Source organism: Pleurodeles waltl, chromosome 11, assembly GCF_031143425.1.
Source record: "Pleurodeles waltl isolate 20211129_DDA chromosome 11, aPleWal1.hap1.20221129, whole genome shotgun sequence".
Taxonomy (NCBI): domain Eukaryota; kingdom Metazoa; phylum Chordata; class Amphibia; order Caudata; family Salamandridae; genus Pleurodeles; species Pleurodeles waltl.
In genome coordinates, this window is record NC_090450.1 from 591,830,095 (window position 1) to 592,406,810 (window position 576,716).

The 576,716-nt window shown below is 43.9% G+C and overlaps 1 protein-coding gene across 2 annotated transcripts; it reads left to right on the forward strand.

The window, feature by feature from the left end:
• The first annotated feature begins 138,237 nt into the window (after positions 1-138,237).
• ADD2 (adducin 2) lies at positions 138,238-447,502 on the forward strand. 2 transcript variants are annotated; one of them, XM_069214100.1, is made up of 15 exons: positions 138,238-138,593; positions 196,888-197,098; positions 239,036-239,174; positions 250,627-250,778; positions 271,360-271,440; positions 291,636-291,785; positions 297,587-297,730; positions 311,460-311,558; positions 313,753-313,929; positions 359,045-359,302; positions 377,724-377,843; positions 385,096-385,185; positions 391,951-392,113; positions 421,908-422,033; positions 444,540-447,502. In XM_069214100.1, the coding sequence occupies exons 2-15, from the start codon at positions 196,916-196,918 to the stop codon at positions 444,857-444,859; spliced, it is 2,202 nt and encodes a 733-aa protein (XP_069070201.1). In that variant the 5' UTR covers positions 138,238-138,593; positions 196,888-196,915; the 3' UTR covers positions 444,860-447,502. The 2 variants fall into 2 exon arrangements, with proteins under 2 accessions (XP_069070201.1, XP_069070202.1); XM_069214101.1 differs by having other exon boundaries at positions 138,427-138,593; positions 444,543-444,988.
• The last annotated feature ends 129,214 nt before the right edge of the window (positions 447,503-576,716 follow it).

Genomic DNA, 576,716 nt, shown 5'->3' on the forward strand with positions numbered 1-576,716 from the left:
TAAAACTAAGGAAAAATTAAAGCTCGCGTATTGGTGGCCGGGAATGGATATCCAAATTTAGCAGAGTGTTAGAGAGTGTTTGGAGTGTTCCAGAGCTGATAAGACCTTGATGTGTAGAGTCCAACCTATGGAAGTGAGGGAATTACCAAGTGAACCTTGGCAGGAAGTTTTGTTAGACATCTTGGGGCCTGTTAGATATTCCAGCACTGACAAGTATGTGATAGCTTTAATAGACATGTATTCAAGGTGGCCTGAAATTGGAATCACATCTTCAGTAGAAACACGCGTTGTCATATATTTTCCTAATCAGATCTTTGACAGGGAGGGGTTCCCATCTTCCATCCTCACTGACAATGGCGCACAGCTTGTTTCTCAAGACATGGAAAGATTTCTTGGTGACAAGGGAATTAGGCATAGGAAGGCCTCTCTCTATCATCCTGAGACAAATATTATGGTGGAGAGGTTAAACAGAGTGCTAAAGGAAACTATTTAATTAGCTTTAGTCAATAACAAATGTTGGAAGGAGGACATTTTAAATAAAATCAAGAATTACCAGTTGACTCCACATACAAGCACAGGCCTTACGCCTTTTGAGTTGTTTAGGCGCAGAAAACCTAACACACTAGTGTGTCCTTCATAGGTAAATGATAAAGTTTGACAGACAACTTAGAAAAGCTTTTGAAAGGAAGGCCAATTTTGATAGACGGAAGGCGGTGAAGAAGCTTGTGATTTGTGTAGGTGATCCTATCAAGGTGAGAAATCCTTGTCTTGGTCTCTCTGGTAGTCATTCAAAATGTTCTTCTCCTCTCAAAGTGATAAGTCATGAAGAACGCTGTGAAGACTGAGGATCATAAAATATGGAACATTGGGAGAGTGGTAAAAATCACTGGGAATGGAGATGATAAATCTGTGAGAGGTAGTGAGAGAGGGTGTGAGCAAGAGGATAACTGTGTAAAATTGAGAAAAAGCTCTAGAATCATTAGACGTCCTAAATCTTTAGATGACTTTGTATAAAGCACGATGAGGGCGCAAGTGTAATGTTGTAAAAAAAACTTTGCTTGTCTTCGTATAAAATATAATGGTGAGTAAGATGATAGTCATAAAATAGGAAATAATAAGGAATTAAGAAAGAGCTAGATTGCTCAAATGTTCTAAAACCTTAGGTAACAATGTGTATTTGTGTTATTTTTTTTTCCTTGTTAAGAGCTAGAATCCTCAAATGTTCAAAAATTTTGGGTAACGTGTATAATTGTGTTATTTCTTCCTTTATTGTAATGTGTAAGATTGCATTTTGTTTTGTTATGTCATTTAATTTCTTCTACCAAGTTTGGTGTTCTTTAGTTTTATTGATGAGGGGAAGATGTGTGGCATTCTAGGTTTAGATTGTATTTCTTAGAATGCTAGGGTCTACTAGGTGATAGTGACAGTTGGAGTGGAGAAGAGGCAGGAGAAGACCGGGAAGAGGATCATCTGGATTGTCTATAGGCTGAGGTGTTCATCTATAGCAGAAACATAAATAAAACCATCAATTTCATCAAAGAAGCTGAGCCTACTTACCATCTTTTCACTGGGTTTGTCTGTAACTTTTAACATTGTACCCATGCAGCCTCATTCAGTGGCTTGTGACGCGAATAGCAACTTCTAAAATAGACTGGAAATGAATTCTCAACTTTTTAATGTCTGAAAAGTATACCCACAAATGAAAGGCAGTTGGCTGTGTTGCTTGGCAAAACAAAGCACTGGTCTTCCCCGTAGACAAGCAAGTCTGAGACATATTTCATTTGACTGGCCTTTGTCTTTGTGATGTTGTCATCTATATAGACTGAAAATGTAAGGTGGCGATAAAAATGGATGCATTTCTCTAGATACAAAAGAACTCTGCCGGGCAGTCAGCCTGCCACCACTCATGCAATCTATTCAAGGGTTGATCCTTACTTCATCAGAACCACTAAAGGCCACATATACAAAGTTTTTTTCTGGTCGCCATCAGCCCGATTCGCAGAATCGGACCGTTTGTGACCTGAAAAAAGCATTTTTGGATTTACCAAACCCTATTTTGCGATTTTGTAATCTATTACCGAATCACAATATGGTTTGGCGATTTGCTGTTAGAAACAGGCATGTCAAGGGCACCCTTTCCTAATAGCGACTATCAGTAGTATGTATGAAATTGTTGCAACCTGAATGCGGTCACAAAACATTTGCAGTTTACCACCAATTTCAAATTGGTGGTAAGCCATTCACAGACAGGAAGGGGTCCACAAGGGAACTCTTCCCCCTTGTGAATGAGGGTGCCAACATTTTTTCAGAGCAGGTAGTGGTTCCACAGACCCCTGCCTACTCTTGGAAATAAAAAAATAACAAAAACTTCATTTTTTTGTTTGGAAAGCATCCCTTTTTCCTTTAAGGAAAATGGGCTGCATTTAAAAAAAAAAAAAAAAAGAAAAAAAAAAGAACGTTATTTAAAAAGCAGTCAGACATGGCGCTCTGCTGCCCCAGCAGGCCACCGTCCCTGTGAGGGCCGGCCATTTCCAATGGGTTGCAAATTGTGACCTGCCTCATGAATAATAAATAATGAGGCAGGACCCTTGTGACCCATTTGGGAATTTCATCAAACAGTGTAGGAGACATTGTTGTACATTCCATTTTGAGACTAACTAATTGTGATTTGCAAAAAGTCGCAATTAGGATGTTGCAAATCCGTGCAATAGTACTTGTAGCCCTGAGCATTGTTGGTCCAAGTCTAAGTATTCGCAAGGATGCATTATTGTAATGCAATCTATTTAGCTAAAAGGAAGCAGGTTGTAGACTATGACTGAGAATATTGCATCAATAATAGCAGGAGGACACTACCTGTCTGAGGGACTGAGTTAGCGAATGAATTTGCATACTGGAGGCAATTAAGTAAACTTTTCCAAAAGAGACTTATGGCCTAACTCACAAATGATTGTAAGTATGCGGATGTTCATACATGGTTGCAACTGTAGAAATGCTTGCGAATTTGCTCCAGTCAAAGCCAGTGTTTCTGAGAAAGGAATGGGGAGGGATCCAGTTTTTATTTAAACTCCTGTAAGAACAAAGTCAGGAAACTCCAGTGGATTTGAAAGTATGTTGCTGCGCTTACTTAAAACTAATGGTAGCACAGAACAGAAAGCAGATTGACTCGATCCCAGTTTTGATCTAGTCTAACAATTTCAGACACTACCAATATCTCTGGTATTCTACTTCTGTAAACCTCAACCTGAGGTACAGTTGGTTACTTACCATCTTTGTCTAAATCTTGTGGCGTGTATGAAAAATAAACGGTCTAGTATTGAAAAGCAGGAGCGTTTTAAGAGTTGGTAAACAACCTGATTTGATTTAGTATAAAGCATAGGCCATTATACAGATGCTCTTTACCCAAGGAAATCCTGCTCATTTTATCCCACTTGGGATGAAAGGTTCCACCAGGGTTCAAACATGTGACCCTCTGGTTAAATATATATCTTTTCAGTGGATCATTTAGTCCACTGAGACATTAAACCTGGCTTATACCTTTTCAACAAAAATAATGTTTATCATCCAGAACTGCTGCCCACTTAGATACCAATACTGATTCTAAAAATATCAAAGATCGCTTTATTCAGGGAATTTCTAACATTGTTAAAAATGGTGCACCAACTACACTTCAGGCAGGAGGAATTTCCAGAAAGTAAGGACACAACTCATTCTATACATATTTGGATTTGTTATTAAGCTACACATGCCGCAATTTAAGCTGCGCCGAAAGTGCATTGAAATTGGCCTGATCCGGTGGCACAGTGGGTCCAGCAATCCGTTTGACCTCATTTACATAGCTTTTAATTTTGCCGTTTCTACTTAGGCGTTCATCATTTCGAGTTTGAAAAAATGAGTACCTTTGAGTTGATTAACAGTAAATATACGGTGTCTGCAGTTGCACCAAAGGACCTATTTGGCTGTAAATGTTCCTTCCTATATACTTTTTGTTAAGTGACCAAGTCAAACGTTGTCAGAGACTGACTTTTTGACTTAGAGCGTTTAACTGTCAGCCTCCACCTAACTGAATTTGACCATTTTAGAAGCAATCTGCATTCCTTTTGCAGCCTTATAACTGAGTATTAGGACCAGCGTGAGCCAGATACCGATCTTAACCCGGGTGCAGTTGCGGAGCATTGTCTAGTTATCGTTGTTATTGCTAATGTTCATTTGCTGTATAAGAACGCATGTTGTCCTGTTAGCTTGTTGGAATAGTTTATTGACTTTGATGTGCCTACAGCAGGTAACTGCGTGGGTAGAATCCTTGACTGGAATCTTAGGGTGGCGTACTCCAGTACCCCTTCGGTCGAGAGTCCACTCACACCTGGGGCCAGATTGTAGATGAGCAAGGACATTCCTTGCTGTCCAAGGAAGTGGAGAAACCTAAAAACTGAGTGAGGATATTTTTTAGTTATTTGCCGATTTTATGCGCCCACTGCTTGCGTTTACTGGACTTGCGGCAGTGCCATCATAAGTGATGGGAAAAAAATTCCCAGCTCTTTTCTAAAGTAAAATTGTTAATTTAGCTAGAATAAAACTCATTCCTTGGATACCGGTATATGTTCCTGTGCTCTTGGTTATCTACTTATCACAACTTTAAAATAAATTAACTATTAATGTTTGTTCACAAAGTTGAGAGGAATGGAGTTTCCCGCTGTTTTGTTCCAATGATGGCTGATGCCAAGATGGGTTGGTGGGGCAGCGGGGAAAGTGGGGGGATCGATTATAAAACTAACACTAAACTTCTTCGCCTCTGCCGGCTTGATGTTTGTGCTTGCCTTGCTCCCCTCCCTATCCATCCAGACGCTTCTCTCATGCTGATACATAGCATGAAAGATGCACCAGGATTAGCATGAGCGGGCTGAAATGCCGCTCAGTGAGGGAGAGGGAGTCTGTGATTGGTCTCCACCTGGCTGTGCAGCACAGCCCAGGTGGAGAGTTCCAAGTGTGCATGTTGGTTAGGCTGGCCTGAGACAGCCGGCCAAACTGACGTGCACTTTGAGTGCATTGACTACTACTACTCCCTGCTGATGCAAGGATACTGGCCTTACCTTAGTGTAAAAAAAAAATGATAATACAATACTTTTATTATTTTATCTTCCTGCTGCCTTTCAGCGATGGTGGGGGTACACTCCTCCGCCATAGCCGAGGGACTGCCCCTGTTTCTTTCACATTACTTATAATAAACCAGGAATAATGTGTTTTTGAAACATAGACTGACTTAAGTAATTTACTTTTGGAGCATGGCCCAATATAAACTTTAATTAAATGCTATGAGTGGCATTATAAATAATTCTATTGTTTGATGACATTTGGTCTAACATCAGTAACCTTACATCTTCAGATATAAGGATGACCATGCCACTTTGTGGTAAAAATAAAGTACTTCTCAGTTTTGCTTAAGTAATTAGCTGCCTCTGAGCGTTTACTTTTCAAATAACTCTTGGTAATAGTGAAACAGTAACTTAGTACAAAGTATGTTGAGACTCTGCAAATGCTTAAAGTTGCAGATTTACTTTGATGCATCAGCCACAAGTTACTTTATATATACTCGGGGTCTCCAACCTTTTCTTTAGTAAGAGCTACTTGTGATCAGTGAAATTCATTGTAAGCAACTAAAGGCCAAGCAACTGGTACATTGTTACCAGACACCCCCACGCCCAACGTCATTGACTTTAAGCCTAATATCCATAGAGCCAGATACTATGGTTTGAACAAAATACTTTGACAAGGGGCACACTATGACGGGGCTGCCATGTGTCAGAGCGTGGCCTTTGTGGCTGTATGAACATGTGTGCATATGAATGTTATATACGTGTATAGGGGACTACGGAGCCGATTAAGAGTTTGGCAGTCCCAACACGAGACCACCAAACTTATGGGGAAGATGCCATCCCCCCACCCCCCAATTACAAGGTTTCTGCCGGTCTGACCTAGCTGACCATCGGAAACCTTGAAATAGAGAGTTCCTGCCAGTCAGACCAGCGGCAACAGTGCTATGAGAGAGCACTCTGCCTTAAAGCAGCTGAGTGCTATTGTGTAGCACCCTCAGAATATGCAGTGTCTACAAAGCAGGCAGTGCGCATTCCGATGGTGCTAGGCAGGGGGGCCACAGAACTGCCCATGCCAAGGGCTGTGCAAGGGGCCCCTCTGTGGCCTCCGACAATTGTTCTTTGCCAGCCTTTTCATGGTGAGGAAAACGCTATGAAAAGTCTGGTGGAGCATGAGGTTGTAATCAGCAGGGCGGCACTGAGTTCAGCGTGGCCCTGGCTGATTACAACTAAGATTGCCATCAGCCCGTTGGGATCTTTGACTACGGTCTGTTCGCAGACTCGTAATTGGGCTCTGAGAGCCGGTGTTGTATGTACTTGACACAGGACATACCCTTCACCATATGTGGCATCATTCTATGTATAGCACAAACATACAGCCATTTTTAAAATCGGAGAAATAGAAAGTGCGGAAATATATTTTTTGTTTTGTATTAAAAATTATTAAATGTAGTGTAAAAAAGTCACTTAATTTTATTATAACTAATATGGAACATTTTTCTTCATGTTAAACTTCTCCCATTTAAAAAATAAATAAAAATAACTGCATTTTTCAGTTATAAATATGTCACTGTGTCTACCAGCCACTGGCAGCGCAATGACTGCTGTGGGTGAATGTGACACTTTAAAAAAATTAAACTGAAGAGTTAACTTTGTTTATATGGATTTCTTAAAATGCATCATTTTAATTTTCTCCCATTTCATAGTGTCAAATGTACACACGGAGCAGGCATCTTGCACCCAGTGTGCCTGGAGACCCATATTTATCACAGAAAAATACAGCCATTTGTTTAAATGGGTGGAATTTAAAGTGAAGGGTAGCCTGGCTGAGATAGTTTAGGGAGGGATAAGGAAGGCCTTATGTAGCATTACTGTTGCCAAAAAGGACCTAAGGCATCGGTAAATGCACTCCAGCTCAGAACTAGGGAAAGTCCAACTCCACACATGGTCAACCACTGGTACTACAACACTCTACAGTAGAAAACATTGGATCTAGGGTTTTAAAATAAACCGCTGTAGGAAATAATGTTTCATTGAATTATGTAAACTAATTAATATAAATACATCAATAAAGAAGGCGACCAGGGCACTCCAAACTCATGGAATCGAGATACGTCGAATAACAGAAAGATTTATTGGTAAAGCTCCATGATGATACTTTCGAAATCTTATGATCAATGCATGAGGAGTTCAGTAAAATCCTGTTCATACAGGAATAATCAAGTCACATAAGTAGTGACCAATACATGCAAAATCGGTAACAGCCAACACGTGTTTCGTCCTCAATGGACTTCTTCAAGGCTCAAGAACTAATCTGTATTTTAGGAATCGCAAAGTTTCCGTTGGAGTTCCAAATGACAGGTCAGGGAGACCAAGGGGTTCTCCGTCATGGTCACAAAGTCCCTTAATATTCCAGAGACGAGTGTTGTAAAACGCGAGTAGTAAGTGATAGAGATCGAGTGTGTCCGTAATAAAAGGAACACTCTGGTTGTAGTCTTGATGAGAGCAGTCAGTGTTTCCCCAGAATCCGGGAAAATAGTACACCAGTGTGTGTACACGAGAATACCAGCGCGTGCTAACGCTGCCGTATCATGTCCGTTTCTTTATTGATGTTTGTCTAGTACAGCGCAGGACATAGGTGGCTCTTTTACAGGACCACTTATGTTTCCGTGCACTTAGAAACCCGTGGTGGTTGGGTTTCCGTACCAGGCTGGCACCCTCCACATGACTATGCTTCTCTATATCTGATTCTTAAACTTACCGATATCGGATGTGCGACGCCTCAACATCAACCACCGAATTTTGAATAATATAAATACATGTATCCTAATGTTAATAAAAATATCTAAAAATGAAAAAACTATTTTTAAATATTTGAATACACGTTTTTATATTTAAAAATCTATGAATAATTTATATTAAAATATAGTTAAATTACACTCCATTTTTTACAGCACATTTAAACTTATGCAGAGCAAAAATATATTTTTACTTTAATTGAAAATTTGTTAATTGAAACATCTGAAAGCAATTTCAATTTAATGTATTCAGAATAATGTAGCATGTTTTTATTTGGTTTGTATTTAAAATAAATGTATACATATATCAAATGTACATTTATATTTAGCTTAAAACATTTTTACAATTATTATTTTTTTTTTTTACGTTTTGATCATTTTTACTTTTTCCTACACTTTAATAGGGAGCTCACTGCTACAGGGGTGGAGCTTGTCGTTTGGTAAAATTTAGGGGAAAGTAAAGTTTATTAAACTTGAAGAAATTAGTAAGAACATGCTCATGTTGAATAGTCATGTAAATTGTTCTCTTTATTTTGAATGTAGAACAAAATAAAAATTGCTGCATCACAATTAAACTAGTTCTGATTTTTTTTTTCAATATATTGCATAAAATAACTTTGAAAAATATTTATTAAACATCTGAAGTGAAATACAAACTGTAAGTCAGTGGTTTAGGTCCTTACGGTTTTTTCTCAATCTGTTATTCTAAGATGGCAAAGAAGGATTACTTTGGGAAGTAGTAAAGTCTTGTTAGTACAGACAACCACAATCATTGTATTACATTTTATACCATAACTTTGTGTTTCTTTCTACCATTCACTCTTACCTCCGTGTCTACTACACTTATGGATGATATGACATTCCTACACCTGGTAACCCTGGTCTGTTATGTAGCATTTTCTGTACACTGATGTACACACTTGTATGATTTATTGTACCTTTGTGTGTGATGTAATGCGCTGTGACACTCTACACTGCGTTAAGTAGAACTATAAAAAATTAAAATAATAGGTATCATTTAAATATGTGTGTAATTACTCATATAGACAGATAAATCTTGCATTCCTACAATACATGCACAATTCTTACACAGGGAACTGAAGAAATGTAAAAAAAAAAAAAAAAAACTGCCTCTGATTGTTTCTCGTGAGTACTTGTGAAGTGGTAACAAGCTGAAGACCTTTGTTCCCCCCTCTATTGCATTGGTGGCTAGGTGCGAGTCTCCAGATAGCTCCCATCCAGTATTATATTCAAACAAAAGGAAGATTGATGGTGCTTTAAATTGGGCCTTTGTTTTGGCCCAAGCTGCAATCTAAAATCAAAGCCCTTTCGCTGCCTTCATGTTGCTGCTCGGAATGGAATATAGATAATGTGTAAGTGCTGTCAAATTATGTCCCATTGTCGGAAAATGACATCAGGGCAAAATCTGCATGCTTCGCAGTGTCAGCTGGATTCCAGATCGAGCTCAGACATAGTTGCCAGAACCAGGAGCCTGAGTGATTTCTTTTTTTTTTTTTTTTTCTTCCCCTACCATCCAGCACTGGACCCCACCCCCTCTTTTAGGGGGGGTTGAAGTCACTGTAGCCTATACTTTTGAGTAACTCTATACTCCTGTACAGAATGGTGAATAGCCAAAAGTAGGAAAGTTACTCAGAGGTAAGAATAAATGTACATATCTTTAACTTGCTCACAATTGTAGGTTTCTTTAGTGATTAGCCCCTCAAGCCTCCCCTTTCTTAAATCACTAATTTGTGCACACATTTTCTATGCTATTCTCCCCAGCCTCTTTAGAACAGTGGACTTAACTTTGTCTGGGAGGAACTCCTTTTTGGACTGCTTTTACTTGTAAACTATTTTCTTATTTATGCCCCTCCTTGTTTGCGGACTGGGTGGAGGTTTTATAAGGAAAATGTTTCAAAACTGAAGAAACTAGCGAGCAAGTAGCACTTTTAATGAAATTGGCAAACAAGGAGGTTTTGTTCCACATTCTGTGGCTGCTTCCTTTTTGACTGTAGGAAGCATATTTAACATGGAAATGTTTGAGTAATAACTTAACTTTATATTGCGCTTCATCTCTTATTCTTGTTTTCGGTTTGCATATGACTGATGTGCTGATTAGTAGTGACAGTAGTCTATTTGTGTAGGGCTATGGTCACCCCATGTATTTGAGAGCCACCTATCCTAGCCATTGTGTTCCCTCTTTGAATAGTGTTACTGGTCCCCCAAAAGTCTAGCTTGACTTCTTTCAAACTCTGTTCACTACCTGATTCTGTTCTTCCCCCATCAATCTGCAGCTGTGAGGCTAGCGATAGGAGCTTCTGCAGAGTGGATCAGAGAAAGTATTGACATGCTTTGCCCTCATTATCACTGCTATAGGCACAGTCTTTCCCCTGACACTTCCAGTTTGACTTTCCTCAGCAGGAGCAACTTGCCTTCTTTATTAGTGTGTGTCCAGCAGGGATAACCAAGAGTGGGGAGTGAAAAGGATCCCCACTTCCACTTATTTGCCCTTCGTCATAGCAAGCTTTTGTGTCGGAATATACCTCTCACAAACTGCAGCTGTCTCTTGCTAGCAGGTGCGTCTCCTAGATAAGACATGCATCTTGAGGATGATGTAGAGTCAACAGATGATTTGAAGGGCTGTTTAATCCTCTTCGAGTAAATGAGAGAACCCGTAGTAATCTAGCCATCGATGTGTGACCTTGTCACCTGTCTTAACCATTTTTCTGACCTACAGAGGCACACCTTTGTGGTGTCACTATTCCTTTACATCAGGTGTCTTATCTCTCAAATCTACACCTTGTACTCCTGTTTCTGTCCTCTTGAGCAACTTTGGGCTATTGTCGGGCAGTAGTTATGTATTTCGGTGGCTTCTTAGAGGGACCTCACTTGGTATCACTGTCCTTTTGATTAAGAAATAAGCCGGGAAGGGATGCTCCAAAGATACAAGGTCTTGTTAGTTTTCAAAGTCTATTATAGGACAGAAGGCTTTTCTCTTTTGCAGAGTTAGTGAACACACACTCAGATATATCAATATATGAGAGCTCTCAAGCTGCAAGACATCCATCCTTCAGGCTGCCTCAATAAGTTTTTCTTTCAGTTGCAAGTGATGGAATCTTGTCCATTGATTTAGCTCTTTGAATTCTGGCCTCAACTGCCCTAGAAATCCGGTCTAGTTTATTTTTTTAAGTCATCAGTGTTTAACAATGCCTTAAAGGGATCTAAAATAAGGGGCAACAATTTTGTATTCTGTGTTAAGTTCACTTTTAAAAAGCACAAGGTAACCCCCTACTATTGCATTTTTAAAAACAGACTTTTCTAATTTGTTCCTTGCTTTACGGCAGGTGCAAAGAACAGCTACAAACTATCTGTCTGCTTAAGCAGTAGTTTCACAAGGTATTAACAAGAAACTGATTTTTTTTGTGCACTGGAATAGCCTGGATTTTAGTACATTTTGCTAAGTAATGTGACACAAGAAAATTAAAGATTTCGCCTGCATGTCTCTGAAAGACAGGTCTTTCATGCATCTGTCACTAAAATGCTTATTTCTTAATGAGAATGGGCAACTAATTCATAAACGTAGCATAACAGCCAACTGGTACATTGTGATTTCTCCAGAATCTGTCACGGAATAATATCTTGATTATGGCTATTTGAAAGAATAGCCTTTTACATTTGACAACAATAATTCTGTTTATATTTTGAAAGGGACAAAAAAAACCTGAACACTTATGCATTAATAATGCCTAGGTTATGTATGCCTGTGTAATTGTTGTTGCAAAGTTGGTGTGACCTAGAAAATACATAAAGGGTTTGCATGACCTATCGTATTGGGCATGTATCTCTGCTGTTTAGGATTGGAACTTCGAAGTCCTAAGTGATGTGAAGGACAATACTTACAGGAGCTTTGTAAACTGTAGGCTAGATCATCTTTCTAAAGCCTGTACAATCAGCGTAACCAAAAAGGTAGGTCTTATGTACAAAGCCTGCTTGTGAAACAGCCTTTACCACCAAGTATTTACCACTCATGCCTTTACCATGCATGTCTTTACCTCAAGCAGTCATAAACAGAAGTAAGTATGATTTTCTTCTTTTAATTAAAGATGTTAAATAATTTGATTTTTTTTTAAAAATGTTTTAAATGATCCTATAGGTGTGGGATGAATGACGTTTAGGGATGTTAAGTGTATTAATACTCGGGTATTTACAAAAAATCATACCAGTGTATTAATTATTTCATCAGAATGAATTTTATTTAAAATATTTTTTTTAATTTTTAAAAAAGTGTGTATGTATATATATGTATGTGTGTGTATGTGTATATATATATATATATATATATATGTGTGTGTGTATATATATATATATATGTAAAAATACATTATATTGTGAGATGTTAGGGGTGTGGGGGTAATGAGTGGGGTACTTTGTACAAAGCTATGATTTTGAGTACTAAAGTATTTGTACATTTTTATTTGATTTAAAAATAAGAATTCTACATTTTAGGGATGCAAGGTATATAGGGGTTACGGGTGGAGAATTATATTAATACTTGGGTATTAATCAAGATACCTGTGGATTAATTATTTAATTAAAATGTTTACATTTTAGAATTTAAAATATGCAGAATCATGCCTTAGAGGCAGGATGCAAGGGATCCAGGGGCAGTGAGTGGGGACATGTATTAAAACTTGGGTATTATTTAAAATGCTTGGGTATTAATTATTGATTGTAATGGAAAATTAAAAAAAATACCAAAGGTATAAAAACTTGGTCCGATGCAGTGCGAAAGTTATAAAAAAAAATAAAAAAAAGTTTATCTATTTTTAAATCAAATAAAGAATTGTGTATTGTTAAAAAATGTAAACAATGTTAAACATAATAAAAACAAAACATTTAACATTACATTTGATTTAATATAGCTTTGCAAAAAATACAGTTTTTATTGATAAAAATATTATTTATTTTAATAAAACTAATCACAATTTTTAAACACACAAAATAACTGCTAAACTACATTTTAAAGCTTTTTTTCCCCATGCCTTCTCATTCAAGTCAGTGGGAGAAATTGTCCTATTTTTGGAAGTTTTTACTTTTCAGGTTGATGTTCTTGGTTGTGCATCTTTTTCTATACGTGGAGCGTTGCAGTCAAAATTGAAAGCTCAAAGAATTTGCAAACAGGTAAGATTAATTTTATTTTCTAAAAACAACATATAGATTAGGTATTTTATTGTGATGTGAGAGGGAGTGAGACCGTTGGATATTAAATGACGTTTAATTGTACATGTTGTTACTTTTAACCAGTTTTACATGCCCAGACAAGTTATATTTGTATCTGCCCATCCAATAGATAGTTGTTTTTTCACTTTTAGGGTTTAAAAGAAGTATAACCAAATTTAAAATACTTCTTTTTAAACCTGGATGAAAAAATAATTTGTTAATTGTTTTCATTGTTTTTTATCAGTGTTTTGCTTTTAGCAAGGAAGACAAATATGAAAAAGAGGGAACTGTTTTTAAGGAATTTTCTCTTTTGTTTATATATGTCACATTTTAGAATTAGTTAAAAAGATAGGATGTTTGGACCTTTCTTGGACACTTTTTTGTTGCCTCAAATGATTTCTATATTTTGTTTTGCATTTTTAGAATTTTGATCTTTTTCAGGTTTTGAATACAAGTTACATTTTATGGACTATTAGATTACCTGGTACTCTCTGTGAGTGTTTTTAAGAAACCATTAACACAACTTCAATAGGAGAGCATGCTTTCGTCCTGTGACCCAATCTGATTCTATGACCAATTTAAAAGATGTCAATTTGACTTAATTTTGTGTAAATAAATAATTTTTTAAAAAAAGGATTGTATGATTGATGTGTAGAAATTATCAGTACATCCGAGGGACACAATATGCAAAGTTGTGAGTTTTCAAATTTTTAATTGTAGTTTTATGTCGACATGTACTCCTCAGTTAAGGACGTCTTTTGAGTTTGATGCCAATACGCCTGGAGAAAATGTAACACCCCCCCTCCCCCCAAACAATAACCCTTGAGCATTAGTGTTTGGATATATTTTAATAGTAGTGTTTAGCATCAGTAATTCAAAGTCTATTTTTTGCCCAGGACTTTTGTTTACAGTTTTAGATTTAACAACTGACAAAAAATTCCCTCAGTTAAAGTTTGTTTGCCAGGGAGTAAACCATAAATAAATGGGATAGTAGTGTCATCTGTTAACATGCATAGTGTATGTCTGCATGAATGGATAGTGTGTGTGTTTAAAGGTGCCTTCCATTATGTAAATGTTACTATTTTCAAGGATTACAGTGTTAGGAAGGGTAGCAAGATTAGTATACGCATTCAAGGGTGTTTGTTGTTCTAGAGAAGGAAAGGTTCATGCTTTAAAGTTTCAGTTCTAGATATGAGGTGTTGTTAATTAGGGATTACTCGCCTGTTTTTGACGTTGCACAATTCTTCTTAAATGTGGGACTGTAGGCATACTACTTGCAACATAGTAAAATCTGACTCCTTCAGTGTCCAGCACCTTCCCGAAGGTGGCCCTCACTGGAATAATAATACAGGTACCTGTGAAAGGGACATCTGGGAGAAGCTGGACAGTGAAGGGGCCAAATTAATGTTAAAATGAAATAACATTTATTGAAAAAAAGTTTTAATCAAACTTTATTCAGGAAGATGATTTTTCTGATATAATCCAATGAATTAATTGTCTCTGTGGAACGGTACAGTTCTTCCTTACAAATTGTTGAAGGTGTAAAAAAATATTTTGGGGAAAATTAAAACAGTATCTTTAAGGTGATTGTCTAAGCTGATTGTTAATGCAACAGAATAAGCACATTTACAGATAGGTGGCTGTGTGTAAATGTTGCTGTGGTTGCCTCTCTTCCTTGCTCTACTGCACGTGGTCACTTTACAGGTCAGTGTACCACTGATCACAAAATGGTGGACACCTTTTGTATCTTTATGGTGAGAGTATTCTTCTAAACCTTTGCATGGTTGAACTTCTCACAAAAATAATCATGACTGAACCAATAATTTAAGTGCAGATAGATTTTAACCTTTTTTTCTTGAGACCTCAGATACAGTGGTCTGCCTTTTTGGTAGGAGCATATTTTAATATTATTTAAAAAAATGTGCTATTGCTTATTTTTTTTTAAAATCGTCATTAGGTGTTACTGGTTAATTTTATTTCAATTTCAAAATCAGAAATTAAGAAAAATAAACTGCGTTGTAAAGACGTCCATGGTAATAGTGTGCGTGGTAAAGGTAGTTTTAATGATATTGAATGATAACGCGTGGTAAAGGCATGCGTGGTAAATGCAGGAGATGTAATGTCATAGAACCCGCCAGATTGTGCACTGTGTAACTGGGGCATAAAGTGATTATATCTGTGTAAGGTCTGAAGCCTCTAGAGGATGTGTGCATCTAAATGGCAAGGGAAGCTCTAGAGGTCTGCTGCTTCTGTATGCATCTGAATTCTGTTTACCACAATGAAAAAGTGCAGACTGTTGATGGTTTCATGGCCTCTTCATTTGCTAAATACTTTGCTTCAGAGTCCGGTTTGTGAGTTTACTAAGAACTTGTAGGTGATCCCTATCTCGTTTACTTCTCCCTCCATCTTACCAATGTTTATTTATCTAGCCATTCACTGCCGGCTCCCTGCTTAATTGATCTTTATGTTCCCACCCTTGAAACATCCACATATCTCAAGGTGCTGCAGCCTGCTCAGACCGTGAGCTCCCACTTCTCTAACTGACGACCACAATTACAGATTGAGGGAGCTTCAATGAAAAGTATGTAATCAGAAATACAGCAGGGACCCTATTACATGTAGGGACAAGCGCAAATAGGGAACATGGCCTGTATTACAGTAAATGGAGGCAGTGTATTCATGTGAAATACAGGGCGGCTGGTTCAGAGCAGCTCCGTGTTTCTCTGTGCAGGCATCAACTTGCCTGCACTTTAAAGAATGATTAGAGATCCTTTTCCAGGCGGGTGCAGTAAGTCACTGCACCTACCTGCAAGGGGATGTCTGGGGATCCACAGGGACCCTCTTCCCCCTCCAGGGGGACCGTGCATCATCTTTCTGTGGTCAGCTGTGATAAAGCTACGCCATACAATATACATAACATGTACAAAATGTTTTAAAATACATTTATTCAGAATATAAAAACATAAGAATACACCCTTTAAATTGACCAAAGAAAAAAAATGTAAGCACCCTACAATATTCCCGAAGAAGAACTAACTGACATTAAAAGTGCATGTGCGTAAGTGCTTGGGGTTAATTTTAATACCTTGGCTATCACAGCAATTTTATTGAAGGCATCCTGAAATGCATCTAGTACTGGGTTGTGGTTACCGTTCACGTCCTACCAGGATTTCCCTTCTGGGCACATTTTACAGTAAACTCAGAATAAGCACTTTATTGCAACTAGCCCAAATCTATTCTAGATAAGACATAAAATAATTATAGAAATTCATACAACTTGAAATTACTTCAGACTGTAGCCCTGCCATTTATAACTGAAAGTGCAAATGCGTAAACCCTAGATAGCCCTGTAAACACATAGGGCCTGATTACAACTTTGGAGGAGGTGTTAATCCGTCCCAAATGTGACGGATATACCACCAGCCATATTACGAGTTTCATAGGATATAATGGACTCTTAATACGGCTGGTGGTATATCCGTCACTGTACCGTCACTTTTGGGACGGATTAACACCTCCTACAAAGTTGAAATCCAGCCCACAGTCTATAAAAAGATATACTATTGCACCGGAGATCCCACTTTTACGTGTTTTAGTTTGGGTCTTGGGTGTATATTGCACAAAGTCCTATGAACATAAAACTGACAAGAAGAGCGTTTGTCAAGCAGTCCCTCTTATCATGCCTACATAGATTGGCTCTAATCATATTTATCTAAAATAGCACAAAATAAATATTAAGGTTCATGCAATTTTAGAGTACTTTGGACATTCGTTCTACTATTCAGAACAGAAAGTGCTAATGCATTGACTTTGAGCAGCCGATGGCTCAATGAATCATCAAAGACATACTCTTAAAATATGTTGCCTCAGGTGTCCCGCTAGAATATAGTTACGTTTGAGCTTTTTAGTGAAAACATGATCAAATATGTACATAAGGCCATTGAGAGTGGCATTAGTTTAGTTACAAGGTTCCCCACTTTCTTTACCAGCTGGTTTCAATCGAATGAAGCAATTTTGGTTAACCTTGCGCTACAGGCTATCTACTAATGACTGGCCCCAAAAATTCCTTCAGATGTCCCCCACCATTTTTGCAGCGGCAGTTAAGCTAACAGTACAGTTACAGTATTTGCATAGAAACTCGCTTATAGCCCTAATAGTGCCATGGCCTAGTTATTCTCTAGGCCCCATACGTATATATGGGGATAGTTAAGTAACAACTTGATCCGGATTAGTATGCATGCACAGAGACAAGTCATCCTTGCCATACATGGGCTATGAAGAGTAGGCAGAGCTGGCCTCTACTGAAAAGTTGCAAAACAACATAGGGTGCACATCCAACCCCTGACCCCCCCCCCCCCCCCCCCTCCCCCTCACCCCCACCCATATCCACATCCACAATTAGATGCTACGAGCCCTGCCTAGCCTGAAATTGACATACAATGGTCTCTTTAAGAAGGGGGGTGGGGGAGATTGTTTCCATATATGGTTCAAATGCAGAAAGGGGCTTGAGTGTTTGAAGCTGCTGCAGCTTCCGTCCGTCTTGACTGGTTGAAGGACACATGGTGCCAAAACCTTTTCCTCCCATATTGGCCAGTTAATTTCTTCATTTTATGTCCGACCCAACAGTCGCAACATACTGTGGTCTGCAGGGAGATATCTACGTGACTGTACCAGGGAAGTTTGACTTGTTCAGCTTGAGACCAAACCTCTCGCACAGTATCCAAGTATATTTCCAGTTCAGGTTTGGTCCATACCTTTACCCAAAATAAGATAGGGTGAAGTGATGCCTGTTGTTCGATAGATTTAGCACCCAGCTGATGTAGTAAACCATCCATTGGGGTTCCAGGATCAGGTGCGAGGTGGCACGGCAAAAAGATTCTCAGATTTAACTAGCCTTTTTACATTTTTATATCCCCACACCTCTGCTCCGTACAGACCTGCAGCAAGGGCTGGTGCCCTGTAGGCTTCAAGGGGAGGGGCAATCAGCCCACTCCCCTGCCTTCTGGCAAAAAACAAGCACCCCGTCTGCATATTGGCTGAATGAGGGCCCCCCCTTGAATTAATTGAGGGCGCCAGGGCAACTTGGAGTCGAATCTCACTCCTAACTAGACAGGAATGTGGAATACCTATCGCCCAATGCATGGTAGATATTGTTTGGGGTCAAAGGCAACAAGCTTTCATGTTTATTTTGTCCTTGGGACAAGAAAATGTGGAATACCTATCGCCCAATGTCCTGTACATATTGTTTGGGGTCAAGGGCAACAAGTTTTCATGTTTATTTCGTCCTCGGGACAAGTAGGCCCCTGCAGCACAACCCCTTGCCTGCCAGTTTACAGGGAAGGGAATTGTCTGCAATTGAGGTAATATGTGTGTCCATATGTTAATGCTTTTCAAACTTGTATTTATGGTTCATTAATTAAAATCCTTTATTATTAGGGGGAGCGCTGTAAATAAATGTTTTAAGGTTACACTGCAATACTGACAGCGGTTCCAGTAAAAAAAAAAAAAAGTCTACACACGTTTGAAAAGTTTAACAACATGAGGCTAAATGTAATGCTCTCTGATTAGATTCAAATTTTGGAGGAGCTTGTAAGTAAGAGTGATGATTCTTGGCTTTCAAAATGAAATGTTCAGAAAAAAATGCAAGTAGGAAAAAAACGTTTTGCTGTTATGAAATTTTAGTTGCTATTTCTTTGAAGCGTCATTTAGTAAAATGTGTTGATGCATGCTAGTATTTCCAAAAAATATTCCTAATTGAAAATGAGTGTAACCATATTTTAACAAGATTAATGGAAGCAAGAAAATGAACACTAGCAAAGCCAACCGATCTGCAATTGTTTGCGAGTCTTTTGGTTTCGCCAGTGCGTATCTTGTTTTGACATGGCTCTTGTACATTTTTATTGTTGTGGGAGGAGCCGGGCCCTCACAATTGTAAGAAACACTGGCAAAAAGAAAAAAAGGTTTTGGTCTCAAAAAGCATACTTTGCCACCAGTGGAATAACTAAGGCCCTGCAGCCTCCCTCAAGGGGGATCCCTCAGCACAGCACCTGCCCCGAGTCTGGAGAGGGGTGGGGGGGGCCCTCCATGTTCTTTGCAGGAGGACCCTTTCCAGTTTTGTTACGCCGCTGATTGCCACAGTATTTCCTGGCAAACAACAAAGCTACTTTGTGTGCCAATATGCTCCTTGTGGAAGAGCAGAGTGCAATAACTCACAGTAAAGCCAGCCGATAGAGAAAAAGAAGTTTAATAAAAACAAAATGTCTTTGTTAGCACCAGACCTAACTAGAGACCCAATTCCGTATTTGTCTTTTCATTAGTGGCTGCCATGAATTCACAAGAATTTACAGAAGTAGACGAGGAAATTGTACTCCTAGAAAATATTTGTGAAATGTATTTTAGCAGGAGCAAATATGCATGTGCAGATTTGCTCATGTGAAAATCTATTGAGATTGAGCGTTCACAAGTTCACTTTCCCCTCCCACCACTTTTTTCCCCAACCTTGGAAGAACTTCTACTTTTTCCAACCTCTCATTAGGTTGGAGAAGAGCTGGTGAAAATCCTTAAAACATGCAAGTTAGTCGGTTTGCAGAATCAAAGGCATTCAGCCCTGGAACTATTGCTTACTGCTTCCTCCAGCCCCAGTATGTAGATCTGCCGAAAGGTGGCAAAATAAGTTAATTCCTATAGTAGAGATTGAAACTGCAAGTATTCAGGTCCTAATGTAGCAGTAGCCATGGCATTATCAGAGGCTATTATCAGAGCTCTTATATAATGAAATTGCTGCCATAATTTGGCACCGCACTACATGGCACCAAATTCCACACCCCGGAATAGTCATAGTGGTCTACACGGTCCAAAGGCATTGTGTGAGGCTTCTCAGCTTAGCACCGACTTTAAAAATCATATACTTTGTTTTTGCTGTATTGATCTTCGGGTCCTTTTTTTGTACAGTAGATCTCCAGTGCATGTAGAAGCTTGTGCATAGCCAGTCCAGTGCATGACAAAAGAACTGCGTTGTGAAGAGTAGGATTTCAAAAACAATTTACCCCCACTAACTGGACGTCAAGATTTAGGGCACCCAGGAAATCAGTGACATTGCTATGTAAGATGTTAAACAAGCTGAGGCCAACATGCACCTTTGTCTGAACCCATCACTTATACCAAAGCTCTGCTTGACTTCCCCTTTTTGACCATACCTGACCAATGAGATGTTGGTATTTTATAGTTCTTTGATTGCTGCCAGTAGATTTGTTGGGCGGTCCTGTGTTTGTAAACCATGAGCTGCTCTGTGTGAGAAAGTAGCCTCTTTCTAGCCTTGTTACCCCCACTTTGGGCCTGTTTGTGAGTGTATGTCAGGGTGTTTTCACTGTCTTACTGGTATCCTGCTTGCCAGGGACCAGTGCTCATAGTGAAAACCCTATGTTTTCAGTATGTTTGTTATGTGTCACTGGGACCCTGCTAGTCAGGACCCCAGTGCTCATAAGTTTGTGACCTATAGGTATGTGTTCCCTGTGTGATGCCTAACTGTCTCACTGAGGCTCTGCTAACCAGAACCTCAGTGGTTATGCTCTCTCTTTACAAATTGTCACTAACAGGCTAGTGACCAATTTTACCAATTTACATTGGATTACTGGAACACCCTTATAATTCCCTAGTATATGGTACTGAGGTACCCAGGGTATTGGGGTTCCAGGAGATCCCTATGGGCTGCAGCATTTCTTTTGCCACCCATAGGGAGCTCTGACAATTCTTACACAGGCCTGCCACTGCAGCCTGAGTGAAATAACGTCCACGTTATTTCACAGCCATTTTACACTGCACTTAAGTAACTTATAAGTCACCTATATGTCTAACCTTTACCTGGTAAAGGTTAGGTGCAAAGTTACTTAGTGTGTGGGCACCCTGGCACTAGCCAAGGTGCCCCCACATTGTTCAGGGCCAATTCCCCGGACTTTGTGAGTGCGGGGACACCATTACACGCGTGCACTACATATAGGTCACTACCTATATGTAGCTTCACAATGGTAACTCCGAATATGGCCATGTAATATGTCTATGATCATGGAATTGCCCCCTCTATACCATCCTGGCATAGTTGGCACAATCCCATGATCCCAGTGGTCTGTAGCACAGACCCTGGTACTGCCAAACTGCCTTTCCCGGGGTTTCACTGCAGCTGCTGCTGCTGCCAACCCCTCAGACAGGCATCTGCCCTCCTGGGGTCCAGCCAGGCCTGGCCCAGGATGGCAGAACAAAGGACTTCCTCTGAGAGAGGGTGTTTCACCCTCTCCCTTTGGAAAATGGTGTGAAGGCAGGGGAGGAGTAGCCTCCCTCAGCCTCTGGAAATGCTTTCTTGGGCACAGATGTGCCCAATTCTGCATAAGCCAGTCTACACCGGTTCAGGGGACCCCTTAGCCCTGCTCTGGCGCGAAACTGGACAAAGGAAAGGGGCGTGACCACTCCCCTGACCTGTACCTCCCCTGGGAGGTGCCCAGAGCTCCTCCAGTGTGCTCCAGACCTCTGCCATCTTGGAAACAGAGGTGCTGCTGGCACACTGGACTGCTCTGAGTGGCCAGTGCCATCAGGTGACGTCAGAGACTCCTCCTGATAGGCTCCTTCATGTGTTGCTAGCCTATCCTCTCTCCTAGGTAGCCAAACCCTCTTTTCTGGCTATTTAGGGTCTCTGTCTCTTGGGATTCCTTAGATAACGAATGCAAGAGCTCATCCGAGTTCCTCTGCATCTCTCTCTTCACCTTCTGCCAAGGAATCGACTGCTGACCGCGCTGGAAGCCTGCAAAACTGCAACCTAGTAGCAAAGACGACTACTGCAACTCTGTAACGCTGATCCTGCCGCCTTCTCAACTGTTTTCCTGGTGGTGCATGCTGTGGGGGTAGTCTGCCTCCTCTCTGCACTAGAAGCTCCGAAGAAATCTCCTGTGGTTCGACGGAATCGTCCCCCTGCAACCGCAGGCACCAAAAAGCTGCATTACCGGTCCCTTGGGTCTCCTCTCAGCACGACGAGCGAGGTCCCTCGAATCCAGCAACTCTGTCCAAGTGACTCCCACAGTCCAGTGACTCTTCAGTCCAAGTTGGGTGGAGGTAAGTCCTTGCCTCACCTCGCTAGACTGCATTGCTGGGAACCGCGACTTTTGCAGCTACTCCGGCCCCTGTACACTTCCGGCAGAAATCCTTTGTGCACAGCCAAGCCTGGGTCCACGGCACTCTAACCTGCATTGCACGACTTTCTAAGTTGGTCTCCGGCGACGTGGGACTCCTTTGTGCGACATCTGGTGAGCACTGTTTCACGCATCCTCGTAGTGCCTGTTTCTGGCACTTCTCCGGGTGCTACCTGCTGCTAATAGGGCTCCTTGTCTTGCTCGACGTCCCCTCTACCTCCTGGTCCAATTTGCGACCTCCTGGTCCCTCCTGGGCCACAGCAGCGTCCAAAAACGCTAACCGCACGATTTGCAGCTATCAAGGCTTGTTGGCGTTCTTTCGGCGGGAAAACACTTCTGCACGACTCTACAAGGCGAGAAGGATCCGTCCTCCAAAGGGGAAGTCTCTAGCCCTTTGCGTTCCTGCAGAAACCGCAGCTTCTTCTGTCCAGTAGAAGCTTCTTTGCACACGCAGCTGGCATTTCCTGGGCATCTGCCCATCTCCGACTTGCTTGTGACTTTTGGACTTGGTCCCCTTGTTCCACAGGTACCCCAGATTGGAAATCCAGCGTTGTTGCATTGTTGGTTTGTGTCTTTCCTGCCTTATTCCCCTATCACGACTTCTTTGTCCTTTGGGGAACTTTAGTGCACTTTGCACTCACTTTTCAGGGTCTTGGGGTGGGCTATTTTTCTAACCCTCACTATTTTCTAATAGTCCCAGCGACCCTCTACAAGGTCACATAGGTTTGGGGTCCATTCGTGGTTCGCATTCCACTTTTGGAGTATATGGTTTGTGTTGCCCCTATCCCTATGTGTCCCCATTGCATCCTATTGTAACTATTCATTGTTTGCACTGTTTTCTAAGACTATACTGCATATTTCTGGTATTGTGTATATATATCTTGTGTATATTTCCTATCCTCTCACTGAGGGTACACTCTGAGATACTTTGGCATATTGTCATAAAAATAAAGTACCTTTATTTTTAGTATAACTGTGTATTGTGTTTTCTTATGATATTGTGCATATGACACTAGGTGGTACTGTAGTAGCTTCACACGTCTCCTAGTTCAGCCTAAGCTGCTCTGCTAAGCTACCATTATCTATCAGCCTAAGCTGCTAGACACCCTATACACTAATAAGGGATAACTGGGCCTGGTGCAAGGTGCAAGTACCCCTAGGTACTCACTACAAGCCAGTCCAGCCTCCTACACTCTGGCAAACATTACTGTGTCAAAGGCTGATTTAAGGTTTACAAACGTCAGGTGGCTTTTTTGACACTAGTATATTTCGGGCAGATAGTGAATAACCGCATGGCCTGGTCTATCGTACCTGCCGTTTCCGGAACCCAGCTTGTGCAATATTGATCACCTTGTGTTTGTCATTTATGGGTTTATTCAAAAGTCTGGCATATAGTTTCCCTGCTACATCCAGCAGGGAAGTTGAATGATAATTGGAAGTGTCATTCCGTAGACATCTCTTGTGCAAAGGCTCAATTGTTGGAGACTTCTATGATGCTGGAGCTTTCTCCTAGCGCCAGATCACGTTATACACTGTAGCCAGTACAGGTACCCAATACATAATTTCAAACTTACACATTATCTGCCGAGATCTCGTCAGGACCTGGTGCTTTGTTTTGTGTATGGCTGAGGATTGCTAATCGTATCTCCCTTTCACCTAGTTCCCTTTTTGCTATTTCATCTCCTGAGATTGTTGAAAATGAGGTGCTTTGAATCTCAGTTAATGGATGGTTATGAGTATGGCGTTTTTTCTTCCCCAGTACTGGATCCTTGGTGCTAGGGCTAGACCGACTTGGGAACCTGTAAACTGTTGAGAAATGGTTAAACCAGGTGAAATATGCAATTACATTTTCCAGCTGTCTAGTGGTCCCTTGTGATCCCCACCGCACTAACTCCCATAAACACCTGATATTTTTTTGTCCTTTGGCTTTCATGGGTGCTTTCCAGGCCTTGACTTGGCTTTTCTTGAATTTGATGAGGCGCTTGCAGTTTTTCCCTTAACTCTTTTAGCTGGCTTTCCCGATCAAAAGTAACATGCCTATTTTTTTGTTATAGCTAGTGAAAGTGCATGTTTTACCTTGCCACACTCCTTGTCATACCACTCCACATTACAATTACTGGCAGCATTGTTGCCGGCCACCCTACCCCATGGCCAGTTAATTAAAGTTTTGAATCCGAAAATGATCTCTCGGTCTCTTAGATTGCCAAACTCCTTATCCTTCCTGGATGCCTTTTTCCACAAGAATGCAGGCTCAATCGAAAAGCAGATCTGAGCTTATTAGCTCACACCTAGCAGTGGATATTCTATTGACTGTCACTTGCAGGGCATTTTTCAGTAGCTCAGATATGCAAGTAGTGACTGATTGTTTCCTTAATGGGATTTTTAGGCAGGCTATCAATGGGTCGTGATAACTCTCGATTTGGTGCTCAATTAAAAGGTCATCAACCAGTTGCCAGGATTCCAGATTTCTCAAGACATAGTATATAACGCTTATATGAGTCCCTGCTTGAAAGCCATAGCTTCATTTAGAGGACAAAGAACTTAGTTGAGTGCAAGAGATGTTAAGAGGCTCCTCTCTTTGCACAGGGAGTTACCAGAGTGCTGCACATAGTGTGATTATAAAACACGTCTAGATTAGCCTTTAGGTCATCAGGTTTGATGTTAAAATCCCTCCTTACCAGGATAACATGTCACTTTGCTTGTGTCAAGTTCAACAGTGAAGATGACAGTGTATTTTATCAAGCACTGTCAATATGCTTTTCTAGTTCGGCCATCTGCCTATGAAAATCTGATTATAAGCCTGGCAGAGAGTGGACATTCATTAAGGTCAGCACCTAGCATTCGCCAGAAATTACCAGTCTTTGAAAATTCTCATTAATTGAGGTGAACACTTGTCTGTCCATGTCTAGTTGGTTTGAGATCCAGATCATGAGGCCACACCTCGGTCTCCCCATTGTTGCCTTTATGGAACTTTTCGTGAACACCATGGAACCTTCCATATTGAGCTCCTTCAAGGTGCAAGTCTCTTGGAAGCAGCAAATACTATTTAATTTGATAGTTAACCCAGTCCGTCATCCATCTTTGCTATTAGACCAGCGATATTCTAGCTATTCACCTTTAGCCTGGCCTTAGGGGTTGGGTCAGCTCCTATGAGAAATGAGTGACTTAAGGTGGACATGGGGTCCATGTGCATTCTCTCTGTCGCTCCTCATGTGTTGTATGAGCCATGTTGGTGTGACTTTGATTGTTCCTCACACAATGCAGGTTAAATCTTTCACTTTGCAGCTGTATATTAACTTTTAAGCTGCATGCTTCCTCCTTGGTAATGTTGCCTGTATCACCTAGAGCTGAGAACAATACACGGGGCTTGCGTGATTCCTTGTCCCTGCTCCTTATATCTGCGTACCCAGATTTGAATGTTTGGGTAAAGTTCTGGGCTGCCTTCCTGGACCAGTATTCCCCAATTGGCCAATTTCTTTTACTTTTCCCAAAAATACTGTCTTCCAGCTGCTTGTTTGCATCCCTCACCAGTAAGGTTAACATGCATCACTTGGTGACACATTTTGTAACCCTTGAATGGAATGCAGGACTCAGTAGGTTGCATCTACTAAGGATATCATGGTGTCGCCGTTATCAATAAATACTAGGATTACCGGGTCCTTTTGAGTCTGTTGCTGGATCCCAAAATGTGGATCCTCTGGGCCCATCCAACTGGCCCTGGAATTTGTGGGGCACATGCCAATATTTTCTATTCATGCTGCTGTAGACAATACACTTGCCTATCAGATGACCTGTTCTTTTCAGTTGCTGCTATGTGAACAGAAATTCGTATGGACTTTATTGTTGATGCTACTTCTTGGTTTGCTAAACCGTGCATGGGGACATTCTGAGTATTTAAATCACAGGTGTTCTTTTTTGCATTTAAGATAGTAACTGTTGGTGCCAGATGCTGGTCCCTAGCCCAGGTACTAGATCCATTTTTCCCAATTTTTATATGGATTCCCGGAGCATAACAACGTTGAGGCACGCTGTTGCATAAGTTGGTGCTTCTTCCTGCCTGGGGACTGCCCCTTTTGAGGATGGATTCTCTTACTATATCCACTGGTTGTCCTTGAAAGGTTTAATTTTACTGTTGTTACTGGCTCTGTTCTGCTGTTAAAGGTTGCACCGGGGCTTCTGCCATCCCCCTAACGGCAACAGCTGGTTAGCCATTCCGGATATTTCCTAAGCTAAGGACCATTGGCACCGAACATGCAACGTAAGGGGCTGCAGATGTCATAAAGAATGTGAGCAGGTGGATCATTTGACTGCAAATGCATGGTCTCATTGCTAGTTGATGTAGCAATTTCATAGTCTGGAGCATTCTCCATACTCGTTAATACATTTTTGTGATCTGCTGCCCATGGGGAATCTTTTGATGCAAGTGTGCTCCCTACAAGATACTTCACATTTCAGAAGTTTTGCTTCAGTTGGTTTACTCCCTGCATATGCATATGGATTTATGTGGATGCCATCTTCTGTTACTGATTCAACTCGACTATTACCATTGATGTTTTCCACTGTTTTCACTGTTGCCTCCCTCCCCCTGCATGATAGATTTTCTGCCCTCAGAGGGCTAATATTTGCTGTAGTTGCCTTTCTGTGATTTTTTCTTTGGTCATTTTTTTGAACATTTTGTACAGTCGCTGTTTTTGTGACTGCTTCAAGGATTGATTCTTCGCGTACAATTCTGTTGAATATCCCAAATTCCAAAAAGAAGCAATATGAGTGAAGCAGTCGGTAGCACCTTGCTTGTCCGAATGCCCTGTGCTTGCTAGGGAATCTCCCGGGCCGCACTGAGGGCCTGTGCCTCGGTAGGCCCCTGCACGGTGTGGTTGCAAGCTTTAGTATCTTGTTGGGCTAGGCTTTCTAGAGATGTGTGTAGGAGGCTAACCTGGCTTGTAGTGGGTACCAGAGGTACTTACACCTTGTGCCAGGTCCAGTTATCCCTTATTAGTGTAGAAGAGATGTTTCTAGCAGCTTAGGCTGATAGAAGGTAGCTATGGCAAAGCAGCTTCGGCTGAACTAGGAGACATGTAAAGCTACTACTATACTACTGGTGTCTTATGCACAATATCATAAGAAAACACAATACACAGATATACTAAAAATAAAGGTACTTTATTTTTATGACAATATGCCAAAAGTATCTCAGTGAGTACCCTCAGTATGAGGATAAGATATATACACAAGATATATGTACACAAACCAAAATTATGCAGGTTATAGCAAGAAAAGTAATGCAAGCAGTGTAAAGTTACAATAGATTGCAATAGGAGCACATAGGTATATGGGCAACACAAACCATATACTCCAAAAGTGGAATGCGAACCACAAATGGACCCCAAACGTATGTGAGCTTGTAGAGGGTCGCTGGGACTGTAAGAAAACAGTGAGGGTTAGAAAAATAGCCCACCCCAAAACCCTGAAAGGTAGGTGTAAAGTGCACCTACTACCCCCAGAGAGCACAGAAGTCGTGATAGGGGGATTCTGCAGGAAGAACAAACACCAGCAATGCAACAACAGTGGATTTCCGGACCTGAGTACCTGTAAGACAAGGGGACCTAGTCCAAGAGTCACGACAGTGTCGAGAGCGGGCAGGAGCCCAGGAAATGCCAGCTGAGGGTGCAAGGAAGCTGCCACCTGTTGGAAGAAGCTTGGTGTTCTGCAAGAATGAAGAGGACTAGGAACTTCCCCTTTGGAGGATGGATGTCCCACGTCGTGAAGAAGCTTGCAGAGGTGTTCCCATGCAGAAAGACCGCAAACAAGCCTTGCTAGCTGCAAGGGTCGCGGTTAGGGTTTTTGGATGCTAATGTGGCCCAGGTGGGACCACAATGTCGCCACTTGGATGAGGAGACAGAGGAGGCGCCCAGCAAGTCAGGGAGCCCCCACAGAAGCAGGCAGCACCCGCAGAAGTATCTAAACAGGCACTTGGAAGAAGAGTGAACCGGAGTCCATGCGAAGTCACAAAAGGGAGTCCCACGACGACGGAGGACAACTCAGAAGGTTGTGCACTGCAGGTTAGAGTGTCGGGGACCCAGGCTTGGCTGTGCACAAAGGAAATCCTGGAAGAGTGCACAGGGGCCGGAGCAGCTGCAAATCACGCGGTACCCAGCAATGCAGTCTAGCGTGGGGAGGCAAGAACTTACCTCCACCAAACTTGGACTGAAGAGTCACTGGACAGTGGGAGTCACTTGGACAAAGTTGCTGAGTTCCAGGGGCCACGCTCGACATGCTGAGAGAGGACCCAGAGGACTGGTGATGCAGTCTTTTGTTGCCTGCGGTTGCAGGGGGAAGATTCCGTCGACCCACAGGAGAGTTCTTCAGAGCTCCTGGTGCAGAAAGGAGGCAGGCTACCCTCAGAGCATGCACCACCTGGAAACAGTTGAGAAAGCCGGCAGGATGAAGCGATACAAGGTTGCTAGTAGTCGTCTTGCTACTTTGTTGCGGTTTTGCAGGCGTCCTGAGCAGTCAGCGGTCAATCCTTTGGCAGAAGGTGAAGAGGGAGATGCAGAGGAACTCTGGTGAGCTCTTGCATTCGTTATCTGGTGAGATCCCCAAAGCAGAGACCCTAAATATCCAGAATAGGAGGTTTGGCTACCTAGGAAGGAGGATTGGCTACCAAGAGAGGAAATAGCCTATCAGAAGGAGCCTCTGATGTCACCTGCTGGCACTGGCCACTCAGAGCAGTCCAGTGTGCCACAAACCCCTCTGTTTCCAAGATGGCAGAGGTCTGGGCCACACTGGAGGAGCTCTGGGCACCTCCCCTTGGAGGTGCAGGTCAGGGGAGTGGTCACTCCCCTTTCCTTTGTCCAGTTTCGCGCCAGAGCAGGGCTGGGGGATCCCTGAACCGGTGTAGACTGGCTTATGCAGAGATGGGCACCATCTGTGCCCATCAAAGCATTTCCAGAGGCTGGGGGAGGCTACTCCTCCCCAGCCTTCACACCTATTTCCAAAGGGAGAGGGTGTTACACCCTCTCTGAGGAAGTCCTTTGTTCTGCCTTTCTGGGCCAGGGCTGCCTGGACCCCTGGAGGGCAGAAACCTGTCTGAGGGGTTGGCAGCAGCAGCTGCAGTGGAGACCCCGGAAAGGCAGTTTGGCAGTACCCGGGTTCTGTGCCAGAGACCCGGGGGATCATGGAATTGTCCCCCCAATGCCAGAATGGCACGGTGACAATTCCATGATCTTAGACATGTTACATGGCCATGTTCGGATTTACCATTGTGACGCTGTACATAGGTAGTGACCTATGTATAGTGCACGCGTGTAATGGTGTCCCCACACTCACAAAGTCCGGGGAATTTGCCCTGAACGATGTGGGGGCACCCTGGCTAGTGCCAGGGGATCTCCTGGAACCCCAATACCCTGGGTACCTCAGTACCATATACTAGGGAATTATATGGGTGTACCAGTATCCCAATGTGAATTGGTAAATTTAGTCACTAGCCTGTTAGTGACAAATTTGGAAAGCAGAGAGAGCATAACCACTGAGGTTCTGGTTAGCAGAGCCTCAGTGAGACAGTTAGGCATCACACAGGGAACACATACAGGGCACATACTTATGAGCACTGGGGCCCTGCCTGGCAGGTCCCCAGTGTAGGAAAGTACCAACTTGCCTGGCATGTTACCCCCATATTTCACTGTATATATGTTTTAGTTGTATGTGTCACTGGGACCCTGCCATCTGGTAATAATACATGGGGAAGCGACTGGGCATCGTGCTCCTCGAGGTCCATGATTGGGCCCATAGCTGGGGGAAGACCTCTGCATGTAAGTTTGTATCTCCCCAGTACATCCTGTGTGACAGTTAAAAGCTTAGTATCTTTTACTACATCTTCTATCATTACTTCCTCAACTTCATTGATGGAGACATTGGCAGAATCAAGCATAACATTTGAGACATCAATGAGCAAATTTGAGGTGGCTGCTACCACGGCCGCTTTGTCCACAATATCTCTCATATTGTCCAGAGGCTCATAAGGTCACCCATTAATTTTAATTAAAATATTTTGTTGCTGCTTTGGGATATGCAGCGGCTTATTTTGCATCTTACTCCTTGTGACCCCTTGACATTACCTTGACCTGGCCACTATGTTTTACTCTGCCACTTTGAAACTATTAGACGTTGAATGAAGTATCGAGAATTGATTGGGATATCAGCCCGGACGCCTTGATGCTTTGATGATGTCCAGCTGTGCTGATTATCAAGTGTATCGAAGCTGCCTTCACTGGCAGCACCCAAGTAGATTGCAAGAGTTGTGCACGCTGTTTTAAGATACGCATGGGGTGAGGCCAGGAGATGATATTCCACTTGGAGCAGGGAGCATATAGGACAGGTGGACAGGGCTGGTTCTGAACAGTATGGTACACTGTTGGGGGGGAGGGTGGTAGGAGTGGGAGGGATGGGGTTGAGCACACCCTGGGCCTCAAGCCGCACCCATGCCTAGTTGGGCCGCTTCCACAAATATGAGGCTCAAACCACTAATGCAGTATCTAAGCCTGTCAGACTCGATTTAGCCCTTGCACTGCCCATGCCTTACAGCAGCAGCTGTGGTGGCCTCTCCCCTTTGCTGCCTCCTTGTTGCCTCCTTGCTACTACTCGGAGATGGCCACTACTCCTCCTGTGCCTCCACAATCTCCTCCTCCTCCACTTCTATCCACTGCTGTCTGCAGAACTTCTTGCCAGTCTGGTGGCTTCTGGCCACCGACTGATTATGCCTTGACTATTCCTGCCAAGACTGCAACAGTACTGGTGCAGGAGGCTGCGGAGGCCCCATGTCCACCATCCGCTGCTCGCCGTGCTCACCCAGCTTTTCTTTGCACAAATACTGGTGCAGGGGCCAGGGCCTATAGGCCAATGCAGGCGTTAATACTAATGCTGCTGCTAATGCTCGGGGAGCGGGCGTTGGATGTCTGGTGGCTGTAGTTGGGAGATGTCGAGAGTTGAGTGTCTGGTGACAGGAGGGGCCCTGTATTACTCCCTGTGACCACTCCCTCAATGCGGAATCCGTGAAAGTGCTGCTGCTGAGTTCTACTGCTCCGCACTTCTGACTTTGTGCATATGTTATGCATTACTCCGTCACACTCTCAATCCCCTTCAATGACATCACCATTAGCCGGGGAACTAGGGTTGGAAACGCCCCGCTGGAGCCAAGCTAAACCATTATGTAGGTGGACTGATGTGGAAAAGGGCTGGGCCTGAAACACTTAAGGAGTCACACGCTGCAGGAACACCAACCTCAACTAGGTGAGGAGGTGGGCAAACAGGCAAAAAGCGGCTGTAGGCAATGGAGAAGTGGAGCAGGAGCTCTCTGATGTCCTGGCACCTGCACAGTACTATTGACGGTCTCTGGGTGCGGTTACAAGCGTCATGTGAGGAAGCATTCACTCCGGACGGACCATATACAGTACACCTAATGCTAGCTTTACTCCATCCCAAGGCAAGGGTAAAGTTCATTGTCATTTAATCACGTGTTCCTTATTAAGATCTCTGATGTGGCTATCAAGATGAAATATCCTAATGAGAGTTCTACGTGGTACCTTTACAAAATCATATGAAAACTACTATTCTAATTCACCAATACAGCTGGCAAATCTTATTTAAATTGTAGGTTTTGACTCTTCACAACACAAACAAATATTAATCATGTACGATGCTCTAAATGCAGTGATGGCTGGTGACAATGGGGCCTTGGGAGGCAACCGAACTCTGTGAGGTCGGCTCCCCCCTCTCTTAATCCCCTTCCCACCCCAGATGTTTTAGGAAAGAGGGTGCAATCAAGTGTGACTGCCCCTTTAAGAAAGCTCCCCGGGATTTTGGGCTACATAGGAGCCCAATGTAGCCCGATTTACCATTATATGGGCTTCCTTAGGCTTCTTCGCCACTATTTTAATTTTGGTGACCTGGTGGGTGGCAAGCAGTACAGTCTGTTAGCTTTTTCCATTAGTTTTATCTGTACAGTCAAGTGACAGTGAAAGTTGGGGGATGCCGTCTAGCGCCAACACAGTAGTGGGGGCCATGCGCATGTTGCGTGGGCTGGCCGCATGGTTTTGCTGAAAGAGGCAGTTGGGAAAATGAGAGAGACAGGGCTCTCGGGAAGCTGAGTTGCCCCGGAATGGTGATTGTGTCCCAGCGCCTGCATCGGAGCCACGTAGAAGGAGGGGCGGCAAAGCAGGGAAGATGACTTAGAAGGCTGTGGTGCTAGTGACAGCTATGTCTCCACGAGGGCTGAGGAAGTTACAGGCAGGGGAGGCTACTGCCTGGTTCGAAGTGGTGTTTCCCTCTCTTGAGGGAATAGAGGCCCGTGCATGCCAGCATTGCATGTACAAGTCAAAGAAGGAGGCAAAGCTAAGCGGGGGAGAGGTTGTTGTGTCACGTCACGCAGGCATTATCAGAGGGGCAGAGGAAGAATGGAGGCAGCATAGGGGTAGAAGGAGAGGCATATCCACCACGGAGCAGGGTTTTGCAGCAGAGGACACACAGGGACTTCATGAGGCAGGAAGGGTGACACAGGGGAATAGGATGGGGGTGCACAGGCATCTGGGGTCCCATTTCACCAGGCCTGGAAAATGGGGGCCAAGGGTAAGCTTCTTTGAAGGGGGATGATCCTTGGTTGGGGCGATGGTACTGGCTAAATAGGGCCTCCTAGGGCTTGCAAGAGTGGTGGAGTGATGGTCGGCCTTGAAAGGTGCGGTCAGGTGCAGGACAGCGGGAGGATGGGGAGGACCATATTGCGAGCAAGCAGAGCCAGATGAGGGTACAGGTTAACACTGCTTCACGGGGAATGTCTCCCTCCACTGTTGCAGCCAAGGTGGAATCGAGTGAGGATGACGACAGGGGTGACTCAAGAGCAAAAGGGATTGCTTCGAGCTCCAGAGGGAAAAGGAGAAAAGTGCTGCAAGGGAGGCCAGCTTACAAGGAGGAGGAATAGGGTTGTTGAGAGGGAGCTTAGGACTAGGTCCACGCGAGCTTTGGGCTAAAGGGCTAACAGGGTCACCAGCACATCAGTCCTCTCCTCTTTTGCAGGCGGAAGAACGTCAGTTTCCAGACTTGGTAGAGCTGGGTGCGGCTCAAAGGCACCAAGGTGAAGCAAAGGATGGCCCAAAGCAATTCGCTGGACGCGTGTGGGGATCCTGTCGCAGCCAGCGGAAGTAGTCCAGGGCGACCTCAGTGGTTCCAACAGCAAGGAGGTCTATAGTGACCTCCAGCAGTCTTTGTACGGATAAAGGACAGGTGGTGCTAGCAGACGGGTATGGTGGGTTTTATGTTCCCCCCCCCCCCCCCCCCCCCCCGGACACTGGGTGTTGGCCCACACCACAGCAAAAATACATGAGGCCTGGGCACATTGACAAGGAGGATAGGGTGTGGGCCAGGCAGGAAGCCATTTTGAGAGTGTCTATGTTGAAGTACGGGAAAGAAACCCTTGAGAAAGCTAAGGTGCGTGAGGACGAAGCAACAGAAGAAATGGAGCAGGGGACTCAGGAGGTCGGTGCTGCTAATGTGGTGTTGTCTGAATTGCTGCAGGCACAGCAGTACACGCAGACTGGGATGCCACTGGTGAGGAAGCAAGCACCTGCATTTTCGCCAGTCTTGGAGCCAGGTAAGGGCAATGTGGAGGGCAAGGGTCCAGTGTTGATATCCACAGGGGTGGACGCAGGTTGTGCGGCTGAAGGGCAGGGGGAACCATCTGTTCGGAGAGAAGTATGTGACATATATGACAGTGTGGGCGGACAAGGTGAGTGAGGTGGTTACTAAGGAAGCTGAGAATGGGGAGAAACCAGGAAAGAGAGTGGCAGGGCTACAACTTCTGAGAGCGGAGGGGGGACAAGGTACAGGACACAGGGAATGTCATGGACAAGGAGGGCCCAGAAAACAAGGAGCTGAAAATAAAACTCCTTCACTACATGGCAATGACGATGCCGTTGAGGGCCCATCCCATGCTAACTACTAAAGGAAGGACATGGAAGGGGGAATATGTGGAAATGTTCAAACTTCTTCATAGGGAAGTGTGTTGGAAAGAAGGGTCAAAGGAAGAAGAATATGAGCTGACAAAGTGGCCAAAAGTCCCTCCAACTATTGAGAATTTGACAGCGGTGTTTTTAATATACACCAGCGTTTATCACGAAAACCTTCCAGAATGCTGAGTAGCCCTGTTCATATACATAGATGTAACCCGCAAGGCACAGCTGGCATTTGGAGGGTCTGCCTGGGCTCAGTATGATAAGGAATTTCGAACGTAGTTAGCTTGGGTTTCTGAAGCTGAGTGGGGGAGTTGGATACTGACTTATGGTAGCACCCCATGGGCTCAGGAAAAGTTTGTAAGACGATTTTCACAGCCAGCAGCTTTCCAGTAGTTTATAAGCATTTTAAAGGGCGCCCCACCTGAGGGGGTGTGGGTCAGTCAACGAAAAGCAGGGATAGGTCAAGAAAGCCTGCTGGGAATACAATAAAGGAATGTGCACTTAAGAATATTGCGAATTTATGCACAAGTGTTCCAGGTGGGCAGGCCGACACACGCTCATACACTGCTTAGAGAACACACGGGGTTCTCAAAGGCAACCCATGGGCCCTGTGGCACAGTTATGCAGATGTCCAGGGTTCCCAGCAGCATACACAACATATTTTGCATAGAGGGGATTAATGACCTGGGGAAAAGGCGCATACTCCGGTTAAATTGCATAGGCTGGAGTACTAGCTGGCACTATATGAGTGGCCACTTGAGGCACAGATATTGAAAGAAGAATTCCGAGGGGATTTTTATCTGGGGTATGAGGGTCCTAGTGTTTGCAGATAGGCAGATAATTTATTCTCTGCTAAAGAGCATAAGCAGGCAGTGCAGGATAAACTGGGCAAGTAGGTTGCGGAGGGTAGAATGGCAGGCTCATTCCATGACTAGCCAATGGAGAATCTGATTTTGTGTCACCAATAGGAGTGGTGCCAATGAAGGAAGCAGGCCCGTTTTGGTTAATTCAGCATTTGTCATGGCCAGAGGGTGGGTCAGTGAAGGATTTAATCCTGGGCGACTTGGTCTCAATAGACTATCCCTCGGTGAACGTTGCCATATCCTTGGCAGTAGAAGCAGGGTGAGTGGCCCGGATGGCCAAAAGCGATATGAAGTCACCTTTCGACTGCTCCCGGTACATCCGGATGACTTCCAGCTATTGGGGATACAATTTCAAGGCAAATGGTATGGGGATAAGGCAATACCAATGGGCTGTTCCATATCTTGTGCTCTACTTGAATGTTTCATCTCCTTCTTACAATAGCTTTTTACCTGCCATTTGGCTCACTGGCTGGTGACGCATTATTTAGATGACTTTTTCTTTGTGGGGGCAACTGGCTCGGAAGACTGCCAGCTAGCACGGTAAGATTGCAGGAGCTCATGGATTATTTGGGGGTCTCTCTTGCATCTGAAAAAACATAGGGCCCAAGTACAATTTTGCCCTTGTTGGGAATTGGACTCGATACGGACCGTATGGAAGCGAGGCTTCCACAGGGTGAGCAGGAGGCTATGCTGTCATTAGTGGCCAGTACGGTGGCTAAAGAGAAGGTGAGTGTGAGAGAGGTACATATACTGCTGGGGCATCTCAATTTTGCTTGCAGGGTAGTCAGGACAGGTAGGACCTTCTGTAGGCGGTAAGGCTTGGCCCTTTCCGGTGGTACCCTGCTGCACCATCTTATGAGTTTGTCAGTTGGAATGAAGGAGGATCTTAAGATGTGATCTTTCTTTTTGTAGTCTTTCAATGGCATACCATTGGCCAGACAAGATGAGATGAAATGGGATGTACAGATTTGGTCGGATGCAGCAGGAGAACTGGGTTTTCGCCTCTTTTGGCAGGGCAGGTGGTATGTGGTAGGAGTGGCCAGACCAGTGGAGGTAGAAGAATTGCATTCTTGGAACTTTTCCTGCTGGTTGTGGCAGTCACACTATGGGGTATAGATTTGGCACACAGTAAGGTGCTTCTCAGGGTGGAAAACATGATAGTGGTCCATGTGGTGAACAGACAGTTGGCCCGGGATGACACGTTCTGGGGATGGAAAATGAAATTGCAGATGTTTCATCTAATTTTGAGTGGAGAGATTCTGTGGGATGGCCAAGAAAACAGATAGATACTGGACACCCATTCCAGCAGAATTGTGGCCAGTAGGCAACAGAGGGTGGTACAGTTAGTGTTAGGGCCATTCCCCAAATCTACTAAGAGAGCATACAGCCAGGCTTGATCAGAGTTGTGGGGACTGGCTGTGGGGGGGGGGGGGGGGCTGGGGGGGGGAGGTGTAAGTTGGGAAAAGGTCTGAGGACAGGATTCAGTTTATGTTGTATTTCATGGATAAGGGACTGTCCTGGGTAACCATTGCAAATAAACGAGCAGGTATCACCTTTATGGGGTAGCTGTTATGGGGTTATACTCCGTCTGTAGAGGAACAAGGGCAAAGCACCCTTGAAGGATAGGCAAGGGAGCTAGGTGAAGTACGGCGGGTTAGAAGACCCCTTTCCATGGACATTTTCAGCCGTATGTTGCGGCTGCTGCTTCAGATTTGCAGAGGAGAGGAAGAAACAGGACTTTTTCTGTGCGAATGTCATGGATGTTCCATGGGGCGTTTCTAGTGTCAAAATTGTTGGTCAATAAACAGAACAGTGTGTTGTGGGAAGATGTGTCCATGAGTGGAGGCAGTTAGGTTGCGTGGCTGCACAAGGTAAGAATGTGGTACTGCATGCTGTTTGAGACTGTGATTTGTAGAGTAGTGAGGGGAGCAAAATGGGTGGTGCTATGTGGAGAGTGCAGAGGGATGGTGTTCCAGTGGCAGTCAGGTCCCAGGGTTTCCTCTCTTCAGTTTCTTTCTATATTACACAAGGTCCTAGCGGTTTTTGGGTCCCCCTGCGTCTTATGGCACTAACTCATTCAGAACTGGTTCAGCAACAAAGGCAGGAAACCGTGGTTGGGAATATCATGCAGTTAGGACTGTTGTCTTCCAAGTGCTTTAGGAGATACATGCGTGCCCCAGGGAATGATGACCACTCTCCTTCCCGTTCTGCATCATATTTCCATCTTTTTCTGTTGCAGGTTCTGTATCGGGTCAGGAGATGAAGCAGGTTTCTGTATAGGTGGTAGAACATTATTTCCTCAAGAGGGTGGAACATCAGGCTATACAGAGAGGGATCATGTCCAACTTGAGTTTTAAGCGTCATGGGATCACAATGACCTGGAAGGGGAAGGATAGGTTGCTTGAACAATATGCTGGTCGGGGGAAAATGCCCAGATGTGTTAATCTTTCATTAGGGAGAAAATTAATTTGTCCAGTTAAAGGGAGTGGTGTTGATGAGGGCCATGAAATGGGATTTGAGACAAGTGAAGCCTCAGTGGTTGGATTGCCATGTGTGAAGGACAAAGTTTATACCACAAATACATCGGAGGGGTGCAGCAAAGCCTGCAGCAGTGGACAGGGCATTTAGGGAGCTGAATAACAGGATAAGTCTTTTTTGCTGGTAATTTGGCTTTAGCAGGGTCTGCCACTCGGACATCAAGTATGACAATGTTGGGTTTTTCTGTAGCGATGTTGTACATCTCTCCAGGTTGGTGATGGAGTTATATTTATTAGAATTGAAGGAAGTAGTGGTGAGATATTTGAATTGGAGGCTATGACACAGGCTCATAAAGGGGGGGGTGCAGAAAAAGTCAGAGTTTGCCTTTTCCTGGAACGTTTTTATAGAAGACTACAGAATGTGGTGTTAAATTTGCATTGGTAAAACACAGAAAATGGGGGTAGGTAGGAGATTAAGGTTAGGAAGTAGTTGATCATAGGATAGTTAAGGGTTGAGCTTTACAGTTCTAGGAAGCAGGGGTAAGATAAACGTTGGAGCTGTTTACGTAAGAAGTAGATGCTTATCAGGGAGGGGCCTTTGGGTGGGTAGTAGGGGTCAAAGGGAGCTTGGTCATGGTCAGCAAGTTAAGCGTTAGCGAGGAGGTAGTTTGTAAGGCCAGTTGGCCTAGTTTTCTGTTTGTTAATATGCACCTGTTCCAATGAAGCATCCTTATTCACACTTATAAAAAGGGTCAGTTTGCTATCAGCACCCTATTTCCCAATTGAAAGCTGTAGGACAAGCAGACTTATTGACAGGAACTGAAGGAAACCAGCAAAGCCTTAAGGCTCAGTGCCAGAGTTCTCAATCTAGCAGTGTTTATAACGAGCTGACAGAGCTCCGGATTTGAAGCTGAAGGCAGAGCCAGTTTCTCACTTAGCCTATCTATGAGTCAAAAAGGCGCTGACTCTAGGAGAATAAATAAAATGCTTGCATTCAATAAAAACGAACTAAATGGCTTACATTCAGTACATGAACGTTCTAAAATTAGATTATTTAACATTAAAATGTTTATGTAATGCATGTCGGCTATTTATTTGCTGTTTCATTGGTTTAATATATATATATATTAAAGAAATATTCACTTACCCACTTCCTGCACGTCTTCCGGTCTTGCTGTTCTTCTCCAGTTTTCCAGTGTGAGAAAGTAGCCTCTTTCTAGCCTTGTTACCCCCACTTTTGGCCTGTTTGTGAGTGTATGTCAGGGTGTTTTCACTGTCTCACTGGGATCCTGCTAGCCAGGGCCCAGTGCTCATAGTGAAAACCCTATGTTTTCTGTATGTTTGTTATGTGTCACTGGGACCCTGCTAGTCAGGACCCAGTGCTCATAAGTTTGTGACCTATAGGTATGTGTTCCCTGTGTGATGCCTAACTGTCTCACTGAGGCTCTGCTAACCAGAACCTCAGTGGTTATGCTCTCTCTTTACAAATTGTCACTAACAGGCTAGTGACCAATTTTACCAATTTACATTGGCTTACTGGAACACCCTTATAATTCCCTAGTATATGGTACTGAGGTACCCAGGGTATTGGGGTTCCAGGAGATCCCTATGGGCTGCAGCATTTCTTTTGCCACCCATAGGGAGCTCTGACAATTCTTACACAGCCCTGCCACTGCAGCCTGAGTGAAATAACGTCCACGTTATTTCACAGCCATTTTACACTGCACTTAAGTAACTTAAAAGTCACCTATATGTCTAACCTTTACCTGGTAAAGGTTGGGTGCTAAGTTACTTAGTGTGTGGGCACCCTGGCACTAGCCAAGGTGCCCCCACATTGTTCAGGGCCAATTCCCCGGACTTTGTGAGTGCGGGGACACCATTACACGCGTGCACTACATATAGGTCACTACCTATATGTAGCTTCACAATGGTAACTCCGAATATGGCCATGTAACATGTCTAAGATCATGGAATTGCCCCCTCTATGCCATCCTGGCATTGTCGGCACCTTCCCATGATCCCACTGGTCTCTAGCACAGACCCGGGTACTGCCAAACTGCCTTTTCAGGGGTTTCACTGCAGCTGCTGCTGCTGCCAACCCCTCAGACAGGTTTCTGCCCTCCTGGGGTCCAGCCAGGCTTGGCCCAGGAAGGCAGAACAAAGGACTTCCTCAGAGAGAGGGTGTTACACCCTCTCCCTTTGGAAAATGGTGTTAAGGCAGGGGAGGAGTAGCCTCCCCCAGCCTCTGGAAATGCTTTCATGGGCACACATGGTGCCCATTTCTGCATAAGCCAGTCTACACCGGTTCAGGGACCCCTCAGCCCTGCTCTGGCGCGAAACTGGACAAAGGAAAGGGGAGTGACCACTCCCCTGACCTGCACCTCCCCTGGGAGGTGCCCAGAGCTCCTCCAGTGTGCTCCAGACCTCTGCCATCTTGGAAACAGAGGTGCTGCTGGCACACTGGACTGCTCTGAGTGGCCAGGGCCAGCAGGTGACGTCAGAGACTCCTTCTGATAGGCTCCTTCGGGTGTTGCTAGCCTATCTTCTCTCCTAAGTAGCCAAACCCTCTTTTGTGGCTATTTAGGGTCTCTGCTTTGGGGATTTCCTTAGATAACGAATGCAAGAGCTCATCCGAGTTCCTCTGCATCTCTCTCTTCACCTTCTGCCAAGGAATCGACTGCTGACCGCGCTGGAAGCCTGCAAAACTGCAACATAGTAGCGAAGACGACTACTGCAACTCTGTAACGCTGATCCTGCCGCCTTCTCGACTGCTTTCCTGGTGGTGCATGTTGTGGTGGTAGTCTGCCTCCTCTCTGCACTAGAAGCTCTGAAGAAATCTCCCGTGGGTCGACTGAATCGTCCCCCTGCAACCGCAGGCACCAAAGAACTGCTTCACCGGTCCCCTGGGTCTCCTCTCAGCACGACGAGCGAGGTCCCTTGAATCCAGCAACTCTGTCCAAGTGACTCCCACAGTCCAGTGACTCTGCAGTCCAAGTTTGGTGGAGGTAAGTCCTTGCCTCCCCACACCAGACTCCATTGCTGTGAACCGCGTCTTTTGCAGCTACTCCGGCCTCCGTGCACTTCCGGCGGAAATCCTTTGTGCACAGCCAAGTCTGGGTCCACGGCACTCTAACCTGCATTGCACAACCTCCTAAGTTGTCCTCCGGCGGCGTGGGACTCCTTTGTGCAACTTCGGGTGAGCACTGTTTCACTCCACTTCGTAGTGCCTGTTCCGGCACTTCTGCGGGTGCTGCCTGCTTCTGAGAGGGCTCCTTGTCTTGCTGGGCGCCCCCTCTGTCCCCTGACGCAATTGGCGACATCCTGGTCCCTCCTGGGCCACAGCAACGTCCAAAAACCCTAACCGCACGACTTGCGGCTAGCAAGGCTTGTTTGCGGTCTTTCTTCAGGAAAACACTTCTGCACGACTCTCCACGGCGTGGGGGATCCATCCTCCAAAGGGGAAGTTTCTAGCCCTTGTCGTTCCTGCAGAATCATCAGCTTCTACTGTCCAGTAGCAGCTTCTTTGCACCCACAGCTGGCATTTCCTGGGCATCTGCCCATCTCCGACTTGCTTGTGACTTTTGGACTTGGTCCCCTTGTTCCACAGGTACCCTCGTTTGGAAATCCATCGTTGTTGCATTGCTGGTTTGTGACTTTCCTGCAGAATTACCCTATCACGACTTCTGTGCTCTTTGGGGAACTTAGGTGCACTTTGCACCCACTTTTCAGGGTCTTGGGGTGGGCTATTTTTCTAACCCTCACTGTTTTCTTACAGTCCCAGCGACCCTCTACAAGGTCACATAGGTTTGGGGTCCATTCGTGGTTCGCATTCCACTTTTGGAGTATATGGTTTGTGTTGCCCCTATCCCTATGTGTCCCCATTGCATCCTATTGTAACTATACATTGTTTGCACTGTTTTCTAATACTATACTGCATATTTTTGGTATTGTGTACATATATCTTGTGTATATTTGCTATCCTCATACTGAGGGTACTCACTGAGATACTTTGGCATATTGTCATAAAAATAAAGTACCTTTATTTTTAGTATATCTGTGTATTGTGTTTTCTTATGATATTGTGCATATGACACTAGTGGTACTGTAGGAGCTTCACTCGTCTCCTAGTTCAGCCTAAGCTTCTCTGCTAAGCTACCTTTTCTATCAGCCTAAGCTGCTAGACACCCCTGTACACTATTAAGGGATACCTGGGCCTGGTGCAAGGTGTAAGTACCCCTTGGTACCCACTACAAGCCAGTCCAGCCTCCTACAAGGAGCCAGCAGTGAAAATACAAAGGGCTTGCCCACCTAAACTCAACTGCCAACAACTTCATATTTTGCAATACGTAAACAATATTGTGCTAATAAATTACTACGCAATTGGCCTTCCCAGTTCTTTCAATAATCTATTGCAATGATAATGTTCCAGAGAGAAACCTAAACTTGAAAAAAACAGTCATCTATCACCTGTTCCCTCATCTGAAAGATGCAATCTTTGTCATGGAAATTAGGCCAACAATCGGTCACCAGTGCAAATTCTTATATCTAGGTGTTGCTTCAAGACCTAAGATCCAACAAACTATATAGAATCACTTCCAAACAAGGCTAAAGAAATTGCATTCACACTGAACAAAGTGGCAAATAATCTCAGGCCCCTTTCTCTTACCATTTCTTAGAGTTAGCAACACCAAATAGCTCATCATAAGTGTATGGCCTTGAAGCATTTTCAGACATGTTCCAAGGTTGGCTAAACCTAGTTCAATTCAGACCCTAAAGATCAGTTTTCAGTTTGAAAAACTCCACATGAGAAGCTCACACCTGCTTGGAATTTGACCTCATGGAGCAAGCTCTGGCTCAAAGTTCTCCTCTTCTGATGCTTTAGTTTAAACCGAAAAAAAAGGATTGATTGGGACCTTCAAATATAACTTTGGCCTAGACTTCACTAATTCACATTTGTTGCCGTGGCACATTGCCATCAAGCTAACTCTTGTGGAGCTTCCACCATTGTCCTTGAATATCACCACTGAATGTTTCAAGCACCTTTTGAGAACTGCTGTAATCCAATCATCAGAAGTTGATCTGCAAGCCAAATATGAAGGTGAAGACTCAAAACCCATTTTCTATGGCTAGATAGCAGAGCTGATAACACAACAATACCCATTGCTGCCCTTGTCTAAGACATTAAAAATAACATTTCTGAGGCTTCATGTGGAATTGTATGATGTAGGAGAAGTTGCCCAGGGGTGAAAATACCCATGTCTTGACAAAACTTGTTGCATCTACTTCTATCATAAATTCTCTCTGGCCAATCTCTTGTGTCTGCCCTGCTTTTGATTAGAAAGATTAATCCTCAAACATCTATTTCATGAACTACATATAAGTCCTGTCAAGAGGCAATTAGATACTTCTTCCAGGGAACATACTGCAGACTTACTGTCGGAGTTTCCAGCTTTATGGACAGGGTCTCTGAATTAACAGCTAAACCGCAAGATGATCGCCAAATTGGATTAAAATAAGCAATCGTTCTTAAGAGTATGAACTGTAACGACTGAGTATTGCAGGAAACACTTTTATTGGTTAATCATGTTTACATATGACATTTCACAACTGTTTTAGAAGCATTTTATTTTTGTTGTCCTAGCCATAATGTCTATTGGATGCTGTTGGTCTTTATGGAAATCTCGCGCAGGCTCAATCATTGTTTACATTTTAAAATGCACATGCTTTTATAGTAGCAAAATGTTGAATTATTTTCTTTCTAACTGCATCAACTCATTTAAATGCTTTCAATTAACTATCAAATGAAAGTTGTATATTTAACATGTGTGAAAACAGTGATGCTGAGGCAAGGAATCAGTTAGATCACATTAGCTATACCTGACTAGTAGTGAAAGACACTCTTCGAGTTGTAGCATCCATTTCTACATACATATGTGCCAGTGGCTGATGGTTCATAATGACCTTCAACTGACGACTGAACAGTGTCGATGTATATGTAAGCAGACGCTCTTTATGGCTCCTTTTCTATATCTTATATTATTTAAGACGCCTGCCATCTAGAATGGGCAGTGGGGATTCACTCAGCCACGTTTGTATAAAAAAAATTGTGGATCATGCTGAGTTTCCATAAATGGTCCTTGTGTTCAGAATATTTTATTTATTACTTTGGAATTTATGAAAATGCAGGAGAGTTAGCATGGAGATTTGAGAGGTTGCTCTTAGCCAAACTCCTACCTGCTGTATTTAGAGATCACTGCTGGCCCTTTCATTATCTGTCTTTTCACAGGGAAACGCCACCATCACAACTCCTTTAAAGGCACAAAAAGTTTGGTGCAAGTCCGCCATGTCTCTGATGGCACTCGCCAAACTTTTTTTGTTTTTAGAAACAAATTCCAAAAGCAGGAGTTTGCTTCTGAAAAGGAATAAACTAATAGTCTGACATAATGGGATACTTCTCTCCGGGTGGGTGGAGGGGGGGCTTTTTTCCTGTTCATGACCGTATAGACAAAAAGGACATTAGACGGTCTGCACCAAATAGGGCGGGAGGTCTGATGTCCTTACTCCCAACGCCCTTACTCCATTGAGCGGTCAGAGTACGTTTTCCAGTGGTGAGGCGAGCTGAGGCACCACAATAGGAAAACTGACGGTCCACCTGAATCAAAATAGAGTAGGTGGGCCAAGGGTTCGACAGACAGGGTACTCAGTCATGTTTAAGTACACTGCCCATCAAACTGAATCACACCCTATGTTTATACAGTATAACCACCAAATATTAAAGTAAGCGTGGAGAGAGGAAAAAGGAAGGGAGGCTATTTAAAATTGAAGGTTGGCAATCTGGAGTGATGAAAGGTGAAAGTTCAAGAAAGAGGGATTATGCAAATATGCAGGTTGGCTAACTGGAGGGAGTAGATGGGAGTGAAGGCAAAAGAAGTCGAAGCTAGTGTAAGATAAGAGAATAAAAGTGATAGGAAACCCATATGGGAGAGACATTCGTGTACAGGAATATAGAAAACGAGGTATGGAAATGGCAAGGGAAGTAGGATGGATAGAAAGGAAGACTAATGGAAGACTAATAGAAGAGGAGAATAGGAAAGGGAAAGAAAAGGAAAGACTAGGACATTGAATAACCATGGTTAGGCTGGGAAGGAATGCATAGGGAAGAGAATAATGGATGGAGAGAATAGGAGAAGCAACCGAAGGGAAAGTAAAATTAAAATTTAAGTGAAGGAGTGCGGAGGAGAAGAAAGGGATGAAGGGGTATAGAGGGTATGGAAATAAGAGAGGGGTATATCATGATAGAAAAGGAACTGAAGTAAGTTTGTGCAAGCAAAGGGAATGGTAGTGGGGAAGGTAAATGATAGGTGAGAGGAGACTTGGAGAGCAGCAAAGAGGAGAAGGAAAAGAAAGAAATGGATGCGGTAGGGTATAGAATGGAAGTAGGGAAAGGAGAAATTAGGATAGGAGGAAAGGGGAGATCATGGAAAAAAGAAAGAAAGGCATGAATAGGGTACAATATTGAAGGGAAAGGAAGGGTGTTGGGAAGGGACATAAGGGAATAGGATAGGAGAGGGTTGAGGAGAGAAGTTCAGAAGAGTGGATGGGTGAGCAGAGGATACATAAATTGAGCATAAAGAAATGGAAAGGCCGGGGAGACATGTAGGGAAAGGGTGTTGGAAAGGGAGCAAGAGGGAAAGTGGGACTGGAGGGTGAGGTTTAGGATAGGATAGTGGCAAGATGAGGAGAAGAAATAGGGAAGGCAAGGGTAAATGAAAATGAAAAAGAAAAAGGAAAATGGAAAGAAAAGTTGTTGGGAAGGGAAGTCAAAGTTTGTGAAGGGAAACAGAGGAGGGAAGATGAATGAATAGGATAAGATACAGAAATGAAAGCATGAGGAAGCTTAAGGAAAGAGAAATGGAGAATGGAAAAGAAGTAAAAGGTTGTAAAGAGTTTTGGAAGAGGTTAAGAAAGGAAGCTAGGCTTTTTGCAAGGGGGAAGGAAGGGATTGGATTGGATGAAGAGATAGCAGGTTTGGACGGGAATGGAAGTTTGGGGAGGAGAAGAACTTAAGGTAGATAAATGGAAGGGAAAGAAAGGAGGAAAAGGGAAGTCAGGGGAATATCTGAGGGGGAAGCGGGAAAGAAAATCAAAAGGGGTGGCAAGGGATAGGGATGGATAAAGAAATGAGTGAAAGGAGCTGAAATGAAAGGAAAAAAGGTATTGTAGATGGTATAGGAAGTTGGCTCCGTATGTACTATACCAAAGTTTATGTATATTATACACAGACTCCAGTGGATCCTCAGCGAAAGTAGATAATACTAATGCTTACTTTTGTGGAAGTGTGGCCGAGCAGTTAGGCTGATCAGAGGGTAGTGCAAAGCATTTGTTGTACACACATGCGGGGGATGGTGGGTGGGGGAATTGTGGTGGGTGCGGTGCGGGGGGAGGGCGCAGGTCCACACCAAACACACCTTCAGCGGCACAGGGCGGCTGAGTGAAGAGTGCAAACATAGTGTCAGGCATCATCTAGGGAGTCTACTGAAGAAAACCAAATGCTGGACAGATAAGTAGCGAGCCCACTGGACATTGCTGGACCATCGGCTGAGTTCCCCAAGGCCAGGAGGCTGCGGGTGCAGGGGTACCTTTAGGCGTCAGGGAAATCTTCAGCTTAGCCAGTTTGGGGTTGGGGAGGTGTCCTCTGAATTTAGGCTACAAGCTTCATTGTGTTGGCCAGGAGGGGGTCAACCAAGGGTGGACTCGAGGTGGGAATTTACTGGGGACCTTCTCTGGCCTGGTGGGCCACCTGGACACCGATCGTCAGGAGCAGAGTGGGCAGGACTCGTGGCTCTGGAGTCCTTCTGGAAGGTTTCTTTGTGTACCTGGCTGCTATCCTCGATAATCTTGGGAATGCAGCAGTCCTCTAGGGGTTTGTAGAGGTTGCTGGTCCTGCAGGACTGGTGTCGTCTTGTAGCATGATTCTTGAAGCTGTAGACAGGCTGGTAGGCCTGGGGCCTAGTCAGTTGTTGTATGGAGTCTTCACTGCTGGTGCGGCTCTTCAGTCCTTCCAGTCAGGACACTAGGAATCTGAAGAGCAAGGTTCAGGGATGCCTCTAAATACTAGATCTAGGGGCGATACAGAGAGCTCACTCCTTTTTGGGGAAGGGGGCACATTCCTAAACCTACTGGCTAACATCCTCCAAAGCAAGATGAAGGATTCTGTCAGGAGGGTTTCTTCTCAGCTCTGGGCACCCCTCCTGGATTTTCCCACCGGACCTGCCACCAAATGTGGGGCCGGGACCTGGGGCCGGCATTTCCACTATCTGGAGTGCCCTGGGGCAGTGTCGTAGGAGGCAGGAGCCTTTGAGGCTCACCACCAAGTGTTGCAGTTCCTGCAGAGCAGGCCTTGTTCCTCACCCCAGAGAGCACAAAGGATCTCACCCCATGTGGTCAGAAACTTCTGTTAGTGGCAGGCTGGCACAGACGGTCAGACGTATGTTAGAGGATTGGGTGAAAGATAGGGGGCAACTCAAAGATGCCCTCTGTGTGCATTTTTCAATAAATTCAACACTGGCACAACAGTGTGGGTTAATTGAGCTGAGACATTTGATACCAGACTTCTCAGTCTTCAGTGAAGCCAACATGGAGCTCTGGAGTTCATAATAACAAGCTCTCAGCCCATGTGCTCAGTATGGCCACACTGCACTTACAATGTCTGAGAATGGACTTGGACACTGTAGGGGAATAATTGCTCATGCAGCTATGCCATCACCCTACAGTGCACCCTGCCTTAGAGCTGTATGATCTGCTAGAGGGGTGACTTACCTATGCCACACACACACACTGGTTTTGTGGGCATGACACCCAGAGAGGGATGCCATGTCGACTTTACCTTTATCCACACCAGCACACACAAACTGCAGTGGGAGTGTGCATGTGTTTGGTGAGGGGCCCTTTAGAGTGGCATAATACATGCTGCAGCCCTTAGGGACCTTCTCTGTCCACAGGGCCTTTGGTACCACTGGTACCTATTACAAGGGACTTATCTGTGTGCTAGAGGTGTGGCAATTGTGGAAACAATGGTACAGTTTTAGGGAAAGAATATGTGTTATGGCCTGGTTAGTAGGATTCCAGCACACACCGTCAAGTTAGCATCAAATATCAGGCAAAAAGTGTGTGGGGGGTGCTGCAACAAGAGGCCATTTTCCTGCAAATGGGGTATGGGAAGTGCAGGCAAAAGGGACATAAAAAGGGATATGATAGGATAGGTAAGTACAAAGAGAAGTTGTAGGAGGAGGGGAGGGAAAGGAATGAATGAATGGAGGACGTTTAGGTATGTTTAAAGCACGAAAGGTAGGTGATAGGTGGGTGAGGGGATGTGAGTTAGTTATGGAAAGAATGGCAAACGTAGGAGAAGGGACATTTTGAGAATGGAAGAAAAGGGAAGAGTTGGGAAAGAATGGATAGTAATTGAGGGAAGTTTATAAATTGGGGAGAGATAAAAAGAAAAGTGGGTGAAAGGAGAGGAACAAAATGGGTATAGGGTTGTTTGAAAGATGGAAGTGGAGAAGGAAGAGGACACAAGGGAAAAGGTTAGAAAAGGTAAAGGGTAATGGAAGTGCCAAATGGATGCAAGGTAAAAGAATGGATGATAGGCTAAGTATGAAGATGGAAAGCATAGGAAGGTAAGCAAAAGGGAGGGGAAGGTATGAATGGGATGGTGAGGTGGATCAGGGAAAGAAAGAGGCAATGGGACATAATGGTGGGGTTGTAGATGATTGGGATGGAATGGAAAAGTAGAGGAAGAATATAAGATTTGGGGAGGAAAGGGATTAGGAGAAAATGAAAACTTAAATAGAGAAACTAATAGGAGGGATGGAATGAAAGCAGTGTGTTCAAAGGAAGGGCGTGGGTGAAAGTAGGTTAGAGAATGGAGAATGTAAAAGTGTGGGGAAGGGAGCAGTGTGTTTGAAAGGGCAGGCACAAGAAGGGCTGGTAAGGGACAGTGAATCGAGGGCAAGAGCAAGGGAAAGGAGTGTGAGCATAGGGGGGAAGGGGTGGGGCAAGATAAGTGAAGGGGAAGTAGAGGGAGACAGATTGTGTGGGAAAAAGGGAATAGAGGGAATGAAAGGAAATGACTAAGGAGAGTAAAAGGGCAGAAAGGGAAGTGGAACCGATACGTAAGGAAAAGCAAAATAGGGAATGAGGTAAGGTAAGTAAGAGGAATGGATCCTGAAAGATGAGGGAGAGAAAGGAAGAAATTGAGATAGAAAGTGGGGTCAATTGACTGGGGATTGGCCTGGGAGAGATGTGGAAGGCAGGGAAGTGGTTAGAAGGGAGAGGGGGAATAGAAAGAAAGTTAAAGGAAGGTAAATGATACCGAAAGAAATTGGAGAGGATGGAAAAGGAAGGGTTGGTGATGGAAGGCGAGTGAAGTGGATAGGACAGAAAAGGGGATATTGGAGAGGTAAAGAGGGTGAAGAAATGGGAAAAAGTGGCAGAGGAGTGGAAGGAAGGCCAAGTGAGGAGATTGTAAATGAGGTGAATGTCAAATGAAGGAAGGAACAGAAAGGGAAATGAAGGAACTGTAATGGAGGGGAGAGAAAAGAGGACAGTGGCGTGGAGGCATGGAAAACTGAGCTCAGAATAAAGGGAAGCTGGAGGGAGTGGTAGTGTGAAGAAGTGGAAGGAATAGAAGGGCAGCAAGTGGAAGGGAAGCGACTAGGGAAAAAAGTGAAGAATAAGACTGGAAAGGGTTGATTTGAAGGGATTGTGGGTTGGAAGAATGTGGGGTGAATGTAGTAAGTGTAAGAAACTGGGTTATTAATTATGTGGCGTAAGTACCCACCTCAATTAATAATCACAATCCTGTTGAGGTTAATTAATCACTATTAAACTTGACCTCAGCCCCCTGGTAGCTACGGCACAGAGCCTACAATTGTAACTCAAAAGTAATGTGTAAATAATTTTGGAGTACTAAAACAGTAATAACATTGACATGCCAAACAATAAAAATCCTAAGATGAATGAGAAAAGAGTAAAATGTAATAAACAAAAGGCACCAAAATAGCAAAAATCCAATTAGGGGAACTGGAGATATAAATTTTGAAAGTAAAATAGCCTCCTCGTGATCCTCAACTAGAGGCGAGAAAAGGGTGAACTAAGGTGTATGGGGTGGCAGGGGAATTTCCTTTACGGACTAGGTGGTCTCACACACTCAATGGTGTCATGCTTCATCATATGACCACCTAGCCCCACCCAGGTAGGACAGTGCCACCTGGGCGGACTCAACCTCACTGTTATAGGAACAGGAGGGAGTGCATAAATCAATTCTGGTTCTGGAACGGGATCCAGCTAGACTAAGAAATAAAAACACCTAAACAGATACCTATGTAAGTTTTTTGATAGGAGGTTCTGTTTGATGTGATTAAAAAGAAGACTGGGACGCCAAAGTGAGAGCAATGACTCACTGGGTCTCCTATCTAAAAGGAAAAAGCCGACATGTTTCTGCCCTCAAAATTGAGCTATGGAAGGTCTCGGGGCATTCATCAGGGCGCAGGATCCCTGCTGTACATGTTTAGTAAGCGTTATATAGATGGTGATAATTAAGTAGAAACTAGTGACACCCAGAAGGGCGGAGGGCCTACCTTGCCGAGGGAATACCTGGGGAGTACCTAAAGGAAGTAAAACAAATTAGTTCGGTACTAGGGGTGACAAAGTGACACAGCAATACACGGCAATCCACAACACACGTGAAAAGAAGCATGCACGGCGCAGCAATACTGGGTGCGTAAGGCATATTTCACTTAAAAAATGATATAACACGTCTTGGCGTGACGGACAACAAGGAAGGGGAGAATATCTTACCCTATCACAAGAGGCTATTAGCCTCCGGTGTCCAGGAGAGGGAGCGTCTCCTTATAGTCAGACTCTAAGGTAAGGGAAGAAGGAAAAGGGAGAGAAGCCACGTGAGAGGAAAAAGGGGCAGACCGGGGAGGAAGACCCCTAGGACAACGAGGGCAATGCCCTGGAAATATTGACACCTAATCGGGTCCAGACCCTAAGTATAGAGGTAGAGACATGGACAGGGAGAATTGGTAAAATGGGGGCTGATAGTAAATAGGGGGAAGGATAGGAATGGGAGGACAAAGGAGGGAGTAGGGTAGCAGAGAAGGTTAATAATGATATAGGCAAGAGAAGATCAGGAACACCGCAACACAGGCTAAAAAGTGAAGCAGTGGAGAAGAAGTGGAGGAAAACAGGGGGGAAGGGGAAAGAAGGGAGAAAATTCTTATCTGTATGTCCAATGGTGGCCAGCTCACTCACTGCATCAAAGGCGGGCGCTCTCTATGCGCCTAGACCGACCTCTCACAGGACCGCTTGAGTAAAGTGGCCTGCGAGAGACGGGTTGATATAGTACCCTTGATTGCTGTAAATGAGATTCAGGTGCTGGTGCTCACCGTCGCAGCCCGTGGTCCAGGCCCTGATTGGATATGCCGGGCGGAAGTGGGTATGTCCAGTGTCAACGCGCTTCAACGTTGTGTGGGCGGATGCCCGGAAGAACATTGCCGGTGTGCTCCGGAGGCTGTTGCGCCCGTGGCGGCCAGAGAGACAGAGAAGCAGCGCCGTCGCGAGGGACAGCGTCATGGAGGGCGTGGTCCCCGTGGAGGACGCCGGGAGATGTAGTTCTCCCGGCGGCCGAACGACACAGAGTCGGCGCCCTCGCGCGGGAGCCGCCAGGACAAGTAGTGCCCGGCTAGCGCAGCAAGGGAAAGTCCCCAGTAGTCTACCGCCTAAGGGGCAGGCGGGGGGTCTTGCAAGAAGGTGGAAGAGACCAAAAGGGGAAGGGATGCTGAAAGAGAGGAAGAGGAGAGGGAAAAGGTATGGAAAGGGGATGAGAGGGAACAGAGATGGAGAGGTGAGAGAGAAAAATGCGAGAGAACAAAGAGGAACAAGAAATCTGGGATAGGAACAAGAAAGAAGGGGGGGAGGGGAAGAATAGGGAGGGGGGAAAGGGGAAAAAGGAAAAAAGCAGACAAGAGGCAAGACAAAAAAGGGGGGAAAAAGGAAGGAGAAAGAGAAGGAGAGAGAAGGGGAGACAAAACGGGGGGGAGGGGGAGGGGAGAGGGACAAAGAGGACCAAAGATGGGGAAGGGGAGGGGGAAGCAACAACTCAAGGTGGGGAAAAGGAATTAACGGTGGTAGGGAGGGGGGAAAAAGGAAAAAGAAGAAGAAAGGGAAAAAAAGGGGGGAAAAGGGAGTGAAGGGGAACAGAATTAGCGGGCTTGTTCCGCAAGATTCGCTTAAAAACCTTCTTCCTTAGAAAGGAATACGAGACCCCTGAGCAAAGCACAGGACTGCGACCGAAGTCGACCTTCTGTCCCGCAGCAGGTCAAATGCCCCCTGAGGTGCTGGCATTCGAGAAGTCAGTGTCTCTTAAGATCAATGGGTTCACTGAGACATCTAACAAAATATTCCATAACATGAGCAAGGAGGAGCAAGAGGCACTCAAGAACCTCACAGCCGACCTGAACATTATTATAAAACCAGCGGACAAGGGTGGGGCAACGGTGATTCTCCCACACAAAATGTACAAAGATGAATGTGAGCAACTTCTGAGTAACACCAAACATTACAAACGGTTGGCTCGTGACCCTACACCAGATATCCAAGAAGAAATTGCCTTCCTAGTGACAAAAGGTACGGAGAATAACTGGCTCACAGAACACGAGGCAGCCTTTTTAGTACAAGCTAATCCAAAAATCTCGTACTTCTATATCTTACCAAAAGTACATAAAGAAAAGATTCCACCCCCCGGGAGACCTACAGTATCTGGGATAGGCTCAGTGTTAGAGCCCCTGTCCAAGTTTGTGGATTTCTTCCTACAACCATTGGTTAAAAGAATCCCGACTTATCTCAAGGACACTACCCATGTCCTACTGTTACTGGAATCCTTATCCTTTGACAAGACAAAAGAACTCCTGATCACCCTAGACGTGGAATCGCTATATACAAACATCCCTCAAGAAGCCACCTTGGAAGTGATCAGCAACCTCCTAGAAGCAGATATGGATGAATCCAAAACCCCCCCGGGTTTCGTACTGGACCTAGCGCACCTTGCTCTCACAAGAAACGTCTTCAAATTTGAAGAAAGTTTCTTCCTACAGACACAAGGGACATCTATGGGCAGCACTTTCGCCCCTAGTTTGGCATGCTTGTATGTCAACAATTTCGAGAAACTGGTGGTTCTCAATGATGACAACCCCTACCGAGACCAGATAAAACTCTGGAAACGATACATTGATGACATACTGCTGATATGGACTGGCAGTAAAGAAGAGGCTCTCGCTTTCACTGTCTGGCTCAACGGGGCCAAGCCCTTCCTTACCTTTACCATGAACATAGGGGACAAAAAACTACCGTTCCTTGACCTACTCATCTACGAACACGATGGTGGTCTGTCCACAGAAGTGTACTACAAACCGACGGACTGCAACAACCTGCTACAATACCAGAGCTTCCAACCACGAGCTCTGAGAGATACCCTCCCAGTCGGTCAGTTCTTACGTCTGAGACGGAACTGTTCGTCTGCGGCTGACTACCAAAAACACGCTGATAAATTAACCACCAAGTTACACACCAAGGACTACCCCCCCACACTTGATCAGGAGAGCCCGTGAGAGAGCGCGCAACAATAACAGGGATCAGTTGCTGCAACCCCGAACATCCAAACCAGACCTTGAGAAAATTGTGTGCGTCACCACGTTCAACCCTTTATCCAACACAATTCAAAAAATCATAAAAGACAATTGGAAGATCCTCACATCAGGTGGTTTACCCTTTGAACTGCCACTAAATGCGTATAAAAGGGCAACCAATATACGTGATATTGTGGTTCATACAAGACCTAAAGATAAGCCTTGTACAACACAGACTACGCTTTGGCAGACCGCACCTCCCAGAGGCCACTACCCATGTGGCAATTGCAGTGTGTGCTGCCTGACACGGAGATCCACTTCCATCAACCTTGACCTAAAAACCCCTTGGGTTCAATAATCGCTTACAAATTGTAACAGTAAGAACGTGGTCTATCTTATCAAATGCCCTTGCCCACTCAAATATGTGGGTATGACCACCAGAAAGGTCAGCACCAGAATCTGTGAGCATAGAAGTACGATTCGGTGCAAACGCGACGCAACTAAACTTACCAGCCATTTCCTGCTAAAAAACCACTCTCCAGACGATATGTCATGGACGATTCTCGAACAATTTCCACTCACAACTCCCAACATGTCAAATAAACTGTTTAGGGCTGAACAACGCTCGATTTGGAGGCTACACACCGATACGGTGGGTCTAAATGATGAGATACCCTGGTTTTCTCTCTCACATTAGACCGTTTTCTTGACTTACATATTCTCTCAGTCCTCTGCCTTCCCTGCCCCCATTCTGCACATACCTTAACTTCCCTTCACTCCCTTTTCCCCCTTTTTTTCCCTTTCTTCTTCTTTTTCCTTTTCCCCCCCTCCCTAGCACCGTTAATTCCTTTTCCCCACCTTGAGTTGTTGCTTCCCCCTCCCCTTCCCCATCTTTGGTCCTCTTTGTCCCTCTCCCTCCCCCCTCCCCTTGTTTTGTCTCCCCTTCTCTCTTTTCCTTCTCTCCCCTTCTTTCTCCTTCCTTTTTTTCCCCCTTTTTTGTCTTGCCTCTTTTCAGCTTTTTTCCTTTTTCCCCTCCCCCTCCCTGTTTTTCCCCTCCCCCCCTTCTTTCTTGTTCCTATCCCAGATTTCTTGTTCCTCTTTGTTCTCTCGCATTTTTCTCTTCTCTTCTTTTCCTTTGATTTCATTTTTTCTCTCACCTCTCCATCTCTGTTCCCTCTCATCCCCTTTCCATACCTTTTCCTTCCCCTTTTCCCTCCCCTCTTCCTCTCTTTCAGCATCCCCTCCCCTTTTCGTCTCTTCCAGCATCCCTCCCTCCTTCTTGCCAGACCCCCCGCCTGCCCCTTAGGCGGTAGACTACTGGGGACTTTCCCTTGCTGCGCTAGCCGGGCACTACTTCTCCTGGCGGCCCCCGCGGGGACCGCACCCTCTGTGACGCGGTCCCGCGCGAGGGCGCTGACTCTGTCTTGTTCGGCCGCCGGGAGAACTACATCTCCCGGCGTCCTCCGCGGGGACCGCGCCCTCCATGACGCTGTCCCTCGCGATGGCGCTGCTTCTCTGTCTCTCCGGCCGCCCTGGGCGCAACAGCCTCCGGAGCACACCGCCCACACAACGTTGAAGCGCGTTGTCACTGGACATACCCACTTCCGCCCGGCATATCCAATCAGGGCCTTTTCTTTTTGTTTATAGCCTAGAATACAACGGCCCAATACATTTTTGACGATACAACAGTCGTGGAATTTAATGCATATTGTTTGATATTGAGCAGTGAAATTCGTCACACTACTTACCTTTTGGAGTGACTTGCATTAAATTGAAATTGGAAGCTTATAAGAGCCCTGAAGAAGTCGCTGGGGACTAGAAGAATTCCCCTTGACGAAACACGTGTTGGCTCGACGTGGAGTGTATCTTCGTGGATGATGCTGTAAAACTGAATATTGTGACCTATTAAATTTCTGGACTTGATTGGACCTTTTATTGATTAAAGTGAAACCTCATGATTGCTTTCCTTTGAACGTTACTCACTTGAACTTTTGACTTGTCTGATTCGAACTGTACTCACTTGATTTTTGACATATTCAATTTCACGCATATAATAATTGCAATAAGGGGGGCCTCACCTTGCTTTAAATTTTTGTTGGGTTCTTCTTGAACCTTTGCGGGATGGGTGTTTTCCCTTGTGTAGGCAACCCCTAACGATTTAATTGGCCGAATAGTACCCTGAGCGCCATCGATCCCCTATTATTACACCCCATTTTGTTCTTTCCAATCAGGGCCTGGACCACGGGCCGCGACGGTGAGCACCAGCACCTGAATATCATTTACAGCAATCAAGGGTACTATATCAACCCGTCCCTCGCAGGCCACTTTACTCAAGCGGTCCTGTGAGAGGTCGGTCTAGGCGTATAGAGAGCGCCCGCCTTTGATGCAGTGAGTGAGCTGGCCACCATTGGACATACAGATAAGAATTTTCTCCCTTCTTCCCCCTTCCCCCCCGTTTTCCTCCACTTCTTCTCCACTGCTTCACTTTTTAACCTGTGTTGCGGTGTTCCTGATCTTCTCTTGCCTATATCATTATTAACCTTCTCTGCTACCCTACTCCCTCCTTTGTCCTCCCCTTCCTATCCTTTCCCCTATTTACTATCAGCCCCCATTTTACTAATTCTCCCTGTCCATGTCTCTACCTCTATACTTAGGGTCTGGACCCGATTAGGTGTCAATATTTCCAGGGCATTGCCCTCGTTGTCCTAGGGGTCTTCCTCCCCGGTCTGCCCCTTTTTCCTCTCACGTGGCTTCTCTCCCTTTTCCTTCTTCCCTTACCTTAGAGTCTGACTATAAGGAGACGCTCCCTCTCCTGGACACCGGAGGCTAATAGCCTCTTGTGATAGGGTAAGATATTCTCCCCTTCCTTGTTGTCCGTCACGCCAAGACTTGTTATATAATTTTTTATGTGAAATATGCCTTACGCACCCAGTATTGCTGCGATGTGCATGCTTCTTTTCACGTGTGTTGTGGATTGCTGTGTATTGCTGTGTCACTTTGTCACCCCTAGTACCGAACTGATTTGTTTTACTTCCTTTAGGTACTCCCCAGGTATTCCCTCGGCAAGGTAGGCCCGCCGCCCTTCCGGGTGTCACTAGTTTCTACTTAATTATCACCATCTATATAACTCTTACTAAACATGTACAGCAGGGATGCTGCGCCCTGATGAATGCCCCGAGACCTTCCATAGCTCAATTTTGAGGGCAGAAACATGTAGGCTTTTTCCTTTTAGATAGGAGATCCAGTGAGTCATTGCTCTCACTTTGGCGTCCCAGTCTTCTTTTTAATCACATCAAACAGAACCTCCTATTAAAAAACTTACATAGGTATCTGTTTAGGTGTTTTTATTTCTTAGTCTAGCTGGATCCCGTTCCAGAACCAGAATTGATTTACGCACTCCCTCCTGTTCCTTTAACAGTGAGGTTGAGTCCGCCCCGGTGGTACTGTCCTACCTGGGTGGGGCTAGGTGGTCATATGATGAAGCATGACACCATTGAGTGTGTGAGACCACCTAGTCCGTAATGGAAATTCAACTCCCACCCCATACACCTTACTCCACCCTTTTCTCGCCTCTAGTTGAGGCTCATGAGGGGCCTAGTGCTACAAATGATACACTACTGACCTGCCCCCGATACAAGAACCCCGTACTCCTAATTGTGCTTCTGTGTTGGTTTTTGGGAGTTGAGTACGGTTGAGTTCTCCATTAACCCCCCACTCCTACAATTTCTCTCCCTGTGTGTTATAGTAAAATAGCCTCAACAAGCACAAAGTGCCAGTGTTAGTCAGTGGTCAGTGTAGAACAGGATCTAGGCTCAATTTGATGCTAACCTCAATGGAAAATGTTTCGGTTACACTAACCACCTTTGTGTTAGTCCAAAGATTTACCTTCTGACTTTAAGACCTCAGGGAGGCAATTAGTGACTCTAAGATTGGCAGGCAGAGGCCAACAGGAGGGTCTAGTCTAGTTATTGTTGCCACTGGTCAGCGGGGAAGTTGCATTAAGTGGCTTGGGTACAAGAGGGAGAGCAGGGCCACTCTTCTAGGCCCTTCTCAAGTTTCAGACAGCAGGTTTAGTCCTCTTCTGATGTTCTACAGGCCCAGGCCTATTCTGAAGTGGCTTCCTGGAGAAGCCGCATTTATGCCTGATATGAAATGGTGGTTTGTGGGAATAGCCTGGGGATGCCCTAAGAAACGGGGTAATGGTTCCTAGGGCTAGCCCTACCACTTTGGACATTTTCAAGATGACTAAATTCTTTGTCCACACTAAGCTTGGGCTCTGAGGGCTAGGGATGGATGTGCTGGACAGTATTATGGTAATCCCAGTGTCTTCCCATATCTAAGAACAAAATCCCATTTGATGCAGTCCCTTTACCCACAATAAACTTGGATAGAAGTCTGATGTAACAAAGCTCAGCTGTCAGCAACCAGACAGTAATGCACGCAAACTGTTTTGGTTTTCTGTTTCCTTCCTCTAACGTGCACCCCAAGTTGTATGGAAGCCTGTCAGACAGGATGTGACACTCCTTTATCAAAAAAGGTCCTCTTTGAGTGAGGCCTGGCTGACAGGGAAGACGACAGAAAGGGCCTTGATCAGGACTCAGCTAACATTAGCCTGAGATAAGGTGGGCTTCTTAGGCGTGTGCCTTTAGTGTCATATGACAAAAACCCAGCAGACCTGTCAAGCAATTTGTGACATGTAATGTCAAAAGCATGACCCTTGCAGCCCTCTTGCATATTCTGTCACGCTCGGAGGGTCCATCGCTGCCCATTGAGGTCAGACTATTGTTTTGTTCCTGGGAGCATGTTCAAACCTTATTCATGCATATTTAAATGCTAATTACTAGGTGGCTCAAGTGGGAGAACAAAATACAGATTTAGCTTTCAGGAGCTTTAGGCAGGGCAGAGCAAAGGTAACTTTCTGTAATATTGAGAAAAAATTATAACTTCACAATTGAATTGGACGTTTAACAACTAATAAAAATGTAAATTTATTGCAATCATGCATGATTAATTAAAATCCTTTCATATGCAAAGTGTTCATAATATGAACAACAAATGAAGGCTGAATAATTGTTACAGCATACGGCTGTAACAGTCAGTTCATTAAATCCTCTAACAAAAACATGAGGTTGTATCAAGGATAATAACATGATCAAAATCCTCAATAGTGGCACAATTATATATCGAGTGAAACAATTTTAAGGCACTGGTAGGTCCACAGTTCATCCTTAAAACTTCATCTGCGTAAGTCAGGAAGGTCATTCCCAGTGCGCTGATGAGGCCTGGATAGATTCCTTTGGTGTCTCCATCTCCCTTCCCAACAGGTCATCCATTCTTTACACTGCTGTTGCAAGGAATTTAAAAAGTCGTATATTCAGCTCTAAATTTATTAGGTTCAGGGCTTCTATAACAGCTTGCCTGCACGTCTCATACTGCACATTGTTGAGAGGCTTGTTCAATTGCCTTATTGTCCTTAAGAAGACAGGGGCATTTGCAGACAAGGTGTATTATTGTTTCCACTTCACTCCTACAGAGCCTACACATTTTGTCTGCACTTTTTCTTGAACATTTTGGGTAGTTGTTGGATCTGACCCTTTTTGCAAGATCTCCCCAGATTTTTTGCCTTCTGTTGCTGAAACTGTTTTTGTTGCCCTCTGTAGTCTGTGCACTTTTCCCTGCTAACCAGTGGTAAAGTGCTTGTGCGCTCTCCTTCAAACATGACAAAATTGGCTTAAACCTTTAATTTACTTGTAGGTCACTAGTACATGGTCCTGTATATACACCAAGAGCCTATAGGTTAAATGTAATTCGTGGGCCTGCCGCAATCATTGTGCCACCCACTAAAGTAACTTTTTAAAACCTCTCAGGCCTGCCACTGTAGCCTATAGTGCAGTTTTAAACTGCCATTCAACCTGGCAAAATAAAGATGTTGCTGGGCTTAAACCTGTACTTGTAATACTTAGAAGTCACTAAAGGCACTTATGGTAGGGTGAACTGTATTTAAAAAGTAGGACATGCATGTTTAAGTTTTACATGACCTGGCAATCTTTTTTTTTCTTTTTTTTTTTTTTTTACTGTTGTAAGGCCTGTCTCTCCCATTGAGTAACACAGGTTACCTTATAGTTAATACATGTAATAAATTATAGCTGTGGATTGGAGGCAGATAGATATATGGTGTTTACACTCAAATGAATTGTAATTTAGAGTCTTCTTTAATGGGAAGTTGGATTTGAAGTCATGTTTTTGAGAATGTCAGTTTTAGAAAGTTAAACAAGAAAAGAGTGCCAACAAGGGACTTATTGAACAAATATGATCCAAAAATACTTTCAAATGTAATTAATGATGTCATACACTTAATATCAAGGCAATGAATGTCAAATCAAAAAAGCAAGTAGCTCAAAACAAACAAATTGAGAACGCTTGTGTACAGACAATTTAGTCCAATAAATTTAATTAACAAATGTAATTTTATCTTCATCAGGGAACAAAAAAACAACTTTGTGCTACATAGACCTGGTTCACAGCCTTATGCAGTGTTCCAAAGGCACTGTCCAAATATCCATGTAATAGTTATCCACTCATATATAGGTTCTATCAAAAATAACCGGTCAAGAATGTTCAGATAGAGGCGGGCCAGCCAACATGGCCGATCGGACGTGAGCTCCGTCGGGTCCGCCCGATTTTCCCCAGGCCCGATGCAGTGAGGCGGTAAGGAGGCGCTGGCGGGCCTCCCCCGATTTGGGGACTGGCCTTGAGACCCCGGGAGGGGCAGAACCGGTGGGATTGCCGGCGGAGAGGGGCGTGCTGCCCGGCGGGCAAACTTTTTTTTCTTTCTTTTTTTTTCTTTCAAACTGGATTTGATGTAAATGTTTATTATGGTTAAGGCAACTTGGTGATAAAGGAACAATCTGAGTTTTACTGCCATGATCCCAAGCCTCTCTTGGAAGGGTCTGCTCAGTTTGTGGACTTAAGCTTGAACTAATGTGTGCAAGTATCCCATACCCCAATATGTGACAGGAATGAAGGATTTTATAGACCCTCTTAGCAAGATAGAGGTTTGTGCCCAAATCTCGTGTAGAGGAGCTGTTTGAAATTGTCACTAGTATCTAGCAACTTCATAGTCGCCAATCTTTTGACAAGGGCCCATGTGTTCCATGATGTTCATTTCAAGTAGACAGGTGGCTTGGATCCTGGTAGCAACTGTGGTTCAGTCCAAGGACGGCTGGGAGCCAGCTCCAGTCTACATTGTACCCCATTGACTGGATAAGTCAAGTCGAGTCAGCTCGGGATGTTGATGCAGCTGATGGACTATCAAAAATAGTTTCATTGTTTCTCTCTAGCTAGTCCCATTCCAGAGATACAGGATTAGTGTTTAAAATTGCACTCCGTTGCTTTCCTGTGCAACAGCCAAACCTGCTACAGGGAAAAAAATTTGAGGGCTGTAAGGAGATTTTGAACATTAAACTTTTACATGTCCTACTTTTGAATTGCATATATACTGCTTTTATAACAAAAGGCCTACAGGGAGTGACTTATTAATATTGAAAAAAAAGCTCTAGTCCTGTTAAAAGGGGTTATATTGACAGATCGAATTTACAGTTAAAACCTGCACAGTCAGACTACTGGTGGCAGGTTTCCAGTCATGTTTACATTGTCACTGTAGTGAATGGCACAAAGAATGCTTCAGTTCACTGGTGACATTTCCAGGATATACCTTAGTACCATATTGTAGGATGCTGGCCTGGCGTGTAGTGGGTACCAGAGGTACTTACACCTTTGCCAGGTCCAGTTATCCCTTATTAGTGTAGAAGAGGTGTTTCTAGCAGCTTAGGCTGATAGAAGGTAGCTATAGCAGAGCACCTTAGGCTGAACTAGGAGACATGCAAAGCTCCTACTATACCACTGGTGTCATATGCACAATACCATAAAAAAACACAATACACAGATATACTAACCTATGTGAGCTTGTAGAGGGTCGCTGGGACTGTAAGAAAACAGTTAGGGTTAGAAAAATAGCCCACCCCAAGACCCTGTAAGGTAGGTGTAAAGTGCACCTACAACCCCCAGAGAACACAGAAGTCGTGATAGGGGAATTCTGCAAGGAAAACCAACACCAGCAATGCAACAACAGTGGATTTCCGGACCTGAGTACCTGTAAGACAAGGGGACCAAGTCCAAGAGTCGTGACAGTGGGCAGGAGCCCAGGAAATGCCAGCTGAGGGTGCAAGAAAGCCGCCACCGGATGGAAGAAGCTTGGTGTTTTGCAAGAACGAAGAGGACTAGGAACTTCACCTTTGGAGGATGGATGTCCCACGTCGTGAAGAAGCTTGCAGAGGTGTTCCCATGCAGAAAGACCGCAAACAAGCCTTGCTAGCTGCAAGGGTCGCGGTTAGGGTTTTTGGATGCTGCTGTGGCCCAGGAGGGACCAGGATGTCGCCACTTGGATGAAGAGACAGAGGGGGCGCCCAGCAAGTCAGGGAGCCCTCACAGAAGCGGGCAGCACCCGCAGAAGTATCTGAACAGGCACTTAGAAGAGGAGTGAACCGGAGTCCACACAAAGTCACAAAAGGGAGTCCCATGACGCCGGAGGACAACTCAGAAGGTTGTGCACTGCAGGTTAGAGTGTCAGGGACCCAGGCTTGGCTGTGCACAAAGGAAATCCTGGAAGAGTGCACAGGAGCTGGAACAGCTGTAAATCATGCGGTACCCAGCAATGCAGTCTAGCGTGGGGATGCAAGGACTTACCTTCACCAAACTTGGACTGAAGAGTCACTGGACTGTGGGAGTCACTGGACTGTGGGAGTCACTTGGACAGAGTTGCTGAGTTCCAGGGACCACGCTCGTCGTGCTGAGAGGGGACCCATAGGACCGGTGATGCAGTCTTTGGTTGCCTGCGGTTGCAGGGGGAAGATTCCGTTGACCCATGGGAGATTTCTTCTGAGCTCCTGGTGCAAGTAGGAGGCAGGCTACCCCCAGAGCATGCACCACCTGGAAACAGTCGAGAAAGCCGGCAGGATGAAGCGATACAAGGTTGCTAGTAGTCGTCTGGCTACTTTGTTGCGGTTTTGCAGGCGTCCTTGGCAGTCAGTGGTCGATCCTTTGGCAGAAGGTGAAGAGGGAGATGCAGAGGAACTGTGGTGAGCTCTTGCATTCGGTATCTCAAGAATTCCCCTAAAGCAGAGACCCTAAATAGCCAGAAAAGGAGGTTTGGCTACCTAGGAAGGAGGATTGGCTACTAAGAGAGGTAAGAGCCTATCAGAAGGAGTTACTGACGTCACCTGCTGGCACTGGCCACTCAGAGCAGTCCAGTGTGCCAGCAACATCTGTTTCCAAGATGGCAGAGGTCTGGGGCACCCTGGAGGAGCTCTGGGCACCTCCCCTGGGAGGTGCAGGTCAGGGGAGTGGTCACTCCCCTTTCCTTTGTCCAGTTTTGCGCCAGAGCAGGGCTGGGGGATCCCTAAACCGGTGTAGACTGGCTTATGCAGAGATGGGCAGCATCTGTGCCCATCAAAGCATTTCCAGAGGCTGGGGGAGGCTACTCCTCCCCAGCCATCACACCTGTTTCCAAAGGGAGAGGGTGTCACACCCTCTCTGAGGAAATCCTTTGTTCTGCCTTCCTGGGCCAGGGCTGCCAGGACCCCAGGAGGGCAGAAACCTGTCTGAGGGGTTGGCAGCAGCAGCAGCTGCAGTGGAGACCCCAGAAAGGCAGTTTGGCAGTACCCGGGTTCTGTGCTAGAGACCCGGGGGATCATGGAATTGTCTCCCCAATGCCAGAATGGCATTGGGGTGACAATTCCATGATCTTAGACATGTTACGTGGCCATGTTCGGAGTTACCATTGTGACGCTATACATAGGTAGTGACCTATGTATAGTGCACGCGTGTAACGGTGTCCCCGCACTCGCAAAGTCCGGGGAATTTGCCCTGAACAATGTGGGGGCACCTTGGCTAGTGCCAGGGTGCCCACACACTATAACTTTGCACCCAACCTTCACCAGGTGAAGGTTAGACATATAGGTGACTTATAAGTTACTTAAGTGCAGTAGTAAATGGCTGTGAAATAACGTGGACGTTATTTTACTCAGGCTGCACTGGCAGGCCTGTGTAAGATTTGTCAGATCTCCCTATGGGCTGCAAAAGAAATGCTGCAGCCCATAGGGATCTCCTGGAACCCCAATACCCTGGGTACCTCAGTACCATATACTAGGGAATTATAAGGGTGTTTCAGTAAGCCAATGTAAATTGGTAAAATTGGTCACTAGCCTGTTAGTGACAATTTGTAAAGAGAGAGCATAACCACTGAGGTTCTGATTAGCAGACCCTCAGTGAGACAGTTAGTAATAACACAGGTAACACATTCAGGCACACTTATGAGCACTGGGGCCCTGGCTGGCAGGGTCCCAGTGACACATACAACTAAAACAACATATATACAGTGAAATATGGGGGTAACATGCCAGGCAAGATGGTACTTTCCTACACATATACTTGGGACTTATAGATAAGGTAACCGTTCCAATCGTGAGTATACCTCTTTTACCATGTTGAGAGGAGTAGCACAATCTCTTTCAGTCAATCAATGAAAGATTTGTAGAGCACGGCTAACCACCCATAGGGTTTTAAGGCACTGTTTGTGGACATGCTGCTCAGTCGAACAGCCAGGTCTTGAGGTCCTTCCTGAACTGCTTCATTGATGCGGTCTACCTGAGTTTGAGAGATAACATGTTCCATGTCCAGGCTGCCAGGTTGGAGAAGGATTTTCCTCCTGATGTGCTTTTCCAGATCTTGTGGACCGCTGCAAGGGTGAGCTGGGAAAAACGAAGATGTCTGTTGGGTACGTAGAAGGCAAGGTGGTGGTTGAGGTTTGCTGGTCCTGTGTTGTGCAGTGCCTTGTAGGTGTGGATCAGGAGTTTGTATGTAATGCATTTGTTGACTGGCTGCCAGTGTAGGTCTCTGATGTGGGAGATGCGGCTGTGTTGGGGAATGCCCAGGATGAGTCTGGCTGCTGCATTCTGGACTCCCTGTAGTCTTGATTGAAGTTTCTTGGTGATGTCGGCATAGAGTGCGTTGCAGTTGTCCAATTTGCTGGTGACAAATGCATGGGTGACTGTCTTCCTCTTGTCGGAGGGAATCCACTTGATTTGACTTGATGGGTTGTGGATAGAGAAGAGTCCAGGATAATGCCCAGGTTGCATGCGTGGTCTGTTAGGGCATTTCCCAGAGAGGTGGGCCACCAGGAATCGTTCCAGGCAGAAGGGCTGGAGCCGATTTTGAGGATCTGTGTCTTGTTCGAGTTGTTTGAGGCAGCTGGCCTCTATCCAGGTGACGACTGCTCTCGTCCTGTTGTGGAAATTTTATTTTGACCCTTGCAGAGTCCTCGAACAGGGCGAGGATCAGCTGGGTCTCTTTATTGCGAATTACTTTATTACTACTTAGCAGGCACAGAGTTCTATAACAAACAAAAGTAGGTTTCAGCAGAAAGAAACAGGGTGTGACCATGCAGAAAGGGCAAATTTTCAACCGTAAGGATTAAAGTAAATTGGTAATTCAAATCTAGTTTCAAGTCTGTTTTAATTTTGGTTTCAGGTTCAGTTTTCAGTTTGAGTTGCATTTCAGTTTTCAGGTTCTTTTTAAGTTCAGTATTTGTTTGCTTTATTAACTCATCTTTGTTCCTTTGCCCTCACACCACCATTCATGCTTCCTACTTGGATCCCACTCTGCCTCTGCAGCCTCTGGCATCTGTGTCTCTGGGTCCTCCCCATCTCGTGTCCTTGTGTGCAGCTGCCTGGTTACCAAGACAATGTCACAGTGGGAGATGTCTACATACATTACCACCTTGTGGGTGATCTCCTCAGTTTGAGATTAGAAGTGGAGCAGAGCAGGACATGGTAACAATCAGATTTTTTTTCTCCCTCTTTATGAGAACCAAATCCAGGATCCACCCTCGAACCTGAGAAGACCTCATATTTCAACAGTGATCTCGTTGTCTCTGCTTCAGTACTGTGCAGAGACTCTGCATGAATTCTGGGCTGCATGGTATTAAGTTTCATTTTCCGAGACACTGATATCATAATATTGCATTCACCTGGACCTTCTTCTGGTGCTGTGTGGAAGGGACGGATGATCTGAAATTAATTGCTAGAATTCATGTTTTTCTCATTCCTTGTTTAAAATAAATGATTTATTCAACGTGATGTCCGTCCTCACAACCTGGTCTACACAGCACACCTTATATTTATATATTAAAGGATCGCTACTGAGCTACATTCACATTTGTGCCTGCCCTGCATCTCGACTCTAGCAATGTCCCCTCCCTCTTTTCAAGAATTGTGGATATCGCTGGAGCCTAGATCTTAGGAAAGATAAATATTAAAGTTCTCAGATTGTGATTATTTAATGCAGTTAACAGAAGAGGTGAGTAATGGGCCCGTTTTGGAACAGATTTTCTAACATTTTTCTCTAGGTTTACACCAAGGGGTGATTACATGGGTGTTCCCATTCAACCACCCATGTGCCTTTTTTTTTTCTTTTTTTTTAAAGCGCCTCTTTGAGAAAGGCATTACAAAGAGTAATGTCTTTATTTTTCCAGTCTTTTCCAACTGTGGATGTGTTCTGCACTGCAAAGCACACATCCAAAGTGGGAAAAGATTTAAAGTTTGTGGAGCCATTTTATTGTGACCTATAAAGGCATCATTCCTGCACAAAACCTATGCTAGACATGAGCAAACACCTTTGCATAATTGTGCAAATGTGTGTACGTAGCATTAGGCAGCCTGAAAAAGCCTGAAAAGTTTGTGTGTGTGCAGCATTAGACAGCCTTGTTGCATGTCTGCTAGGGAGAGTGCAGATAGTTTAGCAGATATAGCACTGTCCTGCTTTCTACCAGTCATGCAATGAAGTGCAGCAACTTTGGTTGCTTTGCTGCTTTACATGAGTGTTTGGTAAATCTTCCTCTTTGAGCATCGTTCCCAGGGAACTCCTGGTCGAGACCTACTAACTTTCCATGCTACGCTGTGGGGCAACTAAAGTTGCTGTCCTGTGTTGTGTGAAATTGAGGGAGGAGAAGAACACTGTATCTAAGATATGGCACTGTTTCCTTCTCTCGCTGCACTGGCACTCCTTAGGCTGCCATTCATCATAGTCCAAGGGTGTGTGCACATTCTGTCAAGCATAGGTTTTATATCTGAAGGGGACCTTTCTTAGTAAAAAACTATGCCTTAATTCTTTTCATACTTTGATGAATGTTGCACAGTGCAACACACAGACAACTTTAAAATGTGAGAAATTCTTCAAATTGTATGCCTGCCTCAACGAGGCATACATTTTTGGTGCAAATTCCTGTCTATCATTGTTTGCAAATAGATTTCTGTCAAAACCCTTGGGTGGATGCATGGGATCACCCATGTACTACCCATGGAATGCCCCTTGATGGAAAGTAGCATAAAATAGATAGAGCGATACTCTTTTATTTTACGCAACTTTCCAGAGCAAACTGGGACTTGCATTAGAAAGTCAATGCCAACACAACATTTTGCACTGGGTTTGCAGCTCTTTTGTGCCACAGACCCGGCACAAAAAGACAATCTGGGGCATAGTTTGAGCCCTGCACCAAGTGGCTAGCTGTTTTAAGTCGTCCCTTATGCATCAGGAGATGTGGTTTCTTTGGTCGGTTGGGGTGTTCCTGATACACTAGTATGTTACTAGTGCAGTTATCAGGCCAACTTTGTGGAGTTGGGTAGAAGTGAGTGAGAGAGAAAGCAAGAGTAAGAAAGAAGGCTGGATGGCCGGTTTGAACACTTTTGTCAGGGCTGTTTTTGGTCCTATTCCAATCCTGGCACTTCTTTAGGTCTCACATGAGACAGCACATGCATTGTCACTTGCAAAATATTTTGTAATCACACAGTGTGCTTATAGTCTACCCATTGCTTACCGTTGGCTGGCTTCATCATTACTGTCAATTGCTTGCATATCTTTGGTCAGCGCATGCTGGATTCTCTTCCTCTTCTTGGAACATGATCCAAGTAGTTGTTTTGTCTCTGGCTTTTGGAGCTACTTTTGACTTTTTCTTCAACACTCCATAAAAGTGCATCTGTTTGCAGGCTATGTCCCTCATGTGCTTCTCTCCCCTTCAGTGTTGTGCTCTCCTACTTCTATGCTGTGGTCTTCCACCCCAACTCTTGCCTGTGAGCTTCTGTGCCCCCCTGCATCACTCTTATTTGTGTGCTTGTGGCTTCTACCTGCTCTCATTTTGACCTCTTTTCCAATGTGCTGCTGTGAATGTTGCATTTGTTCATCCCCAGCTGTCTTCTGTGTTGCAGCCATCCCCATTGTCTGTGTTGGTTGCTTCCAGTCTTGAATGGTTTACCTACTATGTACTGTATAAAAAAGAAAAGCCCGAGGAAGTCTAGTAGACGAAACACATGTTGGATGTGCACTTTAATCTTAAATAACATAAGAAAAGATTAATCTCTTATCTGTTTTTCTTCCCTTTTTTGCCTGATCTGCATATACATTGTAAATTTGTATAAGCTTTGTATATTCCTGCTGCACTGGGTTGTATCTTATAGATCAGCACAATGGTCTATTGCCTTTTCTTTGCAATATGGTTTAAAATTAGTTTTTTAAGTTTAGCTTTGTATGCACAGTCAATAATGAGTTTATGCTGGATATATTGTAATACATTGTAATGCTTTTTGTAACTTTTTGTGTGATCTGTCGAATCTGGAGTGTTCCAGATGAGCAGAAGATCCTCTCATTTGTATAATTTCTAAAGGAAATGCTTCAGGTCTAACAGTTTTGATTACATCAAGATGACATCGGGTGTGCCACACTTTTGAAATATATATATAGAATGTTAGCATAAAAGTTGTTAATTCGAATACTGTGGGGAGGCAGATGTCGGGGGCACGGACTCTAGTAATTGAGGACAGGGAGGATGGTGCAGAGGCAACAAGTTGACCATGCTGGGCAGGCTGAAGGGGCAGTGACAGCACAACAGATCATGAGGGCAGGGGAAATGGGGGACAGAGGCAACAAACCAACAATGCAGGACAGGCAAGAGAGGCTGTGTCAATAGAACAGACCATCGAGGGCAGAAAGAAGAGGCAGTGGCAGTACAACCATACTTACGTTCCAAGAGACCGATTCAGGCAGGAGACTCCCAATGTTTTTATGCCCAGAAGGACCATATTTTACCTGTCCTCTGCCTAAAACCTTTTCTTGTTTCAATGTAGGTCAATGGGGAAAATTAATTCCCCAGGTTTTTTTTCTTAAAATCTCCCTCTAATCAACTTCCAAATGCTGGCAAGTATGGTACATTAGGTCACTGAGGAAAGGAGGAATGGGGTAGGGACAGGGACCCCAAAAACAGAGGTGAGGAGGGAGGTGGGCAGGGGCACCAGACTGACCTTACAGGGCAGGTATCGGGTTACAGCAGCACATTTAGCACATTGCACCACACATGGCAAGCGGGTTGGCAGTGCAGCACAACAGACCATGGAAAGCAATAGGGCCGGGACAAGGACATGCACCTGGACAACAGGGAGCAGAGGGTAATAGGCAAGGGCAGCAAGCTGACCATACCAAAGAGAGAGGAGGGACCATTGCAGCATATTTGACCATAAAGGGCAGGAGGGAGGGGGCACGACAATGGACCAGTGAAAACAGGAGGGACAAGATAGATGCCTGCACATGGAAAACAGAGGGCAGGGCTGGAGCCGCAAGCTGACCATGGAGAGTAGGTGGAATGGGCGCTGGAAGCACTGCACATGGAGGGCTACAGTGAGACTGTCATAGCAAATACACAGACAATAAAAGGAAGGTGGGAGGGGGTCAGGGGCAGCAAGCTGACTGCACAAGGCAGGTGGGAGGGGCTGTGGCGGCACAGAACACCATGCATGACGACAAGTAGGAGGGTTAGTGGCAGCACTATGGCCATGGTGGGCAAGAGGGAGGGGTCAGAGGCATGCACAAAGGACCATGGAGTATAGAAGGGACGGGTAGGGGCTGGACACAAACAAAAGGGGGCGCGGGGAAGGGACTTCATAACAGACCACGCAGGGTAAGTAGGAGGAGCAGTTGTAGTACATCAGAGCATGGAGGGCCGAAGGCAGTGGCAGAAAAATGGACTAGGCAGGTTGAGGTGGCATGGACAGGCAACAGTCATCTGACCATGCTAGGCACATGGGAATGGCAGTGGCAGCTCAACAGAACACTTGGAGTAGATAGGAGGGGCAGTAGCAGGACCATGGAACATGACGGACAAAAAGGAGTGAGCAGGGGCAAGCATACAGACAACTGAGTGCAGGGGCAAGGAGGGTAGGGGCAGAAAGCAAAGCACAGAGGCTAAGCAGGAGGGGAATGATGGGGCATTAAATTGGGCAGTGGAGAGCAAGAGGAGTAGGCAGAGACATCAAGCTAAATGGAGGGCAGTGGCAGGGCAGGAAGTAGAGAGCTGGGCATGGGCTTAGATAAAAGAGGGTAGGGAGAAGGTGGATTGGGCAGCAAGCTTACAGTTCCGGTGCAGGCGGGAAGGATAGTGGCAGAACAACGGACACACACATGTTTGTCATCAGGAGCAAGGGCATGAACTTCCACACTGGATGGCAGTAAGGAGGGGGGCCAGGAGCAGCTAGCTTGGGTGGGAGCAGCACAATGCCAGGCCAGGCCCTGCATCCAACTTCAGCCCCCTGCTCCACTGTGCATTGCGATGAGCCTTTTCCTTAACATTAAAAAACCTAGAAGCTCACTGAAACAAACAAATGTTACAGGGACTTTATAGTTAGGTTTAGATTTTACACCCACAAAACCATGAAAATTCAGCTGTTATAGTTGGTTTTTTCAATTGCTATGCACTGCTAGTCACCCAAATATGACATCATTCATGACTTCTTTGACATCATTGATAATATCAATGTAACACTGGCAGTAAAATTATGGATGAGAAGATTGTGCAGAAGGCGTGAGTTATAGTTACCTGAAATAACTGACTAATACCAGCATTTTTATGGTTTTGTGCATGTAAAATCTGAACCTAACTATAACGTCCCCCGTTCCCCCCCCCCCCCAAAAAAACCTAATTGGTTCATGGAACTGAGCTTCTCATAGCTGCTTTAACAATCCCCTAAATTCATAAAGGATCGTGCCGGCACACAAATTGTTTATGCTGTCACCATATTTATTCCGCAGTCTGACATGTTTCAGTAATCCTGTGGTTTTCTTATCCCGCACACTAAACCACACCCTAATATTGGCTCTTAAATCTTATACTTGCACACTATGATGGTAATGTAACGTATAAGAGTATATAAGGACAAATATATACATATACCAAGAATGGCCCAGTAAAACAATAACTATAAACTAGTGCCAACAGACCTCAGAAGATACAGTGCACTAAACAGTCAACTTGTGAAACAAAACCATGAGTTTTCTTGATTACAAAATGCCCATGGTATCATGCTCGACAGCATGACTTAAATGTTCATAGCCACCTCTTTCCAAAATATCTTATGGTATTAGCACATTCTCCCATGTTGTCAAGTGTGTCTACAATTTGGGGATATATTCCAGAATATAATCCTTTGTATTTACCAACTATTTGTTTTATTTTACATACTCCCAGAAAAGCTTATCTAAAATACCTGGGACAACTCAATTCAACATATGCCCTCATATCCAGGCTCTTGGTGCCCAGGGTGTAGCTATGCATTTGTTGCACAAATAGATGAACTATTGAGTGAAACCACATACTGAAATCCATCAAAGTTCAGAAATAAGCACATCATTTTGCTATGAGCTTTAAAAATGTCCTGCTAGTCCCTGTTTAGTCCCATTGGCTATTTGGTGCCCACTTGAATGATATAAAAAATTATCTAGGCACCTCCATTTTTCTTCTGTGGCCTCTTCATTTAGACAGCTCAACCCTGTTAATGGCAAAACACATTAGATCATCCTGATTGTTGTTATGGCTTTCAACAAAATGTTGTGCCACTGCATATTTCAAATCTTTCTCCTGCAATGTTCTAATTTTAGTCCACAGGGATACTCAAAGACATAGATACAAACATTGGACAAATATGTCAGGTTTTTCTTGATGTTATACATTTTGTCAAAACTTGTATTGAAATTATTGGCACTCTTGCCACATTTGCAGGCTTTAAAATGTCCACATGTAAAGAAATCTTTCCTTTTTCACAATCCCTCCTCATTCGTTTTAGAATTACTGTGGACCATAATCTCCTTGAACGACCTAGCCCTTCTATAGGTGAGGTGGCAACACCCTCCAATTGATTTTGTCAGATTTGACTAAATCCCTATGTTTAGAAATAATTCTCTGAATGAACTGAGAGCTGTAATTGTATTTGGTTATGAACCTAATGGGTTGTGTGTGCATGTGTTTTCTCCTTCCTCCATAGACTTTACTTATTCCTGGTTAGAAACCTTGGCCACCGTATTTGATTGTATGCTTTGAGTATACGCGTTCAATGAATCTGTTTATTGTGATAACCCCTTCTTTCCTACACAATTCTAGTGTAGCACAATTGATGTTTGCCCTTATTAATTCACCATATGGGATGCTATTTTGGGGTTTAGGAATATGAATGCTTGTGGGGTGGTGAAGGCTGTTGTTGTATAGCCATTTTAGTGATGCCTCTGGGCATGTTATTTTAGCAACTAGGCCTGCCGCTTGTGCCCTTTAATCCAGTTACATTTTATTCTGCTTCATTTTTATTATTTCAGAATAGACCACATTCATGATGTTGTTTCATTTTCTTTATCTTGTTCTTTTGCCTAGGAAAGCATTGTGTTAACTTAGCAAGGCATTTGTTTCACTTTGTGTTTTCCTCATGATTGCAGCAAGATGGGGTTGCTGGCACAAGTGGTACACTGCGTCTCCAATGTTCACAGAAACACACCCATCCTTACATGGAGACATTTTCTCCGAAAATATGCTGTTTTATTATCAAAACTCTTCTCTGTCCCATGCACATTAGAGGGAGATTTCGGCCAGATGACCACAACAGCATGCCTACATGGGGATGGTGTCTCTATAGACAACAGGCTTCCTTGCTCGGGTATGGAGGATGATGTCTTCCCAGGGGGAATCCTAAAGGTCGGATTAGGGCTCATATGATGTACCCTAACATAGCTTAGGTAGGAACTGGATGTATTGCGCACAGTGACAGTATGGTGCGACTTTTCTTGTGTTTCACTTTTCTTGTCACCATTTTGCTTCTTTTATGTTTCATCATTCTAATTATTGCAATTTATGCCATTCTGTCTGAGTCTCAGTTGTTTCAGTAAATCTTATTGAACCATTTTGTGCCTCTGTTTTTGCATGTGTGAGAATAATGTGAGAGAAAAGGATGAGAACTGATACACCACGATTTCTCAAAGAAGTCATCTTGTCATGCGCCCGGTTGCCACAAATCATCCCTGCTCTTGAGTAGAGATGAGGCGCTGTTAGCTGGCCGGGAATAGATTAGGCCGACAGTTGTCACATGGAGTGGGATTGGTCTAGGTTCTCCACAATTAAGGTTATACTGTCGCTTGAACCCAACAGCCTCATTAGGATAATGGGAGCCCACACAGCACTGTTATTGCTGTCTCCTTCCAGTGCTGACTGGTTGTTAATGTATGACCCTCCACAGTCACATTTATGTCCAAATAGGTACTCCATCTGTCACTTGCAGCTAATACATTTCATTGGATGGTGGAACACGGTAAACTGAAGAAGTGGAAATTCTGAACACATCCTGGATTGCGGAACAAACACAGTGACAAAATAAACTCTTCAAGTGTCGGCGTGATCATTTATAACCTGAAGTGATTGTTAGTGGAGATTATTGATTCTCTTGCAGGTACAGTCCCCTGTATTTGTGATGTGTAAATTTGATGAATTCATATGAATCCGAGAGAAACCAAGAAGACATTTCTGTTTCTGAGAGACATTTCCTTTTATTCTAACAAGCTTTATTGGCATTTTTAGAACAAACAGAACAGGAAAATAAAAATATCAAAAACAAAAACGTCCAGAGAAGACTATTACACAGGTGTATGGCAATCAAAGCATACACTAATTGCTGTGAAAGTATGAGAATTTGCACGTTAAAATATAGTCAGATATCTACAGTACTTTACTGAAGATGCAGTAACAACATAGGAGAAAAGGGGAGATTGAGAGGTACATAGGTATAGAAATATAGAAGACCTTGCCACAACTTGATTATCAAGGGTTAGCCCCTGGAGTTCATGACATAAGGTCACAGAATGTGAGGAGACTGAGTGTGGTAGAAGGGACAATGGGCCTACAATTACCTTTTCAGGCGTTTCAATTTATGTAGGTATAGATCAAGGGTGGACCAAAGGCATCTGGAAGAATCCTGACTAAAGTCTTTGTTAAATACAGTATTATCTCTACTTCTTAGAAAGCAAAGCCATGCCCACCACATATAATGCAAGATATGTTTTAGATCGTTCCATTCACAGATGGTTTTGATTTCTAATTCAATTGCCATCTCTAGGAGCAGAAGGTTGTTGGTGCTCAATAATAAGGATGGTGGACAACTCCAGGGTCCTAGGACAATGTTTGTGGTTGGGTATGATGTGTTGTTGGAAGATCTCATTTATCATCTTATTCATTGTATCTCAGAAGGAAGTTAATGAGGTGCACTGGAAAATCATGTGTTCAAAAGTGCCCACCTTATCTAAGCAATTCCAGCATTTGTCTGAGTTGGTAGGTCCTAGCCTAAAGAGTTTATACGGAGTCCAGAAGCGTCTGACACATTCAGTAGTTGTATTGTGAGATTATAAGTAAAATTCTTGATTTAGTGACAAATTCCAACACATTTGTCCATGGTTTCTCAGTTGGGATCTTCTCCTCTAAGGAATTACAAGTAGTTTCCCACTTTCTTCAGATGTTAAGATGTGCTTTTTATTTGAACTGAGAAATTTGTTTATTTTTCCAGCCTGGTGATCTTGAGCATGAAGTTCTATAATTTTAGTAATTAGATCAGGAATTTGTGGGATTTGGTATTTTGGTGTTTATTCAGGGTGACTGTAAGGTTAAGGTATTCATAAAATGCATAGTTAGGTAAACTATATTTAGATGGTAAAACTGCAAAGGAGATAGGAACTTCTTTATTGATTACATCTTTGGCATAGTACATACCTTTGGTAATCCAATCCATCCAAAAAGGAGACTTGCTTTTGGTTTTAATAGGATTGTCCCACAGGGAGGTGCTAGAGCAGAATTACACAGTTTAGTTTTAGGCAATTTGTCTAAGCATTTGATCACTTCTATTGAGTATTTAGAATGTTGTATAAATTATGTACTTTAATGTGTTTCATGGTCAGGATACCTAATGGGGTAGTGGGTTTTTAAAGTTATTTTTCTATTTGTACCCAGGTGGGACAATAAGATCATCTTGCATCTAATAAATTGCTGTATAATGAAAGCTAGTTGGTATTTAAAAAAGTTCGGGAAGTTGACCTCACCTTCTTTTTTTATTTTTTTTATTTGTTTTTAATTTTATTCATTACAACCCTTGGTTTCTTATTTTGCCAAATGACCTTTGAGCTATAGGTGTTGGCTGATTTTTAGAAGTTTGAGGAAAATAAGAGTGAGAATGTGCTGCTGATCAAATTGGGGGCAGTCATCATCTTGACACACTCTAATCGGGCCACACCAGTTGATCTATTTAGGAAACCAAGTTTCCATCAGTGCCTGGAAGCTATTTAAGGTATTGTTTTCAGTGTTTTCTTCTGAGATTTATAGAACTGTAGTCTTAATTAATATTGGTTGTTTGCCATTTCAAATGTGTGATGAATGACATCCGGTGTACAGTGAGTATTTAAAGGGAAGACTTCTGTTTTTTCGTATTTAGTGTGTAACCTGATACCCTCCCATATTCCGCAATTACTTCTAGTATAGCCTGTATTGCCCGTTTTGCATCCTTTGAAAATATCAGGACACCGTCTACATAAGCTGCAACATTTTGAGTGCGGGGGTCAAAGGGGACATCCCTGATGCTAGTATTTTGTCAAATGTTTTGTCATTAAGGGTTGAATTGTTAGCAAGAAGAGAAGTGGTGATAAAGGGCGTGCTTGACGTGTAGCCTGTGAAAATTTAAATTTTTCTGAATTCTAACTCAAGCCGTTGTATTAACATATAAGGCAAAAACATAGTTTGGAACATTGGGCCAAGATTAATTTTTTTAATCGTGGCTCTGAGAAATGTCCAGGAAACGTTGTCAAATGCCTTCTCTGCATTCAAGGCCATAGCCATAGTAGGTGAAGGCAGTAACATCACCTTCTCAATTACATGTGAAAGTAATCTGTTATTATCTCTGGCCGGTCTTTTAATGAAGCCTGTTTGTGAAGAATGAATGAAGGATATAATATGTTCTCCTAATCTGAATGGCAGAATTTTTACAAATATTTTACAATCTTTGGTCAGTAGAGATTAGTCTGTACTTTTTGGTATCTGTGGGATCTTTATTTTCTTTGTGAATCACACTATTGATGCTTCTGAAAAATTAAAGCCAGTTGATTCAGTTGACGTGTAGTATGTAAAGTAAGGTTTCTCCAAATGGTTCACAATCTGGGGAGTGAAAGATTTATAAAAACTGACAGAAACCCTGTCCTGTCTGGGTGCTTCACCCTTTTTAATGCATTAATAGCCTCAATAATTTTGGCTTCAGTAATTGGTGTAAGTGTTGATGGTGCCTCCTCAGGTAATTTAGGTACATTTCAGGATTTATATTGGTGGTAGGATTATCAAGTTGCCTGTAATAGTCATGAAAGATTTGTGTAATCTTTGTCTATTGTCTTTTCACCTCGTTCAGATCTTATAGCAGTAATACCGGAGTTGTTGTTTCTGTGTTTAAGGTCACTGGCCAGAGTCTTTCTTGCCTTGTTGCTTGTTGAATTTTAGATTTTAGGTTGTTTAGCCATCTATGGTCCCTGCTACTGATAAATGTGTTGTATTGATATTCTTAGAATATTCAGTGTTTCAGGTGAAGTACCTTTAAGTAGTACATGTTCCTGTTTTTTTAATTTCCCCTCTAAATCGTTTAACGTTTTGTTCATTTCTTTATTCTTGTTTGACATTGTTTATCATGTGGCCCCTTATTGTAAGTATTTTAAGAGTTGTTGTGTAATTTCTTAAGATTGTGGGTTGTTCAGTTTCCTATTTCATTCTCCTGATCTTCTCTTTAGATAGATTCTAAATGGATATATCTAAGGATGCTCATGCATGACCTGAGATCAGTATAGATTCTGTCTGAGGGTTTGAACAGTGTGTGGGATCAGAGGTTCATTCATCAGGATATAGTCCATTGTAGAATTTGAATTATTTGGCTTCATCTGATCTAGGATTTGTAGAGTGTTGACATGTCAGAGGATGGAAAATCATCTGTCTAGTAACCATTGTTCCACCAGGACAACAGAGTTACTCTTGATGAAGGGACCCACCCACCAGATTTACTAATGACTGTCAAGCTGGCAGTCCTTTATAAAGCATTGTCAGGAACCGCCATCCTGTTGCTTCTTGTCAGTGTATGTCACCCTGGTGGAGCCCTGCACCAAACAGCTTCCTTTTTTTTATTTTCAAAAAGAAAATCCCAAAACTAATAATCTCCCACAGTGAGGGGAGCATTATTAAATTTCACTGTCCCTCACCAGCACCAGGGTTGGCTGAGACAGATAGTAAAAACACAGCAATACGTCACCCCTCCTAATTGGGCCGTCAGGCTATGGTGGTGACTTCCCTGACTTTGCCGTACCTAAACACAAGGTCCCCCAGCATCTAATTGTGGCTGGAGGACCACTTTGTCGGTGGGAGGGAGACAGCTCCACACTCCACAGATGGTCGGTAAGATGATTGTTGTCTGTGCAGCTCTGCATAATATTGTGGTAAGAACTTCATTAGACTGTAAAGATGAAGTTTTTGATTGCCCAGTGTATTAGATGATCTTGAATCACAAGATATATGAAATGGAGTCTCAGGAGGGATGTGTGGTGAAATCATTTAGTTGTAAAACAAATTTCTCAACAGCAACTGTCATGTTGCGTGATTTTCATTACGTTCTTGGTTATTCTGTATTTCCAGTGAATCTTCACATTATGCATTGAGAAATAAGTTATCTAAATGAAGTATTTTTTTAAACCATTTTTTATTGGGTTTTACAAAGTAGAAACATAAAGAGAAGGGCATTTGCTACACATCATTAAATTGTATCACAACTACATGTAGTAAGGTTTTGTTTACTTGAAAACATTAACAACATTGGAAGATCCAACAATATTATAATACAATGTGTGGCAATGCAGTCACCCCAAACAGCAGGAGGATATGATATAGTCTCTACATTAGCGACAGCAAAATATACAGTGCGCCGTAAAGCCTTCCTAATGCAAAAAAAAAAAAAAAAAAAAACACAGAAGCAAAACTGGGAGGGAAAGTGTCAAAGTTTGATAAAACTTTGATCTGGTGTACCCGAAAGTATGAGGGAGGCCCTGGCAAAGAGTGATACTATGTAGAAGGCGGTGGCAAATCATGAAGATGAATGCCTACATAGTGACGCACCAGTAGCGCAAGATGGAAATGTGGGGTGGGGGGAGCATAGGGAATTGTGGGGATGGGTGTATGGGAACTGGATATGCAAGAAAGATGTGTGTAGTGGGGTTATAAGAACTGATATGTGCGGTAATCTTCAAAGCAGTGAGGTGTCTTTATGAGTTCTCAGCTGAGTCGGCCAATAGAATGGCCGCTTGTGGGGAGATAGGGTGCTTTCTGAGTCCATGGGCCTCCGCACTACAGAGAGCTTCCTCCTAAGATGCGCCCCATTTGGAGAGGGCACTTTGCCAAGCTGTCACCGTCAGCGAGGTTGGAGAGAGCTGGTGCAGTATAAGTGTGTGCTTAATAAGGAGGCAGTGAAATCTGTGAAGCGGGAATGTACTTTATGCCGTTTTCTGTGCCGATAGACTCCAAAAGCGCTAGCTTTCCACAGTCTTAAATCTGCAAACTATGTGACCTCTTGTGGTGTAGTATTTGAGTGGCAACATCCCTGTATCATAGTGCAGGACCACAAGATATGCTTAAAGTCTGCATCAAGGACAGGCAACATGGGCATCCAGGTAGTATTGGTTCAAACATGCTGGTTTAAGGTACACCCTAAGGAGGATATTGAACTGTATATTCATAAATCACAAGTTCCGAGAGACCTACTCCCATTCAAGACCCGCAAAAAAAATCTTCCTCCAAGGTTCCCACATGTGCAGCAAGTGAGACATCTTGCAAAGAGCAGATAGCTTTATAAAGCCAGGTAATGAGATGCTGACCTGCGTCCACTGCCAGAGTAGTGTATAGGACTGGATGAGATGGGGGTTCCGCATCTGTCTCATCCCATAGGGTGCAATAGGCATTACGGAGTTGCCCATAGGTCAGAAATTGACCATTGGGTAAATTCTAATCAGTAGTAAATTGATCAAAAGAGAGAAACTGGCTTTTCTAGTAAAAAATTGCTATATGTGAGTAGGGAGCAGGTGATCCAAACTGCCATATCTGTCTGTTTAAAAAAAAAAAAAAAGATTGGGAAGTGAGGAAGGCCCACCAGGGGCAGGTTGGGTGCATATGCTGGCCTACTAGGTGAAAGATCCAGACAAATCACATCCGTGCTATTGATACCTGGAGGGACCAGGGGGAAGTACCCCAGGGAGTAGAAGGTTGTGTAGTCTCTACTGGAACAACTCCACCCACCCCCCTCCGCTCACCCCCGAGAAACTTAGATCTTGCCCAGATAGTGTCCCACTGTCCATCGAGAGCCATTGCAACTGGACTACTAGGAAATAAGCCTCAATGAAAGGAGTACAGAGACCGCCACCATCCAGTGGGAGTTGTAATTCTTTAAATGCTGCACGCCGATCTGAATGAAATGTTTCTTATTCAAGGTTTTTACCACCATTCCATATATGTTGTTTGTAATACAATGTGTAATCAATGTTAATAGTGGACCCTCTCTTGATTTGTGGCGACCCACAGTTGTACCCTATAAGTATATTGTGTCTACATTGTGCACCAGTCCTTGGCTGGGGTGAGGCGCTGTTCTTCCTCTGAAACGATTGCCCATATGCTGGGTCCACGTACTGTATTATCCTTGGATACCTAGCCTGTCACAGTCTAATGTTAATTGATATCTGGCAAAGATTCCCCAGTCAGCCAGCCAACAATCTCCGTGGTAGTGGAGCTGCACTCATAACCAGTTTAGAGTGAAAACAGAGGATGGGCCCGATCATTTCCCAGTGAATATTTCTAAGGTGGTTATACAGCCTCAGTACAGGGCTTAGAGGTTTTACATGTTTGGAATAACTCGGAGCATGGACTGAGGTTTTGTTTTCACTTGGGCACATAGGGAATGTTCCAACAGTTTAATTAGTTATCTCTTTGACCATGTACACTATTGTTTATGGAGGGGGCAGAGTCACCCACAGCTGCACGCTACAGACATGCATAAATGTGGCTTCCCCACTGCCTTCATCGGAACAGTTGTGGGACTTGAGGAAGAATGAAAGAATCAAGACCTTCTGTTTGTGACATGACCAGAGACCTGAAGGTCTGTATCTGCTTTCTCTTGTACCCAGGAATAGGAGGAGACCTCAAGGGTTCCAACCGTTCAGTCTGCCATGACACAACAAGCACAAATGGTCATTTGACTTACTGATCCAGCTGATACTGGCTAACAAGACCTGCCATTGACCTTACTAGTTGGCTCAACTGCAATGATTTTTAACCTCCAAGTGTTGTTAACAATGTCTAGGGTCCTTTGCCTGTGTCAGTCGTCTCCTATCACCTCTGCAGATGTTGGTACTTTGAAAATGCTACTCTTCCCACACCTCTAGAGGACCTGCAAAACCATGGCAAGCAAATTCACCCAATGTGTGTTGTTGCTGAGGTTAACGTTATAATTAAGCTCACATAGGACTTTTCTAAATAAAATAAATTCTTCACATGAAACTACAAAGCTTTTACCAAGCATTTTATATTTTATTTATTTATATATATATATATATATATATATATATATATATATATATATATATATATATCCCATCATAGTGGGGGTGGCCACTAGGTAGTTATAGTTAGGACCTAGTTTCCATAGAAAAAGCGCTTTTTGAATTGCCTGTGTTTTGCACTGGTTGATGAATCATACTCACAATTTTCCCAAAAAATATGTCACTCAATTCAGTTCCTGTCTGGAAAGTTTTGAGGTGAAATGTCGGGGGTGGGGGCAGGAGGAGTCCCCAAAACATTTTCTCCATGCATTTGTCTGTAGGGATTTTGAGCACGACTGCATTCGGATCCTCTAGACGGAATTACACCAAAGTTGGCAGAAAGCTAGCTCTTGGTCCAGAAAGAGCCATTTTTGTTATTTGATATAAATCCAGTCAGTAGTTTTTGAAACATTAAAGAAAAAACAAATTTGTATATATAGGATCTCAAAGGCTCTGTGAACCCTTCCGATCTTGTGCTGAGATCTGATTAGCTGACAACATTTCAACGAAAACGTGTTGGCAGCCATTTTGGGACTCTGCTTCAGGCGAGTCCCAGAAAAAAAGATGAAAAGGGGCCAGGGTGGGGACACCCTGACCCCTTATCTCTGGTGTTTGGGTTGCAGGGGAACACCCCTTTTTTTTTTAAAAAAAAAAACAATCCTGTGCTTGTTTTAATAAAGCGTCTGCATGCATATGAAAAATAGAGGACATGCAGGCAGACTAACAGAGTAAACTATTGCTCTCATAGACGGTGAGCTGCATGTCTAGCAGCTCCCTGTCTGTGACAGCAATGCTGGCTCCCAGAGGAATGGGATCCAGCTGGGATCACTGGGCCTAGAGCCCTCTTCCCCCCTCCCCCCCATGGTCTCAATTCACACTGGGTGCACTGTGGGCAGCCAGGACAGATGGCCAGGGGATGAGGTCACTGGGTCTGAGATCGGCCTGGGGAGGGGGGCTGCACACCCCTCCTCCCCTTAAAAAAAAAATTAAGGCTGGACCCCGGGAGGGGGTCTACGCAGCCTGTTCCTCGACACAAAAAATATATAAAGCTGGTACCCGGGGGCAAAATCGGCAAGGGAGGGTGCCGCGCAGCTTCCTCCTCCATTTAATGAAGGCTGGGTCCCGGGGTTGAAATCTGCTGGCGGAGAGGGGACAGCATGGCTCCCCCCCCCCCCACTGCCCATTAACCTAAGGAGGTAGCACTTACTAACTTGTAGAAAATGCTCCAGTTGGATAGACATTATGTGCAAAACTGTGGATTCTTGTTGGATAAACAAGCAGGTGAGCTTCCTTTCTGGCCGTGATGCTCATTTAAAAAAAATTAAACCTCAGCAGAAAGCAATTACAAATGTAAACATAGCAGGTGCCCCAGTTGACGCTCCACTTCTTGAAAGGACGAATGATCCTAACTCCTGGGCTTACCGAAGGCAAAACAGGTGTGTTTACGCCGCAATTCCAAATTCAAAAAAACTTGAAATCCTTCATGGAGGTGAATATCTTTCATCTATTGGTTGTAAATCAGACACTCTCACACCTTGACAGACACACTCACAGCCACTCTGAGAGAGTCTTTCACATATTCTCATATCCCAAGAGACACTCTGTGGCCTACTCCCAGTGCGGAGCATCGGGTTGGGTGGTTAGGTGGGTTGGCCGCAGGGGCTTCCTGCAGACCAGGCCCTGCGACCAAACCCTGCTGTGCACATGCGTAGCGGGTGTTGGACTAACACATAGTAATATTACTTTCCCTTAAAAAAAAAATTAAAAAAAGAAATTCACTCAAAAAAACTAAGGTTACAGGGACGTTATCGCTAGGGTCTGAATTTACCTGCACCAAATCAGCGAAATTCAGCAGGAATAGTTAGTTATTTCAAGTAACTATAACTTGCGGCCTAAGGTAGCCATAACTTGTGCGATAGCCATGCAGTGCTACTTACTCCAGGTATTACAGCACTCATGACAACTTTAAAAATATCAATAAAAATATTTAAAAAAACAAATTATTGGAGAAAAAACTGTGCATGTTGAGCGTGAGCTATTGTTACCTAAGGCTGTGAGTTATACTTACTAGAAAGAACTCTAACTATAACTGCTGAATTTCTCAGGTTCTGAGTTTACTTGCACAAGACCAAACTGTAACCTTTGGTTTTTTTAAGTGTTTGTGTGTGTGAGACAAAAAAAACGAAGGTAAAGTGGCAATATAATTTGGTGAACATGTAACCTAATGTTTTTTTATTCAAAAATCACATCGAACCCCACCACAGGTTGTGGCATTATATGGTTTTCCTTTGGGCTGACAAAACCCCGTTCCTTGGGGCATTTGTTTTTCTTTTAAAGGGTAAGCCCCAGAGACCCCATATCCAAGGGCCAGACTTCATAATGAAGAGGGGAGGCCCGCTTCACAAATCCCTCAGGCCAAATTCGTTAAAAAAAAAAAAGAGAACCACATAGGCTCAAGCCTTATTAGGCCCTGGGAACCCTATCCCCCAGAGCTGAATTTCATAAGAGGGGAGGGGGGGCATACAGTTCCCCTCCTTGAGCCTTATTAGGCTCCAGGGACTCCATCCCCCAGGACCAGAGGTACATAACTAAGGGGAGGGAGCATGTGGCCTACCTCCCTGTGCCTCATTAGGCCCCAGGACCCCATCCCTGGGGCCAAATGCCATTAGGGGAAGGGGCCATGTGGCTCCCCTTACTCAGCCCCATTAGGCCTTGGGGACTCCATTCCCCAGGGCCAGATGTAATTTAGAATGGAAGGGGTCCATCCCCTGGGGCCAGAGTGGGTACCCTGGTTCCCACCAGGAGCACCCACATACAATAGACTGCATGGTGCGTGAGCCAACTTTGCCCTCACCAGGAGGGAGGAGCTATTTTTGCATGCTCCCTCCGAGCAGGAGCAAAATGTATTATGTTTTCTTGCCCATCTCTAAATCTCCTGTTGAATGGAGGCACACTTACATGTTTGCTCCTGCCTGAGTGGAACAAACTTGTTTACCTTCCTGCAGTAGTTAGGGCAGAGAAACTACTGTGTCACGGGGTGAGCTACCTGGGACCCAGTCAGTTAGCCGTCCCTAAGGAATCAGATCCTTGGGACCTTTAAAGTCTCAGAGAAGGGGGCCTTGTGACCCCCTCCCTTTAAACTTATTAGGCTCAGGGAGAGGGACTGTGAGGCCCCATCCCCTTTGTTTTACCCTTAATAAATACCCCCTTCTGTGCCCAGGACGTAATGGTTACGTCCTGAGGCACAGTGCTCGTGTGCCCAGGACGTAACTATTACGTCCTGGACACTGAGCCCAGAGGGAGGCGCTCCCTCTGTGGGGTTCAAAGGCAGGGATAGAAGGGAAAGCCCTTCCCCTTACATCCCCCCCGTGACGTCAGCGCGCGATTGCGCACTATCACAAACGCGATCGGAAGAGAAATGCAAAGCACGTGGAGGAGGCCGGAGAGGCTTCAAAGGGAAGGAAATGAATTTCCTTCCACTTGAAGTCTCTCTGAGTGTTTTAGCAACCGGATTGTAAAGAAATCCGGCTGCTAAAATGCCCACTAGACACCAGGGATTTACTTTTTTATAGGTAATTGGCATGAGGGAGCGACCCCTTGGGCAAGAGTCGCTCCCCTGGAGGGGCAAATTGTATTTAGACCCTTTCTGCCCCCGTTGGGGGCAGATCGGTCGATTTTAGGTCAATCTGCCCTTAAGGGGGGCAGAAACAAGTAGGTACCGGGGGATCTTTTTTTTTTTTTTGCACCAATGTCACGCAAGGGGAGCGACCCCGTAGGCAAGGGTTGCTCCCCGGGGGGCAAATTGTATTTAGACCATGGGCAGATTGGCCGATTTTAGGTCCATCTGCCCCCAAGGGGGGCAGAAACAGCTAGGCACTGAGGATCTTTTTTTTGCGCCAATGTCACACAAGGGGAGTGACCCCGTAGGCAATGGTTGCTCCCCTGGAGGGTGGGGGAGGGGAGGGGGGGGGGGGGGCGGCGTTGGGTCAAATTTATTTTAAGCTATTTCTGCCCCCACTCCTGGGGGCCTATTGTTTTTTTTATTTAAGAGATGGGGAGCAACCCGTTAGGCAAAGGTCGCTCCCCTGGGGGCAAATTGTATTTAGACCATTTCTGCCCCCCATGGGGGCAGATAGGCCGATTTTAGGTCAATCTGCCCTCGGGGGCAGAAATCACTTAGGCACCAGGGATTGGTGTGTGTATGTGTGTGTTTTCTTTAGGGGGCAGCCCCTTGGGTAGGGGTCGCTCCCCATGGGGGCACATTACTGTTGGCCAAATCTGCCCCCCATTGGGGGTAGATGGGCCTATTTTTGGAAGGCCAATCTGCCCCCAAGGGGGGAGGGGCAGAAAGCCCACCAGAGGCCTGGGAAGTTTTTTTTTTCAAAAATAAGAGGGTGGGGGTATGGCCATACCCCACCCCAAATAAATGGGGCCAAAGATTTCTGCCCACCAGTGGGCAGATGGGGCAATTACCCCTGATCCACAGCTCGGGGGCAGAAAGTCTACTAGATGTCAGGGAATTAAAAAAACACAAAAAATATTGGGGTGGTGGCCACCTCAACTGAAAGGGGTAACAGTCTTTTAGCACTCCCCCGCACTCTAAAACCTCTTATCCCACAGCAAGCAAGAAGGCATTTGATTAATTTGGGTTTTAGTTTTACATTTGGGCCATGAGAACTGCGCTTTATGGACTTTGGGACGCTGCCATGTAGAAAAATCCACAAGACCTAGACACATTTGAAAACTAAACATCTGGGTGATTCCAGGGTGGTGTTTCACATACACCCCGCACCATTTTTGTACCCACAATCCCCTGCAAACCTCCAACTTTGCTGGAAATCACACATTTTTCCCTCGTTTTTGTGATGGAACCTTCCGGAATCTGCAGGAATCCACCCAGCATTGTCTCATCTATACCGATAAAAATTCTGCTGCACTTGTCAGCCTAAAAATGTTTTTTTTTTCAAACTGCCCTTTTGGACCTTCTTTGTTCCCCCTCAATATTGACATGTTTTTGGCTCTTCCCTTTCACAAGCACTTGGCCCACCTACACAAATGAGGTATCATTTTTACCAGGAGACTGAGGGGAACAATGGGTGGCATGAAATGTGTCCCAGTGCGGTGATCCCACACAGAAATGTGGGAAAAATTAGATTTATTTTTTTGAAGCTAAATTTGAGGTTTGCTGAGGATTCTGGGTAAGAAAACATTAGGGGATCCACGCAAGTCACACCTCACTGGACTCCCTTCGGGTGTCTAGTTTTCAGAAATGTCTGGGTTTGGTAGGTTTCCCTAGAGGGCGGCTGAGCCCAGGGCCAAAAACGCAGGTGCCCCCCTGCAAAAACAGGTAGTTTTGTATTTGATCATTTTGAGGTGTCCAGATAGTGTTTTAGGCCATTTCCTTTCGTGGGCGCTAGGCCTACCCACACAAGTGAGGCTTCTCTCAGATTCCAGAACTTTCTGTCACTGAAATGAGAGGAAAAAGTGTTTTTTTTTTTCTTCTTTTTTTTTTTTTGTCACATTTTGAGGTTTGCAAAGGATTCTGGGTGACAGAACCTGGTCAGAGCCCCACAAGTCACCCCATCTTGGATTCCCCTAGGTGTCTAGGTTTCAAAAATGCGCTGGTTTGCTAGGTTTCCCCAGGTGCCGACTGAGCTAGAGGCCAAAATCCACAGGTAGGCACTTTGCAAAAAACACCTCTGTTTTCTGTGAAAAAATGTGATGTGTCCACGTTGTGTTTTGAGCCATTTCCTTGCGTGGGTGCTAGGCTTACCCACACAAGTGAGGTACCATTTTTATCGGGAGACTTGGGGGAACACAGAATAGCAAAACAAGTGTTATTGTGCCTTGTCTTTCTCTACATTTTTTCCTTCCAAATGTAAGGCAGTGTGTAAAAAAGACGTCTATTTGAGAAATGCCCTGTAATTCACATGCTAGTATGGGCACCCCGGAATTCAGAGATGTGCAAATAACCACTGCTTCTCAATACCTTATCTTGTGGCCATTTTGGAAATACAAAGGTTTTCTTGATAGCTATTTTTCACTTTTTATATTTCAGCAAATGAATTGCTGTATACCCGGTATAGAATAAAAACCCATTGCAAGGTGCAGCTCATTTATTGGCTCTGGGTACCTAGAGTTCTTGATGAACCTACAAGCCCTATATATCCCCGCAACCAGAAGAGTCCAGCTGACGTAACAGTATATTGCTTTCAAAAATCTGACATCGCAGGAAAAAGTTAGAGTAAAACGTGGAGAAAAATGGCTGTTTTTTCACCTCAATTTCAATATTACTTTATTTCAGCTGTTGTTTTCTGTAGGAAACACTTGTAGGATCTACACAAATGACCCCTTGAGAATTTGGTCTACTTTTCAGGAATGTTTAGCTTTCTGGGATCCAGCATTGGTTTCTCACCCATTTTGGTCACTAACTGGAAGGAGGCTGAAAGCACAAAAAATAGTAAAAATGGGGAATGTCCCAGTAAAATGTCAAAATAGTATTGAAAAATGGGGTTTTCCAATTCAAGTCTGCCTGTTCCTGAAAGCTGGGAAGATGGTGATCTTGCCACAGCAAACCCTTTGTTGATGCCATTTTCAGGGGAAAAAACACGAGCTGCCTTCTGCATCCCTTTTTTCCCATTTTTTAAATAAAAAAACAAAATTTTAACTGTATTTTGGCTAATTTCTTGGTCTCCTTCAGGGGAACCCACAAAGTCTGGGTACCTCTAGAATCCCTAGGATGTTGGGAAAAAAGGACGCAAAGTTGGCGTGGGTAGCTTATGTGAACAAAAAGTTATGAGGGCCTAAGCGCGAACTGCCCCAAATAGCCAAAAAAAAGGCTTGGCACAGGAGGGGGGAAAGGCCTGGCAGCGAAGGGGCTAGATTAGGCCCCAGGGGGTATCGTGCCTGGAGCCATTGGCTCAGGGAAGAGGAGCTGCACCCCCGACCCTTAATTAATATGCCTGACCTCGGGGGGGATGGGGTCCTGGGGCCCAAAATGGCTTGCCCCTCATTAGTTCTTTTTTTTATTTATTTTTAAATGGCAGCTGCTGTTCTTTTATTTTTTTTCTTTGTTTTTCAGTGGGGAAAAATGCCAATTTTGTTTTGTATTTTGGCCCTAGAGAGGTCCCTCTGGGCCCTCCCACTACAGAGCTTGCAGGGTATAGTATTCATACCCTGCCCTCCTTATATTTTAGGACAAGGTACCAAGTCCTCGTCCCCTGCAATGGCTGCTAGCAACATTTTTCTCATGTTGCTGGCAGCCAATCAGAGCACGCACTCCTGCTTGTGTGATTGGCCCACTGAGCAAATATTTATCAAAGTTATAAGCAAAACAAAGGCATTCCCTGATTCTTTATTCAATTCACCAGCTAAAGCAGAGTCTTGACAAATGCATTTCGGCATAACGCCTTCATCAGTGTCTAGCTCACCGGCTAGAATTTGCCATTTTGAATATTGTAATAACATTTCATTGGCAACAGACAAAAATAATCCAACATCGTTGATGCACTCCCTCATCATAATGACTGCGCAATCCTCATGGAAGACATGACAGCCGTCTTAAAAGTACAATGCAATGTTGCAAATAAAGACAAATATTACATCCATGATCAAAATGAGAATACTCAAGTCAAAAATGAAGTTTTTTTTGTTTTTAAATAAACAGTAAAAAAACTAGATTGACAAAAGAAATGTTGATACATTATCTGACACTAGTTCAACAGGCATCAGCTGAGGGTGCTGTCAATATCACAGTGCAATTTGGTATCAAGCAAAGGGGTGGGAAAAGCAAGTTGAGGGCGAAATCTCGATTCATTCCTCGTGACACCATTGACTGCTTCCATGAAGCAGTAATACAAGATCTAGACAAATTTAGAACGCAGAAGAAGCATTACCACCAACATTTTAATCTGTCCAAAGAACAATGGTGAGGATTATTGGATCTCAGAAATACCACCATATTGGTACACAAACTGCCAGACAAAGGGGGGAACATTGTTTTACAAACCAAGGATCAATATATGAAGGAGGTCCTCAGACAGCTTGAAACGCGTTTGTCAAGACTTTCTTGCTGGCGAATTGAATAAACACAAACTTAAATCGCCCTGAGTACACAAATTGACTGTTATTCTGAATTATACGTCATAAGTCTGTCCTCAAGTTTCAGAGCACCCTCTGGAAAAGAGGAGCGGCAGCTTGACAGTTCGGTGTTTAAAAAAATATATATATATATATATCAGGGTTTAGGGCTGGGTAAGGGTATAGGTGTATGTGTATTTTTAGGGTTCAGGGGTTGGTGGGGTATAGGGTGGTAGTTGTTTTTAGTGATTGGGTTTTGGGGGTATTTTTTTGATTTAGTGTTTTGTAAGGGTATAGGGTCGTAAGGGTGATTTTAGGGCTGGGTTATGGGTATATGGTGTTAAAGGTGTTTTTAGGGTTTAGGGGTATAGGGTGTAAGGATGTTTGTAGAGTTTAGGGGTTGGTAGAGGTATAGGGTGGTAAAGGTGTTTTTTTTTTTTTTTTTATAGTTTAGGGGTGGGTAGGGTGGTTAGAGTAAATAGATGGGGGTTCTCTCAAATGTAAAAAAAAAAAAAGAAAAATTAAAGAGGGATTTATAATTTTTATACATGTATGTGGGTATAACTTGCAATAATTGTACTTCGAATTGTGAAGGCATGTGAGGTAAACGTTGTGTTCTAAAGGCATTTAAGGCATTGTGTGGTAAAGGATTTGTGGTAAAGGCATGCATTTTAACATCATACAGCCACATCATGGATGCATGATAGTCCGCTCTATCCTGTTTCCTTGTCCCACTGAAGAATTATTGCTAAAACAAAATGTATAAGTCCCCATTGTCCACCTTCTGGCCTGTTCCCAGGTTGTACTGAAGTAGTAATGTTGAGTTTTTCGGATGGATACATTTACCTGTTGATTCCTCACCTTTTGAATATCCCTGTGCGCGCAGCACTCACTGGAACCTTTTCCTTTCCTCTCCACGTGGAGGTAGCAATGGAACAGCTCCGCACACGAATGTCATCGGAGCCATAAGTCATCCTAGCCAGAGTGCTGACGTCTGTTCCCTTTTTTCCGAGCCTTCGATGCGTAACGGTTTTCTTTGCTCTCTGAGGTGGTACTTTGTATTAACGAAGGGAATGGCCGTTTTTTGTCATGTTGGTGACAATATCTCCTCCTAAGAAATCGGCCTTTAAGCCGTGTAGGGAATGCAGTGGCCATATGTCTGTGATGGGCCCACATGTTGATTGCCATTAATGCTTGTGCTCTGACCATAACATCGGAGTGTCAGTCATGTCACAGCATGAATCCCAAGGCCTTAAATGAGAGAGAAGCAAAGTTTTTCCTGGCAAAGATGAAAAAGGAGAAACAGAGTCTCAAAAGGTCCTGGCCTCGTTCCAAGTCACTGTTTCATCACTCCTCAAAGTTGTCTAGGAATGAACATAAGAAGAGATAACGCCATAGTCCTTTGCGCCGATCCTCCAGAGATGCGACTCCACACCCGCCTACACCTTCTCCGTCAGCCGAAGGTTCCCTGGCGCTGTCACTGGTGGAGATTCCGGTGATGGCGATGCCGGTGCAGCAGTTTTCCCCGGTAACTTCCCTGGAGCCAGAGGTGGTACGAATGACTCCAAGCTTTTCTCAGCCTCAGCAGCAGGAGCAAGACTTTTGGAGCTCTTGGAGTGGATTCATCCCATTTTCTGAATGCCATGTATGGCATCTTTGCCAGGGCTATGACTCCCTCAAGTGCGCTCGCTGGCACCAGGGGTCCAATTTTCTTCTCTTTGGGAGAATTCCCGGTGCTATACCAGCAGGCTCCGTTCTTACCATTCTTACTGTTCTTACCAATAGCCCAGTTATCCTGGCCTTCACCGGCGCCGAGGACGATGGCTCCTTCACTGACTGTCGTCGGAGTGGGTGCCACAGGCACCGATGATTTCTGCCAAGTCTCAGAGAGATCTCAGCCGATGTTGTCATACAACTCCAGCCCGAGTTGGTTCTGCATCGTAGGAACCTGAGTCACTGGCAGTGCTTATACTCTTCTGACACTGTTACTGGAGACAAGGCTTAGGGCCAGGAGAAAACCTGGGTTTGCTTGGAAGGCTAACAATATCTAGCCTCACATGGTGATCCGGACCTTTAAGAAGGCGAGATTATTTCCCCAAATCAAGATTATAAGAAAATAAAGGTTGCTAGTGGTTTGGACACTTCCCCGAAGTAGGAGTTATTATCCCCAAAGGCATTGCCTCCAGCTGAAGTGGCTTGTTACCACACAGTCATTCGTAAAATGACTGATATGTTAGACTTGTATGTCCCAGCAATGAGATGAGATGCAATTTATTGACTGAGGTCCTTCTCTCTACGATTTCATCCTCCGAGTCCTTGGTGCCATTTAACAAGGCTTTGACAGAACCAATATTGGAAGTAAGGAAGAAGCCTAGGAAGGCCCCCCCCCAGTATCTAAAGCAATCACTAGGAGATATAAAAATGTACTGGGTGATTCTGAGTTCTTAAGTCATTATCCGACACAGGAGAGTTTGGTGGTGAAGGCCTCATGCTCTTCAAAGTCTGCGCCAGGGTCCTTCTGTCTGCCCCGGCTCAAAGAGAGTCAAAAAGGATGGAACTGACTGCGGGCCTGGATATGCCTGACTCTGTACCCAGGGCAATCAGTCTCCACAAAGAGAAATGTCTGGTTGAGGGGTTCTGGTTTTTTCACCAATGTACAGAATACCTTGGTGGATTTACCTTTTGATGGTTCCAAGCTTGTGGGGGCAAAAACTGAAAGGTTTAAGGAGAGCAAAGCCACTGCTAAATCATTGGGCCTTCAGTCTCTATCCTCAGTCTACAGACTGCTTCGTAGATTCAGGTGGTTTGGACAAAACTACTTATTTCAAGGGAGGCAGCAGTCAGCAAATTCCCTGTATAGGGCCTATAGAAGGTGTGGCAGAGCAAGACAGAGGTGCAGCCCATCAGCCTTCCTCCTCCTCTTCTGCCTCCCCGGCTAATACAGCAGGAACGCAGCCCTAGTTTCACCATCTTGCAGCATGTTTTGCCTGTGGGATGGCGGCTGGTCCATTTTCAACAACAATGGATGTCCATAACATCAGGCAATTGGGTTTTGGACATTGTTTAAAATGGATATGCCCTACCCTTCCAAGTGTCCCACCGCCTCCCCCCCCCCCCCAACCACCCACGCATCCCCCACAACACACTTTTTGTTAACAAGAACATCTAGTCGTGCTCCAGCAGGAAGTCCAAACCCTAATTTTAGCAGGCACAGTAGCTTTAGTTCCAGAGCATGAAAGGGGTCAGGGATGTTATTCGATATATTTCCTGATTCCCTAAAAGTACAGGTGTTTACGTCCAATCCTGGACCTAGGGATTTTGAATTAATTCCTCAAGCAGGAAAAAGTCGAAATGTTGACCATGGCTTAGGTTCTTATTACGCTGGACAAAGAAGACTGGTTGATTTCCATCAACTTGTGGGATATGTATATTCACTATTATGCGGTGGTATAGGAAGTATCTCTGATTCATGGTGGGGATGCAGCACTACCAGTTTGGGGTTCTTCCGTTTGGGCTTACTTCTGCCCCTTGGATCTTCACAAAGATGATTGCAGAAGGTGGTGGGGGGATACTGATAATCCCTTACCTGGACGATTGGCTGCTCGTAGCCAAGTCCCTAGAGTTGGTTCTGCACCATTTGCAGTTGACAAGCCAGTTGTTCAACCTGGGCTTTTCATTAAACGTGCCCAAGTCTCACCTGGATCCCTCTCAGTGCCTCCTGTTCATAAGGGCAGTACTGGACACAACAGTGAATAGTGCCTACCCTCCTCCTCAGAGGATTCAAGACATTCAGGCTATGATTCCGATGTTTCAGGATGGAGTGATCATTCCAGTCCTAAAGGTCCTACGCCTACTCGGTCTGTTCACTTCCTGTATTCTGTTGGTCACTCACACACAGTGGCACATGAGGGCCCTCCAGTGGTGCTTCCGCAAGCAGTGGTTTCAACACAATGGAGGTCTCAAGGAGACAGCAAGGCTCTCCAGCGACACTGCAGCGGATCTTCAGTGGTGGAGTGTGGACGGCAACATGACACAACAGAAACAGTTTTGTCCTCCACCTCCAGTGACCACAGTGATAGCGGATGCTTCCACTCTATGGTGGGTAGCTCATCTAGGGGATCTGGAGATCAGGGGAGTTTGGTCACCAGAAGAGCAGATGTTTCACATGAATCTGTTGTAATTACGGGTGATACATCTGGCTCTCACGGCCTTTCTCCCTTCCATTCGCGGTCAGTCATTACAAGTTTTAACAGACAATACCACCGCAATGTTGTACATCAACAGGGATGCGTAAGGTTGTATCTTCTTGCGTAGAGGCTCTACAACTCTGGTCCTCGACTCAGGACCATTGGATTTGCATAGTAGCAATCCATTTGGCCGAAGTTCTTAACGTATGTGCGGACAGTCTCACCTGGCACTTTTCAGCCAACCACATGTGGTATCTCCATCAGTAAGTGGTTCTTCATGTCTTCCACTCATGGGGGACGCCTCAGATAGACCTGTTTGCCACTTGCAAGAACACCCACTGCCCATTGTTCTGCAGCCTCCAGTATCCAAGACAGGGAGCGCTGGGGGTCGCGTTTTAGTTGGACTGGAGCAGCCAGTTGCTTTACCTGCTTCCCCCATACCCTTGATTCCTCGGGTTCTGAGGAAGATTCGTCAAGACTGGGCCCAAGTCTTAATAATAGCCCCGGATTGGCCACTGAGGGTGTGGTACACAGACCTTCTTCAACTCTCACTGTGCCTTCAGCTCAGTCTCCCTCACAGGGCAGACCTCCTCTCACAGTTGCAGGGGCAGGTTCTACACCCCACCTCCAGAGCCTGCACTTACATGCCTTGAGATTGGACAGGGCAACCTGAGTTCTTTGTCTGTTCCTGCTGATGAGGATGTTATTTTATCAGCCAGAACTCTTGATGCTGGCAAGTGGGCTACGTTTGCCAGATAGTGTGAAGAACATCATATTGACTCATTGAGAGCCCTGTTGTTGAATGTTTTAAAGTTAGCAGTATCATTAGCGCAACAAGGTTGTGCATTTGGAACAGTGAAAGGCTATTTGTCTGCACTGTCAGCTTTTATTTGTTTACCAGATCACCCTTCCCTGTTTAAGTCCCCTATAGTGTTAGGATTTCTTAAGGGACTTACCAATATGTATTCTCCTACTAAGTTCATTATGCCTCAGTAAGACCTTAATTTAGTTCTGACGTTCCTCATGAGTACACCGTTTGAACCTTTACATAGTTGTGTGTTGAGGCTCCTTACGATAAATACAGTTTTTCTTGTGGCTATCGCATTGGCTAAGTGTGTTAGTGAGTTGCAAACCTTAAGTGTTTAATCCCCTTTTACCTCGATTCGTGAGGACAATGTAGTTGTCAGGACTAGGGTGGCTTTCCTGCCAAAGGTGTTTACTCCTTTTCACCTAGGCCAATTTATTACCCTTCCTACTTTTTATCCTCCTCTCCATCCTTCTAAGGAGGAGGAAAGACTGCATTGCTTGGACCCAGAAAGGACTTTAAGTTTCTGTGTGGACAGATAACAGGAGCTGAGAGTTGACGATCAGCTGTTCATTGAGTATGTTGGCAAAAAGAAGGGCAAAGCTGTTCACAAAAGGACATTGTCCACGTGGGTCATCCTCTACATAAAGATCTGCTATGCCTGTTGCAAAGAAGGAGCCACCTCAGGCTAAGTCTTCTGCTTCGGCTAGAGGTGTACCTGTTAATTACATTTGCAAAGCAGCAACTTGGGCTTCCCTCCACACTTTCACAAAACATTACTGTTTTGACTCAGAAGTGAGGAGGGATGGTCACTTTGCCTGTTCAGTATTACAGGATTTATTTTTATAACAGACAGGCACCCTCCTCTGAGTTCGCAACTGCTTTGGGACTCCATTCAAAAGGTGAGGAATCCACAAGTTGATCTATCCATCAGAATAACAAGTTACTTACCTTCGGTAATGCTTTTTCTTGTAGATACAGTATCTACCTGTGGATTCCTCACTGACCCACATGCTCCCTATTGCCTGTCTGGATATACCAAGTAGGGAATTGTTCGTATGTATTGAATGTATTGGAAATTGTATATACAGAATTAATGTATATATATATAAATGTATATAAATCCTTGAGTTGAGACTGCAAATGTGCTTGCGATGTTGGTACTCAACCGTTAGCCTCGAAGGCACAAAATAGGTGGATGAAACTGACGTCGGCACACCGGCAAGGATTTCTTATGGCTCTGATGAAGTGAGACGGAGTCGCATGCAGAGCCGTTCCATTGTGACTTCGACATGGAGAGTTATGTAAAAAGGTTTAAGTGCTGTTTGCACTGGTATATTCAATAGGTGAGGAATCCATAGGTAGATACTGTACCCACCAGAAAAAGCGTTACTGAAGGTAAGTAACTTGATCATTGTGATAAATGTCCAGAAAACATAATGAAAACCGTAAACACATACACTTTAACCTGGGCTAACTCAAGCCAATCTTAAAACACTGCCTATTTGGAAACTGTAAAACTTACAATATCCACTGTAACGTAAAACTGCACCTCAGACAGAAGTGCTGTTGCACAAAACCTAGAGCGTGTCTGATAGTTGAGAAATAATCGTCATAATAGCTTAATACGAACAGTCTTGTAAAAAAGTACAATCCAACAAGATGTGACATAATCAACATTTTATGTTGAGAACATTCACAAATACAGTTTATATCCCATACCTGGTTATACTAATCTGGACTAGAAAAAAATTGGTTTATACGAATCTCATTTTCAAAATTGCTTTTCGAAGCTTGGGAAATGGCAATTGGAACAGATATGAAAAAATATCTTCTTGACCTATGGTCTGCAGTGTAAACTTTATTGAGCATTTTACCTTGCAAATAGGACACATACAACATATAATCCACTTTCTGGGCTGATTGCCTCAATACTTGCTTACAAGGGAAGGGGGACAATGTTTCTATTGTGACCCATGTAGAGTGCACAGCATTGAGGTCCCTTATCTTAATCAAACATCCTGGTCCCTCTTTCGGTGACTGACTAGGATTTCTTCCCACAATAGCTTGGAGATTTCTATTACTTTTTCATCCTGGCCTAACATGTGAAGGAACCTCAGCATGTGGGAATTACTTATTGCATGCCAAGGTACCAAGTTTAATTCCCTCCTTATACCTGTACCATTGTTACCCAGGGAAGACTTAGTAAATCCTAAAGGACTGCTCTTTCCACTGAATACCAAATTGAGGATGAGTCAAGTGCAAGGACCTCTGTCCCATAAACTTTCATAACTGGGACCATAGACCTGTCCTTAGGTCCCTCATACCTCAAGTTAAACCTATCCAGGCACCGTGTTTGTAGCAAGCCCCTAACCTTTAGTGCTCCCCATGTCAACATCCCACTTTATGGTCCCAGTGAATATCGGCCCCAGATATTTGAGTCCACCGCTTCCACTGTGTTGGAGTCTAAGACCCATGTACAATTGGTTACCGTTTTCCAAAAAGCAGTTATTTTTATTTTCTCCGGATATGTTTTGAGGGAGTTGGTTTTACTAGAAGCATTAAGAGACTCTAGTTTTCTTTGTAAACCTAGAAAAGTCTAAACTAACAAGAACAGTTCTTCCGCATACAATATGCATAGGGTATGCACAGTCCTTACTTTTGGAGCAAATGAATTACACAATTTAAAAAATGCGGGCAGATCCACCAAAAACAAACTCAAAAACCTTTGGGGGCCAACATGCATCCCTGCCAAAGGCCAGTTCTAATTATAACAGTTTTATTTAATTCTACTTGCGGCTGGTTGTCTGTATGTATTTCCAGGATCAAACTGAGTAACTTGTGGTATCTTCCAGGAGCCAAGCTTTTCCCAGAGTATTTCCCTCTCAGTAGCATTGAAGGGCATGCATCAATCCAATCTAAAACAGCAGCACAGCCTTTGCGTTGTCACAGATTTCTTTCAAATATCCCATATGGCAAAACACTGATCCACGCTAGTGTCCTACAATAATCAACTTACCGCTCATAAATGTCTTGAAGACATCCAAGACTATGGGTGCCAGAGCATAGCCAACATTCAGTCTCAAACTCCTCGGCCTCCTCTTTTAGTCAGTCACCACCACTGGATCCAACAATGGTGTCCTATCTAGAGTCCACTGTTTAGGTTGCTGCTCTATAGCGAGCACCAGATCTAGGACAACTTTTCCATGGTCAGACAGTGTGCTGTAACATAGTCCACGTTACACAAATGACCTGATCCACCAGCATCCATCAGAAAGAAATCTATCCTCGAATAATGGCCATTTTTAATTATTCGGAAGTGTATCCCCTTTGCCTCCCGGTCTCACCCCCCATATATCGCCGAGTCCCCATTGCTTCATTGTGTTTTTCAATTATACCTGCACTTTGGGATGTGCCCTAGCTTTACTATTATCAGACCTGTCCAACATATATACCATTACTATATTAATGTCTCTGGCCATGATAATTGGGTCGGAGGAGGATCATAATTTCTGCGACATGGCTTGGAGGGGATCAGTATCCTCCACATTCTGGCCATAATAACCTTACAATGTGAATCTTTGACCATAAGATTGGATGTTTGTAACAGCCCATTTACCATTCATGCCTACTTCACTCCCATTAATAGTTGCTTCCAGATTCTGTTTTATCACTATTCCTACCCCCCCTCACATTACAGGTCCTTTAGTACAAATGATGTCAGACCTATTTTTGTTTATGGAAAAAGGTCCAAACATTCCTTCTTAGTGAGATGAGTCTCCTGCAGTATTATAATTTGAGCAGCTGTGCCCCTCAAATATTTTAGCAACTCAATATGTCATCTAGCTTTCCTAAGCCCATTATCATTCAATGATAGATTCTGAAACTTTACAGCCATCTTCTCGGTCCTGGAATTTGCCTGTCTTTACGGTGGGCTGGATCCCCTCTTCAAAAATATACTCCGAAAGGCTTCTGAGGACTTTTTTCTTTTTCTTCCTTTTATCCCCCCATTATTCCTCCCACCCAGTGCTCCCCTACCCTAACCCTTGCCTCCCCCCCCCTCCCTGGAGAACACTTCCCTGAATATTAATGGCTATGCTAGCCTTTGGGTGCCACAAATGGAAGGCCACTATAAAAAAGTTTTTAAAAAACTGTCCTTAATGCCAAAAAAGAACCAGGAGAGGCGTGCCTAGTGCGCATTGCTTCCAGTTCCCAAACCCTCCTACCCCAGGCTTACTAACCCTTGTTCCCCTTGATAATTTTGAATACCACATCAGCTTCAATGTGATCCCTTATGTTGGTTGTGAGTCTTATTTCTGTACATTACTTTCAACATTGCAGGGAATTTTGGCTGGGCAGTATCTCCAAGGCCCTCAAACTCGTCCAACCATTTCCCTAGTTCCCACTGCTTGTTTAGGGTAACATGGGAGAGATCTGACCTAATCTCAAAAGAGAAATCAGTACCTTTCAGTAATTTCTGTTTTAGTGTGTTTGCCAGAATCTGCTCCTTTATCGTATAATTCAGGAAGTTTACTAATATCCTCCCAGGTTTTTGCCTTACCTAGGTGCCTCCTAAATGGATTCCTGTGTATCCTTTGAATAGCTCTAAGCAAATTGGTCTCTGGAATGGATGACAACCCAGCTGTCCTGATTACAGAAAAACAAAACCCTTAATATCCTCCCCTTTGGCACCCTCTGGTACACTCAGAACCCTTAAATTGTTCCTTCTGGTGCTGTTTTCTGAGGATTTGAGCTTGTTTTGGGTCTTTCTCTCCTTGAGCTTCAATTTTTTGATCTCCATTCTGTCACTAACAGAGGCCTTTGTAAACTCTGCAACCATATTCTCCAAAACAGCATTTTTTCAGACCTCATGTCCAATTTGTGAGCCAGGTTCTCACACACCCTGGATTTTCTGTCTGGATTGCAAGTGAGGTGGGAAAACCATTCCTCACTGACAAGGCTTGCAGCAATTTATTTTCTTTTTTCCTTCCACAGCATTTCCTAATGGAGGTTAATGCTTGCCATCTGCAAGGGTAGTGGGGGGTTTGTTTCTGGTCTCCATTTCTCTCCGTTCACCCCTTACCCCCTTGTGTCAGGGATTGAAATTAGTTTTTATGCAATAGGTCTTCCATTGTACTGTTGCAGTGGCTGGAGATCCACCCACAGGTGCCTTTTGTGAGGGGGGAACGGGCACCAATCTGATTGGAAGGCATTGTTGGCTTGCTTGTGCTTCCCTTCTCTCCTTCAGAACTAAGGGGGTCAAGCCCATTTAGCCCCTTTCTGCCAGTGCCTTTTGGCTGAACTTCAAGAAAAGTCCTCAGAGAGGGAGTTACTTTCAGGGTTTGTTGTTTTTGCACACTACCCTTGACTCTACCTCCCAAGCTTTTGCCCTTGATTGATCACTTGTCCTCTACTTGGGGTTTAATGTTGCACTGGCTCCTCCACTTCTCCTTCCCCTAGTTTCACCTTAATTACTTTCATTTTCTCTCTACCCTGTTTGAAAGGGGACAGGGATAGGTTGGACTTCGAGGCTCATCTCAAGGAGTATCTCCGTCTCAATCTAGTTTCCATGTCAATAGAGGATGCAAGCTACCTTCCTTCACCTTTGCAGCATTCCTTGCTGCTGATGCTTCTATGTGCTGAAGGGGGCCTCACAAAAATGACATCCTGTCTCCCTCATTCCAGACAGCTGATAGGAGACTCTCCAGTGTTGCCTCTGCCTCTCCTTCCCCTGGAGGGGGATCCTTGCTGCAGCATGGCGGCTCTTTCAGACTTCCTGAGCCGCATGCAGCCAATGCACTGCTTTGGCTTCCCCCATCTGCGCAGGACACGCCATCCTTGTTTTGTTGTTACACCTCCATTCGGGAACGGGCTAGGAGGCCCTTGCTCTTCAATACTCTGCCTGACTTGAGGGTAAGTGCGAACTGACTATGCTGATTCCTGGTTCTGTGCTATGCCTCCATTACAGGTAGATCCGCGACCAGCTTGCCAGCTGGCTGCTATGTTCTCCCCCAGATCTGTGTCTCTGCCCAAAAATGTAGGCAGTATAAAAGTGAGGTTGAGGTAGCAGTGGAGGAAGCCTTGGGTGAGCTGGAAAAGAGGCTCTTGGGTAAGCAGTTGTCACCAGATGAGAGAAGGGCAGTCAAGAAAGAAATGCTTCCGAAAAGGAAACCACTCTGATCAGTGGTGGAGGACTGCGTCAAGGCAAGGTGGGAGGAAAGTTGAGCTGAAGGTTGTGAGGTTGGAGGCAAAGAAAAGAAAGGTGAATGAGGACAAGAATTTTTTTAAACAAAATTTAAGTGTCCTTCACAAACCTCCCTATTCAATAGGAATAATCAAATTTTCTTGTGTCTGTTTCTCCAGATGACTCTAAGATTTTTGTGAAAAACTTTTTGGAAGTATTCAGGGGACTAATCAATCTATCTTGTGAAGGAAGTTTACCATTCCTTTTTTTTTCAAAATAGGTTTCAGAACAGAGTCTTTCCATCCTGTGACTATCAAAACAAACAGATGTGCATAAACACTAGCCCACAAATCGCTATTTACCTTAAGACAGCTGAAATATTATCCGGACCGACGGTCCTGTTTAGTTTAAGGCGATGAATTATCACCTTGATCTCTTTGGCCGAAAATCAATCATGCTCCATACTGATGCCGGGGCACATCCCTAAGTTAGGCTGCATTGATGGGGGACCATAGCTATCCTCCAAGTATGATTCCAAAGTATCCTTGTCAGTGTCCCCTAGAGGGCGTTAATAGGTTTTTTCACTTTTTGCCAGAATGCTCTTTGGTCCCCTGCCTCAATTACCTCTAACATTTAACTCCAATGCTCATGAAAAAGGCAGTTTTGTTTGTTCGTTGCATATACTGGCTTTTTAAATGCTTCAGGTCTTCACTAGAGGTTTTGTTAGATCATACCTTATGCTATCTAGTTACATTTCTCAAATGCATTTGATGGCCTGACAAGAGGCATCAAACTACCCTTCAGCTCTACCTTGGTATTTCCCAAGCACCATATGATTATTATGTTTCACACGTATACAGGCCAGCACATTTTCTAAAATCATATTATACCAGACAATTCTGACTTCATTCTGCCATTACATTGATGAAGCCCACTGCTGCTACATGACCAAGTGCTGTAAGAAAGGAAGATGTAAAAGTGTTGTAAGTCTCAGCAGGAAGGTTAAACCCAAGGGTAAAACATTTGCGATCTCCACCAATTCCCCATAACAGAGTTTGCCCGGTGTACACTTCCCTGATAGTCCATTAAAGTGCTGATAAAATCCATACTGCCAGGTGGGACCAAGGGAACTCTCAATAGGGCAGCCAAGGTGGAATGTTAAGGCTGCTGGACTATCCTTCTCAAAGCAATCATTCAGACTTTGAAGCCCATTATTTACCAGCCAACAGACCAACACCCTTCTTCCTTAATTGCACCCTTGAAAAACAAAGCTGTTGGTACATTATAATACTCTAAAATACTCTGCAGCACTTCATCTGAATAATTTGAAACAAATGTGCATCAGTGTTTCCAGACAGAATTAGCATTGCCATCAGGAATTTTCAATGCCTCTCCCCGCTTTGAAAACATATATATTGATAAACATGAACTGCCTATGTTTATTATTTTTCACCCACAACTCTGCTATTGAGATTTGCACCCCCACGGAGGAATTGGTTATTCAAAATGTTATTTATCACCTTAGCGTCGATTGTGGTCCGCACCCTAGCGCCGCCCCCCCCTTTCAAATCAACTCTTCCGATGTTTGCTGCCCATGGAAGTAACAGCTACATAGGCCTCATTGACTTTGTTCTTTCACAGCCAGGATTCCTACATGAACACTATATCACTGTTACAGACTCACTTTCATACATATGGGACCATCCTCATAATCCTCTCAAACCCATGTTGGGAGCTTAGGATTCCCGAGTTCTGAAAAAGCTCCACACTATAATTCTTTTCAGAGATTGTTTAAGTATTAAAACTGGAGTACAGTACAGTATTTATAATTTCTGGAGTAGCTCCTGGTCTACCTAAACCCCTGTGCATTTTCAGTTACAAGTTGTGGCTTGCTTAAGTGGTAATTAAATAAGTATAATTTACTGTTGACAGCATTTTGTTTTTTGGTTGTCAATTTTGACAATTTTTTTAAACATGTTGATTCTTATTTTTTTTATGGTGATGTTTTGAAGCATTTTGACATAAAATCTGTTATCTGAGTGAAGGCTGTATGCGGTGCACCATAGCTACTGGAGGTAGTGCAAAAATAGTTATTGCCCTTAGTGGTTTATCCTGACAAAGATTTTGAATATTGCTTGTAGTATGCAGTTCTCCCCCACCACCACCCACAAGCAATACTGCAATGTATTATTGAAGTATAGAGAACATTTAAAACAACTGGTGTTTTAGTATGTTTAGGGTTGATCTAAGACATAATGCACTATATTAATCTAAAACACATAATGATTGATTTCTATTAACAAAAAAAGGGTAATGTCAAATTGTAATTATATTAATAATTTAGTAATTATACCAATTTCAACAAATAAAGAATATTTTATATAATTATCAAAAACAGATTAATGCAAAAATAAATATACCTAACTGTAAGATCTAACTGCTCTAAGATTCTAATAAATTAACTTACACTATAAAACATCTGTCTGTACTATTAAAACCTCACCTCCCCTTTCTAAAATACATTAAAAGCTAATAACTCAGATGGATGTACCCTACATATTGACTAATACATATATTTACTAACACGCACATAACAGTTCCCCCTCCCTCTACCACACACTTCTAAAATGATCGTAAATAAGTCTATCCTAAGTAAAAACAAGCCTATATCTACATCTATTCAAAGCTATCTAAAAGAAATCTAAAGATAAAAACTCTACAAATATGGTAATAATGAATATAGAAAGATAATAATATAGTGAATATCAGTCCCTGTATTTGCTGGTAGATAATGTAGGGCGTTTTGACATTCTCATGATGATCGTCATTTATCACGTTTGGCGATTTATGTGATTGCAAACATTTTCAACTTTCCTTAGTCTCTTATTGTACTCCTTTAGCATTTTTAGAAGTACCAATGTCTTTCACCTTTAGCACTTTTATGAAATTGGGTAGTAATCCTTATTGTTGAGGTTGCTGATGGAGCTGGTGTTGAGTTTGCATTTGCTGATGGTTCAAGGTTAAACTTGCCGAGGTGTTGCTACTGCTCACTGTGTTTGATGATCTAGCAGATCTTTGTTCAGCTCTTCCAGCCTCATAAATTATTCCCATTTTCCTGAAACCAACAAGCTATAGCCTCTAGCAGCTGATATCTGCCTTTTCAGCTCACAAAATATTTGAACTGCTGGTCACTTAAATTATCTGTAGAAAAATAATTTGCAATGACAGTTAAATGTATAATATTTCAATTTTAAATGAACATTAAAGCCGAGTAAAGCTTAGTCAATAACTAATATGGTCCAGCTGCAAAAATAAAATCTATTGTTAGTTATTTGACGGACGTTACACATTCATTAACAATTTCCTCATTTGTGTACTTTCACCCATGATGCCTTCAGTGAATTTTTGTTTTAACTCCAACGTAATCATGTGCTGAGTCACTATGTTCTGCTAATATAAACTTAGTATACAATTGCTGATAAAGGTATTTTCCTTCACACTCATGTCTATCATACACATATCTTATGGACAGCATTATCATTGTCCCATAGGCATGTTATTGAGATATATATGTGTGTGTGTGTGTATGTGTGTATGTATGTATATATATATATATATATATATATGTATGTATGTACATGTAATTGTGAACTGCTGGAATATTAAGTTTTTGTATGTTCCAACTTGATTTCTTTCCTTTCTGCTTCCCAGACATTGTATTCATCATACTTTACTTGGCAAATTACTCTTTAAAATAATTGTACACATGGTTGAATTGTCAAAATATAATATTTAATGTTTAAAAGGGAAGTCATTGCTTCACTCATGAAATGTCCTGGATTCACTAGCTAAAGGTATGATCTAAATATTGTTCTGTATTACATATTGAGACATTCACTACACTGTCATTTCTAACCTGTTTACATGCTAAACATTGTACACTGGCCTAAAAATGTTTAAAATGTGACATTTTGTTGTGCAAGCTTACCATTTGAGGTGGATCAGAGCATTAATAAAAAATAGTTTGCAAACCTAAGGAAGAGTTTGTTCTGGAAGACCACAGTGCATGCAACATAGTTGTTCAAAGTAATACATGTATAAACAAAGTGTATACTTTGTTTTCAAGTATGATCCCCAATATAATGAAGGATTGTTCCTAGCTTTGGTTCAACATATACAAAAACTGGCATGAAGACGTTTAATAAGTTAGCATCGGCTTGACGTGACTTTGGCAAACAAACTGCTAACCAAACTCCTGATATTTGAGTTACTCTAGTACACACATAAGAATAACGTACCTTTAATATCCCAAATTAAATCTTAGTTGAACCATGCTGAATATGAAGAATTCTATGGTTTGGGTTCAATATACTCACATGTAAACATAATTTGACATTTAAATGTTGGGATTGCTGTTGTGTACTAGAGGCAGCACTAAGAATAAGTCACTTTGTGTTAAACATTTTAAATGTGCGTAACATTGTACAGCACACAAACCAAGTTATAGGAGTCCAACGTATTAATTTTTAAAGTGAAACACTTCCATTCAGGGTGAGAACCAAGGCTTAAAACAACACATACAAAATAGCACTAAAGTGCATGGGGGGGGGAATATGTTGGCACATGCAGACAAATATGTCCATAGTGTTGGTAAAAATGACAACATGTCCTTATCGTAGTACAAATGTTTGTTCTGTTCTTTACCTATGCCTTCACATTTGGCTAACCCATGCACTAACTTGACACTCTTCAACAAGATGGCGAGTCTTTGTGAACTATAGAACATATTCTTTAAATTGTAAAGTGCACCTCTAATCAAATATATTAACACATTTTATGTGAAATGGTATGTACACCTTTGCAACACATGACAAGTAACACAGTCAAAATACCTTTATGGTGGGAAATTATTTTTCATTTTCAAAAACTATCTTTGTACTTCTCTTCAATTTGGGTTTGTTTTTGGTTTTGTTGTTGGTTTTATCAAAAGTAATACATACACAAAACAGTAGTTTTATTAAAGCTACCTCATTTTATAACAAATAACTATGTTCTTGCTGTGATACAACCAGCATGTTTGTAGTGATAATTCTATGTAGCAAAATAAGTGTAAAAACATACACAAGACACCAGTAGCAAACGGAGTGCTGAACAAATAAATCTCTGCAGCATCAAAAGGATGGGAACCACCTAAAATAAAGTTAACATACTGTGTCAGCATAACAAAAATAACATTATCAAAAACAATATTTCTTTATTTATACATAACTAATAATAGTACATCACTACATAGACCTAAATGTACACAAATCTAAAGCACCACTCAGCTGGACTTTTATTTCATGCGCTGCTTTTTAAATAATGAGACCACAAGCAGGTCAATGTTTTATTTATTGAGTCTGGTTTGAGTATATCTCTACGCTTGTGGAAGAGTAAGCTTTGTTTTTGTACAACAAGGAGTACTTTCTAATCCTAGAAGTATGCATGCATTACAAGATTTGTAGGAGTGCTGTACAATGTAGCACACTTGCAAAGAGGGAATAACACTGAGAAATATTCAGATTTCCCTTTGTTACATCTGTCTGTGGGTTTTGGCACTAATCCCTCTATTGATTTATTTTCAGGCAAATATTTTTACCAAAATCTATGGGAGGATGCATGGGAATGTCCATGCACTACCCATGAAATGTGCCATTGATGTACAGTAACGCAAGGCATTGCATTGTGTGGCTTTGTTACTTTGGGTTACAACCCAGTGCAAAATGCCATTGGGTTGAGAAAGCAAAACACCATTTTACATTGGTTTTGCGTTACCAAAGTAGTATGAAATTTGGTCCCACTAAAAATGTGTATGTGTGTTCTACTATGCGGCATATATACAAAGTGTGCCATGCCATAACATTTTAACAAATGTTCCTTGTTAATTCTGCTTCAAGGCGGTGTATGGTTTGTTTGCTATCCTGTCTCTTTTTGTAACCTAATTTATATCTGGTTTAATTTATACACACACGGTTGGTTTTTGCTGAATAGTTTAGCAACAATCATTCATTTTCCCCTTGATTTAAAGTATCACAAAGCGGTCTGTTAACCAAAGTATATAACTTTTTAGGTAAGAACCTGCCTTAAATTTGATATTGTTAGATTATAACATAAATATTGCATGGTTCACAAAAAAAGTAACCAGATGAGGTGTGGACAATTACATTGACTCTATATGATAATGTAAGTTTGAAAATTAAAACATAAGTAAACGTTTATTATTTAAGTGTTAAAAGTAGGTGATCAACTTAACAACTTGTCCAGCAGACTCTAAGCCAGCATGCTACATTAGGACAGCCTCCCGGGAGGGACACCATGTCTGCCCAATGATGTAGGACCTGCTACACACTGCCCTCAATCTTTGTCACAGTGACAAAGTTTCAACAGACTCCCTCCCGCTGCATTTTCCTCTCTAGCAAGAGATAGCCCTGGCCTACTCTGCCACCATTAGGTAACATTTGAGGGAGCTAGTGCATGACAAACTAACTAGGGCACCTACCACCATCTCTTCAAAATTAAGAAAGTAACACTTCCCAGACACAATTCTAATTAAACCTACGCCCCACCTACACCAGCAGACCTTAAACTATCTATCCACTTAATAGACAGACAAAGAAGGACAGGCGTATTACAAAAACACTAATGCAAAGACAAGTCCGAACAAAAATACAGTGAGCTAACAATACCTGACATTAGCACAGCTACAGTCTCAACCAAAATACACAATCCCTCCAAATTCCACAAATCACTACACTGCCACCAAAACCACCAGAACACCTCCACACACTCCTAAAACTGAAGCATTTATAGAAAAATGGCTGTGTGCTGTATGGCATTTCCACCAAGCGTTATATTGTATAGCGATGTATTGCATGAGTTTTCTTATGCAAACCCACAAAATATGTAGAAGGGTGACTGCAGGAAAAAGTGATGCATCCTTAAGCAAATGAGTAGTAAACTCATTCCTAATTTTTATTTTACTAGAGATGTCAAAATCATACTTATGCCAACATATAGACATGTGTACTAGAAATCAATATTTTATTGAATAATATGTAAGTGGAAAAGTTCTGAAATTGATTATTAGTGTTATTTTGGAAGTGTGGCCTTAGGCAGAAGAGACAGTAACATCTGCTTAAGGTCTACAGTCAAATCTTTCAGCTATCGTCCCACTCATCCCCTGCTCAGTTTAGGATGGAAGTCAGCATTGTAAAGCAGTCAGTTGCATGAATGGCATCCTTTGCAAGATGTTGCTGTAAACTAAAGTCTGCAAAGGAAAGCTCACTGGGATCCTTTCTGTGGTCTGAGCTGGAAACAAATGCTCTCCAGCTAGAGCCTACCTGCTGTTTTTACACTTATTTTGCTACATAGAATTATCACTACAAACATGCTGGTTGTATCACAGCAAGAACATAGTTATTTGTTACCTGCTGCAGGCCTGGAGTATCCTTGTGCTTGGAATCGTCCTATTCGCCATCAGGAGTTTAAAAACATAACAAAACCAAGCTCACATTTTCTCTCGCCGCTAATGGACAAGGACTTCCTGTCTCAGCGACGTCATGCCGCTCCGAAGTTACGAGGTTGAAACCACAGAGGTATCTAAGAGAAACTTTCAATGACTGGCCCAGGGTTCAGTTTATGAAACATAGGTTTGGATTATTGCAGATTTTAAACCACCTGCCTGTGTGCAAAAGACTGGGGGTTCAGGGGTCTTGTCAGTTATGTGCCCCATGTCAAGAAGACATTGTTCATATACTTTGCTTGCGTCCTACTCTTATGGGGGACCGGCGTGAGCTCCTTCTGAGACTATGAAATGCATCTAACATTGCGTCTTGCAAGGAGGTGGTGATAGCCTGTTTCGAGCCATCTGACAGGCTAAGCTGAGTGTTGGTGAAATTGTTTCAGAGATTCGAGAAAAAGGTTGTGGTTCAGGCTTCGGAAGTGGCAGGGGAACGGGGTGATTAGACTATATATTGCCTTCTACTTAGATTGAATGCCACCCTGCCGCCATAAAGATTCACTGGCCCCATTAGTTGGGTTGAGGAATTAATTGCCAATGTACCTTATGCACCGGGGTGCATTTTCCTAATTTCTGCTGCCTTACTGTTCATTACTTGTAACTTTACCACTGACATGATAGAGCCCTTTGATTGGTGTATCTAATCTCTTCATTTGGCAATATCCTATGCTGTTTTTAAGTCCACCAGCCAGGCCGGTTGGTACAACATGGCACTAAGAACTGCGAAATGCAACTACAAGCGACTAGAAAGGAAATGGCGCACCAGCAAGGAGCCCACAGACCAAGCCCTTTCAAGTCTCCCCTCAACCAATGCCACTAACTACTGAAAGAGACAAAGGAGAGCCCTGGCAGACCACATCAAAGCCATCTCTAAATTCAGCAAAGAATTCTTCAACATCATCAGAGTTCTCCAACCCCTCAGCCACAGAAAACATCACCCCTTCTCAGAAACTCTACCTCACCCTAGCAGACTTCTTCCACAAGAAGATCTCCACAATCTACAAAGATTTGAACTGCAACCCACCGCCACCCTCTGCCTCCTCGCTCCCACAGATGCAACCCCCGATGCTACACCCGACCACCTGCTTATCACTTGAGACCAGCTCACCACACAAAGCACCACAGCCATCATTAACTCCGTCCACTCAGGAGCACTCCCGGACCCCTGTCACCACCACATTTTCAACATCTGGAGCAAGATGATAAGCTGTGAGCTCATAGCCATTTTCAACTCATCTATAACCACGGTCACCTTCCCCAAAGTATGGAAACACGCAGAAGTCAAACTTCTTCTCAAAAAGCCTTCCACCGACCCCAACAAACTCAATAAATTCTGTCCCATCTCTCAGTTCACATTTTCCATCATAGTCCCTGATATGGCCATCAACCCCCAATTCGCAGAAGACCTGGATATCAACAGTCTTCCAGACCACTTCCAGTCTGGACTCTGCACTGAAACCACCCTGATCACTGCACTGACAACATCAGAACCCTTCTCGTCTGGGGAGAAACAGCAGCCTTATCCCCCCTCGACCTTTTAGCAGCATTTAACACTATCTCACCACACCCTTATCAAGAGGCTTCATCATATCTGAATCCAAGGAGATGCTCTGAAATGGATCACATCCTTCCTCACAGGAAGAACCCACAGAATCTGCCTACTACTTTTCATCTCAGAACATCAGCTACGACATCCCTCAAAGCTCATCCCTCAGCCCTACACTGTTCAACATCTACATGACCCCTTTGACCATCATCAGAACCCACAGAATGAACATCATATTCTATGCAGAAGACACCCAGCTCATTCTCTCTGTCAAGAGACCTCCTCCTCCACAACGGCCAACTTCCACAGGTGCATGACTGGCTTCCCAGATTGGATGAATAAAAACTGCCTGAAACTCAACACAGAAAAAATTTAAGTGCTGATTTTCGGGAACACCTTCCTGTGGAATGGCTCCTGGAGACCTACCAAACTGGGACCTGCACCCGCTCCTATAGACCATGCTTACAGCCTTGGCATCATCCTGGACAGCAAGATCAACAAGAAAAAAACAGATCAACACAGTCTCTTCTGCCTGCTTCCTCACTCTTCGTATGGTCCGTAAGATCTTCAAATGGCTCCCAGTCAAAACCAGACAGTCACTGAAGTCCTGGTCATCAGCTGGCTGGACTGCGGCAACACACTCTACTTAGGAATCACCATGCACCTCCTGAAGAGACTACAGACTATACAGAATTCAGCGCCTAGACTCCTCAACCTCTCCAAATGGACCCACACCACCCTCTACCTCAAGAAAATCCACTGGCTCCCTATTCAGAAGTGATGTCAATTTAAGATGCTGATCCATACCTGCACGGCTCTTCACAATCAAGGACCAGCATACATCAACCACCGAGTCAACTTCCACCAACCCTCCAGACACCTGTGCTCCGCTTCCCACCTCGCACCAGCTGCATCCACTGAAGCACATAGATATGGCCAACATCCTAGGCGACATCTATGCCTCAATCAATTAATCGTCCTTGAGTATCCCCAGGTCTGCATCTCAACTAGCCCAGAGAGCTCCCAGGGGGTCGGGAGTGTTGATGATCAATGCTTTTTACAGTTGGGAGGTTTCTCCTTTGCCCAGGTCTCCAGTGTCAGATGGCATTCAATGGAGTTGTACTCTGGGATTGTAATGAGTGTCTCTCTGTTTGTGTCCAGAGCATGCAGTAATTGTAGGAATTTATAGAATTGTGGGGAGTGGATCTGAAAGTTCGTGGTTAAGTTCTGAAAGGATGGAATGTGACTTCCTGCCCATTCATCGCCCAGGGTGCTGATGCTTATCAGGGCCCAGCTTGCGAAGCTGGGAAGCTTTGCTATCTCAGAAATGCACATGCCCTTGCACAGCTGTGTTGCTGCTGTTAGTTTGGCGTGCCATTTGATGCATCTTAATGCAACGTGCCAGAGGAGAATGGGAAAGTGTGTAATCTGAGGGAAGGAGTGTGATGGAGTCCTACTATTGAGTAGCTGAGGGTACCATGTGGCTGAATGAGATCAAGTTCCAACCCTCAAGAAAGGGTCACCTCTATCAGCATACAAATGATGCCCAGTAGTAGAGGTGGATATTGGCCCATCCCAGTCCTGCGTGGTAGGCTGTTTGATGGCATTTTTCCAAAAAGATGCAGGGAATCTTCCTTACCTTAAGAAATGTGCTGCTATGTGCCTGTAGCTTTGAGAAGAGTGTGCTTGGCAGTACATATGGGTAATGTTGTAACATAAATAAGAAGCGAAGGTGGGTTGCTATTTTGAGCTAGGCCCTGCCCCCATCCCACTGTAGAGAGTGGTAATGATGCCCTGATTTTAAATTCATTCTTGCTTTTGGACAGCACTGGCAGTATGTTGAGATCCCAATATCGTTGGGAGAAATCAGTGGTTAACCCCAAGTAGCGGACGTGATCACTTACCACTCATGGCCCTGCTATCGCCACATCTCCCCTAATGGGGACCAGGGTAGATTTCCCCCAATTGACTCTGCGTCCTGATGCATCTCCGTAGATGCAGACAGTTTCCATTAAATTGTAATGCTATTCATATAGCACCTACTACCCCTGATGAAGTGTTTAAGTGCTTTTCGGCTAGTAGCACACTACTGCAGAACCCAAAAGGATGAGTGGTGGATTAGTATAGAGAAATTTGAGTTAATCTGAGCAGAAGACATGTAAATCTGGTAGTTGGATTTAATAGAATAATGGAGGGATAGAAGAAGGAAGAATCTAGAAAGTGTTAATTGGGAGATCATAGTAGTAAGATGTTTGGGATGAATAAAAGAGATGGAGGAGGGAAGACTGTAGAAAGGGTTTGGGGAGATCATCGTAAAATGACGTTTGGGATGCATCAAAGGAGAGAGATACATGAGGGAAGAACTTACAGTTGTTTGGGAGATAATAGTACTAAACTAAGGTTTTGGGTAGCAAGGAGGGAAGAGTGTAGAAGGGTTATTTTGGAGATCGTAGTAGTATAATGAGGTTTGGAAAGAGTCAGAGTGGAAATAGAGAATAGATTGAGAGAGGTATAGGGTGAGAGAACAGTGCATTGGAGAGAGTGATTTTTTTTCCTCTTGTACAGTAGGAGTAAAGTAATAAATCTATGGATACATGATTAAAAGAAAGGTAATATATGTATCAGGAAGATAATTAAGATTTAAAGTTGTTTAAACAGAGACTTTCAAGTGTTGCAGAATTTGAAATTGAAATATGTATAGAGCGAGTAAAACCAACAAGCATCAAAGCGCTAAGCAAGAGGAGAACTGTGTGGAGGGTGAGGTTTCAAGGCAGGAAAGAGCCCAAAAGCCCAGATAACTTTGGTTATTTTCAAATGATCAGGTCCTGTTTTCACCTGCCTACGAAAACTCCGGTACAAGTTTAAACTCGTGTTCTGGGAGGAAGTGCCACAGCTTGGCAGCCACCACTGTAAAGGTCTGATTTCCCCCCCACCTAGATTCCCTACACATAGATACCACCACCTTTCTGTGTTCTGCTGATCTCAAAGATCTGGTAGGAACACAGCAATAAAAGGCCGTTCTCAGATGAGTCAATCCCGTGTAGATGAAGAGCCCTATGAGTCAAACAAAGAGCTTTAAAAAAACAAAACACCCGTTTCTGCACTGTCAACCAGTGTTGGGATCTCCAGTCCTTCTTGACTGAGCAAAGTTTTGGCAGTCCCAGGACCAAAGGTGCCCCCCCCCCCATTCTGGATAGTTTGGAGCTTATTCACTGAGTACGGTTTGACATTGAGGTAAAGGGCATTGCAATAGTCCAAATGAGATATAATTAATGCGATGACCAATGATGCCCTGAGCTCTTTAGGGAGAAAAGGCAAGACTTTCTTCAGGTTCTTAATGATTCTGAAACAGAACCTCGCTGTCTTATTGACTTGGGGGTCAAAACAGAGGATGTCCTCGAACAACATGCCCAAATTGTTGGCTGCAGCTGCCGGAACAAGTAGCATACCACAAGTATCCGGCACCAACGGTTGATCCAGATTAAGTTATCTGTTTTCTCTCCATTCATTTTAAGCCATTTGTCCTTCATCCACCTGATGATTTCTGTCATGCAAGTCTGTAGGAGGCTGGCCTGGCTTGTAGTGGGTACCAGGGGGTACTTACACTCTGCACCAGGTCCAGTTATCCCTTATTAGTGTAGAAGAGGTGTCTAGCAGCTTAGGCTGATAGAAAAGGTAGCTTAGCAGAACAGCTTAGGCTGAACTAGGAGACGTGTGAAGCTCCTACTATACCACTGGTGTCATATGCACACTATCATAAGAAAACACAATACACAGACATACTAAAAATAAAGGTACTTTATTTTTATGACAATATGCCAAAAGTATCTCAGTGAGTACCCTCAGTATGAGGATAGCAAATATACACAAGATATATGTACACAATACCAAAATTATGCAGTAATAGCAATAGAAAGCAATGCAAGCAATGTACAGTCACAATAGATTGCAATGAGAGCACATAGGTATAGGGGCAACACAAACCATATACTCTAGAAGTGGAATGCGAACCACAAATGGACCCCAAACCTATGTGACCTTGTAGAGGGTCGCTGGGACTGTAAGAAAACAGTGAGGGTTAGAAAAAATAGCCCACCCCAAGACCCTGAAAAGTGGGTGCAAAGTGCACCTAAGATCCCCAGAGAGCACAGAAGTCGTGATAGGGGAATTCTACAAGGAAGACCAACACCAGCAATGCAACAACGATGGATTTCCGGACGAGAGTACCTGTGGAACAAGGGGACCAAGTCCAAAAGTCACGATCAAGTCGGGAGTGGGCAGATGCCCAGGAAATGCCAGCTGTGGATGCAAAGAAGCTGCCACCGGATGGTAGAAGCTGTAGATTCTGCAAGAACGAAGAGGACTAGGAACTTCCCCTTTGGAGGATGGATGTCCCACGTCATGAAGAAGCTTGCAGAGGTGTTTCCGTGCAGAAAGACCACAAACAAGCCTTGCTAGCTGCAAGGGTTGCAGTTAGGGTTTTTGGATGCTGCTGTGGCCCAGGAGGGACCAGCATGTCGCCAATTGCGTGAGGAGACAGAGGGGGCGTCCAGCAAGACAAAGAGCCCACTCAGAAGCAAGCAGCACCCGCAGGAGTGCCGGGACAGGCACTACGAAGAAGAGTGAACCGGAGCTCACCTGAAGTCACAAAAGAAGGTCCCACGACGCCGGAGGACAACTCAGGAGGTCGTGCACTGCAAGTTAGAGTGTCGGGGACCCAGACTTGGCTGTGCACAAAGGAAATCCTTTAAGAGTGCACAGGAGCCGGAGCACCTGCAAATCACGCGGTACCCAGCAATGCAGTCTAGCGTGGGGAGGCAAGGACTTACCTCCACCAAACTTGGACAGAAGAGTCACTGGACTGTGGGAGTCACTTGGACAGAGTTGCTGAGTTCCAGGGACCACGCTCGTCGTGCTGAGAGGGGACCCAGAGGACCGGTGATGCAGTCTTTTGGTGCCTGCGGTTGCAGGGGGGAAGATTCAGTCGACCCACAGGAGATTTCTTCGGAGCTTCTAGTGCAGAGAGGAGAAAGACTACCCCAACAGCATGCACCACCAGGAAAACAGTCGAGAAGGCGGCCGGATCAGCGTTACAAGGTCGCAGTCGTTGTCTTTGCTACTTTGTTGCAGTTTTGCAGGCGTCCAGAGCAGTCAGCGGTCGATTCCTTGGCAGAAGGTGAAGAGAGAGATGCAGAGGAACTCTGATGAGCTCTTGCATTCGTTATCTAAAGAATTCCCCAAAGCAGAGACCCTAAATAGCCAGAAAAGGAGGTTTGGCTACTTAGGAAGGAGGATAGGCTAGCAACACAGGTAAGAGCCTATCAGAGGAGTCTCTGACGTCACCTGCTGGCACTGGCCACTCAGCAGTCCAGTGTGCCAGCAGCACCTCTGTTTCCAAGATGGCAGAGGTCTGGAGCACACTGGAGGAGCTCTGGGCACCTCCCAGGGGAGGTGCAGGTCAGGGGAGTGGTCACTCCCCTTTCCTTTGTCCAGTTTCGCGCCAGAGCAGGGCTGGGGGATCCCTGAACTGGTGTAGACTGGCTTATGCAGAGATGGGCACCATCTGTGCCCATCAAAGCATTTCCAGAGGCTGGGGGAGGCTACTCCTCCCCAGCCCTGACACCTTTTTCCAAAGGGAGAGGGTGTAACACCCTCTCTCTGAGGAAGTCCTTTGTTCTGCCTTCCTGGGCCAAGCCTGGCTGGACCCCAGGAGGGCAGAAACCTGTCTGAGGGGTTGGCAGCAGCAGCAGCAGCTGCAGTGAAACCCCGGGGAAGGTAGTTTGGCAGTACCCGGGTCTGTGCTAGAGACTCAGGGGATCATGGAATTGTCTCCCCAATGCCAGAATGGCATTGGGGTGACCATTCCATGATCTTAGACATGTTACATGGCCATGTTCGGAGTTACCATTGTGACGCTATACACATGTAGTGACATATGTATAGTGCACGCGTGTAATGGTGTCCCCGCACTCGCAAAGTCTGGGGAATTTGCCCTGAACAATGTGGGGGCACCTTTGCTAGTGCCAGGGTGCCCACACACTAAGTAACTTAGCACCCAACCTTTACCAGGTAAAGGTTAGACATATAGGTGACTTATAAGTTACTTAAGTGCAGTGGTAAATGGCTGTGAAATAACGTGGACGTTATTTCACTCAGGCTGCAATGGCAGGCCTGTGTAAGAATTGTCAGAGTTCCCTATGGGTGGCAAAAGAAATGCTGCAGCCCATAGGGATCTCTTGAAACCCCAATACCCTGTGTACCTCAGTACCATATACTAGGGAATTATAAGGGTGTTCCAGTATGCCAATGTAAATTGGTGAAATTGGTCACTAGCCTGTTAGTGACAATTTGGAAAGAAATGAGAGAACATAACCACTGAGGTTCTGGTTAGCAGAGCCTCAGTGAGACAGTTAGTCATCACACAGGTAACACATACAGGGCACACTTATGAGCACTGGGGCCCTGTTCTGGCAGGGTCCCAGTGACACATACAACTAAAACAACATATATACAGTGAAATATGGGGGTAACATGCCAGGCAAGATGGTACTTTCCTACAAAGTCCTAAACCTGTCAGCCACCTCTTCCCAGTCATCAGAGCGGGAAACGATCATCTATGTGTCATTCGCATAGGATGACACCTGGAAACCAAACAAATGCACCAGCTTTGCCAGGGAGGCAACAAACAAATAAAATAGGGTAGAACTGAGGAATGACTTTTGTGAAAACCCGCAGAAGAGCTGGAAAGGTTTGGCTCTGAAATCCCAACAACTGACTATAAGAGTCCTATCTGTCACGAAGGACTCCGAAGTTCAGCACTGTGCCCGTCAGCCCTGCTTGCCTCAGCCTTTGCACCAACAGAGATGGAGATATTGTGTCAAAGGTTACGGATAGGTCTAAAAGTACCAAAATAGCTGCACCTCCTTGGATAACTTGCATAAGAATGGAATCAATGGTGGCTACAATTGCTGATTCGGTGCTACATTTCCTCCTGAAATACTTTTGCAAGGGATCTAGGAGCTCTTGATCCGAGAGATACTGGGCCAATTCCAGGTTGATAGGCTTCTCCAGGATTTTTGTTGTAGCAGGCAAAAGAGAAATCGGGCACAGATGTTTAAGATCGCTAGAGTCCCCATTCTGCTTTTTCTTCAGAGGAATAACCACAGCCTCCTTCTAGTCCTTCAGATACACACCTGACTCCAGGACCTGCGTATACCTTCTCCAAGGCATCTGCAATAAGGTCAGGGACCAATTGCAGAAGGATCGCTCGATGAAGCGGAGATGGATCCTCCTAATAGACTTGTGATTTTGGTCACAAACAAAAGGGAGAACCTGATTAAGCCTCTAAGGTGAGGTCGTTCTGGAGTTCCGTAGAATACCTCTCCTTTCTTCTGCTTTGCCAAAATCACTGGGCCATTGAAAATGTTCAGGAAAAATTGTGAAGATCTTCAGGATCTCTGAAAACTCTGCCACCTTATCACAAAAAGCTTCAGTATTTTCTACCGCTTGATGTTTCTGAGGCTACGCAATGGTGTGCACCGTATAAAACAGTTCATTGAGAATGTTAATAGGAGATCTAATCCGCTGGGAGAGGTATGCTTATTTGGCTTCCTGGATATTACTTTTTGTATTTAAGAATAAGCACCCTATGCATGTTTTTCTCCTCAGTCTTAAGGGTCAGTCTCCATCGTCGTTCCAGTCTCCTGCACTTCCTTTACAGGTCCTTAAGCTCCTCAGAGAACCATAGGGCAGATGGTTTCCTCTTGCCCTTAGTGCTAGCTCTAAGCAGAGGGGCAACCTCCTCAATTGCTGACTTCACCCAATTGTTAAAATTCTCTACCGGTGGACCCGCACCCCTGAGGTCTTTATCATTAAATGTCTCAAGGGCCTTATCAGTCAAGAATTTCCCCCATTTTCTAGTGCTCTTAGCAGAGACTTATGTACTTTCCACCATGTGTGACTTGTGCGCATTCAACATCACCAAACTGTGGTCCGACCAACTTAGCGAAATACACTTGCCAACAGTCAGGGTTGCTGAACTGAAAAGATTACCCATATAGCCGGGCACATGCTGGATGGAAGAGACCTTAACCCGCTGGCTAAGGTTGAAATTGACCATGAGATTGATGAATGCCCTGGTGTCACAGACTATATCTTCCTCCAGATGGAAGGGATAACTCTGTTTTTTTTAAATTGTTTTGTTTTCTTTTCTTAAGTATTTCAGTAGTGAAGTGCTGGTAGATAAAATAAAAAAATGATATTTACCTATTGTGATAGATAACAAAAACAGAGACTCATAAGCATCTAATCAAACAACTTGTATAGATACTGTGTGTTAGAAATTGGTTCTCTAGTTGGCAGAGATATGCACCCTGTCCAAGTAGGGACCACAACCCTAGTCAGAGTCAGGGTAAGTCACAACACAACCTAAATTTTTCTGTGCTCACCCTCTGGTAGCTTGGCACAGAGCAGACTGAGAAGGCAACGTGTAAAGTATTTGTGCAGTAACTGATACAGTATTACAGTGAAAACCCCACAAAAAGTACTCCACACCAGTTTAGGAAAATAGATAATATTTATCTGAATAAAATAAGACCAAAACGCTAAAAATCTAATATGCACAGGTCATGATATAAATTTTTAAAGGTTTAAATGAGTCTCAATCCTTAAGAATCAGTGGTTGTATCTTTTTAACACACAGTACCTGGGATGTGTCAAAAATAATGATGCACTGGGGCCGCAGAGGAGGAGATGAGTTGAAAAATAAGGCGGTTAGTCATATTTTCCGGCGCGATGCAGATGATGCATTGTTCCTTTCCATGCTATAAGGTGATGTGTCAATTCCAAGGAGCGCAGCCTTGGTTCCTCACTGCGATACCGGAATATTTTGATGCCTAGGGAGGATGCGTTGATAAGCTGGTAAAAAGGAGCAAGCGCTGCGTCGATCCGGTAGGCGATGCAGTGATTTTTCAGCCACGAGGCAGGCGCTGCGTAGATTTCTGCAGGCGTTGCATCGATTTTCCAACACACTGGTATTTTCTTCTCTTTGGTGGAGTCTTTGTAGTCCTGAAACATCAAGACAGTAGGCAAGCTCAACCAAAGATCTTGGAGAGTACTTGTGGGGAAGACAGAGTCTTTCCAGGAGAGTCAGGGGGCAGCAGGGCATCTGCCCTTCCAGCAGAGCTGTCCAAATGAGTCCTTTGGGCAGCCAGGCAGTCCCTCTGACAGAGTCCAGTTGTAGATCCAGAAGTGCCTGATTTTGAAGGGTCACAGACCCGGTGTATATATACCCAAAAAGGCCTTTGAAGTAGGGGAAACTTCAAAGAGTGGTTCCCCTTTTTAACCTAGCCCTGTCTGTCAGGATCCCTGTGGGGAGTTTCAGTCCTTTGGGTCGGGCCAGGCCACTGGCCGTTAAAGTGTAAGTGAGAGCCCCTCCACCCTTCCTGCCCAGGGGGACCCATTCAGTATGCAGATGAATACAGATGTGACTGAGTGTCTTGTGTTTGACTGTCTGGGTAGAATGTATAAGGGGAGCTGTCAACCACTTTCTAAAAGTGGCATTTCTAAAATAGTAATATCTAACTTCACCAGTAAGCAGGATTTTCTTTTACCATTCTGGCCATATTAAACATGACAGGACTACTTTCATATCAGAATCTACCACTTAAAAGTATATAAGGGCAGTTGTAATGCTAGCCTATGAGAGGAGCAGGCCTTTTCACTATCAGGACATGTAAAACACAAACGTACATGTCCTGCCTTTGACTTACATTGCACCCTGCCCTATGGGTTACATAGGATCTACCCTAGGGGTGACTTGTATGTAGGAAAAGGGGAGTTCAAGATTTGGCAAGCAGGTGTAAATGCCAAGTCAAAGTGGCAGTGAACTTGCCATGGCAGGCCTGAGCCATAGTAAAAGGGCTACTTATGTGGGTGGCACAATCAGTCCTGCAGGGCCACTAGCAGCATTTAATTTACAGGCCCTGGGCACCTCTAGTGCACTTTACCAGGGACCTAAAGGTAAATTAGGTGTGCCAATTGGGTAGGAGCAAATGTTACCATTTTTAGGGGAGGGAACCCATGCAGAGTCTTAAAACGAGCAAAAATAGGGTCCGAAAAATGGAGGGAGGCAGGCAAAAAGTTGGCACGTCTAACACTATGCAATGACCTATGAACATGTTAAGCATACAGTAACACACGTGTATCAAGGCTGCCTGACAGCCGAAACGCGTTGTGTTAATAAACACTATTAGTTTTTGTGAATTCCTGAGTGTGCGTCTTACTGTGGAAGTTTTTGCATTTTTTTTAATTATTAACCGGAGTGCTCTGCCGGTTGTGACAACCATAAGTAATATAAACATTTGTTAAGCAGGAATAAGGAGTATGTATCTTTGGGGAAAAAAACATAATATACATGTTTGCACAAAGTAATACTCATCTGTCTATATGTATAATCAAATTATAAATGTTTAAATACACAGGGATATTCTGTACATTGCTGTTTGAGTATGGTGGTTATGTAGAAAAGATCCAACTCTTAAGAAGTCTTCTTAAGATAAGATAGTCATCCATGGTTCTTATATTTTGGGGTAATGAATTCTTTAGTTTGGCAGAGCAAAATGTACCACCTATTATCTTTTTCTTTTATGGTTGGGTTTTGAGGCGAGGTGCAAATCAAAGTTTACTTTGTTGAATGAATTGTGATTTTATTCCTGATGAACAGCCATCCTGTGCCATGTATTGGTTTGTGGGTGATACAAAGCAGCTTGAAGGTGGGTCCTCTAGCAACCGGTAACCAATGCAGGGCCATCAAGGCAGGATAGATGTGGGCTTGTGGCTTTACATGTAGGAGTAGTCTGGCAGCAGAGTTCAGTATCCAGTGTAGCCTTTGAATAGTTGATAGAGATGATTTGTGGTAAAGACCATTGGCATAATCCAGATTAGACAGTACAAGGGATATAGTAGCTTGGACCTTGTGCTGAAATCCCAGGTGAGAGAAGATGCATCACAAAATTTTCATGGTGATGAAGCTTTATCTTGCTAATTTTTCTACAGGGCTAGAAAAATCTGCTACTGCCAGTGAAGGGTTATAATTGATCAAGTTAAGCTATTTTTAGGACTTACTAGCTAGGACTTACCCTTCTAGCCAGTTGACAAAGAACAGGTGTTCTGTTCAGTTAGAAAGTGGAGGAGCAATAAAAGATGCCTTTAAATCTTGTTCTTATGTCACATTTACTCTGTGTTTACAGACAGAGGTCAAAAGTCAGTTTGTCTTACAATTAATTTCCATTCTGACTGCAGAGTTCCAGGACTTTGTAAGGTGAAGTGTGTGACTTGGTTTTTAAAGTGTAAAATAAAAGGATTTAGTTTGTCAGGCTTTTCCCAACACACATTTAAATGACTAAGTCAGCTGTACAAACATTTCAGAATATATTTCAGTAGTTGTGAAAGCCCTTTTTTTTGTATTTCTGTGTGATGAAAAAATGTTTTAATAGGATGAAAATAAATCATAATACTTTAGGAGTTTTGATGTGCAAAGCATGTTTTCCGAAACTCACTTTTCACAGATTGCTAATACCCTATATAGTTTTATCAGTAAAGCTGCAAGTTAGTGGAAAGGTTTTTAGACATTTTGTGGAAATCTGCTGTGTGTAGATGACAATAGCCTACCACATCATGGTTTAGTAATATATTTATTAAAAGTGAGTGTTTAAACAGACTGAGAAACACTCCTGCCCTGATGGCAATGCTGATAGTAAACTAAAAGCAAGTCATGGGCATGTGTTCCCTATAAGTGGGCTAGATTCTTGTGATACATGCAGAAAACTTTAGTCTACTTAATCAAACAAAAAATATGTTTTTGTACTGCAGAAATGCTGAGCTCACATATTTGAAGGTGCAATCATATGTGAGAATGAAGAAAAAGGTGAGGCTGTAAACTATTTGCCTAGGATCACACAATTTTAGACCCGTTTATGGGTCAAGTAAATTACAGTTAGGTCGAGAAGATTATTTAAGTTACTCGACCTGCAGGTCTAGTTACAGTTTTATGATTTTTCGAGGCCTTGCCTGCTTGGACTTTCATTGTTAACTTGGAGTCCATGGTAATTCCAAGGTTTTTTACTTTCTTAGATGCTTTAGGTGGTGGTCCTAGATCGTCAGGCCAGGTGCAAAATGGGTCATAATTTTTCCATTCGCCACATATGAGTACTTCAGTTTTGGAAGCATTCAGTTGAGATGGCTCCATGCCATCCACTGATAAATGGATCTAAGGCAACGGAAGATTTGTGAGTTTCCAATATCTTTCGGGTTTTCCAGTTTAAGGAGTATTTGTGTGTCATCTGCATAGTTGTAGCATGTGAGCTGATATTCATTGATCATTGCCAGTAATGACTTTATGTAGATGTTGTAAAGCATGGGTGAGACGATTTTGCCATTAGCGACTCCTGCTTTTGTGAAGTACTGTTTGGATGAAAAAGGGGAGTGTGGATGACATTACATGTTCTATGAGGAAATCGTACAGCCAGAGCTCAGTATGTAAGGACTGCACTACGATATTGTTTGCATTGGTCAATCAGTGAAAGAGTATACCAATTCAAGAAATTGCAGTCCAATGCAGCACAAGGAACACAATTATAAATGACTAACACATAGTTCAAGCACAAACTCATGGTAACTTAAAATATTGTACATGCTTGCATTGATAAACCACTTGTCACAATTACACAGGTTTCAAACTAGAAAACAATTTAATAAACTATTCCTAAAAATATAAGTTTTGAGCTCATTTGTGGAGTAAGCGATTCAGCCTTGCATGCCATGAGCTTGTAAAACTTGATATGAACAGAGTTACAATGAATAATATTGGCCTGTCAGTGGTGGCTTTTTCTGATATGTATAAATTTATGGATGTCTTGTAAAGAACTGGTAAGATTATTAAACAAAAGTGTAGTAGCTTGAGTGACAAGTGTGTACATTCTGTTATTAAAAAATATATGTAACAATACATTTTATTAATAATAACTGACAGCAATGTATTTGAATAAAGTCTTTATTTAATCTACACTAGCAATTTAGGATCCTTTCTGATCCGTGGCTGTGTCCTCAACAATACTTCTATTGAGACATATTCACAACAAAAGCAACAAATGTTAATGCATGTAGCCTTCCAAGTGGGGTAATTGCACACCAAAGGAGCAAGTCCCAAACATACGATGACTAAAACATTCTACAAATGAAAGAGCAAGCTACACTAGTGGAGGTGGTCCTTGAACTTTTACATAAATGCAAACTTGTTAAATATATTATTAATCATTGAGCTTGATTAAGATTTAGATAAATCTGACTAATTTTGGGAGTAACCCAACATATTTGTGTTAAATTAAACACGTTGTAAAACATAGCCTTGCAATAATATGAGCATTACAGACAACTGTGTTTTATTGACTAACGTAGTTAATAAAAAAAATAACAAGTCAGTTTTTTCGTAAAATTAAAACATTTTCAATATAGATAAAAAAATGTTTTCTCTAAACAATCTACAATATGCTGACAGATAATACCTAAAAGTATCTGTATTTAGTTAACTGTGGAAAAAAATCTGTGCTTTCTATTTGCCCTGAGATGTAGGGAAATTCTCCAGATTGGTATTGCCTGTGCCCTCAATTACAGCAACTATCTCTAGTCAAATGGGTCTGCTACCTGCTCCTTCATTTGGGCCAAGTCTTCACGGATGTCTGGTCCTCCTCAATTTGTCATTGCAGCCCTCACATTTCTTGCCAGTTTCTCCTTAGTCCTTTGCTTGTATTCATGCCAACTTATCTTGCATTATTCAACAGTCCTGTGTGTTGGTGGTATTGCACTGATTTTGTCACCGGATTCTCATCTCAAAGCTTCCTTCTTAGAGAACTGTTCTTTTTGAGGTGATAAAGAAATGTGTCTCTTCGTGTCACCTCTAAAAATCTAAATCTCGTTTTCCTCGTCTGTAAAATTGTGCTTCCACTTTATGCTACCCCCAAGACAGCACCTTGTGACCTTGGCAAATAGCCTCCTGGGTCGTAGCATCCTCCTGCCTAGTCATTGCGAAAATGGGAAAGTGTTGCTTTACATTTCCATTGCTTTTTCTAGAGAAAGAGATACCCGTGTTTTTTATGTGATGCAACATTGCCTTGCAACACTGAAGTCTGATTTGCATCGTGTAAGAATGAGTTGCGTTATGGTGCGTTGTGCTGCGATGCTGGCTTTTCATCGTGGTTGGGTCATGGTGTGTCAGGCTGTAAATTCAAAGCATCAATGAGGCAAAAAAGTTGCTTTAGGCAGTGCAATGTTTTATTACAAAATGCATTGTTTTGTGAAGTTTTGTAAATCTAGCCCTTCATATATTATTTTTACTCATGAATATGAGATGTATTTTCGTTTAGTAATATAAAAATTAAAAATAACTTGAGTCTTTTTTTAATCTTCTGCGAATAAGTGGTTGTTGATGAACTAATATTTCAGTCATGAGACTGATTGTGAAATGTTTAGACCTATAGATCAAGATAGACATTTACTTCATACATGTTTACATCATCTGCACTTAAAACTACAGCAAACGTGAAATCGTACATGATTTTGTGAGATTCTATATAGTTTTATTTTCAAAGGTGCTCACAGATGCCTTTTTAACACCCAAAAAAAAGTCAATGGTACATACAAATGATACCTTAACCTTGTCAATGAGGGACTTTGTTGTTAAGTCAGAAGTAAATAAGGATTTTTTGTTAATTTTCTCTTTGGATGTCATAGATGCCCAAGAAGTACTGGTTGTAGTGGTTCAGTGGCAATGTTAGTTGAGATAGTGGTCGTTGAGGTGCTAGGTTTGTGGGTGCTGGAAGTGAATTAATCGAGTTTGTAGGTGAATTGGGCCTCAGGATTTTTGTACCTCTGTTGGATTCTAAGCATGCAAAAGCCCTGTAGATTGATATTGGCACTTGTTTATTTTCTCCGTCTTCATGGTCAGGGCATGTTGACTTGTATTCTCTTCCATCAGACTACAAAGAGGTTTACAGTGCATCTTTGTCATTCTAGGTACCATTCCACGTCATCTGAAGCCTGGGCCTTCTTGCCAACCATTTAAAGGAGTAACTTAAAGTGTTCTGGAAACTCATGAAGAGTTGAATATTCCAGCACAGAGGAGGTTGTTGGGAACATTGACCACAGCAGACACAGGATTTGGCCATGTCAGACACTTATCCCTTCAGTGCATGGACATCTTACGTAACCATCAAGTTGTCCATCATAGAGATGTTTACCATCTGGGAATTTGTGGGGTTGAGGGTTGATGAAGGGGGAGAACTATTTACCCAGGGAGCCTTCTCCCTTAGATGATTGAGTGAAGACCGAAGGTCCACCTGCATGGGAGGAGTATTCAAAGGAGTCAACCGAGATACCTGTAGGGTGAGATCTGTGTGGAGGGTAGCTTGTGTTTTTGTGACAAGCATCCTTGGCTACACATCTGGTGACAGGGCCTTAGCAGCCCTCAGGGAACACCTTTGAGGAAGAATGCTGTCCAGCCTTGAGGAGATCTTGTCTGATGGCTGATATTCAAAGGATAACAGTGACATCTGGCACAAATAGTGAGCTTTATCTGGAGGATAATTAAACCATAAAACTATAACTTTACAAAAGTGACATTTGATATAACATCGAAAAAATGCTGAAAAATGAAAATTATGAAATATGAGTAAGGAGAAGATGTTCATAGACTTACCTGACTGCTGGGGGGGGTAGAGGACCCAGTTGCTGCTGCCAGGACGTTTCCTGGGATCCTGTAATATATTTTGTTATCCTATTGGAGATATGTAAAGAGTATTGACACCTCAGGGTCTCCTGGAATTGATAATAGAAGACATAGACTGGGCATTTCAAAAGAGATGTAGCAGAAAAGCATTTCTTATTTTTTCCCTGAATAAACGATTATGGCAGAGTTAGAGGTCATTAAGTAGATTGTTCTGAAGGGATAAGTGTAGGAAAGTACCATCTTGCCTGGCATGTTACCCCCATTTTTCACTGTATATATGTTGTTTTAGTTGTATGTGTCACTGGGACCCTGGTAACCCAGGGCCCCAGTGCTCATAAGTATGCCTGAATGTGTTACCTGTGTAGTGACTAACTGTCTCACTGAGGCTCTGCTAATCAGAACCTCAGTGGTTATGCTCTCTCATTTCTTTCCAAATTGTCACTAACAGGCTAGTGACCATTTTACCAATTTACATTGGCTTACTGGAACACCCTTATAATTCCCTAGTATATGGTACTGAGGTACCCAGGGTATTGTGGTTCCAGGAGATCCCTATGGGCTGCAGCATTTCTTTTGCCACCCATAGGGAGCTCTGACACAGGCCTGCCACTGCAGCCTGAGTGAAATAACGTCCACGTTATTTCACAGCCATTTTACACTGCACTTAAGTAACTTATAAGTCACCTATATGTCTAACCTTTACCTGGTAAAGGTTAGGTGCAAAGTTACTTAGTGTGAGGGCACCCTGGCACTAGCCAAGGCGCCCCCACATTGTTCATAGCCAATTCCCTGAACTTTGTGAGTGGGGGGACACCATTACACGCGTGCACTACATATAGGTCACTACCTATATGTAGCTTCACAATGGTAACTCCGAATATGGCCATGTAACATGTCTATGATCATGGAATTGCCCCCTCTATGCCATCCTGGCATAGTTGGCACAATCCCATGATCCCAGTGGTCTGTAGCACAGACCCTGGTACTGCCAAACTGCCCTTCCTGGGGTTTCACTGCAGCTGCTGCTGCTGCCAACCCCTCAGACAGGCATCTGCCCTCCTGGGGTCCAGCCAGGCCTGGCCCAGGATGGCAGAACAAAGAACTTCCTCTGAGAGAGGGTGTGACACCCTCTCCCTTTGGAAAATGGTGTGAAGGCAGGGGAGGAGTAGCCTCCCCCAGCCTCTGGAAATGCTTTGTTGGGCACAGATGTGCCCAATTCTGCATAAGCCAGTCTACACCGGTTCAGGGGACCCCTTAGCCCTGCTCTGGCGCGAAACTGGACAAAGGAAAGGGGAGTGACCACTCCCCTGACCTGCACCTCCCCTGAGAGGTGTCCAGAGCTCCTCCAGTGTGCTCCAGACCTCTGCCATCTTGGAAACAGAGGTGCTGCTGGCACACTGGACTGCTCTGAGTGGCCAGTGCCACCAGGTGACGTCAGAGACTCCTTGTGATAGGCTCCTTCAGGTGTTGCTAGCCTATCCTCTCTCCTAGGTAGCCAAACCCTCTTTTCTGGCTATTTAGGGTCTCTGTCTCTGGGGAAACTTTAGATAACGAATGCAAGAGCTCATCCGAGTTCCTCTGCATCTCTCTCTTCACCTTCTGCCAAGGAATCGACTGCTGACTGTGCTGGAAGCCTGCAAAACTGCAACATAGTAGCTAAGACGACTACTGCAACTCTGTAACGCTGATCCTGCCGCCTTCTCGACTGTTTTCCTGGTGGTGCATGCTGTGGGGGTAGTCTGCCTCCTCTCTGCACTAGAAGCTCCGAAGAAATCTCCCGTGGGTCGACGGAATCTTCCCCCTGCAACCGCAGGCACCAAAAAGCTGCATTACCGGTCCCTTGGGTCTCCTCTCAGCACAACGAGCGAGGTCCCTCGAATCCAGCAACTCTGTCCAAGTGGCCCCCACAGTCCAGTGACTCTTCAGTCCAAGTTTGGTGGAGGTAAGTCCTTGCCTCACCTCGCTAGACTGCATTGCTGGGAACAGCGACTTTTGCAGCAACTCCGGCCCCTGTGCACTTCCGGCGGAAATCCTTTGTGCACAGCCAAGCCTGGGTCCACGGCACTCTAACCTGCATTGCACGACTTTCTAAGTTGGTCTCCGGCGACGTGGGACTCCTTTGTGCAACTACGGGTGAGCACCGTTTCACGCATCCTTGTAGTGCCTGTTTCTGGCACTTCTCCGGGTGCTAACTGCTGCTAAGAGGGCTCTTTGTCTTGCTCGACGTCCCCTCTACCTCCTGGTCCAATTTGCGACCTCCTAGTCCCTCCTGGGCCACAGCAGCGTCCAAAAACGCTAACCGCACGATTTGCAGCTAGCAAGGCTTGTTGGCGTTCTTTCGGCGGGAAAACACTTCTGCACGACTCTACAAGGCGAGAGGGATCCGTCCTCCAAAGGGGAAGTCTCTAGCCCTTTGCGTTCCTGCAGAAACCGCAGCTTCTTCTGTCCAGTAGAAGCTTCTTTGCACCCGCAGCTGGTATTTCCTGGGCATCTGCCCATCTCCGACTTGCTTGTGACTTTTGGACTTGGTCCCCTTGTTCCACAGGTACCCTAGATTGGAAATCCACAGTTGTTGCATTGTTGGTTTGTGTCTTTCCTGCATTATTCCTCTAACACGACTTCTTTGTCCTTAGGGGAACTTTAGTGCACTTTGCACTCACTTTTCAGGGTCTTGGGGAGGGTTATTTTTCTAACTCTCACTATTTTCTAATAGTCCCAGCGACCCTCTACAAGGTCACATAGGTTTGGGGTCCATTCGTGGTTCGCATTCCACTTTTGGAGTATATGGTTTGTGTTGCCCATATCCCTATGTTTCCCCATTGCATCCTATTGTAACTATACATTGTTTGCACTGTTTTCTAAGACTATACTGCATATTTTTGCTATTGTGTATATATATCTTGTGTATATTTCCTATCCTCTCACTGAGGGTACACTCTAAGATACTTTGGCATATTGTCATAAAAATAAAGTACCTTTATTTTTAGTATAACTGTGTATTGTGTTTTCTTATGATATTGTGCAAGTGACACTTGTGGTACTGTAGTAGCTTCACACGTCTCCTAGTTCAGCCTAAGCTGCTCTGCTAAGCTACCATTATCTATCAGCCTAAGCTGCTAGACACCCTATACACTAATAAGGGATAACTGGGCCTGGTGCAAGATGCAAGCACCCCTTGGTACTCACTACAAGCCAGTCCAGCCTCCTACAATAAGCACACCAAGAATGAGCACCCCCTTTTTAAGCTTGGCAAAATCTTGGGAAGACTGTTGGCTGAATGAAGGGTTTTCTGAGGTAGGTATCATTCACTCCTGTGTGAGATAGTCTGGGGTGATGCGGTATACAGCACTCTGAAGTATACAGAGAACCTTAAAGACCATGTGCTACTATATAAGTAGCCAATGTGAATTGGCTGTGAATCGCAGAGGCTGAACTAAACATAGGGGTTTCTTCCACAAGTCTGACTGCTTGATTTTGTATAGCCTGTAAACAGCTTAGCAGAGAAGATTTTATATTAAGACACGAGCTATTACTGTAGTCCATGTTTTCCCAGCTATTGCTGTAATGACTATTGCTTTGCTTCCCTTTGTTGGATATAGAATAGGACATAATTGATGAAGATGAAAAATACAGGAGAAACCACACCAGATACCTGGTAATACATTTGTAAAGCAGAGTCAAATTTCATGCCTACGCTCTTAATTGATTTAGAGGTCATTGGATGCACAATGGAAGTCAAAACGAGGGTTGCATATCTCTTTGTCAGTACTTGTAATAAGGATTTCAGTCGTGTCTGTGTTGAGCATGCATCAATATTAGCTCATCCAAACATGGACTGGCACCTTATGTAAAATAAGTAATCCCTAACAGAATAAATGTGAGGATGTAGAGCCCGATGGTGAAGCATATAATTAATTGTAGTTGAGGGCTGCTACATTCAACAGTGGTTGTGATCTAAACATAGTCATAAACAAAACTGATCCCGAGGCTTTAGAAGCTTAGCTGTTCTGTTGTGTGCTAAATGTATTTTAGGGAGGAAGTAATAGCAAACCGGTTCCCCTCTTTCTCCTTTTTTGTATACAGTCGTTTCATATGAACATTAAATAGATAGGGAGATGGTGATAAGTCAGACAGAGCTCCACATGATAGGTGATTGGCTTTTTGACTTCTTGGCTTCTATCATTAGGAAACAAAGAAAGAACCATTTTAGCACTAAGCTGCTGATGCTGTGACTTGGCATGAGAATGAAATGGCCAACGGTATCAAATGGAGCAAAGAGGTTAAGTGATGCTAAAGCTAATGGAGCATTCAAATCCGCAGCTAAGTGACGCTCATCTATTAATGCAAGAAGGGCAAACTCGGGTACGGGTAGGGTGAAAGTCGCTCTGGCTGCCGTCCAGAACCTTACAGATTTCAATAACGTTTTTTAGTTGCTTAGCCACATGAGCCTCCAGAATTTTTGCTATTGCTGACGTTAACGTGAATGAAAAAGTTGATGATTAGAAAAAAGTTAAGATTTTTTTTTTTTTCAGAATCAGAACAACGTTGACTTTTTTGCATGTCTCGAACAATCCCTGTTTTTAAGGAGGGATTGCTGTTATGTAATGCGCAGTAAGTGAACTCCCCCAAATTTGAATTATGGTTAATGGGACTATGAGGGTGTCCAAAGCGACAGTTCTTTAAAAGAGAAATACAATGGAAATTGTTCATTAGATCAGATTCTATAGTTTTTCTGTATGTGAGTAGGAACCTGTTGGCTAAGGTACTTTTGAGGAGACAGCACTAGCTACGGGGTCTCTAATTTTGAAGTTTTAGATATGAAGAACTTGCTTAGTTCCTTGTAGAAGGTGTTAGACTATACTTTTTTGCGAGTGTTTGTTAGAAACCTGTTTGAGAAGTAGTTTTTCTTGGATGTTTTGATGGAATGTTTGCATTTGTTGAGCTCTCCTTTGTATTTCACTTTGTTTACAGAATCATATTTTTTTTGCCAAAGTCTGTCTTTAATGTTTAAAGTTCACTGTTGTTCCAAAGAGCTGTTTTATTGGCACGGCGTCTTGGATTTGTTTTGAAGGAGCTAGCTTACTGACTGCAGCAGCTATTGATGAATAGTAGACATTATATTTGTCAACAGGATTTGAAATATTTTAAACATATCTAGGTATTTCATTAACAGAGTAATTAATTAATTAACATTTATCTGAGACCAGTGACGATTAGTTCTGAATGCTGGTATAAGAGATTCGATTCAGCAGGACTATTACTGGAATGAAACCTGTCAGTAAACAATGATTGGACCAGCTGGAAGAAGTTAATTTCACATTAGAGATGTATATTTTGGACACATGGTTTAATCTAGTATGTCGCCAGCTAAGTGATTGGCGTCTTTCACATATTGATGAAGTGCACATGACTAAAGTGTGGAGGTGAGGAGATTTGGATTGGATACTTTGGTTGCCCATGTGGTTATCAAAATTTCCCAAACAAAGAAGTCCCACAGTGGCTGACGAGGGAGGGGCATATAAAGAGGATTGAGACACCTAGAGACATGCATGATGTTTGTAGAGTCATTTGTTGGACACACAGTATGACAGACAGGGTCCTCTCCTGGATGTTAACACAAGGAAAATATTCTTGAGCTACCATTACAGTGCTCAGTATTCCCATAACACTATGTCACAAAAGGTATCACAGGCAATACCTCTATGAAATGGGGACCTGGATATATACAGGAAAATGGTACAGTAGGCATACACTTCTCTTCTCACATACGAAGAGAGAGATGTATCTGCCCAAACCCAACTGAACAGATAGTATGCTTACCAGTTTGTACCATCCATCTTCTGTGTGTCGTCTTTTCTTATTTTGGTGCAGCACTAAGAGGAGACTTACAGGGGGTGGATGAGATCATAACACAGGCCTTTTAAAGTGGATTGAACTAAAAAGAGTATGTGCATATTAGCATTACAGATGAGACCGTAGACAATGTAAGTTATAGTTGTTTAAAGTAGTTTCTTCAAAAAACAAACAAAAAATGATTTAGTGTAGGAGGCTGGCTCTCTATGTAATGTGCAAAGCTAGACACACTGTGCAGAGACTCCAGGCAACCACACGTTGTTTTACAGGGGTAAAAGCTAGACCACCTAATGCCCTAATTTTTATGGTAGCTTAGTTGAGCAGTTAGGCCAATCTTGGCGAAGTGCAAAGCATTTGTTGTACTCACAGTATCAATCTTGCACCTCACACACTCTCAGGAATAACTTGAAACCAATTTATAAACATTCTTAAGATTTGTATGAAAATTTTAGGACCAAGATCATGAGAATTGGGTAAGTGCTTTTCGAGATATGAATTTTTGAAGTTTAATAAGTCTTTTTTTTTTTTGGGGCATAATTACGCACCATAAGCATCAATAGAGGATAACCTTTAACAATTAATATAAAATCTACAGTAGGTTTCCCAAGTTCTTTTTTGCAGGTTGGTCGAGGCTGTCTGTGGGCATGCTGGGCCAGCTGGAGACGTTTGGGCGGCTCCCTGTCCGGGCGGGAGAAGCAGGAAAAGGTCTCTGGACCTGGTGCAGGGCCACTGCGGGGAACCACTTGCAAAAGCACTACACAGGTAAGTTTAAAGGTGAATCCTGGGGGTCCCCTTGGAGTGTCAAGGTCACAAGGGGTGGGAGACCCTTAGGGCAAAGCTATATCTTCCCAGCATGGCACAGGGCGGCCGGGTGCAGAGCGGGTTGGTGATCCAAGATCCGTCAGCAAGGATGCCCTCCGAAGCAGGAGGTAAGTCGGTTCAAGGGTTGACTGCAGAACAACGGGGGCACTCTGGTCCGGGTTGTTTCTGAAGACCCTCGACCGAGGCTGCCTCCTGGTCCTTTTACTGTCCTGGATGGGCTGTTTTTCGTGTTGTCCGAAGCCAGGTGACCAATACACAGGGTATTAGTGTTTTTCAGCCGCTGGAGGGTGCAGTGCCACCAAACATGGCACACAGGTTTGTCCTTGAGGTCTTTGGTGTGAAGCATGGTCCGGCTGCAGTGTCCGTTTCCGGAGTTACCATCTGGTCAATGAAGTGGACCTCACTGGGTTGTTGGTTCCTTATGGATTTGGAGTGGTACCTTCACCCTGGAGGGAGTTCTCTGGCAATTTGCAAAGCCTGGAAGTCCTCTGGGGTTCTTAAGAGCTTTTCCAGTAGTACAGCATCTCCTCAGTGATGATAGTCAGTTCCTGGGTGCAGCAGACAGGGTTTGGCTCCTTTTTTTTATGCAGCAGGTTCTCATGTCTTTGTATCTTCTTCTTGCTGGTCTTCTGTCCGCTGAATCTGATTTCTTGGTCTAGGAGTGGCCACTCAATACTGTATTTAGTAGGTGATTTAGGGGGAACCTGGTAGTGGCCTATAGGCCATCTACCTTAGAGTGGCTACACCCACTATGTGACCACTTACCTCAGGCCTTCAAATGTGGGACAGGTCCTCTGCCCTTGGTAGAGATCTTCCCCGGAGGGTCCCCTTGGGCCAAGAGCTCTGTGTGGTAAAGCTCAAGCTCTGCAAGCTCTGTTCCCTCCAAGAATGTATGAATCCTCTTCCTGAGAAGAGGGGTCTTGATCTGGGATCTGTTTTGAAGCTGATTCCCAGTATTCCTGCCTTTTCGCTTGGGAGGCTGGTCCACTATTTCAGAATCTAGCTGTCCTTTTTGCTTCTGAGGTTTGCTCTGTGCCCTAGTCTTGGGACATGCCCATTCTGGGATCTCTAGCATTGCTGCATAGGTCTTCATTTCTACTTGAGCCCAGGGTGGATGCTCCACGTCATTTCCAAGCAACAATATACTGCGATGGTTGAGGACACAACTACTTATTTCTGCCTTACTACTCCACCCCAATAAAAGGTTGCCATGGAATGGAACTTTGTCTCACTGTCTGCATTGGTGGCAGGATAGGACCTCTTTACCATGTACTGATTTGAATGGACCAAGTGCTTGGTTACCATGGTAACATTAGCTCCTGTGTCCCTCAGTGCTTTTACTTGATCCCCAGTGATCAAAGGGTGCCACCTGTAGTTTTGTGTATTCCTTGGCCAGGCAGCACAGGATAATTCTACCCCACCTTCAATGACTACTGTTGCCTCGGTTGGGTCACTGACATGGTCAGAGACTAGAGGCATTCTTTTTGTTTTTACAGCTTGAGTCTCCAGTTTGGTGCCCTTTAGTTTTGCAGTCATGGCACCAAGCCTTGTTGTGATCAAAGTGCTTTCCTTTGTACCCACCCCTAGGCTATGAGGGGTCGCTGGGCCCACCCTCCTGTGCAGATTTTCAGGTGCCTTGAGAATACTGTTATTTTTGCTTTGGCTCCCATCTTTCCCTTGGGGGGTCTTTTTGGCCTCTTTCCTTTGGTCTCCCCCACCAGTGGTAGTTTTCATTATCTTTGTTTTGACCCAATTGTCTGCCTTCCTCCCCAATTCTTGAGGGGAAAGTGGACCCAGGTCTACCAGACGTTCATGTAGCATATCAATGAAACAATTACTTAGCATGTGTTCTTTCATGAATAGATTGTACAGCCCTTCATAATCGTGTACCTTGTTCCCAGCTAACCAATCACCCAGCTGTTTTTTGGGTTGTCCGAAATCAGGTGACCAATACCCAGGGTATTAGTGTTTTTTGGGCGCAGTGCCACCAAACGTGGCACACAGGTTTGTCCTTGAGGTCTTTGGTGTGAAGTATGGTCTGGCTGCAGTGTCCGGTTCTAGAGTTAGCATCCTGTCAGTGAAGTGGACCTCACTGGTTTGTTGGTTCCTTGTAGGTTTGGTGTGGTACCTCCACTCTGGGGGGAGTTTTCTGACAATTTGCAAAGCCTGGAGTCTCTCTGGGGATCTTTAGAGTTTTTCCAGTTGTCCAGCAGCTCCTCAGGGGCAATTGTTGGGTCCTGAGTGCGACAGGGTTTGGCATCTTTTGTTGTGCAGCAGGTTCACAGTTCTCGTCCCTTTGGATCTTCTTGTTGCTTGTCTTCTTCTGTCCGTCAAATCTGAGCTCTTAGTCTAGGGATGCCCACTAAATACTGTACTTAGTGGGCCATTTTAGGGGGGAACTTGGTAGTAGCCAATGGGTCATCTACGTTAGGGTGGCTACACCCACTAAGTGACCACTTCCGGTGGGCAGAGGTCACTTCCCTACACCTGACTGGCTATTTTCCATCCAAGATGGAGGAAAAAGAAATGGAGAGGTCACCTTGCATGCAACACTAGGAGTGTTGCATGCTAGGTAGTGCCACTCCTCCTGTCCTCTGTTTGAGTTTCCTGCCCTTGCTCCTGCCAACAGTGGGGGTTTGCAATGGGGGCAAACATCTGCAGCTAACAGCAGGCCTGGAGGCCTAGTTTCAATTGCGGTGAGCCCTTTGAAGTTCGCCAGCAGGGTAGTGCACATTACTGAGGGAGGGGATGTTAGCACCTCCACACAGGAAGGGCTTTGTTCTGCATTCCAGAGGGCAGAGGCCCTCACCCCAGTGGTGCAGATTTGTGTCTGGTGGTGGCAGGCTGGTCAGGACCAGTCGGCAATTATGCCAGGGTGGTTAGCTTTTGCAGGGGGCACCTCTAAGCTGACCCCTGGGTACATTTTTTTAATGAATCCAGCACTGGTACCAGTTTGGATTTATCATTCTGAGTTATTTGATACCAGACAACCCATGTTTCAGAGTGGCCTTCATGTAGCTGTGAAACTTGTATTCACCAATGTTCAGCATGTGTATTAAAATGGCTGCCCTGTTCACTCCCTATGTCCCAGGTTTGGCAAGGACAGTGTGGGGGTATGTTGCTTATGCAGCTATGCCCTCACATACAGTATAGTGCACCCTGCCTTAGGGCTGGAAGGCCTGCCAGAGGGGTGTCTTGCCCATGGGGCAAGCAGTGTATAGTGGACAGGACACACAGGCAGTGTGCCATGTGGAGTTCGTGCTTTAGGTTTGCACCAGAGCACTCAACCTGCAATGGTAGGTCTGGGTACATGGCCCTAGAGGTTGGCACAATTGGTGCTGCTGCCCTCAGGAGCCTACCCTAATACCCCATGCCCTGGGAGCTTAGGTACCATTTACTATGGACTTATAGTGGACTTAAAGGGTTGGCCAATTGTGCCAATGTATCACAACAGTTTAGGGAAAGAGCTTTGGCCCAGAGAACCTGGTAAGCCGGGGACCTGGGCACTAACAACTTCTAGGCTGCATCACATACCAGGCAAAAAGTGTGGGCTATCCATGTAAAAAAGAGGCCTTTTCTCACATTAGGGTGCATCAAACTAAAGCATACAAACCCCCTAGAGTATCTTAATGACATTGGTAGTATAGTGACTTATTTCTGTGTGTTCTAAGGTTGCGCCTGGAGAATGTTTCTGTTTGTTGCCCTGCAGCATTAGGAAGTACTCCCCCAGCTATAGAACCCAATTTACTTATAGAAGGGACTGTATGATGATAGGGCAAAATAAAGGGAAAAGAGTATAAATAGTACCATATTTTAGGGTTATGTGTTGGAGGATGTGTTCACCGGATAGGTGTGATATCTGCAATGCGATATCAACATAGTAATGTAGGTTTATGGAGGACAGGGTTGCATGAGTGGTTGTAGGATACCTTATAGGGATAGAGGGGGGGATTTTGTTTGTACCTAGCATTATATTAGGCCATATAGTATGAATAGTTGAATTGTGGATAAGGTAGACTCCAATGGGGAGGGAGAGACAGGTTCCAGGAATAGTTTATGCCAACTCAGTGGTAAAGAGCATTTCTTTCACCCACCTCCTCTCATCCTTCCACCTCTTCCTAATAGGGTGTGCTTCCTCCGCCAGTGCAATAACAAAATCTGTGACCTTCTACCACATAACTCCCTTTGCTTGTTCACTGTGGGTGAGTGGAGGCAGACTATGCAATTGTTTGTAGTGTTTTGTCACAAATTTACTTAAACTTTCTTCTCTTCATTGAAATTGCTCCTCCTCCTGTGAGTTGTAGTCCGCATCCCTTAAGCGCTATGTTTTTCCTGTTGGCTGCAGGATCATGTAATCCAAGGGGAAAGGACAGAGTATAAGGTGTAGGCTTTATGTGGTTTGAAGTTTATGGGTGTCAGGTATGTGTGATATGGGTCATGTGTTTCGGTTTTTGCCTATTCCCTTCCACCTGGAGTTATCCACGTAGGTGGTGGAGATCTTATTCTCAGTGGTGGAGGGCTCCATCTCCATGGCAGACGTTTAGAAACTAGTTGGGATATAAAATGTGGTGATAAAGTTATTAGCAGTAACTTTACATTTGTAACTACTTTCGTAGGAGGCTCCAATCATGGAGGGGCCGGAGACTTGTAAATGTACACCTGGGAGTAAACCGTTACTCTGAAATGATGAATAGCAAAAGGGTGGAGAGTTACTCCGAGGAGTATGTGTAAATATACACCCGGGCAAATGTGCTTGTGTGTATTTACCTTTGTGAATGGATCCCATTTTGTTCACTTTGTGATGCATAAAAGGTTAAAATTGCCATTTTTATGTCCACTTTGCCTTTAGTATTAACAAAACCGCAATCCCCAAAATAATTTTCACCTGATAGGCAAGCCCAAATCATTATTGACGTACAGAGCCATTTTCCTTTCATCGCACGTTTTGACACGTATTTACACTGCCATCCACTAAGTGCCAAGACACGATATCCACACATTTCACTGTCAGTTTATGCATTATTAGCGTAACGGTAAACACAACCACTTCCAAGATGCTTTGACAGTGACCACCACCTGCAGATGTGTAAACTAAAATGGTTGGAAACGTGCTCGGTAGACAAAGAGCACTTTGACATCCCTGGTAAGGGGGTGTGAAATGGGCTAAGCAAACACTGCTTGATTGATGCAATACAATATCTGCGTAGCAGTCAGCCAATATTCCAAGAATCCCAACCCTGTCATACAGTATTACGGGTTATTATCCTATTACAGAGCTGCATTGTGAATTATATGGCTGTAAAATGTGGGTTAAAATTCACCATACCTCCACACAACCCGCCACTAAATGTTTGTATCCACTGCTATACTTCTTAAGTCGAAATTTGATTTTTCACAACCCCTTCGCCTTTAGTGAGGTGACATTGTCGGCTACCAACCATCCTCTGAAAACTGCTCCAGCATCATTGCTTTGTGGTTTTTAGTTCCATGTGAAAGGATCACACGCTCACTGCAGAGAATCAACCTGATTGCTCCGATTTTTAAGCAGCATCTGAAAATGTTGCTTTAATTTAAGACAGTTGTCATCTTGAAGGCTTGCTTCTTCACTTTTCCCTTTGGATTTCCCTTCAAGTGTTTGGTTTATTTCATGATACATAATTTAAAGTATATTGGCTCTACCATATTTCATTTCACTGACACGATTTCTTTCCTTAACCACCGTCCCTTTCTTCCTTCCCCTTCTACTTTCCTCACTTCTTCAATTTTTGTTTGCTTTGCACCAAAGCAAACTGTGCTTGTTTTACTTTGTTGAAAGAGGGAGGAGGAGAGAGGAGTTTCACTGTTCGATTAACTTAAAAAGTTGCAATAGGTAAATTCTCCGCCGGGATACATAGGCCTGGTATTAAAAAAAAAAAAAAACGTTCATCTCAGCATACACTTCACCATCCACAACTAACAATACGTCCATAAAAGAAAATATCACAATTTTAAATATTTCCAAGAGCTCTATTCAGCGATTTATAGCTATTAAATCAGTTTCTCGAGGATACCTTGTGCCCTGGGTATATCTACGTGGTGAAACGCTGTATCCATGTATTTCACGAATGCCCTCGTTACATAAACATCATCCCCAGCAAAACAAGTCATGGGAGTCCCCAGATAAGTTACATCACCCAAGTGGGGCAAATGCTTGTATGCACACATCCTTCATCCTTTTCATAAGTATAGAACATAGGTTATGGTTTCCCTCCCCATTATCCCTACCGTAGTGGGACCCCATGATCCTCCAATATGCAGGAAGCAACATCACACACTTTTTGGGCATAGCTGCTACATCGTCTCGTGGGAAATAATAATCTTTGGATAGTACAGGCTACATGACCCAGTGCTTGTTAAAACAGGAAAAAATACATGTTAAACGGGTTTATGAGGTGTTTGATACAAGTTACAAACTGCATGTCTTTACCTTCTGGTACAGGCTACCTATGTTCAACATATCTGCAACCAGAAAAGGTTTTTTTTTTACTTGAGAAGCAAAAAACAAGTAAGCAGTATATTGAGTAGGGAGGCAGGTGAGGGCCATGGTCTAACCAGGCATTAGAGAGACTAAAGTCTCTCTTACCATACGTAGAAAACATTAAAAGTCTCCTCGGACTGATGTCACCTCATTGGAGTTCAGCCTCTTTCTTTGGTTATCTAAGTCCCCGATGACCATCAATATATTCGTAACGTGCAGCAAGAGGTACTTTAGCCTATATATAATAAAAACGTTGCATTGTATAAAGTTAATTGAATCCGGATGCCCTCTGCATAATGTGGTGCCACAATCCCCTCTTGTTTTATTTAGTCACATTTTCTCTCAAACACTAAACCTTTAACTTGCTGTCTAAAATAAAAAAAAATTTTAAAACAAGCTTGCTTTCTCTTTTGTGTTTTTTAATTTTTTGAAATCACGCTGTCAACTTAGTTTTGCTGTGGAATATATCGTGTCTGTCATGCGGTGCATGTTCCATAAAAAGGAGCCAACCGATGCATATTTTTTAAATGCGATTTGAAATTGAAGTAGATTTGAAATAGAGGGGTCGGGCAGAAAAATGACAATTCCATCTTCCCTGTCTGATTCGGGTGCCTTTTACCGCTTTGCATCGGAGATGCTGCTTCATATTCCCGTAGCCAGCCTGCTGGGAATAGCTTGACGACTGGATTGGTGGTGTGGGGCGGGGGAGGAGGAGGCGAGCCCTGTACCGTTGCGTTCAGCCTTTTGTTTGCCAACGCCCAGCAGCAGTCGGGCCGTACCGGGAGAGGTGTTTCCTTCTGGAATGTGTGAAGATACAGCGACATCGCAATTATGGAAATACAGTAGACAGTGTATCTGGGGGAGAATATCACAGGCCTCAGCCCTCCGCCAGGTATGCATACTCGGTAATCGCACTGTGTACATTTTGCGCGTGGGCGTGTGAACGGTAATCTTTTTTTGTGGAGAACGCAAATGAGTAACCGTACGAAGTCGGCGGCGAGGTGGGATGGGGGGCATTACATTAAACGTGAAGGGGCCTCTCTGAAATGTGCACGTCTTGTTGTATGTGTGGTATCGGTTAAAGGTCCATCTCAGTTGGTGGTATCTTTTGTCAGCGCCCTTCATTCTCCTAATGGTGGTGGACATCATTTGTACAGTAACCTGCCTCTTTTGTGCGAGTGCTACCGCTGATCCTGCCTGCAGGCCTTCTGGGCGGCCACCAGTGGGCGCGCGTTACCGTGTTTATCTCTGTAAATGCGTCGTCCCTCTTGGCCATCTCGCTTTGACATGGGATTTAATACCTTTGGAAACTGGCAAAATGACAGAAAACCCTCTGGCCATCGCCCTGCTGCTCCCGGAGCCAGGGGTAGTGGGCGAGGCGGCTGGAGAGGCCGGTGGTACCAGGGGTGGCAGATCCCCGCAGGGAAGCAGGCGGCCGTGGGTGGAGGCGGATTTTAAACACCGTCCATCCTCGTGTGCATCAGGGCGACGGCTTTGGCTCGCGGATTCCCTGCGGTTTACAACGCTGTACACAGTTAACGGGTACCCGGAATGGCTCCTCCTGGGAGCAGCATGATGAAACGTGTTTATGTGGAGCAAGGCTGTGCGCGTTGTGAACCTCCTAGGTGTTTACATCAGTGATCAAATGGCAATAACCATAGCCTTCCCCTGTTGCCCACCGTTGCTGCTGTGAAATGATGCTGCACTCACATGTCCGCAGTACAGCAGCTCAAATAGCAATAGCGCCCAAAGACTCACAACAGATGACGGCAGTGCTATAGATTTATTTTACCACCGCATTGATGTGGTTACATTTGCAGAGCGAGTTATTTACATGGCACCAATTATTTTTCATTCTGGGGACATAGACGTTTAAAGTCATAGGCAAAATTAAAAATCGCCCAGTTCCCCCACTTTCTAAGGGAGAGTGATTTTTCTCTCCGCCTCACATCTATTTCTCTCCGCCTCACATTTATTCCTCTAGCCTACCACTACCTCTTAACTCTGTGTCTCTCTAGCCACTGTAATCTTTAGGATTTTGGGCCCCGGGCAAGACTTAAGTTGTTTCTGAGTGATACTGTTTCAGGAAAGTTTCACATAGAATTCAAAATTGTTTCCCACTCGAGGCCTTAAAATAACAAACTGGGAAATAAAATGAAAAGTTGTTTTGAACCGGGGACGCCACAATATATTATGCCTGGGGTCCTTAAATTCTTAAGATGACTGTGCTCAGAGATGTTCTGGCCTATACTGAAATCAGGAAATTTCCATTCCAGCGGGTACTTCTGGAAGGCTAGCAAGGATGGAGGAGAGTCGATTGCTCTCGGCATGATCAGTACGAGCATGTCTATAAGTTGACTTTAGAGGTACTTCTGTACCTGGAGGTCAAAGTGAGTAGGATGTGTGTCGCACGACGTGCACATACTTTTTTGATTTATCAAAAACAGTTCCCCTACCTTTTGCTAAAAGACAAGTGTCCCAGGATGGTTAATTCAAACAGTCGAGATACTTCAGCTCAAGTGGAAGGGAGGGAGTCTCCTGTGCTGTGAAGATGATTGAAGGATAGACAGCTAAACAAACATGTCGTTTTGCCAGGGTGCCTACTGCCTGAACTAAATGTAAAGATGTTCAGTTGGTTAATCTGCAAATGTAAAGGTTGCTTGGAAGCCAGTTTTGACTTTAATTGATGGAGTCAATTGAAGCTTCCTAATGGCAAAGATCTATTCTTTTTTTGAGAGATATTATGTGTTGCCAGCTGAGCTGTGGAGTGCATTTGCCACTGATTAGTTTAACTTGCATTTATATTTCAATTAAGGTGTACATTATTATATGTACAGCTACCTGAAGATGAAAGACCAACAGAATAGTTGAAGAATATTTTGTTCAGTTTTGCCACACCCTTCCTCCCTCCCTCCCATGCTTACTGACCCTGTCTCCTTAGCACGCAGGATCTCATGTTTTTTTTTAATGCAATTTGACCACTGATTCTAGATACAAATGTGACAGGTTTCTAATATACTGTTCGTCCTTTGACATCCTTTTATCCAAATGTTTGTCGTCACCTGTACAAGTAAATGCCTTTTCTCTAAGTGTGTGCCAGGTGTTTCTCTATGCCAAAGGGGCACCAATGCATACTAGTTGTATTAAATCAACAGTAGTATTTCGTTGTGATTTTCATTCCCAAAGCCTATGGTTTCCAAGGAAGCACTTAGGAAAAATAGCATCACCTGTTTCTTCTAAGGTACCAGTAGCTTTAATTCAGCTTCTGAGAGCTGCATGTGAAGTAAACTACCCTGCCATGTTTTCACTGGTTGGCATGAATCATTTCAGCAACAGTGGGCGTCACAAGTGGAAACAGGACAAAACAAGTTGACTTTGAAACATATTTCGAACAGCTTCTTTTTAGGTAACATAAATGTTTTTTGGACAGACCTTATTTAGGTAAGATCTTGGTTAAATTCTTCTCTTGTTCATGCATGTTGGAGTTTTTGTGGACAAAGCAACACAGGCTCAACATACATTGAAGGATTTTACTACTAAGCCTTCCTTTGTCTACTGCCTCAGGACAATGTACCTTGTATGTTAACTTGGACTTCCCGAATCTGCAAAAATCACACTCTTGAACTACTGCTGCTCACTAAAACTTGCATGTCACACGCAGAAGCTTCACATTGCTGTGATTGACGCTGATGCACTTTCTCACTCCTGTATCATAAGGAATGTGAGACCTGAGACCTAGCCTCTTGCTTGATTTGTGCCTATTGTGTAAACTACCAACAACTGTATAAACCCATATAAATCTTAGGAGATGTTGAGGCACAGGAATTTAAGTTGCTACTTTCTCCTGGGTATAAATGCTTGTAAGTATGTTTTTTGTACAATACAGTCTAGATTTTTTGCAGACACAATGGTACGTTTGCAAGGAAAAGGAGATCAAATGCAACAAGATGTACATTGGCAAAGCTAGCAGGACTATATTTAATGTTATGTTTTGTGGATTTGTAGAGCATGGCTAATCACCTGTGAGGGTATTCCGATGCAGAGTAGGGCAGGCCTGATAGGCTTGATCTCCTCCTCACCCCGTTTCATCTGGAAGAGCCATGTCTTGAGGTTCCTTTGCATGTCCATGAGAGAGGGGGAGGTTCTGAGATGTTGCAGGAGGTTGTTATAGGTCTTGGCTGTGAGTTATGAGAAGGTGCATCCTCTGCTTCTGACCTTCTTGAGGTGAAGCAGTGGTGTGGCATAAGTCCCCGCAGTGCTGGGGGTGAATTCCAGGGGGCCCTTTCAGCAAAACTGATAGGTGGGGGGCTGGGGAGGAGGTGGCCCCCTCCTTGTACTTTGCAGCAGTGCCCCCTCAAGTTTCATTACGCCACTGATGCAAGGGAGGTGTGCTCTTGCCTGGAACGCATATTAGCGGCACCTCGTGGGTGGGTGGGTGGGTTGAAGTTGAGGCAGTGGTTTAGGTACGCGGGCTGATGTTGTGGAGAGCTTTGTAGGCGTGGATGAGTAGCTTGAACTTAAATGTTTCCTGGACTGAGAGCCAGTGGAGCTTGTTGAGGTGTGGAAAATGTGGTTATTTCCCAGGATGTTCAGGATGAGTCTGGTGGCAGAGTTCTGGGTAGTTTGAAGTTGGCGTAGGACATAGGCGGGGATGTGCTATAAAAGTACATACAGACAAATAATGTTTGCGCATGTTGCAAGCACAAATTAAATTTCACTTCACCAGTGCTAGGATAAAGTAGCAGTGTTGCTTTCTGCATGTAATGCTTACAAGAGATAAATGATTTAATGTGCTAAACCATATGATTGGCTGAGTGTACTTTTCAGATGTAAAATAATCCTTCATGCCCTTCAAAAGAAGCACTTCTAGAAGATGCATAAATGCACCAAACAGCCAATAGAATGAGATGAGAGAAATACTTCTGGGTGGAGCATAACACAAACAATGTATATAACAGCTTTTAAGAAATGTGGTTTTAAAGCAGCTGCGCATATAAATTTAAATTTTAGCAAAATTTCATTTTAGGCGTGGCTTCACTGGTCAGCTGTCACCATGCCATGCATACGGAGCCATGTCTACAAATTGACTTGTGGTGTAAGCTTTCATACCTCACTACTGCTGGGTTTGTCTAGTTGCAAACAGTTCACAAATGAGTGTTTGCCGTACGCTACAATAAGGAAAATCACAAACATTCCTTTTGTATCCATTGCAACCTACTAGCGTACCAGATGCCCCCCCAACCCAACCCAATAGGGCACAGTGTGTCGCACCTTTTCTCCAGGTCCCAGTACATTAAGTTGCTACTGGACTGTTGTGCATTGGTGTTGTGCTGTCGTCACCAAAGAGACTCACACATTTAGGGGCCAGCACCTTCTGAAGAGCTGGTTAAAATGTCCAGTTTGTGACGCCTGGGTTCTCCTACTCTGTTGGTATCATCTATAAAGGAAAAAGTGGAGCAACCTGATTAGGGTTAAATCTACAGCACACCTCTAAATGATGGTATCTCCTGAACGTACAGTAAACGGCAATAGTTGAAACAGATTTGGACAGAAGAGACCAACTCAAGCCAAATAGGTGACATTATCTGAACCTAGAATGAAGGGTGAAACCCCTTGTGTTGTTCCCAGGCTTTCATAAATTCTGGGCAGGCCAAGGGGCAAGAGTCCTTTGATTAATCTGACAATTCCTCTGTTTTGCTGATGCAGATCTTGTTCTTCATAGATTTCATCACATCCAGCTTGGGCATGCTCCTCAATTTATTCTCCAGGCATGTTCCAGTCGTTGGTTCTTTGGGGTTCTGGATTCTCATAACCTTGGTTCTAGCCGTCTTAGTATGGCACCTCAAGGTCCTGAGCCTCAGAGCTGTCCAAACCAAATACAGCCTTCGGGCCCTAGAGTGCTAATATTTATCTACAGCTGGTGGCACTGATAAGAAGCCAGGGCCAATGTAAAGGTGTGGCATATTTAAGTGCAATTATCAGTCAACCATTGTAGGGTACAACTTTTTGGACATTTCTACAGGTCAGGGGCAGGGGAAGCAACGCTTATCAGAGGGATGTGCACTGGAGAAAGGCAGGAAAGATATCCTGCTGTGGGTATCTTCATCGTTGACCCACTTCCTGTCCACCAAGAGGGTAAGAACAACAAATAGTTCCAGAGACAGGTACCAGTAGAGGAGCAGACCAGCAATTCCAAGAGTGCCAGGTTTTCTCAATTGACGTTAAGCTGTTACTTGGCAGAAAAGGTAACAGTGGTGTCAGGGTAATCAAATACGTTTTGGACGGTTCTTTGTTCCAGAGCTGGAATTCGTCTTAACTAAATGCATAATACGGTCCCCAAAGTAAACAAGGGTGAAACTCCTACTGATTCTCTAAGTTGCAGACTTAGTGCTGTTTCAAAGATCAGGGACTCTGAAATGGTCTTAACCCTGTGAAACCGGTCCACCATCTTGTGTGCCATACTATGTGTCTGTGTTGCGTATATGAGGCCTTTTCTCTAGATTCTGGCTCATTCAGTGGTTATTGTGATTTACATTTGGAGTCCTAGAATCTGGTGTAGGTCCTGAATATAAAGTAGGGAATATTTATATACTTTAGTATCATAAACGTGGAATGTAAGACAGAAGTATTGACAGACATATTTGATATATATAATGATTGATGGTCAGTTTTTATAATTTAAGATTATACGGTTGCTGTTTGATATCAGAATTCACTCTAACCACACAATTTCAAAGTTTAAGCTTTTCCCTATATATGCAGTATTGGAATAAAAAAAGGGGGCGATGGTGTACACTTAGCAAATGGTGGTTAGAAAACTGGGCTACTTTACCTGAATAGGACCAATCATTTATAATATTAAAAGGCGAGCAGAGACGTGTCTCAAAGAGCCTGCAATGATTATGCCACTCAGCGTGATAGTTAAATGTAAAAATAGAAACATTCACACCTGTGACAGTGTTGAAATCTATAGGGCAGCAGTTGCACTGTAAGTGCTGTTTGGTTGATTTCGTATTCACTGATGTCTTTCTTTTTTTGTACTTTCTGCCTCCAAGCGATGGCATTGTTGATTTCTATGAAGCAAGATACACGCAAAATAGCCTGATTTGAGTTTCTGCAAAAAATGATGACGTAGATAAGGAGGGGAGTGTTGAACCCTGGGTGATGTGAACACGACCAGGAAGTGGTTGGAACGTGTTTGCGTGTTGTGTTCTCCGGAATAGAGAAGATTGTATGCACTACCGGTCCAGAGTGGCTCGTCCTTTCATCAATACCGTGGTGAAGGTTTCGAATGTAATAGGAGGCGGTGGCGGCCGTATTCGAGCCCCGACTCGCTGGTCCGGCGTCCCATGTACCGCAATTGTGAGTGGAGATCTGTATATGATCTATAGAATTCAAGATACGTTGATGTTGAGCTTAGAATAGCAAACCTACTTCGCTCCATGAACTTGCTTTTTAATATTTTTGTTCCCAGTGTATACCGATATTAAAGTATGATATTCCCTACTCCATATTTCAGATTACAATCCTAGGACCTTAAATAGTATTGCATTTCAGTTAGATAACCACGTTATTCCCTTTGTACATCTGACTCTTAAGGGTAGCAAATCTAGCCGTCATGGCTTTACTCTAGCACAGGCAGGAATGTTAGTACAAAGATAACCTGTAGCACAACTAATTACTCATTAAACTCTGTGTCTAGTTAGGGCTGTACAATTGAAAAAAATAGGTATTTATTTTCACAAACAAATGTTCTGTGAGGAAATGTGGAACTTCCGAGAACTCTGCAAATGATGGGATTAACTGCAAAGGCAAAACAGCCAAACTTGTCTTGGTGTGACTTAAGGTCCTCCAGGCAACAGCAGGCACTTGAAGAGGATTTTATGATCTACTGCAATTGTGAGTTATAGGCCCATCAATGTGCATCCTTCACCTATGTTCGTTGTGGTGAGACGTTTTTTATGTTCAGGCTATATAGATAATGGAAACCAGATTTGACAGGTAATGCCTGCACATTGATAAATGCCTGCAACTGTTTAGTGGACATAACAATTGCAGCAAGCCCTGTTGCGGGGAGCATAAAACCTTTTCAATGTCACAAAGGGACAATCCTCCCTGCTTTTCTTTTAATAAAAGACAATGTTACAACACCTCACTTTTTTTTTTTAAAATAAAAGGCAGTTTTGTGTGTATATATTTGTATATTAATGTGTGGTGTTTAGTAGAGTATGTGTTATAAGTTCACTTTTCCTGCATTGGCGCTAAGCTGCACCATGTCATCTAGCGTAAGGAGAAAGCAAGAATGCATCCTATTTTAATAGGTATGGCTCATTCCTGTCCTTTCCATTTCACGCAGCAGAGCAAGTTGTGTTGCATCACATTTTGATCAATCTGGGCCCTTGTGATTTCCTCAACTTTAGCAACTTCCTGCTACGTTGATGTATTTGTGTGTGTGTTAGTGAATCTCTAGACCTAGCACCATGGTAACATAGAAATAACTGTTTTTTAAACTTTGTTTCATTAGTTTTCCATGCAAAACAACAAAAACAAGCAGTGCAAAGGATCCATTTACAGGTGCTCCATCGCACAATAAGGTACTGCAACAGTCTCCAGTTTTTAGTCTCTCTGTACATGGTAAGGTAGCTTAGCATGAGGATACATAGGGGGTTATTCTAACTTTGGAGGAGGTGTTAATCCGTCCCAAAAGTGACGGAAAAGTGACGGATTTACCACCAGCCGTATTACGAGTCCATTATATCCTATGGAACTCGTAATACGGCTGGTGGTATATCCGTCACTTTTCCGTCACTTTTGGGACGGATTAACACTCCTCCAAAGTTAGAATAACCCCCATAGTGTGGAATACAGTACAACATATACCAAGTCATAAAGCTAGTCTAGTGCAAGTACATCAAAGCAACACTTGTCAGCCACAGCTCCTGTACATACCAACTTGATGCACACAAGTGCCACTCCTCATCTCCGAAGCAAGCGTCCGGGTCTGAATCCTCACCACTATTAAGCCTAGTATGAGCCCCCAAGCCAGCACATCCTCAGCAGCTTTTTCATCAGTACGAGAAAGGAGTAGGTGATGTTCTTCTGTCCCCCCCCCCCAACTCAAGCATATCCTTAAGCCAGAATGACACTTGTGATGCTTGGGGTCCCAACTATCCAATGGTCACATGCAACATTTGGAAATAACTAATAATGGGACATTGTCGCGTCAAGCAGATTTAAAAGCCGTTCTGGCTCACTACAAAATCCTCTCAGCTTGAAATGGTGTACCCTCATCCTACCCCACACAAATTGTATTTCTATTTGGTTTTTGTAAATGGCACTTTGACCATTTCTAGGGTATCTTGGTGCTAGGTCTAGAGATTCATTTACATTAAGAGTCTATGGATTAAAGGCAGAGGCTTGAGCATGTGTAGGTGTGTCATCTCTGTACCTTGCTGTTGCAGCCCGTGTTGCCTGAACTTCCAATAAATCCTTGTGACCTCTCTTGCCTGATGTAATTTAATTTGTGTGGTGGAATTAGAGACACAATTGACCATGTTTGTCTTTGACAGTGCTAATGTTTCTAGATACACGGTCTGTATTACATGAGGTAGCCTTCTAAAACAGTCGTCTGCTCAGTGCTTATCAGATGCATCTCACCGTATCTTTACAAATCATACTGCGCTGGCGGATCTGTAGTGGCATATTTAGTGAAAAGTCCAGCTGCATCTTCAGCTTTTGTTTTGATTCATAAATAAAACACCTCATTCATACAGAGAGGTTTTGCTACTACCTGCACCTCCCAAAAGTTAATTTCACCCTGTACTACGGGGAATCCCCTTCCTGTTTGACATATTAAAAAGGGTGGAACACGTTTTTCAGATATTTCTACTACTATATACAGCCATTTTTACAAAGGTTCTGAAATTGATACTCCAGTTGCAGGTACTAGACTTTGTAAGTGGTGTGCGCCTCACAAACCCATTTGGACAAGGGGGCATCCTGAATGAATCCGTAGAAGATTTTAAAACACTTCCAGATGATGCTCGATTAATTTGTTTATGACTGAAATTTTGGAGTTACCGAAATCTTATGGGCTTATTGGAGTCATGCCCCATTTTGGGTGCACTGTCGGGTTGCCACTAGATTTTTGGGGTCACACCTAGTCGCTTTCCTGACCCCAAAATAAAATTATGACCTTTTCAGAGGAAAGAAAAGAGATCAGAAGAGACCCCCTTACAAGTGCAGGTGATACAGCAGAACCTCAAAGCAAACCTCAGAATTAGTACACTCACAAGGGTATGTTGTAGTGCATTATAATTTATTTTGTTATATTTCAGTATAAATCATGTTTATAAGAATCATCATAAACATCCCAGCAACTAAAAATGGAGATTATGGTGATAGCTAGATACCCCTCAATCACTGTTCGTCACACATCCCTAACCTACTAGTATAATTCTCTAATGATATTTATCTGGCTTGGAGCTTGCCTTATTTATTTAGCATAATATCTGAAGAGTCATGTAATGCTAACACGTCTGTATGGCAGTTGATCTATAGAGCAAGTGTGCGATCTTTTCCACTCATCTACATTTACCGGACAAAAGACCAGGCTTCTACTGGCCTGTTAAGAAGTATGAAGAAGCCATAGTGTTGTATCCTTGTTAATTCTAATGTTGCAGAATTAACACAAGATCAATCTTTCAGCAGATTTGTAGTTATAATGCAGAAGAAAATGGAAAGATCTCTGTTTCATAACATGAGCAAGACAAAACGTCCGTACAAATTAGCATATTTAAGCTCTGTTAGACAGCTTGAGAAACTAATTTAAGAAGCATAGTTAGTCCTAGAATAACTATTGTTTTCACAATCACTCAGCGCCTTTCAGTGCACAAACACTGTTAACATACCTCTAGGCCTGTGAGATACGTACAGTTATTAAATATATAAGAAAGGTTTGCATGCATGAGACAACCAGCAGCATAACGTGACTAGACCATGTGCCAGGGCCTCAAACACCGCACACAACTTTCAACATATGATATACTACAACCACGTTTCGATACTAAACACACAGGTCCACCTGTGACTGTTGGGGTAGTTTTTAATGCCACAATGTAAAATTAGTGCCACTTGTGTGCTATACAAATGTTAGATAACATAGCATAGATAACAACATAGTTTCCATCTGTTCTGCTTATAATTAAATCAGGAAAGGAATCTGAGGGGACTGAATAGATATCCCTGCACACAGGAGGGCCAATAGGATTCAAGGACACTTTCACAAGATGATTTTTTTCTGATGGGTCACGACTGAAGTGCAGAGGTGAATGAAGGTTTTCTCCCTGAGTAATGATAAAATAGTCCCTGAGAATACCTGTGCCATCTCCTAATCCTGTTTATTTAGCTTTAAATTAATTTACTCATCTTATTTAGAGCACACAGCACATCAAATGCATCACATTGGACCGAATTTAAATAGGTTGCTTATTTTTACTGACTTATTAGCCTTCATAAACAAATACATATCTCCCCTTTCTCAGCTGGTGTGGCAACTGGAGTAAGACAACACATTATTACAATGCACAGCTATGAAACAGTTACAAGATAGTACCAAAGAAAAGCGTCTTTATAAGAAGTAGTGCTTATAGTACTAATAAGCCTATTTCCTGTACACCACACACTCAATCATTATTATTGAGAACTCACTGATATCTGCCTTGTTAGCAGCTGAGATAAATAATGACTACTTCAAGCAATATATTGCCACTCAATACAACAAGTCAGTGTTTTCCAAACTGTGGGTCTCTGCCCATTGGTGGGTTCTGAGACGATTTTTGGGGGCTCATGAAAGTTCAGGCAATAAATAACGTTGCCTTCAAATTCTGTATTTATCTTGTCACACTTGCTGCACTTCAGAGACAGGTCAGACGTTAGGCTGTGTCTTCTAACAAATTGTTGCTTACGTTTTGTAACATGGGGATTGGTGTTTACAACTTTGTAATCAGAAACATAACATTAAAGTGAATTATGTGACAATTTTGTTGTGTTACAGGGAGTGTGAAAGGAAAGACTGTAGGATGCCATTCTTTTGTAACACAACAAAATGCAGATATGTGTAAATTAACAGTACACATTTAGCAGTTAGGAAAGCAAAATTGAAGCACATTTATTTAACAATTCTTGAATGTGATGGAAAAATATTTTTATAGGACCAAAACACTTTGCTTGGTGTTGTGCAGATGATACATATTCCCTGAAACCCGATTTCCACACATTGGCCCTCATTACGACCCTGGTGGTTGGTGTTAAAGTGGCGGTAATACCGCCCACAGGCCGGCAGTAACTACCGCCAAATTATGACCATGGTGGAAAGATCTCCGAAAGACAGCCAATGTATCACACCGACCGCCAGGGCGGAAACAACAGTCACTATGGCGGTAGCCGCCTACAGCCAGGTGGAAGTCAATGTTCTTCCCACCATATTATGACCCAGAAAACCGCCACCTTTTGGTGGTACCAATGTCATCAAAAGCCCGGCGGAAACTGAGCTCAGAAGGGAAAGGACTCACCATTGGAGACACAGGGAACAACCACGCTGCCATGGAGCCTGAACTGCATGTCTTCCCCATGATCTTCTACGTTCTGATCCACCACGAACACCAATGCTGGCGAAGATGACGACGGTGAGTAGAGCAGCCCAGCACAAAAGGGAGGAGGGGAGGAAAAAGAGTGACACAAGCATGCATAACACACACACCATGCACACAGTCAGCTGCATTACAAAAACAGTTTTACCCTGTAACTTGGATGAATAATGCAATGACAAAACGATTTCGCAAAAGTGAATGTAATGAGATCAACACATCATGAAAAATAAGTTAGGCAAGATAATATATACATATGTACAGAAAAAGGGACACAGCTCAGTCCACTATTTGGGTAGTCCACATGGCCACAGGCCAAAGGCCATACATGTCACCTGCTTCAACACGCAGAGAACACTGCAGGGGCATCAGTTGGTAAATGGGCAGGCACCTCGGGGGCACGGGGGCACCTCAGCCGGGAGATGTTACAAGACCACTGGTTCTGGAGGGGGCAACAAACCCTGTGGCGTGCAAGGTCAGAGTCTCATGTGGGTGTCTCACCCACTGGTTCTGGAGGGGGCATCGTGCCCTGTCCTTGATCCGGGGGAGTGTGGGGCATGTGAGTGTCTTATCCACTGGTTATGGAGGGGGCATTGTGCCCTGTTCTTGATCCTGGGGTGTGTGGAGCATGTGGGTGTCTTACCAACTGGTTCTAGAGTGGGCAACCTGCCCTGTGCTATTGATCCTGGGGAATGCAAGGTCAGTCTCTCATATGGGTGTCATACCACCTGGCTTTGCAGGGGGCAGGCCGCACCGCAGCCCATGGAGGCAGGATTACATACCGTCCGCCGGCAGTGGCGGCTGCACAGTGGTGGTGCTGCTGGTGGGGGGAGACTCCTGCCCATCCCCTGTAACCTCTGACAGCTGCACAACCATGGTTGGTGGTGGGGGCTTCATCACAGTTCCTGCCCCAGGCCCCTTGGTCTTCCTGCCTGCTGGTGCAGGCTCCTTTATCTTCCTGGCAGCTGGGACAAGCTCCTTTACCTGCTTGGCTGCTGGTGCAGGCTCCTTTGTCTTCCTGGCAGCTGGGGCAGGCTCCTTTCCGTTCTTGCCTGCTAATGCAGGCTCCTTTCCCTTCTTGCCTGCTGGTGCAGTCTCCTTCACCTTCAGGACATGTGGCCTGGATCCTTTTCCACCACAAGTGGGTGTGGTGATGACTGGGCCTGTGGACTGTGTGGCTGAGGTGCTTGGCTGGGTTCTTCCTACCCTGCCCATATGTGCAGGATGGGTAGGAGTGGTAGGGAAGAGGTCAATGGTGGATAGGAACAGTTTTCTTTAGGGGCATTGGGGCGGGAAGAGGGAGAAGGAATGGGAGTGGAGGAAGAGGGAGTGGCTGGTGGAGGTGTCTGTCTGCTGCATTTGGGTGCAGGTGCATGGCCTGTATGCTGTTGTGAGGTGGATGGCTGTTGGGTGTCTGAGTGCTTGTGTTTGTGTACCTTGGGGGGACAGACACAGTGGGGGAGGACACACGGGATGTGTGCATGGCTGTTGTGGAGGTGTCTGCCAGTGAGGTGTGTGCTCTGCTTGGTGTGGGGATGATGCTGGTAGTGGATGATGATGTAGTGCATGCAGGTGTGAGTGTGGACGGAACTGGGTGGGAGGTGGTGGAGGAGGGGGAGACAGTGGGAATAGTGGATGTTGGGGTGTCTGCATCTGGATGGTGTTTGTGTGAGTGCCTGTGGGATGAAGTGTGGTGCCTGTACCACTCTTGTGTGCATGCTCGTCTGCCTGTGTGCTTGGGATGGGTTGGGGTTGAGGAGAATGAGACTGGGCAGTGGAAGTTGGAGGGGGAGGGTAGAAACAGGGACCATGGCTGACATCAAAGAGGAGGCCAGAGCCTGAATCGATCTCTGTTGGGCCGCCAATCCAGTGTGAATGCCCTCCAGGAATGCATTCGTTTGTTGCATCTGGGCTGCCAGCCCCTGGGCGGCATTCACAATGGTTGACTGCCCTACAGAGATGGATCTGAGGAGGCCAATAGCCTCCTGACTCAGGGCAGCAGGGCTAACTGGGGCAAGGCCTGAGGTACCTGGGGTGAAGGAGATGCCCACCCTCCTGGTGAGCAGGCACGGGCAACTCGCTGAGGTGCTGCTGGGAGGGCCGTGCTGGTACGGGGGTTCCGGCTTAACCTGTAGCTGGGGTGGTCACAGAAGTGTCTGCCACCACCAGGGAGCTTCCATCGGAGGAGGTATCTGTGTCAGAACTGTCCCCTCCAGTCTCCCCTGTGGTGCTCCCCTCACCCTCCATCCCACTGGTGCCCTCAGCATCTGTGGACAATGCCTCCTGGGTCCTGTGGGATGCAGCTCCCCCCGTCGCCTGTGACTCTGCTCCTCTGCCAGACGATGCTAATGCACATAAGGACAGGATGCCAAAAAAGAAATGGGGGGAAGAGACAAAGGATACACTTGGTCAATGGCTGCACCAACACCACCGTTGGCATACACAGCACCCTCACACACAGGAACAGGCCTATGCAATATGCCATAGCAGTAGCAGAGAAATAGTTAGCAGCCAAGGCATGGGGAGGGGAACACACCGCTGAATGCAGCACACCTAGGACCCACACAGCTCTAACCAGTTGTGGATGCCTACGAGCTAGGTAGCAAGATTTTCCCTTCTGAACCCTAGCCACCAGAGGACCTATGCTGCAATGTCAGGCCTGGCCTAGGGGCACCCACTGACACACATCCCCCACCCGGATACCACCCTACCATGATGGGCACTGTACTCACCCCCTTGTGGCTGCTGTGATGTCCTCAAGCGCCCATCCAGCTAAGGATTGGCCACTGCCAGTATGTGGGCCATCAGGGGGGTCAGGGTTCGACGGGCACCCCTTGCTTGTTGGGAGGCCATCCCCAGCTGGGCCTCCCCTGTCTTCTGTGTCCAGCGTCTCAGGTCCTCCCACCGTTTGCGACAGTGGGTGCTCTGCCTGCCATAAACCCCCAGGGTCCACACCTCCTTTGCAATGGCACGCAATATACCCTTCTTTTGATGGGCGCTGACCTGCAAAGGCAATACACACAGGAAAATTGAATTAAAGAGTCCTGCCTGTTACACATATGGCCCACCATACCCGTTTCCATCACCATTGGCACACTCCTGGCCCAGCACACAACCTATACGCCACCCAGAGGACATCCCCCCCCCCTACACGAGGCCTTCACACACACCACTCCATGCATTCATGCCACATGCATCGTGCCCAGTGTACTTACCTGTTGGTCTGGAGGCACATACAGCAGTTTGTACTGGGGTAGGACCCCATCCACCAGTCTCTCCAACTCCTCCGAAGTGAAGGCTGGGGCCCTTTCCCAGTCACACGGGCCATGGTAGGTGCCAGACACAGGTCACAGCAGCACATGCAGTGTAGGTCCTCTCCTGTGGAAGATCAGGTAGCATGTAAGGGATTAGATAGAAAATGGCGGTCACGTCCGCGGCGGTGCATACCGTCACCACCAGTGTAGGTCACCATTGGACACTGTAACCCATAGGGCCCAATGTTAACCAGGATGTTAACCTCCCGCAACGGCGTACGTCAGCGGAATTACCTCACTTCCACCTGTCCCTCCACACAGGACAGGCAGATGCCATTTTGGGGGGGCAGGCCCTGGAAAATTGCTCCGTCACTGGTGAAATTAGGACATACTGGACAAATCACACTGACCCATTACAAGTTAACAGCATGCAAAATTCTGTTGTAGCTCCAGTGTCCAGTTTGTGACCGGCTCCTGTCTCGTTTACCCCATGGATTCCTACCACTGCAGATGAATAGGAGATGGAGACATACCCCTGTGAACAGACCCCTGGTGGACGTGGCAACACTGAAGGACAGGCACATAATACTCACCTATAGATTTGACAGGACCACAATCACTGAGCTGTGTGCCCAGTTTGAGCCGGACCTGATATCTGGTATCCGTCACCCCACTGGGATTCCCCCTCTTGTGCAAGTTCTAGCAGTGTTCCATTTCCTGGCAACTGGTTCTTTCCAAGTGACAGTGGGCTAGGCAGCAGGAATGTCATAGCCAGATTTGGCCACAGTGAAGGCCAAGTTCTATTCAATGGGACATATCACCAACATAAGTGGGGCGATTGATGGAACACACATTGCATTTGTCCCCCCTTTCCAGAACGAACAGGTGTTCAGAAATTGTAAGAGTTTCCACTCTGATTGTACAGATGGTGTGCTTGGCAAACCAGTATATCTCCCACGTCAATGCTAAGTATCCTGGGTTGGTGCATGATGCCTTTGTCCTGAGGAATAGCAGCATCCCAAATGTGATGGGCCTACTACAGAGGCACAAGGTGTGGCTAATAGGTGATCCCTGGTTCCCACCTAGTAGATGTTGGTGTATGAGTATGGTGTGGCCCATATGGGATAGTGTGTGGCTAAATGTTGTCCATCAATATTTCAAGTGACTCTGGTTACCCCAACCTCTCATGGCTGCTAACCCTTGTGAGGAATGCCAGGACATGAGCAAAAGAACGTTATAATGGGGCCCATCGGCGAACCAGAAGGATAATTGAAAGGATCTTTGGCCTCCTGAAGGCCAGGTTCCGGTGCCTCCATCTGACAGGTGGATCCCTGTGCTACTCACCCAAGAAGGTCTGCCAGATAGTGGTGGCATGCTGCATGTTGCATAACCTGACTCTCAGACTCCATGTCCCATTCCTGCAGGAGGAGGAGGCTGGAGATGCCCGTGTGCCAGCAGTGGACCCTGTGGACAGTGAGGATGAGGACAACAGAACATTAGTGATCAGACAATACTTCCAATGACTCACAGGTAGGACAGTGTTACTTCCCATTTCAATGAAATTTGTTTGAATTTCTGTGGCACTGGTATGCTGATATTTCCCACCTCTATGCCCACTTACTGTTCCCTCTGGCAGTTCATTTTGCAGATGCTGGTGACCTCACTTATACTCCTGGTGTGATCACTGCAGCCAGCTACAGGTAATTAATCTATGCTCATTTTCTGTACAGTTGAATTGCAATGTTTGTACCTGTTTCAATGAATACATATTTGATATACATGACATACACCAAACTTTTTTTTTTCCAAGGGTGTTTATTGAAGTGTTAAAATATAGAGGGGCATGTGCAATGGGATGGGGTGGTGATGGAGGAAAGTCCAGTGTATTGTTTCAGTCTGTTTGTAGCACAGGTGCATTCTCCAAGGGGACATAGGAAGGGGAGCAATGGCAGTTCAAGGTGGACAGGGTGACAGGGTGGGACACAAGGGTGACAATCAGGAGAGTCTCATTTCCTGGCAGGGGTCTTGGCAAGTGTCTCTGGCTTCTGTCTGGATCACAGGGAACGTTTGCGGGATGGTTCTCCTGCAGGCAGAGGTGTGCTGGTGGCCTGTTTATCATGTGGCAGGGCCTCCTGTCCATTAGTGGTAGTGGAGTTGGAAGGCTGTTCAGATGTCTGGCTAGTGGCAGGGGCCAGCTGTTGTGTGACTGCCTCCCTCATAATATTGGTCATGTCTGCCCGCACCCCTGCAATGGAGACCAGGGTGTTGTTTATGGCCTGCAAGTCCTCCCTGATCCTCTGGTACTGTCCCTCCTGCAGCCGCCTGTTCTCCTGCACATTGTCCAGGATCTGGCCCATTGTGTCCTGGGAATGTTGATAAGCTCCCAGGATCTCTGCAAGTGCCTCCTGGAGAGTTGGGTCCCTGGGCCTGTCCTCCCCCTGGTGCACAGCAGTCCTCCCAGTTTCCCTGTTGGCCTGTGCCTCTGTCCCCTGAACCGTGTGCGCACTGCCACTGACCCCAGGCCCATGATTGTTTCGGGTATGAGGTGTGGCCTGGGGTCCCTGTAGAGGTAGACACACTACTGATTGACGTGTCATGGGGACAGAGGTGTGGGTATGCTGGGTGGGTGCTGTGGTGGTGTTTCCCGATAGGGGAGACTCTGTGGTGGTGTGTGACTGGGCCCAGCTGTCCAGAGGTCCCTGATGGGCTAGGTAGGTCATCCAGATCCTGAAGACCAGAGTTGCTGTCATCACTTTGGGCCTCTTCTGTTGGGGGACTGGATATTGCTGGCACCTCCTCTCTGCTGACATTGGCTGGGGTACCTGTGGGGATGTAAATGATGCGTTATGGTTTCTGTGTCTGACATATTGTGCATACGTGGCTTACCCTCTTTGGTTGGATTTTCCCTGACAGCTTTAACTTGTGTACGTTGGTGTATGGTGGGATGATTAGTTCTCTATAGTGTTCATGCTTTAGGGATGAGTGTCCATGCAGGGCTGTGAGGGGTGTCTTTGCATTGGTAGAGCATGCAGGGCTTGGCATTGGGATAAGTGAGATGTGATGGAGGGGTGTGTGGGAAGTGGTGGAGTGATAGGAGTGAGGGTGGAGGTTTGTGATGGCATGCATGTAGGGGGGGGTGATATCAGTAGAGAGTTGACTTACCAGAGTCCAGTCCTCCTCCACTTCCAGCCAGGCCCTCAGGATGCTGTGAGTTGTTAGGGAGGAGGTGGAGGGTTCACCACCAGTCCTCTGGATCGCGAGCTGGTGTCTTGCTTCTATGTAACGTACTTTCCCCCGTAGGTCGTTTCACCTCTTCTTGATGTCATCCCTAGTTCTTGGGTGCTGTCCCATGGCCTTGACCCTATCCACGATTCTCCGCCATAGCTCCTTCTTCCTAGCTATCGATACCTGCTGCACCTGTGCTCCAAATAGATGTGGCTCTACCCTGATGATTTCCTCCACCATGACCCTTAGCTCCTCCTCTGTGAAACGTGGGTGTCTTTGTGGTGCCATGAGTGTTGTGTGTAGGCGAGGGTGTGTTTGGTAATGTGTTGGGGTGTGTGATGTGGGGTGCGTGAGTGGTGTATAAGTGAGTATAGTGTGTGGCTCTGGTTGTGTCTGTGGTCTTGATGTCTCTCTGCTGGCAATGGTTTGGAATGGTAAAGGGTTGTGGGTAATGTGGGTGTGTGGGTGTGGTGTGTGTATGGGTGTCAGGTGTGTGTTCAAATTGTCCAAGGTGGTGGTGTTTTGTCTGTGTGTCCATTTTGAGCGCTGCGGTATGTACCGCCAATGGTTTACCGGCATTGAATGTCCGCTGTGGTGGTTCGTGGGTCATAATGTGGTGGGCGTAGTTCTGTTGGCGTAACGGTGTGGGTTTTGATACCACCATTTTATCACTGACCTTTGGTGTGGCGGATTTGTGTCTGTGGCTGAATACTGACGGATTGGTCTGTGTGTCATAATATGGTTAATGGATATCTGCCGCCGCGTTGGTATGTTGGCAGCAGTCAGCGAGGAGGTAAGTGGGAGTTCCCGCCAATGTCATAATGAGGGTCATAATCATTTGTGTGCAGTATATGTTTATCAGTAAAACTGTATTTCTGTGCAAATGTAGTGGTTATTTCAATGCAAAATATGCTGTCTGTAAATGGCTGTGCATTACCACACAACACTTTAATTACATTAACTAAATCGCCCCTTCATGTCCGTTATGGATTAGTCGCAAACAATTTTCTTTTGAAAAATTGGGTCATGGTTTTAAAATGTTTGCGAATCACTGCGGTTAGCGATTACTTAGATAATATTTGTAAACCTCAAAGAATCTCAAAACTGATGCAACTGATAGACACAGTTTTACCTTGCAATAGAGGCACCATGCAATCAAGGAAATATCTGTGAAAGATGTATATTTTGGGAGAATGTTAGTCCAGGTTCTATTATATAAGAAGTGTAGAAATGGATATGATTGATGTTAAAGACCAACCACTTCTGGGAAATAGCAGGTGCAAAGTTTTTCTGTTAGTGATAGTGGAGCTGTTGGCTGCTTACAGGTGTGTGGAAGAACTCTTTGGTCGCTTAATTCACCCCATAAAAATGGCAGCCGAATAAACCTCGATATTGTGGTTCATCTCCATCCAAACAGGTTGGTTGGATGTGTGCACAAAATATTTTCAGCTTGACAAATTAACCTGTGCCTTGTATAACGTGTGGGAAAACACATTCTCTGGCATTCAATTTCTAGGCAGCGCTGTAAAATATTGGTCATTAAAATATTATTTTTAAATTCAAAATAAAATGCATTTTGAGGTGGCCTTGAAAACACGTTCAGTATAACATATGTAACAGTAGGCATTGCAATTTTGCTTATGAGCAACAAGACTAATGTAAGCTGCATAGCCTTTGATCGTGATAGGATCCCCTTTAATTTAGGCTTTGTGAGGAAGCAGATTCTGAACCATGAGAATACCCAGTTTTTATTTGCCTTTGGACCTCAGGCTATTGGACCTCTGCTGTGAATGAGACATTCTAATGAAGTTTCACACACGGTAAGTGTTTGCTAAAAATGAATTTGAACTGTGCCCTTGAGAGTCCACTTTTTATAATGAGGTCCACTGCTAATCAGCTGGGATAAGAGGCTCTGAGCAGATTATGCATGGACATGTGTACAGATGCTTGAGCACATGTTTGGAGAGGCTGAACGAGGAAGACTGTCGTCCATCCCAACCTGGCATCTGTGCACAGATAGTATGGGGCTCAGATTAAATTGGCTATGGCCGCCTAAGGATTTATAAATGGGAAATCAACAAAGAAATGTTGCCTTTCTTTTTGGCTAAAGTATAAAATCTCTAGTGTGCAGACTGTTTTTACACTTTCATTATCATAAATGCTTTATTTGAACACAAAAATCAACTATAAACGTCCTGACAAGAAATACCAATCTTGATTATAAAACAAGAAACAAGATATCATTACATCAATACACCATCTCTGCTACATAAAATAATCAGTTAAAGTGCATAGGGGTACGTGAACAAACAGCAACTTTTATAAAAGCTCCTACATAAGAAGAGAACTCTGATTCGACAGCTGCCGAGGATGATAAAGGACTAGCCTGCATTGTTGTATATACTTCTTATTATATCGAATTAGAAACTCTCTGGTAAATTTGAAGTGAAACTTGCAGAAAAAGAAAAAATGTAGCAGGGACTGAGCGAACTATCCATTGCAGGGACAGGGACATGCCTTCGCTTCGTGGATATGGGCCGCAGAAAACACAACAGGTCCACAACAGTGCTAGCTCTCAGACAAAATAAAAGCAACCTCTCCCATCTTCTAAGAGTAAGAAAATCAAATAACCCTTTAAAATAGTCGAAGGCATCACATACAGTTATGTGGTTTCCGACGGTTTATTGCCTACACGTGAAAGTCTCAGTGAGTTAACATCTGTTCTCATAATATCTTTTTCATCAAATAATTGGGGTATACCCAAACCATAACAGTGGTCCTTAACACAGACAAGCCCTTGACACATAATAGACAATCTTTGATGATAAGTTGTTTCAAAATAGCTTCCTCATTAAGCCAAATATAGATCCACAGAGAGATGGGCCAAATTTAATGTAATCTTCTATATGATTGAGTCCAAGCTCCTCATGACAAATATAGTTGAGGAAGTCGGGGGATAGAGAGAATCTTTCTATAAAAGTGCTTCTCTTCTACCTGGATGAGTGCACTATTTGCTGTACCCCAGATTTCAGTTTGCTATTTAGCGATTGCACCGCATTGGGTTTTATGGGTATTCAGAAACGGCAAAAAAAAACTCCATCCTGATAACAGCCCAAGAAAATTTGAGCCTTTGAGATGCAATATTAGGCACCCAAGAACCAGCGGAATCACAGATAATACCCTGGTAATAAAAACTATTGATGTTATCCACAAGCGTATCATCCACTGCCATTGAGGAGACTTTAATTCGTTTTGAGACACTGTAGGAGGCTGGACTGGCTTGTAGTGAGTACCAAGGGGTACTTACACCTTGCACCAGGCCCAGGTATCCCTTATTAGTGTAGAGGGGTGTCTAGCAGCATAGGCTGATAGAAAAGGTAGCTTAGCAGAGCAGCTTAGGCTGAACTAGGAGACGAGTGAAGCTCCTGCAGTACCACTGGTGTCATATGCACACTATCATAAGAAAACACAATACACAGATATACTAAAAATAAAGGTACTTTATTTTTATGACAATATTCCAAAAGTATTTCAGTGAGTACCCTCAGTATGAGGATAGCAAATATACACAAGATATATATACACAATACCAAAATATGCAGTAATAGCAATAGAAAACAGTGCAAACAATGTATAGTCACAATAGAATGCAATGGGGACACATAGGGATAGGGGCAACACAAACCATATACTCTAGAAGTGGAATGCGAACCACGAATGGACCCCACACCTATGTGACCTTGTAGAGGGTCGCTGGGACTGTAAGAAAACCGTGAGGGTTAGAAAAATAGCCCACCCCAAGACCCTGAAAAGTGGGTGCAAAGTGCACCTAAGTTCCCCAAAGAGCACAGAAGTCGTGATAGGGGAATTCTGCAGGAAAGACCAACACCAGCAATGCAACAACAATGGATTTCCAGACGAGGGTACCTGTGGAACAAGGGGACCAAGTCCAAAAGTCACGATCAAGTCGGGAGTGGGCAGATGCCCAGGAAATGCCAGCTGTGGGTGCAAAGAAGCTGCCACTGGATGGTAGAAGCTGAGGATTCTGCACGAACGACAAGGGCTAGAAACTTCCCCTTTGGAGGATGGATGTCCCATGTCGTGAAGAGTCGTGCAGAAGTGTTTTCCCGCAGAAAGACCGCAAACAAGCCTTGCTAGCTGCAAGGGTCGCGGTTAGGGTTTTTGGATGCTGCTGTGGCCCAGGTGGGACCAGGATGTCACCAATTGCGTGAGGGGACAGAGGGGGCATCCAGCAAGACAAAGAGCCCACTCAGAAGCAAACAGCACCCGCAGAAGTGCCGGAACAGGCACTATGAAGTGGAGTGAATCAGTGCTCACCCGAAGTTGCACAAGAGAGTCCCACGCCGCCGGAGGACAACTCAGGAGGTCGTGCAATGCAGGTTAGAGTGCCAGGGACCCAGGCTTGGCTGTGCACGAAGGAAATCCTCGGTGAGTGCACAGGAGCCGGAGTAGCTGCAAAACACGTGGTTCCCAGCAATGCAGTCTAGCGTGGGGAGGCAAGGACTTACCTCCACCAATCTTGGACTGAAGAGTCACTGGACTGTGGGAGTCACTTGGACAGAGTTGCTGAGTTCAAGGGACCTCGCTCGTCGTGCTGAGAGGAGACCCAGAGGACCGGTGATGCAGTTCTTTGGTGCCTGCGGTTGCAGGGGGAAGATTCCGTCGACCCACAGGAGATTTCTTCGGAGCTTCTAGTGCAGAGAGGAGGCAGACTACCCCCACAGCATGCACCACCAGGAAAACAGTTGAGAAGGCGGCAGGATCAGCGTTACAATGTCGCAGTAGTCGTCTTTGCTACTTTGTTGCAGTTTTGCAGGCTTCCAGCGCAGTCAGCAGTCGATTCCTTGGCAGAAGGTGAAGAGAGAGATGCAGAGGAACTCTGATGAGCTCTTGCATTTGTTATCTAAGGAATTCCCCAAAGCAGAGACCCTAAATAGCCAGAAAAGGAGGTTTGGCTACCTAGGAGAGAGGATAGGCTAGCAACACCTGAAGGAGCCTATCAGAAGGAGTCTCTGACGTCACCTGCTGGCCCTGGCCACTCAGAGCAGTCCAGTGTGCCAGCAGCACCTCTGTTTCCAAGATGGCAGAGGTCTGGAGCACACTGGAGGAGCTCTGGGCACCTCCCAGGGTAGGTGCAGGTCAGGGGAGTGGTCACGCCCCTTTCCTTTGTCCAGTTTCGCGCGACAGCAGGGCTGAGGGAATCCCTGAACCGGTGTAGATTTGCTTATGCAGAGATGGGCACCATCTGTGCCCATCAAAGCATTTCCAGAGGCTGGGGGAGGCTACTCCTCCCCAGCCCTGACACCTTTTTCCAAAGGGAGAGGGTGTAACACCCTCTCTCTGAGGAAGTCCTTTGTTCTGCCTTCCTGGGCCAAGCCTGGCTGGACCCCAGGAGGGCAGAAACCTGTCTGAGGGGTTGGCAGCAGCAGCAGCAGCAGTGAAACCCCGGGAAAGGTAGTTTGGCAGTACCCGGGTCTGTGCTAGAGAGCCGTGGGATCATGGGATTGTCTCACCAATGCCAGGATGGCATTGGGGGGGCAATTCCATGATCTTAGACATGTTACATGGCCATATTCGGAGTTACCATTGTGAAGCTATACGTAGGTAGTGACCTATGTATAGTGCACGCGTGTAATGGTGTCCCCGCACTCACAAAGTCCGGGGAATTTGCCCTGAACAATGTGGGGGCACCTTGGCTAGTGCCAGGGTGCCCACACACTAAGTAACTTAGCACCCAACCTTTACCAGGTAAAGGTTAGACATATAGGTGACTTATAAGTTACTTAAGTGCAGTGGTAAATGGCTGTGAAATAACGTGGACGTTATTTCACTCAGATTGCAGTGGCAGGCATGTGTAAGAATTGTCAGAGCTCCCTATGGGTGGCAAAAGAAATGCTGCAGCCCATAGGGATCTCCTGGAACCCCAATACCCTGGGTACCTCAGTACCATATACTAGGGAATTATAAGGATGTTCCAGTATGCCAATGTAAATTGGTGAAATTGGTCACTAGCCTGTTAGTGACAATTTGGAAAGAAATGAGAGAGCATAACCACTGAGGTTCTGGTTAGCAGAGCCTCAGTGAGACAGTTAGGCATCACACAGGGAACACATACATATAGGTCACAAACTTATGAGCACTGGGGTCCTGACTTGCAGGGTCCCAGTGATACATAACAAACATACTGAAAACATAGGGTTTTCACTATGAGCACTGGGCCCTGGCTAGCAGGATCCCAGTGAGACAGTGAAAACACCCTGACATACACTCACAAACAGGCCAAAAGTGGGGGTAACAAGGCTAGAAAGAGGCTACTTTCTCACAGACACATGCCATGATATGACTTTGCAAAATTAGTTCTAAATCAGTCATAAACTTAGTGACTGCAGTAACTAATGAACGCAAGGCCCTAGGTGTGCAGGCCTGCAAAACCGCATCATCGGCATACAGTAAAGTTGGCACTGGTACTCCATCAATCTTGGGAACGTTTAAACAGGCTTCACTTAAGTAGGGGCTTAACATATTAATATATAAAATAAATACCTAGCAGGGGTGCTAATAAACAGCCCTGCTGGACACCTTAGGAAACTGTAAATTATTTTATTAATTCACCATTAACCCCATGCCTAATTTTGGCTCCCATATCCATGTGAAGAGTCACCAGAAAGTGTGCAAGTGCTTCATCCAAGCCCATCTCTAAAAGAAAAGTCCACAGCATAGACTGATTAATATAGTCAAAGACTATGGACAAGTCCATAAATGCAAGATAAAGTGGACAGTGCTTAGCAATAATGTATTCGCCAATTATCAAATTTAAGCTTAAGCAGCACTCAATTGTCCTACTCGTTCCCTAAAACCAAATTGGCATCTGTGAAAAATAGAATTCTTGGCAGCTGATGTTCGAATCCTATTATAAATGACACTCTCTTAGATTTTAACTGAGGTATCAATTAGTGAACTGGGCAATAACTAAGGTCAAGGCGATTTCCTTTTAAAAAAAAATAAAATCATTTGCATATTATTATTAGAACAAGACAACCAATACTGGAAACAACCCAGTCACACCTCCATTACCTCCAGGATCCCTCCCAAAAATAAAATTCAACCCATTTACAAGCTGTATCTTGAGTAGGACATTTGCACAGTTCTTCCAGTCATCCGGCCCTTGTATTTCATCCCTTGCAAGGAATGTGACCCTCATGGCCCCACTTCTGGAATCGTTCCATGGTCGAGTCTCCCCATTTTTTCAGATATTTTTCATGCATCCTCTATCTTTAAATCTTTAAATACTTCCTTTTCAATGATCCTTCTGTATTCCATCACCATTTCCCAAGTCTGGTGTGTAGAGAGAGATCCTGATCCCTATTTCAGAGCAATATCCCACTTAGCCACCATTCATCCCATGCTGACAGGTATTTTTTGGTAATGTGCAATGCCAGTCCAGGTGACGAATTCAAAGTTGTTTCTGTTGTCATGACTAATGATTTTCCACCCCCTCCCAAAACTTTCAGATAGGAAGGCAAGTAGTACGTAGTATATGGATAAAGTAGCCTTCTAATCTGCATTCTCATAGATAGCCTGCATCTTTCGTCTAGCCTATTTTACATGGCAGGGTGCACACATAGTATACACTATGTTATATTTTTCGTGGATCAGATGAAAGCTCGCTTTTATTGCTACTTTCATCAGGCATTCTAACGCTTCTCTCTAATACTCCTCCTCATGGTCCCCTAGTTTGTATCCATCTGTCCTGTAATCTCACCAATGGGATCTGTGTATTTCTCATTGCCCTCCCATTCATCTGTGATACTACCTTCTTCTCCATCCTCTCACCCAGAAGCCTGGGGAATCTTCTTTTGTTTCTGCTGCTAATGGCAGACTATGTTTATGTGCGTGGGATAACAGTCCAAATTTGAGCCACTGTGTGTCCGACATTTGATATTCCTGCATCAAATAGGAAAAGGGGACCACCCCATTAGCATCCCACACATCTGCCAATGTGGACAGGCCAATGGCATCCTAACTTTTAAACCCCTGCAATGCCACCACTTCTTTCAGTTTGATGCCCTCCCAAATTAGGATTTTTAGGAGTCTATGACTCTATCCCATTGCATTTGTCAGTCTCCTCCACCAGTCCACTACCCTTCATGTTGCCAGGCTCATGTCTGAGGGGTGTCTGCCACATATAGCACATGTAGGTAGCTGTTTGTTCCCATTTCTCTCCTACCTCTCTGAAATGTGGGATAATCAACATTTGTGTACGCCCAATCATTCACCACACTCACCTGAGCTGCTTCATAATATTTCTGCACATTCAGTAGGGTGATGCCCCCTTCATATTTTGATCTCTGTAGTGTTTTCAAGGTTACTCGAGGCTGCCCTCCTGCCCACAGCAATGTCCATATTTAATTATCATTTTAGTGAAAAAAACAAACTTTCCAGCACTTTGTATTGGGTATTCTGAAGTTTATAGAGTAGTCTGGGAAGCCCGACTATCTTGAACATGGCTGCCTTCCCCTAATAAAGAGAGTGTCACTGACTGCCAGTGACACATCCTGTTCCAACCGACGTAGAAGGGGTATCAGGTTAGCCTCATAATATGTCTGGAGTGTGGGTTATCCAGATCCCTAGGTACTTGAATTTATCCTGTTCATTTTGAAGAGGCGGCACAAGTTGTTGACCTAACAAACAGTCTCCCATTGGGAACAACAGTGGCTTATCCCAATTTATGGCAAAACCAGAATGTTTGTCAAATATATTAAAAATTTGTCTGAGCCTATCCAGTGTCTGCGTCACATTGATAAGATATAGCAAACTATTGTCTGCATATAAGGAAATGCAGCCCTCTTCCCCCACACCTCCCAGTCAACACCATGCTTGTGCATCAACTTTTATTAATGGAGCCAGTGCTTCGATTGCTAGGGCAAACAACATTGGCGAGAGTGGACAGCCCTACCTTGTGCCTTTTCTGGATACAAAACTCCAGTTAGGTATGGACGTTCACCCTCAATTTTGCCCTGGAACGGTCATACAATAGTCTGACCCTCCTGATATATTTGTGTCCAAGTCCCATCCCGTCCAGAATTCAAACAGGAAAACCCACTCCACTGACTCAAAGGCTTTATTGACGTCTAGAGAGGCAATTACTTTTTCTAGTGGTGACTCAAGGGCTAAAGTCAGATTATTATGCAGATGCCATAGGTTTAGCCTTGTTGAGCGACTTGGCATGAATTCGTTCTGGTCCTAGTGTACTATATCTTTTATTACAGTCTTCAGTCTGTTTGTCAATAAGTTTGAAAGTACTTTAATGTCCACATTAATCAGCGATATGGGTCTAAAGGGATTCGCAGCTATCCGGAGGTTTACCTGCCTTCGAAATCAACACCACTGTTGCGGTCTGCATGTCATCTGATAGTGCCTCCTCTTAGTATACTTTCATAAACGCTGCACAAAATATTGGGCCACTGTGTACTTTCGCAGCCTTTTAAATAGTTTGATTGGAAAACAGTTCGGTTTTGGGGCTTTCCCGGTCTGCATCTGTCCCAGTACAGTCAAAACCTTGTCTACTGTAATATCTGCATGTAGGGCTGTTCTTTAGTCTCCCCTAAACCTTCGTATAAGATAGCCTTTAATAAAGGCTAGTTTTCTTGTTCAGGGTAGTCATGTGAGAGTCGTAAGAGTGTTCTAGGTGGTTAGCAAATACCTCTGCTATTTCCCCACTAGTCTGGATTGTAGGCCAGGAATCCTTCTGAGCTCCCTAACTGTCATTGTATCTCTCTCCTTGCTTCTCATCCATGCAAGCAGTTTGTCTGTTTTATTTCTCTAAATAAGATGTCCTGGCCTCATATTTCGCTAGTGCCTGATATTCAGCCTTCTTCAAAACTACTGCACGTTTACTGGGCTGAGTCCTGGTTTTGCATAGGCAACTTCCAGGTTAATCAAGTCATTCTCTGATTTGGTCAGTGCAGCACGTCTTTCTCTCCTATCGCTCCTGAAATGATAACACCCCTTATTGTTTATTTGTACTATTGCCATTCATCTGTGATACTACCTTCTTCTCCATCCTCTCACCCAGAAGCCTGGGGAATCTTCTTTTGTTTCTGCTGCTAATGGTAGACTATGTTTATGTGCGTGGGATAACAGTCCAAATTTGAGCCACTGTGTGTCTGACATTTGATATTCCTGCATCAAATAGGAAAAGGGGACCACCCCATTAGCATCCCACACATCTGCCAATGTGGACAGGCCAATGGCATCCTAACTTTTAAACCCCTGCAATGCCACCACTTCTTTCAGTTTGATGCCCTCCTAAATTAGGATTTCTAGGAGTCTATGACTCTATCCCATTGCTTTTGTCAGTCTCCTCCACCAGTCCACTACCCTTCATGTTGCCAGGCTCATGTCTGAGGGGTGTCTGCCACATATAGCACATGTAGGTAGCTGTTTGTTTCCATTTCTCTCCTACCTCTCTGAAATGTGGGATAATCAACATTTGTGTACGCCAATCATTCACCACACTCACCTGAGCTGCTTCATAATATTTCTGCACATTTAGTAGGGTGATGCCCCCTTCATATTTTGATCTCTGTAGTGTTTTAAAGGTTACTCAAGGCTTCCCTCCTGCCCACAGCAATGTCCACATTTAATTATAATTTTAGTAAAAAAAAAAAACTTTCCAGCACTTTGTATTGGGTATTCTGAAGTTTATAGAGTAGTCTGGGAAGCCCGACTATCTTGAACATGGCTGCCTTCCCCTAATAAAGAGAGTGGCACTGACTGCCAGTGACACATCCTGTTCCAACCGATGTAGAAGGGGTATCAGGTTAGCCTCATAATATGTCTGGAGTGTGGGTTATCCAGATCCCTAGGTACTGTACTGTACTGTATCTCTCTCCTTGCTTCTCATCCATGCAAGCAGTTTGTCTGTTTTATTTCTCTAAATAAGATGTCCTGGCCTCCTATTTCGCTAGTGCCTGACATTCAGCCTTCTTCAAAGCTACTGCACTTTTACTGGGCTGAGTCCTGGTTTTGCATAGGCAACTTCCAGGTTAATCAAGTCATCCTCTAATTTGGTCAGTGCAGCACGTCTTTCTCTCCTATCGCTCCTGAAATGATAACACCCCTTATTGTTGCTTTGTATGCCTCCCACAATATTACAGAGTTTTGCACTGTGTTTTTATTTTCTGCAAAGAAGTATTTTGAGGCCTCTTTCAAGCGTTTAACTTCTTGCCTATTGGCAAGATGCCATGTTTCCACTCTTCACGAATGTTTAGGTCTCTGAGTTTTAAGATTTAATAGTATTAATAGTGGAGAGTGGTCACTGAGACCCCTGGCTAAATATTTTGCCTCACTGAATCTCATGAGTGCTATCCATCCTCAGGGTGGAGGTTCCTCTGTACATCACATAAGTCCAGTGCCTGTGTGAAACATTTCCCTAGTTGCCTCTCCCTCTGCGTGGTTACTAACCCTGTCTCTTATACTATTCAATACCAAGTTGAAATCTCCTCCCAGCATGACTATAGCTGGAGGGGCCTCCAATAGAATTGCGCTCAGTTCCTTAGCAAATCCCTCTGAAACTCTTGTGAAGCGTACACATTGACCAACAGTATATCCTCTCCCTCTCATTCTCTCCTAATCGCCTTGTAGCATCCCTGTGCATCCTCCCAGGTGCCCTTATCATGAAAGGGGAGCGATTTCCTAATCAATATGTCCCCTACCCATTGTGAGCCTGAGGTGTATTGCGCCCACCCTCCTAATGTGTACCTTCCCATTCTATGATGCTGCTGATGAATCAAGCAAGTCTCTTGTAAATACATCATATTTTATTTACGCCTATTGTATACTCTGTCAAACAGGCTCCACTTTATCTTGCTGCTTTGGCCGTTGATACTCCATGATAACATAGTTATAGACTGTGAGTGTGTCATGGTGAATGTAAACAATGGTTCTCTACCCCGGTGAAACCCCCCCTGTGTAGCATTCTGGGTATCTGTGTCAATTGCTGTTGTGTCTTAGTGTCCTCGAAACCCCCTAAATTTGCCCCCCTCTCTATCTTACAATATGGTGATTTTCCTAACTGACCACCCCCCAAACGTATGCTGTGTAAACCCCAAACCAGAACGGTAACAAGCATCTTGTGCAATTGTCACCAGGATGTGGCTGCTGGGCTCTCATGCCTGTCATGCTTACATCAACACTCACCGTGGGCAGTTGTGAGTTTGTCTCTAAATATAGACAGCCCCTCTTGAGAGCAATCCCAGAGGCCAATGTCAATCCTGTCCAACCTCTTTAACTCATCTTCCCTCTTTAGCCCAAATGTTAAGATGTCATGGGTGTTACCACCGGCAAGTAATCATTTTCTGTTTCCTGCTCCATATCTGTATGTTCTGTGCCGCTTCCATCGCCATCAAAGATCAGAGACCACTGCCTGTTGTCCATGAAGATATCCATGTGCTGGTTTAGTTCTTTAATGGTCTGTTCCTGCACCGCTTTCATCTGTGCCTTGGTGGTGGAAAAGGCACTTTTCTTCTCTTTTTTTTGTTCAGTCACCTCAAGGATTCAGGCTTCCATCCATCTTCCTGTGTCCCCTTTGGTGGTGGGCCGGGCTACAGTCCTCTGTTTTCCAGCCTTGTCCAGGCTTCCTGCACATTTAGCAAGAAGTGTGCCTTCCCTTCCACCCATGGCTTGGCTGGGTTAATAAATGAGTAGTTGCCTTAGTACTTTTTTACTGGCACAGACGCTCCTCGTTGATGCTGGACTAATGTTGTATAGTCTTGATAGAGATGTACGTCATTACTGTCAATGAACCATGGTCCATGCTTTCTAGCTGTCTGGAGGACGATGTCTCTATCTCTATAGTTCATTAGTCTCACAATTATCAGCCTAGGATGATCTCCTGGTTATTTGGTTTAAGATGGAATTCTGTGTGCGTGCTTCACTGAGAAGAATTTGGACGGCTTGCCTTTCAGAATGATGTTTGCTAGCTAGTCTTCCACAAACATTTCAATAGTGTGTCCTGATTTTTCCGGCACTCCCACTAATCTTACATTATGGTGTCTCAACCGTCCTTCTGCATCTTCCAGTCTCCCTGCCAACTGATGCATGCCTTTCTCTAGATCAGCACATTTCCTTGTGAGTTCTAAGACTTAAGGCTGTGTTACACTCAGTTTATCCTCCGACTTATTTTCTTGGTCTGTTAGTTTCCAGTGAGCGTCCCTCACTTCGCTCATCCCCACCGATATTTGTGTCTCTAAGGACTTCTTTGTGTCCTTAATCGATTGCAGGATACGTGCTGTATGCATCTCTTGAGATTGTGTCTGCTTTTTCCTATTCCCCCCGTCTCTGCGCCCCCTATCTCTCCACCTGTGGAGGGAGGGGGCAGGTACATTTCCTGGTATAGGGCCATACCATCCTGTTAGCTGATATGTTTACCTCCTGCACATCTTCTTCAGCAAGAAGTTGTTCTTGGCGGGAGTGCCAGTCCAGTCCCTAAATAGCCCGACGTTTGTTTTCTTAGGCAGTTTTCAACTAACACACTATATCTCTCACCAAATTCTATTTCTTTGGATCATGCCAGCTCTGGTCCAACAATAAGAAAAATGTGTGGGGGGACAATTATTTTCCCTCTTTTTGCCCTCAGTGCACTTGAGTGAGGATGCAGAGAATTTGTGTTTTTGGGGTCTGAGGGGGAAACAATTGTGCGCTTAACCTCCGTTAGCTACTGGGTATCAAAAGGAGCTAATTGTGTGCCATCATAAGATTCCTGGGCCAGCTTCATCTATTATCTTCGTACTCCGATGCATTTATTGCTACTCTGATCATGCAGCCTGGGTAGTTCTGGCCTGGAATGTCGTCATCTAGCTATACTTAGTCCATTGCCTTCCTGGCCCAGTAGTACTCTCTCTCCCCCCCTCTATGTAATTTGTGTGCTGAGGTCCCCCCGTCCGAAAAGTTGCATATCAGTCTGTCTCTCCCTTCATGCAACCATAAGTACCTTCAGGCATCGCTCCTACAAAGATAGCTGGTACGTCTTATTGGCTCACCTTCAGACATCTGGGCTCCCCCTTGCCGTGGGTTCCGCTGGTTTTTTCCGTCAAGAGGTGGGGGGGAGGGGAGGGAAGGGGTGGGGTGAAGAGTAGAGTGTTTCCACACATTAATATGCCTGCTTCTGATCACAGGGCCGCAGTCATAAACTGAGTGTGTCCTGAACATCTGCTCAGAGACACAACCGCTCTCTTCCCATGTGCGCCAGTAGCTTTTCTCTCTGTCACAGTTCATTCTGTGCTTTCCTGGCCTCTACACTCTTCAATGATGGCCAGTGTTAAGGCAGCCCCCATTGCGGCATATGTCGGCGTCTTACCCCAACTGCCACAGTTTTCCTCAGCTGCTATTGGTGCTCCGCCAAGGGTTCCCATCTCTGCCGATGCTAGTCTCCTGTCCTCCGTCTTCACTCCAGCTGAGTTCTCCCACCATTTCATCCATGCTGGACCGTGAATGCCATCTTGTTTTCATCCGCAGCTGCACTTTTCAGTTTCTCCCTACCAGCATTTCTTGTCGTCTCCTCGCCCTGCTACACCTCGATCATGATAGTGTGCCTCCTGGGAAGCAAGTCCCCTACTTATTTGGGCCGGATTCCTAAATTAAACAGGATTATTGGGCCTCAGGGCTTTGGGTATTTCAGGAGTTCCGAGAGCTGCGTGCTACACCACACCCGCGATTATCTTTCTTAAATATGTGGACAATGATGGTTTTGCCCCATGAGCTAGGTGTATAGAAAACATTTGTCAGTAAGGGTGCCAAGAGATCAGGATTATTTATATTTAACCAATTTTACTGGGACTCCATCTGGGCCCTCCCGCTAGCACTCTGCTGGATTGACTCCTCACCCTCAGTTAGATTAATATTTATAGTATTTGTTATGAAGGTCGAATCATGGGCAGTGGAAGTCGGGGCATAAATTCTGGAAAAGTGGGCCCAGGTGAGGCCAGAGATATGGCTGCTTAGGGGTGGCTTTAGACAATTTAAGGTACGCACAGAGGTTACAGTTGCCCAAAAGGTTCTTGAATCTTTAATATTGGTAGCATAAACTAACCTTTTCCAATGCTGCATAATAAATTCCGTCCTTTTAAAAAAAAAAAAAATTTATATCTACCTTATAGGATCTGCACAGAACGAATATTTCAGCAGTATTTTAGGGTTCGCATTGAGAGCCATACACAATTTCCTAGTAGCAATTGAACTATTATTTTTAAATCATCTAGGTGACATTCGATTTCTCCTAAAAGGTTTAGAGAGAGCACTTTTAATGCTCTCACAGAGGGCGGCAAACTAGAATGTAACCAACCTTATACCTGTGTCAATCTACAAACAACTCAGGAATACTTTACTGTTATGTAGACAGCGACTGAGATTTTAAAGGCGCCAGACTAACCAGAGACCATGGACTGCTAAGTACGGGCATTATATTTTCTTCTCTTACTATTAGCAGTGAGAAAACTACTGCCAAGGGACTGAGGTCTCCATAGATTGATTCTAATATTGCACTTCTTTCAAGAGTGTTAATCAGACTTCTGTAAATAAACACATAGTCAATCGCTGAGGCACAACCCTACCCCTAAAAGTTGGTAGGATCTTTAAACTAGACCCTGCTAAATCCACAAAATTTCTCAAGTCATAGAATGCGATGAAGATAGTCAATTCAGCGCCTCTCTGATCAGTACAGCCCATTACTGGGCTCTGAAACTGACTCAGCTACACTGTGACCAAGTCTAGCATTAAAATCATCTGCTAATACCAAGTGTGCTCCCTGACCATGATTACAATGCTTTGACTTGATAAACTCAATACAATCAAACAAAATGGGATATTTAGTGTTAGTTGTCTCTATGAAATATTTAATATAAAAGTTAATGAAGTACATACAAAAATTAAAATTCCCCCTTACAAACACAACTTGAAAATCCCAGCCAGGTGTTACTACAACCTGGGCTTTTACTTTAAATTTCAAGTTGATCTAAATTAACAAATCCCCTGATGCATGCCCTTACATGGGTGGTAATGCTGGTTTACAAAACCATTCATACCCACTATATCTCACAATATCGGGGTACTAAGTTTCTTGGAAGAAAATATAGTCTCTCATAAAAGATTGCTAATCTGGCAAGAATATTTAGGAGTGAAGACTTGCTACATTGCAGCTTAAAATACTGATAGTAGACAATTAATTTATATTTCTAGGGCTCATGCACAGTCTCTGGGACCAGAGGGGTTGGCCCCGTTAGTTGGGGAAGTCAATCGATAGATGAAAGATCATCAAGGGCAGCAAATCTATTCCTCTCTCTGGAGTCGGTGGAGTGCCATGATGGAGGAAAGGCACTGGTGGCTTATATAAAAAACCAAAGGATAGGATTGTAACCTCGGTGAGGTGTAGCTCTGGGCTTTCTTGGTGCTACGGTATTTTCTTAGGAAACAGTGGGTTTTCAAAGTTCACTATGAAGCAGTTCCTGGTGAAATTTGTTTTGGAGGCACCAAGCCAAACCACCCTTCACACCATTAAAATATTACAATCCGCCAGATCAAATCTCCTATGCTTGTAGAGCCAGCGGACCATTTTATTTCATAACTGGAGCCAGGACTCAATTTAATTCCAACATAAGGGGGGGGGGGCGGCACCCCCTGCTAATACCACCACATATGGGCTGGAGGTGTGTGGAAGCTTTATAGGAGTCTGATTTAGGGAGAATGGGTCTCCTTGTGTACAAACTCTTGCTGATTTCTGACAAGGCTAGCTTTCAACTTGTTTATGACTGTCAGTGAAGACCTGTCAGGTAGTTTTGACTGTGGAAGCACTGGCCATAACCGCTGAGGTTTTGATCGGCTGGAGGGTCATTTTTTTGTGCCCGCAATAGCAATATTACTCTCACTGATTTCAGGTGTGGCCGTCCATGCTACAGGGTTATATGTGTTGGAATTATAGTGTGCTTAAAGCTAGAATTGAGTGATTCCTTCTGAGATGAGCCACATGTTTATCCAGCTTGCATTCAGTTTGTTTTAATCAGTCCAGGAGTGGGTGAAGCTGTGTCTGCAGAATCTTAAAAAATTTGCTACAATGTTACTCAAATAGTAGGGTATGAGAATCAACATTATTAAATCCTCTGTTTGAGGCTTGTAATGTGGGTGGGTGCAATATTCCTTTTTAGGGTTGAGTGCACAAGCGCTCCGTCCCTGTTGTAATCTCTGTTTGGACTTTTAACCACACCCATGTCACGCCTGTCACTTTCATTGGTTCGTGGTCTTGCCTTTTTAAAATCCGCTTGATTTCATTAGTGAAAGGCATGCATACGTCAAGCCTTTTCCAGTGCTTAGCCCTCCTTGAGCGCACCGGCCAACTACTGAAAACATACGAGGCTCCATGTTTTCAGTCTGGTTTCTACACTACTTTATCTTTTTATTTTCCACTCAACGTGATTGCGCTAGGTTTTACATAGCGCAATCACCCTTGTGTTTTTGTTTTTCAATTTAAGCACGATCGCGCTGTGTTTTACATTCCTCTTTCAATTTATGTGGCACGAAAAGTTCAGTTAGGGGTTTACTACAGCAGTAACTCTAACTCTAGCAAATGCGAGACCCGTTGCATTGCAAATGCTTGTTTCTGCTTGGTTCTAGGTTCACCGGGTGACTGAGCTGCTACTAACCTCTGGGAAATACTCAAACTCTTGTTAGCACTAAGTACATCAACAGAGTTATTGTCACCACTTTCTGTGAACATTTTCTCCTTAGCAATGATATTGCTGATGTCAGGACTTCCACTAGCTACAAGTGCATTGTTGACATACACTTGGTCAAATGACAGTTACCATTCAAGGCAATTTCACAGGTTATTACCCCCAGTGCCCTTTCCAGCATGCTGCTATTACCTTTTGGGGGGGCAGTGACCATTTATGTTGCTTTATGCTAACCCATATTGATCTGACAATTTAGTGGGAGCTCAGCGGAAGAAATTGTCTTGATGTAGATGAGAGAGGTGGCTCAGCCCTGCTTTGCCCGGGGAGAGACGTGCCTGCCCTTGGACCAATCTTTGGGTGTGTCCCTTTCTGCGTGAGTCCTTGGCTGCCTTTAAAGTTCTTCCAACCTCAGGGAGTTATGAGGCATGTAGTCCAAGCACCCAGCAAGCAGCAAAACAGGTGTTATTGACTAACCCCTTAAACTTAAATTAAAGTATACCCGAACCATAAGGTTTGATGGTGAATGATATAAGAAAGTCATTGCTAGGGCTTCCCCTTTTAATCTCTGGGTTGCAAGTGCATATCTAAAGTTAGTTTTATTCTACATGCGTCCATTGTATAAATTGGTCATATTTTCCCAAGGCAGCCATAATGGATTTCAGGCATTGAGCTACGCTGCTGGACCAAATGAATGGCCCTGCTGGCCAACTGGCAGTCTAAAGCTCCTGCTGAACAGTAGATATTTCTCTCCGCCTCGTTCCTCTCCCCGGAGAAGGTTCTCCATAGAGAGTTGGCCACCTGTCACAATTGGGTGTCTCAGTTTTCAATACCTGGGGGTTTATGTTGTACTCAACCCAGAACTCACATGGAGCTTAAACTTAGGACCATTAACACTTCAGATCTGAGACGACTTAAATATGTGATTTAAACTCACTATTCTGGCAGGGTGGCCCTATTTAAAATGATGGTAGTCCTACGTATACTGTACACACTCCAAACGTTTCCATTATCTATCCCCTACAGTTGGTTCCAAAGACTGACGTCCATGTGGCACGAGTTCCTATGAGTGAGTTGTTCACCCCGAATTGCCATTGGCAAATTCTTGCAATCAGTGTATGATCGGCTATCACCATGGCAGATGTACGGTCACCGGGGGGGAGGGGGTGGGTGTAGGGGAAAATACCCCATGTTTCAGAAGGAGGTAGCCTTGATTTGCCAGGAAAATATAATAGGACGCCTGTATGGTGTAGGAGGCTGGCCTGGTTTGTAGTGGGTACCAAGGGGTACTTACACTCTGCACCAGGTCCAGGTATCCCTTATTAGTGTAGAAGAGGTGTTTAGCAGCTTTGGCTGATAGAAAAGGGTAGCTTAGCAGAGCAGCTTAGGCTGAACTAGGAGACATGCAAAGCTCCCACTATACCACTAGTGACATATGCACAATATCATAAGAAAACACAATACACAGATATACTAAAAATAAAGGTACTTTATTTTTATGACAATATGCCAAAAGTATCTCAGTGAGTACCCTCAGTATGAGGATAGCAAATATACACAAGATATATGTACACAATACCAAAATTATGCAGTAATAGCAATAGAAAGCAATGCAAGCAATGTACAGTCACAATAGATTGCAATGAGAGCACATAGGTATAGGGGCAACACAAACCATATACTCTAGAAGTGGAATGCGAACCACGAATGGACCCCAAACCTATGTGAGCTTGTAGAGGGTCGCTGGGAATGTAAGAAAACAGTGAGGGTTAGAAAAATAGCCCACCCCAAGACCCTGAAAAGTGGGTGCAAAGTGCACCTAAGTTCCCCAGAGAGCACAGAAGTCGTGATAGGGGAATTCTGCAAGGAAGACCAACACCAGCAATGCAACAACGATGGATTTCCAGACAAGAGTACCTGTGGAGCAAGGGGACCACTGTAGGAGGCTGGACTGGCTTGTAGTGAGTACCAAGGGGTACTTGCACCTTGCACCAGGCCCAGTTATCCCTTATTAGTGTATAGGGTGTCTAGCAGCTTAGGCTGATAGATAATGGTAGCTTAGCAGAGCAGCTTAGGCTGAACTAGGAGACGTGTGAAGCTACTACAGTACCACTTAGTGTCATATGCACAATATCATAAGAAAACACAATACACAGTTATACTAAAAATAAAGGTACTTTATTTTTATGACAATATGCCAAAGTATCTTAGAGTGTACCCTCAGTGAGAGGATAGGAAATATACACAAGATATATATACACAATAGCAAAAGTATGCAGTATAGTCTTAGAAAACAGTGCAAACAATGTATAGTTACAATAGGATGCAATGGGGAAACATAGGGATAGGGGCAACACAAACCATATACTCCAAAAGTGGAATGCGAACCACGAATGGACCCCAAACCTATGTGACCTTGTAGAGGGTCGCTGGGACTATTAGAAAATAGTGAGAGTTAGAAAAATAACCCTCCCCAAGACCCTGAAAAGTGAGTGCAAAGTGCACTAAAGTTCCCCTAAGGACAAAAGAGTCGTGTTAGAGGAATAATGCAGGAAAGACACAAACCAGCAATGCAACAACTGTGGATTTCCAATCTAGGGTACCTGTGGAACAAGGGGACCAAGTCCAAAAGTCACAAGCAAGTCGGAGATGGGCAGATGCCCAGGAAATGCCAGCTGCGGGTGCAAAGAAGCTTCGACTGGACAGAAGAAGCTGAGGTTTCTGCAGGAACGAAAAGGGCTAGAGACTTCCCCTTTGGTGGACGGATCCCTCTCGCCTTGGAGAGTCGTGCAGAAGTGTTTTCCCGCCGGAAGGACGCCAACAAGCCTTGCTACACGCAAATCGTGCGTTTGGCGTTTTTGGACGCTGCTGGGGCCCAGGAGGGACCAGTAGGTCGCAAATTGGACCTGCAGAGAGAGGGGACGTCGAACAAGACAAAGAGCCCTCTCTGAAGCAGGTAGCACCCGGAGAAGTGCCAGAAACAGGCACTACGAGGATGCGTGAAACGGTGCTCGCCGAAGTTGCACAAAGGAGTCCCACGTCGCCGGAGACCAACTTAGAAAGTCGTGCAATGCAGGTTAGAGTGCCGTGGACCCAGGCTTGGCTGTGCACGAAGGATTTCCGCCGGAAGTGCACAGGGGCCGGAGTAGCTGCAAAGTCGCGGTTCCCAGCAATGCAGCCCAGCGAGGTGAGGCAAGGACTTACCTCCACCAAACTTGGGCTGAAGAGTCACTGGACTGTGGGGGTCACTTGGACAGCGTCGCTGGATTCGAGGGACCTCGCTCGTCGTGCTGAGAGGAGACCCAAGGGACCGGTAATGCAGCTTTTTGGTGCCTGCGGTTGCAGGGGGAAGATTCCGTCGACCCACGGGAGATTTCTTCGGAGCTTCTGGTGCAGAGAGGAGGCAGGCTACCCCCACAGCATGCACAAGCAGGAAAACAGTCGAGAAGGCGGCAGGATCAGCGTTACAGAGTTGCAGTAGTCGTCTTTGCTACTATGTTGCAGGTTTGCAGGTTTCCAGCGCGGTCAGCGGTCGATTCCTTATCAGAAGGTGAAGAGAGAGATGCAGAGGAACTCGGCTGAGCTCATGCATTCGTTATCTCCAGTTTCCCCAGAGACAGAGACCCTAAATAGCCAGAAAAGAGGGTTTCGCTACCTAGGAGAGAGGAAAGGCTACTAACACCTGAAGGAGCCTATCAGCAGGAGTCTCTGACGTCACCTGGTGGCACTGGCCACTCAGAGCAGTCCAGTGTGCCAGCAGCACCTCTGTTTCCAAGATGGCAGAGGTCTGGAGCACACTGGAGGAGCTCTGGACACCTCCCAGGGGAGGTGCAGGTCAGGGGAGTGGTCACTCCCCTTTCCTTTGTCCAGTTTCGCGCCAGAGCAGGGGCTAAGGGGTCCCTGAACCGGTGTAGACTGGCTTATGCAGAATTGGGCACATCTGTGCCCAACAAAGCATTTCCAGAGGCTGGGGGAGGCTACTCCTCCCCTGCCTTCACACCATTTTCCAAAGGGAGAGGGTGTCACACCCTCTCTCAGAGGAAGTTCTTTGTTCTGCCATCCTGGGCCAGGCCTGGCTGGACCCCAGGAGGGCAGCTGCCTGTCTGAGGGGTTGGCAGCAGCAGCAGCTGCAGTGAAACCCCAGGAAGGGCAGTCTGGCAGTACCAGGGTCTGTGCTACAGACCACTGGGATCATGGAATTGTACCAACAATGCCAGGATGGCATAGAGGGGGCAATTCCATGATCATAGACATGTTACATGGCCATATTCGGAGTTACCATGGTGAAGCTACATATAGGTAGTGACCTATATGTAGTGCACGCGTGTAATGGTGTCCCCGCACTCACAAAGTTCAGTGAATTGGCTCTGAACAATGTGGGGGCACCTTGGCTAGTGCCAGGGTGCCCTCACACTAAGTAACTTTGCACCTAACCTTTACCAGGTAAAGGTTAGACATATAGGTGACTTATAAGTTACTTAAGTGCAGTGTAAAATGGCTGTGAAATAACGTGGACGTTATTTCACTCAGGCTGCAGTGGCAGGCCTGTGTAAGAATTGTCAGAGCTCCCTATGGGTGGCAAAAGAAATGCTGCAGCCCATAGGGATCTCCTGGAACCCCAATACCCTGGGTACCTCAGTACCATATACTAGGGAATTATAAGGGTGTTCCAGTAAGCCAATGTAAATTGGTAAAAATGGTCACTAGCCTGTCAGTGACAATTTGGAAAGAAATGAGAGAGCATAACCACTGAGGTTCTGATTAGCAGAGCCTCAGTGAGACAGTTAGTCACTACACAGGTAACCCATTCAGGCACACTTATGAGCACTGGGGCCCTGGGTTACCAGGATCCCAGTGACACATACAACTAAAACAACATATATACAGTGAAAAATGGGGGTAACATGCCAGGCAAGATGGTACTTTCCTACACAACCCCCCCCCCAAACGAAGGACAATAAGACTAGCCATTACCTGATGAGTCTTCATTGTCTAAGTGGAAATATCTGGAGAGTCCATCTGCATTGGAGTGGCTACTCCCAGGTCTATGTTCCTCTGTATAGTCCATTCCCTGTAGGGATATGGACCACCTCAACAATTTAGGATTTTCACCTTTCATTTGTTTTAGCCAAAGTAGAGGTTTGTGGTCTGTCTGAACAATGAAGTGAGTGCCAAACAGGTATGGCCTCAACTTCTTCAGAGCCCAGACCACAGCAAAGGCCTCCCTCTCAATGGCAGACCAACGCTTTTCTCTAGGGGTCAACCTTCTACTAATAAAAGCAACAGGTTGATCCTGGCCCTCAGAATTAAGTTGTGATAGGACTGCCCCTACTCCTAATTCAGATGCATCAGTTTGGACATAGAATTTTTTAGAGTAACAAGGGCTTTTCAGGACAGGTGCAGAGCACATGGCCTGCTTCAGCTCCTCAAAAGCTTTCTGACAGCTTGCTGTCCATAATACCTTTTTAGGCATTTTCTTGGATGTGAGGTCATTAAGAGGGGCTGCAATGGAGCCATAGTTCTTAATGAACCTCCTGTAATACCCAGTGAGGCCTAGGAAGGCTCTCACCTGAGTCTGAGTGGTAGGGGGAACCCAATCAATAATAGTTTGGATTTTCCCCTGAAGTGGTGCAATCTGTTCCCCACCAACAAGGTGTCCCAGATAAACCACCTTACCCTGCCCTATCTGGCACTTTGAAGCCTTGATAGTGAGGCCTGCCTTTTGCAGGGCCTCCAAAACTTTCCATAGGTGGACCAGGTGATCATCCCAGCTGGGGCTAAAGACAGCTATATCGTCCAAATATGCTGCACTGAAAGCTTCCAGCCCTTGCAGGACTGTGTTCACCAACCTCTGAAAAGTGGCAGGTGCATTTTTCAAACCAACAGGCATTACAGTAAACTGGTAATGTCCTCCAATGGTAGAGAATGCAGTCTTAGGTTTAGCATCTTCTGACAATTTGATCTGCCAATACCCTGCAGTCAAATCAAAAGTGCTTAGATACTTGGCAGATGCCAGTGTATCTATGAGCTCATCTGCCCTGGGTATAGGGTGAGCATCAGTTTTGGTTACCAAGTTGAGACCTCTATAGTCTACACAAAACCGCATTTCCTTCTTTCCATCTTTAGAATTGGGTTTTGGTACCAGTACCACAGGAGAAGCCCATGGACTGTCAGAGTGCTCAACCACTCCTAGTTCCAACATTTTCTGAACTTCTTGCTTTATGCAGTCCCTGACATGGTCAGGCTGCCTATAGATCATACTTTTGACAGGTAAACTGTCTCCAGTATCTATAGTGTGCTCACACCAAGAAGTGGTGCCTGGCACAGTAGAGAAGAGTTCTGAAAATTGTCCTAGGAGATTTATGCAATTATCTTTCTGCTCAGCAGTAAGACAATCAGCCAAAACTACACCTTCCACAAGAGCATCTTGTTCTGTGGAAGAGAAGAGATCAGGTAGAGGATCACTGTCTTCTTCCTGTCCCTCATCTGTTGCCATGAGCAGGGTGAGATCAGCCCTGTCATAGTAGGGTTTCAGGCGGTTGACATGGAGCACCCTAAGGGGACTCCTGGCAGTGCCTAAGTCAACCAAGTAGGTGACTTCACCCTTCTTTTCAACAATTGTGTGTGGACCACTCCATTTATCTTGGAGTGCTCTTGGGGCCACAGGCTCCAAGACCCACACTTTCTGCCCTGGTTGGTACTGAACCAAAACAGCCTTCTGATCATGCCATTGCTTCTGGAGCTCTTGGCTGGCCTGAAGGTTTTTACTGGCCTTTTTCATGTACTCAGCCATCCTTGATCTGAGGCCAAGTACATAATCCACAATATCCTGCTTAGGAGCTTTTAAAGGTTGTTCCCAACCCTCCTTTACAAGTGTGAGTGGACCCCTAACAGGGTGTCCAAAAAGAAGTTCAAAGGGGCTGAAGCCCACTCCTTTCTGGGGTACCTCCCTGTAGGCAAAAAGGAGGCATGGTAGAAGGATATCCCATCTCCTGCAGAGTTTTTCAGGGAGTCCCATAATCATGCCTTTGAGAGTTTTATTAAATCTCTCCACCAGTCCATTTGTTTGTGGATGATAGGGTGTTGTGAACTTGTAAGTTACACCACACTCCTTCCACATGGCCTTTAAGTATGCAGACATGAAATTGCTTCCTCTGTCTGATACTACTTCCTTTGGGAAGCCCACCCTGGAAAATATTCCCAGGAGGGCCTTTGCCACTGCAGGAGCTGTAGTGGTCCTTAAAGGAATAGCTTCAGGATATCTTGTGGCATGGTCCACTACCACTAAGATAAACCTATTGCCTGAAGCAGTAGGAGGGTCAAGGGGGCCAACTATGTCAACCCCTACCCTTTCAAAGGGAACCCCAACCACAGGCAGTGGGATAAGGGGTGCCTTTGGAGTGCCACCTGTCTTGCCACTGGCTTGACAGGTTTCACAGGACTTACAAAATTCCTTTGTGTCCTCAGACATCCTAGGCCAATGAAACAATGGTACCAATCTGTCCCAAGTTTTCATTTGACCCAGGTGCCCAGCTAAGGGAATGTCATGTGCCAGTGTTAGGAGGAACGTTCTGTACTCCTGAGGAATCACTAATCTCCTGGCAGCTCCAGGTTTAGGATCCCTATGCTCAGTGTACAAGAGGTTGTCCTCCCAGTAAACTCTGTGAGAGTCACTGACATCCCCATTAGCCTGTTTGACAGCTTGCTGTCTGAGACCCTCTAATGTGGGACAGGTTTGCTGTGCCACACTCAGCTCCTCTCTGGCAGGCCCCCCTTCACCCAAAAGCTCAGCAGTGTCTGCTTCCAGCTCCTCTGGTGTAGGTTCTGCACAGGGAGGGAATTCTTCTTCCTCAGAAGTAGAATCCACTGTAGAGGGAGGGATAGTAGGAAGTGGTTTGCTTCTACTAGCCCTAGCTTTAGGGAGCACTTGGTCCATTGTTCCAGGATCCAAGCTTCCCTGTCCTTTTTGCTTTTTGGCCTGAGCCCTTGTCAAAGCAAAAATATGCCCTTGGATGCCCAGCATTGCTGCATGGGCCTCCAACTCCACATCTGACCAAGCTGATGTCTCCAAATCATTCCCTAATAGACAGTCTACAGGTAAATCTGAAGCTACCACAACTTTCTTTGGACCAGTTACCCCCCCCCCAGTTGAGATTTACAACAGCCATGGGGTGGCTTTGTGTTATGTTGTGAGCATCGGTTACTTGGTACTGGTGTCCAAGTATGTGTTGTTCAGGGTGCACCAGTTTCTCAATCACCATTGTGACACTGGCACCTGTGTCCCTGTAGGCCTGGACCTCAACACCATTTATTAGGGTTAGTTGCTTGTACTTCTCCAAGTTATGGGGGCAAGCAACCAAAGTGGCTAAATCAATAGCCCCTTCAGAGACTAAAGTAGCCTCTGTGGTCTCCCTAATCAGACCAACCCCAACTAAATTACCAAAAGTGAGCCCAGCTACTCCCTTGGATTGGCTATTAGTAGGTTTGCTCCCACCACCACTGCTATTAGTAGGGACACTAGGTGTAGCAGTAGGGGTTGTAGTGGTAGGAGCTGTGGTGCCTTTCTTTGGACAACTGGGATCTGTTGTCCAATGGCCTTTTATTTTACATAAATAGCACCATGGTTTCTTTTCCTTGTTCTGATTAAAGGAGGATTTGGACCCACCACCCCCATCAGAGTGTTTTTGTGGGCCTGATGAAGACTCATTTTTAGATTTGTCCCCACCCTTGTCAGAAGACTTACCATCCTTCTTTTTGTTGCCATCTTTGTCACCCCCTGTATGAACTTTTCTGTTCACTCTTGTTCTGACCCATTTGTCTGCCTTCTTTCCCAATTCTTGGGGAGAGGTCAGATCAGAGTCCACCAAGTACTGGTGCAACAAATCAGACACACAATTATTAAGAATATGCTCTCTCAGGATTAAGTTATACAGGCTGTCATAATCAGTAACTTTACTGCCATGTAACCACCCCTCCAAGGCCTTCACTGCCTGGTCAATGAAATCAACCCAGTCTTGTGAAGACTCCTTTTTGGTCTCTCTGAACTTTATCCTGTACTGTTCAGTGGTTAAGCCATAACCATCCAGGAGTGCATTCTTAAGAACTTGGAAATTATTAGCATCATTTTCTTTTACAGTAAGGAGCCTATCCCTACCTTTTCCAGTAAATGATAGCCATAGGATAGCAGCCCACTGCTTTTGAGGGACATCCTGTACAGCACACGCCCTCTCAAGTGCAGCAAACCACTTGTTAATGTCATCCCCCTCCTTATAAGGGGGAACTATCTTGTGCAGATTCCTGGAATCATGCTCTTTTGCAGGATGACTATGGGGAATACTGCTGCTGCCACCATGGGTTTCTAAACTCAACTTCTGTCTTTCCCTCTCTACTTCTAAAGACTGTCTATCCAAATACAGCTGTTGCTTCTTGAGCTTCAGTCTGGTTTGTTCCACTCTCAATCTATTGAGCTCCCTTTCTAACAATCTGTCATCAGGGTGGGTGGGAGGGACATTTCTAGATACAGAGGTATGATGGGAATGAACAGAAGGAGACCTGTCCCTTACAGAGGGCACCCTAACAGCTTGGCTACCAGTATAATGTGAGAGCACACCATTAGTATGGTGTGATTCAACCTCTGTACCAACTATGCTAGACTGTCTAGTAATGGGCAGGCTGAGAAGTTTCTTTCCTGAACCTTTTCCTGGGGGAGTCCCTGGATCAGATTGAGAACCATTAGCTACTTTTTCTACAGATTGGGCACTTATGGCCTTATCCTGTACTCTAAGCATATTAATTAACAGTTCTAAGGAAGGATTCTTCCCTACACTCAAACCTCTCTCTATGCAGAGACTCCTTGCTCCTTTCCAGCTAAGGTGATCATATGCAAGTTTGGACAGTTCAACATTTTTTCCTGTGCCAGACATTTTTTAGAGAGAGTTAAAGTGATAGAAAAAGAGAAAAAAGTTTTCAGAACTTTTTGGAAAGACAGAAAAAACTTTTTAAACTTTTAAGAACTTTTTGAAAGTTTTAGAAGTACTTTTCAGCACTTAGAAAAGAGTGAAAAGAGGAAATGCAAAACTTTTTGGCTATGTGTATATACACTGACCTTGTTTTGTATATTTTTCTCTTATGAAAAGTACAATGACAAGAGTGGTAAGTAGTCTCAAGCACTTATCCCACCACTGCACAACCAATGTAGGAGGCTGGACTGGCTTGTAGTGAGTACCAAGGGGTACTTGCACCTTGCACCAGGCCCAGTTATCCCTTATTAGTGTATAGGGTGTCTAGCAGCTTAGGCTGATAGATAATGGTAGCTTAGCAGAGCAGCTTAGGCTGAACTAGGAGACGCGTGAAGCTACTACAGTACCACTTAGTGTCATATGCACAATATCATAAGAAAACACAATACACAGTTATACTAAAAATAAAGGTACTTTATTTTTATGACAATATGCCAAAGTATCTTAGAGTGTACCCTCAGTGAGAGGATAGGAAATATACACAAGATATATATACACAATAGCAAAAGTATGCAGTATAGTCTTAGAAAACAGTGCAAACAATGTATAGTTACAATAGGATGCAATGGGGAAACATAGGGATAGGGGCAACACAAACCATATACTCCAAAAGTGGAATGCGAACCACGAATGGACCCCAAACCTATGTGACCTTGTAGAGGGTCGCTGGGACTATTAGAAAATAGTGAGAGTTAGAAAAATAACCCTCCCCAAGACCCTGAAAAGTGAGTGCAAAGTGCACTAAAGTTCCCCTAAGGACAAAAGAGTCGTGTTAGAGGAATAATGCAGGAAAGACACAAACCAGCAATGCAACAACTGTGGATTTCCAATCTAGGGTACCTGTGGAACAAGGGGACCAAGTCCAAAAGTCACAAGCAAGTCGGAGATGGGCATATGCCCAGGAAATGCCAGCTGCGGGTGCAAAGAAGCTTCGACTGGACAGAAGAAGCTGAGGTTTCTGCAGGAACGAAAAGGGCTAGAGACTTCCCCTTTGGTGGACGGATCCCTCTCGCCTTGGAGAGTCGTGCAGAAGTGTTTTCCCGCTGGAAGGACGCCAACAAGCCTTGCTACACGCAAATCGTGCGTTTGGCATTTTTGGACACTGCTGGGGCCCAGGAGGGACCAGGAGGTCGCAAATTGGACCTGCAGAGAGAGGGGACGTCGAGCAAGACAAAGAGCCCTCACTGAAGCAGGTAGCACCCGGAGAAGTGCCAGAAACAGGCACTACGAGGATGCGTGAAACGGTGCTCGCCGAAGTTGCACAAAGGAGTCCCACGTCGCCGGAGACCAACTTAGAAAGTCGTGCAATGCAGGTTAGAGTGCCGTGGACCCAGGCTTGGCTGTGCACAAAGGATTTCTGCCGGAAGTGCACAGGGGCCGGAGTAGCTGCAAAGTCGCGGTTCCCAGCAATGCAGCCCATCGAGGTGAGGCAAGGAATTACCTCCACCAAACTTGGGCTGAAGAGTCACTGGACTGTGGGGGTCACTTGGACAGCGTCGCTGGATTCGAGGGACCTCGCTCGTCGTGCTGAGAGGAGACCCAAGGGACCGGTAATGCAGCTTTTTGGTGCCCTACGGTTGCAGGGGGAAGATTCCGTCGACCCACGGGAGATTTCTTCGGAGCTTCTGGTGCAGAGAGGAGGCAGGCTACCCCCACAGCATGCACAAGCAGGAAAACAGTCGAGAAGGCGGCAGGATCAGCGTTACAGAGTTGCAGTAGTCGTCTTTGCTACTATGTTGCAGGTTTGCAGGCTTCCAGCGCGGTCAGCGGTCGATTCCTTATCAGAAGGTGAAGAGAGAGATGCAGAGGAACTCGGCTGAGCTCATGCATTCGTTATCTCCAGTTTCCCCAGAGACAGAGACCCTAAATAGCCAGAAAAGAGGGTTTGGCTACCTAGGAGAGAGGAAAGGCTACTAACACCTGAAGGAGCCTATCAGCAGGAGTCTCTGACGTCACCTGGTGGCACTGGCCACTCAGAGCAGTCCAGTGTGCCAGCAGCACCTCTGTTTCCAAGATGGCAGAGGTCTGGAGCACACTGGAGGAGCTCTGGGCACCTCCCAGGAGAGGTGCAGGTCAGGGGAGTGGTGACTCCCCTTTCCTTTGTCCAGTTTTGCGCCAGAGCAGGGGCTAAGGGGTCCCTGAACCGGTGTAGACTGGCTTATGCAGAATTGGGCACATCTGTGCCCAACGAAGCATTTCCAGAGGCTGGGGGAGGCTACTCCTCCCCTGCCTTCACACCATTTTCCAAAGGGAGAGGGTGTCACACCCTCTCTCAGAGGAAGTTCTTTGTTCTGCCATCCTGGGCCAGGCCTGGCTGGACCCCAGGAGGGCAGCTGCCTGTCTGAGGGGTTGGCAGCAGCTGCAGGGAAACCCCGGGAAAGGTAGTTTGGCAGTACCCGGGTCTGTGCTAGAGACTCCGGGGATCATGGAATTGTCCCCCCAATGCCAGAATGGCATTGGGGTGGCAATTCCATGATCTTAGACATGTTACATGGCCATGTTCGGAGTTACCATTGTGACGCTATACATATGTAGTGACATATGTATAGTGCACGCGTGTAATGGTGTCCCCGCACTCACAAAGTCCGGGGAATTTGCCCTGAACAATGTGGGGGCACCTTGGCTAGTGCCAGGGTGCCCACACACTAAGTAACTTAGCACCCAACCTTTACCAGGTAAAGGTTAGACATATAGGTGACTTATAAGTTACTTAAGTGCAGTGTAAAATGGCTGTGAAATAATGTGGGCATTATTTCACTCAGGCTGCAGTGGCAGGCCTGTGTAAGAATTGTCAGAGCTCCCTATGGGTGGCAAACGAAATGCTGCAGCCCATAGGGATGTCCTGGAACCCCAATACCCTGGGTACCTCAGTACCATATACTAAGGAATTATAAGGGTGTTCCAGTATGCCAATGTAAATTGGTTAAATTGGTCACTAGCCTGTTAGTGACAATTTGGAAAGAAATGAGAGAGCATAACCACTGAGGTTCTGGTTAGCAGAGCCTCAGTGAGACAGTTAGTCATCACACAGGGAACACATACAGGGCACACTTATGAGCACTGGGGCCCTGGCTGGCAGGGTCCCAGTGACACATACAACTAAAACAACATATATACAGTGAAATATGGGGGTAACATGCCAGGCAAGATGGTACTTTCCTACATATGGAGACCCCATTCCCCAGGTGTTCCTGGAAGTCACTATGGTAGTTATTTTTGCCTGCTGGTCAGCGAGATGCTGGATTGTTTGGCATTGTAGGGTGAATCAAGAGAGGCCGCTCTGTCCGGGCCACTGGCTGACACACTCCATGTGCCTTGAGAGACCCAGAAAGTAGGACCTCATTTGCATATCACAGGTGGGAGATGTCAGGGCAGGAAAGCAGATGAAGCCCTTCCAAAACGTACAGCCAAGTTTCAGCAGCAGTAGTCTCAATTTTATCCCTATTTACAATTGCACCACATCCTTGCTTGCTACCAGGATGCCATTACTGACCCATCTGAACGAATACCGCTCGCAGCTAAGCTTCTCCTCGTTCCCCTTAGGAAGGGAGAGATATCCCAGATTTACAGGTTGCTGGTCCTACATTCACTGGGTTTGATGAGGAACTTGAGGTGTCACTAGGAGTGATGGGTGGTGCTGCTTGATGATAACTTGCATGACACCTGCGTTGCCCTACGCACCTCGGTATTATCAGAGAGGTTGCAGTTAATTCATCTTAATTATCTCCACTACTCTAACCTTACTCCCCAGCAACTGTGGAAGGCCAACAGGATCCCTGATCCCAAGTGCTTCTGCTGCAACACATTTATTGGGGGACTTTTACCACATGGCCTGAGGCTATTCTTGCCTATTGGCAAAAGATATGTCTTCTTTTGTCCCAGGTCTTGGATAGACCAATCGACCTCCCACCATGGGTGGCTTTGCTGGGAATTTTGGAGGGCATGGTGGTGGGGCCCGCTGTAAACGCACCTTGGTTGGGATCAAGACGGTGTCCACTAAAAGGGACATTGCAAAACAGTAGAACTCTAGAGCTGTTGAACTGGTATATGCAGCAAGGGTATGCCCGCAGAATTACTAGAAAATATGAGGGAAATGTTGGGGTCACTATGCACTGGGGTCGGATGTTTAGCTCTGTGTGTGCTGTATAGTATGTGCAAACATAATCTGCGCTGTACCAATGGTAATGAAGGCAATATTATCTTATGTTGTGTTCTCCAGAGTCACAAATGCAAACCCTTGTTAGAACTTAGGAAGCCACCTTTTTGACATGGGTGAATTCCAGGGGTTCGATATGTGCCAGGCATCACATGGTCCCATGCATATACCAACTCTGCCAGCCTCTTCCCTTCCCTCTGCCTTGTCCCAGCAGCCACTGATGCATCCAACTTCCACATAATGTAGTTAAAGTCGGTCCCAACCACTGTGACCCCCTTTGGTGTGCCCACTAGTAGTTTCACATGACTTGCAGTGTTGGACTTACAAGAGTAAGTGGAATAAATACACTCATGAAGTTGCAGTGTTTGCCTTTAATAGAACATATAGAGCTTCATATCTCACCAGAGGGCCAAGAGAGAACCGGGATACCACTAATGGGAAGGATCTTTGGAGGAGAATCACCAACCCTCTGGAGCCAGGTGGTACATATTAAGTTAACATGTGTGCTCATTTGTAATAGCATCCTGAAATATCTATTAATTTTGACATTTTCACATTTCACTATTGAATGTATGGTGGTGGTATACCATGACAAAACCACCAGGCCTGATGCTTTATAAAATCGTACTACATTATGCTATGTAGGCATTTATGGCACTATTGCACTTCTAGGTGATCTGTATCTTGCAAACCAGATCTATGTAGCCTAACCCTCATTTTGGGTGTACTGTGACCTTTCTTTAATGTGCATCCCTGGTAGCTTAAAAGGCACCTTGGAGGGTGTTCCTATTGGTTTGTTCACCTACTATTTTGTAAATATTTGTAATTGTGTGTGTGGTATTCAGTTTTGCTTGTATTAAGGTACTTTTCCTTTTGAAGAACAAGCAGTGACTGTGACTACTCTACCTCTTAACACAGAGTCAAGTGCTAAAATAAGTACTTGGTTCCCAGTTTGAAAGTATGCCATACAGGGGCCCATGCCAGCAGAAGTGAAAAAACCCTTGTTGTTAAATTTGATGGCCAGTAACGTCTGTTTGCCTGGAGATGGATATTTTACTGGGGTCAGTTTTCTGTCAAAGCACTCAAATCAGCTTGGCCAATTCCTGGTAGCAGTTCTTTAACCCTTAGGTGTCTGCTGTCATCATATCCAAATCACATAGGGCACAATTCACAAACTGCATTTTGTAGTACGTAAACTAGTACTACTGGGTGTGTGTGTGTGTGTATATATATATATATATATATATATATATATATATACACATATATATATGTGTGTGTGTATATAAATATATTTACACACACACACACACGTGTATATTCATTGAAAAAGGGACGTTATTGTTAGGTTGAAGTTTTACCCATACAAAACCATAAACATTCAGCAGTTATAGTTCTTCTTATGCTAAGAAACTATAACTTGTTGCCCAAAGTTACTTTCCTGCATGAGTTATAGTTTCTTCAAATAAGTATAACTATAACTGCTGAATTTCTATGGTTTTGTACAGGTAAAACATCAGCCTAACTATAACTTCCCTGTAACCTGTGTTTGTGTCATTGATGTGTTCGTTAAAAAAAACACATAGAAATTCTCTATTTGTGTCAGGTTGTGGCAAGCCAATCAAGGCATTGCTTTTCCCAAGGATCCGAGGAGGATCCTCGAATCTGCAGATCGGCCAAAAAAACACAAAAAAACCCAGCAGTTGTTTGGCATGAGGGGTTCCCCCTCCATTTGTCCTATGAGGTCAGGATATTTGTATCTTGACCCCTTACATGTTTGTATACTGATTTTCCCCACCCCCCTCACTGGCAATGCGAGAAACAAAATGGTGACCGCAACTTTTCTGTCAGGTATATATAGGAAAGAAGTGACTCAAACAGATGATCTCACTAAAGAACAAAAATATATTTCTACTACTAAATATATAGTAAATAAAAATATAATATAATATAAATATAATAGTAGTAGAAATATATTTTTGTTCTTTAGTGAGATCATCTGTTTGAGTCACTTCTTTCCTATATATATATATATATTTGGTTTTCATTTCATAATTAGAAAACTACTGAATGGATTTACAACAAATCACAAAAAGGTTGCTTTCTGGACCATGAGCTAGCTTTCTGCCAAATTGTCTGTCCAGTGGTTCGGCTGCTATTCCTATTCAAAATCCCTAGGGAAATTAACATGGAGAAAACACGTTTTGGGACACCCCTTTTTTCCAGCCACCTCTTCACCGATCACCCTGACACTTCCCAGACAGCAGCTGAGATGTGCGTCATATTTTTTGGAAAATTTTGTGAACATTTTTCATCGCCACCAAAGATATAGGCGAGTATAAAAACACTTTTTCTATAGAAACTAGGTCCTAAGTATAACTACTTACGGGTGACTGCTAGTAGGTAATATATATATATATATATATATATATATTGTAATTAAACACAATTGTGTAACTTTTAATTAAATGTAACAAATGTCGATTAAAACGTAAAATTGCTAGGTAGGGTGCTTTTATTTTATTTGGTTTATTAATTATAACAAATGCATATATATATATTTCTTAAACTATTTAGCCAACATTAAATTTATTTTGAAGAGTTAATGTGCCCTCACATTTTATGTTATTAATTTTAGGTTAAAAATAATGATTGTAATGTATTCTTTATTCTTATTTTACAAGAAAATAAAATAAACTTCAATCATATGTCCCACTCTTTCCCACAGGGAGATCTGCACGACGGTGGTGGAGCTCTCCACCTATTTGTGAAAAGTTACCAGTGATAATTTTACACTTGTAAATTTGCCTCCCCATCCTTGTTTCAGGGTGTGTAGACATTGCCCAAAAGTGCAAGAGCCAATTTACTCATGTATATGTACTCGTGTACATTTACCTTTGTGGATAGACTTCCTTTGCAATGTCAAGTTGATCCTATGTGTGTAGGAAACGTATCTGCAAGTGGAAATTCCTTTCTTCTAAATAACAAGGTCAACATTAATTCATATTTCCATCTGCTGCTTAGATTTACTTGTGTGTGGAAAACGCTAATTTTAATGATTGTCCATTCAAGTATATCTCCAACCATGGGGGACAAGAGGCCTTTCTGAGCAGCTTCTGAAGAAAAAGTTGCGGGATACTCCCAAACTTGCAAGTTTAAAGATGTTCACAAAAGTTTTGCAGACCTTTCTTTTCATTCTGGAAAGTTACTGCGGTGAATAACAAGAATAAGTCAGTTCTCAGGCTTTGAAAGTAATGGGCACAATCCCATATTTGATAGTGCTCTAGCAGAAGAAATTGCTCCACGTGGAAAAAGTTTCCCTGTGGAGAAAAATTGCTTTTGCAGGCTTATCTCCAGGTATGAAACAGTGAATTTTCTATAAAACGACTTGTAATCATGGGTACAACATAATGTTATGCAAGAGGTCCTTCTGCCCTTGATTGCTCACTCAAAATGTGTTTTGGTATTCCATTTATACTGTTTGTCAGTAATCAATAGCTACTCTCCTAGCATGCGCTCCAGGGAGATAACTACTAAATTGTTTATCCAAACACACACGTTTGCTACTTTGTGTTTTATTGATAAAACAGTTTGTTTGCAATGAGATATCATTGACTAACTGCACTTCAGAGCCATATATCTCACACAGATCTTATCATATGATCAGAGTGCTGCCCTGAACTACACAGATACATCATAAACACAAATATAGGGACAACACATTGTGCATATATATAAAAACAAAATTATAAAGGTGGCTTATAGCAGACTGATACTGAATGTATTGAAGGTAGCCTTAAAGGTGAAACATTCTGCTGTAACTTTTATTTGTCTTTAAGTCACTTAATCTCAGGTTCTTAGAGCATTGCTAATTATTTGAACCATGAAGGGGGCTAGTGGGAACTGAACTGAAGAGATAATTCGAAGCACACCAACATGAGCTTCTGTTGGATTAGCTTGGTGGTGCATAAATTGGTGGCACCATGGATTTCTTTTCGGCATGGTCTGGCCAGGGGGATTCCCTGCACTCTCCATGCCAAGTGCAACCGCCATGCCAAAGCCGGCGGGGGGTCGTAATCCCCAGGGCAGCGCTGCTTGCAGCACTGCCCTGGTGGATTGAGACCGCTGGCCCCGCCAGGCCGTCGGCCAAAGGAAATGTGCCAGTGGTCCGACCGTAGTGCATTTTTGGCAGCGGTTCAACCACAACTGCCAGGCTGGGGGTCTGAAGACCATCAGCCTCGTAATGAGGGCCTAACCTCTCTATTCAAAACTTAACACAGGCGCATAAAGACCACTAACAAAGACTGAGTTTTCTCAAGAAGTTTGTCATGAGAGATCTGATTTTGAATAAATCTTAAATACTAATTGGCCCAGTTGGTTGAGCATAGTGCTCTTAAACTTTATGCACATAAATATTTAGCTTTTTTATCATGCACACCTTCCTGTCATCTTTTGACCACATTGTATGACTACTGCTACTCTCAATTAGAGTCTTAGGTTGCACACCTTTGTACCCTGCTTAAAGTATTGTAATAATTGTACACATATATGTCCCTAAGACATGTGAAATGTCATAGTGACACATTCTTTAGTGTGGCTAGCAAGGGCTTTGGAAAGCATTTCGTATGGACACACTGTTAAATGTAGATTTAAAAACTAATATACTTGCATCATAATTGTTTTCTTCAAGGGATAACTTAGAGCTATTGACAAACAACATCTGTGTCAAACACAGATCCATTAATTAGTTGACTTTGCTAAGATCTACACCGTATACATATGTGTAATTTGCTATCACTAGATATATGCAAACTATTCATATTGTACACCTTATGGCTTGGAACGTTTCAAGGTTGATGTTTAAAATGCGGGCTGGGATGTCCCAGAGCAATCAGGAGCTACGGGGTTTAACAATATCACATGGACACTTTGGCTACTTTAGTCTAGCATCTCTCATACAGTGAACCCTCCAACTGGGCATCAAGTATCCCTTTTAGCACTTAGTTCTCTGGGTAACTCTGCAAGTCAGATCAAAGTTGACTCAGGTAGGAGGTCTGGGCTAGAAGATAATCAGAACTCAGCAAAGCAGCAAATATCAGACAAATGATGTTCTATCAGTGCTTTTCTTTTATAAAATGAAAGGTATTTAAAACTCATACAGCTAAATACTACATACAAAGTTACAAATATTCACAAAGTGTCTGGTGAAAAAAATAATTGACCAGCCCCTAAAATACTGATAGTATTATCAATGGGATCTAGAGCAGTTGACACTCGAACATGTTAAATCATAAGCCTATGTGAGGCAACTCCAGTCACTGCAGGTACTTCCCAGTCAGGTAAGACATCTTCACTGGTCTCAAGCCTTTATGAAAAAGGAAACAAATATTTGAGTATGGTGCAGCTGTGCTGCTTGTTGCCTTGGGGACCCAAATATACATCGGCTCCCTGGGGGGATAAACATCGATCCCTCCTCAAATCTATCTACATGCAGGTGCATTCAACCACTAGGGCACCCCCTGCAGTCCTCCATAGGTCAGGTATGAGTTGCTACTAGAGAAGACCTTGGGCCTTGGTGGGCTGATTTGGCCAGTGTTTTCTGCTCTGAGTTCTCAGTGGCCTGCTCCATTAAGAGTGACCTAGTTTTGTCTCCTGACCCCCAAATTTTAGCAAAGCATTTCTTTTGCTGAATCTCTGACCTGAGGTGTATTTCTCTCTAGAAGCAGTATGCCTGTAGGGGCCTGGACCATCCCCACTGTCAAAACCAGGTGGTCTGTAGACCCATGATCTTATTGGCAGCAGCACTCAAGGCCCATACGGTAGACCACTCTCCCTGCCTGCACCGCCCAATCCCCCAGGGCTTTAGCCACTAACAAGGTGCCTGTATGTCCAGTAGGAGCATATAGAACCCATTCCAGGGGCACCCAGAAACAGGACAATTCCACTAAAGTCCAAGGGTCTCCCTCCTTTCATGGTCCCAGCAAGACTACCCTTTGCTGGTCCTGAGAGGGAGCCATTGAGCTGGTGCTAGCAGCCCTGGAAACAAGATGATCCAGGAGTACCTGTTCAGAGTGTGGAATTCTTCACCCCATACACTGGTTCATCAGCCATGCTCGCTCGTTATCGTCTCCTACTTGTCTTCGACTTCTTCTAAGCTCTGTAGAGGTTTAAAAATCGATGTGTGGGATGGTCAGGAAAGTAGAAGTGACTACCCAGTCTGCTGGTGCCACATAATTCTTCTATACGACCTGGCACTTTCAGGAATCAGCCCACTGACAGTCCACCCCCTTGACCGAGAGATGCTGCTAATCAACTGATATAGAATTAACCAGGATAGCCCTGTTCCTTCAGAGGGGCTTTTTCACCTGGGCAGCAGTGGTACTAACGCTTATAACAGGACATCGTTCAAAGCATGAATTCCAGTAAATCTGGTGCTGGAAAACTGCCAAATGTATAAGCACATGAACAAACCCATATGGAGTAAAAAGACTCTCAATATGATTTTAATACCCAGGAGTTGATATGAAAGGACATGTCAATGATCCTTCTATCTCGATGGCACCTACGTTTTAGGCATACTTTGCCTAAAGTGCAAATCAGTTTAAAGAGTACAGATTCACACTTTAGCCAAAAGGGAAGAGTACATTTCTTTTTGGATTCTCTGTAGAACTACAAGGCCTTAGCAGATCACAACCAATTGAATCTAGGTGTCGTCTGTGACAGTACTACCTGTGCGCAGATGTCTGCAGAGTCAGACTACAGTCTTCTTTTCTCAGCCTGTATTGTGTGTCTACTTGTTCACACATAATTTATGGAGAGTCTCTTAACCAAGCTGTGCAGCAGCACATCTCAATTAAAAAGATGGGAACTGGACTTTATAACTCAATTCATCTTTCCTTAGGCTTTCAGTGGGTGAGACTCCATTAATGAGTCCCACACCACAGGGAAGTTGCAAAAACCAGAGGTCCTTAAGCAAAATAATTCATAGGTTGCAACCTGTTTCATCATAGCTGAAAAATGAGGACAGTTTTTTCACAAATATTAGGATCATTGAGTATGCTTCCCTAACTTTACATTTGGTATTTCTAGGCATGGGAGATGGTGTGAGCCTCTTTAACAGCTAATAATGCCTTAGCTACTTAGTATAATGAACATTTAGTGAACAGCAAGGGCCCTACTCTCTAAAAAGGGGGAGTGATGGAAACGGTGTAAGAAAACAAATTCTGGCTTCCTACTGTGTAATGTATTGGTGAGTGTTGTATTATTTATAGATTTTTATAGTCTCTCAATTGAATGGTTATTGACGGTGTTGACATGAAGAACAAAAATAAATATAAAAACTCCAATAAAATTTTCTAATTGAATATTAGATTCTAAATATGTGGACTGTACAGAAGTGTCTGTCAGAGACAGTTAATTGAAAACAGGCTTTGAAAGGCAAACACAATTAAGCACTTGTCGTCCCTCATTAAGATGTGCAATTATGACTACAACTTAAGAAATATATGTTCCTTCAGTAGTACTTTGTTCCATGTGTTTAAACTAGCAATTTGATTAAAGTCTTCTCATGAAATACTTCAGAGCAATAAAATAATGGTTCTTAAAATTATTATAGCAACAAACTGAGTTACAAATTTAAGGAATATTATATTAACAAAATATGCATTTTTGACCATATGTTGTAACACGGTGTGAATCACATATGTGTAATTTGTTGCGGATACTCCAGCTGTTTTTTTTGTGCTTTAAGTACTAGGGTAGCCAAGACAGCATTTATTTACCTCACCTTTTAAACTCAGTACACATTTGGTGTTAGGTGAAATAAGCATGGACATTTTCTCTGTGCAAATGTAATCTTTTCCCAACATCCTTAATTTATCACATAATACCAAGGATGATTAATTCTTCAACCACTTGATTAATCCCTACACCGGTTACTGCAGTTAGGTGCTATCAGCTGCAATGTGGACAGACACATTCACATATTTTCTCAAGACGTCACTCTTTCTAAGTAACCTTTTCTGTTGTTGGTTGAAGATTTTATTATGCATTTAAGGGAGCATGTCATAAAGGTCTAACATTCCAGAAATGTGCTTGAAATATATTTACCTTGTATATTGACTCATAGCTTGTATTTTCTTTAGATATAAAGGATTGGGAGCAGTTGTAAAGATGAGCACCGCCACCACTCCAGAAGCAGTGTCTTCCCTGCCCCCGTATGAGCATAGCCTCATTGACCAGCTTTCTGAGGGTGATCCTGAATATCTGAGGCTTCACAATATGGCTGCTGATCTCAGACAAGATTTCAATGTTATGGAGCAGAAGAAACGTGTGACCATGATTCTACAGAGTCCTGTAAGTGAATGTTATATCACAGTACATTATAAACCTACAATATTAGCACATAGCTCAGACTGCGTTGCTGTCAAATACAGCTTACTTTGTTATTGTTCGTAGAGTATCATGTTTTTAGGAGATTAACACCTGATATACCTGGGTCGATAAGAGGTATGGCATCACCTTGCCTTGAAATATTGATATATTATTTTTGGCATGAAGAGGATTTAGGGAGTGAGTAATTAATGGCATGTTAATACCCCCGCATGCCCTAGAGGTCCCTGGGATTCAAATAATGTCTTTCATGAATTAAGAAAAACAACACAAAGACCCTGAAAGAAGGTGAATAGAAACATAGATACACAGTAAAGGCCAGGATATGAGGGGGATTCTTACCTGTGAGTGATTTTCTTGAAGCGCAGTAGTTTTGGAGGCTGTCACAAAGTTAAATATCCAAGGCCCAATAACATTATTTTAAAATTTGGGATCAGTAATGAGGCTATTGTTTATTACTGTCATAATCCTCTGATTTTTCTTTGAATGTTATTATCTATAATGACATGACAAACCCTACATGTATCTGTCAGTTTGTGAATGAGAAGATGGAGAGCGAATGCCCAAGCCACGACAAAAGAAACAAGCAAACATTTATATATGAGTCTAGTTAAGAATGAATTCCAGCTCCATGGTGCCTTCCAAACCTTCAAATAAAAATGAGTCCTGATTTTGCAAATTTGCCATTTGCAAAAGGTGGTTGTAAATTGTGAACTGACTTATTGGAAAAGGAAAGGAATTTTCCAACTGACCTATGTACTTATAGGTCAATTCACAAAAATTCTGAATTGTAGTGGGTCACAATTTGACCTCCCTCTCACTGTAGTGTCGTTTGAGTGTGAAAGACAGAACCCTTTTCGCTCCTGAAAGACTTTGTAGAGTGACGACCTGAGTGTTAGAATGTGGTGAAGTGAATGCAGTTTTAGAATGTTGAGTTTGCAGTTACACGCAGACCAATAAAGACATATAATACATAGCTCTGTGTGTGACGTATTCATTGGCAGTTACCCAGCGTAGGGATGACACTACAACTAGCGATGAGATAGGTGATAAGTAACATGCAGATTGACCGTGCTCTCCCAGAGAGTTTGCCATGGTCCATGCAAACTGCTTGTATCTGCCAGGTGTGCATTTGCTAAAATGCTGAGTCAATTTGTGGCGTGTGTGGAGTGAAACCACAACACCAGCTGGTGTGAAGTGTTTGAAGAGAAATAAATCTTCCCTGAGAAGTTACCACATCGTTAGCCAAGAAACTACTAGCAAGGCCATATTGAAAGTTACTGCGCTACAACGCAATGTAAAGCTATGCAGTATATGGAGCACTTTTGCTGAAGGTGGATACAACAAGGTTTTGAAAGGGCAACAAATGGCGACAAAAAATTCATGGTAACTCTGTGATCAGAAGCGCTGTAATGCAGTGATAATCCAGGTGTCAAAAGCTCAAAAGAACCCCTGAAACGCAGCAATTCAGATACAAGGAAAGGTCATCTGCTTACCAAATCTGATTAAGAGAGTCAATATACTGCAACTGGAAGTTGCACAAGAGAAGTGCCTGAGTTGTGCTTATGGAGCCGTCCATCCTTGAAGTGACAAGAGGCCCAGTAGAAGGCTATTCTTCCAATAGAGACCAAGAAAGAAGCCACATTTCTAGTAAGCATAAAAGATGGCCCTGAGACAGCACTTCACTGAGCCAGGCTGATGGTATGAATGAAACGAATCCTGATAGATGGCAGATGGAGTCATAGAAAGCTCCAGTCACAGTGTCAGGCACTCCCGTGAACAATTATAATGCTGCTGCCTTCCTAAAACCACCACCACCCTTGGATACTGCCAGAAAGCAGAATATTGGTGATAGATGAACTTTTGGGATACAGACATTTGAAGAGTTCATAGATGTGCTATAAGAAACAAATCATAAGAAGATTATCAAATACCTGAATAAGCTTGCTGGTGATGGTGTAAAAAGTCATAAAGAAAATACTGCAAGCTGGTGAAGTTATTAAAGAAGCATTTATTCTCAAATTCAATCCAATACTGAATGTAGATTATGAAAGGTACATTTGTTGAAACCATAGACAAATTTGTTGAGGGACTGGATATGCTCATCAAACACTGTAGATTCAATAACTTTAATGACGAAGAAGCAATATGTCTTAGAGGTATTGACGGATTCCTGTCAGACTCCATTAGACGACAAATGCTGAGAGAAACTCTTAGTCTGGAGAGAGTGGTCATGGCTGCCAGAGCTGAATAGTGTGCAGATCAACAGGCTGCTGACATGGAGGCCGGAGGTGCCCAAAGTGAGTCAGTCATGAACATGAAAAGCAAGCCAAGTCACAAAGTGAAAGGACACAAGGGGATGTCTCCAGGGAAGAAAGTTATATTTCAGAGGTAGACTATCACTTCCACATGAATGTAATTGTCCCGCCTTTTGACAGATATGCAAAGGCTATGGTAGAAAGAACTATTTTGTAAGGGTTTGCATGAGAAGGAAAAAGTAAGTGTCACGGTGAGAAGACAAAATGGCCTACTGAACGTTCCAGATGCGATGCTAGATGCATGCCAACAAGGCCAAGCAACAATATCAATTGAGACAACTTGACACCAAACAAAGTCTGTTGTCATCCAAATAATAAATAATCGTCAACAAGTTTGTCTGTATCAAGTGAAAGTGAAGAAGATGATTGTGCCATTCCGATGTTTAGTCTGAAAAATAAAACATTATGCCTGAGGAGAAATATAGTGAACTATCTCCATTGCCACAACTAACACCAGTGAAAACTAAAGTGTGCATATGGGCTGCATCGACACCCTTGAAAAGTAAAGGTTCAATCGTAGCGACTATGAAACACAAGAAAACAAAAGTGCAAGCACCACATGATTCAAGGTACAGCATCAAGTGCCTGGTCACTCAGTTTCAGCACAGCTGCCGATAAAGGACTGATCTCAGTGAACTACAACATGAATGCTCACGAAATAGTAAGTCAGTTCCCGTCATTGTTTCATGGTGACTATGAAAGTACAATAGCATAGTAGTGAGGATTTCCTTCCTGTCACTCAAAGACACAGAAGAATTGCTTTTCATTTACAATAAGCTGTTTAAAAGGAACTCAAATCCTTACTTAAGCATGACGTCATTGAGCGTTCTACTGGTCCTATGCCGTGGGTTTTTCACATAGTGATAGTGCCCAAAAAGGACAGTGAAGGAGCTGTACATATCTGCATGGATATGCATCAAGCGAACAAGGCAATTGATAGAGATTGACATCCAGGTCCACACATTGCTGACATAACACAATTGTATGGTGCAAAACTCTTCTCTCACCTTGATTTGAATAAAGGATCTCATCAGTTGGAACTCAAGGAGAATTTCAGGTACATTACAACCTTTTCTACACATATTGGTCTGTTTCACTACAGAAGACTAAGTTTCAGTGTGTCATCAGCTGCAGAGATGCCATATTAGTTTTTCAGAGCTACACAGAAGGAGCACAATAAAGTTCTCAGGCAAGTGTGTTGCTTACTCATTAACGCAGGTTTAAAGCTAAATGCTGAGAAATGGAAATTCAATAAGACAAAGCTAAATTCTTTGGCCATATCTTTTCTGATGGGGGGCATGACACCAGATCCAACTAAAGTACATGCGTTGTCAACTGCCAGTCATGCACAAGATGTTTCCATGTTACGCTCATTCCTTGGCATGGACAGTTATTGTTCCAGATTCATACAAGACTTTGCCACTGTGATTGCTTTATTGAAAGAGTTGACGTAAAAGAATGTTTCATTTTTCTGTTTGCATAAATGTGAGCAAAGTTTCAAAGAATCAAACAAGCTATTGAAAATGATACAAAAATGGCATATTTTGATCCAAACTTACACACAGAAATTGTTGTTGACGCTAGGCCGGTCGGGTTAGGCGCAACCCTTGCACAACAGACACCCAAATGCTTGTGGCATCTGTAAGCACACGTTTGCCCCAGACTGAACATGCTTATTCACAAGTTGAAAAAGAGAGTTTAGCAGTGGTGTGGGTTTGTAAACATTTCCACGTGTTCCTATACGGAAAACCTTTCATGCTTGTGACAGATCATCAGGCATTACTGGCCATCTTTGGCAATACAAAGGACAAAATGCATTTGCACATTGAACAGTGGGGTCTACAATTACAAGAGTACAACCACACAATTGTGCATCGTCCAAGGAACGATCAAAACCCTGCCAACTACTTCTCCGGAGTGCCTATACAGTATCTAGGTACCACATATAAGACAGCTGAGGCCTACATAAACATCATTGTGAAATCAAACGCACCAACTGCCATTTCATTAGAACAAATTGTCATGGCTATAAATCAAGACAGTGACATGTTAAAACTGAGAGACCTTATCACACACCGGTCATGAAACCAACATACTCCACTTCATACCAGTGACAGTGAATACTAGTAGTTAAACAATGTCAAAGATGAACTGTCAGTGACACAAGACGGCATAATTCTGAGAGGCTCGAGAATTGTAATTCCAGAGAGTGTGCGTCAACAGATAGCCCATGAAGGAGATTGTGGAGCTGTTGCCACAAAACAAGCTCTCTGAGATCAAGGCTGGTTTCCTAATCCTGATGCAAGAGTTGAAAGGGAGTTGAAGGCCTGTCATTTATGCTGTTGCCTGTCATTGAAAACTACTTAAATATATTAGAATTGCCAAAGCATGCATGGAAAAGAATTGCTGTTGACTTTTTCAGTCCACTTGACAATGGACATCACCTGATGGTGCTTACCATTAATAGATCTCTCAGCAGTCACTCAGGAAAGAGGCATTGAGAGATTTGATTACATTTTTGTGACATGGGGCATTCCAGCAATTTCAAAAAATCTGGCAATGGCCACCTTTCAATAGTCGAAAATTCTGAGACTTTCTCAATCTGCTTAATGTGAAGCATCTGAAGAGCACATCTTTTTGGCCACAGGCCAACGGCCTTGTTGAACGTTTCATGAGTACATTAAAGAAAGTTGTTCAGCCAGCATGCTGCTTTAGAAAAACTTGACCTCAAGACTGGCTTAAATTCTACTCTACGAGTTTACCATTCGACTCACTCCACCACAGATGAAAGCCCTGCAACATTGATGTTCTGTAGAGCAATGACAAACAAGTTACCTTAGTGGACCAACACAAGATCAAGAACTGATGAAGAGACCCATACAAAAGACTTGGATCATAAAAAGAAAATAAAGACGTATGCAGATGAGAGGCAACATGCAAAATACATTGTTTTCACAAGAGGAGTTTGAGTGCCCATCCATCAGCCGAGAAAACATAATTCTGAGGCTCCATTTGACACTGAGTAATTCCATGTTGTAACCAGAAAAGGACACATGGTGACTGCATAATGTCCTGGGAAATAAATCATGCACGATTCCTCCCATTTTAGACATGCAGCTCATTGCTCGTCAGATACTGATGTCAATGCAGAGACGGGTTAAAAAAAACCAATTGGAAATCTACAGGCTGCTGTTGCTCCTGCATCCCCAAAGCAGATCATGGACATTCCTGTTGCCGATTCCCAGTTTCTGAAGACACGATCGGAATGAGTCATCAAAGCGCCAAGAAGGCTTATTGAAGAGTTATGATTGTGCCTATGTTTGTAAAGCAAATGTATTTTTTAATTTAACAGAGGGGAAGATGTAGTGTCATGTGAGTGTGAATGACCAAACCTGTTTGCTCCTAAAAGACTCCATAGTGATGACACGAATGTTAGAACATGGTGGTGTGAATGCAGGTTTATAATGTTGAGTTTGTAGTTATAGACAGACGAAAAAAGACGTATAATACATAGCTCAGTGTGTAGTATATTCATTGGCTGATATCCCAAGCTGGGAGGACCTTACTTTCACTTATAAGCATGATTGGCTACAGCACCTTGGTTCAGTAGACCACCATGTGAGAGAAGTAGGCAGTAGTCCCATGGACCACTGCCTACTCCTAAAAAATATTTTTGTCAACATTCTCAAAGGAAAAGAGGTGTCCTATAGACCCCTTCCGATTTGAGAATGGCTTACCTTCAGTTTTGAATTGGTGGTAAAAAGTTAATATTTTTCGACCGAATTGTAATCACAAGACATTAATACATCTCTAAAGGAATTAATATTTGAAAGGGACACCCATAAACTACCCCTTCCAAATAGTGATTCCTTAATGTTCACTTAACCCATTCAACAATTTGGAAAACCTTTTCTGGTTCACTAATTGGGTTTAGTAAATTACAAAAAGTGTTTTAGCGGTTGCAAACCCTCAGATATACAGAATCTGAGAATTTGTGACCAGTAAAACATTTTGTAAACAGGCCCATAGTTTTTGTGAATGCAGGCATACATCTTTCAAATCAACCTACTCTGCCAGATCGTAAATAAAAAAAAAAAAATTAGGTTGTATTTTTTCAGTGGTTCATTTTGAGTATCCGTTTCAAATACTCGATAATCGACAGGTCCATGTCTTTGACAATCGTAGGTTGGCCTAAAATATGTGATACAACCATTATGGGTTAAATTAGAAATGTATTTTACAAGCAAGTAATCCCTGATGGTTCATTTATATTGGTGAAAGTCTTTTGTTTACCGTCAAGGGCTTCGAATGGCAAAGATAAGCAAAAGAATGGTAATAGTTGTACTTCATGATGAGAGGAGGCATGAAGATCTATTAAGCAGGGAAACTGTTCTTTTGGGATGAAATACTTTTCCTCTTCCCTCAATCCAAACCATGATTGCACACTTAAGCTGTCTATTCTGAAAATGGTAGATATATAGAATTACAGATGTAGAACTGTGAATTACAGGGTATTTATTCCAACTGGTTCTGAGTGACATCAGTTAGCCAATGAGAGCTGAGCCAATGACAAAAGCATAATCCTTAAAGAGCTGTGGGAAAAACAGTTATCTGACAAGTCAGTACCTTATTGAGGTATGTCTGAGAGATGTTAAGTACTGTGTACTTATTGCATACAAGTGAAGACATAGCCAAGGATTGGGAGAGTAAATTCAGTTGAAGCAAGAGTGCCAGCAGGTAGACTTGTTGAAAAAAGGCTGTATGTCTTTGACGTGATATACATTTTACCTATTAAAGTCCAATGTGCACTGATAACTAACCCTTTACCTCCATATGATGTTTGTCGAAGCAGCCTCCCAACTGCAGCAATCTTTCCAGTTCACGTTCAGCACATCTATTTATTTTTGATTTTGTAAAGCGTGCAGTTTCTGATTAAGGCACTCTGGTGCTAAGATAAAGAGTGCATTTTAGATATAAAACCTGTTATAATGTGTCTGCTGCAGGAACGACCACGTTTTTTTGTTTCCTCAATCTAATTAAATGTTTTCAGAATATAAATGGAAAGGGAGATTGTGCCAATATTTCTCTGTCAGATAGGTGAAGGATTGATCGCCATGCCATGCCTTATAATAACCAATAGAATTTGAAATAATGTGCTGAACCTAAGGGCAGGACCCTCGAGGGCAGTAGTGATGAAATAGCTGCTAAATAAAGAGGTCCGTGCTCATATAAAGTTTTAAAACAGATGCATAGGCTCTTTAATAAAATATGTTTTCTTATTAGCAGCCAGTGCAGCCTGTGTAAATGGGGTCCAACAGAGGAGTACCTAGGGATATTGAGACGTAAGGACGCTGAACAATCTTGTATTTGGAGATGTTGGATTGTGTATTACTTCAGGCCTAAATACAAAGTATTACAGTGACGCTTGCGAGCTCCAAATATCGCCTGTGAGGCTAGAAAGAATGGAATTTTTCTTTAAAACTTTAGATGGAAAAACAAGGAGTCATGAGCATTTTCGTCTGTGGTCGAAATGAGAGTGGAGAATCAACAATCACTCGGAAAGAGATTGGTTGTGAGCTTTTAAATAGGAAAAAAACATTGTTGACACTTGATCATTAATCTCGATAGTGAAATGTCTTGGCACACCATATCAAAAGCCCAGGATAAAACAAATAATTTAGCACTATGGTTCAAGATCATTCTTAACTCATTCTGGACTGCAATGAGTGCCCCTTCAGTACTATGATACAGACGAGACCAGCTTTGTGTGTAACTTTTTCTGCAATTTAACACAGAAAAGAAGCCTAGAGATTGGGTGGTAATTGGTCAGTATAAAGTGATCTAAAGAAGCTTACCAGACGAGAAGTCTCTGGGGAGCCCTATTTATCTGCTTTAATTATCTTAAGAATAACCTCAGGTCTACATTGGTGAAAGGAAAGCAATAAGAATTCATACAAAAAGTGTTATTCATTGATGAATTTATCGGGACATTTGACTTAGTGAAAGATGCCCAGATGTTCTGAATTTTATCAGCAAAAAATTTGACCAATTACAATTGTCGGCTAAAGGCATAAATCTGTCTGTGGTGGCGAAAACCTATAAATTCTTGCATGACTTAAAAAATGATCTTGCTACGATAGTGCTTGATATTATTCGGTTAGATTAATATTGTGTGTAAAAATGCCTCAGCTGTGCTTTAAAGTTTGTTAAGACATTGTAGGAAGTTGGCTCTGTATACACTATCTCAAAGTGAAAGATAGTGAGCACAGAGTCCAAGGGTTCCTCTTAGAGGTTGATAGTGGCAAAATTAGATAATACTAATGCTCTGTTTTGTGGTAGTGTGTTCGAGCAGCAGGCCTATCAGAGGATAGTGTTAAGAATTTGTTGTACACACACAGACCATAAATGAGGAACACTCACTCAAAGACTTAACTCCAGGCCAATAGTTTTATATAGAAAAATATATTTTCTTAATTTATTTTAGAACCACAAGATTCAAGATTTGAGGTAAGTACATAAAATGCAAGGTACTTCACACAGGTGAGTATACAACTTTGATTTCAAACAGTAGTACACACAGTTTAGGTTAAAATGGCAATAAGCTATTTTAAAACTGGACACTGTGCAAAAATCAACAGTTCCTGGGGGAGGCAAGTTTGGTTAAGTTTCTCAGATAAGTAAAGCACTTACACAGTCAGTCTCCTGGGCATAGGCAGCCCACCGTTGGGGGTTCAAGGCAACTCCAAAGCCACTGCACCAGCAACACAAGGCCGGTCAGGTGCAGAGGTCAAAGGAGAGCCCAAAACACATAGGCACCCATGAAGAACAGGGGTGCTCCGGCCCTAGTCTGCTTACAGGTAAGTACCTGCATCCTTGGGGAGCAGACCAGGGGGGTTTGTAGAGCACTGGGGGGGGGGGGCACACCTTCAGCAGCACAGGGGCGACTGGGTGCAGTAGGCAAAGTAGGCTTCGGGTTTGCTATTGAAAGCAATAGAGGGACCCAGGGGTCACCTAGGCGATGCAGGCAGGACACACGGGGGCTTCTCAGGCCAGCCACCGACTGGGCTAGGATGAGGGCCACCTGCTGGTCACTCCTGCACTGGTAGGAGATTCAGCTCGGTCCTGGGGGCTGCAGGTGCAGTGCTTGGACCAGGCATCGGGTTCCTTTTTACCAGACAGTCGCGGTAAGGGGGAGTTTCTGGATCTTCTCTGCAGGCGTCACTGTGGGGGTGCAGGGGGGTCGACTCAGGGTGCCCACGTCGTCTTAGTCACCTGGGAGTCCTCTCTGCGGTGTTGGTTCTCCTGAACTTGAGCCCGGGGTGACAGGTGCAGTGTGTGAAGTCTCAAGCTTCCGGCGGGAAGAGAGAGTTCTATGAAAGTTGTTTCTTTTTTGCAAAGTTGTTGCAGGTTTTTAACCGTGCCACTGTTCTCGAAAGTTTCTTGGTAATTCGTGTTCAGGGCAGTCCTCTGAGTCCTCAGAGGTCACTGGTCCCTGTCGGATGCGTCGCTGTTCAGGTTCTTTGAGTCTGGAGACAGGCTGGTATGGCTGGGACCAAGTCAGTTGTTGTCTCCATCGTCTCTGCGGGGCTTTCAGGTCAGCAGTCCTTCTCCTTTCTTAGGGTTGCAGGAATCTGATTTCCTGGGTTCAGGGTCGCCTCTAAATAGTAAATTTAGGGGTGTGTTTAGGTCTGGGGGGCAGTAGCCAATTGCTACTGTCCTGAAGGGTGGCTAAACCCTCTTTGTGCCCCCGCCCTGAGGGGAGGGGGGCACATCCCTATTCCGATTGAGGGAATCCTCCAAACTTAAGATGGAGGATTTCTAAAGGCATGGGTCAACTCAGCTCAGGACACCTTAGGGGCGGGTGACTCCTCCTTGTTTTTCTCATTATCTCCTCCAGCCTTGCCGCCAAAAGTGGGGGCAGTGGACGGGGAGGCGGGCATCTCCACTAGCTGGGATGCCCTGGGGTGCTGTAACAAAAGGCATGAGCCTTTCAGGTTCACTACCAGGTGTTACAGTTCCTGCAGGGGGAGGTGAGAAGCACCTCCACCCAATACAGGCTTTGTTCCTGGCCACAGAGTGACAAAGGCATTCACCCCATGTGCCAGAAACTCATCTGTTGTGGCAGGCTGGCAGAAACTGGTCAGCCTAGCACTAGGAGTTGGACTGGTATTCAGGGGGCATCTGTAAGATGCCGTCTGGGTGTATTTTACAATACATTCCACACTGGCATCAGTGTGCATTTATTGTGCTGAGAATCTTGATACCAAACGTCCCAGATTTCAGTGTAGCCATTATGGAACTGTGGATTTCTTAATTGACAGACTCCCAGACCATATACTCTTTATGGCTACTCTGCACTTACAATGTTTGTTTTGCTTAGACACTGTAGGGGCATAGTGCTCATGCAACTATGCCCTCACCCGTGGTATAGTGCACACTGCCTTAGGGCTGTAAGGCCTGCTAGAGGGGTGACTTACCTATGCCACAGGCAGTGAGAGGTGGGCATGGCACCCTGAAGGGAGTGCCATGTCGACTTAGTCATTTTCTCCCCACCAGCACACACAAGCTGTGAGGCAGTGTGCATGTGCTGAGTGAGGGGTCCCCAGGGTGGCATAATATATGCTGCAGCACTTAGAGACCTTCCCTGGCCACAAGGCCCTTGGTACCTGGGGTACCAATTATAAGGGACTTAACTGTGTGCCAGGGCTGTGCCAATTGTGGGAACAAAGGTACAGTTTAGGGAAGGAACACTGGTGCTGGGGCCTGGTTAGCAGGGTCCCCAGCACTCTTTCAATCATAACTGGCATCAACAAAAGGCAAAACTTCAGGGGGTAACCATGCCAAGGAATGCATTTCCTTACAGACATCTTTATATTTCATTTTATAATTCAACAAATACATTTGTCTCTACGTTCCCACCAGTTCCGTACATGCTTGTTTAGATTCATTAAGCACTCTATTATATACCAAGGAGCAGTGGGCAATCTATGATCCAATGTTTTTTTCAATATGGACCAATTTCTTCTAAAGCTTGGTTAATCCACAGGTCAAAGTTATAATTAATTTCTTGAGCGACATTGCATAAAGTACAATTGTATTTATCCAAGGCACCTCCCAGGTTGGAGGCATTTAAACATTCAAAGTTTCACTTGGCGTCGTAGTACGTTACGTAAACTGCTGTATCAAGCACTTCACTGGAGTAAATAAAAGTAAAAAAAACTTAATGATCACATCATGGAACAGGAAACTTCTTATTTAAGCTACGAATATTAGCAGAACTTAAGCCTAAAACTAAAATATGACCTGCCGTGTGTGTGAGATGAGTTAGACCAGTGGTTCCTAACCTTTTGACTTCTGTGGACCCCCACTGTATCATTACTGGAACCCAGGGACCCCCACTAAATCATTATTGGAATCCGTGGACCCCTGACTGAGTCATTACTGAAGCTGGGGACCTAATCTCTTAATATTATTTAATTTTGTAAGCAGTCGCGGACCGCCTGAGCAGGCTTTACGGACTCCCAGAGGTCCCCAAACCACAGGTTGGGAACCACTGAGTTAGACTAATTGAGGCACGTGAATTAATTATATTCTTTCTTGCCTGAGGGGAGACATCAATTGGCATGGTAAATCACTTAAGGCAACAAACCTTGACATACGATGGCTAGTGGAAAAGCCAAAATCACTGTCATAGGCTATATACCAACATCTGTATAAAATCCGAAGTTGGTGCAGGAGTGGTAGCAAAAGCTAGGTCTCCACCTGCGTAAACGTGTGCATGGCAAGTAGCTTCACAGATAATTACTGCTTAAAAATAAGACAGTTCTCCACCAGACCTCCGTTTTATCTTGAAATTAGGTGGGAAAGCAAGGTGTATGTTAGGTGCAGCTAGCTTGTTAAGCCAAGTTTCTGTCATAAAGAAAATATCAAGGTCATGAGCCTCACTGCTTCATCGTGTTCTGAGTATAAGTACATTAATAAGTGCAGCTTTATTGCAAGAATCAAAGGAGAGGAAAACTCCCTAGTGATTTCTTACCTGGATTAAATTCTGTAAGTAAGATCCTAGAGTATATTCTCATAATGGGAAAACCTGAGTAGCAATTAGTTGCATGGCTGGCTAGTGTGGTGGATGGGATTTGCTCCCACTGAGTGGATGCTTTTTATAGATCTCTTCCACCATGTACATGCTCTAGCAAATTACTAGAAAGTGTAGCTTCCAAACTTGGCTACCACAAATAGGACCAACCAAACAGACAATCCCCTCACTTCCTGTGCAATGTGCCAGTAACCAACAAAATAATTTAAAAATTAAAGATGAACACTTAAAACATATCTTTTAAAAAGTAATAAGTAGCAAGATAATCACAATGTCATAATTTCAGTAATTAACTCAACAAAGTTCTGTTTTTCAGTCTATCAACTAAGCGGATACAGTCACTTTTTATAGATCATTCCTACCCGGCACATGCAAAGGCATACAACTAAAGAGGACACCTTCCAAAAATGGCCACTGCAACTGGATTCAGGCAAAAGGAAAACAAACCTCACTACTTAATGGAGAGCCTTAAGAGAGGCCAGAGTAAAGAGTTGCATGCTGGAGCAGAAGTGGAAGTGAGAAATAGTGAGCCATCCAGAGCTGAGCAAACTCCTGGAGGGGGCACTTAATCTTGAAGGAGGGGAGAGTGATGGTAGCTGGTGAACATGACACTGTCACATCACCAAGGTGTACCGAAAAAGGGCTTTATGTGGGAGAGTTTGTGTACTGAAATGATGCTCATGTTGAATCGACTAACAATAACACTGCAGCAGAAATATTAGATCAGATAGCTTCATTGGCAGTCTGCCAGGTACTGTGCTGCAGCACTTATTTGCAGGGAAATCTAAAAAGATAGATTACCCTGCAGACCTGTGGTCATGAGATCTAAGCTGTTACACGTATGCAGTGTGAGACCCTGGAAGTATTACATACTAGGCTAATTTTCTGAGTTTACTACTACTACACACTTTTTTGAAGGAGAGGTCTATTTAAATTGGCTACTGCTAGCTGGTAAACAGTGGCTTTACTTAGAGAACGTCAGAAAAAGGCAGGTTTGTCTTACTTGGATACATTTTTCATTTTCAGCTCTGAGGTGGTAGATTGTTTAAAAAAACTGAAAGCATTTGTTGTTTAACTTCCTACTTTGCTGCTATTTTGCCAGATAGAACAGTTTATGGGGATCTGCTCATTGAGTTAACAAAGGAAAGAGTTAATCAGAGTTGTCACTCATTGCACTGTTGTGCTGTGGACCTTAATTGGTGTATCCAGATAGAGGGGGTACTCTTAGTATTTTTTTCACACAATGCAATGCAGCAAAGGAACTTGCTGTGTCATGTTGTGTTAAAGGTAGTGAGCAGAAAGGATCCATATTTACAAAGATATGTAGCATTTCTGTTCACACTTTATGCTGGTGCACTGTGTGCTGCCTAGTGCCAATGCAGGCATCCTTGCCCCATAGTGTAAGTGTTTGTATTACGGACAGGATTATTTTTGTGCAGGAAGGGACACTTTTACTGTTTGCAGATGAAGCAATCAGTTCTAATGCATTTATGGCCTAAACTTTTGTTTCTGAATCACTATTCAACTGGATGAAATTAATATATGCCCTTCCGAGAGGAGGCAGGGAAGTGGGCCTGCCTTGAGATCTTTGCATGAAATGTGTTTTCGATGTCTGACATAAAATGAAGAACACTAAGACATAATGATAACGACAGTAGGAATCTTCACCTTATATTTTACAGGGCATTGATGGAGTAGTCCTGATGAAAGCCCTGAACCTATGATAGGCCGTTCTAAAGAACTGAAACATAGCAACAGGAAACTAGGCTGCAGGGGTAGTAACCCTCCTTTATATACACCTGAATAGTAGGGTTTTAATCAAAGCAAAGGCATGCAATAATAAAGGGGAAATAGGGTGTCCTTTTATATATTTTTAATTCTTGAATCCTCTCAGAAGGAATATCTCAAGTGCACCCTAGAACATAGTTGAGCCCATCCAGGTTTATAGGGACCTGTGTGACATCTGATGATGAAGCAAAACACCAATAGGTTTGCATGGGTCCCCAAACAAACCTTTTTGGATTTCTCCCTGTTTATAAGTAAGATGTTTTTAACTGGGCCAAGGCTCAGTCGCAGGGGTGGTAAGATACCTTAGTGTTGACTGAGTTATATAGGGAGACATGAATATTGAAAATCTCTCTCCCCTCCCCACAGTCATGCTGTTGAATAGCAGTGCAAAATGCCTATTACGTTGACTTATTCCATACACGTGTGACCTAAGACCACAACCCAAATTCTTAGGAGTACTCTTTGATTACAAACTCTCATGCATTAAGCACAACAATAGGGAGAGAGTGGGAGGGAAGGAAAACGTCCCTTCTGCCCTCCGTCCAGCCCTGCTGAAAGATGACTGAGGATGTGCCAGTAGGGAGAGGGAGAGACAAGGAAGTGGAAACCAGAGACTACAGCGATGGAGAGAATGGAGGCAAGAAAGCTTACCGGGGATGAAGTGAAAATGTTGGGAAGGAAAGAAACATAAGAGAGGAAAGGACAGGACAAAGGAAGCAAGACAGGACAGAGGAAGATGGACAATGGGTAGGAAGATACAGGGCAGAGAGAGAAAAAGGTGAGAGAGACAGACGAGGAACAGTTTAGAGATCCAGGAGAGTGGAAGTTCACATGTGAGAGGGTGAGACATAATAAAGGAGAGAAAACAGCATGGGAGAGGAAAATAAGAGAGAGGATAGAGGTGTGATAGGAAAGACGTGAGACATGAAATGAGCAGAGTCAAAATAGAGAGGGAAAGAGAAAGAGAGACAATTGACAGAGAAACAATGCAATGGGATATGGTGTTGTGGGGTTATGTTAGCGCTTCGCCTCGTTGGATTTAGTTTTATTCCTTTTATTATTTTAGCAAAAGCTTCATTTTATTGATGCTGTTTTGCTATTTTTGTCAATTGTCCTTCTATTCTGAATTTGTTATTAGTTCTTTTGCACAACATTTCATTTTGTGCTCAATCCAAGGGTCCAAAAAGCTGTACATGATAATTTACAAAGTATTGCAAGCCCAAATAGTACAATGCCTATCCTACACAGAAATTACATTTTATCACATCAGGTTAGTTCTCAGGAGAACAACACATTTTATTATAAAAGAAGACTGCCCCTAACCAGGTTAGAGGGGAGCATTCCAGCCAGCCATCCTATGCCGTACCATGTTATTGCATGGCTGCTAGACTTGTCCATGTTGTTCCAAACACCTGGGAGGATGGCCAGTAGACCAAAAGGCAACCCTCCTGCTCATTTTCTAGATATGGGGGTAGGTCTTCCTTGCAGAGACCAAGTTCGGGCAGATTAGGGCTAACACTGCTATTACTTTCATGTAGATTTTTAGTAGTGCAGGTAGGGATTTTAGATTGACTAGTGTGGCATAATGCTAGGGCTTTTTATCTGTTTCTCATTTTTTGTTACAATCATAATAGCATTGTGGTTAGCGTCCTAATAATCACAATTCATGCCCATTACGTAGAATGCAGTCGACTCAATAAAATATATTGAACCAAATCCTTTCATGTATGAGAGATATGTAATTGAGAGAAAAGGGGTAAGATCTCTTACACCATGCCTTCCCTGAGAAGTCACAGAGTGTCATGCGTCATGCTGTCCCTATTCACCTTTACTTCTGGGTTTTGGTGAGGCACTGCTAGCTAGCCGAAAGGGTTAGGCTGACAGCTGCCAGATGGTATGGAGTAAGATTTAGTTCACCACATGCGTTGGTGCTGCCCCCGAATCCAGCAGTCTTGCCCCTTGACGAGAGTCCTATGACATGGCACCCAATGTTGGTTAGGCACTAACTTTACGGATCTCCCAAGTATCCCTGTTCCATTGTGTGCTAAAGGCACTCTAATTACCTTATACAGAGACATCCCTGGTATTAGGGAATATCATCCTCAACTAGATAGGTAGTACCTATTTTTGGCTTTAGGCTGTTCAAGATTGAATCTTCATAAAGGACTTCCCCAAACTGGTGTTTCTGTCTCTAGACTGACCATTTCTTCATTATGGCAGACCCTCAACAGGTGGCAATTGAAGCAAACATGAGACAACCTCTCACACAACATTTATTAAATCATAGGCTCACCGCTGAGGGAAAGGAGTTTGCATTTGTAGTAGAAGCTCACGAAGCTTACAGAACTGAAATGTATTTATTCTTGGGTCAGCTTACCAGCAGCACACAGGAACACACACACACACGTTTCAAGATTACACTGTAGCAAATGCACCTCCACAACACAGATCATATGCGTATTTAGAAATACCATTTTCTTTTTAAGAACACCATAACTGGCTTGATGGTGCCCTCCCACACGTTACACAAAATGTTAGAGTAGGTCCTTTTAGAAATGATGGTCCAACATGGCAAGGATTGGCTACTTACACACCACATCCTAATGCAGGTACTAAGGCAGTAGCAGAGGTATGCCGCTTGTATAATAATTTAGTAGAAATATATAGATGCTTAATACAAATTGTAATGCAGACTTTAAACACCCGCCCCCAGCGAGGGCTACTCCAACGTAACCTTATTTGGCTACAGCAGGAATAAATCCTGTGACTGTGCATTCAATAATGGGTAAAGTACACACCGAATGTGAAGAAATTCAGTTTGGGCTAGCACAAAAAATAAGCACCTTGAAAGCAGTGTTTTCCCATAGGGGACCCCAAGATAAACATAGAATTCTGACAACATGCTTACCATTTGAGATTGTTCCCTCAGTGGACAACTGAGCCACAAGGGATGCAGTATTTGCTGCACCTCACACCATGGTAAACAACACTTGCAAATCTTTTTGAAGTGTAAAACAGATTCAAGATGAATAGGGGGCAGCCCCATCCCTTGACTCGGGGATGCAACTAATGGGCAATTTTGCCACATTGTCATCAATTATATTAAGTAATTTAAAAGGATAATCAGTAGCCTTGGCAGTATGCCAGCATCTCTGGGATGTTCCTCAACAGGATAAAGAATGTGAGATGCCAAAGAAAATGGCCGAAACCTATACTAGTATAGGTAGGGATCGTCTGGCAGCCAGACCAGGTAAGCCACAACTACAAAGTAAATCCAATAAGGTTCTAACAAACAAGCATAGGAGAGTTCTAAAAAACAATGTGATAAACAAAATGAAGATAATGAAAAAGAAAGAGGAGAATCTCTGTGTTCGGAGACCTCGGAGTTATGATTCAGTCTTAGAAATAGGGAAACTTTAAAAACTCCCAAAGTATACCATTATATACTGACACACACCAATCATGTCCCTTTCAGGACTCACCAAAATAGCATAAAGAGGCGAGTAGTCATAACACCAAAGAGTATGTGAAACCAACAAAAGATTCACAACTCTCATCTGAAGTTTCTTTAAAAAATGAAGACAAACTTCCACAACAGAAACATCAATTCAAAACAAAAGAGGTTGCGGCCATCTCAGCGAAAAATGCTGCACAAATTGAGAACTTTACTGAAAAATAGGACGTGGGACGTAGATAGCGCAGCAGAGGTCACAATAGTTCACCAGAATCTTGAAGAGCTTCTGGATGTGGCAACAACTAACAACTTTCTTGAAGTCGAATCTGCAGACAAGCACATCTCCCCACCTAACAGGGCTATAAATTAGGAAAATAAATTTCCTAACACCACTGATACGTCTAGTCTGGTCGGAAATCTTAGCACAAATCATGGTTTTCTGGAATATCCCATTCCGGCCACACCAGGATTTGCCCTCCTGGGACTACGAGACGCATCCCTCAAACACCAAAACTCGAGTGATCGTGCAATCCTTTGGTTGTGCCTGGGAGCTAAAATGGCAGACTGCTGCCTGGAAGAGACCGACGGCTCCCTAGATCACTTAGTGGCATGCAAGACTCTGGCAGGCCCTCACCATGGAGCGCGTAGACATTTGATTTTGAACTTGGTCCAGACAGAAATTATGCTGTCAAAATGTATGTACTATCTGAGTATTTGACCTAAAAATTTGGAAAGTAGATGAAATACCCAAATATGTGATTAACATTGGTGCTACAGTAGGGCTCCCGTTAGATGACTCCACAGCTCTTTGTCATTAGTTCCTCGGTTTAGAGAAATTAAGGGTAATGAATGTTAGTTGTGCAGAACCTCAACTATTTCTGTGCTCTTTATACTAACTGGAAGGCAGACAGGACTGCCCCTTATGCCTTTGTTTAATTACTGTGACAATGGAATCTCTGTACAGGCTGTGATTTGCATCTTTGTATAAAATGTGTATTGACAGTTCTGGGAACATAATCTTCCTTTAATCATAAAACACAGAGAAGGCTGAATTAAGCCTGACCCTGTCGGAATTTGTCTATGCATTTGGTTACTTTTTGGATATAAATATAGTATCATTGGTATTTTAGAAGCTCTGGGACATCAACCAAGAATGGGCAGATGCCCCATCCACTCTCTTTAAACCAGTGGTACCCAACCTTTTGACTTCTGTGGACCCCCACTTTACCATTACTGGAGCCTGGTGACCCCCACGGAATCTTTATAGGACACTGGGGACCCCCTACTGAGTCATTACTGAAAGGTGAGGGCCTAATCTGTTGATGTTATTTAGTTTTCTAAGCAGTCACGGACCCCCTGAGGAGGCTTCGCGGACCCCCAGGGGTCCCCGGACCACAGGTTGGGAACCACTGCTTTAAACTGTATAAGAGAGAGGGGACATCCACCAGTTTCTGGTGGCTGCTCCACAGCTGCCAAACTCGAAATAATCCTCTGTGTATCTAAATAGTGACTTTTGTGCTAAGGAGAAGTATTTCAGAGAAGAGTAGAAAATATGGACTCTAGAGTGTCTGTCTCCAGTTTTAAGTGGATTTTAGCCACACTAAGTGACCCCAATTGGGAGAAACATAGCCGTCTCCGTAGTATATGACTTAGATTGACTGTTTTGATTTCTCATCAGTAGCATAATTAAGATCTGTGTTCCACCCTGATGGCATAATATGTAGTCTACTGAACTCGAAGTTCAGTGTTTTAGTAAAAAGGAACTTCTGCTCCTTTGCCTAATGCCTGGAAGCTTCTTGCCTTTATCTGTCTGTGCATGGCCTACACACTCTTTGCCAGACTATCTTGCAGCTGGCTTTGAATCCCAAACAATTCAGCCAGTTATTGAGTAACAGTGACATTTGGTTATCACTCCATTAAAGTGACAGAAAAGAAATGGGAATAGATTCCAGAGAGGCTAAAGAAGGGCATGTACGTGTAGAAGAACGTATTATGTTGCTTTGGCTAAAGTCTGCCTTCAACAGATGGTGCACCAATTCCTCTTGTATAGAAGCATAGCTTTTTAAGTACATTCAAGGCTGTGGTTTTCTCTCTTGGTCTGGGTGTCTGTCTGATGGTGTTACGCCATAGACATACCTGCACCTCTTCCTAGAAGATCATGGAAAGTGGTTTTTGTTGTGATATTATTCATGTGAAAAGTCTGAGTCTGTGGAAAACCTCCTAGAAAAAGAAGTCTGCCACTGCTCCGGGAATGGGAAATCATTTTAAAGGAGTATATCTCAAGAAAAAAAAAAACTCTCCACCTAAAATGGCAACTAGACCCCTGGTTCATGGGTAAAAGCACCACAAAGCCGAGGGGCATTATATGGGGAGTTGTATCCATGGAGGCAATTAATGGCTGCTGTAGTCCTGTGGGTTCGAGGTCACAAAGGATGCATGCTCTCTGCAATCATTAGTTGTGGACTCCTGCCAGCAATTCCTTATTAACTATTCAAATGTTTTCTTCCCAACCACAGTTTGGCATAGCATTGATACTGTCCAAAATCATCTGAGCGCTAAGTTATGTTCAGGCGGCTGTCATCCATTGACACCAGATGTGTAGTTGCCCTACCCTTAATGTCTATGAGAGAGACTGCCTCGCAGGGAGAAATTGGAAGCATAAATGTTTGCAAACAATGATGGCATGGTATCTAAATGGTGCAAGATGAAGTCTAAATTCTGCAAGACTGGGGATTTGAGGGTACTGGATGTCTTGTTCAGCTTTGTATGTACACAGGGATACCTTCCCTTTTTTTTGCGAGCAATGCAGTGGGTGAAAAAGCCTTTGTTGAAATGGCTGTAAAATATTTATAAAGCCTAAAAAACACTTTACCTCCTACAACATGGTTAGAACGTCTCATCAGTGCATGGCCGCAGAAAACACAAACTCCTATTATTTTTTTTAGGGTTCGCGTTCAACCATTCTAACTAAGTACTTACAAGATCTTTTTCATTTGGTGGGCATGTTCAGCTTTGTCTGGGAGAATAGCACATGTTGAGGTAGCAAAACAAAAAAAGTACACCACATTGGACACCCTTAAAGCAGTGTGGCACTTTCAGCACGAGATCACTCAACGATGTGACTGCCTCAGAATAAAAGCGCTTGACCCAACGGACCAAACCAATATTATTTGCTAAGTCAAGTATTTGGTTTTGTCTCCTCTGGATCTGATCACCCACTTACGAGTACCCAAAATAGTTTGACCCCTGCTAGCTGAAAACCTGATGTTAATCATCTGGAATGCCTAAATAGTGACTTTTCTAGCCATCACCCAAGGTGGCTGCTGTGTTTTTTTTCCTCTGGTGCGATATTTGGTCCTTTGAAATTCAGCAAGATCTAGTGAGTGTGTTGGGGGGCAGTTCTTCCTGGGTGAATTTGTGTTGGTCTGACACTTAGCATAAGGAAGGTAATGCTGCCTTTTTGCTGTGTACGTTGGAAGTGGCTATCCTATGCTTCTGCTGAAGAAATTCTTTGTTGATCCTTGCCAAGAGCAAGTCACCTCCTTCAACCAGATCCCATAATAAGTATGGCTTCAGACCTGTAGTGCAGTTTATCGTACAAAGATTCCATTTAAGGGGGAGTCCAGTTTTAGCCATTGAATTGAATGGAGTCTATAAACAGAACGTGAGAGCTTGAGATGGCTCTGACTTGGGACCCCTCTGGTAAATCCAGTTTAAGTGCCCCCTGCCTGAGATAGCTATGATCTGGGATGCCAATAGTAAATGCAGATTTCTGAGTTAATTGCATCACCAGGGACAGTCCAACGCAGACTTTGCTCCAGACAGGGTCTATCTAGAGGATATATGTGTGCAAACCCTTGCCTCACTAGTCTTTATCTATAGCAACTCTTGACAGAGCAGGTGTCCAAGCGTCCCTCTAATTTGTTTGTCCCACCTTTATCAAACAAGTTATCTGAGAGAGATCTCTGTCTTATTTTTGATGGGAGCCCCTTTAGCACTCCTGTAGTGGTGCTGTGACTTAGGTCATATTCTTCTGTTTTTTCCTGTTCTGTACATTCTCAGTTCCAGTCTTCCAGGAAACCTTCGTGTGCTGACAGTTTTATAAGTTTCCCTAGAATTAGTGCTTCTGCACTGGTCAATTATTCAAACCACTTTCTCCTCATTTAACATGCTCATTGAATGACTTACCCCAATTTGTTTTGCTTTTGTTTTTGGAATCTGAGCAAGCCCAATGTCAGGCAACGTTGGCACATCTTCTCATGCTATCAAGAGATATCCCATAAGTTAATACTGGCTGACTTGCAAATAGTGATTCGTTTTCTGAACTTTTTCACATGCCCCATCAATCTGGTGATTCCTGAAACATACTACTATCATGGAAAGGGCCAGTCATGGTGTTGGTCTAAGAGACGAAGAAGAACCTTAAGTTTCACATCCCTTGGTCAGTGCAGAATCAGTAATCCAGTCACTGCCCATCCCATCTTACTTTCCTCACTGATATGGGAAAACCCTATCAAGGAGTTTTACTGGACTTTGGGACTTTTTTCGCCAAACAAGTACCTCTAAAGGAGACACTTGTTATCCTTCACATGAGCTATTCTGTGCAGCGTGGCACCTTGGCCACTGGGTGGAATAGTCATGCCTTCTTAGCATCCAATCCTTGACAGCTTATTTATACCTTAGTTGTTGCTAAAAGATTTCGGGGGTTTGGAAATCAGATGTGCGACTGAGAAGAAGTGTTGCTATGTCTTTGTGAATTGGTTGGCTGGAGTGTGAGAAATTTAATTATTTGCTGTGCCATTACTTTCTGAGTCGTATGTTGGGCATTGTGATATGGGGAGTTTTGCAATGTATGAAATACTTTATGGATGAAAGGTTTTAATGTGTAAGAGATCGTTTTGAATGGGTATTTCTTTTCTGTGATGTTGATGTAGTGACCTCATATGCTTGATGAGAATGAATAGGACGGGAATGGGGTGTAAACTAAAGGAGAAGGGGATAGGAGTAGGGAGTAATTGGAGATGCTCCAGGAAGCAGAGGAGGGGAGAAAGAAAGGTGAAGCAGGTTAGCTGAAGGATGGATGAGGGAGAGGTGGGCCCCTAGGGGAAGAGGCTGTGGAGGACTGTTCTCATAAGTTTGGGGTGTAAAGATGAGGGTGGGTGTCTGGTGAGGATGGGGTGATAGGAAGAGGAAGAGCAGGGAGGAAGTGGTAGTGAAATTTAGGGTAAAAAGTAGTGTGAATATATATATATATATATATATATATATATATATATATATATATATATATATAGTGTATGTTAAAGACAGACTGGGAATAGTTGTTGCGGATTGAGACATAGCAAGAGTTAGGTTATGTGTATTATGGGATATTCCCTTAGGGCAGTTGTTTTCAAAAGTTTTAATGCACCCCAGTGGGGAAAAAAATCATTGGGCCCACCATCAGAATTTTTCACCATTAGCCTGCTAAGTTGGCTATATTTAAATATGTCTAGACATATTTAAACATTGCATTTAAGGCCTTTTAAAAAAATTAATAAATTATTTTGTGCTTAAAACAAAGCACTGTTATCTGCATAATGCTTCTTTTGGCCAGAGTCTTATGACAGCCCTCGGCTCAGGTGTAGAACAGATGCATGTAACAGTTCCTTTTTGGTGCATACATTTGTGCACTGGCTGATGGTTTTGAAATCATAATTATTGCTGTTGGGGTGGCTACTCAAAATCAGAAGTCTTAGCCTTGCCACCTGGACCACTTAGAGGGCAGCAGGAAGCCTGGCTTTGGACGATAGTGTTTTTTCGCCTAGACCATTGGTGCCCAGTAACGCTCCTACAGGGCTGGTTCATTGGCATTTTTTCAGGCTCTGAAAAGGATTCAAATGTACGTTTTTTTGGAAATCCAAGGTACGCTGAGAACCATGTCATAAGATAAATTACGTAAAAGTAATTTATTGGGAATTTATTTACACAATGGTTCCCTGCAAGCTTGGCATGGATCTGCCTGTTAGTTGTCTTATACAAAAAAAGACTTCAGTCACAATGACATATTTGGGTTACATACGTACAAGCATTGGCTGGTCCTGGTGGCCACAGTTTGTGAAACAACAGTTCTCCTGTTTAAAACATCACCTGTCCTTGGAGTCTTTAGTGCTACTGCCCAGGATTGACCTTGAGGTGTAGTCCTTGGGGTGTGTACCCATATAAACAAGCACATGTATATTCCTATAGACACAGGGAGGCGTGGTGAAGCACTGAGATGAACACCAGTAGAAACAGGAGTGAGAAAAGGGCCACTTGATAGGGTCTGAAACATATTTTCTTCACATTTTTTTTCTTTTTCTTCCTACTTGGTACACACAGCAATCAAATGATGCATGGGAACTTAGTGGAGTGGTTACATAAAGCCTGGGGTTGGAAGAGAGGAGAGCAGGTTAAACATTACTGGACTGTGATAGACGATATGTGGCTCATTATACAAAGGAGTCCAGAGGGTGATGGGGAAGCGCTCTGTGCCTGTGACAGCGACAGTGGGGGGTATTAGAGGTGGTGCCTCTTCAGACAGGAAGCAGTGCTATTTGAGTGCTGTTTTAGACAGCACTTGTGGAAGTGGCATATGCAAGGTCGCAATAACTGTGAGGGGACTGCCAAAGCCATGACACCAGGGAATCCTGAGAGGAGGAAGTGATAGTTTGCTTCACTTTTGTGCCCCATGATACTCTGCTCCTTTCACTATGGCATCCTTGTGTTTGCTTCTGTGTTCCACAGGGTTAGACAAATGGCTGCCTCTACTAACTGAACTCTATTTGAAGAGGCCCAATTTACATCCATAGGCTATATCTTTTTTATTATCAAGCTTGAGGCCGTGAAGTGCTTTGGTCTGAAGTCACAACTCCTTTTCCACCATTTTGGAGACAACACTTTTCGCCATCTTCTTGCCTAGAGCTAACCTATGTGCTTGGTTGGTGACCCTTCGGAGGTTATCAAGAGCATGTGCTATTGTCTAGTGTTAAGCTCTACTCAAGTCAGTTGGTTAATGCACCTACTGCAGAGTTCTTGACAGAACGAGAATGTCACAGATTACAATCCTGACATAGCTTTTTTTTCACCTCTTCATCTCTGCAAGGTTGATTCAAATAAATTTTAGGGATTTTGCTAAGAATGGCACCTGCCTTACAGCGCTATGAAATGGCAGAACCTGTATTACCAAGTGCTACATAAGAAAAAAAGAGTTATTCCCAGACTTCCTCAACGTGCACCAAAGACCCTAGGGGAGAGGATGTGGCGTAAGGGCCAGAGCTGTCGAATTTGGAGCTGGGAAACAAGGTTACAGTCTCTGCACCGGCTGAACATCCTGTGATTCTGGGCAAATCACTTAATCTCCTCTTGCTACCAAAAATGAATGTGTTCTTGTGTAATGAAACCATTGCTCATGTAAAGCGTTGTAATCACGTTGTATCAAGTTTGCGCTATATAAAACTGCAAAAAACATAAAGTGCTCCAGTACCTTTGTGTCAAGTTCGTGCTGCACAAAACTGCAATAAAAAATAGAAAATAACCCGCAGACATCGCAAAGATACCGCAAGACACCAGAAAACAAGGACGAAACATGAGCGCAAAGCCGAAAGGCAAAAGAAATAAGGGGGAAGGGGCCACAGTGGCACAGGAGTTAAGAAGCGATAGCAGGAGGAGGGTATTTGGGTGGCGAGACAAGTTTGGGGGAGTGCAATTTACGTGCTATTGACGAAGCAGTAGGGTGTGTGTACAGTGCCCCTGAGTTCAGCATTGTGAGCACATTGACTCACAGGAGCAGGAAACCAAGAAAAAAAAAAGTCCTCCAAAGAACAGATAAACACGACAAAGCATAATTGTTAGACCTGACAGCCCTAGGGTGGCCATCCCCCAACTTTATGCCTGCTTGCCTCCCTCTGCTTTTCTGACACTGTTTTGATGATTTTAGGACCCTGCACACTTTACCACTGCTAACCATGTTAAATTGCATATGCTCTCACCCTTAAACATGGTAACATTGGTTCATTCCCAACTGGCATATTTGATTTTCCTGTTAATTCCCTAGTAAAGTGCACTACATGTGCCCAAGGCCTGTAAATTGAATGCTATTAGTGGGCCTGCAGCACTGGTTGGGCCACCCACATAAGTAGCCCCTTAACCATGCCTCAAGCCTGCCATTACAAGGCCTGTGTGTGCAGTTTCACTGCCAGTTCGACTTGGCATGTAAAAGTACTTGCCATGCCCTAAACCCCCCTTTTTTCCCACATATGTCACCCCTAAGGAAAGCCCTAGGTACTCCATAGGGCAGGGTGCTATGTAGGTATAAGGCAGGGCCTGCACATGTGTCTCTTATATGTCCTGCTAGTGGAAGACTCCTAAATTTGTTTTCCACTACTGTGAGTCCTGCTCCTTTCTTAGGATAGCATTAGGACTACTCTCATATACTGTTTGAGTGGTAGATTGGGATCAGAAAAGGGGTAACCAGGTCATATTTAGTATGGCCAGCATTGTAATTGAAAATCCTGCTTTTTAGTGAGGTTGGATTTTATATTACTATTTTAGAAATGGCACTTTTAGAAAGTGAGCATTTCTCTGCACTTAAAATCCATCTGTGCCTTACAGCCTGTCTCCAATCAACGTCTGGGCTGGGCTGGTTGACAGCTCCGTTGTGCATTTCACCCAGACATCCAAAAACATAGGACACTCAGTCACACCTTCAGTCATCTGCCTACTGAGGGGGTGTTCGTAGGCTGGAACTGGGGGAGGGCCTGACACTTACATTTCAAAGGCTAATGGCCTGCCCTTACACAATGGACTTCAAACCCCCTACTGGGACCCTGGCAGACAGACCTGTACTGAAAGGGGAACTTGTGCACTTCAAAAAAATTGTTTGAAGTCTCCCCCACTTCAAATGCAATTTTAGGTATATAAACTGGGTCTCCGACCCCACCAAATCAGACACTTCTGGACCTGAACCTGTAACCTGTCAAGAGAAACTGCCTGGCTGCCCAAAGGACTCATCTGGACTGCTTTGCTGAGGACTGCTGCCCTGCTGTTGCCCTGCTGCCTTCATCCATTCAGCAAACTCCATGTGTGCTGAAAATCGACGCACAGCCTGCTGGACACCATGCATGGCCTGTCTTGAAACGAGAAAACCCACCGTACCGGAATGACCCAGCCTGACTTCCCGAGTGAAGATTTGACGCAGTGCCTGCCATGCGACAGAAAATTCAATACATTGCCACACCGGATCTACGCACATCCTTTGACTTCTTCCAGCACAAACAGTATTTCCCTGCATCGTCCCTGGACATCAAAAAAGATCACGCATCACAGTGAGGAATTTCTGTGTGCAGAAAAATGATGCAAAGCCCCTTGCAGCGTTGGAAGAAACAATGCATCGTCTGTGCCGCATCAGAAAATCTGACGCACACCCTATTTTTCCACGTATCTCCTTCTCTGCGGTCTCCATGCAAGTTATTTTTTACGCAAACCGGGTACTTTGTGTAATCAAGAGACAACTGTTGATTTTTAAGATTTAAGACTCTTTTTAAACTTACAAGAGTGATATCTCAACTTGTACATATTGGATCTTAATCGTTTTTTATCTTACTTTAACCAGATAAATATCACATATTTTTCTAAACCTGTATGGTGTGTTTTTGTGGTGTTTTCACTTTATTATTGTATAATTTACTGCACAAATACTTTACGCATTGCCTTTTAAGTTAAAGCCTGACTGCTCAGTGCCAAGCTACCAGAAGGTGGGCCCGGGATAATTTGGATTGTGTGTGACTTACCTTGACTAGGATTGTGGTTCCTGCTTGGACAAGGGTGTATACCTCTGCCAACTAGAGACCCCATTTCTAACAGTAATTATGTACTAGTTAGTCTTTGCTCCCAAAAAGAACAAGCATTTACAATGCTATAGGTCTTGCATTTTCTGGAGTTAGAGCTTGTAATTTCAGAACTGGATTCTTCTTGCCACATAAATTGAGAAATCCTGTCTCATAATTTTGTCTTTTCCTGCCATGTTTTGGTAGTCACTGGCGGTTATTGACATCAGAAATTACAAGCCCTTGAGGAGGGACTAGAAGATGGCTGCAGTACCTCAAGTTGTGTAAACGTCTGAACAGAAATTGGAAAATAAGACTGGAAAAGTATTTTATTTTTATTTTAACAGAAGGAAAAGTCTTGCAAGTGTTCTTGCCTCTCATTTCAACAAAGCTCTGAGGTTAACAATAACTGAGCAGCCTGAGAAGATTTATATCCCCAATAAAGGCGATAAGCAAAGCCCTGTGTGTGATGTCGTGAGTGCTGGAAGGGAGGAGCCCTGGAGAGAGAGACTCCAGATGCGAGGCTAAGCAATGTTCACATAATTACTTCTAGGTTTAGCTACATTCTACCAGAAAGGGCATATTGTGGCTTTCATGAGCAGTGATCTAAATGACTGGTTGTTTCTTTCGTAAAATAAGCTTATTTTAGGAGCCAGAGGTAAATGAGGACACCACTGAAATAAAGACAAAACAATTGTCAGCCACATGGGAGGAGGTGGGAGGAACCGAATGCTGCAATAAAATGCTGACAGCTACCAGCCTAAAACAACCACAGTGAAAAGGGAGCACCAAAGAAATAAGAAAAATATTCTGCCATAGCAACAGATAAAGAAACCGAAGTGGAATAATACAGTAGTTAGTCACTGCTCTGAAAGAGAAAAAGGCGGGAGAAAAAGGCAGACCTGACCAGTATCGAGCAAGAATTTTTAAAGGACACTGCAACCAACAAATTAAACCACTTTAATCCATAAAAAGTATACACAAGGTCGAACGCTTATGCTTGACCTAAAAAGGAGGGACATAGAGGCATGACTGACCACTAGCAAGCAAGGATTTTTAAATGACACAAACAAACAAATGAAATGGCTTTAAGCCCACAGACGTAAGTATATTAAAAATATACAAGAGGCTGTGCACTTACTACCAACTTAAAAAGGGCTGCATTTCAGGCCCTTGGCCTTACCAAGCTCAAACAGGAAAAATGCACTTTGCCTTGATGCCCCAGCCCGAGAAACCCCGAGAAGAGGAGTAGTATGAACTGGGGAGACCTTCTCCCAGGCTGTATGCAGGCAGAGCCTTGTGGTTGCCCGACAACCACCAAATTAAAACCTCTGGAGACTGGTGTGTCAGACTATGAAATAGACAACTGGTGTCTGGAAAAGCAGATAGGGAGATGGGAAAGGAGGAATAGGTGGTGGGAGGGGGGAGAAAAAGCAAAGACTTTAGAGCAGCAAAGGCATAAAAATTGCAGGCAGGCAGGTTTCCCAAAGGAGTTCACTAACTATATTAACTACAGGTGAAAATAGTCATTCTCCCAATGCAAATATATTTTCTTAGGTGTGCTTTGTTCCTTCTGCAATGACTGGGTGGCTGCTTTGGGGCAGGTTTGAGTTGTCAAACAAGTACATAGCTGTTGGGCTGACAGGAAGAATCCGACATTCAGATGCTGTGAGTGAAGGGTCAAATGCTGTAAGTGAAGGGGAGGGAGAAGTGGGCAGAATGAAGAGGGGAAAATAAAATCATTTAAGATGAAACAGGGGTGAGTGGGTTTGAGGGAAGATAGAAAGATTAGAATAGAGAACAGTAAAAGTGGAAGCTGCATAGAAGAGAGCATAAGAAAGGCAAACGGAGACAGTAAGTATTTGCAAGGTTGACCGTTTGAGATCAAATGGGCAAGTTAAGCGATAAAGAGAAGAACAGATGGACGATGTAAAGAGGAGAAGGAGGGTGCTATTCAAAACTTCAGCGAACAATAACTGCCTTTTTCTGAGCAACAAGAAATGAGAGACAACATTGGCAGTGTCCAAATGAACCAGAGAGTGATGTCGGAAATGCACAAAAGTAACAGGTGATCCCAATCCACTTTCTATTCCTTGGCTTAAGCACATCTCAAATTGGCTTCATATTTTGGGTCATAAAAACTTTTGGAGTCAACCTTACAATCTAAGGAGGGACCACAAGAAACACTTGAAAACAGTTTATTGGACCTATGTCAGGGAAAACTACCTGCTACATATGTCACATGGCAGACCGACATCCCAATTTCTTGATCTCAAGAGGTATCCTCATCTTGAACCATTTATGGATTCAAATTCTGACCCGCTAAGCAAAAGTTTATATATTCAGTTTAGTTATGGATGCTTACCTCTTAAATCTTTTAACAGCACGTGGAGTTCTATTTCAACAACTGATTTTGTCCCAGCTGTAATTGCACTCCAGAATCCGTAGTACATTTTATGTTTATATGCCCTGCATATAGGACTGCACGGCGGAAGTGGCTACGCCCGATCTGTAGGAATATGGGCATGAGACATTGTAAAGATGCTCTAAGGATTATGATGAGGGATACCTCCACTCCCCTGTTCTGTGCGGTCAGAAAGTTCCTTGCGACCGCATGGTACATACGCATACGTTCTCTAAAAACTATAATGACTAGTTCTAAGTTTTATAGTTTTAATTATTTATTTTTGATTAATTGCTTTTACGATTATTGTTCACCAGCTGTTAATGAGACTGTTAAGAGAAATAGGCTTTCAGGTGGTTAAATACAACTTGCGGGGTAGTATGCTTATGATTTTAAGTATTTATTCTTTTATTCTCCTAAGTTATTTCTGATAACATGATAGTTGTGTCCTCTCTTTTTGAAATTGATTTTATTTCTGTATTTTTATGATGTTATTGCTTTGATGGTTGAACATAACCGAATAAAGCTGTCTGATGATGAGGATGAACAGGTGATACAAGGGGGTGAATGCTTGTCCCTGCAGCCCATTTGGCCTAGGACCCTGCCCTCCCAAACCTTTCAGGAGTCCCCAGTTCAGGCTAAGGTCATATCTGTGAGTTATGGGAGATTTGGGCCCCTCATCACATTCTGCAGGGGCCCTATCGCTTTATGTCATGTCACTGGGTACACTATATTTTGCAACCAGTCATACAGGAGTAGTATTGTGCCCCCTGCAAGTGTCTTGAGGGTTGCATGGTGTAATGAGAAGCATGGTCCCTAGAGGGGAGATCAGGTAGAGGGGAGGGGTCATCTGTTAAAGGTCCAAACAGGGAAGACGCTAATAATGTCTCTGCCCTTAACAACAACGGCCATGCTAAAACTCCCTAGGGAAGAAGGGATTATAGTACACAAAGTGCAAGTAAGGTAGAAGGTAACAATTGTTCTTGTTTAATCGATATTTTATGATATGAACGCCTAATATATTTCACTTCTATGCAATATTAAAATGTAATTGGAGATAACTGTGATATCTATCAAGTCAACTTTATTGATTCAGCCCCCTTTCGGAGACAACATTATATGAATATAGCATACATCAAATAAACAAGTTATTGTGCAAATATTATAAAGGGCAACTGTGCAATGAAGTCCTAACTTAAAATAACTTTTTAGAATGTTTAATATAAGTAAGATACTGTTTCATTTGTGGGAGATAAAAGCAAAGATAAAATTGCATAATCTATGAACATATTGCAATGTAGAAAGCAGAACAATGGTCTAAGTATTTTTCACAAAACTGCTGAAGATAAACATGTATAAAAAGAATGTTATTCAAATCCTGTATTCCATAATTGCAAAGTGGACATACACATTGATGATTGGGGGGTGCCACTTCAAGCCTCTACTACTCTCATAATTGGTAGTTTGTCCGCTCTCACTGAAAATATTGTCTTTTAATACAATGTTAGGAGACCATCAGTAAATTTGGTTGCATTTTCTCCAACATGGCCGAAGTTAAAATAGTGTTACAGCTTTTCAAATTGGTACACTGCAATTTGTCCAGTTTAAATATTATTGGGAATTAGTCTTTTTAACACAAGCTTCAAGTTGCTGTATTTACAAATGTTTAGCCACAGAGCTTGAACTGGTACATTAGATGCAACATTAAAAAGTTAGCAAAGCATTTCCCCTCTATTTTCTGTACTATCTTAATGGAAAATGTATTCTATCTCATAGAACAGAGTTGACGGATATTTTGACCATGTATATTTTTTACGGATGTTTAAAATGCCTTTTACAAACCGGTTTATAAAATGTTTTGATAGCACCACTATGAGCACGGGCTTTTGAGCCTTTATGTGCAGTATATAGTTTTGTATCTAAATTTTGTGAGAAAACTGCAAGATAGAGGTATATTTTCTGACGAATCAGTTTTCTCCTTATTTTCAATAAAACACTACTGATTTCTTTGTTTCGGAGAAAACCATGGAGTTTATTTTTGCACATTGATTTTTAAATTACGTTTTTCAGAATATTTGTGCTATGCATTTACATTTCTTTATAAGCCAATCAGTGTCAACTTTGATCTAAAAAAATGTAGCAGGTAAATACATTTGTGCATGTTTGTCTGGAGAACAGGGCAATCAACTCAATCCAAGATTGTCTGAAGGACCTATATTGTCTAATGAAGAGCGATTCCTTCTAAATCCAGATTGTTCAGACAGCAGAAAGTTCTCCTTGGTCCAATCGGAGAAATGTTTGCAGATGCTTTTGTTAAAATCTTCCCCACATGACAACCAGTAGAACTACCTCTATACCTGTTAATTAAGTATTAAGATATATTTCATTTATAAAATTCAATAAGTTATTTATAGAAAAATTTAAAACAAAATCCCTAGATTGATTACATGTGAAAGAAACAATAGCCTTAATATTTGCCAGTTTTACACATTCAATGATTATTTTACTACACCTAGATTATATTAAAAAATAGTTGAAGGGGGCGTGTCCAAGATAGCGGCGCGCTAGGACGTGCCCGTCCGCGCTCCGCTGCCTCGACCCGCAAAAGCACCTTTCGGCCCGGCAGGGGGGAAGCCTAGAGGTTCCCCCCGAATTGTGAAGCACCACCTGGGGGTGCTCTGCGCTTCAGCAGTGGCCCTAATCTGAGCTGCGGCGCTCCTACCGGCAGAACGGAGATCGGCCCTAGAATCGTGGCGTGGCTGCGGAGCGGTACGAGAGGCGGCCTAGCCTGTGAGATGGGCTTTCCCCCGTCGGCCTTTTGAGCTTGGCGACGGGGGATCAGGGGGCCTAAGGGGCTCATTCTGGGCCCCGGGAGCGGCTGGGCCGTGGCGTGGACCTCGGCCCTGAGACGCCTGAGCGCCCTGAAGGAGGGGGGCGCCCCCACACCTCTAACTGGATTGGGGGCTGCAGGCCGGTGCACCCCACCCTGGCGCATACGAGTGGGGCTACGCAGAGGATTGAGGCCCTGATAGAAGACAGGGGGCCCTGCTGCCTGGCCCCAATACTGCTGTACTTCCTCACCTGAATTTTGACGAAGAGGGGGCCCGCATACACGGTGGAAGAGGTACCTGCAGCGGATCTTTTTAAGTGGTGGCTGCCGGGTGTCGGATCCAGGCGCGGTCTTTGACAAGGTGACATTTGGTGATCGGTCTCAGACGGAGACTTTGGAGGACCTGCAGCGTTGAGCTGGCGAATCGTGAGTAGGCCGGTGCGCCATGGCGACGTCTAAATCCAAACATGAGCGCTCAGTGAGGGACATGCTTGCGGGGGCACGCCCTACACCTGGGAGTTTGGCGGAGGACTCACCTGCTGCGAAGGCCCTGGAAAGTCGTGAGGAGACAGACCCAGATGAGAGTTCTCCAGTAACGAAGGGCTTTCTGACCTCCCTGTTTGATTCGCTCTGGGGCGATATCCAAGAGCTGCGTAGGGACATCTCACAAGAGGTGAAGGAGTTGCGACGAGAGGTTACCTCCTTGGGTGAACGAGTATCGCATCTAGAAGATGGTGAGGTCCCTCGCGGTGAAGAAGTGGCAGGCCTGCAGCAGGAGGTAATCCGCCTCCGAGAGCAGCAAGACCTCCTCCAGATAGCGGTTGAAGATTTGAAAACGCTCGAGGCGACAAAATATTCGCATTAGAGGGGCTCCGGTTGGTGCTGAAAAGGAGAACATTGGGGACTTCGTGGCGGACCTTTTTCGTTCTCTGCTTGGCCCGAACGAGACACAGGAGGTGGTCCTGGATCGGGTTCATCGTGTTGGGCATGCTGGTGTCCCAGGAGGCCGCCCTCCGGACATCCTAGCCTGTCTTCATAATTTTGTTCTTAAAGAAAAGATCCTACAGTGGGCCCGCAATCTTCAGCAGGTACTCTTTCGAGGTCATGAATTCCAACTATTCCACGACCTATATGTGCGGACTTTGCAGAGATGGAGAGAATTCAGACCGATCACGGATCACCTGCGGGCGCACAATGTGTCCTATTCTTGGCACCACCCGTTCCGCTTGGTCTTCCGCTGGGAGGAGCAGCTCTGGCAGGTGAAATCCATTTTGGAAGCCAGACGTATTCTGGGTCTGGAGGAAATAGGCCGGGAGGCGAGTGAGGAGGCGATCCTGCCAGTGGGGGGTCCTCCCTGTTGACGGAGGAAAGAGAAAAGAAGGAAGACGCAACGCCCAACGGCCTCGGAGCTGAGGTCGGAGAGAGAATCTGTTTTGAACAGTGTGGCAGAAGGAACTTCAGCCTAGGGAGGGCAGCCGGGGGTGCCCAGGACTGCTTTTGGCCGTGTTGCTACCAGCATGCTGACCGTTGAAGAGGGTCCGGGCGGCGGGGCGTTGGACCTGGTTACTTGACATGGTTGGATATACTGCCCTGTGGAGACTTCACCTCGCGAAGATGGACGATCGAGGACTTTTGTGTTATATGCACCTGTTGTGCGTATTAGTTGTTTGTTGGTGTGTTTCCCTGCGATACTGGCTCTTAGTGGAGACACCTTCAGGCCTGGGTGCTCTAGGTGGTCTAGGTCTTTATGTGGGAGGTGGTCCTCTGTTGTGCTCCTTTCTTTTTTGCCTGTTCCCCCAGTATAGGATATGATCATTAAATGTATAAGCTTAAATGTCTGGGGGCTCAATAACCCTACCAAGAGGCTAGCCATTCTGTCCGCATTAGAGAGATCGGGGAGTCATATATGTCTCTTGCAGGAGATGCACCTTGTCTTCAAAGATACTTATCGTATGCGCTCTAAGTGGTTCCCCAGGCAGTTCTGGTCTTCGCTATCATCAAAGCATGCAGGGGTGGCGATGCTTCTATCACGTTCATTCCCTGGGAAAGTGATATAAAAATTGCATGAGGTTCCAGGGAGGCTTTTAGCCATGAGGTTTAGACTGGGGGTTTTTTCATTCACAATTGCTTCCCTATATGCGGCTAACTCCCAGCAGGAAATCTTCCTAAGACAGGCTTTGACTCTGCTGCTCCAATCCCCTGACGGTGCTGTCCTATTGGGGGGTGATTTTAATTTGGTGATTGACGGGGACCTGGATCGTTCAGGCCATCGATATGGGCACACGGGGTCTTTGTCGGATGCTGGCCGACAGTGTCTGAGTGAGTGTGGCCTGGTGGATGTGTGGAGGAATGTGCACCCCACGTTAAGGGACTATTCCTTTTACTCAGCAGCAACTAAAACATACGCTAGGTTGGACCGTTTTTTGGCAACATAGGAGCTTCTCTCTGGGTTAGGGATTCAGCGATTGAGCCGCAAGCCTGGTCAGATCACGCCCCGGTTACAGTTGAGATTCATATGAACATGGAGCGGGTAGGCGTATCGGGTGCCGATTTAGGGATTCGATGCTTCAGAACGTTGCAACGTTAGAGACAATCCGAAGGGCAATAATAGATTACCTCAGCTTCAACGATGATGGGACAATAAGCATTGCAGCGCTGTGGGAGGCACTGAAGGCTGTGTTGAGGGGCGAGGTTATATCGCTTTCTGCTAGGGATAATAAGGCAAGAAGTCGACTCGGGGTGGACTTAGAGCAGCAAGTGAGGGTTTTGGAGCATTCACATAAGCACACCAGCGCTCCTAGAATATGGCGAGAGCTTGAGAAAGTGAGGAAGCAGCTGAGGAGGTTGGATTGGGACAGGGCAGAGTATGCGGTAGTCCGCCTTAAACAAAAGTACTATGCAGGAAGTAACAAGTGCGGGAGGCTACTAGCACATAGGTTGAGAGTGCAGCGTCGATGATAAAAATGATTCGCTCTCCCTCTGGAGCAGAAGCACGTACGAGCGACCAAATAGCGGAGGCTTTTGCGGAATTCTATCGAGGTCTATATGGGGCCGAGGAGCCCGACACCTCAAGTCCGGACTCCTTCTTAGGGGGTAGAGCAATTACTCACTTGACTGTAAGGGAGGCAACCTCGTTAGATCAACCTATAAGGGCAGAGGAGGTCATATCAGCAATCGCACGGCTGCAGATCGGGAAGTTACCTGGCCCGATGGTTTTTCTGCGTTTTTTTATAAATCCTTCTGTATGGAACTTGTACCCGTTCTAGTGCAGCTCTTTAACTCCTTTCATCAAACAGGCGCCCTCACGCCTAGCATGTTAGACGCCACTATCCTGGTTATCCCGAAACCGGGGAATAACCCTGAGGAATGCGCCTCATATAGGCCGATCTCCCTCCTGAATATTGATGCCAAATTATTTACTGGCATTTTGGCACACCGTCTCAACTATTATATGCTGGGGCTTGTGGATCCCGACCAAGCGGGATTTATACCGCATAGGCAGTGTAGTGACAATACCAAGCGACTGCTCCATCTATTGGATAAAACTGAACGCTCTTGTAGGGAAGCGCTCTTCTTATCTATCGATGCTGAAAAAGCGTTCAATAGCGTTTACTGGCCATACCTGTTTAAGGTGCTAGAACGCTTCGGGCTAGGTCCAGGTTTCATTGCATGGATTTGCTGCATTTATCAGGCACCTCAGGCGACGGTTCAAGTTAATGGGACAGTCTCTTTACCATTCGCTGTCCAAAGAGGGACCAGGCAGGGGTGCCCACTTTCGCCCCTCTTGTTCGCGCTATACATGGAGCCTATGGCGCAGAAGCTCCGGGACAACCCTCAGATCACAGGCATGAAGTTTGGGGGGGATGAGCATCTCATATAGTTACATGCGGAGGATTTCATCCTTACTTTAGCGGAGCCTATGACCTAATTGCCGGCGCTAATGGGTGAATTAGAGGAATTTGGAATGGGCCTCTGGATTCCGGATGAACATGCTAAAATCACAGGCTATGGGCAAGTTTATCAGTGCTGAGCATGAAAGAGACCTGAAGGCCCGATTCCATTTTATATGGTCTTCCTCGGGGCTTCCGTACTTGGGGATCGAGCTGGGCTCTACAGTCGCCCGCACGGCGTCATTGAACTACGCAAAACTAATCCGGGAGGTTCAGCGTGATTTAGAGACATGGGGGAGACTCAAACTGTCTTGGCTGGGCAGGGTGGCGGCAGTAAAGATGACTATCCTACCACGTATACTTTATCTGTTTCAGGCGCTTCCGCTTGAGCCCCCGCCGCGAACGATAGCGACCCTCCAAACGGCGGTTCTAAGATTTATATGGGAAGGGAGGGCGGCGCGGCTACCGCGACAGGTGCTGTATCGCCCTAAGCAGGAGGGCGGGTTGGCGGTCCCCTGCCTCCTTTGATACTTCCAAGCAGCACAATTGCGTTTCCTCTTGGAGTGGAGCCGACCGTCTTCTGAGAAGCACTGGTGTTTCATGGACCAGGCAGTGGCTGGCTCTCACATATGGAAGGAACCCTGGCTTAGGCGCTGTCACAGAGCGCGGGGGTTGTATGTATCCCCGGTCACGGAGGTCTCGGTGAGGGTGTGGGATCGGGTGGCCGGCAGGCTGGGTTTGACGACCTTCCCGTCCCCAATGACTCCTTTGAATGCGAACCCTGATTTTGGCCCGGGCCTACAGTCTGAGGCATTGCGTTGATGGCATGAGGGGGGCTTTAAAAGGGTGGGATAGTTATTCGATGAGCAGGGGGTTATCCCCTTTGACCAGCTGAGGGAGACATATGGCCTAACCGAGGCGGACAGGATGATGTACTATCAAATACGACACTGGGCCCTGCTTCCAGCCAGTAGGATATTAATAGACAGGCCGTTAACACCATTTGAAAAATGGATTCTAATGAAAAAGGGTGATAAGCGTGTGGTTTCTGAGCTCTATGCTCTCCTGCGGGGGGAGGTCCGCCCGCCCAAGACTAAGGGTCAATTGAGATGGGAGAGGGAACTGGAGAGAGAGCTATCGGAAGATGAGTGGGAGAGTATTTTTTACAGGGCGCACCACACAGCTTACAATGCAGCAGGCACAGAGACAGCCTCTAAAGTGGCCTCCTCCTGGTATTACACCCCAGCGAGGATCCATGCTTGGGATCACGATAAATCTGGTCTTTGCTGGAGGGGGTTTGGGGGAGGGGGGTCGCTTGTGCATTTACTATGGCACTGTCCCAAATTACATTGTTACTGGAAGAACATAATAGACACTGTTGACTCGGCTTTTGACACTCAGATCCCTAGATTCCCTGCGTATATCTTGTTGGGCCTTCCCAACCCTCTAACTTTTCCCCTGAGATCACTGAAGGGACGGCAGATGGCCTTAGCTTTAAATGCTGCAATACAGCTGTTGCTATCTGTGTGGGGGACTGAACAAATCCCAACAACAGTTTCTTGGCTACGCAAACTATGGTTTATCCTCGCTATGGTAAAGCTCACCCTGGCCTCTCTGCATTGGAGCGGGGACTTTAAAGAACTTTGGCAACCATACTTAAGAATTCTATCTGGGGAGTTTTCAGAACTGACATGTCCGACTTATTTGAGGGTTCTTAATTTGAACTGACTGGATGGGAGCAACCCCTTAGGGAGATGTATACATAGGACCAGGACTATATTGTAAAGGAGCCTGGGATTGTTTGATTCTTGTATTGTCAGCCAGCTGTGGGGAAACAAAGTTGTGTTCTGTATTTTAAGTTTTTCTATTGTTGCACATGGAGAAAGCTGTCTATGAACCTAATGGTAATGCTTTGATGTATTGCGTATGCGATGTGTTTAATTGAAAAGTCAATAAACAGATTTGATCTATAAAAAATAGTTGAATTCTAGATATGGGGAATGACCCTTTGATCCACCATTCATAACACCCACAATCCCTATAATATGTTTGACCTATCTTTGTGGCAATAATTCCATACTTATCCCCTAATTTGTTGGGAAGATACCAGTCCAAACCCACTCTTTCATCCACTTTTAAAATGTGTTTATATCCCCCTCTCATTTGTTCTACCTTTTCCCATTTTTATTTAGCAGTCCTTCATTCCGTACCTCCAGTTCTCTCCTAAATGTCAATTGCTAACCTATCAGACTGTAAAGCCAGTGGATAACCAAAAACCAGTGAATCAGTATGTAACCTATCTTTGTGTATATGATACAAATTCTGATGTAGGCTGGAGGCTCACACCTGGTTCCTTTGTCTGTTGATATCTAAATCAGTTATGAGTCAATAAATATAAAATGTGTTTTGCTTTGAATGAATAATGTATTTGAAAACATTATTCTATAACTCTATAAAAATATTGAGAACGTGGATGCAAATAAATGGGCATTTTTATGATATACTTTTTCAGACATTGGTGGTGAACGTTTGTGTTGCACACATATATTGCTTCTATTTAATTTGGGGAGAAGTAGCTTGACAAAGACAAAGCATTCAGATATTAATGCACTCTAAACCCATTGTACTACTAAGCTGGGCTTGGCAGTGGTTCCTGCTTAAAGGGCATTGCTGTAGTCCAGTTAGCTGCTTACGAGGGCTTGGTTGACCGTCCTTCTGGTTTCAGTGGATAGCCATTTGTAGAACTTCTGAAGCATGCAGAGGATGTTGAAGCAGGAGGAAGACATTATAAATGGGAGACAGCGATACGCCAAACAAAATCCCTCATTGAGGCATGCCCTAAAAAAGAGAATATTCTAATTTCTCCTAACTTTACACAAATTGCACGTGTGCTGCACTGAACAGCACACATTCAGTGTGTGAAATGTTTTAAAGTTAGTTTACATATCATTCGCACAAATTTGTGCTATTGTGTGATATCACTGGAGAAGAGAGCAGCAGCAGTACATATGTAGTAATTATGGCTTTGTGTTGCTTTCTTCCCAACCTCAATGCAGCACATCAACTTTGCTTGCTGCAGTGCACTGCACTAAAAAGAATACATCTGCTCCTTTCATTACTAGACTGTAGGGTCAATTTGCAACACAAAAATCAGGTAAATTAGAAAGAAATGTATTAGTTAAACAAGCATTGGCAAAGTAAATAAGTCTTGGCCATACGAGAGCTATTGGCATTGTCAATGTCTTTTAACCATGTTGAATAGCAATATTCAGCGATAATGAAGTAAACTTTGTGGTGAAATAAAATATTTGGCAAGAGCACACTAAGCTGTATTCTGAACTCAATATTTGGAAGTGCTTTCATGCGTGATAATGAATAAAAAAAAAATTGTGAAATAAAATGTTTGGGCAGCAGCACACTGCTTTATTCTAAACTCACATTTTTGAAAGCACTTTTATTGTAGTGATACTGAAGTAAAAGGTTTCAGTGAAATAAAATATTTGTGCAAGAGCATACTGCTCAGTATTCTGAACTCACATATTTGAAGCACTTATGTGTGATAATGGAGAAAAATGTTTTGGTGAAATAAAATATCCGGGTAAGAGCTAACAAGCAGCAGCTCTTAAAGTAACTGAAACATGATTCCCAAGCAGCAACTGCCAGAGCCAAGCTCCCATAGCTGCCCCTTAGCCTGGCCAATTCCCAGGCATCTGCCCAGCCTCCAGCTGCCAACCTGTTTTTGTCTGCTGGAGCTGCAGTGTGCTCCATTGCAACTCATCTGCCAGAAGCTGCCAATTATGTTTAAATGAGAGGGGTGCGGTGGGAGAACTGGGAGAGTGAAAATGAAACAAAAGTTAAATTAAAAAAGAGGACATGTGGGTGGTGCCTAGCTTGATAAAAGAAAAAAAAACATGCCTGATGAAACGTCATTTTCAGAGCCTTGCTAAATTTTGGGATGTCAGTTTCCATTTCAGGTTTTTTTTTACTAATAAAACACCACAAGCCAGTTAAAAAATGGAAAAGACGCGGTGCAATTGAACGTGAGGAGGTGAATAATAAAGCCAATCTGTGAAAAAAGAATCACCAGTGTTTAGGTGGGTAGGAAGAGGCAGAGAGAGTGAAAACAAGTACCAAATACAGTAAGAGGCATGAGGCATTCACGCCATGGACAAACAAGAGTGATAAGGGAGCGAACAAATGGCAAGCCTATGGGCGGGCTGAAGCCCACTGAATTGTAAACATGTCTCTTCAAGACAGCACATGCACTGTCTAGCCGAGATCTAAAAACAGGCAATAAACAATCCTGCAGCAGGCTATTTAAAATCGGTACCGTGTTGAATAGTTCCCTCTCCTGTAAACAGAGTACATGTCAAAGCGTGTGCTTCTGTGCTACTAGCTCTACCATCTTCAGATCTATCTTTCTGGTGTGCAACTTTTCTTTAGGAACTCTCTTAATACACAATTGAAATGTTAGAAGATCTACAAAGCAAATAAATATGTTCTATTGTTTTCAATCTTACAATGCGATAGTATATCATTTAATATGACACCTATATTTTGATATGAACCACTTACTGTGAAACCAATGTATACCCTGCTAAAAATATTATTCAAAGTAATACAGTTCTTTAGGTAAAGCAAGAAAAATGTTTTATAGATTTTTCAGTTTCTTAGTGTGATCAACCAGGATCATCAAAGATTCCCTTTTTATGTAAATGGTAGTATTCACCTCTCACTGGTCACACTCTTAAAGATCCTCTCATTTAATAACCTGGGCAGTGTGTTGGTTCACCATGTCACATTGTTTGTAAATTCACAAATTTTATATCTACACCAATATCCTGCACCAACCTCGCAACCAGTAACCCCTCTCATCTTGTAGACAAGCTCACCATCTCTGGTGGATCTCCACATCTGCAACCAAGACAGCATCAGACTGCAGACTAGGGAGTGTAAAAAGAAAAAACAAGATAGCACACAGGATCTGTAACAACATCCTCTTATCCATCATGACCATTCCTGCGCTGATCCAGTTTAAGAAAGAGTTGAAGGCTCAGGACTTTAAATAACTCTACTTCACAGTGCATTAATCATCCACAGCCCAACTTTCTTTTCTCTTGTTGACGTTATGCTTGTCTTTGACCCTGTACAGTGCTCCACTGCCTTTTGTTTAGATTTGCGCTATAGAAATACCATATACATGCATACCTTAATTGCAATTCTGATCTATTCTTAAGTCGTCATTACCTTCATTGACATAATACTTATGTTTTTAGTCCTTTAGAGAGGAGCTGGAAGGCCTCATCCAGGAGCAAATCAAAAAAGGAAACAACTCGTCTAATATTTGGGCCCTTCGACAAATAGCTGATTTGATGGCCAGTGGGGCTCCCTCCTTCTTTCATAATTCTCCTGTTGGTAAGTAAACAACTTTTTTTGACTGTGGTTGTGCTTGAGCATGTTCATTTTCTGTACTACTCTAATCATAATTTACAACTTTAGTCCAAGGCACTAATCACAGAGTAAAAGTTCAGATCAAACTTACATTGATAATGATGCCATTTTACAGACATAGGCCCTCATTTTAACATCGGTGGTACATACCGCCTACACCTGCCAACATACCGCCACTGCGGCTACCATCCATCCGCCATATTATGAGCACTGCCTGACTTCCGCCACATAAAGGGCGGGAATCCAGCAGTGCCACCAGCACCGCCACACCAGTAGACCGTTAATACGGCCTGGCAGTGTTTTGCTGGCGGCAGAAGCGCCCCTTTCCGTTCCCTGCCGGAAGGCCATCTTGTCCAAGGTAAGTCGGGCTTCCAACAGGGGAGGGGGTGGGAGGTGTTGTGTGTTTCTGAGTGTGTGTGTGAATGCGTCTGTGTGTGTTGTTTGCGTGGGTGTATGCGTGTGACAGAACGCGTCTAAGAATGGTGAAGTGAGTGCATGTCTGCATGTCAGTGTGATTGTTAGAATGTGTGTGAGCATGTCTGGAAGTATGCGTGAATGAACGCGTGTATGTCAGTGTGTGAATGAATGCCTGTATGTCATTGTAAGTGAATGGGTGTATGCCTGGTTACCTGTGGGTGTCTGTGCGCGTGTATGTGGGGATAGGGGGTGTGAGGTGAGGGGCGCTGTAACTGTAGTGAGGGTGGGGGGGTGATGTGTGCGTGTTTCTATGGAGGTGTGGGGGGTGAGTAGATCTGGGGTGGGGGTAAGTATGTGTATCGGGTGGGCGAGTTTGGATCTGGGGGGGCATCAGGTGAGTGTTGGGGGGTGGGGGAGCCACCTACCTGTGACAGGGAAGGAATTCCCTGTCACAAGTAGGGCCTACCGCCATGGTTTTCGTGGCGTTGCTAACGCCACAAAAACCATGGTCGTAAGCCGGCTCTTAATGCCATGTGCGGTACTATGCCGGCCGCCGGGCTGGAGATATACATCTCCGGCCAGGCGGCTCATACCGCCATGAGTGGAGAAGTGGCAGGTTGGCTACAGCCAACCCGCCAATCTCATAATGTGGCGGTATGTACCACCAGCCTGTTGGAGGTCATACCGCCACATTGTCCCTGGCAGGGACATAATGAGGGCCATAATGTCATATGGTTTCATTTTTTTAAAACACTAACACAGCTAGTAGGTATGGGATAAGTTACTGATTGGTAATTAAGGTTTTTTTGTATTGCGCCAACTTGCCACTTAGGACACTAATATATGTCTTTTGTCTTCATTTGTAAAACTTATTGTGGTACAGAAGTCACGTTTTGAGTGTAAAAATTTGGGGAAAAAGGACTTGCTGTTTGTAAGATAAGTGCTATTTAAGTTAGAGCAGTGTGCACTGGTGTGGGGTGAGGTTTGTGCATTAGAAAGTTGATGTTGCTGCTGGAATGATGGTGAATAAGGTTGAGAAAAGAGCAGTTGTGCACTTAATATTATTTTGGCAATTGCTTAGTGAAGAGAATTCAAACACTTGCTAGGAGTATTATAAGTGTTTCGTGCAGAGAGGCAGTGCAGATACGGCGAGTGTGAGATACAAATGGGAAATAGTCATATTGAACTAGGTATAGGAGAGATTTGTGTTATATCCAACTGAACAAGGAAATCATTCTCCAGTCCAGTTCCAGGCTCTATGGGTGAATTGCCAGGGGCATCAATGGAGTGGTCCTGATGCAAGGAATACAGGATGCTGAAGAAGCTCAAGGAGCCGATGTTAGGTATATGCCTTTAGCCATCCCTTGGTCCACAAGCAGAGGGGGTGACATTGGCCTCAAAGGGTGATTGTGAGAAAGAAGCCTCTTTCTAGCATGGTTACCCCCACTTTTGGCATGTTTGTGAGTGTGTATCAGTGTGTTTTTATTGTCTCACTGGGATCCTGCTAGCCAGGACCCCAGTGCTCATAGTTTGTGGCATATGTGTGTGATGTCAGTAGTGCTTAACTGTGTCAATGAAGTTCTACTAACCAGATCTCCAGGGCTTATGCTCTCTCCGCTTCCAAATTAGTCACTATAGTTTAGTGACTTCATATTCCAATTCCAATTGGCACACCTGACCCCCCTTATAAGTCCCTAGTATATGGTACCTAGGTACCCAGAGCACTGGGGTTCCAGGAGATCCTTATCGGCTGCAGCAGTTCTTTTGCCACCCTTAAGGAGCTCAGACAAACCTTTCTTCAGGACTACCATTGCAGCCTGAGTGAAGTAGTGCCCATACTATTTTACAGCCATTTTCACTGCCAATTCCCCGGACTTCGTGAGTGCGGGGATACCATTACAAGTGTGCACTATGTATAGTTCAATACATATATGTAGCTTCATTGTGGTAACTCCTAATATGGCCATGTGAGGTGTCTAGGAACTGGAAAGTGTACCCCCAATCTGATTTTGGTATTGGGGGGCCAATCCCATGCACCCTGGGGGCTCCACCATGGACCCCCAGTACTGCCATACCAGTCTTCTGAGGTTTTCACTGCACCCCCAGCTTCTGCCGCCTCAGACAGGCTTCTGCCCTCCTGGGGCTTGGCCAGCCCAGTCCCAGGAAGGGAGAACAATGTATTTCCTTTGGGACAGGGGTGTTACAGGCATGGGAGTGGTTTCCTCCCACAGCCTCTGGAAGTGCTTTGAAGGGCACAGATGGTGCTCTCCTTGCATAATCCAGTCTACACCTGTTCAGGGACCCCCAGCCCCTACTCTGGCACAAAAATAGACAAAGGAAAGGGGAGTGACCACTCCCCTGTCCATCACCACCCCAGGGGTGGTGCCCAGAGCTCCTCCAAAGTGTCCCTGGGTTTTGCCATCTTGGATTCCAAGGTGTTGGGATACTCTGGGAGCATCTGATTGGCCAGTGCCAGCAGGTGATGTCAGAGAGCCCTCCTGATAGGTCCATGCCTGGGTAGGTAGCCAATCCCCCTCTCAGGGCTATTTAGGGTCTCTCCTCTGGGTGTCTCTTCAGATTCGGTTTGCAAGACTACACCAGGACTCCTCTGCATCCCCTGCTTCAGCTTCTGACCATTGGATCAACCGTAGACTGCTCCAGGAACGCTGTAACTGCAACAAAGTATCCAAGAAGGCTACTGTGACCCTGCAACTTCAGCTCCAGCCAGCAACTGCAACAGTTTCCAGGTTGAACACGCTCTGAGGACTGCCTGTCTTCATCCTGCCCCAGAAGAACCAAAGGAATCTCCTGTGGAGTGACGGAATCACTTCCCTGCTTCAGCAGGCACCTCTCTGCAGTGACGACTGGTACTCGGGTCCCCTCTCCCGACGAGCATGGATCCTGGAACACAGGTGGTGGACTAAAGTGACCCTGACTGTCCAAAGGTTCAGCTGTCCAAATTTGGTGGAGGTAAGAGCTTGCTTCCCCATGCCAGACAGTATCCCTGTGTTCCAAGTGTTCTGTAGCTCCTAGGGCTTCTGTGCGCTTTTCCAAGAAATCCTTCATGCACAGCGTAGCCCAGGTACCCAGCACTCTATCCTGCGATGCTCAGCTCCGTGAATTGTTCCCCGGCGACGTGGGATCCCTTTGTGTAGTGCTGCAACAGCCACCATTTGCAACTCCTTTGTCCCTATGCTGTGGGACTCCTGGGTGTGCTGCCTGGCCATCTGAGGGCTCAATGAGTTGCTGAGAGACCCCCGTCTGTCTCGCCCTCCTAGGTAGAATCGACGTGGTTCTTCCTGGGCCCGGGCAGCGCCATTTTTCATGAAACGCAACTTTACCGTTTACCAAAGCTTGTTAGCGGACACAAACCAGACTGCAATCATCCATCCGGCGTGGGACATCTTCTGCACCAACCAGGAACCCGTATCTGTCTTCTGTTGTGCAATACTGACTTTGTCTTCTCACTGGTGGTTCCTCTTTTGCACCTTCATCTGGGTTAGCAGGGGCTCCTGTTCTCCCTGGACTCTTCTGTGCTTCTTGGACTTGGTCCCCTTCTTCCACAGGTCTTCAGGCCCAGGAATCCACTGTTGGTGTCTTGCAGTCTCTTCTGGTTTTTGCATAATCTTCTCTCTCATATTTCTGTGTGTTCTAGGAAAGTTACTGTGTTTTACTCCTACTTTCCTGGGGTGGAGTATTCTACTTGCCTTTTGTGTTTTCTTACACTCCCAGCACCCCTCTACACACTACACTTGCCTAGGTGGGAAACCTGCATTCACATTCCACTATTTTAGTATATGGTTTGTTTTGGCCCTACGCCCATTGCAACCTATTGTGATTTTCACTGTTTGCGCTATTCTATGACTGTTTACTTACCTGATTTTGGTTACTAGTGTATATATTGTGTATAATACTTACCTCCAGAAGGGGTATTGCCTCTAATATATTTTTGGCCTTGTGACACTAAAATAAAGTACCTTTATTTTTGGTAACACTGAGTATTGTCTTTACTTGTGTATAAGTACTGTGTAGCTATAGTGGTATTTCAGGAGTTTTGCATGTCTCCTAGTTCAGCCTAAACTGCTCTGCTACAGCTACCTCTAGTCAGCCTAAGCTGCTAGAACACTAACTACATTTCACTAATAAGTGGTAACTGGACCTGTATAAGGTTTAAGTACCTAGGGTACCCACTACAAACCAGGCCAGCCTCCTGCAGCGATGCCCCACGAAGTCGGGGTAAAGTCCAGCACCAAACCAGTTGCTACTGGTCTCCTGTTACAACCAAACCAGCGAGTCCCTTCACTCACAGTAACTTCTGTGCTGCACTCTGACGTCTCCTAGGTCCAGCAGATTTGGGTGCAACTTTTGAGGACTTGGTCTTCCAGGCTGCACCTTGCCATCCGGCAGCAGAAAGGCGAAACTGGCTTGTGAATTCTAAGAGTCAGACTTCTCAGCTTTATAGCCCTATGGGTGTAAAAGGAAGTTAGCCTACTAACTCTTGCAGTCAGTCCTGTTGGTGCTCTCAGGCAACTTTTCCTTGAGCGAGAGGCCACAGTCAAAGTCCTTTCTTTGCTAGACCAAGGTACAGCAGGTGAAGTTTGGCCTTGGGGGCAGCCTCTCTGTGCTGGATTCCAGGAGCAGCAGATTAGTCCTTCTGCTGGTTTTCTTCCAAGACAGGGGTGAACTGAGTTCTAGGTTCCAGGGGTGGCACTTTTTTTCCCTTGTACAAGCCCTCGAGGGATGCAATGAACACTACCCAATTGGCTACCAAGTCTCCCCCTGCCTAGTGATGACTTCCTGCAAACTGTGGCATATAGCTAGTCCAAAATGCACTATTCTACCCATTCCAAACATGGCAGAACCCTTCTCTTGGTGTGTGGAGTTTCCCATCCCAAGCCATTGGTGTGGCTACCTGGGAAATACGCTACCCTTGAAAAAACATTTGGAAGCAGCTTTTCCTTCTCTGTTTGAAATGCTAGCCTGTCTGCAAATGCAAAAGTGCAGCCTTTCCTAAGTGTGACTACCATATGCCCTTTAAAGGTGGCTTCCCTTTGAAGCTTCCCTTTTAGGCTCACACCCACTTTGACTGTTTGCCAGTGGGAAGGTAACCTCTTCCCGCAGCAGATCTTTTGTGTGTCTTCCTAAAATTAATTTGCACTTCTCTCCAGGGGACAGATGACTGTCTCTAGAACAGCAGCTGCTTATATCCAAAAACGGCTACTGGACATCTTTGGGCAACGAAGTGGCAACTTTCTAAAGTTGTACTTTGTTATCTAGGGACATTAGTTTTGACTTGATCAACAAGTTCGGTTTAATGCACTGATTATTTTGATACCTTGAAAAATCACCTTTAGTAGTCCCATTTGGAAGTTAGCACATCTGGATTGTCAATGTGTAATTCACTACTCACCAATGGGGCTTCTAGCCTTTGTACGGTAAAAATTACAATGCTGGGTTTTTACTGTCAGGAGATGTAACCCCACGTCCTACCTTTTAGTATACAACACCCTGTCTTAGGGATCATTAGTCCTGCCTTAAGGGTGACTGATATATATATTAGCATGCATTGGCAATGCCAGTAGGTCTGCCTTTAAATAGCATGGGGATGGATTTATGTTTGAGTTGAAGCAAAGAACTGTAGAAGAATATTGATTAAGGTTAAAAGGTCAAGTGAGAGTTAAACTTTCAAGCCAGACCTAAAGATCCATGTAGGTCAATGACTGCCCAAATCCCATCATTGCTGCTGCTAGAAACAAACACCATAAAACAACTTCTGCCCAATAAAAACATGTACTCCTAGTTGGCAACATAGGGGAGGAACCAAAGCCCCTCTCTAGTGTTCCTCACATCATTGGCAACAGCAGCACTGTCAAGCCAGGCCATAAAAATGAAGGCTTGGGCTTTGTTGTAGGTTTAAATGGCAAGGTTGTTTTAGAAGTTTAAAAATTGCTCTATCAGTCTACAGAGGCAGACTGCGAGACATGCTTTCCTTTGTCATACTTCCGGTGTTACAATCAGAGACACTTCACTTACAGGCACGGGGTACACTGGTACCATATAGTAGGGAATTATAAGTAATGTAACATGCCAAGTGGTGTTAAGAAAGTTAAGCGTATACTTTCAAGGGTTAGGGCATATGCACTGCAGCCTGGATAGCAAGGCCCAGTGTGTTACAGTCATTACACCTGTACCTAATAGTCAGAAAAAGCGGTCAAAAAGGTGAGGGGGTTGATGCTGCAAAAAGTCATTTCCTTGCAGCTGTTATCTGGTATCTGTGTGGATCTCTGTTTCTTTTTTGGTCCTCTGTTGCATGTTTGCTGTCAGTGAATGCATTGACGCACCATAGTGGAGATGGTTTGTCTTGCAAGGGTGGAGTTTTCAGTGAGGCAATTGTCTGCTGCCATTTGGAATGTGCATTTGAGGTCTTGTAAATGTAGTTGACATTTGTGCTGGGGTCCAGTCAGGCTGCAACGGCTGTTATTTTCTTATAAAGGGCACCTTCAGAGAAATCACTAAAGGATCTCCTAAGAGTCTTTGTTGTTTTTGTTATGGATCGAGGTTGTATAGGCTAAGCAGATGTTGATGCAAGCATGGTGAGTCCAGTCAAGATGTAAAGGATGGAGGCAGGTAATGCTGTCATGGGTGTCTATTTTGGAGTTAAATGCTTGGCTGAGACTTGAAAGGATGTAGATGAGATGGAACATGACAGTTTCAGTTATAATCATTTTTAAATGCATTCTTAAATGGCAGTACAAGACCTTGAAGGCACTTATACTCATTTTAAATGGCAGGACAAGATCTTAAAGGTGCTGAGCCTAAGTATCAGTTGGTGCTGGGGTGAACAGGTCCATGATGTTTACTGTATGACATAACGGTTTGCTTTGTTGATATGCTGGTTACTCTAGTCATTTGGGATCAGCACATCTATGATATGCAAAGTGGTTGGTTTTAGACAAGTTTTTGTAAGAATGATCGCATCAAGAATATTGGAGTTAATGATGTTGGCCATTTGGAAGACCGATGTGTAAGCGTTGATGATCATGAGTCAGCAGGTCTGTTTGTATGGGAAATAGGGCAATGATGAGTGCAAAGTTGATGAGATTGTTTGGGTTACTTGTGTGTGGTAGCTTGTGGGTTCAGTGTATTGTGTGTGAAAGATGGTTGTGATGTACTGTGTCTAGGTGGTAAGGATGCACCTGTTTGAATTGTGTGCACTTGAATGCTTCTGAGATGTCCTTTACTGAGAAAACCAAGGCATGGACTCCATGAGGGCTCAGAAGGAAAATAGATTTCATAAAATATTCGAGTTGACTACATTAAAAAACATAATTGATCACTTGTCCTAGTGTAAATAACTGTTTGTTTCAATACGTAGTGCATTCATTGTTTTTTAGTTGTGTGTTGCAAACAGCCTTCTCCTCTCTTCCTGTGTCACAGATCCTTTGTGTTTCTAGTTGCCTGTGAGTATTGAATGGTAAACTCACCAAGAATATGTGGGTGATTACCAGTCACCACAAAGACCGTGGTCTGTTCCTTCCCCACCTGAATGAGGCAAATTATACAAATATGTACGAAATATTTTTATACTTTATTGATGAAACCTTAAAGAGAAAGTAAAATCACACACACAAATTGGAAAAAAACATGAAGGACAAAACGAGGTAAAAGATTATGGGGGTCATTCTGACCCTGGCGGCCGGTGGCCGCCAGGGCCACCGACCACGGGAGCACCGCCAACAGGCTGGCGGTGCTCCCACGAGCATTCTGACCGCGGCGGTTCAGCCGCGGTCAGAAGCGGAAAGTCGGCGGTCTCCCGCCGACTTTCCGCTGCTCGGGGGAATCCTCCATGGCTGCGGAGCGCGCTCCGCAGCCATGGGGATTCTGACACCCCCTACCGCCATCCTGTTCCTGGCGGTAGGGGGGTGCCGCGGGGCCCCTGGGGACCCCTGCAGTGCCCATGGCATGGGCACTGCAGGGGCCCCCGTAAGAGGGCCCCGCAAAGTATTTCAGTGTCTGCCATGCAGACACTGAAATACGCGACGGGTGCAAACTGCACCCGTCGCACCCCTGCAACTACGCCGGCTCAATTCTGAGCCGGCGTCCTCGTTGCAGGGGCATTTCCTCTGGGCCGGCGGGCGCTCTTTTGGAGAGCGCCCGCCGGCCCAGAGGAAATGTTAGAATGGCCGCCGCGGTCTTGTGACCGCGGTGCGGTCATTTGGCGGCGGAACCTTGGCGGACGGCCTCCGCCGTCCGCCAAGGTTAAAATCAGGCCCTATGTTTTATCCATACAGTAAATGGGGGAGGGGTGCTTGCGGAGCATCGACTTTGCTGGTTGTGGTGAAGTGCAAAATAAGAGAGATGAATAGTATTAAGCTTATGCAATACTATCATAAGTTAGTTCATGGTCGGTGGCCATAATGTCACTGCAGGCCAAAGTAATGCCACAAAGGGCACTGCAAGGCTGAAATTAAGTCAATGCAGACTGAGGGAAGTTTGAATCAGGTGATACCAGGATTTGAGAAGAGGTGGCTGTAAACTCAGGGATTTAAAAATGAAGCCGTGTGGGACCTCCGTGAGGTTTTTCTTGACCGATGCGAGTGTAATTGAAGTGATGCAAGGCTACCTGGATATCTGTGCAGATCAGAGTACTAAATGAGGCCACACTGGTGTATCATGATGTCCAGGAAGGCCAAGGAGAATGTTTAAAGTGGTCCTGTGTACCAACCAATCGAACAGACCGATGGAGATCTAACTGAAGTGATGCATCACTACCAATGAGATCTGTGTAGACTGAGTGCACCATTACGACTATGCTGATCAAGTGGAATTTAATAAGTGGTGGTCAACTGTTAGGGGTGAAAAAGCTGTGATGCATACCTGCAAATGAAATCCTAGTTGACTGAGGAGCGTGAAAATGGGGTCAAGGGGAGAGCAACAGTGCTGTTACCAGGGCACACTACTGATTGTTGCCAGGCACAAAGGTGATTCAATGGCTATGTAGACATTGTCATCTTGAAGTTGGGTCTTAACTGTTACCAGTGAAAGCAGAACCCATTTTAACACTGGCCAAACGTGGGCATGTGTCAGTCTGGTGTCGCACTGTGGTGCACCCCTGATACGCAGGTTGTTTGACATTTTTCTGCTAAAACAATAATTGTTACACATCTTTATCGAGCTAGGGCTGCATTTTGCATCGGCAAAGCTACTGAATGACTCTGTCGTTCAGCAGAGGAGATACCTTAATACAAATGGCATCCACTGCACTTGTGGCAAAGCCCCGAAGCCGAGCCACGATTTGAGAATGTTCTGTCCCACTACTTCCTAAATGATGTATAATAAATGCCAACTCACCCACATGACCAGAGAACTCCATGCAAAGGCCATGTGTACTACAGAGCAGGACAGACCAGTTCTGGAGCTGGGTACATGCCTGAGTAGAAAGAAGAGTTAGAGGTCACTGGATTTTTCACCTCTTGGTCATAGTCGTATGGTGCACAGCATCACCTCATAAATCCTGCATGCGCTACAGGCAGGCTCTTGAAGCACGGTAGGATTAAATGTGGATGATGATTTGGGACCAGAACTCCACTCTACCCAGTCCACCCTGAGCAACAAGCTCACCACAATGTGACACACCTGCCAATTCACAAACTATCATGTGCATCCTCAAACTCGAGACAAAATCTGTAATCAACGACCAACCTTTCTATACCACATTTTCAAACCAGTTAAGTAAGCTTGGGCATCTGCTTTGATACACAAGGCCTGCCAGATGATTTTACTGAAGCCCACTGATATTTTAGTCCATCATGGCTAACTGAAAATCATTTAAATAGTAGGTACAACCATCTAATGCCTCTATCGTTGACTTGCGAATCATAGAATGTGCAAATTGACCCATGAACAATTTTCTTTGAAATCTTTTGCCAACTGTACTTGCTAAACAGTCTTTTCTTACAATTCGTCAGGCCATAATGTGTTCTCTGACCTGTTGACAACTCTTAAAATAATGAATTGATTTAACTAGAAGTATGCATATTCAAGATACTCATATGAGATTGATGGTTTCAATACTCCCCTTTCGTTTGCATTTGTGTTATCAGTTGTGACCTGTTATCAGTTGTGACCCATCCTTTAACTCCTTGCATGCACATCCCCACCATTGCAAGTACCTACATATTCCAGTTTTACGACAATAGCGAAACCCGATCTTCCCGTCTTTCATTGCCGCAAAAATTCTGATTCTCACTTTCCTTTCGCATTTCTACATTGTGATTAAAGTTTCTTTCCCCTTCTTGTCCACCCTTCTTATGATCTTGCTCTGCTCGAGCTTGCTTTTTTTTCTGTTCAAATCCTGTTTTGTTTTATTCGTTTAGTTTTCAAGTGTATTTAGTCCTGCTCACCTTTACCACATCTTTCCTGTTGCCTGTCCACCTGTCACCCAACTCGGATCTTTCACTCTGCTTTCCAGCTTCATAATTTTGCACCTCACCCTCTCCCCTCCCCTTGAGCTCACTATCTTGCTTTCCCGACTGTCTTATTCACTCATTTACTTCCACTTTAACTTTTCATTTCCAGGAAGATTTCATTTCTTCTGTCGCCATTTTGTGACGATGCACTGTGAACATTGTTTTATGTAATCTGTACCATTTTACTTTTGGATGTGGAGAGCACATTTTACTGTTCTCCGAATGCAACACAAATAAGTGAAATGGATTAAAGATCAAGGAAAATGACTTTAAAGTTGCTACAATCTTTGATTATGAGAGCCTACGTAGAACATAACTTCTTTATTTTCCCAAGGAAGCAAGGCTCGGTTAATCTTCATCACTTTGGAAGCTTGGCAAATCTACTAAATTACTGAAGAAATAGCCAATTATCCCAAATATGTGCCAAGCATATACTTGAACCTATAGTGATTTTAAAATCACCCGGCTTATAAACAATAAGAATTTTACATTAATACATTACTGAGAGTTGTGGTTTCATTTCCTTCCAGGTCTTTCATCGGTAACACCCATCAATGATCTCTACTGCAATGACTCCATACCTATGATTAAGGGCGAGCGTCTTATGCGCTGCAAGCTCACAAGTATATATCGACTGTTGGATCTTTATGGCTGGTCCCAGCTCAGCAACACGTATGTTACGGTGAGTGAGCACATAACTGCCATAGGCCTGTGTCAAATGTGGTCACATGATGTGGTAACTGCCCATGGTTTGTTATTAGATCGAAGTGGTGTTTGGAAATCTTACTACCTACCAATATCTGAACATCTCCTGGAGTATATTGCACTTATACACACTACCTATTATTTTTTTAGTATTCCACTCACAGCTTCCTATTCATCAATATATTAGTTTGCTTCAACTGTTTATTAAAAACGAGATTGACCAAAATAGTTATGTTTTTATTTTAATAATTCTGAAACGATTATGATAAGCAATATCGTCGATTGCTTCCAAATTAACACAATGTTCCTGTTGAACCACAAGGTAGCGAAATCACAACCAACTTTAATACATTATACCCAGGAAGAAATGAACATTACAACACTGATTATGTGCATACCAGATGAGCACTAGTGGTTTCATTAAATTGTTTGCATCGGTGCCATTTGCACCATCTGACAGGTGCAAAAACACAGTTTACATCAACTAACCAGTGCGAAAAAACGTTTGTATCCATCGATCTATCCAAATGGTGGTGTAAGTGTTGATGCAAAACTGCACAATCAATGTAGCAATTTATGCTACTAAGTGGAAATGTTGTAAAAATTGCACGTGACAATTGAGTATACATAAAGGTATACTTAAAGGTGAGGAAAACATTGCACTGTCCTGTAATTGTAGACAAAGGGCACTTCATAAACCACCTCTACAGTGCACACTGTGTACTATCTGTGGAAACTAACATTTATTTTTATTGCAGTGTTTTGTATCCAGATTCACTGGGCACTTTCTGTGCAAGAAATCTATTTTTCTTGCCATTAGTGGTCAGTGCTCTTTCTGCACTTTTTAAATGCACTTTGTCGAGTTCACTCTTATAGCAATTTTGCACATTGAGGGCCTCATCATGAGTTTGGGGCTCATGGTGGTGGTGTTCTAACTGCCGATGACCCGGCGGTAAAGACCACTGCATTACAAGTTGTGCGGTTTGGCTGAAGCCAAACTGCAACAACGTCGCCGGTCCAGTCGGACCGCTGCGGCCAGAGGGGAGCTCCTCCATGCCAGAGGCAGGCCTAAGACTGCCAGCCGTATTAGGAGTTAGCAAACCACCTGGCTTTTCGTGACGGTCGCCCCGCCATGAAAAACCCTGGTGGTAACGCACCCGGCAACAGGAAACCCCATATCTGTCGCCGGCACACGCACCCCCACCTGCCCACACACTTGCAGACACCCCCTCACCCAACCGCACCCATCCATACAAACACGCCCACGCGACCACACGCATACATAGAAACACCCCCACTCGCTCTCACACTGACATACACACACCCCTACTCACACATACCCACCCCATCTGCATTCATTCACACCCCAACCCTCCACTCATTCATTCACACACTCCCCCTCTGCATACGCATTCATTCACACACTCTCCCCGTCGCATATGCATACATTCACACACTCCCCCTCCGTATACACATACATTCACACTCCCCCTTCGCATACGCATTCATGCACACACTCTCCCCCTCTGCATACATGCACACACTCCCACCTCCAGGCACGCATTCATTCACACACTCCCCCTTCTGCATATGCATTCATTCACACACTCCCCCTCCGCATACATGCACACACTCCCATCTTCGCATACATGCACACACTCCCCCCTCCTCTCACACATTCATTCACACACCCCCCCGCCGCATACACAAACATGCACACACTCCCCCTGCACATATGCAAACATGCACACACACCCCTCTGCCTACGCAAACATGCACACACTCCCCCTTCGCATAAGCATTCATGCACACACTTGCCTCCTCTGCTTATGCATACATGCACACACTCTCTTCTCCGCATTCATACACTCTCCCCTTCGCATAAGCATACATGCACACACTCCCCCTCTACACACATTCATTCACACACTCCCCCCTTCGCATACGCATACATGCACACTCCCCCTCCACACCCACATTCATTCACACACTCCCCCCTCTGCATACACATTCATTCACACACTCCCCCTCTACATAAGCATTCATTCACACACTCCCCCTCCGCATACATGTACACACTCGCCCCTCTGCATACGCATCCATACACACACTCCCCCTCCGCATACATGCACACCCTCCCCCTCCGCATACATGCACACCCTCCCCCTTACATATGCATACATGCACACATTCCCCTTCCACACACGCATTCATTCACACACTCCCCCTTCATACGCATACTTGCACACACATATGCACAAACATTTGCACACATACATACATGCTCCCACACATATATGCACACACCACACACATGTACCTGCCCCACACACACCCTGTCTCTCCACTTAGCTGTCTGGGCAAGGTGGTCATCTAGGAGGGGATGGGTGTTGGCATTACCACTATCAGCGCCACACTGCCGTGCAGGAACCACCATACCATATTATGTCTTGTAATAACGGTAGGCGGAGTCCTTTTGGCATGGTGGTGCTGGTGCTGTGGAACTGCCTCTCACCTGCCGTCGGTCAAGCCGACGGTGTTGGATTTCCTCCCTTAAATGGGCAGAAATCCTTGGGGCGTGGCCAGGGTCTGGAGCATGGCGGACGCCTAATTTTCCAGCTCCGGAGGGGCCTGCCGGATTAATCCTTCCCAGAGTGCTGGTCCGGGCTGCCTGCTCACGGAGTGTGGGCTCCCTGCGGCGGACCGCCGGGAGGCGCGACTGGGCCCCCAGCGCAGTCCTGGGGCGAGAGGCGGGCGGTGCTGTTTGCCCCGTTGCGGAGAGAGGCGTTCGGCCCCTCCCCTGCTGGAAGCCGCGGCCTGATGCTGCGCGGTCGGCCGCGGCCGGAGCGAGGCGAGCGACCCGAGACCATCGGCGCTCGCATCGGAGGCTGAATTTACTGTTGCGAGGGGAGGCTGGTGGCCCCTCCCCTCGCTGAAAGCCACGGCCTGGTGGTGAACGGCCGACAGCAGCAGGAACAAGGCGGGCAAACCAGGTGCGGCTGCGCTCGCAATTGCGGCGTGAGTCCAGATCGCGGACCCTGGGGCCCCTGATGCAGTTGGAGGGAACTGGGGGCCCAGGAGGGACCCCTCCCAGGTGTAAGCCCTCAACGGAAGCGACAGAGCAGGCGCAAGGGCCCCATCTTTGCCAGAGCCGACCTGAGGGCATTGTACTTGGCCCAATTGGAGTACCTGGGCACGGAAGAGGCATCGGGATGGGCTGCCTATCGGAGTGTGTCATCTGTGGAGGTCCGGTGGCTGAACGCGGATCCCCACGTGTTGCGTCTGGAGAGAGGTGCGCATAACGGACGGCCCCCGGCCGACTGTCCGGCGTGGGGAGACCGCGGAGCCGCCGGACGTCTTAGGGCACAACTGACTCCGGAGAGAAGATTACGAACACGATCAGGTGGGACACCCATGAGGACGGAAAGAGGACTGGAAAGTGGGTGAGTGCCCCATTGGATGGATGACTGGGCCTTGGCAGTGGCGGGCGCCTGGATCTGGCTGCCGGGGTGGGGCCTGACTGGAAGTCCAAACATAGGCACCGGGGCTGAAATAGGGAGTAGTTGGCAGCGACCTACTGCAAGAGTGCCCCTCATCCTGGGAGCCGCAATTTAGACACAACCAACGGCGCTCTTGGTGTTCGGCCAAAAAGAGCCGAGAGTAGAAGTTTGAGCTCCAAAGCCCGAAAAGAAGGGACAATCCCAGTTGCGGTTCACACGAACGCGCGCGGGCCGTCTGACGGGGCGCGCCCGCTTGCCGGACCAATGCCCCCCCAAGGCCGTCACAAGAATAGAACCATGGACCCCGAGTTGCCGCCTGGGGTGAGCGAAGCGGACTCACTAAACCAATCACAAATTAAAGTTCAGGACACCCTAGACAAGATACTGGGGGCCATAGAGGATACCAAATCAACATTGCAAAGTGACATCAACCAGGTCGCGATTGAGGTGGGGCTCCTGAGAGCTGACCATCACAAGTTGGTTGACAGGGTCAAAGAAGCGGAAACCACATTAGCGGACATTGTACCAAGGCAGAAAGACATATCGGCGGAGGTAACTTCATTGACCGGCAGAGTGGCAAGACTTGAACAACGTGCCGAAGACGCGGAGGGAAGAAACAGGAGGAACAATGTGCACGTGGTAGGCCTCCCTGAAGGGACGAAGGGTCAAACTTGGTGGGCTTTCTGGAGAAATGGTTGAGCGAGGTGGTTGCGCCGGGATGTCTGACCCCCTTCTACACCCTGGAGCGTGCCCATCGTGTACCATCGAGACCTCTAGCCCCTAGCAGGCCCCCGTGCTATAATCGCTAAATTTCTGCACTACAGAGACAGGGACATCCTCCTGCAGAAAGCCAGAGAGACGGGCCCCTTCAAAGTAGGGAACGGGGAAGTTACACTGTTCCCGGACTTCACGCTGGAGGTCCAGAACAGGGGAACCTCATTCCTAATGGTCAAAAGAGCCCTGCGAGACGAAGGGATCCAGTACTCCCTACTATACCCGGCCAGGCTAAGAGTGATGGTGGAGGGTAAGACCACATTCTTCCAATCGCCGGAGGAGGCATGGGAATGGCTTGAGAGGCGTGGATCCCAAAATGTACGACCTGCAAGTGAAAACCCTGGAGCGAGAAGAGCCCGCCGAGCCCCGAAGGGGAAGAGATCAAGTGACCGCCCTCGGTTGGCACCAACGCAAACGCAGAGAGAAACGTACAGGAGGGCGGCCCTAGAGGCGGCGGCTCGGGTGGGTGGTGAGGTGCCCCCCCTCCCCCGAGGAGGGTCCGAAGAAGAGTCCGATGATACAATGGTGTCCTCTGCCGAGGACTCGGAGGGCCTGTCGCGTGCACCGAGTGTGACCCCACAGACAGCCGATGAGCTCATATAGCCCGGACGGGTAGCGGCGCCCAGAGACATAGCACACTGAACGAGTGGCCCCTCCGGACCTGGCTCCCCCCCTAACTCAACTCTTGCCTGTCCGACTTGGCTGGCGAGTACTGCAGTTATGTGTTTGAAAAAGTTGCATTATAGCATAGTTTTAACTTACAGTTCCGGAGGCGCCCTGGGGTTGGGGAGTTGGGGTTTACATTTACAAGTTAAATCGGCTAAATGGGTGGAGAAATCTGACTACAGTAGAGGAGTGGGCATGTGGGGGAGGATATTGAGACCAAGGGCGCGCCAGACCGGCCACGAGCAGGTCCCAAGCACTGGATGGCAGACTACAATCTTATAACCTGGAATGTCAGGGGGATGGGCACTCCGGCTAGAAGACATAGAGTTTTATCATTCCTCAAGAGAAGGGGGGTGCAGATAGCAATGTTGCAGGAGACCCACCTGGCAATGAGCGAGGGAGAGAAACTAAGACGGAGGTGGAGGGGACGGGTGTTTGCCACAGAGTACTCAGTTTATGCAAGAGGCGCGCTGATCTGGATTAGAGCGGGGGTCCCACTCACATTTGAGTCTTCCAGCATTGACAAAGAGGGAAGGTTTGTGATACTGGAGGGGAAACTACAGGGGATCCCATTAGTCCTGAGTTGCATTTATGCCCCCAACCAAGATCAGATCCCATTCATGATCGGCTTATCAAGTCACCTCACCCGCCAGAGCACAGGGGAAGTACTAATAGGAGGGGACTTCAACGCAGTACTAGATATAAACATGGATAGGTCTACCCCACCGCTCCAAGGGGCAACATCAATTAAAACAGCACAAAATTTAACTGAGTGGTTGAGTACTTGGGGGTTAGTGGACATCTGGCGGGTGCAGCACCCAACCGCCAGGGACTATTCATTTTACTCGGGCCTCCACCGAGTGCACACCAGAATAGACAGGGTGGTCTGCACTCCAGGGCTGGCTCGTGATATGACCCAGTCCGAATACCTTGCTCGCACAATATTGGATCATAACCCTCTACTACTAACGATGAGGGTATCACGGGACAGGCCGCCCATCCCATCATGGAGACTGGCCCCTGCGACACTCGAAGATCAGGCATATAGAGAGGCACTGCGCAACCACCTAACAGAACACATTGAAACAAACAAGGGATCCACCCCCTCCAGGGCCGTGGAGTGGGAGACACTCAAAGTGGTGACGAGGGGTTTCTGTCTCGGGCAGTCGGCGGGAGTGAGGCGCACACTAGAGAGGGAACTGACCGCCCTGGAGGAGGTCATACACGAGGGGGAGCTAAGACAGGGCTCTGCAGAGCAAGAGGATGAAAAATATAATCAAGCACGCAGAGAACACTCACAGGCTGAAGAAAGACTAAGATGCCATGACATGCAAAAATACCTAGCATCCATACAATCAGAGGAGGGGAGGTCGGGTAAACTGTTGGCATGGTTGGTGCGCCCAAACGGAGATAGTGAACCCATCACAAGTGTGCTGGATAGAGGGGGAAACCGCAGACTATGCCCAGGCCCCATCAATGATGCATTTAGGGATTACTACGCACACCTGTATAGAAGACCTAACGACTTGGAGACGGCGACATTTGACAACTACCTGTCACGGATCCCCCTACCGGTGCTGGGTCTTGAGGATAGGGATAAGCTAGGAGGGCCAGTGACCATGGAAGAGATAAATGATGCCATAACACAGCTGGCCCCTGGGAAGACCCCTGGTACGGATGGCCTTCCTATGGATTTTTACAAGAAATATAAATCCTTACTGACTCCCTGCTTGGCAGAGATGTATGCGGAGGCAATACAAAAGGGGGAGCTACCATGTACACTACGTGAGGCACTGGTAGTCCCACTCCCCATGACAACCAACAGGGAGGTCTCGGTGTCCGACTTCCGCCCGCTATCCATGCTAAATAGTGACTTCAAGATCCTCAGCAGGATCTTAGCCGACCAACTGCTTCCCCACATGTCCACACTGATACATGCTGACCAAAATGGCTTCATTCCCGGTCGCAGCACCTCTTTAAACCTTAGGCGATTCTTCTCTGTATTACACATGCCCGAAGAACTAAGGCCGCTGACAGGGACCCTGTTGGCGGTGGATTTCGAGAAGGCATTTGACTCGATTCGGTGGGACTACCTGAGGTCGGTGATGTTAAAAATGGGTCTGGGAGAAAACTGGGTTAGATGGGTGGACCTGTTGTACTCGTCCCCGCTAGCAAGAGTGAGGACGGGTAGAACAATCTCCAGAGCGTATCCGGTGTTTCGTGGCACTAGACAGGGGTGCCCCCTTTCCCCACTACTGTTTGCCCTGGCTATCGAGCACCTGGCGACTCGGTTGTTGGAAGGGGGTGTGGGTAGGGGGGTCGAGTGGGGACCAACTGAACACATTGTCTCCCTTTACGCTGACGATATATTAATTTATCTTAGGGACGGTCCCAGTGGTATCCCTTGGGCACTTGGGGCATTGGAGGACTTCGGGGTGGTTTCGGGACTGCGCCTAAACCGTGGCAAAACATACGTGTTCCCTTTGACTGCAGGCTGCGAGCGCCCACCAACATGCCCGACAGACGTGAACTGGGCCCCCCGGTCCTTCAGGTACTTGGGTATTCAAATATTCCATGAATTGGAAGATCTCAGGGAGGGTAACCTTGGCAAAGCGACTCGATCTTTGAGGTCCTCGGTAGGGTTTTGGCGCTCCCTGAAGTTATCAATAATGGCCAGAGTGGCACTATCTAAAATGATCATGCTTCCAAGACTCCTCTACTACTTTGTCAATTTACCATTGTTGATCCCTCCGTCATGGTTCCGTGACCTGAACGTACTGCTCAGAGAACTAATTTGGGATGATGGACGTAGACGCACTGCACTCACGACCACTTGTAGGCCGACTCACATGGGAGGACTGGGCACCCCCGATTTCGAGGCTTATTACCTGGCATCCCAACTACAGTGGGTAGCCGGCTGGCTGGCGGGCAAAGGACACCTGGACCTGTGGACAACCCAGGGGGTAATGGACACGTCATGGATTGCGACACACATGACAGGCAAGAAAATAGTCCTGCCTGGAAACAACATAATGTTAAAAGTCGCAATGGCATGCTGGAAGAGATGCGCGAAGAGAGTATGAGTGGGCCCACCATACTCTCCGGCCTTACCGCTCTCAACACTGATTATGGAGTCTGGGGGGAAAGGACCGAAAAGCCTGGGACGTGGTCCCTGAATGGGTGCAGGGATTGAGACAGTGGGTGGACTATTCAAGGGGGGGGGTACTGAGGTGCTTCGCTGATCTAACGGGTGTGGGTGTTCCCCAGGGTCAGTTCCTGCTCTTCGGGAAGTTAGTGCACGCACTGAAGGACTACTGGTGCATGATAAATGCTGAACCCACTCCTCACGGAGTGTTGCACCTCCTACTGACATCGGGGGAGGAGCCCTACTTGATAACAAAAATATACCGAACCCAGTTACAATCCATATTAGATCCCTTGCCGTCATTGAGGGAGCGATGAGGAGGCACGATTGCGCGGGACTTGTCTGACTCTGAGTGGAACAAAACATTGGCATACCCCCGGACGATCACACGGAATGCGCGGTTAAAATACATCCAATATAATTATCTGCATAGAACGTACCTAACACTGCACCGACTATTCCGTATATACGGGGGCCCCCCCAGGGCGTGTCCAAGATGTCGGGGGTGAGGCAGACTTTGACCATATGGTGTGGGGGTGCCCAGTACTTCAGGTTGGTTGGAAGGAGATATTGTCTATTCTGTCCCAGCTATTCGGTAGGGAGTTACTCCCTACCCCGGAACTGTGCTTACTGGGTCTCAGGCCAGCAGCATTAAACGGGAAAGTAAGAGGGCGTTTCCTGGACCTAACCCTGGCCCTTTACAAAAGACTGATCTCAAAGGGCTGGAAATCCTCAGACCACCCCTCACTGGCTGATTGGAAAAAAGATGTTACGAAATGGTCCAGGGCTGAACTACAGGTCCTGAAGGCGGAGGAGGCCAAGGGCATCCGTCAGGTTCCTATTGCCCCGGCCTGGGAAGACTTAGTGGCGAACTGGGATGGACTATGCAAGAGAGCAGCAGCCCCAACGGGAATGGTGGGAGATACTTAGCACACCTTGGTGGATTGACCTATGGGATGGGACCCCCAGGGAATTCCATGGGGTAACTGAACACTCGCAGAGCCCACACTGAGGAGCGCGAGACAGAGACCAACGAGCCACCAAATACTATATCACCAATGGATGCGGGGATGAGGCGACCGGCCTATTGTGCTCCTCTCGCGATGGTGCGCCTGGCCTCCCCCTACATGCTGACATGCTTTAACTCCTCAAACACCGTTAGCTACAAATCCCACCCACATAACGCCGTAAAGTTGTTCTCCTATCTTGCTTATTTTCTTCCCTCCCTCCCCCCTCCCTTTCTTTTCTTTTTTTTTTTCTTTCTCTATCCATTTTTGTATTTTTCTTCTTTTCTCTTTTTTCTTTTTCTCATTTTGCTTCGCTCTCATTCTCCTATTCAAAGTACAGAGTAGAACGGGTTTAAGTTGACTGATCACATACGTGAGTTAAATTGATAGTATAGGATTGCGAAGTGTATAGCACGGTTCATCATAGGGTTGGGTATATCAACACCAAGTATTAACGAATGCATAGAAAATGTTAACAATACCAAAGTAATAAGCAACTAAACTTGAATAATGTGTATCACAAATGCAGACTGTTTAATGTTCACATACAACAAATGTAAGTTGTTAACTCGAGCAAACGTATAAATGTAAAGCAACAAAAGGTTAATAAAATATATTTAAAAAAAAAAATGGGCAGAAATCCTTGGGTGACTCAAAATACGGCAGCCTACGGACCACCAACACTGTCGGTGTTTGTGTGCCCGCGACGAAGGCAGTCTTTCAAAAAGACCGCCAAAGTCATAATGAGGGCCTGAGTATTTTTGCACTGATACACCATACACCGTTTCCTTTCTTTTTATTATCTTTTAATCGTATAAAGTAATTTTATGACGTAATCCTATAAAACAATTCAAATGATGCTAGAATATCCATTGAAATGTAACTTTGCACAATAGGCCAGAAGACTACCTTCTACTAGGTCTATTTAGCTTTTTTTCTTGCCAACTTGCCCCCATCTTCTCACACTATTATCACGAACATGCATGGATTATTTAAAATTCTCTTAACATTATTATCCCTTCATATGTGCAAGATAGGCACAGAAAGGATCACTCGCAAATTCACTCGAGCAATAACTGATTACCTCAAGAGGCATTCTAAACCTCATAGTACAGATGCTTTAATATACCAAGTCACCATCACCAGCAGCACACGTGTTGTATCCTGTTACTTCTTGTAACTGAAAAACAAAAGTAGTCTGTTTCAAAGAAATGCTGGTGAAACAAAAATGGAATCGGATCATTCCCTTTATGCTCACATTAAAAAACGAGCTTGGGCAATGCCAGTAGATCTGTATGTGATAAGCTGATGCAATAGTTAATTTCTTTTTATTACAAGCACGTGTAACAAACAGAAAAAATACGCCACCCCATATTTGGTGGCCATATGCTTTTAATATACATTTTATTGTTATGAACACATTGACCAATGCATATAATTTTATTAGAACAGCAGACAGGTGTACTTAGAACATTTATATATAAACCTGTTTTATTGTAATGCATGTTACAGGAGAATATGATCCTCACTGACAAAAAATCAAAGCGTGCTTTTGGCACTAAATTACTGTAACAAAGACATAGTGTAAACACATAATGTCTGTAGAAAAAAGGAATAAGAATGGAAAGAAAAAACATTGTCACATAAAGCACTGTCTCATCAGATCTACACTGAGGGGTACTTCTTTTAGGCAGATGTGCACATGAGATCTAGAAAATGTCATCTTCCACAGTGTAAAAGAACCTATAGCTGAAGTGGGCTGACCCACTGCCCTAAACTGCGGTAGTCAGAAGCAAAGTGTGATTGACAGTTGAACAGACTAATGGATAAGGAGAGCTGACCTAATGCCTCTCTGTGTTTATATATATGTATGCATTTGTTTATGCATGAATATGTTGGATTACATGATGCAGGCATGTCAGCTATATCTGTTTTAGGCGAGACAGAAAAATGACATCGAGACGCACTTGTGTTAATACTTTGACACCATTTGCAATGCGCTGTGGCACTGCCCCAGGAGCCTAACCCCCACTCACCCCTCCTCGGAGAACTCCATAATCACTAATCAATTCATCATTGTTAGAAATGGGGTTTTTGGTTGGCAGTCAGGTTACCCCCTGTCCAAGCAAAAACCCTCACTCTAGTCAGGGTAAGTCACACACAATCCAAGATTATCCTGTGCCCACCCTCTGGTAGCTTGGCACGAGCAGTCAGGCTTAACTTAGAAGGCAATGTGTAAAGTATTTGTGCAATAAATCATACAATACCACCATATAGCACCACAAAAATACACCACACAGTGTTTAGAAAAATATATAATATTTATCAGGATAATTGTAGGTCAAAACGAATAAAGTTGCAATGTGAATTTGTAGAGATATCACTGAAAAGTGATATATAGGGGGTCATTCTAACTCTGGCGGGCGGCGGAGGCCGCCCGCCAGAGTTCCCCCGCCAGAACACCGCTCCGCGGTCCGAAGACCGCCGCGGTGATTCTGGGTTTCCCACTGGGCTGGCGGGCGACCGCCAAAAGGCCGCCCGCCAGCCCAGTGGGAAACACCCTCCCACGATGAAGCCGGCTCCGAATGGAGCCGGCGGAGTGGGAGGTGTGCGACGGGTGCAGTAGCACCCGTTGCGAATTTCAGTGTCTGCTAGGCAGACACTGAAATTCTTTGTGGGGCCCTCTTACGGGGGCCCCTGCAGTGCCCATGCCGTTGGCATGGGCACTGCAGGGGCCCCACGACACCCCATACCGCCATCCTGTTCCTGGCGGCAGAACCGCCAGGAACAGGATGGCGGTATGGGGTGTCAGAATCCCCATGGCGGCGCAGCATGCTGCGCCGCCATGGAGGATTCATGAGGGCAGCAGGAAACCGTCGGGAGACCGCCGGTTTTCCTGTTCTGACCGCAGCCAAACCGCCGCGGTCAGAATGCCCTGCGGGGCACCGCCAGCCTGTTGGCGGTGCTCCCGCCGACCCTGGCCCCGGCGGTCAGAATCACCCCCAAAGTGTCTTAAGTCTTTAAAAAGCAAACAGTCTCTTTCAGGCACAAAGTACCTGGCTTGGAGTGGAAAATCTCCTCAGAGGGCCACAGAAGAAGAGATACGTGGTAAAATGGTGTGTGCGTCGATTTCTCCCCAGAACACACGGACTTGCGTCGTTATTTTCCACGCGGGGAAGTTGTGCGTCGTTTTCCGGCGTGCGGACAGTCTCTTTCTGTGGATCGCGGGGATTACCAGATGTCCTGGGTCTGTGCGTGGATTTTCCTGCTTGTTTTCCGGCTGCACGTCGTTCTGCTGGGCTGTGCGTCAAAGTTTCGCTCTCACGGCAGGCGTCGCGTCGATTTCTCCTCTGGAGGTCGGGCGGCGTTGTCCTTGCGAGGCTGTGCGTCAAAGTTCCGGTCGTCCCGAAGGCATTGTGTCGATCAGCATCAGTGTGCGGCGTTTTTCTCGCCGTGGAACAAGCTGTGCGTCGACGTTTTCGGCGCACGGAGCGTCCAAGTGAAAAAGAGAAGTCTTTTTGGTCCTGAGACTTCAGGGAACAGGAGGCAAGCTCTATTCAAGCCCTTGGAGAGAACTTTCACAGCCAGACAAGAGTTCAGCAAGGCAGCAGGCCAACACCAAGGCAGCAGTCCTTTGTAGAAAGCAGACAGGTGAGTTATTTGAGCAGCCAGGCTGTTCTTCTTGGCAGGATGTAGTTTCTGGTTCAGGTTTCTTCTCCAGCAAGTGTCTGATGAGGCAGGGCAGAGGCCCTGTTTTATACTCAAATGTGCCTTTGAAGTGGGGGAGACTTCAAAGAGTGGCTAAGAAGTGCACCAGGTCCCCACTCAGTTCAATCCTGTCTGCCAGGTTCCCAGTAGTGGGTGTGGCAGTCCTTTGTGTGAGAACAGGCCCTCCACCCTCCCAGCTCAGGAAGACCCATTCAAAATGCAGATGTATGCAAGTAAGGCTGAGTACCCTGTGTTTGGGGTGTGTCTGAGTGAATGCACAAGGAGCTGTCAACCAAGCCCAGCCAGACGTGGATTGTAAGGCACAGAAAGATTTAAGTGCAAAGAAATGCTCACTTTCTAAAAGTGGCATTTCTAGAATAGTAATATTAAATCCAACTTCACCAGTCAGCAGGATTTGGTATTACCATTCTGGCCATACTAAATATGACCTTCCTACTCCTTTCAGATCAGCAGCTACCACTCCAATACTGTATGAGGGCAGCCCCAATGTTAGCCTATGAAGGGAGCAGGCCTCACAGTAGTGCAAAAACGAATTAAGGAGTTTTACACTACCAGGACATGTAAACTACACAGGTACATGTCCTGCCTTTCACCCACACAGCACCCTGCTCTAGGGGTTACCTAGGGCACACGTTAGAGGTGACTTATATGTGGAGAAAGGGGAGGTTTAGGCTTGGCAAGTACTTTTAAATGCCAAGTCGAGGTGACAGTGAAACTGCACCCACAGGCCTTGCAATGGCAGGCCTGAGACAAGGTAAAGGGGCTACTTAAGTGGGTGGCACAACCAGTGCTGCAGGCCCACTAGTAGCATTTAATCTACAGGCACTAGGCACATCTAGTGCACATTACTAGGGACTTATAAGTAAATTAAATAGTCCAATCGGGTATGATCCAAGGTTACCATGTTTAAAGGGGGAGAGCATATGCACTTTAGCACTGGGTAGCAGTGATAAAGTGTGCAGAGTCTAAAAACCAGCCAAGACAGTGTCCAAAAAGTGGAGGGAGACAGGCAAAAAGTTAGGGGTGACCACCCTAAGGCTGTCAGGTCTAACAATATCCTTTAAATAACCACAGAGGTGATAAAGATCTGAGTAGCCCTGCATGCAACTACACGCCCACACAATGCCAAAAGGAGATAACTCTAAACATCAGACTTCTATTGACGTTCTTAAATGCCCTCATACTACTAACACTTAGAAATAACACATGATCCTGAAACACTGTAAAAGTGTGCTTCCCATATATTGCGTGACTGTCAATTACTCATTAGCAACTGCCATTTTCCACCCACAATAAAAAAGTCAAATCTAACCTGTGTTGAAATAAAAGGATAACAGACCTACACCTAGCTTACCTCAAATACTCAAAATACAGTAGCACTTAAGGTCCAACATCATGTTGAGTCCTGTGTTCCCCAAGCTCACCAATCCTTCTTCTACCCTGGATGCAGTACATAAATTGGAACCATACAATTTACTGGCAGCACTCTTCAGATCCACGACAAAGGAGACCATTGCCTCCTCTTCCCCCTAGTTCTAGTTGTCATAAATGACACAGTTTGTTACACCACCCCTCCTCTCCTTCCTCACTATGCCCGGGGATCGATCAAACTGTCATAAAATGATTTCACTCGATGAGCAGGGATATCAGTTAAATATTGGTTTACAGATTTGCTTATCAACCCAGTCATTACCACTGTCAAATTATTAGTTGGAGTACACTTGGTACTTGTCACAGGAGCCACATAAGGTGGTGGGCATGCAACCAATAATGAATTCAATATCTTGTCTCCTGAATCGCTATCAGTGTCAAATTTCTTTTCATCTTCTTTCTCATCTTTGTCCTCCTTAACTTTTGACTTTTCTGGTTTCTCAGATTTCCCATTAGTAATAGCAGGATATAATCTAGTTCCCTCCTTTATATTTTTCACCCATCTCTGTTGATGCTCATCTCATATTGCATAATTTCTCATAGCTCCCTTTGTTCGTCTCTGGTATTTCTCCCCCTCTCTAGTGCGAGCTATTGTCTCCCAAGCACCTAGTGCTTCAAATTGTGTAGGTTTAGGTGATGGCTTCGTGTCACAAAAAGTTTTTCTCTAAGCCGGTGAATAACTCTCAAATTGAATGTACACCATCTAGGAAAGCTCAGTGAACCCTCTTTCTCAGTGATCTTGCACCATAGGCGAAGCCATACACATATATCTAACCCTTCTACAAACGTAGGATAAGCAGACATATCCTCAGGAGTTTTCTCTTCACCTTCCCATATTGCAATTATCACATTACCTCTCGTTAAAACTCTAAGAGTATTGAAAAATGTAATATTTTCGAATGAAATCAACAAATAACAGCAACGTAACTCAATTCTGCAATGTTTAGATTCTGTTCCGTATACACCATTTTCTCAATAATCCTGTCCCAATCTCAGTGCGGCTCTGTACACCTACCAATCAATCACTGTGAGGCTCTTCACTCAACCAATTTCAGCGCAGTGTTTAGCACCAACTGATCAATCCCAGCGTGGCACAATATGACTGAAAAACGTGCCCATTCAAGCGGTTCACCCGCCTTTACAGTTTCTTTGTATCTACACAAAGCTATATTTCTGCAATTCTATGCAGCATAACATGGCAGTCGTTGCTTGCTTCTCTAAAGAAAGCAAAAAACACTTCAGGAACCAGATAATTCAGCTTTTTAAATTTAAACTGAAAGATTTTCACACGTGCAAATGAAATCTCAACCAGCCGGAAGTCACCCGAATCAATGCAGCATCAGCTTTGCACATTAGGTTCCACTAACATTAATCAACATTGTACAGTCACAACAAATTATTACAGTTTCTGTCTCAATTGTGCAGACAATGGTATCGCACGACCTGCACCACAAATCTTTAGCAGACAAGAAAACCATTAATCAACTCTTATTTAGCTCTACCCTGGGAAGTTGAACTACTTCTTAGTCCGATATCTCGCCAACTTCTTCGACAATAAGTGCATAAGCATCAGAAGCTTATTCAGCACACATACACCAATTCTTGGGTAAAGCCACAATAATAAAAACAATTTCAAAGCATAACCCTATTAATACTCACACCTCCAATTCAGCAACCGCCATAGAAACCGCACTCTATCAGTCTTTAAGTTAGGGCTTTGGGCAATGGGACGTGGGCACCTCTCTATATTAGGGAAATTAATTATCTGTTATTAATTACAGATCCTTGTTCTCATCACATAAACCATCCTCCTGCTACCAACTTTTTGTAGAGCGGGATGTCATTTGAATATCAGTTTACAGATTTGCTTACCAACTCATCAATGTAGCAATCCCAGCTGAGTCACAGGCTGATAGAACTTGGATGCAGATGAGATTAACGAGGAGCTGCACATCAATCAGTCATTGCAGTTTCAATTATTAGTTTGCCAGTAAATAATTAGAGTTGGTGTGAGTTTGAAATAGTTATTTATCAATATTTTTAGTTGATTATTCTTTGATGAATCAGTAAGAAATCATCAATATCAAATCAGTAATTTGTGAATCATAATGCAACTCAACATCAGAATAAATGCATTAAGTGTATGCCATGAAGGAGAATGTACCCATTATAAATCCCAGGATGGATTTGGGAAGGATGAGAAAAAAGGTGTCAGTCAGAACCCATAGAGAGGTTGAAGCATGAAGCTTCAGGTTCAAATCTCAAATACCAATCAAACCAGAACTTCCCATAAAAAGATGCTAAAGAAACTCAGAGTCTCTGAGCAGCAAAGATATGGGCAGGAAAGTTAATGAACAATAAGATAGAGAGTCTCCGGCTGAGAGGGTGTGAGAAAATGTGTCTGAGCCTACTCTAGGAGCACACACTAATATAAAAACGTCTAAACTTTTGCAACATGTATCATCTTCTTCATGTCAGACAATCAGCAAACAATATCTTCATGGTAACAGGAACATTCTGTTGTCATCTCACCGTAAAAAAAGTAGGCCACAGACAACAATGTTTGAATTAATCATTTTTATCAGCGTTACATTCTTTAGTGAGGTCTTTCACCATTGACTCAGCTTGAGTAAAACATTCATGGTTAGGTTTTTATATCACGCTAATAAATCACAAGCTACCTATTTATTTGTAGAGGAAGTCATTCTATAATTTGAAACATTTCTGCAGGATTAAGGTACACATTTTAATACATTGTTATATTCTATGAAAATATGCCTGTGTGAAGGTTAAAACAAACTTATTTTGCATGAAATCATCATTTTCGCAGCTTGTTAGTTTTGTTGAAAGTTTAACATTCCACATTCTTAATCTAGATCAACTTTGCAAACTGCAGTATCAGCTTCTCAAGCCTGTTATATGTAAATATGTCTGCCTACAGCCCTTCACTTGAATCAAAATACATTGCATTTTTGTCTAAAGACTACATGTTAATGCTATTTGTTATTACATTCATTTTCATTATTTTAAAATACTCTTTCAACTCCCCCTCTGATGGTTTCTAACCATCGCAAATTCTTCACAGATGTCATAGTTAAAGGTCACTCTTGTCTTCAGTTGAGTCTTTTCTCTTTCTTTTCAAACTTTCAGTTTCTTTCAACTTTTTATACTCTTTATAATGTGATCATTTAACTTTAATTCTCTACTTATCTGTCTGTTTCTCTCTCTGTGCTTTCTTTTCCCCAAAATAATTTTGATAGCTTTGTAAACTCCTAATGAGGTCAGGAAACAGACTCCAAAAATTCATATTGTTAATAGTACTGCTTTAAGGATTTCTCCTCCATCTGTTGCAACAAGTTATCAATTGCAGAAACTCCTTTGCCAAAACTTTGTAATATGCTAGTGATTTCCAATAACTCTAATTCAGGTTTCGGGTCAGTTATGTTTTCGTATATTCTAACATGTTCTTACCCTCATCTGGCACATAAGTGCATCAGTGCTGAACTTTCAGCATTTTTTGCAAAGCCAATGTTCTAACTGCCACTAGTTCTGTGTTAATCACTAATAAAGGTCCAGAAGTACTAGTTGCCAATTTCTCCATGACTGTAGAACGCTTTCTAATCTTTTCCTCATTTAAAATCACTCCTACAGGTGGAATGATTGCTCCAAAAATGTCTCTCACTAATTGTGCAGGGTCATTAATACCATGTGTGTGCCTGTGTGCTGTACACGTGCTACATTTTTGGAAAAGGCAGACTAGGTAGCAAATACCCTCCAAATCAGCCGGTAGTTTGAAGTAAACACCTTGTCCACAAATTAAAATAATCCTGGAATAACTGGTTCATCTCCTTGTAAAATTTGCCATGTACCTCCTGCTAATTCACATGTGTTCACAATTGCTACTCCCAACAGATCTTTCTAACCTTCACTGTATGATTCCATTAAGCAGCTCGACAAGCCTAGAAGCCTGTGGGCAATAGTTACAATATTGTTTCTGCTCCACTTGTAATACTGCATGCACCATCCTAAGTACATCATTATTGAAATGATGGTATTAATGCCCTCAACAGTGTTGATACAGTGAGACTGTAATTTCTCTGTGTTGTGTAGGCTTCCACCCTTTGAGAGAAAATGCTCACTATAACCAGGACACATACATCTCAACCCTTTACACTTAGGCATATCGATAAAATCCATGTGCATCCTCTTGAAATGACCACCTGATCTCCCTATATGACTCAGTGTAACTGGTGTTCTTTTCCCTATAATCATCTGTTGATATGTAACACAACAGTGATACAGTTCTTCTGCAAGCTTCCTGAATCTGGGGTCTAAACAACCTCACCAGTGCATCCTTTCCCAAGTGTGTGAGACCATGAAAGTGGTTGTGTCATGGGAGACAATAAACTGTCTGGCAACGCAGGTCTCCCATCTGCTGAAATCCAAATGTAATTTGCATATTTTTCACATCCTGCTCTGATGCAACCCTGCTGTTCTGCTTCTTAAACATTTTCCTGCAATCTCTTGAGCTCTCCACATGTATCAACTAAAGTCATCAACAATAAAATTATCCACTTCAGATTAATTTGTGAATGTCCCATTAAATGTGCAGACCACAAGTGCGCAATATTGTGCTTCATTTCCGCATCTGTGAGCTGGACATTTAACAACCACAATGTCAGTTGGAAGCTGTAAAGGTTCTTGCAGTCTCTTTACAAATTCGCCATTTCCAATGGGCGCTCTTGATGAAGTCATGGAACATCTTTGTGTCCATAACTGTCCAAAATCATTGACTGCACCAAAGCCATACTGACTATCTGTAAATATAGTCACTCTCATGTGGTCTATTAGACTGCAAGCTCCGATCAGGGCAATCTGTTCTGCAACCTCTGCTGAGGTTACACCTTGAAGCCATGAAGCTTCTACAGTTTCTTGAGTTGTACACACAATGAAAGCTGCTCTTAGGGCACCTTCCTTGGTCCTCAGACATGAGCCATCCACAAAGAATAAATAATCAGGCTCAATCAGTGGTTCATCTTTATGTATGGCCTTGGCCTGGTGCATAAGTCTGTGACATCTAGACTATCATGCTCAACATTATCATATACATCTCTTCAGTCAAAGGTAGCAGTGTACTGGGATTTCAAATATCACATTTCTTTAATGTCACATTATCTGAAGAAAGGATTTGCTGGTCATAGTTGGTAAGTCAGGCACTTGTCGTGTACTGGGTCTTTGTTCTGGTAAGCAAAATCTAAATGGAGTGAGGGACCATAACAGTTCTGTCCCAATTTGAGACAAGTGGGCAACCACAGGATCAAGGGTAATTGAGTAAGGCCACAGGTCTTCTTGAGTCACCATGCATCCCAGTAAGCACTGAGAGAACTCAGCCCTCCCTGTCACTGCAAAATAATCTGGCATTCCTTGCGCCGGGGCATGAACAAGACGTTCTCTCAGCTGTAGGAAAACTTTCAAGCATTTGTTGCTCCATAGAAGTGGATGAGGCATACCTTTGTGTATCAGGTGCAGTAAAGGCTTCACCACTAGGGAAAAGTTTGGTATCCACTGTCTACAGTAACCAACCATTCCCAAGAACATTGTGACTTCTCTCTGTGTTTTGAGTGGGTTCATTTTCAGGATGGTTCTATCCTTTCCTCGACCCTTTTCTCGTTTGCTTTTGCAGTTTTACTAGCTTTATTTTAATTCCATTACGTGTTGGTGAGAATAGCAAAGAAAAAATATTTGAGTAATGTTCCCAAATGTGCTGTTGCTATATGTTGTTCATATTTTGTTAGCACGTTACTACATTTTTTTAATTTAAATACCATGATTTAAATATCTAACCTGTCTCTTAAAGCTTTTCTTTTTTAGTATTTGTCTTACTATAATTCCTAGTTTTAACCTCTCTGTTTATTTGGGTAAGTACTGATTGCTTGGTTCAGAATCGTGTGTCATGCTAATTACAGCAACACACACGATTTCTCATCTGGATGTACAGTTTGACACGCAGGCAGTTTACTTACCTAACGTTATCGATTTTGTGGGGATTATTACTTTTCAAACCTCTTCGTCGCTACTTTATATTCCTAATCACAATTTTCATTAACAATCTTCAGATAGTAAGAGCTGCCTTCCTGGCAGCATTGGTCTGCAATTAAAATACCGTTTATGGTGTACATCTAATTGTCAACCCTGCACTTTATGGATTTTTCTTTGTGTCCCCTGTTTCATTTAGTTGTTGATTCTTATACTTGTTTTTTCTTAATGAGTTTGCATTCTTTGTTCCTTTTTTTTAAATTTTGGTAGCTGAAAGTCAGTAAAGAGCAAGAACATTTCTTAATCATCCCCAAAGCTCTTACATGCAGTGAAGTTACAGCTTCCAGTTTGGTGAGTACAATAATATTTTCTCATGCTCCTTGTTTCTCTGAAAACCGTGAAATTATCACCTTGCATTTATCAGTTGGTCTAAAATGCACTGACGTCTATTCAGAAAAGCATTTATGAGTACGGGAAGCAGTGCATCCGGAGTACAACTGGAGTTCTCTTATAGGCACTGTTATTTGCCTTAGTAAATCACCCCTAAAATGTAAATTTCTAAATTATTAAAAATACAAAGAGTGCACAGTCCTTTCTTTTTGTACTAGTTGTATATGATTATTCCCTGAATGTTCCCATCATATTCCCATTTTTAAGTATGCTTCTTCTGTGGGCTTCCAGTTACTTAATTTGTTAGTTTCAGTGCCATTTAAAAATCCTTGCGTGCTAGTGGTCAGTCGTGCTTCTTTGTTCCCTCTGTCTTCTGTGTGGGAGCAGGGACCCGCTACTGTATATTTACGCTTTGTCCTGTTTATCTGGTCTATAAGGGACTTTTTTTTTTTACTTTGTTGCCTGCTCCTGTCCAGGGAAGCTTCCCTTTTCATTTACAGAGCATTCTTGCTCTGAGCTTAGCTGTAAACCAGGCTATAAACCATTCTGTTATCTGGGTCACTTTTGGTCTTTGTGGGCCTTCTGCACCCTCTCTCAGCTGCCTGGCTCCTGCCCTTCCTTGGCTTGGATTTTCTTTACCAAGTGCGCTTGCCTGTGAGTTGCTGAGAGCAAGGGCAGGGGATCAGTTGTAATTGCTTATAGCCTATTTACCCAGTTCTACCACGGCTCCGCAGTCCTTAGAGACAGTGCCCACTTCTGCTCCATACTGGGATCCCACTCACAGCTCCATCAGTGCACCTCAGATCACACCCTGCAAGCCCTTAGCCATGCCTGTGCTAGGAACCCCACACCCGATGTCTGCCACAGCACCTCAGTTATTCCAGTAAGTACACTCGCTGCTTCAAGTACTGGGACCTCGGACACAGCTCCATCAGTGCACGTCAGTTCACACACTCAAAGCCCTCGCCAGTGCCAGGAACCCTACACACGCTGTCCACCAGAGCACCTCAGTTCTTCCAGTCAGTACACTCTCCTGCTCCGGTGCAGCTCCCTCAGTGCACCTCAGTTCACACACTCCAAGCCCTCAGCTGTGCCAGTTCCAGGAACCTTACGCGTGCTGTCTTCCAGAGCACCTCAGTTCTTGCAGTCAGTACATTCTGCTGCTCCAGTACTGGGACCTCGAGCGCATCTCCATCAGTGCACCTCAGTTCACACACTCCAATCCCTCAGCCCTGCCAGTGTCAGAACCCCTCATGCTGTCTGCCAGAGCACCTCAGTTCTTGCAGTTAGTACACTACTGCTCTAATACTAGAACCTGTCTATTCCCACAATCCTGATCTTAAGCGCCCCAATATTTCTATGCTCGTGTTCACATAGACCTTTGCTGATGCACCTCCTCTCCTGTTCTGCGACACCCCCTGCTGTTCCACACTCTGACTTCTGTTTGAGGAAGTGCGGGACACAACTAAATCTATTCTTAGCTGCCATCTTTATTTGGGAGGCTCCTTTTCACATCTCACTCCATTCTTTCCTTTACTCTGTTTACTCTCAATGCTTTCTTTCTCCCATACTTTTTTCTTTCCAGCTCTTAAAAGCCACACGTTAACACTTTAACTCTTTCCTTCAACTGTTTCTTTTTACTCCTCTCCCTTTTTATATTTCTCTCTTCCTCTTGCTATTTTCTCTTTCAAACTCGCAAAAACTTGATTATTTCTTTCCTTGTTTGGTTCCTCTTTTTTTCTTCATCAGGCTTTCATTCTTTCCGTATTTTCTTTTCCTTTCATTCTTTCTTTGTATTTTTTATTTGCTCTTTCTTCTGACTCAGTATACGTCCTTTCACTTTTTTTTAGATCTTTCTTCCTTCCCCTCTCTGGTGTTTTCTTATCTTTATCTGTCAATTCACATCTTACTATAAATCCCTCTTTCCGACTGTATGTTCAAGCCACAAATTACATGTCAGGACTCAAAGTGTCAAAGTGGTTTTCCCATTCTGTGTCTGTGGGAAATGTCAGTACATACATGCCCTGGTTCTTTCACTACTTCTTTCTCTCACCATCTCTCTTTTTTTCTCTAATGTTCATTCTTCTCTTTCTTTTCACACTTCTTTCATTATTCTTTCCTGGTTATCTTTCGTTCACTAGCTTGCTTTCCTTTTTTCTTTTGTCTCACATGTTTGCTCTTCTCTTAGTTGTGTTTTAATTTTCTCGTTCTTTCTTTCCCTTTCTTTTATTTCTTTGCAACCCCTTCTCTTTTTTCCTTTTTCTGTTGTATTCTTTTTGCTTCTCTTTTTCTGCCCCATCTATTTTCTCTCCTTAAGCCTAGTTATCAATTGAGCAACAGGTGCAGTGGCCCGGTGCCCAGAGACCTACAGATCTCACTCAACTCGAATTACTGCTGTATTTTCTTACCAAAATTCCAGTCAACCATTTTCCTTTCTTGCTCCACGGCCCATGTCACCGTTACCACGCCATTTGTTCTCTCCATCTTTACTGCCTACTCCCTCTTTCCTCTCCAATCCTTCCCAAATGATATTCTTGTTATGGTGTTTTGAGCATTACACTCTAATACCAAAAGTTTATTTGTGATAAAGATTTTATGACAATTGTATATGTTGTAAGATAGAGGAAGAATATAAATGGAAGTGCTTTTGTTAAATGCTGGGCCACTGGAATTATATGGCATGAAATTATGAGGCAGGGTTGACCAATTTATGTGGAAAAAAAAGTCCATTTATGAATTTACAATGCCAATAGCTCTAACTCAAGAAAATTCTAGACCTATTGCATTGTAAATGCTTGTAGATGCTTTGGGTCTCATTTACAAAAGCATATACAAGTACGTAGGCATACAAAAGGATTACTGCTTTATGTACTCCAAAATGCCCTTCTGACTAGGATCAAGGCTTTCAGCAACCAAATGGGGTATGCTTTTATGTGCATTATAGTAGTAGACGTAAAAAAAATAATTCTTTGATTATATATGTTTTCGTTTTGGGGGGTAGTTTTGTATATTTTCAATGATTCCAATGGGGGACAAATGTTAGTGTAATTTTCTGCACTGAAAACAAATTATTTTTTAAATTCCTATGCTCAGTGCACCATTTCTACCAGAGTACCTCCTGTAACCTTGGCTTTAACTTTCTGGAGATATTCGTGTAACCCTAACATGGGTTTAATATGAGTGTACAGAAAGTGCTCTGATATTTTTTAATCACTTTACTCACACGTGGTTTGCTGAAGCAATTTGATAAATTACAGTGCCTCTGAAAAAGTTAGCCAGTTAGTGGATATTTCTTCAGAAATACCTAACATTTAAAGAAGAACCTGTGAGAAAAAAATGAAAACTACGGAAGTAATGATTTAAGTTATGACATATGTTGCTGTTTTTGTTGAGGTCTGAGGGCAATGCAAGATACCGGAAGGAAGTAACATTGTGCCTAGAGATTGCTGCCTGTAAAATGATATCCTAATTAAACCAGGTGACCCGAAATCCCATGAAGATCTGGGTATACAAGTAACACCAAGGCAAATTTTCCCAGAGCAAGTTAATTTTCTAATGGTTAAAAAATAACTATGATATTGAGATTCTCCCACTCTCAAGATAATAGCAGTTTTGTGTCCTCTATGGCAAACAATTGTAGTCCTTGTATTTTGCGGACTGTGGTTCACGATTAGTTTGATCACAATCGGCATTATGTGTGCATAAAGTAGGTTTTGTGTTTGACATAAGTCATTTGTTGTTGGTTATCTGTGATTTTTCTGTTATTTATTTTTTTTAAAAACTTTTTACAGAGCAATAATCCGAGGAGTTGTAATAGTGTAAGCGTAAAACTCCTGGATAGAGATTCTCTTCTTACTGTACTTGTGTCAACTATACTGTTCCTTAACTAGTCTCAATCTTCAAGGCTCTAGTTGATCTAGGCCTAAGCAGTTTGCCAAAATTACCCAGGGGAGTAAAAGAAACATTCGAGATCCAGCATTCTGTCACAGACTAAGGGGCATATTTATTGATGAGTTGGGTTGCCTTTGCACCACGCAAGGGAGCGCAAGGGCGACACAACTACTAAGTCAGATTTATCAAGCCAGGCAAGCACACCTTAAGTGACCCTGCATGGCTTGATAAATTTGGAGTAATGCAAAGCAGCTTAAATCGCTGCATTACTTTGCCCTGGGGAGGCTTTCCATGGGTGGAGCATGGGTGTTTCCACCCATGGATTGTGGCGCATTCCCAGACTTACCAAGAATGGTAAACCTGAGAATGCGTCAAGATGCTAATCCTTCCCAGTAGATGGACAACAAGGAGAAATATCTTTATTTCTCCTCGTTGGTTCCTCTTTTTTAGTATGCTGCAGAATGAAGCACATTTGGAAGGTGGTAAATGCCCCTTCCTGCACAAAAACCATCCTGCCTGCAATGCAGGCACCCTTGCACCATGGTGCATGGCGCAAGGGTGTCTGTCTTGGCAACCAAAAGTGCGCCAGCTCAAGAAAAGAATAGGAATGCACTGTTTAATGTGGATTACAACGCATTTCATGCAGCTCAGCAAGGTGGCTTGCTGTGTTGCATGACAATTTGATAAATATACTTCTTAGTACCTTAGCACCCTAGTCAGGAGGAAACATATACAATCTCCTTTTTGGTACTACATATTGGCCCCTTCAAATTGAATGATAATGGATAAAAACCTGACATGGTAATTATTAACTTCTTGAATACCCCCCATATACCCCACACCGTCACCCCTCCCTCCCTCCGGTCTTCTTTTCTGCTGAATATCTTCAAGCACATTCAGTACACTATGTGGGGGAGAGTCTGTTACAGGAATTCCAGTGCCCCTTTGTCTTGCCTGTAGGGAAGTGAGAGTTTGGATTTCTGGGGGGGCGGGGGGGGGGGGGGCAGGGGGAATAAAAAACAAAATCTAACTACATTAAAAAAAAAATTAAAGACAGCAACCATACATGTGGGATTACTGTTAGAGTTCTAAGAAATGGTGGTGGCGCAAATGTTTTAAAAGTTGAAACGGCCTTAATAAATACTAATGATTTAAATAATCGAAAGAAATACAATATAATTGTGTCATTCATTGAAAAGCAGTATTCTTCTGTAAGAGACCTATTTATTTCATAGTACAGGCAATGTTTTGACTAAAGTAAAGTAGCTGATAGCAGAGGTCAGTCAAATGCTGCACAATAGGGCACAACAATGATCATTCCAAAAATGCCAGTCTGCCAGTAGAGAGACAAAAAAGGCTGCTATTTCTGGAATTTTGTCACATCTTGTACAAAGGGAAGTGGATCTCAAATAGACAATAAGAAATTAATATGGTTTGATCATAGACTTGTGCACCAGCACAAAATGAAGGGCTGGATATAACATACCCATTCACAAACCAGGGATATGCAATCTGATTTGGAAATGGAAATACAATTTTGTGATACAACCTATGTACTCACAGGTCACATCGCAAATTGTCCTTTCAAGCAGAAACCACACATCAACCTGCCTAACTCAGGTCACAAGTTGCACCCCACATGATTGGCTGCAAATTCAAGGATAAAGGCCTGCAAGAGACAGATTTCTGTCCCTGCATTCGCTTTTCAAACTTGTTTTAAAGCAACACATATCCATTAAAGGTTTTTTTTCCCACTTGGGTAGCGTTTGGTAAAAAGGCAGTGCTCCCATGGATCACTGCCTGCTACCGGCCACTGAACAATCCCCATAGGAGAAGATGTTCCACAGTGACATCTTCCCCGGTACGAATCAATCTCTAACCCAACTAAGGAATAACTGGTTTGTGACCACAATCGCAGTCACGAACCATTGATACTTCCCATTCTGAATCTCAAGTAGGAAGAGGACACTCCTGTCTCACATTTTCGTGTTTGCAATTAAGAACGGATTGCAAAAGCCATTTTATGAGTCTTCTGATATGTGAAAGAGCTCTTGTACATTATTGAAAGCCCTTTTACAGTCATAATGACTGTGATGTTATGAATCTCAGGGTTTGTGAGCTTAAAAGTGTTTTGCACATCTGACCCCTAGTTGTTTGTATAACAGTGTTCACCATGCCCTTTGTTGTGTGGTGCAAATTCAACATTTCAGTATCTTCATTGAATAGAAACTGGAGGACATATACTGATGAATGCGTATGTCAAAAAGATAAGTCTGGAAAAAATCCTGAAAGCTATTTAAGTGAACCTGTTCAATCGTATTATCTAAAAGATATTTCCAGGCAGCAAAACCCAGAAAAGAAGCTAAATTCCAGGGAAAGAGGCTTGGCTGCCAGTTCAGCCAAAACCTCATATAATATTTTGCAGGTACACCGGCCCACTCAGAATCAGGCACAGCACAATTCCATAAGGTAACCCACTCTACCTGACTGATAATCAGGGCCATAGAAATCAATCAATGGACAAAAGCTTGAGGGATGTACCAATAGCACAAAGAAGTATGGTTTACAGTTGTGGTTATATAAGAAGTAATAATCGTCTAACCTTCTTTTCATAATCATGAATAAAAAAGGTGCAAGGCTGACTGAATATATCATAAGACGCTGGCTGCTAGAGCTCCTCGCCAAGCTGAGTAAATTAATAAATCAGGAGGGGTAAAATGATGGTGCAAGATCTGTGCTAGTGAGGAGGCCTCCTGAGCAACTCTAGAGCAGTGAAAGATGGAGGATGATACTGGATGACATGTAAGACTGAAACATCTGTCTGAGATGCCAGCGGCCGTGAGTTCAGTAATGATGGCAGCTATGTAGAAAATACTATAGGGCCAGAGTATCATTGTCCCCGGAGCGGCTTAGAAGCAGAGACATCAGTCAGCCTTGCAGATGTCCAGTCAGCATGTTCAAAGGAGAGGGCTGACCGGAGAAGGAAGAAGTGTAGGAGGCTGGACTGGCTTGTAGTGAGTACCAAGGGGTACGTACACCTTGCACCAGGCCCAGGTATCCCTTATTAGTGTATAGGGTGTCTAGCAGCTTAGGCTGATAGATAATGGTAGCTTAGCAGAACAGCTTAGGCTGAACTAGGAGACGAGTGAAGCTCCTACAGTACCACTAGTGTCATATGCACAATATCATAAGAAAACACAATACACAGATATACTAAAAATAAAGGTACTTTATTTTTATGACAATATGCCAAAAGTATCTCAGTGAGTACCCTCAGTATGAGGATAGCAAATATACACAAGATATATGTACACAATACCAAAAATATGCAGTATAGTATTAGAAAACACTGCAAACAATGTATAGTTACAATAGGATGCAATGGGGACACATAGGGATAGGGGCAACACAAACCATATACTCCAAAAGTAGAATGCGAACCACGAATGGACCCCAAACCTATGTGACCTTGTAGAGGGTCGCTGGGACTGTAAGAAAACAGTGAGGGTTAGAAAAATAGCCCACCCCAAGACCCTGAAAAGTGAGTGCAAAGTGCACTAAAGTTCCCCAAAGAGCACAGAAGTCGTGATAGGGGAATTCTGCAGGAAAGACCAAAACCAGCAATGCAACAATGATGGATTTCCAGACGAGGGTACCTGTGGAACAAGGGGACCAAGTCCAAAAGTCACGATCAAGTCGGAAGTGGGCGGATGCCCAGGAAATGCCAGCTGTGGGTGCAAAGAAGCTGCTACTGGACAGTAGAAGCTGAGGATTCTGCAAGAACGACAAGGGCTAGAAACTTCCCCTTTGGAGGATGGATGTCCCACGCCGTGGAGAGTCGTGCAGAAGTGTTTTCCTGCGGAAAGACCGTAAACAAGCCTTGCTAGCTGCAAAGCTCACGGTTGAGATTTTTGGGTGCTGCTGTGGCCCAGGAGGAATCAGGATGTCACCAATTGCGTCAGGGGACAGAGGGGGCGCCCAGCAAGACAAGGAGCCCTCTCAGAAGCAGGCAGCACCCGCAGAAGTGCCGGAACAGGCACTACGAAGTGGAGTGAAACGGTGCTCACCCGAAGTTGCACAAGAGAGTCCCACGCCGCCGGAGGACAACTCAGGAGGTCGTGCAATGCAGGTTAGAGTGCCGTGGACCCAGGTTTGGCTGTGCACAAAGGATTCCCTCGGAAAGTGCACAGGAGCCGGAGTAGCTGCAAAACACGTGGTTCCCAGCAATGCAGTCTGGCGTGGGGAGGCAAGGACTTACCTCCACCAAACTTGGACTGAAGAGTCACTGGACTGTGGGAGTCACTTGGACAGAGTTGCTGGATTCAAGGGAACTCGCTCGTCGTGCTGAGAGGAGACCCAGAGGACCGGTGATGCAGTTCTTTGGTGCCTGCGGTTGCAGGGGGACGATTCCGTCGACCCACAGGAGATTTCTTCGGAGCTTCTAGTGCAGAGAGGAGGCAGACTACCCCCACAGCATGCACCACCAGGAAAACAGTCGAGAAGGCGGCAGGATCAGCATTACAGAGTTGCAGTAGTCGTCTTCGCTACTTTGTTGCAGTGTTACAGGCTTCCAGCGCAGTCAGCAATCGATTCCTTGGCAAAAGGTGAAGAGAGAGATGCAGAGGAACTCGGATGAGCTCTTGCATTCGTTATCTAAGGAAATCCCCAAAGCAGAGACCCTAAATAGCCAGAAAAGAGGGTTTGGCTACTTAGGAGAGAAGATAGGCTAGCAACACCTGAAGGAGCCTATCAGAAGGAGTCTCTGACGTCACCTGCTGGCCCTGGCCACTCAGAGCAGTCCAGTGTGCCAGCAGCACCTCTGTTTCCAAGATGGCAGAGGTCTGGAGCACACTGGAGGAGCTCTGGGCACCTCCCAGGGGAGGTGCAGGTCAGGGGAGTGGTCACTCCCCTTTCCTTTGTCCAGTTTCGCGCCAGAGCAGGGCTGAGGGGTCCCTGAACCGGTGTAGACTGGCTTATGCAGAAATGGGCACCATCTGTGCCCATGAAAGCATTTCCAGAGGCTGGGGGAGGCTACTCCTCCCCTGCCTTAACACCTTTTTCCAAAGGGAGAGGGTGTAACACCCTCTCTCTGAGGAAGTCCTTTGTTCTGCCATCCTGGGCCAAGCCTGGCTGGACCCCAGGAGGGCAGAAACCTGTCTGAGGGGTTGGCAGCAGCTGCAGTGAAACCCCTGAAAAGGCAGTTTGGCAGTACCCGGGTCTGTGCTACAGACCCGTGGGATCATGGGATTGTGCCAACAATGCCAGGATGGCATAGAGGGGGCAATTCCATGATCATAGACATGTTACATGGCCATATTCGGAGTTACCATTGTGAAGCTACACATAGGTATTGACCTATGTGTAGTGCACGCGTGTAATGGTGTCCCCGCACTCACAAAGTCCGGGGAATTTGCCCTGAACAATGTAGGGGCACCTTGGCTAGTGCCAGGGTGCCCACACACTAAGTAACTTAGCACCCAACCTTTACCAGGTAAAGGTTAGACATATAGGTGACTCTAAGTTACTTAAGTGCAGTGGTAAATGGCTGTGAAATAACGTGGACGTTATTTCACTCAGGCTGCAGTGGCAGGCCTGTGTAAGAATTGTCAGAGCTCCCTATGGGTGGCAAAAGAAATGCTGCAGCCCATAGGGATTTCCTGGAACCCCAATACCCTTGGTACCTCAGTACCATATACTAGGGAATTATAAGGGTGTTCCAGTATGCCAATGTAAATTGGTGAAATTGGTCACTAGCCTGTTAGTGACAGTTTGGAAAGAAATGAGAGAGCATAACCACTGAGGTTCTGATTAGCAGAGCCTCAGTGAGACAGTTAGTCATAACACAGGTAACACATTCAGGGCACACTTATGAGCACTGGGGCCTTGGCTGTCAGGGTCCCAGTGACACATACAACTAAAACAACATATATACAGTGAAATATGGGGGGTAACATGCCAGGCAAGATGGTACTTTCCTACAAGAAGGAAGTGCTGAACTGAGAATTACGAGTGGGGAAGTAGAAGAATGTGGCCATGTCCATAAAAGTTGGCACTAGAGGCTGATTACATCAAAGTGCAACAGGAGGAGACACCACAGGCAACAATCTCCTTATGGCAGGGGAATTGCCCTCCCCTTTGAAATAAGGAGATAGAGAGCTGTGGGCTGGGTACACAATAGTATCAACCGCCATGTTGGTTGACCTGCAAAGGTAGTGGGGCAGCATTCTGAAGTCCTGATCAACTCACAGAAGAACCAATCTGCTCATAATAGATTGTAGACTGGCCAGTGGAAATAAGATGAGCTAACAGTCTGAGGGCTGTGGATGGAGAAATGGCAGTGAGGAGACACGTTTCCCCATTCAGGATGAAGATATAGAAACTTGGTGACAGAATATCACATTTTGAGAAATAAGGGGGTGCCCCCCTCACTCTAGTGCAAGGGGACTATGCAATAAGGATAAAAAACAGTCATAAAACCCCAGGCTGCCCACTGGTGAACATTATGAGTATTGTTGCTAGAACAGTGCCTTTCTCAGTTTATAAACAATGAAGACCAAGAACCCAGAATGGGAGATATGAAACCACACCTAAATAGAGGTTTCTTGATACCTTACAGAGAACATTTACAAGCCAGATTGCTTGCCCAACTGAACCTAGGGTATGCCCATATTCTGTCCAGCACAGCTGTGAGAATACATACATTTGATTGTACAGTTGCATATAAAAGTGACTGGGGAAAACACAAAGGCTAACAAGTTGAGAAACAAGCGACTAATTGTAAGTAGTCCCACTCAACAGATGTATTTAAATGAGCAAGGTAGTGGACACCAAGATCTATGAAGAATTTTGGTCCGAGAATGAGCACCCCAAAACTTGATCACCCGTTCAATCACAGAAGTACCACCCACAGAAAAGACCACCCCATTGAATGCTGCCACATATGACCAAATATTAGAGGCAATGGTAGCCATTACAGAAGTACCAGAGGCAAAAATTGACTCTGTGGTTGTTGACGTGAATCTTCTTCATGGAGATCAACACAAATTATTTGACAAAGTAAAGACCGCAGAGAATACTATATCATTCTTGCAGCCTAAACAATATCTCTAAGAAATCAGATATCTGAAATGTCGGAGTGAATCAGATGTTTAGAATACAAGGCAGAGGACTCTGATGGCAGGTCCATGTGAAACAACCTAAAGGTTATGGGCCTTCCTAACTCTGACATAAGGAAAATGGCCTGGCACAAACAGTGGTTCCCCAGGATTTTTAAAAATGTACAAAGTTGAGAAGGCGCGCAGGGTACACCTAAGGTCCCCGCTTTCGAGGGTACCTCTGAGACCAATAGTAGCTCGCTTACTTAACTTTAGTAAAAGATTGTTTTATGCTGCAGGGAGCCAGAAAAGTAGTTAGATTTTGTAGTAGGCAGTAGCAAGAGCATGCTTTTTCCTGTCTGTATAGATGCTGTGCAACAGCAACATGCCACACTCATAAACTGTAAATGTAATCCTTGAGAAATTAACAATAAGATACTTGCTACTGTTCCCAACAATCCTAAAGGGCAGGGCTGACAATGAATGGCATTGCTCTGAGAGTCTCAAGAAAGCCTGGAAGTGGGCAAAGGCCTGAGGAGGGGTGTCAACTTCCTTCTGTGAAATTGTGTGATAATCAGCATAGAGGAAAAGGTGAAGGAACCAGAAGCTGTGGCACATATAGAACCCCACAAGCGATGTGACTCGAATAGAAAGGGAAAAGGTCATTTTAGTGATCTCAAACACGATGGACAGGTGGTCGCCATCAGGTCACGCAGACATGTGTACAGACACCACTTCCGGGGACACCAGAAGAGTACTCTGATCGTGACATGGAGCTCCCTAAAATTGCTCCTAAATCTGCTTATTAAGTAATGTAACAAACCAAGTGCCAAAGATGGTGTTCTCCGCATCAATGCTTGTCCCAAATGGTTGATGCATTTTATCTCCTACTCTGCTTGCACTCGCTTTTTCCTGTGTTACTTTTTTTGCATGAACACTTGATGACGGGAGTGTCGGTCTGTGAATAGTGAGCCACTATCCCATAATAGAATCAAATCTTCTTTACAACAAACTAGGACATATAGCACTAATGTAAGACATTTGTTTTGGACCGGAGATCGTCATCTCATTGTCTTTTTTGGGGAGCAGTTAAGGGTTTGTTTGATAGGGTCAATGGCTGTACCAATTATCGGTATTACTCACACCATTTACTTGTAGAAGAAAATCCTGGGTAACACACCTGGCATTCACTACAAGGCTGTCCCCGCTGACACTGAGAGCATTGCCCCAACACAAAAAGTAATCACACATCAAAATAACATTAAATGTTTGTGGTTTGAACAATCCATCCAAACTATATAAAATACTCAAATAGTCGGAAAGGCGTAAATTGAAAATAGCTCTCTTGCAGGAATAACACCTGCAGATATCAGACTACAAACAAGCATTGGCATAGCCAATAGGTCTCACCTCTGGGACCTCATCAGTGTTTAGCTGCGCAGTACATTATATCCTGGGTGCTGCAGCATCTACTGTATTGTCTTACATGGCAACTCTGTCATGGTTTGCTTTAATAACCCAGTAAGAATGGTTTTGAAATTCTAATGAACATGCAGCTATTCATTTGCTGTTTTAAGTTTACATTTGAAAAGGGGGAACGTGAACTTTTGCCGACTTTCCAAACTGTTTAATTAGCATTTTAAATGAAAATGCTTATAATGTAGGGGAAGTTCTGGCTTGGTGGCAACCTTACATAGCAACTTATGTGCTACTACGTGTAGTGTCGATTGTTTTCTGCACAATTTAAAAATGTGGCTAAAGCACAACAGAAAATACATTTCACACCGTGTTAGCTTGAGCTAAGTGAACAGCTTAGTTGTGTTCTTTATTTAGTTCAGGGTCTGGTAGTGACGCCCCCTTAGTGTATGTTGATGGAGTGAGCCATGTAACATTGTACACAGACAAGCCATGGGCAGAACATTGTGAGGAACACTGAGGGGCCGTGGGTAGGAAAAATCATTTTTGTTTTGGGGTTGGCTAGGTGTTTTTCTATTATACGAGGAGCTGGTTAAGGGGCCGATGCCTGTGGGAGTGTAGAGACATAAAATAAGCACAATAACAGTAAATAAAACATCATGTAGTGAGCCTTTGTACATTGGAGGTGGACCAAAAGGAAGATGCGAGGCCTAATCTAACCAATCCGCTCTTAAAAAAAGGACGATTAGTGTGCGCAGAGATGCAATCAAGTGCAAGCAGGGTTTCCCCACACGATTTGGGAGTGTCTAGTAATGACCTGATATTAGGGATCTGTCAAAGGCATAGTACCTGATTTCACATAAAGAGAGGTTCGCCTAAAACCAGAATGGTGCCATCTGGACTAGTTGTCAGGAACCAAGAAGAGAAGAATAGGGAACAAATTGAGAAATCTCTTGCTCATACTTGATAAATTAAGTAATGCCTTAATACGGAAAACCACTACCACACCAGGAGTGGAAGAATGGAGGCGAATAATGACGTGATGAGCTGAGGACAGCCTTTCCTACGGAGAGGTAAAAGTGCACTGTTTCGACAGATTCTGTCTTGAGAAGAAATGGTGTTATCCTTCCCCGGTAAGTGAAGCCACACTTGGTAATGGTAACCATAAGCTGTCAGGCACCACTACAACAGGAACATGTATACACATCGCTTTCTTCCCCGAATGGTGCTCAACTACAGAATGTAAAACTGATGAACTTCCAGTGTACAGACTAGTGATTAGCTATAGAACCTACAGTGAATAACCCAGATCAACTGAGAAGAAGATGTACATCAGGGCAGGAGTACATCAGAGCAAGGACACAAGTTGTCAACCGTAAAGTTTATGACCTGTAGTTTGAAGGTCAATGTTTTATAACATGAAAGGCATGAGAATGTGAAATGGCATATAATGAAGCCGATAACACCACAGAGAGTGGAAAAAGTCCGAAATTGATCAAAACAAGGAGCGTTACTGCTGTGACAATGTGACGTGCACCAAACTATGTAAAATGTAATAGCAAAATGAAAATAAAACATGTACCAATTCATAATCATGTTATCCTTCAGTTGTATTATCGAAAGCAATTTGCTTGGATCAGTCATATTGTGCAACCAGCTGCTTTGAATATTCTCGTCCAGATCAAAACAAATGTTATTTTTATCCATGAATAAAAATATGTGAACATTTGTTAAAGTACGCGATTGAACAGATGTTGATGACGAAGTAACTATATATAAAGAACAAGTATATTGGATGGCCAATATCAAATCACACATGGGAGTCAGAAAACAGAATATTCCATCTGGTCTGCCTATTTACTGTCTTCTCATGACACAAACAAGATAATTTAATTTAATTTACTCTTTTATTTTACCACGTGCGTAGGGTGGCTGTTATATACATTATTACTCTTTCCATTAAAACACATTTTCTGATGTTTCTCCTAAGCCTCAGTTCTACCCCTCCACTGTTCTGTCTAGTTCTAGCAGCAGGCTATTAGTAAAAATGTGCCAGTCACACATCAATCACCAGTACAAGACCTAAGGGTTGCCAGCACTCCTCAGGTACATGTGAGTGTGCAGATCTACCACGCATTACTGAGTAAATTGCCAGGCTTGTGGCCCGTCACAAATTAATGCTCATGGCATGTTTAGAAATTTTACTCAACAGGTAGCAATGAATTTGTGGGCGGATAAAGAATTGAGTAGAATTGTGCAACATACAGAGTAACTGTGAGGTGAGGTTGTGCCTCTCCCTATTGGGCCATACAACTTATTTGGCTCAGATTTTGACTATATGTTTGTTTGTCATACTTTTACCTCTGGACTTTGGATTGCTGTATTTCATATGTAATTTCTCCCATGATTGATATGACATTGACACTCCGCTATCTCCACCTTTTGAAAATTATCTGATAACTTATATACAGAGTAACTAAACATAATTATCTGCTTCCACTAGGTGAAATCCACCTGTGGGAGCAGATGCTACAGTTAGGTTACTGCTTTACTTGATTTGGCAATGTTTAAAACTCCATCACATGATGAACTGTAAAACTTAAATGTGTACATAAAAAAAAAAATGAAAACTGTAGATAAACTGCATTTATTCAACTTATTGTTTTGTTTTCTTCCACTATTATTAGGTGCATTATTAATTAGGTGCATATTTTTTTTTCTCTGTGGTGCAGGATTGCATTGGAGGTATGGTGAATATTTCTAGTCACACTTGTTGTTTTACTGACTGATGGGGCTACTTTATTAAAGCTAGAACTATACTCCCGTTCGGCTCTGGCTAGATTTACAACTTTTGGGGATTAACAGACATTCCTAGGAGGCAGTCCTAAAAACGTATACCATTATTAAGCTTATATATTTTATATATATGTGTGTGTTCGATGGCATGTGTAGCTGCAGATACACATGCTATGCATATCTCTTCTGACATCTGGTGTTGAGCTCAGAGTGTTACAAGTTGTTTTTCTTCGAAGAAGTCTTTATATATATATATATATATATATATATATATATATATATATATATATACACATATACATATATATATATATACACATATACATCACAGGTAAAGGTAAACATTCTGGGAGAAGTGGTTGAAAAGAGAAGTACCAATTTTGAAGCAGATGCTTCTGGATATATATATATAGTAATAATGTAATCTTTCTGGATTGGATCGATTTGCTTAAATTTTAAAAGTGGAGATCTCATATTAGGAACTGTTACAGTTAAAAAAAAAAGTATTCTTTGGTTCATTTGGAATTCCAAAATTTTTCTCAGTGAGGTCTTCCTCTTGATTTAAGACAGCTCCTATTGTACTACTATCCTTTCATAGAGAGCCCTACAATTATTACAGTTTAACCAATCCGCTGATTCCGTGTTAATGACACCTCATTCAACCTCATATTTTTTGTGTGTCAATAATTTGTGCTGAGGTTTTATATGTCATAACATGAAAAACTTCATATGTTTTATACAGTGTTACCAATGAATTATGTAAGGTCATATGTCAAGTCAGGTTTTCCTTCAAACATTCACCAACCATGATTGTATCACCCATTTTAAGGGTCTGACAACAACTTCACAAGTGCCACCAGTACTAGTTCATGCAACTGCATCAAACCCAATTCCCCTCTTAGTGCATGCATCACAATATTATTGTATGGCTACATAGATCTTTCCACCATTGGCCCTCAAATGTAGTAAGATTTACCAAAGTCTCAAATGTCATAATGGGAAGTCCTTAAAAAGTAACAGAACAACGTTTGTCTCTTAAGGCATAATGAGGACAACTGCAAGGCCACCATGTGCACTGTTAAACCCAAGCAATACGTTCATTACAGAAATCACATTGTTACATATTAGTTGTTTATTGACTTTCTGATTAAGATTCTGTGTGAACATTATCCCCAATTAACATTCCCCAGCTTCCACAACCTCCGCATGCTATGTAAGATCTTCAAATGGATCCCCCCTGAAACCAGAAAAACAGTCATCCAAGCCATCATTACCAGGAGACTAGACTACGTTGGACTCCCCACCCAACTCCTCCTCTGCCTCCAGTCCTTCCAGAACGAAGCAGTGAGACTCGTCCTAGACCTTCTCAGAAGAACCCACATCACCCCCTTCTCAAAAGTCTACACTGGCTGCCGGTGCACAAGAGGTGCAAATTCTCACACTTGCCTACAAAGCCCCCCACAACATCAGACCCAAGCTTATCAACTGGGGACTGTCCTTCTGCAAGCCCCCCGCACCTCATGCACCCTTCTCGGCTTCAGGAAGAAACTGAAAACATGGCTCTTTGAGGGCTTGCTCGGACACACAGCGACAACCCTGAGTGCCAAGAAACCACCAGAGGCGATAAGCCTTGCTTTACAAATACTATGATTGATTGATCTCCTATTTGTGGATGGGTTTTCTGTAACCACTGCTCACGCATGATGCTCGATTTATCCAAACACATCACCTGGGTCTTTTTCTTGCTAATACATAGTTTGTTTTTCTCACAGTAAGCTGTAGCTGGTTTGAATTGCTGGTTGTTGTAGCATAACAGATGTCTGGTCTATAGCAAGAACAGATTTCTTCTTGTAACAGTTTAGCATTTTAATTTCATGGGAAATGGCTCCACCCATCCCTAACAACATCCTGACACATGTTGATGAACAAAACCTCCTTATCAGACATAGCAATACCTCTAGTATACACAGTGGAACACGTTTTAACTGAAGGGAGCATCAGTTGACTGTGTTAAAAACATTGTGAAAGTCAACAAAGCAGTAGAAAAAACACCTCATCCCATTCCTCCACTCTTTTAAGGATCAAGATATATGTGACCCCTGAATGGTAGAACATCTGCATAAAAGAATAGTAATTTGAACATTTAGCATATTCTCTTTTTTCCACAGGGAAAATAATGTTTCCTTCAATGAAACTGCTTGTCCCACATAGCCATGCAACTTAGGAGTGTTCTTTACTTATGTCCACCCAGGTAACACAATTATTCCACCCTTTCCCATTTTAAAAACAGCAAGTGTTTCTAGGACAGAAATTAATGCACAGAGGTGTTTTTGGAAATGCCCCCCAACTTGAGTTCTTGGATGTTACAGACATTTTGCAAGATCCCTGTCAATCCATATGTCAGCGTTCCAAGGCGAATCAGGAGCAACTGGCTAATTCTTGTAAAAAGTATTGCTTGCTGTCCCTTGAACCTCAGGAACCCCACTCTACAGCAAACTCACAGAAATACTAAGAGCCTCCTATGTAGGCTTCATCTCTCAGGGTGTGGTAAGGGTGATCAGTTAAGGCTTACTTCTAGGGAATGATTAACATTTAGAGACTCAGATACGAAGAACACCCAATGGCACTAAATATTTTGAACATTCAGGCAGTGCTATCACTTTATTTATTCACTTTAATGTTCAGCAGTGTCAAAAGAAGGGCCAATCTGAATTTTCTAATTTTGCAGGCTTTGCTTGCGCAGTCGAAACCTCTAAGTGCATGGCGTTTTTGGTAATTGTAGAGTGCCCTAGGCCCTAGTGTCTGTTCTCTGTCAGAGTCAGAAAGTTCAGCTAAGATTTTAAGTCAGTTAGCCTTGCTTTTTCTAATGACCAAAAGAGTGCAGTTGAGCTCCACAAACCGTTGCACAACTCCCTGGCCACCAATTGTCATGGGAGCTCCTGACTTAGACATAGACTTCAAAAGAGACTCCCTCACACTGTTCAGATGCAATATAATCTGCTTCTGCTCTGTGAGAGATGTAGAAAGAACGGTGAAAATTCTGTTTGATCTAGCGCTGGTCCTTGGAACAGCACTGGAAGCCACATTCTGGTCTTTGAGCAAAATCATCGTACAAGCAGACATCTCCATGCCATCATTCAATGCAGCTGAGTCTAATGTGAATACGGCATATTCTTACCATACCATACGCTTCAATCTTGCTCTTTCGCTTTCAAGTTGCTGGAACAGTGGCCACTGTTTTCAGTCCTTGAGTCCTCAACTGATTCTGTGGATGAGCAACCAAGGTTGCTGCTCCTGGTCCAATCCTCCCCCTTTTGGCTAATGCACAGAGCTAACACATGAAGTAAATGGTGAACTGGCTCACAGGGTCAACTTACACCAGCAGACAGTGGTTATCTACTACACTGACCAGCTGCTCTGAACTGATGTAGCACATGAAAGATGAAGGGATCCAATCAAATCCAAACAAGCTTCCTTCATATACACTTCTGTCCCATGACAGCGATAATGTAATCATGTTCACAGTATCTCTTATATTATGGTCATTTTCAGCATCATGTTACAACAAGGGCTTATATATTTCTCTTATACACACCTTCAGCCAATTAAGGGCTGTTGCTAGGATTTCAGCTGCCTTGTCAGAGCTGATAACAGGATTTCTGGATTTAAGTAGCAGGTGTATCCCTTTTTCACAGTGTCCGTGGCCATCAGCATTGTTATGGTGTTGGTTCTTGTAGGGCAAGACCATACCTGTCAAAAATAAATTTTCCATGGTAGTGAACACAAAGATTCTTTCCTTGTCCCTTTGAAGGTTCTGTTGACGAGGACCAGAAACACAAATACGCCCCTACAGTGGCCTCAACATGGACGGGACAGAAGAAGGAGCAGCACAGTGCTATGCAGAGCAATAGGTGGAGAAAACTGTCTAAGGGCCCAAATGTCTAACATTGCAAAATACCATCCTGAATATGCACATATATGTGGGGACGTTCAGTCTACATACCAACACAAATTTCTCACACTAGGGAAAGTGAGAGGTTCCATTGATGATAGACTGCACACATTTACCAGGGAGTGATGGTAATTACTATCCTGAAGCTGGGTTGCGGGTAAAAAGACCTGAGCAGTAAACCAAAGCTATAAATCAGCTGCCACCAACTGCAAGCCATGTCGTGGCCAGGACATGGGTATTTTAGTACATGGCAATAGGATGATCCTTTTGTAGACCACCTGTCAGGGACCCTCTGACAGAAGTATCCGGTGCAGGAAAACATACACAGTGATTTGGAAATGTTGAAATGAAGCAGGGCATTGCACTAGTGCGGCAGGGGCTTTCACACCTGTAGTCAACCTAGACACATTTTTGTTGTTGCTTTTAACCATAGATTTATAATGATGATAAATCTCCCATTGTGGAGCCCTTTAAGGTTTTATGATTCCACTTATCTTGACTCTGTGGATCAGGATATGGAATTTGGTAGCGCAAATACCCAACTACGCTGACCTTAGGTGTGCAAAAAAATTTGTGAGTTAGGCCCACAGATTTCGAGTCCGAGACCTTGAACAATGTGGTTGTTTCAGAACAGTATGCATTTTCAGTTTTTAAATGTCACCCTGTTTCTTAATTGAATGTTTGTGTGTTCAGAGGCTTCTCATTTCTTGACATATGAGCTACTCATGCTAGACAAATTTAGAGTTTGATGGTAATCTAAATCCATTAATTTCTGACAGAAAATGCTTCATCTGGAGCATAATTCAGTAAATTATTTATTTTACTACAGGAATATTGTCTTGTGGATGTAATTCAGGTGGCAGATTCTCCCACAAAGTGTGAGATTTTTCCTCCAGAAATCAGGATGTGTTCATTACAAGTGTATAATGATCTCAACTTGGGTTAAACCCTCTTTATTTGACATAATTGTTGATGATTACATTTATGTGCACTTTATTACATCACAGGTAAAGGTAAACATTCTGGGAGAAGTGGTTGAAAAGGGAAGTACCAATTTTGAAGCGGATGCTTCTGGATTCAGCCTGCACTCAGCTATATACGCAGCTAGGCCTGATGTGAGGTGTATCATCCACTTACACACTCCTGCAACTGCAGCGGTAAGATGTTTATTTTGTATTTGCTTCCAAAGCCACTGGGCAGACATTGAGTGAATGCTTGTTTTAATGATTGGCCTATAAAATGAATTACTATTAGAAAGTTTCCCAAGTTCATATACTGATACCCAGAGGGGGGGTAGTAGCTTGCATTTGTGTTCTCTAATAACCAGCCATGACAAGGTAATGTCTTTTTTTTTCTGTGTCACCTCCTGATACATTCAGCAGCTGTGATGGTGGCAGGGAACAATGTTGGGGGCAGGACAAAAAGGAGCCGTGCGGAGGCCCCATCTGGCTCCCCTCAAGAGATGCCACCGCCCTTAGGAGGCCTTTATGCTCATCCTTTTATCACCAAGTAATGCCACCCCACATTTATTGATTCCCCAATTATCTGTAGTTCCAGAGACAGAGGTATATGGAGGATTACTGGTGCACTCGTAATAAGACCAAAGCTGTGATGTTCCCAAAAGTGTCTCTGCCATCAAAGTCCCAAAACAGTTTCTTTGGCCCTTTTCTAAGTCATTTTGACTGTGACAGCATGGAGTAAGCTAATCCATATTTCTCTTTCCAGAAAGCATTATTTGTACATAACTGCATCCTCATATTTTGCAGTGCTATGTCTGAGAATATTTGTTTTTTGGTGCTACTCAAATGAGAATTCTCCCTTATCTTTTACCACCTTCTCTGTCATTATCATCTGAAATATCATTGGTTGTCTCTCATGTTGTTAGAACAAGCCATGCCATAGGGCCTTGTGATTCTTTAACTCTGTCTTTCACTTCAAGATCTAACAGCTCCAGCTCCCTCTACTTAATACATGATCTCAGTACTTCATCCTACAAGCCCTCTATCTGGCCCAGAATTCTTATCTGGTACCATCCTATAGTGTTCTTTTGAGGGTCTACTCAATTATTTGTCGTTTTAAATAGCGTGAACTGGACCCAGTGGGTATTAGAGTGCTTTACAGAGTTTTAGGATGAATAAAGATCATCCAGAATGCTTTTTTTCATGTACAAAGCCTAGAAGACAATAACTTTGTAGTGTAACAAAATTACAGACTGAAATATGTGAAGATTCTGTTGAACTCTTCTCTGTGCATATTTGTGGAACAGAAGCATTCTTAGATGAAGGTAAGATCCACTACATTAGTCCAGATGCTAAAGAAAAATGTCAGATGTAAAAATGGCATTGGTCTTGTGGTCCTGTAAAAGGCCTCTGTAGTTCAACTGTATAATAGTGTTCCCTGAACTGGCCATTTGTTCTCTGGAAAGCCACCGCTAATGTATTTGGTTTGTATAGTTTGTCTTCTATTCAAGTGAAGGAGGCCCCAGTCTTGATCAGGGCCTCAAGCACTGACTCACTTATAGGTGATGCAGGTCTAAACATTTGTGGGTGAATCCTGCTGTTTGACTTTCTGAACCCTGGAAGATAAAACATCATCTCCACCTACTTTTTTATTTCTCTTGGTTCTTTCTCTTTTGTGACCCTTCTCTGCCATACTTCACCAGGAAGTCAGAACCCGCACTGGGATTTGGCCTATACTGGCTAAGCAGTCTACAGTGCCATATCCAAATAGATAAGAGGTCCTTTAAAATGAGAAATGTAATACTCCTAATATCAACCAGAAAGTAAGGTTTATTCATTGACTAGGAGCAAGTGTTATGCACAAGGCGTAATCCTCATTCACTAACTTGTGTAAGACTCACTGTACGTTTCACTAAGCTGCTGGGAGTCACTATTAGTCACACTGTGAGAAAGTTCCACTCTGTTGAAGCCAATGAACTACATGAAGCCAGTCTGCCTCCCCTCTTCCACACCGGCTATGTCAGAATGTTCTGATATTTCCCTTCTGGCTTTCATACAATTCTGTGGGCTTTCAGACAGCATTGTGACTTTCACAAAGGCCACCTTTTGGAGCCTCTGCTAGCTCAGTCACGTTAGTGCAGTCCGTCTCACTTCATATGCTTTCAGACTGTAACCTATTTCCTATTCACTCCCTCAGCAAATCACTTATAGTGGATCTGAGTTAGCTCCTTAGTAGCCTGCTAGCAGTGGTGCCAGCTTGCCCTTCGACCTTTCCCCTAGCAAGCCTTAAAGCTGTTAGTAATAGGAACAGATTACTCCAGCATGGCAATCTCTATGTTCTCACCTGCACCTCTGGGCTCTAAGGCCCATATTCAGGTGCTTTTGATGCAGGGCAGCACAGCAATTCACTTTGCTGTGCTCCCCTGCATCAAGGGGAAAGGGCAGGAATGTGCTTTATCTATGCAGTACAGCACATTCCTGTCCTATACCACTGTGCTGGTGAATTTTGGTAGCCTAGCACCAATGCAGGCATCCTTGAACCATGGTGCAAGGGTGTATAAGTTGTGGGCAGGATTGTTTTTGTCTAGGAAGGGGCACCTTCCTGCACAAAAACTATACTGGGAGGCTTTTATCTCTTTCTATGTGTGCAGCAGAACGCAGCACACATAGAAAGAGGAAATACGAGGAGAAATATCTGGAGAGGTGTAAGGTTTTAGCGCATGCCCAGTTTTACAAGATCTTGTAAATCTGGGGATGGATCAACATCCATAGAACACCTCCCAAACGCAGAGTAAGGCAACACAGCTATTTGCGCCGCTTTGCCTTACGTTATATCTATGAGGCCATTCAAAGTGGCTTTGTGTGGCCTCATATATATGATTTCAAGGTGTGCGCCGCTGTTGCATCACAAAAAGTGATGCAACGATGGCACAAGGGGCTCAAAAATATGTCCCCAAATCTGCCTGTTAAACTCTCAGCCTGGCCCTTCTGTGTTCAGCTAGGTTTTGACAATGAAGTGGTATATGTGCCCAACTTTTTTCCATGGTTGTTAGAAATGGGGTCTTTGGTTGGCAGTCAGGTTACCCCCGTCCAAGCAAGGACCTTCACTCTAGTCAGGGTAAGTCACACACAGTCCAAATTATCCTGTGGCCACCTTCTGGTAGCTTGGCACTGAGTAGTCAGGCTTAACTTAGAAGGAATGTGTAAAGTATTTGTTCAATAAATCAAGCAATAACACAGTGCAAACACCACAAAAATACACCACACAGGTTTAGAAAAATATAGAATATTTATCTGAGTAGATTAAGGTCAAAACGATCATGATTTGATAAATACAAGTTGAAATATCACTTTTGTAATGATAAATAGTCTTTAGTTCTTAAAAAGCAATGTGTCTCTTGCAAGCACAAAGTACCTGGTTTGTGTCTAAATTATCCACACAGGACTGCAGAGGAGGAGATGCGTGGAAAAAGGGGAGGTGTGTGTCATTTTCTTTGGGCGCACACAGACAATTTGTTGAGGCTTTTCCACACAGCACAGGCTTTGCGTTGATTTCTGATTCTCAGGCTTGGATCCTCTTTGGGTTGCGGGGTATTTGGACGCGATGAAAAATTCACTGCACGCCGAACCGGAACGACGCAGCCCGACTTCATAAGGAGAAGATCGCAGCGCCAGCAAATGCGAAGCATGGCCCACTGGATCAACGGACAGCCGAGCCGGAATGACGCAGCCTGACTTCCTGAGAGGAATCAACGCAGCGCCTGCCATGCGGTAGAAATTTTCATGCAACGCCCACCGGATCGACGCAGCCCCTATGACTTCGTCCTGTCAATGCCGGATTTCAATGCATTGTCCCCAGGGCGTCCGAAAACCCCGCAACCCGAAGAGGATCCAAGACCGAGCGCCGAGAAATCAACGCACACCTTCCTGTTTTCCATGCATCTCCTTCTCTGCGGTTCTTTGTCGAGATTTTGAACTCAAACCAGGTACCTTGTGCTTGCAAGAGACATTTATTGCTTTTAAGAGACTAAAGACACTTTATATCATTTTTACAGTGATGTCTCAACATATATTTATTGCATTTTGATCGTTTTTGACCTGCATATTACCAGATAAATATTATATATTTTTCTAAACACTGGGTGGTGTATTTTTGTGGTGTTCTACTGTGTTTTTGCATGATTTATTGCACAAATACTTTACCCATTGCCTGACTGCTCACTGCCAAGCTACCAGAGAGGGGGCACAGGATAATTTGGATTGTGTGTGACTTACCCTGACTAGAGTGAGGGTCCTTGCTTGGACAGGGGGTAACCTGACTGCCAACCAAAGACCGCATTTCTAACAACCAGTAAATCCATTATTAGTCCAATCCCTACCTAAGTTATAACTGGCTGTCTAACTGCATACATGAACACATAGACAGCAAGCATGAGGACAGTCAGGAGGCATGAGGAGACAGACAGGAGGCAAGAACACATAGTCCGGAGGCATGAAGGCACAGACAAGATAAAAGAACACAGACAGTATGCAGGAACACAGACAGGAGGCAGGAATACATAGATAGGAGGCAAGGACACAGAGTAGGCAAGAACACACCGATGGGGGCACAGTCTAGATGTAAGAGCACACAGACAGGAGGCATGGGAACACAGGAGGCAAGAACACACTGATTGGAGGCAAAAAAACAGAGGCAGGAGGCATAAGGCAGACAACATGCATGAGATCGCAGTCTGGGGTTAGGAAGGAGCAGATTGGAGATGTGCACAAAGCACACTCATAAAGAGGACAGAGTTGAAAGGGAGCAAGCCAGTCGAGGGTTTACCTGGCATCATTAAACTGGAGGCAATAATGTGCAGAAAAGAAAAAACTAGACTGCAGACGCAAACCTTCTTTATCAATGCACCCAGGATCTGAAACAATATGTCTATATCTATTATGGCCTCACAAACCCTGCTCAGGGACGAGCTAAAAACACACCTCTTTAAAAAGCGCCACATCGTGTTACGTATCTATATTGGTGTGGATTTGTATGTTTCTATGTTTTTTTTTTTTTTAAAAAGGCTTACTTATTTAATTGAAAGAATTTATGGGATTGTATGTGGACTAAGGCTTCGTGCAAGTCCGCGTTCTCAGAGGAATTAGGATTGGGTTTAAAGCTAGAATTGGGACCTTCTTATCCGTGTTTCTTATGACAGTTCTTACTTCATGAAGTTTATCTCGTTATACGGACAGTATTTGAACAGGGCTCCACAGGTCTTTTAATCTACTTACTGGGCATTGCCCAAGGGGGCTGGATTCTTTGGATGGCTGTGTTGAATCCAAGGCTGCTCCTGGTGCCATATCCCTGAGATCAATTGTAGCAGGCACAAGGAGACTCCAAGAGAGAAAGAAAGAGCGTGGTGGTGGGGCGAGAGACGTAGAGAAAAAAATAAATTAATGAGAATGGATGGATATAGCAAGATTACAGGAGTAGAATTGAGCGGGGCTTCTTTGAGCTTTTTTGCCAGAGCTGCTCTTGGTTCCCCAGTCCATCCCTGTATTTGAATATCCAATTTCTGACTAAACTTTAAATCTACCACTTAGACTCAGTCCCTCGTCTAGGAGACGCCGCTCCTCGCCTAGGTTCCAGCCCCTTTGTGGGCTCAAAGTACCTCTGTAGCATTGAGGGCAAACGCACCTGTACCCCAGAATGTGATAGCCAGGACTGTCAGTAATGAAGATTACTGGTAAGTAATCAGGGCATTTCGTGTTACAAAACAATACATTAAAATACATAAAACTAATACATACAGATGCACTTTCATCATACTTAAGTTACATTAAAAACCGAAAGCACTGTTTCCTCATGTATAACTGGATGTTATTTTTGGCTTATGGTAGCTCTAGTGGTGATTGAGAAGTAGACATAATATATTTGTTTTACCACAAATACATACTTGCCAACAATAAATGTTAATTGTGTTAGTGTGATAAGTGTGTTTTTGTGTTTCCTCCAGGTGTCTGCGATGAAATGTGGTATTCTTCCAGTCTCACATGAAGCACTGCTGGTTGGTGATGTTGTATACTTTGATTACAATGGTGACATGGAAGAGGAAACTGACAGGATTGAGCTTCAGAAATGCCTGGGCCCAACGTGCAAGGTTGAGTAGTATATACGTGCTCAAATTACTTTAAACATATATACCATTATTCATATTGGTAGCTGAAACGTATGTAGTGGCCACGTTCTGTTTATGGATGTGCAACAAGATACTTTCTAAAATCGACATTAACCTTAACCACTTGTAAATCAATTTAAGTGACTTTTAATTTTATTGGAAATTGAAAGGTTAGTGATTGGTTTAAAGGCAGTTTGTAAAACATTAATTTAACATTGTTTTTTTCTGATCTACATATTGTATGGAATTTATGCGTGAATGTATTTTCGAGTTCTGCATTTTATGTGGACTCTAGAATGTGAACACTTTATTGATTGACAGATCCTGCTGAAACTGTGTGTGTGTGGGGGGGGGGGTGGTTTAGGAACAGAAGTTTGCAATATTATTTGACACATCCATTTGCCTGACTCACGCAGCAACTTGCCTGTGGGGTTGATGGACCCCTATTATTTCTCGGGTTGTGCTGAGAGTCTCCAGCCGCTCCCCTTCACCTCCCCACCCTCCAATATAGGATTAACATTTGGCAGGAGTTGGGTTTAACTAGGGACAGGAGCTATGATTGGAGGAGTGCAGGCTTGCGGTAAAATGAAAAAGCTATTTCTAAATAATAGGATTACTGTATTTGATGATTAAAAGTGGTCATAGAGTGCAAATTTTGCAATGATTTCCATGCAGACATCAGTCAACAGTGCGAACTCGACCGGAAGGTATTAGAGAGCTTTACATGAGCACCAGTTACATTACACATTATCACATTGATATTTTTTGTGAGGCACAGGGAGATTTTTTATTGAATAAGCATCCCTTTAAAGTTGTAATTTAATTTTAACCTGAGACTACAAGTTGATGGATAAGCGGTAACCAGTTATCGTTCAGCATTAAACAAATGCTGAGTAATTCTGTTACATCATCCACCAACGTTGTCATTTTATTCTCTACTATTCTGTTCTGTATTCTTTATCGGCCATTGTGTAAACCTAGTTGGTCTGGCATGGCACCAATATCTGCTGACGACGACTGTTTGTCTTGCGTGCCATTGTGTTTTTTAGTTTTTTTAGTTAAACACACAGTTTTATTACACTTTGATTTTACCTCAGTCTTCTCGGATCAAACATTATCAACGTTTGTCAGTTTTTGGCATTTCTAGTGAGGATATAGCAGTGCTCAGTAATCAAATATGAGACAGATCAAGTAGATGAACGAAACTGTGCTGGGATTGTCGATTGGCAGCAGGGTTTGATGCTCCAGTTTATGTGGGGCAACCACTTGTCTCACAGCACTTAATGCTTGCTTCCACAGGTCAGTAGATCAACAGTAGGAATTTGTGTGTTTGGTAGTGGCAAGGTGTGGTGTCCCCAGTGCTTAATTTGTAAATAAAAAGGTGCCAGTGCTCAAAGCTCTCCTCTTAAACTTGCGACTGCTGCAATTAAAAGTGTGATCACATAATACTGAGGCAGTGTAATCCTGAAGCCAGCTTCAATCCATTTACAGCCACTCCCCGCCCCTTCAGCTCACCCTTGCAGCTTCCTGCTTTTCCCCTTTCTGATGCTTTTTTGTTTTTCTCTTCCTCCGTCTTTCCCACGTGTCTTTTGGTCGCAGTAAATGCTTGAGACAGAAAACTAAGCGCCAGCCCTCAGAAACACCAAGCACAAATTAAGCACTGGATGTCCCCTTCATCCCGTGACACCTGTGCAGTGTGAACACCAGTCCATTGTAGTCATCAGTTGTCATTGTAAATTACCTTGTCAAAGTGTCTGTCTGCAGGGAAAGCACATCATCTGATAGTCAGGATGATACCACATTGGAACATTATCTGACCCTAATTTTTCACGTGATCTATCTGTTTAGTTAGAAAGAGCTAGTAAAATTTGTTTCCCCATGATTTGCAGTCCACCCGGCCACTATGCTGCTTTTGTGGTTTACTTATTGTAAAATGCTTGGCCATCACAATCTGCTGTTTTACCAAGACGTATGTCAGGTTTACAATTTTGCTAATGTTTTTGGCTTCCTTAGTTTTCAATAATAGTCCCAGTAGGCATGCATCTGGTTTTCATGTGATGCCACCTCTGTGACTTCAGGTATCATGGAAACAACTCTGGTCCAGAATTTCCCAAATACTGGACAGTCCCAGATCACACGATTTAAGTCAGTGTCTTTGATCACACATGTGAAGCATTGGAGCTAAATCAGAAATTTCAGGATATCCTTTTAGTTCACTCTAATATTTGACTGAAGTTAATCCTTTTTAAGGAAATTGACTCTTCCCATTACGTGGCAATATTTCCTTCTTCGCCATTTACTCGTCATGGAATATTTAATCTAAACTTAAACTTTACCTTGGAACTCTTTCATTGTTTTAGCCATTTTCTCATCAAATATGAATAAAGTTAATGTTTTTACAGGAATGGATTTTTTTTAGAAAAAATATTTAAGGCAAAATAAGCATGGTTCCTCTTTTATGTGATCACATGTATTCATCTTTATCAAAAATGCTTGTAACAGAAGCCCATTTTGTAGCCCTAGTAGCTCTCGGTTTAATCCTGACCTACAATAAATATAAAATTGCGTACATATATAATTTATTTTCATTTAAATAACCTCTTTGCAGTTTAGAATATGTTTAGAATATACTACAAGTCCATTTGAACCCTGTATAGCACAGGGTCTGACAAGACCCCACGCAAATGGCCGAAATGATATAGCTAACAGAGTGAGAATATGGGTCATTTGTTCCTCTTCTTTTTTAGGTTGAGCAGAGCAGCGTACAGGCGCTGCTTTTTCCGATGTGTATTCTATTTGGGCTTTTATCCACGCCCACCTCACGCTTATCACTATTACTCTTTCATGGGCTTGCCCTTCAAAAATCCTTTGTTATCATTGGTAAATGTTTTACTTTTGTCCCTCCTTGGAGCGATTTGGTTACCGCCTTGGACATCGACCCTGTTACATGGCTAATTGCACTTTTGACTGCCAACAAACTTCTTTTTTCTTTTGTGTGTCTCCTTATGCTTATGGCGTGGTGCTTTGAATCAGCTCGCTTATGTGAAACTGTTTTACTTTTCATTTTCAATTTGTGTCCAGAAAAGTCTGGTTAGGAGTTTGCAACGCTAATAGCTCTGACTCAAGCAAATGCAAGACCCACTGCATTGCAAATGCTTGTTTTTTTATCCTTATTGGCAGTTCTTAGCATTTAACAGTTGTCATTTGTTTCATTCAATATATCATCATCATCATTTTAACAATACAAGCTTAGTATTTTGAACAACTTATCCATTAACAAAAAAGTACCTAATAATGATCTCTTGCCATATAAATACTTTTCTCAGATTGTTAAATAAGTGACCTTCCATTGGTGTGTTGATCTCATTTGCCTTGTAGGGTTTCCACTTCCTTATATGCAGCTAGTTAATTTTATAAGGATTCCTTATGGTGTTGTTTACCTTAGTGTGAACATGTGTACTCTCTCCGACTTTGCATTTATCTTAAAAGTGAGGTATTGGCAGTCATTTATAGTGCTTAACTGGTTAGAGCACTCTGTGGTGAAGGGGGAATGAGAACCTCGTTATTTTATCCACTTCAACAATAAAGGATGTGCAACATAAAAAAAAAAAGTTAAGTTGAAGTCAAACTACGGCGGAACTGTGTGTCTTGTCTGGTATTGCGGGAGGCCAGCGATACTCTTCAAAAAAATTGGCCTGTCTGAAAGTGTCAATTTCTCTATATGCTATATCATTGTATTTCCTGAGTCCAAGGGTGTGATGTGGGGGTCGTGATGTTGCTAAGCGGTGTTCCCTATTTGGAATAATAATCACTGTTTTTTCCTCGGTTCTTTCTCTGCTTCTCTAAGATTGTTTTCCTCACCCGTGCCATCACTCTGGGGTGAGTTCTCTTCTTCGCTGCCGCCCACCTGCTCTGACTCATTGTCATCATCCCGATGTATCCAGTATCCCAAAATCTCTGTCCAGAAGTCTGCTATGGGGCACCTTCTGATCCCTCTCCTGTCTTCCCTCTGACAACAGTTCCAGAGATCTGTGAACGTTCGTGCTAAAGCCTCATACTTCCGAAATTGGCTACTGGGTAGGTTGTACTGGTCCATGAGTTGCCCCATTCGCATGAGCTTGTCCATTTGAAAGCAGTGCCCCACCATACCCAGTCCCGCATCTGTCCAGACAGACAGTCTGGCAGTAGTAAAGCAAGTTACTGGTTTGCCATGTGGAAGGCACACCAATGGTAGTCCCGGGGCATATGTAATCGCTTTTCGGTTCCTTACCTGGCACCTTCTCTGAAAATACAAGGCTGCCTTTAATAATATGGATGGGTGTGGAATATTCACGTCCCGTCTTAGCACACCGGTATTAAGAGGTCTCGACGAGGGAATAAGCCCATTTGATCCAAAGCACTTAGGTGGGAGTTATCCGGTAACTTGGAAAACCATTGCAGCTGTGCTGCTAAGTAATACAACTTGAAGTCTGGTACCCAAGGCCCCCTTCCTCCTGTGGATGTCTCAGAATCTCAAGCAAAACCCTGTGCTGACCCCTGTCCCATATCAGGTCCCTAAGTAAGGCATCAACTCGCCTGAACCATGTGACCGGGACACTGATCTGCAAGTGTGCAAAAAAGTATAAAAAAGCGAGAGAGCACCACCATTTTAGAGACAGCAATTCTTGCCATCAGTGACAGTCATAACGATGTCCAGAAGGAGACACACACTTTAACTGAGCGGTACGCCTCCACCCCACCCACATTGCCCTTGCTTAAATCCTCAGTAGACTAGTATATGCGGACTTCCAAATACTTAAAGGAGCAGGGCTCACACAGAAGACTCAGTGGCATATTTTGTGAGGCCTGGTTATCCCTAACTCAGGGGAACTGGAAGGTTTTCATATGGTTCAACCATAGGCCCAACACCCTCCCAAACCCCTCAAGGCGAGTGACCACATCATTTACCCCTCTCATTCCATCTGCTATATACAAAAGGAGGTCATCCGCGTAGAGCAAGATAATATGTTGGTGTCCATCTACCACTGTACCCTCCCAGTCACCCTCTCCTCAGAACAGTGCAGCTAATGGTTCTATGGGCAGGGCAAACAGCAAGGGTGACAGTGGGCAGCCCTGCCTTGTCCCTCTAAAAATATCAAATGTGGAGGACATTGTGAACCCCATCCTTATACTTGCAAATCGGTTCGGTATAAAGCAGTGTCACCCATTTGACCCATCCCTCTCCCAGACCCATATTTCACATGGCCCCTATTAGGAAGCCCCATCTTATTGAATCAAATGCCTTCTCGAGGTCTACCAACATGAGCATGGCCTCAGGTTGGGCCTGCCCATCTGGATGGTACTACACATGGAATAGTGTACACAAGTTGAGGGATGTGCTTCGTTTCAGAATCAACCCATTCTGGTCTTCATGTATGAGCACCTGCATGTAGGGAATAATTCTATTTGGCAATATTTTACTAAGAATTTTAAAGTCCAGGTTTAGCATGGACAACGGATGGAAAGCGGTGGTGAGCGTGCCTTTATGTGCCGTTTTAGGAAGTGGAACCTCCAATACGCTCCTGGTCGACAAAGGTAAATGCCCCTCTTCTAATGAGTCTGCATATAGGAGTTCCAGCGTTGGGGCCAGTACATCCAAGAAGGCCTAAAAAAAATTCAGCTGGGAGCCATGTGGTCCCGGAGTTTTGCCTGTGCCATCTCTAAGGAAATGCCTCCTTGGCATGCTTACCCCCTGACCTTTTGCCTTTGCTGATGCCAAGTTATGATTTGAAAGTGTTCTGAGGCCTGCTAACCAGGCCCCAGCACCAGTGTTCTTTGCCTAAAACTGTACCTTTGTTTCCACAATTGGCACACCCTGGCATCCAGGTAAGTCCCTTGTAACTGGTACCCCTGGTACCAAGGGCCCTGATGCCAGGGAAGGTCTCTCAGGGCTGCAGCATGTCTTATGCCACCCTGGGGACCCCTCACTCAGCACAGACACACTGCTTGCCAGCTTGTGTGTGCTGGTGGGAAGAAAATGACTAAGCCGACATGGCACTCCCCTCAGGGTGCCGTGCCAACCTCACACTGCCTATGGCATAGATAAGTCACCCCTCTAGCAGGCCTTACAGCCCTAAGGCAGGGTGCACTATACCATAGGTGAGGGCATAGGTGCATGAGCACTATGACCCTACAGTGTCTAAGCAAAACCTTAGACATTGTAAGTGCAGGGTAGCCATGAGAGTATATGGTCTGGGAGTCTGTCATACACAAACTCCACAGCACCATAATGGCTACACTGAAAACTGGGAAGTTTGGTATCAAACATCTCAGCACAATAAATGCACACTGATGCCAGTGTACATTTTATTGTAAAATACACCCCAGAGGGCATCTCGGAGATGCCCCCTGAAAACATACCCCACTTCCAGTGTGGGCTGACTAGTTTTACCAGCCTGCCACACACCAGACATGTTGCTGGCCACATGGAGAGAGTGCCTTTGTCACTCTGTTGCTAGTAACAAAGCCTTTACTGGGTGGAGGTGCTTCTCACCTCCCCCTGTAGGAACTGTAACACCTGGCGGTGAGCCTCAAAGGCTCACCCCCTCTGTTACAGCGCCACAGGGCATTCCAGCTAGTGGAGATGCCCGCCACCTCCGGCCACGGCCCCACTTTTGGCAGCAAGGCCAGAGGAGATAATGAGAAAAACAAGGAGGAGTCACTGGCCAGTCAGGACAACCCCTAAGGTGTCCTGAGCTGAGGTGACTGACTTTTAGAAATCCTCCATCTTGCAGATGGAGGATTCCCCCAATAGGATTAGGGATGTGCCCCCCTCCCCTCAGGGAGGAGGCACAAAGAGGGTGTAGCCACCCTCAGGGCTAGTAGCCATTGGCTACTAACCCCCCAGACCTAAACACACCCCTAAATTGAGTATTTAGGGGCCCCCAGAACCAAGCAAGATAGATTCCTGCAACCTAAAGACAAAGAAGGACTGCTGACCTGAAAGCCCTGCAGAGAAGACGGAGATACCAACTGCTTTGGCCCCAGCCCTACCGGCCTGTCTCCCCACTTCAAGAAAAACTGCGACGCGTACCCCAGGGTCCAGCGACCTCTGAAGCCTCAGACGACTACCCTGCATCTAAAAGGACCAAGAACTCCAGAGGACAGCAGCTCTGCTCCAAAGAAGAAACAACTTTGCAACAAAGAAACAAACTTTAAAGGACTGCACGTTTCCTGCCGGAAGCGTGAGACTTTCCACTCTGCACCCGATGCCCCCGGCTTGACCTGCGGAGAAACAACACTACAGGGATGACCCCCCCGGCGACTGCGACCCTGTGAGTAGCCAGAGTCGACCCCCCTGATCCCCCCACACCCCCGCGACACATGCAGAGGGAATCCAGAGGCTCCCCCTGACCGCGACTGCCTGCTTCTAAGAACCCGATGCCTGGTAAAGACACTGCACCCGCAGCCCCCAGGACCTGAAGGATCCGACCTCCAGTGCAGAAGCGACCCCCAGGTGGCCCTCTCCCTTGCCCAGGTGGTGGCTACCCCAAGGAGCCCCCCCCCCTTGCCTGCCTGCTTCGCTGAAGAGACCCCCGGGTCTCCCATTGAACTCCATTGCAAACCCGATGCCTGTTTGCACTCTGCACCAGGCCGCCCTTGTGCCGCTGAGGGTGCACTTTTTGTGCTGACTTGTCCCGCCACCCCCCACCCTACAAAACCCCCCTGGTCTGCCCTCCGAAGTCGCAGGTACTTACCTGCTGGCAGACTGGAACCGGGGCACCCCCTTCTCCATTGAAGCCTATACGTTTTGGGCACACTTTGACCTCTACACCTGACCGGCCCTGAGCTGCTGGTGTGTTAACTTTGGGGTTGCCCTGAACCCCCAACGGTGGGCTACTTTGGACCCAACTTTGAACCCTGTAGGTGGTATACTTACCTGCAAAACTAACAAATACTTACCTCCCCCAGGAACTGTTTAAATTTGCACTGTCTAGTTTTAAAATAGCTTATTGCCATTTGTTCCAAAACTGTACATGCTATTTTGCTGATTCAAAGTTCCTATGATACCTAAGTGAAGTACCTTCATTTTAAGTAATGATTGTAAATCTTGAACCTGTGGTTCTTAAAATAAACTAAGAAAATATATTTTTCTATACAAAAACCTATTGGCCTGGAATTGTCTTTGAGTGTGTGTTCCTCATTTATTGCCTCTGTGTGTACAACAAATGCTTAACACTACCCTCTGATAAGCCTACTGCTCGACCACACTGCCACAAAATAGAGCATTAGAATTATCTCTTTTTGCCACTATCTTACCTCTAAGGGGAACCCTTGGACTCTGTGCATGCTATTTCTTACTTTGAAATAGTACATACCGAGCCAACTTCCTACACCATCTCCTTGACCACTTGTCATATTTCCAAAGTCATAATTGGTCCCCAAGTGCTGTATTCACTTCAGGAGATAGTCGAGAGCTATATACAGTCAAGGAACCCAGTCTGTAGGTGGTAAGGTAGGACTTCTGGACTCCCATAAAGAGCCTCATAGTAAATTCAGAATTCGTCGTTAATTGGTTCTGGTGAGTAAATATGTGACCCAGCAGTAGTTGTTAGGTGTGTGATAGGTGTGCCTCGTAACTCTGGGCAAATAAGCCACACTAGTAGCCTTCCAGTTTTGCCTTCCTCATTGAGTGTCTTAGCCACATAAGCCTTATAGTCAAGGCTCTTCAGTCTGTCCAGAATGCTATCATGCTGTTTGTGAGCCTCTGTTAGCCACTGACAGGTGGAGGGTTCTGACCTCTGGGCGTTTCAAAGGTATGTATGGAAGAATTAAGTGTTTTTAGTTCCCCATGTATCTTTCAGCGAACACCCACTGTTTGACACATACCAACCAAGACCAAAACCTTAAAGGCCTTCCATTCTTTAGGGTGGACGATGCAGACCCCTGATTCATTGCAAAGTACTCCGTAATAGCAGTGTGCAAGGTCTTCCTATAACTATCATCCTTGAACACTGCAAGTTATTGCCACCATAAGGGGATTGCCCGTCCGAAGAAGAGAGCTGTGATTCGCGAGGATGCACCCCTGATATTCCGTGGACCTCACATAATGGCACAACCTCTCAGAGCATAGCAGTCTATCCATGCTGGTATGAAGGTCATGTATATGAGGGGAGTATGAAAAATCATGATCTTGGCCGTGCCAGATATGCCAAACATCTGTTAGAGCCCAATGATGCAACCAGTCTTTGAACCCCGGTGCCAATTTGTGGGCAGGGGCTCCTTGTAGAAGGACACCATCAACGGAGTTAAAGTCTGCTCCCAAAAGAAGGCACCTCACATCATCAAGCCCAGTAGGGCCGACACAGCCTGGAAGAATGGAGGCTTGTCTTGACTTGGCGCATATATGCAGCCCAATGTTACCCCCTTCCCCATTAATTTGCAGTTGAGTAACACATATCTCCCATCTTTATCAACTAGCCTCTTTTGTAAGTTCAAGCAGGACCCCTGCTCTGATCCATATCAGTGCTTCTCTCGCATAAACCAAGTAGGAGGTTGCTTAGAGCTGTCCACACAACCTATGGTGCAGACGGTCAGTGCTAACCCTACAATGTGCATCTTCTGCAACATTGCTATGGTGTATCCCTCTGCGTCCCAGGTACCTATAGACTTTATAACGTTTTGCAGCAGAGCCCAACCCCTAGACATTCCAAGTCATTCAGAGTAAACCTTGTGTCTTATTAGCTATTTGCCAAATCACATTTCAGATTGCCAGAAAGAAGGTCCCAGTCTTTCTTGGGGCCCCGGCCTTCTGTGTGTCCACTCAAACAGTTCCCAGAGCTGCCTAGAAACAAACAAATACCCCAAATTAGACTTCCCAACCCCAGAGCCAAACAGCAATGGCCTTCCGCCCAAACTAATCAAGTTGAATAAAGAAAATAATGTCATAAGTACTGTTCCACCATGCTGCTGTAGTGGGACAGGTGGTGGGGAAGAGGCTCCCATAGAATGATGGCCAAAATGTCACTCTGGCCCACTTGAGGTGCTTACATCTGGTGCAGTGAGTGCCCAGTGTTCTAGAGTCTAACCGGGCCCCCACCATAATCCGATAGGGCGGAGGCTGGAGTAGTATTCCCAGCTTCCCACTCATGAAGGGCTACTTAAGATTTTGCTGCAGGCCCTCTCAGTGAACTCACAACCTCTACTGCTGTGACATGTGTGGCCAAATAACCAGGGATTCCTGATGGTCGAACTTTGGTTAGGGCTACGAGCTTGTGGGATGTCAAATAGTTTCATCGGCAGTTTGTGGGGTCACCACTTAAAGACCATCCTCGTCACCAATTGATTTTTCTGCTTCAGTCTGTCGCAGATCCTCCTAAGCCTGATTGCTGTCTCCGTTCTGAGCTACACTGCTGAGCAAGGCCTGCTGCTGCCTGGAGTGCCACTGCTCTTTCATGGTTAGTCTGAGTCTAGGTCGGTTTCTGCAGGTGACCTATGCTTCTGGGCCTCTGGGTTCTCCTGTTAGGGTGTCTTCATCCCTCTCTTGGTTTGCTTTGTTTTTCTTCCCAGGGTGTTCCAGACTTATGTATCCAGCCAGTCCTATGCCCCTCAGGGGTCTTCGCCTCTAATATAAGTTTTTATTTGACTGGCAACATTAGGTAGTATTGCATGCCTCCTTCCTTGAGGGCTCTTTTCACTTTGGAGTAGGGTGCCCTTTTATCTTGAACTGCGGCCGTGTAATCTGAGAACATAGTCACTTTTCTATTATCAATCTGGTAGGGGCATTCCAGTTGTGCGCACTTTAACATTGTGTCCCTCTCCCTAAAGTGTAATAACTTAGCAACCACCATTCATGGCTGCCTGCCAGGGGATGAGCAGAGCCCCTGTGGCCGCCTTCCAGCGCAAAAAAGGGTTCTGTGCAACCACCATTTTGATCCAGTTCTCAAGGTATGCCACCCTATCCTCCCCTTCCGTTCCTTCAAAAGTCCCACTATGCAAATATTGTTTCTTCTATTGTGACCGTTCGCATCTTCCGCTTGATGTTCCAACACATGCACTCTGTCAGTGCTGCGACCTGTCGTGTGAGGTCTGTCTGTGCAGGACAGATTTCCTCTATCCCCGTTCTGCTTCTTGCACATTTTCTGCCAATTTATGGTGCTAGGTTTGCAGCAACCTAAGCCCCACTGAAGCAGCACTTGTATCTTGCTGGAGGGGAGTTATGGTGTCCACAAGGGCTGTCAGAATTTTATCAAATTAGGATTGCATAAATGGCAACCTATTATCCGCTCCCCCAAACCTCCTCAGACATGTTCTCATGGGATTCCGGAGCATCTGAAGTAACATGAGTATGTTTAACTCAAGGCTTCCCTATGTGCATAAAATATTAGAGCACCACAGCACACAGGCCCAGAGGGATGTTCTCCAGACTAAAGCATATGTCAGGCTATCTCCCTCGCCCACCTCCTTGGTCGAGCAGGTATCAATGTTTTACCCTCATTCACAGGCCTATGTTGTTGAGCAGGATTTGCCAACTGCCCCAAGAGTCACTTGCCTGAGTCATATTGTCCGTTCAGGCCTTCCCACTCATGTGGTGATGCTGGTCACTTTCTCCACTGCAACCCACCACGTGGTATGAAGTTTGGATCTTAAGATACTGCTTCACATTAAATCTTTATTATGTTCCCCATGTGTTCCATCTATGGGCCTCAGTGCCAGGCCTCAAGGATCACCTAGATCATTTCAGTATGATGGGATGTTAGGCTGTCGTACAGTGATGCTGCTTATTGGTGGTGCTATGCCATGTATGTGTCCTTGTGGAGTAAGAGGGTTCCGCCACTGACCTGCAAAGAACTGCTGTGTCTCTTTCCTCTTTTTTACTGGGGCCAATGAGCCCGGGTCACCTCCTCAATGGTTCTACAAGCCACCCCATCCAAGAGCCGTTGCTGCCGCAGATGCGTTGCTTTGTCATTGACCAGGGAGGAATATTTATTTCCTGGTCTTATTATGGCATATTCAGGCCTGGCCCCACAGCTGGGTAAGACACTGCGCTGTGTGCCAGTAACCGGTGTGGGAATAGGCCGCTACGCTCAACGCCAATAGTTAGTACCATCCCTGGTGCCTTCTATTCTTGGCCGGGGGGAGGGGGTTGGGGAATCAGCCAGAAATAAATATGTGCCCCCCTGCCTGCTGCACAGTGCCCATTATTCTAGATCTGCCCAGGGTCAGCTAGCGTGCCCCTCTACTCTTTTATGCTGTGCCTCTGCTCTTCACTATGTTTCTGTATGAGGTCTCTGTAGGCCCAAATGGCTACCGGGCTACTCACCTCCTTCTCTGTGCTGCCTTGGCTGCCTCCACTTTGCTCAAGGGATTAAGTGTTCCCTGCCAAGCTCTTCAGCACCGTGTAGCAGAAGGGCTGCTCACCTCCTCCTCAGCACAGTCACAGCTGCTGCCTCCCTGCTCACAGAGCTATGTGGTGTTCTCTGGGCTCTTTCGGACTGCATAGCTGCAGGGCCACTCACCTCTTTCTCTGCGCCACTGCTCTGCTCACAGAGCTAAATGCTCCTCTCTTTGCTCTGAGTGCTTGATTCCCTCTGCAAGTGAGTCATTCAGCAGTCCAAAGAATCCCCCTCTGGGGAGAAAGCATTTACTCTAGTCCGATAGCCACCACACATGTCCCTGGCCACCCAGCCCTGCAACGCTGGTCCTGCAACTGCCGCCATTTGTGCCCTGTATCTCCTTTACAACACCACTTAATTTCCCCAGCTGGGTAATAGCAGGCAGGCCAGCCGACCAAAATCTTCCTAAAGGGCACCCGTGGCACCATATTTACTTGAGTAAATGAGTGGGTTGGAGCATTACAATCAAACGTACGACATCTTTTGCTACCTAGCCACGTCCCTGGCCTTCTTCTTAACCTGAGATTTACTCCACAGTGACAACTTTAAAATATCTCAACTACTCCTGGGTTTGGCCAGGAGGCTGTAATGATGATCCCCCCCTAGTGGTGCAAACACTGGGAAGTCACACATTCTTACAGAACACCATGGCGTTTTGCATACACAGCCCCACGTCCCTATTTGGATAAATCATCAACCACACTTTTTCTACAAGGAAAAGCATTAGCAGGCCTAGTAATTGGTCACATATAGAAACAACTGAACACCCAGCATTCCTGACTAGCTTGAATCATAATGACTTCAACCCAAATAAATGACATAATCTTTGAATTATATCTTAGTATTGAGGAGAAAGAAAAGTTTAATTTTGAATCTCTTCTTCTGTCTAGTCTAGGCCACCCTTACAACTTCCAGATCTGCACATTTTAGCATATTTAATTCATGGGGTTCACTAAAGAAAAATGGGTCTGATTCACAAAGTTTATTGTGCACTTAAGTTGGACTTACATGAAAAAGGCAGTTGTTGCACAAATGCTGTGGTCCTGAATCACAGCATTCAGATTCAGTGCACCTATCTCTGAAGTCCACCTTAGTACTGTGAGAAAGCCACTACTGCGGCAGGTTTCCCACAGATCCCACCAAGATGTTCCCATTGTTCTGGGAGAAACATAATTCTAACCATTCAGTTTCCATTGCATTAGCAAACATGTGCTTTGTTATTGATCTTTAGTATAACTGCTGTAAACTTTAACAGTTCCTTAACTCACCTTTATGATAACTATATTTTTAATAATATGTTCATATGTAATTTTGGCAAATGTTTTAAATCTTTACAGATTCTAGTACTTAGAAACCATGGTATGGTTGCCCTTGGAGAATCTGTTGAGGAAGCATTTTATCACATCTTTCATGTGCAGGCTGCATGTGAAATACAGGTGAGCCATGCATGATTCAATGATCAGAAGGAAGAAAGCACAAACATAAAATGGTCTAATGTACATGCAGGAATGTAAACTACTGGGCAAAGTGAAAACACTCTTAATATCTTAACGTGGTTATGAGTGTATTTCAAAGGAATATATATTTGTGCCCTTGGAATTAGAAATATTTTGTGGGACATAAAGGATGTTTTTAAAGAATTTCTATTCTGAAAGGAATTTGACCTTGTTACAGTAATTACTTCTAAGGATTTCAATTAGCTACACCAATTGTAATATTTAACTACTGATTTTATTTTAAATCCCATTTTGCAAAATTAACATTACAACAATTACATATTTCCTCTTTACTAGCAGAAGGCATGTTTGTTTCTTTTATTCTTGATATGAGCCATCTGCACATGTATTACCAATGTTTTTAATGTATTGTTAATCAAAGAGTAAACTGGAAATCTGAATCCCAAAACATTGAGCAGTGCACAAATTTACTCTTATATACTTCTATTGAAGTATGCCTGTTTTATCTAGCTCCACATATGCATATTCTCGATGTTGAGATCAAATCTGAAAAAACTTCACAAGAATTGTATTTTTAATGTAAATTAAAATGTGATGCACTGAAGTAGGCGTTCAACATTAACACGTTTAGTATATAGTGGAAGTGTTAGCAAAATAATGTATGTGCAGGAATGTTTTGTTCTTTTCAGCCACTATTTTGCTTATTTATTTTTCTAGTAATAAATAAATAGGAAGTGATCTCATTGTGACTCACTGCTAATGAAAGTTTGTCTTTCATCTGATATTTCAGGAGTAAGCCTTTGTGCCTGAGGGAAAAAGCTTAGTGAACCACACTTAGAGGGTATTAAATTAAACATATCTCACTCCTTAAGTTCAGCATTTCAGCATTCTGTTTCATCATTAGCCAAAACACCCTTGTATTGAATGATACATTTAGCCAAAGTTAAAGTAAAATTTAATATGAATGCCAATACCCATAAACTGCAGCTGGTATATTATTAGACCTACAATGGATTATAGGTCTACAACATGATGATGTTCAGTACTATTTCAAAATTGTTATGCAGAATGTACTAATGGAAGCTTGGCATCCTATGTAGTTCAATTTTAAACTACCTTTAATCAGATTATTCGGTCTTCCCAGCTATCCTTGACGTGTCCTGCAGCAGAACAGGAATCTTCCTTTGGATATTATTGGATACAATTGAAGGCTACACATGCAGAAGGAATTCAGAGTTTTAAAAATGGTACCTCCATATAAACAGGCTACAAATAAAGTAGATAGCAAAGATTATTTTCTTCTGTTTGATAATTTACACCCATCAGTCTTCCAAGCCACATTCTTTGCTGGCATTAATGATGATTTCAGAGTTAAGGAGAATAATCTTTCCCTACTTTCATGACATTTATCAGTTTGCCAGGTAATATTTGGAGTTAACAGCATGTTGTCTAAATATAATGATTTTAGAAAATCTTCTAAATTAAGTATTCTGAAATGAACAAAGGATAAGTATTACGCAATTGTTCTGGAATTTTTCTGGAGGGCTACCTTCTGACATTTTATCTTTTGTAAATAGAAAGAGTTGTATGAAGTTTTGACTGGGCAACTTCATATTTTAGACTGTACAAGGTCATACAATGCTCATTTCAAAGAAACATTGGTTGTGCATGCTTTGTGGCTTATCATTAAAAAATGAAGTGAATCGCCTTTTTGATTCCAAATGGCATTAAATGTAATAAATACATTTTTCAAACCAGCTAAATGGATTTGAATGGCAGATGACTATTTTCACCAATTGTGTATTTAGGCCTTTGGATATTTTGGTAGTTTCAACAGAAAAAATAATGTGTGTGATGAAAAACGTTCACATTTTGTTTAATCTGCAATGCCATTCTATCCAATTGTTTGTACTTGATATTATCTGAAAGAGTACCATTTATAGGTTACCTCAAAAACAGTGAAATTGTGAGCACCATTTTTGCTAATCAGTGATAATTCTGTAGAGAGGTTCTCTTCAGGAAATAGCTTCTCAAAAATATTGTGCGGGCGTTTAATGTGCTTTATGTTTTGTGAGAGTTTCTGATCTATTGCATAAGACATTTATGAAACTAGAACCAGACATCATAAGATTTAGTGGAACTATAGTATTATAAACTGTGGGTCACTTTGCAGGTTTCTGCTTTGCCGAGTGCTGGAGGGGTCCAGAATCTGATTGTTCTAAATCGTGAGAAAACCAGACCTCATGAGGTTGGATCAGTTCGATGGGCAGGAAGCACATTTGGACCAATGCAGAAAAGTAGATTGGGAGAGTATGAATTTGAGGCTCTCATGAGAATGCTGGACAACTTGGTAAGTTTCAGATTGTTAAGCACGAAAGGTGTCATTGTAACATTGGTTTATGCTAGTCTAAATGTCAGTATGGTACTCAACAAATGCCATATTCATTGAAGCATTGATACTTATATTTAATGCATCATCCATCCAGTATACTTCCTACCTCATGTATTGTTGCAGGCTGTCAGAAGAAGGAATACATGTGTGCTGTTTATAGAACGTTTTTTGTTTTCATTAATATAATTAGATTTTGAGCAGTGAAACAATAAAATTACTGCAGTGGAGCCTGCTGTTAACCTGTGAGAACCTTGTGGGACATTTTCCAGCCACTATTCAAACACATAACTTTACCTTTTGCACCTAAGTTGAAACCATTATCATATTTTGAAGCAGTCCACGGGGCACAATGGTCATAAGTCTCTCTACACAAAATACAATAAAAGTTTACCACACAGCATCATAACACACTCAAGGTATTTATCAAATTTATTTATTGTGTCAGCCTAGCATATCCAGGCCATACAATATAAAAACTCCATATCTTACATTAACATTTTATTACAGAGCATAAAAACATACGAATACCCTCATTTTTAAATTGAGTCATATTTATACACATACAAAATTTAACAGAAAGCCCTGCTGCAAGGGAAAGAGCAAGTGCTTGATTCCTTTGATTAATTCAAGAGCATTACAACATCCAAGCCAATTTAATGCAGCAGCCCAGCAAACCTCTAGTACTGGGTTCAGGGAGCATACATCCATTTTATTGCACTAACCTAGATCAGACTTAAGTAAGATGAAGTAAAACAATTAAAAAGTTATGCATCTTTAAAGTGCTTCATGCAGCCATATTTGGCCAGAAGTGCTAATTCATATACCTTAGACTGCCCTTTGCAAATGATAGTAGGAGTAAAAACTCATCTAAGTTTACATCACGTCATACCATTCAAGAACACAAGCGCTAATGTTTCAATTTCAACTCCTCCCCTCCCTGAGCACACCCACAGTTAGATGAGCTAAGCCCATCTTCATTCCACTATCTGGTATACTACTTGACTGGCTAAGTGCCTAGTCTAAAGCTAGCAAACAAAGACCTCTTAGAAGGGAAATGGATTTTGTCCATGTATGATTCAAAGGAAGAAAAGGCTTAAAGGCCCGAAGCTGCTCTAATTTCCGACTTGACTGATTGGTGAGCATGTAGTTCCAATATACTTCCTTCACAAATCAAACAGTTTGTTTTGTCATTGTCTCTGGAGCTGTCCAGCATTTGGAGCAAACTATGGTCTGCAAGACTGTGGCCATGTGACCATACCAGGGTAGTTTCACTTACTTAGCAAAAGACCAGGGCTCACGATTGTCAGATACGATTCCAACTCAGGTTTGGTCCATATCTTTACCCAGTATAAGACTGGACGAAGTGCAGCTTGCAGTTCTATTGATGTCATACCTAGCTCATGCCAAAGAGCATCCATTGGTGTTCCAGGACAAAGGCCCTCATTATGAACATGGCGGTAAACAACGCCGTCCGAAATGCTGAGGGCCAATAAAAGACCACCAGTGGCGGTGGAATGCACACCGCCGTATAATTATGCCAAAAAGACAAATCTCCCAAAATTTGGCAACCTCGACCCACCGCCAGGGCCAACGACAGCGGAAACGCAGTACAGATCACTCTGCCACCACCATGCATACAAACCCCCTGCCCACCAAATAAAGATGCACAAATCAGATCGGCGGACAGTGAATGTTGAACGACAATTGCCACCCACCACAGCCAGAAATGGGAACCGCCAACAACAAATGCACACACCTGACACACATCCCCACAACAATAAAACACACACATACACGCCCCACAATCATTTGCAACGCCAATAGCAAGCCAAATATTCATACCACAGCACGTATACACTGAACTAACCATCACACAAGCCACACACACAAAACCACCACCAAAACTCATACATTGCACACCCACCATCACAAGCCACACACACAACAGCACCCTCACTAACACACCCACAACACACACCATGGCACCCCCACTTCACCGACAGGGAGCTAAGGGCCATGGTGGACGAAATACTCAGGGTCGAGCCATAGCTATTCGTGCACAGGTGCAGCAGACACCCTTGGCCAAGCAGATGGAGCTATACCAGAGGATAGTCAACAAGGTCAACACCGAAGGAAACCATCCATGCACAAAGGATGACATCAGGAAGAGATGGAATGACCTGTGGGGGAAGGTGCATTCCATGGCATTATGACACAACATTGCGGTACAGTAGACTAGTGGTGGTCCCCCACCTCCTCCCCCAAATACACCGACTGAGAGAAGTAGGTCTTGGCTACTCTGCACCCATAGGGCCTCACTCGACTCTCTGGAGGACTGGACTTGGGTAAGTCAACTACAAAACCCTAACAGTCACCACACCTGCAAAGAATGTATCACCCCATCCCTCTACTCACTAACACATGCCCCCATCCCCTACCCAACCCACCACACTCACACCCTCATATCCATGTTTCCTGCATGCCCACAATCCCCCATACAAATCATCATCCAGCCCCCTGTGCACAGTCACCAACCCATGCATGTAATGTCAGGAGCACTACAACACCCACAATGCACCTACCCCCTTCAATAAATGCATCAAAAAGAACACAATGGGACCCTGCATGCCACTACATGGGAATGTAACCACCAATTACTGCTGACCAGTGCTGCAATTGACAAGAAAGTGCAGGACACCCACACTTCTATTCTCTCACTCCCAGGCACCACCACCCACGTCACTGGACGGAGACGTCAAGGAGTGCCAGTCCTCCACCTGAAGATGAAGGCCCCACTCAGGAGAGTGCAGAGGGATGTCTGGACACAGAGGAAATCCTTGGGCCATTCCACAGTCCTGGACAGTCACCCTCCAGAAGCCCCACCCAGGATACCACTGGCACCCCTACTACTCAGCCACCACCATCAGCTCTGGCCCAACGCCCCCACACCAGTGTCTCCAGGCCAGGGACTGCCTGCCCACATTTACAGAGGCCCGAGTCTTCACCCACCACCACGCAGGATGATGAAGGGCCCAGTGCAAGTGGGAATGCCAGACCCTTGCAGGGGACATAGGCACAGGGGGCTAAGGCCAGTGGGAGGGTATCAGTGGCCCAGGGAGGTGGCCCAAGGATGGATGATGCAGCCCAGGAGGCGATTGCTGAAGTAATGGGGGCATACCACCAATTCCTACACTAGGATGGGCCAGATCATAGCCACGTTGGAGGAGAATCAGAGGCTGCAGGTAGCACACCACTAGGAGGCCATGGAGCAATGGAAACAGCTAAATGCTACCATGGCCTCCATTGCAGGGGTGCTGCAGCGCCAGACCAACAACCAGCCTGAGTCCTCCACCCACCTGCAGGCCCCTTCCACTTGCCAGGACACCAGCGCCCCTTTCCCTGCAGCCCAAGTTCCCCCTCGCAAATGTGGCCTCAGACCCAGATATTCCACTGAAACACCAGCCAAAACCAAGCCCACCGCCAGGAAGTGACTCTGTCCTAAACTGTCTCCCTTGTGTGCCACTCATCTACCTTGTTGTTATGCCACTGCCATTTCACCATCTTCCAATGACCCCATAGACTATGCCCTGGCTACCAACAGCTGTGCAAATGTACCTGAGTATATTGTTCACCATGTGCCCACTCCCTTCCACTGTCCCATCACTCATGTATGTATTATTTACAAATAAATACACTTGTACACACAAAATATCTGTCCATATTCAATATGAGCAATCAAATGTGAATGTTTATGCATTAGCCAGTTACCATCATAATGCCGCTTTCATTGCAGGAGGGGGCCTAACAGACTGTAGTGTCTGAAGTATGTCACACTGTACATTCCATTGCTTTAACACACATCTGTTTCTTCAGTCATAAAGTTGCCACATCACTAGTAAGGGACACCATAGCACTTAGTACATGTCACCCTGAAACAATGCAGTAAAGCCTTTAGCTTTATAGAAAATGTACCTGAGAGTCACTGGAAGTATAGCCAGATTAGCTGGGTTCTGGAGTTGATGCCTTCCCCCTCTTCTTCTCCATCACTCTCATCCATCCTCTGAGGTGGCAGAGTTGGTTGGACAGCATCCTTCTCTTCCAGAATTGGGATAGCTTTCCTCACAGCCAAGTTATGCAGCAGGCCACCACTATCTGACACACCTTGTCAGGGACATAGCACAGGGATCCTCCAGAGAGATACAGGCAACAAAATATTGCCTTCAGTAGTCCTGTGGTCCACTCTATCAGCCTCCTGGTGCAACCATGTGCCTCTTTATAATGGATTTCTGAATCTGTCCTGGGATTTCTCACAGGTGTCAGGGGTCATTGCATGTTTGGGTAGCCAGAATCCCCTGAAAAAGTGGGTGAAAGGGGGTTAAAGCACACACTTTGTACTTGCATACAGTCTGCCTGTCAGGTATGTCACTAATACAGTGTCATACACAATCACATATGAGTCAAGCTCTGTCCCCCTGTAGTTGTCCCATAATGTGTGGCACACTGCTGTTTCTCAGGACAAATGAATCATGGGAACCTTGTATTGACATAAGAAATTTACTCATCAGCAGTACACACCAATTGGACATTCATGGCGTGAACGTTTTTACGATTACTGAACACCTTTTCATTTCTCTTGGGGGTATGAGGCCTATGTGGGTACCATCAATCGCTCCTATCACATGGGGGATATTTGCAAAAGCATAGAATACTGATTTTGATAGTGGTGAGATCAGCCCTTTGGGGAAACTGGATATAACTTTGCAGGTAATGAACAAATGCATTCAGGAAATTAGACAGGATGTGGCTGAACATTGGCTGAGATACACCGGTTGCCATGCCCACTGTCACTTGGAATGAGCCTGTGGCCCAAAAAATGGAGCACAGATAGTACCTGAACAGTTGTAGGTATAGCATGGGAATTCCTATTAGCTGGCATCAGAACAGGCTCTATTTGTGCACAGAGTTCCAGGATTGTGCCTCGATTCAGGAGGTAATTTATGATGATGTGACATTCCTCCATGGTGGGCAGATCTACCAGGGGTCTGTAAACAGATGGGGCCCTCCCTCGCCACATGGGTCTGTACCTATGGGTGCAGAAGAGAGACACATTGAGTTGGGACATACACTGGCATAATATGGTAACACTATTCATGCTTTACATGCAACACAATTCTCCCTCATACAGACACAAAGAACGTGGTAATCCTGTCAGGCTAATGTGTGGTGAGGTGTGTATGTTTTATAGCATCACAGTGTAGGCACACTTCCCACCATGATTCCATGAGGAGGACCAGTAATCATAACAGTGCTCGATGAAGAGGAGAGGGAATAGAGACATGGACTAGGCCCCAGGCCAGACTGTGAAGGTGTGGTGGATGCAGAATGACAGCCCCCTGCCCTACCGGTAGTGTAGTGTAGGAAGTGAACAAATCAATTGTTGATGGTGCACCACCCTAAACAAAATTCAGAGTCCAATTTGTTAATATATTAACAAATTGGACTCTTTGAATTTTGTTTAGGGTGGTGCACCGTTAACAATTGATGTGTTTATATTCCCTCTTGTACGATTGCACCTAGGCAGCAGGTGTTTGAATGTGTGCACACGCTTCTCCTATTTTGAGTGTTCTAAAACTAGTAAGAGGAAAGTGGTTAGGTGCATGGAGCTATAGCCTGCTGCCTACTGTTAGATAAATATAGTGTAGGAAGTGACTTCATTCTGCTGGCTTTAGTCGTCATGGCGGTAGGCGTTGTTCGGCGGTGTTCACCTGATCATTGGATAACATTGTTGTCAATGGGGAAGCAGGGCCAATCATGATCACCGCCGGTGGTGACGGTGCACACCGCTGCGGTATCTACCTCCATTTTGCCATGCCCTTGCCACTTGACTCCTGCACCTCGAGTAGAGCAGGACTCCACTACTGGGGCTGCTGTGTCCTGACTCTGGTCCTTGAGATGGCACGTGTTACAGGGGAACGGGCCCCGGCCTTCGTCACGGAGGAGCTGAAGAAGCTGGTGGACGGGGTCATACCTCTGTATGCAAAGCTGTAAGGGTGACCAGAGGAGCAGGTGAGTTGCTATTTGTCCTCCTTAAATGTGTGTGAAAGTGGCGGATGCTTGTAGGAGTTTTTGTTGGCTGTGTGAATGCTCCCCCGTAGTGTGTCTGGTAGTTTTTGGCTTGGCTGTTGTTTGTATGTATGTCTCCGTGGGCTATGTGAGGTTGAACTGGCATGGCATTTGTGTATGGGGCACCCACACTGACATCTGTTTCTTTACTCTGTGTGTCCCATTAAGGTCAGCACCCATCAGAAGAAAGGAATGTGGCAAGCCAACGCCAAGGAAGTGCAGACCCTGGGGTCTACAACCGGCGGAGCACCCACTGCAGGAAGCAGTGGGAGGACCTGAGTTGCTGCGCCAGGAAGGCCAGAGAGGCTCAGCTGGGGATGACCTCCCAATGAGGGAGGGCTGCCTGCCGGACCCTGACCCCCCCCCCAATGGCCCGCCATCTGGCGGTGGCCTATCCGGATTTTGATGGGCCCTTGAAGGCAGCACAGCAGTCACAAGGCGGTGAGTACCAACACTGTTGTGATGCTACTATGATGAGTGGAGTTAGATACTAAGGGGTGCATGCATAGTAGTGTGAGGTCCATAGACAGGTGTGTCCCTGCAGTCCTGCCCCACTCTACTTCTGTGGGATAGTGTCCTAGGATGTTATGGCAGGGATTGTGTGAGGGGTCCCCTGTTCGGACTATTGGTTTTAATGTAGCCTCATGGACTTGCAGATATGTTGCCTTGGCATTGTCTCATATTGTTTCACGTTGCAAAGTGTATCAGAGTAGACGGCCAGGATGGGAATGTAGTGGACTGTGGGATCATGCCTACCATTCAGGGGAACATTCATATCATATATTGTGTCTGCTGAGGGTTAGTGCCTGAGATGGGTTGGAGAGTATGGGTCCCTGGAATTGACATACTTCTTTCTTGTTTTGTCCCTCCGCTGTGCTCTTGTGTCCTTGTGTACTTTAGCATCATCTGGCAAGGGAGCTGAGGCACCGGCGAGTGGGGATGCTGCAACCCACAGGACCCAGGAGGCAGAGTCCACCAACGCCAAGGGGACCAGTGGGTTGGAGGGCAAGGGGAGTACCATGGGGAGGCAACTACCACTGGCAACTACCACTGGAGGTAGTGACTCCGATACCTCCTCCGATGGCAGCTCCGTGGTGGTGGCAGACCCTACTGGGCCCACCCATTCTTTGCCATCTTCCGCCACGCCCCATACCATCACTGCCCTCCCAGTAGCTCCCCACCAAGTTGCCTGTGCTCGCTCACTCAGGAGGGTGGGTGTCTCCTTCGCCACAGGCACCTCATATTCTGCCCCAGTCAGCCCTGCTGCCCTCACTGAGGAGGCTATTTACCTCCTGAGAACCATCTCTGTAGGGCAGACAACCATTGTGAATGCCATTGACGGGCTGACATCACAGATGCAGCAATGCAATGCATACCTGCAAGGCATTCACTGTGCCATGTCTGGCCTACAGAGATCTTTTCAGGCTTTGGCCTCCTCTTTGACGGCAGCCACTGTCCATGGTCTTTCCGTCCCCCCTCCCACCACCTCTACCCCATCCAGGACCCCACTCCCTTCACCCATTCTAAGCACACATACAGACAGCCATGCACAAAATCAACACACAAGAAGCACACAGAGAAACACAAGCACCACACGTCCCACCACATGTAGGCACCCACCAACATACCAAAGCAGACACACCAATATCCACCTCCCCACTGTCGCCCCCTCCCCCTTCCTCCTTCTGTTTCCTCACCATGCACACCCACATGCACTGCACCCTCAGTCACTGCTGCAGGCCCCATTCTTACAGTCACTACAACAGCTGACATCCAGTCATGCACCCCAGACACCACCCCTGCACTCACCGCGACTATATTCACAGATACTTGCAGCACACTCACCAGACCTGCAGACATCCACACAACATCCATATACACTGGCAGCTTGTCTTCTCCCACTGTGTCCACCCCCCCTTCCAAAACACTCACACTCATCCACTCCACACACATCCACCACACATAAGCAGACTAAACAGGCACCTGCATCCACGTCCAGCACACCTACACCTTGTACCACCACTCCCTCAACCTCCCTTCCCAAACCTGTATCCAAAACCCCTCCACCTACATCTAAAAAGCTTTTCCTCTCCCGTGTTGACCTGATTGAACCTACTGGTCCACCCCGTCTTGTTCCTAAAAGTTCCCTTGGCATCAACAAGTCCACTCCTTCCTCTTCAAAGTCCTCCCCAGTCCACCCTTCCCAATCCTGTGCCCCTTCCCCAGGGAGGAAGAAGGCCGTGTTGCCCCTGGTCCCTCTGCCACCCCCAGTACAGGCCCAATCCTCCTTACAAGGGCAAGCCAAAACCCTCGCCACCTCCACAACCTACATCCAACCCTCCCTTCCAAACCTAAGTCCACCCCCCCACCATCCCCTGTTCCCTGAGGTGTCTGGCTGCCCCTTTCTCAGTGGAGGATTTTTTCATCGTAGGAGTCAAGTGTGGCCTATATTTACCCTTCCGGGACTTGAATTTGGACTGGCCTATGGCCTTGTTTGTACATTTATTATTGTCTCTAAATAATACATTTTAGTGCATAGCAGACCTGTTGGTGCAATATTGTCCAGTTGTGTAGTATTTCATTGTGGCGGAGTGGTGTACACAGGTCTGTGCACTTGTTCTGATGTATGTTTGCACGTGTTTGGGAAGTACATTTTGGTATGGTATGTATGGATTGGGGCGGTGGGAGTGCATTGCGGTGTGGGTGGGCGGGTATGTAATTTGCCCTTTCCTCCCAGGTGTGCTAGGCTGCGGCACTTATCGTCGTCTTCGTCGGCTGTCACGGTCCTGGAGAAATATGGCAAGGAGAAGCGCTGGGATTATTTCCAAATCTCGCTCCATGTTGGCGTGTTGTGTGTGCCTCCGGTGAGTGTTTACCTTTATATAGGTCATTTCTGCCAAGCTTTGCGTGGCAGTGATTCCTGCCCCGGAACTTAAGGCAGTGTGGTGTTTCATTATATGGTGGGCTGGTAGAACCTTTCTGCCGGGCTGAAGATGGACTCTGCCGTCGTCGGCGGAACTACCAAAATGGCAGTGGGTGGATGGCCAGCTGGCTGTTTCTCATGTGCTTCATTATTTGGTGGTCCGGACCGCCGGCCTGAAGGCAGTAGTCACCGCCGGCAGTGTGGTGTTTACCACCATGTTCATAATTAGGGCCCAAGTGTGAGGAAATGACGCGAAAAGCACTTTTCTGCTTTGGCTAGGCTTTTTACATTTTTATACCCCCAGACCGCTGAACATTACAAGCCTGTAGCAAGAGCCTGGACTCTGTAGGCTTCAAGGGGTGGGGCATTCAGCCTGCTCCCCTGGCTCCTGGAAAAGATAAACACCCCACCAGCATACTGACCCAGGGATGCCTTGCCCTTAATCAATTGCTGAGACCAAGACAACTTGGAGTCCAATGTTACTCCTAAATAGTCACAGTGAACAACAAGATCAAGAGTTGTTCCATAGATTTTAAAAGAGCTGCTTAGCTTGACACTTCCTTTGATGATCATGCACTTTGGTTTGGGTGTGTTGATCTTCAGGTCCTTTCTTGTACAGAAGGTCTCCTGTGCTTACAGGAGCTTGTGCATGGCCAGCTTGGTGTGGGAGAAAAGAACCGAGGGAGAGCAGGATTGCAATTTTATTGTTCCCGCTGACTGGAAAATCGAAGTTTAAGGCTCCCAAGAAATCAACAACATCATTAATGAAGATGTTAAACAATGCTGGGGCCAGCACACAGCCTTGTCTAACTCTGATGTTTATGCCAAAGCCCTCTTTGACTTCTCCTTTTCACTGTACCTGACTGATGAAACATTATTACTGTACAGCTCTCCAAAAGCTGCAAATAGTTCAGCGAAGCAGCTATACATTGGTAATGTTTGCCAGAGCAGATCACGGTTAACAGTGCCAAAGGCTGTCTTTAAATCTCCGAACATCAGGTACAGCTTGGATTTTTTTTTTTTAACCTTAGTAGACTTTAACCAGATGTTAATCGCATGGCCTGGTCAGTTGTTCCTTGCCCTCTCTGGAACCCAGCTTGGATTTCACTGATAACTTTTTTCTCACTTAGCCATCACTCTTGGCGAGCATGTAATAGTTTGGCATATATTGTTCCTGCTACATCCAACAGGGTAATAGGGCAATAGTTACCTGGGTATTCCGTGGGCTTGTCTTGTGCAGAGGTACAATTATTGTGGCCTTTCAGGACACTGGGACTGTCTCCTGGTACCAGATTGCATTATATACCTAGTTAGTACAGATGTCCAATGATTAATCCCTAATCCGCTCTAATCCTTTCGGGTCCTGGTGCCTTGTTTAGTTTCTGGCTAGGGATTGCCTGGCGTACCTGCCTTTTGTGGAATTCTCTTTTGATTGTTCTTTTACCTTCTGGCATAATTAAATGTGAGGTACTTTGAGTCTCTTCTGATTTATGTATGAGCATTTGTTCTACGTCCTTTCCCACTATTGGGCCCCTGAGACTCAAACTAACTTGGCTTGGGAGCCTATGTAGTGACAAAAAGTGATTGAACCAGGTGTAAGAGGTAATGATGTTTTCCAGCTGTCTGGTTGACCCTTGCTCTCCCCACCGTACTAGCACCCAAAAGCGCCTACTGTTTTTATGACCTATGACTTCCATGATGGCCTTCCAGGCCTTAAGTTTAATTTGGTTTTCTTGATCTTAATGCAGTGCTTATACTTCTGCCGTGACTCTTTCCGCTGTCCTTTCCCGTCAGGAGCCGAATACCTTGATTTCAGTGCCAGTGAGAGTTCATGTTTAAGCTTACCACACTCTTAATCGAACCAGTCCACATTCCATTTGCCATAACCATCAGCCCTGCGTCTGCCAGTTTGTTATTGGGTGCTCAGCCCCTGTGATGTAATAATTAGGCTCTCAAATCTACAAATGGTCTCAGAATCGCTTAGATTCCCGTAGTCCATGTAAACCCTGGAAGCCTTTTCCACAAGAATGCAGATTCTGGCAGAATATGGATTTGAATCTGAATTTAAGCTCAGAAACTCGCACCCTGAAATTGATTGACTGACACTTGCACAAAATCTTTCCAGAGCTCAGGTACACGTTTAGTTACCAAGTGATTCTTCCTTGGAATTTTTAAACAGGCTGTCAATGGATTATGATCGCTATCAATCCTTTGCTCAATTTTGAAGTCATTCTTCAGGTGTCAAGATTACAAATTAATCAAAACGTAGTCTGTCAGACTTATATGCTCCCCACCTTGAAAAGTAAGGTGAGCTTGCGTATCAGAGGGTATGGCTCCGCTTAATGGTCTAAGATCATAATCAAATGCAAGAGATGTAATTGCAGCTCCTCTCGTTGTATGGTGGGTTAACAAGGACATGGATATGATGGTTTACCTAAAGTGAAACTATGGAGCACATCCAGATTAGCCATTGCGTTATCGAAATTTGTGTTAAAGTCCCCAGATACCAGTATGACATGTTGTTTTGCACGTACTAGGTTCAGTGATGTGAAGGACAGAGTTGTAGCTGACACTACCACTGTGCTTTTCCAGTTCAGCCATCTGCCTGTGATAGTTTGCTTGCATGCCAGGTAGGGGATAGATGTTCAACAGGGTCAGCACCCAGTGATCATCAGAAATTACCACTTTTTGGAGATCCTCATTAATTGGGTCAAAGACTTGGCTGTCAATGCTAAGTTGTGTAGAGATCGACATTGTGAGGCCACCTCTTGGTCTACCTCATCCACATTAAGCTTGTCTAGGGCCTTTGTTTCCTGAAAACAACAAATACTATGTGCTTTCACAAGGTTCGCCCAGTTCATGTCACCCATCTTTGATTTTAGGCCACCAATATTTCAACTGATCACCTTTAACCTGGCTTGGTGATTCACTGCAGTACCCTAGTTACTATGGGAGGTGAGTGACATAAGGTGACAGTTGGGGCCATGCATAGCCTTCCCACGCCTCCTCTGGGCTAGATGGCCCCTATAAATTTGACTTTAGTTGGTCTCAACAGGGTACTGGTTAAGGCTTTCACTATGTGTCTGTATATTAACTTTTAGGCTCTGCGCTTCCTCTTTGGAAGTGGTATTAGTGGTGCCTCGCAATGACAGCAGAACTCCCGCTTTACATAGTTTGCAAGTCTTATTATGCCTTGCTGTTCAACATACGCTAGTTTGAATATTTTAGGGTAGGGATCTGGAGCAGTATTCCCCAATTGGCCAATGTTTCCCTTTTGCTCGAAATGCTGTCTGCCACCTGCTTGTTTATCCACCATATGATTGTGGAGTCCCTCCTCCAATGTTGATTGGCATGTGTAAAGTCAACTGTTAGTAGATCACTTGATTAGAAATTGTGTAGCCCTTAAACAGAGTGCAGGACTCTCAGTAAATGACTCCTATTTAGAATGTCATGTTGCCCTTGTGGTCGATAGATTGGTGTAAATATTAAAATTGCGGGCTCACCTTTGACCTGTAGACTCAATCTCCCGACCCTAGGCTTTGTAATGCATGCACCTATGCTCTTGCTTCATACCGCTGTGAATTGTTCTTGTGCCAATCAAGTGACCTAGTTGTCTCATTTGGTACTACATGCCCAGAGGCACTTGTGGGTATTTTTCCTGGAACTACATTCACGCGTGTTGATCTAGCTGTAACACCATCTTGTGAATTTAAGTCACAAAAGGTCTCTGGTGAATAGAAGGCTGTGGCTGCTGGATGCTTGTCTTTAGCCTCCACACAGGGTCTATTTTCTACAATTTTTGGAACAGTGCCAGGATCATTCCAGCAGTAAGGCGTTTGGCCACTTACACTGAAGCTTCAACCTGTATGTAGGACATCAATACTTGAGATGGATTATAGGTCCATACGACTGCTGTCCCTTGAGGGATCTCCCCTCCTCTGTCAATACTATGAGTACAGGCTCTATTTCCATGTTAGAATGTTGAGGGTGCCATCCCTATAGCGACAATGGCTTGAGCGATTCCCTAGCCTTTCGGAACACAGCCTGAACTGTCTGCCATAGGCACTGGATATGCAACAAAAGGCGCTACAGATGTGTCATGGCAGACGTGTGCAAGCTGATCATTCAACTGCACTTGAATGGGCCCATTGCTTTCCAAGATAATAGTTTCATGATCTGAGGCATTCTTTAAGCTGGATGATACATTTGTGTGACCTACTGCAGTGACCTTGTCGCCAACAGCCTGGGACCTGTTGGAAATCTTTTAATGTGGGTATGTACTCTACATAATGCTTCACATTTCAGATTTTTTTGTTTAATTTGACTTGTTTAGCTCACACCCCAGGTTTCTGTATAAGTTCATTTGGATGCCATCTGGCAGCGTTAATTTTGTTTGGCTTCTACCATTGAGGTGATCTGCTATTTTTCCCTCTGATGCTTCCCTCTCTCTCTTTGAGGGGGTTTCTGCTCCTGACAAGCTAGCATTACGTCTATTTGTCTTTCTTCAGTTTTTCTTTGGTTTTTAAAACAAAATTGTAATGCCATTGTTTTTTAAGCTACCACAGGTTGTGAGCCTTTCTCTGGGTTTCTGTTTGCTGACCACATCTTTTGGAGGCGCTAAGACTGGGGTGCTCAGTGGTGACTTGCTTGCCCAAGTTCCCTGCTCTTGAGAGCCTTTGCCTTCTGCATGAAAGGGCATTGCTCCTGTGCCTCCCCTTGTACGATGCAGTTGGAAACTTTAATTTCCTGCTGGTCTGTTTTTGCTCTGAGTGCGCCTCTGCTCGATGTTTATAGTCTTCTAAAATTGAATTAATAACTTCTGATAGTTTAGTGAGCTTGGCAACAATCTTTGAGCAGGTTCTAATCTCACTGGAAAATACACTATTCTTGAGGGATTCTAGCACTGCGGACTCCATTACTTGCATACTGGAGTCAATTGTTGTTATGCGTGATGACATCTCACACAGAATTCTTATTTGGTCACTCAACTTCAACCTATATGCCGTTAACTTGTTTACTATGACATCTAGAGTCCTACACATGATGTGCATAATGGCGAGAATTGGTTGTTTTGGATGAGACTCTGGAAAGTTAGAGCCAGTAACATTAACATTTGCATCAGAGTCACTAGGCTGGATTAGTTGGCAAGTCGGGGATATTGAGTCCATAAAGCTGTTGAGTGCAAATAAGAACTATTGCCCCCAGGACCCCCGTAGTATGTGTCAACCAGGCACAGGACTTCCTCAACCAGTTTGAAAGTACTGTCGGCATCCCACTGCAGACACTAATGACTGATTTGCAGAGTCTGGCCTGGGGAGTGGGAGGAACCTGGTCACCAGCCCGACTTGCTTACTCTTGCTTAGCCTGGACTTAACAAGGGAACTGATACTTTGTGTTCTTGCTGACATCTGACTTTTATTTTCATTATCGTTGGTTTCTTTATGAATGTCTGCTTCAAGTATGAACTGGTGTGTGTCCTGGACACCCTCTCTTGCCGATAGTAGACAAACTACCAAGCCACATGGGGCCTTAGCAAAGTCATTTTCTCCACCTCCTTCTTCAGGTGTAATTTCTGGTGTGGTTACCTCTTGGTTGCAGGATGACATTTGCTCACTAGTACTGGCCCTAATGTCCCAGGATCAGTATCTTTGTTATCCTGAGAGAGTAACTCAGGCCTTCCTAACAGCAGTATCTTTGGTGGCAGTTACTTAGTGCATGGAGCATAGTAAAATAGTTGATAAACTCGTTAGTAATCTTGTTTGGGAGAAGAAGGTTAGCGGTGGCTATAGCTGCAATTGGCTGCTCTGAAGCCATGGATATGGAGCTTGTTCTACTCCTGTACAGGTCAGTTTCAACTGGTGTTAGTGCGTCAGCAGATGCCTGGACTGCCAGCTCCACCAGACTCGCTGCCATGTTTGTCAATAAACTCCTAGCCTGAGAGGAACCTTTCCTTATGAGGTCATGGGACTCAAGTTTATCCTGCATAGCGACCAAAGATTCAGCATCTTTTGCTACAACATTTTCTTCTCTCCTCACTTCCTCAACTTCATAGATGGGTGATCTAGTGCTATCAGATTCTAGTAAAGCATCTGGAGCGTCCATGAGTGACTTTGGGGTAAAAACATCTGCAAATCTTTTGCCCCCAGCAACCTCTATGCTGTTCCGAACCTCCTAGGTTTCCCCGACAGATATTCCTGAGTTATTTCATTTGTTAGATTGCTTTGGGGCAACCAGTAGATTGTTTTACTTCTTGCTCCTTGTAGCCTTTGACATCTTTGCTGCCAGAATTAGCCGCTATATATTTAGTCCGTCGCTGATGAGGGCTGCACATTGAGGATTAAATCTCTAAGATTACATTAGGTTAGATTAAATACATTTAAATTAGATTTGCTGTTTACTGTACTTCACTAAATCCACCTGTGTTAAACTACCGCAGTGGATCGGTGGGTGGTCCCCAACACGATGACTTACTAGTGAGTTACTATTGAATTGCAATGATGTGCATAAGCTTCACAAGTGCTTGGATGATGATTTGATAATGCTGTGATAGTGCTTGGCTTGGCACTTTAACTTTACTACTTTTGTACTTCCATATACTTCTACGTACTTTCATGTAATTCGTATTTAGTAGGTTAGAGATGTCCTCAAACCTCAGTCCAGTTCCACTTTGAGTGTAATCGAGCCACCTTCTCTGGCCAGAAACCACAGAACAGGGGCACAAGCATGTCCGTAGGCTCAGCCATTCAGCCCTCTGGCAAGTTGTCCTCACAAGCTGCAAAGAGGCTACACCTTATGGAATGGATATGAAGTGGAAGAAGGTAGATGTAGGTGAAGATGGTATGATACAGGAGGTAAGACCACCCTGTATGCAAGCTGCACTCAAACCTAGTTGGGCCACTTCCTTATATCCACATTTGTCTTCTTGCTTGTGCGCTTTTACTTGTAATCTTGCCAATTTTCCTTGCTGTCTCCCCACGCAGTGGTGTGGTGGGTGCGATTGAGTACAACCTCCTGGCAACCTCCCCATACAGTCTGTCCTAACCAGGGTATAATTTTTATAGTGGAACATCTTAAAAACTCTTATCTTACACTTTGAACTTTCAAATTCACATGAAGAGTAGTGGTGCTTCGTTCCCAAAATGACACAAGGATAGGAAATTAAATTTGGGGAAGAACAGAAGAGATGACTCGGGAGGGACTAGGTTATGCCCCAAATAAAAAAATGGAGTGTATAGCTCAGGTATCTGTCCTGATGCAGCTTATCTAGTCAACACCTGTGAGACATTTTAAAAGCTAGTGAGATGCTTGCATTATGACAAAACATTAACGGGAATTCCCGAGTTACTTCTCTATCCCCTATCACTAATTTGCTATTCTTGAGCAATTTTCTAAAATAATGGTCTGTCTCCAGCTGAAAAGAGACCCTAACAGGTAATAAGCTGTGCTATATAAATCTACATTTCATTTACTTTCATGTCACAATATTCAACTTCCTACTTTTGTTTCCAGTAGGGCTAAGCCCTTAAGTTTGCTTTTAAGACAAAAACATTATCAGAGGTTGATGATGCTCTCAGGTATAGGCAGTCCTTCATTTGTGCAGGTAGCTAAATGTGATGGGCACCGGCATTCATTTTTGAGGACAACAACTTTCCTCATCAGAGGTTGAACAACAGAAAATAAGAGAAAGGCAGCAAAGGGAAAAAGAAGAAGCAAGGTAAAAGAAGCAAGTAAGTGAGAACAGCAAGAATGTGATACAGGAACAGGAGGTGTTAGAGAGTATAATAAAGAGATGTGATATGAATTCAAGACTAAGCAATCTTGGTATTCCCCAACCTTGCCACTTAGCAGTGATGATGCAAGGCTTTTAAGAAAAACGTTGGGTCCTTGAACTCATGTTTTTTTGTTTGTTAATTAAGTACCAAGCACAGGATTGTAGAGGACTGGTCTGTCTTCTTCTAGACCTGTCAGTAGCCTTTGAAAGTGTAAGCCATGTTTTCCCCTGTCCTCCCTTCTAATCATGGGAATGAGGAGAAAAGTGTTTATATCATTTCTGTCTGTTCTGATCATGTTTTTTATGGGCAGTTATAAATTCAGACCAGACAGCTTTCCATGCCACAGTGGCTTCTGTTCTTGTTTCAAACAGTAGTACAATTTTTTTAATGTCATGACTAAGTGAATTGTTTTTCTGAATTTCCTTCTTACCTTCAATTCATAAACGTTTAACTTGTATTGCTTGAACAGTGAAACCAAACAGATATTTTCAGACCATTTCTTGGTTTCTTGGTTCTTTGAAGATTAGACAGGAGGAATTTCCTGTGGTTTAGGTGGAAATTTCCACTGTGGGGCCATTGAAGGCCATTTAAATTATAGCTACTAGATACCTCTTTGGTCAGCATTTTATTGTATGACTTGTTTTGTTTTTTAACTGTATTTGTTGTAGCCAGTTGAGCACATTTACTTCTGCGGTTTTGGGTCACCTTTAGGGTTTTACATTTATTCCAGTTTATGCACCTGGAAGATAAGTGCATGGTATATAGAAGATAATACAAAGCTGAGCTGTCCATGTCATGTTCTACATGAGTTAATTTTGCCTCAAGATCATTAGGTGTCAGAAATAAAACAAAACTCATTTAATTGCTACACAGATGCAGAGAGCCTGGAAACCTCTTCCGATTTCTATATGTTCATTAAAGTTTGGCATGCTATTAAGATTTGCCTGTTTTTTTGAGGAGGTGGGTGTGATTTACTAGGTATTTTGAAAAGTTTTGCTGTTGTGGTCCTTGCAGGTTTATTTTTATATTGTGACTTAATTTACATCAGATTCTGTATTTGATGTCTGTCTGTGTGTTTTGTGTATAGCAGGGTCAATTCACTATTGGAGAGTGAGGTTTTATAATTTATAAATATGACATGTACTCACCCTGCTGATATGAGTTAGATGACAGTGTACAGAAATGCAATTTCTACTGAAAATACCTTTTTCAATATAGGAGACAGGTCAACAGCATTGCCTTTTTACAAATTTGTTCTTTGCTTAATAGGCATCTTGTTCCTTTACTAAGCATTAGTGGATGTGAGGTTTGTGGTCAGTCTGAATTACAAAAGAATTACTATATATGTGCAGCAGACACTTCATCTGGCACTACACAACTTTCACATATTTCAATTTCATATATTCATAGTCATTTTCTTGTATGAAATTTTTATGAAATATACACATAATCAAACTTCCCCGTCTGAATGTTGCAACATCAACTGCCCCCCATGCACTATCTAATGGGTGTGCCTGTAGTGGTAATTATGTTTTATTTAGTAACAAATACCATTGTGCAAGATAAAACTATACAAGAGCATGTATGGGTGCTAAAAACACAACAACTATAATAGTGTTAAACACTTCACTTTCACATTCCTTTTTAACATCTATTAAAGGCAAATCTGGTAGTTTTAATATGACCAAAAATATGTTTCAATAAAAACATTTCTTCCCATCCAAACAAGGGCAATAATAATATTAAAGACCTTTCAAATGAGGTGGATTTTGAATCTCCAGACTGTATTTTAAGAACATTGTATAAGCTCTAGTAATAGAACATATTGAGTCAAAGTCCTAGAATCGTCTAATTTTGAGTCAATGGAACCTTGAGAAATAAAATTGTTATCTCCAATGTATAACCAAATGTCATCTAACAACCCATTTTACTTTGTTGGACTTTTCCGGAGTAGGCACAAGCATTAAGCAATTAAGTGATTCATAGTTGTAAATGCCTTTCTTGCAAAGTCAATACCATTCATAGATAAGGTATATATGTAACATATTCAGCTTTTAACTTTCTAAGAGAAATTGCATAGTCCTAATTTTTATCACCTGTCACTTCCCAAAAAATCTTTGATTTAAGAGAGCTGCCTCTCCTTCTCAGATTTATTTAGAGTATATAAGCATATATCTGTCTGGCAACTGTCATGTGTCCTAATTCTAGGCTTATTTAAGAATAAGTAGTACTTTTACTAAATCCAAATATTTCTCTTAGCATATTACTTTGCTATTATTAAATGGACATATCAAACTCTATGATAGGCAACTGGCCCCTTAGCACACTATCAAAACAATTTTAGGTTTAAACACGTTTAGTCCTTAGATTGGAGACAAGGCACTATTTATCACATAAAACTGTCCAAGATCTCCTCCTGCCCGCAAACACTTTTGTATCATATGTGCAGTCTGAAACTTCCAAGAAACCTTCAAGTCTAAAGTTAGATTTAAATAACAATACTGTGTTACTCATTTTGGGTTACCTCCTGAAGTGCAATACTCGGATTGTTAGTCTGAAGTACCAAAAGTCAGTATCTTAGTGTTAGATAAATCTATCTTTTGAAAATTCTGCATATTACACATATCAACTCGGTCAACAGCATTTGTAAGCCAATTGACATAGACCTACATTATTCAGCATATAGCTTCCCAATAAAGGAGGAAAGCAATACACCTTAATTAAATGTCCAGCAAGTTGAACTTATATATATCTTAAATAAAGTCAGGGAGAAGATTCATCATTGGTGCACTGAACTGCTACTAAATATCGTTTTAGATTATAAATCACCACTACTGGGCTTTACGCAAACTGAAGTTCTAGTGCATCCCCTAATTAGCCAAAGTAAATTAATGTCTGGAACCAAGGCCTTAAATATGGACCATATGACTGCATGGTCTGCTTTGTCAAATGCACTGCTGTGAAATTTATAACGGTTGATGAAGACTTTTTTGGAGTCAGCTCCTAGATTCTAATAGTAGTATCATTGGTTTACTTGCTGTTTACCAGATTCTCAAAAAACTTCTAGAACTCATGGCATTAGAGAGCTATCTTTGGTACCTGTTGATTATAGGGTCGTATACAACAAGCAAGATAATAAGAAAGGTCTTCATTGCAAGTAGCTTGAAAAAAATTCTATCCTTTCCCTCCCTGGAATTACCATTAACATGGGTCCTTGTGTGTCCAGGAGGGGAATAATGAAGAGAATGACATAGAGGAAACCTATTTAGAATTTTGATTTACTGTATTAATTCCCAAGTATGTTTCCTGGTATATCACCTGACAGCAACCACTGCTTTCAGAAGGTGAAGTCTCAAAGTGAAACAAGTTGGAGCTGTGGTGTTCCTGCAACAGCTATTATCATAATATGGCAGCTATGTCATGTACCAGCTCCATCTGAATTAGCAGGCCATTCGTATTGTAGCCAAAGTGTACAATTACATATTTTTGACAGTGCAATTTCTATCTTGATAGGACTTTTTGGTGTAATACATTGACTCTTGTTGACTTGAAGGTCTGTGGAAGTTGTAGGGCCTTCAAGGTCATTTGTTGATGTGGCTGTTGGCAAGTAAGAGACGTGATTATCAGTTAGCATTTGTGGGTGTACCCAGTTTTTTGGCAGCTATATGGGTATATGCATGGTGTATCTCATGTTGATGCCTCAGTGGATGTCATTTGTGAGAGAGAGAAGTTCTCATTGCCCTGGTTGGTATTTTATCATTGTTTAAAATTATATTCACCCTTTCTGTGCATAGTTTTCTCTATTGCCTAGAGAAAGCCCAAGTGTTGGTGGCTGGTTGTATTTTTCCATTGTTCTTTAGTTGTAATCCATTTCATGATGGAATGGTTATCTTCACTGATAAACGTGTTTGGTGCAACATTTACGGGCAACTCATTCTGAATGGTGTGTGTTTGGATGTGTCATTGATCTATTATTGTACATAGGTGTCTGCCTTGGTTTTGTACTGGAAGTTACAAAGTACAAAATACTATGCCTAAACACACTTTAAAACTTCTCCTACTTCGAATGTGTGCTACAGAGCACAGCATGTATGCAAAGTGGGAAAGGTTAGGAGAAATAAAAGCATTTCTCTTTCTTAATGCCTGCTTTCAAGTGGCATTATTATCTATTGCTAGTAGATAGTGTTTTGGGTCACAAACTGTCATGACGTTATTTTAGCAGTATTTTATGGGCACATTATTTTAGCCATAGGCCAGCAGCTTATGGCCCTTTAGCTTAGTAATAATTTATTTTAATTCATTTTATTTTCTGAGCAGAAGCTTCACTGTGCTGTGATGTTTTATTTATTTTATCTCATAGACTTTTAGCCCAGAAACTGTTATCATTCCTTTTAGCCTGACATTTCGTTCTGTGCTTTGCTCAAGGCTGTACACAATATTGTTGTTGATACAAAGTAGAACACTACAATCTCTGCCCCTTCACAGAAACATACGCGTTCTTAGGTTAGGGCAGTTTTCTTAGAACACCAGCCAGCTGTTTTATTATTGTGAGAAACTGGGGCTGATTGCAGAGGCCCCCTAACTTTTTGCCCCCATTTTCCACTTTATGCTGGTGTTTTCCTGACTCTGATGGTGCCCTGGGTACTGCTAACCAGTCCCAGGGCCTGTGCTCTGTGTAAAATGGATATGCAAATTAGGCTAATTATAATTGGCTAAGTTAACCTACCTATAAGTCCCTAGTATATGGTAGGGCATGTAGGTTTAGGGACCACAGCATAGGTGGTGCACACCTAGGTGCATTGCTGAGGTGCCCAGTGTCATTTTAAAAGCAAGCCTGCCTTGCTGGCTGCTTTTAAATTAAAGTTATATGCAAATTCGACTTTGGAATTAAAGGTACTTCCAAAGTCTTAAACTACCTTATTTTTACATATAAGTCACCCCTAAGGTGTGCCCTATGTGCCCCTAGGGCTGGGTGCCATGTAACTATAAGCAGGGACTTTATAAAAATAGATTTATAAGCCCTGGTGAGGTAAAAACAGCCAAATTCGTTTTTCCCTCATTGAAGTAAATGGCCTTCATAGGCTAGAATGGGCAGACTTTATTTAAAATTTTAAAGTCTCCTTAAATGTTACATACCAAGAATTTGGTATCAAATTGATTGTTATAATAAATCCCACAACTTCCAGTTGTTGGATTTAATATAACTAGTGCAGGTAAAAAGTTTAGACTTTACCTAAAAAGTTGCCAATTTCAGCTCTGCATTGTTTTTGCTGCTGTGCTCTGATTGGCCAGCCTGCAGCAGCTTCTGCCAGGCTACTTTAATGAGGTGTGAAGTGGCCTGACTTCACACAAAGGAATGTGCTTGGGGGAGAGAATCTCCCCTCAGCAGATGGGGAAGCAGGAAGGGGGAGGGCTGCCAAACTGGTCTTCAAAGGCAGAGAAGGACATCTGGAGCACCCAGCAACACCCCCACATCCTGCAACCCCAGACAGCTAGGTGCCCCCTTGATTAGATTAGGAGAGGGCAGGAGAGGGGTGTGTTTATGATTTTTAGCCACACCAGTGGGTGGGCTCAGCCAGATCTCTCCTCCAAAAATCAGATTCATCCATTTTGGATTTTTAGAGACTGTTGCCTTCTGGGATGGATTTTTGCCACACTTCCCAGGAAGTGGTCATCACAGGGGGACGACCCTGTCCCTGATTGGAGAACCAGGGCCCCCCTGCTTTTCACCCAGGGGCAAGGATAAAACTGGCAGACCTGCACCCACGCCTGAGATCCCCACCAAATTTCAAGAAGAAAGAACTACAAGGAGAAGAAGGACTGCCCTGCTGGACCCCTGGCCTGCACCTGGACCCTGCACTCAGAAAGACTGCACCAGCTGCACACTTGAGCTTCACCACAAGAAGGACTTTGCCTGGCTTCCACTGGTTCAAGGAGGGACTCCCTGTTTGCTACAGGTGAAAAATTGCTAACCAGAGTCCCCTGCACCAACTCCTGAAAAAGTGACCAGCTGACCACTGCCCAGTGGCCAAAAAGGAGTTTGCGCCAGGTGCACTCTGGGAGTTGAAGTCCGCACTTCCCAAGGACCATCACAGAACTTCTGGACCCTTGGGGTGAGCTGTGGACCCCAAAAGAACCTTAAAAGAACATCTGGGTGAATCCCCAGAAGTTTGGAAAAGATTGGAGAAATTTTAGAAAAAAGCTCCATAAAGTGACCGACTCGACGCGGAAATTCTAGCCGGCTTGCCTCAACCGCGACCCGGCCTGACTTCGTGGTTCGTCCCGGTCAAGAAAAACATCCGAAAAAAAGACTAAGTCCGAACGTAAAAAGTTGACCGGGACCTTCCAGCCATCGTATCCGAGAAGGGCTCCACGGACGTCGGATCAAGATCCAGGTTTACCCCGGTCGAAGGATTTTCATCTCGAAAAAACGACTAAGTCCGAAGGTAGAAATCACCACCGAGGAAACCGACTTCGCGTATCCGGACAAGGGCTCCAGGAGGTCGGATCCAACTGGCAGGTTCGTCCCGGTGAAGAAAAACTTCAAAATAAAGACTAAGTCAGAAGGTAACTTTTTAACCGAGGCTTCCCGCGACCTGTATCCGAGCAGGGCTCCATCGCGGTCGGCCTGAAAGTTTGACCTTGTCCCGGTCCTGGTGCAACCAGATGACCCGATTGGCGCTTTTTGTTTCTATGCGCTAGAAAATAATAATACTTTAAAAATTCATATCTCCGGTTCCCCTGAACCGATTTTAATCGTTTTTGTGTCATTTTAAAGATAAAAATATAAGCTATTTTTATAAATTGGTTTTGGATTTTTAAACTGTTTCCTGTGTTTTATTTAAATACTGTTTTGTGATATTTGAATGCTTTACACTTTGTCTCCTAAGTTAAGCCTTGACGCTCGATGCCAAGCTACCAAGGGTAGAGCTGGGATTAATTTACTGAGACCTAACTGTACTTTTGTGGAGGTTTGTGGCTTGTTGCTAGGTGTAGGTACCTACCTGCCCTACCAATAACCCATTTTCCAACATAATTGGAAGCAGCGACGGGATCCTGTACTTGTGTTCAATATCACGTTACAGTTTTAGATAAAACAAATTAAAAATCCTTTAAATTGTCCTAGTGCAAAAATTGTTTTTAATTTTTAATTTTAATTTTTTTTAAAAATTAATTTGGATTAATTTCAATTATTGAATTTTTGTAATTTTTCTAAATTCTTGTTTCCAATTTTTGCAAAAAGTTTTTGGTGACACAAAACTAGGGAACCATGGAGCTTGATCTGGCTAGCCTACCCACACTGACAGTAGTCCAGCTTAGGGGGTTGTGTATTGAAAGAGGGTTGCCTGCAACCACTGATCTCAGGAAGCAAATCCTGATCACATCCCTGACAGCATGGGCTGAGGCCCAAGAGGTAGAGACAGAGGAAGCTCCAGTGGAGGAAGAAAAAGAGGAAGATGCTAACTCTAACCACTCAGGGGAGGGAAGGCATCAGACCCCAAGTGAGGAAGAGGAGGAACGGTCCTCACTGGATACAGTCACTAGGGGCAGACCCAAAGCTAGTGGTAGGAAGAGGGTCCTTTCAGGAGGAGAGAACCCATCCATCAGGGAAAGAGAGCTGGAAGCCCAGCTAGCCTACATAGCTTTGGAAGCAGATAAGCTTGCCCTAGAAAAGAAAAAGTGGGCAAGCAAAGAAAAAAAAAATGGAAGCAGCGATAAAGAAGCTGAGGTGTCCATGGGTGGGGGAGTTTGCCCCAGATTACCCAAGGGGGTGGTTCCTGCTTATGTAGAGGGGGATGACATAGATAAGTGGCTAGGGGCCTTTGAGAGGGCACTCCAAATGAGAAGGGTTAGGCCTCAATACTGGGGTTCCCTTTTGTGGGAGTTGGTCCCCAACTCAGGGAGGGATAGGCTTCTGACCTTAAGGGGGGAGGAGGCAGATTCATACCCTAGTATGAAGAGGTGCTTAGTCAAGAAGTTTGGTCTGACCCCAGAGCAATATAGAATGAAGTTCAGGGACACCCAGAAGGTCAGTACCCAGTCTTGGGTTGACTTTGTGGACACCTCACTAAAGGCACTAGAGGGCTGGATTATTGGCAACAAAGTAAATACTTATGAGGGGTTATACAATCTGATCATGAGAGAGCACATCTTGACCAATTGTATCCAAGAAAGGTTACGCCAGCATCTAGTGGACTCTAAGCTGACCAACCCTAGAGAGCTAGGGGAGGCAGCTGATGAGTGGTTGAGAACCAGGGTGGTTGTCAAGTCCCAGGGGGGAGACTCCAAGAAGGGGGGGACAGGTCCCCAAAAACCTAAGGAGGGAGGTGGTAAGCCCACCACAGAGACTCCCTCTGTACCCCAGAACCCTAAGAAGGAGGAGAGTAAATCCCACTCCCAATCTGACATGCAGAGACAGGGAGACCCAGGGTTAAAAAAGCTCTTGGACAGTAGGGCTTGCTTTGACTGTCAGCAGACAGGTCACTTCAGAGGAGATGCAGCCTGTCCAAAGAAAGTGGTTAGCACTGGGCTGTCCAGTGTAGCCATAGAGGAGGATTCCTCAGATGATGAAGTCCTCCTAGCATTGTGCTGGGAGACAGGACCAGATGGTAAGCTGGTGATCCCTGAGGGTGGGAGTAGGCACTTCCACCACATTCAAGTGAATGGGATCCCTACCACTGGCCTGAGAGACACGTGTGCCAGTCACACTGTAGTGAGTGACCGGTTAGTGACCCCAGACATGTATGTCCCAGGAAAGACAAAGAAAGTCAGGATAGCCACAGGGGAGGTCACCTCCAAACCTGTAGCCATAGTGCCCCTAGAGAGGGAGGGTATCCTTGACTGGATTAGGGTGGTAGTCAGTGCTGACCTTCCCCTAGATTGTATCGTGGGCAATGACCTCCCAGAGGTGAGTCTGGTCACAGATGGGGTGGTCGCCCAGGGCGCCCCCCCAACCCAAAGTCCTGGGGAGTCAGTCCCTACAGTTAGGAGACAGGGGTCCCCAAGAAAAGGAAAGAAGAAAAGGAAGGGTAGGCCACTCTTAAAGAGAGTTCCAGGGAGCCAAAGGCCTTCTGCCCCAGTAAGGGGGGAGCCCAGAGGTGGCACTGGTGAGGCCTCACCTGACCCCAAGGAAGTCCTGAGTAGTCAGGCAGCTGTCCAGATGCAAGGTGTTGCCCCTGCACTGACAGAAGGGAGAGTGGAAGGAGGGTGTCTGCCACAGGAGGTGGTAGCCCCCCACTCTAGACAGCAAGAGGGGTGCCAGGACCCCAAAGATGCCCCTAAAGCAGCTCAGCCACCTGTCAGTGGAGAGCTTAGGGTGTGGTTCTGGGTACTGACAGCTGTCAGTAGCCTCTGCTGGGTGCTAGCCTTCCTGGCAGCACTGTACTTGGCCTGGGAGGCAGACCCCAAGGCCAATAGCAAAGTAGGCCCCCTGACCCTGTTGGTCATGGTGGGGTTGCTCAAGTGTTGGGTGACCTCTTTGGGTAAGCTAGGTCTTGCCCTAGCAAAGTTAGGAGTAGGGGAGGTGGGCACCTCACTACCCAAGTTGGCAGAGAGAGAGGAGGAAGACCCCCCTAGAGGGAAGTTTCAGTTTGGGTTGGGTCCTTTTACTGTTGGGATGGCTTCACTACCCAGAGGGAGTGACCCTGACAGGAGGATATAAGGCAGAGTAGGCCCTGCAAAGGGACAGCCAGTTTTCTTCACTGTCTTCCTCGCCTAACAAGCCAGGAAGACTCTCCCAGGGTTGGGCTGAGTCTCCTGGGCGTGTGGGCTGGGGGGGGGTTGTGTGAGAAACTGGGGCTGATTGCAGAGGCCCCCTAACTTTTTGCCCCCATTTTCCACTTTATGCTGGTGTTTTCCTGACTCTGATGGTGCCCTGGGTACTGCTAACCAGTCCCAGGGCCTGTGCTCTGTGTAAAATGGATATGCAAATTAGGCTAATTATAATTGGCTAAGTTAACCTACCTATAAGTCCCTAGTATATGGTAGGGCATGTAGGTTTAGGGACCACAGCATAGGTGGTGCACACCTAGGTGCATTGCTGAGGTGCCCAGTGTCATTTTAAAAGCAAGCCTGCCTTGCTGGCTGCTTTTAAATTAAAGTTATATGCAAATTCGACTTTGGAATTAAAGGTACTTCCAAAGTCTTAAACTACCTTATTTTTACATATAAGTCACCCCTAAGGTGTGCCCTATGTGCCCCTAGGGCTGGGTGCCATGTAACTATAAGCAGGGACTTTATAAAAATAGATTTATAAGCCCTGGTGAGGTAAAAACAGCCAAATTCGTTTTTCCCTCATTGAAGTAAATGGCCTTTATAGGCTAGAATGGGCAGACTTTATTTAAAATTTTAAAGTCTCCTTAAATGTTACATACCAAGAATTTGGTATCAAATTGATTGTTATAATAAATCCCACAACTTCCAGTTGTTGGATTTAATATAACTAGTGCAGGTAAAAAGTTTAGACTTTACCTAAAAAGTTGCCAATTTCAGCTCTGCATTGTTTTTGCTGCTGTGCTCTGATTGGCCAGCCTGCAGCAGCTTCTGCCAGGCTACTTTAATGAGGTGTGAAGTGGCCTGACTTCACACAAAGGAATGTGCTTGGGGGAGAGAATCTCCCCTCAGCAGATGGGGAAGCAGGAAGGGGGAGGGCTGCCAAACTGGTCTTCAAAGGCAGAGAAGGACATCTGGAGCACCCAGCAACACCCCCACATCCTGCAACCCCAGACAGCTAGGTGCCCCCTTGATTAGATTAGGAGAGGGCAGGAGAGGGGTGTGTTTATGATTTTTAGCCACACCAGTGGGTGGGCTCAGCCAGATCTCTCCTCCAAAAATCAGATTCATCCATTTTGGATTTTTAGAGACTGTTGCCTTCTGGGATGGATTTTTGCCACACTTCCCAGGAAGTGGTCATCACAGGGGGACGACCCTGTCCCTGATTGGAGAACCAGGGCCCCCCTGCTTTTCACCCAGGAGCAAGGATAAAACTGGCAGACCTGCACCCACGCCTGAGATCCCCACCAAATTTCAAGAAGAAAGAACTACAAGGAGAAGAAGGACTGCCCTGCTGGACCCCTGGCCTGCACCTGGACCCTGCACTCAGAAAGACTGCACCAGCTGCACACTTGGGCTTCACCACAAGAAGGACTTTGCCTGGCTTCCACTGGTTCAAGGAGGGACTCCCTGTTTGCTACAGGTGAAAAATTGCTTACCAGAGTCCCCTGCACCAACTCCTGAAAAAGTGACCAGCTGACCACTGCCCAGTGGCCAAAAAGGAGTTTGCGCCAGGTGCACTCTGGGAGTTGAAGTCCGCACTTCCCAAGGACCATCACAGAACTTCTGGGCCCTTGGGGTGAGCTGTGGACCCCAAAAGAACCTTAAAAGAACATCTGGGTGAAGCCCCAGAAGTTTGGAAAAGATTGGAGAAATTTTAGAAAAAAGCTCCATAAAGTGACCGACTCGACGCGGAAATTCTAGCTGGCTTGCCTCAACCGCGACCCGGCCTGACTTCGTGGTTCGTCCCGGTCAAGAAAAACATCCGAAAAAAAGACTAAGTCAGAACGTAAAAAGTTGACCGGGACCTTCCAGCCATCGTATCCGAGAAGGGCTCCACGGACGTCGGATCAAGATCCAGGTTTACCCCGGTCGAAGGATTTTCATCTCGAAAAAACGACTAAGTCCGAAGGTAGAAATCACCACCGAGGAAACCGACTTCGCGTATCCGGACAAGGGCTCCAGGAGGTCGGATCCAACTGGCAGGTTCGTCCCGGTGAAGAAAAACTTCAAAATAAAGACTAAGTCAGAAGGTAACTTTTTAACCGAGGCTTCCCGCGACCTGTATCCGAGCAGGGCTCCATCGCGGTCGGCCTGAAAGTTTGACCTTGTCCCGGTCCTGGTGCAACCAGATGACCCGATTGGCGCTTTTTGTTTCTATGCGCTAGAAAATAATAATACTTTAAAAATTCATATCTCCGGTTCCCCTGAACCGATTTTAATCGTTTTTGTGTCATTTTAAAGATAAAAATATAAGCTATTTTGATAAATTGGTTTGGGATTTTTAAACTGTTTCCTGTGTTTTATTTAAATACTGTTTTGTGATATTTGAATGCTTTACACTTTGTCTCCTAAGTTAAGCCTTGACGCTCGATGCCAAGCTACCAAGGGTAGAGCTGGGATTAATTTACTGAGACCTAACTGTACTTTTGTGGAGGTTTGTGGCTTGTTGCTAGGTGTAGGTACCTACCTGCCCTACCAATAACCCATTTTCCAACAATTATAAAATATCTCTCTGCTCCCTATACGTTAGGAGGAAGTTCCAGCCAGAAATTGCCACCACATGCTCTTACTTCATTGCAGCTGTCTTTTGAGACTTGACGTATTTTCCTACATGGGAGAGGGCTCTCGATAGACCAACAGTCCTCTTCGCTACCACCATATTCAGCTATGGGGGACGGATTAGGACTAACAGTGCTGTACTCTAATATAGTACTGTAGTGACAAAGGCTGGAATTCCCATGCTTAGCATTGTGACGCTTTGGCAGGACTTTTCTTGTGTTTCACTTTGTGCTGCTCTGCTATTATTATGTATCAATATACTAATTATTGCAGTACATGCCAATTTATCTAGAATGCAGTTGATCAAATAAAATACATTGAACCAAGTTCTGCTTCTGTTTGGCTTTGGATGTGAGACGAATATAACTAAGTGAAAAGGATAGGATCTGTTCCACCAAGATTTCCCTGAGAAATGAATGTCATGAGCACGGCTGCTGTAAATAGCCGCCACTTTCGGGTGCTGGTGATGTACTGCTAGCTGGCTAAAAGAGTTAGGCCAACTGTTTTTACACGGTGTGTAATTGGACTCAGTTCCCCACAATCAGGTGGTACTGCTGCCAGAATCCAGCAGTCTCATTCGTACAATGAGAGCCAACACAACATGACACCACCAACAATTGGTCAGGCAGTGAATTACGGATCTTCCTGTGTACCTCTGTTTTACTATGTGCTAAAGGCACCCCAATACTATATACAGAGACGTCTGTGGTATTGAGGATCTCCTCTTCAGCTGGATAGGTAGTACCTATTTCAAACTGTACATTGTTCAAGCTTGAACGTTTAAAAAAATGAATCCCCAATTGGTGTCCTTATCTTTGAACAAGTGCATTCAGTATGGAGAAACCAAAACAGTTGGTAATTGCACTAAAAATAATGCACCCCCTCACTAATCATTTATTAAATAATGGCCTCACACCACCAGGGGATGCTGTTACATTTGTGGTTGAGGCAAATCCAGCTTATAGAACAGAAATGTTCTATTCTTGAGACAATGTTCCAGCAGTTGATGGGAACACTAACACATTTCATTATTATACACATGCTAATGCACCTGCACAATACAGAGCAAACCCAATACATAGAAATACCTTCATGTTTTCAAGACCCCAAAAACTGGCTTAATGGTGCCCCACTACACACTTCAGTTCATGTTAGACAAGGTCATTTGAGCAATGAATTGCCCTACCTGGCCTCAGTTGGCCACATACAAAACACATCCTGATGGGAGCACCTTGGCGTTAGCTGAGGTTCACCTCTTATACAAAGAACTTGTAGCAATATATAGATCCTTAGTACAATTTGTAATGCAGACTGTTAGAAATGGGGTCTTTGGTTGGCAGTCAGGTTACCCCCTGTCCAAGCAAGGACCCTCACCCTAGTCATAGTAAGTCACACACAATCCAAACTATCCTGTGCCCACCCTCTGGTATCTTGGCACTGAGCAGTCAGGCTGAACTTAGAAGGCAATGTGTAAAGTATTTGTGCAATAAATCATGCAATAACACAGAATAGGACCACAAGAATACACCACACAGTGTTTAGAAAAATATGTATTATTTATCTGATAAGATGCAGGTCAAAACGATTAAAATGCAATGAGTATATGTTCAGATATCACTGTAAAAGTGATGTAAAGTGTCTTTAGTCTTTAAAAAGCAATAAATGTCTCTTTCAAGCACTAAGTACCTGGTTTGCGTTCAAAATCTCAGCAAAGAACCACAGAGGAGGAGATGCGTGGAAAACAAGGGGTTGTGCAGTGATTTCTCGGGCCACACACAGCGATGCGTCATTTAGTTTTCACGCAGGACGGCTGTGCGTCGATTCCCGGCGTTCAGTCATGGATCCTCTTCGGGTTGCGGGGTAATCGGATACCCCGGGGAAGATGCGTGGATTTCCGGCGCTGACAGGACGAAATCACAGGTGCTGCGTCGATCCAGTGGGTGTTGCATGGAAATTTCTACTGCACGGCAGGCGCTGCATTGATTCCTCTCTAGAAGTTGGGCTGCGTTGTTCTGGTTTGGCGTGCAGTGAATTTTTCACCGCGGGGCAGGCTGTGCGTCATTTCTGGCAGGCTGTGTGTTGACTTCCACCGAACAAGGAGTCCTTCTTGTGAAGATGAAGTCTTTTAGTTCCCAAGACTTCAAGCTCTATCCAAACCCTTGGAGAGCACTTCTCACCACGGCCAGAGAGAAGCAAGGCAGCAGTCCTTCACAGAAAGCAGTCAGGTGAGTCCTTTGGGCAACTAGGGAGTTGTTCTTGGCAGGATGCAAGTTCTGGTTCAGGTTTTCTTCTCCAGGAAGTGTCTGAGTTGGTAGGGGCAGAGGCCCTGTTTAAATACCCAAATGTGCCTTTGAAGTGTGGGAGACTTCAAAGAGTGGCTTAGAAGTGCACAAGGTCCCCTTTCAGTTCAATCCGGTCTGCCAGTGTTCCAGTAGGGGGTGTGGCAGTCCTTTGTGTGAGGGCAGGCTACTGTCCTTTGACATGTAATTGTCAGGCCCTCCACCCTCCCAGCACAGGAAGACCCATTAAAATGCAGATGTATGCAAGTAAGGCTGAGTGTCCTGTGTTTGGGGTGTGTCTGAGTGAATGGACAAGGGGGCTGTCAATGAAACCCAGCCAGACGTGGATTGTAAGGCACAGAAGGATTTAAGTGCAGAGAAATGCTCACTTTCTAAAAGTGGCATTTCTAAAATAGTAATATTAAATCCAACTTCGCCAGTCAGCAGATTTTGTATCACCATTCTGGCAATACTAACTATGACCTTCCTACTCCTTTCAGATCAGCAGCTACCTCTCATACTGTATATGACGGTAGCCCCAATGTTAGCCTATGAAGGGAGCAGGCCTCACAGCAGTGTAAAAACTAATTTAAGAGTTTTACACTACCAGGACATGTAAGCTACACAGGTACATGTCCTGCCTTTTGCTTACACAGCACCCTGCCCTATGGGTAACCTAGGACATACCTTAGGGGTGACTTATATGTAAAAAAAAAAAAAGGGGGGGGTTTTAGGCTTGACAAGTACTGTTAAATACCAAGTTGAAATGGCATTCAAATTGCCCACACAGGCCTTGCAATGGCAGGCCTGAGACAAGGTTGAGGAACTTCTTAAGTGGGTGGCACAATCAGGGCTGCAGGCCCACTAGTAGCATTTATTCTACAGGCCCTGGGCACATATAGTGCACTTTAGGGACTTATAAGTAAATTAAATAATCCAATTGGGTATGATCCAATGTTACCATGTTTAAAGGGAGAGAGCATATGCACGTTAGCACTGGTTAGCAGTGGTAAAGTGCACAGAGTCTTAAAACCAGCAAAAACAGTATCTAAAAAGTGGAGGGAGGCAGGCAAAAAGTTGGGGGTGACCACCGTAAGGTGTCATGCAGTCACACAATGTATTAATCCTGAGATGGTTCATTCAATTATAGATAAGGTACCCACAAAACGTGACACAATTCCATGTTGGTTAACTCAAAAAATAAACACGCTAGAAGCAGTGTTTTCCCATAGGGACCCCAAGATAAATACAGAATGTTACGTTTATGTGCTTGCCATTTGGGATTGTTCCCACAGTGGATAACTGCAGCATGGTATTTGCCACGCTCTACACTACTGCACACGGTATACAAAGAATTGGCAATCTTTCTAAAGTGTTAAAACAAATACACAAAATGAATAAGGAGTTGCTCGGCCCTCAACTTGGGGATACAATTAATGGGCAATTTTGCTATGGTGTCCTTAATAATAGTAAGTTGCCTTAAAGAGGCAGCAGTGGCACTGGCAGTGCGCATGCAGCTCTGGGATGTTCCTCCACAGGATCAAGAACGTAAGTTGCCTAAAATTATCGCTGAAACCTTTTCAAGTATAGATCAGGATAGTTTGGGAGCCAGACCTTGTAAGCCCCAATTACAAGGTAAATCCAGTAAGGATTCTACCAAGCAAGCTGCTGAGGGTTCTAAAATATGCTGTGATAAACAAAAGCAGTCATCTAAAAAAGACAGGGGAGAATCTCCACATTCGGAGAACCCTTAAGAAATGTTATAACTTAAGAAATAGGGATAATATAATATTCCAGATAGATATCAATATACTGATAGACTCCAATCTCGTTCCTTACATGACTCACTAGACAAGCATAGTGAAAAAGGTGAGTGATTAGAACAAAGAACAGAGCACGTGAAAATGAAAAAAGATTCACAATGCACATCAGAAGTTTAAAAAAAAAAAGGAGAAACTTCCACCACAAAAAAACACAATTTAAAAAGAAGGTGAAAGCGATTTCTGCAACAAATGCCACGCAAGATGAGAGTTTTATTTAAGAACAGGAACTGGGCAATGACACTGCCTCTGCTAAACAGCGCAGCAGAGGTCACAATAGTTCGCCAGAACATTCAAGTGCATCTGGAGGTGAAAGCAACTGATGACTTTTTAGAAGTTGACTGCGGATGTGCACATCTCTCCCTCAAATAGCGTATATATGGTGTATTATTAAAAATACAATTAGAAGGAGGCATTGTGCGCACAATTGATATTATATATTGGAAATGATTAACTGGCATTTATGACAGTTTGTTGGCTGAAGAATATTGGCCACCAGAATTTGTCCGTGATGTCTCACTGGTGAAAGAGATTGTTAAGCCTTCCTTCTCACCCCTGGTTCCTGTAGAGTTGAGTTGTATGCATTTGATTGGGCATTGGCACAAGCCCCCGCACTGTATCGCAATTATGTTGGGTGGGATAGAGATTCTCCCTACCACATAATATCAATTAGGTCCCAACCACAGCCTTAACCTCAATATCCTCTTAAGCATGAGCCTAAACAACCAGTGAGAGTGATACTGGCACGGCTAGAGTACCAGGGTGTAATTAAGCCCTGTCTCACCAATGAACAATCCCCTATTTCCTGTTGCTAAGCCGAATAATCCTAGATTACAAACATTTGAACAGCCAAATACGCACATTTGCTATTAAAAATGCATATAGCACAGCATTCATTAAGAATATAGGCCTATATTTATACTTTTTTAGCGCTGCATTTGCACCGCTTTTTGATGCAAAAACGGCGCAAACTTAGAAAATACAATTGCGATGCTCAAAATGTATGAATATGGGCCATAGTGCTAAAAAATTACAACGCAATGTTGGTTATTTCAATGGCTGCTGCCAAACTATAGTGCCTGAATGGAGGGATTTAACAGCATTAAACTCTATAGGCTTGCAGAAAAAAACTGTAGGCTCCCACAGGGGTATGCAAGCAGTCCTGGGCTGTTCTCTGCACGTGTAACATCCATTTTGACCAACAGTGACCTTGAGACTTTGTCCTATGTTGTTGAGATCTACTTAATGGATGATGAGCTCATTCACCACCATAAAATGGGTACCCTGCATAGTTGTGGGATTTGCCGAATTGAGCTACAAATTCAATTTTAAGAAAACAAAAATTGCCTTTCTCAGTGTCCTATTTATGAGATACAAGTTATCAGATGAAGGCAAGAGGCTAGCACCCCACTTTCTAGAAAAGTGTTCACAGTTGCAACTACCAAATACCATAAAAAAGCTCCAGTCCTTATTGGGCTTTTTAAACTTTGGCAGAACGTACAACAAGCAAGGATATGCACAACAGAATGAACCATTATATGATTTAATAAGTCCGACTTTTCAAGCAAATATTGGACAGTCGAATACACAAGCATTCTCAGAGCATTGTAACAAGACATGCTTGCAGAAAAACATTTGCACACATTTGGTTATCAGAGTAATTGCTGGTGCCATTGGCTTCACCTATGTAACATTTAATGAGAGTGACACTGTCCCTATTGCATACTAATCACACCTGTACACCACAGCAGAATAATGTTTTGCTCCCACAGAAAAAAATCTGACTTCTGTTCAGATGGCTGTCATTAGGGGGAGCACATTATTGTCATCTCTCCGATCCTAGCCCTCGAGGCTGTCACGAAGGCTAGCATTCCAAACGCAAAAGCATTACATCCATGCTGGATCTGCTGGACAACGTCTCTGACACCCACTGATGCCGTTTCCATTTTTGTTCCAAAATTACAAACTAAAGAATTCCTTCAATACAAAATGGAATATCGAATACCAACAAACACTTTACCTATTAATCAATATCATACAATTATTTACACTGATGGTTCAGCCTAAATAGCTGTAGGCACTAAACACTACAGCTGTGAGTGGATACATGATAGATGGTGAATTCCATCCACAAAATACTTACACACAGACCTTAGGGAACTGTACTGAACAATAAGAGGAGCTCAAGGCTCTGGTGATGGCACTGGAACACACGGATCCAGAACAGCTAACGTTAATAGTCTGTGATTCATACTACTGCGTCCAGTCCTTCAATGAATATCTGCATTACTGGTGTTAGAATGGGCTCAGAGATTCAAAAGGCATCACCATAAAACACAGGTTACTGTGGGGGAAAGTAGCGGATCTGAAAGAAACGCTACCCAATGCCCATGCAATTCATACATTGGGACACCAACGTGTAAGAATACACACTACAGGCAAAAACTTAGCTGATGAGGCTGCCAAGTCAGCAGTCGCTACGGCTTCTGTTGCTGCAATAACTCGTTCATGAGTGAGGTGGGATTATGAAACACTGACTGCTCTGGGTAGAAGCAACTCCCTCATGTGCCGCTTTTATCAACTCAGATCTTTGGTCGTAGTTGGGGGATCACACGGTTACCCACTTCTGGTATTGTTACTAAGGCAGTATTTAGGCTAGTTATGCAGTAGGAATATTTAGCAGAATATGTCTTTGGTAACGGCTTTCTATGAATGCTTCGGCTTACGGCAAGCCACGACCAAAGATCTGAGTTGATAAAAGCGGCACATGAGGGATTTGCTTTTACACAGGCAGGTGTGGTGGCTATTATTTCTCTACTTCAAAAACATTATTGGTGGCCAGGTCTATACAAACAGACAAAACAGTATGTCCTTTGTTGTGACATCTGTCAGCAAATAAAAGCGTCCACCGTCAAATGCCTACCGCAGACACCCCTTCTCCTGTCAAACAAACCACTGCAATGTGTGTATCTGGGCCATTGTGGTCACCTGACACCTGATGGTGCATACAAATACATTTTAATCACTGTCGACTCATGCTTCAGATTTCTCTGGTTATGGACACAATGATCAGCTGACGCTCAAACTGTTATTAAAGATTTGTTAGTCTTTATCAGTACATATGCAGTTGCAGCGTTCCACTTTGACCAGGACCCTGCCTGTGCCTCAAGGGCATTCAAGGACCATGTAGTGGAACAGATCGATCAATCAATCAGTAAATTTGTTGAGCGTGCTACTCACCCTAAAGGGTCTCAAGGTGCTGTGGGAGAGGGAGTGCTGCTACTTCTCGAAGAGCCAGGTCTTGAGGCGCTTCCTGAAGGTCAAGAGGTCCTGGGTCATACGTAGGTTGGCAGGGAGTGAGCTCCAGGTTTTGGCGGTAAGGTGGGAGAAGGATCTGCCGCCGGTTGTGGTACGGTGAATGTGGGGGACTGTTGCGAGGGCGAGGTTGGTGGAGCTGAGCTGGCGTGTCAGGTTGTGGAAGTTGAGTCGGTCATTGAGGTAGGCCGGTCCGTTGTCGTGGAGAGCTGTGTGAGCATGGATTAGGATTTTGAAGACAATCCTTTTGTTGATAGGTAGCCAGTGGAGGTCCCTGAGGTGGGCAGAGATGTATTTGTGGCGAGGCAGGTTGAGTATGAGATGTGCTGGGGTGTTCTGGATGCGCTGGAGTGTTTTTCTGGAGCTTAGCTGTTGTTCCCGCGTAGAGAGCAATGCCGTAGTCCAGTCTGCTGCTAACGAGGGCATGGGTGACCATTCTTCTGGTTTCCATGGGTATCAACCTGAAGGTCTTGCGGAGCATTCGAAGGGTGTTGAAGCATGAGGACGAGATGGCGTTGACTTGCTGGGTCATGGAGAGTGAAGAGTCTAGTATGAAGCCGAGGTTGCGTGCGTGCGTGGGTGGTGGGTGTTGGGGTGACCCCAGGGTGGCCAGCCACCAGGAGTCGTCCCATGCTGAATTGTTGGGCCGAAGATGATGATCTCGGTCTTTTCTGAATTCAGCTTGAGGTGGCTTGCTTTCATCCAGTTGGCAATAGCATGGAGTCCGGTGTGGAGGTTGTTCTTGGCGGTTGCGGGGTTTTTGGTGAGGGAGACGATGAGCTGAGTGTCGTCAGCATAGGAGTTGATGTTGAGGCCGTGGGATCGGACGATGTTGGTGAGCAGAGCCATGTAGATATTGAAGAGGGTGGGGCTGAGTGAGGATCTTTGGGGGACTCTGCAGATGGTCTTGGTGGCCTTTGACCGGAACGGGGGGATGCAAACTCTTTGTGTTCTTTCAGAGAGGAAGGAGGTGAGCCAGTCCAGGGCTCTGTGGTGAATTCTGGCGTCGAAGATGCGTGTGCGAAGGGTGTGGTGACATACAGTGTTGAAGGCTGCTGAAAGGTCGAGGAGGATGAGGGCAGCGGTTTTACCTTTGTCAAGCCTGGTCCTGATGTCGTCGGTGCAGGCGATGAGGGCGGTCTCGGTGCTGTGGTTTTTACGGAATCCAGACAGGGAGACGTCGAGTAGGCTGTTTTTCCTCCAGGAAGCGGGAAAGTTGATTGTTGACTATCTTCTCGATGACCTTCGCAGGGAAGGGGAGTACGGAGATAGGTTGGTAGTTTTTTAGGTCTTCGGGGTCGGCTTTGGGCTTTTTGAGCAAGGCGTTGACTTGGGCGTGTTTCCAGCTTTCTGGGAAGATGGCGGTCTCGAAGGAGCTGTTGATGATGGTCCGGATCTGGGGAGCGATGACTTGGCTGGCCTTATTGAAGATGTGGTGAGGGCAGGGGTCAACGGGAGAGCCGGAGTGGATGGTGCTCATGATTTTGGTGGTTTCCTCTTCATTGAATTGAGACTTAAATCTGTCCTTATCTGCAAGAGTATTAGGCACAAGTCGTAGTTGACTTAGTCACATGTATGGAGTCCAGAGAGCACTCAGTCTGCCCAGAAGGACCCTGGGAGGGCGCACCACATATGAGGTGATGTTCAGGGCACAAATATATGTACAGATCCTGAGGATCTTGAGGGCTCTGGCATGGAGGCAGCAGACACACCTTTTGACATGATGAATATGTCACTGTCTTTGAGGAATTGCAATAGTTCCATGATGGAAACACGTCTGCCTGTGCTGCCTCCTTGGGAATAAAGGATACACCAATAACATCTACCAGCTGGATTCTGAAAGTTGGGGATCTAGCACAAGAAAAGATTGCTGTGAAAAAGGAGTTTGGTCCTTCATATCGTGCACCGGTTCCAGTCATTGGAATACCTCCGCTGCCTGTATCAAACGAACACTACTTTGTCCCCATTGAGAATGTCAAGTTAGATCTTGTGGCCAATCCCACACAGCAGACCTAGAGGACTCCTGGGTAGTTCCTGAATCCCTCTCAGTATGGACCAGGAAGTTCCTCTACAGGTTTTGAGCAGCAATGCTGACACTTCCCTAAGCTTGGGGAGGGTGAAAAATAATCTTTCATTAGTACCACTATCTTCATCAGCGACAAGAAGGGACCAAAACAACAAACCTTACTACTCAAATTCAACTCAAACTGATGGAATTGTCTACATCGAACCACCAAGGGAGATTTCTGCTAGTTCTCCCCTTCTGGCATGGCTCCAGCTTTTGCACTAACTGCTTCTAGATATTTTGTTGATCGCAGTGACTCCTTCTCTGATCCATCCACTTCTTCTGCGACATCATTTTCAAAACCATGTAAGCTGATAAATTGGCTCTTAGTTAACTACTTTATTTGCCCTTGGAACTACCTGTGGATCTTAGTAACTGTACTTGCCATCCTCCTTTGGATTGGGCTTGTCATCGTTTTCTTCTTATTCATACATGCTCATTACCTTCCTGAATGCTCTGCAGTTGAACTTGTGGACGAGGACCTGAAACCACCTTTACTCCTCACATAAGGCCCATCAAAACTTGTCCCCTGTGAACAGTTCAGCATACCAGTTCCTGATGGGATCGTTTGGCATAAAGTAGCTTTTGATATACAGTATTTGGTCCAACAGAGGTTCTTCAAACTCCAGTTATCACACAGTGGGGAATTGGACTTCCGCCCCAATTCAGCAGTCACATTGGCATGGGAACAGCCTTGTACCACCCAAGTAACACTCCTTTGATGCAGAGTAAAGCAGAACACCACTTTGCTTTACTTTCAGGCAACTTAATAGTACAAAGTAAAAAAATACATTTTGCAGGAGATGCAAACACTTCAAAAAATGTTTGTAAACCTGGGCTCTAGTGTTAAAGACAAGCACTTAGCAGTTTCTGCAGGGGGTGAAACAGCAACAATGTGTTGTTAAGCAGCCCATTCCTGGAACCCTCTTCCAAATCTGCGGCATTGCTCATAGACTAGGGCACACATCTTGGTGACATGACCGTCTATGGTACCTGGACCCCTTGTCACTAGGGCATATCAACTACATGGCATGACTAGCTATTTACCCAGCACTCAAAGCTTTTAATTCACTCATCCATGTCAAGTTAGTCCTTGTAAAGACAGTCAACATAACAGTGATGTATTACATACAAAAGCAAGGGGGCACCTATTTCCCTCTGGTATCTGGCCTGGCACAACAGATCTGGCACTGGACAACCTGCTGCAACATACTGCCCTCGGCGGAACACCTTCCAGGGTTCACCAATGACTTTGTGGACCTCCCAAGCAGGAAGATATTTCCACAAGTGGGAACCACACGTACAAGTGTTACCAAGATGCTTCCACAAATGGGGGAGCCCAGTAATTGACTTTTTTGCTACTCAAGAAAAATGCAAAATGACAAATTGTCTCTCAAGTCACCCATTGTCCATGGACAATGAACTATAGATGAACTGCTCAGGAATATATGCCTAAGCATTTCCACTTCTAGCACTCATTCAATTTGTTTTTGCATGTAAATCCTGCAGGTCTCATTGACCCTCATTCTAGTGGCACCAACATGGGACCAACAACCTTGGCCCTTGAGGGTACTAGAAAAGTCTCCATGAGAATTTTCCAGTCAGGCTGGGTCTTCTCACTCAACAGCAAGGCATAATGAGGCATCCAGACACCAAACCACTCAATCAATGATGCGGCACCTTGGTTCTTATGAGTTTAGATAGCACACCTATCTGAGGAGTGTATGTCAATATAGCAAGAGACATTTAGTCTTAGTACGTGTGCATGCTACTCAGTAAAGAGGAAACATTTTTTCACTTACTGCATCTCGAAGTAGTAGGTTGTCTTCGGTGTTACAGTGCAGAACATAATTTCCTACCTTTTACATTTCCAAAAAGACAGGTCTGGCATATACTTCCAAATACATGCAGAGTAAGGAACAAGCACCCCTTTTTAGGATTTATGTAGTCAAGTATTCACAAAAGGTCTTAAAAGGGTGATACGCCCTCAGAACACTTGTAGGTCCTTTCTGGCTTATGGGACCACCTTTTGAACTTCTTCATTCATGTAAATTACAGTTCCTTCCGTAGAAGGTGGCATTTCTTGTGGCTATAATTTTGTTCAGGCAAATTAGTGAGTTACAACTATTAACTATTCAGGAAACATTCATTGTGGTAGACATGGACAAGAGTAGTCCTTTGACCCAAACACAACGTCTTCCCTAAGGTAGTTCACCTCTCCATTTGAATCATAGTATTAAGCTGCCCATTTTATTCTCACTAACCAATTCTGTTGCAGAGAGAGCATTACACCCATTAAATATTAGTCAGGCACTCATGTATTATATTTACATGACTACGGGCCTGACTTTGATGTTGGTGGATGGAATACTCCATCACATATGTGACGGATATCCCTGCCGCTGTATTACGATCCCAATAGGATATCATGGGATTGTAATATGGCTGACAGGATGTTCTTCACATTTGTGACAGAGTATTCCCCCCTCTGCTGACATCTGAAACAGTCCCTAGGTCTTTTCGTAATACTACCCAACTTCTTGTTGCATATGCTAAACCGTGTAAGGGTCAGCCAATTTCCAAAGCAGTCATTGCAAGATATATGAATGCAGTCAGCCTTCTTAGGCCAAGGCTAAGTTAGTGCTCTCAGTGCCTCCTAGGACTTACTCTGCATGTGAAAGGAAGACAATATGGCTTTCTTTTGCAACTTAGTCTTATCTAATATCAGTAAAGCAGCAACTTGGTCAACACTACACATTTTAGTGAAGTATTACTTTGATATATTTGCGCGTCAGCAAGTTGTGGTTGCCCTAACTGTGTTAAGAACTTTGGGCTTCATTTCAAGTCTGGCGGTCCGTGGACTGCCAGACTTGCAGTGACGGTCAGATCACCGTACTCCAGGTGGTCCTATCGCCACATTACAGCGCAGGCGGGTGGACCCACCAGGGGACCTTCCAGGGGACTGCCATCACTGCCAGGAACATGGTTCCTGATACGTAGATGGAGGTCTGAGTTGTGCTCAGCCACGGTGGTGCTGAACTCCGTGCCACTGTGCTGATTACAACTTAGCTTTCCACCAGCCTTTCCATGCTGGTCACCTCACTGTGAAAAGGCTGGCGGAAAGCCAGTGCCAGGGGCCACAGGGGAGCCCCTGCACTGCTCATGGCATGGGCAGTGCAGGGGCCCATTTGCCCAGCACTATCCTCTTCTGAGGGTGCTGGTATGCTATGGTATTGGCCTCGGCTTCATTAAGGGAGGCGAGACCAATACAGTAGTAATATTCCCGCCAGTCTGAGTGGCGGGAATGTCATAATACAATGTTCCTGCCAGTCAGCCCTGTGGGAACATTGTAATACGATTGGGGGGATGACGCCGGCATGGCGGTGGCATCCTCCCAGCGGCATTGTAATAATGAGCCCATTTGTTTAAAAATTCTACCTCATCTAGCCACCACTGAAAGGAAACTGCTTTAAAGTCAATACAAAGCATATGTATCTACAACCACACACGCTACAAATGAAAAGTGTTAAGCTGCAAGCATTTGTTTGCATTTTATAATTCTGTAGATTCACATGCACGAAGCCGGAGGTGATTGCATGTGGTATTTTTATTCACTGGTAATTATTTAGATAATTACAATGCACAGGGCATATATATGTACTCTTACTCTACAGCTTCTTCATAGAAAAAATTATATTGAGCTCAATGCTAGATGGCAGTAATATGCAAAGCATGTGAATCTGCAGCACTGCCTGTTACAAACAGATGGCTTGTTTGACAGAACATTGTGAACAACAAAAATCACAACTCACAAATATGTCAAAAACATTGTTTAACAAAATATTGTGTTGCTATACTTATAATTGGAATAACTAAAATATTGTGCCAGAAATATTGTGGATCAGAATATGGACCAGAAACAGGTAGGAATATATATTTTTTTAATACAATTTTATTTTGACGAATAATCATAATATTATGTTGATATATCTGTAATGGGAATAATTAAACTATACTGCCAGAAATATTGTGGATCAGAATATGGACCAGAAACAGGTAGGAATATATTTTGTTTTAAATACAATTTTATTTTGACGAATAATTAATCAAATTAATTGATTTACAATATTTAATCAGATAAAAATAAAATAAGGTTATAGTTTTCATTATTTATTTTATGATATATGTATGTATATGTATGCACATATATTTTTAAAATGTGTTTAAAAATGTAACAAGTAAACATTTTTCTAAAATACATTTAAATATAAATATTAACAATAAAATAAAGTACAAATTCACACATATATGTACAACAAACAAAATATAATCTACTTTAAATATTAAGACAAACCTATAAAACGTTTTATTTAATGTTGTTCATCAAAATATATATTTTTAAAAACATAATACCAATATTTAAATAATTTAAAGCACTTACAAAATTACTCTAAGATTAAGCAAAACAAAAACATTCAAAGAGTATGTATATATAATATATACATATATATGTATATAAAGTGTAAAAGATAAAAAAACTAATAATTATTTTTTAATTCTAAAAACAATGTAGGCATTAAACAAAATATTAACAAATCAAATTAAATAACAATTTTAAAGATAGTATAAATATTCTAACCAACGTTAGGGAAAGTATTATAGTTCAGAAGGGTTTGATTTAATATACCCACCACAATTTAAGCAAAATTAAGGAAGGAGCTGGACTTTAGAGGGACTAGCTTTACTATTTCCACTCCAGTCTCAGCAAACATAGGGAAACTGTTGACCTTCAGATGTGTTTGATTTACAATCTCCACTCTACTCTAAGCAACAGTAGGGAAATTATTAGACTTTGGAGGGTTGAATTTATTATACCTACTCCAGTCTAAGCAATACTAGAGAAAGTGTTGGACTTTGGAGAGGTTATAGTTAGAATTTCCACTCCAGTCTAAGCAACAGTAGAAAAGGTTTTGTACTTTGGAAGGTTGGAGTTACCATTCCCACTCCAGTCTAAACAATAGTAGGGGAAGTGTTGGATTTCGGAAGGGTTAGATTTACTTTTTCCATTCAAGTCTTAGCAACACTAGGCAAAGTATTGGACTTCGGAGGGGTTACATTTACTATTCCCACTGCAGTCTACACAGCAGTATGGAAAGTGTTGTACTTAATGGGGGGTTACATTTACTATTCTATCTCCAGTTTAAGCAACAATAGGAAAAGTGTTGGACTTTGAAGGGGTTGTATTCTCAATCCAATTTGAACAACAGTAGGAAATGTGTTGAACTTTGTAAGACTTACATACAGGGTTTAAACTCATATTTGTTTTCTAGAAAACGCTAAAATAGCAGTACCTTTTTAAATTATATTTAATATTTTTAAAAAAATGACCATATATTTAAAAAGTACAAAAAAATAAAAAAATAATTAATTTTAAATTCACTTTCCTCCCTTCAGCCCAAAAACATTTAAATAGTTATTTAATTGAAAATATTACTTAAATTAAAAACAACTTCCCACCGTGTTCCCTTACGCATCTGATAACCCACAACTAAAATATACATTTTAAACACAATTATAAAATGAACATATTGATTCAAATTCACAAATTAAACATAAATAAAATAACTATTGAACAATTAAAAAAAGATATTAATCAGCTAGGTAGGTAATGTACAATAAAATATTAATGAACATATACATTAAAGTAATTCTAATTTAATTCCCTTCCCACCCTGATCCCCAACAAACCTAACAATCTACTATTAACATATAAATTAGGAACATAAATTAAAAAATAAAGATAATAATAACATGTTAAACTTAAAGAAATAAAACAACAATTGAACAATTAATCGATTTTTATAATTGATAATAAAAATATTAAAATTAAATGAATTATAATTAAGTAACTTCCACCCTATTGACCTGCTTACCCACATCATACTACTACATTATCAATTACTAATAACATATAAAAAATACACTTTTAAAATTACAAACAACATGCTTAAAAATAACAATTATACTAACCAAACTGGCAGTTAAAGAAGTTAAAATGTATATACTAATATATACACAATTAATAGAAACAATATTAATTTGAACTGTATTAAAGTCAACAACATTAAATACAACAGTATTCTTAAAAACAATATTTTATTCCTTAAATACACTGTTCCATGATATTTTGGTAGTCACTATATTTTTGACACAATATTCATGTCACACAAAATGTTTACTTCAACATTCTTGTCATTCACCAAACAGATGCTTACAAGGTAAGTAACTTTTTCCTTGCTCTTTATTAGATGAAGTACAATATGTAAAATACCTATGTGCTCTGATGTATTTGTTGATAGAATCCATAGCTAGTGTTTATATAATATAAACTTAGGATATGAACATTAAGATTAACAAAATAATTAATAATGTTGTCTTCCCAGGGGTACAGAACTGGTTATGCATACCGCCATCCATTTGTTCAGGAAAAGAGCAGACATAAAAGTGAGGTTGAGATACCTGCAACTGTCACTGCTTTTATTTTTGAAGATGAAATATTGCCTCTCTCCTCTCTTCGCCAACACACGCAGAAGCAGCAAAAGGAAAAAACACGTTGGCTAAATACGCCCAATACGTACTTGCGTGTGAGTTGTGCTGAGGAAGAAACACGGTATGTTGGCAGCCCAAGGACGAAAACAACGGTAGGAATAATTTTAACTGATCATTCCCCAAATGATTTAGTAAAGTATCAGTCTGATATTTAATGGGTGGTAATTGGCCTTTCTGTCCCCCTTGTAAGAAAATTACAGCCTCTGCCAGCTGGTGAAAATTGCTGTATCTGCCAGGGGATAATTCAGTTTGGTGAAGGAAAATGTAATTTAAAAAAATCCAACATTATCTTTCAATATTGGCTGAACTTCTGACACCAAATATGGGCCCTGAAAATGTTTCCTTTACTTAAATTACACTGTCACTGCCCACACACTAATCTCTCTAACCTGCTGGGTTATGGATGGTGGTCTTTCGTAGAGTTAAGACCACCAGGAATAGTTTCAGACCAGTTCATGTGGCTCTGGTGGGTGCTTTACAGCCCTGTGTTATGGGATCAACAACAGGGCTTGATGGAAACATTGATGGAGACAGTGGTTGAGCAGGAGATATGCCTCATGGGGCAATAGCTCATCTTAATCTGCATTTTAATCTGCAAATTGGGAGTTACTCCTTTTCTGGTGTTTTTTCTGTTTCTGCCACTTTTAAATATAGCTTAATATGATTATTCTGTTTCTCAAACATTGCATTTCATATGGGTAATTCCAGCCTTAAATTTTACACCGTTGAATGTTAAAACTGTTATTGATACTAACAGAGTAAGTATTAGTGTCAATAGTCATAGTTTCTGGGGTGTGCCCTCCATTTTCAATAGGTAAAACACAGAGGGGACCAAATGGTATTTGTATTTCATTTGACAGCGTTTGTCCTTAGAGCTATAGTTGTTAGATTGGGCTTGACAGTGCTACTGTCTGCAAGATCCTTTGCTACCAATTTTATCAAATATATGTACCGTGGTATGTCTCTCATGCTACTTCATGCTATTGGCTGGAATGTGCCTCACAATTCCTCATGATATTGGTGGTTCAGTGTGTCATACCATCTCCAGGGGGTGCCTGAATTGTAATGCATCGAATAATATTTTACATCTCAAAAGTAATATGTCATGACAAAATAAAATATTTATCGCATACATACTTAGCAAACCGAAAATACTTACTTTTTTTTAGAATTGCCAACAGAAATAACTCATGTAATCTATTCATCAAAAAAAGACAATGGACATTACACAGAGTGGCCTTTGGGTCACTCCCTTCATACATTGTGCTGTTTCAGTTTCTATTAGGTTTTGGTGATGTGGCATCAAGTAATCCTTCCATGTGTTCTTTAAAATGTTTACTTTACTTATACATTCTAATTGCTGATGATTTATGGCTATTTTGTTTCATAGGTGCCTGCTATTTGGTTGTCATAGTTTGTTACAAAGTTCAGCGCTATTTACTAATTTCCTATGCAGGCTCATTTGCTTTATTATGTTGTCAGGTTTATAGGTTTTTGTACACAAGACCTCTACCTTCAGAGGTTTTCTTAAAGATGCAGCAGAAATGCTTGCCTTTTTTCTACTGTGCAAAATGTAGCTATGTATGCTTTTGAGTTGACCACATAAAAAGATATGTTTTTCTAACTCACTTTCATCAAACAGTTATTTGATGGTACAGATGATTGTCAGGGCAGCTGGGGCAACACACACAAGATCAGCCAACTATTTCTAAACACTTCCACTAATATAAAAAACAGACTTATTGACATTGCCAATGTTTGTTTCTTGAATAGAGAAAAATATAATTTCCTGATTGGCATTTGTATTGCAATTACTGGAGCTACAGGGCTTAGTAATACACAGTATTGCAGTTCATTCGAATTGCTATTTGGCCCTGTTTACAGTTATTCAAGATGACTAGAGCACAGAACTGACATGCAGTCACCGTACACCAACCAAGCAGCCCAGCAACGTAGTGGGAGCAGCAAAATAGTCTTGAGTAATGCAGACCAAACTGAAAACAGCTACTGGAGGCAGCTTGCGTCTTTTCACAATGATTTTGTTTTAATTGGTGGACCTGGGGATCTGAACAGATCATACAGCAGAGTAGCATGGAGAAATCCCAAGTTGATCCATGCCCTTCTTAAATTGTCCCATGATGTCATCTCCACATATCTTCAATCCACCCTTCCACTTCACATCCCACCATTGACCTCTTAATGTACACTGTTAATCCATAATATAGTCAGGAATGTTCTCTGACATTAAACTACTAATGCAACTTTTTATTGAAGTGCATTTGATTGGTTTGATGGTCAGGAACCTGGAAAATGGACACAGGTAGCTATAGAGTCTTGATCTGAATTTGGTTTCTCCTTTTTGGTTTCAGGTAAGTACCGAGACCATCTGGAAATAGGTGTGCTCAGGTGTTCTTACTGCTCAAGTTAGAGCATTGGTTCTTACCTTCTGTATATTTCTTGGTAGAGGGGTACAGGTTTCACAACTGGTTATGATGGATGCAAGGTAGCAAAGAATCCCAGAGGTTGCGGAGTCAGCCATAGCATCATCCACGCACGTGGGCAGGGGCTGAATCATCTCAAGCACTTCTTTCTTTTAGCTTGCACAGTGGTCAACCCCTCACCAAAGTCAGGTCCCACAGAAATGCAATGTTTGAGAAAGTAAAATCAGTTCATTGTATAATTTGTTTAGGTGACAGAAAATAAGCAATGTATAAAGAAAATAAATCTGAAACCCTTTACATAATTATGAGCAGAATTAAAACAAAATGTACTCAAACATTATAGCTAAAGTGAAGGAAGAACCAACATGTTTGTACATGCCCCCTCTATACAGTTTCCTCATACCATCCATTTGTCTTGTATACACTTAGGGGGTCATTCCGACCCTGGCGGTCATGGACCGCCAGGGCCGGGGACGGAGGAAGCACCGCCAACAGGCTGGCGGTGCTTCAGGGGCAATTCTGACCTCGGCGGTAAAGCTGCGGTCAGAAAAGGGAAACCAGCGGTTTCCCGCCGGTTTTCCCCTGCCCCAGGGAATCCTCCACGGCGGCGCTGCAAGCAGTGCCGCCGTGGGGATTCCGACCCCCTTCCCGCCAGCCTGTTCCTGGCGGTTCACACCGCCAGGAAGAGGCTGGCGGGAACGGGTGTCGTGGGGCCCCTGGGGGCCCCTGCAGTGCCCATGCTCAGTGCCCAATGCCTAACAGGGCCCCATTAAGATTTTCAGTGTCTGCAAAGCAGACACTGAAAATCGCGACGGGTGCCACTGCACCCGTCGCACACCAGCAACTCCGCCGGCTCCATTCGGAGCCAGCTTCATCGTTGCTGGGGCTTTCCCGCTGCCCATTACCCCCTTACTGTCCTGTTCACTGTCAGCACTTTAGAGAGTTATTTGGGGCCTGCCGCTATACTGGTGTGGCTATGAGCACCTCCAGTTAAATAGATGAACTAGCAGTGGCGGTTCGACCGCTACACACCTGGCAGTCAGACCATCACATTACGACCCTGGTGGTTAGACCACCAGAGGACCTCCGCCACTGCCAGGAAAATGGTTCCCGACAGAATGGCATCGGTCGGAGTCGTGGTCAGCCACGGCAGCACTGAGCTCCGCGCTGTCATGCTGATCATGAGTCTCCTTTCCACCAACCTTTTCAGAGTAGGGTCTTCACCATGAAAAGGCTGGCGGAAAAGAAATGCTGGAGGGCCACAGCGGTGCCCCTGCAATGCATTATCCGGTGCCCCTGCATCGATCATGCATTGGCACACCTACAGCAGACAGTGTACATTCTGAGGGTGCTTGCAGCATCCTCTTTGGGACAGCATTGTCCTCGGCTTCATGAGGAGCTGAAGCCAATGCCGTTGCTCGATTTCCACTGGGCTGACCGTCATAAACCTCAGATTTCAGACCAGCAGACTCTTAATGAGGCCCAAAGTGCTTTTCAGTCTAATAATTTAAGATTGTGCTGCTATGTCCTAAATAGAAGTTTAACCTACTTTAATTCCCATACTCCAAAACATATTAGCTTGTTTTTACAATAAGGGGGTCAATTTACAGTTTGGCACAGTGGAAACCCTGCCATAGGTCATTGGGGCTCCAGCACCAGAATATTTGTAGTTACCCAGCTTTATTTGGTGTAGTGTGACCTTCTAAGTTTCCAACAGAACAATGTATCTCATTCTGCCCTAGGAAACATTTGACTAGTGCATATTAAAATGTGGTGGGCAGTCTGCCGTGTGCCAGGCAGAGGTAGTATTCCCCTTCTCCTTGTGTCCTCCCTCCCCACAAGCCACAAGTTTTAATTGATCTCATACATTTGCCTGTACTTTTTATTCCTATACTAGCCTAGCTTTTTCAAACATGTTTCTCCTCTGTAACTACAATTTAGAAAAAATTGGATACAATTTTCTTCACAAGGTTCACAAGTGTATTTTCTTCACAAGGTTCACGTCCTCTTAGTTGACTTAGTTGGAGAATAAAATCATGTTTACAAAAGTGAAGGAAAATGGCAAAAAGTTATAAATCGACTTTAATCTTCCTTAATGTTATTTTTGTTTAATGTAGGGATGTCAGACAAATGTATAAATATTTAATTAAAAATAATCTAGAGAGTAGAAAAATACTGGCTGGGACTCTCTAAACTAACTGGCATCCCTCTGATTCTTCTACATTTAAAATTACATTCCTGTGAGAAAACAGGGCTGATTGCAGAGGCCCCCTAACTTTTTGCCTCCATTTTCCACTTGCTGGTGTTTTCCTGACTCTGATGGTGCCCTGGGTACTGCTAACCAGTCCCAGGGCCTGTGCTCTGTGTAAAATGGATATGCAAATTAGGCTAATTATAATTGGCTAAGTTAACCTACCTATAAGTCCCTAGTATATGGTAGGGCATGTAGGTTTAGGGACCACAGCATAGGTAGTGCACACCTAGGTGCACTGCTGAGGTGCCCAGTGTCATTTTAAAGGCAGGCCTGCCTTGCTGGCTGCTTTTAAATTAAAGTTATATGCAAATTCGACTTTGGAATTAAAAGTACTTCCAAAGTCTTAAACTACCTTATTTTTACATATAAGTCACCCCTAAGGTGTGCCCTATGTGCCCCTAGGGCTGGGTGCCATGTAACTATAAGCAGGGACTTTATAAAAATAGATTTATAAGCCCTGGTGAGGTAAAAACAGCCAAATTTGTTTTTCCCTCATTGAAGTAAATGGCCTTCATAGGCTAGAATGGGGAGACTTTATTTTAAATTTTAAAGTCTCCTTAAATGTTGCATACCAAGAATTTGGTATCAAATTAATTGTTGTAATAAATCCCACAACTTCCAGTTGTTGGATTTAATATAACTTGTTCAGGTAAAGAGTTTTAGACTTTACCTAAAAAGTTGCCAATTTCAGCCCTGCATTGTTTTTGCTGCTGTGCTCTGATTGGCCAGCCTGCAGCAGCTTAGTCAAAGCTGCCTTGATGAGGTGTGAAGTGGCCTGGCTTCACACAAAGGAATGTGCTTGTGGGAGAGAATCTCCCCTCAGCAGATGGTGAGGCAGGAAGGGGGAGGGCTGCCAAACTGGTCTTCAAAGGCAGAGAAGGACATTTAGAGCAACCAGCAACACCCCCACATCCTGCAACCCCAGACAACTAGGTGCCCCCTTGATTAGATTAGGAGAGGGCAGGAGAGGGGTGTGTTTATGATTTTTAGCCACACCAGTGGGTGGGCTCAGCCAGATGTAACCTCCAAAAATCAGATTCAGCCATGTTGGATTTTTAGAGAATGTTGCCTTTTGGGAAGGATTTTTGCCACACTTCCCAGGAAGTAGTCATCACAGGGGGACGACCCTGTACCTGATTGGAGAACCAGGACCCCCCTGCTTTTCACCCAGGAGCAAGGATAAAACTGGCAGACCTGCCCCCACACCTCAGATCCCTGCCAGATTTCAAGAAGAAAAGAACTAAAGGAGAAGAAGGACTACCCTGCTGGACCCCTGGCCTGCACCTGGAACCTGCACTCAGAAGGACTGCACTAGCTGCACACTTGGGCTTCACCACAAGAAGGACTTTGCCTGGCTTCAACTGGTTCAAGGAGGGACTCCCTGTTTGCTACAGGTGAAAAATTGCTATCCAGAGTCCCCCTGCACCAACTCCTGAAAAGTGACCAGCTGACCACTGTCCAGTGGCCAAAAAGGAGTTTGCGCCAGGTGCATTCTGGGAGTTGAAGTCCGCACCCCCCAAGGACCATCACAGAACTTCTGGACCCTTGGGGTGAGCTGTGGACCCCAAAAGAACCTTAAAAGAACATCTGGGTGAAGCCCCAGAAGTTTGGAGAAGATTTGAGAATTTTTGAAAAAAAGCTCCAGAGAGGGACCGACCCGCCGCGGAAATTCTAGCCGGCTTGCCTCAACCGCGACCCGGCCTGACTTGGTGGTTCGTCCCGGTAAAGAAAAATCTCCAAAAAAGAGACTAAGTCCGAAGGTAAAAAGTTGACCGGGACCTCCCAGCCATCGTTTCCGAGAAGGGCTCCACGGACGTCGGATCAAGATCCAGGTTTACCCCGGTCCAAGGATTTTCACCTCGAAAAAACGACTAAGTCCGAAGGTAAAAATCTCCACCGAGGAATCCAGCATCGCGTATCCGGACAAGGGCTCCAGGAGGTCGGATTCGACCGGCAGGTTCGTCCCGCTGAAGAAAATCTTCAAAATAAAGACTAAGGGCCTCATTATGACCCTGGCGGGCGGCGGAGGCCGCCCGCCAGGAACCCGCCCTCCAAATTACCGCGCCGCGGTCAAAAGACCGCGGCGGGTATTACGAGTTTTCCCCTGGGCTGGCGGGCGGTTCCAGTTAAACCGCCCGCCAGCCCAGGGGAAAACGACCTTCCCACGAGGATGCCGGCTCGTAATCGAGCCGGCGGAGTGGGAAGGTGCGACGGGTGCTACTGCACCCGTCGCGTATTTCACTGTCTGCAAGGCAGACAGTGAAATACATTTTGGGGCCCTCTTACGGGGGCCCCTGCCGTGCCCATGCCATTGGCATGGGCACGGCAGGGGCCCCCAGGGGCCCCGCGACCCCCCCTACCGCCATCCTGTTCATGGCGGCTTTCCCGCCATGAACTGGATGGCGGTAGGGGGGGTCAGAATCCTCATGGCTGCGGAGCGCGCTCCGCAGCCATGGAGGATTCCAATGAGCAGCGGAAAGTCAGCGGGAGACCGCTGACTTTCCGCTTCTGACCGCGGCTGAACCGCCGCGGTCAGAATGCTCATTGGAGCACCGCCAGCCTGTCGGCGGTGCTCCCGTGGTCGGTGGCCCTGGCGGCCACCGGCCGCCAGGGTCAGAATGACCCTCTAAGTCAGAAGGTAACTTTTTAACCGAGGCCTCCCGCGACTTGTAGCCGAGCAGGGCTCCATCGCGGTCGGCCTGAAACTTTGACTTTGCCCCGGTCGAGGTGCAACCAGATGACCCGATTGGCGCTTTTTGTTTCTAAGCGCTAGAAAAATAATAATTCTTTAAAAATTCATATCTCCGGTTCCCTTTATCCGATTTTATTCGTTTTTGTGTCATTTTAAAGATAAAAATATAATCTATTTTTATAAATTGGTTTTGGATTTTTAAACTGTTTCCTGTGTTTTATTTAATTACTGTGTTGTGATATTTGAATGCTTTACACACTGTCTCCTAAGTTAAGCCTTGACGCTCGTTGCCAAGCTACCAAGGGTTGAGCTGGGATTAATTTACTGAGACCTAACTGTACCTAGGTGGAGGTTAGTGGCTTGTTGCTAGGTGTAGGTACCTACCTGCCCTTACCAATAACCCATTTTCCAACAATTCCCAATCTACATTATCATAGTAATCACTTTGTTTGTGTTCCTCTGTTATAATAACCTAAGGTTCTTTTCTCTTAGTACCTCAAATCAGATGCTTAAAATGTCTGCTTTGTTGTTTTTATGATGTGGATGACCTAATCTCCTCTAAAACATGGTTCTGCTGCTCTCACATTTTTCATGCTTGCCTTTTTATCCTGTTTCCTACCTGGATATGCATGGTTTGAACAGGCTGGCTCTACTAGTTGGATCGGAGAGAGGGGTTACTTTACTCTCTTGCCCTTCTTATGGGCCCAGGCTTAAAATGAAATGTGATCTTTTACTCCATCAATGGTCTGTGGAAAGGAGATGGGCATATTTCCTATAGTCCCCTGCATTGTCTAGTTCTGGATTATTTTAGTAGGCATTGATTCAGGTTGTATGCACCCTTCTGTAGAGAAATGGCATGACACAGAAGAAAAATATATGAAAGGGCCACTTAACTTACAACAAATGCTATGTACAAAAGGAAATAGCAGCACTACATTAACTCTACTTTAAAAGGCTTTGGTGGAAGTAAGGCCCTTGCACATTAGCATCCCGATGGCAAAAGAGGACAGTATCTTTTAGAATATGCTCTGAGGTAGAGAATCCTTTTGCTTACTAGGCCTTCAGATATATTTTTATAATGGCGGTAGGAATACCTTTAGTTCATATAAGGTTAAGGGATAGTTGAAGCAGGGCTACATGCATGCAGGAATGCAGAAGTAAAATAGATAGCCAGTGGAGAGTGAGATAGGTGGTGCAAGTGGTTCAGAGAACGATTAGGGGCCAAACATCATCAGCTGGTTGGAGAAGTGATGCATGTGATTGAGAAAGAAGTGGGGCAGGAGGATGACAACGGTCATAACCAATACTGGGGTTGGATGAGAGGGGATGGAAGTAGTTGCAGAACAGGGTAGGTGAAGGAGTAGAAGGGAGACAATACCTTCCTGTATCACAATCAACAGCTGTTCATTTTAAATATATGCAATAGTGATTGGGAATAAATAATGGATCTTGTACTGGAATGTTAATGGTTATGTAAATCTCATAAGGCAAGACTTATAAAAGAGGCCTTTAAGCATTCTGATGCAAATTGTTTGTGTTACAGGAAACGCTTATAACCCCCTACCAAAGCTCAGAATGTATTAAGGACATCCTGGCTGAGTCAAATAGTAACTTATCCATTCCCCATACTAGGACATAACTAGAGGGCTTACCCTCGTTATTAATGAGGAATTACTTCTAAAAAAATCTTAGGGACTGAACTATTAAAATGTAGCACCCCAGCAAGGTGGTACTAAGTCTTGATGGACTATTTACTCTGTACTGAAAAAAAGTGCCCTTTTTTGAACGAATAGCACTTTGCACTGCTTTGGGTCAGAGGTGTTACTCGGCCACCAATGGTTTTTAACAAGAAGCCCTAGCTACTAACTTGTTACATTGGGCTTTATTTCAAACAATAACGCCTCCAATGGGAAGGCAGGGTTTTCTATGCCCTGTTTAACTACTAAAACAAATTGTTAAATCTCAATAAAAATGATTGCAATATAAAAAAATAATGCCTCACTGAGGCAGGCATAAAGTTGGAGAAATCTTTTTATTTCTCCTTACATTTAACGCATTGCATGTGTGCTGCAATTTACAGCACACATCCAATTGGTGAAAGGGTTGGTGGTTTATTTAGACATAGGGTTTTGAACTGGGAGGGTAGCCTTACAGTACAAAACCTAAGCGTGCGCGCACACACACACACACACACACACACACACACTGCAGCAGTATATATTTAGCAAATATGGCTCTGTGTTATTCTGTCCCACTAGTGCAGTTACTTTGGTTGCTGCGTTGCACTACTATATAGTAAATGGAGTTTTTTTTAAATTCAGGCCGTTCAAGGGAAAGGGGTATTGGTTATGATAGTGAGGTGTAGGCTTAGTTTTGGGAGCTACGATAGACTAAACACTGATGACACTGATCCCCTTGATGAATTGAAGCTTGATATGAGTCATTTTAGAGGTTTTATTCCATTCTCCTCCATTTAAATTAGGTATTTAGTCAATAGGACATGCAGACAAACGTTCAGTTTATTCAGTAGTATTACTGTATTCAAGTTGCTGTGCCTTTGGAGTAAGAATTCTGTGCTCTCTAATGCCAAATTATGAGTCTTTTCATAATTAACTTGGAATGAAATAGTATCTTAGGCCTCAAATTCTTTTTTCTGCTTTGGCTTTCTTATGTACAAAATTGGGAGCACTTACAAACAGGCTCTATTAGAATAGAGAGTGCGATACAATTCCTTGGCAGTACCCCGACGTGGTTGGACATTCACTGAAGTGGGCAGAGTAACAAAGTAACACAAATTAAATACTACTGTTATGTGTTGTTCAATGGTACAGTTTTAGCCATGGCACTAGGAAACTTGATAACTATTTCTGGCTTTACAACGTTGGTAGTGCATGTTGGGTTAAAAACCTGGCAGGGTCCTGAATACAGCTATCAGAATTACGCCCATTCCAGTTGTGGTGATGGAATCAGTATGAGAATTGTGGAAAAAGAAAGCATGGTTTACAATCCCACCTCCACATGTGAACAAATTGTGTGCTCTTGAGCAATCGCTTTTTGACCATATTCCTCTGCTTCAGTTTTTTTCAAAGATATGGAGTACATAGACTCGATCTAAATGCTGGTAGTTAGTGTTTAATAAAAACAAAACTGGAATTCAATACACATTGGATTTTGCCTCTTAGGAGAGATGGTGTCCAGCATCAAAGTCCACCCACTAAATGTGGTTAAGTGGAAAAGTATGGACCTTAAAAACAAACAGTCCTGCAGTGCAGTCTTGCTTTTCTACTTTACCAAATTGTGTTTGATTTGGAGCAAATCATGTTTTTCGTATGCCTTTGTCATTTTATCTGGCAATACGTTAGAACGCAGAGTAGGCTCAATCCATAACATGAGCACCAAAGATCTAAATAACATAAAAGATATTTCCAAGCAAGGATCTCAGTCTGGTTTATGGTTACAGCTAGTCGTGGTTATATTTATCTGTTCTGTGGGTCCTCTGTTATGATCCATGATTTCTATTGTGTGTTTAAGTCATATCCAATAGTGACTGCAGCAGTTGGGTCAAATCCTCTGTTTTCCGAGACTGAGAGGAGGAAAGGGGAAAGAGGCAGTGAGGTACCTAGATGGTCTGGGTTACAGGAAATGTTCCCTCTACAGTTCTTCCTCTATGTGTGGCAGTATAAGATATCCAGGTGCTGCAGCCATGGCTATGTGCATCAAGAAGCTGATCATAAATGCACGCATAGAGCTATAGAGCTCAGATATGTAAATCAGTGGCAATTATTATTGCAAACATATGTTTACAAAGAGAGCAAAAACAAGCTCCTTTCACAAATAAAATATAATTTAATATAATAGGGTCTTCAGAAAGTTTTGCTGTGTAGATACGCAACCTAATCACTTGAATTATTTACTCTAGTGGTCCCTACACCTAGGATTAAGAAAAAGACACAATGCTGACATTTACGCTATTACAAGATTTTACTGAATACTTTTGATTGTAGCACTGTTCAGTTTTGTGGAGAAATGTTGGGAGACTCTACAAGAGTATGTAAAAACATCAAGTTGTACAATGAAAGAACACATTTACATTTTCATACACCACATAATGATTAATGTCATGATGTCCCTGCTAAGAGGCAGTGTTTGAGATTTGCACATTCAAACCAAAATGGACTGTGGGAAATGGTGGCTCAGACTTGTTGAGCGCCATTACTAAATGTGTGACAGGTTTGGTTCCAGTGCTAGTCCCTGCTATTCGTCCAGTGCTGATAAATGTTTTTAAGGTCAACTTTGCCATTCAAGATTTAGGCATTTACCCTTAGCAACATAAGTAGGTGTTTTCCTTCTCATCTATTTTTCAAATTAGACACAATAGGGTTCATGAGGTGGAATCCTTCTTCATAGTCTGCACTTGACACCTGAAATCAACAGGTTGACATACCAAATTATACTGAGCATCATTCCACAGAGTGAAATTCACTATGTCTTGATAGGCTGTGAACAACCTACTTTTTACATGATTTCCCACGACAACTTATATTCCCTGCATTCTTGAACAACATCGTTATGTGTTTGACAATCAACCAGGACCAAGACCTTCTTATACTTTCTGACAAGACTCTAGGAATGAGAATGTTAAAGTGCTAAGCACTGAAGGAGTCCACAGTTTTATAACAGTTGGAAGCAGAAAATAGATTTATTGAAGACACAATTAGAGCGTTGTCATCCCTAGGCAGCCAGGAATCAACAGACACCATATGGAATGTTAACAACAACATAGATTGGAACAATAACAATCAATCTGAACATCATGAGCATGTTTAATACAATACATACCCTTCCCTCCATTTAGACACAGAAAGTTCAAAAATAATCAAAAAAATTCAAAAGAGATATAAATGCTTCTAACATAGTCATGAAGGTACAAAGGAGATCTGCAATCCCTCAACGGTCTTGTTTGTCCACCACAACATTAACAGAACGGCGCCCATGACAGCCACTTCAAAAACATCATCTAGGGCATCCCTCAAGGCTCGACCCTCAGTCCTACGCTGTTCAACATGTACATGATCCGGTTGGAGAACATCGTGGAGTAAACAAGTTATCCTATGCATGCAACACCCAGCTCATCCTCTCTCTTTCAGAAGACCACTCCACCGCAAGGGCCAGCTTCTGCACGTGCATGGTGGGCATTGCCGACTGGACGAAAAACAACTGACTAAAACTCAACACAGACGTGCTGATCTTCGGGATCAGCACCCGCTAGTGGTACAACTCATGGTGGCCTTCTGAACTAGGAACTCACCCACTCTGATGGACCATGATTGCAAACTTGACATCATTCTTGACAGCAAGCTTACTATGAAAAAATAGATAAACACGGTCCCCTCTGCCTTCTTCCCCACTCTTCCTATGCTCAGTAAGATCTTCAAATGGCTCCCCATCAACACCAGACAAACTATCTTGCATGCCCAAGTCACCAGCTGGTCGGACTACATCAACGCACTCTACATAGGAACTACCACACACTTTCTGAAGAGACTACAGACTAATCAGAAATGAGCTGCAAGGTTCATTCAGCCCTGACCTCCACAAATGGACTAACAACACCCCCATCTCAAGAAGCTTCACTGGCTACCTATTCACTAGAAATGTTGATTAAAGATGCCGATTCATACCTATAAAGCCCTTCACAATCAAGGACCAGTATACATCAACCACTGCCTGAACTTCCACCAACCCTCCAGACACATGCGCTCCGCTTTGCTCTCTCTCGCAGATAGCTCTGCATCCGCCAAAGCAACAGTGTAGGACACTCCATCTCCTCCCTCACAGCAAGATCCTGCAATGACCTCCCCCTTCAACTATGGACCACATCCTATGTTCTCGAATTCAGGAAAGGACTCAAGACTTGGCTGTTCAACTGAGCTCCCCAAAGTGGCACTGTTCTCAATGGCTTGATACTCTGAGGTCATTAGCTGCACTATACACCTTCTGTCTCAGTTGAGGAACCCAACCAGACACAATTTACTCAATGCAACTCATCATCCTTCATCAACATAATAGTTGAACCCCTTCCTGACTCTCCATACACAATCCTCCTTTCTGAAACAATGCACCATTCCTGCAGTTCCATTGCTCACTGTTCTCCAGGACAATAGAGAACTGATACACATATTTAATCTTGAAAGGATCCTTAATTTGGACAAACCACCTTTATACGTCCTGATCTGATTTTAAGGCAGTGTCTCACTCTGTGTTTATCATGCTCCACTCTGCCAGACCTCATAGTTCCACTGCCTTTATTTGAAAGCTAATCCTTCAGCCATGCTGGAGCCAACTTTGCTCCTGGAAGACGTCCACACATCAGTTCAAATGGCAACCTTTGGGTGTCACTATTCATCAGGGTGTGGTATGTCTATACCATATCTGCAACTTCACACCATATCTGCAACAATTTTATCAACATCGCAGTTATTGGCAAACATTATATGAATGGTGCCCTTGACTAATTTGTTGGCTCGCTCTACAATACCATTGGGTTGTGAGTTGCAAAGTGAGCTTAAACTATGTTTAATACCACAGGACTTCAGAAATGTAATCATCTTACCAGACTTGAGTTGGGTTCCATTTTCAGTTATAAGTACAGATGGTACACCTTCTGAAGCAAGATTAACTCACGGTTATGAATAGTGGCTGAGGTAGTTACTTCTTTCATGAACTTCACAATTAGCCATTTGGAATGAACATCAACTATCACCAAGTCAAACTTCAAATGATTTCTAAAGTCATTCATGTGCCTGATGAAATCTAAGCATACTGTGTGCCAAGGTATTCCAGGATTAGCAACGTTTAATATCACCTCCTTTCTGTGAGAAATTGAGTTTTTGGTAGAGGGTGTGGGAGCCCTTTTCAAGTAACAGCCACAATACTTGTCAGGGTGAACCACAGTCACCATATAAACCTCTTCTTAACTTTTGGTAGTTTGGCACACAGCCAGGTCGAAATTAGAGGCAATGTTTAAAGAATGTATGCAAAATGCAGACAGCAATAAAGTGAAAACACAACCTAAGAAAAATTCCACACCAATTGAGAAATATTTATTAAATTATTTTAAACCAAACTTAAGTAATATACAATTAGTAGAACTGTAGATATGCAATTTCAAATGTTTAAGGTAAGTATAGTGCCTAAAGGCACAAAGCGCCAACCATGGTTATCTGGTCGTGGCAGACCAGAACAAACTCATAAGTTCAGGCCAACCGCAATGGAGTGTGGGTCGGATACAGGGACCAGGTTAGTCCTACTGAGAATTGTTCCTTAAGTTCTTGATGCTGAGTGTGGCATTGCGCTATGTCAATTTTGAGGAGGAGCTGCAAGGGCAGAGATGTGAGGTCCTGCATTAAGTTGCTTCGGGTTCTAATGAGGCTGCCGTTCAGGGGAGGAGTACTCTCTTATGCCAGCCAAAGTCCTAAGACCTGGGGGGCACTTCTTGGGGATCAGGACTCCAGCAGAAGCCAGCAGCAGGTCACAGGCAGGTCCAATGAGGCTGGGCAGATGTAGGGAAGGTCTCTGGAGTTTGTTACATCCCTGTAGCTCAGTACAGGCTGCCAGTGATGGTTCTGGGTTCAAGGAGCTGGTCCAGTCGTCCTTCTTTTGAGTCAGTCTCAAATTTGTTTTCACCTACAAGCCTCATGTGTTTGAGAGAGGTTCTCAGAATTGCAGTCAGAGCAACCATTGGACAATTTTGTTTCTTTAAAGCAACAAAATTCCCTGTCTTACTTTCTGTATTAAAGAATTCCAGCCATCACCAGGCCTTCTCAGTTTCAACTACAAAACCTTCATTTAGTCCAATGTGTTTTCCTTGTAGCTCCTTTTAATTCATTCTAAACGCCACCTTACTTTACAATCTATCCCTTCATATAGTGCCAAGTCCCTTCTCTCTATTGAGATTAATAACAATGGCTTTGCTTTGCTCCAATGAAATTCTGATATTGTGAAGTACAGCTTTTCTTAGCTAGTTCCATGCCATTAATTTATTTCACAAGTGTAGCTAGCTGTCTGGGTTGCTTACGACTTCTTGTAGCATTCCGAAAGCTTCCTTGGGAATGCATTGTGCCTATTGCTGACTATAGGCTTTGTGGTCTGTAGCTCACGGTTTCTGGCTTTCTGTTTTCTGCCTTCATTTGTGTTAAGCTGCCCAGCTTCAGGTTGTCCCTCCCATTGTCCAAACCTTGTTTGCTGTATTCCTATACCAATTTGCTTTCTGTAAACAGTCATTTATATCTTGTTCTTATGTTGTCACATGTGCTGTGCATTCAAAAACAGAGGTCAGATGTCGCAGGCTCTGACTTTCGAGGGAGCTTGGTATTTACTGTTTACTTTTCTTTCTCTGATTTCAAAGTGAGAAAATGTATGTGACAAGCCTGCTGAGTGTCTATGTGAGAGGTTGTAGGATTTTATATTCGAGCACACACAAAAAGTAACTGTGCTGATGTTTCAGAAAAACATGTATGGGGTCAATAAATATTTGATTACAATCAAAATTACATTTCCACACTTTATCATTTGTGCACAATAAAACTGTATTTCAGAGCAAATGTGATGGTCATTTCAATTGAAAATATTTTGTCTGTAATGACAGTGCGCTACCACACCATGAATTGTCTACACTACACCACTCCATGCCTTTCCACTCCATTCTATGACACTCCACGACACAACACATCCCTCCACTTTATGCCTCTCCACACTACACCCACCCACTCCACACCAATTACCTCACTTCATTCCAGTCTACCTCACCTCACTCCACTCCAAAATACACCACTCCACTCAAATCTACCCACTCCACTTCGCTACAATTGAATCCACTCTAATCTACCCCTTTCCACCAAATCTACCCCACTCCAATCTACTCCATCCCAATCTACCCCCCACAGCCCAATCTACCCACTCTACTTTAATCTACCCCATTCCAATCTACCCCCTTCTCTACGATCCTATCTAGCCCACACCACTCCAGTCTACCCAACTCCAATCTACCTAACTGTACTACAGTCTACCTCAATCCATCCCACTCCATCTCAATCTACCCAACTCCTTTCCAAGCTTCCACACTCAACTCAGTCTAACCCATTCAGCACCCCCCCACTCCAGTCTACCCTTCTCCACCCAAAAGCTACTATATTTCACTTAAATGTACCCCACTCTTCTCAATCTACCTCAGTCTACTCCACTCCACCCCATCCCAGTCTATCTCAATCCACCCCACTCCAATGTACCCCATTCCAACCCACTCCACCCTTCTCTACTCCAATCTACATGACTCCACTCGAAAATACTCCTGTCTACTCCATTACAATCTATCTGACTCCACTTCAGCCTTCCCCACTCCACTCCATCCCAGTCCAATGTACCCCACCCATTCCAGTTTACCCCCACTCCACTCTAAAATCCACTGTACTCCATCCAACTCCTCTCCACTCTAATTTAACCCATTCCACTCTACCCCCTCACTCTACCTCACCCCACTCTACCCCACCCCACTCTACTCCCCTCCAATCCACCCAACTCCACTCTAATCTACACCAATCCAGTCCAAACTACTGCACACCATTCCATTATACCCCACTCCAACTTATCCCAACCTACTCTAGTTTACCCTACTCCATTCCAATCTACACTACTCTGATCCACCCAATGTAGCACACTCCATTCTAATCTACCCCACTCCACTCTTCCCTAATCTATCTCCCTTCACTCCAATCTCCACTCCACCCCAATCTATCCAACTCCACTCCAGTCTACCCTCACACCAATCCACCTAATCTGCCCCACTCTACTCAACCACAAGCTACTACACTCCAGCCTACTGTACCTGATCTACCCAATCCAATCTACCACACACCACTCAAATCTCCCCCACTCCAATCCAATCTAACCATCTTCACCCCACTTTAACCCACTCCAATAAACTCCACCCTACTTCACCCCAAATTACCCTAGTCCAATTTACCCCATCTCAATCCACTCCACTCGAATCTACCCCACCCCAATCTACATCACTCCATTCCAATCTTTCCCATGCTAACCCAATGTACCCCACTCCAATGTATCCCACACCACTCTATCCAGCTCAAATCGAATCTACCCCACTCCACTCTACCCCACTCTTACCTAGCCCACTTGCATCTACCTCACTCTGTTCCAGTCCATACCACTACACTCCAATCTATGTTGCTCTGCTCTACCCCACTCCAACCTACCTCACTCCACTCTAGCCCAACCCACCGCACTCTTCCTCAATCTACCCCACACCACTCCATTCTTCTGCAATATATCCCACTCCACTCAAACCCAATGTACCACACTCCACCTCAATCTACCCCAGTTCTTTTTAAACCACCCCAATCTACCCAACTCCACTCCAATCTACCCTAATTTACCCACTCCAAACTACCCAAATCTACCCTCACTCCATTCCAATCTAGCCTACTACAATCCACCTAGTCTACCCCACTACACTCCAATCTACCACACTCCACTCAAATCAACTCCAATATATCCCCCACCTTCACTCTACCTTGATCTACCTTACTCCTACCTACCCCACTCCAATCTACCCCATTCCACCCAAATCTACCCCACTTCACCCCACTCTACTCCATCCACCCCAAACCACCCTAATTTACCCCATTCCAATTTACCCAACTCCCCAACCTCAATCGCCCCCACTCCAGTTGACCCCCTTCTACCCTGATCTCCAATCTACCCCAATCCAAACCCACTCCATTCTACCCCTCTCTACCTCACTCCACCACACTCCATGGCACTAAGTTTTAGCCATGTTGAAAAGCAGCTACACTGGTGTACCTCATGGCTAAAACACATGCGTAAGCCAAAAGCTCTTGCAGAGGCGAGACCTATTTGTTTTGCCAATCCTTGTTCTCCTTTGGTTGTGTGTTAGTGACTTAAATTGGGTATTCTGTGTAAAAAAAACAAATGCCTCTAGTAAGAAATACTGAAGAAAAAATTGTTCTTCCTTAAAGATCGTCTTAAAATAAATGCAGCACGCTTTGCTCATCAAGAGGTCTAAACTGTTGTGGTTCACATTTTGGCAGTGGATGAAGGCGGATGAGATGGCAAAGGCCAGCAGTGGATCAGCAATTCGGACAGAAAATCCAAACCAATTTGTGCCTCTCTTCACTGACCCACGTGAAGTTTTGGAGACCAGAAACAAGGTATGTTGACAATCAGCCATATTATGTTAAAATGATTCCTGGTGCCTCCAGAAGTATAAGAGTGATTTATAGAGCAATAAAAAAACAAGATACTGGAATAGATATTTTACTTGGTTTGAATTACTGCAAACCATCTTGCTTTCCTTATCTTTCCAGGGAAATTTCTGCACTGATCAGTCTGATATATCAAAGCATGAACAGTGCAAATGTTCCCTAAACAGTAGTCTAAATAATAATAGCTTTTAAAATGGGTGATGTGACAGTGAAAGGTGCACCCATTTTATGCCGTAACACAACAAATGTGATACTTTTAGAAAAAGGAATTGTCTGAAAAGGAAATATACTATAGCTTAAGAGTAGGCTACAATGCAAACATTTTGGAGACCTATTCACAAACTACACTCTGTAATATATTTACTAGCACTGCTAGGGTACTGCTCACGTACCACAAATTGATATTCATAAACCTATATGCAGAGACTGCTGCCTCTCCTATCTTTTCTGTGGAGAGATCACCACTCAATTGAAGAGGTCTCCACATGTGTAACCCTATAATTAAATAGTAAATGTAGATTGGATAGGGTTTTGGCTGGACAATCCAGAATACTTACTACTAAATGAGCAGGCTTTAAGGAGGAGTAAGGAGTGGGTTATGAATGGCTAAGGAGGGGTTTAGAGAGGGATAGACACCCACCCACAAAAGAGGAATCCTGTTGCACTTTTAAAACTCCCACAGCCAAAAAGGTCCTGAAACAGTAGTAAATGTAATCCAGCTCAGGCCTTAAATCCAGGATCACACATGACCACTGCAACACCCTTCCATAGAAATTAGTGAATGCAGAGATTTAAAACAAAACCTCACAGGAAATTGTGTTACATTCTTGAATGTTTACAAAATATATGCACAATTTGACAAAATATTTATTCAAAATTTTGTAAATAAGCTTTTTAAAACTTTTAAATAAATCTAACTTTTATTATGCTTGTCATTTTTTTTAAATGAATTTGAATTAATTGTATGCCTTTTAATTATTTTGAATAAATATTCAATGAAAATAAACGTCACTTTAGGTGGGAATGCTTCCCAAAATATATCTTTAAATAAATATACATTAATTACATATATTTACATGTATTACATTTTAATAACTAAAGATAATAGTACTGAACAATATATGTGTTATAGGTTTAAAAAATGTAGAAAATTATTTTACATTTTTGTTTAATATTAAAATATTTTTACTAAATTATACTAAAGGTTAATAAACATTTTTACATTTTTCTATTCTTTACCATAGGGAGATCGCCACCCTAGTGGTGGAGACATGCACCTATGTAGGAAAAAATATTAGTAGTAACTTCACACTCAGAGATGTGGCTACATTCCCCTGGATTCAGGGGCTGAGGATGTGTAAGTCTACACTTAGGTGTACTTATACACTCCAAATGGTAAATACTCAAAAGTATTAAAGTTACTCCAGAGAATGACCTGGCATGTGAGTAAATCTACACATGTACATTTATCTTTGTGAATCGAAACCCGATGTATTCAAGATTATTTCAAGTATTAAGGCCTCACCTTGCAAACCTTGATGTCAGGAAAAAAAATATTTAGATAAAAAGATTTTCGGGCAAGGCTTAGTTCTGAGCATAACTTTATTTAAAACCCACATCTATAAAAAGCCAGTATCTCAAAGCTTTTGGCCAGTGTGCCTCATTGCACACTGAGGGCCTCCTTTACAAGGCCCTAGTGGCATACTGCACCACCAGAACGTCATTTTTTGATGCTCCAGTGGCGCACTGTCCTGGCCCATATTTACAAGGCCACACAAAGCCACTGTGCGTGGCTTTTCATGGCCTTGTAAATATGGACCCTGTTTATGCATAACACTGTCTGAAAACGGCGTTCCATGGGTGTTGCTTGGGGTGTTCCCATGCAACACCCACGGAACCAAAGGAATCTGACGCATTCCCAGATTTACAAGTCTGGGAATGCATCAGATTCCTACACCACCTCAGGGGTGGCATAAGAGTGACGCATTCTGCAGCACACATAAAATGAGGAAACCACCTCTTGTGATTCTTTTGTGCAGGAAGGTGCCCCGTCCTGCACAAAAACAATGATCCCCACAATGCAGGCACCCTTGTACCATGGTGCAGGGGTCCCTGCGCTAGTGCATGGAATTTGTGCACCAGCACAGTGGGAGAGGACAGAAATTACTTGTAGATATGGTACATGTCTTCCTGTGGCACAGGGCGGTGCTGAAAGGCACTTGCTGTGCAGCCCCTATCCTCGGCCCTTGTAAATGTCATTTCTGTCAGGTCAGGTTGGATGGAAGAGACCAATGTTTCAAGATTTAACAACTTGGGAACTTCCAACAGAGCTAGATTCTCAGAAGCACCTGACCTACAAGTATAAGAAGCCAGCCACCAAATGGCAAACACACTCAAATAATTTCTGATTGTCACTAAAAATATTCTACAGCTTTTCATGGTATACTTCATTTTCTGTCTTCAAACAAATTATAGACAAATTATTAAAGCATGTTAAATATCTAAGAAAAGGCGTGCTAGCATGAGCCTGTCAAGTGCACTGTTAACAATCACAGCTACTAGAAAATATAAATTATTTAGCTGCCTAGTTGCTCGCTTCTTTTGTCTTTGCCTGTTTCAAGAAGAAACTGAAAATATTTCAGAAATATGACTAAACTAACTTCTTATAAAGACTGCCTAACCTTAACAAATTAGACATAAACACAATTGCAAAAAAAATACTGGTTTGCAACCAAAGAGCATGACGTAATGTAAAATACAAAAAGGAGCTATATGAAACCCAATTGTGAATAAGCATATGATAATTTAAATAAAGCAAATATCATGGTACCAACAACATTTATGACTACATTAAATCTTTGATGGGATCAGCCTGTTACACAATTCGGGAATCATATAAAGTCACTTGCATTATTGATTGAAGAGACTGAAGAACAAATACCTAGCTATTCAGCAATACTAACAGGTGATTTTAATACTAGCCTACCCCAAATTAATTATGGTGATTTATTTTTTAAAAATGGTGATCCTTCAATGGGGATTCCTGCATATATCCTCAGTAATTTAAATCATAACAAAATAGGCAAGGAATTAGATTAGTTCTATAAAAGTTGTAATTTTGCCATAATAAAGGGCAGCTGTCAAAATGGTCAACCTGGAAAGCCGACATTTAATAATGGAAGAGATAGTTCAGTGATCAACTGCGTAGTAATTTCTATGCAACAGTACACATTGTTAATAGATTTTAGAGTTCCTGAAGACAATGGAAGTGACCATAGATCACAATTAATATCTATGGATTTGAAAGGTAGGATGTTTGATATATGGAAAGCAGGTTCAAACTTTGCGATCAGGAATAATAATATAATTTATTGGCTATGCTCAATCAAAGCTTTGTGTACAATATCTATTACCTTTACTGAAGATATAAAGGAAATGACTACAGAAAAAGTGCTATCACATTATAACATTTGCCAACAGGAATTTGATATTTTGATCTTAAATAGGACCCAAAAACTATTGCTATCACACTGTAACTGTTTTTTTTAAACGATAAGACAAATCTCCTTCTAAGAAGATGTATCTTAATGAAAACAAATATCTTTAAGAAAAATTATGCAAAACAAACATTTTATGAAAGACACTAGCACAAATCAGACATTCTTTTAAATTTGGGGAAAAAAAATACATTACTAAATGAACATTAAAAGCAATATATTTGAACAATAAGACAAACTAATCGTGTAGAGATTAACAATTGTGGATGGAAGTTATAATGGCACTCAAAGAGAAAAGGACAAAGTATTTCTGGTATTTGATAGGAACATTGATTGGCAAAATGTAAAATACTGTTGGCCACACCAGTGAAAGAAAGGGAATGAATCTACTGTATCAGAGAAGTGTATAACCCGAGCAATACTTTACCCCACACTGAGGGAAGGTAAAAGCAATTGCCTCAGAAGAAGAAAGTGCAGATACTCAATTTATGAAGGTCCTCCCATGCCCAAGGTCCAGCAAATATATTAAAACCAGACACCAATAACTGGGCTTCACTAATACATCCACTAAAGCAGCCTGTTGTGAGAAAACTGTTTTCTATACCACTGAAGATAAAGTACCTGAGTTACAACTTAAAGAAAGGGGATCAGGCTCATCCAAACAATTATCGAATGAGCACTCAAATCTTATTTCAGGCTAACAGGCAAAATATAAGCCAAATATCTATTGAGGCATTTCAAAGGTTGGGTGGAAACTACACAAATAGTATCAAACCCCAAATTGGATTCAGACATATTCACACTGTAACTGATGAATGCCTGACAGTGAAGTCCTTAGCAGAAAAATGTGTTTGTTAAAAAGTAGTTTTGCTGAACATTGAAGATATTGACCTGTAAACCTCATTTAGCTCAATAGATAGAACCACACTCAAGAAAAATGCTGATATGGGATATAATGTTGAGACTGCTCAAAGATAAAACTTTCATAAAAACTCACTGACCAAAATGCAACTAGAAGAAATGGAGCCGTAACACAGAAGGTAATGACTGAATGGCTAGAGGCAAGGTTGCACTGGCACCATTACTATTTTCTGTTTACACCCCTAATGCTTTAAAGCTGGCCTGTCGTGTTCACAAAGGAAAAAAAATATTAAAAGAATATCATACTTCATTTAAAAGTAGTGAGAGAAGAGATCAAAGATTTACAGTCTGATTGTATCTTAAAAAGGAGGATAAAAATGTTACAAAAATGCTTCTATTGATTTAGGCCATATACTTTGCACAAGACGAACTAAACATGATCATATGTTCGTTTCTGAAAAAAATCGGGAGTGTTGCAATATTATCTCAGAAATATCCATTCTAAGAAATCAGATGATGGATGTTTAAATTAAGACTGGGGCAAATTAGTCATCAAATTGGGTGGGGAATACCACAAAATGGCAGGAATGTCACTATGTATTGTCTCTTAATTGTACTAATGGACTTGACTTTGATTCACATAATTGTATTCTGCGAGACAATGAATTTATTTTTCAAACTTTTTTTTAACTCAGTGGACAATAAAATTAAATTTGCTGGTATTTTGTGGATGGGGGCCCGTTAGCTGGCCAAGAAATAGCATTTAGGGAGATCTTTTTATAACATTAGGGGCCTGACGTTTCAAATTGACAAAATGTGTTCGGCAAGTATTAGTGGGCGTAAAATGGCTACCAAATATCTCCAGCTAAAATAGGTATGAAATGGCTTCCAGATATCTTCAGCGATAATACTTTGATTAATTGATTTAAACTAACAGGCTGCCCTCAATAGTATTGCATTTTGAGGAGATTAACGTGCGTTTTTCTATGTTCTAAAATAAAAATAAGTCTGTAAGTGGAACAATTGTCTTGCTTATGGAGCATTTTTTTGAGGCTGTCTCTTCCAGTGTATCTTGTGGCAATGTCTTCCTTTGTCTTACACAGAACGCCCTCAGAGTTCTCTTTTACTTCTTAGCTTGCTTGCTTTGTCTCCCTCAAGTCTTTCTTTCTGGTTACGTATAAACCTCTCCATGTGGGTGTCTCTGCATCTGTCTTTGACTACATGTTGGAGTTCTGGTGCCTGCTTTTTGGATGCCTAGTGTTCTGCAGCGGCTCCTCCGCTATGGCGGCGGAGCATTGTCCCCGCCAGCAGCAGCAGTTGCTGCAAATCTTTAAAAATAAAATGATAATAAACAATGTTTATTATAGTTTTATTTTTAAAGGGGCGATACCATGGGGAATGATAGGGATGAAGAGTTAGTGCTGTGCACTTCCCTCAGTGTGCATGTGTGTTAACACACGTGCACTGACCTCTCTCAGACAGCAGGCCCAGGCTCCCAGCTTGGAGCCTGTGCCTGCAAGTGGATCCAGAAGAGTGGAGCGGTGGCGGGGAGTCAGGTAAGTTTTTTTTTTTTTCTTTTCCTAAATGTAATGTTTTACTTTGTTTAGTCCCGTCCCTTTACTCTGCTGCGAACCGCGACTGCAAGGTTTCCCATTTGAAATATTTGTTGGTATTTTTGTGGTTATTTGTGGCTTTCTCTATGGCTTTTTCTGTTACATTGTGCTTTTTATGGTTTTCTATAGGTGCTATATGTTTAGTTGTTCATGTTATGCCACTAGATGTCTTTCTCTCGCTCTCTCTGATTGTGTTTTTCTTTAGCTAACTTTCTCTTGTTGAAGGATTCTACATATTCCTCTACTGCTTTGTGGCTACCTGTGTCTATCAGTGTCTTTCCGTGGCTCTTTGTGTGTATGGGTGCCTATGTGGGTATGTCTCCCTCTAGCTGTCTCTTTTCTTTCTCTCTCTCTCTCTCTCTCTCTCTCTCTCTCTCTCTCTCATACACAGCTTTTCTCACTATCTCACTCTGGTCAACTGTGTATGTCTGTTTCTGTGTCTTTCCATGTGTGGCTGTTTTGCTCTTTGGCTGAATCTGGTTCTCTCTGTTCATGCTTACTTCTCCCGTTCCTAATTTCTCGCTCTCTCTCTCTCTGATTTCTCCATTGCTGTCTATATTTGTGGCTAAATACTGATTTTGCAGTATGAGAATTTCTATTTTCGCTGTTCGTAGGTGCCCTTTTGTTCCTGTCATGTGGTTTCTCTGAGTGCCCTTTCTATCCAAGTGTCACCGTGACAGTCTCTGGGTATCTCTTGAGTGCTTTGTTAATCTCACTGAGGCTACCATTCTTTCTCTGTTGCTGCCTAGATGTCTTTCTTGGTGGTAGCTTTAGTGTCTTTCTTTGTCGCTCTGCCTAACTCTTGGTGTTTCAAAGACTGTCTTTGTCTCGTTATGGTGCTTCACTTTCTTTCGCTGTCTCTGGCTTTTATGTACCAGTCTCAGTCAGCCTCCGGGCGTTCCTATGGACATACCTTTCTGTTTGACTGTGGGTATTCGTTTTTGTCTCTCTGTAAATCTACCTAGAATTTCCCATGACTGCATCTAGGAATCTGACATTGGATCCTCTCTGGGTATCTTGCTGTATTTTTCTGTGCAGCTGACTTTATGATCATCTCTGTGATGGACTCGGGGTGTCTTTATGACTGTTGTGCCCTTGAGCTTGCCTCTCTGTGTCTTTTATCTGTGAATGTTTTGGTGTTTATGTTTTTCTGTATTTGATACATTGATGGTTCATAGAGTTGTATTGCACTTATAACTTGTGTTATTTGTTTACCTTATTTTTAAGATCCGAGAACAGAACCGGCAAGACATGAAATCTGCAGGGCCCCAATCCCAACTTTTGGCTAGTGTAATTAATGAAAAAAGTAGGAGCCCGGTAAGTAAAACACTGATTTTCCTTATAATCATAGACAGCAGCATGAGAGATTTATGGTGCAAGCCATCTGGCTGGCTAGGAGGACATGGTGTTCCCATGGAACAGGGCACAGTAACAGGGTACATGCAGGACAACTGACACTGTCACTGTAGATGCCAAGATTTGGACTGTGGATACTTTTGCCTAACGAAGATGGGAGAGAAGAGCATCAAATAACAATGGTTACAATGAGGGAGCTGATGAAAAGGGAACGAAGAAAGTAAGTGAACCAAAGTGGATTGAAAAAGCCTTTTTTAAACAACGTTGTTTATATTTTAAGTAGTATGAAATCACTACATTCAAACAGAATTTCATACATGTCATACCAATACCATGTCAAGGCATAACACTGAGAATTGCAGTCCTTTACCAAAACCGTACAACACCTGGGTCTCTTTCACTTGGTTAAATGTCCATTACAAACATTGCCACCTGCTTATAATCTTGCTGCCAGATAGCATAGTACCACTGCCAGATTCTGGTTTACATGTGCTGCAGAAGGGCCACAATATCATACCAAATTCTTTTCATGGACTGTAGCAGTATGTTTTTCCAAGTCATAAATATTCTAGATCTTAGATCACCACTGTAATATCTTTAGTAAGTTGGTTAACTTCCAGTTATGGACATGGGCGTCTGCAGGAGGGGCAAGAAGGGCTCTTGCCCCCGCCCCCTGGTTTTTGGTACAGCATGGTGTGAAGGCTCACAGTGCAGCGTAACACTATGGCCGCTGCAGTGTTGCGCTGCCTCAGGATGGATGACGTTACAAATATGCCCCCCATCCTTATGCACTATGGTTAAACTGGTCAATAATAGCCTTCATGTCAAGTGACATAAGTAAACTGGTCAATAATAGCCTTCATGTCAAGTGACATAACAAGAGTATATATTGTCATTGTTAATACCCCCATGAAGAAATATCAGTTGATTACAGGGATCTTGAATATCCTTAAAATATTTATTCTTGAGCGAACTTGTTACCAGAAGGATTCCACTGGTCTAAAAGCCTGCCACATGTGATACATAGTGCCTTTGAAGCCACGCTCCCCAACAAATGTCCAAGCCTCAACAGAGGACGATATCACCAGAGGCTAATTCTGTAGCTGATTTTCTTATATTGGGAGCAAAGAAATCAGCTTGTTGTTCTTAGGCAAATGTTTGCACATTAAACATCTGTGATCTTCCTTTTACCTAAGCCAAGTGATCTGCCTTTTTACTTATAGGTGATATTTATTGTCTTTCCAATGATGCCTTATATAAGCATAACACCTCAATTAATGCAGTCTAAATAAGGTGTCAACTTTAATAACCTCCCCGCCCCTTGAATTCTCTCATGTCTAATGCAATGTAAAAGTCGATTGAGGCAAAATGTGTCTTTTTTCTTGCACTTGGACTTCTTTCCTCGGTGTCCATGCACACAAATATACCAACACACTCACTGTTTCTTAATCACAAAAGCACTTGCACACCCTCGCACTTCCACAATCACTTACCCTCACTCACGACTACTTGTGTACATCTGCTCTAATTTGAACTCCTTGGGTACAGGTGTTCTGCCTTAATAGTGCAATGGGTGCAGTTGCATCTGGGCCTCTGTGGCCTAGTGCAACTGCACCTGCTGCACAGTTTATAGAGGCACCCTGACTCACTCCCACACCCTCTCATAATATCCCCATCACTCATTCATTCTAACTCACTCACACTGTTTTACTCACTCCCCTGCTTCCACTTATTCATACTCACTCTCACTCATTCATTGATCCTTTCTCATTGCCACTTCAAACACATTAAACTAACACACACTCAATCAATCTCATTCTCTTTAAACTACTCACAGATTATCACTAACACATGCACAGACCTTACTTTCTTTGCTGGCAACTCAGACGTTCCATGGCAGCAGCACAGCAGAAATCTGGTGCCTGATAATGGAACTTGCAAGCCATGATTCCCAACAAGAAGCCAGGCAGAACAGAAAGGCCCAGGTTTAAGAGGATGACCCACCTCAAACTCTCTCCCTGCTTCTTGATAGGTCTGGAAGCACTGCCCTATCAGAAGCTCAGACAGTGACAGGGATCATGCCTTTTCTGCTCTAGCTGACTCCTCATTGGCCTCAAGGATGCATTGATATGCACCCTATCAGCCCCATTTTAGTAGCTATACTGTGCTGCCTGAGACATGTGCAGTATGTCTGCTAAATAAAAATGATTGTGCGTTTCTAATGGGATCATAGTTGAACTACACCCCTCACATATGCAATCTAGACATCCATCCAGTGTGCTGTGCTTTTAAATAACACTCTGTAGCTAAATTGTCCTTTGGCCCTCTCCTGCTTCTCTTGTCATTGGAAGCGTAATGGAGAGGTGTGGTGGCTGACCTACGCACTGCAGAGTGTTTGCATGATCACTGCTAATTTAAATTATTACAATCGTAATAATTTAATTTAGCTGTGGTGCCACAGGGGCTTACAGGTGGCAGTGCTATGCCCTTAAGCCCCTGAAGTGGAAATCCCACTGCCTACAGTAGGAGTCCGAGGGGACGAGCAAGATGTAATACTTTGAATGCAAACAACCTTTATCCAGTACGATATAGTTGTTTTGGATGATTCCATTAAGTTGATGCCTTGGAGTGATCCAGAGATGTCAATTAGATAGGCAGATGAATGCTCCTGCTCTAGGGCAGATCTAGGTTTCAGTTTCTAAGGCCAGGTTTCAGCTAGGCTGACAGACTTTATCTGTGTAAATTTGAGGAATCAAAAATCCTCACCCCAGATTGACCGGATACCCCATAATTAGCTGTATGTGAATTTTTATGGGCTAAATGATAACTTGAGTTATATGGACTTAATGACCTGTACAGAAAGGGTCATTGTGTAACTTAAATGATTTCACGTATCACAGCAGAAGAGTTGTGCTGTAATGGCCCTGTATTGTAGGAGGCTGGCCTGGTTTGTAGTGGGTACCAAGGGGTACTTACACTCTGCACCAGGTCCAGGTATCCCTTATTAGTGTAGAGAGGTGTCTAGCAGCTTAGGCTGATAGAAAAGGTAGCTTAGCAGAGCAGCCTAGGCTGAACTAGGAGACATGCAAAGCTCCCACTATACCACTGGTGTCATATGCACAATATCATAAGAAAACACAATACACAGATATACTAAAAATAAAGGTACTTTATTTTTATGACAATATGCCAAAAGTATTGCAGTGAGTACCCTCAGTATGAGGATAGCAAATATACACAAGATATATGTACACAATACCAAAAATATGCAGTAATAGCAAAAGGAAGTAATGCAAGCAATGTATAGTCACAATAGATTGCAATGAGAGCACATAGGTATAGGGGCAACACAAACCATATACTCTAGAAGTGGAATGCGAACCAGGAATGGACCCCAAACCTATGTGAGCTTGTAGAGGGTCGCTGGGACTGTAAGAAAACAGTGAGGGTTAGAAAAATAGCCCACCCCAAGACCCTGAAAAGTAGGTGTAAAGTGCACCTAAGTTCCCCAAAGAGCACAGAAGTCGTGATAGGGGATTTCTGCAAGGAAGACCAACACCAGCAATGCAACAATGATGGATTTCCGGACGAGAGTACCTGTGGAACAAGGGGACCAAGTCCAAGAGTCGCGACAAAGTCGAGATTGGGCAGATGCCCAGGAAATGCCAGCTGAGGATGCAAAGAAGCTGCCACCGGATGGTAGAAGCTGTGGATTCTGCAAGATCGAAGAGGACTAGGAAATTCCCCTTTGGAGGATGGATGTCCCACATCATGAAGAAGCTTGCAGAGGTGTTCCCACGCAGAAAGACCGCAAACAAGCCATGCTAGCTGCAAGGGTCGCGGTTAGGGTTTTTGGATGCTGCTGTGGCCCAGGAGGGACCAGGGTGTTGCCAATTGCGTGAGGAGACAGAGGGGGCGCCCAGCAAGACAAGGAGCCCTCACAGAAGCAGGCAGCACCCGCAGAAGTGCCAGAACAGGCACTACGAAGAAGAGTGAACCGGAGCTCACCCGAAGTCACAAAAGAAGATCCCACGACGCCGGAGGGCAACTCAGAAGGTTGTGCACTGCAGGTTAGAGTGTCGGGGACCCAGGCTTGGCTGTGCACAAAGGAAATCCTGGAAGAGTGCACAGGAGCCGGAGCAGCTGCAAATCACACGGTACCCAGCAATGCAGTCTAGCGTGGTGAGGCAAGGACTTACCTCCACCAAACTTGGACTGAAGAGTCACTGGACTGTGGGAGTCACTTGGACAGAGTTGCTGAGTTCCAGGGACCTCGCTTGTCGTGCTGAGAGGGGACCCAGAGGACCGGTGATGCAGTCTTTTGTTGCCTGCGGTTGCAGGGGGAAGATTCTGTCGACCCACGGGAGATTTCTTCAGAGCTTCTAGTGCAGAGAGGAGGCAGACTACCCCCACAGTATGCACCACCAGGAAAACAGTCGAGAAGATGTCCGGATCAGTGATACAAGGTTGCAGTAGTCGTCTTTGCTACTTTGTTGCGGTTTTGCAGGCATCCAGAGCAGTCAGCGGTCGATTCCGTGGCAGAAGGTGAAGAGAGAGATGCAGAGGAACTCTGAGCTCTTGCATTCGTTATCTAAAGAATTCCCCAAAGCAGAGACCCTAAATAGCCAGAAAAGGAGGTTTGGCTACCTAGGAAGGAGGATAGGCTAGCAACACAGGTAAGAGCCTATCAGAAGGAGTCTCTGACGTCACCTGCTGGCACTGGCTACTCAGAGCAGTCCAGTGTGCCAGCAGCACCTCTGTTTCCAAGATGGCAGAGGTCTGGAGCACACTGGAGGAGCTCTGGGCACCTCCCAGGGGAGGTGCAGGTCAGGGGAGTGGTCACTCCCCTTTCCTTTGTCCAGTTTCACGCCAGAGCATGGCTGGGGGATCCCTGAACCGGTGTAGACTGGCTTATGCAGAGATGGGCACCATCTGTGCCCATCAAAGCATTTCCAGAGGCTGGGGGAGGCTACTCCTCCCCAGCCCTGACACCTTTTTCCAAAGGGAGAGGGTGTAACACCCTCTCTCTGAGGAAGTCCTTTGTTCTGCCTTCCTGGGCCAAGCCTGGCTGGACCCCAGGAGGGCAGAAACCTGTCTGAGGGGTTGGCAGCAGCAGCAGCTGCAGTGAAACCCCGAGAAAGGTAGTTTGGCAGTACCCGGGTCTGTGCTAGAGACTCAGGGGATCATGGAATTGTCTCCCCAATGCCAGAATGGCATTGGGGTGACAATTCCATGATCTTAGACATGTTACATGGCCATGTTCGGAGTTACCATTGTGACGCTGTACATAGGTAGTGACCTATATACAGTGCACGCGTGTAATGGTGTCCCCGCACTCACAAAGTCTGGGGAATTTGCCCTGAACAATGTGGGGGCACCTTGGCTAGTGCCAGGGTGCCCACACACTAAGTAACTTAGCACCCAACCTTTACCAGGTAAAGGTTAGACATATAGGTGACTCATAAGTTACTTAAGTGCAGTGGTAAATGGCTGTGAAATAACGTGGACGTTATTTCACTCAGGCTGCAGTGGCAGGCCTGTGTAAGAATTGTCAGAGCTCCCTATAGGTGGCAAAAGAAATGCTGCAGCCCATAGGGATCTCCTGGAACCCCAATACCCTGGGTACCTCAGTACCATATACTAGGGAATTATAAGGGTGTTCCAGTATGCCAATGTGAATTGGTAAAATTGGTCACTAGCCTGTTAGTGACAATTTGTAAAGAGAGAGCATAACCACTGAGGTTCTGGTTAGCAGAGCCTCAGTGGTTACAGTTAGGCATCACACAGGGAACACATACATATAGGCCACAAACTTATGAGCACTGGGGTCCTGACTAGCAGGATCCCAGTGACACATAACAAATATATGGAAAACATAGGGTTTTCACTATGAGCACCGGGCCCTGGCTAGCAGGATCCCAGTGAGACAGTGAAAACACCCTGACATATACTCACAAACAGGCCAAAAGTGGGGGTAACAAGGCTAGAAAGAGGCTACTTTCTCACATGTATGCATAAATGTTAGTAAAACTGCCATTGTTTCCCCTCCCTTGGCAGATGTGTATGCCATGGAGTGCATATGTGTGGTGGAAGCTTGCTTGATGTCTGCTGTATTGTAACTCTTCTGTGTGTAAAGGAATCCTACTGTGTTACTGCCTGAACTGTTCCTGCCTTGCATGCCTGGAAGCTTGCACTCTTGTTGTCTGTGCTTCACCTGTTCTGTGTATGTGAGGGAAACTTCTCTTGCAGCAGTCTTTGCACTACTATTCTCTCTTTGAGGGATGCTTGCACTACTTCGTATACTCTGTATGTGTGTGTATACTGGTGTTGACTATAGCTATATCTATTTTGCATGTGTAGATGAAGCTGAAGGAAACATTTCCACTACATGAAATCAATTGACTTTGTTTATGAAACAAACATGTAAGGTTTAAATGGCAGTTACTTTTTAGTTTGTTAGAAATTACCTATTTTAGAAAAAAAATGACCATTTGAAAACAATTACTATTAACAGTGTTCCAGTGTTCAGTTTAGCTTTATTTGAAATGTATCTGGTTTTGGAGAAAAGATTCAAAGGCTTGTCAGATATTTATGCTGTGGGCACCCAGACGTTCAAATAAGGAGGTCAGTGGTGCCACACAAATCCCTCCTGTCCTTAACACTAATGTCCACATTTTTTCAATACCTTAAATGCTTATTTTAATGGTTGCATATTGGGATTTTTAGTCCACAGAAAGCTCACTTGTCACCAAAACCGAAGTGGAGGCAAAGGAGCCACCAGAGGAGATACATACAGAACCAGAGCCACCAAACCCATTCAGTCAGTTAACAGATCAAGAACTAGATGAATACAAAAAAGAAGTGGAAAGGAAAGAAATTGGTCTTCAAGGTGAGTATCATTACAAACTGAAATTATGTTCAGCCCAAATCAAAATAAATGTAACATTGACATTGCTTGTTGATTCACAAACAGATTAAGGCTTCTTGTAGAAATGTCTTTAATGTGGAAGATGGTAAGATGTTGACATTGTAGAAGTGTCATACGTTAGGGATTATGCAACGATTTACACTTGGGATCAAACTATGTACTGGATTAATGGTCTAGGTATGAGTTGGTGCCCACAGAGAACTGACTATCCTGCATTGCATATCAGTTGACCTCCTGATACGTTGGTTTGTTTGTTTATTTAGAGCTCTAGGATACAAAGTTTAGGGTCAAGGGTAAGGAAAGTCCACAGGTAGAATAAGGATTCTGTAAGAAACTAGGTTATTGGTTGGGGCAGTGGGGGGTGAAAGCCAAAGCGAAAAACAACTACAATCCTTGTTGGGGTGAACAACAAAAGTCACTAAATAATGTGCTTAACCTTCTGGTAGCATGGCACAAAAGCAGTGAGGCTTACATTAGAGGCAGCATGTTTATGCAGCATAAAAATGGTAAAAGGGTGAAAACACAACAAAAGAAAAATCCCAGACAAATTTAGAAAAGATATAATAAATGTGGAACTGGAAATATTCAATTTGAAATCTTTAGGTAGCTATACCATCTAAAATCACAAAGCAGCACTCATGGCCATCTGGTCTTGCTAGGTCGTAGGAAAGTCACAAGTTCAGGCCGACTGATGGAGCACAAGTCGGATACAGGGACAGGATAGTCCTGCTGAAAATGATACTTTCTTACAGTCCGGCACAAAGAGTTCTGTTCACGGTGGAGGAGGCCGCGAGGAGCAAGAAGAGCATTGTAGATGGCTGTTTCTGTAGCACGAAGAGCAGGGCTGGCATCAGGGATGGTTGTTGCTGTAGTGCAGTGGTTCCCAAACTTTTTCGATCCCCGGCTCCTTTGACCTATTGGCCGTGTTGGCCACGGCTCCCCATTATGTTACTTTTTTTTGGCGGGTGGGGGAACGTAATCCCAGCCTGTACCTGTACCTACACTATTTACAGTTTGATTTCTTAATTCTCTCGTTCAGGTTCCTGAAAACCATTTATTTTAAACTATTTCTTTTATTTTGTCATAGGGATATTATTAATGGTACTCTGGCGCCCTCCGCTGGTCACAATAATTAATGCAGGGGGTTTTGTTTCCAAAACCACGGTGAAAAGCTACCGATTAAAAGCACCTCCGAGTGGTTTCCAGACTGTGTGCGGCGCCCCTGGCTAATTTTGACGGCGCACCAAGGAGCCGCGGCGCACAGTTTGGGAACCACTGCTGTAGTGTGAAGATCCTATTGGGCATTGTGGCCGGTCCTTGCTGGAGCTACACATTGGTTGTCACTGTAAACTATTGTTGGTGTATCGCGAAGTGCAGATCTAGTGTTTCTGGTTGTCTTTTGCAGCCCCTGTAGCATGAAGAGTCTAGTTCACCTTTGCATTGGCAGTCGTTGCAGGCAAATGAGTCCAAAACTTGAGGATATCATCTTTATCTCAGAAGGAGCTCAACCGATGGCACCCAAGGCTCCAGGACCTAGGGAGAGACCTTTTTGGGATCAGGGACTCACTCCAGCAGAGCTGAGGCAGGTCCAGGCATGTAAGATGCATCAGCTTTGCTGGACAGTTGCAGGGAGGCCGCTGGAGCTTGTTGTCTCCTTGTAGCTCAGACATGAGTTAAGCCAACAGACTCTTGGAGCAAATCAGGATAGTCTGGGATGAAAGGAGCAGGGCCAGTCTTCCTTCTCAGAAAGCAAGCCAGTACTCAGGAAGCAGGGCAATCCCGTGGGAGTAGCAGGGCAGTCCTATGGGGAGGCAAGGTAGTCCATCTTTTGTAATGTCCACAGTTCCAGGAATGTATTGAGGAATGGTTCTGGTGGTCCATAATTTACACCTGGTGCCAGCCTTTCAAGTGGTAGGTTTCCATATACTACCACCACATATAGGGGGTCATTCTGACCTTGGCGGACGGCGGAGGCTGTCCGCCAAGGTACCGCCGTCAGAACACCGCACCGCGGTCGAAAGACCGCGGCGGTGATTCTGACATTTGCCCTGGGCTGGCGGGCGGCCGCCAAAAGACCGCCCGCCAGCCCAGGGCAAATCAACCTTCCCACTAGGATGCCGGCTCAGAATTGAGCCGGCGGAGTGGGAAGGTGCGACGGGTGCAGTTGCACCCGTCGCGTATTTAAGTGTCTGCTGGGCAGACACTGAAATACTTTTTGGGGCCCTCTTACGGGGGCCCCTGCCGTGCCCATGCCATTGGCATGGGCACGGCAGGGGCCCCCAGGGGCCCCGCGGCACCCCCTACCGCCATCCTGTTCATGGCGGGAGAGCCGCCATGAACAGGATGGCGGTAGGGGGTGTCAGAATCCCCATGGCGGCGGAGCGCGCTCCGCCGCCATGGAGGATTCAGACGGGCAGCGGAAAGTCGGCGGTACACCGCCGACTTCCCGTTTCTGGCCGCGGCTGAACCGCCGCGGTCAGAATGCCCAGCGGTGCACCGCCAGCCTGTTGGCGGTGCTACCGCCGACCTCCGCCATGGCGGTAATTACCGCCATGGTCAGAATGACCCCCATAGTCCTGGAAAGTTCTTCCCTTCCCATGTCAGGGCTACGAGAAGTCTGGTGTGTCAAAAGACTATTACAGGTTTCTTCGTGTTTGCTGGACATAAGCCCTTTGAAGTGTAAATGGGTCAAGGCACAGCTCTGCCCCTGGCCATCCTTCCAGATGACCCTTCCTGCCAACTGCTAGTCCCTTTGTGTCACTGGGAGGAATACACAAACCCCCAGATCAGAGCCATTCACAGTCAGGTGATCCAGGCCACTTGCGGATGCCACAAATGATTAGGACAAGAAAATGACAACTCCCTAAAAGTATCATTTTCATAATTGTGACTCAAAATCCAACGTTATAATTAAAGAAGATTTTAAATTACAATTCATTTGAGTGTAAACACCATATCTGTACCTGCTACCAATCAACAGTTCTCACTTATTATATATAATAAGTCAACCCTATGTTCGTCAATGGGAGAGATTGGCCTTACAACAGTGAAAGACTTCTTTAAGAGTTTTTCACTGCCAGGGATTGTAAAATATGTCCTACTTTTCAAATACAATGCATCATATCTTATGAGCCTTCATGGCCTACCTTACCAGTGATGTATATTTATTAAAGAGGACGGATTAGGACTGGCAAAAGGTTTATTTTTGTGAGGTTGAAATGACAGTTTAAAACTGCACTACAGGCTGCAGTGGCAGGACTGAGACATTTTTTCAAAGGCTACTTTAGTGGGCGGCACAAACAGTGCTGCAGACCCACTAGTAGCATTCAGTTTACATGTCCTGGGCACCTGTAGTACCATTTACCAGGTACCTACAAGCAAACTAAGGGGGTTATTCCAACTTTGGAGGAGGTGGTAATCCGTCCCAAATGTGACAGATTTACCACCAGCCGTATTACGAGTTCCATAGGATATAATGGACTCGTAATACGGCTGGTGGTATATCCGTCACTTTACCGTCACTTTTGGGACGGATTACCACTTCCTCCAAAGTTGGAATAACCCCCTAAATGTGCCAATTAGGTGTAAACCAATTTCACCTTGCTTGAAGGAGAGAGGACAAGCACTTTAGCACTGATAAGCATTGGTAAGACCAAAAGCCAACAAAAACAAAATCAGCAAAACAGAAGGAGTGAAGGTTAAATGTTTTGGGCAAATACCATCCAAGGATGTCAGTTCTAATACAGCCCTTAATAGTTTATTCTCTGTCAGTATCCCAGTTGTCACAAGTCTTCAGCAGCATGCCAATTTCACCATGTTTGAAGGAGACAGCACAAGCACCTTTTCACTAGTTAGCAGTGGTAAATCGCACAGAGATCTACAACCCTCCCAATCTCATGCTGGGATCTGATTGTCTTCCAACACTTAAACAAGGAAGTGTTTTTAGCCATCTTGGGACTCTACTTCAGCCGAGTCCTAGAAAAAAAAGATTAAAAAAAGAAAAGGGGCCAGGGTAGGAACACCCTGATCCCTTAGCTCTGATGCTGGGGTCCCAGAGGCACCTCCCCAGAGCAAAAAAGCATTTGTAATTTTTTTTTAGCTGGATGTTGAGGCGGATCCGTGGATTGGGCGAAAATGTAAAGAAATAAAAAAAAAAAAACAAGTGCGGGGTCCTGCACTTGTTTATATGAAGCCCCCAGATGGGCCAGGACCTGGAGGCATGTTAAAAATAAGGACAGTGAGCATGGGGCCCCCCTCCTGGGCCTACTGTAGCCCCCAGGACAGCTACCTCCCTAAGGCGATTATTACATTGAATGGGGGTGGCCATGCAGCCCCCCACACCCTGGGTACCACCCTCTCTCTGGGGAAAATACTTAGTAGGGGGTCCTGTGTACCCCCCTTGCCCTGTGGACCGCCACCTCCCCAGGGCATATACATATACATACATACATACAAAGATTATTCCTATGTCATTGCCAAACATATTAGGAGATGAGAGTCGAGGTTGATTATGATAATTGGAACAGAAATACCTTGGGGTCAAAATACGGATGCTAAGCTTTATGTGCAAGTATGAACAAATCCTTGAACTTGTTGAAAAACCTCCAATTAGATTTAATGATTTATTGCTCAGGAATTTATAATTTACTGTATTGATATTATTTATGATATATGCTGTCTGATATAATATCTTTGCCTATACAAACCATTCCAAAGGATGCACATGTTTGTGAATTTGCTTAGTGTCATGAGATTAGTTGCTCATTGGGAGGAGGAAATGCTGTTGGTTAAATGGTATTTTACCGAAATTGTAATTGTGTAATGTAGCAGAATTACTGCTGTTCTTCTAATATATACTGTTTATCTCCTTTTGATAAATTATGTTTTCATTAAATGATTGATTAGATTTTACCACTAGTGAGTAACAACTTGAGCAAATTGAGAAGGTACTTTACCAGAATTGCAATTGCAGCATGGAGCATAATAACTGTTATCCTATCAATTTATACTGCACATTCCTTTTTCTATAATTAATTATATTATTATTTTGATTGACTGAAAAAGATTGCATAAGGCATAGACAAAATTATTTTCACACACTCTGTGTGTGTGTGTGTGTGTGTGTGTGTGTGTGTGTACACCTTTATGAAAGTGTGTGGGCAAAAAGGGGAATGTTCCTTTAAATTGACGTTTTGCACTGCACTATGGGTTGGCCAAGTCAAGGCTTTTGCCAAAACACGTAGGCCAGGCTTTTCTTTATGGCACCTCGCACTTTGCACTTTATAATTATGAAATAAAAAAAAAACTTTTAACAGCAAGTTTATGTGTACCGGTTTGTGCCGTCACATGGATTTGCCCGAAGGTGAAGGTTGTGCATTGGGACAGGAGTCCTAGGAGAAAATCATATATCTATAATATATATTCTAATATATATATATATATATACACACACACACACTAATGATGCTATTAGCAAGCCTTCTACTATGATAAATTAAGCAACCATCTCAAAGCATCCACAATGTCAACAAATTTTATCTTGATGGTCCAATTTATATTTTATTATAATTCTGATATTTTCTAATTAATTTGCTTATACATGATTTATAATTTATAATTTTGTATATTAATTATACATAGATATCCAAAACCTCTTCTTTTATTTTTTTAAAAACTATAAGCTTGTTACACAGAATGCAGAAAAAGGGCAATATTTTTGGCACTTTTCAGTAAACAATAGGTACAATATCCCTAAATTTTTCAGAAGACTGAGGCCAGTGTGCAGTCTGCCTTGCCCACCTTTTTGATCTACTTATCTTTTGGGTCATTACTTAAACAAGGTGCACGTCAGAGCCACCCATGAGATCCAGCCAGTCCTTATCCCTTGTCATTGTAGCCAACCCCACAGCATTCAAACACAAGCTTTTTAGTAGCTTGCCACTTCCCTTACTCTGTAGTGTGCCTACTTGGTGCCTCCTTGGTGCAGGGGCAAGGTGTATCCTGAGATAGATGCTGCGACAATGCCTGCTTCAGTTCTACTTGCAGTTGGTCAGTAGGAACTCCATAAAGTCTTGGCGCCAAGCTGATCATGGCCCAGTTGAATACTTGCCTGATTGACTAATCACATATTGGGTCTTAACTGCCTGGATAGCTGGGCTTACTAGGAAATAAAAAGATATATGAAGGAGTCTCATCCATCTACCATCTGGATTTCATTTCCAATCCAGATGGCACAGGCTGAGCTCCACATTTTTCATCCAACCCCCAACCACCTCCAATCCATAGCCTTGAGCTGCTAAAAAACTAAGTTTAACTGCATTGTTTCAGTCTACCCTCTCCAACTCCTTTAGCTGGTACGTAGCTATATGTAACATAGAGCTTGGAGACTTTGGATGACTAGGGGGAGGCAGGGCACATTAGTCATAACCATAGCTTGTGGCTTTTTAATTTTCACACCAAACACAGTAATGTTCAAATGGCTGTTTGTCAAACTGCCCGTGGACTTTCCTGCTACTTTGTTACTGTTAAGTTAAGATAGAGAGCTAGTTTCCTCCAGTATGTGGACATAATCCCAACCTGCTACATTTGGAACAATCCCTAAACTGTGTGGCTGGAATGCACAAAGCAGAGAAGATGTTCCTTCAGATAAAGAACTCCTGGTAATTGCTACTTTGTGCATCATAGAAGAAACCTTATGGAACTCATCTTCACCTTTGGTATTCTACACCTTGCCTCAACTCATACCTCTCAATATTTAAGTATAATATAGGCATGAATTTGTCCCAAGCAACTGAGTATCTGGTTTACTTATTTATGGGTTTTACATAGCGCTAGCCTCAGACTCCACAGCACATTAGTGTCCTTTGCGTTGAACAAAAACACAAACTTGTGTGAGAAATACATAAAAGACAGAAACATCGAGAGGATTTGAGAATGCAGAATTCATGCTACATGGTTAAAAAAAAAAAGATCAAGGGAAGATAGGGAGAGAAAAGCCTAGGTAGGGAAGGAGAAGTTAAATACATAAACACAGATCGGGGTAGTGCTCACACAAGGAAGGAAAGGAATCAACTATCAAGGTGAAAAAGTCACTTGTCCTTTATTTATTGGTGAGGATGAGGAAAGATAGGATTTAAATGATCAGGTGACAAATGAATACTAGAGTTTTCAATTTGTTTCATAAGGGGACAATATTTGCTGTCATTTCAGATCCTCATGAAATGTTTTACAAAGTGAGAGGTGTCCTGGAAAATTTTGGGTAGGTGCCTAGTACAAGCTGAAGAATTTAATTTTCATTCAAATAATGTCTTTGATTCTAAGGTTTCCTACACTTCCAGACGTATTTATCTTAGAGTGGAAATGTGCTAATTTCTATGTATTGAAGGCTTTGAAAGAGAGGCAAGCCAACAACAACTTAATTCTGATTTTCACAGATAGCCAATGAAGATACTTTGGGTATTGTTGCGTAGCCTATGGTCATATTTAGTACAGCCAGACAAGTATGAATACTATATGAAGTAAAGGTAGTATACAAAGGAATTTTTGGTACTCTGATGAACGGAGTTTCCATAGTCAATTTTGGAAATGATGGCTTCAGTTATGGCTCAGAAACTTAAGTTTAGTAAAGATTTGTTTGAGTCCTTTTATTGTGATGATGGCTGTCCTAGATGATCTCACTGTCCGCTAAATGTTTGTTTTCATTGACAGGCTTGCGGCAATTCACAAATCACGGTATTTGACTTCTTGGGAACAACTGGATTTAAAAACCATCAGTTTTATGTTCCACAACCCAAATCCTATTCAGATTTAGATGTTCATGGGGAATGAACATAGATTTAATCTTTTCTGTGTTTTGCTTCTGGAAGTGTAAATACATCAGTTTTTTACTGTGTACTTGCGGTGTTTAAAAGTGAAAATGTTAGCAAATAAGGTGAATTTCATGGAAACCCACATGTCAGCAACATGTTTGTGGATGAACTCTCCTGGCTTTCAATGGCTCTCTGTACAAGTTGAACAATGTTTGGGTCAAAATAAAGCTCAGTGGGACTTCACATGTGATTTGTTTCTGGGTCAGAGCAGGTATTGTCCACTTACAACTACTGAGGTTGCTGAGGTATGACATGAGCCATCTCAAAACAATGTTCATGAATCCAATACAAGTCTTGAGGATTTCAGTGAGACTTGGATGACCAATTGTGTCAAAGACCAGTGAAGAGTAGAGGACTAGAAGGTAAGCATCTCCATTGTCCATCTTGTGGTGAGCATCTTCCAAAATTTTGGTGTTTACAATTTTAGTGTGATAGCTTTTACAAACACCAGAAGTTTCTCATTTACTATAATCATTCAGAGATTAATTGCAACATGTTTTTCAGTGTCTTTGTCAAGACATGGTAGAATGTATTACTAATTTGTAATTCAGGAGTAAGTTAAGGTCTTTTTCCATTCTTTTGCTTCTAACAGAGTGATCTAACTTTTTTGTTTTTGTTTTAAAGCTTCAGGGTAAATATCTTTCAGAAGGGAGGCGTTAGTTATGCTGCACCTTTTTTTGGCATAAACCCGGAAGAGGGTTTTGAGAAGACTAGCCAGTAGAAGATCATCAGAGGTAGTTTCAAGAACTAACAACCTTAGATAACTTTCTTCTGAAATTGGAGAGAAATTAGCTCCAGTGTTTTTCTTATGAGATGAAGATTGACTCTTAATGTTTTTGAAGTAGTTAAGAGTTTACAAAATGAGGTCATTTTGACTGACATAAATTCTTGAAATTCCACAAATTTTTTTCTCTGACCTTGGTGGAACCTGTGTCTGAGGCTTGGTATTGTTATTTACATTTTCAAAAAGCTCTTTTGGCTTCCATATAAAGATTTGTTTCTTCTTCTGTTTCAAATCTTTTTGTTGGTTTTATACATAAAACAAGTTGTGTCTCTTTTTGTTGAACAAAGATGACTTTTGTGGTAATTACCACACATTTGTATTTTAGCTTTGAGTGACCTGTGGTAATTTAATTTTCATTGTGGATTTTTAGATTTTTCCTCTTGTGGCGAAGTTCATTTGAAAACATGGGTTGTAGCTATTCGAGGCATTTTCCTCTGCTTTATATGGGCTAGATTAACAGCAATTTCCAAAATGGATTTGTTTTAACATTCCAGTGTTGAATTTATATCAGAGGTGACTGAAATGTTACATATGCAATAACTGAGGGATATTACTGATGTGTCTTCAGAAATTTGGTTTGAAGGATATTTAAAGAAAGCCTCAGCTCCACCACAGAGAATATTTTTCATCTGCTAAAACATGCAGACCATTCAACCATTAGCCATAGACAAATTAATACTTTCGGTCAGACCCAATAATCAGTTATACAGTGAAGCTCAGTCATTCTTTGCTTGGTTACATTACTGCCTGTATATAATTGAAGCACATAATAATAACTATAGTTTTATTTTTAATCTCATGCTAGCAGTGAAATAATGCCAATATATCAACATTGTTTACCTTATAAATCTCTTTACTAATGGGCCATGCTACATTAAATGCAGCAAATGCATCCTCAACAATTTTATTATCCACTGAACTTGACATAGTTACGTGTGTTGAAAGATTATCCTAATGCAAATAACTCTTATGCTGCTTAGTTTACTTTAGTGTTTCCCCATCATGAGCCATATTTAGATGAGGGAACAGTTCACTTTAGTCAGTATGAAGTCCTTGTCATTAAGACTCAACCTTATCAAGAAAGTCATATCACATTATCTTGAGAGCAATATGTTTTAGGTGTACTCTGCACTCCCTTTTGAGAGAAACTACAAAATCCCCTTTTTGGTGACCTCTTACTGAACGCAGAGCTGGTTTACATAAGCTTTCAAAGCCTTACAGATGTACTACACTATTGATATAGGTGTCCTGGAATAATAACAGAGTGACATTATTAACAATTCCCCAAGACAAATGTATTGCAGATTTCAGTACCATCAGAGGAAAGATACGTGGAGACAAATGTATTGAGGAATTTACCGCCTGCCTTTAATGGTGTGAGCTCAACATCAGTTGCTAGTTGCAACCTAGAACACCGACTCCAGCCTCTTCTCTATTCCTTGTGTCCTGAGTTCCTGTCCCACTTTTGTATTGACCCCTGAGAAAATAAGGCCCTTGTTGCTGCCTTAAAAAACCAACAGTGTTGGGAAACACAAAAATTTTAGTTTATCTTTAATGGACAAACATCCTAGCCTGGGATCCTGTATTTTCTACTCAACTTTAGCTCAGGTAAAGTTCCTCAATGCTTATTTCTAAAGTATTTACAATTTCCGTTATCGAAATCCATTCATTTCTGTTATTTGTCGAAATATGCCTGGTGAATCTCCAAGATTGCCTTTGACCTTTGTGCTTCCAAGGCCCAACTCCTATGATTTATCAACAAAATAGATATATTCACTCCCCTTAATGGTAAATATGCTTAACTATGGGACCTATTCGACAACTATAGCATAAGTGAAGGGTGAGGGGCAAGTCTGACTTACTTTGCAGAAATCATGCAGATCTTTAACACCCCCTTGTCTTTGGCTTTCTTCACTTTATTTCAGCTGATCCATTTTTTGGCACCCAGGCTCATCAACTGACCTCAACAAGTCTTGGAGGTTTTTAAGAGGGGGAACCTTTGTCTTTTTCCTTCTGAAATGATATTATCTATTTCTACTTCGGTCTATTCTAGGCCTTAGTTTTAACCGAATTGATTTCTTTTTTATTTTACACCTTTTTACTTTGAACTAATTCCGTCTCCCACTTGATCTTCATTATTAAACTTTATGCTATTACCAATTTGAACCACAGGACATGCCCCATTTGTTTGCTTGATGTTATCTCAACCATTGTTTCTATTTAACCCTTTCAGTGCCGTGGATGAGCTGGTCTCGTCCTTGGCCACAGTCGCAGAGGACAAGATCAGCTTGTCATGCAACTGGCCCATGGGTGGAGCACTAGTGCTCCCCGTGGGCCCATCCACCCACACCCCCCAGTAAGGGTTGGCAGGGGAAGCGACCTCCCCTGACCCCCTGTGACCCACCCCCCAGTGACGTCTGATGACATCAGCATGCAGTAGCGCGCTGGCATTATCAAGGGTCGCCCCCATTGCTCTGAAAGCTCAGATTCCAGCGCAATCGGAAGACAAATGAAATCTTTTCCTTTCCTCCAATGCCTCTCCGACCTGCCCCTTCTCAGGGGAAGGGGCAGGTCAGAGAGGCATCAAAGGAAAGGAAAGGCTTTTCCTTTCCTCCGATGTCTCTCTGAGCATTTCTGCAACACGATCGCATAGCAATCGTGCAGCAGAAATGCCCATTAGACGCCAGGGAGTTATATTTTTTTTTTGAGAAAGTGACATGAAAGGAGCAGCCCTGTAGCAAGGGTCGCTCACCTCAGGGGGCATTTTTTTAATAAGGCCATTTCTGTCCCCCTGGGGGCAGATCAGTCTATTTTAATTAGGCCAATCTGCCCCCAAGGGGGTGGCAGAAGCCACTAGGCACCAAGAATAATTTTAAAAAAAAAATGTTTATAGGTGGGGAGGGGCCCTTTAGGCAAGGGTAACTCCCCTGGGGGACAAATTTATTTTAGGCCAATTCTGCCCCCTTGGTGGCTGATCGGCCTATTTTTATTAGGACATAATTGCCCCCAAGGGGGGCAGAAACCACTAGACACCATTTTTTTTTTTTTTTAATGGCAATTTCACGCAAGAGGAGTGAGCCCTTAGGTAAAGGTCGCTCCCCGGGGTGGGCATTTTTTATAAGGCCATTTCTGCCCCATCACTGTATTTTACTTAGGTCGATCTGCCCCCAAGGGGGGGAAGAAACCACTACGCACCAGGGATCTTTTTAATTTTTTTTTTTTACAGATGAAGAGCACCCCTTTAGGCAAGGGTCGCTCCTCTGGGGGCAGTTTTATTTTAGGCCAATGTGCCCCCAAGGGGGGCAGAAACCACTTAGGCACCAGGGATTGGTGTGTGTTTTGTTTGGGGGAGTCATCCCCAGACAAGGGTCGCTCCCCATGGGGGCACATTACTGTTGGCCATTTCTGCCCCAAATAAATGGGGACAAAGTTGTTCTGCCCACTGGTGGGCAGATGGGGCAATTAACCCTAGTTCACTCTTCGGAAGGCAGAAAGCCTAATAGATGCCAGGGAATTTACCAAAAAATAAAAAATTGTTGGGTGGTGGCTACCAACCAGTAGGGGCATGGTTATGTACCAACCCCAACTGAAGGGGGGAAGAATTTTAGCTCTCCCCCGCACACTAAAAGATCTTATCCCAACGGCAAGCACGAGGACATTTGATTATTTTTTATTTTACATTTGGGTCATGACAGCTTGGCTAACTCTGAAAATCGGCCCACTTGGAATGGTGAGGGCTGCATTTTTTGGACTTTGGGACGCTGCCATGTAGAAAAATCTACGAGACCTCAACACATCTGAAAACTAAACATCTGGGTGAGTCCAGGGTGGTGTGCTTTACATGCACTCCTTACCATTTTCTTACCCACAATACCCTGCAAACCTCCAAATTTGCTTGAAAACACACATTTTTGTGATGGAACCTTTTGGAATCTGCAGGAATCCACAAAATTCCTATGACCCAGCACTTTTTCAAACTGCTCTTTTGGACCCGCTTTGGTTCCCCCTCAATTTCCACTTGGTTTTGGATCTTCCCTGTCACAGGCTCTTGGCCCACCTACACAAGTGAGGTATCATTTTAATCGGGAGACTGAGAGGAACGTTAGTTGGTAGGAAATTTGTACCGGTGCGGTGATCCCACACAGAAATGTGGGGAAAATGCGATTTGCTTTTAGCTAAATTTGAGGTTTGCTGAGGATTCTGGGTAAGAAAACACTGGGGGATCCGCAGAGGTCACACTTCCCTGGTCTCCCTCAGGTGTCTAGTTTTCAGAATTGTCTGGGTTTGGTAGGTTTCCATAGATGGCTGCTGAGCCCAGGATCAAAAACGCAGGTGCCCCCCCTTGCAAAAACAGGTAGTTTTGTAATAGATAATTTTGATGTGTCCATGTTGTGTTTTGGGGCATTTCCTGTCGCTGGCACTAGGCCTGCCCCCACAAGTGAGGTACCATTTTTATCTGGAGACTTGGTGGAATGCTAGGTGGAAGAAAATGTGTGGCTCCTCTCCGATTCCAGAACTTTCTATCACTGAAATGTGAGGAAAAAGTGTTTTTTTGCCAAATTTTGAAGTTTGCAATGGATTCTGGGTATCAGAACTTGGTGCGAGAGCCACAAGTTACCCCATCCTGGGTTCCCCTCAGTGTAAAGTTTTCAGAAATGCCCAAGTTTGCTAGGTTTCCCTAGGTCCCGAGCTAGGCACTTTGCAAAAAACAGGTTAGTTTTCATAAGAAAAATTTGATGTGTCCATGTTGTGTTTTGGACCCTTCCCTGTCACGGGCACTAGGCTTACCCACACCAGTGAGGTACCATTTTTATTGAGAGACTTGGGGAAATGCTGGGTGAAGGAAATGTGTGGCTCCTCTCAGATTCCAGAACTTTCCATCACAAAAATGTGAGGAAAATGTGTGGTTTTGTTTTTGTGCTAAATATTGAGGTTTGCAAAGGATTCTGGGTAACAGAACCTGGTGAGGGCACCACAAGTTACCCCATCCTGGATTCACCTAGGTGTCTAATTTTCAGAAATGCACAGTTTGGTAGGTTTCTTGGGAGCCGGCTGAGCGAGAGGCCAAAATCCACATCTAGGCACTTTCCAAAAACACACCAGTTTTCAATGTAAAAATTTGATGTGTCCATTTTGTGTTTTGTGGCATTTCCTGTTGCAGGCACTAGGCCTACCAACACAAGTGAGATACCATTTCTATCAGGACTTGGGGGAATGTTGGGTGGAAGAAAGTTTGTGGCTCCTCTCAGATTCCAGAACTTTGCAGCACCGTAATGGGAGGGAAATGCATTTTTAGGACAAATTTTGAGGTTTGCAAAGGATTCTGGGTGCCAGAACCTGGTGTGAGCCCCACAAGTCACCTCATTCTGAGTTCCCCTAGGTGTCTAGTTTTCAAAAATGTATAGGTTTGCTAGGTTTCCCTAGGTGCAGGCTGAGCTAGAGGCCAAAATCCACAGCTAGGAATTTTGCAAAAAACAGGCCCGTTTTCTTTGGGAAAATGTGAGGTAAATAAAACACATTGTGTTTTGGGGCGTTTCCTGTCATGAGCACTAGGCCTACTCCCATAAGTGAGATACAATTTTTATCGGGAGACTTGGGGGAATGCTGGGTAGAAGGCAGTTTGTGGCTTCCCTCCGATTCCAGAACTTTTGAGGTTTGCAAAGGATTCTGGGTAACAGAACCTGGTGAGAGAGCCACAGGTTACCCGATCCTAGGTTTCCCTAGGTATCTATTTTTCAGAAATGCCCAGGTTTGCTAGGTTTCTCTAGGTGCTGGCTGAGCTAGAGGCCAAAATCCCGCTACGCATTTTCCCCAAAACACGTCACTTTTCAATGTAAAAATATGATGTGTCCATGTTTTTTTTGGGGGGGGAGGGGAGTTCCTGTCATGGGCACTAGACCCACCCACACAAGTGAGGTACCATTTTTATCTGGAGACTTGGGGGAACACAGAATAGAAGAACAAGTGTGATTGCCTCTTGTCCTTCTCTATATTTTCTTCCTTCCAAATGTAAGGCATTGTGCAAGAAAGAAGTATTTGAGAAATGCCCTGTAATTTACATGCTAGTATGGGAAACCCTGAATTCTGAGATGTGCAAATAACCACTGCACCTTATCTTGTCCCCATTTTGGAAATACATTTTTTTCCTTGATACCTATTTTTCACTCTTTATATTTTACCAAATGAATTGCCGTATACCCAGTATACAATGAAAACCTATTGCAAGGTGCAGCTCAGTTATTGCCTTTGGGTACCTTCGGTTCTTGATAAACCTACAAGCCCTATATATCCCCGCAACCAGAAGAGTCCAGCAGACGTAACAGTATATTGCTTTCAAAAATCTGCCATAGCAGAAGGAAGTTACAGAAGAAAATGTGGACAGAAATGGCTGGGGGTTTTTTTCAGCTCTATTTCAAATTTATTTTTCAGCTGTTATTTTCTGTAAGAAAACCTTGCAGGATCTACCTAAATGACCCCTTGCTGAATTCAGATTTTGTCTACTTTTCAGAAATGTTTAGCTGTCCAGGATCCACCATTGGTTTCACAACCATTTCTGTAACTGGAAGCAGGCTGAAAGCACAAGAAAATAGTAATAATTTTGTATTTCCCAGTAAAATGCCAAAATCGTGTTGAAAAATGTAGTTGTCTGATTCAAATCTGCATGTTCCAGAAAGCTGGGAAGATCAAATCAAATCAAATCATTAACATTTATAAAGCGCGCTACTCACCCGTGCGGGTCTCAAGGCGCTAGGGGGGAAAGGGGGGGTTATCGCTGCTCGAACAGCCAAGTCTTTAGGAGTCTCCGGAAAGCGGAGTGGTCCTGGGTGGTCCTGAGGCTGGTGGGGAGGGAGTTCCAGGTCTTGGCCGCCAGGAAGGAGAAAGATCTCCCACCCGCCGTGGAGCGGCGGGTGCGAGGGACGGCAGCAAGTGCGAGGCCAGCGGAGCGGAGGGGGCGGGTGGGGACGTAGAAGCTGAGGCGTCTGTTGAGGTATTCCGGTCCCTTGTTGTGGAGGGCTTTGTGTGCGTGGGTGAGAAGACGGAAGGTGATCCTTTTGCTGACTGGGAGCCAATGCAGGTGTCTCAGGTGTGCGGAGATGTGGCTGTTGCGGGGTACGTCGAGGATGAGGCGGGCCGAGGCGTTTTGGATGCGTTGCAGGCGGTTTTGGAGTTTGGCGGTGGTCCCGGCGTAGAGGGTGTTGCCGTAGTCTAGGCGACTCGTGACAAGGGCGTGGGTCACGGTTTTTCTGGTGTCGGCGGGGATCCAGCGGAAGATCTTGCGGAGCATACGGAGAGTGAGGAAGCAGGCGGAGGACACGGCGTTGACTTGCTTGGTCATGGTGAGAAGAGGGTCCAAGATGAAGCCGAGGTTGCGGGCGTGGTCTGCGGGGGTCGGTGCGGTGCCGAGGGCCGTGGGCCACCAGGAGTCGTCCCAGGCGGACGGGGTGTTGCCGAGGATGAGGACTTCCGTTTTTTCAGAGTTCAGCTTTAGGCGGCTGAGCCTCATCCAATCTGCGACGTCCTTCATACCCTCTTGTAGGTTGGTCTTGGCGCTGGCGGGGTCCTTGGTGAGGGAGAGTACAAGTTGGGTGTCGTCGGCGTAGGAGGTGATGATGATGTCGTGCTTGCGTACGATGTCGGCGAGGGGGCTCATGTAGACATTGAAGAGTGTCGGGCTGAGCGATGAGCCTTGAGGTACGCCGCAGATGATCTTGGTGGGTTCTGAGCGAAACGGGGGGAGGTAAACTCTTTGGGAGCGGTTAGCGAGGAAGGAGGCGATCCAGTCCAGGGCCTGGCCTTGGATCCCGGTGGAGCGTAGGCGGGTGATTAGGGTGCGGTGACAGACGGTGTCAAAGGCAGCCGAGAGGTCGAGGAGAATGAGGGCGACTGTTTCACCGTTGTCCATCAGGGTTCTGATGTCGTCTGTGACTGAGATGAGGGCGGTTTCCGTGCTGTGGTTGGTTTGGAATCCGGTTTGTGAAGGGTCGAGCAGGTTGTTGTCTTCCAGGAAGGTGGTCAGCTGTTTGTTGACGGTCTTTTCTATTACCTTGGCTGGGAAAGGTAGAAGAGAGATGGGGCGGAAGTTTTTCAGGTCGCTTGGGTCAGCCGTAGGTTTCTTTAGTAGGGCGTTGACTTCAGCGTGCTTCCAGCATTCGGGGAAGGTAGCAGAAGAAAAAGAAGAGTTGATGACGGTCTGGAGGTGCGGGGCGATGATGTCGTCGGCTTTGTTAAAGATGAAGTGCAGGCAGGGGTCCGAAGGGGCGCCGGAGTGGATAGAGTTCATGATGGATTTGGTTTCTTCCGTGTTGATGTGGGTCCAGTTGTTGAGGGTGATGTCCGGGGAAGCGGGTTCAGTGGTGTATGGTTGGGTCTGGTGTCCGAAGCTGTCGTGGAGGTCGCTGATCTTGCGATGGAAGAAAGTGGCGAGGGATTCGCACAAATCCTGTGAGGGCGTGACGGCGTTGGCGCTGGCGCTGGGGTTGGAGAACTCTTTGACGATGCTGAAGAGTTCTCTGCTGTTGTGGCTGGTGATTTCAACACCGCAAACCCTTTGTTGATGCCATTACAGGGAAAATAGAACATGCTTTTTTTTCTGCAGCCCCTTTTCCCTATTTTTCTGAAAAAAAAACTAAAAACACATTTTAGCTGTAGTTTTGCTAATTTCTTGGTCTTCTCTAGAGGAAATCACAAACTCTGGTTACCTTTAGAATCCCTAGGATGTTGGGGAAAAAAGGACGCAAATTTACGTGGATGACTTTTGTGAACAAAAAGGTATGAGGGCCTAAACACGAACTAACCTAAATAGCCAAAAAAGGCCTGGCACCGAAGGGGTTAATGCACCGCTATTTGCAGAACATTATTTTTCCCTTCACCACAAGATTTTGCCAGATCTTCTTTTTTCAGATCCATATCATCCTATTGTATTGTGCGGGAATACTCAGCCATGAAACCCCACCAAATGATCTATCATTCTGCCTTTATTATTTCACTTGTCCTGGGGGAGTCTGTTACCACTTCGATATTGCTAGATTTTACTCGAACAGGTTCCAAATCTATAATTAGTTTCTTTGTGTCCATATGACACAGCAACTACTAAATTCAGTTTTGGATGCTTGTAACCCATTTCAAAGCTTTCTTGTTAGTCAAGAGCAGGTTAAGTCCATTAGAATTACTTTCTGCTGGCTTTGACTGTACGTCATATAAATAATGCTACAAAGGAGATTAAAATCTGATAAAAGCCTTGAAGCCAGACAAAGGACGTTTAGCATGGACCACTGAGAAGCCCTTCCATTATCCTGCTAGTAACATTTCATTTCTCTTCCTTATCAGGGGAGTCATGGCTGTGGGTGATTACGGCTCCATTATAAACAAATTCTCCAACTCACCCCTTGTTATTCGAGATAGGACCTTTCACCTTTCATATGGATTCTATCTGATCCTCACAAATTGTTGTGGACTCCTGTAAAGTGCTACTACAGTGGTCATGGAAAGCTCCATCTTTACACATGTGCCTTCAGTTGGTGATTTAGCCACAGATGAATACGGGGCACACACCCCGTATTCATGCTGCTGGTATCACCCCTTCGCCATCCCCTTGCCCACATGGTTTATCTCTTTATAATCCCATCTGTTTGTCAAGTATTCCACCACCATCAATATTTTCATAGTAAGTTTTCCATCCCCCTTTTATGTGGGTTAAAAAAAAATCTTCTCTGACTATATCATGGTGGGAAACTATGTAACCTGGAGCGGTTGTGGAAGCTTCCCCACTTATTGATAAATTTTGGGCATCATGCTCCCCTTCCAAGTTCTACGAAAAAAGTGTCCTGTGTTTCTCCTTTGATTCAGTTCAGGCAACTTATAAGTGTGGAAAACTAATTGGCCATTTAATTTAGACAGTGCATAGCAAAGTCAGTTAAGGCCTCTTGATAAAATATTTAGTACTGTTAAGTTGGGAATTTAACTCTGGGTACTTTGCATTGTTACTTAGAATCATGATGGCCTGTGCAGTCTTGATTTAATTTTATACTAATATGCACATTCGTGGGAGCCGAAACTTCATGCATGGTGTGAGCTATTGTCAAGATTACTTAATTCACATTATTAGAAAATATTTTGTAAGTCTTACCAATCACTGCACCCCATTTGGGAACTTGCTTTTAAATGTTTGTGCCCTCATTGGAGGCATTCTTATAGCTGTTGTTTTTAGAATCAATATTGCTAACCATTTTGCTTTTTCCACCTTGCCTTTCCATTTGCTGGGGAGGACATCTGGAACTCTGACAATGCTTTACCTAGATTGTAACCTGAGCCCAGATGGACCGTCCCCTTCCATATTATACTCAACCAGTATAGTACCAAGTAGTAGGAAACGCGAGGCAAAGCTGCATCAGATAGGCTCGAGGATCCTTTTCAGCTAGGACATGATATAAATCCACAGATAACTTTCATGCCAGCGTGACCGTGGTTTCAAACTGGGCCGGACACTGATAGAAATCCTAGCCCAGAAACATACATCTAGTTCTCATGGCGCTGACCTAGCATGCTCACCTGCAGCCGTATGTAAAGCGAGATGGGGTAAGGAGAGATATCTTCACATGTAAGTGCTTTGCTGTGATATTAGGTGGTTTAGAAGATGCTGTTCAATGAGCCCAGAATGTACTCTAGAATACCACCCAGCATTGAGTTGCGACTATGAGGAAGACTGGTGCTGGAGCAGTTGTTTCGGAGTCTACTTCAGTGAGGAAAGGTGCAGTGTCTATAGAATGTGGACAGGATACCATGCTGTCTGTTGTTCCTTGGTAATATGTGTTTTAACGAAGAGGTTGAGGAAGAAATTAGATTAACTATGGGTCAATGTTACTGCAAATTATTCTGAGAATGGTTCTTTTTTTAGTGATACTTGAAGTACTAGAGAGTAACTCACGCTATGTGTGGGTTTAGTTTAGTGGTGCTCGGTGAGAGTGTGAGTGAGGGGCGCTGAAAGACATTGTAGCAGTTGTTTTGTGAGTTGATACAGGGTAATGGTGCAGATAATGTCTTTACACATGTTGTGCTGGAAATGTTTGTGATAGGGAGGTGCCGATTTGACTGTGCCAGATAAGTGTTGGGGTTCTGATTACTGGGATTACCTAGCAGAAGTGGCAGGGGTTATTTTCAGTTAATAGGGGTGAAACATAAACTAAGAAAGGGGACGTAATTAACAGCGGTATGTGTTCACAGAACATCACATAGGCAATCTGTTAGGCATATATGTATGTTCTGCTTTATGTGCATATGTCCAAGCACTCACTTGATGTTCCATTTAATGTTCCTCTGTGTTTATATTTGGATGTGAACTGATCACATTTTTGTGCATGTGTGCACTTATCTCTGTTTACCATATATAAAAAAATGTATTTGGTTCACACACAAAACTCGAAATATTAATTTTAATGGGAAGGTTGGAGCTTTTCACAATTTGTACATATTTCGAGAACATAAAGCAATATGCTAGGTTCCACCATATTGCCCTTTTCTTTTTTCTCCTAACTCATTCACTCTTTTTATCGAGACATGCTAATGCTTCAATTGAGACCATTAGTCATCAATACTACAGTTTGCTGTACTTGTGCTTTTTCCATGAATCAACTAAGCATACCAATTTAGGGCTATATTTATGATCTGGTGTGTGTCACTCTTGCACCACGCAAAGTGGTGCAAGATCAACACAAACCCTAAATCAGAATTATGAAGCCACGCAAGGCTACCTTGTGTGTCCCTTCATGGCTTCTTTAATCTCAAGTAATGTAATGCAGTGCAAATTGTTGCATTATATTACCTGTGTCCCATGCAACATCCATGGATATTGACGCATCGCTAGATTTACAAGAAAGTGTAAACCTGGGAATGTGCCACAAAGATGTGCCTCCCCAAGAGATGAGTACAGAGGAACATTTTTATTTCCTCTCGTTTTTGACTCTTTCTACAAGTGCTGCATTCTGCAGCACGCATAGAAAGAGGGAAAGCCTCTGCCTGCACAAAAACAATCCTGCATGCAACACAGGCACCCTTGCAGCAGGGTGCAAGGGTGTTTGTGTTGGGACTAGGCTACCTATAGTGCGCCAGCACAGGGGAAAGGACAGGAATGTGCAGTATTCTCTTAAATACCACATATTCATCCCCTTTCCCTGTGACGCAGGGCAGTGCAGCAAGGTAACTTTCTGCGCTGCCCTGCGCCACAAAGCCCATAAATATGGGCCTTAATTTTTAGCCTCCACTTTTAAATGTCTTCACATTTACACAGCGTTCTAAAATTTTCAATTGTGAGTAGCTATGTGTATACAATTGATGAATGTACTAATATTACATAATTATTTAGACGGAAGTTAAGCATCACTGTTTTGTGAAACTGTGTAAACTGCAAATATCTATACGCAGGAACTGTGTAGAAACTTAATCACGGAATCAGCAATCTTTCATTTATGGACTTTGTAAAAACTGGACATGTATTTAAATGGACAATGTGGCATCATGCGTTATCTGTTTACTAGAGAACTTTCTAAACTACGTAATCTGCTAATGTTGGTATCTTGTTGCTGGACATTGTGCAACAGGCTAATATTTTATTTGATAGCAATGCTGAAAATGTCTTGAGCCATTATGCAATCTGCTAATATTGTATTGTTTAGAATTTTATGAATTCACTGAAATGATACCATAAATAACTGAGCCTATGCTAAATAGTTGAAACAAAAGACAGGGTAAAAACTTAGCAGACTTGCCATGTAACAAATAAACATGCAACATTTGAAAAAAGTAACATATTGACTACAAGTTACACTTTCATGCCCCAGACCTCTTTTTCTGATTAACAAGGGAGTAGCTCCTTACAAGGGGAATATCTATTTAAAGGACAATGTCAAACTGGAATTGCAGAAATTGCCAATATCGGTTTACTGAGCATGGTGGAAATTGTTAATAACGTTTTTCTAAGTAATGCAAAAATAGCAGATTCCTCTGTAATATAAAAAGGCATCACACATCAGTTTAAAACATACATCTCGCCACTCTCACCTCACAAAGTATACACATCAAAAATGTAAATAACTAAGACATTTTAAGTTTAAATCAGACATATGCTTTTCATGAATGTTTTATGTGCAGGATAAGAAATTAATGGGGGCCGTATGTAGGGAAATACTTAGACACATCCTAATGGAGTGAAATGACTTGATTGAGAATCATCCTGGGCACACAGATACCTATTCCACTACACCCCTCCTCCTCCGCTGTCCTCCTTGTTCTCTTGTTCACCGACACCTTGTCCGAGGATAACCCAAAACATGAGAAAGGATAAATGATGAAAAATGCAAGCCCAGTCAAAGACTGATAAATACATGAATCCTGCTTCAGATATTGACAGACATTCCACTGAGATTCACTTGAGTCAGTGAATAATCGACTCAAATGACATTGGGACTATCCTACATGCAATTCAGATTTTGTGCAAAGCAGTTGAAAGGAAAGTTGGAAGCAAACTTCATTCTCCTCCATCAAGACCTCCGTAATGTGGCAGGTAGAGTCGTAGAAGCGGAAGGTCAGAACTCTGTACTAGAAGAAGACGTTGCCAAACTTAAACATAACATGTCAAAGCTGCTTTCTACTGCTAAAACTCTTGAGGAAAGAGTGGAAGATGCAAGCAACAGGTCAAGGCATAATAACCTTTGGTTTGTGGGGTTCCAGAAAGTGCCTGATTCCACCGACCCAGAGATATTCCTGGATATGTGTCAACTCCTGATGCTGGAGGCTCGACTCTCATTTTGGTTTTATGACAGAAAGGGCTCACAGGTCCTTGGCTCATAGCCCCCCACTAGGTGGATGCCCCACCAGTCCCCATGGTCGCCAAGATATTCAGTTTTCTTGACAGAGGCTGTACACTCTAAAAATGTTATAAAGCAGGTACCCTTCTTTTTCAATTTACCTGCATCATTATTTTCCCAAACTGGAACAAGCTTGTCAATACCAATCATAAAGTAATCCATAATTCTCAATCACACTTCTTTGAGACTCAACAGGAGGTATGGGACTGGACAGCGGAGGAAAAAGAAGTTGGCCACGACATCCCCCACGAGTCAAGATTGACCATTGAACCCTGCTGCCCTTAGGCGCCTTTCCAGCCAGGCCAAAAAGAAGGATGAGGTCCTGCAGGGGTCAGAAACATGCGTGTGGCTCACCAAACTCCTCTCAGAAAGACAAAAGTCATCCCTGCACTCATCACAGTGATGTAACTAGTCACCAATTATCTGCACCAACCTTATTCCTCCTGTATGGAGTATTCAGATGAGGAAGGACCACTCTGATTTACTCGTCCTAAACCTAAAATGTAGTCAGATGCAAAAAGGGCTTGAGCATTTATGAGTTTGAGTTCTGGTATCAAAATGAAGGAGGTTTGTTACTGATCCACTATACACACTAATAGTATGTTGCCTTGGCAGAAAATAAAAACAGAAGAGTTCTATTTCTAATGCCTTATTTAAGTTGTCATAATGATTTGTTTAGAAAGAGTTTATTGGGTGACAGATATTTCTCAGGAGGAAGTATGGGATGGGATGGTGGTTGGTAGAAGGGATGTTCTACTTGTTACTGTTACTTTAAGTTGTTTGTGTATAAATTGGGCAATGGAGTCCAAATTTTTCATAGTGTTGCGTCGCCTTTGCACCACAAAAGGAGGCACAAGGGCAATGCAATACGAAAATCAGATTTACCAAGCCACGCCAGGCCACCTTGTGGAGCCCTGCATGGCTTAATACATGTGGAGTAACGTAAGGCATCGCAAAACGCTGCCTTGTGATACTCTGCCCCAGGGAGGCGTTCCATGGGATGGGCATGGGTGTTCCCATGCTTCCACCAATGGAATCTGGCACATTTCGAGATTTACCATTAGTGGTAGACCTGGAAATGCATCAAAATGGTATGCCTCCCCAGGGGAGCGGTATTGTGGAGAAATTGTTTCATTTCTCTTTGTTTTATCCTCTTTGTACGTGTGCTGCGTTCTGCAGCTCAAATACATGTAGAAAGCCTCTGAGGATTGTTTTTGTGTAAGACGGTGTCCATTCCTTTACAAAAGCAATCCTGCCTGCAACGCAGGCACCCTTGTACCATGACACAAGGACGCCTGCATTGGTACTAGGCAGCCGAAAGCACACCAGTGCAAGGAAAAGACGGGTTTGTGCTGTGTAATGTTAAAAATGCTGTATTCCTGCCCTTTTATGTGGAACAGTGCAGCAAGGTGACTTGCTTCATTGTGCTGTGTAAAAATGTGATAAATCTGGGCCTGAGTGTCCATTTACAAAGATATAAGGTTCCCTTCTCATTGACACAAGTTTATTGGCCTCGAGGTTTATTAAATTGATGGTCTAGGCTCGCTGACTGCAGTAACTTCCACAGCCCAAAACACCCATGACTAGCATTACAATTTTGTCCTGGGATGGCAAAGGCCTGCTGAATCCTATCATGGAATGCAACAACAACAACATCCCTTTCCCCTTAGCTGCACTCTGGAACAGTTATCTAGGACAATACTTTATCACTTTTGCACGCATAATTCTCACTGCCCCTCCCCTTCTCTTCTTCCCCAACTGTTTTGCTTGTTTTAATTGTGATACACTTATATGATTTACAGTCCACAAGAGGGTATACCCATCTCCTCACGGTGTCACAGAATTCTCTCCTCAAGCAGATCGACCATAAGTTGGGTCTGCGCCAAAGTTGCTATGGTAAGATTTTAACCTACCTACTGCACAGTATATCTGGATACACTCACAATGACTACTACCTACCTATCTAACAACAAATACAATACATGGGATTATAACACAATGCCCCAAAACTTGTACCAGATATACTTTATCTCTATATATCTATCTATATATATATATATATATCATTATATCATTGTACTTACCCTATGTTTGTGTAATGCATGTTTTATTACACAGATCTTTTTGATTGTATTTTCGATAATAAATAAAGCAAATGGAACAGAAAAAAAGGATGGCTGTCCTTTGCTTTACCAAAAGAAACATGTCTGAAGTCCTCATGCTACAAGAAATCCATTTAATGATTTTGGATTGCCCTTTCCTACCACGCTTCAGCCACACCACGGTTTTCCATGCTGGGTTCACCTGCAGTTCTACAAGAGCTTTTCTCTGGTAGTGTCTGTGATCACTTCAGACCTGCAGGAAAGATATGTTGGAGTTGCTGGTCTCTTGCAAGGGAAACATTACAATCTTCTAAGTGTCTGTGTGCCACCCCAACTGCCCAAACCTGCCCATGAAGCAATCAAAACTATTATGCTGAACTTCCCATAAGTTATTACTACTATAGAGGGAGATATCAATTCCTCACCCGTTCCTGACATGAATTCCTCAGAGCCCGAAACCAGGCTGTATGAGGAAAACTAAATATAACAACCTTAATGACCTCCATGGGACTGTGCGACACAGGAGGTATGGCATCCATAAGATAGACCTCAGATGCACATAGGATGCTCTCGCATATAGACCTCCTGGTTCTCCTGGCCACCAACATTCTCCACATGACTGCAACAACCATCCCCCATGTGGTATTTTAGACCACTCACCCATTACTGCTTACTTTCAGACAGCCACCTTAGACCAGCTCTCCCCATCTAGCACCTTAACAAATGGTGCCTCATTAATGATCAGTGCTTTGTCTTTCTACAGAACTTTGACCCTACTTTTCTACAAACCAAAGTTTGGTTAACTTGGTGGGCACATTGTGGGCTGCTGGTAAAGCCATCACGGAGATTGTGAACCATAATCTGAGATGTAAATAGAAAGATAAGAAGGGCTAGATAACTGAGCTCGAGGCCCAGATCTTGAAACTAGAACATCAGTGCATGACAGAGAAACCAAATATTCTCTACTGTCAGCTTGAACTTGACAGATTAGGCAGATTTCTCTGGATGAAGGCTGATAGTGCTGGAGGTTCTTGACTAAGAAGATTTAGGAAAATGGAAATTTGACTGGGAAGCTATAGCTGGCCACTAATGAAATGACATCTAGAATTGTTCCAGAAATCCTAGACCATAATGGCTAAAAGAGACGCAAATCAACGGAGATTGCAGATTACTATCTAACACTATACTCAGCGTCCTGCTCTTCTGGAGAAAAAACAAACTCTCTCCTAACAGACCTACCGCTCCCAAAACTCACCATGGAAGAGATAGACAAGGCTGTGCAGGATATGAAATCTGTCAAACACCTGGGACAGATGGCTTCCCCCGTAATACAATTTTAAATTCTAAGAGATCCTCTGCCCCCATCTGTTGAATCTCTTCAGAAAAGCAAAAGTAAACAAGGCCTCCCCGCCCAGAACTCGACTCAATGACCATTGTAGTTACTCATAAATCCAGATAGCCCATGGATCAATGTGCCTTATACCGGCCCATAACATTGATCAATATGTAAATTAATATATTGACCAAAGTCATAACTAACAGACTCCAGCAAGTTCTGATCACCCTTATCCACCCAGATCCAGATGGCTTTATGCTGAATTGTAGCACCTGACACTGCATATATCATGCACATATATATATATATATGGCGCTAGCCCCCTTTACAACATACAAGACACCTGTGCCCTCCTACTCATAGATTTCGAGAAGGCATTTGATTCTGTTCACTGGTCCTTCTTAGAGTCTTTGAATGTATGGAATTTTATCCCCGCCTCCAAAGATATGTCAAAATGCTTTACTCAGAACCCTCAGCAGAGGTGCGAATAAATGGTGTGGTCTCAGAATCATTCCCTATATGCCACGTGACCAGACCAGACAATGGAGCCTGCTGTGCCCACTCCTATTTGGGTGGAATTGGGGAGGCAACAATGAAGAAAGGATATCACTTTACATCAATGATATACTGTGTTCCTGGCTAATTCCCGCATATCGGGACCCCACATTTTGCAAGTCCTTGATTTATATGAAGAGACCTCTGGGCTGAGCGCAAACTGGGCTAAATCTCTACTAGGGGGATAATTATTCTCTACATTGACAGCCATCTATTCCGATTAAGTGATTGAGCTTCCAATACCTATGTACTTACATTATGCTGGAACACAACTTGAGATGAAGCCTCAATCTCTCCCCTCATTAATAAAATGGAAAAAGACTTTCAGAGACTTGCAAGGCTTCCACTCCATATTCTTGGCAGAGTAACCCTGTTCAAAATTGTTTTCCTTCTATGCTTTATCTACACCCTTCAATATTTCCCAGATAGCTGGTTCAAGACTCTCACATCGAAGATTCAATACTTCAGTAGGCGGGTCACCCTCTTCGAATTGCCCTAGAGAATTGTAGGCAATCAATATATAATGGAGGGATGGAAATAGAGGACATCTGGTTGTATTACTGCACTACACAGATTTTGATAACCAATGATTGGCTGGGCAGGGGGTGTGATGACCCAGCCTACCAGATACATTTGTCCCTTGACAATGTTATTGGTATGCTCTATGATGCGTCTGTTCCCAGAAGCCTCCCAGAGGTCACCAAGGTAGACCTCCTGAGCTGGTACTTGGCACTGGCTCAGTTGGCTGGATAATATTGACACAACAAACCCAAAAATAGAAATGGCTGAGACACACTGCCCAGCTAGGGGGATTCAGTAAATGGGACAGAATAGGTATTGCCAACCTAGGGGATATAAGGTAAGGTTCACCCATGAAGTAATTTCAAGGCTTACAGACTCATTTTAGACTATCTCAAACCCAATTCCATAAGTACCTACAGGTCTGTTTTGCCCCTGACAGCCACCATGTCTAACTCACACCACGCAGACTACAGCCTACTGGAAGCCAAAATTCTGATGGGACAAATAGAGAAGGGCAGAATATATCAGATGTACCACATCTTAATTATTAATGACCCCAACAGATTTGTAACCCTCAAGCAAAAATGGTAAGGGTGGATTCCTTAAGAACACTGATTGGCAACAGGCTGAAAATAGTCTTCAATGAAACAGCTATCTCCTCCGATCTTAGGCTGGGCCAGCTGAAGTATCTACATATGACTTACTTCACACCCCACACCTGTGGAATGTGTGCAAAATTCCTGTTCCTACCTGTTTTCGCTGTACAAACAAAGGAGCAGATTTTTGGGACATGGTCTTGGTATGCAGTAAAATTTGCAGACTATCCAAAAGGAGCTGTCTAGTGTCCTAGAAAGACAGGTAGATCTGTCACCCAAGATTAGCCCTATCAGGTATTCTAGATGATGTTTGGGGAGAACCTGCAGAAAGCACATTGTGGTAGGAATGGCCACGATCATTGCTAAAAGAAATATTGCACATAGATGGAAATCCCCAAACCCTCCTATATAGTCAGAATAGGGTACAGCTATGGACTGGTGTGCAAAACAGGAGGAACCCATTTATAAGGCCTGGGAATTTTCTAGTAAGAACTCTAGGATTTGGGGGTAATCTTGGGACTATTATGGGCTAGCAAATGTGTATTGAGATGTATGTCCCAATACACGGTTGGAAAAGGATGGCTCAACAAAGTATACAGATGTTGGATACTGTTTTGTCAGTTTAATCATATGAAATAAATGCAATGAAGATCTCAATAGCAATCTATGTTGTAAATGCTTAGGAATGGTGATAACAGTGTATATAATGATAACGTTATTATTGATTACTAAATATAAAACAACTCCTTAAAGTCAAGACAGGTAGATTGGAAAGGTGGTATGCTCAGTGAGCTAAACACTTTCAGTTGGGCTATGCAGTGATCTTCAGTTCACAAGTTTAATTCCCAACGAGGCTGACTCAGACTTCCATGCTTCTGAGATGAATCAATTGAACAATTGGGTAATAGTAGCATCTGTTATTTACAGTGTTGAGAAACAGCAGCAGTTTGATTTAAACATTCTACAAAACAATATTAACATTAGATGTGTATCATGCAGTACTCAAAAAGGAGCCCAGTTACCAAAATAGAAGCAAATAAAAAATTACAGAAAACTATTTGTGTGTTTCTTGTGTTCAGTATTATATATATTTTTTAACAAATGGTGTAATTTGCCTGAAAAATGCAAATAAGCATTTTTATGGTAAGCAACAGCAGCAAATAGGAGGGTGAACAAATGCACAAGACCAGAAAACAGCTGGCAAGGCACAAGTGAGTAATGTTCCCACCTGCAACCTCTGATCAGCCGACCTCGCACTAGCTACAGTCCCCCGCATCCAACGAATCACCACAGGAGGCAGGGTCTTCTCATACCTCGCCCCCAAAACCTGGAACTCCCTGCCCACCAACCTCCGCAAAACCAAAGACCCCCTGCTCTTTAGAAAAAACCTCAAGACATGGCTGTTCGAACAGTAATCCCCCCTTCCCCCCCACAAGCGCCTTGAGACCCTCACGGGTGAGTAGCACGCTCTATAAATGTTTTTGATTGATTGATTAATGTTACAACAAATTTAATAAAAAGGGAAAAATTGAATAGTCATGGGAGTGACCAGTTAAAGCAAATTCCTCTGGTAAAAAGAGTGTCTAATTTAAAAAAATGGCAGGAAAAGCAGAAGAGAACATTTCCCGGTTCTTATTCCTGTGAAAAGGAATTTCAGCATTATCACGAACATTAATACTTGCTTCTTGGATGTAGATGTTCTGTTCCTTTCCTTTTGGGAAAAATGAAAGCATGCAACAATATATATCAAAGCTTTTGTGAACTAAAATATACTGTTTTGTAAATAGTTATGTATTGGATTTGGGTGTCAGGAACACAATTTAGTGCCACTATGAAGCATGGCTCTCTAATGTTTGTCAGGTTGTTTTGTTGTTTTTTATGTTATCTTGCAAATAGATAGCGGTTTATGATACCTGAGCGTCTTTTTTTCTTAGGGACCACATTGATAATACTTCATAAGGGAGCAATACATTTAATTTAACAAAAGGCACACTTTTGATTTTGTGGAACTGAGTTACTGTACTTTTATCCAAAAGCAGAAATTTACTTTGGTGTAAAATGATGAGTAATTGTAACAACTTCATGTTCTTTCAGTCATAGTAACTCTTTTTTGGTAATTTCCTATGGCTTTAGCTGAAAAAGACCCATCAGTGGAGGAATCCTATCATTCTCTAACAACGCCTCCTACTTCTCCTATAAAAGAGCCTTCCATTTCCCATACTAAGAGTCCAGTTACCTCGCCTTGCAAGTCATCTGAAGGTAGGTTATTATTTCTTACATGACATTGGCTTTTTTTAAGATGAAACATGCATGACTTAAATATAGACATATATGTTCCTTCATCAACAGTATTTTAAATGACAATGTCACTACATGCATGTTTTACACTCTTCCCGAAATATAAATGGTGCTCTACTAACCCCCTAAATTGAATAATAAAACAATATGTGGCACTAAACCAGTGATCAGTAAGATTGAATGTGCCAAAATGTAATAAAGGCTTTTTAAAAAATAAAATTGAGATTCGCTTGCATTCTATTTTAAATGGATCTAGCTGACTGCTTGTGACGTGCTTGCATTTCCTTTTGGCTTACTTTTGCTCTTCAAAATGTGGTGTCCTAGCAGTTTTCTTCTCAAGCAATACGGTTTAATAGATGAATTATTTTCCTGTTCATTGACATCCAAAATGGTTTTCATACATACTCCCACTTCAGTTCCACTTTAGAATGGACAATTGTGTCCACTTGTGTCTTTCGTTTCATTGTTTTGCTAGGTACTTCCCTTGCTACCTATTATGCCTATTTTTGCTTGTGTACATTAACATTCAAATGCTGTCTTTCAGCTCATGTTTTTTATGTTTGTCTGCATGTCCAAAGTGATGTTATTCAATATATTGCTTTGTTTACGTTTATTTATTTTATGGAAGAGTTGTATTTAGATAGTGTTTAATTCATGTAACACTGCTGCTACATTATACATTCTGCTGTACCTCCACACTGCCCCCCAGAAAATAACTATTAGTGGTAAATTCTGGATTGTTCATGGATCCTCTGATGTACAACATGTTTGTTCTGTGCTTGTTCTTAGCTTTACTTTTGTCCAATTCGGATTTTTTAAATGATTATTGTAACGGTCATAGGTTTTGCATTGTCCATAATCTTGTCTGTGTATAACTGGGAACCTTAACTGTCTTTCAGTCATTTCCCAAAATGTCCAACCTTGTTTCTCTGCATTTTGGAGATCTCTTAAACAAAATGTAGGTTTCTATTGCAGCATATTCATATTTCTAGTGTGTGGTATATTTATATGTCTTGCATAATCCCCCAAATTATAGTATAACATTGTTATGTTGCTTCGTGGCTAGATTCCAGTACAAGCATGCACATGCATACAAATATGTAGACAGTTACGTTTCACTGCTTCAAGAGCACAGTTGCAAACTGTACCTTTGTGTTAAAATGATCAAACATAGCCAGAGGCCCAGATTCTGGTAGGTAACATGCAACGCAGTGCAGCACCCAAAGTTGCTGTGCTGTGTGACAGAGAGCAGGACAGTTCCATATTCTCATAGAAATGGCACTCTCCTCCTCTTTCCCTAGCACCAGTGCTGTTTACAGCTGCCGTGCACCATGCACACACTTTAGCGCCATAGTGCTATGGTGTGTGTGTGAGTCTAGCATACGTTTTGTACAAGAAGGGTATCCTTCCTGTACAAAATACTATGCCTAGGCAAGTGAAAACATTTCTCCGTCTTGCTCCTGCTTTTCAAAGGTGTTAATTTTTGGTGCTAAACCATTTCTTCTGATGTTTCAGAATTGGGTTGTGTGTGTGTGAGTCTAGCATACGTTTTGTACAAGAAGGGTATCCTTCCTGTACAAAATACTATGCCTAGGCAAGTGAAAACATTTCTCCGTCTTGCTCCTGCTTTTCAAAGGTGTTAATTTTTGGTGCTAAACCATTTCTTCTGATGTTTCCGAATTGGGTTGAGAGTCAAAATACAAGGATGGTAGCATGGGTACGCTCAGGTAACGCCCCCCTGAAGCAAAGTAAAGCTAAGCAGCGTTTCACGCTGCTTTGCCACACAAACCAACACAAATACCTATTTGCGTTGCTTTGTAAATGCCAAAAAAAGTTTAGTGTTGGTTTAACGTTAAAAAGTATTGGTAAACTGATGCTAAACCTTTGAGAATCTGGGACATCATTTTAAAAGCTAATTGATGTAACAAGTCAGATGGCAAAAGGTCAGCTTAACTGCTATGCTATCTTTTTATATGTCATTGAATGGCTGTAAGGGCACAAATCATCAGTGAAATTAGAAACAACTAAAAACTATACATATTGTGTCTATGTGCTTAATACCAGCATCACCATAGCAACAAGGTTTCATTGGCAAATATGGATAATGGAAGGCTTTTGTATTGCCAGCTAAGCCCTATTTCATAATAGTCTTTGCTTCCTGAACATGTGAAAAAGCAGAAGTGAACAACATGAACCCATACTGCCCCAAGGCCAAAACCTTTGAAATGTGAACTTTTAACTTTTCTGGGATAGTATGTATGAACTGAAATTTACTTTCAAGAAAGCTGTCTTTGTGTATATTCTATAATCATGGTCATCAAATCATAAATGTGCTATAGAAATATGCTGTAATTATTCTTTAGAAATGTAAATGAAATAGTTCAGGCAAATGCATTTTTAACACTAAAATACTGGAACTTGTGGCATCCAGACACATCCATTTCTTGCTGACCATTGAATTGATTGACAGATGAGATGGATCTGAGGATTTTTGACATCAGTTTCTGTGGCAAACATATCTGTCCTGTGTTTCATAGTGTTTGTATGTCTGTCTTCAATGTTTCCTTTCTTTTTCCATGTGTGCCTTCATTCAAGGAATCACCTCAGATTCTGAATATGTGTCACTTTAGTAAGTATAGAGAGCTTTGTAATCCCTGATGATTCAGGCAATATTTTATTTACTAAAAAAAGATGACGATAATCTCCAAAATAATAAACATGCTATGATTTGGTTTTACATTGTAGTAATGCGTGCTCATAAAAATGCATGATTTCTTTACCTCAGACAACATTTTATTAATGTTGCTTTGTTAATTTTGCCATTAAGGACACATTTAACATGTTTAAATTGCCATCTAATTTAAATATTTGCTTGATACACCATTGATTGCTAATATATTAATTATGTTATGCCATTTAGGAAATCAAAACCACAACAGTGAAGTCCCTGGGTTCTTTTCAATTAGTGGAGTTAACGTTATGGTAAATGATTTGATGCTGCACTTTAAAATGTACAAAATAACTTTCCATCTGAAAGGAGAATTATAATTATTGTAAGCCCCCTGGAGACTTACTGATGCTATGTTACATGGTTCTCAGTTTAGGAAGAAATATAACCTGTTGTGTTCTTATTGTTGTGTTGGCTTTGCTTCTTTTTCCAAACACTGGAATTTTAATCTCTTTGTAATCCATTGTCATTATTTACACTTTTTGTGAGACCTCTGCATGCTGCGCTCCAAAACTGTAGACATTAGTCATCTAGTTTACTTTAAGCAGGCTGTTGCAACCATATAATCAGTTAGTTTTCACATTCTTCTTCAGAATATATACTAATTCATTTATGTAATGTTAGTCCCTAGTGGTGGGTTTTGAGTAGGAGAAGTGCTACCAGGATTCTGAACAAAGCTATGTTTGTTTTAGTTTCCATGGTGCCTACCTGCATTGAGTGTGTGTAGAATGCCCTAACTGAGGTATATCCTCAGTCATAGAGTGGAGGAAATGTGAAGTTTCACATTTAATATGATTTTCTTTTTATTAATATTTAACAAGTTTAACATTCAACAAAATATATAACAAATAACTTTTAATGTGAAAACCTTTTCCCCTTACTTTAAATAATAAGGGTGTTTAATCCCCTTGCCCACAATATTACCACCTCTAATGCCTGGTTCTTTAACTTTAGAATTGCATGGAAGTGTGAGAACAGCATTGCAAATATTTGTGAATACTCTCCTACTTTCGGCTCTGTGACCATCTACGCTCATTCCTAAAACCACTATTTTTCTCCCCGGAGTCAGAACTGTATAAGTTTCTGCACACTTGGCCAAACGTCTTAGAATGGTATCTTCACACAGAAACAGGTTTGGATCCTGTGTATGTGGATTAGGAGTATCCATGCTAAGTTTCTACAGTTTCTGCATCTAAAACCTAGACTCAGAAAACCTTTTGTACATCAGGGTCACTTTCTTTATTCTGAAGGTATTTTACCTTACAGTCATATATCATGAAGGGAAAAATATGTGCACTTAAATTAAATGTAGGTTTCTATTTTTATCCATTAGCATAGCTACAGATAATAATGTATGGAAATCTGTTGAGGCGGAACAGAAACACTTCCATGCTGTTTTCAATTCTATGTAAAGGTTTACAGGTCTCTTATCTGTTTTCCCCGGAATCATTCCTCTTACTGTACCATTTAAGTATTGAGGGTAATTGTCATGTCATGTAGAGACAGAGAATATTTTTGGTCCAACTTCTTTGTAATCAACATAAGGGTGAATAATACAGAATACCACTGAAGTAAGCTTGAATGTGTACTGCATTTACTGTAATATATATGTGACGGATTGAATGCTGGGATGTGAGGCAGTGTGCTCCCACCCTCCATCTATTTAAAAATACTTTGGCAGCATTTCCCACAACCCCAGAATGGAAAAGGCCTGCAGCTCTTTACTGATGAAGGGCTAAATCCTGAAACATGTGTCTAAAGATATACAGCACTAGCTGCACCAATAATGGTGAAAAACTACAGACTACCACTGAAGTAAGAGTGAACTTGTTCTACATTTACCATAATGCAATAGGCCGAACTGAATGAATTGAATGCTGGGATGTGAGGCAGTGTGTTCTCACCCTTCTTCCGTAATCACCATAATTAGTTAACGCTGTTTAAAACTCAGTTTATATAGTCAGGGCTACAGTTAGTATGTTCCTATGTCATAAGTTGACCCAGCAATAGCAATAAAACATGTCATAAGTACCTAAGGTCTGGTAAGCTTCTTTCCAGGAGACCAAGAATTTAGACCAAAAACACCCTTATTGAGTTTAGAGTTTTTGCTTTAAAACATGTTCCAACCTCAATTAGGGGTGGAGAAAGATACCTGAAACTACAATGTCAGTAGTATTAATCCTTGATGTGTTAATGTGATTAAACAATGCTTTTGTACTTCGTCTAGAATGGATGGCTACTGAGGAGAGAGTAAGAATGCTTCATCCACTCTCAACATTCTTTTTCAAATTAGTTGTAAAAACAAAAAAACAGTCTAAGAGGTACCAGTTTGTCTCATTTACAACTTTGGTAAATGGCTATGCATCACTCATAAGTACATTTAATTAATCTGTGGATAAATGAGAACCTAACACCATTACAAATATGAGAAACTACTATGGCATCTACAGTTTTGGCTGTGTGTGCGGCCACCTTAATATTCCTATCTATAAGGTGATAACTTAGAATAAGGCAGAAATATTTGAACATTATGTTGAGAAATCTAAATAGGTTTTTGAATTCAACACTCTAAATAAATATCAGACATCTGTCTGCAATTAAACCTTGCTGATTACTTTATATAGTGGCTCCATAAAAGAAAGTGAAACTGATAAGTAACAGTAAGCCATGAAGTTTATTTTTGTTGCTCACACACCAGCACTTTATAAGGCATGAACCAGGAAATAAGCTATTTTTCAACAATTTTGGACTAGCTTACATATCCAGATCCCTTTTTTGACATTTCAGAAGGCAGGAGATGCTAGTAAACGGTTTTTACAGATGGTAGAATGTTAGGTCTGTGACCAGTGAACAGTTTTTCAAAATGTGGCGTTACTTACAGTAACACATGGCTTAATAATGCATTTCCTGTATGGAAATAAAATGGAATTTAGTTGCTGCATTCTTGTTGCAGTAGTTAAAAGAATGGTAAATAATCTTGCTGCTTTGGAACTGTATGTCAATAATAAAGAATTGTTAGTATCTTCAATGTGAATACAGAAGTAGATCTTAGAAAATAGTCTGTAACTGATTGGAATGGTATGTGTTTAATAAGAGCTAACACATGTAAAACCTGTGCTCCTGTGTGCATGGTTGTTTCTGAAGATATTGGGGGTGCCCACTGAAAAACAAAGCAGTAACAACTGTGCCTTCCTCTTTCTGTTTTATTGAATTGTGTGTTTATTGATATTGCCTGCAGAGTGATCATATTACATGCAGTGTTTAGGTGTCCTGGATTGGATATAGGACATCTGATGGGGGAAGATCAATTTTAATTAAAATGTGATGTTGGATTGAAAAAAATACAATTAGAAAGAGTGCACAATATAACTAAGTGATAGGACTTTTCACTTTGTGATATAGCTAATCACTTTTTTGTACCATAATTTGGTGATGGGGTTTATTTGCGTAAGAGCACCCTGAATTTAAAATGTATCTGCAGTAGGACGGGTAATGATTTGTATGCATATATGTCACCAAAATGTGAGCCACATAATGGAAACTGTAAGAATATAATTGAAAATAACTAATTTAGTGTATTGTGGATTTGCTATCCTTGAAAGAGCTCAATTAATCTAGTAGGCTCCTAAATGAAACAAGTGAGTTACAGTTACTACAAGTTACTAAACATGTCTGTTTCACTGCATGCCAGTTAGTCCCAGGAATATTTGAGGTTAGAAATGTTATTACTAATGTAGATTTTTTTTTAGTAAATTATGTAGGAAAGTTGTAATTTTATTAAAGACACAGAGGCGATTATTATGCTTTCTAATCTTGCTTTAAATTAAATAGCAGCAGTCAATATATCAGAATAAAACCACACATCTCATCAGGCTGTGAGATGAGTAGTCAATGGGATGAAAAAATGTATTAATCACAATGACCAATAGTATACTAGCCCTAAGTATAATACCTAGGTTGACTGAACAGTCCTCTTTTCTTGTGTGAGGTGTTAAATATAAATGTTGGACAAAGGTAAAATCAAAAGCACAATAGAAATGGCTAGTTAAAATGTGAACACTTCTTGGCAAAAGTCTATAAACGTATGTCCCAACAAGGTGGATGAAGTAGAATCCTGGTGTCCAGGCAAGACTGGAGCTGAAGAAGAAGGCACAGAAGATCCATGGCAAGTTGACAGATCCTTAGTGTTAGACCTGGCATCCTTGGCATGGTTTCCCCTGTCTTTTTGCTTTTGTTTCCTGTGTTTTTGATTGTGTGCTGGACTTTGTTTTTGCTGGTTTCAGTACTCTGGGCACTTTACCACGGCTGACCAGTGCTAATGTGCAAGTGCTCTCTGTGTAAACTGTATGTGTAATTGGCTTTTCGATGATTGGCATATTTGATTTAATAGTAATTTCCTAGTAAAGTGACTAGAGGTGCCCAGGGCCTGTAAATTAAATGCTACTCGTGGGTCTGCAGCACTTATTGTGCCACCCACGAGTAGCCCTGTAAACATAGCTCAGACCTGCCCTGCTGTGTCTGTGTGTGCAGTTTTAAACTGCACAAACCTTCTATTTTCGTACAAGTAAGGCACCCCTAAGGTAGGCCCTAGGTTGCTCCATGGGCAGAGTGCAGTGTATGTTAAAGGTAGGACATGTACTGATGTGTTTTACATGCCCCGACAGTGAAATACTGCCACATTCAATTTTCACGGTTGCAAGGTCTATCTCTTTGGTAGGTTAACATGGGGACTGCCTCTAAATATCAGTGCAGTTTCCCATTGGGAGCAGATAGAGATATGGAGGAGTGTGGGGTGTCTGAACTTTTAAAAAATACATCTTTTTGTAAAGTTGGTTTTTAGATTGTCAGTTTGAAAATGCCACTTTTAGAAAGTGGGCAGTTTCTTGTTTAACCATTCGGTGCCTCTCCCTGCTTGTGTATATCATGTCTGGGTCAGACTGACATTTGAGCTGTTGTTAATTCCCTCTAGACAGTGACACAAAGGGAGCTGGGGTGTAGCATGCATATCCTGATGAGTCTCCTGGGCTAGTGTGGGGAGGGAAGAGCTGACACACCTGAAAGAACTGTGCCTGTCCTTACACAGTGCAGTCTCCAACCCTCTGGTGTGTGTCTGGGGCCAGGCCTGGGCAAGGCAGGATCTTGTGAACAACAGAGACATTTCTTTGAAGTTTGCCTACTTCAAAGGCAGAGAGGAGTATACGTAGCAGACCCAAACCCCCAGATTTTTAGATTTCTTCTGTATCAAGAGGAACCTCCTCCAAGCAGAAGAGCTGGAGGAGGAGTACTTCCCCTTTGCCTGTGAGTGTACTTTGCTGGATTGGCCTACAGTTGCTGCCTCTGTCTTTGTGAGGACAAAGATAGGACTTTTCTGTGTTTTCCTGCTTGTGAAGAGTCTGTAAGGGCTTTGACTGAGCTCGCCCCCTGTTCTGAAGTCTCAGGGCCATCAAAGACTTCCTTTGCCAGCACCTGGACTCTCCTGCGCTGAGACTCCTACCCTGCCAAATGGTGCTTAATCCAATCCCTGGGACCTTGAAAGGAGAAACTGGTGGAACCAAGACTGAAATCCATGCGCAGGAGCTGTGCGGGACAAAAATCGGTGCAGGACCTACTTCGCGGCTCACAAATCGACACACCACTTGCATCGCGGCTGAAAAATCAACGCAACACCAGTGTGTGGCTGCCAAAATTGACGCCTCACCACGCAGCGCGGCTCTTCACCACAGTGTGCTGGAATTTCGCACACGTCATCGCTGGGTGTCAAAACCACAGTGAACCTGCGCCGACCCAAGGTTGTCCATCCCAAATCGACATCTCTCTTTTGCGGATGGAAAAAAAGATGCATCTCCTACCCGACCGGAGAAGAAATGACTCATGGCCTCACTTGCGAGTAAGGAATCGACACATCGCTGACTTTTCCGATGCATGCTCGCCCATGCAGCTTTATTTTTGATGCAAACCAGGTACTTTGTGGAACATCAAGGGATGCCATTGTTTTCTATGAAATAAGACTCTTTAATTGAAAAAATCATAACATTACTTGTGTATGTTGGATTTTTATCATTCTAGTCTTGTTTGATTTAGATAAATATTGGCTATTTTTCTAAACTGGTGTTGTCACTTTTGTGGTGTTTTCACTATGTTACTATGTGTGTTGGTACAAATACTTTACACATTGCCTCTGAGATAAGCCTGACTGCTTGTGCCAACCTACCAATTTAAAACTGCACACAGAGACACTGCATTGGCAGGCCTGAGCCATGTTTTACGGGGCTACTAATGTGGGTGGCACAACTAGTAGCATTTGATTTACAGGCTGTGGGCACCTCTTGTGCACTGTAGTAGGGACTTAATAATAAATCAAATATGCCAATCATGGAAAGAAAATTACACATATATTTTAAATAGGAGTACTTGCACTTTAGCACTGGATAGCAGTGGTAAAGTACCCAGAGCATCAAAAACAACAATAACAGAGTCCAGCACACTTCAACAACCTGGAGAACTGAGGCAAAAAGTTAGGGGAGACCACGCAAGTCTAACAGACATTGTAAGTTTAGTTGATAACATTTTTAGGGAGAGGGGGCATTGTTACTCTGGCATTACAGAAACAATTTCAAAACAACATTCACATCCCCTTAAGGTACTTATTTTGGAATAGGAGGATTAAGAAATGTTACTCCCTTTAATTGGCGACAAACAAGTGCATGTTCTACTTTGCACTTGTTTGTGCCGTTGATGAAAGAATGTTTGATGGAAAAAGCTGATTTGCAAAAATTTCTGGTATTGTATGTCTTTTCACTGCTGGTCTCAGCTACAAGAAAGTTGGCAACATACACTATATCCGCTGGAAGGGGATCGATACGTTTTCCCACACACCAGCTTGCCCGTAAAGATCAAGCTTATCTATAAGCCTTGGTTGTACTTGGGGCCCATGATTTGTCAATGCATTGTGAAGCCTTGGGCGAAATGGAGGGTTCAGATTCTGGAGAGCTGTTATTTTCCATGTTGAAAGCAAGAGGGAATTGTCCAACACCAGATTGTGAGGATTGCCAGAAGATCGAAAAGGAGGTTGGGAAAAAACAGCAGGAGAACAGGGAAGTCTGTGTTCAGCGCCAGAAGATAAGGGAACCAGCTTGGGACTTCCAAAATGGAGCCACCAGGACAAGGAAAACTTGTTGATGTCTGACTTGAGCCAATACTCTGTTTATCATGAGAAAAGGAAGAAAGGTATTATGACCGAATGACCCCGGTCCTGAGGAAAAGCATCTGAGGCCAATGCTAAGGGATCTGGGCGCCAACTGAAGAACTGGGAAAGTTGATGGTTCAGTCTGGAGGTGAAAATGTCCATCTTGAAAAGAGCCTCATTTCTATTTGCGAAGTAAAGGCGTTAACACCGAAGGATGAAGTTTCTAATTCCTTGACTCTCAAAGGTGGCAGGGGCGCCATTCTGCCCTACATTCAGATGTCTGGGTTAGTATTCTGCACATACTGAACTTGTTGTTGAGGAGATAGAATTCCTAGAAACGTTTTACTTGTTCTGCTGACAGTTTGGACTTTGTGTCACCTAAATGATTGATATACAGAGCTACTGATATGTTGCTCATGAGAAGAAGGATGGAACAACAAATGCTGTTCTTTTGTGAGGCTTTTGATTGCAAAGGAGCCTGCAAGCATCTCTAAACAATTCCATTCCAAGCATCAAAATGCTCTATGCATTATTGAAATTCCAACTGAGACTCTGGCTCTAAGCCTACAGAATCAGTATGCTAGGCCCCTGAATAAGTGGCAATTCTTTAATCTATGAATAGCCCGATAATGAAGACGACCTGAGAAAATTGTCTGAATGGATGAGGAGAGCAGCCTCACTATTCTCACCAGAGTTCTGAGAGAAATGGATGACTTGCGAAGAATTTGAAGAACTTCTGATTTTATGGTCTTTATTTTTGAAAAGGGAAGGTGAAGAGTGGTGGTGGAAGACTTTATTAAGAAACCCAAACATTCTAATTGATTTGAAGGAATTAGCATGGACTTTTCTGTGTGGATGAGAAAACCTAGATCTGAAACAAGGAAACAAGTTAATTGGATTTGTTATTGAAGTGTATTAATGCACTGACCCTTTAGGAGAATGCCATTGAGGCAGATTATCAATCTGATGCCTTGAAGCTCTGAGGAATGCAACAACCAGTTTCATCAGTTTGGTAAAACACCACAGAGCTGAGGAAAGACCAAAAGGGAGAGAGGAGAAATTGTTTGTCCATGCCATTGGAATTGAAGACATTTTCTGTGATCAGGATAAATGGGCTCAGAAAGATAAGTGTCTTGAAGATACAGGTGGACCATCCAATTGTGTAGAAGTAAAAAATCCCTGAGAGGGATGATAGTCTCCATCTTGAAGTGACGGTAAATTACAAACTGGTTGAATTATTTGAGGTTGATAACAGGTCTCATTTTCTTGATCTTCTTTTGAACTGAAAAGAGGGAACTGAAAAACCCGACTGGTCGGGAGATGTAACCTGTATTGCCTGTTTGAGTAGTAGAGATTCTAATTCTAGAGAAATGAGATTGGACATTTCTGTGGTAAATTTTGGAGGAGTAGGAAACACTGTGTAGGAGGCTGGTCTGGTTTATAGTGGGTACCTGATGATACTTACACCTTGTGCCAGATCCAGTTATCCCTTATTAGTAGTGTTCTAGCAGCTTAGGCTGATAGAGGTAGCTATAGCAGAACAGCTTAGGCTGAACTAGGAGACATGCAAAGCTCCTACTATACCACTTATATCATATAGCACTATGTCATAAACACAATACTCAGAGTTACTAAAAATAAAGGTACTTTATTTTAGTTACAATTTGCCAAAAGTATCTCAGAGGATATACTCCCTTAGGAGGTAAGTAACATACACAAAATATACACACAAACCAAAATCAGGTAAGTAAAACACTTAGAAAAGTAGTGCAAACACTGTAGAACACAATAGAATGCAATAAGACACAATAGGCCTAGGGGCAACACAAACCATATACTCCAAAAGTGGAATGCGAACACGAATGGACCCCAGGCCTAGTGTAGTGTGTAGAGGGTCGCTGGGAGTGTAAGAAAACATTAAGGCTCATATATATACTTTTTTAGCACCGCTTTTTGACGCAAAAACAGCGCAAACTTACAAAATACAATTGTATTTTGCAAGTTTGCGCCGTTTCTGCGTCAAAAAATGATGCAAATGCGGCGCTAAAAAAGTATAAATATGGGCCTAAGGGTGTCCAAGATACCCCACCCCAAGACCCTGAAAAGAAGAAGTAAAGTTACCCTACTAGCCAAGAAAGACAGTAAAGTCGAGCTAGGGGATTCTGCAAAGGCTACAACTGACTACAAAGCACTGAAGACGGATTCCTGGACCTAAAGACCTGCAAAGAAAGGGGACCAAGTCCAAGTGTCACGAAAGTGTCCAGGGGGAGCAGGAGCCCACTAAACCCCGGATGAAGGTGCAAAAGTGCTCCCTCCGGGTGGAAGAAGCCGAAGATTCTGCAACAACGGAAGGTGCCAGGAACTTCTCCTTTGGTGAGAAGATGTCCCACGGCGTGCTGGAGGATGCAGAGTTGTTTCCACGCAGAAAGACTGCAAGCAAGCCTTGCTAGCTGCAGGAGTCGCGGTTGAAGATAATGGGTGCTGCCAGGGCCCAGGAGTTCGCTCCTTGGAGGAGGAGACAGAGGGGGCGCACAGCAACAGAGAGCGCCCACGCAAAAGCAGGCAGCACCCACAGAAGCACTTGAACAGGCGTTCAAGAAATCTGAGCACGGCAGTCATCTCAACACAACAAAAGAGGGTCCCACGAAGCCGGTGGTCAACTCAGCGAGTTGAGCAAAGGAGGACGGAGTGCTGGGGATCTTGTCTGTGTTGTACACGAAGGAATCTTTGCAATAGTGCACAGAAGCCCTAGCAGCTGCAGATCACACAGTAAACCGGATTACTATCTGGTGTGGGGACAGAAGGACCACTGGACTGTGGGGGTCACTTGGATCCAGCTCCTGTGGTCCAGGTACCACGCTCGTCAAGATGAGAGGGAAGCCAGAGGACCGGTGATGCAGAGGTTTGGTGCCTGCGGTAGCAGGGGGAAAATTCCATTGACCCACGGGAGATTTCTTCTTGGCTTCCAGTGCAGGGTGAAGGCAGACAGCCCTCAGAGCATGCACCACCAGAAAACAGTCGAGAAAGCCGGCAGGATTAGGCGCTACAATGTTGCTGGTAGTCTTCTTGTTCCTTTGTTGCGGTTTTGCAGGCGTCCTGGAGCAGTCAGTGGTCGATCCTTGGCAGAAGTCGAAGAGGGAGATGCAGAGGAACTCTGGGGAGCTCTTGCATTCGTTATCTGAAGAGAAACCCACAGGAGAGACCCTAAAGAGCCTATCAGGAGGGGTCTCTGACGTCACCTGCTGGCACTGGCCACTCAGAGGTCTCCATTGTGCCCACATACCTCTGCATTCAAGATGGCAGAGGTCTGGGACACACTGGAGGAGCTCTGGGCACCACCCCTGGGGTGGTGCTGGTCAGGGGAGTGGTCACTCTCATTTCCTTTGCCCAGTTTCACGCCAGAGCAGGGGCTGGGGGCTCCCTGAACCGGTGTGGACTGGCTTATGCAAGGAGGGCACCATCTGTGCCCTTCAAAGCATTTCCAGAGGCTGGGGGAGGCTACTCCTCTCCAGCCCTTAACACCTATTTCCAAAGGGAGAGGGTGTAACACCCTCTTTGAGGAAATCCTTTGTTCTGCCTTCCTGGGACTGGGCTGCCCAGATCCCAGGAGGGCAGAAACCTGTCTGAGGGTTGGCAGCAGCGGTAGCTGCAGAGAAAACCTCAGAGAGCTAGTTTGGCAGTACCCGGGGTCCATGCTGGAGCCCCGGGGATGCATAGGATTGGCACCCCGATACCAGATTTGGCTTGGATAGACAATTCCATGATCTTTGAACATGTTACATGGCCATGTTCGGAGTTACCATTGTGAAGCTACACATAGGTATTGACCTATATGTAGTTCACGTGTGTAATGGTGTCCCCACACTCACAAAGTCTGGGGATATTGCCCTGAACAATGTGGGGGCACCTTGGCTAGTGCCAGGGTACCCTCACACTTAGTAACTTTGCACCTAACCTATATGTGAGGGTTAGACATATAGGTGACTTATAAGTTACTTGAGTGCAGTGTACAATGGCTGTGAAATAACATGGACGTTATTTCACTCAGGCTGCAGTGGCAGTCCTCTGTAAGAATTGTCTGAGCTCCCTATGGGTGGCAAAAGAAATGCTGCAGCCCATAGGGATCTCCTGGAGAACCCCAATACCGTGGGTACCTAGGTACCATATACTAGGGAATTGTAAGGGTGTTTCAGTGTGCCAATCAGAATTGGTGAAAATAGTCACTAGCCTGCAGTGACAATTTTAAAAGCAGAGAGAGCATAAACACTGAGGTTCTGGTTAGCAGAGCCTCAGTGATACAGTTAGGCACCACACAGGGAACACATATAGGCCACAAACTATGAGCACTGGGATCTTGGCTAGCAGGATCCCAGTGACACACGCAAAAACAATCTGACACACAAGTAAAAATGGGGGAAACATGCCAGGCAAGATGGTACTTTCCTACACACTGTTTTGAAAGGAACAGAGTAGAGCTCTATAACATAGCCTTGCACTGTGTTTAAAACACGTGGATCCGATGTTATGGAATGCCATTTTGATAGGAGCAGACAAAAACATCCTCCTACAGAAGGAAGGCTACAAGGGACACTTACTTGTTTGAGAGTTGTATCTGGAGTTTCTCTGTCCCTAGCCTCTGAAACTTTGACCCCTCTGTGGGTCGAATTGTAGCTTGTATTCTTGAAGGCTGGCATTGTAAAAGCCTCTGAATCCTTTGTGTTGGTAATTACGGCTGGTAAAGTGGCTCCTGCCTCTACCGGCCCTGGTGAAAACATGTGAGAAAACAATCTTGAGTGATTGCTGAGCCTTATCAAGGGATGCACATTTACTTATTTCTTTAAAGAAAGAATCCCCAAACAAAAGACCCTCTGCTTTGATACCAGGATCCATGAGTGCCTCCATGAGTGCCTGGTTGACCAGTTTAGGATCTAGCTTGAGTAACAGTCCCTTTCTGCAATCATGAGTTATAGTTGAATTGGTGTTGCTTGGCAGGCAGAAGCTCTTTGAACCCAGAGGGAGAGAGCTTCTGGTTTGATAGATTAACTTTCGAACCTCGCCGACTCCGCTAAGTCAGGGATACTGGTGACAGGGTCAACGATGTCCACTAACTTGCCCTTAGAGGTGGACCATGCTTTATCCACAACCTTGCAAGGGGCATTTTCCAAATTGTAAATTTGAAGAAAAGGCGCGCACTGAAGGGTCAATGGCAGGTGTAAAGGATATTTTGGAAGGGAGAGAGGGTCTAGAACACTCAGACTTAAGTTTGGCCCTAGTTTGTTTATCCAAAGTTAAACGCAGTTGAGAAGAGATGTATTTGCCCACATGATGTGCCGGAAGCCATTCCGTGGTGTTGGGGTAATGAATCAGATTAGGGTCAAACATAGGGGAACCCTCAGTGCCTAGGACTGTGATTGCTGCAAAAGGGTCATGTGCAGAAGAGGATAATTTGGCATTTTTTGGGACGGGGTGCATTAATGGAATCAGTGTCCCCACATTGTCTCTCTCATGATTAGAGTTTAAATCATCCATGTCGTCATCTGTGTCATGTATGTGGGAAACTGAAAAGAGATGATTTTAACTTAATCTGTTTGGTTTTAGATTTACATTTAGAGGCAGTTACCATGTTATTATTCTTATTAAAGCTATTCCCATCCTTAGATGGAGTATTGGCAGAAACCACATCCTCTGTCGAGTGTGAGGGAAACTCACTATCCACCTGCACGTTATTAACTTGGGTTTATTAAAAGATGAAAGTGGGTAACCCATTGCCTTGTGCTTTCCGATTTTCCCCATAGAATGGGCCACAATTGTCTTAGATATAAGATTAATAACTGAATTCTCAATATTTTTGGTAACTTTGTCCATGGTGGCTGCCAAAGCATGTTCCACTGAAGAAAGTAATTCAGATTCTCTTTAATAATGCCTTCCAACTCAAGCTAGGTGTTATACTTAAGGTTAGGATACTATTAGTCATTGTTGTTACTATGTTTTTTCATCCCATTGGCTATTCATCTCATAGCCTTTTTGGATTTGTAGTTTTATTTAGATATCCTGACTGCTGCTATTTAAATTAAAGCAAGATTAGAAAGCGTAATAGGAGACTCCTGTCTGACGATAAAATCTAGTTTTTCAATCACTTGGTTCTAAAATTTTAAACAAAAAGTCTAGGAAGTCTCTTTATTGAAGAAGTTTCATTTCACCTCTAGGGTGTTTCTGTATAACATTCAATGCTTATTAACATAGTTGTGCTGTAGTACATTTGGATCATGGAGTGTGTTGATAAAAGACATTTCCATATTTCAAGACCTTGCAGTAATGTTAAGTTCTCCAATTTGATCTTTCACTGGTCTCAAGATGTAACTAATGTAGACCAATGTCCATGGTGTAAGTGATATGTATATGAAGTCACAATGGGAGGTGTGATAAACTAATCTGTTGCCCTTCTGTTACTAAAACATTTTGGATAGTTTTCTGTATTTCAGTTAGTTCCAGAAATATTTTGGAATTAGAAAAAATCCTTAAATATAATATGTTTAATTATGTTGAATTCAATCCCCCTGGTTATGAGTTTAAACAGAAAATTCAAAAGGTTTTTTGTTAATTGAAGATTTTTACCCTGTTCTCATAAAAACACACACACGCGTATTTATAACGCCAAAGAGATCAGATCTGGTGCAGGTTCACAGCTTTGTCCTGTATCTCTCTTAAAGGACCTAGAAGTCACTGGATGGGGTGAGAGTTTACATTGGAAGATTATTACTGAGTGACCAGAGAACTCCAACGCCATATTTACATTGGATAGGATTAAAGAGGCTAATGAAAAGATACCAATGAGTGTAAGACCTTGAGTGTGGGACCTTTCCTCATTCAATAACACTGTTGGGTCCATATGTGAGTGCTAGCGTGCCTGGTCCTTAGTAAGTAAACTTACTAGGGGACGCGTATAGGTCGATGAACCTTTTGAATCGCTTGGAGCAGTGGTTCCTAACCTATTGACTCCTGAGGACCCCCAATGAATCATTACTGGAAGCCGGGGACCCCCAGCAATTTGTACGATTTAATTTTCAAACATTAAAAAAGTAATTCGCAAAAAATATAACAAGTACACACCAAACAAATACTCAAATTCCAAAAGATAAAATACTTTTATATTGAAAAAATATGCAAAAATCGAAACATTTTATTGGGAAGGTTGACGCTGCATCTCGGCAACTACCTTTTCAATGTTTGGTTTTATTTAGGAAAGGTGAATCCTCAGGTCAGATTCTACATTTCCGGAGCGATTTCTGTTTTTATTTTTTAGGTATGCAAGATCTGAGATAGCTTTTCCACATAAATAAGTGAAGGGGAAAGGAAGTAAACCATAAGAGCCTCTCATCTCTCCCTAGCCTCTCTGTCACATGTACTTCATTTGTTTTTTAGCACCTCTCAGACCACTGTAGGGTGTCAGGTCACTTTACAGGGGACTACAAGATGTAGGATTCATATGTCATCCACACTGGTAGGCATTTTCTAAGAGTGCTTGGTCCGGAGAAGCACAAATTTAGGATTCAGAACACAGCACAGTGATTAGCGATGACGTTAGCACAGTGCTTAATTTGTAACTAAAAACGTGCCGGTGCCTAAAGCCCTCCTCTTTAATACGTGGCTGCTGCAATTCAATGTGGGTACACGGAATACTGAGGCAGCATAATCCTAAACCATCTCGGGCCTCTTCAATCCATATAAAGCCACTCCCTGCCACACTTCAGCTCACTCTAGCAGCTTTCTACTTTCTCCCTTTGTGATGCTTTTTCATTTTTCCCTTCCTCTGTGTTTCCCATATGTGTCTTTTGCTCACAGCAAATGCTTGAGGCAGAAAAATAAGCCCCGGCCCTCAAAAATAAGTGCCGGTGCTCAGCACCGGAAACAACAAGCACAAATTAAGCACTGCGTTAGCAATAAGAATGTATTTCTACAAAAGCAAACCTTTTTAGCAGCATAAGGCAAATGAAAGACTAGGAAAAAAACAACTTTCTAATTTGTACCATGCGGTTTGCATGCAGCTCTTTAATGGCAGTTCACAGCTCACTGTGCTAGATTATGATTATGAACTGCATAGTAACAAAAGAATTTCTGTGACAAAAGCAGTTACCCACTGTGCCATGCACATAAAATACTGTTTTTTGCATGATACACATTCTTTGCAGCAGGCATATTAACCATCTGTACTACCTTTAAGTCAAAACTGCACTGCACAAAACTCCTACCTCTCTCCAGCAGATACATTAATCACTTGAGTTAGCTTGACGCTTTTATTTTTGCAGTACAAGGAGCTTTTCAGTGCATTTAAAACTGCTCAACAAAAGAAGTAATAAATATGAAAACACGCACGCACGTGTTTGTCAGAGGCCCCAGCTGGAGAAGTGCCTTCCTCCCAGCCCAAGCCTGTGGACCCCCTGGGAAAGTGTCAGGGACCCCTGGGGGTCCGCGGACCACAGGTTGGGAACCACTGGCTTGGAGTATCCTAGCCATGCAGTAAATACTGAGTCAATAATCAACATCAATAATTAGGAAACATTCTATGGAAAAACAACTCTAATCCATCTACCATGAATAACCACAACTCAATAAAGGAGTTAATCAAGTTTTATTTCCCTGTTTATTACAATACTAATTAATTTGTTAGCTCAATCTTTATTCAATCATCTCAATTACTAATTTATTAACTAAAACACAATGACATAGTCAATCAGAACTTGAAGAAATACATATGCTTGAATAAAAGCCAATAAAGATTCCAGCATCAATCGCAGAGTTCAGCAAATAACTTGTCAGTCATTTCACTGTCAACGTCACCCCTAGGAATCCTACCTAACCAAGATTAGTATCAGCACGTGGGGTTTCATGCAAAACATTTTAGAGAAAAACATGAATTTGGAAAACAACTTTCTAAGTGAAATCTATAAAACAGTGCAGTTTGTACCTAGAGGAAAAGGCACACGTTAGTCAGTCACATTTTCATAGCTACCTATCCACAGAATGGATCAGCAACAAAGTCAGTCTTCGTCTTCAGGTCATCAAATTGATCAGCTATGCATCAGGCTCACAGAGTTTGAGCCCAACGATAGTATCCCGAACAGTGCTTCCTGACGTCATCACCGTCTCGCTTCTATTCTCCCGCATCTGAAATTTTAGCCCTTTGTCATGACTTTTTATTAGGGTCTCCCAGTCCTTCCCCCCAATTCCCAATTGGTCAGTCAGTCGGCAGATATGACTTTAACCTATAGTATTTGTTTACCAAATCTACAAATTTCAATATTAGTCTTTTCACAAGATGTGGATTGGTTCGCCATACGATGACCTCATCATCAAGCTCTTCAGGTATCGAAATTGTTGCATGTTCCTCTTCAGTCAGTGCCTCTATTGTTCAAGTCCTGGGAAAGTACATTTAGCCTACTCTACACATAATTGTATCAAATTGTCTTCATCATCTCCTGTCTGCCGGTACATTGCAGAAAATTCTAGCTAAGCAACTTTAACATCGGGTGGATCAAGGAAAGGTTACGTATCCAGTTTCTTGCAAACTGTTCAGTGATTCAGCTCTTTGTATGCGAGGCCTAGGAAGACTAGGCCTTTATTTCAGCTAAGTTAGCACTGCGAGTTAATGTAAAACATAGGTTATACATCTCATCATGACATATAATACATTATTCATATATATTTTCGTTATTCTACACAGTTTCAGGTATTTTAGTACAACATTGTATAAATGGCTACCTTGCCCCGAGGGCACATTTTCAGACATGCACATCATTTTTCTACAATTAATTTCTCTACGACTTTCCATTATTTAAAACACATAATCATCATTAATAATTTCTTAATTAGCAAATCTGCTTCAACATAAGCACACATAATTGCTATTGTTTTCCAGCCAATTAAAGTCTCCGAGTGCTACTAGACAACAGGCCTTAAAGAGGAGAAATTAGCCCCTGCAAAACCGGCACCAGGAACATATGATGTATAATGAAAGGAAATCAAGATTCTCAGTGTGACATGGCAGTGGTTCTATGATCATGAGTACTGAATCTGGAAGATAGCATTTCCTTGCATTACTACATTTTTTTTTTTTTTTACTGCTTCACATTTGTACATGCATTACTGTTATTTTTCAGCTAATTAGCCACGACGTATGTACTTTCTAGCTTAACACTTTCCCTCTTTTCTTTCACAGCCTAAAGAAACTGTTAAAATAATTACACCTCTGGCCATTTAAATGGCTTACTAGAGACTCAGGGCCTCATTTACAAGGCCTTAGTGTCACCACTGCATCATTTTGTTTTAATGTAGTAGTTCCGCTAGCAGTACTCTACACTGCTCCATATTTACAAACTGATGCATTGGGCCTAATGTTCCGGTTATAAAGCCCTGCATCACATTATACCTGTTGCAGGTATAATATATGCAGGATAGGCGTTCCAACTGGAAAAGCCATGCAGAAGTGACACAGTGAAATTTACTTTTCACTGGGTCATTCTGCGACTTCACTGCATCAAAATTTTACCCCCTGCTCAGAGCAGGTGTAAAATTGACACAGGGCTTTTTCCTATGGGAGACCCCTCGAATCGTTGAAGTTGAGTAATTTGAGTGGGATTAACATCAACAGATGTGTCAGAAATTCTTATGTATCTGTAAAAATGTGCGCCATGGAGCTCTATATTGTAAATAAAGTGCCTCCATCGGGTCGTTGGGGGATGTGTGGGAAATGCAAGAAATCTGACGCATGGATGACAATGCATCAGATTCTTGTAAATCAGGTCTTTAGGGGCTTATTTACAGGCCCTATGCGCCACTTGTGTGTCATTTTTTGTGACGCACCAGTGGCACAAAGTAGAGACCCATATCTATAAGGTTGTGCAAAGCCACTTTGTGTGGCTTTTCATGGCCTTGTTGATATGATGTAAGGCAACACAGCACAAATTGCCATGTTGCCTTGCACTGCGTCTGCAAGGCATTCCACGGGCATTGCTAGGGCTGGACTGGCTGTAGCAGGCATAAGGCATTTCCCTGGGAGGCTGGAAGGGTGAAGGCTGGTTTTGCAGCGGTTGGGGCTGTTGCAATATCACACTCCAGTAACAAAAGCAGCAGTTCTTCACACTGTGTCCCTTCCTACACAGAAACAATCCTGTCTGTGGTGCAGGCATCCTTGCACCATGGTGCAAAGGTGCCTGCATCAGCACTAGGCAGCCCATTGTGTGCCAGCGCAGGGGGAGAGGAAATAAGTGCACCACATCTTGTAGCTACAGTACATTTCTGCCCTTTCCCTGGGGCGCAGGGCAGCGCAGTGCAGCAAGGTCACTTGCAGCGCTGCACTGCGCCACTGGGCTTGGAAAGAAGCCCCTCAGAACATGTTTGACTCCTAACTTCTCTTGGAATTTTGAGTTTGCAGTATTCACCATGTTGTGATCTCTGCTATACTACTGCCCACCCGATGCCAGTTATCATACAAGATGTCTTCACTTAAAACCAAAATATTTGTAGAATCTCTTTGTTGACTTTTGCTTTCACCCTTGGGTTTGGCAAATATCTAAACATACTTCCTCTCTGCCCCTAGGGTGTCTAGCTGCATGGCCTCTTTCCTGTCGTCTGAAAATTACTCGCTTTATCTGCCATGGAGTATATGCAGAACAACCCGGAACGTATTGTTCCAGTGATTTCACTGTATATGGGTTCTCCTTATATCAGAAGAGAAACTGTGCACTGTTGAGCTAATCACCTCAGAAGGCACTATGAGCTTCTTTCTGCTAACTGTGCACAGCAATGCACCACGATGTTGCATATTATTCATTGGGTAGTCTTAGTAACCTCTGGATGTTCATAGTCTGTTTGGGATGGTTTTAAAAGCATATATACCAAGTCTCCTTTGTGGCTATGGAAAGATAGTGCCTAACTCCGTCTTCCATACTCCAGACACACTCATATAATTTGATGTACTGAGTGCCCATGGAAACAACACACACACACCCACTCACACACATACATCTAATCATTATACATTATTCGCTTTAAACGCTCACATCTAGACATCTTTTCAGGGCCCAGGTTGCCAGTTGAATGTAGGGAAATGATCATTTAAAACATTCACTCATTCATCTGCATAGCTGTTGTGCCAACAATTGTGTCCAGCTCATCTGACGTATGTAGCCCCATCCTCCACAACAAACATGAGCCCAGCTGTCCCAAACCAGAGTGGTAGGATATGAATCTGCTGGGTGCCCGTCCCTTGCTTTTGAATGTTGTTTTTGCCACATGGCTCTTGTAGTTTCTGATGCTTGCCATGATATCACATAATCGTCACCACTGTTAAGAGACTACCCCATGAAGAGTAACACAGTTTATATCATACTCACTTCACACTACAGGATACATCTGGGCAGCTCAGTTACTGGTAACTGGTTACCTGGATCTGAGGCCATGAGGAATGTTGATGCAGGTCAATTACCAAGCTAAGAAGTTTAAAATTGTCTTTGAGAAGGGATTTCCTACTTTCACATTATTTCCTTTCCTCTAGAAGGTGCTCAGAAGACAGAAGAAACCACGGTGCCTGCTGATCCCGACCCTGCCGCAGAGAGCGCATTGACTACAGTGCTAGAGAATGGTAAAGAGGAGAGCCCGACTACATGTGATGACACCATTGGTTCCAACCAGATACCGGCCAGTTTAGAGACGGACACTGAATCCACCAAAGACAAAACAGAGTCCGTAACCAGTGGCCCTTTGTCACCTGAAGGTTCTCCATCAAAATCCCCATCGAAAAAGAAAAAGAAATTTCGCACTCCCTCATTCCTGAAAAAAGGAAAAAAGAAGGAGAAAGAGAAACCTGAATCCTGAAGCTCCACCGATATTTTATTTCCAGTAAAATTGTTGTGACCACAGAAATTGTTTACATTAGTAACACTGTATTCAGCCGTTGTTGCCGTCATGGATTATGTTTTAGAAACAAATGAAGGGATAACTAAAAGTAATGCTTCCATAATCCAATTCAGAGATTTTCTCTAAAGAAATCAGAGTGCAAATGCCTGTGCTCTTTTTGCAGTGCAGTTTCTGACGTTAATTATATTTTACTATGCACTTCGAGAAGAAAGGAAATGGTTTCATACCACTGACACTGTCATCCATTTTTGTATTTTAAGCACCATACACTTTCATTCAGAAATGTGCAGATCTATGTATTCCTAAAGTGCTTGTTGAGGCGTCAACATAAAAAGCCAGGAACCAGAATGTGTTGTGATGGGAATGATTGAACTCTGCAGCTGGACCTATATCTAGCAGGTTACCACGTGCAGCTTGAAATAATGTAGTTTATTAAAACAAAAGCAGCTCGTTTTAAATAAGTATATTGATATTTCTGTAGTTGAACCTTAATTTACCTGAACACTCTGATATTAACATTTTATATCATGCATCTGTACAACAACCAAAGTATTCTAAAGGCTCCAGCATTGTGAATGAGGTGAAAAACTATTTAATCTGCTGAACAATCTGAGAGATCGTCTAAAACCTCGTGCAGTCCCTTGTGTCCACTTGCACCTTCCTACACGTGGTGTGTAAGCATTTGTTGAGCCAGTACTGATTACCCTATGGGATGCAAGCTTTGAAGCGAATGTCCCACACAGTGGACCACTAGGTTACTGTGGGGTTTCACACAATGTGGCATTTAGTAAGGATCAGTCTCGGCTTCTCCATTCTTCACACTCTACATCGAGCCTTAGGAATCATTCTAGTGGGGCATGGCGTTGCCATTCATTGATACGCAGTTTACACCCAGCTCTACCTCCGAGTGGCGTCTCTGCAAGGCAACAATCAGCTTAATTTGCTGCATGCCTTCTTTGAAACTGATCTCTTTCTGACTCAGGTGTTTAACTGCTCTTTGCTCAACTGGTAACTGCTGGTTTAACCTCACCAAACTGCCCAGAGCTGCATTTTAGCAAAGCCATCTACTATAAAAACTCAGACCTTTAGTTCTTTCAGATGACTGCAGGACATTGGCCCAGCTTCTAATTCATTCCGCTCTGGATAATGGTAATGCAGTTTCCATCAGCTTTAGTATGCCTAGAGCCATCCTTAACTCTGCAGGTCATATAGTGTGGGTGTCAGGAAATCTAATCCCATCACAATCTTACTGGTTTTCTTAGTGGTTTATCACTTCTGGTTCTAACTAAAGTTAGATTTGCCTTCAAAATTGCATGCTACATTTAAGGCACTAAACGTTCCCAACAACTATATTTGTGAACCTCTTTTGAATCGCCGACAACAAGAAGTAAGCCTTAACCTTTTCCAAGATATTTCCCTTCAGTCTGCTGAGATCAAGAGGCATATATAGCAAATTTTCAGGCAAAGCAACGCAGCAAGTCACCTTGCTTCAATAGACTCCGTGCAAATGGGATACAGTAGGAATGCCTCGTATTTAACATCATATGGCGCATTCCTGCTTCTCTTCCTGCACTGGCGCACAGTGTGCTGCCTACCCCCAATGCAGGCAGGATTGTTTTTCTGAAGGAAGGGACACCTTCCTGCACAAAAACAACCCTTAGAGGCATTTTCCTCTTTCTATTTGTGCTGCGGAATGCAGCACACTAGAAAGAGAAAATAACAAGGAATAATAAACATATTTTTCCTCGTTATGCCTTCCCTTGGAAGGCGTAGCATTTTAACACATTCCCAGGTCTACCACTAATGGTAAATCTGGGAATGCACAGAAATCCATTGAAGGATGCATGGGAGCACCCATGCTGCACCCATGGAACACCTCACTAGTGCAGAGTAATGCAAAGCAGCAGCTTTTGCTGCCTTGCCTTACTCCAGATTTACTAAACAATGCAGGGCCACGCAAGGTGGCATTGCGTTGCTTGGTACAGCTGACTTAAGGATTGTGTTGCCCTTGTGACACCCTGGTGACGCAAGCACAAAACAGTCCCTTGATAAATCTCGCCCCTAGACTACAAAACAAATTTTCTTATATGACATGCCCAAGATTCTGAAATGGTCGTTGAGTACACTCTGGACCAGGTATATGAGTTTTTTATGCATATTAGCATAGCAAACAAATTTGCCGTGCAGCATTGTGCATTGGAGAAAACACTGTACAGAGCATATATACTACTATTGGCCTGCTTCCATAGTCATCCCCTACACTGGTGCTCAAAGAAGGCTACCTTGTGCGGTGCACAGCCTCAAAACATGGTGTAAAAGTGAGTGTGCATTATCCAGAATAATATTTGTACTGAAAGCACACCCTTCCAGTGCAAGATCTTTTGCCTAGACAGCCGCAGAGGAATACTACGCAGCACACATGCAATGCACAGGTTTTTATTTTTTAGATTTTTTTGTTGAGCCATTTTTATTGAATCCGCTCTGTGACATCATTCAATGCAATACATTGACACAGTACACGGACATTATAAGGGATGTGCATCATGTAAATGACATCGTGCAAAGTCAGAAGAAAACTTCTTATCATAAACTAATATAACCAACCAAATGTGTGAGAACATGCAGCAATACTACTTCTGTGCGGGACAATTATTAAAAGTAGCTAGATTCCTTTCCAGTCCAGAACTACAACTATGTGGTCGAAGTTTGTCATATCCACGACGTTAACAAATATCAGCAGAATATGGGGGTAATTTTGACCTCAGTGGTCTTTTTCCAAGACCACCGAGGGACCGCCGTGCGAAAGACCGCCAATGGTGGCGGTTTGCCCCTCGGCCTATTATGACCGTTGGCAGCTCTCTGTCCTTTTTCGGACGGAGAGCCACCAACAGCCATACTGGCGGGAGGCGGGGAAGTGGAGGTTGCTCCACCGCCACGCCAACAGAACACCGCCCAGTGATTCACGTCCTGTGATTCGCCGTGGCGGTGTTCTGTTGGCGGTGTGGTGTCGGCAGAGCTGCCTCCATGGCTCCCGTCCCCTCCCGGAGGATGGACGGAACAGGTAAGTCGATCATCCGTTAGGGGAGGGGGTGTTGTGTGGGTGCATGGGGGTGTGCGTCTGTGTATGTAGAGGGGGTGTGTGAGTGCGTGTATGCTTGCGGGGGTGTTGCGTGTTTTGGGAATGAGTGTGTGTATGTCTGTGGGTGTCTGTATGGATGTGTGCGTGTATGTTTGTATGTGGGTGTGCGTGTCTGTGTGTGTGGATGTAGGCATGTATGTCGCCGTGTGTGCGTGCAAGTGTGTAGGTGGTGCCTGCGTGCGTGCAAGTGTGGGTATAGGTGATGTTATGTTGGGGTGGGGATGGGGGTCCTGCCATCTTTGGGGGGTGGCAGGGGTGGTGGGGGGTAGGGGAGGGAGTCAGGGTGAGGGGGGTGGGGGAGACCCCTATCAGTGCCAGGGAAGGAATGCCCTGGCACTGATAGTGCTTACCGCCATGGATTTCATGGCGATTCAAACTGCAGGAAATTCACGGCGGTAAGCTGGGTCAAAATACCGCTGGTAGTACAGTATAGTGGCGGCCGCCAGGCTGGAGACCCAGGTCTCCAGCCCGGTGGTCGTCTCCGCCCTGGCGAGCGGAACGGAAAACCGGCGGATGACCATGGCGGTAACCGCCATGGTCATAATACTACAAAGAAAGACCGCCAGCCTGTTAACGGTCTTACCGCCGCTTCTCTGCCTTCCGCCAGGGTCATAATGACCCCCTATTTCACAACATCATCTAGGCATAGGGAAAAATATAACATCTCATGCGGGGGTCAGCCAGTCAAAGTAATCTGCAATATAGAGAGACAATAGGGCAACTCAAGCACAGATTCATAAACGGCTGTTTATTGGAGAGTAACAGGCCATGGCCTCCCAGGCACTTAGGGAAATCCAGTTTTTGTTAAGGTGAGTGGTACCATTAATCCGACTGGCCTTCGCTATAGGTTAGTAAGTTTATGAGGAGAACTTCCCAGTCTGCTGCAATAAGGTACTTTGGTAGTCCACAAGCTTCCTCTCGTCTGAGAGCCACTGCCTCCGCCTGTCCCCACTTAAGCATCACCCTGCACGAGTGAGCCTTATTGGGTAATGTTGTGGCTTTCCAATACATGGCTATGACTCTACGTGTGATCAATAGTGCCAAATCAATAAATCTATTTTTGGCCCTAGATGCTTTCGGACATTGGAAGAGTCCTAGCAAGTAACCCTCCAAGGTGTACACCCCAGAACAACCAGTCACTTCTGTTAGTGCTGCAGAAATCGTTTCCTACAGTGCCACAGCAGCTCCAAAACATGTGACTCATATCGGCCCCCAGCTGTTGACACCGGGGGGATTCAAGAGGGGCCCAAACACATGGTGTTGCTAGGGAAAGATAAGCCCTAAGGAGGATATTGTGTTGAATATATTTTAAATTAATGTTCTGTGACACTTTCCTGGGATAGTGGAGTGCTCTCTCCTATTATTTTTGTGTCAGGTCTCTGCCTACATCCCCCTCCCAGCATCTACGGGTCACTTCGAGTGGATCATATGTGGTGTATGCCAAGTGATAAGTCTGCGCCCCTGCCCATCATGTATAGTATTTATATCAAAGGGTGGTCATCAGGTTCCGTGTCTGTGATGTCCCAAAAGGTTTTCCAAGCCAGAAAGCTGCGATAAGCTAGAAAATGGCCTACCAGAAGCCCATACCTCTCTGGTAAACTTTCATAAGGTGCAAGTACTCTATCTTGGAATAATGTGCCAAGTGTGACTCAATCTGCTTCCCAGGTCTCTACCCTCACCCTGCCCAGGATATTAAAGGGAGCAAGGGAGTGTAGGGGAATCTCTGGTGAGTATCAGGGTTTGCAAGGCATAAGTCGCAGACTACAATGAAGGCTATTATACGACATCCTTAACAACCCATTAGCGTTGAGTGGGAGTTTGGCCTGGGGTAGGACGGTCTGCTAGATCAGCCTCTGTACACGAGCAGGATCAGGGAGGCCGAGTTCTTAGGGAGTCGGCCCGCTAGCTAGCATGCAGGCCACTGCAAAATAATAATGTCTGAAGTTTGGGGCTCCCAGCCCCCCACCCTTTCTACTGGTAGTTGCAGTATACGAAGCACAACTCTCCGCCTCCCCTTGCTCCAAATGAAGCTTCACAATATGGACTGTAATGTGTGGAATGTGTTTTTAGGAATATGGACAGGAAGATTGTGAAAATAGTAAAGCAGACGGGGAAGAATTACCATCTTAGATAAAGGACCTCTGTCATGCACTGTAAGTGGTAAGCCAGAATGCCAGCTGAGGGTGCAGAGATGCTATGGCCCAAGTAAGAGTACAGCCTATAGAGTCTTTCGCTGCATGATAAATGTTTATCCCCAAGTAGCAGAAGGTGTTAGGTTCCCAGTGTAACAGTTGAGTGCCCGTCAGAAAATACTGATGGGGGCAGTCTGGATGCAAGGGAAATAAACAAGATCTCACTCGGTTTACCCCTAGCCCAGAAGCAGCACGGAACTCCTCCAATATAGCACAGATTTCAACTATAACCACCCGGATATCACATATATATATCAAGATATCGTCCGCATACATCAAGACAATATGCATTTCATCATGAAGTGGAATGCCAGCCATGGCCCTGGTTCCAAAGAATCTGTGCAAGAGGTTCTGTTGCCAAGGTGAAAAGCAATGGGGACAACAGACATCCTTGCCACGTCTCTCTGCTTACTGGGAAGGATCATGATATGCACTGGCCAATTTTTACTTGCGCCAAGGGCTTGGTGTATAATAATCCAATTAGACATTGTAGTTGATCCTGCATGCTGATACCTGTTAATGTCAAACAGATACCCTCAGTCCACTATGTCAAAAGCTTTCTCCAAGTCCAGTACCACGTAGTGGAAAGCTGCATCACCCTATGCAGGCGGCAGATGTTTAAGGTAGGGGATCGACAAGGTACAAGCCATTCTTGCCCGGATGTACTAATCATTGAATATATTCATATAGCTGACCCGCTATGACCTTACCCAGAATCTTGTAGTCTGAACCCATCATTGACAATGGTTGATAAGAGGTGACCTCTGATTGGTCCTTATGTGGTTTTGGGAGAGATACTATCAAGGACCCACGCAGCGTTGATGGGAGACAACCTCTTGTCTGGGGGTCTTGGTATAATTCAAGCAGTTTAGGGGCTGTTGGTGTTCATATGCTGTGTAAAACTCAATGGGGAATCCATCGAGATCTGAGGTTTGTTGGTTGCCATTCCCTTGATGGCCTCTTTAATTTCTTGCAAGGTGAGGGGGGTGTTGAGCTCATCTCTGTCCAGTGGAGACACCTGTGTGAGGCCCTGACACGCCCCTTCCTAATACCGAATCGCTAACCTATTTTGCGATTCAGTAATAGGCTACCAAATCGCAAGCTAGGGTTTAGTACATAAGAAAATGCTATTTTCTGGTTTCCAAGGGCTGAAATCTGCGAATTGGGCCATTGGCAGCCTGAAAAAAAGCTCGAACCCCTATTTTGCGAGTCAGTAATAGGTTACCAACTCGCAAAATAGGGTTGGTGAATGGTACAATGCCATTTAACAGTCACACACCGCAAAGTTTCCAGATTGCAACCATTAAATAGCTTTGTACATCTGGGCCGTAATTCAGATTTTAATTGGCACAAGTGTCTCATTTTCCCCTAAACATAAAAATTATCAACTGCAAAACCATCATGTAAAAAGAGTAAAAGAAAATAAAGATATGGCTCTAAAAGGATAGAGATTACGGAGTGTGATGATAAAAAGTGGCTCCCCTATAAGTGGTAGTAAAAAGGTAATGTGTAGATTAAAACATTATGTATATATTTATGGTGCCTATAAAGGTATGAAATCTAGCGCCTCACTTACACCAAAGTGGTTTTGCGCCAAACTAGGAAGCGCCACGCTGCGTCACTTCAGAAATTCAGGGATGTGCCATATTTACAGCAATGCAGCACACCCCTCGTTTTCCATAGCTCTGCCACTAAATTTAGCTTCCTAGCGCTAAGTAGCAAATCATCATTATTTAATGCTTGCAGCATGCAGCACACAAAGAAAAAGCAAAAAACAAGGAAAAATAAAAGTATTTCTCCTTGTTGTACCATGGAATGGTGTTCGTTTTCGGCGCAGCCTCAGGTTTTTGAACCCTCATGAATCTGGGGCAGCGTCAAAATGCAATGGGTGTTGCAGTGAAATGCCCACAGCAACACCCATTGCACACCCCTTTCACGCAAAGTGATGCATGTAAAAGGAATGTATTTCCAAGGTCGTGTTAAGCCACAAAGAGTTGCTTAGCGTCGCCTTGTAAATATGGCGCAGGGCATTGCACCACCAGAGAGTCACTAAAAGTGACCCTTTGTGGTGCAAGGGCCTCGTAAATGAGGTCCTAAGTATCTTGCTAGAATTGGCAATTACTATCTAAATGTATGTTCTTTCTATGTACCTGCCGAGAATGGTTGGTTCTGCTGTCTAGTTGTGCATTTCTCTTCCATTAAAGCCACTGCTTTCAGAGTGACTCTTCCTGGAACTGGTCATTGGTACCCTCCTTGGTTGTTTTTTTGCTGCCTTCTTCAAGTTACTGGGTTACTGTCTTCTCAGTGATGCCATGTACCAGGGACAGAAACAGAGTACATGAAGTCTTGAGTTCTTATAGTTCAGCCTGGTATGCATTGCTTTCCTTCAATTTCAAAACTCTGTTTTCCTTCTGCTGCAAGGACTTCGGTCATGCCAGGGCAAACAGAATCTTTTCCTCCTGATTCTGTAATTCAGTTAGATAGGGCTGCTGGAAAGGAGGAACTATGAAGATGTGCTATTATTTACTATCCTTGCCTGCTAATGTCATAAATTTGTTTCTTGGGATATTTTCCTTTAATCATACTGAAATAATCACTTCAGGAATTATATTATGTAGCAGAGAAATAATTCTTCGCCCAGCACCTGATTTGTGAGCTATCTTTTGTTGAATCTTCAAACAGCTGTTATCCAAGGATTCATGAATGTTTTCCAGCTGCGGTCAATTCAAAGAAGAAGACAGTGTTTCAGACCCTTTTGTTGTATGGATTCCCATTGCTATTTCATTTTGCAATGTTTCATAGCCAGCTTCAGCTTTCAAACTGTACGGAGTGGGTGTTGGGATTATTATAGAGTCACTTTCCAAGCTTCCTTTGGGGAATTTGATAAAAAGGACTTATTGCACTGGGATGGAGGAGAATGTATACCCATTTAGGGTAGGAGACGTTGCAGCAGCGCTCCATGTGGTCATCCCAATATCTTTCATGTTTATGAGCTAAAGATTCAGGTGGGGTTTTACCATAATACCATAAATTAAATAACTTGCATTTTTTTGGAATCCACAATTTCGATTGCCAGCGTACCATCAAAGTAAGAAGATCTGGAATTAACCGTACTTAGGGCCAGATGTAGGAAGCACTTTGCGAGTCGCAAACGACAAAATTTGCCGTTTGCGACTCGCAAATGCGTGTTTCCTATGCAGAAATGCATTTTGCGAGTCGTTACCGACTCGCAAAATGCATTTCCGAATCGCAAATAGGAAGGGGTGCTCCCTTCCTATTTGCGATTCGCAATGGTATGCAATTCCATTTGTGACTGCTTATGCGGTCGCAAATGGAGTCGCAGTTACCATCCACTTGAAGTGGATGGTAACCCACTCGCAAACGGGAAGGGGTCCCCATGGGACCCCTTCCCCTTTGTGAATGGACCCCAAAATATTTTTTCAGGGCAGGGAGTGGTCCAAGGAAAAAAAGGTTTCGGATTTTTTGAAATGCAGCTCGTTTTCCCTTAGGGAAAACGGGCTACATTTAAAAAAAAATAAAAACTGCTTTATTGAAAAGCAGGTCGCTAACATGGAGGCCTGCTGACTACAGCAGGCCTCCATGTTAGCGAGTGCCTATACTCGCTATGGGGCCGCAATTTGCGACCCACCTCATAGGTGGGTCATTGCGACCCCATAGCGAGTTGCAGTCGGTGTCTGAGACACCGTACTGCATAGCAATTTGCGAGTTGCAAATTGCGAGTTGGAAGGACTCGCAATTTGCAACTCGCAAATTGCTTCCTTCCTACATCTGGCCCTAAGGGCCAGATGTAGCAAAGGGTTTGCGCCTCGCAAACGGCGAAAAACGCCGTTTGCGAGGCGCAAAAGCCTCTCTGCTATGCAGAAATGCATTTTGCGAGTCGGATCCGACTCGCAAAATGCATTTCCGACTCGCAAATAGGAAGGGGTGTTCCCTTCCTATTTGCGACTCGCAATGCTATGCAATTTCATTTGCGCCCGCGAAAGCAGTCGCAAATGAAATCGCTGTTACCATCCACTTGAAGTGGATGGTAACCCATTTGCAAACGGGAAGGGGTCCCCATGGGACCCCTTCCCCTTTGTGAATGATCACAAAAACAATTTTTCAGAGCAGGTAGTGGTCCTATGGACCACTGCCTGCTCTGAAAAATACCGAAACAAAAGGTTTCGTTTTTTTTTCTAAGTGCAGCTCGTTTTCCTTTAAGGAAAACGGGCTGCAGATAGAAAAAAAAAAAACTGCTTTATTAAAAAGCAGTCACGGACATGGTGGTCTGCTGTCTCCAGCAGGCCACCATCCCCGTGAGTGCCCATACTCGCAATGGGGTCGCAAACTGCGACCCACCTCATAAATATTTATGAGGTGGGTCTTTGCGACCCCATTGCGAGTTGCAGAAGGTGTCTGAGACACCTTTCTGCATAGCAAATTGCGACTTGCAATTTGCGAGTCGCACGGACTCGCAAATTGCAAGTCGCAATTTGCTTTCTTCCTACATCTGGCCCTAAATCCCTACTTCCATGTTTATGTTTACCTTGATGATATGTTGGTAGTCGATATATATGTGCACTGATGTTGTGACATACAACTGGTCCAGACACAACATGAATATGTTCCCGAAAACTGTGCTCGACATAGACTATCAGAGTGACAGGGCATTTGTCATTTAAAGGAAATTTGCCAATTTAGGATCAAGTAAGTGGAAAACAAATTAATTAAGCTGCCACTTCACGATTAACCATGGGTTGCCCCTGCCACAATTAATTCTGGGACCCATCATTTTACGTTGGACATTGATATCTGTAACTGTGAAACAGTCTGATAAGATGTTTAATTAGAGGGACCATGAAGTAGGCCAAAAACCTTGCACTTGTTTACTCTTTTTTATTCTTTCCTACTGACCTGTCTCCTTGTAATACATTTAACTGAATTGTGAAAAATAGTCAAGCATGTGGAGGATCATTTTTCTTGGAGTGTATCATTTACTTTATGTTGCAGGTAAAATAAAGTAACTTGGTCATTTTAATATTTGACAGAATATGTGTGGACAAAAATCATATTTCAGCCCTTTAGGCTCCTAGTGGGCCATTTAGTGATAGGCGCTTCATCTGTTTAATATCCTGCAGAGTTTGCTGACCTTCATTCCTCTGCCAGAAAAAACTGCATGGCAAGTCCAATTTTGCACAATTTCCCGTCATTCTTTGTGTACCTCATTCCCTATCCAATTCCCAAAAGGCCAGCTTTGGAAGTGAGACATTTTCTCCTGTATGCCACTTCTGTGTTTGGCGCACATTTCTGATATTAATAAGATTCATGAAAAAGCCCAAGAGTGCTCCTGGAAAACCACTACTTTAAAAGATAAAGGACCTCCTTTAGAGACCCATTGCGCCGCAGCTGAGTCATTCTTTCGACACAGCGGTGGCAGAATCAATGCTCTACAGTGCTCCATATCTACAAACTGAAATATTGGGCCCAATGTATCCGTTTGTATAGCCCTGCATCAAATTTTACCTGTGCCAGGTATAATGTGTGCAGGGTAGGTGTTCCCAGGTAAAAAAAAGCCTTGTAGAATATTTTAATACTTTCTCAGACAAGGCGTAAAATTGCTGGAGTTGCATCAGTTTTACGACTCAACTGCCTCAATGCGTCACTTTAGCTGCAACATATGCGTACGAATTTCTGACTCATCTGTGAAAATGTGCGCCATGGAGCTCTGTATTGTAAATACAGCACATCCATGGCATTGCAAAGGCAGGCACAAGGAATCTGTTGCATCTTTGCGGATGTGTCAGTTTCTTGGAAGTGAGGCCCAAAATTTGCAGATGTGGATTTACCACTAGGTGCAAACAAATATGCATAGGCATATCTATAAATAAATGATCAAATGTTAATCTGCATTTTTACCTTTGGTGTTTCTCCACTAGAAAAATGTTTTCCCCACAGAGAAACTCTTTCAGTGAGGAATATGGGGAAGTTCCTTTCTCCTTCTGACCCTGAAAAGCACACTGTGGGTATTGGTCTGCTTTAAGATGTATTTCCACTTTAAAAGACCAAAAACTCCCCAAGCAATGCTTAATTTGTGAAAGTGGAAATACCACAACACTGGCCGAGCATTTTGCCCCATACATTTCCACCAGTTATGATTCTCCAAATGAGTATTGTGAATTTCTGCAAGCTAGTAAACCTGGTATAAATTGGACTTACATGAACAAATCGCTTTTTCTTTTTCTCATCTAATGCACCTGAACGTTTTTCAGCCTGTGCACAGGGATTACATTTTACTTTTTTATTCTGCAAGCCTTAATCAAAATTGTTAACTTTATTACGCCTCTCAAGGTTGGCTCAAAACATTTGCTTTATCCATTGTTGGCTACTACTACTGGTAATAGCATGCATAAAAGAGGAAAGCATTTTAGAGGTGTTCATGATTGCCTATTGTGACATTTCAATAAGATTTAGCAAAATTGCACTTTTATAATCAAATGTGATTTTCCGATATCTTGTGTGACGTTTTGCTCATGACGGCATACCTCATATATAAAAAAAAAAGTCATGCACGATACTGAAAGGAGATTAATTCACCGCAACACATTTTGTTATATAGACTAGTCTTTCCTGTTTCCTAAATACCCTCTTTGCATTCGCTGTGCTTATAAGCCATATTTCCATCTGAGAATGGATCAATGCTTTCTCTGAATAACGAAGTATGGAGCACAAGGTGTGAGTAGATGGGAAGCCAACAGGGATTAGAACTTCTATCAGTAGTCTGAAATAAACTATTTGGTTTCAACTTTACTACTGCTCGGACACTGTAGTCGCCAGGGTTAGGAGAGGCAGGAAAGGGTAAGAGAGGTTGAGAAAGGCAACAAATAACAAATATTCAGATCTGTTCTTGAAAGTCCTTTTTGATCTATTTCCCCACAATAGCCTTTGTGTTGGAGCTTGGAACTCCGCTCTTCACTTTGGTTGTGCTGAACACCTCGTTTTATGTGCTAATTGAATATGCCACTTGTTCTATTGACCTTCTCTTCTCATAGGCTTTTATTAGGATAATGTAATATATAAATACTAGGTTCAGTGGATAGTTAGAATATTACTCTGCATCCAGTTGGCATTCTTAGATGTATATTTGGGGTAGCAAGAGTTAACAGCTGCCACCGCTGGATTCACTTCTGGTCAAGGTCACAGAGGTTATGAAGACAGCAGCAAGAAAGCTCAAAGAGCCTTTTTAATTTTCTGTACGCTTCAACCCTGTCCCTTCTCTTAAACCCTCAGTAACAACAGAAGCTGTGGAGGAGCTAAGAGTGTGCAAGAGTCCAGGGATGAATGATGTCCCTTCTACTGCCCATGGTATTTTCTTAAATGCATGTAGACTTATCTCATTACCAAATACTCCAGACATGTATAATGCTCCATATGGTTGTCCGAACGTGGACAGCAATCACCCACCCTCTCTAAGAAAAGATCTGACCAGCAATCTAGTGCCTTCTAAGAAAGGATCTGAGCAGCAATTACAAATCTCACCTTGGTATGAGTTCTCAGATGCAAATATACCAACAGCGATTACACAACCGGATGTAGACAATGGGGCATCTAGTGCCGTCACTGGGTCATGAGCTGCTTATAGCCCTGGTGTTGAGGTGCTGATACAGTTCAGGCTGCACACTGTTAAACATCCCTACAGTAGTCACCATTCAAGCTGAAGAAGGTACTGTGATACTTCATTCCCTGCTGCCTGCCGATCTTATAAACAGGCCCTGATGATGAGAGAGTAATAGTTCTCCGGTTTCTGTGGATCCCCCTGCTTGCTGAGGGTTATGAATTCTGATTTGTGTACTATTTACTGCTCCCGCTAACTACCAGGTGTGATAAAGGAAGGCCTCCTGCTTCATTCAATGTCACCAGGTCAAACCTGAAAAAGCAAAAGTGTACAGTATTAACTATAACCAGCAAATGTTGGTGAACCAAAATCTGCATTTTATTCTCTTATAAACCTCAGAATATACTATAATTGTTGAATCTGATAGATTCTGAACGTTGTCAGGTTTTTATCAGATGGGATAATTATTGCATTCGACTGGAGCCACGAGTAATCGGGTCCATTCTTCTGGAGAACATGTGCGTCCTTGTTGTGGAAGGCCACATGCGCTTCCTGTCACTGGCCAGGACTTTTGAACTGCCACACCGGTTTTTGTAATGAAAAGGTAGCGGGCTCAATTCACAATGAATGTGTAAATCTATGAATCATATACTTGTGCCTACCATTTGCGTTTTCAGGACAAACATGTCCCACAGAATCCTAATGAGTGCACCATGCCAAGTTACAGATCATAAGCAGAGTTCACTATTTAAACTCAAGTGGCTGTGCCACATGGTGAGCAATTCACTGGAGTGTGCATGGTGGAAAGGTGCAGAAGCACATCTATTTTCACTCTCTTTTTTCAATGTTCCCACCTAGAGAAACACTTCCAGTACATCTCCGTGAAATATCGGAGCGTTCCAATTCCTTTTGCACTCTTGAAAGGTACTTAATCATGATTTTACATGAGTAGTTTTCCAGGGTGGCAACAGACCTGCCAACGTTAATACCCACAGCAGTGCTAGTTTACAGTATTATTCCACCTTATGCTGCGAAAGCAACCAAGAATGCCCCCAGTCACCCCATGGTACGAGGTATACTCCTAAAGACAATCTGCAAAGCCAGATGATTACCAGTAAATTGGATCTGCAAGAAGAAATGTCAGCTGATAATGAACCTGCTGTAGATCATGAACCTGTGGATCGGGGAGTTTTCACCCACAGATAAATTTTTGCAGATTGAGGTTCAACTTCCTGCTGAAAAGCTCACTGTTACTGCTTCAGAAGAGAATGCACGCCATACTAGGATCTACTATTCAGTAAGCCTTCTTCCTGTTTACCCTTCCTCAGTATTGCTACATTACGCTGTTTGCCATCTCCTTCTTTACATAGTTTTCTGTTGTTTGGCCACCCTGTTTAGTCACAATGCCCTCCATCCGCCCGGCACGTTTGGCACTTAATATAACATTATTTATATATTGTTATTGTCTGAAATGTTGAAGGATTTCAGTTAGTCCCATCTAATGTTTGAGCACCCATTATACAATGTAACAGCTGTTACGTCACATGCGTTGTGTGCTTTTAGGTCCATGGCAAAACACTCGGGGTAGATGGAAACGATTCTTGCAAACCTTAAATGCAATGTGATTATTCTATTAATGATTTATTTGCACACATTTCTAACAAATGCAATATAGATAACATAACAAAATATACCCAAGTAATGTGCTGGAAATGTACTTTGTTGCTCTGTATCTTGTGTTCCAATTTTTACTTCAGGTCACACAAAACTATAGCATTTCTTTCCTTTAAGAAATAGGAGAGATCTAATTTCACTGATAATTTCTTTAAATAAAATGGACGGATCATAAATTGAGTAGTATGAAGCAATGCTCTACTTTTGTTGAATTATTAACAGCAAAGGACTGATGGCCTGTCTGGGGACTCAAGCTTCTTTAATCCTATGACTTTTTATGATTAGTAGCTCTGGAACATCTGGTGTTGTCGAAAAACAAGATTGCCTAATCTTGAATTTACCTATGCTGCATTCTTTCACCTCTGTGCACTTCCTGTCACTTTCTCACTCTTGTTGGCTATTTTTCAGCACTGCATTTTACCCTCTTAATACTGTCTGTTCTGCTTCATTTCTCCCTTTTCTGCTTGTTCCTCTCTTCTTCAAAGTCTGACAAAGAAAACTAAGCTCTGGCCACGAAAAATCAGTGCACGGACACACCACGTGCATCTAGCAGCACAAATTAAACACCGCCTGTGGCTGTAGTGAAAGGTGGTTGTGCAAGTTTAAAAGCACTCTGAAGAAGTGCATGCAGCATTCATTGCACATGTCCTGTTGCAACCACTGTAAGCACACAAATATTATAAATTGCCACAGTCATGTTATTGCAGTCTGTGGAACCATAAACATTCCAATAATTCACTGGCGGTTAGCCACTTGTGTGCACATCAAATAAATCCCTCCAATACATACTTGCATACTGTGGGTTTGATTGAGTGTTCAATATTTACAATGAATTGGCGTAGGGCAGCACTGCAGGTCTTTTTGCTGCGCTGCCCTACGCCAATTTGAAAGGGCAGGAATGCACCATATTTATGAGATACATTGTATTCCTGTCCTTTCAGTCAGTGATGGAGCATGATTTGGTGCCTAGCGCCAATACAGGCACTCTTGCTCCATGGTGCAAGAGTGTCTGCGTTGTTGGCAGGATTGTTTTTGTGCAGGAATGAACACCATGGAGGTGTTTTCCTTTTTCTACGTGTGCTACATAATGCAGCACGCATAGAAAGAGGAAAAAACAAAAAGGAAATAAATATATTACTCCTCGTTATGCCTCACCTGGGGAGGCATACTGTTTTGATGCATTCCTAGGTTTACAGATCATTGTAAACCTGGGAATGCATCAAAACCTGTTGGTGTTGCGTGGGAAAACCCACTCCAATGCTCATGGAATGCCCCCCTGGTGCAGTGTAGGGCAACACAGTGACTTGCGCGCATTGCTGTACACCATATCTGCAGGGCCATGAAAAGCCATGCAAAGTGGCTTTGCGTGGCCTCGTAGATATGGGTCTGTACTCTGCGCCACTGTAGCATCAGGAAATATTATGCAGCGCAAGGGGCTTGTAAATATGCCCCTTAGTTTGCTATCCATGAAGTAATTGGACAAATACCCTTGGTTAACACTGATTAATAAAACCAACGTTCAGGGCTTGGAAGTGGTCCCAATGACATGCAGTCATCTGGCTCCCTAGTGCTAGGTTGACTGTAGTAGTTCATAGCTTTGTTGCTGGCAGCCAGCACCTGCTAGAGCTCACCACGTGATTGCACCAGCCTCCTGAATGTTATGTGACGAGTGTTGTACCCTTCATCTCAGAATGAACAAGGAGAAAGAGAAAAAACATAAAGGGAGTGGAGAAAAGCCCCAAATGGGGAACTTTCAGTAAGCAAAAGGAAGATAGAATTTTTGACAGAATTCCTATTTGCCAAGAACAACAAACAAGAAGTTGCATAAACCTGGCTCATGACAATAACTTTGTTGGTTTTGAACCCCAATATCCCAGAATGACATGTCATTTGCATTCCCACTGATACCCATTTCACTCTCAAGGAACACAATTATCAAAAAACAAATGGACTGTTACCAGCTCTCTCTAAAAAAAGAAAAAAAGAAAACTGAAATCATCTGTTCCAGAAACTGCTGCTCAAGCCCTCATACTCTTGCATCTTGATGGCAATAGTGCCATATTCTACAGCCTCCCAAACTCCACATACTGGCCCCTCCTGAGGGCATCTTGCATTCCATAGCACGTCATCCAGGGCCTCACGAGATGTGATCTCATCACCCACATCCTGCCAGAACTCCATAAAAAACAGCTGCATCATTTACAAAGCCATCACAACCAACACCTCCATCTTTCAGACAGGCTTAACATCTCTAGAGGCTTTCAACACTCCTGCAGCTAGGACACCAGCATGCTAAGGGACATATTTATACTTGTTTTGCACCACATTTTAATGCATATTCGGTGCAAAACTAACTCCATATTTATACCTTGGCGCTAGACCCGTCTACCGCCAAAGTTTTGGAGTTATAGTAATTTTTTGGACGTTGAAATCTACCTTGCGTAAATGAGATGCAAGGTAGGCGTTCCCGTGCAACAAACCACTCTATGGCCTTAGCGCCATATTTATCCTCGTGCTAAAATCGCACACGGGGAGGAGAGGTCAAATAATGGTGCAAAGCTTGCTTTGCACCATTATATAACGCCTGGGTCAGGTCAGGCATTAGGGGACCTGTGGGCCTATTTCCATGTTGGAACACCATGGAATAAGCCCACAGGTGCCTGCCCCAGGGACACCCACACCAGAGGGCCAGCAGAGAATGGGGGACCCCATCCCAGGTAAGTATAGGTAAGTACAGGTAAGTATTTTTTTTGTGTGCCATTGGGGGTTCTGATATGGCCCCCCCATATGGCACTTGATGGAATGGCCATGCCCAGGGGACCCTGGTCCCCTGTGCTGGCCATTGGGGTGGTGGGCACAAAGAGGTATGGATGGTTTTGCGTTAGAAAATGACGCTAGGCTGGTTAGTCTTTTTTTTTTTTTTTTCTCTAACCTGCCTAACATCATTTTTTGGTACAAAACCCCCTTCCCATACCGCCACCCCCACCCGGCTAACGTCATTTCTTTTTACTCTAGCCTACCCCTTGCGCCGTGCACCATTCCATAAATATGGTGCCCAGCTGGTGCTCAAGAATGGTGCCAGCCGGTGCAAAACTTTTTAATGCAAAACTGCCCCTAAGAACTTAAAAAATATATTAAAACAAAATACCCACAATCTGGAACATCACCGTAGCATAAGGGCCGCCCCAATGACTTCAAATTTAGGAATGTCTTGAAGATGTTCATTTTTTTTTTTTTTAAAGAACACTACATCACAATGCAGTATCACTACACTTCTGCTCTCAGAATCCAGATAACACTCCTATCACTTGTTGACTGAATGCTTGCCTTTGACTCTGTACAGTGATCTGCTGCCATTTGGCTAGTTTGGCCTATACAAATAACATTTAGATACATACAAAGATGGCATCTGTAACAGAGAAGTAAGCAGAGACACTGTGAGGGTCCTTGTACCACAAGAGAAATTGAAGGACATCTGAGAATATGTTGACAGTGCAACTTCAGATTTACTTTAGACTAGAGAAAAGTTGTTTTAGAAGATGCAGTTGCCAGTACTCAAGCCTTGAGACATATAATTCTCTCATGGCAGTCAAATTGTGACATCTAAGTAAGTGACATTTCGTTAAACTGTTACAGTTTAATATAGTTGAGATATGGGGGCATATTTATACTCCGTTTGCGCCGAAATTGCGTCGGTTTTTTTGACGCAATTTCGACGCAAAACTAACGCCAACTAACGCCATATTTATACTATGGCGTTAGAGGCGAATAGCGCCAAAGTTCCCGGAATGTGCGTCATTTTTTAGCGTGAACCCCTTCCTTGCGTTAATGATATGCAAGGGAGGCGTTCCCGTCTAAAAAATGACTCCCAGGCCTTTACGTGGTATTTATACTCCCGGGCAAAAGCGACGCCCGGGAGTGGGCGTGGCTAAAAACGGCGCATTTGCGCCGCTTTTTAACGCCTGGGTCAGGCATGGCGTTAAGGGACAAGTGGGCTCAAAATGAGCCCAGAGTGCCCTCCCCTGCCCCCAGGGACCCCCCCTGCCACCCTTGCCCACCCCAGGAGGACACCCAAGGCTGGAGGGACCCACCCCAGGGACATTCAGGTAAGTTCAGGTAAGTTTTTTTTTTTTTTTTTTTAATAATATTTTGTGGCATAGGGGGGCCTGATTTGTGCCCCCCTACATGCCACTATGCCCAATGACCATGCCCAGGGGACAGAAGTCCCCTGGGCATGGCCATTGGGCAAGGGGGCATGACTCCTATCTTTACAATGATAGGAGTCATGTTGATGGGGGATGGGCGTCGTTAAAAAATGGCGCAAGTCGGGTTAAGACGATTTTTTCGACGTAACCTGACTTGCCCCATTTTAAGACGCCCATGCGCCATTTTCCCCCTACGCCGGCGCTGTCTGGTCTACGTGGTTTTTTCCCACGCAAACCAGGCAGCGCCGGTCTGATTGCGCCGTCTAACGCCATTCCATAAATACGGCGCCCGCATGGCGCTTCAGAATGGCGTTAGACGGCGCAAAACTTTTTGACGCTAAACTGCGTTAGCGCAGTTTAGCGTCAAAAAGTATAAATATGGGCCATGATGTTATAACACCTGCTGCCAAGGTGAAAAACAGGTCATGGAGCATAAATACAGCTGCAATTTAACCAAAACGACAACTGACTTTTCATAATTCTAGTGTGTTTTTCTTTTTTTAAATGAACAGAAAGGAGACATATATAGCAACAAGAGAGTTTTTGCATGCTACAGAATTTTAAAGGCAGGATAGAATCCTCTGCAATTAGATCCACAGCATTTTATAATGGTATTTACCTTTAAATACATTTACTATCTTTTTGCAATAAATTATGAACTGTTTTTTGCTATTTTAAATTTTGTGCTACAGATTCTCATTTTATTGTTCATGTCTGCAACCATACTATGATTTCCAAGTTAAAGAGCAAGACACAAAGGGGCATATTTTTAAGGAATTGACGTAGGGCAGCGCCGCAAGCCTTTTTGCTGCACTTCCCTATACCAACTCAAAAGGACAGAAATGCACCATTTTTACAAGATACAATGAATTTCTGTCCTTTCCCCCTGCACTGGCACACAATTTGCTGCTTAGCGTCAACTCTGGCACCTGTGAGTCTGCATTGTGTCAGGTGTCTGCGTTGTTGGCAGGATTGTCTTTATGCAGTAAGAGCACCTTCGCGCCCAAAAACAATCCCAAGAGGTGGTTCCCTCTTTCTATGTGAGCTGCAGAATGCAGCACCCATAGAAAGAGCAAACAATGAGGAGAAATAAATATATTTCTCCTTGTTGCCCCTACCCTGGAAAGGCGTAGTTTTGAAACATCCTTGTAAATCTGGCAATGCATCAAAACCAATGGGTGTTGTTTGGGAACACCCACCGCAACGCCCATGGATCGCCTCCCGGACACAGTGTAAGGCAACGCAGCGATGTGCGCTGCATCGCCTTACACCATATCTATGAGGCCATAAAAAGCCGCACATAGTGGCTTTGCGTGGCCACATAGATATGGGTCTTCACTATGCACCGCCGGAGAGTAATAAAAAGGGATGCACTGGCAACACAAAGAGCTTTAACAAAAAGAATGCCACCCCCCCAGGATCTCACTTGTTTGTGGGAAGGGAGATGAGTGACGGTGTAGTATAATGAATAAAATACCCTCTGCTTTACATTAAAAGGCTATGTATTGCAAGTCACTTCAATTTTTTTTTACCTGATGTAGGAGCTCAGTATTCAACCTCATTCCTGTATATGTCCAGAGAACTGCTCAGTGACTTGAAATAGCCTTATAAGATACAGCAAGGTGCGCATTATCCAATATATGATGATATTTTGAGCGCATGCCAATCTTTTCCCCATCTACATGTGCTAGAGGCAAAGTACAGGATTTGCAAATAAAGTTGTAGCACAATTCAAATGCTTGAAGCTGAAAACACTTTGTACCACAAATGTAACCACATGTAGATGGCAATTCAGAATGATGTTTTTCCATTAAATGATGCGTGTGGACGATTGTGCATGTCTGTCTTTGTGCTTAGAGTTCAGGAGTGGTCTTTAAGCATCCGCTTGCCTTTTTGTGATTCTGGAGCAACGTTTTGGAAAACTCAAGTGTTCTATAATGCTGATTTTTTTTTTTCCAACAACTGTTTAGTTCTTGCAGAGTTTACTTTTTCACTTGCATTACTAAAATATGGGAGAAAGCAAGAAATATGTGTATACAGCTTTAAAAGATGCAAACATGGATCCACGCAGCCTTTGCATGACATGGACATTTGAATCCCTAAGATGTGGCCAGTGCTGCTGACAGTGAAACTGGGGAGCCAGGTTTACTCCTGGGATCAGCTCAAAATCCTGTGGTTCTGGGCAAGTTACATAATATCCCGGTGCCCCTCCCCACCCCCCAAAATATCTGATGTCATCTGGGGCTGTGTCATGATGGGCTTTTTGGGAGCAGTTGGTGCATCATTTTCAGATAGTACAGCCTGGAAGCAGTGACAAAGGTTTGCCTCTTTCTGGGCTTTGCTGTCTGAAAATAAAACAGTAACTGAGAGACATTTTGGGTTCCCCAACTGTTTGATAAAAGATACCAGTCCTTAATTCCACAAGTGCAGATGCCTCATTTGAAGTGGAAGGAGGGAGTATCCTGTGCTTTAAAGCCAAGGGGGGGAAAAGACAGCTAAACAGGAAACCAGCCTTCGTTCCTGGTTGCCTGCTACCTAATAGAAATGTACATTTTTTCAATTGGTTAATCTGCAAATGTAAAGGAGCTTGGAAGCTGTTATTTACTTTAGCTGGTGGAGACACAGGAAGCTTTGCAGTGACAAAGATGTTTTCCTTTTTATATGAATTGTACGAATATCAGCTGAGGTGTGGTGTGCATAATTTAAATGGACATTTAGGAATAGTATTTGCACTAGGTACAGGATGTATTATTAAAAGCTACATTTTGGAAGCACTTTTGTATCTTAAACATAAATCGTTTTGCGCATTTTGTGGCAACCTATTTCATATCTTGTGTAATGTAGATTTAAAGTAATTACGTAGGCCTTGTTACAAGGCTGGCAGTCCCAGGACTGCCAGCCTCACGGTGACTGTCAGACTGCTGCAAATGTGGCGGTCCGAATGCCACATTACAACTCAGGCGGGCGGACCCACCAGGGGACTGCTGTACCTACTGGGAACATCCCAATGGGTTGACGGTAGCCAGAGCTGTAACCAGCCACAGCTTCACTGAACTCAATGCTGCCTGGCTGATTACAACCCCAATTTCCATCAGCCTCTCCATGGTGGGGTCCGTGCCATGTAAAGGTTGGTGGAAAGCCAGGGGCCCCCTGCTCAGCACCGTCACTTTGCAGACATTGCTCATTCCGAGGGTACTGAAGTGCTCCGATATTGGTCTCTGCTTCCTTAAGGAAGCCAAGACCAATATTGTAGCACTGTTCCCACCGGTCAGTTTGGTGGGAATGCATATTACAATGTTCCTCCTGGTCTGCTTGGCGGAGACATTGTAATAAGCTTGGGGAGGGGGGGACGTCAACACCATGGTGGTGGCGTCCTCCCCGCGGCTTTGGCAGTCCTGTGGCCATGGTGACTGTCAAAGTTGTAATCAGTTCCTAAGTTATTTACAGGTCTGTCACAGGCTTGGACCTTGTAGCATTAAAATTACACAAGTCACTATTCCCCCCTGCATCAACCAGGATTCCATTCTGTGACTGTGGTTAAACACACAGACACCTACAGTGATCGCATTAATAAACGGAGGTTTCATGACTCAAAATAGTGTGTTTCTCACTGAATAGTTCAACGTGCATTTACTTTTCATTTAAGGTGTGCATTATTTTATATGAAGTTACCTGAAGGCGAAAGACCAAAAGAATTGTGTTTCAGAATACTTTTTTAGGCATGTCTTTGACCCCACCCCCATTGCACTCAGGATCACAGTTCCCATGTTTTTTTATGCACTTCAACCGCTGGGATCAATTAATGCATTGTATATCCTGCAGGGGTTCGGTTCTGTGCTGCTACAGGAAAGCCTATCATGATACGGCCTCTGGTCCTCATGAAAAGTGCCTTTGGGCCAAGTTCGAGCTACATTAAAAAAAATATATATATACATTGGTCAGAGAAGATTGGAAACCGCCGCATGTTTGTCTACTTAACCTCATCAACCCTGGAAACTAATCTCTTCAGTTTTTTCCTAGGGAAATATCTTTGCATTGGGCATCTTAGCTTGAATTCAAAGGAAGTAACTGAGCTTCCGACATTATATTTTAGCCCAGAATAGCATCAAATATAGTTCAAATAAAATGCACGCCTGATACCCGCAGGAATTCCTTAACCCGCTAGATGGCACTCCTGACTGATATATACTTTGAGTTGAAATGTGTGCTAAGCAAAACTAGTTATGACATCTATTGTGGTTTACTTGAGAAGCATTACAGGGCACAGTAGGAACATTTTTTGTTCGTTTAAAATACATTTCATTATTTGACATTGAAGATGGATTGTGGGTTAAATATTTGATTGATATAGTTTCGTGGTCATTTCTTACTTCTTATTTGGTATTCCTATATTTGTTAGGTAGGATTTGTTACATGAAATTGCACTGTGCTAGAATGTCATTGTTTATTTTACTCTTTTTATATTTACAAATGTCAACTTTGTATAAAAACATATTTAATGATGATTTGTTTGTTTCGATGTTTATTTACGGATGTACTTTAGTCAGCACTGCTTGTTCTATGAATGTATGACTGACTGACTACTTTGCAATAATATGACTTGACGGTGAGAGTACATACATTAATTCGTATAAAATATATGTACACAACATTTTTTTCAAATAATAAATCAGCTTGAGCCTTAATTTTCGAGAATTTCTATTTTTATTAATAATTAGAAAAGCGAAGAAGTTAATGCATAAGAAATAGATAATCATGTATTTGTTTATGTATCTCTTTAGCATCTCCTAGTGTTCTACTTATTTTAGTTAAGTTAGGCTCCGGTGCTTATCGCAACAAACACATCCAGCAGCTGTGTTGGAACGGCTAGGCCATTTTTAATTTCACATACTCTAGAGCCGGAAGTGTTCAATGTAGATCCATGCAGGTCTTCAGGATATCCACTTAAGATACATTTACAGACAACGAATGTAAATGAAACTGATATGCAAAGTATTTATTTAGCTGGAAAACCTCCCTAGGACCCAGCCCTCCCGGACGTGTGCTAGATGTGCCACCTTTAGAGCTCGCAAAAGCGTTTATCTGTTGCGGTCACATACCAGTGCTTTAAATGGGCCGGTACTCTCCGGTACATCTCAATAAAAACGTAATACTTTCAATTGGAAAGTACCGGCACTTCTCAGCAACAAGCAGGTACTCTGGCACAGAGTACCTGCACTTTAATTTCTCCATTTCAAGCACTGGGCGTCACCAAAGTGGCACAAATGGTCACTAAGCTGAGAGCAAGGGAAATCTCAGACAGCACAAATGACAGCCAACCCCGTTCCTCGTCACGAACTTTAAGTACTGAGTATAAGTTTACCTGTTGACAAACAAGCCTGTTGTATCCAAAAAATCTCTCCTTTAAAATTACATGTTTCACTGCCTTCCTTCCCTTTCACAGCAGGCCTGTCCCCTCACCACCAAAATCCCTCGTGTTGTCAACCAAGTCAGTAACCAAGTGATATTTGGCGTGTTTTTTGTCAACGTTCTTATATGACGATGTGTCGAGCAGCGCAGACAGTTCGGACTCCTAATAGCGGAAGATTCAGAGCAGCAAAGAACTGCAATTGCAACACCTGTGCCATTTATGTGAGTAAATGACGTAAGAAGCGTGGCATAGAGAAGTGGAGTCGAGCGCTGCACGAACCAGCTGAGATGCAATTACGATCTTCCGTGAGCCGTACGTAATGTGGAGGGATGCGAAGACGTTCATGTAGTTGCTTCACATATTTTCCTCTTTCAGGTCGCTCCAAACCTTAACATCACCCCCAAAGGATCTTCCTTCGGCTGAGGTCTTCCGTATGTGGGGTACGGTGGCTAGTGCCTGTTGTGGCATGGATAGGTCTGGCAGGGGAGTGGAAAGTGATGAGGTGGTTGAGGTAGGTAGGTCCTAGGTCATGGAGAGCCTTGTGCCTTGTATGCGTAGACGAGAAGTTTCAAGTTGATTCTTTTCTCAATGGGAAGCCAGTGGAGTTATCTTAGGTGTTGGGTGCTGTGTTTGCGGCAAGAGATGTCCAGGATGAGTCTGGTGAAGGCATTTTGGATGTGCTGTAGTTTCTTCAGTTTCTTCAGGTTATTCTGGGTGGTGCCAGCGTGCATTGCCATAGTTGAGTCTGCTGGTGACCAGGGCGTGGGTTACGGTTCTGCTGCAGTCATTTGGGAACCATTTGAAGATCTTCCAGAGAAGTGGGAGTGTGGGAAAACAGGAGGATGTGACCGAGTTGACTTGGCGGGTCATGGTAAGCGATGAAAAGGCTGTTTATACTCTTCTTTTTAGTCATGTTAATAACCTAAATGGTGATGTTTTCACTTAAATAACAGCAATTCTGTACAATACCGTTAATGAAAAGTAGTGAAAACAAAAGCCTTGATATAGAAATGTATAAACAATATTGTACAGAAGATTCACAATAGATAGTTCTCCTCGTCACACCTCACCTGGGAAGGTTATTTGCACTGCGTTGCTGTACTCCAGGTTTATGAAGCCACTCAGTGCCACGTAAGGTGGTCTTGTGTGGCTTCATAAATTGCATTGCAATTGGACTCATAAATATGCTCCCAGAATCCTTAGACTATTTTAAACATTGCATGATGTTCTGTGAACTAAGGGGCATATTTATGAGCTTTGCGTTACGTTTGCATCACGCCAAGTGGTAAATGCGTGATGCAAGACTGAAGCCATGCAAAGCCACATTGCGCGGCTTTGAGTAGCCTCATGAATCTTGAGTAAGGCAATGCAGTGCAAATCGCTGCGTTGCCTTACTCTGTGCAGGGGAGGCGTTCCACTGGTGTTACAGAGGGTGTTCCCACACAACTCTCATGGGTTTGATTAATTCTCAGATTTACATGGATTTGTAAACCTGGGAATGCATCAAAATATTATGCCTCTCAAGGGCAGGCTTAACGAGGAGTAATATCTTTATTGCTCCTAGAAGTTTCCGTTTAGGGAAACACTTCTCTGGGTTGTTTTTGTCCAGGAAGGTGCCCCTTCCTACACTTAAACGATCATGCCAACAACACAGGCACACTTGTAAGGGTGCCTCTGCCGGCGCTAGGCTGCTGAAATGGTGCCAGCAAAGGGTGAAAAGCACAGGAATGTACCATATTGGATAAATACAGTGCATTCCTGCCCTTTCACTGTGAAAGGTGACTTGCTGCACTGCCCTAAGCTAAAGCCCCATAAATAAGGGCCTACATTTTGAATGCATTTTATATACTGTAGAGTTTCAAAATATAGCTACAACTTCCTGAGAGCATTAGTTTTGTAAAGGCATAACAGGTAAATGTGATGTAATCTTTGTATTTCTTAAAATATTTTTTTTTTACATGTCAATTTTCATTGGCATTATTGTTCCTCAATGCTATTTATTTGTATTCAGTTATAGACAGGGGTCTCCACCCTTTCCTGTAGTGAGAGCTGCCTCTGCTTACTGAATAGCACCCAAAGCTACTTGCTAATAAGGGGATTCGTAAAGGTTGCACAAAGGCCACATGACATAAACATCACTTTTAGAGTACCACAGTCTAGTTTAATGGCAGATGAACTGTATCTCAAAAGGGTTAGCTGAGGGGGTCCGAAAGATCAGTTGTTTATGAATCGCCTCGGAGGATGAGGCCAATGGGTCTTGGAATCTCATTTGCCACGCAGTACATAGGTTGACACTGCTCTCATTGTGAGTGGCAAGACCGAAAACCCTTCAATTATCTGGGAAATCGTTCTTTAATCTTGTTGTTGATATCCACAACAATCAAAGCAGAAAGTTCCTTTCTAACATGAATTATGGCTACATGCACTTTTAAGTAGGGCCACTACTTATAATACATTTTGTAAGGCACATGCAGGCTTAACTCTCCACAAGTAAATATATCTTTGCCATCAAACCCTTGTCTGGCAATCACTGGCATGAAGAGATTAATTTAAAAAGTTGTCCGGTCCTAAAGGAAAGAAAACAGAGGGAAAGAAAGGGAAGACGTGAGACAGAAAGGAAAGAATAAAGGAAGAAAAGTCAGAGACGGAGAGAGGATAAAACAAGAGGAAGAAAGAAAGTTAAAGATGAGAGGAAGAAAGAGAGCACAAATTAATAGAAAAAAGAAAAAGAACAGGAGAAAGTAAAAAGATAAAGGACAAAAAAGAGGAGAGAGAAAAAAGTAAAATATAGAAAAGAAAAGGGAGAAAAAGAGTAACATAAAGACAGCGAGAAACAAAAGAGAGAAAAAGCGTCATAAGAAAAGAAACAAGCATTTGCAATGCAACGGATCTCGCATTTGCTCGAGTTAGAGCTATTAGCGTTGTAAACTGCTAACAGGACTTTTCTTGCCAAACAAATTAAAAGAAAAAAAACTAGCACGATTGCGCTACGTGGAAAAAAAAAAGATAAAGTAGTGCAGAAACCAGGCCGAAAACATGGAGCCTCATAAGTTTTCTGTAGTTGTCCGGTGCGTCCGAGGATGTCTAAACACTGGAAAAGGCATGAGGTATGCATGCATTTCACTAATGAAAGCAAGCGGATTTTAAAAGGCAAGCCCACAAAGTAATGAAAGTGACAGGCGTGACATGGGTGTGGTTACAAGCCCAAAGAGAGATTACAACAGGGACGGGGTGCTTGTGCACTCAACCCTAAAAAGGGGAAGCAAAAGGAGAAAAATAAAAGCACAGGAAGAAAGAATAAGATAGCAAAAGAAAAGAGTAAAATTAAGGAGGAAAAATTTAAAACAATCATGGAAAGGAGGAAAAAGGGAGGAAAAGAAGGACAAAAATAATGAACCAAAAAGTGACTGAAATAGAGAAATAAAGAAAAGAAAGGAGAGAGGAAAAATTGAATAAAAGAAATCAAAAAGTAAAGACAGTCAATAAGGAAAGAAAGAAATAGAGGATGGAAAAAAGAAAAATAGGATGAGTCTGGTGAAGGCATTTTGGATGTGCTGTAGTTTCTTCAGGTTATTCTGGGTGGTGCCAGCGTGCATTGCCATAGTTGAGTCTGCTGGTGACCAGGGCGTGGGTTACGGTTCTGCTGCAAAAGGTTATAGAAGAAAACGTGGACAGAAATGGCTATTGTTTACCTAAATTTCAATGTTTTGTAAAATTTTAGCTGTTACTTTCTGTAGGAAAAACTTGAACGATCTACACAATGCCGCCTTGTTTAATTCAGAATTTTGTCTGTCACTAGGAATAAGAGATATATATATATATATATATTTCCTACCTAAGCTATGTTAGAGCACAGCATGATAAACCCTAATCTGCCATTCAGGTTTCCCCCTGAGAAGACATAATCCCCCATATCTGGCTGGAATCTTCCTCTAACATGTATGGGACCAAGAAGTGTTTTATAATAAAACAACTGAACTTCTAAGAGAGGGTCCAAAGTAAGGATATGGATATTTCTGTGAATGTCCGAGACACAGCGTACCACTTTTGCCTGCAACCCTATCTGACTGCAGCCTTGAGGAAAGCGCAAAGGGAAATAAATACATTGCTAAGAATGTGATGCTTTCCTAGGCAAAAGAACAACTAGATAGAGAAAATAAAACAAAACTGCAAATGTGGCTAATGCTAGAAAAATAAAGCAATGCTGAATAAAATGTAATTGGGCTAAAGTGCACAACGGCAGGCCTACTTTGCTAAAATAACCTGCAACAATGAATATTATAGGCCACAGTTTAATAGTGCATTGCCTGCGTCAGTGTGTTGGTGGGGTTAGCGGAGGTGGAGGTAGTCCGTGGAGTTATGGTGTAGCATGCAGTCTGAGAGGTGTGAGCGGAGAGGGAGAGGCAAGCAAAATTACATGTGTAAAGGAGTCGGAAAGGAGACGCCGCCAGGAGGAGATTGGGATTTTCTTTTCTGCGTGTCAGTGAGCCCTGCGAGACCTGTAAGCCTTCCAAGGCAATCACAAGCCTGCAAGCCACAAGCTTTGTCCCCCGCAATTTTTTGGTACTCTTGACAGCTGGTGGTTGGGGGGCTGTGGTGAATTGCTGGGAGGGTCGCCATGTGGGAGGCCTCTGGCAGCAGGAGGGCGACACCAGGTGGCTCCAGGGGTCATTTGGCAGCACAATTGCAGTGCTTGGAGGAAAATAATTAGTGGCCCCTCCAGCCATTACATGCAAAGCCTCACTAGTCAGCAGTTTAGACTTTGCGGGGGCTCCCAGGCTGGTATCTTGTGAGTTAAGAGCTTGGAGATTTTGAGGCCCGGGGTGGAGGAGGCGAGGTAAGGCTTAGAGCACGTCACCTCAGGTGAGGCAGAAGTGGCTTACAGCAGGCCAGTGCGGCTTGTTCCCCTGGGGTGGCCTGTCCTCAATGGTCACGTCTGTAGGGGTCTATTTGGAGACAAGGGTTTGGGGGACCCAGGCACCAAGTGCTAAAGTTCTTCTCCACATTGAGCTTCGTGGTGCTGGGAGTGGCAGAACACCTTGGAGGAGTGTAGAGGTCGGGTGACGAAAGTATATAACCCTTGCAGCAGTAAAAATATTCTCTGAAAGCATCGAGGTGTTGTGAATAGCGGAGACATTTGGAGAAAGGCAGTGGTTGTGCTAGGACAGTTTTACAGCGCACTGTTAGTAATACTCTGCACTCTACAGCCTGTGTTGGAAGGTTTGGAAGAGGAAGTTACTTCTAAGGCTAATTTTGAGGCATGACTTCTCAGGCAATAATTGGGCCTCTGCAGAAGTTGGTACAAAGGCCCCCCCCCTAGTAAGTCACAGGAAAAGAGGGGTTTCTCCCTAGAGGATAAGGTATGACAGCTAAAAAGGTCTGCTCGGGGAAACTGGTTTTCTCAAGAGCCTGTGCAAAGACCAGAGCTAACCCCCTGAGGTATGTCGGCGCTCTTGAATGCGGTGAAAGGTTTTAATGCAATTTCCACCTTTTTTTTTTCAAAAAGAGAAGTTTGGGCAAATAAAGGGGTTTTGAGGGAGAGGTGGCAGGAATTATTTACAAATCCCCAGTTAGATATAAGGTCTGAATCCTCATCCATTTATTTAGTGGAGTCAGTAATACAAAGGAGAAATTGGAGCGGTTAATTCCACCAGCAACCGAAAGTGTCCCTCTGGTTGAAGATTTCACTCTCCTGGACATTGATCTTGATTTAGTATCCAGTCTGCCACACCCTGACTTTTTACCGACTACTTCGACTCAGGTTGCAGCAGGAAATAAGATGCGAGCTTCGTTGGATTCCCCTTCGAGGTTACAGCTGTTTAGTACACCTAGTGGAAGTCAATCAGTCAACATGGGGATGTCTAACATCCCGGATCTTTGTCTCTCTCCAAATATTGTATGTCACCCCAGGGAAGAAAGGGATTTGTCATCTGACACTTTTAAGTGCTTAGACAGAATTGTATAATCGATTCTGGCTTTAATGGAGAAGTCAGTAAATAATTCTGATCAAATCCTGGACGCAATCCTGGCCTTAACTAAACACTTGGTTATGGACAAGAGGACACTTCCCCACTGGTCAAAGGTTGTGAAGGTTTGCCTGTGAGGCTCTGGAGTAATTGTGCTACTAAAAAGGTTCAGGAAGAATTTGAGGGTCCTACTTCCTTGGGTAAGGATTCCAGTACTCAAGCAGGCCCTCCTTTGTGTGAGCTGCAGGAAAGAGGGAGTTGTGTTGTATTTGGGCTAGATTTATTTTACTTCCTGAAGTCGTTTTTTCAGATGGGAGAAGAAGAGTTACAGCCCTTATCTATGCCCCTTGTAAATAAAAAAAAAGGGGGGGAATCTTTCCCTTTCTTTCATGATAAGGAGGTTCTTGATAAACAGAAAAGGATGGTTAAACCCGCCAAGAATAAAAGCGTAATGGGGCAAAAGTCCTCAAGGAGGAGGAAACTCTGCCATATTGATAAAAGACGGGCAAGAAAATTCAGCGTTTGATTTATACTTGTTTTGCGCTGAATTTGCATAATTTTTGGACCCAAATTCGGTACAAAATTAATTCTGTATTTATACTTTGGCGCTAGACCCGTCTAGCGCCAAAGTTATGGAGTTAGTCATTTTTTAGACATGGAAACCTACCTTGCCTCTATGAGATGCAAGGTAGGCGTTCCCGTGCAAAAAAATGACTCTATGGCCTTAGCACCATATTTATCCCCTTGTGGGACCTGTTGGCCTATTTCCATGGTGGAACACCATGGAGTAAGCCCACATGTGACCTCCCCAGGCCCCAGGGACACCCCCACCCACACCAGAGGTACAGCGGAGGATGGGGACCTCCATCCCAGGTAAGTATAGGTAAGTACAGGTAAGTATTATTTTTTTTTTTAATGTGCCATTGGGGGCCCTGAAATGGGCCCCCTACATGGCACTTGGTGCAATGGCCATGCCCAGGGGACCCTGGGCATGGCTGGCCATTGGGGTGGTGGGCATGACTCCTGCCTATTTTAAGACAGGAGTCATGTGGTTTGGATGGTTTTGCATCAGAAAATGACGCTAGGCTGGTCAAAGCCAATTTTTTTTACTCTAACCTGCCAAACGTAATTTTTTGGTGCAAAACCCACTTCTTCCATACCGTCAGCCCCATCTGCCTAAAGTCATTTTTTTTTTTACGCTAGCCTACCCTTTGCACCGGCTTGCACCATTCCATAAATACGGTGCCCGGCTGGTGCTCAAAAATGGTGCAAGCTGGTGCTAAACGTTTTTGTGCAAAACTGCATTAGTGCAGTTTTGCACCAAAAAGTATAAATCAGGGCCATGGTGTGTAAATAACTGGGCTATAAAAGGTTATCTTGTGTTAAGTGTGCCAGCTTGCCAGATCAGGAGGTGACAAAAAAGGGGTATAGCAATTCTAGTTAGTACCAGTATTAGTTGGGATTATAATTGTTTTCTGGACGCCTCTAATTTAATTCAGGCAGTGAAATTAGAGCCAAATAGGGGACATAAGGGCCAGGATCCGTTCCTGTAGTAAACACTTAGGCCCATATTTATAGTCTGTTTGTGCCGGCTTTGCGTCATTTTTTTTACGCAAATCCGGTGCAAACTTAACTCCATATCTAGATTTTGACGCTTGGCCCATCTAGCATCAAAAATATGGAGTTTGCGTCATTTTGAGAATGCGTGAAACCGCCTTGCATAACTGAGATACAAGGTAGGTGTTTCCGTCCATAAAATGACTCAAACACCTTAGCGCCATATTTATCCAACAGGACAAAAATGGCGCCCGGGTGGGAGGTGGACCCGGAAAATGACACTAAGGCCAATTTGCGTCAAATTTTAATGCAGGGTAGGTATTAAAATGAGGCAAACACACCACTACTTAAGGAAAACACACACAAGCAACATCAGTGCTCAATAAGGACAACATGGAGGTGCTACTGATGCACCATACTAGACGACTCAGAGCACAGGACCAACAGCAGCAGCCACCACCACCACCACCCCAAATTGGCCCCCAAAGGCAACGCAGAAGGCAGGAGAGGGTCTTCAGGACCAGGACAACCCTCCAGGGCCTCAGGGAACAGGATATCATCCGGAGGTATAGACTCAACTGGCAAGCCATACAGCAGCTGCTGCGCCAAATTGAGCCACATATAACAGCCAGCCTGCAGACACCACACAATATACCACTGATGACCAAGCTGCTAGCTGTCCTGCACATGTTGGCAAGTGGCTCCTTCCAAACAATGGGTGCCCTGGTCGTTGGGGTATCACAGCCCTCATTCTCCGCCTACCTTCCCAAGGTCCTAGATGCCATCATCTCCCTCACACCCCGCCACATCAGCTTCCCCAACACCCAGCAGAAGCAGCCGGAGATCAAACAGGGGTTTTACCAAATACATAGCTTCCTGCATGTGCTTGGTGCAATTGACAGCACCCATATTCGGATTGTACCACCTGCAGCAACCGAGTTGTATACCGGAACAGAAAGCACACCCGCTCCATAAATGTGCAGGCCATAGTTGACCACCAGGGATTGTTTACCAACATTTTGGCCAAGTATCCTGGGAGTGTACATGATTCCTTCATCTTTCGCCATAGCTCCATCAATCAGCACTTCCAGGACGGATGATATGGCAATGGCCTTCTTGTCGATAAGTCCATAAACCTAGCAATATACACTGTACAGCAACCCTGAAGGGCACACAATACATACACCACTACATTGACACATGGGTAGGAAGACACTGAGGTGTGACACAGGTAGTAATGTTGGACACCCTGACACAATGGGATACACACTTATGGACAAATTACGGTTGCCAATAACATTAGCTGCCACTCTAGAGCTACAAGGGACCAATGTCAAAGCACACAGTGAATGCATGGCCTACACTGGAAGTACAATTTGAAAGATGAACCATTTACTATTACATTAGGCCACATATTCAATCCCACACCCTCCCAAGCAATAAGTACTGTGGAAGGGGTGTGCAATGTGTGTTGCTGCAGGTCAAACACCATGAGACACATAGCATGATGATACAGACTCACATATAGGTGACACGGAAATACTAAGGCAGTTCCAACATCATACATCACTCCCGGGGTGCTGTTGCCAAGTAGCAATAAGGACGTGGACTGTGCTATGAACAAATATTGATGTGCCACTAAAGCAAACTGCGCACTGCTGCACACACTGAAAGAGCCAATTGTCCATCAAAATAACAGATGTACAGGGAGATGGCCCTTCCTGCACAGATACATCCACCTCCACAAGGCAGTTAGCCAGTTTACCTGGAGCAAGTTTGGTAGTGTAGGTGCACGGTTCCACATGAGCCACTGGCAAAGGGAACTACAAAGGCTTGCAAAGAACCAATTCACACATGAGACAATTGTGCATTGTCAATACTGAACAACTCAGTGCTGCCAACTTAGGGAGATGTGTTATGCATTGTCACCAAGCCTAATCAAAGGGCCTCACTGTTGCATTTCATCTGCAGTGACATATGTCTAATTGGATGGGATGTCCAGGCCATGTAGTGCAACCATGTTACCACCACATCAGAATCTATTGTGTGTGTGGAAGTATCATGTCCCCTCCAGTGAAAGCACACAAAAACATGTTGCTCACTGCACAACTCATGGTACATACATACTGACCAGCAGTTTGGAAATAAATGTATAGATACCAGGTCAATGAGCAAAACACAAGTTGTCAAGTCAAACAACCCACTGCAGAAAAAACCTCACATAATACCAGTATCTCACACCATGCCGCAAATGAGTAACAGATGACACAAGATATCAACTGCCATGCTACATGACGTTCCTGTAGCAAGCACTAACAAAATACTTACTCCTATTTTATTTTTCAGCTGATCAGGGTTATGGGATCCAGCCATGGATCATGACCCTATTTCCCAACCCAAGCACAGCAGCAAAGCATGCCTATAATGAGGCACATCGGAGGACACGCACCACTGTGGAAAGGACCTTTGGCATCCTGAATTCCAGATTCAGGTGCCTGGACATCACAGGAGGCAGTCTCCTATATGCCCCAGAAATGGTCTGCAAGATCATATTGACCTGTGCTGTCCTGCACAACATTAGTGTGAGGAGGAACATCCCCCTATATAAAACTGAGCAAGAACTGCCTGAGGAGGAGGAGGAGGATGATGATGGTGCCAGGGAAAATGAGGGGGAACATCCAAACACAGCTGCAGGAATGCGCAGCAGACAACAGATTGTTCAAAACCTTTTTCACTAATAGTCACTTTAAACACATTATTAGGATATGTAATTAAACACCTCACTTTATCACACAATCCTGCTCTGGTTAATTATATCTCCATCACATGTTCTTTAGGAATGTGAGTATTACCTCAGGGAGCATGTCACAAAGACAAATCAGATGCAACATCACATGTGATGCATATGATTGTACAGCAAACATCACACACATATAAAAAAAAAATCTTTTGAATTTCACATATGAAGGATGAAATCATAGGACCACAGCATATGACACACATCCATGTTGCCAACATGATCTACTGTAACACAAGACACACAACTATGATATATCCAATCATAAGGTAAATAAGCGCCTCATACATGATGCAGTGGATGTGAAATTTCAGTGGTCCCCAGAATGTATGAACAGACCTCTGATACTAGTAAGTGTGACATTTTCTATTTCTGCAAGGAGGTTGTGTGAAAAGAGGTGCATCATTTCTGAAAATGGATAGCATGAGTGTCCCAGGTATGACAAGCAATGGTCACAACACATGCCCTGAACAATCCATCCCTGGTAATAAGTCCTTCCGCTGCCATGTGTTAAGTCTCTGCCCTCCCATCTCTAGGGGGCACTGTAAATGGACTATCTGTACCCTGGGAATCATCATTAACATTCACCCAGACTCCCATTCTGACTCCTGTTTGCTTCCCTCTTCCATATGGCATGCTATAGAATAACTACATTAGCCTGCATGGACTTCAGGTCTCATAATGCACTGCCTTCTAGTAAGTAAGACCTGTAATCTTCTGTCCATTGCTTCCTGTGGGAAAAGTCCGGTTGTCCCTTTATACTGGATTCTCTCCTCCAGGACTTGTGAGAGACTGAAGCTGCACACATCTGTGACCTCTCTCGTGCAGCCCAGCCATGTGACTCTGCTCTGGCCTTGCTTCTGCCTTGAACTGCTTAGAAGCTGCCATTCCCTGAAGCTCCTCATCGTACATTGGAGTACAATTCATTTGTGTTCCAGAGCCCTTGTTGGATTGTGTTACAGTCCTGATTACGCCTGAACCTGCTATCTGTTTACACAGTGCTGTTCCTGCTTGTTCGAGTCAGGCTCTGCTTCCTGTTTCTCAGCCTTGTTCATGTTTGTTTCTGCCAGAGCCTGCTTTCTGTTACCCAGACCTGTTCCAGCCTTTGTGTCACCCAGAGCCTGTTCCCTGTGCCTGACTTTGCCTCCTAGTTGGTTCCCTTGCCTTCTGGTTCCTCTAGGGGTATTGTGTCTGGTAAGTGTACTATTAGTTCTCACCTGTCTAGAAGTGTTTAACTTTGTATTTGTTCTGGCACCTGGTTTCCAGGAGGTTAATCCAGCCCCCATACTTTGTCCAGTGTTGCATGTAGTCATTAGTGCCTAACAGTGACAGTAACAATTCCTGGAATACAGCCTTAGCACACTGTGGGCCTAATTTATACTTTTTTAGCGTTGCATTTGCGTCATTTTTTGACGCAAAAACGGCGCAAACATACAAAATTCAATTATATTTGGTAAGTTTGCGCCGCTTTTGCGTAAAAAAATGCCGTAAATGCGGCGCTAAAAAAGTATAAATCAGGCCTTGTGTCTCCAGCCCGACAAACAAGGGCTAGTCTTGTGTATGTAAGGACAATCCTTGTTTGAGCCCTAAGGGTCCAGACACAGATTCACTTCTGCTGCCACCTTTCTATGGGGCTTGCGTGGTGACTAGCTGTGAGATTAATCTGCACAAAGGCACTGACGTTCCCTGTTGCTGTGGGAAATTCTGAGCCCTCCCCTGTGTACAATCTTAGTGATAAGCCCTGTGGGTTTGTCCATTACTGACCCGCTCCATATTTGTCCAAACTAAAGTTGCTCTGTGTTCACTCTTCTGTATTATCTGCCTTACCATAGCTGCCCTGCGTCTTGTATGCCTTTAGCTGCTCTTCTGCTTTGGTACACTTCTTCCTTGCAAGATACTCTGTGAACTCAAGGGTTGCTTCAACAGACTCCTGACTAGACCTGCACGAAACCGTAACACCATGGAGCCCAATACTGACAGAGGGTACACATGCCCACACAATTGAACAGGACACCTCTGTGGAACGTACATCTGAAAATATGTGAACACATGCAATCAAGGCAGCAGGTCCACCACAGCACATGAGTAACATAGTCAATTTTCATTAGTCAAACTGGCGTGTACATAACAATTTTATGAGTGGAATTAAGGCAGAGTGTTGGAAACACTGTACTTACCAAACATGTACAAATGGCCGACATATGGGTAGTTCACACACAAGTCACCATGAAGTCGTAGCCAACAATTAATGACACATGAGGGGTAACATATCCAACATAGCCCTCATCAGCCATCCTCAATCATCCCTCTGTTTAGTTTGTCGTGGGAAATGTAATATCCCCAAAGTCAAACATCTACACCCATCAAATGAGTCTACCCATTTGTAACACATTCATTCATGAGCATTACGTCAAATGTATTGCATGCCGTTCCATCAGAAGCACACATATTGTTGTTACAGTTCATTAACACACAGGCCATGAATTATACTTTTGTAGCACCACATTGCCGTCATTTATTGACGCAAAAGCAGCGCATACTTACAAAATATAATTGTATTTTGTAAGTTTGTGCTGCTTTTGCGTCAGAAAATGAAGGAAATGCAGCAGAAAAATAGTATAAATGTGGGCTGCAGTTGCATGCTCTACCACACGTGGCCAACCATTATACCACACACTGCAGGCCATGCCATCCTATCTTCATTTTGATACGGGGTGCGTGCATCTTAAATAATAAAAAATCACGATAACACAGTTTTAGTCAAAACTTTTGACACAAATGCATTGAAAAACAACGCAAATGCTAACTAAACATACATGGGCCCTTAGCGTTAATTCCACCAGCGCATCCCATAAATGCAGATATCCATTAAAATAGAAGTTTTCCTCTAATGAGTGGTATTTTGCCGCACATGTAGGTTATTCGTCGAATATATCCATGCAAACTAAGTATGCGTAAAAAAAATGCACGCAAGATGGAAAACGGGCCGCAAAGGGAACAGGAAGTGATGTAATAGGAAATCCTGTTTACAGACAAGGGCCCTCATTACAACCCTGGCGGTCGGTGTTAAAGCAGCGGTAAAACTGCCAACAGGCCGGCGGTAAAAAAATTGGAATTATGACTGTGGCGGAAACCGCCAACAAAGACAGCCACTTTAACACTCCGACCGCCACGGCGGTACAGACAAACAGCGCAGCGGTCACCGCCAACAGACAGGCGGAGGACAATGTACCGCTCACAGTATCACAACCTACCAATCCGCCACCTTTTCCGGGGCGGATTCACCGAGGATAAAAACACGGCAGAAACAGCCATTTCAAAGGGAAAACGCTCACCTCTACACACTCCACGAGGAACGACGACACCATGGAGCCGGAACTCCATATTCTGCCAGCGATAGTCTTCCTGCTCCTATATGAGGATCATCAACGCCGGCGGCGAAGACCATGGTGAGTACTGCACCTACGACATAGGGGAGGGGAAGGGAAAAACACAGGGACACACACAACCAACATCCCAACCCCCACCACGACCCTCACCCACTACAACACACACACCAATGCATATCCAAACATTACAGTAACAACCCCCAACCCCCCGGAAGAATGCAAAGACAAAAGGAAATGAGTTGAACCATTGTAATATATCAAAATACAGTAACCAAATATATACATATATATATATATATATATACACATTAAACAAAATATACACCACGATTAGTAGTGCAGGTAATGCACCATTCATTGTCCGTGGACCACTGGGCCCAAAATGCATGGGCGAGGCCCACCCTAGATACCTGATCAAAACGGAGAGAACACTGCAGGGGCATCAGATAGAACTACAACAGGCACCTCAGGGGAAAGGGAAGGGGGGCACCTCAGTCGGATGAGTGCACCACGCCAGATCCACGAGGGGGCTCCATGCCCATTGATGTATCCTGGGGAGTGCAAAGCCACAGTCTCTCAAGTCTCTACAGTGGGTGGTTTGCCCACTGTACCATCCTGGGGAGTGCATAGCCACAGTCTCTCAACTCACTACAGTGGGTGGGTTGCCCACTGTACCATCCTGGGGAGTGCAAAGCCACAGTCTCTCAAGTCTCTACAGTGGGTGCGTTGCCCACTGTACCATCCTGGGGAGTGCAAAGCCACAGTCTCTCAAGTGGATGCATGTCTCCACTGGTTCTGGAGGGGGACTGGTGCCCAGAGTGCTTCATCCTGTGCAGGACAGACGGAGTGGATGCATGTCTCCCCTGTTTCTGGGGTGGACTAGTGCCCAGAGTGCAGCACTCACCCCGTGACGGTCCCAGTTGCGTCACTGCCCCTGCCGCTAATGGGCTAGCGGTGCTTGCCTTGGCGGTCTTTGCCCTGTTCGGCAGTGCTTGAGTTGGCAGTTTCTGACCTGTTCAGCGGTGCTTGCCCTGTTCAGCGGTGCTTGCCATGGCGGTCTTTGCCTTGTTCAGCGCTGCTTGAGTTGGCAGTTTCTGACCTGTTCAGCGGTGCTTGCCATGGCGGTCTTTGCCCTGTTCAGCGGTGCTTGAGTTGGCAGTTTCTGACCTGTTCAGCGGTGCTTGCTCTGTTCAGAGGTGCATTCCATGGCGGTCTTTGCCTTGTTCAGCGTTGCTTGAGTTGGCAGTTTCTTACCTGTTCAGCGGTGCTTGCCCTGTTCAGCGGTGCTTGCCATGGCGGTCTTTGCCCTGTTCGGCGGTGCTTGAGTTGGCAGTTTCTGACCTGTTCAGCGGTGCTTGCCCTGTTCAGCGGTGCATTCCATGGCGGTCTTTGCCTTGTTCAGCGGTGCTTGAGTTGGCAGTTTCTGACCTGTTCAGCGGTGCTTGCCCTGTTCAGCGGTGCTTGAGTTGGCAGTTTCTGACCTGTTCAGCGGTGCTTGCCCTGTTCAGTGGTGCTTGCCATGGCGGTCTTTGCCTTGTTCAGCAGTCCCTGGCCTGTTCAGCGGTGCTTGCCAAGGCGGTCCTTCATTGCCCAGCAGGCCTGTGGCTGGCGGTCCTTCATGGGTCAGCTGGGCTGTGGCTTGCGGGGCCCTCCTGGCCAGTGAGTCTGGGGCTGGTGGTGGCCTCCTGGGCAGTGACTCTGGCGGTGGCCTCCTGGGCAGTGACTCTGGCGGTGGCCTCCTGGCCAGTGACAATGGGGCTGGCCTCCTGGGCAGTGACTCTGGCGGTGGCCTCCTGGCCAGTGACAATTGGGCTGGCCTCCTTGGCAGTGACTCTGGCAGTGGCCTCCTGGCCAGTGACGATTGGGCTGGCCTCCTGGGCAGTGACTCTGGCGGTTGCCTCCTGGCCAGTGACGATGGGGCTGGCCTACTGGGCAGTGACTCTAGCGGTGGCCTCCTGGCCTGTGACGATTGGGCTGCCCTCCTGGGCCGTGACTCTGGCGGTGGCCTCCTGGCCAGTGACGATTGGGCTGGCGGTGGCCTCCTGGGCAGCGGGGATGATGGCAGTCTTCTCCGCCGTGCTGATCTTCCCAGACCTTGGAGATTTCTTCTGCCCCTTCCCCACCTTGGGAGGAGTCACAGCTGAGTCGACACTCCCCCCGGGACCTTTGTGAGCGGCTTTGCTGGCTGGAGTCTTCCCCCTCTCCCACCGGGCACTGTCCAACTTCTGGTGCTTCACGGGGGGGACTGGCTGTGCTGTGGCTCCGTGCCACACTGGCTGGCCTGGTGGCCGGTGCACTCCACATACCTGTAACAGGCACCACTGGTCCCGGAGATTTTTTGGCTGAGGTGCTAGTACGGGACCTATGAGTTGGAGGGGGGGGAGGGGAAAGAGGACAAGGTTGGCCAGGAAAAGTTTCTTAGGAACACTGGGACGGGTAGCTGGAGGGGGTTTGGGAGTGGAGGAAGAGGTAGTGGTTGTAGGAGGTGTACGTTTGGTGTCTTTGGGTGAAGGTGCATGGGCTGGAGGCTGTCGTGAGGTGGATGGCTGTTGGGTGGGTGTGTGCCTGCGTTTGTGTATCTTCGGAGGGGGCATCACAGACACACTGGGAGGGGACACGGGACGTGTAAATGGGAGTGGGGGTGGTGACTGCACGTGAGCGGGGTGTGGTGGTGGGTGTGCTGGTGCGGGACGTAGTGGCTGTAGTGGTAGTGCATGCAGGTGAGAGTGTAGATGAGACTGGGAGGGAGGAGGGAGACGACGAGGAGGGGGACAGTGGAGGCAGTGGATGTTGGTGTGTCTGTATGTCTGTGATGCTTGCGTGAGTGCCTGTGGGATGTGTGGTGCTTTATGTTTGCCTGAGCTTCCCTTGTGTGGTGAGGTGTGTGCAGGCTGGTCTGATGGTGTGCTTGGGATAGGCTGGGGTACAGGGGATTGGGTCTGGGTGGAGGAAGTTGGAGGGGGGAGGCTAGAGACAGGGACAATGGCTGCCATCAGTGCTGAGGCCAGAGTTTGCAGGGTTCAATGAAGGGCAGCCTGACCAGAATGAATGCCCTCCAGGAATGCATTTGTGTGTTGCAATTCCCTTTCTACATCCTGGATGGCATTCAAAACGGTAGACTGCCCAACAGTGAGGGACCTGAGGAGGTGAATGGCCTCCTCACTGAGGGCAGCAGAGGTGACAGGGGCAGGGGCTGAGGTGCCTGGGGCGAAGGTGATGCCCACCCTCCTGGGTGAGCGGGCACGGGGTGAAGGCTGAGGGGCTGCTTGGAGGGCGGTGCTGGTGGGGGGCACAGATTTTGCCGCCACCACAAGGGAGCTCCCATCAGAGGACGAGTCTGTGTCGCTGGTTGCAGATCCTGTGACCGCCGTGTTGCTCCCCTCGCCCTCCGTCCCACTGGTGTATTCTGAGTCCGTGGTGTGGCCCTCCGTGGCCATGTGGGATGCAGCTCCCTCGTGCTCCGGTGCCACTGTACCTCCGCCTGATGATGCTGATGCACACAAGAACAGGGAGACCACAAAAAGGGGGTGGGGGCGACAGAAGAAAGACAGGTTGAGTGCATGGCTTACCGCTACCGTTGGCGGACAATACAGACACAGAAGCCCCCTGCACTACATCGCGCTGTTGGGCTCTACAGATGCAATTCCTGGGAAATGTCCTACATGGCTATGGTCGACATCTGCAAACATAGATGACACAGGGGCATGTATACCTGTACTTGGCACTCTACAGAGGTGGGGTGGGGTGCCACATGGCCTGCATTACGGAGGGGCCTAGCCTACGGAACTCGCCCTGGCCTAGGGAAACCCACAGCCCTCCTCCCCCAGCCAGACACCTTCACTGCACGCAAAGTCCGCTGAATGATGTTGTACTCACCCCCTTGTGTCTGCTGTGATGCCCTCAATCGCCCATCCAACTCAGAGTAGGCCACCGCCAGGATCCGGAACATCAGGTGGGTCATGGTTCGACGGGCACCCCTCCCACGTGGGGAGGCCATCCCCAGCTGAGCCTCCGCCGTCTTCTTGCTCCAGCGGCGAATGTCCTCCCATCTTTCCGGCAGTGGGTGCTCCGTCTGTGGTGGACCCCCAGGGTCCGGACATCCTTGGCGATGGCACACTAAACATCCTTCTTCTGGTGGGCGCTGACCTACATGACATGTACAGGGGAAGAAGAGAAGTCATTACCGACTGCACATTCACAGTCCTTCATGCACACAGAACTGTGCCCCCTTCCTTCTTACAACCAGCCCTCTCCACACAGGCATAGCTCATACAACGTGCTCCCTGTGTACTTACCTGTTGGTCTGGAGGACCGTAGAGTAGCGTGTACTGGGGGAGGACCCCGTCCACGAGCTTCTCCAACTCCTCTGCAGTGAAGGCTGGGACCCTTTCCCCAGATGCACGAGCCATTGTCTCTTCCAGACCGAGGTCACAGCAGCACTTGCAGTGTAGGTCCTCTCCTGTCGAAGATCAGGTATCGAGTGATTGAACAGATAGAAAATGGCGGTCCCGTCCGCAGCAGTGCGTACCATCACCGCCGGCGTACATCGTCATTGGCTCCTGGGACCCATAGGGTCCAAAGTTAACCAATGCAGCATTGCGCCGCGGTCTTTGATCGCCTACCGCAACGGTGTACAACGCCAGCGCAGTTACCTCACATTCCATTGTCCCACTTTAGAGGTCAGGCAGCCGCCATTTCAGGGGCCCACATGGCCTAATTACCAACTGCGTCACACAGACCTAGGCCTTGTCGCACTACACAAATACAGGCCAGATTTTGTGTATGAATGGTGTTCTGTGTAGACTGTGGGTACATACCTCTGAGTCGTTTGACTCTGTGGTAGCTGTTATCATTCCTAGGCACCGTCCGCTGGGACATGAGGAGATGGCGGAATCCTCCGGAGTACCGACCGCTGGTGGACCTGTCGACAATGGAGGAAAGACATTTGATCATCACCTACAGGTTTGACCGTGCCACAATCCAGGAACTGTGTGCCCAGTTGGAGCCAGACCTGATGTCAGTAATCCGCCATCGCATAGGGATCCCCCCTCAAGTGCAGGTGCTATCAGTGCTCCATTTCCTTGCAAGTGGGTCATTTCAAACAACAGTGGCCATGGCATCAGGGATGTCCCAGCCTATGTTTTCCAACGTGTTGTCCAGAGTGTTGTCTGCCCTGCTGAAACACATGCGGAGCTACATCGTTTTCCCTCTGGTGGAGGATTTGTCTACAGTTAAAGGTGACTCCTATGCCCTTGGACATATCCCCAACATCATAGGTGCCATTGATGGGACCCATGTAGCTCTGGTCCCCCCCCCCCCACAGGAGTGAACAGGTGTACAGGAACCAGAAGAGTTATCATTCGATGAATGTACAGATGGTATGTTTGGTAGACCAGTACATCTCCCAGGTAAATGCTATGTTCCCTGGCTCTGTGCATGACGCCTACATCCTGCGGAATAGCAGCATCCCTTATGTGATGGGTCAACCCCAGAGGCACCGGGTGTGACTATTAGGGGACTCTGGTTACCCCAACCTGTCAAGGCTACTGACCCCAGTGAGGAATCCCAGGACCAGGGCAGAGGAACGCTACAATGAGGCCCATGGGTGGACTAGGAGGGTGATCAAACGCACCTTCGGCCTCCTAAAGGCCAGGTTCAGGTGCCTCCATATGACAGGTGGTTCCCTATTCTACTCACCAAGGAAGGTGTGCCAGATCATCATGGCCTGCTGTATGCTTCACAACTTGGCTTTGCGACGACAGGTGCCTTTTCTGCAGGAGGATGGTCCAGATGACGGTGTTGTGGCAGCTGTGGAGCCTGTGGACAGTGATGAGGAGGAAGCAGAGGAAGAAGACATTGACAACAGGGACTCAGTTATCCAGCAATATTTCCAGTGACACACAGGTGAGAACACATTCCTGCCTACTACAAGTACTTTCACACTTCTACCTCTATCCTGTCTGTCGATTTCAACCAGTATATGGTCACTGAGTTGTACATTTCCCTTACGGTTTCACAGGTGTGGTTTCCAACGTGTGTCATCTGCTTAGATTCCTCATGGACTTGAGATGTGTGACATAGGTATATTGACATTACATTTGAAAATGCATTTTGTCACTGTCATTGCTAATACACATTTTTGAAATCACAGACTGACTCCAGATTGTTTTGTGCTTCAAGGTTGTTTATTGAAGTGTTCAATATTGGAGGGGGGTTGTAAAATGGTGAGGGGTGATGGTGGAGGAATGTCCATGGTAGAGTCCAGTCTATTAGTCTCACAGGTGAATTGCCCATATGGGCATAGGAAGTGGAGCTAGGGCAGTTCCTATATGGACAGGGTTACAAAGTGGGACAGTAGGATGACAATCAGGGTGGTCTCATTTCTTGGCAGGGGTCTTGGCATCGTGCTCTGTCTTGTTCCTGGATCTCAGGGACCGTTTATGGGGTGGTTCTCCGTCTGCAGGGGGTGGGGTGCTGGTGTGGTGGTCCTGTGGCGGGGCGTCCAGTCCACTAGCGCCGGCGGAGGTGGTGGGCAGTTCTTTGTCCATGCTAGTGTCAGGGGCCCCTTGGAGTGCCACAGTGTCCCTCCTGGTGTTAAGTATCTCCTTCAGCACCCCTACGATAGTGCCCAGGGCGGAGCCGATGGTTCTGAGTTCCTCCCTGAACCCCAAATACTGTTCCTCCTGCAGCCGCTGGGTCTCCTGAAACTTGGCCAGGACCGTTGCCATCGTCTCCTGGGAGTGGTGGTATGCTCCCATGATGGAGGAGAGGGCCTCGTGGAGAGTGGGTTCCCTAGGCCTGTCCGCCCCCTGTCGCACAGCAGCCCTCCCAGTTCCCCTGTGTTCCTGGGCCTCCGTCCACTGGACTGTGTGCCCACTACCACTGCCCCCAGGTCCCTGTTGTTGTTGGGGTGGTGGGCTATTCTGGGTTCCCTGTAGTGGTGGACACACAGCTGATTGACGTGTCCTGGGGACGGAGGTATGGGCCCGCTGGGTGGGTGCTGTGCTGGTGTTACCAGAGGTTGGAAGGTCTGTGGTGGCCTGTGACTGGGTGTGGGGAACCGACTGTCCCGAGGCCCACGATGGTCCGGGCTGGTCATCTGGATCCAGTTGGACAGAGCTGCTGTCATCACTGTGGGCCTCTTCTGTGGGTGGGGTGGAGATGTCTGGACCCTCCTGTCTGGTGACGTTGGGTAGTGGTCCTGCAGGGGTGTAAAAGCATGATTATTGCATCTGTGTGTGTCATGGTGGGCAATGGGTGGGTGAGCGTGTACCCCAGTGCTAGCATTCCTGTGTGGGGGCTTGTGTGATGATGGTTGAGAGGGGTGTTATGGGTATGTGCAGTGGGCATGCTTTAGTGATGGGTGTCCATGCTTTGTTGTGTCATGCAGGGCTTGGTGTTGGGATGGGTGGTTTGTGTTATTAGTACATTTGTGAGGAGTTGGAGTGATAGGGGAGGGGGTGAGGGTGGGGGTCTGTGATAGCATGCAGGTAGGGTGGGGGATATGATAGTTAAGATTTGACTTACCAGAGTCCATTCCTCCACCAACTCCTGCGAGGCCCTCAGGATGCACAATAGTCAAGACCTGCTCCTCCCATGTTGTTAGTTGTGGGGGAGGAGGTGGGGGTCCGCCGCCAGTCCGCTGTACCGCGATGTTGTGTCTTGAGACCACAGAACGCACCTTCCCCCGTAGGTCGCTCCACCTCTTCCTGATGTCGTCCCGATTTCTTGGGTGCTGTCCCACTGCGTTGACCCTGTCGACTATTCTTCGCCATAGCTCCATCTTCCTAGCTATGGAGGTGTGCTGCACCTGTGATCCAAATAGCTGTGGCTCTACCCGGACGATTTCCTCCACCATGACCCTGAGCTCCTCCTCCGAGAACCTGGGGTGTCTGTGCCGTGCCATGGGGTGGTGTCGGTGATGTGTGGGGTGGTGCATGTGGTGATAAGTGTGGTGATATGTAGTGGTGTGTGGTGTTTTGTGCGTGGAAGTAGTGTGGGTGATGGTGTTGAGTGCCTGTGGCTGCTAGTTTGTGGATGGTGGTGTCTCTCTCTGGCCTTCTTTCTGAAGTTGTGGTCGTAGGGGTTTGTGGGTGATGTGGGTGTGTGTTTTATATTGTATTGGGTGTGTGGGAGTGGTGTGTGTATGTGTCTCAGGTGTGTGTATTTCGAATTGTCCAATGTGGCTGTGTTTTGTATTTTGAGCGCGGTGGTGTGCACCGCCAATGGAATACCGTGGTTGAAAGACCGCCGCGTGGATTCGTGGGTCGTGATAGCATGGGCGTATTTCTGTTGGCGTGACGGTGGAGGTTTTGTTTTCGCCGGTTTATCACTGACCTTTGGTGTGGCGGACTTGTGGGGGTGTCTGAATTTTGTCGGATTTCGGGATGTGGGTCGTAATAGCTGTGGCGGAATTCCGTGGCCGCGGCGGTGTGTTGGCGGTCTTCTGTACTGCGGTTATCGGCTTTTACCGCCAATGTTGTCATGACCGCCATGGTACTGTGGGTGTACTTTCACTTTCACTTTACAGTTTGTGCTTTTTCTTGACTGTGTGGCTGTGTCTTGTTGCATGTGTTTGGATTGCGTTTATTGTGTCTTGTGGTGTCTCTCTTGTGTCTTTTTGTGTATTCTATCTGTATATTGTACCTGTTAAAGTGTTTTTATGTAGTTTAGAGTTTTTTGGATTGTGTTTGTACTGTTGGGTGTCTGTTTGGGGGTTAGATTAGTTGGGGTTTGTATTTTGTGTTGTAAGTTTCTTTTTTTCAGATTTATTTACCTTCCTTTTTCCATTTTTCTGTTTATATTGTTGTGCACTAACATGTCGGGAAGGGTGAGGCTGACCCGCAAGGATGAGGAGGAGCTTGGGGCCTTTGTGTGGTGGTGTGCCACTTTATGCCAATGATGCTGGAGTTGGGTGAGCATGTGATACAGGGGTATCACACAGAGGCAAGGCGGCTGCTTTGGGGCAACGTGCTCTACCACCACAAACGTGTCTTCAACACATCAAGGAACGAGCACCAGCTGAAGCATCGCTGGGCTGACCTGGTAGCACGGGAACAGGACCTGCTGGACCACCTGGGTGTGGTGATCGGTTGTCCTGTTGGTGAGTATCACATTGACAAATGTGCACAGTAGAATGCTCCTGAGTGACAGTAGCAGATGTATTGACGTAAACTGTTAGTGTCCCGGCACTGAGATGTATTCCAAATGTTTATACATGTTAACAATGCAGTCCTGAGCTTTGTTGAGTCATGTCCGACTATTACTTAGGGCCACATGCACCAAGCTATTTAGAATTCTCACGAACGGCCTAGTTTTCAGATTTTTTTGTGTTTACATCAGGAAAAATATTCATTCAAATGCACACCCCCAATTTTGCCATTCTGCTATCACATTGCCCAATCACAAAACAGGGTTTGCTAGTGGCATTTAGGATTCTTTCTTGACCACAAATGCTGGCCCTAAACAATTGCAGTTACCATCCGTTTCAAGTTAGTGCTACCCAATTTGCAAAAGGGGAGGGGTCCCCATGGGATCCCTTCCCCTTTGTGAATGCATGCCCCAAAATTGTTTTTGAGCAGGAAGTTGTCCCACGGACCACTGACTGCTTCCAAAAAAGTATGTCTGTCATAATATTAGTTTTTGAAATGCTTTCTGTTTACCCCTCCTGAACTAAGGCTGAATTTAAAGGAAAATTTACAGCCCTATTTGAAAGCGGTCACAGTCATGGTGGTATGCTGAGCCCAGACGGCCAGCGTCCCTGTGAGTGCCGCCATTCCCAAGGGGTTTGCAAAATGAGACCTACCTCATCAGAATTCATGAGGTAGGTCATTTGCTACCCCATTTGTGAATTGCAAACAGTGTAATTGACTGTGTTGTACCTCAGATCATCCTACTTGCTAATTGCTAGTTGCTAAGCACAACTCACAAAACCTGATCTTGGTACATGTGGCCCTGAGTAACACATTTCAGGTGCAAAGACAACACCTGTGCCCAGGCATTCTGTCAATGATGATCAGCTAAGGCACTGTCAGCATACCACATTTCACTGTTTTGGGACAGCAAAGTGGGCTATCTAGCCATTCCTGCTGTACGTTGTGGGTGAGCCATGTATGTTTTGAAGCAAATGTCACATACACAATAACTTTCTTATAGGGAATGTGGCCAGCATTGAGTTTCATCTTGTGAATACCTTGGGCCAGAAATATACTATTATTACACTGCATTTGCCTAATTTTTTAACACAAAAGCAGTGCAAACTTAAAAATTACAATGACATTTTGTAAGTTTGTGCTGCTCTTACTTAAAAAATGAGGCAAAAGCAGCGTAGAAGAATGAGAAGTCATGGCCCTTGTGCGTAAATATCTGCCCACATTATTTCTGCACTCTGGTATTGACACTCTGTGACTATTGACATGTTACATGCATCACAAATCTCCAGCACAGTAGATGTGTCACATTACACAGAGACAAAGTGGTTGTGTAGGTGCTGTTTATTTTAAAGCGCTGTAGTGCAATATTTACATAGTCCAGGTTTGTGACCCCATTAGTGTAAAGCATTCTATTGTGACACAACACAAGTGCAAGGTTGAGGGACATGTCATTGGACCTGCTCAGACGAAGTGTAATTCAGGGTAGAGGAACATGAATTTACAAATTGAGTAGTGAGAAACAATTGCAGTCCATAGTGATACGGTTAACAGTGTGTCAGTGAAGAGTGCATATCACCAACTGTAGCAACACTGGCATAACAAATGTAGCACAGTTGTATGTAGGCAACAAATGCCTCATTGACAGTGTCCCCTAAGCTATATATGTCCCCTTTGCCAACATGATGTGTGTGTGTAATGATGACAATGTAGTGCTAAACATCGATAGCCTGTGGGGCAGGTTGTGCGTAGTTTTTAGCAGGCTGTGCATCGAATTTTCGCCACACAAGGAGTCCAGTTGCAGGAGTGAAGTCTTTTTGGTCCTGAGACTTCAGGAAACAGGAGGCAAGCTCTATCCAAGCCCTTGGAGACCACTTCTCAGCACAGCCAGAGAGCAGCAAGGCAGCAGTGTCTGATCTTCCACACTGTTTGGAAGCTAGTAAGAGATGCTCCAAAGATAGGTGGCCGCCCCATCCTGTGGCTGTTGTATGCGGATAACATTATTATTATGGATTTAACTCCACGGGGTTGAAACAAAGACTGCCATCCCTTCAACGGTATACATCGTCATATTTTTTGAAAATCAGTGTTTTCAAGAGTAAATCTTAATAATGAACTGCAGAAAGTATGGGAACCACTATAATTGGGCTTGGGGGCTTGGAATCTTGGCGGGGGAAAATTGAAGATAGTTAAATTTTACCCCTATTTAGGGAAAGTGGTTTCTGGTGGCTTAAGGGATGGGGCCCATATCGACAATTGCTATCAGAAGGCGTCCTCTAATATAAATGGTATATGCACCTTTTATAAGGTTACGGGCGATGCCATTTTATGCTTATGCTCTCTGTCTTTAAGGCAAAAGTCCCCCTGCCTTCATTGTATGCAATAGAATCTGATCTGTTAATTTGGATAGATGGGGCTTCCTAGAACAAATGGAGGGGCAAATTCTACTAAGATCTTTGGGTTTAATACAGTTGTTCCAATTTCAGCAATTAGGCTGGAATTCAGACTGATTAGCTCCTCTGTACAAGGCCTGGCCATGCCGGTTCAGTGGGGCTTACAGTTGAAGAATAGTGAAAAGGAATCTATGTGAAGCCTCATGAACCATGAAATCTTTGAGTCAGACCCAATGAAATATTAGTTTTCTCGAAATTTTGCCTTGGCATTGAGATATTTAGGCCTGCGGGAAGAGGTTATAATCTCCCTTTCCTATTTAGAATTCACCATTAAAGAGGGTTCATAATTACAATTTCCTAGATACCAAACATGAACTGGCTACCTGCTCCAAAATAGGAAATGCAGTTTATTAAATGTAATAAGGAATCCTCAAGGTTATCCTGTGGGAGGGGTAGGCCTCACAGTAGTGAAAAACTAAATTAGGAGTTTTTTACCTACCAGAAGATGTAATACTTAAAAGTACATGTCCAACCTTTTAATTACTCAACACCCTGTCTTATGGGAAACCTACCTTAGGGGTGACTTAAATGTAATAACGGGAGTTTAAGGCTTGGCAAGGAAGTTTAAATGCCAAGTCGACAAGGCAGTTTAAAACTGCACCCCAGATACAATGGCAGGCCTAGGACATGTGTTAGAGGGCTGCTTAAGTAGATGGCACAAAAGGGGGTCGTTTCCTGTAGCCAACCCAGATGGCTGCCTGAACTGGGAGCTCCACTCCCCAGTCCACGATATCCACCAACATTGATCCATTAGCACACCTGATTGCCATGATTTGTACCCGAGGGCATCAGCAAAGCAGTTCTTCACCCGATGATAACCCTATTGTGGCTGGATGACACCTGATGGTGGGGGCGAGGATGGGAGTGCTGCTGCATCTGTGTGGATTGGGGCCTGCTTTTTTGCTCACAGGTCGAGCCTGCTGCGAGTGCCACTCATGGCTGCTGTGGGCATGGTGCAGAGCCTGAAGACACTGGGCAGAATATTTCTTGCACTGAGGAGCCCCGCCACCCATCTGCAGCTGGCAGAGGTGCGGCTGCGCTGCTGGGGATGGAAATTGTGGCTGCAGTATGCGGCCTACCTTTGTGCCTGGTGGGGCAGAAGTGACTCCTTGGGGTATTCTCCCTTGAGTGCTGCCCATCCATGCCCTGCTGGAGAAACAGCTCAATGATGTCCTACCTCGTCCCGGGACAGCTGTGGCAGGTGCTGTTGCCGTCTACAGCTCAGGCTGTAGGTGATGCCGTAGGCCACTGTCAGGGGCCTAGTGTGTGCTCAGTCTTCGGCTGCTCCTGGTAGGCTCTTGGGGTGTTTGCTAAAGCAAGGATGTGCTGTCTGGTGCCTCTGCTGGTCTGAGGGGGTTGGAGTTTTGAGGCATGCAGTGCTGAGGAGACCCTCTCACATCGACTACGGGTGTAGTACCTCCACTTCTGGGAGGCCATTCCTGTTGACCACGCCAATGGTGCCCAGTGCCTACAATGATACAGCGGGCTGTGGCTCTGGGAGGCCTTTCCCTTAGACCCCCTCAAGAGGCTCGGCTACAGTTAGATAGTTCTGCTTGATGAGACCCCATTTGAATTTGCCTGCTGCAGGACCTTATCAGAGAATCTATTTCCCTGAGATTGAGTCTGCTGCCCTGTCCTAAAGTTTCGAGACTGCGTGTGAGAGGCCTTGCACTACCTTTGTGGAGAGGGTCTGGGAGAGGGGAAGCCTAGGGAGTGTGCGCGATCATGGCCGCCTAGTCCCCTGCAAATTGTTAGAATTCTTGTTTGTTATTGATACATTTTCCTTGAACAAAAGCAGCTGCACCTTGTGTTTCTACTCCGAGAGTTTCTGCAATTACTTTCACTTGCTACAAACTGTACAGTGGCACAATTCACTGTCAGGAGCGATCTACGTCAAGTGTGTGTTTTCACTACCCTATCCTCTTCTGTGGGTCGGAATCTTGATCTAGGGGAGCTGCTAGCGAAGGTGTCATTAATATTATGAGTGTTTATGTGTTTTGAATAATGGGTTTAAGTAGAAAATGAAATAACATAGAAAAAAATGCACGCATTTAAAAATGTAACCTCGAAGAATAGCCACCAATGTTCATGAAATGTACTAATTAATGATTAATACATATGAAATGTTGAAAAGGTATTAGAGTAATGCAGTAATATGTCATATTAAGGGTTATGAAGTATGCTTTAACTTTATTAATTGTAGGCCTTAACATCGTGAATGTCTTGGCCTATTTTGCCAGGCCTCATGCAGAAGCTGTATTTCTTAGCGGTTAATAAAAATGCTGACCGAGTGAATTAAACTGTGAAATGTCTATTGTATTGATAAAAGTGCTTAATAGAGGTTTTTGTGAGAACTGACTGCTAGGAGATGATGTACCTGCTAATGTAACATTTTATGTGTAATGTATGTGAGACTGACTTTCCTAGGACAACATCAAAGAACATCATGACTACAGTTGAAGCTGCAACAATATTGTTATCTGACAAGCAGGATGATGAGAACATAGTAAAGTGGACCAATCAACTGTATGTGAATGGTGAAATATTAGAATTCATATATTTGGTATAAAAATATTATTGGACAAAGTATGAAATACGATTAACTGACCAATAGGGAATTAGGGGATAGTTTAGGTGACTTTGATATAATAACGCCACAGAGGAAAAATAAATATTCAGACTTATTCATATTTTAAGAGACTCCAGAGATTCTAGGAGAGAGACACTCATTCCGACATTGGGCTCATATTCCCTGACTGAGAGCCTGATGCTTTGCTGACCCATACAGAGGATAGGTATGAATTGAAATGTGATTATTACGCATTTTTGCTTTTTCTTTCTAGGTACCAACTGCGCTGTTATGATAGCTCCATAGCTAGATGTTTTTCTAAATTTGTATTACTAAATTCTTTTGCATGAAGCCCAACATGCCAATACTAATCTGATGTTAGTTGAGGATTCTGACTTATGACAGAAAAAGACAGATGTTTGATGGATTTCTCTGCTTAACTACATGTTTTTCATTTCATTAACACAGCTGACTCTGCTATTGATTTGCACCGTAACTTTAGAATGTGTTGTAATCCAAGCTCTGCTTATATTGCATTTCTTCCGCCACTTTGGACCACCAGTGCTGTTTTTGTATGTGTTTCATTTGATTTTGAGATTAATCCTCATGACCTTAGCATTGTTAATATAGGCAAATAAACTTACTAAACTTTTACTAAAGGTGTGGTTCTTCATGGCTGAAAGGTCATGGTGCATGATAATTACTGACTCTATTGATTACTAATAATTTATGATTATTGTATATTGATTATTGATTATGTACTAGAGCTGTGATAAGAGCTTCTTAATTGTTAATCAAAAGGTTCATCGACATATTCGCGTCCCCTTGTAAGTATACTTATTAAGGTCTGAAGCTCTAACAGTTATGGTAGCAGACTGATGGTTAGTCTCCTTAAGAGCTTGCCATAGATGTCTGGTACAGAGTGATGACAATTATGGTAGCAGTGTGGTGAGTTGTTTATTTTTAGTCATTATTATTGAGATTTGGATTTTGTTTTTCAAAGATGATATTTGGAGAGAAAATGATGTTCCATTAAGCTCATAAATGACTTTCCCAGATCCTAGATCCTGCTAATGGTTGTTTGAGGATGTTCCCGGCATTCTAGTGATAGCGTGAGTGAAACAGGTTGCGCTTGCACAGCTTATGCAAATCGCAGGTTAATTGTGAGGTCTGTGAGAATTTTAGGGAGTTTGCGTACGCCAAATGTAGTTGTTGTAGGAGTGTGCCTGCTCCGCAGTGTGAGAGTCAGAAAGTAGTCGAACTTCATATGTGTTAGACCTGACAGCCCTAGGGTGGTCACCCCTAACTTTTTGCCTGCCTCCCTCCACTTTTTGGACACAGTTTTTACTGGTTTTTAGACTCTGCACACTTTACCACTGCTAACCAGTGCTAAAGTGCATATGCTCTCTCCCTTTAAACCTGGTAACATTGGATCATACCCAATTGGACTATTTAATTTACTTATAAGTCCCTAGTAGTGTGCAGTATATGTGCCCAGGGCCTGTAAATTAAATGTTACTAGTGGGCCTGCAGCACTGGTTGTACCACGCACTTAAGAAGCCCCTTAACCTTGTCTCAGGCCTGCCATTGCAAGGCCTGTGTGTGCAGTTTCACTGCCAATTCAACTTGGCATTTAAAAGTACTTGCTAAGCCTAAAACTCCCCTTTTTCTAAATATAAGACACCCCTAAGGTATGCCCTAGGTAACCCATAGAGCAGGGTGCTCTGTAGGCAAAAGGCAGGACATGTACCTATGTAGTTTACATGCCCTGGTAGTGTAAAACTCCCAAATTCGTTTTTACACTGCTGCGAGGCCTTCTCCCTTCATAGGCTAACATTGGGGCTGTCCTCATATATTGTTTGAGTGGTAGCTGCTGATCTGAAAGGAATAGGAAGGTCATATTTAGTATGGCCAGAATGGTGAAATAAAATCCTGCTGACTGGTGAAGTTGGATTTAATATGACTGATAACGCGTCCCTTTATAATATTTTATTACACATCAGGACTCGTTTTAGGCCAATGAATCTTTTGACCCAGTTGAGAGACACCTTAGGCCGAGATAGCTAATCAATATATCAATCAATACATCAATAATATCATCAATATTTATCACGACAATGCATTCCACTTTAGTCAAAGTCATTAATCAATTCAAAGACGCTACCATGACCTTTCAGCCATGAATAACCACACCTTGTTTAGTAGAATTGTATGAGTTTTATTCCCTATTAATTACAGTCTAATAGCAAATGCGTTAATCTCAACACCAAGAAACATAATAGCATAGTCACAATATGGAAACTTTGATAAGCTTTCATTAAAGCGAGAATCACAAACATCAGTACATAACACGGCGTGAACATAAATCAATCTGGCAGAGTATTAATAACGCGTCGGTTCAACAACGCATAATGTTGGTCATTTGTCTATTTGCGTCAGTTTGATGAACACCTGTCCTAACCACTGATTAGCATTTGCATGTTGGGCTTCATGCAAAACAATTTAGAACACCAATTTGGAAAACATCTAGCTAAGGTCTCTATCAAAACAAGCAGTTGGTACCTAGAAAGGAAAGCAAACAGACAAATTACAATTGCATTGTCATAATTACCCTCCAAAGTTTAGGTCAGCGCACAGGATCAGTCTTCGTCCTCAGGACTTCAGTCAAATCGCCATCAGTCAAAACTCGGCTCTGGGGCAAAAGGGTACTTTCCTCATAAGGAGGTAAAGTGTAAAAATGGGCAATCTAAGGGCGAGGATGGTTTTAAGTAACCCACCAAGTCACCAAACTGAGTGACAGAGTTTCTGGATAAAATCAATAGCATTCCCTAACCCACCTAAATGACTCCCCGTGACATGGGTTTTTATCCCTTTTTCGATGTACATTCCCCCAAAATTCTATTGGACATTTGCTATACCCCACTATCTTTAACCTATCATAAAACACTTTAGGTAATCTAACTTTTCACCCCATATTATTTTAAAAGTTTTTGATTGGTCTTCATAATTGACGTCTTCAGAGGTGGTACCTCTGGTATAATTTCATCCTTCTGTAATTCTTTGCACATCTTTTGGTCAGCAGTTCCATTTTCTTCACCGGTTTGAATGACCTTGTACATTACATTAGTCTACATTGTTTTAATTCACTTTTAACATTTATTTTGCAAACGAGAAGAAGCAGTGAGAAACGGATCTAACATGGTTACATTCATCTTCCAAGTCAAAGAAAAAGAATAAACAGGGTCATGGCTCCTTGTAAGTCAACACACTGGAAAATAGAAAAATGCATTTAATATGAGAGCCAGGGCAGCTAAGCTTCGGCTCATGCTAACTTAAGGCCTATGAGGTTTTCAGTACAGATTTAATAATGCAAATGTTACTGTAAACTTATTTAAACATAATATAAACACTTTGGTCATTATTATTAGTCTATGCATACATTGATGGCCACTCATCGTGGTCACAATTCAATTGCATGTCTAAGCAAAATTACTATTGTTATAGTTTCTATGTGGCAGTATCACACCTTAATTCATAAAATTTCATGTTAATATAGATTATATAAGCTACGCTCTCTCATTACTATTTTAGAAATGTCACTTTTAGAAAGTGAGCATTTCTCCGCACTTAAATCTTTCTGTGCCTTACAATCCACGTTTGGCTGGGTTTAGTTGACAGCTCCTTGTGCATTTACTCAGACACAACCTAAACACAGGATACTCAGCCTCACTTGCATACATCTGCATTTTGAATGGGTCTTCCTGGGCTGGGAGGGTGGAGGGCCTGCTCTCACACGAAGGACTGCCACACCCCCTACTGGGTTCCTGGCAGACAGGATTGAACTGAAAGGGGACCTGGTGCATTTCTAAGCCACTCTTTGAAGTCTCCCCCACTTCAAAGGCACATATGGGTATATAAACAGGGCCTCTGCCCCTTCCAACTCAGACACTTCCTGGAGAAGAAACTTGTAACCAGAACCTGCATCATGCCAAGAAGAACTGCCTGGCTGCCCAAAGGACTCACCTGACTGCTTTCTGTGAAGGACTGCTGCCTTGCTGTTGCCCTGGCTGCCTTGCTGTTCCCTGGCTTTGGTGAAGAAGTGCTCTCCAAGGGCTTGGATAGAGCTTGCCTGTTCCCTGAAGTCTCAGGACCAAAAAGACTTCTCTCTTGCAACTGGACTCCTTGTGCGGCGAACATTTTATGCACAGCTTGCTAAAAACGACGTACGTCCTGCCCCGCGGTAATAAATTCACTGCACGCCGAACCGGAACGACGCAGCACTTGTGACTTTACTCCACAAGCCCAGGATTCCACACACAGACCCCAGGGCGTCAGAAAATCCCACAATCCGAAGTGAATCCCCAGCTGAGCATTGGAAATGGACGCACAGCCGTCCCTGCGTGGAAACTAAACGACAAATCACTGTGTGCAGCCCGAGAAATCGACGCACACCTCCTTTGTTTCCACGCTGCGGCCAATTGCTGAGATTTTTCACGTGAACCAGGTACTTTGTGCTAAAAGAGACTTTGTTTGCTTTTAAAAAGACTTAAGACACTTTGTATCAGTTTACATTGATATCTCTACATTTTCTTATTGTATCTTTAATCGTTTTGACCTGCAGATATCCAGATAAATATTATATATTTTTCTAAACACTGTGTGGTGTATTTTTCTGGTGCTATATTGTGTTATTGTATGATTTATTGCACAAATACTTTACACGTTGCCTTCTAAGTTAAGCCTGACTGCTCAGTGCCAAGCTACCAGAGGGTGGTCACAGGATAATTTGGATTGTGTGTGACTTACCCTGACTAGGGTGTGGGTCCTTGCTTGGACAGGGGGTAACCTGACTGCCAACCAAAGACCCAATTTCTAACAATATGGGTGGCGCTTTGTGCTCAAACATTTTCCATGTGGTTGTTGATGTACGGACCCTGCGTGGTCTAAGACTCCGCAGTATATTGAAAAGTGTATGAGACACTTGGTTGTATGTTGTAATTAGTTTGGTTTAGTAGATTGATCGACGTGGTCAACAAGTCAGTGTGTGAGTTAAAGGGGGGAAGAGGAAATTTCGACTGAGATTTGGCAAGTCCTATGTGCACCAGGACAGACCCATTGATCAGTTGAGAGTAGAATTTGCTGGTCGAATTTTGCTTGCCAATCTGGTAGGCCGAGAAAGAGGAATAGCTGTAAGTACGGAAATAGCCATCAGTGAAAATCTGTAAGGTTTCTGAAGCAATTGTGTTACCTTTCCTGTAGTAAACCAGCAGATTTGTTTTTGGTTTTCGTTTTTTGATTAGTGCTCGCAATATTTTGCATTAGTTTTGTGTGGATTGGAGTTGAGGAGGACAAGCCGTAAGACTTTGTCAGCCACAGTATGTGTGAATGGGAGTGTGACATCATTAGAGCTGCGCTGGGATAGTGAGAAGGGCCGCGCACGGATTGGCAGCCGTCCGTGAGAGGCAATTGGTTGAGAGCGTGGGTGAAAGGAATCTTGGGATTAAAAGTAATTTCCTGATTTGATTTCGAAAAAAGTAGAAAAGATGAAGTTTTTCAAAGCATTAGAAAGTACCTTAAGGGGAGATACGTGTATTACAGCGAGTGTAGGCGAGCCTACACCACCAGAGAATACACCGGCTTACATTGTAATGGTTTAAGCAATGGTGCAAATTGACGGAGAAAGATGGGAATTTAGCATTTCCTACAAATGGGATGTTCAATTTGAGGGTTTTGGAGCATTAACGGATGGCGCTATATGAGTCAAAGCCCCTTCCGAGACCAGCACTATTTGAGCCACTAGCGATTTGGGAACTAGTGGCCAGACAGCAACAGCAATTGAAATTTGAGAGAAGGATGAGAAAGGCAGAAAAGACTCTAGTGGAGGCTAAGTGGGATTGGGATTAGAAGGTATGGAGAACAGAGACTTTGCAGGGGATTAGGTTGTTTCCAGCAATTACACAGGAAAATGAGAAGGAAGGAAAGAAAGCAACTAGGATGTCTAATAGAAGCCCATCCGAAAGTAGGGGAGCTAGAAAGTCTTCAAGAGTAGAGGAGGAATCAGACGATGATCAGTTCCTTACACAATTATTGAAAGACGGACCACCCTTGCGTACTGTATATGGTGGTGGTCGGAGTACTAGTGCTGATCCGACAGCCCGACACAGGTTAATGGGACAGAGAGTCCAGTGCAGGTAAACGCTAACCTGACACAGAATGTGGTGTAAAGTAGTCTTAATGTGCCAACTACTCCTGTAGTGCAAACTCAGATGCAGCCACCACAGGTGCAGAAAATGTATCCTGATGTGCCCATTTTAGAAACAACATCGAACTTAGTGGTGCCCACGGAACAGGTGGTACCAAGACGAATACTGGTCCAGACTGAACTGACTCCAATTTTTTTGCCCCAATTGAGCCACAGGTAGTGCCCAGATTTACGACAGGGACACAGCCAGACATGACTCTGAGGATGAATCAGAATATGGGAATTACTCTCCCACAGAGTGTAGGTGCCAGAGCAGCCCCGGATGCTATATCACTACCAATTACTGTTGGTCCAGCTGTACCATTATTTGCACAAAAGAAACCGACTATAAGTGAACAGGGAGCAATGACCCAGAGTTTAATGAGGGGAGGACCTAATGAGCAGGTTAAGATGGCCTCTCCTGTGGGACAGACTTTTAACGGATCAAGATCATTGTTAGATTTTAGTCCACTTGTTGCACTTCCAGATGCTGTGACAGGGCCCAATGTTAGCTAGAGCTTTAACTTATTGACACTGCAGACTCCAAATGTAGTGGCACAGCAAGTGCCCCCGATCCAAGCGAGTAACATTTTGTTACAGGGACTGACAGCTCAGTAGTTAACTGAATGGTTAGACAAGCTGAAGACCTCTACATGAGAGGAGTAATTGAATTGTGCTAGACTAAGCATGGAACTGGGTGAACTCATTGAATGAACGATGGGGGTGAAAAGGTTAGAGTACTACACAGAGGCAGAATTGAGATATTTGTGCCCAAAGATTATGAGAGAGGTAAGCAGAGTGCTTCAGAGATTAGCAGATTTGGCAGAGAAATACAGCATAGAAATAGAGAAAACAAAGCATCTGAAGAGGAGTTACAGATAAGATTTTGAGGCAAAAGATTTTGAACACATGAGGTTGGCCGGAGTGAAGGCCCACTTTAAGGAATTACTGCAGAGTGCGCAGACCTGGGAGCATTAGACAAATGGGAAGGCAGATGGGTAAAGAAAAGAGACAAGAGAAAAAGGGATTCTTTGGAGCTGACTGAGAATGCGCAGTCAGATAAAGATCCAGTAAATATTTTACCACTGAGGGAGATTCCAGGGGGAATTTGTGTTCACGTCCCTTGGAGCAGAAGTGACATTTTATCATTTACAAATGATTATCCAAAATTGAGAGAAAAGCCCGTTGAGTGGTATATCAGCAGACAAACAGGTTTGTGAAACTTGCAAAGTGTTTGTGGGAACACTTGAACACATTACTAGAGATAGTGGTTCCAGCTGACTTATGGGTCGAGTGTAAGAGGAGTGTAGACTAGCTAACAAGTGAACCGGAGAGAGAGAAGAATACAGGTGCACCGTCTCCTGAGGTATTGAAATATTACTATAAGGTGATTGAGTTTCTGAAATCGAGAATTTCACCCGAAAATATTGATTGGCAAAGAATTGACAGGACAGCTCAGGAAGCAAAGGAGTTGACACATGCATATTATGAGAGATTGTTCCAGGCATTCAAGCATTACAGTGGTACAGAAACAATTGAGGCGAAAGAAATGCTACATTTTGTGTTCAGATTTGTGGAAGGATTGAGACCCGAAATTAGCCAGATGGTTAGGAATCATTTGATTTGCTGGCAATAGAAGCCGACTGATGAAGTGTTGCAGTAAGCGAAATACTGTAGTGATGAGATTGAGTTGAAGCAGAAAAAGTTGAAAGAGAAAGCAATGGTGATGCAGATTAAAGCAGCTCAATCAGGAATGAAAGGGAATTATTCACAGCAGATGCCACAACAGCAGCATGGAAACATAATGTTTCAACCCCAGATGAGAGGTAGAGGTCGCAGAGGTGATATGAATCGTGGTACGGATTTGAATACTGTAGTGGTTCTGAATGAAGTGCAGGGAATGAAGAAGCTATTGCCGTGTCACATTTGCAGAGCCGTGGGACATTGGAAGCAGGAGTGTCCGATGATGGTGCAGGAAGGTATTGTTCAGCAGAGTAATGACATCAGTTTATTCCAGAATTAGAAAGGACCGAGACTAAGGGGTCCTAATCCAAATTTTAAGAATAATGTGAATCAAGTGCAAAATTCTCAGCCCATGCAGCAGGTGCAAATGCCCCGTGCACAAATGTCCCAGTTGCAGCTGATGCAGCAGCAGGTTCCCATGGTACCCACATAGGAAATGCAAATACCTCAAGCCCCGATGGAGCAGCAACAGATTATGCTTTCTCAACAGGTCACAGGGCAGAGATAAAATAGAAGTAGTAACACAGTGCACCAATTCCCGTTACACAGTGAGGATGGAATAAATGGTGAATGGACAGGTGACAGTTTAGATGAGGAGCCATGTGTGAGCCATGTGTGATTGTGACGTCTTTAGAAGTAGATCAGAGAAGACCCTATGTGAGGGGAAAGGTTATGGGTCATAGAGTCTCATTCTTGGTTGACACAGGAGCTACGCGCTCTACAGTGAGAAGCGCAGAGGTTTCTAATTTGTCCCTTTCAGGTGGAACAGTTCAGGTTGTGGGAGTAGCAAACCAATATTTGACAGACCCGATTACAGATCCAGTTCAAATCGAGATTGCCAATTTCCAGGAATTGCATAATTTTGTGGTCTGTGATTCAAGTCCGGTTTCCCATCCCTACTGGGAAGAGACTTGCTTTATAAGACAAAATGTTTGATTACTTGCTCAAATGACAGAATTGAGATTCAGATGAATAGTGCTGATGAAGAAGACCAAGCCCCAGAAATAGAGTGTGAAACTACCAATGAGTACCCTTTGATTTGAGCTTTTCCCAAAGTTCACAGTGAAAGAGCTCCATCCTGATTTGCAGTACAAGAGAAGGTGTGGGATTTGACAGGAGAAAAAGTAGGTCTGATTAAGGGAGTGAAGCCAATCAAAGCTACCATAAAACCGAATGCAGTTTTTCCCCAACTTCCACAGTACCACATGCCACACGATGTTCTGATGAAAGTGGCTCAGAGAATTGCAGATTTTGTGAAGCAGTGAGTTCTGAAAGAAGAATTGAGCAGTCCATGTAACTCACCAACAATGGGTTTGAAGATGCCCTGTCAAAAGGTTTGGATTGTTCAGGATTTGAGAAAAATAAATGAGATTGTGGTCAAGTGTTGTCCTGTAGTGCCCAATCCAGCTGTGATAATGTTCCAAATTCCATGTGATGCAGAGTGGTTCACGGTCATTGATTTGTCACAAGCGTTCTTTTCTGTGCCTCTTCATGAGGATAGCCAATTTCTCTTTTGTTTCAAATTTCTGGATCAAGTCTATTGCTGGTGTAGAATTCCTCAAGGGTAGTCAGAGTCACTTTCCATATTAAACCACATCTTGAAAAAGAATTTGTAGCATTGGAATTGCCTTTCCGATCAACTTTGGTGCAGTACATTGATAACTTACTGATTGGGTCAAAGACAAGGGATGAGTGCAAGTATGATACGATTGCCCTGTTGAACCATTTGGGAAAGAATGATCATAAGGTGTCTCCACTGAAATTGCAGTAATGTCAGAAAGTAGTAAAGTATTCACCAGATTGAGAAAGGGTCGAGAAAGATATCCAGAGAAAGGATTACAACGATATTGCGGATAAGTCCCCCAACCACACAGAGGGATGTTAGTATGTTTTTGGGAATGATGGGCTATTGTCGCCAATGGATCTCAAATTTTTCAGTCATTTTAAGACTATTGCAGAAGCTGACACATAAGGAAGTCACTGATCCCATAGTGCTAGACCAGGATGAGAAGAAAGTGTTTACTGAATTGAGAGAGAATTGTGCAGAGCTCCAGCATTGGGTATGCCTGACTACACAAAGCCTTTCACATTATTTTGTAATGAGCGTGATGCATGTTCATAGACTGTCTTGACGCAGGTTCATGGAAGTGCACATCGCCCAGCAGCATATTTTTCATCTACTTTGGACCCAGGTGCAGCAGCCTTACCAGGTTGTTTGCATGCAGTTGCCGCAGTTGGTCAAAGTCTTTCACAGTGTGAAGGCGTGGTGATTGGATATCCCCTGACTGTAATGGTCCCTCACTCTATTGAGATTTTACTGACGAAAACCCAATACTTGACTGGTGCGAGGTTGACTAGGTATGAAACAAGTATTTTGGGGTCGCCAAATGTAACATTGAAAAGGTATACAGTGCCGAACCGGGCAACTTTACTTCCGAGTGAAAATGCTGAAATTGAAAAACAGGAAGCTGTTGAACATGACTGTCTCGAAGTAACTGATTTGTTCACAAAACCGAGACCTGACATTAGAGATACCTGATTAGAAGAAAATGACCAAATTATCTTTGTAGATTGTTCTTGTCTGCGAGACAGTACAGGCACACTGAGAGCAGGACATGCTGTGTGCACAATTACAGGTACCTTCGAAGCTTCTTGGCTTCAAGGCGTGTATTCTGCCCAGGTAGCGGAAGTGGTAGCCCTTACTAGAGTGTGCCATGTTTCTGCTCAACTGAGAGTTACCATCTATCTGGATAGCCAGTACGGATTCTGAATAGTTCATGATTTTAGTCACAGAGAGGTTTCCTGACCTCCTCTGGTTCACCAGTGAGAAATGGTGAGAGAATCAAAGAACTTTTAGATGCAGTTCAAATGTGTGAAAAGATTGGCGTGGTGAAATGCAGTGCACATCTGAAGTCACAGGAATATGTGTCATTGGGAAGTGGATATGCAGTTCAAGTCGCAAGGTTTTTCCGCATTGAACTGTATATCGTTCCAGGACAAGTGGGAACTGTTACCTGAAGAAGATGAAACTTGTACAAGTTATGCATTGAAAATAATTGACACTTTGGAAGAATTAAAATCTTTACAGAATAATGTTGACAGGGAGGAAAAACTTTCATGGAGCAAACTGAAATGTGTTCAAAGACAAGATGAATTGTGGGTTTCTGAGGCAGGCCAATTGGTTTTGCCAAATAGCCTGTTGTCTCAAATGGCAAGGTACTACCATGGTCAAGCACATATTGGAAGGGATGCCATGGTTCGTCTGTTCAAACATGATTGATTCAACCCAAAGTTTAGACAAGTTGCTGAAGCAGTTTGCCATCGTTGTGTCATTTCCCAACAGTTAAACGCGGGAAAAGGGACAGTGGTTAATTTCAGCCACATTGGAAGAGCAGGAGGTCCATTCAGCAGATTGCAAATGGATTTTATTGAGATGCCTGTGTGTGGAGGTTTGAGATATGTGTTGGTGATTGTACGCATCTTTAGTCACTGGATTGAAGCGTACCCTACACGAAGAAATGATAGTCTCACAGTAGCGAAACTGCTGCTTAGGGAACTGATACCGTGTTTCGGGTTTCCGATCTCTTTAGAATCAAGCTAGGGGAAGTCATTTCAATAACAAAGTAAGTAAATTACTGTGTGCAGCATTGAACATTAAGCAGAAGTTGCATTGTAGCTATCGCCCTGAAGCATCAGGACTAGAGGAGCAGATGAATGGTACCTTGAAAACAAGAGTTGCAAAGATGCCTGCAGGTACGAAATGGAAATGCACTGATGCGTTGGCTTTGGTGTTGATGTCAATGAGAAACACACCTGACAGGAAGGCAGGACTGTCGCCCTATGAGATTCTCAAAGGCATAGCAATGAGGTTACAAGCAGTGCCAGCAAATGCACTTGTCAACATTCCAGATTATATAGTGTTGGATTACTGCAAGGGTCTGGCTGATGTAGTCCGCTCTTTTCCTCAGCAGGTGGAGGCCACCACACTGCCACCGATCCATGACCCAGGGCACAACCTGAGAGCTGGGGATGGGTTGTCATCCGAAAGCACGTGTGAAAGATGTGTTTGGAGCCTCGTTGGAAGGGACCATATCAAGTAGCCCTGACGACTACTACAGCTGTGAAGTGTGCTGGAATTCTAAACTGGATTCACGCAAGTCACACGAAGAAAATGGCATGTCCACTGGATCATGAAGAAGCGTTGTTGAGAGTACCAACAACAGTGAGACAAGTCTCAGGGCCAGAAGGAGAGAAAGAGGAACTGAGACCGGATCTGAGCTCATTGAGGACGTTCAGATGAGGGAGGAAACCTCCAGGAGAGTATCGCAGAACCTATCTCAACTAAGGCAGCAGGAGAGCCTAGTCAGAGGAGGGCTTTCCCAGAAGCAGATGATCTTGAGAGACAAACAGAGCAATTGCCAGACCCAGAAAGGGAAGGAGTTGTGGTGGATCAAAGTCAAGGTGATCTGACTCCTCCTGAACCGGTTGCAGGTCCATCAAGAAAAAACACCACAGAACAAGGAAAAGGTTCAAGTTGAATCTTGACGAGAATACTGACAAACGGTCCACTTAAAAGAGATAAGTGGCCGGAATCGCAAGTGGAGAAAGGGAAAGAAGTGGTTGTCGAACCAACAATAGTGGCAGAAGAAGATACCACAAGGAGAGAAGACCTAAGTGAAGGAATGCTGAATGGTGATTGAAAATTGAAAAGAAAGAGAGTAGCAAGGCGAAAATACGCAGGTCCTGAATTGGCGTATGCAACTACCAATGAATGGCAGCAAGAGTTTGTCTTTTTGTTTCGATAGAGAAGTTCCAGGTCAGTATTTTGAGGTGACGTGAAGGAGATTAATAAACTGAATTGTTGAAACAACTTGAGAGAAGATTTTTGAGAAAAGAGACTGTCAAAGTAACCAGAAGAGACACTGATAACCTGATTTGACTTTTGAAACCTGATTTTTACAAAGCCGCTAACTGATTTTTGCCAAGGGTTCCAGGAAGTGAAACTGAACTGCTGAAAGAAGAGTTATCTATTTTTGATTTTCACTGCAAGTTTTTCAAAATTTCTTCTGCTTTCTGATTCTTTACAGATAAATATATGAGCATTGGTTTGACAATTATGTGTGGGATATTGTTTGTGGTGTTGATTGTGGGTATGTCTGTTACTGATATGAAAGGAGCCAACCATACTTCTGCTTTTGAGACGACTACTGCCCTAAAGGCATCAGAGAAGTTTAAGTTAGATGAAAAATATTTGCATGACTATACTAATGCGCAGGGAGAACTTTCTTCTAAAGTTTTCTATTGCTTATTGAGTGAGTATGTTGAGGTAATGGATGCGAAGAATTGATTTGTGTGAACGCAGAATCCTTCATCAGTTGAGGAAGGAGTCACCTATCATAGTTTGCCCCTAACCTACGGGATAAGTTGTAGTCTGTTACTAACAAGGTTTTATAACCAGGAGTACATTCAGTACTTCTATTCGAATCAGGATCTTCCTATAATCAGGTATTTGAGTAAAGTAGCTAAGGATAATGACATAGTATTAGAGGGTTCTTTGAACCTACATTGACGTTTGGCACAGCTTATGCGCATCGCAACAATCTGACATGCTTGCTTACACCTTTAGAGAAGAGCTTCCTAGATCACACTAATGATAGGAGAAAGGCATTAAAGGAGTAATTAAAAAAAGGCTTAGAGAAAAGGACTTACTAGAATGATTATGCTTATAGTGCAATTAAAAGGCAAGGGAAATTTGCCTTAGATGCACAACACGTAGAGAAGCTTTGTATATATAGGCCTAAATCGCCACTGACACTATTTGTGTGTACGTGTGAATGTAGGCATGTGTTTTTGTTTCAGAGTATATGGACATTTATTTTGAATGGGCAGGACCCTGCAACTGCAGGGGTTTACTATATTTGTGGACTTAATGCTTATTACCATCTTCCAAGAGGATGGTATATTACATGTTATTTAGGGATAGTTTTCCCAAAGATTTATCAAATGGAGGATTTGACATTTTTTCCAAAAGTGACTGAATTACATCATAAGCGACAGAGGAGGGAGTCCTCTTCTGCTATAGTGGGAGATATATTTGGAGAGGTAATTCCTTCAGTGGGAGTCACCCTGAATTAGATTAGGATTCGAAAGTTGTCTACTATTGTGGATAACATGCTGACAAATGTTTCAGGGGCTATACTCCTGATAGATACTGAATTAGCTGCTGATAGAGCTGTGACTCTTCAAAATCATCTTGCTTTAGACATTGTTTTAGCAAAGGATGGCAGAGTCTGTAGAATGATTAATTCTAGGCATTGCTCATATATTCTAGATAACAGCAAATAGATAGGTGACTTACTTACTAATCTGACTAGTGCAACTGCTGATTTAAAGGAATTGAAAGAACAAGGTGTTTGGGAAAAGGTTGGCAAAGGGTTTTCTTCAGAGCAAAATTGGCAACATTTGGAATGGGGTACTATTGAAAATATTATAGGGAATATTAATTGTTTTGGTTTGTCTATTGGGGATATGGAGATCATGCAAATTATGTAAAATGATTAAATTTAAAAAGTCAAAGAATAATCAGAGGAGGCAAGAAAAGAAAAAGGAAAAGTTCTACAGGGAAAATTCAAGGGAAAGACAAAATTATGAAGAAATTGAATTGTAAAAGTTTTATCTGATGCAGATTTTTGAGGGTAAAGGTTAGTGTGATGACACATTTAGCCATTGGAGGAGGGATTTCTAGTGCAGGTGTATTTTATAACGTTTATTAATTAGTGTTTATGTGTTTTGAATAATGGGTTTATGTAGAGAATGAAATAACGTAGAAAAATAACGCACACATTTGAAAATGTGACCTTGAAGAATGGCCACCAATGTGCACGAAATGTACTAATTAATGAATAATACATATGAAATGTTGAAAGGGTGTTAGATTAATGCAGTAATATGTCATATTAAGATTTATGAATTATGCTTTAACTTTATTAATTGTAGGCCTTAACTAAGCGAATGTCTTGGCCTATTTTACCTGTATTTCTTGGCAGTTAATAAAAATGCTGACCAAGTGAATTAAACTGTGAAATGTCCATTGTATTGATAAAAGTGCTTAATAGAGGGTTTTCGTGAGAACCAACTGCTAGGAGATGATGTTCTTGCTAATGTAACATTTTATGTTTAATGTGTGTGAGACTGACTTTCCCAGGACAAGAAAAATGAAGATACTGACTGGAGTTGAAGCTGCAACAATATTGTTACCTGACAAGCCGGATGATGAGAACATTGTAAAGTGGACCAATCAACTGTATATGAATGGTGAAATATTAGAATTCATAGATTTGGCATAGAAATAATATTGGACAAAGTATGAACATACGATTAACTGACCAATAAGGAATTAGGGGATAGTTTATGTGACTTTGATATAACGCCGCCGCAGAGGGAAAATAATTATTCAGACTTATTCATATTTTGAGAGACTCCAGGGATTCTAGGAGAGAGACACTCATTCCGACTTTGGGCTTATATTCCCTGACTGAGAGCCTGATGCCTTGCTGATTGACTGATGACCCGAGGACGAAGACTGATTCTGCTTTGCTGACCCATACAGAGGATAGGTATAAATTGAAATGTGTTTATTATGCATTTTTGCTTTTTCTTTCTAGGTACAAACTGCGCTGTTTTGATAGATCCATAGCTAGATGTTTTTACAAATTTGTGTTACTAAATTGTTTTGAAACCCAACATGCCAATGCTAATCTGATGTTAGTTGAGGATTCTGATTTATGACGGAAAAGACAGATGTTTGATGGATTTCTCTGCTTAACTACATGTATTTCATTTCATTAATGCAGCTGACTCTGCTATTGATTTGCACTGTAATTTTAGAATATGTCGTAATCCAAACTCTGATTAGATTATGTTTCTTCCACTGCTTTGGACAACCAGTGCTGTTTTTGTATGTGTTTCATTTGATTTTGAGATTAATCTACATGACCTTAGCATTGTTAATATAGGGAAATAAACTTACTAAACTTTTACTAAAGGTGTGGTTATTCATGGCTGAAAGGTCATGGTGCGTGATAATTACGGACTTCATTGATTATTGATTTTATTGATTACTAATGGTTTATGATTATTGTATATTGATTGTTGATTATGTACTGGAGCTGTGGTAAGACCTTCTTAATTGTGAGTCAAAAGGTTCATCGACTTATTTGCGTCCCCTTGTAAGTATACTTATTAAGGTCTGACGTGCTAAAAGAGCCAGGGACGTACTTACCTGCCTGTTCTCTATTTTGCTGATACAGGGTGGGTTTGCAGCCCTCCGTTTGGAAAGCTGCATCTCTCCTGAGGGCCCCTTCGTCATGCGCAAATCTGATACTAAGCAGGCTAAACTAGGCTTTAAGGTCCTTAAAAACTCTACTCGCGAATTTGAAAAAGCCACTATTATGGCGGCGACGTCAGGTTCCCTCTTCACTGGAGCAGAGATGAACGCTCTGTTGCTCCAGATGAATACCAACCTCCAATGTAGAGACTCAAAAATATATCACCTGATGGGCCGACTTGACCGACTGGAGGCAAGCTGCATCAAACAGGAGACAAGGCTGAGCAGTGCCTCACATCATTAGAGATGGAAAAAATCACCTTGACTACTGAATTCCGGAAGCAGAAGATTGATTTCTTAAAGGAATGAAGACTTGGAGGCTTGTTCCCGGTGCAACTGTGCCTAGTGGGGATTCTGGAGTTCATTAACACCAGGCTGATGGAATAATTCATCAACTAGTTACTCTGTGACTTATTTGGTGTGGACTCCTTTTCCAACTGTCTTGCGGAATGCGCCCATCTCTTTTTAGGCCCTCGTTTGGTCACTAAAGCACCTCCATGCCCAATCATTGCCAGGCTTCTCACTTACCACGAGCATGGTACTGTACTTCAGCTGGCCTGAGGGAAGTGTGAGCTTGCCTACCAGGGTTCAAAATTCTCCATCTTTCCTGAATTCACTGTTTGTGCAGGAAGCCCAGTGCACCTACCGGAACATCAAGGCTGTCCTCCAAGAGCACAATGAGCCCTATGCCATGTTGTATCCACCCAGACTTCACTGTAGGCTGAATGGGAAGACAACTATCTATACCTCGCCAGCGGAAACTCTTTGCAGCATAAATTCTGCTATCGGGCCATGAACCAGGCCCGACACAACAGGCAGTAACACTGGGCTGTCAGACCTTACAGGCCCAGATTCTTGAACGACGCATGACTTCTCTGCATCCCTGCCCCAAAGATGCATGACTAATGTTGCTGAGACTCTTTGTTTAAAGATTTCAGCAATGGACCCTTCCTGTTTGATATTCATATCTTCCTTGGTTGGATCTGTGTAGTTCGTTCCTTCTCAGGCTTCTAATCAGTAGCTGACTGCTAGCTCGGCTATGTGCATCTCTGCAACCTTCAAATTTTCTCCTTGAAGTGACACAGAGACGAGGGTGATGATCATTAGACAATTCGTTTTCCTGTGTTTTGCTTCCGTAGGTGGGTGGTTGATGCAATGATCCCACCTCCCCACCCCTATGCATTGCAAGTTGATAATGTTACTTTTTCTCCTTATCCACGGTTTGTGCTTTTATTTTAGTTTCATGGATATTGTTTTTTCTATTTGGGTACTCACTGATGTCAGTGGGATCAGTGTGGGTGGCTGTGCTGATGTTTTGTTTGTTTTCTGTTCTTATGCATTGGCTGTTAACTTGCTGCTTTCTTATACATGCTTAGTTGTGTATCTAGGCATGGCACTCTTCTACACTAATTAGACCATGCTGGTCCCCACATTTTATGTTCTCACTAAGGCCTCACCTGTCCCTAAGACCATAGAGGTCAACCTTATTACATGGAACATGCACACCTTAAATGATCCATGTATTAGCATGCTTAACATGACACAATATTTATATTTCTTTGCTACAGGAGACCCACCTTAAGTCGCATACACAAATAACTTTTGCCACAAATTGGCCTGCTCATGGGGTTTATGCGAGCTACACCACCTATGCTAGGGGGGTGGTCCTCTTGGTGAGGAGGTGTGTTAAACCTGGCATCCTTGGCGTGGTCTCCCATGTCTTTTTTCCTCTGCCTCCTATGTTATGACTGTGTGCTGGACTCTGTTTTTGGTTCTCTGGGCACTTTACTACTGCTGACCAGTGCTAAAGTGCAAGTGCTCCTGTGTAAATTGTATGTGTAATTGGCTTATTCCTGATTGGAATATCTGATTTACAAGTAAGTCCCTAGTAAATGGTACTAGAGGTGCCCATGACCTGTAAATCTAATGCTACTAGTGGGCCTGCAGCACTGGTTGTGCCATTCACATGAGTAGCCCTAAACATGGCTCAGACCTGCCACTGTAGTGTGTGTGTTTGTGTGTGTGTGTGTGTGTGTGTGTGTGTGTGTGTGTGTGTGTAGTCTTGCACTGCCATTTCGACTTGGCAAGTGTATCCACTTGTCAGGACTAAACATTCCCTTTTTCTATATCTAAGGCACCCCTAAGGTAGGCCCTAGGTAGCCCTAATGGGCAGGGGGCAGTGTATGTTAAAGGTGGGACATGTACTGGTGTGTTGTACATGTCCTAACAGTGAAATGTTGTAAAACCCAGCTGTCACTGTTGCAAGGCCTATCTCTCTCACAGTTTAACATGGGGGCTGCCTTTAAATAATATTTAAGCGCAGATTACCTTTCAGAGCAGATAGAAATTAGAGTTTGGGGTCTCTGAACTCACAATTTAAAAATACATCTTTTGGGACAGTTGTTTTTTAAATTGTCAGTTCGAAAATGCCACTTTTAGAAAGTGGGCATTTTCTTGCTTTAACCATTCTGTGACTCTGCCTGTTTGTGGATTCTCTGTCTAGGTCAGACTGACAGTTGGGCTGGTGTGAATTCCCTCTAGACAGTAAGACAAAGGGAGATGGGGAGTGGCCTACATATCCTGATGGACCATATGAGCTAGAGTGGAGGGAGGAGTGGTCACTTACACCTGAATGGGCTGTGCCTGCTCTCTCAAGAGTCTGGAGCATGGGCAAGGCAGGATCTTGTGAACAACAAGAGACTTTCCTTTGAAGTTTGCCCCAGGGCAAGGGGTATAAGTATTACCTAAGACCTAAAATCCCTGTGAAAGGGGACAAAGACTGGACTTTGTTGTGCATTCCTGCTTGAGAAGAATCTCTAAGGGCTCGAGTTGAACTTGTCTCCTGTTGTTGAAGTCTCAGGGCTATCAAAGACTTCCTCTGCCAGTACCTGGACTGTCTGGTGAGACTCCTGCCCTGCCAAGTAGTGCCCCATCCAGTCCCTGGGCCCTTGAAAAGGGAAGCTGGTGGAAAAGAACTGAAATCCATGCAAAGACCGCTGAGCGGGAAAATTTTGACACACTATCTGCATTGTAGCTGATAAACGACACGCCGCCGGCCTCGTGGCTGAAATCGACGCACCACGTGCATTGCGGCTGGAAGATCGATGCATCACGGCTGGAGAAACGATGAGCAACACCTGCTAGCAGCTGCTGATAAGTAAGCAAATCCCACAGAGTGCAGTTTCCTGACACCGTGTGACTGGACTTCAACGCAACATCGCTGGGCGTGAAAAACTGATGCAAAGCCTGCCCGGACCTGAGGTTTCTGTCCGGAAATCGATGCATCGCTCTCTTGCAAGGGAGAAAAAGGACACATCTCCAACCTGACCGAAGAAGGAAATGACACACGGCTTCACTTGCGAGTAAAGAATCAACGCATCGCTGACTTTTCCGAGAAGAGCTATGGAGAAGTGCTGCCCCTGCCTGTGACTGTGCTTTGTTGGACTATTCTGCAGTTACTGCTTCTACCTGTGAAAGGGGACAAAGACTGGACTTTGTTGTGCATTCCTGCTTGAGACGATTCTCCAAGAGCTTGAGTTGAGCTTGCCTCCTGTTGTTGAAGTGTCAGGGCCATCAAAGACTTCCTCTGCCAGCACCTGGACTGTCTGGTGAGACTCCTGCCCTTCCAAGTGGTGCCCCATCCAGTCCCTGGGCCCTTGAAAGGGAAAGCTGGTGGAAAAGGACTGAAATCCACGCAAAGACCGCTGAGCGGAGAAATTTATGACACACCATCCGCATTGCAGCTGATAAACGACACGCCGCCGGCCTAGTCGCTGAAATCGACGCTCCACGTGAATCGCGGCTGGAAAACCGATGCATCGCAGCTGGAGAAACGATGAGCAACACCTGCTAGCGGCTGCTGATAACTACACAAACCCCACACAGCGCGGTTTCCTGACACCGTGTGACCGGATTTCAACAAAACATCGCTGGGCCTGAAAAATTTACGCAAAGCCTGCCCGGACCTGAGGTTTCCACCTGTAAATTGATGCATTGCTCTCTTACGAGGGAGAAAAACGGCACATCGCTGACTCTACCGAAGAAGGAAACAATGCACAGCCTCACTTGTGAGTAAAGAATCAATGCATCGCTGACTTTTCCGATGCATGTTCGCTCAGGCAGCGTTATTTTTGATGCAATCCAGGTACTTTGTGTAACAACAGCAGTCTTACTGTTTTCTAAGGAATAAGACTCATGGAGGCATATTTATAAGCCCCTAGTGCCACATTGCACCACATTAACGTCATTTATTTTGATGTTAATGTGGCCCAACAAGGCCAAAATCTCTGCGCTGTATTTACAGAGTCGCACAATGCATGCATTGCACCACTCTGTAACCCTTTATGCTACATTATGCCTGCGCCAGGCATAATGTATGCAAAGCGGGCGTTCCCCTGTTAGGAAGCCGGTAAAATGATGCAGGGAAATCTATGAGATTTCCTTACGCCATTTATTATGGCACTTTAAACGCCTGGGCTTCCATTCTTTAGAATGGGCCCCATGTACTCTGTAGGAGTAGGGCCAATATTTTGGAGCTACTCCTGCAGAGCAAATCAATAGTGTCCTAAAAATGACACTATTGCCCCCTACCCAGGCGTGCTGTATTTTATATACAGCGCATTCATGAAGGTGGTAGGGGGGTGCTAAGGGGCACAGATAAAGTGGAGCTGCACTTGTCGCAGCACCACTTTCCATAAATCTGCCCATTATTCTTTTTAAAATTCATATCTTAACTGGTGTATGTTGGATTTTTGTCGTTTTAGTCTTGCTTGATTTAGATAAATATTACCTATGTCCATTTTGTAGTGTTTTCACTGTATACTGTGTGTTGGTACAAATACTTTACACATTGCTTCTGGGGTTAAGCCTTTCTGATCGTGCCAAGGTGCCAAGCTACCAAGGGGGTGAGCGGGGGTTAACCAGGTGTGTTTCTCCTTTACCCTGACTACAGTGAGGGTCCCTCCTTGGACTGAGTACAAACTGACTGCCAACTAGAGATCCCATTTCTAACAAGAAGTCTTCCGGTTCGCTTGCTAAAGGAGGCTTCTAATTCACAGAGGAGATGCATTATCCTACAACTGGTTCTGCACAGGAAACACTTTTATTAACACCTACAGCCCCAATGTAGATGACCCAGAATTAGTTTGGACTGTTTGGAATCACCGTTTAACCTTATACCCTGGCAGTACTATCTGGGGTGGAGACTTCAATCTAGTCCAACCCCAGGCATTAGGGCCCATATTTATACTTTTTGACACAAAACTGCACTAACGCAGTTTTGCGTCAAAAAACTTAGCGCCGGCTAACGCCATTCTGAAGCGCCATGCGGGCGCCGTATTTATTGAATGACGTTAGACGGCGTTAGCCGCCGGCGCCGTCAGGTGTGCGTTAAAAAAAACGACGTACCCCAGGCAGCGCCGGCGTAGGGAAAAATGGAGCTTGGGCGTCAAGAAATGGGGCAAGTCAGGTTGAGGCAATTTTTTCGCCTCAACCCGATTTGCGCCATTTTTTTTCACTCCCAACCCCCATAGAAATGACTCCTGTCTTAGCAAAGACAGGAGTCATGCCCCCTTGCCCAATGGCCATGCCCAGGGGACTTCTGTCCCCTGGGCATGGTCATTGGGCATAGTGGCATGTAGGGGGGCACAAATCAGGCCCCCCTATGCCACAAAACAAATTTTAAAAAAACACTTACCTGAACTTACCTTAATGTCCCTGGGATGGGTCCCTCCAGCCTTGGGTGTCCTCCTGGGGTGGGCAAGGGTGACAGGGGGTGTCCCTGGGGGCATGGGAGGGCACCTCCGGGCTCCTTCAGAGCCCACAGGTCCCTTAACGCCTGCCTTTTGCAGGCGCTCAAAAGCGGCCGTACGTCATTTTTTTTGACCCGCCCACTCCCGGGCGTGAATTTTGCCCGGGAGTATAAATCCGACACACATGCCTCGGAGTCGATTTTTTAGACGTGAATGCCTACCTTGCATCTCATTAACGCAAAGTAGGTGTCCACGCTAAAAAATGACGCTAACTCCATGGACTTTGGCGCTAGACGCGTCTAACGCCAAAGTATAAATATGGAGTTAGTTTTGCGTCGAAATTGCGTAAAAAAAAACTACGCAATTCCGGCGCAAACGGAGTATAAATATGCCCCTAGACTTTTCCCATCCTACCGCCCGTGCCCACTGAGCCACAGCGAGTGCGATCTTAAGCAAACCAACAATTTAATGGACTTTTGGAGAGTCCATCACTCTGCGCTCAGAGAAGGCACACATATCTTTACGGTTCACAAACCCTGGACTCAAATAGATCACTGGCTAGGTACCCCTGACATTTATGGCTGGATCATGCATGCTGAGCATTTGCCTTGAACCATATAAGATCATTCCCCGGTGCTCCTAACCCTCGGTATCCCCACCTCCAAACATATGGCCTTTGCATGGATCCTCTCGCCCCAAGTGCTATAGGACCCTGTGTTCCATTCAGAAATTCAATGAGACATAACTGATTTTTTGCAAATAATGAGGGTTTGGTAGATTTGGTGGGCACAGTCGGGGAGGCATTTAGGGGCATATTTATACTTTGCTTGTGCCGTTCTAGCGTCAATAATTTTGATGCTAAAACGGTGCTGAGCCAACTCCATATTTATATTTTGACGCTAGACCTGTCTAACGTCAAAATATAGGAGATAGCATCTTTCTGTGGGTGTGGCAAACTACCTTGCGCTAATTAAATGCAAGGAAGGCGTTCCTGTCCACAACATGACATTAACACCCTACCGCCTTATTTATACTCTTCTACAGAAATGACACGCATAGAGTAAGTGGACTCAAATATTGGCGCTAAGCCTGTTTAGTGGCAATATTTAATGCCTGGGCCAGACCAGGTGTTTGGGTACTTGTAGACCTATTTTCATGGCCAAACACCATGGAACGGGCCCACAGATGCCCATCCCAAGCCCCAGAAACACCCCGACCCACACCAAAGGGACACCAAAGGATGGGGGACCCGATCCTGGCTAAGTATTGGTAAGTATATATATATTTTGGGGATGTGCCACTGGGGGCCCCTTACATGAGGCCCCTGCCTAGCACTGTGTCTTATGGCCTTGAACTGGTCACCTGTGCTAGCCATTGGGGTGGTGCGCATGACTCCTGTCTTTATTAAGACAGGAGTCATATTTGGGTGCAGGTGCATCAGGAAACAATGCTAGGCTGGTTAGCGGCATTTTTATTGCTAACCAGCCTAGCATAATTTCTGTCCCACTAACACCTTTTTCCCAACTGCCACCCCCACGCTGAGCGTCTTTTTCTTAGATGCTGACCATTCCTTAGCACCTGCGTACACCATTCCATAGGTATGGAGCCCGGCTGCTGCTATGAAATGGCGCTAGCAGGCACTAAGGAATTTGACGCAAAACTGCGTTAGTGCAGTTTTGTGTCAAAAACCATAAATATGCCCCTTAAAGTGTATATCAGGAATGTGTGTGTTGAAGCAGTTCCTGATCCAGCAAGATCTTCGACGCCAGCTGGAAACACTCAAGCTCTGCCTTCGCCAGCTCAAATGCAACCTTGAGACTTACTATCAACCGGGATCTTGTGGCGGTGATCTAGAAAACCCTGGCAGAATATACTGCCCTGGGGAAGAAAAAAAAAGAGTGTGAACGCACATAAATATGATACTGCACAGGCATAAGGTGAAGGTGATAGGCCTGGCTAGGCAATTGCTCATGTACTGTGGCTGAGGAGTGGCTCTCCTATTGTGATTGAGCTAAACCGTGATTACAGTAAATGGCCTTCGACAGTGAGATCATGCAGGAATTTGCAGCGTACTACACGCAACTATATTCCTCTTGCCACTTGCATGCCCCAGAGGACTCTACAGCTTACCTCAGCCGCCTTACTCTGGCTTGGACTGGAGGGATCCCGTTGGGCATTTCAGTTTGTGCCTATAATTCTTGATGAGGTGACTACACCTATTGGTGGGCTACCCACATGCAAATCCGTGGGAGGTGATTGCCTTCCTTCCGGGTTTTATAAGGTTTTATCACTGCTTCTTGCTCCTCGCCTTCTGCAGGTATATGAAAAAGCCCAGCGTCCCGGTGTGTTGCCTCCTTCTCAGTGTGAAATCATCCTGATGACACACCTGAAAAGCCCATCTGAGTTTCCGGAGTCTTATTGCCCCCTCTCTCTTTTGAACATGGACGCAAAAATATTAGCAAAAGTGCTGGCTAGTAGACTGCTTCTTCTGCTCCCCTCCCTTCTCCACTAAAGCCTTGGATTCTATGGAATGGCCCTTTCTCTTTGCAGTCCTGAGAAGGATTGGAATTGTTTACCTTTATCTGCAGTTAATTAAGCTGCTTTATGCAGCCCCTTCATCAAAAATCCAGGTCAATGGCTTAATATCTGACCCTGTTCCCATCGGTAGGGGCACTGGGCAGGGTTGCTCCCTATCGCTTTTCTTATACGCTGTGGGGACTGAGCCTTTAACTGTGGCTGTTCGTCAGCTCAACAGATAGAGGCTTAGCATTCTCGCTTCGCAACATCATCATGTCTCTCTATGCAGATGGCATCACACTCTACTTGGTGTTTTTTTTCACGCACACCAGGCAGCGCCGGCGGCTAACGCCGGCTAACGTCATTGAATAAATACGGCGCCCGCATGGCGGTTCAGAATGGCGTTAGCCGGTGCTAATTTTTTTGACGCAAAACTGCGTTAGCGCAGTTTTGCTTCAAAAAGTATAAATATGGCCCTTAGTGTGTGGGCGCACTAGCCAAGGTGTCCCCACATCGTTCAGGGCAAATTCCCCGGACTTTGTGAGTGCGGAGACACCATTACACGCGTGCAATGTACATAGGTCACTACCTATGTACAGCGTCACAATGGTAACTCCGAACATGGGCATGTAACATGTCTAAGATCATGGAATGGTCACCCCAATGCCATTCTGGCATTGGGGGGACAATTCCATGATCCCCCGGGTCTCTAGCACAGAACCCGGGTACTGCTAAACTGCCTTTCCGGGGTCTCCACTGCAGCTGCTGCTGCTGCCAACCCCTCAGACAGGTTTCTGCCCTCCTGGGGTCCAGGCAGCCCTGGCCCAGGAAGGCAGAACAAAGGACTTCCTCTGAGAGAGTGTGTAACACCCTCTCCCTTTGGAAATAGGTGTGAAGACTGGGGAGGAGTAGCCTCCCCAGCCTCTGGAAATGCTTTGATGGACACAGATGGTGCCCATCTCTGCATAAGCCAGTCTACACCGGTTCAGGGATTCCCCCAGCCCTGCTCTTGCACGAAACTGGACAAAGGAAAGGGGAGTGACCTCTTCCCTGACCTGCACCTCCCAGTGGAGGTGCCCAGAGCTCCTCCAGTGTGTCCCAGACCTCTGCCATCTTGGAAACAGAGGTGTCTGTGGCACACTGGACTACTCTAAGTGGCCAGTGCCAGTGCCAGTGAAGTGACGTCAGAGGCTCCTTCTGATAGGCTGTTACCTCTCTTGGTAGCCAATCCTCCTTCCTAGGTAGCCAAACCTCCTTTTCTGGCTATTTAGGGTCTCTGCTTTGGGGATCTCACCAGATAACGAATACAAGAGCTCACCAGAGTTCCTCTGCATCTCCCTCTTCACCTTCTGCCAAAGGATCGACCGCTGACTGCTCAGGACGCCTGCAAAACCGCAACAAAGTAGCAAGACGACTACTTGCAACCTTGTATCGCTTCATCCTGTCGGCTTTCTCGACTGTTTCCAGGTGGTGCATGCTCTGGGGGTAGCCTGCCTCCTCTCTGCACCAGGAGCTCTGAAGAAATCTCCCGTGGGTCAACGGAATCTTCCCCCTGCAACCGCAGGCACCAAAAGACTGCATCACTGGTCCTCTGGGTCCCCTCTCAGCACGACAAGCGTGGTCCCTGGAACTCAGCAACTCTGTCCAAGTGACTCCCACAGTCCAGTGACTCTTCAGTCCAAGTTTGGTGGAGGTAAGTCCGTGCCTCCCCACGCTAGATTGTATTGCTGGGTACTGCGTGATTTGCAGCTGCTCCAGCTCCTGTGCACTCTTCCAGGGTTTCCTTAGTGCACAGCCAAGCCTGGGTCCCCGAAACTCTAACCTGCAGTGCACAACCTTCTGAGTTGTCCTCCGGCGTCGTGGGACTCCCTTTTGTGACTTAGTGTGAACTCTGGTTCACTCTTCTTCCAAGTGCCTGTTCAGGTACTTCTGCGGGTGCTGCCTGCTTCTGTGAGGGCTCCCTGACTTGCTGGGCGCCTCCTCTGTCTCCTCCTCCACTTGGCCACATCTTGGTCCCTCCTGGGCCACAGCAGCACCCAAAAACCTCTACCGTGACCCTTGCAGCTAGCAAGGCTTGTTTGTGGTCTTTCAGCGTGGGAACACCTCTGCAAGCTTCATCGCGACGTGGGACATCCATCCTTCAAAGGGGAAGTTCCTGGTCCTCTTCTTTCTTGCAGAACTCCAAGCTTCTTCCAACCGGTGGCAGCTTCCTTGCACCCTCAGCTGGCATTTCCTGGGCTCCTGCCCACTCTTGCGACTCTTGGACTTTGTCCTCTTGTCTTACAGGTACTCGGGTCTGGAAATCCACTGTTGTTGCATTGCTGGTGTTTGTTCTTCCTGCAGAATCCCCCTATCACGACTTCTGTGCTCTCTGGGGGTAGTAGGTGCACTTTACACCTACCTTTCAGAGTCTTGGGGGGGCTATTTTTCTAGCCCCCACTGTTTTCTTACAGTCCCAGCGACCCTCTACAAGCTCACATAGGTTTGGGGTCCATTCGTGGTTCGCATTCCACTTTTGGAGTATATGGTTTGTGTTGCCCCTATACCTATGTACTCCTATTGCAATGTACTGTAACTTTACACTGCTTGCATGACTTTTCTTACTATTACCTGCATAATTTTGGTTTGTGTACACATATCTTGTGTATATATCTTATCCTCCTACTGAGGGTACTCACTGAGATAATTTTGGCATATTGTCATAAAAATAAAGTACCTTTATTTTTAGTACTTCTGTGTATTGTGTTTTCTTATGATATTGTGCATATGACACCAGTGGTATAGTAGGAGCTTTACATGTCTCCTAGTTCAGCCTAAGCTGCTTTGCCATAGCTACCTTCTAACAGCCTAAGCTGCTAGAAACACCTCTTCTACACTAATAAGGTATAACTGGCCCTGGCACAAGGTGTAAGTACCTCTGGTACCCACTACAAGCCAGGCCAGCCTCCTACAGTACCCCTCAATACAAAACCTATGCTTGACATAATGGGGCATATTTATGGGGATTTGGCGAGGGCAGCGCAGCAAGTCATATTTTGTGCTGCCCTAAAGCAAAGTGAGGGCAAGAATTTATGCAATATGGTGCATTCCTGTCCATTCCCCCTGCACTGTTTCAGTAGCCTAGCACCAACGGAGGCCCCCTCGCATCATGGTGCAAGGGTGCCCCCGTCGCATGCAGGATTGTTTTTGTGAAGGAAGGAGTACCTTTCTGTACAAAAGAATCCCAAGAGAAGTTTTCCTCTTATGTAAAGAGTGAAAAACAAGGAGAAATAAAAATATTGGGAGGCATAAGGTTTTGTTGCTTTCCCAGGTTGACGTGATTTTGTAAATCTGGGGCAGCGTCAAAATCCATGGGTGTTGTGTGGGAAAACCCATCACAACGTCCATGGAACACCTCCCTCTCACCGAGTAAGGCAATGCAGTGATTTGTGCTGTCTTGCCTTACTCCATATCTATCAGGACATGCGAAACCACTCAAAGTGGCTTTGTGTTGCCTCATAGAAATGACTGTGTAGAATGCGCCGCCGGAGCATAAAAAAGGTAGGCTGGATGCATGGCACAGGCCTGGCTCAAAAAAGCTCCAGTGTAATGGGGAGAGAAGCAGTGCCATTACTTTGGCGATGTGGTGCTGTCCTGCTGTCCTGCTCTCTCCCTCTTAGGCAAAGCAGTAACATGTAGCTGCACTGCACACCATGATACATTTTAAATCTGCCTCAATATGTCTTACATACTATACCCTCTACAGAAATGTTTTTACTCAGTGCAGATTTAACACAAGTTTTATTCAATTTGACCAACGCTGTTGATTTAATTTATGATTTTATTGGTCAATTTAGGGCTAAAATATGTGATGCCATATCAGAACAAAGATTACATTACGCTTGTATCATTGTAAAGACTGACAGAACCAATTTGAATGAGTATTTGCACGTTAGAACAGTAAACCCATGCAGTAAAAATTAATTAAAAGTCGTTTAAACAATAGATACTTTTTGGGTTCCATGGGACCGTTCCACGATCCTCTACAATTAAAGTGGGAAGCGTTAGTCGCTTTCCCTCCTGGAGTCGTATGCAGCATGGCTACTTTAGCTCTTCACAACGGGGCACTCGACCTCTACCCCATTATGTAGGCCTCTCTCTCATAAGGGAACTACGCATTCCCTTGTTAACCAGCTCTCCAACAGGTATCGAAGTATCCAAGACAGTTAACCAGAATTCAAGAACTGGCAATGCAAGAGCAATAAATATAGGAATACAACTATCCAATGGCACTACATTATGTACGACATTGTAGGCACTGTAATCACTAGTGATTCCATGGTAGAAAACATATTGGGTGACATAGGAAAGGGGGGGGCAGAGAGCTAGTCCTAGCAAGATGAAATGTCAAATGGATTTGTCACCTTAGCACATCCGAGTACGGCCGTAATACTGACCACGAATTTCACTATTTTTTTATATGAGTTTATTTCAATTATTTAAATCACATTAGTCACACTGAACATTTTCCATATAAAGAAAATATTGGTTCACTGGAAATGTTGTATCTAGTGACATATACTAATTTTGGCTGGCATGCTATTTGAAATATGTTGATTTGTAATTTTTGAAAAGATGAAGCATTTTAGTGTCATCTTGCTTTTCAACTGTTCTGGACAAAAGAGTGATGGGATATACATAAGGTACATTTGTCAATTATATTCCACTCAGCAAGAATAAGCTAATTGCCACTATTCTGAGATACCACAAACACAGATAAGGGTATTGTTCTTCATTCAGTCGTAATCTATGGATCTAGAATGTTCTATGATTAAACATATCTCATATGTTCTGAAGCTATTTATAATTGCAGTATTACTCAGCTTTCAACAACAGGCGAATGATTTGGTTTATGTAGGACAATGTTTTGGAATTTGTATCATGTACAATATGTTCAGCTTTCTTGTTTCTATATGGTTTCATATTGTTCCTGCTACAGTACTTTGCTGAGTAATGGTTACATTTGGTTAAATGAGCTCCAGCTATCTCGTATGCACTATATGCATCTTCAAATGCAACATAAGCGTTTTTGATTCTTATTCTTCAAGATCTAGCCAGTTGTTTGCTACATTTGAGACACACCATCATAACATATATGGGATTGTTTGGGTCCACACCAACTTAATAAATGTGTTGGATGGAATATATTTCAATGAGCCATTTCCATTCACTGAACGTTTGTTAAGACTTGGGCATGTTTTGCTTCCATGAATGTCCTAGTGACTATTGCAGTGTAACCCCTTTTAGAGTAGTAACTCCCACTTTTACATTTTCGGGACTCCCCCTGTTGGTAATCATGAACTTCGAACGCTTGGATACTGCTCTCCAGTGCAAAGCGCCCAGCATATGCACTTCGACCTCTAAAACATGTTTAAAGTAGCCTCAAACCTGCTGGCACGCTTATATAATACTATAGTGTATTGTGGAAAAATACACCCCTTACATGGAAAGTTAAATGCCATTTCTGTAATGATGCTCATATTTTGCCATCCCTTACAGAGACAGTGAAAAGTTGGCTTCAAGCCTACCCTGTTTAGCCCGACAGCAGCAGTTGGAACCCTGTTGTACATAGCTACCAAAATTACCCTTTTGACAAGAAGTAAACCCTGCGTTTATAAATTAAAGTAACCTTTAAGTGCACCTTGCTGCCCACAGTGTAGGGTCCAGAATATTAAAAGTGGATCATGTGTGAATTAGGAATGGCATATTACCCCAGTAAGAAAGCCTGAAACTACATTGTAACTGGTTAGGCTGTAGGTGGTATACAGCGAAAGTCAAAGTATAGATTATAAACTTTAATCTACAACTTTTGACCCATTCCAGCTACAGACTTCAAAGAATCATTTTTATATTCAATAAAACCCAATCTAATTGCAAAGTCCAATTTCCAATAAATATATGGAAAACATAACGTTTAGTGAGTTACCTTTACCCTTCCTGAAGCTGCTAATTTGCATTAGCTCTCAAACAACTGTTCAAATCTATCTGGCCCTTATTTTGTGAGACAACTGATCCTCAGAGCAAAGCCCATGGCATGTGAGTGGGGAGATGTTTTCTTCTCCGGAGAGGGAGACCAGCTGGGGTAGCAGTAGGAACTTCGTAAAGTTCAAAGGGGCTTACCTTATCACAAGCAAATGTTAGGTGTCACTTGGAAAGGCCCCAGCTTTTGTCACACTAGTCAGGCTGGCACCAAACCCAGTGACAGGAAAGCTACCCCCAGAACCAGTTTTGAGTGACCAAAGAGGAGGGAACTGTTCATTACCCTGACCACGATTCAGGGTGGGCCATGAGGGAGATTGTAGGCAGTAGGGCAAAACAGGATCTGATGAAAAAGAGGGTAGTGTTGCCCCTGGGAACTTTTACCTCATTGGTGTGCTTGAGTCACCCCCACCTACCAGCTGGTGCCATGCATATATGTGGCACCCACAGTAGCATCTTCAATACACTTAGTGGACTTGTGGAAGATAAAAAAAGGAGGACTGGACCTCCTATCTGAGTGGTGCCCTGAAGGACTGGACCTGCTCCCTCTTGTATCCAGGACAAATAAGGTGTCTCCATGGCTCAGTGTGACTATAGGGGCACATTGAGATGCCAGATTCCTGAAAGTATTCAGCTGAACAGTGGAACCTGGACTGGACTTTGCTGTTGGCCTCTACTGGTCATCTTGAGAGTCTCCAAGTGACATCCTAGAGGTTCTGGGGGCCTTAGACGTGTACTCCTGTGGTTGTTTTGGCACTGGGCGAAAGTCTGTAAGCTTTAAAAAAAAAATCCTTCAAAGCTCCAGAGTAAAATGGGTACCTGCACAAAATAGTATCTGACCAGCAGTTCCCCAGTTTCAGATTACATTTCAGCTTTGTCCAGGTCAAGTATCCCAACACCTCTCAAAGAACGACTAAATCTTGTTCTGTGCTGGGACTTGAGAAACATTTTCAGTGAGAAATCACCAAAGTTCCAGTGAGATCAACATGCTTCGAGGATCCCACCTTCAATTTCACAGCAGCAACTCCAAGTTCAAGTCCCAGCACCCACTAAGAGTGGATTTTGTTGTTAAAAAAATGACCCTTTCTGTCTTGGGACTTTTGATTTCCAGACTTTCACTTGGACCATTCCATTTATTGTATCTGGCCAGGGCTCCATTGCGGTGTCTAAGTCTTGGCCTACCATTTCCAAAAACTATCATTGGTGCTTTGTGCTTTTTGGAGCTATTTTCACTCAAAACTTTAAAGTCATATCTCCAGTTTTCCTTAGTTGAATCTTATCTTCTTGGTCTTATTTTACTCATAGAATTTTACTCTATTTAAAAATGGGTTGTGGAATTTTATTGTGTTCTGTGTGACTTTTTCTACTGTGCATGCACTGCTTAAATACTTTACACTCTGAGTGGGTTTAAGCCTGGTAGCTTTATGTCATGTTACAGGGATTGAGCACAGTTTTTTTTTATTTGTGTGAAATTTAGCAAGTGGTGGCTATATCCTTTGAGGTGGACACCTGTCTACCTTAAATAGTAACAATCCACTTTCCTACAGTGATCATTAGAAACAACAATCACATATGTGTGGGAAAGTGAAGTGTTACTTTAATTCTGTTTGTATAACTTTATTATATTTACTGGAAAGAGTTGTGGGGAAATTCATTTAATTAAATAATGCCAAATCCTACCGTTTACACCTTGTGGGAATGTTACTACATCACAGTAATAATATTAAGCATGCAATGACCTACAATACTCTTTCAACTTGAGCTGCTCCGATATGGGACCTTTTGTACGTCTGACTTCGCTCCTCTTTGCTTTCCTGCTCTCATAGCAACAATCAGATATGGACAACACATGCACATTTGGAATAACGAGAGGTGGTTTCTAGTTTATTTTATGTGGCATGGACAGTTTGATCGGCGAGTAATGGGAGAAATCCACGTGATTCACAACACTGGATTTTTTCAAGCCACCTAGTGTTTCTGGTCATTTATGTACTTCACACGGTTAGGTGTCATGTGATCTTTTATTTTTAGTGGGTGACAAGGCGGTTAAATTCATCTTAATTTTCATGATTTGGCCAGATTTACTGGCGAGTAACGGGTTAATTACTTGACTAGCTCATGTTTTCCTTTGAATTTAGCGAACTTTGTGGGGAACAATATTATGTAAGCGCTGCTCAAGTCGGACAGGCAGTTTCAGACAATTGTTAACTTGCTATATTGGCAACTGTTGTTCAACAAACATGACATCTTCCCTTATTGTTTTTTGACTCCAGGCCAGTAATATGGGACCATTTTGTCATTACATCTCGATTTGCATGATTGCACGTTTACATTCATTTTAGGATGACAAATGGACGAAGCATTCATTCTGAGAGCTCAACGATTCACATGCGCTAGTATAAGCCATTTTAATACATTGTTAGTGCAGGGCAAGTAAAGTAAACTTGCTGGCACTTGACCTTCGTGTTTGATGAAAAATTACCATCTTGGCAGATGGAATACTCCGTCATAACGTCACGGATATCCCGTCCGCCTATTACGATCCCATTATATCCTATGGGGATCGTAATACGGCTGGTGGGATATCTGTCACGTTTGTAGAGTATTCCATTTGTCAAGATCGTAATCCGACCCATAGTATGTGAACACTGATGTCTTTCACTGTGTCTATCTACTGTGTGCATTGTATTTCCAATAATAATTTAAATTATTTACACACACACACACACACATATATATATATATATATATATATATATATATATTCACTTAAAAAAACAAAGGGTACAGGGACGCTATAGTTAGTCTCCCATTTTAAACATTAAAAACATAGAAATTCACCTGTTATAGTTATCGTGCCCTAAGGTAACTATAACTGGCACCCCTGCCATGCACAGTTTTGTCTTCAAAAATGTTATGGCAAACATGTCATTGATATTATCAATAATGTTATCAAAGATGTCATGAGTGCTGTAATTTGTGGGATAATTAGCAGTGCATGGCGAGGGTACAGAGGAGGTTGTCTGTAGGGTCTGGCCTGCGGCTAGTCCCTGCAGCCAACTCCTATAACAACCCAACCCCGCATGGTCCTCCCCACCACCTGCTCAGGCTATCGGCCACAGGGATCCCAACCCTGAACATTTAATTTTTTGGGGGGCCCTCCCCAGGCTGATTTCACTTCAGGGACACCAGCCTCTGGAGCCTGGTGTAAACCTTACATTTTTTGGGGGGTGCACCCCCCCCCCTCGGCTATCTCAGCCCCAGGCACAGCATCCGCCAAGGCCTGGCCTAATTTGGTCTTTTTGGGGGAGGGAGGCGATGCACCTCCCCTTCCCAGGGCCGATCTTGGCCCTGGGGACCCCAGCCTAATTATATTTTTGAGGCGGGGGGAAACCTCTGCTCGCAGCAAGGGGGAGCAGTTTGATGCCCTCCAGAACACAATTTGAGAAATGCCCCGGGGAGGTGGCAGTCCCCGGGGATGAGGAGGCTGGTGGGCACATGGCCCCCCGCACAGATTTAGAAAAATGCCCTAGGGAGGGGGTAATGGTCCCTAGTGCTGTGTGGCCCTCCCGTATACAAGTTGAGAAATGCCGCTGCGAGGTGGCGGTCCCAGCAGGGGCCTTAAATAAACAAACGCTTGAGCTCGTGCTTGTTTTTTCTTTTTTCGCCTCAAATTTTGTGGCAAAAAAAATAAAACAAAATGCTTTTTAGCACTGGGGGGGAGGGGTCATTCCTTTGGGACCCCACCACTAGAGGTAAGGGGTCAGGGTGTCCATACGCTGCCCCCTTTTCCTTTTTTCACATTTTTTAGTGGGACTTGACTGAAGCCAAGTCCCAAGATGGCTGCCAATACTTCCAGGTTCAAAGTGTTGGCAGCCAATCAGAGCTGCGCATTTCCCTACACTAGCTCTTCATTATTGGCGAAGTCACCCCTAAGGTAACTATAACTCGAGCCCTTGCCATGCACAGTTGTCTCATCAATATGTTTATTGCAAATGTTGCATTGAGAGCACGAAATATGGCTTGGAATATGTCATCAATGATATAATATGTAGAGTAATTAGCTGTGCATGGCGAAGGCACAGGTTTTAGTTACTTGAAAGAACTAACAGCTGAATTTCCATGTTTTTAAATGAGTAAATTCAGAACCTAACTATAAAGTCCTTGCAACCTTTGTTTTTTTCAGGGAATTTCAAAGTTTTTTTTTTAACGTATAGTATTTTAAATTGTTATACGTGAATCCGACCACCGCCGTGCACAGCAGCGGTTGGCCACAGGGCCTGGCCCTGGGGCCAACCCCCTATAAGCACCCAACCTTGCACTGTGCATTGCCTTCTCCAGTGCACAGTAGGGGTTGCCCACAAGAGCTGGCTTGCAGCCAGTCCCTGCGGCCAACCCCCCTAACTACTCCACTCGATGTTGTGCACAGCCCTTTGCACATGCACGGCTGAATTTAGCCACAGCCTCTATGGGTGTGAAAATAGGTGTGGGAGGCTGTATCTGGGGTAAGAGTAGCTGTCAGAGTGTCTGGGTGTGAGAGTGCATACATCAGTGTTGTAGTGGGTGCATCAGTATGTGCGCAGGTCTGTGAGTGGGTGCATCAGGGTGTCAGTGAGTGTGTGAGCGGGGGGGGAGGTGTGTGCCAGTGTGAGTGGGTGCGTGTCAGTCTGAGTGGGTGTGTGAGTGCGTAACTGTCTGAATGGATTCATGAAGGTCCAACTGGGGCTTGGAATGAAGGTCTGAGTGGGTCTGTGAGTGGGTGCGTGACTAAGTGGGTCTGTGAGTGGGTGCGTGAGTGTGTGAGTGGGTCTGTGCATGAGTGTCTGAGTGAGTGGGTGTGTGAGTGGGAGAATTGATTGAGAAACAGAGAGAGAGAGAGATTTTAAGTCTTTGAAGTCTGATATACTTAGAAAGAGTTGTTTGTCTCCAATTTAAAATAAAACAAAATTATTTGGTCTTTTTAAAAATACAATTTTTTTTATTGTGAGAAAACTGGGCTGATTGCAGAAGCCCCTTAACTTTTCCCCAATTTTTTCACTTTTTGCTGGTGTTTTCCTGACTCTGCTAACCAGTCCCAAGCCCTGTGTTCTGTGTAAAATGAGTATGCAAATTAGGCTAATTATAATTGGCCATGTCAGCCCACCTTTAAGTCCCTAGTCTATGGTAGGGTGTGTAGGTTTAGGGACCCCCCACCCCCCCCAGCATAGGTTGTGCACCTATAGGTGCACTGCTGAGGTGCTCAGGGTCATATTAAAGGCAGGCCTGCCTGGCTGGCTGCTTTTAAATTAAAGTTATATGCAAATTCGACTTTGGAATTAAAAGTAGTTCCAAAGTCTTAAACTACTGTATTTTTACATATGAGTCACCCCTAAGGTGTGCCCTAGGTGCCCCCAGGATTGGGTGCAGTGTAACTATAAGCAGGGCCATTTTAAAATATGGATTATAATCCCTGGTGATTAAAAATAATCAAATGCATTTTCCCTCATTGTAGTGAATAGGCTCCATAGGCTATAATGGGGAGACTTTATGAATACATTCTCCAAGGAGCAAAATATGGCAAGTTTGGTCTCAAAATGATTGTTATAATAAATGCAGCAACTTGCCATTGTTGGATTTAACATAACTATCTCAGGTAAAGAGTTTTAGAACTCTTCCTAAAAGTGACCAGTTTCAGCTCTATGGTGTCCTTCTCTGATTGGACAGCCTCTGGCAGCCTGGCCAGGCTGCCTTGATGAGGTGTGAAGTGGCCTGGGCTGAACACAAAGGATGTGCCTGGGGGAGGAGATTTGCTTCAGTAGATGGTGGAACAAGATGGGGAAAGAGCAGCCAAACTGGTCTTCAAAGGAGGGAAGGACATTTGGAGCAGCTCAGGACCTCCCCCATTTCCTGCAAACCCAGCCAACCAAGTGCCCTCTTGATTGGATTAGGAGAGGGCAGGAGAAGGTGTGTTAAGGATTTTTTGCCACACCAGTGGGTGGGCTCAGTCAGACCTAACCTCCAAAAATCAGTTTCAGCCATGTTGTATGTTTGAAAAACGTTGCTCCCGGGGATTGATTTTTGCCATACTTCTGAGGAAGTGGTCATCCAAGGGGAGTGGCCTGCCTGTGATTGGACAGTCAGCCCCACTTGCTTTTTACCCTAGGAGCAAGGATAAATATGACAGAGCTGCACCCACACCACAGATCCCTACTAGGAACAACATCAGAAGGACTGCCCTGCTGGACCCCTGACCTGTGCCTGTACACTTGGACTTCACCACTAAAAAGGACTTTGCCTGTCTTCAACTCATTCAAGAAGGGACTCCCTGCTTGCTACAGGTGAAAAATAGCTAACCAGTAACCCCTGCATCACAACCAGAAAGAACTGACCAGCTGACCAGTGGCTAGTGGTGATTTGTGGATTTGAACCAGGTGCATTCTGGGAGTTGGAGTCCTAACCATCAAGGAGTAACTCAGAGCTTCTGGAACCTTGGGGACAGTTGTGGACTCCTAAAGGACCTTCTAAGACTTTCTGGAAGAAGATCCAGAAGTTTGAAGCAATTTGGAGAATTTTTGGAAAAAGCTAAATAAAGGAACTGACCTGCCGTCGAGAGTCAAGTTGACTTACGTCGACCTCGATCTGGCCTGACTTGCAGGTTCGTCCCACTGAAAAGCTTCTGAGCCCCAGACTTCCAGGATGAATAAAATCATTACAATACCTTTTATAGAAGAGTAAAAAAAACGGAATACTCGTAAGCATTTTTTCAGTACATAATTATTTATACAAAAGCATTATGTTAGTGTAGATAACATTTTTGCTCTAAGATCCACATTGCTCCAAGAAACTTGGCAAAGGAAGTAACCAATGCCAAATGAGTATCTGATCTAAGGATTCAAAGACCATTAAGGGACCTACGAACTTCCAACAACCTACAGGCCGGAGCAAGCTATTTCCTGCGAGGGGTTGTATAAGCAGGGCAAACAAAGCATGATGCAGATTTTCAGTAGGAGCATTACAAGCTGGACAAGTGGTCACCCCCTCAGATGACCAATGACTGGTAAATGATTTTAATGGTAAGGTACCTACATGAAACTGGAAGTACAACTTCATGTCTTTGGGAACCAGAATTGCATCCAAAAAGGCTTGTATTTACACATCTTTCTGATCAATACAATTGCATGATAATTTGGAATTAAGTGCTGCCCCCAGCTCCTGAGAGTCTACCACCCTCCAGTACTGTTTTTTAAGGTCAAGTTTCGATAGAAAGGGAGCAATACTTGGAGAATCCCAAAGCTCACTGAGCCCTAGCATGTATAGTGCCTGTTTAATGTATCTGAGCCAAGGAATGCCAAGGGAGCTATCAGCTTCCATTACAGTCTGCAGGGCTACAGAGTAGGGGGCAAGCTCTGGTGTAGTCCAAAGCCACCTCCAGTACAAAAGAAGACGTAAGCGGGCCTTAAAACCTATGCTCTTAATGCCCAGGTCCTTGAAAAAAAAGGGAGCAATGGAGCACTCAAAGGAAGAGAAACAAGCTTTCTTAGGAAGGCATTCTCAACAGTTGATATTTAATGGGCTTTGGCATGGCTCCATAATTCTGCACCATAAAGAGCAGAGCCCACAGCCTTGGCTTCATAGATCTGGAGTACTGAATGAATCGGCTTAGTATAAGAAAGGCCAAAATCCTTAATTAAGACCCCCATAATTTGCTTCTGCTTCACCACCTGCTTAGCAATGTATGGCTTCCGAGACATATTCTCCAATACCATTAGGCCAAGATAGCTAAATGATTTCACCTTCTCAAGTGGAGTACCTACAAGGGTAACCTTCCCTTTAAAAGATCTATGGGGATTAAACACCATCGTTTTGGTTTTGGAAGTGTTGATTTCCAATCCCCGAGTGGAACAGAATTCCTCAAAATAGATAAGGAGTTTCCGTAGACCACTTGGGGTCTTAGATATCAAAAGGGTGTCATCTGCAAATAGCAAGACCGGAACTTTACGTGTTCCTAAAAATGGTGCATCTGCCTCCACCTTGAGTAAAGAAGAACCAATTTCATTAATATATAAAGAGAACAGAGCTGGAGCAAGGAAACAGCCTTCGTGTACTCCCCCCCTTGACACTGGAATTTTATCAGTAAACTGCCCCAAGTCACCCCACCTACATGTGCATAGTTGCCCTCATGGAGCTGTACTAGCAAGGAAAGAATGTGGGCTGGGATTGCCATCCTGGAGAGAACTTCCCACATCTTTTTGCAAGGCTTTCAGTCAAACGCGGATTTCAAATCAACAAAGCCAACATACAGAGTCCCCTTACCAATAAAAACCGTCTTCCAATATAGAAGCAAAAACCTAAAAGCTTGATCAATAGTTGACGTTTTCTTGCAAAAGCCAGCTTTCAATGGGCTAAGGATATCACGCTCCGACAACAAGTCCTGAATCTTCCCTAGAAGGCAGTGGCAGAAAACTTTCTGCACACAGTCCAGTAAGCTAATTGATCTATAGTTGCAGGGTAGGGCTCTATCACCCTTTTTAAAATTGGGAACTACAACAGCACCCTTCCACGACTCAGGAATTGGTGCCCGCTGCTATTTCATTGGATACGATAGTAATGTATCCAAACCAGATGTCAATATCCGTTAGAAACAAATCTGCTGGAATGCCATCTGGGCCAGATGCCTTGCCACGCTTTAAGGTACCTCGTGAGTGCAATACGTCCGAAAGAGTAAACAATTTTAGCTGTAAGGGGCTTGGAATTTGATCAGTAGTGGTACTCGAGACCTTATCAGATTCACATAGTATACTGAGATGATCAACCAAATACATTCAGCTAAAGTGGTCTACCCATTCTGCTGCAGCACTGTTCATTGTAACATTCAATAAACTATTATCAGGGCCACCGGCAGCCAAAGACCAGAATTTAGTGCAGTTCTTCTCACATGAAGAATTGTTTAGTGCTGCCCACTACTTATATTGCTCGTGGCTGGCTTTACAAATAGCAGACTTATAAGACTTCTTAGCTATATAGATAGCAACTGCATCCTTGGATTTGATGGCCTGGATCAAGAGTTTATTTGAAGCTCGACATTCCTTGTTGGACCAATGATGTTTCCCTTTAGTCCTTCCACCACCAGAGTCAATATCTGCTATGAAGTGGGCCGCAATACTCCCAAAACATTGGGCATGAGATCTAATTATCTGCCCACCAGTAGTTGCAGAGCCCACCTTTAATTGCACCAATAAAGTCCTCAAAGCAGCATTCGCAGAGCTTATAATGTGCGGCTGTGCTGATACCTTACTCCACTTTAAGTGGCGCTTATCATTAGTCATACTAATACCTAATGATAATATAGTAGGGATATTGGTCGTAGACATTTGATTACACAGGGCACATGTTTGGACCGAGAGCAAATTTGATCACTCTTGGTTCTCTCAATAACTATCATATCACTAACTAAAGACCACAATCTTATATCAAATAAACAAACAATAGTCGATCCTACTTGTGTGGTTAACCTTCTTATAAGGGTGACAACCCTTTGTTACAGATTTTGTCCTGCCATTGAGTGCTCTAAGCTCAAATTCAATAATCAAGATTTTTAGCTGGCCAGCAACTTTCGACCACCTTTTAATGGGTGGAATGTCCAGGGAAGGGATGGACCACGCCCTATCTTCCTCCCAAGTAAACCCAAGATAATCCCAGTCAAGAGGTTCGAACATGACATTAAAGTCATTACCAACAATGATTTTGAAGTGCTGGGGACATTGCCTTAAGAATGCCTCCAAAACGTGGAGGGTATCAGAAGCAAAACCTCCCCTAACCCCTCTTGCAGAGATGTTAAGAATAATCGTGCCCACGTTGCCCTAAACAGTAACCTGATGCCTAGTATGTCAGGGGAGTCAGTGGCTAGCTGAGATATATGGCAGTTTAATGATGTTCTGACCCATGTGATTAGGCCACTGGACAGTCTGCCCCTATTACTAGAAAGTGCTGGAGTGTAAGTTTAAATATCCAGACCGGAATAAAGGATCAACTGCCCAAGATTCCTGAAAAAGACAGAGGTCATGGTCTTCAATGAAAGAAATAAAGGCTGGAAGGGAGACAACATATCTTAAGCCTGCCACATTCCAGGAAGCATATCGCACCCCAACACTTTGAGAAGCTGTTCTGGTCATAGATGTAATGTTACCACAATTGGCTAGATGGTCCTAAGTTGACTGATAAGATCTATCAGGAGAATAGGAGTAGGTAGACACAAAGTCACAGGTAGGGAGAACACCAATACCTGAGCCAATTAAGTCATATTAAGGGGAGACCAATATGGTAGGTCTAAAGGGGACCCAGGCAGTACAACAAGTCAATTGTTCACATTAAAATCAGATGAGCTGCACCCCAAATGGGAAGTAGGCCGAACCTTGCGATGCAAGAAAAGCCTAGGATATTTAAACTGAATGCAAGAATGCCTAGGGGACTTGCCCTACCATCTAATTGTCTACAATACTCTTGTCCCTAAATGTTAACTCAAGCATATCATAGTGTGTATCAGGATCAGGCCTTCTAACTGCTTCAATTATATCCTCATGTATCACAGAGTAACAACGTCTCACATGACGGGTCCAATGAATTGTCTTATTTCTGACAGATTCTACCCCTTCCTAAAAGCCGCTGGATGTAATTTGGGCACATTAGCCGTCAAGACAGTGTTGGTAGATTTGGACCAATCGGCAGTTGGGTGTACAATTGGAGACATTGTCATCCACAGATTTGGAAAATCGACAGCAGGCTATTGATTCCTTAACCGAGCCCAGACCATTACATGTGGGAACCTGTCTAGAGATCCCAGTCCTGCCGCCTGCTGCATTGTGACCATCACAGGGAACCGAGCTGACGGCGGAAAGACAGGCAACTCAAGTATGATTATTATTGCAAGTAGACAGAGGCAATTTAGGCAAAGGAGCCAAGAGGCCTAAAGAGCTGTGCGTGGAACTATGGACACAATCAACAGTGGTCGTCGCATCTTTTAGCAATAACTGTTTAACCATAGATGTTAAGATATTTACCGTAGATTTAAGCTCAGCCACCTCACACTTTAGATCTTTTATCTTGGAAGTGTACTGGGCTTCAAACATAATATGGCTTATTTTTGCACCTATTACCACACTTGCCATGGTAGCTATGTCAGGATCATCATGTGGATCTAAAATATGATTTAAAGGGCTAAAGCGATTGCTACAATGGACAACATCACTATAAACACACAATGGCTCATCCGCCAGTACTGAGGAAATGTGGGTGTTAGCATGTCCCCCACCCTATGGGAGCTGAATCCTGTGTCTCACGTTTTTTAAACATATCTGGAATTTTCCTGTGATACACACCTAAGCTACCTGGAGAGTGTGCACTCTGGGTGCCTTCAGGGGTATTATCAGGGCGAGAGAATAATATTTTCTCACATTCAACCAGGACATTATCAATCCTTCCATTACACAATTATTTGCCGCATGTTTCTGCTTCTAGTATTTTTTCTTTTGCACCACACCAGCCCCGCCCTCTGTCGCCTTCCTTTTACCCGTTAGTAATACTATATTCAATATAAGGGTGGGCCCTTGACGATCAAATAGGTCAGTAAAACAGTCTTTGTTATAAATGCAACAGTACAGTGGGACCAAAAATGAATCTGCTTCAAAAAACAAAAGACGTTAGGGGGCTGGCCCGGCCCGGCCCGGCTCAGCCCAGCCCAGCCCAGCCCAGCCTCCTTCGGCCTTTGACAGGCATGGATGGGCCCGCCCTTGGCCCGGGTGCATCCCGCACCGCAGGAGAATGAAAGTGCTTATGAGCGAAAATCAGTGCCGGTGGGCCTGGGACCACCTCCTGAGGCCCTGGGCCTGCTGGGCCCTGTACTTTCCCCACAATACTGTATCTGCTACTGTTAGTGTCCCGCGCAGCAGGAGAATGAAAGCGTTTATGAGTGCGAGTCAGTGCCAGTGGGCCTGGGACCTCCTCCTGGGGCCCTAGGCCTGTTGGGACCTGTAGTCCCCCCCCCCCCCCCCCCCCCCCCCAAGGACAGGATCTGCTGCTGTTAGCAACTTACCAACATTTATTTTAAAAAAAAAAGACAATTAAAAATGGAAATGAGTCAAACTGGTCTCGATCCCCCACGGCTCAGTGTGAATGTCTGTTACCTTCACACTGAGCTACGGGGGTTTATTATTATTTATTTCTAGCTTTGATAATATGCATTTAACATTAAAAAAATGAATCAAAAGCCCGTTATGGGCTATGGGCACCGCGGGGGAAGCCTTAAGGGCTCCCCGCGGTCCGTATGTGTATTTTAATTAAAACATTTTTTTTATAAAACAATTAAAAATACCCTTTACAGTGTCACGGGGTCCTTTCCTCAGGATCTGTACATCGCTGAACAAAAGGCCCACCTCCCGGCGTCATCAACTCAGAAAGCTATTATGATGAAGCCAGTCGGGGGAAAGGAAATTAGGGAAGGGAAAAGCAGGGAGAGAGATCTGGAAGTAAAGGTTAGAACAAATATGCATTTACTCATTTATCGACTCTCGACTAAATGCGTCTCCAAGATATCAAGTGGAGATTTCTTCTGAAATGAGGGCAAAGCCCCTTCTTTGAAACATGGAACAAAAGCAAAACACAACCTCAGAATCAAGAGATGGCAAGAACTTTGAACTATGACAATACACAGAATATCAATCTTGTAATATCTATGTATTCGCAACATAAACCTTTGATCATGACTTCGAAAATCTCAAAGAATTAAGGGCCATATTTATACTTTGTGACACACAACTGCGCCAACGCAGCACTATGCGGGCGCCTTATTTATGGAATGACGTTAGCCGGCGCTCCGGACTGGTACACATAAAAAAAAATTAAAAAAAGACTCGCACCAGGCAGCGCCGGCGTGTGGGAAAATGGGGGTTGTGCGTCAAAAAATGGTGCAAGTCAGGTCTGAGGCAAAAATCAGGCCTCACACCTGACTTGCGCCATTTTTTTTGACGCACAATCCCCATTGACATGACTCCTGTCATAGCAAAGACAGGAGTCATGCCCCCTTGCCCAATGGCCATGCCCAGGGGACTTATGTCCCCTGGGCATGGTCATTGTGGATAGTGGCATGTAGGGGGGCCCAAATCAGGACCCCTTATGCCACTTAAAAAAAAAAATATATATATATATATACTTACCAGAACTTACCTTTCCTTCCCTGGGATGGGTCCCTCCATCCTTGGGTGTCCTCCTGGGGTGGGCAAGGGTGGCAGGGGGTGTCCCTGGGGCATGAGAGGGCACCTCTGGGCTCTTTCCGTGCCCACAGGTCCCTTAACGCCTGCCCTGACCCAGGCGTTAAAAAACAGCACCCATCAGGCTGGGTGCGTTTATTAAGGCCCGCCCCCTCCTGCGCGTCAAAATTACGCCAGAGTATAAATAAGGCGCACAGGCCTTAAAGTAATTTTTTAGAAGGGAACGCCTACCTTGCATATAATTAACGCAAGGCAGGTTCCCCCTTCCAAAAAATGACGCATATGGTGGGATTTTGACGTCTGCGGGGTCGGGTGTCAAAGTATAAATATGGGGCAGGGTTTGCGCCGAATGTGCGTCCAAATTTTGGGCGCACATTCGGCGCAAGCAGAGTATAAATATGCCCCTAAATATGCTTTTCACAACTTAAGCTTTTCAAAGAACAATGAAAACTATGATTTGCTTATCTCGAGAAATATCTTCACATTCACAACCATAAATGCCAAAAGGTTTTACTCATTGAACTTAAAGCGCTTTACTTAATAATACCAGGAAGTGCTTTTACTCAAGTAACTTGCATCACTTAGATTGTTAAGCCAAGAACCTTTTCCTCCTGTGAATTGAAGTGCTTACATCTGTGAACTGAAGCGCCTGAATTATCATGCCAAGAGAGCTTTACATCTAAGAACTGAAGTGCCTGAATTGTCGTGCCAAGAGTGATTTACATCTAAGAACAGAAACACCTTGAATTACTGTGCGGCAAAAGCGCGTTATATCTGTAAACTGAAACGCTTTGAATTACTGTGCCAAAAGAGCGCTTTACATCTGTGAATGGAAACACCTTGAATTACTGTGCACCAAAGCACGTTATATCTGTGAACTGAAACGCTTTGAATTACTGTGCTAAAAGAGCGCTTTACATCTGTGAACGGAAACACCTTGAAATACTGTGCACCAATGCGCGTTATATCTGTGAACTGAAACGCTTTAAAGTACTGTGCAAAAAGAGCGCTTTACCTCTTGGAAGTAATAACTTCCTCCAAACTGGGATTCAGCAAGACCTTACCGCTACGAGAACGACCTACTCATTTTTTAATGCACCAGGGACTTTGATTAGACAACACTCTGCCATTCAGGAACTCTGCTCCAGAGAAACCCCCACGAGGTCTGGCTATATCGAAGTCTTCAAAATAGTGAGCAACGTGCATGGGTGTGGCTGGGTATTTATAGGCCTGCCACACCCCAAGATGGCTGCTTCCTCTAAAAACATGGGAATTGTAGTCCCTTCATAGAATAGCATTGATAAGTGCATCTTGCCCACCAATGCCCTGAACCTGCAGCTCTATGAGTTTTGCCACAGGGCAGACGACGCTGATGGTCACCTTTGGAACAAGAGGGGATGACAAGTGGTGAGCATAAAGCACTGCAGAGTCGCGCAGTGGAATCTCAGGTGAGACCTGGACTGCGCCTGGCCTTATTCCTGACATTACACCCCTCTCCCAAGCGAGGTCCAGGGCCTGGTTTATCGTCGCACCAAACGTGGTGCATGGACATGTCTTGCAGGTTCCCAAGAGTCATTTTCCGGTCTGTATCCTTTCCAGGACACCAAGTACCAAAGGGAAGAACCCCTATATTTAGAGTCTAGAATAGATCGCACCTCATACTCCCTGGCCTTATTACTGACATACAGGCTTCCTGGCACTCTGGGGGAAGCCTTACAGCTTCCTTCACAGTGCCAGTGCTTCAGCAAGTACGGAGCTGTTTTGACAGCAGCTCCGTGCTTGCTGAAGCAGTTCATCTATGTCCCCTGAATGCGTGCAAGGGACAGAGTTGAAAGCTCTGCTGTTTGACAGTGGGACCCACTTTAAAGGTCCCGCTGTCAAAAAGCTGATTGTTTGCTGTGGCTTGCCTGCAGGTTCAGCCAAGCCACAGCAAACAGCTATGTCCCGGGGTTTGGCACCCCCTGGACAGAGCAGGAGCTGGCCCTGGGGGGTGGCGGTCCCTAGGGCCATTAGTGGCTCCACCAGGGGGGGCGAGCTGCCCCCCTCCAACTTAGGAATAGCCCTGGTGGGTTGTAGTCCCTGGGTTCCCCATAGGGACCCCCATTCTTTTTTTCCACACTTTGCCCCAAGGGATGGTGGTCCCGGGGGCTCGGCGTGCCATGGGCCTCTCACATGTATTTCATTAGAAGCTCCAGGGATTGACGTCCCCACGCATACTTTCACCAATGCCCTGGGGGATGATGGTCCCCAGGGGGTGGGGGGTGGGGTGCGTTCCACCCCCCCCCAGGTATTATAAATAAGTCAGCCCTGGGAAGGTGGCGCTCCACAGGGCAGCGGGCGGACCATGGGCCCCCCACATATGATACAATACTAGCCCCGGGAGTTGTGATCCCCGGGGCACAGAGGGGCCCACAGCCCCCTCCACAGATAAAAATGGAAGCCCTGGGGAGGTGGCAGTGTCAAGGGCAGCAGGGGGGCCGTGGGCCCCTCTTGCATGTAAAAGAAAGTAAAAGCTCTGGAAAGGTGGTGGTGGTCCCAGGAACTATTTGGGGCTGGGAGCCACCATTCCCCCAAACCTACATTTTTAATGCCCCTGGGACCTGGCCCACCAGTGCTATGGAGTAAGGGTTTCCCTAACCTAGCCCCTTGTATTATATTTGTACTTTTGTTTCTGGGACTCCACTCAGGCAGAGTCCCAAGATGGCTGCCAACACTTCCTGGTTTGAATTGTTGGCAGGCAATCAAAGCTGTGCATTTCCCTGCATGAGCTAATCTTTATTTGCAAATACTTCGCGGCCAGAGATATACAAATTTGAATTTACCTAAACTTCTCAAAAACTGCTGAATGGATTTTTGCTCCAAATAAGCAAAAGCGTGATCTGCGAACCGACAGCTAGCTTTCTGACAAATTTGGTGTAATTCCATTCAGTGGTCCGGCCTGTAGTCGTGTCTAAAGAATCCGATGGAAATTAACATGGGAAACGCAACTTTTTTTTAGCCATTTTCTCGGCCCCCGCTTGATGGATCAATGGAAAATTTTGTGAAGATTCGCCAAATAGTGCCAAAGATATAGGCAAATTAAAAGATGCTTTTCCTATGGATACATGGTCCTGACTATAACTACCTTTCAGCGACCACCAGTAGGTAATATATGTGTGTGTGTAAAACAAAGGTTAAAGTAAGATTATAGTTAGGTGAAATGTTCAGTAACATCAAAATGTTTTAAACTCTAAAAACCACAGAACTTCACCAGTTATAGTTATCGCAAGTAATTGTAACTCATGCCCCCACCATGCAGTTTTCTTCTCTTTATCATTACAAATGTTGCAGTGATATTATCAATGACGTCAAAGAAGCTGTCATGAGTGAGGTAATATATGGAGTAATTAGCAGTGAATGGTGAGGGTGTGAGCTATATTTACCTTAGGGCACAGCCAGGCACTGTGGCCAACCCCTCAAAGACAACCAACCTAATGTCACTCACGGCATTTGGCCACCCGTGAGGGTGGGTTGAGCCTTTGCCACAAGGTGAATGATTGGCCTTTGGGGACCCCATCCCCATGTCCAACTAAATATAAACCGGGGAGGAGGACATGCAACTTCCTTTCCCAAGCCTTCTTGGGCCCCAGGGACTTCAGCCCCTGGTGCCAAATATTAAAAAGTATGGCACCCCTCCCTGATCATATGTTAGTCCTAGGACCTCATCGCCCTGGGACCTATTGTGATAATTAAGGGGGGGGGGGGCTGCACTAGCAAACACAAGTTTCCCTGCACCAGTACAGTCAGGACAACTGCTGTGTCCCAGGACAGCAAGTGAGCTGGACCTAGGGTATTGGGGTCTACAGGGCCATAGACGGATCAAGGAGAGAGGCCGTGCAGCCTCCCTCTCTTTTTGAGAAACAACCTGTGGGATGGGGTCCCCAGCACCTTTTAAAGTCTCGGGTGGGGTTTCTGGGGCCAAAAGTGGCACCCCCCACCTCTACCTAATTCATTAAATTGGGCACTGGGGGATGGGATCCCAGGGATGAAAGTGGTTTGAGGACACTTAAGGCTCAAGGAGGTGGGGTACCCTCAGCCGAAAATTGCCTTTGGGGGGTGGGGCATGTGTTCCCCTTCCCCCCAAAAAATAAAAAAGCATTGTCCCCCCTTATGCCTTTGTTATTGATTTTTAGGGCTTAGGACTGAGTCCTGAGCCTGCTGCTACCACTTCCTGGTTGAGGTAGTGGCAGCCAATCAGATCTCACTTTGAGATCTGTCAACTCCACAGTGTAAAATATACATTTTTTAACCTTAACTTCTCCCAAACTACTGAACAGATTTACACCAAAACACAAAAAGCACTCTTTCTGGGTCACAATCTAACTTTCTGTCAGATTTGGTGTAAGTCAGTTCAGTGGAAAACACATTTTGGCCCGGCCCCCTCCTTTTCTTGGGCCCCCTTTATGGATCACCCCAAGAAAACACTTCAAAAAGTAACTTTTTTTTAAAACATTTTGTAGAGATTCGTCAAATGCTGCCAAAGTTATTAGCAACACATAAAATGCATTTCCTATGGAAACACAACCCTTACTATAACTACTCAGTGGCAACTGCCACTAAGTTGTATACATATAAAACAGAGTAGTCACTCTGTAGTTATATCTAGGATAAATGGAGATAGGAATTTCTCAGATTTTTCACCATTTAACACTTTTCACATGTTTGGTGAACCTCCATAAAAATTTGCATCATATGCTAATGTAGAAGGAAGAATAAGTCTTCAAGGTTTTGCTGTGATTGGTCAAGGGGTGCAAAAAAAAAAAAGTGGGGGGTCCCAAAACATGCTTTTTCCACCATTACATTTTCCATTGACTTCTGTATCGGACATAGCACAGAAAATGGCTGAACTGATTTACATTACATTTTGTGTGATTAGACATTATGGTGCTCAGATGATTCTTTTGGGTACTACAGGTAAGTAGTGTAAGTACTATTATAAGGCAATTTAACTTAGTGGTATTGTCGTAGTTTGGACTCTTGCTCTGAGCAAGACTGCGGGTCTCAGGATGACAGTACTTTCGTTTGTAGGTGACTAAGTTTCTTCCTACAACTAGTTGTAACTGATGTCCAAACCTTACCGGCTTACTAGCAGTACCTCACCAGAAACACAATAGTAAAAGGTGATTTGTAGCAGTTGCTTACACATGGACTCAAAATAAGATATCTCAGGGTTGTCGTGGTTAAACGGAAATTACCCTTTTCTAACAGATTTATTATGTCTCATACAAACAAAGGCAATAACACAGATGCAGTGAAGTTATAATAGTTTTTATTCAACATAACTGCAATTTGTGATAAGTTGCATGAACTGCAATGATTAGGATAATGAATATACCAAGCAACAGTATTGTGAAGAGGAGAGTCATTGTTATAAAGACCCCCACCATTATGCAATATATGAAAGAAATATATGTATATGTAAAAAATGGAATAAGCCCTAATACCTTAAGGAGAGTAGGTCTAACCTCGTACCTAAAAAAAGGAGAGCTGGGTTCGTTAAACCTAATCTGCCAAAGCCGTGTCCATGAGAGGAGCCCCCAACCCTCGTTACCTTGGAATGAGGTCTCTATCTCAGACTCCGCAGGGACACGAAGTCTGGGTCAGCGTCAAGATGACTGCAGCATCGGTATCAGCGATGGTGGCGATGCCCTCTGGTCGGAATCCCTCTGATTTTCTGTCTAAAAGTATGTTGTATTTATACAGATCTACAAGGGCCCCTGACATAAGTGTTATTCATAACAATAGATAACAGGCATGCTTGGGACGGCAATTAATATCAACAATCCCTCGAAAGTATAGAGAGGGAAAATCCCTAAGTTTGAATGCCTACTGTATGTTTGTCTTTCGTGCTTGATCTTAACGCCTTGGCGCAGTGACACCGATAATAGAACCCATAACAAGTGGCCTAACTATAAACAAGGCCGCCATTTTAAAGGAAATAAATAATTAAATGGGCTAAGACAGAGCAAGCTAAGTAGGTTAAAAGTCACTGGGTGACGGGGGCACAAGTTTACAAGCCTACGGCTACGCTAACTCCTGTTATCCCGTTAAAACAAACTAGGATTCACTACACCCTCCCCATTGCCGTAACAGGTATGATGAAGGTAAAGAAACCCAATCGCTAAAAAGTTGCTACTGAACTAAAAGCCAAAAAAACAAACTTAATGACAAAAAATAAATGCTGTGTGTTTAAAATTCGGTTAAAAAACATTCAAAGATGTTAATATCAACCATGACAAGTATAGCAAACTTTTAGTATAATCGCTACTTCTTAGAACCGGGAACTGGCAAGCAAATTCATCAAATTATGTGCTATATGCATGATCTTGAAGAATGTCATCGAAGTCACCATTCAAGGATCTCAAAAATGAGTCAACATCCTCTGAAGTGAAATTGAGAGCTGGACGGACAAACGGATCCACAGAGCAGAAGTGAGCCATGGTCATCGGTGTATCGACACTCGCTGCAGTGTCCTCATCCATGTTAGATCGTATAACAGAAGGCTCATAGGTGGCCTCGTGGAGCAACCACAGTCTCAAGGGGCATGACCCTGTATGAACCCTCATCGGGGACATCAGCAGTTCGTGGTCCACAGGAGATGTCGGCGCAACAGCAAGACAGACCATAGGCAGATGTTCAAAGAGACACCATATGCAGCGGAACACTGGTTGTACGCACCACAGTAGAGGCCGGAATGACAATGACCAGTCAAATTCCAGTTCCACCAGCAAAGGTGTACCAAAGATCCGAACCATGCGTTCACGGCACAGCGTTGTTGACGGGAGCGGCTCCATTGCTCTGTGTCGCTGGAAAAAAAACAACCACTGCGAATCAGAAAAAATAGCAGTAGTAGTCCGCCAATTAAAGCCAAAATAATCGGAAAGCCACCAAACACACTGGAAAAGAGAGAATGGATGGCTGATGGGATGACTCCGAAGACAGTCTGGAAGATGGACACGAAACCAGACCCGACAGCCTTAAAGAAATGAACAATCCCAGTTGTGCTTGAAGCATTGAATATTCTGGATACCAACTCTCCAAAGTGTTTGGGGAAATCGGTATTTAAAAGGGATTGTATCTCGGCTGATGATCTTGCAATCTGGAGAGCATACGTCTCTTTTGCGGATGTCAAGGCGACCTGTTTTTGAAACAATAGCGCCTTCAGTCTACTCAACTTGTCATAGTTCACATTAATAGTATCAATGTGGGGCCACATTTCAGATACCTGTATCTCTCGCGTGGGGGGAAACAAAACATGGCCACAACACGTAACGACCTTCGTGACTGAGATTGCGTAGGCAATTCCAGGTCGCAAGCCGCAACAGCTGTCATCGCTTAGAAGAACATAACTCCCATTAGAAAGTACATGAAACACTGAACGAATCAAGGGGACGGGAGTACCCTTCAGAAAACAGGCCAAATTCGCGACCCCCGCATTGCAAAGGCCGTGAAGAGACACCTGTTTCCATATCATGGAATGACGAACAGTAGTCTCACATTCACTTCTGCTAAGAAAGACCTCCTGTTCGCCGTTCAGACATCGATACTCAAAGGGCAACTCCCACTCTTCCTTAATAAAGGTATCTCCTAGCCGTTCATATCGTCCCACTGCAAGATGTTTCAGGCAGCTTGAGAAACGAAACATTGAAAACGGTAAATTAATAATGCTGTGTAAGAGCCAGATAGTTGAAGGACTCTCTGCTACCGTGAAGGGCAACTTATCTAATTTTTCAACTTGAAGGAAGGTGAAACGAGCCTCCCTTTTAGCCATTGTCTCTTGTTTCCTAGAAAAATTAAAAGCAGCGAATAGTTCACTCCCATTAATGTATTTCCATGGAATGTGGCCACTTCTCAGCATCTGCAATGCCCAACTCAGATGCATGATGGAACGCAGCTGTGTTTGCCCATGATATAACCGGGACAAATCAGTCTGAGTGATATCAATAGCAGATGACACTATATTCGACAGTGAATAAATCCTGTTTGATAGCGTGTTCATGCCATTGTCGACAACAGCCAATGTTTTTTCCAAATTTTCCTTATCAAGTTGCCGTAAAGGTGCAGCAGCCTCAATTTGAGAAAGTTTCAAAATTTCATTATACATAGCATATAAAAACCGTTTCGAGCGTTGTTTCCTAGGACCTAATAGGAAATCTTGTAACTCTATACTGTCAGAAAGAGTGTTCAGGTGTTGTTTTACCGCTGTTAAAGTGTTCGTCTGTACCCATTGCTGGCACAGCTTACCCACACTGTATGTTGTAATTATACCAGTATGTTGACCTGATAGAAAGCGAGGGTCTGGCCTATGAATGGAAAAACCCCTTGAAGAGTTAAAAAAACACCTCTGACATTCATTAGTGTGGGTGGGCCATACCAACCATCCCCCGGGACAAGAAAGTGAAGAATTATAAGCACCAGCCTTAACCAATGCATCTAGCCTGTCCTCTGAAACATTAAGAAAATTTTGCCAATCTCTAAATTTTGTCGGTGTAGGAATATTGGTCGTGTTTAGATCTTTAATCTTTGCTACCCCCAGACATGATGTCTGCTCAACAGTGTCATTCAAAAAAATCATTTGCACAGGAATTAAGCAAGCTCGAAACAAAGCCTCCCTACCCTGTATTTGCCAATCTTGTGTTTCCCATACACTCTTCAAATCGATAGTGTTCTTCCAATATTCATAGCCTTCAATTGAGAGTCGGGAAACAAAGGGATCTGAATAAATCAGTTTTGTATCTGTTAGCAAGAGTTTTCTAAATTGTGTTGTAGGTAATTTAAAATAATAAGATTCAGCTTCCTTCGTATCATGCCCAGAAAATTATGTGAATTTGTCACTGTAATACTTTGGACTCCCCACCCGTGGTGTTGAACAGTGTTCCCATTGTGTGTAGTTAAAGAGAGGCCTATATCTAGTTGCACGGTGCAGGTAGTGATGAACTGCAATGATTAGGATAATGAACATACCAAGGAACAGTATTGTGAAGAGGAGAGTCATTGTTATAAAGACCCCCACCATTATGCAATATATGAAAGAAATATGTGTATATGTAAAAAATGGAATAAGCCCTAATACCTTAAGGAGAGTAGGTCTAACCTCCTACCTAAAAAAAGGAGAGCTGGGTTCGTTAACCCTAATCTGCCAAAGCCGTGTCCATGAGAGGAGCCCCCAACCCTCGTTACCTTGGAATAAGGTCTCTATCTCAGACTCCGCAGAGACACGAAGACTGGGTCAGCGTCAAGATGACTGCAGCATCGGTATCAGCGATGGTGGCGATGCCCTCTGGTCGGAATCCCTCCGATTATCTGTCTAAAAGTGTGTTGTATTTATACAGATCTACAAGGTCCCATGACATAAGTGTTATTCATAACAATAGATAACAGGCATGCTTGGGACGGCAATTAATATCAACAATCCCTCGAAAGTATAGAGAGGGAAAATCCCTAAGTGTGAATGCCTACTGTATGTTTGTCTTTCGTGCTTGATCTTGACGCCTTGGCGCAGTGACACCGATAATAGAACCCATAACAAGTGGCCTAACTATAAACAAGGCCGCCATTTTAAAGGAAATAAATAATTAAATGGGCTAAGACAGAGCAAGCTAAGTAGGTTAAAAGTCACTGGGTGACGGGGCCACGAGTTTACAAGCTTACGGCTAAGCTAACTCCTGTTATCCCGTTAAAACAAACTAGGATTCACTACAGTATCTGTTGTTGTGGTATTTCTGTGACATATCATGGTATTTCGGGGAACTACCACGGTACATAGCGATGACAAATCATTATGTGATTGCCCAATGACTGCCTTTAGAAAAGATAAAGGCAGCAATTTTATTTTTAGGGACAATTTGCCTGTGTTCTGCATTTCAGCCTTAGATGGAGGTATTTGACATTTTTGCCCCAGCCATTACCACTTTATCAATGTGGTAATAGGTAGGGAAAAATATTTATAAGTTTATATATATATTTTAAATAAAGGGTACAGATTACTTAGCTACTACCCTGGAAACACTGCAGTACCAAAAGTGAATACAACAAAGTAAAACAAAACAAAAAAAATACATGAATACCTCATATTTGACAAATATAGAGCAATAGTGTTTTTCCCCGTTTTAACATATTTAAATCTTCACTGAAAAGTCTACTGAGTACAACAGTAAGAACTACATATTACAATGTTCTCCCTAAGCTGCTGTAAAAATATATAGTAAATTATAAATACATTAGTCTACATATTAACACTTTATTAAAGTGGTAATAGATAGGGAACTTATAAAACCTACTATTTATTTAGATCTACGACCCTAACCCAGAACGGAGACAAAATGTGCTGAAAACATAGCTGCCCTTTACTTTTGGTAAACACAGCCACTAGCCAATCGCATGCTAACTTATTATGCACATGTACTGTGGTATACATCAAACTTGCTGTGGTATATGACAGCACAACATAGATCGAAGTATTTTAAAAATTATAAAATTTAAAACAGCTCACACTATTCACACATACTACCAAACATTAACATTTACACCAAATAATATATTTTCCAGCCACATTATATCTACATCTTAGCACACTTTCACATTACATCTGTTTGAATTTCCACACTTCACTGTATGCCACTACACTCTGTTCCATTCCACGCTATTACACTGTATGCTACTCCAGACTATGTCACTCCACTCTATGCTAATCCACTGTACGACACTCCACTAAGTGTTATGACGCTCCATTGTATGCCGATACACATTACGCCCTTCCACTCTATGGTAGTTCACTGTACTCTAATCCACTCTATGACACTCCACTCTACGCTACGCCAAACCACTATACTGTACTACAGCCTACACTATTCCACTATATGCCACTCCACAGTATATGCCAGTAACACTTCTTATTTCACTCTACATCACTACACTGAATGCCATCACACTCTATGGTATTCCACTGTACATCACTTCACTGTACTCCTACTCCACAATACGCTATTACAATGTATGCTACTGCACTCTACTGTACATTACTCTACTGTACACTATTCTACTCTACGCCACTCCAGTGTAGATTATTCCACTGTCTGCCACTCCAGTGTATGCCACTACACGGTACCCCACTCCACTCTACACCAGTCGAACACTCCACTGTTTGCTACTATACATCAATCCATTGTAACACACTCCACTGTACGCCATTCCAGACTATGCACTTCACTGTTGTGTAGCTAGTTTAGCCATGTTTTTAGACACACTATTTTAAACAACTAGGCCTGCTGTTGTGCACTTTAGCCCAGTTACATTTTCTTCAGCTTTGTTTTATTTTTCTAGCATTAGCCTCATTTAGGGTGCTGTTTTTTTTTTTTTTTTAATCTAGTTGTTCTTTCACCTAGGAAAGCATTACTTTCCTAGCAAGACATTCTTTTCACTTTGAGCTTTGCTCAAGGCTGCAGCCAGATAGAGTTGCCGGCAAAGTGGTACGCTGTGTCTCCAACATTCACAGAAACACCCACATCCTGACATGGGGAAATTTTCTCAGAACATCAGCTGTTTTATTATAAACACTTCTCTGTCCCATACATGCTAGAGGGAGCTTCCAGCCAAATGACCATGACTGCATGCTGACTGCCTTTCCTACAGCTGTTTGCTTAGCCTACCACATCCTGGCCTACATGGGGATGGTGTCTTTCTAGACAACAGGCTTCCTTGCTCAGGTATGGGGGATGATGTCTTCCCAGGACGGAAACCTGAAAGGCGGATTAGGGCTTATTACGCTATGCTCTAACGTAGCTTAAGTGGGAACCAAATATCTTACCTCTAGTGACAGTATGGTGGGACTGTTTTTGTGTTTCACTCTTCTCGTCACCATTTGGCTTCTAGCATGTTTTATAATCCTATTTATTACAATTCAAAGCCATTTTATCTAAAATGCAGTTAATTCAATAAACCTTATTGAACCATTCTCTGCTTCTGTTGTCTTTGCATATGTGAGACTAATGTAACAGAGAAAAGGATGAGCTCTGATCAACCACGAGTCCCCTGAGGAGTCATTTGTGTCATGCGCTCGGTTGCCACAATCATCCCTTTTCTTGCACAGAGATGAGGCACTGCTAGTTAGCTGGATAACTTTGATTAGGCCGACAGTTGTTACATGGTGTTGGATTGGACTCAGATCCCCACAATTCAGGTGATTCTGCCGCCCAAATCCAGTAGCCTCATTAGGATATTGAGAGCCTACGTGGCATGGTCAGGCACTAATTTCCAGATCCTGCTGAGTATCTCTGTGTTACTACATGCTAAAGGCACCTCAATACTATGTACGGAGATGTCTGTGGTATTGAGGATTTCCTCCTCAGCTAGGTAGGTAGGTAGGTAGTACCTATCCAACGCTGTAGGGTGTTCAAGCTTAAACCTTAAAAGGATTAATCCCCACTTGGTGTCCTTATCCCTGAACAGGTATATTTACCATGGCAAACCCACGATGGGTAGCACTTGCAGTAAACATGCGGCAACCGCTCACTGCTCATTTATTAGCAATTGGCCTTACAGGCCAGGGGGATCCAGTAACATTTGTAGTCGAGGCACATCCAGCCTACAGAACAGAACTATTTTATTATTGGGTCACTTTTCCAGCAGTTGATGGGAACACTAATACATTTCATCACTACACACATGCTAACATACCTGCACAGTACAGAGCTTATGCATAATTAGAGATACCCCTAGCTTATCAAGTCCATAATAACTGGCTTGATGGCACCCTATCTTAATAAGACCATAATAACTGGCTTAATGGCACCCTACCACACACAATATTACATGTAAGGTTAGGTCCTCTGAGCAATGATGGCCTTACCTGGGCTTTATTGGTCACATATACACTGCTTCCTGATGGAGCAACCTTAGCAGTAGCCGAGGTTTGCCACTTATACGGTGAGCTTACAGCAATATACAGACTGTTAGTACAAAGTGTAATGCAGACAATTAAATACCAACCCAGCGCGTGCTGCCCCAGTGCAACCACATGCAGTCATGCCAGACATTAACCCTCCAACTGTACATTAGATCATGGATAAGGTACCCACCAAACGGGAAGAAATTCAGTTTGGGTTAGCTCAAACAAATGCGCTGGAAGCAGTTTTTCCCCACACTGGACCTCAGGATAAAACAGAGTTCTCACTATGTGCTTGCCATTTGGGATGGTTTCCATAGTAGATAACTGCAATTCTTGGGGCACGGTATTTGCCACGATCTATACCATCGCACATGCCAATCTTCCGGAAGTGTTGAAGCAAATTCAAGATGAATACAGGGCTGCCCCAGCCTTGGACTTGGGGGTGCAATTAATGGGCAATTTTGCGACCGCAGTGAGTATGCGGCTCTGGGACATTCCTCTACAGGATCAAGAACACAAGCTGCTAAAGATTATGGCTGAGACCTACTCTAGTATTGATAGAGATAGCTGGGTGACATACCTACTAAACTACAATTACAGGGTAAATCTAAAAGATTCTACCAGGTAAGCACCTGAAGGTTCTAAAAAAAAAAAACAACAAAAAAAAACACTGGGATAAACAAAAACAAACACCTAAAAAAGAAAGCGGAGAATCTCTGCATTCAGAGACCCCTCAAAATTGCTCTAATCTTGGGAATAGAGATAATATAAAAACACCTAACAAGATATCAATATACGGATACACTCCAATCTCGTTCCTTTCAGGACTCACCGGATAAATGCAGTGAGAGAGGAGGGTGTTCAGAGCAGTGAACTGAGTAGATGAAATCAAGAAAGGACTCACCGCTCTTCTGACGTTTCTGCTAAGAAAGAATAGATGCTTCCCCAACAAAAACCTCAATCCAAACAGAAAATAAGTGGTAGCGAGTGCTATACAACATGCCACTCAGAAAGCTTTACTGAAAAACAGGAAGTGGACACTGGCACTGCTAGACAGCACAGTAGTTTGCCGAAATCTTCAAGAGCATCTGGAGGTGAAAGCCACTGATGACTTCTTACAAGTTGAGACTGCGAACATGCGGATCTCCACACCCAACAGGGTGTATAAAGTAACTATATAGTTAGGAGACATTGAGCGCACAATAGACGCATCTTTTGGGATCGCTTTGTTACCATTTATGATATTTTTCTGTCTGAAAAGGAATGGCCACCAGAATTTGTCTGTAATCTCCTTTATAGGGAAGACGTAATTGAAGCCTCTTTCTCATCCCTTGTTCCCAGGCAGCTCAGATAAGCTCTGCGCCATTGACTGGGTATTGGCGCAAGACTCTGCGTTATATTGAAACTACGTAGGGTGGGATCAAGATTTCCCCCTGTCATGTAATACCAATCAGATCCCAACCACAACCTCAACCCCAATATCCAATAAAACATGAAGCTACAGCACCGGTGAGGGAAATTCTCACACAGAGTACCAGGGCGTAACCAAGCCCTGTCTCTCACCAATGAGCAATCCATTGTCCCTGTAGCTAAACAGGAGCATTCATATAGAATAGTCTTAGACTACAAACATTTAAACAATCATACACGCACATTTCCCATACAAAATGCACACAGTACAGCACTTATAAACAATATAGTGCGCATAAAATACAAAATAATATTGGACTTTTTTTCTGCCAAAACCTGGCACCTGAAAGTAGAAACTTAACACGTTTTAGTGCTTTAGGCTCCCAAAAAAGGTTTTGCTGACTCCCACATGGGCACAAGAACAGTCCAGGACTGTTTTCAGCTCATGTTACCTCTATTTTACATGACATTGATCCTCAGGCGTTGTCCTACGTAGATGACATCTACCTTATGGACGATGACCTCATACAACATGTAAGGCGGGTTGCCCGCACTGTTGAGGGATTTGCCGAATTAGGCTACAAATTCTATTAAAAAAAATAACAAAAATAACCTTTCCTTGTGTCCTGTTTTTGGGATAGGAGTTGTCAAACGAAGGCAAGAGCCTAGTGCCCCAATTTTCAGAAACATGCGCACAACTACAACCTCAAAACACTATAAAAAAAAGCTCCAGTCTTCTTTGGTCTTTTTAAACTTTGGCATAAAACACATTCCAGATTATGCACAACGCATTAAAGCATTATATGACTTAATACGTCAAGGAAATACACACGCATTCACGGAGCATTGCAACCAGACATGCTTGCAGCTAAACATTTACACACACAGGACATTAAAACACACTTGGTCATCAGAGTAATTGCTGTTGCCATTTGTTTTACCTATGTAATGTTCAATGAGGGTGAAACCGTCCCAATTGCGTACAAATCACATTTATATTCTACAGCAAAACAATGCTTTGCTCCCACAGAGAAAATGATCAATGCTGTTCAGATGGCTGTCATTAAAGAGAGACCTATAGCACAGGGGAAACGTATCATTGTTGTATCTCTGATCACAGCCCTTGAAGATGTCACCAAAACTAGCGTTCCCAACGCTAAGGCACTACATCCACGTTGGATTCAATGGCCAGTGTCTCTGATGGCCACTGATGTTGACTATATTTTTTACCCAAAATTACAATTACATACTCCAGAATTTTTGCAATATGAACTTGAGTACCCTGTTCCAGCAAATACATTGCCTATTGAACAATATCAAATAATTATGTACACTGATGGCTCAGCCCAACCCACGGTAGGCACAAAACATCAATATTCCACCACTTGCACAGTCGTGAGTGGCTACATGAAGGATGGTGAATACCATCCACAACACACTTACACGCAGACCTTAGGGACTGCACTGCACATTTAGCAGAGCTCACGGCTCAGGTGATGGCATTGGAACTCACAGATCTAGAACACCTAACGTTAATCGTCTGTGATTCGTACTATTGTGTCCACTCCTTCAATGAATATCTGCATTACTGCACCAGAATGGATTCAGAGACTCTAAAGGTAACATCATCAAACACAGACTCCTGTGGGGGAAAGTAGATATGAAGGAAATGCTATTCAATGTCCATGTTGTACATACACTGGGACATCAGCGTGTTGGAATACACATTGCTGGCAATACCTTGGCTGATGAAGGGACCTAGTCAACAGTAGCCACGGCTTCTGTTGCTGCAGCAACTCGTTCTGGAATTAAATTGGATGACGAAACACTGGCTGATGTGAGATCTTCGGCTGACTGCAAGCCCATGCCAAAGGCATATCCTGCCAAATATTTCTACTGCATATCAAGCATCAATACTGCCCTAGTAACAATACCAGGGGTTGGTGATTGTGTGATCCGCAACCAAGATCAAAGACCAGAGTTGATCTAAGCAGTGCATGAGGGAGTTGCTACTGCCCATGCTGGTGAGGCGGCTACAATATCAATGTTGCAAGCACGCTACTGGTGGCCAGGTCTATGCAAACAGACCAAGGAGTATGTCCTTTGCCAATAAAAGGGTCCACCATTAAACACCCACCACAGACACCCCTCTTAATATCCAACAAATCTTTACAATGTGTGTACTTGGACCATTGCGGTCTCCTGACACCAGATAGTGCATACAAATACATCTTAGTCGCAGTTGACTCATGCTCCAGATTTCTATGGGTTTGGACACAATGCTTGGCTGACGCTTGAACTGTTATTAAAGATTTACAAGTCTTTATCGGCACATATGCAGTTGCGGCTCTGCACTTGGACCAGGGCCCTGCTTTTGCCTCGAGCTTTAAGGGACGTCATGGCTTCTTTAGGGGTTCAACTGCATATTCCGTCTCCACTTCATCCTGAGGGAAATTGTGTTGTGGAGCAAAGAAACCAGAATTTACAGCAATCCTTAACAGCTAGAATTTTAGGCAAGGGTCGTAGTTGGCTTAATCACCTGTATGGAGTCCAGAGAGCAATTAATCTGCCCAGAAGGGCCCGGGGGGCGGGGATACCTCATACAAACACCTGTTCGAAACACAAATGCATGTTCCAGATCTTGATGGTCATGGCTTGGAGGTGGCAGATACACCTTTTGACATAAATGAATGTGTCACTGTCTTGCAGGACTTACAACAGTTCTGTGACAACAATGCCTCTGCCAGTGCCGCCTCCTAAGGAATAAGGGATGTACCAATAACACCTACTGGATGGATTTCTAAAGTTGGCGATCTAGTGTGTGAAAAGATTGCTTATGAAAAAGGAGTTCCGTCCTTCCTGTTGTGCACCAGTTCCAGTTCTGGGAATACACAGTACCAAAACTGTCATTCTACCACAGCTGTCTGGTTCCAAAGAAAATCACTTTGTCTCAATCAACAATGTAAAGTTACATCATATGGACAATCTTGCACAGCAGACCTAGAGGACTCCTGGTTAGTACACAAATCTTTCTCACTACAGACCAGGATGTTCCTCTACAGGTTTTAAGCAGCAAAGCAGACACCTTTCTGAGCTTGGGGAGGGTGAAAAATGATCTTTTATTAGTACCATTACCTTCTTCTGTGACAAATAATGGCAACAAAGTTCAGTGATTCTACTCAAATTCAACGCAAACAGATGGTATAGTTTATTATGAACCACCGAGGGAAACTTCTGCACGTTCTCAATTTCCAAACATGGCTCCAGTTTTTGTACATACTGCTTCTGGATATTTTTCTGACATCAATGACACTTTCACCAACTCATCTGCCTCTTCTGCAACAGAACTATCAAAAGCGAGTAAGCTGATAATTGGGCTCAAAATTAGCTATTTCATTCTTCCATGGAACTATCTGTGGCTCCTATTAACTGTACTTGCCTTCCTCCTTTGGATTGAATTTGACATTGTTTTCTTTTTACTTATACATTGTCATTACCTTCCTGAACGCTCTACAGTTGAACTGGTGGATAAGGTCCTAAAACCACATTTTTCCTCCCATAAGGTCCATAGAGACTTGTCCCTAGTAAACATTTCAGCCATACCAATTCCTTATGGGATTGTTTGGGATAAAATATAATTTGGTATATATGGCCTAACTGAGGTCATCCAAATTCCATGTGTTTAAACTGTCAGTGAACAATGTAATAACAACCAGAGTTGTTTCTGATGATTGGGATATAAGGACAGTCAATTCTATGACGTCTGATTTGCAATATTTCACTGTATTTGAAAGTGAGGGTGTGTCTCAATCAAGCGAAGATTATGGAGATATGTTCTGTTATAGTTATTATGGACATCATTTCATCCACAGATCAAGTACCCCAAAGGCTATTTTTAATTATACAGAATGGGAACATTGTCCAACTCTGCTTTGGGGAGTTCCAAAACATATTCTGAAAAGTTTGCATATTTTTCTGGGCACAATTTGAAAAATGCGGAGTCATAGTATTTTAAATTGCCAGTGATGGAAAGTCAACATATTTTATTAACTGACACAAAACTGATTTATTCTGATTCCTTTGTTTCCCTATTGGCTATAGAAGGCTATGAATATTGGCTGAAGTCGATTGACTTGAAGTGTGTGGGAAACTAAAAATTGGCAAATAAGGGGGAAAGGAAGCTTTATTTACAACATACCTAATACTCGTTCAAATGATATTTGTAAATGAAACTGTACAACAGACAATTTGTTTAGGCTTGGCAAAAATTAAGGACTTCAATACGCCCAGTATCCCTGCCCCTGATAAATTTTACAGATGTACACTAATGCAACTGAAGTTCAGCTCAATGAGTAGGTCCAAAAAGGAACATTTAACACATCACTTTCACATCTTGGTGGGGGGTTATTGTGGTCAGTAGACCGCAATGGTTGTCATGCACCTTTTGTAAACTTCACGGGGTCGGGGTTTAGAACAAATAGGCCAGACCCTCGCTATGTGTTGTCAGAACATTCAGGTATAGTTACAACATACAGTGTAGGGAAATAATGCCTGCAACGGTTGAAAAGTTCCTCACTAGATGCTGTTTAAGAACACTTCTTTCTCCAGTCTAATAAAACAGATTTGCCGGATGTCCTGTTAGGCCCAAGAAGACAACATAGAAAGTGCTTTTTATTTGCAGTATATAATGAAATTTGGAAACTTTTCCAACAAGAAGCTGCTGCCCGGTTAAGGCAAATAGATCAGGAAAACTTACAGAAAGCATTAGCCGTTGTAGTTAATGGGATTAACACCTTGTCCAACTGGATATACATTTTCTATCACATTGTTTCTTCAGCAATATACATATTGCAAAGCGACATGTCATCTTTAGAACATAGACAGAGCCAGGTAAGGTCCATTATGCAGTTAGGTTGAACACTACAAAACAGGTTGCGTTCCTTGGCAGTACGTTAGCGCAAGGGACATATTTTCAACATTTAATTTAACGCGACAACAACAAATAATGGCTAAGAATGAAGCAACTTATGTCATGTTAAACATCAAAAGATTAGAAAAGCTGCCTTTTACTGTGGCTGAAATACCATCTGCTAATTGGTTAATACATGGGGTTATTAATCTGCCTATTTCAACACTTTAATTTACATTCTGCTCGAAAGACATCCCAGTAAGCAGATATAAAAGGCTAGGAGATAGTTAAATACACAAGGTGTGGGAGCTTCCCTTTTCATACAAATGTTTCAATGGCATGAACAACTTTCTTAGCGGCAGTGAATGCGAGACTTCAGTGAGCCATTCAATGGTTTGTAAGCAGCTGTCCTTGCACGTGCGTGTAACGCCTCAGCAGCTAACTTAGCTCGCTATCTAAAGGGAGTTCCAGTACCCTTGATTAGACCAGCCTTCCAGGTGCTCTCAAATGGAAGCTATGTGCTACTTAACAGTGAGAGCTATTGTGGAATGTGAGCCGGAATAGCTTCTGTCATTTCAGTCTCCCAAATTGTCAAACATGTGGCACTTACATCCCCATTTCAGACCTATGTGCTTCAAGGTTGTCTGAAGCAATTCAGGCCCTTTTAAGTACAAACTTTTCAAGACACTTTGGTAAATTCGTGGGGCGAATATTTAATGCATCCAGTACTACTGGGGTTACCCATTTCATTTAGGCTGTTGGTTCTGTTCACACCCTTTCCTCTATATTTGACTTAATACCTTCAGCCATACACTCGATATTTTAAAGTATTTTCAGGGTATTTCCGATTACTTTGGCTATAATAGGTGGCATCTTGCTTTTGCTATTTTGTCTTCACAATGGCTGTCCCTTCACAAGAAGGAGGACTAAAAGCACTTCTACAAGCACAACTGTGTCGTGAAAGCATGCTGCAATATTTCAGAGAATCACTCCAGGAAGAACTGGAGTGCGACTGGTCTCTGTCATTCAGAATCATTTTGGATTGTGTGCCGCCCGTGTTTCAATGCCTTTGGTGACTTTTTGAATGTGAACTGAAAGTTTGTCTTTCTATGCAACGCTTACTATCACTGGACACTGATCTGCTGATGTTCTCGCTAAGGGTTCATGTGCGTTGAGGGTGCGTTTGCTACGAGAAGCGATCTATGAGTTGCCCTCCGTGGATCAAGCAGCTCTTGACTTTGGGTTCAACACGGAATGCTGCTGCCTCAGCTGAAGCTCAGGCTTTGTAACATGAGTGCTCCTCGGTTTTCCTTGAAAAAGATTTGGCTACCTTACCACCTGCCGAAGTGGAACATTTACTTGTTTCAATTGTCCTGGATATAATTGGCGACTTTTAAAAATTAATCAATCAGATGTTTCAAAACACACTGCTCATGCATAGTGTCTTAAAGCGCTGAGGTATGCGTCCTCAGAGATTAGTTGAAGAGCCTAGTCTTGAGGTCATTCCTGAACTGAGGCAGTGATGGCAACTGCCTGAGGTGATCCGTAATGTGCTCTGGACGAGGAATGTTTTGGAGGAGTCTGGCGGTGGCTTTCTGGATTTGTTGAGCTTGATCAGGTTTTTCTTGGCAATTCCGGCATAGAGGGCGTTGTCGTAGTCAAGTCTGTTCATGATTAGTGCTTGCACAGTTTTTTTGGCAGTCGGTTGGTATTCATCTGAAGATCTTTCGTAGGTCTTCGGAGGGTGAAGAAGCAGGTGGAGGCAACGGAATTGACATGTCTGGTCATGGTAAGCATTGAGTTGAGGATAGCGCCGAGTTTACATGCGTGTCTGTGGGGGTGGGGGCCCTGCCAAGTGTTGAAGGCCACCAGGCGACTGCCCAGGCTGAGGAGGAAGGTCACATGATGAGTATCTCTGTTTTGTTGCTGTTCAGCTCAAGGAGCTCTCCCTCATCCTAGTGGCGACTGCTTCCATCCCGTCCCTGAAATTCTTCTTGAGAAGATTTTGGTCAGGGAGATCAGCTGGGTGTCATCTGCGTAGGAGACGATGTTCAAACTGTAGTTCCTGACGATATGGGCAAGTGTGGTCATGTAGATGTTGAACAGCGTGGGGCTCCACGATGATCCTTGGGGTACTACACAGCTGATGTCTGTAGGTTCTGGTAGGTGTGGTGGGAGTCTCTGTGTTCTGCCTGTCGGGAAGGAGTGTCTCCATAGAAGGGCCTTGCTGTGTATGCCTGCTGCGTGTAGTGTAGCGCATATGGTGCAGTTGGATACTCTATTGAAGGTGGCTGAAAGATCCAGTAGGATGAGGGCTGCTGTTCCGCAGTTGAGGAGACACTGACTTTTACATTTTGTTTATTGGTGCCACTGCTGAGGTTTTAAATTGCCATTTTAACAATTTTACATGCTCAAGTGCCTTTTAGCTTGTCATTATTGATCTTCATTTATATATGCTTTTATGCACAGATTTTAGTAGATTTTATGTTTTTATTTTAGGCTTTTAACCACCTTTGAACCTGCAAGGGGAGGGTGTTGCATAGCTATTTTAGCCATGTTTTAAGACAAATGTATTTTAAGGAACTAGAACTGCTTTTGTGCACTTTTTAGCCCAGTTACATTTTATTCAACTTCGTTTTATTTTTCTAGCAGTAGCCACATTTGCGGTGCTCTGTTTTTTTTTTTATCTAGTTGTTCTCCAGCTACGAAAGCATTACGTTCCTAGCAAGTCATTCTTTTCACTTTGTGCTTTCCTCAGGGCTGCAGCCAGTTAGAGTTGCTAGCAAAATGGTATGCTGTGTCTCCAACATTCAAAGAAACACCAACATCCTCACGTGGGGACATTTTCTCAGAACATCAGCTGTTGTATTATAAAAAAAACACTTCTCTGACCCATACATGTTAGAGGGAGATTCCAGCCAGATGACCATGACTGTATGCTGATTACCTTCACTACAGCTGCTTGCGTAGACACCCGGATCTCTGGCCTACATGAGGATGGTGTCTTTCAAGACAACAGGCTTCCTTGCTTAGGTACGGGGGATGATGTCTTCCCAGGGGGGGGAACCTTAACTGTGTATTAGGGCTTATCACGCTGTGCTCTAACATAGCTTAGGTAGGAACCAAATATATTACCTCTAGTGACAGTATGGTAGGACTTTTTGTGCTTCACTCTTCTCATGACCATTTTGCTTCTAAGATGTTTTATCATCCTAGTTATAGTAATTCATGCCATTATATCTAAGAAGCAGTTAATTCAATAAACCTTATTGAACAATTCTCTGCCTCGGTTTGTCTTTGTATATGTGAGACTAAGGTAAAAGAGAAAAGGATGAGATCTGATTGACCATGATTCCCCTGAGGAATCATTTCTGTCATGCACCCAGTTGCCACAATCATCCCTGTTCTTGGACAGAGATGAGGCACTATGAGTTAGCCAGATAACCCGGATTAGGCCGACAGTTGTCACATGGTGTGGGATTGGACTCAGTTCCCCACAATTCTGGTGATTCTGCGGCCCGCATCCAGTAGCCTCAGTAGGATAATGAGAGCCGATGCAACATCACTGTGCGCCACAGTTATATACAGTATTCTCCACTACCATGCACTGTTCTCACAAAAGATTTGATTTGCAATGCCATAACTGTTCTTGTAAACACTTAATTTTAGTTATAAGTGAGATAATATTACACAGTAAAAGCAGTGCATGCGAATTATAGTAAATGTAGTGTGGTTACTGAGTTGAGTAGACTGTGTATGGAGGTGCGCAAGTTATAACAATTTGTAGATGCTGACTAAATTATAAATCGAAGGTATAAGTTTGGAAATGTAAATGATTGTGTAGTTTAAATTTGGTTTGTATAGAAAGAATACATAAAGTTTCCTAACAATAACAAAGGATTGACCTTTGTTTTTGTCATTGAAAATATTTTTTTTTTATATATATTGATGGAACAAGGAACATAAACATAGAAAATGGATGAATGGAGGAAAAATGCGTATCTTAGTTTTCAAAATGGAAAGAAAAAAGCAGTTCTTTATGAAATGTCATGGGGCACCTGACAACTGTATATGTGGTGTGATCATTTAAATTGTTACTAACTATAAGTTGATAACATAATGGTTGCTTACCAGTAGGAGTAGTTTTGCAGCTTGAAGAGTTTCCTTGATTCATATGATGTGCACATTATTGAGCTAACTTGTGCCTGGATCCGGAAATGTGTTTGTTTTCTTCTGTTCTCTCTCTTTTGTTAGCTCCCACCTTCAGGCGACCTCGGCCACCATTTGGTGTTTGGTCTGCCCCAGTGTGACATCGACCATACCCCGGAAGGTCCTGAGCGTGGTAGCCGTCTTCAGACTCTTTTTTTCTCTTTCCTTATTGGTCGTAAAAAAAAATTCCCTCCTTTTCCCTTCTTATTTTTTTTTTGTTAATACCACCTCAGACCCACCTGTTTGTCTTGTTCTTATTTTTTGGGGGAAGAGAGTTTGTTGCATGAGCATTTAGAAAACTCTTCAAGCTGCAAAACTACTCCTACTGGTAAGTAACCATTTTGTTTTGCAGCATGAATCCTTTTCTTGATTTGCCTGCTGTGTATTAGATTATATGGTGGTTTCCTCTTCCCTGGGTTGGATGGGATGAAACCAGAATGAGTTCACAAACGGGTATTGTAATACTTTCTGTCCCACCTGTGCCTCTTTATGCATTTGTATATCCACACAATAATGGTTGGTGAACGTGTAAGGGGATGCCCATGTTTCTGCAACGCAGATAGCATCTATGGGTACATTCCCCACGAAAGCTAGAGTTGCACATCTCTTTCCTGATGAGTATGCTTTAGAGTGAAAGGGTAGAATCTTTTCTGCTGTGTGGTAGCATGTTTGTATTGCTTCCTCAATCCATTGTGGGATTGTACTTTTAATGACAGGTAGCCCCTTGTTAGTTTTGGCATGTGAAACAAACAATTGATTCCTTTTACGAAACTGTTTGGTCTCCTGTAGGTATTATACAAGAGCTCTCCTCACATTAAGTGTATGCAATGCTCTTTCCAGTTGTGTGTGGGTTCCTAAAAAAAAGACTGGCAGTGGGATACTTTGATTAACATGGAATTTATTTATTACTTTTGGTAGAAATTGAGGGTTTGTTCTGAGGACTACTTTGTCCTTGTGAATTTGTATGTACGGTTCTTGTATTGTTAATGCCTGGAGTTGGCTCACTCTCCCTAACCATGTGATTGCTATAAGGAAGGCAGTCTTAAGGGTGATTTATCACAGTTCTGCTTTAAGCATGGCTTTGAAAGGACTTGGCACTAGTTTTATTTAGACTCCACATCAGGGCTGGTGTCCTTCTCGGTTGAGCTATTCTTAACGCACCCTCTAGGAATCTTTTGTTTTCTGTCGCTGTGAAAAAGCTTTTGCATGATGCTCCTCTAGTGTAGGCCACAATTGCTGCTGAATGGAAGCTGAGTGATGAATAATTAATTCTGCTGTCCAGCAGATGCGTGAGGTAGGTTATGACTGTTTCCTGTGTGGATATTGCCTTGTAGGTGTTGTTCCTTGTGCACCAAACAAGATACTTTTTCCATTTAGCTGCATAGCATTATCTTCTTGTTGGCTTCCTTCAGTATTTCCATGGTCCTAGGTGGCAGACTTAGTTGTCCAAATTCTATGTATTCAGGCGCCAGTAGTGGAGTGTTGATGGTTCAGTGTGAAACTCTTTCTGCATTGTGAGGAGGACCAGCTCCACCTTGATTTTGATCATCTTCCCCCTGGACAGTTCGAGCTGATCGAAGTACCAGGTTTTTCTGGCCCCCTGTGGAGCTATGAGAATGAGATCTGTTTACAGTTGTTTGTCCTTCTCCAGTACCGTTGGAATCAGTGGAAAGGCATATGCTAATCTCCCTGACCAGTTTAGTGACAGGGCATCCCCTTCTGATTAGTGGTCCTGAAACCTGGAGGTGAAGAATTGGCATTTTTTGTTTTCTGCAGTGTGCCCCAGAGCCTGAAAATCCTTTCGAGGCTTTTTTGCTTTTATTTCCCATTCGTGTGAGCTGCTTTCTGTCTGCCTCTATGTTGTCCTTTCCTGGTAGGTGGATTGCCTGTAAGTTGATCCTCCTCTGTATCTTCCATATCTCTTGGGCTAGTTTGCTCACAGTGAAATACTTGGTGCCCCCTGCTTGATCAGATAGAACATTGTCATTGTATTGTCCATCTGGAATAGTTGGTCTTCTCTGTAATGTGTTTGAAAAGCTTTCAGCAGCACTTTCTTCCATTATAGGAAGTTGATGTGCTTTACGGAGTCTGTGCTATCCACTGACAGCGGATTTTCAGCGCTACTGTGTGTGCTCCCCACTCCTAGTGGAAAGCTTCTGTTGTAATGGTCACCGATGGGGTTGTTGTTGTGAAGGGTCTCCCTATGGTTATGTGTTTTGATGCCCATCATTGTACCTCCACCTGTATTTTTGCTCCAGGTGGTTTGTGACCAGCTGTTGCATAGCTATTCTTGGAAAGGGCACATGTGGAGTCTCGCATGAGTTATGAGGGGGATGCATAATGCCATCGTGCCCATCAATTTCTCGTCCCTGTGGTCCCTCGGCAGGCAAAGATGCAAAGGTTACAGTCTTCATGCAGGTCATGCTGTGCAAATTTGTGGTGGCAGTTCGGGCAAAACATAAAAGGGCTGTTTTCCATTGCCCCTACCTTGCTTCATTCTCGTCCCCCAGGAGAAATCTGTCAGGGTCCCCCCACCAGGGAGTGGGAGAAAAGGTTCCCTTCCTCTATTGCTCTCGTTCATCTGTCTTTTGACCACTTTCTTACAAAAAAAAGTCTTACTTTGGATTCTTCAGCGTTGTTTGTAAAAACTCCTTCTTTTGCCTGCAGACCCAATGGCGGAAAAATGAATCGGAAGGCTATCACACACAGGAACTTCTGCAGCATTGTCCGACGTCACACAGGGGACGGACTAAACACCAAATGGTAGGTCGATGCTGCCCAAGGGGTAGGGCGGGTGGTGGGTATGAAAGGGGTAAAACAGGAAAAAAAAAAAAGACATTTCCAGACCCAACCACTGGATGGCAGAATAATGCACAGCATGTGAAAGGATTCCTGCTGCAAAATAAGTTTAAATGGAGATTGAAATGGGTCATGATGCCGGGTGCCTAATGCTCTAGTGTTTTGCGGCCAAACAAAAAAGAGTGGACTATGTAGATAAATGATATATGCCATGATAGTAACACAGACCCAGTAAAACACATCTAGACGAAATGCGTCAGCCACCTTAACTTCTCATTTTCAAATATTGGACTCTTGATGAAGTATAGGACGCTTACAATAAAGCACATCAATAATTAGCACCATCAGTTGCTGTGGATTTTTCCGTGTTTTGTGCCGCCACACCGCGAGTTGGGGAAACGACTACGTGAAAGAAAGGGTGTGTATATATCAGGATCATAATTAAAACTAGCCTCATTTGTGGCCATTGCGACGGTTATCATCATTCTGGCACCATCAGTTCCATCTGAATCTGCTGGTGCCAGCAGCTGAGTCAAATCCTTTTTCTGTGAGAGTCCTCCCTATTTGCGCTATACAGCAATAAAAGCGCTGCCTTGTTTTAATGAAGAGTGCTGGAAGCTCTGCTTCCATGGCCAGGAATGAAGCCAGTTTTAATTTCTGATGCTATCAAGATGCCTTGGATTAATCTGCATGAGGAGAATGATGAGGAGGGAGATAACGCCCTAACTTGTCATTTTACTGATACAAACCACTAGTTGTCTTGACACCTTGCCTCACTCTGCTCTGGAATCTTCGCATGGTCCTTCCACTGAGGAGAGTGCATCTTTTGTGGTAGTCATCTGCTGAGCTGGAGAGGTATAGGAACCACTTCTGTCAGAGGAAACTAAAGCCAATGTGCTTATAAAAATCCTAATGTCTAATGCTCATTGATTGAAGGTTGATTCAGCAGAGTATGGGAGGGGAATAAGTCAATGCCAAGGCGAAGTCACATTTGAAAATGACTGTTGGGCCCAAAGGCACTTCAGAGGTAAGTTTGCAGCATGGCTTGTTTGACGGCTACAACTTGCTAGGGGTCCAAACCTGGTCAGGGGAACTCAGGGTGCAACTTTTCCAGGAATGGAATGGTGTTCTAGGATTTAGATGAAGCCAGAGACAGATCAAGGACGCCATCTATATAACCTAGCAGATGAACAGTAACATCTATAAGCAAACAGTGCAGTTTATGGTGTTTTTGCGTCTCTATTATAGGCTTTTCATTTTTGTTTATATTTGACACCTTAAGATGGACACCTAGAGAAGGAATAGCCTTACCTCTTGTATACTGCCATATACAGTGTAGCCTTCAGCTCCTTGATCACCGTTGAACACATTTATCACAGGACTTGGAGTAATGATTATGTCCTGGACACCACAAACAAACAATGCTAGACAATTATTGACATTTGCTTGCAACACGCTAGACAGAGGTTAAAACCTGTAGTCTTCCATGGGAACGTTCCTTCTACTCTGCCATAAAGTTGAACGAAAATCAGAGAGGCCCCTACGAATATATATCAAAGGGCAGAGACGGTGCTTAATTTGAGAGAAAAAAGTGCCAGCCCCCTTCTCAGGCTTCCGCAGTTTGCTCCACCCATTGGCACTGCCAGCACTGAAAATGCCAGTTCATATACAACTACTAACCATCACACTCCAACAAGCGTGACAATTCAGACTGTTCAAGGTCCCCAAAGGCACAACAATAGCTTGGGCGTCTGGTATTCATTACTTTTAATGTGTATTGAATTTTTAAAGAACTGTTGTTCTGCTTATCTCTTAATTACACTGACAGCGCCGCCATATGGCAGCTGCCTTAAGTGCCAGTGGTAACAATTAAGTGCCGGTGCCAAGCACCAGAACCCACCAGCTCAAATTAAACATTGGGCATGGGGAAAAAAAGGAGCTCATGTTAACGTGCAGGGGTGGCAACTATATACTGCTCTGTAACTACATGTCCAGGGCACGACAGAGTAGATGTAGAGATTGACAGCACCATCTACTGGTCCACAGGAGCTTTACAGTGTCTACTATGGCCGCTTGGGAAGAGTCAAGAGGTGAAGGATCTGAGTATAGAAGTATCCACCAGAAAGACTGAACGGTAAATAAGCATTTTCACATTGGTCAAAGAGCCATGTTTTGAGGCGCTTTCTGAAAGCTAGGAGGTCCTTGGTCTTGCGTACGTTGGAGGGGAGGGAGTTCCAGGTTTTGGTGGCGAGGTGGGATAAAGGATCTGCTGCTGTAAGTGGAACGTTGGAAGCGAGGGACTGTTGCGAGGTCAGCGGAGCTGGCGGGTCGGGATGTGGAAGTTAAGTCGTTCGTTGAGGTAGGCCGGTCCAGTGTCATGGAGGGCTTTGCGAGTGTGGATTAGGATTTTGAAGATGACCCTTTTGTTGATGGGCAGCCAGTGTAGGGTTCTGAGGTGGGTGGAGATTTGCTTGTGGCAAGGGAGGTTGAGAATGAGACGTGCTGAGGCGTTCTGGATGCGCTGGTGTTTTCTCTGGAGCTTGGCTATTGTCCCCGCGTAGCCGTAGTCCAGTCTGCTGCCGACAAGGGCATGGGTGACCGTTCTTCTGGTTTCTAATGGAATCCAATTGAAGGTCTTGCGCAGCATACGGAGGGTGTTGAAGCAAGAGGACGATATGGTGTTGACTTGCTGAGTCATGGAAAGAGATGAGTCTAGTATGAAGCAGAGATAGCACGCGTGGGTGGTGGGTGTCGGGGTGGTCCTAGGGTGGCCGGCCACCATGAGTCGTTCCATGCTGACTTGTTGGGTCCAAAGATGATTATCTCAGTTTTTCCTGAGTTCAGCTTGAGGTGGCTTGCTTACATCCAGTTAGCGATGGCGAGGAGTCCGGTGTGGAGGTTGTTCTTGGCGGAAGAGGGGCTCCCCGTGAGGGAGAGGACGAGCTGGGTGTCGTTGGCATAGGAAATGCTATTGAGGCCGTGGAGTCGGACGATGCTGGCGAGTGGAGCCATGTAGATATTGAAGAGGGTGGGGCTGAGTGAGGATCCTTGGGGGACTCCACATATGGTCTTGGTGGCTTTGGACTGGAATGGGGGGAGGTGAACTCTTTGGGTTCTTTTGGAGAGGAAGGAGGTGAGCCAGTCCAGGGCTTTGTGGCGGATTCCAGCATCGAAGAGGGGTGTGCGAAGGGTTTTGTGGCATACGGTATCGAAGGCTGCGGAAAGGTCGAGAAGGAGGAGGACAACGGTTTCACCCTTGTCAGGTCTGGTCTGGTCCTGATGTCGTTGGTGCAGGTGATGAGGGCGGTCTCGGTGCTGTGGTTTTTGCAGAATCCAGACTGGGAGACATTGAGTATGTTGTTGTCCTCCAGGAAGCAGGTCAGTTGTTTGTTGACTATCTTCTCTATGACGTTCGTGGGGAAAGGGAGTAGAGTGATAGGTCGGTAGATTATGAGGGCTTCGGGATCTGCTTTGGTTTTTTTGAGCAAGGCGTTGACTTCAGCGTGTTTCCAAATATCTGGAAAGGTGGCAGTCTCGAAGGAGCGGTTGATGACGGACCGGAGCTGGGGAGCGATGATTTGGCTGGCCTTGTTAAAGACGTGGTGGGGGCAGGGGTCTGTTGGAGAGCCTGAGTGGATGGTGCTCATGGTTTTGATGGTTTCTTCATCATTGGCGGGGATCCAGGTGCTCAGTATGTTGGTGCGGCAGGGTGCTGTGGGGTTGGCTGTGTCAGCTGGTGGTGATGGTGGGTGACAGCGTTATGAAGCTTTCGTGTATGTCTGCAATCTTGCGGTGGAAGTAGCTGGAGAAGTTGCAGAGTTCTTGCGAGAGCGGAGGGTCGATGGCGCGGATTTGGGTTTGGTGAGTTCCTTGATGCTGTTGAGTGCGTTGTTGTCTATGCACTCTTTGTAGAAGGATCTTTTGGTGGTCTGGATGAGCTGGTGGTGTTTGCGCATGGCTGATTTGTGGGTGGAGGAGTTGCTCATTGATTGTTCTTGGTGCCAGGCTCTCTCAGTTTTCCAGCATTCTCGTTTGGGGGTCTGAAGTTCTGCGGTGAACCAGGGAGTTGTCTTGTTGATGTGGGTGTTGTTTTTTTTTTAGTGGAGCGAGGGTGTTTGCTCAGTCATCGAGCCATCGTTTGAGATGGAGGGAGGCAGTGTTGGGGCCGTTGGTGATGGGTGGCGTAGATTGGGCGAGGTTGGAGATCAGTTGTTCCTTGGAGATCTTGTTCTACTTGTGGTGAGGGATAGAATGTTGTTGGTGGTGGGCTTCAGGAAGGAGAAGTGAACGCAGTGGTGGTCAGTCCAATAGAGCTTGGTGGTGTGAGTGAAGGTGATGTGGCTGCTGAAGGAGAATATGGTGTCAAGCGTGTGTCCAGCTGAGTGGGTGGGCGAGGTGACCAGTTGCTTGAGGCCGAGGTTTGCAAGGTTGTCTAGCAGGGCAATGGAGTTGCAGTCGCTTGTGCTCTCCAGGTAGAAATTTAGGTCGCCGAGGAGCAGGCAGTCCGGGGAGGCGAGGGCATGGGAGCTGGTAGCGTCGCCGTCACAGAATAGGGGACGGGGGCCTGGCGGTCTTGTAGACGAGGGTTCCTCTCAAGGTGGTGTTGGCATTGATGTGTATCTGAAAGTGTAGGGGTTCTGCGGCGTCCAGGGTGTTGTTAGTGTTGGTGGAAATCCTGATGGAACTTCTGCATATGAAGTTGCAAAATAATCTTTCATTAAGAAAATGTGTCATCAGAAAGAAATTCCTTTTTCAGTGAGAACCTGCTGTTAATGTTGAAGAACTGATTTCTTCTTCGATTTGCTGGTTGCTAATGTAACACGATATGTTAGGAATTTCTTGTCCCATTTCTTTTCCGTGGATCTTTGCAGAAAAAAACAACACCATTCTAACTCTATTGATTTGGCATTGGTGGCTACTAATTTGCTTGTTAAGCCATTCAAGTCTCAAGTACCTTTGCTTCCTAACTATAACTAAGCTTTAACCTTTGGTTTTTCACTGAATACATATATATATGGTAAATGTCACTTACCCAGTGTACATCTGTTCGTGGCATGTCCTGCTGCAGATTCACATGCTGTGCATATACTTATGCCATCTAGTGTTGGGCTCGGAGTGTTACAAGTTGTTTTTCTTTGAAGAAGTGTTTTCGAGTCACGGGATCGAGTGACTCCTCCTCTTCGGCTCCATTGCGCATGGGCATCGACTCCATGTTAGATTGTTTTCCCCACAGAGGTTAAGGTAGGAGTGATAGAGTATAAAGAAGAGAGATGTCCATGGAGAGAGAGAGAGGGAGAGAGAGAGGGAGAGAGAGGGAGAGAGAGGAAGAGAGAGGGAGAGAGAGGGAGAGAGAGAGAGTGTGTGTGTGTGTGTGTGAGTGTGAGTGTGTGAGTGTGTGTGTGTGTGTGTGTGTGTGTGTGTGTGTGTGTGTGTGTGTGTGTGTATACATACATACACAGATGTTAACTTAAATGGCTACAGGCTGCCGGGGAGGTGGGAGGGTGCATGTGGAACATGCCACGAACAGATGTACACTGGGTAAGTGACATTTTCCGTTCGATGGCATGTATAGCTGCAGATAAACATGCTGTGCATAGACTACAAAGCAGTTTGTCCTCCCATAAAAGCGGTGGTAAGCCTGTAGGAGTTGAAGTTGTTTGAAATAATGTTCTGGGTACAGCTTGACCTACTGTGCCTTGATGTGTTGCTAAAACATCTACACAGTAGTGTTTAGCAAATATATGTGGTGTTGACCAAGTAGCTGCTTTACATATTTCAGCCATTGGTATGTTTCCCAAAAAAGCCATTGTTACACCTTTGTTCCTTGTGGAATGTGCTTTAGGAGTAACTAAGAGTTGTCTTTTGACTTTAACATAGCATGTTTGGATGCATCTCATTATCCATCTTGCTATTCCTTGTTTTGAAATGGGGTTACGAGTATGAGGTTTTTGAAAGGCTACAAACAGCTGTTTAGTTTTCCTGAATGGTTTTGTTCTATCAGTATAGTACATTAGTGCTCTTTTAAGGTCTAATGTATGTAGAGCTCTATCTGCCACAGAATCTGGCTGTGGGAAGAAGACTGGTAGTTCCACTGTTTGATTAATATGAAAAGATGATACCACTTTTGGTAGAAATGTAGGGTTAGTTCGTAGTACAACTTTATGTTTGTGTACTTGTATGAACGGTTCTTCAATAGTGAAAGCTTGTATTTCACTGACTCTTCGCAATGATGTAATTGCGACTAGGAAGGCAACCTTCCATGTTAAGAATTGCATTTGACATGAGTGCATAGGTTCAAATGGTGGGCCCATAAGTCTCGTAAGCACTATGTTTAAATTCCAAGAAGGAACTGGAGGTGTTCTGGGTGGAATGATGCGTTTTAAGCCTTCCATGAAGGCTTTGATAACAGGAACTCTAAATAAAGAGCTGTCCTGTACATTTGGTAAATATGCTGAAATTGCAGTAAGATGTATTTTTATGTAAGAGAATGCTAACTTTGTTTTTTGTAAATGAAGTAAATAGCATACAATATCTTGTGTTGATGCTTTAAGAGGGGCAATCTGTTTAGATTGACAGTAATATACAAATCTTTTCTATTTGTTAGCATAGCACTGTCTAGTAGTGGGTTTTCTTGCTTGCTTAATCACTTCCATACATTCTGATGGTAGATGTAAATAACCAAATTCTATGACCTCATGAGCCAAATCACCAGATTGAGTGTGTTGGGATTTGGGTGCCTGATCTGCCCTTTGTTTTTTGCCAACAGGTCTGGTCTGTTCGGGAGCTTGGAGTGTGGTACTACGGACAGGTCTAACAATGTTGTGTACCACGGTTGACGTGCCCACGTTGGTGCTATGAGTATCATATGGAGTGTGTTTTGACACAATTTGTTGGCTACAAATGGAATGAGTAGGAGAGGGGGAAAAGCGTAAGCAAATATCCCTGACCAATTGATCCCTAGAGCATTGCCCTTGGATAGGGGATGTGGGTGTCTGGATGCGAAGTTTTGGCATTTTGTGTTTTCGCTTGTGGCGAACAGATCTATGTTTGGTGTTCCCCACTGGTGAAAGCATTTTTTAAATACTTGAGGGTGAATCTCCCACTCATGTGTTTGTTGATGATTTCTGCTGAGAACATCTGCCAATTGGTTGTGTATCCCTGGAATGTATTGTGCTACCATGTGAATTTGGTTGTGTATTGCCCATTTTAAACATTTTTGTGCTAGAAGGGAGAGCTGGGACAAATGTGTCCCTCCCTGCTTGTTCAGGTAATGCATGGTAGTCATGTCTGTTTTGATGCTGTCATTCTTCTGAGTGAGAAGAGGCTGAAAGAGTGCTAGGAAGACAGCTAACAACTCTAAGTGATTTATGTGTAGCTGTTTGTGTTGAGCATCCCATTGTCCTTGGATGTTGTGATTGTTGAGTTGAGCTCCCCAGCCAATCATTGATGCATCTGTTATAATTATGGTCTGAGGCACAGGGTCTTGAAATGGCTGCCCTTTGTTTAGATTTGTAGAATTCCAACAATGAAGGGACATGTATGTTTGGCGGTCTATCAACACTAGATCTTGAAGTTGACCTTGTGCCTGTGACCACTGTTGTGCAAGGCACTGTTGGTAAGGGCTGCATGTTTAGTCTTGCATGTGGAACAATTGCAATACATGGTGCCATCATCCCTAACATGTTCATGACAAATCTGACAGTGTACTGTTCACCTGCCTGTATCTGTGCAATTATATTTAGGAATGCTTGTATTCTCTGCGTATTTGGACTTGCTAGCGCTTTTTGAGTATTTAGTATTGCCCCAAATACTGTTGTATTTGCGCAGGTTGTAGTTGCGAGTGCAGGGTTTGTATTATGTGATGCGCATGGTTTTGACACTGCGTATGACTGTTTGATTTTATTAGCCAATCGTCTAGATATGGAAAGACATGTATATGCAGTCTTCTTAGGTAGGCTGCGACTACTGCTAGGCACTTTGCGAATACCCTTGGAGCTGCTGTTACTCCAAAGGGTAACACTTTGAACTGAAAGTGCTTTCCTTGAATGACAAACCTGAAATATTTTCTGTGCGCTGGATGGATGGGTATATGAAAATACGCATCCTTGAGATCTAATGTTGCCATGAAATCTTGTTTTTGGAGTAGTGGGATAACATCCTGGAGAGCTACCGTGTGAAAGTGTTCTGACAGGATGTAAAGATTGAGGGTCCTGAGATCTGATATTGGCCTTTGGGTGCCAACCTTTTTGGGAGTGAGGAAATACAAGGAATAAACTCCCGTCCCTACTTGATTTTGTGGCACTGGTTCTATTGCTTGTTTGAGTAATAGAGATTTGACTTCTTCCTGTAACAGATGTGTTCTGTGGATAGTTTGTGTGGTTTTGGTGGAATGTTTGATGGAGTTTGTATCAATTCTAGGCAATAACCTTTGCGGATAATTGATAATACCCAATTGTCTGTGGTAATGTTTTGCCAATTGGTGTGAAACTTTTGTAGTCTTCATCCCACAGGGGAGGTGTGGAGTGGAAGGGAATTAAACAAGTCACTGTTTAGTGTGTTGTGAGGCTTGTTTAGGTGTCTGATATTTCCCTCTACCGCTGGGGTACTGGCCTCTATATGTGCTCTTAAAACCACCTTGTTGGTATTGAGGTTGGTAGGCTGGTTTTGGCTGCGATGTGGATGTCTCTGCAGTTTGTGCCCTAAGTCCACCTCTAAACTGAGGTTTCCCAAAGGATACTCTGTATTGTGTGGTGTATAGTGCACCCATCGCTTTTGCGGTGTCTGAATCCTTACGCAATTTTTCAATTGCAGTGTCCACTTCTGGGCCAAAAAGCTGTTTTTTGTTGAATGGCATAGTCAACACCGATTGTTGGATTTCGGGTTTGAACCCAAAGGACTGGAGCCTTGCATGCCTCCTGATTGTTACAGCAGTGTTGACGCTCCTGGCAGCTGTGTCTACTGAGCCTAGGGCAGACCTAATTTGGTTATTGGTGATGGCCTGCCCTTCCCTCTACTATCTGCTGTGCCCTCCTTTGGTGTCCCTTTGGGAGATGCTGAATTATATCTTTCATCTCATCCCAATGGGCCCTGTCGTATCTAGCCAACAAAGCCTGTGAGTTGGCTATTCTCTATTGGTTTGGTGCCTGGGATGCCACTCTCTTCCCTGCAGCATCACATTTTCTACTCTCTTTGCCTGGTGGGGGTGCATCACCTGACAACTGAGTTTGCCCTCTACCTGGCAGCGCTTACCACTACTGAGTCTGGAGGTAGTTGCTGAGTTATATAGACAGGATCAGAGGGAGGTGGCTTGCATTTTTTCTCAACCCTAGGAGTTATTCTTGTTTTGACAGGCTTGTTAAATATTTGATCAGCATTTTTAAGCATGCCCAGAAGCACAGGGAGCGACTGGTATGTTGTGTGTGTGGAGGATAGTGTATTAAACAGCAAATCCTCCAACGGTTCAGTGTGCATGGTGACACTATGGTATGCTGCAGCCCTAGCTAGTACTCGATTGTACCCTGTACTATCCTCAGGTGGTGAAGGCTTAGAGGGATA

Coding starts and splice junctions, on each gene's coding strand:
- ADD2 (XM_069214100.1), top strand. CDS start 196,916: ATGAGCACCGCCACCACTCCAGAAGCAGTGTCTTCCCTGCCCCCGTAT. Junction 239,175..250,626: donor CTTTCATAATTCTCCTGTTG/GTAAGTAAACAA, acceptor ATTTCCTTCCAG/GTCTTTCATCGGTAACACCC. Junction 377,844..385,095: donor TTTTGGAGACCAGAAACAAG/GTATGTTGACAA, acceptor CTTATTTTTAAG/ATCCGAGAACAGAACCGGCA.